This window comes from Amblyraja radiata, chromosome 14 (assembly GCF_010909765.2).
Source record: "Amblyraja radiata isolate CabotCenter1 chromosome 14, sAmbRad1.1.pri, whole genome shotgun sequence".
In the NCBI taxonomy this organism is placed as follows: Eukaryota; Metazoa; Chordata; class Chondrichthyes; order Rajiformes; family Rajidae; genus Amblyraja; species Amblyraja radiata.
The window spans coordinates 17,962,283-18,446,608 of NC_045969.1; the positions used below are offsets into that span (position 1 = coordinate 17,962,283).

The following is a 484,326-nucleotide window of genomic DNA, read 5'->3' on the forward strand; positions in this document are numbered from 1 at the left end:
CGAACAACTGGAATTGCCTCAGGGTCAATGGTAATCGTGTACCTGACAGGCAACTTGCCCAGCTTATCGCCAAACAAATCTTTGAATTGTGTTAGGATTTGATGTGTAAAATCACAGTATAATCAGAGGACAGACAGAAGGGCTGAAAGTAATGAAACGCACGTCGGCACCCAGTAGAGATGGCACATTCTCACGTACCACGTAAAAATCCTGGATGTGGGTACGTCAGTTGAGACATCAACGTAACTCAACTTGGCCGATAGGGTGCACTCGAGTTCCAGCAAATGCGACACGTGATGCAACTGTTGGAGATATTGTTACTGTGTTTTTCAGCTTCTGGAAAACAGCCAAACAAATTACATTACAACGCACCCCCAAATTCACCTTGAGATAAAGGGTTTTGCCATTAATGAGCAAGGCGACCTTGGGATCTAGTTGTTTGTGCACTGAATCAGATAAAGCATGTATATCAATCTCTGTACGTTCGCCAGCTGTTTGTAGATCCATGTAAACTGGTTGTGAAAACTCAGAGATTAAACTTTCATGGCCAAGCGAATTGACAGATTGTTTCGTTTGAAATCTGTTACTGCGTGATTGACAACACTTAATGAAATGGTTTCTTTTGTTGCAGAATCAACATAGTTTCCCATACGCAGGGCAACGGTCACGAACTGCAGCATGTGAACCCCCACTGTTAAAGCAATTATCGATCAGTCTAATGCGGCTTTTTCACGGGGCGACTTGACGCAGGAGTTAACCAGAGTTTAACATCGTGGGAACCTCGTGCGATAACAGTACGGCATTCGTGGACCACCGTGGACCACCGTGGCGCTAACGGCAGGTAATCGTGTAACTTGGTGACTCGGGAGAAAATTCAAGCAAGTTTGAATTTCTTCAAGAGTGACTTGTACACTTGTGGTTGAGTATTGCAACATTATATGAACGTAGTGGCCAGTGCGATATCCGTGCGATATCCGTATTAACTCTTGCGGTTACCGTGGGAACTCCTGCGAACGGTGAACCCGGAAGCTGGACAGAGGGGACAGAAGGTGAGTAAAAATTGTCTTCTGTGGGATTGAATTTAAAAAAAAAAGATTTGCATCCGCATATGGACATCAACTTATTCATGAGTTATGTTAATGAGATTCAAGAAAATAACTATAATCTTTAAAAGGGACTTTAAAAGGGACTTTACTGAAAGGTCCCGCATTTTTATGGTCCGTGAGAAATTTTTCACATGTACTTCTTTGAGAGATACAGCTCGGAGTCCTCGCCGACTAGCGATCGATGCCTTTCCGAAGCAGGGTCCGGAACGCTACCAATCAATGTTCTCCAGAGACCCGTGTAAGGAGTGAACTGCACATGCTGGTTTAAACCGAAGACAGACACAAAAAGCTGGAATAACTCAGCGAGTCAAGCAGCATCTCTGGAGAAAAATAGCTGATGTTTCGGGACGAGACACATCTTCAGACTCAATTCCGATTAGGCTGTCTGAAGAAGGGTTCCGATTCGAATCGCCACCTATTCTTTTTCTCCAGAGATGCTGCCTGACCCGCTGACTTACTCCAGCTTTTTATGTTTTTCTTCCCAGATCTGACTTACCTGCTGAGTTACACCAACATTTTGTGTCCTTTTGTGCGTATTAACCAGCATCTGCAGTTCCTTTAGACATCACCTAACTTCAGATTTTAGAGATATAGCGCGGAAACAGGCCCTTCGGCCCACCGAGTCCGCGCCGACCACCTATTCTTATCCGGCTTCAGAACGGTTCTTCCTTCCATTCGTTTGGGCACTGACCCGACCTACCAACCTACCTCAATGCGGACATTGGACTTTTTCCCCCTGGAACTGTCCTGAAAACATATATTCGGAACTCTGGTATTTTCCTCTTCGCTCTACCTGGTGTTCTTGTGCATGTGTCGGAGGGAACAGCAGATGCCGGTTTAAAGAGAATGCTGGAGTAACTCGACGGTTCAAAATGCTGGAGTAACTCAACGGGACATGCAGCATCTCTAAAGAGAAGGAACGGGTGACGTTTCGGGTCGAGGCCCTTCTTCAGACTGTACGTGGCTTGGTTATATTCATGTATAGCATTATCTGATATGATTGTATAGCACGCAAACAAAAGTTTATTCCCTGCATAGAATCATACAGCGTAGAAACAGGCCCTTCGACCCAACTTGCCCACACCGACCAATATGTCCCATCTACACTAGTCCCACTTGACCACGTTTGGCCCATAACCATCTAAACCTATCCTATCCATGCTTCAGTCTAATGCGTCTTAAACATTGCGACAGTACCTGCCTCAACCACCTTAACGGATAGCTCATTCCATACACCCACCACCCTTTGCGTAAAATAGTTACCCCTTAGGCTCTCATTAAATAATTCCCCCCGAACCTAAACCTGTATCTGCTGGTTCTCGATATGAGACAATAATTAGATTAGATGATTAGATATAATTTATCGCCACACAGCCAGGCTGGTGGAAATTTGGGTTGTCTGCAGCGATACAATAATAAAGAACACACAACCACAATAAAACTGTAACACAAACATCCACCACAGCATTCATCACTGTGGTGGAAGGCACAAAATTTGGCCAGTCCTCCTCCATTTCCCCCCCGTGGTCAGGACCAGAGTCCAGAGTCAGTCCAGGATCGGCTCTTCCTCACCGGAGACCGCGGCTTTAATTTGTTGTAGGCCGCAGGCCGGCGGTCAAGATTTAAAGTCCCCGCCGCAGCCAGAAGCACCGTAGACTGCAGGGCCGGCGGTCGAAGCTCCCCTCCAGGGGTGATGGTAAGTCCATGCCGGACCCGCGGTAGAAGTCGGCCGCGGGCCGGCAGTGATGGCTTCTTCTTCCCCCGGGTCCCCCACGAGGGATCCCGGGCTGTAGACGCCGCACCAGCTGGAGCTCTGCAGACCGCGGCTTCAGGCTGCGACTTCAGGCTGCCGGCTGCCCCGGGTCAGCGAAACGGAGCGCTCCCCTCCAGCGAGCCCCAGCGAGGGCTCACCCGCTCCACGCCGAGAGTCCACGCTGCGCCAGCCGCTGAAGCCCCGGGCACGTCTCCGGGAAAGGCCGCGTCGATCCTTGATGTTAGGCCACGGGGGAGGCGACCTGGAAAAACTCGCCTCTCCGTGGAGGAGGCGACCGAAGCGGTTTCTCCCTCACCCCCCCACACCACCCCCCACACAAGACACACAAAGAAACATTAAATACAGACTTTAAAACATACTAAAAAAATAAAAAAAGGTTGAAAAACTGACGAGCTGCATGACATGGCTGCTGCCAGAGCAGCGCCCCCTACAGAACAGAATAACAAACCAAAGCGAGTTAGGACATCAACGGGGAGATCCTGGATAAACCCAAGGTAGCCACAAAATGGAGGAACTCAGCGCAACAGGCAGCATCTCTGGCGAGAAGGAATGGGTGACATTTCGGGTCGAGACCCTTCTGATATGCTGCCTGTCCCGCTGAGCTACAGGTTGTGTCTATCTTCGTTTTAATCCAGCATCTGCAGTTCCTTCCTGGCCGAACCCGATTGAAAGATGAGAGGCTGGGTGATAGAGCACTGGGTGTGACAAGGATCAGGCTTCAGTAAGCAAAGTAAAGAGAGGTGGCAACGTTATGGAAATGAAGCGGGTAATCCGAGTGATGGCGAGACGGTATCCTCTAATGTGTCGGAAAGAACTGTAGATGTTGGTTTGCGCCGATGATAGACACAGTAATACTGGAGACAGACATAAAATACTGGACGGGCAACATCTGGATGAAAGGAATGGGTGACGTTTCGGGACGAGACTCTGAAGAAGGGTCTCGAACCGAAACGTCACACATTCCTTGTCTCCAGAGATGCTGCCCGTCCCGCTGTGTTACTCCAGCATTTCGTGTCTATCTTCCGTATGCTCTGTGATGGTCATCTCGGAGTCAAGTGGCAACTCTGGTCTGTAGACACGAGGAATAGCAGCTGCAGGAATCACGAGCAAAACACAGAGCGTTGGACGAGCCTGACCCTTTGAGTTCCTCCATCACTTTGTGTTGAAGTCAGGTCTGGACATTACTTGGCTCAGTCTCAGGCACCGGCTAACTAGGAAGGTCGAGTCAAAGTCCAGCACTAACACTCAAGAAATAACGTTTGCGGCCTGATGTTCCCAATATTTAATTGAAATCATTAATAAAGTAAATAAATAGATACCGGTCTAATCAGTATCTACGGGATTGGACAGGCTAGATGCAGGAAGAATGTTCCCGATGCTGGGGGAGTCCAGAACCAGGGTCCCAGTTTTACAGTCTACCGTGGGAACTCTTTAACTCAGTAAAGTAAAGTAAAGTAAAGTAGCCTTTATTGTCATATCAGCGCACAGGCAGCAGTTGATTGTTGCTCTATTCAGTTTCCCAGGGGGTCGGGACGGGACTGGAGTTGGGAGGGAAAGGTGGGGGAGTCGAGGGAGAGGAGGGGGAGACAGATGGGGGTGTCTTCATTTACTGGCGGCGGGTGTCTGTCACTGAAACAGGCAGGTGAGATTTCACATCCACCTTGTGTGTGCCTCTCTCTCTCTCTCCCTCCCTCCCTCTTACACAGGCTGAGAGACTCTGCCTCTGTGAGTGTACGTCTCTTTCTCCCCCTCTCCCACACACAGTAAGACCGAGGTACTGTGCTCAGTCCATCTGTGTCTCCCACATACACAGTAAAACATGTCTCCAAATGAGCCAATTCAACCAAGGGAGGATATTTATAGTGTGTGAAAAAAAAGTGACATCATTTGTGCCACGTGATGATTTAACAACACTTCACAATGTTCATTCAAGATTTAACGGGAAAGCTCGGGAGACGGACAAGTCACTCGCACAAATAACAGAAATGTCGAGTACCGTGGGAACTCTTTATCTACCCCCCGTTATATCGTGTGATATCGTGCTAGACCACGACCACTTCACTCTGGTTACATCTTGCGTCAAGTCGCCCCGTGAAAAAGCCGCTTTAGCTTGGTAACCGGCACTTGAGACAAACGAGGAGAAGTTTGATCAGACATACTGGCAGCATTAACTTCACGAGCAGCAGAGTGTTCCAGAATTTTAATGTGAGCATCAGTCATTTCAACTATGTGACAACGGTTTTCAGCAGCCACTAAGGTTAGGTCAACTTCCTGCAGTAATTCATCGCGTAATTTATCAGTCAATATACCATGGATGAGACGGTCGCGAACAAGACTGCCATGTATATCTCTGAAATCGCTTCGACTTGCTTAAGATATGTTTAAGTGCATTAATGTATAACTCGACAGGTTCTCCCTGTTTTTGACACCGTGAAAAAAACAGATGACGTTCAATGCTCACTTTGATTCGTAACTCACATAATTGTCGGAATTTACGTCGGAGGCATTCAGACACTGATCTACACAGAGGTCACAGTTCAGGAGTCAAGAGTGTTTTATTGTCATATCTCCCAGATAGAACAATGACATTCTTACTTGCTGCAGCACAACAGAATATCTAATCATAATAAATAATATAACAAAAACTCATATAAATAAGACCAAACAATAACAGTGCAATAATAATAATAATAATAGTCTATTGTAGTTCATAGCTTATGAGGTTGTAGTGTTTAATAGCCTGATGGCTGTAGGGGAGAAGATGTTCCTGAACCTGAACGTTACAGTTCTCAGGCTCCTGTACCTTCTTCCTGATGGCAGTGGTGAGATGAGTGTGTCGCCAGGATGGTGTGGGTCTTTGATGATGTTGGGTGCCTTTTTGAGGCAGCGACTACGATAGATCCCTTCGATGGTGTGGAGGTCAGAGGCAGTGATGGACTGGGCAGTGTTTACAACTTTTTGCAGTCTTTTCCCCTCCTGGACGTTCAAGTTGCCGAACCAGGCCACGATGCAACTGGTCAGTATGCTCTCTACTGTGCACCTGTAGAAGTTCAAGAGAATCCTCTTTGACATACCGAATCTCCGTAATTTTCTCAGGAAGTAGAGGCGCTGATGTGCTTTCTTTATGATTGCATCAGTGTGCTGGGTCCAGGAAATATAATCGGGAAAATACACGCCCAGGAAATTGAAGTTTTTGACTCTCTCCACCATCGTCCCATTGATGGAAACAGGATTCCTCAACCTCCCTCTGCCAAAGTCCACAATCAGTTCTTTGCATTTGCTGATATTGAGAGCCAGGTTGTTGTGCTGGCACCATATGGTGAGTCGGTCGATCTCACTTCTATATTCTGACTCATCACCATCTGCAATTCGTCCCGCAATGGTGGTGTCGTCAGTGAACTTGAAAATGGAGTTCGCACTATGTCTGGCTACACAGTCATGAGTATAGAGTGAGTAGAGCGTAGAGCAGGGGGCTGACCATGCAGCCTTGAGGTGCTTCCGTACTGATTATCACTGAAGTGTTTCTGCCAATTCGAACAGACTGTGGTCTGTGGATGACCAAGTCGAGGATCCAATTGCAGAGGGATGCGCAGAGACCCAGTTCCGTGAGTTTCGTAACCAGCTTTTTTTATAATCAAAAATATTTATTCAAACATTAAAATAGTATTTACAGCACAATCAAACAAAACAAACCCCACCACCGTAGTACAAGACAAAACAAATATACCAAGTAAACTACTAAACAACTATATTACAATCCTTGTCCAGGATACACTGAACCCCCCTCGGTGCCCCACAGTCCCGGAAATCCCCCAGGGTGCCCATGGACAGCGCATAATCCCTCTCCAGTACCACCCGGGCGCGGACGTAACCCCTAGAAAAGGGGCAGGCAGTGGCTCGGGCAGGGCCCTCTTCTGCCTGGCACCATGACTCGCGGATGGCCAGCTTGGCCAGGTCCAGGACCAACCCTACCAGTACATCTTCAGCCCTACCCTCTCCCCTTTGATGTCCAAAGATGAGGATGGTCGGTGCAAAATGCAGCCATTTTTTGAGGTGGAGGAGGGCCTGTATTATTACCCCCCAGTTTTTGGAGGTCGAGCAATAACAAAAATAATAATCACCTGCTCCTATCTCTCATGTAGGCCCTACATTATCTTAAATGTTGGGATAGTCCCTGCCTCAACTTCCTTCGCTGGCAGCTTGCCACCACCCTTTGTGTGGAAAAAGTTACCTTTCAGATTCCCATGAAATCTTTTCCCCTTCACCTTGACCATTGGGTCTAGGTTAGGTTTTTTCAGGAGGGGCTGGACCATTGCGTGCTTGAAGCAGGTTAGAACAGTGCCAGTGGCCAGAGAACTGTTGATAGAGAGGATGCTGGGACCGGCTATTGCAATGACCTCCTTCAGAAGGGCAGTGGGGCCAACGTCGAGGAAGCAAGTAGCAGGTTTCATGGTGGAGACCAGCTTTACAAGGGAGGGTAGAGTAACGGGTTGGAAACAGTCTCATTTAGAAGAACAGACCAATGAGACAGCTAGGTCACGGTTGGGAGGGGAAATATTCGTTCTGATGTTCTTAACTTTGCTGGTGAAAAATGTAGTAAATTCTTCGCACTTAGCAGGGGACCCAGCTAAGCTGGTACTGAGGGCAGGACATATGACAGAGGTAATGGTACGAAATAGGACCTTGGAGTTATGGGGGTTTTTGGAAATAAGGTCGGAAAAATATTGTGTTCTCGCAGACTTTACTGCTTCCTGGTATTTGAGAAGATTGTTTCTCAGAGGTTCAAAGGAAATTTGAAGCTTATCAGGTTTATACTTCCGTTCTGATTTTCTGCACTCTCTTCTTAGGGCTCTGGTAGTGTCATTGAGCCAGGGCTAGCCTTTAGGCTTAGGCTTTTTCATTTTAAGAGGAGCAACAGAATCCAGGATGGAAGAGCAAGTGATATTGAATAAAGAAATTAGGTCATCAGTGCTGAGATGGAGGGGAGACGCCTCGATGGTGCAGATGTCGGGAGCAGCTATGAGAGCCTCAGAGAACTTAATGGCAGTTGAAAAGTTTATGGAACGGGAGTAGTGAACAGGGAGATGGGATTTTGAGGGAGAGAAAGGGAGAGATGCATCAAATATAATTGCGCTATGATCTGACAGACAAACATCAATAATTTCTATATTACAAATTGGGAGACCAGACGATAGCACCAGGTCGAGTGTATGACCAAGCTTGTGTGTGGGTCCATTGGTAAGTAGATTCAGATTTAAGGACTCAACTAGGTTCACAAGAGGCTTAGTAGGACAGCAGACATGAATGTTAAAATCACCAAGAATCAGGACCCGGTCAAATTTGGGCAACAAGCTAGCGATAAGATCAGCAAATTGTGTGATAAAATCCTTATGCATTTTTGGTGGGCAATACACAAGAACAATTAAAAGTGGACAGACTATACCAGCTATAATTAGTTGATGTTCGAAGCTGTTCGAAGGAGAATTAAAGTGTCCAGCAACGGGGAGATCAGGTTGGTTCAGGCGGGCTGAACGAAGGTGTTCTGCAAAACAATCGCCCAGTCTGTGTTTGGTCTCGCCGATGTATAAGAGTCCACATCTTGAACAATGGATACAGTAGATGAAGTTGGAGGAGGTGCAAGTGAACCTCTGCCTAACCTGAAAGGACTGTCGGGGTCCCTGGACAGAGTCTTCTGCATCTTCTGCAGTTGCAGGGAAAGATACCTGGGGAGGGGGCGATTTGGGTGAGAAGGGATGAGTTAACCAGGGAGTTGCGGAGGGAACAGTCGCTGCGGAAGGCGGAAAGAGGTGGAAATTGGAAAATGTGGCTGTGGTGGGATCCCGTTGGAGGTGGCAGAAATTTCGGAGGATTATGGGTTGTATGCGACAGCTGATGGGGAGGAAGGACTAGGGGGTCTATCTCTGTTGCGACTGGGGAGGAGGGGGACCGAGGTGACACGAATGTGGGCCTCATCATTCCCTAAAGAAAGAGGACATCTCGGATGTTCTAGTATGGAACATCTCATCTTGGGCGCAGGTGCGGCGTAGACGGAAGAATTGGGAGTAGGGGATAGAGTCTTTGCAGGAAGTAGGGTGAGAAGAAGTGTAGTCCAGATACTTGTATATGGCTTGATTGTACTCGAGTATAATATGATTTGACATGCAAGCAATTTATTTTGCTGTATCGTGATACATGTGACAATAATATACCAATACTAGACTATGCCAATAATGTATCTGCATAGCTAGGAATGGTGAACAGCTATCTTCTTTACAGCAAAATGAGGTGGTTACCTTTTATAATCTTTTCTCAAAGGTTTTCTACAGAATTTGCCATCTTTGGAAAACCATTCTAGCAGTGCCCCCTGCAGGATATCTTCAATCAGTAAAAACAAAGCATGCAAATGGTTAGATTTCTCCTTAATCAGAACCTTAATATAAAAAAAATTGCAAATGCTCAAAACTTGAATGAAACTGGAAAACAATGAACAAACTTGTTTCCTCATTTTTTGCAATTACAATGAGTTATAAAAAAAGATGGATATTTTCATTGTTTTAAAGCCGCATTAATGAACTTGGACAACAGGAACTAATCATCTGTTCAGGGGCCAGCACATTGATGAATCGCAAAGAAACTTTACCAGTTCCCCTAGTTCCTCAAAGATTTATGGAAATTTGGCATGTCACCAAATATTCCATTGAACTTCTACAAGTGCATGATGGAGATGAATCTGACTGGTTGCAGCACAGGCAGGTTTGGTACTAAATGAAGCTGCAGAAAGTTATTGCGTTTGCCACTAATATGATTAATGACTTCTTAATCACTGAAGGGATCAACGGGAAGCACTGCTTTCAAGAAGGCAGCTAATATCAAAAGCTCACACCACCCTGAGCACACTTTTAGCTATCATTGGAAAGAGGATACAGGCGTCTGAGAACCATTATCCCCAGGTTCAAGAATAGCCTGCACGGGAGACCCGACCTTTTCTTTGTCGGGTCTCCGTTGTCGTTGGGGCTGCAACGAGGAGCGGCCTCCAACAGGAAGACCGGGGGCTGTGGTGCCGACTACTCACCTCACCGTCGCGGAGCTGGCCGAGTTAAGAGCGGGTGGAGCTGTGGTGGACGCTGCTGCGGCCCGACCTCCGGAGATTCGGTGGCTGCAACTGCGGGTTTGGCGGACAGTGACACCGGGAGCCCGCGGGTCCCTGCTGGGAGACCGCTTTTCGGGGCTTCCGCAACGGCGACTTCTCCCGCCCGAGTTGCGGGGTTGAAGAGCTCCTGGAGCGGGGCCTTACAGCACCGCCCCGCGCGGCTTGGAATGGCCGCGGGACTGCGAGCGCACGCCGGGGGCTCTAACACCAAGACCCGGTGCGTGACCTTGCATCACCCGGCGTGGCTTTAATGGCCGCGGGACAATCGCCATCGCCCGCCGGGGGCTTTGACTTTGACTCTGACATCGGGGGGGGGGGGGGGGAGGGCCGGGGAGAGATAAGTTTTTTTGGCCTTCCATCACAGCAATGTGATGGATGTTTATGTAAATTATGTTGTGTCTTGGGTCTATTTGTTTGTAATGTATGGTTGCAGAAACGGCATTTCGTTTGGACCTCAAGGGGTCCAAATGACAATAAATTGAATTGTATTGTATTGTATTGTATTGTAGCTTCCTCCCATTGATCACTGGGCTCTAGAACTACCCAGAGCAACCTAACCACAACCCTGCCTCAGCACCAAATGAAGATGAACTTTGCACTACCAAGGTTGCATTATGTATTATGGCTTTTGCAGTTTTATGGTCTATGTAGATTGATTATGCATGTTAACCAATCACACATAGTTAGCATCACTAACCCCACCCCACTATAACGTTTATATTAACACTTGCTTCTGGCACTACTCAGTTCGAGCAGCAGTTGGCATGTTCTGACATCTAACCATCCTTCATGCTGTTAAAGTTTAAGTGCTGATTAAAGATGATTTTGGATCACATAGCGTGTCTGGAGTTCGTCTACAGTCTAGTTTACCTAGAATAAGTGGCAATTTATTGTATATCTTTTGTTGCATCTAACATCAAGTGACAGCAAGTAAGAATGTAATTCTTCTGGCTCATATAACAAATAAACACACTTGAATTTTGAGAAAAGGGAACAGAACACATAAAATGTAAATGTTCAGTGCTTCAGAGATATTTGGCACTAATTAAAGACTTTTCGTGGTATTTAATATTTAGATAGAATCCGAATCATACAGACGGGAAACACCAACCAAGATGTCCCTTCACCTGTCCCACCTACCCTTGTTTTGCCCATATCCCGCTAAACCCTTCCTATTCTTCCATCCAAATGTCTTTTTTTTAGATTAGTTTCTCAAGTACCTCCTCTGGCAACTCATTGTGTATACCTACCACCCTTTGCCCCTAGGCTTCTTATTAAATCTTTCCCCTCTCACCTTAAATGTATATCCTCTTGTTCTTGATTCCCCTCTGGGTAAAATACTCTGTGCATTCACCCTATCTACCCTCCTCATGATTTTACACATCTCTATAAGATCACCCCTCAGCCTCCTGCGTTCCAGGGAATAAAGCTCTAGCCTACCCAACCTCTCCCTGTAGCTCAGGCCCTCAAGTCCTGCAACAAACTCGTAAATCTTTCCTGCACTCTTTCCAGCTTAATCCTTTGTATAAGAGGGTGACCAAAACTAAACACAGCACTTTGTGTCTGTCTTAGGTACAAACCAGCATCTGCACCCAGGGCCAGCCTTAGGAGGTGCGGGGCCCAATTGGAAACAATTTTGGTGGGCCCCATGTTCCCAGCCAAGGTCTGTAGAATCATAAAAATACAAATAAAGTCTATTATAGACTTTATATCTCATGGTAGAATGGAAAGTAATCAAAATGTGCGCTTAAAGTGCATGTGAGTTAATGGACCAAACAGATCTAAGCTACATCTATATAACTAAAAGTCTCATCTTGACCACTTCCTCTCTGTGCTGTATATTGATTTTAGAAAAAACGCTACCATATATCGCTATGAGTTTTGGCCATCTTACTCACAGTACTCCTGCACTGAGGCAGCCCTGAGGATTTTTCCAATTGGTGAAAAATAAAAAAGTTACGAGTGTTTAAAATATCTTGAGATCAGCTGATTGACCCTCCCTCCCTCCTTCCCTCTCTCCCTCCCTCCCCCCCCCCCCCTCTCTCTCTCTCCCTTCCCTCCCTTCCATCTATCCCTCCCTTCCCTCTGCGTGAGAGTTGGCAGCCCTGCTATGCCTTAGGTCCAAAAGAGGATAGAAAGAAAATACTTAATCGTCTTTGTAAGAAGATTTTAATAAGCTCTTCTACATTTAAGGTAAATTGACATATTAGAGGCAAAAAGCATCTTCAATATACAGGTCTCTCCACACAACTGAAAACAATTGCACTTAAGTGATACATCATCCATTCTGCAGGCTTGTAGTTATAATCATTTTTTTCTTATTAGTTAATCCCAAATGATATTTTCTGTAATTTCAGATAACATTAAGAGACATAAAGACGCAGTGAACAGAAACAAGAGACACAACAAGAAAGAAATTAATAATTCTCATCTTTGACATTTAAATTGTTCTTATATTTTAAGTCAATCACATTAATAAATCCTTTTTCCACTTTTCATGCCTACGTGTTCTTCATCACAATGGGAGCCTAATGGGAACCTAATGGGCAGGAATGGATGCTCTGAGGGAGAGCCACTAAGAGTGCATGGGGGGAGGTTGTGGGGAGATGGACTGAATGCGTGGGGGGAGGGTAATGGCAAGGAGTAGTGGGAGGGTGAAGGGAGCAGGGGTGACTGAGTGAACTGCCAGCGTACCAGGCGTGAGTGACTGCACTGCCAGCCCACCAGCTGTCAGTGAATGCACTGCCAGCCCACCAGCCATCAGTGACTGAACTGCCAGCCCAGGAGCCGTGAGTAAGTGAACTGCCAGCCCACCAGCTGTAAGTGACAACTGCCAGCCCACCAGCCGTAAGTGACTGAACTGCCAGCCCAATAATCCATCTCCCCCTTCTCTGTCACCTGATTTGAGCAGAATTTCTGGCAGTTTCTCAGCTGCCAGCCTGCCAGGTCTAAGTGACTGTACTGCCAGGTCTGTGACTGTACTGCCAGGCCTCAGTGACTGAGCTGCCTGGACTCAGTGACTGAGCTGCCAGCCCAAGAATCCATTCGACCCACAATGTCCATACTAGCCCTCTGGAAACCAGTCCCTTCGGCCCACAACACCCATACTAGTGCAACAGAAGCCCCCCACTGGCAAGCAATATTGGAATTGGTGGAGAGGTGGAATATTGCGTTGGGTGACCAGCCCTCCCGTGTGATGCTGGGACCCAACGGGTCCCACAAGTCTAGTTATTGTATATAAGTTGGAAATTTTGTCCTTTGTTTGAAATACGTTGAATTTGACATCACTTTTATTGATTAGCTGATAAGCAAAACACTGCAACCCTGTATATGTCGCGCACAAAATGATGTAAATAAAAAGTGTTTTCCTTGTTTATGAAGTTCAATTTAGAGTTATTTGAAATTGTGGGGGTTGGTGCAAAATACTGCTGACCCACAATTGTGTCGTTATGAGACATTCACATTTTAAAAATCCATCTAAAAAAAAGCAAGAAGCTCCCCATGTTATTCGAGCAACTTATTGGCTGAATTTAAATATGTAGGTATGTATGCACTAGTTTTGCTCCTAATTCCCTCTTCCAAATCATTAATATATATGGTAAACAGTTGCGGCCCCAACACCGAGCCTTGCGGCAAAAAATTCCAGAAGATTAGTCAAGCATAATTTTCCTTTCATAAATCCATGCTGACTTGGACTAATCCTTTTACTGCTATCCAAATGCCCCATTATTACATCTTTAATAATTGACTCCAGCATCTTTCCCACCACCGAAGTCTCTAACTCCCCGTTTTCTCCCTCGCTCCTTTCTTGAAAAGTGGGATAACATTAGCTATCCTCCAATCCACAGAAATTGATCCTGAATCTATTGAACATTGGAAAATGATCATATGCATATGTATATATATATATATGTATGTGTATATATGCATGTATATGTATGTGTATATATGTATGCATATATGTATGCGTGTATACGTATGTATGTGTGTGTGTATCTATCTATCTATCTATCTATCTATCTATCTATCTATCTATCTATCTATCTATCTATCTATCTATCTATCTATCTATCTATCTATCTATCTATCTACCTATCTATCTATCTATCTATCTATCTATCTATCTATCTATCTATCTATCTATCTATCTATCTATCTATCTATCTATCTATCTATCTATCTATCTATCTACTATTAAAACTCTCGTGCCATCCGACCGGCTGCCGTCCGGCTGCCTGTCTGCCTTTTGATTCGTTGACTTTCTGCCTTTTGATTTGTTGACGGCTGCTCCTTCCTATCAGCTTCCAACACACTTCGAAACAAACTTGCAAGACAAGAACACTCTGAACCTTTCACTGCTGCAGCAGGCAGGGGAGGTGCAATGGATTTTTTTTTTAATCCACTGCTGAGGGAGGCAGGGGAGTGCTGGAATCTTACATTTGGGGACGGCTTCAGTTCCATTGGAGGAGACGAGTGCATGGTGGAATATTGGGTTGGGGGATCACACCATTGGGGGAGCAGACCCAACGGGTCTGCACTTGATCTAGTCTATGTTTAAAACTCTCGTGCCATCCGACCAGCTGCCGTCCGGCTGCCTTTCTGCCTTTTGATTCGTTGACGGCTGCTCCTTCCTATCAGCTTCCAACACACTTCGAAACAAAGTTGCAAGACAGGAACACTCTGAACTTTTCACTGCTGCAGCAGGCAGGGGAGGTGCAATTGGATTTTTTTTTAACTCCACGGCTGAGGGAGGCAGGGGAGTGCTGGAATCTTACATTTGGGAACGGTTTCAGTTCCATTGGAGGAGACGGGTGAATGGTGGAATATTGGGTTGGGGGATCACACCATTGGGGTCTGCCCTTGGTCTAGTATATTACTAAAAGTAAGATCTTGACCGCTTTTGACTTACTGTAATGTGATTTCTGAGAGAACGCTGCCACATACGGCCGTCATTTTTGGCCACCTTGCTCAGAGTCCCCCTCCGCTGGACTGAACTGGAGGATCTTTCCCATTGTTGAAAAATCAGAGAGATATTAATGTTTAAAAAGATTGCCAAGAAATGCCGCCAAATTCTTTTAAATTCTTTTAAATTCTTTTAAAATACCTATTTATTTTTTACTAATAAGTGTACATATGTGTTAATGGTTGTCGTGTTTGTATTTTTTTAACCGGAGGAGATGTAATGGAATTTCGTTGCACAGTATTGTGCAATGACAATAAACGTATTCATTCATTCATTCATTCATTCATTCATTCATTCATTCATTCATTCATTCATTCATTCATTCATTCTCTCTGCTACCCCCGCTGGCGGCAGGGGGGAGGGACTATAAAACCTGGAAGTGTCGTGGCTCACTCAGTCTCTGCCAGACAGAGGAAGCGAGAGGGTCACGGCTCTGGCTATGGTGAGTGTGTTTGTTGGATGTTATTTAAAGCACGTTTTTGCTTCATCTACAGGAGGCTTTAAACATTTGTTTTACACACTGTATATTCAACACGTTCTGAAGTTACTTGGCATTTTAGTATTGGGTGAGTGTGTGTGTGTGAATGAGTGTATGTGTGTGTGTGTGAATAAGTCTGTGTGTGTGTGTTTGTGAATGAGTCTGTGTGTGTGTGTGTCGTGTGTGTGTGTGAATGAGTCTGTGTGTGTGAATGAGTCTGTGTGTGTGGGTGTGAATGCGTCTGTGTGTTTGTGTGAATGAGACTCTGTGTGTGTCTGTGTGTGTGTGAATGAGTCTGTGTGTGTGTGTGTCTGTGTGTGTGTGTCTGGGTACAGTGGCTTGCAAAAGTATTCATACCCCTTGAACTTTTCCATATTTTGTCACGTTACAACCACAAACGTAAATGTATTTTATTGGGATTTTATGTGATAGACCAACACAAAGTGGCGCACAATTGTGAAGTGGAAGGAAAATGATACATGGTTAAAAAACTGAAAAGTGTGGTGTGCAAAAGTATTGAGCCCCCTTTACTCTGATACCCCTAAATAAGATCCAGTGCAACCAATTGCCTTCAGAAGTCACCTAATTAGTAAATAGAGTCCACTTGTGTGTAATCTAATCTCAGTATAAATACAGCTGTTCTGTGAAGGCCTCAGAGGTTTGTTAGAGAACATTAGTGAACAAACAGCATCATGAAGCCCAAGGAACACACCAGACAGGTCATGGATAAAGTTGTGGAGAGGTTTACAGCAGGTTTAGGTTATAAAAAAATATCCCAAGCTTTGAACATCTCACGGAGCACTGTTCAATCCATCATCCGAAAGAGTATGGCACAACTGCAAACCTACCAAGACATGGCCGTCCACCTAAACTGACAGGCCGGGCAAGGTGAGCATTGATCAGAGAAGCAGCCAAGAGGCCAATGGTAACTCTGGAGGAGCTGCAGAGATCCACAGCTCAGGTGGGAGAATCTGTCCACAGGACAACTATTAGTCGTGCACTCCACAAATCGGGCCTTTATGAAAGAGTGGCAAGAAGAAAGCCATTGTTGAAAAAAAGCCATAAGAAGTCCCGTTTGCAGTTTGCCACAAGTCATGTGGGGGACACAGCAAACATGTGGAGGGAGGTGCTCTGGTCAGATGAGACCAAAATTGAAGTTTTTGGCCTAAATGCAAAACGCTATGTGTGGCGGAAAACTAACTGCACATCACCCTGAACACACCATCCCCATTGTGAAACATGGTGGTGGCAGCATCATGCTGTGGGGATGCTTTTCTTCAGCAGGGACAGGGAAGCTGGTCAGAGTTGATGGGAAGATGGATGGAGCCAAATACAGGGCAATCTTGGAAGAAAACCTGTTAGAGTCTGCAAAAGACTTGAGACTGGGGCGGAGGTTCACCTTCCAGCAGGACAACGGCCCTAAACATACAGCCAGAGCTACAATGGAATGGTTTAGATCAAAGCATATTCATGTGTTAGAATGGCCCAGTCAAAGTCCAGACCTAAATCCAATTGAGAATCTCTGGCAAGACTTGAAAATTGCTGTTCACAGATGCTCTCCATCCAATCTGACTGAGCTTGAGCTAATTTGCAAAGAAGAATGGGCAAAAAAATCAGTCTCTAGATGTGCAAATCTGGTAGAGACATACCCCAAAAGACTTGCAGCTGTAATTGCTGCAAAGGTTCTACAAAGTATTGACTCAGGGGGGCTGAATACTTTTGCACGCCACACTTTTCAGTTTTTTTTTTGTTAAAAAATTTGAAAACCGTGTATCATTTCCCTTCCACTTCACAAAAAAAACATGCACCACTTTGTGTTGGTCTATCACATAAAATCCCAATAAAATACATTTACGTTTGTGGTTGTAACGTGACAAAATGTGGAAAAGTTCAAGGGGTATGAAAACTTTTGCAAGCCACTGTATGTGTGTGCGTGTGAGTCTGTGTGTAAGTGTCTGTGTGAGGTGGAGGGTTTGTGTGATCAACAAATAACAAATAGTACAAACTAGCGCAACAGAAAGCCCCCCCCCCCCCCCCCCCCCCCCACTGGCCAGCAATATTGGAATTGGTGGCGAGGTGGAATATTGCATTGGGTGACCAGCCCTCCTGTGTGACGCTGGGACCCAACGGGTCCCACTTAGTCTAGTGTGTGTATCTATATCTATATCTATCTATATAATATTAAAACTCTGTGGCTGCTGGCTGCTGGCTGGCTGTGCTTCTGCCTGACTTGTGGTTGCCAGCCTGTGGGTGCCAGCCTTTGATTCGTTGCTAGGCCAACACCAGACCCACAAACGCCCAGAATTTTTCCATTTCGGTAGAGATTTCACTTTTCATTCCAAGTATCCACTCCTGATTAAATGTCGTCGTGTTTATGTACACATTTTTAATAAAATCCTTCTCCCCCCCCCCCCACTCACTCATTTTGTCGCCTCCTGCTGGCCAGCGACCATAACGGCTGCTGGCGCCCGCATCTCGCCTCAAAGACGCCATTTAAAAACAGCCCCACTGCTGAGTGCTCGAATCTTCAGTTGGAGGACCACGTCTCCCGTGGGGGCTACGGGTAGGGAACAGCTGCGTTGGGGGAGCAGACCCAACGGGTCTGCACTTGGTCTAGTATATATATATGTGTGTGTGTATATATGTATGTACATGTAGGTATGCATATGCATGTATATGTATGTATGTGTATATATGTATGTGTGTATATATGTATATATGTATGTGTGTATATATGTATGTATGTATATATATGTATATGCATATATTTATGTATATAATTATATATATAATTGCCTTTATGGTTTATGTACATCATCTGACATATAAGATAAAGAAAGTAAGTGATGCTTTAAATCAAAGTTGCTTCTGATCCATGAGAATGAACTTTATTTATCTCTAACTTGCCTCTCACACACAAACACACATTCATATAAATATATGTTAAATTTAATTTTGTGCAGTGTGTGTTCAAGCAATAGAAGGGAAACTGCACAATACAATGCAAGGATAAACTACGCAAAGGAGGGGGCTGGGGAGGGAAATGGGGGAAAACACTTACAATAAAATTAACTAAAGTATGTGATGTGATAGATGAGCTATATCAAACACTGATTACCAAAGACTTAAGATCTTTTCTGATTACACCAAAGATGATAGAGCGGATTACACAGCGGGAAGCATACCGGAAGTCGCGTTTTACATTTACAAATGGCGGCCGGGACGTTCCGTTACGTTACGTTACGTACTACACGTCAGTCCATTGGATCTCGGAGGTGTGGCCTATCTTGCTTCTCTAGTATCATTGGGCTAAACAGTGTGGGCGGGAACAACGGACGGGCGCGCGGCGCAGCGAGGGCGGGAACAACGGACGGGCGCGCGGCGCAGAGCGGGCGGGAACAACGGACGGAGCAACGGGAGCGCGGCGGGCGCAGTGTGGTAGACGCACGCTGAGTCAGTCGGCTGGTGCAGCGCTGTTGCGGCCGGTGTCTGGGTGAGTGAACTTTGCCGCAGCCATGTCGAGCTGGCCCGGCTTTTTCAGCCTGCGGGCTTCCGCTTCCTACATTGCTTTGTTTGCATCAGCCCATCGCCTTTTTGCCATGAAACACGGCCACCTGGCGCAATTTGCAGAGGAGCCGTGGGATAGTAATACACGGTAGCTCAGACTGGATGGACGAAGGGTTGAGGGCAGGACCATGGGTGGACAGGGCAGCAGGCAGAGGGTTAGCAGAGGCCAAGGGGCCACGGTGTAATCTAGAGTTGGGGTAGACTTGGCCTCTGGAATGGTTGTAGATGAAAGCTGGAGGGGCTGGGCGTTTGGAATAAGGTGGTGGCGGAGAGGGATGATTTAAAAACTCGGGTGACCTGGTTAGGTTTTGGGGCTCGGGGTGGGAGGGACGATTTTGCGCAGGGTGGTGATATAAATGAATGGTGTGATTCTAGATTCGTATTAAATTATTACTATCATCTGCATCGAGGTGCAGAGAAAAAGTCTAAAGAAGAGTCCTGGCCTGAAATAACATGTTCTCCAGAGATGCTGCCTGATCCCCTGAGTTATTCCAGCAAATTGCGCCTTTTTTGTAAAGCAGCATTTGTAGTATCTTGTTCAAGAAGGAACTGCAGATGTTGGAAAGTCGAAGGTACACAAAAAAGCTGGAGAAACTCAGCGGGTGCAGCAGCATCTATGGAGCGAAGGAAATAGGCAACGTTTCGGGCCGAAACCCTTCTTCAGACTTCTTGTAGTATCTTGTGTCTGCAATTAAAACCTTTTGTTTGCGTGTTATTCAATTAAATCAGATCATACTATACACGAGTACAATCAAACCATACACATGTACAACAGGTAGTGCAAAGAGAAAAATACCAGTGCATAATAATAATATAATAATATATCTTTTATTGTCATTGCACGTCAGTGCAACGAGATTTAGTGTGCAGCTCCACTGATGTACAAGAAAGGTAAATAAATACAATACATAAATAAGCAAGCTGAATTGATTGACGTGACCATCTGAGGGAGACTGTCCAAAGGGAGTGGGTGGGGGGGCACTCATTAGGGCCGGTTCAGAGCCGCTATAGCTCTTGGGATAAAACTGTTCCTGAGTCTAGAGGTTCGGGCGTAGAAGGCCTTGTAACGTCTGCCGGAGGGAAGTAGTTGAAACAGACCGTGGCAGGGGTGTGATGAGTCCTTATGGATGCTGAGGGCCTTCCTGAGGCACCGCGTGTGGTAGATGCCCTCCAAGGCTGGTAGCTCTGTCCCGATGATCCGCTGCGCTCTGTTGACGACGCGCTGAAGAGCTCTCCTCTCCGCCTCCGTGCAGCTGAGATACCACACAGAGATGCCATACGTTAGTATGCTCTCTGTGGTGCAGCGGTAGAACGTTGTCAGCAGCTGTTGGGGCAGACCAGTCTTTTTTAATGTCCTCAGGAAGAACAGTCGTTGCTGTGCCTTCTTGACCAGCGCGGCGGTGTTTGTGGACCATGTGAGGTCTTCTGAAATGTGAGTGCCCAGAAACTTAAAGCTGGACACTCTCCACACTTTCCCCGTAAATGGAGATTGGGGCGTATTCTCCAGAATGGGACCTCCTGAAGTCAATAATCAGCTCCTTGGTCTTGGAGGTGTTTAGTGCCAAGTTGTTATTGGCGCACCAGTCCGCCAGGTTCTGCACCTCCGCTCAAGTTTGTTTCAACACCGTTGGTGATCAGCCCAATCACTGTTGTGTCGTCTGCAAACTTCACGATGGTGTTGGTGTCGAATGCAGGGACACAGTCGTGTGAAGAGGGAGTAGAGCATGGGGCTTAGTACACAACCCTGTGGTGTGCCGGTGCTCAGGGTGATGGTGGAGGACAGGTGCGGGCCCAGTCTCACTGCCTGCGGTCGCTCCGTGAGAAAGTTCAGGATCCAAGCGCATATCGGTGAGCTGAGGCCTAGCTGGTGGAGTTTGGTGGTGAGCTTGGTGGGGATGACCGTATTGAATGCAGAGCTATAGTCAATGAAGAGCATCCTCACATAGGTGCCCTGTCTGTCCAGGTGAGTCAGGACAGTGTGAAGGGCCAGAGAGATGGCATCCTCTGTCGATCTATTTGCCCTGTATGCAAATTGATGGGAGTCCAGTGAGGCAGGGATGCTGGATTTAATATGGGAGAGGACCAGCCTTTCGAAGCACTTCATGGGGATTGGAGTCTGGGCCACCGGCCGGTAGTCGTTGAGATTGGTGATTTTGGACTTTTTCGGCACCGGCACTATGGTGGCTGTTTTCAGGCACTTGGGGACCGTTGCCAGAGATAGAGATAGATTGAAGATCATAATATAGTTTTAGACTATCGTAGTATTACAGTTAGAGAAAAAGTCCAGTGTCCACAATGGAGAGCGGGACTATCCCATAAAATATGGAAAGACTGATAACAGAGGGGAAGAAGCTGTTCCAGTCGAATGGCATATGTTTTCAATCTTTTGTGTCTTCTGATTGATGGAAGAGGGCAAAGATTGAATGAATGGGTTGAAAAAAGCTCTTGATAATGTTGAAACAAAGAACTGCAGATGCTGGTTAATATACACAAGGATATAAATGCTGGATTAACTCAACAGGATTGGCAGCATCTCTGCAGAACATGGAAAGATGATGTTTCAGGATGAGACACTTCAGAATGATGGGGGAGGAGAAGAAAGCTGGAAAATGGGAGAGGCAGCAGAAAGCGTGACATAGGAGTAATCTGCAGCTCCTCAAATCTTTCACCTCTTATCTCTGGCCTTTATTCCAATTATCTGTCTATCAAAACCCCCCTCGTCTCAGTCCACCTATTACCAGAGGCTTTGTCTTGCCTGTCCCCTTTTCCAACTTTCTTCTCTGTTGACCTAAAGATGCTGTCTAACCTGCTGAGTTACTCCAGCATGTTGTGCCCCTTGATTATATCGGTGGCTTTCCCAAGGCAGTGTGAAGTGTAGATGGAGTTGATGTTGAGGAATCTGGTATGTGTGCTTATCAGGGCTACATTCACACTCTTTACAATTTCTTGTGGTCTTTGGCAGAGCTCATCCCAAACCAAGCTGTGATGCAACCTGATAGTATGCTTTCTAGAGAGCATCTGTAGAAATTGCAAAGAGTTGTTGGACACATACTGAACTCCCTGGTCCCTTGAGGCAGTAGGCATTGGTGTACCTCAATGTGTCAGCTGGAGCACCAGGACAAGGAAAAGGGGGGGGGGGGGGGGGGTTAGAAGAAGGTAAGGAGTCTGAGGCATTCATTACCTTGAGGGAGTGTGGTAGGATTGGGAGTCAAATTGAGTTATGCTATATTAATTGATGTTCTGGTACTTAAGAAGGTTTTAATTATCTTGAGGATAGAATGCGAGTTGATTATAAATTATTTGATTCAATCTGAAACCAGGATCTCAATAAAGCAAAGGTGAAAGGCGTGAAGCCAGTGGTCACTCCTGCCACGGGAATCATATCTACCCCATCTATGTCCCTCACAAATTTATAACCCTCTTAAGATCTCCTCTCAGCCACCTTTCCTCTAGTTTTAGCCAATCTTGGATCCAAATGGTTCCCATGCATTCTAACCTTCCAGACCAGCTTGCCACGTAGATAATATCCATTGCCCTGCCTTATCAATTCTCTTGGTCATCACTTCAAACTAATCAAATTTGTGAAATATTTGTGACCATTCTGGGCTCCATCTTTCCTGAGTCATTGATGCAGGCTCTGCAGTACCTTCCCATCCCTCTAGTTTCACCCTCCTTGACTGTCTGATGAAGGATCTCAACCCGAAACGTCACCTATTCTTTTTCTCCAGAGACACTGCCTGACCTGCTGAGTTACTCCAGCATTTTGTGTCTATCTTTGGTGTAAACTCGCATTTGCAGTTCCTTTTTACACAATGCCAAGTCAATCCCAAAGTCAAACAGGTACTTTGGGATCTGTCTTCACTAAGGAGGATACAAACAATCTTCCTGATATAGTAGTGGCCAGAGGATCTGGGGTGACAGAGTAACTGATGAAAATCCACATTAGGCAGGAAATGGTGTTGGGTAGACTGATGAGACTGAAGGATGATAAATCCCCAGGGCCTGATGGTCTGCATCCCAGGGTACTTGGCTCTAGAAATCGTTGATGCATTGGTGATAATTTTCCAATGGTCTATAGACTCAGGATCAGTTCCTGTGGATTGGAGGGTAGCTAATGTTATCCCACTTTTTTTTAAAAGGCTGGAGAGAGAAAACGGAATTATAGGCCAGTTAGCCTGACATCGATGGTGGGGAAGATGCTGGAGTCAATTATAAAAGATGAAATAGCCGCACATTTGGATAGCAGTAACAGGATCGGTCTGAGTCAGCATGGATTTACAAAGGGGAAATCATGCTTGACTAATCTTCTGGAATTTTTTGAGGATGTAACTAGGAAAATGGACAAGGGAGAGCCAGTGGATGTAGTGTACCTGGAATTTCAGAAAGCATTTGATAAGGTCCCACATAGAAGATTAGTGGGCAAAATTAGGGCACATGGTATTGGGGCTAGAGTGCTGACATGGATAGAAAATTGGTTGGCAGACAGGAAACAAAGAGTAGGGATTAACGGGTCCATTTCAGAATGGCAGGCAGTGACTAGTGGGGTACCGCAAGGCTCGGTGCTGGGACCGCAGCTATTTACAATATACATCAATGATTTGGATGAAGGGATTCAAAGTAACATTAGCAAATTTGCAGATGACACAAAGCTGGGTGGCAGTATGAACTGTGAGGAGGATGCTATGAGAATGCAGGGTAACTTGGACAGGTTGGGGGAGTGGGCAGATGCATGGCAGATTAAGTTCAATGTGGATAAATGTGAGGTTATCCACTTTGGTATCAAAAACAGGAAGGCAAATTATCTAAATGGCGTCAAGTTGGGAAAAGGGGAAGTACAACGGGATCTGGGGGTCCTTGTTCATCAGTCTATGAAAGTAAGCATGCAGGTACAGCAGGCAGTGAAGAAAGCAAATGGCACGCATGTTGGACTTTATAACAAGAGGAGTTCAATATAGGAGCAAAGAGGTCCTTCTGCAGTTGTACAGGGCCCTAGTGAGACCACACCTGGAATATTGTGTGCAGTTTTGGTCCCCTAATTTGAGGAAGGACATTCTTGCTATTGAGGGAGTGTAGCGCAGGTTTACAAGGTTAATTCCCGGGATGGCGGGAATATGCTGAGAGAATGGAGCGGCTGGGCTTGTACACTCTGGAGTTTAGAAGGATGAGAGGCGATCTTATTGAAACATAAGATTGTTATGGGTTTGTACACGCTAGAGGCAGGAAACATGTTCCCGATGTTGGGGGTATCCAGAACCAGCGGCCACAGTTTAAGAATAAGGAGTAAGCGATTTAGAACAGAGACGAGGAAGCACTTTTTCTCACAGAGAGTGGTGAGTCTGAGGAATTCTCTGCCTCAGAGGGCAGTGGAGGCCGGTTCTCTGGATACTTTCAAGAGAGAGCTAGATAGGGCTCTTTAAGATAGCAGAGTCAGGGGATATGGGGAGAAGACAGGAACGGGGTACTGATTGGAGATGATCAGCCATGATCACATTGAATGGCGGTGCTGGCTCGAATGGCCTACTCCTGCACCTATTGTCAATCTAAAATTTCTAAGTATACTGTTTCAATTGCTTGTACTCTCACTTAATCTCAGCTGCCAATACTTCACAACTGCCTCCTTTCTCTTTACTGGACCCTAAATATCCCTAGTCAACAAGGGTTCCCTAATCTTGCCAGTTTTGCTCTTCAATCTAATGGGAATGTGCTGGCTCTGAATTTTACCTTTCTCACTTTTAATAGACCTCTGTACATGCAAAGTGTCTCTCTCAGTCGACTACTAAGAATCCCTGTCTGATGCCAACTGAGTTAACCGTTCCTCAATTTAGGACTGTAACCAGAGGACCAATTCTATCTTTTTCCATGTTATCTTGAATTACGGTTACTGGCCCCAAAGTGCTCCCCCACTGACATATTGACTACTTGACCAACCTCATTTCAAAAGAGGAAGTTGAGTGTACCCTCTTCTCTAGTAAGACCAGCTGCACATTGCTTCAAAAAATGTTATTGGAAACAGTTAACAGATTCTGTCTCATTTAGTCCCTTTGTACTAAGGCAATCCCAGTCAATATAAGGGAAGGTAAATTTGTGAAATTGAGTCTGAAGAAGGGTCTCGACCTGAAACATCACCTATTCCTTCTCCAGAGATGCTGCTGCACTGCTGAGTTACTCCAGCATTTTGTGTCTACCTTAGGGAAGGTAAAGTCGCCTATTCTACATTTATCTGAGGATTCCCTACATGTACACTCTAATGTTCATTAACAATGTTGGGGGTGGGGGGAGGAGGGTGCTTTAGTATAATCCTATCAATGCGATTAGTTTTTTTCCCACTCCATCCCTTTTAAAATTTCTATGTACTATTCGTTTGGCCTCACTAGATGCTTGGCCCAGGATATCCTCTCTATGTATTGCCATGTTGTTCTCACCAATCAATAGAGCAACTACCCCATCTCTCTTACCTCTACCTCTGTCACACACGAAGCATTGGCATCCTGCAATATGGAGCTTCCGGGGGCAAACCTCTTTCTGTAATATTTATAATAACATAGTCCCGTGTGCTGTTCCATGCTCTGCATTTATCTGCCTTGCCTGTCAGGCTTATTGCATTAATGTAAATGCAATGTAGCCTTTCAGGCTTTCCACGCTCCCTGCCTCTGTACTTGTCAGCAAACTGAATGTGCTTGCTTTAGCCTTTATATTTGCTTCATCTTTCTCATCTGATACACTGTGACTAGGTCTCGCCCCCTTGTCAGTCTAGTTTAAATCTAGAGTCTTAGAGCTATACAGAATGGAAACGGGCCGGTCAGTCCAACTCGTTCCTGGCGACTAAGTTGCTTAATTAAGCTATTCCCATTTGGTTGTCCCTGGACCATATCCCTCCAAACCTTTCCTATCCATGTACATAAGTGTAGGAAGGAACCGCAGATGTTGGTCCACAATGAAGATAGACACAAAATGTTGGAGTAACTCAGCGGGATAAGCAGCATCTCTGAAGAGAAGGAATGGGCAACGTTTCTGGTTGCGATCCTTCTGGCTGAGGACCTAGCTAAATGTCTTTGCATTTCATATGGTTCTGTGTGTAGGCTGCTCGGGAAGGTTAGATTGGATGGTATCTAGGGAGAGCTAGTTGACTGGATAAAGAATTGGCCTCATGGAAAGGAAGCAGAGGGTGAAGGTGGAAGATTGTTTTACAGACTGGGGGCCTGTGACTAGTGATGTTCCTCAGGGATCAGTGCTAGGCCCATTGCTGCTTGTAATTTATATCAGTCATTTGGGTGAGAGTGTAGAAGGCATGATTAAGTTAGCAAATGACACTAAAGTTTGTGGCATCACAGATAGTGAAGAAGATTATCAAAAATTACAGCAGGATCTTGATCAACTGGGCAAATGGACATCAACTGGGCATCAATGGTTAATGGAGTTTAACGCAGATATGTGCGAGTTATTGCATTTTTGGATGTCAAACAAGGGCAGGACCGTCACAGTGAAAGGAAGGGCCCTGGGAGTGTTGTAGAGCAGAGGGATCTAGGAGTGCAGGTACATAGTTCTCCGGAAGTGGCATTACAGGTATGTGGGGTGCTCAAGAAGGCATTCATTGAGGAGAGAATTTGGTATGTTATGTTACTTTTGTACAAGATGTTGGTGAGGCCACATTTGGAGTATTGTGTTCAGTTTTGGCCACCCTGCCATCGGAACAATGTCATTTAGCTGGAAAGAGTGCAGAACAGATTTACGAGGATGTAACCAGGACATGAGGTCCAGTACTATAAGGAGAGGTTGGGCAGGCTAAGACTTTATTTCTTGGAGCAATTGAGGCTGACGGGTGATATTATAAGAGTGTATAAAATCATGAGGGGATAGATAGGGTGAATGCACACTTTTACCCAGAGTAAAATCAAGAACAGGAGGATGTGTTTTAAGGTGAGAAGGGAAAGATTTAATAGGAAGCTGAGGCAATTTTCTTCACACAGGATGGTGGGTACATGGAATGAGCTGCCATGGGTGGTAATTGAGGCAGGTGCAATTGGAAGGATTTAAAGGGATATGGGCTAAATGCAGACAGTGTAGATGGGGCATCTTGCTCGATATGGGCAAGTTGGGCTGAAGGGCCTGTTTCCACGCTGCATGACTTTAAATCTGTCTGCCTCTGCTGCTTAATCTGGCAACTCATTTCATGCATCCTCTATGTGGAAGACATTGCCCCTCAGATCCCTTTTAAATCTTACCTGCCTCTCCTTAAACCTATGCCTTCTAGACTTCCAAACCCTGTGCAAAATGCTGGGTATTAACCTACTCTATGGCCTTCATGATTTGATAAACCTCTATAAGGTCATTAATCAGCTCCTATACACCAGGGGAAAAAAGGAACAGTCTCTCCACTCGTCTTTTAGGCCGAGGTGCCAAAAGGACTCTAGATTTTAACTTTTGTGACCCATGTCTGGTATTTACTTGAAATTTGGCACCGATTTAGATAAAACATCATTGATAAGGAATTGCTAAGCTAATTAGAAAACGTAACAGTGCCCTCTTGTGCTCAATAATATATAGCTGTATATGGGAACATTGAATACGGGACTGCCGCAGATGTCCTGGGTTTCACTGGCTCCTGAACCCGCCTAATTAATGGGTGAGGGCAGATCCTATGTGTTCCCCAGTTTACTGAACTGCACTGACTGCCAGTGTGCAGAGTGGGGGGGGGTCAAGGCCATAGTGGGACAGGGGCAATGCTAGGCTAGGGGAAGGCTAAGGCATCTTCCACTGAGAGGAAAATCCCTAACCCTAAACTCATCCCCCTTCCAGAGCTGCCCACGGCTGGAGCTGCTTTGGGTCCAGCTGCGGGCTCCGTACGTGTGGCCGCTCAGCGCATGTACTTCGGCCAGCATGCCCTTCTGGATCAGCAGTAGCAGCCCTCCTGATGCCATGATTACACTGAATGCCAACATGGTGGGGAGCAGCACTGCCCTGCACACTGCCCGGGACGCCTGCAGCAGCACCCCCATAGCTCTAGCTCCGTCAGCCAGACCGACCCCCTCACAGCACCCACTGGCCGGCCGACAGCCCGACCGACCCCTCGCAGCACCCATCGGCTGGCAGACAGCCCAACCAACCTCTCACAACACCCGCCGGCCGACGACCCAACCCAATCTCTTCCCCCCCTGCTGTTCAGCTCGGCCCAGGGCCGGCTTCAGCACCCCCATAGTGCCGACTCTGTCACAGAAGTCTCATAGCAGATGCAGTTTAATGTGGATAAATGTGAGGTTATCCACTTTGGTAGCAAAAACAGGAAGGCAGATTATTATATAAATGGTGTCAAGTTGGGAAAGGGGGAAGTACAACGGTATCTGGGAGTCCTTGTTCATCAGTCAATGAAAGTAAGCATGCAGGTACAGCAGGCAGTGAAGAAAGCGTGTTGGCCTTCATAACAAGAGGGGTTGAGTAAAGGAGCAAAGAGGTCCTTCTGCATTTGTACAGGGCCCTAGTGAGACTACACCTGGAGTATGTGTGCAGTTTTGGTCTCCAAATTTGAGGAAGGACATTCTTGCTATTGAGGGAATGGGTTAATTCCCGGGATGGCAGGACTGTCATATGCTGAGATAATGGAGGAGCTGGGCTTCTATACTCTGGAATTTAGAAGGATGAGAGGGTATCTTAATGAAACATATAAGATTATTAAATGGTTTGGACACGTTAGAGGCAGGAAACATGTTCCCGTTGTTGGGGGAGTCCAGAACCAGGGGCTACAGTTTAAGAATAAGGGGTAAGCCATTTAGAACGGAGATGAGGAACCACTTTTTCACACAGTTGTGAGTCTGTGGAATTATCTGCGGCGGTGGAGGCCGGTTCTCTGGATGCTTTCAAGAGAGCTAGATAGGGCTCTTAAAGATAGCAGAGTCGGGATATGGGGAGAAGGCAGGAATGGGGTACTGATTGTGGATGATCCGCCATGATCACATTGAATGGCGGTGCTGGCTTGAAGGGCCGAATGGCCTACACCTGCACCTTTTGCCTACCGTCTGACGTCTGCAGGAGTGCCATCATCAATCTTCTTGGGCAGCTTTCAAAAAAATTAAATCACATTGGTGAGCCACCATTTCCCACGTATTAAGCCATGCTGGCTATCCCTCATCATTCCTAACATTGCCTATCAGCAAAGACCGGCAACAAACATAATAAAAGATTGTAGGAACTGTTACAACTTAACTTGAGGTTCTGTATATATGTAAAATAGAATTCAGCTAAAATTGATGGAGCAAAAAACATACTGGGGAATTGGAAAAGGCAGATAAACTAATATAAATCATCTGTCTTCTCAGAAGACATGGTAACCCAGTCATAAAAATAGTGGACTACTGAGCTGGAGTGAATGAGAAACTCAAATGTCAAGAATGTTTAATTGTCGTATTCACTGGAACACTACTGAGGTAGTGTTGTTGTTAGGGTTCTGCAGTGTGGTTCAAGAGCTTGATGGTTGCTGGGAAGAAGCTGTTCTACCTTCCCGATGGTAGCAGCAAGATGAGAGCATAGCCAAGGTGGCATGGTCTTTGATCTTAACTGCCTTTTTGAGGCAGTGCTTCCTCCAATGGTGGGTGGGCAATGCCCAGAATAGTCCAGGCAATATCCATGACTTTCTGCAGCCTCCTTTATTCCTGGGCATTTGAGTTACCGAACCAGACTGATGCAACCAGTTGGGTAACCGGCACCTGCAGAAGTTTGATAATTCGGAGACAGACTGAATCTCTCCAATCTTCTAGGAAAGTAGAGGCATTGATGAGCTTTCTCTATAATTGCATCAACGTGTTGAGCCTAGGACAAATCATCAGAGATATGCCTGGTCAGAAACTTGACCCTTTGCATCGCTCCGCTGCCGTCCCATTGATAAAGACAGGTTCATGGATCCTTCAGGATTCCCTTTCTGAAGTCAACAATAGTTACTACACCTACCAAACTGGATTTCAACTTGTTGGGTCATGGAGGAGCGGCTACTTTATTATTTTATCTTGTAATCTTTCTTTAATTTTCCTCAGGTGAGAAAGTTGTTTGTTCACAATGGCATCGCGTGCTGGTCCCCGTGCAACAGGAACAGATGGTAGTGACTTCCGCCATAGAGAGAAAGTAGCTTCACACTATCAGATGAGGTGACTTTTTAAAATTCTTCTTTTAAATAGATGTAATATAACAAAAGTAATTTTTTTGTGAATGCTGGAACTACAAAAACAAATGGAAGTAACAATCACTTATGACATGGTGGAAGCATTCATTCTTACCCAGACAAGGAAAAATGGAGAAGCAAGGAACTACAGATACTGGTTGACAAAAAATGACACAACATGCGGGAGTAACTCAGCAGATCGGGCAGTGATCTCAAGAACATTGGTAGATATCGCCCTCTTACAAAATTCTTAAGGGGTTGGACAGGCTAGATGCAGGAAGATTGTTTCCGATGTTGGGGAAGTCCAGAATAAGGGGTCACAGTTTAAGGATAAGGGGGAAATCTTTTAAGACTGAGATGAGGAAACCATTTTTCACACAGAGAGTGGTGAATCTCTGGAATTCTCTGCCACAGAAGGTAGTTGAGGCCAGTTTGTTGGCTATATTTAAGAGGGAGTTAGATGTGGCCCTTTTGGCTAAAGGGATCAGGGGGTATGGAGAGAAGGCAGGTACAGGATACTGAGTTGGATGATCAGCCATGATCATATTGAATGGCGGTGCAGGCTCGAAGGACCGAACGGCCTACTCCTGCACCTATTTTCTATGCTTCTCCCTTTCCCCCTTCTCTCCCCCTTCCTGTTTACCATCTACACCTTGGACTTCAGATATAACTCCGCCTCCTGCCAACTACAGAAGTTTTCAGATGACTCTGCAATTGTGGGCTGCATCAGTGAGTGTTGGGAAGCTGAATACAGAGGTGTAGTCAACGACTTTGTTGAGTGGTGTGGGCTGAATTACCTGCAGCTCAACACCGTCAAGAGTAAGGAGTTAATGGTGGACTTTAGGAGGAAAGGAACACCCCTGTCTCCATCAATGGTGTGGATGTGTAGTTTACCAGGGAGGATAAATACCTGGGAGTGTACCTGGACAGTAAACTGGACTGGTCCAGGAACGCTGAGGTCCCGTAAAAGAAGGGACAGAGCAGCCCGTACTTTTTGAGAAAGCTCCGCTCTTTCAACGTCTGCAATCAGATGCTGCAGATGTTCTACTAATTGGTGGTAGCCAGTGCCATCTGCTTTGTTGCCGTGTGCTGAGGCAGCAGGGCAAAGGCTGTGGACGCCAATAGGATCAACAAACTCATCAGGAAGGCTAGCTCCGTCCTGGGGCGGAGTTGGATTCTTGGGAGGTGGTCTTAGAGGGAAGAATGCTCCTCAAACTGCGGAGCATCCTGGACAATACAGCTCACCCACTCCATGACACACTGGTCAATCTGAGGAGTACCTTCAGCAACAGACTGGTTCCACCAAAATGCAGGACAGAATGCCACAGAAGATCCTTCTTCCCTGTGGCTATCAAACTTTACAACTCCCCCTTCTGTGGTGGGGTAGACTGACACTGACACCCCCTCCCCCATACCACCACCTCAAACTTCGCACATTCCCAATACCTTACCACTCATCACTTTATTTTCACGTTTCATGGGCTTTAATTTCCTTCCTGCGATAAATAAAGTTCTATCGTATGAAGTCCGGGTTGGGACCCTTGTTGAAACTAATTGTGATGGGGTATGAAGAAGGGTTCTGAGCTGAAATGTCGCCTATCAATGTTCTCCCAAGGTGTTGCCTGACTGGCTGATTTACTCCTGCACTCTGTACCTTTATAAGAAAAATTTGATTAGTCTTTCAGTGCAGTTAACATAGAAAATAGGTGCAGGAGTAGGCCATTCGGCCCTTTGAGCCTGCACCGTCATTTGATATGTTCATGGCTGATCATCCAACTCAGTATCCCATCCCTGCCTTCTCTCCATACCCCTGATCCCTTTAGCCACAAGGGCCACATCTAACTCCCTCTTAAATATAGCCAATGAACTGGCCTCAACTACCTTCTGTGGCAGAGAATTCCACAGATTCACCACTCTCAGTGTAAAAATTGATTTTCTCATCTCGGTCCTAAAAGACTTCCCTTATCCTTAAACTGTGACCCCTAGTCTGGACTTCCCCAATATCGGGAATAATCTTCCTGCATCTAGCCTGTCCAACCCCTTAAGAATTTCTATAAGATCCCCCCTCAATCTTCTAAATTCTAGTGTGTACAAGCCGAGGTAATCCAGTCTTTCTTCATATGAAAGTCCTGCCATCCCAGGAATCAGTCTGGTGAACCTTCTCTGTACTCCCTCTATGGCAAGAATGTCTTTCCTCAGATTAGGAGACCAAAACTGTACGCAATACTCCAGGTGTGGTCTCACCAAGACCCTGTACAACTGCAGTAGAACCTCCCTGCTCTTATACTCAAATCCTTTTGCTATGAATGCTAACATACCATTTGCTTTCTTCACTGCCTGCTGCACCTGCATTCCTACTTTCAATGACTGGTGTACGTTGCATCTCCCCTTTTCCTAATCGGCCACCATTCAGATAATAGTCTACTTTCCTGTTTTTGCCACCAAAGTGCATAACCTCACATTTATCCACATTATACTGCATCTGCCATGCATTTGCCCACTCACCCAACCTATCCAAGTCACCTTGCAGCCTCCTAGCATCCTCCTCACAGCTAACACTGCCCCCCAGCTTCGTGTCATCCGCAAACTTGGAGATGTTGCATTCAATTCCCTCATCCAGATCATTAATATATATTGTAAATAGCTGGGGTCCCAGCACTGAGCCTTGCGGTACCCCACTAGTCACTGCCTGCCATTGTGAAAAGGACCCGTTTGCTCCTACTCTTTGCTTCCTGTGCCAGCCAGTTCTCTATCCACGTCAATACTGAACCCCCAATACCGTGTGCTTTAAGTTTGTGTACTAATCTCTTATGTGGGACCTTGTCGAAAGCCTTCTGAAAGTCCAGATATAACACATCCATTGGTTCTCCCTTATCCACTTTACTAGTTACATCCTTGAAAAATTCTATAAGATTCGTCAGACATGATTTACCTTTCATAAATCCATGCTGACTTTGTCCAATGAATTCACCCCTTTCCAAATGTGCTGCTATCCCATCCTTAATAACTGACACCAGAATTTTCCCCACCACCGATGTTAGACTAACTGGTCTGTAATTCCCAGTTTTCTCTCTCTCTCCCTTTTTAAAAAGTAGGGTTACATTAGCTACCCTCCAATCCTCAGGAACTACTCCAGAATCTAAAGAGTTTAAAAAATATTATTACTAATGCATCCACTATTTCTGCGGCTACTTCCTTAAGTACTCTGGGATGCAACTTATCTGGCCCTGGGGATTTATCGGCCTTTAATCCATTCAATTTACCTAACACCACTTCCCGGCTAACCTGGATTTCACTCAGTTCCCCCATCTCATTTAACCCCCCGGTCCCTTGCTATTTCTGGCAGATTATTTATGTCTTCCTTAGTGAAGACAGAACCAAAGTAGTTATTCAATTGGTCTGCCATGTCCTTGTTCCCCATGATCAATTCATCTGTTTCTGACTGCAAGGGACCTACATTTGTTTTAACTAATCTTTTCCTCTTCACATATCTATAAAACCTTTTGCGGTCAGTTTTTATGTTCCCTGCCAGTTTTCTTTCATAATCTATTGTCCCTTTCCTAATTAAGCCTTTTGTCCTCCTCTGCTGGACTCTGAATTTCTCCCAGTCCTCTGGTAGGCTGCTTTTTCTGGCTAATTTGTACGCTTTAAGATAAGCCAAAAAAATTGCATATCACTGGATGTCTATTGAAGATATTAAGATGCAATCAAGTACTATAAAATTCATCTTAAAGTAGGTATTTACTTAACTTAAAATACTTTGATTTAGTTTCTGTTGCACATTTTTCTCCATGAGATGGCTGCTTTGAGATTCCATTGAGAGGATGGGGAGGTTGGTGCCAAAACTTTATTTATCATTTCATGGGCAGTATGATACCGTTATATTTTAAATTCCGAAGATATTGTATTCTAATGTATCTTGTTTGCAAATGATATAAAGATATTTGTTTTTAAGTATGAAATGTGTATATGTAACAAGGAATATTAATTTAGATTTTTTTTTTCCTTTACAGTGTAACTCTGAAGTATGAGATCAAGAAGCTGATAATTGCACATTTAGTAATCTGGACACTACTCACTCTGCAGGTTATTGTCAGCCATTTGAAGTTGGTGTCACATGACCTGATAGCTATGCCATACCAGTGGGAATACCCATATCTGCTGAGCATTATACCATCCATCTTTGGTTTTGTATCGTTCCCTCGTAACAATATAAGTTACCTTGTGCTTTCTATGATTAGCGCAGGCCTCTTCTCCATTGCCCCGATCATTTATGGTAGCATGGAGATGTTCCCCATGGCACAGCAGCTATACCGGCATGGAAAGGCCTACCGATTCATCTTTGGCTTTTCTGCTGTATCTGTGATGTACTTGGTCTTGGTTATTGCAGTGCAAGTGCATGGCTGGCAGATTTATTACAGCAAAAAACTACTGGACTCTTGGTTTACTTCCACACAGGAAAAGAAGAAGAAATAGTCTGCAGAAGCAAAGTACAATTTGAAAACTATTAGAAGATTGAGTTAATTTATGAACTATGGTGAATATAATCAGTCCATTAAATATAATACGGGGGTTACATGAAGATAATCTTGAATAGGGTGTTTTTATTTTATCTTTATACCCAAATGTTTGCTTTTCCAAGTAAAGTTAGAATTCTCCCAATAACATTTCACATTAGTTATTCAAATATGTGTTTGTTAGTTTGATGATTGATGTAGCTTTGAAAATATCATGGTACTGTCACTCAGTAGTTAGATAATGCAGAATATACCGAACTGATGACTTGTCTATTTTTTTTTTGTCCATCTGTATTTCCTCTTGACATATCAACTTGTGATTTTCAAGAAAAACAAATGGATGATTTTGCATATCATGATATTGCTGCAAGATTATGAATTTCTGCATCAGTCTTCTGCGATGAAACTGGATGTGTGGCATGTGGACTAAAGTATTACTTAGAGCTGGGGATTCTACTACCCAAATTGGATTGAATGGTGTGATCAACATGTCTTCAGTTCTTGCAGATTAGTTCAACTATGTTTTCTTTAAAGATTCCAAAATTATTTTTTTTTTACTAAAGTTAAAATAATTTGCCCCAGCATAAATGGAGTATATTAGTTTTAATTTCTCTCATGACCAATGACTTCTGACAGTTACTTTATATGTATTTTTAAAGTTGCATCTCATGAATCTGCATTTTGGATGTACCTGCAGCTCATTTAGCAGTTGATGATTAGCCTTATGTATAATTGTGTAGTTATAGATATGTTCGAGTCACTACTCAAGTGTTGTCACACATACAAATTATGATCATGGTCTTAAAATCTTTTTATTTCCATCTCTTAAAATCGATTTCTTAAGTCTCAATACCAATATTTGATTTCTTTATAATCAGCTCTGGTATCGTAGAGGTTAGGTCAGCTGGACATGAGCATGCTATTTACAGTGAGACAGATCTTGTGGTTTATATATGACATTCTTTAGAGAACTTCAAAGGCATCTTGCATTTCCACACTGGCTTCAGAGAGTCTTTAATTGTTTACATAAGAGTAAGATGGGATCAAATCCATGCGCCAAATTGTTTGATTAAATTCTTGTTTTACAATCAAGGTAACCTTTTGGCAGGAACTTCTTCCTATTTATGAGAATGGCAAGAAATTTGTAATTGCTGCAGGGGTCATTAGTAACCATATTTTACTTACATGAAAAATTATACCAATGAATATGTTAATCTAAATTGAGTAGTTGTCATATGTGCAAAAGTTAGTCAAATGGATTTCATTTGTTCTTATTTTTACCATCGCAGATTTTATTTACAGCAATGATTGAATTGTTACACCAGACCTGATTTTGTTTTAGTACCGATATCATGTAATATATATGGCCTCAAAATGTAAACTGAAGCATGGTTGAGGCCTATAAGGTATGTGTTTGTTCTTCATGAATAAAATTGAATTGTCACTACTTTTCAGCTGCTTTATGAATCATCTTAGCAAACATTAATGGTAGAGACGGTTGCTGTGGTCTGAAGAAGGGTCTTGACCTGAAATGTGAATCTGAAGAAGGGTCTCGACCCGAAACGTCACCCATTCCTTTTCTCCAGCGATGCTGCCTGTCCCGCAGAGTGGCTCCAGCATTTTGTCTCGACCTTGCTGTGGTATAACTGGTTTGTAGCAAAGCTGCTGCCTGTCTTTGTTTTCCTGTCCTCCTTTGGTTCACTTTCAAACAAGCCTGAGTACTTGGACCTCAACAATTGATAACTATGAATTATTTTGCCATCCCTTCATCTGTGACGCATTTTAATGTGATTATACAAAATAATGCTGTTTCTTGGCTGCATTATCTTCTCTAACACATAAATATAACAGGGCTGTAGTTTATCAATATTAATGAATTGTCCATAGGTAATTTATTTGAGTTTTTGTAGTACATGGATTTGACTTTGGTCACCTGATACTCAACAGATTAGAGAGTAAAAGATTGGAAGAGGACAAAGAAGATAGAATAGTACAGCACAGGAACATGCTTTTCGTCCCACAATGCTGTGCTGAACAAAATGCCAAGACAAACTCTTATCTGTCTACACATAATCCATATCCCTCCAATCCAAATAAATGGCATGTGTGGACATACCCAGATTTCAGAACAGCATAGGTGAAATGGGAGACATGGCATACAAATAATAAAGCTGATCTATAAAATAATGCAGTTTGGAGAAATAACATGTATAGTCAATGTAATTGCATAACACTATCTCAATGGGGTTATTGGACCCTGTGAGATCTGGGTTTAAAGTGAAAGAGTCTGACCTGAGAAGACTCTTTCCACAGATAGTGCCTGACCTGCTAGGTATTTCTCACATTTTCTGCTGTTTCAGTTTTCCAGCATCTACAGTTTTTTGATATTCAGTTTTATAGAAATGGTGCCGATCATAGAAACAAATCTGGAAATAGTTGGGGGTGGCATAGCGGTAGAGCTGCTGCCTTACAGCGCCAGAGACCCAGGTTCGACCCTGACTGAGTGCTGTCTGTACGTCCTCCCTATGACTTTGGGGTTTCTCTGGTTTCCTCCCACACTCCAAAGACGTACAGGTTTGTAGGTTACATGGGTTTGGTTAAAAAAAAACTAAATTGTCCCTAGTGTGTGGAGTAGTACAAGTGTATCGGATGATCACTGGTCGGCGTGGACTTGGTAGTCCGAAAGGCCTCTTTCTGCGTTATATCTAAAGTGTGAAGTAAAGTCCAAAAGAAGTAAACCGGATAGAACAGTCATTTAAGCTTTGAACTGTGTAATCTGTAAAATAGTCTTCAAATAAGATGAAGCTAAGTTGCTAATTTACCTTGATACAGCATGACAAAATTCCATGAATTGGCAAAACACAAATATTGTTGCTTTTAACGTCTTCTCAAAGAAACTTTACTTCATTATGAAGCAAGAGCTAGGAAGTCTGATTGAACTGGACAAGTCCTTTTAAGATCGATATGTCCATATTGTTCACAAATCTTTTAGTGCATTTCTTCCTGTCCAAAGCACTTTGCCTTGTCTGCTCCCTTCTGTATCATCAAATCATCCTCTCTTCTACAATAAATTGTTTCCAGCTCGGTCTCCCACTTTCACCATTACAAAGCACCCAGACATTTTCAACTATATTAGACAAGCTGTACAAAAGTAAGCTACTGTATTATAGCTTTGGGCAAATTCTTTCATTCAAGGAAGGGAAAACCTAAAAGCTATTGAGCATTTTTTTTATGCTTTGTTTCCTTTAGCATTTCACACTGCCACATATGAACAACCCTGAAACAGAAGTTGCATGTATTTTAAAAAATTGCACTCGATAGATTGGATTGATTTGTGAACTGATAGCTGACCAGGAGCTTAATGACTAGTAGTTTCTGTTTTATAAAGTTTAGTTCATTATGACAACCACTATTTTCATTTACATGAAGATTTAATGCAGAAAAATGTCGATGGCACACTAAGAGTATTCAGAGGAATATGAATGCTGCATCAAAGATTTGACAAAACAAAAGTTCAGTCTTCAGATTTAATGAGAGACTTTAATGAGAGGTAGGTAAAACAGCAGTAGCCAAGAGACAACTTCCAGCATGTGGATGTTGACAGCTCTAGGAATGGAGGAGAGGAGGCAATGAGGCCAGAGACCAAGGAGCCGGTGGATGTAAAAGCAAACCTGGAGCTATATTCATCAGGGATAAGAATATATAAATTGAGAAACTCAGAGACTGAGTCAATTAAGGCAAAATGATATGGATATGAGAACCAGAAACAGAAGCAGGCCAAACAGTTCTTTGGCTCTTTTTACGAGGTCGAACATGATCTTTAGACAAAAGAAATGCCTAAACAAAAACTCATGGGATTCAAGGGAGAGTGGAACAATTAATTCAAAATCGGCTTTGGCAGGAAGCAATTTATGGATGGGTTTGTGACTGGAAGTCCATTATCTATAGAGTTCCACAGGCTTCAATACCTAGTCTTTTTTTAGTAATATATATTAGTGATTTAGATCCAAGTATAGGGACACAATTAAGAAAATTGGAAAATATATAAAAATTGACCAGATGAGTGATGACAAGGGGAAAAGTTTTAGTTTGCAGGAAGATGTGCACGATAGGACTAATTGGGAAGAAAAGTGTCAAATTGAATTTAATCCTAAATGTTCGGTATTGCATATGGGGAGGAGTAACATGACAAAGGAATAGGCAACAAATGGCAGGATATTGAGGGACAAAGGTACCTCGGGGTGCATAAGCACATCCTTTAGGTGCATAAATGGTGTATGGGTAATTTTCTTAAAGGCTGGAGTTAATGCTAGAATTAAAAAAAAAAAATTATTTGGATATTGGGGTTATCTTTTTGGAACTGAGGGGAGTGAGAGAAGTCGTAATCAAAATACATATGTTTATGAGAGGGGACAAATAGGAAGGGACTATTTCCCTAAGCTGGGGGATCAAAATTCAGGGGAATAGATTTTAAGCAGTTGGTTGAAAACTTAGTTGAGGAACATTTTTTGTTTACTTATGATCATGGTAGTGATTTTAAACTGTCTGAAAAGGTGGTATAGGCATAACTATTTATCCATTTAAAAGGTATTTATCTGTTTAAAAAGTATTTGGATATGCACCAAGAAATGAGACTTGCAAGAGTAGAATTGTGTGCACAAGTGAAATTACTCTGCAGATGCTGTTTTACACTGAAGATAGACACAAAATGCTGGAGTAACTCGGCGGGACAGGCAGCATCACTGGATAGAAGGAATAGGTGATGTTTCTGGTCTACTGAATCTACTTTGTGAGATTTATTTTCAATTGGCACAGGTACAATGGACCTAACAGTCTCATCTTGTATTACACATTTTCTATGATTTTTTTAGCCTTCTCTGCCATTCGTAAGATGGCTAACCCAATACCGCACATCTCTTTCTCAATCACCATTTTCTCTGCTCATTTCAGTGTCCAAAAAACAATAAGAGATCATACTTTGCAGGTGAATATACACAGCCCGCTGAAATGGAGAATTCCGAACACTTCAGATTCTAAAGAAATTTCTCATTGACTCAATCTATAATCCTTGTGCTGAGGTGATGCTCTGGTTCTAGGGTATATATACTATACATTAATTAAATCAACTCAGTTTTATAATTCCTATAATAGCTAAGGTTATGTTCATCTGATTAAGCAATGGCTTCGTGCATATCTCATTTTCTAACCTGTAAATTTCACCTGTTCTAAGAAAGGTGAATGGGTGAATGGAACGAGCTGCCAGAGGAGGTAGTTGAGGCAGGGATTATTACAGTTAAAGAAACAATTAGACATGGAGAGGACACTTTTGGAGGATTATGGGCCAAACGCAGTCAGGTGGGTGGGACTAGTGTAGAGGGGACATGTTGGTCGGTTTGGGCAAGTAGGGGCGAAGGGCTTTTTCCACGCTGTGTGACCGATTTCTTCCCTCCACAGTTGATTTCTGGGTTTGAAACAGGTTCCCGACCCATGTTTCCCAGAGATGCTGCCTGGCCCACTGAGTGACTCTGGCACTTTACATGATCATAGGGGAACCGCAGATACTGGTTTACAAAACAAAAAGGGCACCGAGTACTAGAGCAATCCAGCTACTCCAGCACTTTACATCTTTTATTCCAATCATGACTCATCCTCACTGCAGGGCTGGCAGCCCGGGAGGTGAGAGGTGCGCGCGCAGGCGCACTGGCCGCCGTCTGCCACGTCCAGATGAGGTCTGAGAGGAGGGATTTCCCGTCGCCTTGAGAGAAGTCTGGGGCCGGGCCGGGACTGGACTGGTAGCGCAGCCAAGGCAGGTGCCGAGCTCGCTTACATCCTCCATTCCCGCAGGTCTGTATTGCACTTTCTTTCAAAAGTTCACGTAAGCGAGCCTGTGCATTTGATCTACGAGGGGAGGGGGTAATGGCGAGGATAGAAGCCGGGCCGGGCCTGCTCGGTTCTGGTCCGCCCCGGCCTGTCCCGGCGTCTATTACTCAATCATTCCATCCAAGCTCAACCTATTCATTTCTCCTGCATGTCTCACATCTATCTCCCTCCCTACCCTACCCTACCTCCCTCCAGAAGCCCAAGCTTTGCAAATAATTTGACCCCCTTCTGATTAATTGCAATATACCTTCATTTCTATTACGGATTGATTTTTTGCTGTGGATGGTTCGCATTATTGGCAGGAAATCTCTCCGTCGATGCGCAGGCGTGTTGGTAATGTGAATGGGAGTCCTGTTTTTGGGGGATGGGGAGACTTATTGTTGCAAGGAGAGGCTGGGACCCAGGACAGTTGCCACTTCATGAATAGGAGGCTTTGTGTTGAACAACAGAAAATAAATCTCTAGCAAACAACTATTTTAAAGATGAAAATTACTCATCACATTGCAAAATGGCAATTCTGTCAAAACTATGTTGTATCTGATGAAGTCTTTTTTTCAGTCAACTTTGTAAAAGTAATGACTTGTAGCTGTTTTGTTTTCTTCAATAAAATTGGATTTAGAGCCAGCATGCCTTGAAATTATATTCCATATTTGTGGTTCCATTGTTATTGAAATGGCGCAATCAAACATGCATTCAAACTGCTGGACATTCTGCATTTTTGCTTTGTAATCATGACATTTGGGTAGTTGAAGGAAGTATTAGAGTATTTGGTAAATCAACTGTAGTTGATTATTATTCATTCAGCCCATATTTTTTGCAAAATGTAACTCCCAAATGTAAAATCAGTAAATATAAATTCTAAGGGTCTCCTGGCTGAGGAATCCAGAACTCAAGGTCACAGATACAAAAATAAAGACCAACCCATTTAGGATTGAAATGAAGAGAAATATTTAGTCAGAGAATGGAGAATCCTTAGAATGCTGGACGCCGAAGGGATGTGAAGTTGCGATAGATCAAATGTGAAAGAAGTTAAGGAGGCTGTATGTTTTAGTCCTGTTCCTATTTCGTACAATTTTCTACTAGAAATATTCAGCAAGTCAGATAGCAAATGTGGAGAGAGGAGAGTTGATGCTCAGGTTGATTAACGTAATCAAGACTAGTCAAACCTGAGAAGATGTGTTAAAGAAGGAACTGCAGATGCTGGAAGATCGAAGGTACACAAAAATGCTGGAGAAACTCAGCGGGTGCAGCCGCATCTATGGAGCGAAAGATGGCCGGAACCCTTCTTCAGACTGACAACCTGAGAAGATGTTGGCTGAAGAGAGATGACTGCAGAAGAACATTTTGGCAAATGCAAAATTGAAAACAATGAATGTGAACAAAATGATCTATCACCAGAAAGAGGGTTAAACAGGCTTCAGGGTGGCTTTTTCCGCAAGTTTTCACATTTCACAATTACAGAAGAAAAATAATTCAGAGACTGAATATAAATGGAACTTACATAAATATTTAGTCGGTCAGGTGGTGTCTGAGGAGGGGACAGCAGTGTTAATGTTTCGGGTTTCAAAAAAGAGTATAACTCCAAGTGCAGTGGTAGTTGAAGGGTACCAATTCAATGGGTTGCTTTGTCCAAGATGGTGCTGAAGCTCTTGAGAATTGTTAGCGCTGCACTTATCCAGAAACGTGGAAAGTATTCCATCGAGCTCTCGACTTATGCTTTGTAGATGGTGGAAAGGACATAGAGTGTCAAGAAATGTGTCACCTGCTGCAGGATACCTGGTCACTGACCTGCTCTTGTCAAAATGGGATTGTATGGTTAGTCCAGTTGAGTCTCGGGTCAGTGGTGACACTTTAGCTATTGATGGTACAGTATTTGACAATGGGTAGATGGTTTGATTTTCTTACGTTGGAGATGCTCATTGCCTGGCACTTTAGTTGTGTGAATGTTGCTTTTGTGAGCCCAGGCCTGAAAATTTCAGCGGTTTCGCTAATTGGTTATGAAGTAAATTGTACATTGTATAAGCATTTGTGAACTCACCATATCTGACTTTATGATGAGAGTTAGGCCATTGATGAATCGGGTGAAGATAATTGGGCCTAGGACACCACCAAATAAACTCTTGTAAAGATGTTCCGAGGCAGAGATAATTAACTGACAACCACAACCAAAGGGTCATAGAATGATACTGTGTGGAAACGGGCCCTTCGGCCCAACATGCCCACGCTGGCCAACATCCATCTTCCTTTTCACGAGTTATAATTCCAACCACTTCCGCACAAAGATAATGACTTGCTGTAATGATGCCCAGGCTTTTGAGCAATGACACTGCATAAACAAAGACTTTAATAATGCGCAGATATAATTTAAAATCAGAATTCCCAAGGATATTTGAAATGCTAATTATTGATCTTTTTGATTTTTGGATTTATCCCAAAGAAAGGAAAACTATTAGCTATGCAAAATTCAGACCAGCCAGCAAATGATCACAAATTGAATAGAGCAAAACACAAAGTGCTGAAGGAACTCAGCTGATCAGGCAGCATACGTGGAGGGATGGACAGGTGACTTTTTGAGTCGGGAACCTTCTTCAGCCAAGTAGAATTGAGTTGCCTCAATTTTAAAGATTCGGATCATTAGTAATCAGGAATGGCATGTATGGAAAGTCATAGAAAATAGGTGCAGGAGTAGCCCATTCGGCCCTTCGAGCCTGCAATGTACTGCAATGTCAATGTACTTTGCATTCTCACATCTTTTCTTTATGTGATGGGTGAAGTTGTTAAGTTTACGTTTATATGTTTAAGCCAGATGGCAGTGCGTGTTGGTTTGATACATCGTTATGTCGCTGATACAAAGGGCAAATAAGACAAAGGACATTTATTGTCACATACACCAACTAGGGCTCTAGGGGTTGGTGGAATCAAGGGATATGGGGAGAAGTCAGGCACGGGTTATTGATTGGGGATGATCAGCCATGATCACAATGAATGGCGGTGCTGGATCGAAGGGCCGAATGGCCTCCTCCTGCACCTTTTCTATGTTTCTATGGTGCAGTGAATTTTGAGTTACCATGCAGAACACAAATAAGATAAACACAAACTTTAGAATTTAACAAAAAACATATAAAACATCCCCCCACAGCGGAATCAACGTTTCCCACTGTGAGGGAAGGCATCAAAGTTCAGTCCTCTTCCTCCGTTCACCCGTGGTCGGGACCTATTGAGGCCTCCGCAGTCGCCGCAACGGGGCCCCAATGTTTTAGGCCCTCGAACGGAAGAACACTCTCAGCGGTCCGGAACCTCCGAATCGGCCACTTCCTACCGGAGACCGAGGCTTCCGAAGTCCACAGGCCGAGCTGGGCGGAGATTCAACGCTGGCGACCTCGGCGAGAGATCCCAGGCTCTGTGATGTCAAAGTCAGCGCCACCAGCGGCTGGAAGCTCCCGCCACCCACGGCTGGTAATTCCACAGACCACAGCTCCATGGTGTTCAAAGTCGGCAGCAAAGTCCCAGCACTCCGGAGCTCCAACAGTGATTCCCGGTAAGGCATCGCTCGCTCTGCGATGGTCTCCGGCAGGAAATGCTGAGCCAATCCAGATGGTAGGCCGCGAGGAGGGGGTAAAGATGCGGCTCGGAGAATTGTCGCATCCTCGACCAGGAAGTAACTAAGAAAATAGTTACCCCTCCCCCCCACATAAAAAAGATTAAAAGACCTCCGAAAACAATCTTAAAAACACTATAAATACCAAGAAAGGAATGAAAGGACAGACAGCTGCAGGCGAGGCAGCCACACTCTATGGCGCCACCACTCGGAGAGTGTATCACAATGTCATGAATCACTGAAGTGTTGTAACTATGAAAGTCTGCAATTTGCAATTGCAGATTTTCATAGTTACAACACTTCAGTAATTGACGACATTGTGATACGTTGCATTGTTGTTTGGTTGTATAAGTTACTGAAAGCTTATTGAGACTGGAAAGGAGCACATCACTATTTTTCCTCTGGTTCTTCAGGTGTTTCAAACTGTACTTTTCACAGATGGTAGCAAGAAGGTACAGCAAGGCAAAATATAGAAATTGATGTCGAGTAAAATTCCAATACCCTGGCACCCTCGGAGGTTTGATACCAGAATAGCAGTTGTTCTGAGCTGTAGAAACAAGGAACTGCAAATGCTGATTTACAACAGAAGACACAAAGTGCTGGAGTAGCTCAGCTGGTCAGGCAGCATCTCTGGGGAATATGGATATGTGATAATTCGGGCCGGGATGCTTCCTCAGACGGATGGGTGGGGGGGGAAGAAGAAGAAGAAGAAGAGTTGGAAGAGAGGAGGGACAGGTCAAGCCCTGGTGGGTAATCAGGGCTCTCACTTAACTTCTTTTCCCTGTTGCCAGCCGGGCAACTTGGGCAGCTTTTTAGGTTGCCACATGACAGTTTAGGTGGTCAATTTAAGACGGCTTGCATGACGCGTGCGATAATGTGCTCGAACGAAGTGCATAGTTACCAGTCGGAATTATGCTCAATGAAGCATTTGCATATTATTTCTGCTTCAAATAAAGTCACAGACTAAACATATTCACCAATCAAGACATGATATATACCACAATGACATGCAGCAAAGTTACAATATAGTATCTCAACTCGTTTTACACATTGCAATTAATGCAATTTCTATTATTTCTTTCCACTTCCCAACAAAAATGTGGTTGGATTATTCAGCGTATGATCAACCTGTGTCAATAAATCCTGGACCATGGTAACATATATGCTTAACCATGCACACTACAGATTGATGCAAGCATGTTTTCTGTGAAGGTCCGAAAATTATCATGACATGGCCATAGTCGTTATTGCTATTGGTACAGAAACACTCTCGCTTCCCACATAATTTATCCACAACAAAAATATACAGGTTGCAAGGAAATTTCTAAAGGCATTTTATGATAGCTGTTAAAACCGACTTTACCCATCTGACAGGTTAAACATTACACTAACTGATAAGAGATGACCAAAGGACATAACTGCAGCAAATGTTCTTTTGGTAATGTGTTTAAAGGTGTCAAAATGCCACATAACCGGACATTCAGATTAAATGTGAGACCAAGCGTAGGTTGGGCGATCGTTTCGCCTAACACATCCGCTCAGTCCGCAATAACCTACCTGACCTCCCGGTGGCTCAGCACTTCAACTCCCCCTCCCATTCCCAATCCGACCTCTCTGTCCTGGGTCTCCTCCATTGCCAGAGTGAGCAACAGCGGAAATTGGAGGAACAGCACCTCATATTCCGTCTGGGGACCTTGCGTCCTTATGGCATTAACATAGAATTCTCCCAATTTGGCTAGCCCTTGCTGTCTCCTCCCCTTCCTTAACCCTCTAGCTGTCTCCTCCCACCCTCCCATCCGCCCGCCCTCGGGCTCCTCCTCCTCCTCCCCTTTTCCTTCTTTCTTTCCCCCACCCCCCAGCAGTCTGAAGAAGGGTTTCGGCCCGAAACGTCGCCTATTTCCTTCGCTCCATAGATGCTGCTGCACCCGCTGAGTTTCCCCAGCAATTTTGTGTACCTTCGATATTCCAGCATCTGCAGTTCCATTTTGAACATTCAGATTAAATGTATGTGTTGTGAACAGCAATGAAGATACCCAGTTTGAATGCACCAGATTTAAAAAAAATTATTGATAAATGCTGTTTCCATCATTCCCACTTCAGAATTAACGTTAAAATTTCACCTGAAATATCTCCTGACCAAATTTGTGGTGTATATGACCGACTGTAGAAGTAAAACCTGGCTAAATCCAACGTATGGTTGTGAATGTTGTTCATTAAATAACAGTACTGATACTCCACATTAAGAGCATTGATTTGCCGTTAAAATGAATTCTGTAATAATATGTCAACGGTAGCAGTGACAATCGAACACAGCGGTTTTAATGTTTCCCGTGTTCACAATTTAATCAATCCATCTTTATGGATTAAAACAAATAACATTGGGTTTTAAAACACATTTGATTGCATTCCGTTATCAAACATGGTCAATTTTCGCTCTGAAGACTTTTCCAGCACAGTAGCAGGGCTCGAAATTAGGGATTGCCCGGGGTGCCAATGACCACCTAAAGTGCCACCGGGCAACCTAAACGCCGAGTCATTTTGTCCGGCTTGGCACTGCAGATGCTGGTTTATACCGAAGATAGCTGTGAATCAGTGCGGGATGGATAGATGGCAGGGGGGGTGAGAAGGCAAGGTGCGGGATGGATGGATTGAGGCAGGGGAATTAGTGCGTGTTGGTTGGAATAGGTAAAATTGTCAGGGGAGAGTGCGTGGTATGTCAGTGGGGTTGAATGGGGTGGATCAGTACGGGATTGACGGGGGGCATCAGTACAGGATGAATGAGGGAATCAGTAAAAGATGAATGAGCCGATTAGTAAAAGATGAATGAGGGAATCAGTACAGGATGGATCGGGGGATCAGTACAGGATGAATGAGGGGATCAGTACAGGATGAATGAGGGGAAGCAGTGCAGGATGGATGGGAAAGGGGGTGGGGGGGGGACGGGGCAGGAGAATCAATGCGAGGTGGATAGGGAGATCAGTGCAGGATGAATAGGATAAGGGGGGCGTACAAGAGAGAGGGGGGGGAGGAAGGAAGATCAGCGCTCATCGGACGGGGACGATATCATTGCCCCGCTGCCTTGGCTGTCCCTGTCCACCGCCAAGTGCCGCCACCAAAGGGGGAGGCAGTTGGGATCTCCTCGCCACCGCCTCCCCTCCTCCTCCAGCCAACAGAAGGTGCGGGGCCGAGCGGTGCAGCTGCTTCAGACGGCGGAAGGGGGCCCCTCGGCGTGCGGGAGGGTTTGTTTTGAAAGGCTTATATCGCCGTTAGCGGATTGTCAATCAGTGGCCACTATCAGGCGGGCGGGGTGCGGGAGGAGGAGGAGATGGAGTCGCGGCCGCTGTTGCTGCTGCTGTGCGGGGCCCGTCATTCGCTCCGACCCTCCGTCACCCCACACCCCGTATCTTTGCTCCGCACTACGGCCATCGCCGCCGACATGAAACATCACGTTCCTTTTCTCCAGAGATGCTGCATGGCCCACCGAGTTACTCCGGTTTTTGCAGTCCCAAGCCGGGCAAAATGACTCGGCATTTAGGTTAATTTCGAGCCCCGGTAATAGATTGATCCAGATGAGGAGGGTTTCTTGATAGACAGATGGTTGGACAAAGGCCAGAGAATACCTGCCAGACTTTGTTCTGTCACTACCACATGCACACGCACACGCACACACACATACGCACACCCCCCTAGAGGTGGTGCTTGACCCGCTGATGTTCTGATTATTGCATATGGTGGCATTTGATTAATTTGTATGCTCAGACTTTGTGCTGGACAAGCAGACTATACAAAGTTATTCCTATTAATACCCCAACACACCTATATTTCACCTTTCTTAGATATTATACCGTATTACAATAAAATCTACAGTGAATGTGGTAAGTTTAAATGGAGCACAAGTTCACAGTTAGTTTCAAGTGAGTGCATGAACCAGGGCTTTTGGCAGGTTTATGGAGAGCAGAGGAACTGAATGGAAGTGGAATGCGGCAAACGTTACCTCATGCGCCAGATACTGAACCATCCAGATTTCTGAATAGTCAGACAGTGGATTACAAGGGTCTCAACCTGAAACGTCACCCATTCCTTCTCTCCAGAGATGCTGCCTGTCCTGCTGCGTTACTCCAGCTTTTTGTGTCTATCTTTGGTTGAAACCTGCATCTGAAGTTCCTTCTTACACAGTGGATTATTGGAGTATTGTTGTATTCCTAATAACAGTCCAACATGCTTTTATTGATGTGAGCCAGTAGTATGATATATTTTCCAGTAAACCTTTCATGTTAAAAGAGATAGGAAGAAGCAGAGGCCATTGACATTAAAGGCAGTGTGTGAAATGACTCCAGTGAGTTTAAAGGAACCCTGAGAAATGGGACCCTAGTAAATTTAGAAGGAACATGGGGAATAGGGCCCCAGTGAGCTAGATGATGAACCAACAGGATTTCCAAACAATTGAATACTAGATTAATGGTATTACAGTTGTACAAGGTGTTTGCAGTATCATCATGGCTAATCTGCCGCAGGCCATTCCTCTTTTATGTCAGTTCCCAAATACCTCCTCTTTAAATAATTCCAATGACGTGACCTTCACAACCTTTCAGGGTAAAGAATTCCTGAGATTCACTATTCTCTGTGAGAAGAAATTCCTATGCACCTCAGTTGGAATTTACATATCTGTTCGTTGAATAAGAAGCACAATTATCAGTTTATTGACAGGATGCATTTAGATCATGTAATTAGAGATATTCCAAAATCTTAGTGTTAGGTGGATATTGTTACATACAAAGTGCAATAACATTTGGTAATAGTAAGTTATGATGATCAGTAAGTATAAATTAATTCATATTTGATCACCTTCTGATTTATTCCTTTACCTTTTCCAGAATTCTTTCTGCTTTACACCATTATAGCAATCAATCTAGGGTACTTTTATATCCTGCTATTCAAAATTATACAGCGAAAGATCAGTGGGGGAAAAAAAAGGCTATTTGGCCCATTCTACTTGTGCCAGCTCTTTGAAAATGAACCGGTGAATCTTATTTTCCTGTTCCTCCAGGGCCCTGAAAACTTTATTTTTTTGTGCATTTATCCAGTGAAAGTATGTTTTAAAATCTGCTTCTAGTTCTAAATGTTAAGGGTGTGTGTCTATTGAACAAATGGTTTTCATTTGCTTTTATTGCAGTTATACAATGTAGTGTGAGTAAAAATTAGCAATTGCATGCAGTTAAATGTAATCATTAAAATGCCCGAGATAATGTTTAATAAGATCATGGATCATCTGACCTTGGCCTCAGCTCCATTCTCCATTGATTTCCTCTGCTCTTGATACCTTATTGTCCAAAATCTGCTTATGTATGCAGTGACTCAGCCTTCATATCTCGGCAGGATAGAGAATTCCTAAGAATCACAACAATCTGAGAGAAGAAATATCCCTTGTGCCTCTGCCTTTAATAAGCTATACATTATTCTGAAATAATTACTCCAATTTTTAAATTTCATGTAGGATTCAGATTAGGTTATTGTCATGTACACCAAGATGCAATGAAATTCCTCGTTTGCAAAAAGCTTTTTAGTTTAGTTTGATAGAGTACCTGATAGGGTAAACATAGAAACATAGAAACATAGAAATTAGGTGCAGGAGTAGGCCATTCAGCCCTTCGAGCCTGCACCGCCATTCAATATGATCATGGCTGATCATCCAATTCAGTATCCCGTACCTGCCTTCTCTCCATACCCTCTGATCCCCTTAGCCACAAGGGCCACATCTAACTCCCTCTTAAATATAGCCAATGAACTGGCCTCGACTACCCTCTGTGGCAGGGAGTTCCAGAGATTTACCACTCTCTGTGTGAAAAAAGTTCTTCTCATCTCGGTTTTAAAGGATTTCCCCCTTATCCTTAAGCTGTGACCCCTTGTCCTGGACTTCCCCAACATCGGGAGCAATCTTCCTGCATCTAGCCTGTCCAACCCCTTAAGAATTTTGTAAGTTTCTATAAGATCCCCTCTCAATCTCCTAAATTCTAGAGAGTATAAACCAAGTCTATCCAGTCTTTCTTCATAAGACAGTCCTGACATCCCAGGAATCAGTCTGGTGAACCTTCTCTGCACTCCCTCTATGGCAATAATGTCCTTCCTCAGATTTGGAGACCAAAACTGTACGCAATACTCCAGGTGTGGTCTCACCAAGACCCTGTGCAACTGCAGTAGAACCCCCCTGCTCCTATACTCAAATCCTTTTGCTATGAAAGCTAACATACCATTCGCTTTCTTCACTGCCTGTTGCACCTGCATGCCCACTTTCAATGACTGGTGTACCATGACACCCAGGTCTTGCTGCATCTCCCCTTTTCCTAGTCGGCCACCATTTAGATAATAGTCTGCTTTCCTGTTTTTGCCACCAAAATGGATAACCTCACATTTATCCACATTATACTGCATCTGCCAAACATTTGCCCACTCACCCAGCCTATCCAAGTCACCTTGCAGTCTCCTAGCATCCTCCTCACAGCTAACACTGCCCCCCAGCTTAGTGTCATCCGCAAACTTGGAGATATTGCCTTCAATTCCCTCATCCAGATCATTAATATATATTGTAAATAGCTGGGGTCCCAGCACTGAGCCTTGCGGTACCCCACTAGTCACTGCCTGCCATTGTGAAAAGGACCCGTTTACTCCTACTCTTTGCTTCCTGTTTGCCAGCCAGTTCTCTATCCACATCAATACTGAACCCCCAATGCTGTGTGCTTTAAGTTTGTAAACTAATCTCTTATGTGGGACCTTGTCGAAAGCCTTCTGGAAGTCCAGATACACCACACCCACTGGTTCTCCCCTATCCACGCTACTAGTTACATCCTCGAAAAATTCTATAAGATTCGTCAGACATGATTTACCTTTTGTAAATCCATGCTGACTTTGTCCAATGATTTCACCACTTTCCAAATGTGCTGCTATCCCATCTTTAATAACTGACTCTAGCAGTTTCCCCACTACCGATGTTAGACTAACTGGTCTGTAATTCCCCGTTTTCTCTCTCCCTCCCTTCTGAAACAGCATACATACAGTAATAATATATACGACAATATAGGACAATCACAAATACAAACAATAGAATGGTGCAAAGATTATAGTGTAAATAAAATATGAATTCATTATCAGGATAATTGAATAAAGTGAAGAGTAAAGCCCCTGTCCCACTTAGGAAACCTGAACGGAAACCTCTGGAGACTTTGCGCCCCACCCAAGGTTTCCGTGCGGTTCCCGGAGGTTTTTGTCAGTCTCCCTACCTGCTTCCACTACCTGCAACCTCCGGCAACCACCTGCAACCTCTGGGAACCACATGGAAACCTTGGGTGGGGCGCAAAGTCTTCAGAGGTTTCCGTTCAGGTTTCCTAAGTGGGACAGGGGCATCAGAATATGTAGCAACACCTCAAAGAGATGTGTGCAAGAGATGATTGCTTCAGGAGTCTGATATTTGTGGGGAAGAAGCTGTTCACAAGTCTGTACATCTGGCAATCAAGATCATGTTCCTTCTCCCGAAAGTAGAAGAGAGAAAAAGGGATTGAACAGTTTGCAGGTGTCCTTGACAATAATTCCAGCCTGTGTCGGAAAGAACTGCAGATGCTGGTATAAAATGAAGATAGACACAAAATGCTGGAGTAACTCAGCGGGACAGGCAGCATATCTGGATAGAAGGAATGGGTGACGTTTCGGGTCGAGACCTTCTTCAGGACGTTTCAGGTCGAGACCCTGGAATAATTCCAGCCTTCCTGATGCAACAAACAGTAAGTGATGAGCTTGTGATGGACTGGGCTGTGTTCACCACTCTCTGCTGGTTCATTCGGTTATTAGTTGAAATACATCCTGTCACCTGACTACCTATAGCACAGGTATTGAAGCCTCTGCTTCCTTAACTCAACAAGCAACTCTTTCGTTTTGCTGTTGTTTGGGGCTAGGTTGTTGCTCTTGTATAATTTTTCAAGAATCCTGATATCTTTCCTGTACCCTGTCTCATCATTGTTATAATAATAATAATAATAATAATAATAACTTTATTTATAAAGCACTTTAAACAACTACAGTTGCCACAAAGTGCTGTACATGAGAAATCATGAACAAAAAGCTATTACAAACAATTAAAAACCATTAAAAACCGTACAACGAAGGACTATAAAAAACACACTAAAAATTAAAAGACATTAAAAGCACTAAAAACAGGAGCAATGATTGATGCATCCGAACACAATGGTATAATCGGGTGAACTTTAAAAAGATTGAGTTACCGCTGTCCATGTGTGTACAGTGAGTAGAACAGAGGGCTGATCACAATTCTGAGGAGCACTCGTGTTGAGGGCCAGGGTGGAGGAACTATTATGATTAATTCTAAGTGACTGAGATCTGCTGAACGGGAAGTCCAGAAGCCAATAGCAGATGGAGGCCCCAAGGACAAGGCCCGGTAGTTTATTGATGATCTTATGTGCTATTATGATGTAGGAGACTGAGTTGTAGTCAATAAATAGCATCCTGACATGATTGTTCTTATTGTCAAGGTGAAACAAAGCTGAATGTAGCGCAAGGAAGAAAGTTCCACCGTAAACCTTTTTTAATGTTCATTTTGCAAGGGATCAAAATTGTCCAGGAGACTGACAGAGAGTTGGGCCATCAGCAATCTTTCGAAGCATTTCATTATGGTCTTTGTTGGAGCTACTGGGCAATTGTCATTGAGATAGATCAATTTACTTGGCTATTGATGGAGGTTTCCTTGAAGTAGATGAAGACAGTAGACTTGAAGAAGTCAATGAAAACTCTTGCATGATTTCAGAACCCGTCCAGCGACTCCACCTGGGCCGGCTGCTTTCCTAGAGTTTACAATCATGAAAGCAGATCTGACTTCTGCCACCAAGAGGTTTAGGACAAATCTTTGTGTACTTGCTCAATTTGGGCGTAAAAGGCATTAAACTCATCTGGTAATGTTGCATCATTGTCAGAGATCACTCCCTATTTCAGTTTAAATCCCGTGATAGTATTCCGGCCCTGCCACAGACATCTGGCATCTGCCTGATTGAATTGAGCCGCTTGCTTGTTCTGGTATTCTTCCTTGGTGTCACGTAGCTTTACTTCTTAAGTCACCTGCTTGCATTTTTGCTGCTTAACAGCTGAGCTCCAGGCTACAGTTGACTTGTCCATTGAAGTATGCGAAAGCATTAAGCCCCTGTCCCACTTACGTGCCCTTGGCACGATAATTACGCAACCTCGTGGTCGTGTTGAGGTGCGACGGTCCTGCGAAGGTCGCCCGCGACAATGCGTCCACACAGCCGTCTGGAGTGCATGACGTCATTTGAAGATGGACACAAAATGCAGGAGTAACTCAGCGGGACCGGCATCATCTCTGGAGAGAAGCAATGGGTGATGTTTCGGGTCGAGACCCTTCTTCAGCCTGAAAGAAGGGTCTTGACCCGAAACCTCATCTGTTCAACCTTCTCTCCAGAGATGCTGCCGGTCCTGCTGAGTTATTCCAGCATTTTGTGTCTTATCTTCAATTTTCGTGGCCCCGCTCTGGGAATAGAAATGGGGGCGGATCCGGACCGCAATGGCCGTGAGCCCCAGGCCGAGCTCGGCGATCGTTTGCCTGCTTCTGTTGCTGTTGGAGGTGAGACGTTGCATCGCGCCAGGGTCTTGGGCCTGTCCCACTTTGGCCGTCATTTACGCGACAGGCCGGTGGCGCGCGAAGATTTCGTTCGCTACAAAATTTCGGAGCGCCGCGCGGTACCGCGCACAACTCCATACCCCTCCGCGCTTCTCAGTGAGACCGGCCCCGCGCGGCCACACGATGCCCATGCGCCTCAACGTGTAATTTGCGTACCAAGGACATGTAAGTGGGACTGGGCCTTTACACTTAACATGTGTAAGATCATCTACCAACCTTTTGCACTACACAAGATAGACACAAAATGCTGGAGTAACTCAGCTGGGCAAGCGGCATCTCTGGAGAGAAGGAATGGGTACTTTGGGTCGAGACCCTTCTTCAAACTCAGTCCAGCTAAACCAGCATCTGCAGTTCCTTCCTACACTCTTCCATTACACAACAATGTCCTCCGACTAACATGCTTCATGACAAAACCCTTAAAAACGTACAATTTCCCATACCTTTGGAGTCACCTCTTGGTAAAAGCAGACATTGATGAATGAAATTCACCTCTACCTATTCTGTGCCACACAAGTTTTTGGTTTCTTGAAGAAAAGGACTTTTCAAGATCGTGACCGTCAGACCTGGCACAAAATTCTCTTGGCAGCCTTGATCCCTGATCTCATATAATTTCTGAGAGTAGGATTACCTGCACCAGACATCTTAAGAAACTTAAAAGATACAACCAATGCTGAAATTATACTGAAAGGATAAATCGTGCAATGTCACTGCTCATTACCAGGCTAATATTCCTAATTACACTCGATTAGCTTCATTGGGCAGGCCATATCAATATTGTGCACAGTACCAATAAACAGACAATATTTTTCGAAAACTGTCACAAGAAGATGGTGGAAAAGCTCAAAGTCGCTTTGGAAAAATGCGACATACCTGCTGTCATTTTGTAATCTGTAGCCCATAACTGCACAAAGTGGGGCTGAGCATTCAAGGCAATATTGAGAACTTGGAAAACTTGGTCTATGCATCAGGGGTGCAGTGAAGCACTGCAAAAGCAGCAGAATGGACACTGCACATCACAATCTCCCCAGCCATTAGCACCGTCAGCTATTCTCTGCCCCGTAATGGAATGGTCAGTAGTTCCTAAAGTGGCTTCCTCTGTCAGTTCAGAACCCACGAAACCAGGATGAAAGCCAGTCACCCTTGTATCCTGCGAAAGAAGAGGCTACACAATCTTAATACCAATGGAACAATTAGAAAATATACTTGCTTCATGTTGAGAAAGCATTGTTACCTTAGAATAAATTTAGCAGCATTTTTGTAATCTTTATTTATTTATTTATTATTTATTTCGGACAGAATAAAAGAATAAAAAGCAAATGTGAAACAGCATACAAAAAACAAAACAAAAATATTTATAAAGTGTCATCAACAATATCTATAAATAAATGAAATCATATGTGTCCGAAAAGGAGCAGGAAGAAGCCAAAGCTTATTAATTCCCACCCCTTGTTTTTGTTTTGGCGAGTAATTAAGGAGCTGCACATTAAGTGTTTCCTTAGTAAATTAGAGAGCAATTAAAAGAGATGTTCCAAAGACTTTATAATAGTGGTAGTTATTATTTCAATGTTTGTCTTTGGCGGTTGGTAGTGTATATTTGGGTGGTCTTATGAAATTTATCTGCAAGAAGGAACTGAAGATGCTGGTTTACACGAAAGATGCTGGAGTAACTTAGCGGGTCAGGCAGCGTATCTGGACTGATAAGTCTGATGAAGGCTCTCGACCAGAAACGCCATCTATTCATTTTCTCCAGAGATGCTGCCTGACCTACTGAGTTACTCCAGCATTTTGGCTCTACTATGAAATGTATCCATCTGTTCTGAAAGTTACTTACAAAATTTAACTTACAGGCATGGAAATTGGACCACTTTGCACACGTTTGTATGTGAAAATTGTGCATAAAAGCTGTTTAGTGCATGTTTATCCTGATAGCGATCATTTCTGGGACAATTAGCAACCATCAGGAATTTGGCAGAGAAGTGTCTGGGTGTGATTCACTTCAGTGTGGCTGGCATTAGCTGAGCATATTTTGTGCAGTTAATCTGTGTTGGGTCCTTTGTTGTTTGTCATGTACATCAATGATCTGGATGAAGGGGTGGTAAATTGGATTAGTAAGTATGCAGATGATACCAAGATAGGGGGTGTTGTGGATAATGAAGAGGACTTCCAAAGTCTACAGAGTGATTTAGGCCATTTGGAAAAATGGGCTGAAAGATGGCAGATGGAGTTTAATGCTGATAAATGTGAGGTGTTACACCTTGGCAGGACAAATCAAAATAGGACGTACATGATAAATGGTAGGGAATTGAAGAATACAGTTGAACAGAGGGATCTGGGAATAACCGTGCATAGTTCCTTGAAGGTGGAATCTCATATAGATAGGGTGGTAAAGAAAGCTTTTGGTATGCTAGCCTTTATAAATCAGAGCATTGAGTATAGAAGCTGGGATGTAATGTTAAAATTGTACAAGGCATTGGTGAGACCAAATCTGGAGTATGGTGTACAATTTTGGTCGCCCAATTATAGGAAGGATGTCAACAAAATAGAGAGAGTACAGAGGAGATTTACTAGAATGTTGCCTGGGTTTCAACAACTAAGTTACAGAGATAGGTTGAATAAGTTAGGTCTTTATTCTCTGGAGCGCAGAAGGTTAAGGGGGGACTTGATAGAGGTCTTTAAAATGATGAGAGGGATAGACAGAGTTGACGTGATCAAGCTTTTCCCTTTGAGAATAGGGAAGATTCAAACAAGAGGACATGACTTCAGAATTAAGGGACAGAAGTTTAGGGGTAACATGAGGGGGAACTTCTTTACTCAGAGAGTGGTAGCGGTGTGGAATGAGCTTCCAGTGGAAGTGGTGGCGGCAGGTTCGTTGGTATCATTTAAAAATAAATTGGATAGGCATATGGATGAGAAGGGAATGGAGGGTTATGGTATGAGTGCAGGCAGGTGGGACTAAGGGAAAAAAGTTGTTCGGCACGGACTTGTAGGGCCGAGATGGCCTGTTTCCGTGCTGTAATTGTTATATGGTTAATGACCATATTTTCATGAGCATATTTTGTGCAGTTACTGCACAGTATATTTTTCCTCCACTGACTAGAGTTGGAGCTTTTGGGTAAAACTTATTAATTCATGATTAAAAAGAGAGACATCAGAGATTCGGAATGAAGTGGTAATCAAAGGGTCTGCAATGCCACATTAATATTTTGTATACTTTGTTGCCTAACTTGGCTTTTCAATGACCAGCAAAATTTGACATCATTCACTGGTTTCTTCAATGATTCCATGCTTTGACACATTGGAGAGGACTATACTCTTGTCTGCTGTGTAAAGTTTTTTTAAAAGTTGCTACTTTTGTCAAAGAGCTCAGTAAACAGCTGCTAACTGTACACATACACAAGTCAGCTCTTGTAGCTTATAAATAGAAGCAAAACACGTTAGGGATTTCTTAAATTATGGATGTCTTAGTTTTGGAATTTTTATTTGTGGTGACCTTGATTTGATATTGACAAAATGCTGCATCCATTTAGCACACCAAAAGTGGGTGAAATCTAATTTATCGAATCATCTTACCATCAGAATCTACAAATTTCTTTCACTTTCCAAACATTCATTATTAGTTTTACCCATTTTTAGGTGTACAGCCTGAGAGGAGGCAACAATGAATGGGCAATTGGATCTCAGTGGGAAGCTCATCATTAAAGCTCAGTTAGGTGATGATATACGCAGAATCCCTATCCACAATGAGGATATCACCTACGATGAACTAGTTCTGATGATGCAACGGGTGTTCCGTGGGAAACTTCAGAGTAATGATGAAGTCACAATCAAGTACAAAGATGAAGGTGAGTACTGAATCTATCTTTCTATCGCTATACCTATAAAAGTCTCATCTTGTGTGTGTGGCCGTGTTTGTATCTTCCTCAAAACGCTACGTGCTAGCTCTTTTTTTATTACATATTCTAACTCATATTTTTCCTGTCCACGCTGAACTCGGGCTCACTTAAGATTTCATCCTATATTTCACAAGTTATCAACGATTCAAGTTTTAAAAAAAAGGAAAAAAACGGTTCTCACGCACAGCCTCAGTGCCACAATGACATCACAATGGGGCATTGTCAACGGCAACCGCAGCTTCTCGCAGACAGACTTTTTTCCAGGAGGTTCCACTGATGATGTCACAATACAATTCACAATGCACCAATTACAATGAGCTCTCAAGCTGCTGAGTGCCACAATGACATCACAATGTGTGGTTTTATGGTGGTTTTATAGTGGTTTCACTCTGCTTGAAATGGTATGGAACTGCACTTGAATTTGGTGGCCTTGCACCCTGCTTGAAATGGTATGAAACTGCACTTGAATTTGGTGGCCTTGCACCGTGCTTGAAGTGGTATGAAACTGCACTTGAATTTGGTGGCCTTGCACCCTGCTTGAAGTGGTACGAAACTCCACTTGAATTTGGTGGTCTTGCACCCTGCTTGAAGTGGTACGAAACTGCACTTGAATTTGGTGGCCTTGCACCCTGCTTGAAGTGGTAGGAAACTGCACTTGAGTTTGGTGGCCCTGCATCCTGCTTGAAGTGGTAGGAATCTGCACTTGCGTTTGGTGGCCTTGCACCCTGCTTGAAGTGGTGGGAAACTGCACTTGAATTTGGTGGCCTTGCACCCTGCTTGAAGTGGTATGAAACTGCACTTGAATTTGGTGGCCTTGCACCCTGCTTGAAGTGGTATGAAACTGCATTTGAATTTGATGGCCTTGTACCCTGCTTGAAATGGAATTTCAAGGAATAGCCGTGAGTCAACTGCCAGCCCACCAGCCGTGAGTGAGCTACCAGCACATCAGGCTTGAGTGACTGAGCTGCCATCCCAAGAATCCATTTGCCCCACAATGTCCATACTAACCCGCTGAAAACCAGTCCCTTCAGCCCACAACACCCATACTAGTGCTTCAGAAACCCCCCCCCCCCCCCCCCCCACCTGGCCACCAATATTGGAATTGGTGGAGAGGTGGAATATTGGGTTGGGGGACCTGCCCTCCCCTGTGAACATGGGACCCAACGGGCTCAAATTTTTCAAAAACAGCTTTATTAGCTTCCCAACGCACACCTTTGGGGGAGCAGCTGCACTTAGTCTAGTACTATTTAAAAAACAGGGCTTTTTTATGTTTGTTTAAAATAGGGCCATGAAGCCAGCTGACAAATTTAATTTTTAATGTCATCTGCATTCTTATCTAAATCGTTGATATAAAGGACAAACAGCAATGGACCCAGCACCAATCCCCATGGCACATCACTAGTTACAAACCCCCGGTCTAAAAAACAACCTTCCATCACCACCCTCTGTTTCCTTCCATGAAGCCTTTTCTGTGTCCATCCAAATCATTGATATACATCTTCCCCTCCATTATCGGGCTTCTGAACGATCTATCCATAAGCTAGGTTACTGTTTAATTAACCCATACCACATTGAAGACATTTGACTTTGTTGAAGAAACAGATGTGCTATAATACGGAGAACTACACTTTGTATCTTCCCCTTTGATCTATCTATTGTAGTTTAGTTTGAACTGATTGTACAATGTATGGTATATCTGATCTATTTGGATAGCATGCAGAACACAGCTTTTCGCGGAACTTTGGTACATAAGATCATAAGAGATAGGAATAGAATTAGGCCATTAAGCCCATCAGGTCTACTCTGCCATTCAATCATGGCTGATCTATCTCTCCCTCCTAATCCCATTCTCCCCATAAACTCTGACACCCGTACTAGTCAAGAATCTATCTATCTCTGCCTTAAATATATTATTATTAATGGCTATTATTATTGGTACATGGGGGTGGGAGATTGCAACCTTCATGTGGTCCACCCTGTTTCGACGAATGCAATCAACCTGATGTGCACAATCAAATAAGATCAAATAGAACAAGTTGTACTCCAACTTTAGGCTGTGCACGCCTTAAGCAAGAAGAAGAAGAAGATTGGTACATGCGACAATAATACACCTAAACAAACCACAAACAGCAATGGGCACATCGCCAATTCCTCACACCAGTAGTCACAGGTCTCCTATATGAAAAACATCCTTCACCCATCACACTTTGCTTCCTTCCATGAAGCCAATTCTCTATCCAGTTGGCTAACTCTCCCTGGATCCCTTGCAATCGAAACTTCCTGGGTAGACAAAAATGCTGGAGAAACTCAGCGGGTGAGGCAGCATCTATGGAGCGAAGGAAATAGGCAACATTTCAGGTCGAAACCCTTCTTCAGACAGTGAAGGAAATAGGCAAAGTTTCGGGTCAAAATTCTTCTGAATAGACAATAGACAATAGGTGCAGGAGTAGGCCATTCGGCCCTACGAGCCAGCACCGCCATTCAATATGATCATGGCTGATCATCCCCAATCAGTGCCCCGTTCCTGCCTTCCCCCCATATCCCCTGACCGCTATTTTTAAGAGCCCTATCTAGCTCTCTCTTGAAAGCATCCAGAGAAGCTGCCTCCACCGCCCTCTGAAGCAGAGAATTCCACAGACTCACCACTCTCTGTGAGAAAAAGTGTTTCCTCATCTCCGTTCTAAATGGCTTACTCCTTATTCTTAAACTGTGGCCCCTGGTTCTGGACTCCCCCAACATTGGGAACATGTTTCCTGCCTCTAGCGGGTCCAAACCCTTAACAATCCCCTCTCATCCTTCTAAACTCCAGAGTGTACAAGCCCAGCCGCTCCATTCTCTCAGCATATGACAGTCCCGCCTTCCCACTCTCATCCTTCTAAACTCCAGAGTGTACAAGCCCAGCCGCTCCATTCTCTCAGCATATGACAGTCCCGCCTTCCCGGGAATTAATCTTGTAAACCTACGCTGCACCCCCTCAATAGCAAGGATGTCCTTCCTCAAATTTGGGGACTAAAACTGCACACAATACTCCAGGTGTGGTCTCACTAGGGCTCTGTACAACTGCAGAAGGACCTCTTTGCTCCTATATTCGATTCCTTATTCTTATAAAGGCCAACATGCCATTCGCTTTCTTCACTGCCTGCTGTACCTGCATGCTTACTTTCATAGACTGATGAACAAGGACCCCCCAGATCCTGTTGTACTTCCCCTTTTCCCAACTTGAAGCCATTCAGATAGAAATCTGCCTTCCTGTTTTTGCTACCAAAGGGGATAACCTCACTTTATCCGCATTAAACTTAATCTGCCATGCATCTGCCCACTCCCCCAACCTGTCCAAGTCGCCCTGTATTCTCATAGCATCCTCCTCACAGTTCACACTGCCACCCAGCTTTGTGTCATTTGCAAATTTGCTAATGTTACTTTGAATCCCTTCATCCAAATCATTGATGTATGTTGTACATAGCTGCGGTCCCAGCACCGAGCCTTGCGGTATCCCACTAATCAATTCCTGCCATTCTGAAAGGGACCCGTTAATCCCTGCTCTTTGTTTCCTGTCTGCCAACCACTTTTCTATCCATATCAGCACTCTACCCCCAATACCATGTGCCCTAATTTTGCCCACTAATCTCCTATGTGGGACCTTATCAAATGCTTTCTGAAGGTCCAGTTACACCACATCCACTGGCTCTCCCTCGTCCATTTTCCGAGTTACATCTTCAAAAAATTCCAGAAGATTAGTCAAGCATGATTTCCCCTTCGTAAATCCATGCTGACTCGGACCGATCCTGTTACTGCTATCCAAATGTTCGGCTATTTCATCTTTTATACTTGACTCCAGCAACTGGTGTCAGGCTAACTGGTCTGAAGAAGGGTTTCGACCTGAAACGTTGCCTATTTCCTTCGCTCCATCGGTGCTGCCTCACCCGCTGAGTTTCTCCAGCATTTTTGTTTACCTTCGATTTTCCAACATCTGCAGTTCCTTCTTAAACAATCGAAACTTCCTGAGCGGCGTACCATGCGGAACCTTATTAAAAGCCTTGCTGAAGTTCAAACAGAAAACGGATACGGCCTTGCCCTCGCCAACCATTTTGCTTACTACGTCAAAAAATTCAATCAGATTCGTAAGACTCGATCTCTCACGTCAAAAATGTCTATCCAAATGCATATATATCTTATTCATAAAAATCCTCTCTAGCAATTTGCCCAACACAGATGCTAGGCTCACTGCTCTATAATTCCCATGCTTTTCCTTATAGCCCTTAGGCAATCACCATAGAAACATAGAAAATAGGTGCAGCAGTAGGCCATTCAGTCCTTTGAGCCAGCTTCGCCATTCAATATGATCATGGCTGATCATCTAAAATCAGTACCCCGTCTGTTCCCCATATCCCTTGATTCCCTTAGCCCTACGAGCTAAATCTAACTCTCTCTTGAAAACATCCAGTGAAATATCCTCCAGTGCTTTCTGTGGCAGAGAATTCCACAGATCCACAACTCTATTCCTCATCTCAGTCCTAAATGGCCTACCCCTTATTCTTAATCTGTGCTCCTCAAAAAAACTCTAGGGATATAGCTAGGGAAAAAATTCCAAGAACTCTGGTTGAGATATATGAATCCCAGTTGCCTACACCTTTCCCATGTCCCCTTCTTTTTCCTCACCAGAGCCTCAATTTGTCATCAAAGCTTCCTTACTCCCACCTACTTTGCTCTTCACTCTAACACAAACTAAACTCTTATTATCACATTTTTAAAAGCATCCTACAGGCCCGTACGAAGCTTTTCAAAAAGGGGGGTGGCATGACAGGATTACAAAAAACGTAATGTGAAATAATGTGCGCGCTGCACACATCACGAGCGCTAAGCGTGAAGTCCCTCGATGCCGGGGTCCAGGGCCCGCTTAAGGGCCCTGGAAGCTCAGGGGTTTTAGATGCTTTCTGATCCATTCTGAGCCTTGTTTTGGAGCATTTTTGCACCAAATTTATGACCAATATTTCAGAAATTAACAGGAATCTGAGATAGCTTTTTCACACAAAGGGTGCTGGGTGTATGTAACGAGCTGCCAGAGGAGGTAGTTAAGACTGGGACTATCCTAATGTTTAAGAGACATTTGACGTACACGGATAGGACAGATTTAGATGGATATGGGCCAAACGCGTGTGAGTGGGACTAGTGTAGATGGGACATGTCGGTCGGTGTGGGCAAGTTGGGCTGAAGGGCCTGTTTCCACACTGCATCATTCTATGACTAAAAACTGAAGAAGAAAAATGCATGTAGATAAGTAGAGCAGATTTGAAAGAGGAGTGAAATGTAAAGGCAGAGAGAGGTTTATGGGTGGAAAGGAGGGGGGAGAGTGGGCTTGGGCAGATGGGTGAAGGGAAAATAGACACAAAGTGCTGGAGTAACTCAGCGGGTCAGGCAGCATCTGCGGAGAATATGAATAGGCGACGTTTCACAGAATGCTGGAGTAACTCAGCGAGTCAGGCAGCATCTGTGGAGAACATGGATAGGTGACATATCACAGAGTGCTGGAGTAACTCAGTGAGTCAGGCAGCATCTGTGGAGAACATGGATAGGTGACATGTCACAGAGTGCTGGAGTAACTCAGTGGGTCAGGCAGCATCTCTGGAGAAAAGGTATAGATTATAGTTCGGGTCAAGACCGTTCTTCAGTAATATTCATGATGTGCCATGCATAGACATTCCTGAATGTTACCCAAACCATCGTGAGCTACTTTGTTACAGTGCTTGCCCTCTCCTATAACGTCTCTGCTGCCTTGGGTGATGCAGGACAGGACACAAGCTTTGGGACATGGTGTGAAGCTGTTGCCGTCTGTCCCAGCCTGGTAAAAACCTGGATGGAGTGGATGTGGAGAGGATGGTTCCACTAGTGGGAGAGTCTAGGACCAGTGGCCACAGCCTCAGAATTAAAAGACATTCTTTTAGGAAAGAGATGAGCAGGAATTTCTTAAGTCAAAGGGTGGTGAACTGTGGAATTCATTGCCACAGACAGCTGTGGAGGTGAAGTCAATGGACATTTTTCAGGAGATTGATAGATTCTTGATTGATAGGGGTGTCAGAGGTAATGGGGAGAAGGCAGGAGAATGGGTTTGAGAGGGAAAGATAGTCATAGGGTGATACAGTGTGGAAACAGGCCCTTCGACCCAGCATGTCCCATCTGCACTAGTACCACCTGCCCATGTTTGATCCATATCCCTCCGAACCTGTCCTATCCATGTACCTGTCTAACTGTTCCTTAAATGTTGCGATAGTCCCTGCCACAACTACCTCCTCTGGCAGGTACACAAAATTGCTGGAGAATCTTCGATCTTCCAGCATCTGCAGTTCCTTCTTGAATACCTCCTCTGGCAGCTTGTTCCATACACCTACCACCCTTTGTGTGAAAAACATACCCCTCAGATTCCTATTAAATATTTTGCCCTTCACCTTAAACTTATGTCCTCTGCTCCTCGATTCACTTACTCTGGGCAAAAGACTCAACCATATCTATTCAAATCATGATTTTATACACCTCTATTAGATCATCCCTCAGCCTCCTGTGCTCCATGAAATAGAGTCCCAGCCTACTCAACCTCTCCCTATAGCTCTGGCCCTCTAGTCCTGGCAACATCCTCATAAATCTTCACTGTACCCTTTCCATTTTGATGACATTTTTCCTATAACATGGTGCCCAGAACTGAACACAATACTCTGAATGCGGCCTCACCAACTTCTTATGCAACTGCAACATGACCTCCCAACTTCTATACTTGCCTGACCCGCTGAGTTACTCCAGCACTCTGAAACGTCACAGAACAGGGCAAGATTAGCAAGTTTGCTGATGATACAGAAGTGAGTGGTTTTGCAGATAGTGAAGATGGTTGTGAAAGATTGCAGCAGGATCTGGATCAATTAGTCAGGTGGGCAGAGGATTGGTTGATGGTTGCATGGTTCCTTGAAGGTCGTGTCGCAGGTATATCAGGTGGTCAAAAAGTATTTTGGCACTTTGGCCTTCATCAGTCAGAGTATTGAGTATAGAAGTTGGGAGGTCATGTTGCAGTTGTATAAGACGTTGGTGAGACCGCATTTAGAATATTGTGTTCAGTTCTGGGCAAAGATCCTATAGCGGAGCGTTCTGGGCACCATGTTATAGGAAATATGTCAAACTGAAAAGAGTACAGAGATCCCCATCCTGGATCAGTCCAATCAGGGTTTTGTCATCCACAAACTTGAGAAGCTTGACAGAGGTGTCTGTGGAGGTGCAGTGGTGATTGGAGTGGAGTGGAGTGGTGATTGGAGTGGGGTGTGTGTAGAAGGGCCCAGTCTTTGCAGACTGAGGTCATGCTGTGAATGGATGTGAAGTGTTGGGTGGGGTGGGAAAGGTTCCACTCTTTTCATACTGGAGTCTTGCCTTAAGTAGGTGTGAAGTGGTGAATGGGAAGGAGAGGGTGCCGGGTCCATTCTTTGCAGACTGGGGTCTGGCTGTGTTTGTTGGGGAGGGGGTTTCAGGGTTACGTTTCTGATTTTCAAGCCTGCAGTAATACTCATTCAGGTTGTTCGTCAGCTGACGATTGTCCAAAGAGCGGGGGGCTTTCCTCTTATAGCTGGTGATTTCTTGCATGCCCTTCCAAACTGAAGAAGAATCACTAGCTGAGAACTTGCCCCTCAACTTCTCAGAGTATCTTTCCTTGGCAGCTCTGATTCCTCTTCTCAGCGCTTTATCGATTAGGCTATCTTTTACCTCTTTAACGATTAGGCTATCGGCTTGACGCATATTTGCCCCTAACCATCCCCTCCCCCCCCGATCTCAAAATGGAAATGTTACATTGAAATCTGTGGAATCGGTGGAATCTGTATATAATGATCCCATTAAAATGTGTATTTATGTCACAAACTATGGAATTCATATTTTTCAGTATTGTTATCAAGGAAAAGAAAGCAGTTCCAATTGTTTGATATTATTTGATATTGTTTAATATTATTCATATGGAGGAGAAAATATAATAGCTCTAAAACCTACCTTAATTTTGCAATCTCACGCAAGATAATTCCCCTTTCCCTCTCCCCTCCCCATCTCTCTCTCTCCTCTCCCCTCCCCATCTCTCTCTCTCCTCTCCCTTCCCCTCTCTCCCTCCCCCTCCCCCCTCTCACATCCCCCCCTCTTTCTTGCGGGGGGGGGCGAAGATGAAGGTGGCGCGGGCCCAGCGGGCGGGGGGAATGAAGGTGGCGTGGGCCCAGCGGGGGTGGCGTGTGCCCAGCGGGGGTCAGCGGGGGTGGTGTGGGCCCAGCAGGGGTGGCATGAGCCCAGCGGGGATGGCGTGGACCCATGCGAGGGTGGCGTGGACCCAGCGAGGGTGGTGTGGGCTCAGCGGGGAAGGCATGAGCCCAGCGGGGGTGGCGTGGGCCTAGCGGGGGTCAGCGGGGGTGGTGTGGGGGGGAAGATAGCTTGGGCCCCGGCGGCAGGGGGAGGCGAGGGGAGCCGTTGGGTTCAGATTCAGCCGCTCCCGCCCGGGGACGAGAGAACAGAGAATTTTTTTTTGGATGACTCTTTTCTTAAGGGAAAAAAAGGGGGGTGCAGTCGCACCCAGCGCACTACCCCTTCGGACGGCCTTGTCCTACTTTCCGCTCATCCCTTTTCCCGCAAACAACCTACAATAGATTCCAGCAGGTTCATGTCTAATACTAGCAATGTCACAAAATTTTGAGATTTTAAAAATCAAGTCTTTAATTTATCCCATCAGATTAAGCATAAAAATAAGTTTAATTTGACACCTAATTGATTTTCATATCTTCAGTATTAAAAAAGTTATGGCCATTTTCATACTCGGAAATTAGCATCTTGTTCCCTATTGCTTTTTCATTGACTTAACACAAAAGCTGTGATTGAGAACATTTAAAAGCCGATAACTTTCTTAAAATTTAAAAGAACTGAAATAAATTTTCAGTTATTATAGATTGAAGCATTCTGAAACAAATATGAAACAATCTTACTTAGATGACTTGAAATTAAAGCATATAATTAGTTAGTTACCTAATTGTAGCTAATTGCAAAATTCTATTACTAGATCTAAACATCTATCAATTTCTTAAGAATAGATTAACATTTTTAAATAGCCTATGTGTCCAAATAGCATTCACACAAGAATTCAGAATATAACATAATTTTGAAATCTCATTAACCATATAACAATATAACCAAAAGCTTTCTTTACCACCCTATCTATATGAGATTCCACCTTCAAGGAACTATGCACGGTTATTCCCAGATCCCTCTGTTCAACTGTATTCTTCAATTCCCTACCATTCATCATGTACGTCCTATTTTGATTTGTCCTGCCAAGGTGTAACACCTCACATTTATCAGCATTAAACTCCATCTGCCATCTTTCAGCCCATTTTTCCAAATGGCCTAAATCACTCTGTAGACTTTGGAAATCCTCTTCATTATCCACAACACCCCCTATCTTGGTATCATCTGCATACTTACTAATCCAATTTACCACCCCTTCATCCAGATCATTGATGTACATGACAAACAACAAAGGACCCAACACCGATCCCTGAGGCACCCCACTAGTCACCTGCCTCCAACCCGACAAACAGCCATCCACCATTACCCTCTGGCTTCTCCCATTCAGCCACTGCTGAATCCATCTTGCTATTCCTGCATTTATACCCAACAGTTTAACCTTCTTAACCAACCTTCCATCAGGAACCTTGTCAAAGGCCTTACTAAAGTCCATATAGACAACATCCACTGCTTTACCCTCGTCAATTTCCCTAGTAACCTCTTCAAAAAATTCAAGAAGATTAGTCAAACATGACCTTCCAGGCACAAATCCATGTTGACTGTTCCTAATCAGACCCTGCTTATCCAGATGCTTATATATATTATCTCTAAACAATGGAACAACATGCGCAGTACGCCAATCCTCGGGGACTATTCCCGTTTCTAATGACATTTGAAATATTTCTGTCATAGCCCCAGCTATTTCTACACTAACTTCCCTCAATGTTCTAGGGAATATCCTGTCAGGACCTGGAGACTTATCCACTTTTATATTTTTCAAAATTGTCAGTACATCTTTTACTTTGAAACTCATAGTATCCATAACTACTCTACTCGTTTCCCTTACCTCACATAATTCAATATCCTTCTCCTTGGTGAATACCGAAGAAAAGAAATTGTTCAATATCTCCCCCATCTCTTTTGGCTCTGTAGATAGCTGCCCACTCTGTTTCTCCAATGGACCAATTTTATCCCTCGTTATCCTTTTGCTATTAATATAGCTGTAGAAACCCTTTGGATTTACTTTCACCTTACTTGCCAAAGCAACCTCATGTCTTCTTTTAGCTTTTCTAATTTCTTTCTTAAGATTCTTTTTACATTCCTTATACTCCACAAGCACCTCATTTACTTCATGCTGCCTATAATTATTGTAGATCTCCCTCTTTTTCCGAACAAGATGTCCAATTTCCCTTAAAAACCAGGGCTCTTTCCAATTTTTACTGTTTCCTTTCAACCGAACAGGAACATAAAGATTCTGTACTCTTAAAATTTCCCCTTTAAATGTCCACCATTTCTCTTCTACATCTTTCCCATAAAACAAAATGTCCCAGTCCACTCCTTTTAAATCATCTCGCATCTCATCAAAGTTAGCCTTTCTCCAATCAAAAATCTCAACCCTAGGTCCAGTTCTGACCTTCTCCATAATTATATTGAAACTAATGGATGATTTAGGAATTACAAGGATAGAACACCTGTATAGAAAAGGAAAATTTCTTTTATTCCAGGAGTTACAAGATATTTATGGATTGTCTCCACAACATTTGTTTAGGTATTTACAAATTAGAGATTATATTAAATCCAATACACAAGATTATAAAAATAAAGAAGCAGGATTGTTAGATGAACTGTTTAATTTATATCCAAATACAGAAAAATTAATAGCTTATATATATAACATCATTTTGGATAAGGAGAATCCAATAACGGAAGTATATCGTCAAGCATGGGAAAATGAAATGGGATTGGCTATAACAAAAGAAAACTGGGAAGAAAGTCTACAACGAATACACCGGTGTTCATTAAACGCCAGACATATACTGATACAATTTAAAGTATTATATAGGTTACATTATTCGAAAACTAAATTAAATAGTATTTTTCCGAATCTCTCCGCTATTTGTGATAAGTGCAAGAAAGCAGAGGCAAATTTAATACATAGTTTCGTTACATGTCCTAATTTGAATTATTACTGGACAGAAATCTTTAAAGTTATTTCTGAAGTCATCAAAGTTAAATTGGACCCTAACCCAAAGCTAATAATATTTGGAATTCCGGATTTACATCTATCACTTACAGTAAATCAAAGAAATTTCTTTGATTACTGTTTAATAATTGGAAAAAAAATCATATTGAAATTTTGGAAGGGAACATTATCCCCCACAACCAAAATGTGGGCAACAGAGATGATGGAGACGTTACATCTGGAAAGAATTAGATTTGTCCTATTGGACAAGTATAATTCTTTTGAACAGATATGGTCTCCATATATACAGTATTTAGAGAAGTAGCTGTTCTTGGCAACACAGCTCGACGTGCACCCTGCGGGATTTGGTGAGAATAATTCATTTTTATATTGGAATTACATATATGTCTTTATTGATACTATCACTTGTAGTAGTGTTATTAATAATACATATTGTGGTTACTAAAAAAATTTTTTTTTTTTCGTTTCTCTTTTCTTTCTTATATATAATCAAATTAATATTTAATCACTCTCTTAATGATTTATAACTGTTCTATTCTTTCTCTATCATTATTTCTAAAAAAATAGTAGATAAGTATTACTAGTGTTTTACTTAATGCAAATTGAATTAATTTGATATAAAGTTGTTTGAGGCATTGTAATTGATTACCTTTAATAAAAAAATATATTAAAAAAAAAAAAAAGAAACTAATGGTATTGTGATCACTGGACCCGAAGTGCTCCCCAACGCATACCTCCGCCACCTGTCCCGTCTCATTTCCTAACAGGAGGTCCAGCACTGCCCCTCCTCTAGTAGGTACCTCTATGTATTGCTGCAAAAAACTATCCTGCACACATTTTACAAACTCCAAACCATCCAGCCCATTTACAGAATGTGTTTCCCAGTCTATGTGTGGAAAGTTGAAATCTCCCACAATCACTACCTTGTGCTTACTACTAATATCTGCTATCTCCTTACATATTTGCTCTTCCAATTCTCGTTCCCCATTTGGCGGTCTATAATACACCCCTATAAGTGTTGCTACACCTTTCCCACTTCTCAGTTCCACCAAAATAGCCTCCCTAGATGAGCCCTCCAATCTATCCTGCCAAAGCACTGCTGTAATATCTTCCCTGACTAGCAATGCAACACCACCACCTCTTGCCCCTCCAATTCTATCACACCTGAAGCAACTAAATCCTGGAATATTTAGTTTCCAATCACAGCCCTCCTGCAACAATGTTTCACTGATCGCCACAACATCATACTTCCAGGTGTCTATCCAGACTCTAAGCTCATCCACCTTTCTTACAATGCTCCTAGCATTAAAATATGCACATTTAAGAAACCCCCCGTCTCTTCTTCTCTGTTTATTTCCTTTTTTTTCTTTCTCCTCTTGTGTCCGAGTGCTTCCCTTTTCTGCTTCCTGCCTCCCATTCTGTCTACTAGCTTTCTCTATTTGAGTCCCTCGCCCCAACCATTCTAGTTTAAAGTCTCCCCAGTGACCTTTGCAAATTTCCATGCCAGGATGTTGGTCCCCCTCGGGTTCAAGTGCAACCCATCCTTTCTGTACAGGTCCCACCTTCCCCAAAAGAAGTCCCAATGATCCAGAAACTTGAATCCCTGCCCTCTGCACCAGTCTTTCAGCCACGCATTTATCCTCCACCTCGCTCCATTCCTACTCTCACTGTCGCGTGGTACAGGCAGTAATCCTGAGATTGTTACCTTTTTGGTCCTTTTCCTTAACTCTCCTCCCAACACCCTAAATCCTCCCTTCAGGACCTCTTCACTTTTTTTACCTATGTCATTTGTACCAATATGTACCACGACCTCAGGCTCCTCTCCCTCTGATTTCAGGATATCTTGGATGCGTTGAACTCATTGTCATGGGTTTATAGGCCAAATGGAAATAATTTCATGTTTAATACCTGTAAATTAATGGCCATTTAAATCAGCTTGCGAGTGGGATTTTCTGGAACGGGACCATTTGGAACGTTCAGATGCGGTGAATTTATACCCCCATATCTGCAGCAAATACGCTGCCGGTTCTTTGGGGTGAAAAATCACCGTTTCGCAACTTAAAATGTGAATTAAATACATCTTAAGAAACACTTTTATACATAAAAATAAACTACTTTCTTTTACCTGGTCCTCCATAAAATCCGTCCCAGTTTTCGGCATTGACGGCTTCAGAAGCTGATTTTAAAATTATTCCAGCGATTAACTTGTCGGATGAATTTTTTTTTAAAACCCACAGAACGGCCGTAGGAACGATTCTTTAGCAAAATCTTGCACTCCAACAAATATAATTCAGGACCAGGTCGGGAAAAAAACCCATTTTAACCCCGCCCCGCCCCCCCCCCCCCCCCCCCCCCCCCCTCAAACGCGCCAAAATCGCGCACACGGCCAGTGGCAGAATTGCAGTGCCGCTGAAGGTAAGTTTTGTAACATACCTACTAATACCATTAAAGTTTGCCATGCCCCTATTCAGAATTGTAACTTATGGCCCCGCCCTGTCATTAGCCATAACTATTTAAAAACCAATAAAACTTTTTGCTGGTCCCAAAAGGTCACTTGCCCTTCCCTATTTCCTAGTAGTAGACCAGGCTTTGCCCTCGCCCTTGTAGGGCTCTCTACATATTGCCTGAGGAAACTTTCCTGAAGACATTTGACAAATTCCACCCTCTCTAAGCTCTTGGCATAAGACAGTCCCAGACTATATTGGGAAAATTAAAAATTCCTACCACAACAATCCTATTAGTCTTACAGCTACCTGCAAACTCCTGACATATTTGTTCTTCTAATTCCCATTGACTAATTGGGGGCCTGTGGTACACTCCCAACAAGATGATCATCTTTATTTCTCAGCTTCATGCATGTAGCCTCACTGGACAAACTATCAGTAATGTTTTCTCGGACCACTACCTTGACATTCTCCTTAATCAATAAAGCAACACCGCTCCTCTATTACCAAAGAATTCCACAGATTCATCACCCTCTGACTAAAGACATTTCTCCTCATCTCCTTCCTAAAAGAATGTCTTTTAATTATGAGTCTATGACCTCTAGACCTAGACTCTCCCACTAGTGGAAACATCCTCTCCACATCCACTCTATCCATGCCTTTCGCTATTCTGTATGTTTCAATGAGGTCCCCCCTCATTCTTCCAAACTCCAGCGAGTACAGGCCTAGTGCCGACAAACGGTCATCATAGGTTAACCTACTCATTCCTGGGATCATTTTTGTAAACCTCCTCTGCTGCCTGTCCTGCTGAGTTACTCCAGCACTTTGTGTCTATCTTCAAAATATAATGCTGTTGTGGCATGGAACAGTTAATTTCAATTCTTGCAGCTTCTTTCTTTCAGACCAAAATTTTAGCTAATTTGAGCATAGAACTGAATTCTATATGGAATAGTTTTGTACATGGAGTTTGTATTTAGTTTAATTTCTTGTATTAATAAAACCATTTTAGTAGCACACTATTTTAATATTTTAGTGCTTGGAGTGTCTTTGTACTTGGCATTACTTTGTTCAGTTAATGAGGATATTTGTGGATAAAGTATTCCAAATCCTCATCAAAAAGCAAAAAAACCTGCAGATTCCATAAATTGAAATGCAAGCATAAAATGCCGGATGTGCTCAACCAAAGAGGTACTATCCATGGAAAGAGAAACAGTTGAAACTTTTCATCATGACCTTTTTTCTCTCCAGTCTTGTTGCCTGCTTGCTGCTTTTATACCACATCCTTCACAATTTGTTTTCAGATCTCTTTTAATGTTTAGATTCATGTCAAAGTGTAACAGTCTGCAATTTGACCTATATCTCTTGCTAAGTATGTTGGACGCTTCAGCAATTGCATAGTGTTTCTTTGGATTACTTTTGATTATATTTAATAATCCACTTTATTAATTGGCAGCTCTTTTTGATCGTGTTCTTTTCTGGGGCACTTTAAATATTGTGGTGAATATTTTTAATTCTGAACATTTCTAGCTCAAACTCTCCTTCAAAATCTTTAGCATGTAACCAAGGCTAACATTTTAATGTGTGCATTGAATGCATATATGCCTGTGTAAACTTTTGGAAGCAATCTTATGGTTCATCTGCTTCTCTGAGAACAAATATCATAATGTCTGTTTTCCTTTGAAAACTTTTTAATATATCTTACAAATTTGAATTCTGAAAGTTTAAAATATTAATAAATCTTTAATTGTCCACATTTATTCATCGGTTTACATCAAGTATTTCTTGCACATTCTTGCACAAAATTGAGTGGCTTTATTCCATCTTCAATCATTATTTATTTTGTTTTTACAGATGGAGATCTTATAACCATATTTGATAGCTCAGATCTTTCTTTCGCTACCCAATGTAGTAGGATACTTAAGCTTACTTTGTTTGGTGAGTACTCCTTGTAATATATTGTGCATTTAACTATTAAGATATGCTTTTTAATGTTCTTATTAAAATTAAATACCTGATTTGGTGATCCTTCAGATACCAGTGGCTAAATGTGACTTTAATTACAGACTAGACTGTGGGACCCGTTGGGTCCCTGTCACATGGGAGGTCTGGTCACCCAACGCAACCCGTTCCCCAACGCAATATTCCACCACTCATTCCTATCACCCTCCCTCAAATCCTCCCCTCCCCCAAATCCCGCCTCCATCAGCTTTATTCTCGGCGGCTTCTGGACGGGCGGCTGGCTTCTGGACGGGCTCATGGACTCGGCCCAGCTTCCGGGGCTTTATTGTCCAGCAGTTGCCGGAAGGGGCGTTACCTTCGTGGTGACTGACAGGCGATAAGACCAATCTGCTGATCTCATGATTTTTTTAAACCTACATAACTTTTATAATCTTCCACTGATCTGAGCAAAACTTGGTTGCTTAGAACAGAGGAGAATGGTAAGTAAGGTGACGAGTGATCCTAGTGATATATGGTAATGTTTTTGCGCAAAATTAAATGCAATGCAGACCGGATGAGAGTTTTTGTAATAGCATAGATAGACTACAACATAACATTCAGAATGTTAGACTTAATATGTACCTTGATCATAACTTTTTGTATCAAAATAAGAATATATCTACATTCTATCTGAAATACCTGGTGAAAATGCTGCTCATTGTTTTTATAGAATACCCACAGGGCATCATACCGTCCTGTAAGTACCGAAAGACAAAGTGATGAAATACTCATATGTTGTGGATAGAATTAATATTTTTTTGGGTGGGTAGTCCGTCTGCACCTTGATCAATGGCAAAATTATAGCTGCTCAGTGTTAGCCATCTAGAATTTTATTTTTGCCACAATTTAAATACATTTTACCAGAATGTGCATGTGTTTTTTATAATGTACGTAAACATAATATAATCCAATATTTTTATTTCACTAATATAAATTACCAATACATTTAATTGGCGCTTCAGCAGGGCTATTGAAATTAACTCTGAACCACAAGCTAATAGATTTTTAGCTAATTGATGTGGAAGTACACGGAATGATTACACAAACCTGTATATTTGAATCTTTTAACTGTTCCTGTAATCCAGCTTCCTGCAATCACTTTTTTTTTTAGCATTCCTATGTAGCAGCAGAAGGGAAAGGCTGTATTGTGTGGATAAGTAGAAAGGTGTGCTGTGGTAGGTAAAAATGAAAAGCACAAAATCCCATGTTATTTTTAAAATGTATTTAAAAGTGTTATTGTAACCTTAATGAAACCTTTTGGATTTTTTGGTGCTCTCCACCACGAAACATATTCAACACATTGCAGGAGCCGAAATCATATTTTTGGTGGCTACATAATACTCTACTTATTCATAACAACTTCAGACAGGATTTATTTACCAGTTCTTTTATATTGTAATGTGGAATTGTTTTCCAATGTTTTCTCTTTTTTCTATTCTGTTTTATTTGCATGTTTTATTTTAATCCTTTCTATCGCCCAAGAGAGTTTGGCCATGTTAGTCTTATTTGAATTTAAACTTTGATGTTAAGCAGAGGAACTGTAGTACAACACATATAAGTTGTGTTTAGGAGGCTATGGAGTGGGTATATCTGAATGAAACTCCTCATCAGTATCTAATTAAAGTGGCTTGGAAATATTGATTTTTTTCATTTGCACACGCCATGACATAAAATCACCCAGGAAAATAATTTTTGTTGCCTACAATCCATCTCCAACTTTTCATTTCCTTTCAATTGCTTAAACATAGAATAGCTTACAGAATCCATGTTTGAATCCACTTCAAGTTTCTGTTAATGTGCAGGACTTAGTGGACTGATTTCTACTCCAAATTCATATAATCTATGACTTTAACATGATGCCTCACTCCTACTCATCCTCCGCAATCTGCTAGTAGGATGCAGAATGCAAAGCTTAGCAACTGATGTCATGGTCTACCTTGATCAAGGCAGCAAGTAATAAAATTTCAAAATTATTGATTATGTTCACTGATTATCAAGCTGGAGGAGGTTTTGACTCATCCCTTTAAAAAAAGAGAAAGGACTGGATTTCTGTAGTACTTAACGTATCAGCAGGATTCTCCAAAATATTTTGCAGCCAGTGAATTCCTTATGAAGATATTTTGAGACAAGCATGGTGGCCAATTTATGAACAGTAGGAACCCACTAAAAACAAATGGGCATAAACCTCCAGATAATCTTGCTTGAGTTAACAAAGATTAAATGATGACCCGGGTACAAGCAAAATTCACTGCATCTATGTAAAAAGTGCCTTGGGATCTTTAATATCCACCGGAAGACCCAATTCTATATAATTTATTGGCTGAAACGGTGTATCAAACAAAGTAGCATTCCTCAGAACTGAAGCAGAGGCTACATGGAGAATGTGTCCAACCTCTAACATTGGGTTGCTACCAAGGGGCTAATTTACTAATTACACAACCATCTCAATCCTGATTAATTATAACATTTATAATATAGCATTGTTTGCCCTCTTTCGATTTAATTCACTGATAAAGGTCATCTTTCATTATTGAGATATCCACCATTTTTGTGTTTTAATACTGCATTAATAAAGATTCGATTTTTTGTTTTCAGTTTAAGTAAGGATTACTACTCAAGCTTTTATAACCTCAGTTTCATGCTCTTGATCAGGAATGGAACGTATTTGTTCAAGAAGGAAGAAGCCTAGCCCCGTCCATTCCTGTTCTTGGTACAGCAAAGCCTTCTCCCACTTTGAAAGCAACTTATCTGATTCATTCTCCACTAGGGTTTACTGACATTGTTGGATTTTTTGTGTAGTGTGGTAGGAACTTGCTACAATTCTCTTGCACTTGCACAACATGATCTGCATAGTGAATCCGTGCCAGGTTAGACTTGGGTAAATATTAGGTGTTTTTTAAATGTGGTTGCTTTTGCTTTAATGTTTTAATTGCTTTGTTTTAACTTTTCACCTGGTTTTACAATTCATATTTAAAATGAATTATTTCATTGATTTGTAATGTTTTGAAATGGTACGTAGTTTTGTGCAGCAAAGATTCTAGTGAAATTAAAATAAATTAATATTCTTTAACGAGTGAAATATGCAAGTGTATTTATCCTTCTAACTTTTAAATATTGCAGATAAAAGTGATGGGTTGGTTTAAAACATGTAAATAAGATATGCGTCGGTGTTGATTACAGATTAAAACATTGAAAATAAGCATGTGTGTTCTGTAACTTTTAGCAATGAGTTAAACAGGGATCTTATGATCCTCCCCGATATCTCTATACCCAGATCATCTCTTTCTTGTATTCCTTTTTACATGAATTTGTAACAGAGGTGAAAATCAAATTTAAATAAAAAAATAAAAACAAAATTAAGTTAGGTCCATGAAAGTTATATTCAAACAAAATCCAGTTATGTATTGCAAAAACCTTTGAATAGTAGATGGCCAAATCTGCAACAGTTCATACAATTCCACCAGGTGGCACTCGTGTTGCTTTTAATAGATTAATAATAAGGAAGTAAATAGTAGACCCTTTTTGGTGAAAGGAATACATTAGCTCAGAACAGATGTTTTCTAAACATAGTTGGCTGATCAAGTGTAAAGTCCATATAAATAGCATTTAGACGTAGATTAAAATTAATATTTGTACGGCTTAATACATCACTCCAAACAGTGATTAAGAAATATAAGTTTAACATTGTGATTTGTGTGTTGTTACCAGAAGAACTTGACTTTTCCTGTCATTAGCATTAGATTTTGATATCAAACTACCAGCAGATGTTTACATTCCGGCAAGAAAGATGTTCTGCAGAAGGAAATTCTGATCAATCTTATTTTGTTCAACCTTATCTCCTGAGACAAAACTCGATCATTCTTGCTGTTTAGTAGACTTGCTGCGTTTACTATTTTCTAATGGGGAGATAATCTAGAAATCAGAGGTGCAAAGGGACGGAGTTTTAATCTGCAAGTGGAATCGGAGGTAAAGAAAGCAAACGCAATGCTAATATTTATTTCAAGAGGGCTTGAATATAAAACAGGGATGTAATGCTGAGGTTCTTTAAGGCGCTGGTCAGGTCACATTAGGAATATTGTGAGTAATTTTGGGCACCATATCTGACGAAGGATGTGCTGCCTTTGGAGAGGGTCCAGAGGAGGTTTACAAGAATCATCCCAGAAATTAGTAGGTTAACATATGATGAATGTTTGACGACACTGAGCCTATACTTTCTGGAGTTTAGAAAAATGAGGGGGGGACCTCATTGAAACATACAGAATAGCGAAAGGTTTGGATAGAGTGGATGTGGAGAGGATGTTTCCACTAGTGGGAGCATCGAGGACTAGAGGTTATAGCCTCAGAATTCTTATTTTTCTTCTTGCGTATGGCGTGCACAGCCTAAAGTTGTAGGTCAACTGGTTCTTTTTGATCTTTTGTTTGTGCACGTTGGGTTGATTGCATTAGTCGAAACAGGGTGGACCACGTGAAGTTTGCAATCTCCCACCCCACCCTCAGAATTAAAGGACGTTCTTTTAGGAAGGAAATGAGGAAGAATTTCTTTAGTCAGAGGGTGGTGAATCTGTGGAATTCTTTGCCGCAGAAGGCTGTGGAGGCCATCAGTGGATATTTTTAAGGCAGAGATAGATATATTCTTAATTAGTACAGGTGTCAGAGGTTATGGGGAAAAGGCAGGAGAATAGTGTTTGGAGGGAAAGATAGATCAGCATTGATTGAATGGCGGAGTAGACTTGATGGGTCGAATGGCCTAATTCTGCTCCTATCACTTATGATCTTATAGTTTAGTAATATGGCAACTTTGTACAAAGTTTTATACTGCTTTGTGCAATAGACCATATTATGTAGATGCAACAAAAGGTATAGTTCTCGCATTAAGATTAGAGAGGGAAAGTGGGAGTTTCCAAAATAAAGCATGGCTTCTTGCAGTTTATGCTGTTTGTTAAATATTTTTCTGCAAATCTCGTTTTGAGAATTTTTGATCACAATTTACTGAAAGTGTGAATTGATAAAAACAGTTTGATCTAGGTATATGGAACCAAATTGTATGGTGGGTACAACAATGAGGCATTTGATCTGATACAGAGGGATGCTAGAGGAAGAGGAAATATAAGAGTCAGATCAACTACAAAAATGGGAAAGAAAAATTTGCTTAAGAAAAAATAAATAAAAAATTTAAGCCTTGAAGTTAAAATAGAAAGAAAACTTCTGACACCTTGCATATGCACAAATTGCACTTAGCAGGGCATTTTGTGAATATTTTGAGGCAATTCCAGCGGGAATCCTGCCATTGGGAAGTTGGCTGAGTAATTTTTGTTGCAAGTCAACCATTTCCCTTTGGTCATCAGAATTCATGATGCATGCTTTAGATCAAAGTAGCTCAAAGATCCCAACCTATGACTATCAATTTTAATTGCAACAAAACAATGAGCAAACCACACAGAAAATCTGGAACTGGTAAAAAAAAGACCCACAATAAAACTGATTTTTATTATCATGGTATTTCCATTTAGATTTCTATGCGTTGCTGTTTTAAAGCTGGGTAATACTGATGAAGGTTAAAGTATCTGTTTACTTCAGTGGAAGATGTTGTGAGCAGATGATTACAATTGCTTGATTGTACCATGTGGGCCAATTGGGCCATTTATAACATGGGGGGCTCCAAATAGACCCAGTAGGACTTCTAACTAATTTCCCCTTGCTTTTCCCCTTTTTCCAAATTTCCAAGGAACCATGGGTTGGAAAGGTGAAGATCTGGGCGGATAGGAAAGGTTTACAGGGATATGGGACATATGCAGGCAGGTAGGACCAGCATAGATAGGGCATTTTAGTCGATATGAACTAGTTGGGCCATAGGGGCTGTGCTGTATGACTATGACTGTAGCCTATTGTCTGATTTCCTCCCCTTTTGATGCTCCCTCTGGTAAAATAGTCCCAAATAATACTATTATAGTGCTGTTATTCTTGTGTGAGTATAGGATCTGTCTAAAGTGGCTGGAGGCAGAGCCAATTTGGGGGATTGTATCAGATGAAGCAGTCAGGATAGAGGGGAATTAGTTTTGTGGTCTGAGAGGTAGTGCGGTTAAAGACCCAGGTAACCGTAAGTTAGAATGGATGTGTGATTCCAAGGCATCGTGCCCTGCCAGGCATGCTCCAAAGATCATATTATCAACAAATTTATTTTTGTGAAGTCATTGTTAAAATGTTGTTAAGATAATGCATTGAAGTATGATCATATTAATTATGCACGTTATTGATGATTCACCTGTTATTTAGTATCGTTGTCATTGATACTTGAAAAATGATTACACAATCCATTGCACTGTTTCATTATAATAATTTGATGAGGAGATCAATTAAGATTTGCATGTCGTTATATATACGTATTTATATAATTTCATTATAATCAATTTTGTGTATTCTTATTTTTTCATAAACTTATTCATTATATTTATTTTCATCTTTTTCATTTATTATTATTTTAAAGACATAATTTCACTGGTGATCATTTTGGCTAACATTGTTAGGCATTGCTGCTTGGATGAGCCATAAATTGGAGTAAATTGGTGTTCATTTTCTTAACCTAGTTTCATGACTTTGTCATTTGATAAAGGCTTACAAAACAGTATGATGCACGGCAAAAAGTGAATGCAGAGCTTGCCCAGTGAGCATTTTTCAAAATTGTATCTGATATTATTAGACCTGCAGCAGTTAATATCTTGCAATATTGTATTACATCCAGAGATTGACGGTGATAAAAGCACCAAAATTAGCTGGAGGTTATGACACATTGAAACTGAAAATTGTATACATTTTTCATTCGTAATATGTTCATCACCTGTAATGAATGAAATGTCACCTGGTTTTGGATGTGCATGTTTTGCTTCAAGTCAAATAATTTTGATTAGGTGAAACATTTTCAAATCTGTTGAATAGGACCTCATTGAAAAATCAAATTTAAATTACATTTTAATTGGGATTAATAAAGTATGTTGTATGCACATATAGAACTAATATCAACTATGTAAATGTCTACATCAAATTAATGTATTTAGGTATTTTGGCAGTGCTCATTTATGTTTGGCTCTTTTCATTTAAAAAGTATGTTATTGAATATTTGTTGCATTCTTATGGTGATCTTGCGCAGATACTACTGAAGACATTTTGTATGCAAAAAAATACTTCAACATCAACGAACAACCAGAATCTATTTGTCTACCTTGGCTAATAAATGTTGTAGATCTTGAGCTGTGACATTCATTGGACTTTTACAGAGCAGAGGTGCATAGTAAAAACAAATTGTATCTTTCCACGCAAACTTAATAATGTGATATCATGCAAAGTCATTTTTATAAGAAATTGGTGTTGATCAAGAAGACAAAATTAGATATACTTGGGAACCGTACAATTTTATTGGAGCACTTAATATGGAAGTTTGTTGGTGGGGGTTGGTGACACATCAGCTATATCGTCACTGGAGGGCAGTATAGTGCAATTAAACTGATTTTAAATGTATAATAATGTGAAGAAAATGAGTGTACCAGTAAAATCTAAGTGGAGATTTTGCTAAAGTAGACGAGACTACCAATATGGAAGGTGGTCAACAGACCTTCAATCCTAGAAAATCCAAAGATCTGAACAATAGGTTCTAATAGAGATGTCTATTGTGAATTGTAATAATTCCATATCTTCCATGTTTGCTGTGCTGTTTATATTAATCATGAACCAGATAGCTTGACCTGCCCCCACCCTATACGCATCCCATGCTATTACTGCCGAAGCATACTTTTTTAGCTCCATAGGTCAAATTGTCCTGAAGGCCTTGCTACCATGGCAATCCTGCAAGCTAAAAGGGGCATGCATGACAATATAGATACTTCTCAGTGGAATGAAAAGCCATTCCCCACTCTCAGACCACTCAAATGGCTTATGTCAATGTACTGTTTTTAAATATCTCTGATCAGAGTATGCAAAGCGAAAATGTTTGAATAGTTTAAAAATATTAAAATTACAGTAATTTTACTTTAAACTTGAATATTCATTTTTGTTAAGTGTTTTTAAACTAATTAAAACATGAGATATAATTGAGAATTTATAAATATACCACCCAGTTTTTAATCCAGGTTCCCATTAAAATCAATGGGTGCGTGACCATGCAAGTGAAATGCAATTGGCCCTTCAGTTGAAAAGGTATGTGCAGAGTCCAGTGATTTCAAGCTCATCTTTGACTTCTGTGGTACAATGCACTGAAAATTGGAGGGGACCTAATCTCCAAGGAGCATTGCACTGGTGGTACTGGATAGAACAATTGACAAAGAGTATGTTAGTGTTAGGTGATATTTGAAGTCACATCTCAAACAAAAAGATGGTTAGGATTGTTGGAGATCACTCATTTACAGCTCCAGGATACCTAGGGTAGTATCCTTGACCAAATCCTTCAGCTGTTTCATCAGCAACCCCCTTTCCTTCAAAACTGCAGAACTGGAGATATTTGTGGATGATTATCCAATGCTCAGTCCCATTCATAGCTCCTGAGGAAATGAAACAGTTTGTACAGTGCTCTCCTCTGTGCTCCACAATTTGAGATTTGTAATAGAAAAAAATCACATGTGGTTAAAGTGCACATTGTCAGATTTTAATAAAGGCCATTTTTATACATTTTGGTTTCACCATGTAGTAATTACAGCAGTGTTTATACATAGTCCCCCCCATTTCGGGGCACCATAATGTTTGGGACACATGGCTTCACGGGTGTTTGTACTTGCTCAGGTGTGTTTAATTGACTCCTTAATGCAGGTATAAGCGAGCTCTCGGCACCTAGTCTTTCCTCCAGTCTTTCCATCACCTTTCGAAACTTTTATTGCTGTTTATCAACAGGAGGACCAAAGTTGTGCCAATGAAAGTCAAATAAGCCATTATAAGACTGAGAAACAAGAATAAAACATCTGCCAAACCTTAGGCTTAGTTTGGAACATCATTAAGAAAAAAGAGAGCACTGGTGAGCTTACAAGATGCTGGAGTCAATTATAAAAGATGAAATAGCGGCACATTTGGTTAGCAGTAACAGGATTGATCCGATTCAGCATGGATTTACAAAGGGGAAATCATGCTTGACTAATCTGAAATTTGAGGATGTAACTAGGTAAATGGACAAGGGAGAGGCAGTGGATGTAGTGTACCTGGACTTTCAGAAAGCCTTTGATAAGGTCGGAGATTAGTGGGCAAAATTAGAGCACATTGTATTAGGGGTAGGGTGCTGACATGGATAGAAAATTGGTTGGCAGACAGGAAACAAAGAGTAGGGATTAACGGGTCCCTTTCAGGCAGTGACCAGTGGGGTACCACAAGGCTCAGTGCTGGGACCGCAATATACATTACTGATTTAGATGAATGGAATAAAAGTAACATTAGCAAATTTGCAAATAACACAAAGCTGGTTGGCAGTGTGAACTGTGAGGAGGATGCTATGAGGATGCAGGGTGACTTGGACAGGTTGGGTGAGTGGGCAGATGCAGTTTAATGTGGATAAATGTGAGGTTATCCACTTTGGTGGCAAGAACAGGAAGGCAGATTATTATCTGAATGGTGTCAAGTTAGGAAAAGGGGAAGTACAATGAGATCTGGGTGTCCTTGTTCATCAGTCACTGAAAGTAAGCATGCAGGAACAGTAGGCAGTGAAGAAAGCTAACGGCCTTCATGACAAGAGGAGTTAAGTATAGGATCAAAGAGGTCCTGCAGTTGTACAGGGCCCTAGTGGGACCGCACATGGAGTATTTTGTGCTGTTTTGGTCTCCAAATTTGAGGAAGGACATTCTTGATATTGAGGGAGTGCAGCGTAGGTTCACAAGGTTAATTCCCAAGATGGCGGGACTGTCATATGTTGAAAGAATGGAGCGACTGGGTTTGTATACACTGGAATTTTGAAGGATGAGGGGATCTTATTGAAACATATAAGATTATTAAGGGATTGGACATGCTAGCGGCATGAAACATGTTGCCGATGTTGGGGGAAGTCCAAAACCAGGGGCCACAATTTAAGAATAAGGGGTAAGCCATTTAGAATGGAGATGAGGAAAAACTTTTTCACACAGAGGTTGGTGAATCTGTGAAATTCTCTGCCTCAGAAAGCATTGGAGGCCAATTCTCTGGATGCTTTCAAGAGAGAGTTAGATAGAGCTCTAAAAGATAGCAGAGTCGGGATATGGGGTGAAGGCAGGAACGGGGTACTGATTGTGGATGATCAGCCATGATCACAGTGAATGGTGGTGCTGGCTCGAAGGGCCGAGTGGCATACCCCTGCACTTATTGTCTATTTACCCTTGATGTTTGATAGCATTGCCATGGCTGATTATCCCCCCCCCCCTCCACAATGTCTTGAGGCATCACTATTGAGAAGAACATAAAGTGCTGGTGTAACTCAGTGGGTCAGGCAGCATCTCTGTAGGACATGCAAGGCAATGTTTCAGGTGGGGCCTAGGTCCCAAGCCTTTTTGTTCTACGCAAGATTCCTGCCTCCGCAGATTCCCGTGTCACCATTCACAAGAAGCTCAACTGGAAAAGGTGCAGAAAAACCATAGTTGCCAGAGGTTGGGTGTCCTATATAAAATGATAACTGATAGTTTCTCCTCAAAGCCTTTCTACCAACCACAAGGTATGCTTTTGGAGTCCCACTTACCTGAATGAGTGCAGCTCCAAACTAAATAAATGTGTTATCACATAATATAGCCTCATTGACTGGAACCCCATCGAGCAGAGTACGCATTCATTCCCTCTATGGTGAGGCATCATGACAGCATAGTGTACCACCTACAAAATGTTGTACAGTTTGTCACCTAGCTTATCTGACTTCCCATGTCTATGACCTCTACCATCAATAAGGATCAGAGCAGCACTTTCTGACTTGAAAATTAGTAATCGTGCCCTCTTTGTTGCTGGATCTAAATCTTGGAACTTTGCCTAACAATGCTATGGAAATATCTTCACCAGAAGAACTGCAGTGTTTTAAAGACAGTGACTCATTACAGCTGTAGAACACAAAGTGCTGAAGTAACTCAGTGGGTCACGCAGCATGACTGGAGGTCATGAATAGGCTATGCTTCAGGTCTGGATTTCTTTTTCACATTGATTCACTGTCGTACTCCTGTCGATCTGTTTTGTTGTACCCTCAAAGAAAACCTATAAATTAGATTGGCAGCAGCTCTACTTCATGTAGCCGTTAAAAATTCTGAAACCATGCTCCGTTATCTTAACCATAAAATAATGTTTTGAACTATATGCACAAAGGTGTATATTTGGGTACCTTTCTCGTACAGTTTATTTTTTGAAAAGAGAAACTTCTGCCTTTTTCCAGCCTCCATTGGTCAGTGATTTCTGGAAAATTTGTTCTAGTTTTTTCTTATGTATTCCTATTCCAGAAGCATTTTAATCAAGTCCTGAAACGGCTTTACTGTACAAGCCGCCAATTGAGTACGTTGTTGGTAGTAGTGCGAATTGTATCACAACTTACTTCAACATCCAACATGATAAAATTCCAATAATCCACTGTCCCATTATTCAGAAATCCTGAGTGTTTGGCATCTGGTTCATTATGACCAGACTTGATTTAAATTCACTCAAACTCCAAACATACTCCCTTTAGATCCCATGTTCCTTTATATTCACCTGGTTCACTAGAACATATATTATTCTACTATGTAACATCTTAAATGGAGACGTAAAAGAGTGTTGGTGCAATATCCAATATTCAGAGAAATCTACCAGTTCAGTAATTTGGGATTAAAATCCCAAGGGTACCAGATTATTGGAGTTGTAAAAATCTTTCCATTTCGATGTTGCCTATTTCTTCTTTATTGAAAACCAAAAAATATTCAGATCTGTTTTGAGGAGTGTGTAATATCAGGGGTTATGTTCTCACCAGACATGTCACTTGTTTGGTTTTACTCTGACAGAAATGTTTATGGCTATCCCTGTTTTGCATTCCAAATTTAATTTGAATTTTTATTTCCCATATTGGCTTTCTATTTAAACAATCCTCTCATTCCCTCGGGTAATGAAACCATTTTAATTCTGTTCCATTTCTCCTTTTAATATTCTTTATGGCGATTGAGAACATACCAGAACAATGCAAAGTGAAGGTGCCAAACTTAACGGGATTCCTGCTGTGTTGAATGGCAAAGCAAGGAATTCAAAATCACCGTAATTCCTCCACTTCTCCATAAAACTTGCCAGGAACACTCTGACAAGATTCATCAAATGCATAAAATTTATCCTCTTTAATTTAGCTGACTTATTTGGTTTGTGTAACCTCTCCAGTCCTTGTTTTGACAAATGTTATGGTGTTGGAAAACTAACACATGAAATCTCAACCATATTTGTATTGGACATTTAATTGTTCCTATTACTCATAATCCAAGTTTATGATGTTTTCTTCCTTTGTTGGCTGTTCATATAGGCTGAGTTATGAAACTCCAGAAATCCTTTCCTTTCAAGTTTGAGCTATTATTGTCCTAGTTAGTTTTGGCAAAAGTTAAAATCTTCCATTATTATAGTGATTGCTTTCTTTATTTCATCCTTCAATTCTAGATTAAGGTTAATGTCTGGGTATGCACCACATTTCAAGTAACGATTTACCTCCTATATCAACAGCGGAAATTGGAGGAACAGCACCTCATATTCCGTCTGGGGACCTTGCGTCCTTATGGCATTAACATTGAATTCTCCCAATTTGGCTAGCCCGTGCTGTCTCCTCCCCTTCCTTAACCCTCTAGCTGTCTCCTCCCACCCTCCCATCCGCCCGCCCTCGGGCTCCTCCTCCTCCTCCCCTTTTCCTTCTTTCTTTCCCCACCCCCCATCAGTCTGAAGAAGGGTTTCGGCCCGAAACGTCGCCTATTTCCTTCGCTCCATAGATGCTGCTGCACCCGCTGAGTTTCCCCAGCAATTTTGTGTACCTACCTCCTATATCAGCTACTTTTACTTATTGACTGTGTGCCTGCTTCTTTATATGCTTCCAATATTGAATTTTATATATTGTACCTCATATTCTCCAGATGTACGGGGACACATGCGACTGCATATGCTCGTTTACAAAAAAAACAAACTGCTGAAGTAACTCAGCAGGTCAGGCAGCATCTCTGGGGAATGTGGATAGGCCCCAACCTGAAACATCGCCTATCCATGTCCTCTAGAGATGCTGACAGATCCACTGATTAATTCTAGCACTGTATTTTTTCCCCAGATATATATACTTTTAAATTTATTTCTTCAAAAATAAACCATTATTTAGAATTATTTCATTGTGTCTGTCACATGCTAATGTTGTCAAATCTATTGTAGACACAAAATACTGGAGTAACTCAGCGGGACAGGCAGCATCTCTGGAGAGAAGGAATGGGCCTCGGGTCGAGACCCCTCCTCAGACCTATCTATTCATCTATGTCAAATCTATTAATCGCAATAGTAATGAGATCTAGCACTACACTCTAAATAATGTGAGAACAGCCTACCTACTTGCATGCATAGATAAAGAAAGGTCTCGACCCGAAACATCTGCCTGTCCCGCTGAGTTACTCCAGCATTTTGTGTCTACCTTCGATTTAAATCAGCATCTGCAGTTCTTTCCTACACATGCATGCATTATTTTATTTGATGGATATTTACACAACAAAATATTATGCTTTAATGGAGTGAAGTGGAATTTTATGTTGTGCACGGTACACCATTTCTAATTGTGTTAATATTTATGAATAAACAGATGCTGCGTTTTGCATGAGGTATTCTTACTTTGCTGAAGTATTGAGTACTCAGGGTTTGGTTTTGTAGGCTCTAAAATTCTATTTCTTGACTGTTGGTATCGCAGCATATTCCATCTACCTCTTCACATGCATGCCCTCCCTGCAGATACAGCATAACAATGCACAGTTTCAGAAACTGCCAAATTTCATATTTCTAACCTGGAACTACAGAGACCAATTAACCTGGAGCTACAGAGACCAAAATGAAACTTGTTGCAGGCAAAGGATTGAATGTGAATCTTTATTGAGCTCCATGACCTACTTATTATTTGTATAATCTTGCTGAACTTTGGGATTGGGATTCCAATGTACATCTCTTAAGCACAATACTGTTAGAAAACCTGGAAATGAATTATCACTGGCCTGAGCTCTAGCTATACTGTTTTGATTGATATTTCCAGAATCATGCCTCATTAGTGGAAAAGGAATTTGCAATTCTTGTTTAACACATCATCTCTCTTGTCTGCACATGAGATTTTCTTGGCTAAATGTGTCACCACTATACCTTTTCATTAATTGTATTAAATTCCCTTTCATCTCAATCTGTCCATTTAAAAAAAAAACTCTTTATCCATTCTAAGTTAATACTGAAGAAGGGTCTTGCCCTGAAACATCGCCTATCCATGTTCTCCAGAACTATTGCCTGACTCGCTGAATTACTCTAGCACTTTGTGTCCTTTTTTTGGCTGAATGCATATGACTGTTTCTGTTTGATCTTGCCAAATGAGATCTAGTTCAGTTTGTAAATGTAATGCTTAATTTGCAACGAAAAGCAGTATATTGTGTGTTGGTAACATATTTGACAATGATGAATTTAGGTAAGGGAGTCACTGGGGACCATTTTAAGATAAATCAGTGGGAACTATGTGAACCCAGATGGATCATGTCTTGCAAAATTGGAATCTACTATTAATTTGTTCTGTGATTCCTGGACTTTTAGCCAAACATGTAAAGACCAGTTGTAGGGACCCACTCTAGTTGGGATTATGCTGAAACGTTTAATCTGATCCTTTTCCAGAACAAACCTGACATTGAATCTGAGATCAATGGGAATTCCAGACATTCAGATTGGAAAACTAAGTGGAATATAAATATTTTTAAAATACATGTAGGAAAGAACTGCAGATGCTGGTTTAAATTGAAGGTAGAGAGAAAATGCTGGAGTAAGTCAGTGGGGCAGGCAGCATCTCTGGAGAGAAGGAATGGGTGACAGGTAGAGGCCCTTCTTCAGACTGAAAAAACATTTTACTTTGGCTCAGTTTCATTTACTTCTAAGTGCATTTGTTTTTTTAATTAACTTTAGATGCTTTTAAAAATAGTTCAATTTTGGTATTTGTTTAGATGTCTGAATGTTTGAGATAATTAAATATTCATAAAAAATAGTTTACAGCTTTTGATAGAAAGCTTTTAGGGCGTCATGGTGGTGCAACGATGAAATTGCTTCCTTACAGTGCCAGAGACCCGGGTTCAATCCTGACTACGGGTGCTATCTGTACAAAGTTTGTACGTTCTTCCTGTGACCTGCGTGGGTTTTCTCCAGGTGCTCCCACATTCCAAAGACGCACAGGTTTGTAGGATAATTGGCTTGGTAAAATTGTAAATTGTCCCTAGTTTGTGTAGGATAGCATGTGGGGATTGTTGGTCGGCGTAGACTCGGTGGGCTGAAGGGCTTGTTTCCATGCTGTATCTCTAAACTAAACAAAAACTAAAAAGCGAGGCTCTGCCCCCCGCTTTACCTTCCATCAAAGCCAGTCAGTGCATTCCAGTAGAGGTAGCGTTTCTGCACCATGTCTCAAGTGTCTTTAATGCCAGCAAGGTTTGTGCGGCATGTTTTGCCCAAGATGGTGTGGATAGATGAGTGACCTTTTTCAGTTAGTTTCTTGGGAATGGACATAATGTGGTCAGCATGTGAATACTGAAGTCCATCTGATTCTTATTAAAATATAATTGCTAGTGATCTGATTTACAAGCTATGTAATTGACAACAAATAAGCTAATGGTAATTTTCTCAGCCAATTGTACAGTGCCCCCATGATGTTAAGGACAAAGACTCATCATTTATTTATTTGCCTCTGTACTCCATTTTGCGGGGTGACGCCTATATGGTCGTGAGTAGTGGCCCAAAGAGTCGTACCTTTTTCTGGTGGCTGCTGGATTTTCAACATTTTGAAAAATTTTGCCGACCTGCTACAACTATGACGGGTGCCAGCAAGTCGCCGTAAAAATCGCATAAGTGGGACAGGCCCTGAAGGCTTACCAAAATCAACTGTTTGGAACATCATTAAGAAGAAAGAGAGCACTGGTAAACTTAGTAATCGCAAAGGGACTGGCAGGCCAAGGAAGATCTCCACAGCTGATGACAGAAGAATTCTCTCTATAATAAAGAAAAATCCCCAAACACCTGTCCGACAGATCAGAAACACTCTTCAGGTGTGGATTTGTCAATGAACACTGTCCGCAGAAGATTTCATGAACAGAAATAGAGAGGCTATACTGCAAGATGCAAACCACTAGTTAGCGTGCAAAAATAGGATGGCAGGTTACAGCTTGCCAAGAAGTACTTAAAAGAGCAACCACAGTTCTGGAAAAAGGTGGTGGACAGATGAGACAAAGATTAACATATCAGAGTGATGGCAAGAGCAAAGTATGGAGGAGAGAAGGAACTGCTCAAGATCCAAAGCACAGTGGTGGGGGTGTTATGGCCTGGGCATGTATGGCTGCGGAAGATACTGGTTCACTTATCTTCATTGATGATACAACTGCTGATGGTAGTAGCATAATGAATTCTGAAGTGTATAGACACTTCCTATCTGCTCAATTTCAAACAAATACTTCAAAACTCATTGGCCGGTGGTTCATTCTACGGCAAGACAATGATCCCAAACATATTGCTAAAGCAACAAAGCTAAAAAATGGTCAATTCTTGAGTGGCCAAGTCAATCACCCGTCCTGAACCCAATTGAGCATGCCTTTTAAATGCTGAAGAGAAAACTGAAGGGGACTAGGCCCCAAAACAAGCATAAGCTAAAGATGGCTGCAATACTGGCTTGGCAGAACATCACCAGAGAAGACACCCAGCAACTGGGGATGTCCATGAACCAGAGTGGTGAATCTCTGGAATTCTCTGCCACATAATGTAGTTGAGGCCAGTTCATTGGCTATATTTAAGAGGGAGTTAGATGTGGCCCTTGTGGCTAAAGGGACCGGGGGTACGGAGAGAAAGCAGGTACAGGATACTGAGTTGGATGGTCAGCCATGATCATATTGAATGGCGGTGCAGGCTCTAAGTGCCGAATGGCCTACTCCTGCACCTATTTTCTATGAATCGCAGACTTCAAGCATTACATGCAAAGGATATGCAACAAAATACTAAACATGACTACTTTCAGTTACATGACATTGCTGTGTCCCAAACATTATGGTGCCCTGAAATGGGGGGACTAGGTATAAACGCAGCTGTAATTTCTACATGGTGAAACCAAAATGTATGAAAATGGCCTTTATTAAAATCTGACAATGTACACTTTAACCACATGTGATTTTTCCTATTACAAATCTCAAATTATGGAGCACAGAGACAAATACATAAATGATGGGTCTTTGTCCCAAACTTTATGGAGGGCACTGTATGTGGTGCAGAACAATGCACACTTTCACACATTCTAATCATTGGGATAAATTGAAAATTATAATACCCATACTTAAAATGAATTATTGGAAAGATAAAATTGAGGCCGATTTAATAATCTGGTTTGTTTTTGGTTTTAATGCATAGCAAAGTAGTGAGCAAACAATGTTTTTCCATAAAAAATGCCACGAGTGGCTTGGATCTCACTTTTTGCTATGTTTGAGTAATGGGCCTCCTGCTTGGTGCGAGAGGCTTTAATGCAATCATTTGCACAATAAGCACACTATCAATTTTCAGTTTGACATTGGTGTTTGCCAAATTTGTCTTTGATAATTTTCTTTCCTTAAAATGGTTCAATTTATGTACTGTCTCTTTCAGTGTATATTATATTATCAGTCATAGGAGCAGAATTAGGCCATTCAGCCCATTAAGTATACTCGGCCATACAATCATGACTAATCAATAATTCCCTCTCAACCCCATTCTCCTGCCTACTCCCTGTAATATTTGACACCCTGAACTAATCAATAACTTGTCAATCTCCGCTTTAAAAATACCCAATCACATGACTGCAACAGCCGCCCGTGGCAATGAATTCCACAGATTCACCACCCCACCATCCAACTAAAGAAATTCCTCCTCATCTCTTTTTTAAAGGTACATCCTTTTATTCTGACCTATGAAATATATTCTGTTCTGTCAGAACTTCTGAAAATAATTATTGTGGAATAAACTTTCAAACCAAATCTACAGTAAAAATTGATATAATGGAATAAAGAAACAACTTTTTGATATATGTTGAAACTGTCAATCCTGCTAAGAAATGTAAACAAGATTTCCTTGTTTAGAATACTCTCTTTTAATGTCCAGTGGACTGTAGCCCCACCCTGTTCACCCTCTCTTCATTCATCGGCCCCTTCATCCCAGGAATGAACTAAAAGGCCTGTCCCACTGCGGCGACCTAATTCGCGAGTTTAGAAGAGTTTGCCCTCGACTCGTACTCGCAGCATGGTTGACACGGTCCTAGGATGTCTTTGTAACTCTCCTTCATGCTCGAGAGTAGTCCCCGCGTACTCGAGGCCTCAGCTAGGTCGTGGCATTTTTTTTCATAATGCTGAAAACTGCCCATGAGTAAAAAAAGGTCGCCATGGAAAAAATCAATATTTTTTTAGTCGAAGTAGGTCGTAGTAGGTCGTAATGATATCGTAGGGAGTCAAAGGCAATCAAAGCTAATCGAAGGTAAAGTTCGTTGAGATAAAAAAGATAAGTAAACCGGCGGTAATGTTAAATGCCCGCTAAACTTTATTAAAAGTTGTCTGGCTTCTTAAAAGTGTCTCCAATCCTTCTCTTTCCCCCCCCCTTCGCTCTCCCCCTCCCCCTCTCCCCCCTCCCCCCCCTCCCCCCCCCCCCCCCCCCCCCCTCTCCGCGCTCTCTAAATGACTTACCGTTACTGTGCCAGCCGTCTTTTACCTTCCTGTTCATAGCGGGTGTGAATTTCTGACAGCACTCCCCCGCTTTCCCTGGCCCCCGCCTTTGCGATATGTTTGTGTGTGTGTATGTGTGCAGACGGTCGATTCAGCTCGCGGTTTCATCGCTGGCGGTTGATCCAGCTCGAGGTTCGCTGTTAAGTCGCTGAAAAGTCGCGTTAGTGGGACAGGCCCTTTAGTGTACTTTATCTGTGTTATCTCCACTGTAAGCATAACCGCATTTAAACATGGAGATGAAAAGTGTAGGCAGTACTTCAAGTGCTGTGCCTGTAAGGTTGCATCAAAACTTCTATATTTTAATACTTCAAGCTATTTGTAATAAAGGTCAAGATTGTGCTTATTACTTGTCAACAATATGTGTTTCATGCACTAGGATCTCCAATTTCTTTATACTTTTAACATTTTGTAGTCCCCATTTAATTTTGTTTTATTCTCCCCCCCCCACCACCAGTTATATTCTATCTGACAACTTATTTCCCAATCACTTAAACTATCTATGTCCAATTGCAGGGACTCTGTGTCCCCCTCCCAACTTGGTAAGCTATCTATCTTTGTATCATCAGCAGATTTGTCTGAAGTACACTCTGTGCCTTCATATGAGTCTTCAGTAATTATCTTCAGATTATAAATAGTTGAGACACAAACACTACCTATTGTTGGTCAATCTGAAAATAGTCCATTTATTTAACTGTTTTTTATGTTATCGAAGCTCCTTATCTATGCCAATATATTTTTCCCAACCCTGTGTACTGTTGTCTTACGCAGTAGACTTATCAGATGCCTTCTGAAAATTCAAGTACACTACATTTAGTGGTTCTTCTTTATCCTATTCATTGCATTTTCAAAGAACTTCTTCAAATATGTCAATGTGGCTGTTTCATAAAAACCATTTTGATTGTCTTATGATTTTCTAATTGCTCTATTGTTATCTCTTTACTAACACATTTCAATAGATTCCCAATGAAGGACAGGCCAATAGCTTCCTGTTGTGTGGTCTTTGTCTCCCCTCTTTCTTGTTATTGGGGTCACCTTCATACCTCTTTCTTCGGCCAGTATTTGTTGGTGATGGCTACATGTGGAAGGTATACTTTTGCATAAAGTTTAGGTTGAATGACAGTGGGGAGGCAAGTTAAGCACATGGACAGGGCCTAGAGAAGTTGAAGTGAGGATTTATGCTATACGGCAGAGTTAAGTTGATAGAGTGAGAGGCCCTTAAGGATTAACTTTGATAAAGGATTTCATTAGACTTGGAAGGGCGCAGTAAAAATTCATCAGGATGTTATTTGGACATGCAGTTTGGAGTTAGAGAGAGAAACTCTATTAGGTGGAACTTTTCCTTTGGAGCTTAGGTAGCTGAGTTGTGACCTTTTTTTTTAGGTGTACAAGTACATGAGGGGCATGGATAAAGTCAACACTTAGTCTTTTTCCCAGAGTAGAGGATTCTAAAATTAGAGGGCACAGGGTTAAGGTGAGAGGGAAAGATTTAAGATGAACCTCGGGGGCAACTTTTTCCCCATGGGTAGTATGTATCTGGAATAAGCTTCCAAAGGAAGCTATAGAAGTGGATACATTTATGACTTTCAAAAGGTCAAGTATATGGATGAGACGGATTTAGAAAAATATGGGCCATATATAGGCAAATGGGACAATTCAAAACGGCAACTTGGACAGCATGGAAAAGGAGGGACAAAGGGCCTGTTTATGGTGTGTAGCTCAAAGACTCCATGACTAACTTATATTGTAAAATTATTATAGTTTGCCTCTAAATCCAATAGACATGCCAGTGTAAAATCAATTTAGATGGATGGAAAATGAAGGCTGATAGTTCTTGTAATTAATTAAGAGACATTTTCCACAATTAAATTATGATTATCTGTTTGTCTATCCAAACGCATATAGAAATCTACATAATGTGGCATGTAAGCCAGTTTTCTATATTGCTATGCATGGTACAAATTGTTTGGTATTTCATTTTTTTGTCAGTCGTTAAGTGGTCCAAGATAATTCCCATTTTTCATTCTGTCATCTCTGCATAGTTTGATAATTTAGCTCGATTCTTTTCCATAGGAAAATCCCTTGACCTACATTAATTCTGTAAAGCACTTTTTAAAAAAAGTTTTAAGACATTGCTATCAATTCTTTCCAAGAATGTCAACTGAGGAATGTTTCGATCTCAATGCAACTTCTATACATGAAGTAAATGGTTATTTCTGTTCATAAGTAACCTTTGTAATCCAAAAAACCCACCCTCTTGAAGACCAAAGTAGAAAAGCTTAAATTTTAATTCAGATATTTTTCTCTATTAGCTGTGGTATATTGCCTCAGTCATTTTAAATATTATATATTCTTTGCTTCTTAGGATTTCATAGTGCCACTCCATATTGGAGTATTAAATTTACTACTAAAAATTAAAAATGCTTAGCTGTTTAAAAAAAAAGATGTGCTGCTTGATATATAGGAGGTTCTTCAATATGCTTGCATATATATCCTTCAAGAACATCAATTTTCAAACGAGAATAATACATCCCATATTTGTTCTTTGGGAATCTTAACAGTGAAATGTTAAGAGGAAAGATGCATTGAAAAGCATGTGCAATTTCAGATTTCCAGGGAGAGAAATAAGACAAATTATTTAACTTTTTCTTCACAAGCTCTTACCAATGCCCAAAATGAGCAAAGTAATCAAGGTTGTGTTCTGAGCCCCAAACTATACTCCTTATACACTCAGGATTATGTGGCCAAATTCTGCTTTAACTCCTACAGACACTCCCCGACTTACGGAATGGTCATAGTTGGCAGACCAATTTCCCTCCGGGGATGAATAAAGTTTTATCCTATCGTATGTTCCGTAAACCCTCACAGTTTCTTCCCTACTGTCATCAGATTCATCATGGGATCTTTCCTAGGTTAAGGATGTAGCACCGATCTCCTAATTTCGCTCATTACAGCCCTTGCACTTTTTATCTAGCACTTTCTCTGTAGTTGTAACACTATATCCTGTATGCTGTTTTCTTTCTCTTTTCGCTCAACCGGTGTACTGGTGTAAGGTTTGATTATACTTGTGTGTGATATTGTGATAGTGTGATTTGCCTGACCAACACTCAAAACAGTTTTTTGTCTCGTCGGTGTACATGTTAATAATGAACCAATACCAATGCCAGTCTAGCCCAGTAGCCGTTGTTATTTTCCGAGTGGGAATGGGCATGATGCCACTTCAGTATGTCACTTGACCCTTGCATTGTAAACTACCATGACAGGTGCATCTGCTTGGATTGTGCAGGGAGTTGTCAGAAGGTCAGAAGAATGGTGATCACTGCATGCTACTACCAAGGCACCCACCTTCCGACAAGAAAAGCATCTTTGACCTGATAGCTCTGTTTCTCGTCCCACAGCAGCTGCCTGATCCGCTGAGTGTTTCCTGCATTTTCTTTCTCATTTCAGATATTCAAGATCTTCAATTTTTTTAACCAATATTTTACTTAATCATATACCCACTGTTTAGCTTTAATAATGTATGTGGATATTTATAAAATGGTGTTCTGAAGATTCTCAAATTCATTAGTATATGATGCAATGTATTCTCATGTTGAATAGCAAAAGATAATGCTATGCATGGGTATAATGTATGTATTAGAAATGGCTTTTTTTATTATCATAATGCACGATACCTCTGATAATTAAATGAGTAATCTTTGTTTATTTTTTAAATAGTAAATGGACAGCCGCGGCCATTGGAGTCAAATCAAGTTAAATATCTTCGCCAGGAACTCATAGAACTTCGGAATAAAGTGAACCGACTGCTAGATTGCCTGGAACCACCTAGCGATCCAAGTATTTGTGCCAACATCCCTGAAAATGGTACGTTGGATTATTAAAATGGCTTTCCTCCTTCTAAACATTGTTGTGTCATTAGGTCATAGGAGCTGAATTAGGCCATTCGGCCTATCAAGTCAACTCCGCCATTCAGTCCTGGCTGATCTAATTCTCCCTCCTAACCCCATTTTCCTGCCTTCTCCCCATAACCCCTGACACCCGTACTAATCAAGAATCTATCTATCTCTGCTTTAAAAATATCCATTGACTTGGCCTCCACAGCCTTCTGTGGCAAAGAGTTCCACAGATTCACTGCCCTCTGACTAAAGAAATTCATCCTCATCTCCTTCCTAAAGGACCATCCTTTATTTCTGAGGCTATGACCTCTGGTCCTAGACTCTCCCAGTAGTGGAACCATCCTCTCCACATCCATTCTATCTAAGTCTTTCACTATTCAGTAAAGGGCCTGTCCCACTTGGGCGTCATTTGCGCGTCATTTACGCAACATAATTTACGCGTCACGATGCACATGTCGTGACGCACGCATGGTGTTGGCGGTCGCGCGTGGCGCCCCAGGATTTTGGGATTCACAAAATCTTCGCGTGCCACCTGCGTGACGTGCAAATGACGCCCAAGTGGGACAGGCCCTAAAGTTTCAATGAGATGCCCCATCATCCTTCTTAACTCGTGTGTCAGTGAGTGTCACTGTCTGTAGATATAATCAACATATTTCACGAACTCAATCATTTGTTTATTTGCTGCTAATGGAGTACATTAACACATACTATATGGAAATGTTAAGTATTTTGTGGTTTCACTGCACATTTGCACACTGAATCCCAGATGTACAATTGGTACATGTGTGGTTTTAACATCTTTCTTAATATAACAGTTTAAGGAAGTATCCTGTTTATGAAAATAATTTTCCATTTCACTTTATTCCAATTTAGTCATATCTGCTAAGTCAAAACTTTAAAACAAAAATTTTACATCTAAAAGTCCTCTAGTGTAATGCTTGTAATTTTACACCTGATAACCTGTGTATTCAAAGTATGCTGAAATTAACCTCAGCATATATTGAGATCAATATCATGCATTATTTTCTTAAATCACAGTTGCCAGTATTGTTACTGTTACCAACCTTTCTAGATCTTGAATCAAAAGCAGTTTTAGACAACACATTGGTGTAGCATTTAAAAAGCTACTTGAAATAGTCAGGATTATACTGAAGAAGTAGATTTTTTTTTGCTGCAGCTGGGAAATAGTGGGAATTTTAGAACAATGCTCCTCTACCAAAGCAATTTATTTTCAGCAGTTTTCACTGAAAATGTTAGGGTTACCTGATCTGTGATTTTTGTTTCTTAAAAGCACAGATGATAAAATGTATGTAACTAAATTTTACCAGCTTGATTAACTTACTGCAAATGAGGAAGGTGCAGCATGTACAGTTCAACGTTTATTTAAGCTATAATTTTATTACTTTTTTCTCACTTTGTCTTTTTTACTTGCACATTATTGAGGTTATAAAATTGCCCAAGAAAGCTGGTATTGCAGCCTTTGAAGAAAAGGAAACAATGCACATAATGGGAACAATATTTAATTTTCAGTTTGATTTGCATAGTAGCTGAAGTAACACATTTCAAATCTATTGCCTCACTGTTTTACAAATGTAGAAAGTATTCATGGTTAGGTCAATTCAATATTTAGTTTTGTTAACAAAAACTGAAAATCAGACTGTTTTCATTTGTTATATCTACATCCCCTCATTAGAATAAAGGGTGGTAATGTAATGTTGTAGTTAGTTCTTCTGCCTCCCAGCTTCACGGAGCTGGATTTTAATCTGACATCAGATGCTGTGCTTCCCATGACACACGCATTTCCTATGGATGTTCTAGTTTATTTCCACTTGCTAAAGTACCAGTAGGTGAATTGCCTGTTGTGAATTACTTAGTAGTGTAGGTTAATGCAAAAAAAGAATCGAGGGGAATTGATGGGAAATGTAGGAGGGAATGTTTGGGAAAGATGTGGAGGGGATTGGGCATGTATGAGAAATAATCCGTACAGAGAGAAAAGGAGAGGAGGGAGGGAAACAAATTGGATTGTCCATCAGGGACCTGCATGAATCTGATGGACTACCAAGTGGAACGCTTTGCTTTCATAAGTAGAAGAAAAGAATCTGAAATTTAAATTTGCACAAATGTTCTTGAAATTGAAATTTGAAATTGGATGATTTCTGAGTAATATATGAACATAATGGAACTATTCGTATTCATATGGTAATTGGTGCATTCACTTAATTGCCCAGTTAGTAATGTTACAGGTTACTATGTTGATCAGATGTTATTGATGTGTGCAAATAACTGACATGATAGAATAGCAGGAGTACAAAATGACATTTGCTTTAAATTCATACATTAAATATCAACCCTGTCATCCTCTTTCTATTATGTGGGCTAGAAAAAGTGGTCATCGGAAACTGACAAAGTTCCAGGTTCTGCAATTAGCTCCCTAATTCCCTCCACATTTTCCCCATAACCCAGCTGTTCAGCGAAAATTTTGTTTCCACATGTTTTCTTCTCCGTCATCCATTTTGTCTGCTTATGTTCCTGTGAAGTCCTTGACTGTCGTATATAAATGGGACGAGTTAAATAACTATTTTACATATGCAAATACTAGAAATGCATATTTATGGATACATAAATTAGAAATACTTCAGCTTTTTACTGACAATAACACAAAGGAGTTATCCAAAAATAATAATATCTTGGCTATCCACAGTTTACTAATAAGATTTCAGCATAAAACTGGAATTTGGTGCACAAGGTACTGGTCAAAAATATATGAATTAAGCAAATTGTAATTTTAAGTCTATGTAGAGTTATAAAGTGTCATAGTCATAAAGTGTGGAAACAGGCTCTTCGGCCCGACTGGTGCACATTGACCAACATGCCGCATCTACACCAGTCCCACCTGGCAGCATTTGGCCCATATCCCTCTTAACCCATCCTATCCCTGTACCTACCCTAGCTTGCTCAACCTCTCCCTGTAGCTCAGGCCCTCGAGTCCTGACAACATCCTTGTAAATCTTCTCTGCATCCTTTCCAGCTTAACAACATCCTTCCTATAAAAGGGTGACCAAAACTAAACACGACACTCTAAATGTAGCCTCGCCAATATCTTGTAGAACTGTATTATAACTTCCCAACATCTATGTCTTGAAATGCTTGGTAAATCACTATTGAGAATTTTCACAGATTTTTAACATTGGTGGGTATCTCCTGTATGTAAATTTGCCTTCCTGAAAGGCAATGAGGTATGGGTGTCTGAGGGAGCAAGCTTTGGGGGTTTAATTGCATGGTGCATTTCCAGGGACATCCCACATGATGCCTATATCAGCCTTAATTTGTACACCAATATTTTTGTTCTTTCAGGCTAATAAAAACGAATGACTATATGTTTACATTAACTGTACCTTATCTCCATATGTTTAAACCATTTCTTGAAAATGTGCAATGTAGCTGCTTCTTGTAAATTCTTGTAAAAACTATTTTGAACACTGAGTGAAAATCAAGTCAATGAAAAGCAAAACGTTGGCATTTGCTGGAAGTCTGAAATAAAAACAAAAGTATTTTGCAGGTCAGGCAGCATCTGAGGAAAGAATACCAGTTAGCATTTCTGGATGAAGATAATTTTAAGTTGTCGGGTTGATCTATGACATGAAAAGTTAACTCAATTTCTCTTTCCACTCATGCTGCCCGCCCTATGAGTGTTTCCAGCATCATCTTATTTTATCTATGATTTCCAGCATCCCCAGTTGATTGATTTTTTCTTACTGCAGCTCTGGTCCTGACAGGATTTATGTCCACATAATTTGCCTCTTTTATTCCAACGGCAATCCTGGCCTTACTATGTGAACAATACCTTCTTTGTCCTATGCATTCTTCCCCTCCGCTCTGCAACTTCAGACAAGCTTGTTTTATGTCTTTGCATGTTCTGATGAACGGTCTTCCAACTAAAATGTTATGGAAAACAAATAAGACCTCAGATGCTAGATACTGACCCTAGATATGATCTGCTGACCCGAACATTGACTAGTTTCTCTTTTCCCAAATGCTGCTTGACTGGCTGGGTTCCATCAACATTTCTGTAACCTAAAAAGTTAACTGTGTTTCTCTTGTTCCCAGCATTTTTTAATGAAAATTAATCATGTCGATTAATAATTGTGGATTACTTGGTATTGTACTAAGAAAATTCCAAATTGTGATTAAAATTAATCAAATTAATTTTCTTTGTTTTCCTCAATCATTTTCTTTGTTTTTCTTGAAGCCTTTTGTGGGGGTTGATCATATAAGACAGTTTTAAAGAAATAAAGTAAGAAACATTTAGAGCTAGAGAATGAGAAGAATGTGGAGTTGGGGCAAATCGTTGCAAGTATGTATTAAATGGCATTGTACAATAATTGTCAGGATCCTTGGGACATTGATGTACATAAGGATCTAGGTTGCCAGTCCATAGCTCCCTGAAAGTGGTAACACAAGTGGAAGGGTAATTAAGGAGGCATACTTTCTTTAGGTATGTTTGTCTTCATCGGCAAGGGAATGGAGTATAAAGGTCAGGTAGTCATGTTGCAGTTACAGTGCCCTCCATAATGTTATGGACACAGACCCATCATTTATTTATTTGCCTCTGTACTCCACAATTTGAGATTTGTAATAGAAAAAATCACATGTGGTTCAATGTGCACATTGTCAGATTTTAATAAAGGCCATTTTAACACATTTCGGTTTCATCATGCAGAAATTACAGCAGTGTTTATACAGAGTTCACCCCATTTCAGGGCACCATAATGTTTGGGACACAGCAATGTCATGTAGATGAAAGTAGTCATGCTTAGTATATCATGGTTGCTGGGTGTCTTCTCTGGTGACGCTCGGCCAGGCCTGTGTTGCAGCCATCTTTAGTTTATGCTTGTTTTGGGGGTTTGTCCCCTTCAGTTTTCTTTTCAGCATATAACCATATAACAATTACAGCACGGAAACAGGCCATCTCGGCCCTACAAGTCCGTGCCGAACAACTTTTTTCCCTTAGTCCCACCTGCCTGCACTCATACCATAACCCTCCATTCCCTTCTCATCCATATGCCTATCCAATTTATTTTTAAATGATACCAACGAACCTGCCTCCACCACTTCCACTGGAAGCTCATTCTACACCGCTACCACTCTCTGAGTAAAGAAGTTCCCCCTCATGTTACCCCTAAACTTCTGTCCCTTAATTCTGAAGTCATGTCCTCTTGTTTGAATCTTCAATTTTCTCAAAGGGAAAAGCTGATCCACATCAACTCTGTCTATCCCTCTCATCTTTTTAAAGACCTCTATCATGTCCCCCCTTAACCTTCTGCGCTCCAGAGAATAAAGACCTAACTTATTCAACCTTTCTCTGTAACTTAGTTGTTGAAACCCAGGCAACATTCTAGTAAATCTCCTCTGTACTCTCTCTATTTTGTTGACACCCTTCCTATAATTGGGCGACCAAAATTGTACACCATACTCCAGATTTGGTCTCACCAATGCCTTGTACAATTTTAACATTACATCCCAACTTCTATACTCAATGCTCTGATTTATAAAGGCTAGCATACCAAAAGCTTTCTTTACCACCCTATCTATATGAGATTCCACCTTCAAGGAACTATGCACGGTTATTCCCAGATCCCTCTGTTCAACTGTATTCTTCAATTCCCTACCATTTACCATGTACGTCCTATTTTGATTTGTCCTGCCAAGGTGTAGCACCTCACATTTATCAGCATTAAACTCCATCTGCCATCTTTCAGCCCATTCTTCCAAATGGACTAAATCACTCTGTAGACTTTGGAAATCCTCTTCATTATCCACAACACCCCCTATCTTGGTATCATCTGCATACTTACTAATCCAATTTACCACACCTTCATCCAGATCATTGATGTACATGACAAACAACAAAGGACCCAACACTGATCCCTGAGGCACCCCACTAGTCACCTGCCTCTCACCCGACAAACAACCATCCACCATTACCCTCTGGCTTCTCCCATTCGGCCACTGTTGAATCCATCTTGCTACTCCTGCATTTATACCCAACAGTTGAACCTTCTTAACCAACCTTCCATGAGGAACCTTGTCAAAGGCCTTACTAAAGTCCATATAGACAACATCCACTGCTTTACCCTCGTCAATTTCCCTAGTAACCTTTTCAAAACATTCAAGAAGATTAGTCAAACATGACCTTCCAGGCACAAATCCATGCTGACTGTTCCTAATCAGACCCTGTTTATCCAGATGCTTATATATATTATCTCTAAGTATCTTTTCCATTAATTTGCCCACCACTGAAGTCAAACTAACAGGCCTATAATTGCTAGATTTACTCTTAGAACCCTTTTTAAACAATGGAACAACATGCGCAGTACGCCAATCCACATATAAAAGTGATGATCACTTGGTTTCAGATCGGTAATTGACTTGGCCACCCAGAATTGACCATTTTTTACCTTTGAAAAACTCCTTTGTTGCTTTAGCAGTATGTTTGGGATCATTGTCTTGCTGTAGAATGAACCGCCGGCCAATGAGTTTTGAGGCATTTGTTTGAACTTGACTAGATAGGATGTGTCCATACACTTCAGAATTCACTATGCTACAACCATCAGCAGTTGTATCATCAGTGAAGATAAGTGAGCCAGTACCTTCAGCGGCGATACATGCCCAGGCCATAACACCCCCACAACCGTGTTTCACAGGTGAGGTGGTATGCTTTGGATCATGAGCAGTTCCTTCTCTCCTCCATACTTTGCTCTTGTCATCACTCTGATATAAGTTAATCTTCGTCTCATCTGTTCACAAGACCTTTTTCCAGAACTGAGGTTGCTCTTTTAATTACTTCTTGGCAAACTGTAACCCGGCCATCCTATTTTTGTGGCTAACCAGTGGTTTGCATCTTGCAGTGTAGCCTCTGTATTTCTGTTCTTGAAGTCTTCTGCGGACAGTGGTCATTGACAAATCCACACCTGACTCCTGAAGAGAGTTTCTGATCTGTCGGACAGATGTTTGGGGATTTTTCTTTATTATAAGAGAGAATTCTTTTGCCATCAGCTGTGGAGGTCTTCCTTGGCCTGCGAGTCCATTTACGATTAGTAAGCTCACCAGTGCTCTCTTTCTTCTTAACGATGTTCCAAACAGTTGATTTTGGTAAGCTGATGTCACTAATAGTTTTTTTTTCTCAGTCTAATAATAGCTTCTTTGACTTTCATTTGCACCACTTTGCTCCTCATGTTGATAAGCAGCAATAACAGTTTCCAAAGGTGATGGAAAGACTGGAAGAAAGACTAGGTGCTGAGAGCTCTCTTATACCTGCAATTAAACACACCTGAACAATTACAAACTCCAGTGAAGCCATGTGATCCAAACATTATGGTGCCCTGAAATGGGGGAATATGTATAAACACAGCTGTAATTTCTACATGGTGAAACCAAAATGTATAAGAATGGCCTTTAATAAAATCGGACAATATGCACTTTAACCACATGAGATATTTTCTATCACAAATCTCAAATTGTGGAATAATTGAGGAATACAGAGGCAAATAAATAAAAGACGGGTCTCTGTCCCAAATATTGTGGAGGGCACTGTATATAAAATTATGGTTAGGCCCCATTTGGAATATTGTGTACGGTTCTGATTGCTACATCTTCAGAAGGACGTGGAGGCTTTGGAGTGAATGCAGAAGAGGTAGAAGTATATAAAATGATGAGAGACACAGACAGGGTAGATATTCTTCTCAGGGTGGAAATCTAAAATACTAGAAGGTGGAGCTTTAATACGAGAAGGGGAAAATTTAAAGGAGATTTATGAGGCGTTTTTTTTTACAGAGCGATAGTTGTCTGGAACATACTGCAAGGAGGAGTGGTAGAAACAGATATGATATGAGTGTTTAAGAGGAATTTAAACAGGCACATGAACAAGTAGGGAATGGAGGGATGCAAATCATGTCCTGGCAGATGTACAGTTAAATCAACATCATCTTAAGCACAGATTTTGTTAGTCAAAGTGCCTTTCCTATGCTGTGCGGTACTGTTCTGTAGCAAAAAACAAACTGCGGAAAAACTCAGTGGGACGGACGTCACCTGTGGAGGGAAATGGACAGGCGACGTTTCAGGTTGAGATGATTTTTCAGACTGATAAAGGGTACCGACCTGAAATCGTGCTTGTCCATTTCCCCCACAGATACTGCCTAACCTGCTGAGATTTCCAGCAATTTGGTTTATTATTCAAGATTCCAACATCTGCAGTACCTTGTGTCGCCACTATACCGTTCCATGTTCTATATTTAAGGAGAAGCTAGATGGATAAATGAAGGAGTGGTTGAATAAGAGATTATACTAATTGAGTTAGATGAGGAAGAATGAGACGAGGCTTGAGTAAAATATAATTGTTGCTAAGAATAGCCTCTTTGTGTGCTGTATGCTCCACTTAATTCTATAAAATAGTATTCATTTAATCTTTAAAAAAATGTTTGCACATTGTTGCCTCAGGAACTTGGCGAAGATTTACCTTGGCAAGAACGGATGTGCCTGTCAGTCTTGATGTAACTTTCGGGCTCTGGAACGCTAATTGCATACTTATAAAACTAGAATTGAATCATGTTTTGTTGTTATAGACTGTTTTAGAAAGCATAGTACAGCCTTGTACTTTTTGTAAAAGATTTGTGTGATGGCTGCATGTACTGTAAAGAAAATAATAGAGTTATTCCATGGAAAGAGATGGTTATGTGTTATTGCCATGTTTTTTTTAAGGATTGCAATTTAGTCAGTTGGATAAATGTATCCAATAGCATATAGTGACCTCCATAATGTTTGGGACAAAGACTCATCATTTATTTATTTGCCTCAGTACTCTGCAATTTGAGATTTGTAATACACATGTGGTTAAAGTACACAGTATCAGACTTTAATAAAGGGTATTTGTTATACTTTTTGGTTTCACCATGTGGAAATTACAGCAGTGTTTATACATAGTCCCCCCCCCCCCCCCCCCCCCATTTCAGGGCACCATCATGTTTGGGACACATGGCTTCACAAGTTTTTGTAATTGCTCAGGTGTGTTTAAATGCCGCCTTAATGCAGGTATAAGAGAGCTCTCAGCACCTAGTTTTTCCTCCAATCTTTCCATCACATTTGGAAACTTTTATTGCTGTTTATCAACATGAGGACCAAAGTTGTGCCAATGAAAGTTAAAACAGCCATTATGTGACTGAGAAACAAGAATAAAACTGTTAGAGACATCAGCCAAACCTTAGGCTTACCAAAATCAACTGTTTGGAACATCCTTAAGAAGAAAGAGAGCACTGGTGAGCTTACTAATCACAAAGGGACTGGCATGCAAAGGAAGATCCCCACAGCTAATGACAGAAGAATTCTCTCTATAATAAAGAAAAATCCCCAAACACCTGTCCGACAGATCAGAAACACTCTTCAGCAGTCGGGTGTGAATTTGTCAATGAACACTGTCCGCAGAAGACTTTATGAACAGAAATACAGAGGTTACACTGCAAGATGCGAACCACTGGTTAGCCGCAAAAATAGGATGGCCAGGTTACAGTTTGCCAAGAAGTACTTAAAAGAGCAACCACAGTTCTGGAAAAAAGGTCTTGTGGACAGATGAGACGAGGAGGTGAGAAGCTAAAGATGGCTGCAATACAGGCCTGGCAGAGCAGCACCAGAAAAGACTCCCAGCAACTGGTGATGTCTATGAATCGCAGACTTCAAGCAGTCATTGCATGCAAAGGATATGCAACAAAATACTAAACATATCCACTTTCATTTACATTGCATAACTGTGTCCCAAACATTATGGTGCCCTGAAATGGGGGGATTATGTATAAACACTGCTGTAAATTCTACATGGTGAAACCAAAATGTATAATAAAGGCCTTTATTAAAATCTGACAATGTGCACTCTAACCACATGTAATTTATTTCTATTACAAATTTCAAATTGTGGAGTACAGAGGCAAATATATAAATGATGGGTCTTTGTCCTAACATTATGGAGGGCACTGTATGTTTTAGTCGGGGTCACTTTAGTGCACATGGATTATATCCATGTGCAAGCTGCTAAATTCTTGAAGTAATTTAATTATTTTATGGCCTCAAAGTTGGTTATCTTGTGAGATTGAGACATGTTGCATATATAGGTGGATCCTTGGTCTCCTGACAAACAAATATTACCGGAAAATAAGTTGGTTGGGGTTAGTGCATAAAGTTGAAGTACAGCACTCTGAGCAATCTAATCCGGAAAATGTTTAGTTCAGCCTGGTTATTTTTGTCCACTCTCTGAAGGAAGGCAGGGCTTACCTGGTCAAAACAAGGAACTGCAGATAGTGATTTAAAGAAAAGGACACAAAGTGCCCGAATAACCCAGGGGGTCAGGCAGCATCTCTGGAGAACATGGATAGGTGATGTTTTTGGTCAGGACCCTTCTTCAGAGCTTACCTTGATTACTTGTATTTTGGTTCGCACAAGCTAGACTGACACTGTTTGCTTTGTTTCCAATTTTACAATAAAGTGACTTTGACATTGGGATCATATTTCTGTATAAGTCATCAGAATTTCAAAATGTGTGGATCCAGGGAATTCTGTTATCTAATTCTTCATAGCACGCCTGTGTGCCCAACAAAAGGTGGACAGATGCAATAGTGCAGATCTTTTATTTGGAATTGAGAAGAATGAGCGGTGACCTTATTCAAACACACAAATACTGGAGTAGGACACAAGAAACTGCAGATGCTGGAATCTAGAGTAACTAAGTTGTTCAGGCAACATCTGTAGTCAAAATTTCAGTCGGGATCCTTCTTTAATCTGTTAGTCTGAAGAAGGGTGCAGACACGAAACATTGCTTAATACTTCCTTCCTCAGATGCTGCTTGACCTGCTATGTTACTTCAGCTCTTCACGTTTTACTCAAGATCTGAAGGGGGCTTGACAGGGTCGAGGTTGGGATGTTTTCACAAGTGGTAGAATCTCAAATAAGGGGCATAACTATAAGGTAAGGGGCCAGTTATTTATATCTGAGGCATGTCGAAATTTATGTTAGAAATTGCAGCTACAATCATATTAAATGGCAGGGTAGGCTTGAAAGGCCTGATCTTCTGGGCTTGTATAACAGGTCATTGGATGATTTCCATTGTTTCTCCAAATAGAATCTTACCTGTTGATAATAATGCAGTCATAGCATATCAATACAACTACATGTCTAGTTTAAGATTGGGATTTGGCATCCAACAGTGTACAGATGTACCCAACTGAAGTTGAATGTGTAGCTACATACCCACAACTTTTAAGCAATCTCTTTTCCTTTTCCCACCAAATCATTACTGATTATGTTTGGTTTGTAAAAGGTTGCAGTTATTAACAAAAGCTGCAAAAGAAGCTGGCCATGGTCCTGATATATTTAGATATCTGTACTTTAATAAATAGCCAAGACATGTTTTTAGTTTTGTCCTTTATTACAGATGCTGTTGATGGAAGGGATGGAAAGCCTGTGGCACCAGACTCCACAATTAAGCAGCCTGTTCCTGTTAGTGCTGCCAGTATGTCTGCCTTTGATCCCTTAAAAAATCAAGATGAAATCAACAAGAATGTAATGTCATCATTTGGCCTGACTGAAGACCAGGTTTCTGGTAGGTTACTTGAATCAGACTTATGACAGTGATGAAAAAGAAACGTTTAAATTAAAGAGTTTCTGCAGTTGTAGTTCTGATAATGCCCAAAGCCAGCAAATGCAAATAGTTCGAATCACACAAAAACTATTCCCAAAATTAAGTTTAAAGAGATTGGAGAATATACCAGCAAACACTGCAGATGCTGAAAACCTGAAATAATAGAACTTGCTGGAAATACAGATCAGCCAACATTCATTTAGAGAGAGAGAGAGAGTTAATGTTTCGGTCAATGACTTTCACCATTTGATAAGAGGTTTTAAAATGCAGAGAAAAGAGAAATAGAAGGAGAGAACAAAATGGATATTTGTGATAGGGTTAGAATGCAGGAAAAGTTGAATTATAAAATAGTGATGGAAATTTGTTAATAGTAATGGGGCAAGTGAAGAAACAAATTGTTAAAAATGAGGTGTAAAATTGAAAAATAGTATCATTGCTCAAAATGAGAAGTAAAATGATGGAAATCGGAAATCCTCAATTTCTGAAACTTGAATGCATTATTCAGGCCCGAAAAACGTATTATGTCTTGTTTGAACGTGTGTTGCTCATCTCCAAGCCAAGATTGAATTTTATTGAAATAGTTTTGGGGTTTGAAGGTAGAGCTCAGAGTATGCAGATATAGAGATAGAACATAGAACAGTATGACACAGGAACGGTCACTTTGGCTCATAGTTTCTGTGGCGACGATGATGCCAAGTTAAACTGCTTCTGCTTATCTTATGTGCCTATAAAAGCTTTTAAAATGCCACTATCAGATCTACTTCCACCACTAATCCTGGCATCATGTTCTAGACTGACAAGTTTGTCCAATGTAGACGCAAGGACCTGCTAATGCTTGAATCTTGCCTAGAACATAATGCTCGAGTTACCCAGCTCGAGCATATTTGGAGCTCATGGATAGGCGATGTTTCAAGGAGTCTGAAGAAAGGTCCCAATTCTAAACCTCGTTTATCAGTATCGTCCAGAGATGTTGCATGACCAGCTGTGCTACTCCAGCACTTTGTGTTCTACACAAGTTTGTCCAACCACTTCTCTGAGCTAAAATCCTCTAATCCAGGCAGCATTCTTGTAAACCTATTCTGCATCCTCTCCAAACCCTCCACTTCATTCCTGTACAGGGACACCCAGCACATAATACTCCAAATGTGCCTAACCAATGTTTTAGAAAGCTGCAATATGACTTCCTGACTCTTATACTCAATTTCCAGACCAATGAATGCAAGAATAAGTAAGTAAGTACATAAGTAAGCTTATTGGCCAAGTATTCATATACAAGGAATTTTCCTTGGTGCTCTGCCCACAAGTAACAACATGACATACAGTGACAGTTACGAATGACTCAGAAAACACTAAACATTAATAATAATAAAACATTAATGATAAAACACCATTGATCAAGCATGTGAACCAACAAAATAACAGATCAAAGGGAGGCTACAGATTTTGGGCTGTTGAGTAGAGCAACTACTCGTGGATAAAAACTGTTTTTATGTCTGGCTATGGCAGCTTTGACAATCCGGAGTTGCCTTCCAGAGGGAAGTGATTCAAAGAGTTTGTGGCCAGGGTCAGAGATGATCTTGCCCGCTCGCTTCCTGGCCCTTGCAGTGTACAGTTCATCAATGGAGGGAAGGTTGCAGCCAATAACCATAGGCATTCTTTACTATTGTATCTACTTTCTTTGCCACTATCAGGTAGATATGGACTTGGAGCGCAAGATCTCTGTGTACACAGGGATGGATGTAGCAGGAGTACAATAGGGATTTAAAATTACAGACATCTGTAAACTTTGGATCATTTGTTCAGCTTGTGGTCTCCCTGTGTAGAGGAGATTGCATTGCGAACCGTGAATGCAGTATACAAATTTTAAAATAGCGCGGGCAAACTTAGTACATCCGGAAAAAGTACTTTGATAAATGTTGTGGTAGAAAGACAAGTAGTAAAAGACTAGGCATTCCATCATAGGAAGGAAATATCCATGCAGGAATAGATGTTCATTCTGATGGTTGGGTGAATCATTGTGTCAGGAAATAGTCACTTGGGAATGCTGAAAAATGGAGAGCAAGTGAAGATGTGGTGGTTTCATGGTGGACATGTCATAGGGAGATCTGTTGATCACAGAGACTTCTGCGATGATGGTAAAGATAAGGGATCACCGTTGTGGTTCTGGAAGAAAGGAGATGGTGTGCACATACAGTGCCTTCCATAATGTTTGGGACATAGACCCATAATTTATTTATTTGCCTCTGTCCTCCACAATTTGAGATTTGTAATAGAAAAAAATCACATGTGATTAAAGTACCCATTGTCAGATTTTAACAAAGGCCATTTTTATACATTTTGGTTTCACCATGTAAATATTAAAGCAGTGTTTATACATAGTCCCCTCATTTCAGCGCATCATAATGTTTGGGACACAGCAATGTCATGAAAATGAAAGTAGTCATGTTTAGTATTTTGTTGCATATCCTTTGCATGCAATGACTGAAGTCTGATTCATGGACATCACCAGTTGCTGGGTGTCTTCTCTGATGATGCTCTGCCAGGTCTGTATTGCAGCCACCTTTAGCTTATGCTTATTTTGGGGACTAGTCCCCTTCAGTTTTTTCTTCAGCATATGAAAGGCATGCTCAATTGGGTTCAGATCGGGTGATTGACTTGGCCACTCAAGAATTGAACATAACTGGAATTGGGTCCTTCAACAAACGGGGAATATGTAATCGAGGTAGTGGGAATAATGAGGGATATTGTGAATTTTGGTTGATAGTCACATGTGTACAAAAGAATTAGGCATTCTACCAATGCTATTTAGTCCCTTTTTAAGTTGTTTTTTAAATATCAATCTAACTCAGAATTCAGTTATGTTTTTTCGGATATCATCCAGAGACGACTAGCACTCATGGCCCTAAGTGAAATGTATCACATAAGTAACTGAAAATGTTGCATGTGTTAGTTATGATGCTTAAATTAAACAAACAATTGAAATTGTCTTGTAATGGCAAATTTTTGTGATGGAAAGAAAACTATGAACAGTTTTATTGACTGAACATATGTGAGATTCTGCTGGAGAGGTGAGCCAGATTGACAATTGGGTTGAGCCAGATTTTTAGACTTTGACGCATTATGATTTTACTTTGCTAAAGATTTGCTGAACTTTTTCCAGTGAACCCAATAAGTTTAAAGAGGATGGGTGAGTGTAAAGTGAGTATCAGAAACAGGGCCCCAGTGAATTTAATAGGAGCGTGGGGAAACATTACCCAATGTGTCAGATGCTTATCGATTGGGATAGTAAATTCTCTGAATTTTACCGTACATTAACAATTGATAGCTTGGAGGTGTTAGAACAGGTGGTTGCACTTCCATGGGTAAGTTACCAAGACTGGGTGGGTGTATCATTAGATTTTCTTGCACAGAAGGAAATGGCAGGGGGACTGACCATAACCTTTCACAGCTCTTTGGATTTGGAATAGATGACTGGAAATTAATATACATTTTTCTGTTGTTGGAAAAAGGGAATAATGAGAATCACAGAAACGACAAGCCTTGTGCTGCCTTTGGCATGCCTTTAATATTCCTCTGTAGATGAAATATAGAGGTGGTCACTGTAGAAATGGGCAAGAAAAATAACACATAACTATTATAGTTGAGAAATTAGGTTTGGACAAGATAGATTACGTTAAAGATTGATGTAATCCTGACCTATTTGACATGAACTTGGTCTTTGCACAAATAATCATCATATTTTATGTATAGCATGATTAGTAAAATTGTTATGCAATTTCTTGGCACACTAATGACGATTAGCCTTGACTTGCAAACGCTCCCTGCCGCCACCCTTTGCTCTAAAATAGAGGATGTGATCAACATTTTATGAACAAGCTTGCAAATGAACATATGCCATTTAAGGAGAAGCATTGGAAATCTACTAAAATTGTGATTCACTGGAATCCAATTCCATAAAAAACAAAGAGGGGGATCTGGAGAAGAGAACGAATAATTCACTATGTCAGTTTTTTGCCGAAAAATGTAACATCCTTTGGTATGACATCTCTTGACATGAAGTTATTGTCCGCAGTGGCTCAAGGGACCTGATATGATGTCAGTTGAGTAATTAGGTCTGAACAACAGAACTTCAGCTGTGTATGAACAAAAGCAAAAAACGCAGATGCTGGGAATGCAAAAGAATAACAGAATATTCTGGAAATAGCAGCACAAGTAGCACCTGTGCAGAGAACATTTGGATTCAGTTTACACACAAAACATTTAATTCCTCTTTTTTCTCCACAGATGTTGCTCAGTGAGGGTTTCCAACAATTCCTATCTTTGCTTCAGCAGTGCATGTTGTGTTGCGCTATATTGCAATGTATTATTTGCAACAGTTTTCTTTTCTTGGGGTGATGATGTTTGCATTATTGGCTATTTATTAATTCAGCAGGGTGAAAATATTGTTGCTGGAGTATTAGCTGGTGACTTAATGCAAAGGAAATTTGAATGGACTTTTATACTTTCAACATGTAGCTATCTGAATGCTGTGAATAAGATTAAACTTCTGAACAGAATAAGCAGTGCTTATTTTGCTAACTATATTGTCATGGCTTACTAGCTAATCACCGGAATAGAGGTTGAATATTTGACCTTGTGCTGGTTCAGTGATGTAATAAACGAGTTTGGTATTCTGAAAAACACAAGGAATCATGGGATTTGTCAAAGGTCATTCACCATAAAGAAAAAGTGAACAAAGCGCTGTCTGAAGAAATTGTGTATAAATTCTTATCTTTATTCATAATTTATGTGTAAAAATATATTTAATCTGAGGAACGGGGGTGCGTGTGGTCACATTATAGGAACATTTAGATTGGAACACAATGATAGTTTCTGAGTCGAATTTCACTATTCTGCTAATTTCAAGGCAATGGAATTCTTCAGCCTCATCTATGAATACAAATGAGTAATGAAATTCTCGATTCCAGAGAGACTCCCATAATGGTCAACTCCTCATCCCCCCCTAAAGGAACGGAACAGAGAGCGGGGTGTAACAGCGAGAGAGAGGGGGCAGATGCAAGTGGAAGACGGGAGTGCGCACCTCATCCACAGCCAGGATCGAACCCGGGTCCCCAGCACCGCGAGCGCTGCTGAACTGCCACTGGACCCCGGACTGACGATACCAAAGGCCCCAGGCCCATAGCCAGCGCGGAGAAGAAGCGCCAATCACAGCTCAAATTCGGCTGTCCCGCCGGGCCAACCGACAGCCCTGGACCGACAACACCAGCGGTCCCAGGCCCACAGCCAGCGCAGAGAAGCTCCAACCCCAGCTCAATTCTGCCTGTCCCGCCGGGCCAACCGACAGCCCCGGACCGACGACACCAGCGGCCCCAGGCCCACAGCCAGCGCAGAGAAGCTCCAACCCCAGCTCAATTCTGCCTGTCCCGCCGGGCCAACCGACAGCCCCGGACCGACGACACCAGCGGCCCCAGGCCCACAACCAGTGCGGAGAAGAAGCACCAACTCCAGCCCAACCCCACTGCAACTCCTGATGAACCCGCTCCCCGATGGGCCAGGGACCGATAGCGGCCGCCAGCCAATCCCTCGGTGCCGGCGAAAGCCGAGCTCCAGCCATCAAGGGGGATACACACAAGCGCTGCAGCAACTCATCTGCCTTCTCTCTGCGCCAGCTGCAAGCCCGGCCCGAAACCTCCGGCCGCCCCTGGCTGTCCCCGGACAGGGACAGGACACCCGGGAGGGGAAGGGGACAGCCCAGCAGCAACTCAACAGCGCCCGCAGCGCCGGAGACCCGTGCCCGACCTCGACCACGGACGAGCACGATCTCGCTCACTCACCAAAGCATAAAGCAAACTTAGCTTTTAACATAGGAACAATAAATACAACTAATTCATAGTTTGAAAGCAGAATTTTCTTACCTAGCAGAATCAAAGCTGGAAAAACAAGAAATGAAGATGTATATGTACACAGCTCCACTGCTTTCCAGCAATGTTCATGTATAGTGACCTTTGACCTGGGCATGTGCGGTCGGAATACCGAACTCGCTTATTATCCACGGGAAATCTAATGAAAAAATGGCTAGATTTAGAAAAGTTTGTTTACTCTTTAAGTGAATGTTTAAAATGAAATGGTGTGTGATGTTGTTGAAAATATTCCAAATTGAACAGGATACATCAAAATTTTGAATATATAGCTGTAGCAAGAAATTCCAGATTTTTAAGAAAGATGTCATGCATTTGCTGGAGTGAGGAGTGATGAATCCAGTAACATGTAAAACGATATTCAGAATTATTCATATATTATATATATATCCCAAGGGTTTGGCTCTTGTTTCTGAGAAATAAAGAATCTCTTAACTATTTACAATATGGAGAAATTATGTCCTCAATTTTTTTAATTTTAAATTAATTAGTGATGCTACATTATAGATAAACTCTATTTCAGAAAAAAATGTATGGTAATAATCTGTTAAAAGCTTGAAACAAATCACAATCACTTGTTTTTTCTAAGGGAAGATAAATTTTAAATGTTAAATAATATTAAGGTTTCCATTCTGACGTACCTTGAAATAATACAGAATTTTATTTTAAGAAAAGAATTAACTAATTATACTAATTTATATTAATTCTTCAAAGGTTTTGAAGCTGTGAATTTTCCTGAAGGTTTAATGATTATTTTGTGCAAAGATATGCCCTTAATCGTGGGATTTCTTTTGTCCATTTATCATGATTCATCGTCAGATTTAGCAAATAAAGAATGAAGAACGTTAGAGGGAATTTGAGCTGGGTGACATCAGCATATCTATTAAATCTGGCATTTTTGAGATGATATTATCAAGTGATAGCATGTAGATTAAATATAGGGGAAAACTAATGGGCATCAGTTAATGGCACAGATAGGAGATGAGATACCATTGCAGATGATTCTATGGTTAAGATCAAATGGGTAAACCTATTACCAGTAGAGCATGATCCAGGTGGTCAATGGTGAGATATTTATGAGGTTGGCGTTATCAGCAGTGGCAAAGCAGCAAATTGTAACTTCAATGTTTGGTAGAATTAATGCTATAAAAATGATCTTTCTTCCGCAATTACTGCATCTCTTTCAATCAATCCCGATATATCTCCCCCCAAATTATTTTTTTTAAGTTGATTCTATTGTCACAAGTTTTATTTGGGATTATAAGAATCATAGAATAAGTTTAAAAAAATTATGTAAATCCAAGACGAATGGAGGATTAGCTTTACCAATTTTTTGTTTTACTTATGGGCAGTTAATATTAAAAATATGAACTTCTGGTTGGAAGATATGGATCAGCAACCAGACTGGTTAAAGATGGAAAAGGAAGACTGTTTGCCTTTTGAAATTGGCTCGATTCTGTTAGCTCCCACAAAACGGAATAAAAAAACCTATAGTGAAAACCCTATAATATATAGTGGTATTTGAATTTGGAAACAATTAAAAAAGACTTTAAAATTGGATAATTTATCACTCTCTCTCCCCATTGTAAATAACCCTTCATTTAAACCTTCTCTGTTGGATAAAGGTTTTATACAATGGAAAAATGATGGAATTAAAAAGGTGGGACATCTTTATAGGAAAGGTATTTTTCTTTCATTTCAGGAGTTACAACAGAATTATGGACTACACTCAAATAACTTTTTTAGATATCTACAACTTTGAGATTATGTTAAATCACATACACAAGAATACAGAACTAGAGAGCCAGAGACTCTTGATGAATGTTTGAATAAACATCCTAATACAGATAAATTAATATCTCACATTTATAATACTCTTTTAGATAGTGAGGCCCCGTCGACGGAATTATATAGACAAGCATGGGAAAATGAATTAGACCAACCTATAATGAAAGATATTTGGGACGAAAGTCTACAACATATACATCAATGCTCGTTAAATGCCAGACACTCTTTAATACAAATTAAAGTACTACATAGGCTGCATTACTCTAAAACAAAATAAAATAGCATTTTCCCACATATCTCCCCTATCTGTGATAAATGTCAATACTCAGAGGCTAATTTAACTCATACTTTTGTAAATTGTACAAAAATCAAAAATCTCTGGCCGAATATTTTTAGAATAATTTCTGAAGTTGTTAATACCCAATTGGATCCCGACTCAAAACTAATAATATTAGGAATATCAGAACAAAGCCTAAACCTTACAACAAGCCAAATAAACTTCCTTGATTATAGTATAATAACTGGGGGAAAAAATTAATATTAAAATTTTGGAAAAATCCAACAACCCCCACAATTAGAATGTGGATTATGGAGATGTCGGAGACCTTACATTTGGAAAGAACTAGAGTTGGCTTAATTGACAAACAAGAATTATTTGCTAGAATATGGTCTCCATTTATTGATTTTTTGAAAGGGTAAATTGGCCCGGCACGGAGGCCTGACTGAAGCTTGAACTCAGGATTAGATGAATAGTTATGTTTTATAATCTATGGACCTATCTCCAAAGTTGTATTACTGGTAATTTATTCTATTTTTTAATCGGTTTTTTTTCCTCCTATCTTCCTATCTATAAAAAAAAATAAACAAATAGAAGCAGTGTTAATATGCAATTGATAAATGAGGACCCCTACTACTTTGATAGCTGGAATCCCATCTATTAACAATATGTAATTGATAAACAAAATGTGTTTTGATTATGATATATATATGCTTCTAATAAAAATATTATTTAAAAAAAAAAAAAATTATAACCATGCAGTGATAGGTTTTTTTTTGACATAGACATAGGGTTTGATTTGACCAAATGCATTTATTTGTACTGGGCCACAGATTGAAACCCGATTGGAGTGATAATATCAGAAGAGAGTGAATAACAAAATCACCAACCATGAAGCATAACTATTGTTGGCATGCTATTTAGTGGCATAAGGCCTGGAATTAACATAAGTTGAACTTTGTGGGTGCAGTTAGATATGTAAAAGTGGATATATAAAATGTTCATGTAGTATTCACTGATTAATTGCAAATTCTATTGAAACGTGATTTTTTTTCTGGGACATGGGCAAAACCATCAAACCCGAGTACAGTTGTTTAGAGGAATGTGGAGGAATAGAATTGACACAATGAATCAAAGTGATAGCAAAAGTAAGGTATCTGTAAGATCAAAACTTATTACCTGAGATATAACCTTTTCTGTTGCATGCCAACTAATATACTACAAGGCATGTTCTACAGTGTATTGACTAATATTCTAAATAAGCCCAGAACAGCACAATGCTATCCTTTTCTCAAGGCATTCATTCTCATTTCTTCTAACATTGAATGCGACATTATGATTGAGCAGGCAGAAATTGGACAAGAGATATGGAAATGTAGGTAAATATGATCAGATTTATTTATCTGTACAAAGGGCATTTAGTTAAGGAGATGCAAGGAAGTGCAGATGCTGGTTTACAAAACGAGACACTGTGCTGGAATAACTCAGAGGATTAGGCAGCATCTCTGGAGTATATGAATAGGTGATGATTCAGGTTGGGACCCTTCAGACTAATTGCAGTAAGGAGACAGCTGGAAGAGGGGAGGGGCAGCGCAAAGCCTGGTAAATGATAGGGGGTACAGGTGAGGGAGGTTTTGTAGGCAGATAGTTTAGCCCAGTTTCCAAGTTGTATGTGTAGTTAGCATATAGATTATTTAAAAAATACATTGATAGGTGCATTTGTGTTTTAAATGCTGCCTGAATTGCTGATTACTGTACTGGTAATGAATATATTTTATCCAATGTATTTCAGGTCCTCCAACTGCACCGATTGATGAAAGATCAGGAACACCAGACAGTATTGCCTCTTCCTCATCTGCTGCTCATCAGCCTGGAGCTCCACAGCATCAGCAGTCCTATACAGCAGTTCAACCTCAGGCTGGCCAGATGGAAGGTAAATTGTCTAATCTCTTTCCAACAAAATCTCGATTGCTACAAAATGACTCCACAAAGCCTTGAAAATTTTCAAATTATTTGACCTGTGCATTCAAATTTGAATTTCATAAACAAAATGCTTTTATATATGAGAAAGCAGATAAGAAAACACCATCAAGCCATGGTAGAAGAATTAATCCTAAGAATTTCTGCCTTTTCAGCCATGCTTAGAATTTATTCATCCAGCTTTCAGTTTTTTGAGGTAAACAGGGCAAAAGCACAAGATGATAAAACTTCAATTGACATGACCTTATTTAATATGACCTAGATCAGGGGTCCGCAACCTACGGCCCACGGGCCGGATCTGGCCCGTAACCCGAAATCATCTGGCCCAGAGGCGTTTTTTTTTTTCCTGATGTTTTCCGTATTCTGTATGCGACACAGCGGCTGACGACACCACGGCTCGAGTTGCTAACCCAGGCTGTGATGCAGCTGGTCAGTGCACTCTTTACCATATACCCACAGCATATCTACAGTACCTACAGTAATCGTTGAGATACTGATTCTCATCAATCTCCTAAGGAAGTAGACATGTTGATGCGCTTGCTGTATGATGCATCAATGAGCTGGTTCCAAGACAGATCTTCAGAGATATGCACACCCAGGAACTTGTAACTGTTGACTCTCTCCACTACTATCTTGTTGATTAAGGCAGGTTCATGGATCCTCAGTGTTTCCCTTTCTGAATCAACAATCAACTCTTTGGATAGACGCAAAATGCTGGAGTAATTGGAGTCAGGCAGCATCTCGAGAGAAAATGGAAAGGTGACATTCTGGGTTGGGACCCTCTGTAGACTGATTGTTGGAGGAAGAAGTATTGAAAGCGAGAAAAGAACTGAGACAAATCAGGGCTGGCAACAAATGAACTCAGGCAAGGAGTTCCCTGATAGACTGATTGTTCACTAGAGATGGTGTGAGTCAAAGGGTGATACATTGTTGTGAACTGTGGAACTGGTTAACGGACTTTTAGTGGAGATGGGGGGATGTTTGTAGAAATTAACAACAATTGCTAAATTCAACGTTCATACCACTGGGTTGTAAGATACCCAAGTGAAATATGAGTTACTGTTCCTCACTCTGGCCATGGATGTGGCCCGGGACAGAAAGGTAAGTATGGGAATGGTAGTTCAAGTGGTTAGCAACCAGGAGATCCAGTAGGCCTTGGCAGACCAAGCATGAGTATTCAACAAAACGGTTGCCAAAGTTTGGTCTACAGTTCTATAAATGACTACCAGTAACTTTTCCATTTGTTGACTTAAAAATTTGCAATGAGTGCCAGAAACTCACTCGCTCACAAACTCTCTCCTTTGCCTTGGATCCCTTTCTCAAATCTTGACTAGTTGAGGACATAGGCTTCAAGCTTCGTTTGGCAAGGTTTTCCAATGTTCCAAACGAATAATAGCGGTGATAACAATGATCAGTCCCAGTTTCAAGCTTTGATTGTTTCAGTCCTGTGGTAAAGTTGTTAATGTGAATAAAGCTTCACATGTGGAGTTGCAAACAAATAAAACATGGATTTGGGGAATATACAACATGCTCCAGAACTGGGGAGAGGATTACGAGAATTGTGAATTTGTTTTTTAGGGGAGAGATTACTTTTTTTGCAATTTTAAATGATGGTATCTGAGAAAAGGATGAGATTTACACAGCAGGTGGCATGTGTCAAGGGCAAGAAAATTGCATGATCAAGAGTCAAGCGTGTTTTATTGTCATATGTCTCTGATAGAACAAATACATTCTTGATGATCTATGATTCAGAATGAAAGGGTCCACCAGGAAAACATAAATATGGCATCTGGCATTGGAAGTTTGTCAAAGCATAGGGGTTGGTGAAATGGTGCAATACCAAACCTTTAATAGACATATTGGAAAAGATAAAGAACCTGCTATAAAAGGTCAGCAGGAGCATATACATTGTTGGCCATCTGGTATAAACAAGCAAATATACAATTGGAATACTGGCATTATAATTAGTTGGTATTATAGAAAAGGTTTGTAAACTTTTATCCTATTAATTAAATTGGGAGACTAATATGTTGATAAAGATCTTTATATTCATTTTTCATAGCAGATTTTAAAAATAATCTTAATGAGTTAAAATGTAAACCAAAGCAGAAAAATAAAAGTATTTAATTTGCAATGCATCGGTGTAGTTTTTCATAGATGAGACAGCTTGGTAAACACATTTATATATTTGACATTTAACAAACATCCACCCACTAAAATTTGTAGTTTGTGGCATTCTTGGACCAATAGAGAATAGACAATGACAGGCGAATAGGATTTATTTCCACACAAAAGTTTATAACACACGTCTATTTTAAACATGTTTTGTTTTTAATTACTTTAGTTCCATCTTGTAAAATTAATTATGTTCTATCTGGAGGGGGACCAATATCCTTGCAGGGAGGTTTGCTAGTACCACTGGGAGGATTTAAACTGGAGATGGAGAGAGGTGGGGGAACCAGTGTAGTAGGTCAGAAATTGGAAGGAGTGATGGGAAGGTAGAGGTTAGGACCAGTAAGTCTCAAAGAAAGGACAGGCTGGGAGAGGCGAAGGAATATGGTGATTTTTATGGGTTGAAATGTGTTTATTTCAATGCAAGGATTATTGTGGAGAAATCAGATGTACGTAGAGCCTGGATCAGTGCCTGAGACTGTGATGTTGTGGCCATTGCAGAGAGGTTGCAGAGAGGAACACGACTGGCAGCTCAATGTTCCAGGGTTTTGATGTTCCAGACATGATCGAGAGGGAGACAAAAGAGATGGAGGAGTTGCTCTACTAATCAGGGAGATGTTGGCACTCGGAGAGGACATATTGGAGGGTTCATCCACTAAGGCAATATTGGGTAGAGCTTATTGCAAGTGGGAGATAGAGGAATAAATACATAGGCAGATTACTGAAAGATGCCAAAGCAACAGTGTTGTTTTAGTGCGTGACTTTAACGTCCCCAATATTGACTGTGACCTGTTCAATACAAAAATATTCAGATGAGGCAGAATTTGAGAGGTTTATGCAAGAGGATTGCTTGAAACAATATGTGGATAGTCCAACCTGAGAAGAGAACATACTGGACCTTGTGTTGGGAAATGAGCCTGGCCAGGTAACTGGTGTTTCAGTGGAAGAGCATGTTAGAGATAATGATCGCAACACCATAAATTTTAAGATTGTTTTGAATAGGGAGAAGGCTGGAAATTGCTGGAAGCTGTAAGGCAAACTACATTGTTATTAGGCAGCAGCTTAGGATGGCAAAGTCAGGGAACTTTTGGATGACCAAAAGGTTGTAAATTTAGTCATGGATAACAGTGAGATCATCGTGAAGAATACTAATATGCAAGGGCAGTTTGAGATTAGGAAGGAGGTGGTGTTGGGGCACTTGAAGAACCTTATGGAGGATAAATCCCCAGGACCTGACGGGATTTTTCCTGGTTATTGAGAGAGGCAAGAGAGGAGATTGCAGGAGCATTAACCAGGATCTTTACGTCTTCTCCAGCCACAGATGAAATACTGGAGAGTGGCTAATGTTCCTTCGTTAAGGTCATGTCATGTGATAGGAGTATAATTAGGCCATTCGGCCCATCAAGTCTACTCCGCCATTCAATCATGGCTGATCTATCTCTCCCTCCTAACCCCATTCTCTTGTATTCTCCCCATAACCTATGACACCTGTACTAATCACACAAATTAAGAAGGGAAGTAGAGAGAATCCAGGGAATTATAGACCAGTGAGCCTCATGTCAGTGGTAGAGAAGCTATTGGAGTGGATTCTTCAGGAAAGGATTTACTCCCTTTGGAAGATAATGGGTTAATTACTGACAGTCAGCATTGCTTTGTACACAGCAGGTTTTGCTAACTTGATTGCATTTTTTGAGGTGACGAAGTAGATTGATGAGGGTAGGGCGATGGATGTTTTCTACATGGATGATAAGACATTTGATAAACCCCCCATGGTTGACTGATCTAGAAGAGTAAAATGGATGGGATTAACAGTGACTTGGCCATATGGATTCAGAACTGTCTCACTGATAGAAGACAGGGGTTGTGATGGAAGGACACTATTCAATCTGGAAGTCTGTGACCAGTGGAGTTCCGCAGGGATCTCTGGAACTTCTGATTGTGATTTATATAAATGAATTGGACATAAACGTAAACGGGTTGGTTAGTAAATTTGTAGAGATAGAGAGGGAGGCGAGGGGAGTAGAGAGGGAGGGGCAGGGGGTAGAGAGGGAGAGGGGCAGGGGGGTGGAGAGGGAGGTAGGGTAGAGAGGGAGGGGGGTAGAGAGGGGGGGGGGTAGAGAGGGTGGGTGTGAAGGTAGATAGGGAGGGGGTATCACTCATCTGCCCCTCCCCATCTCCCTCCACACACAGCCCCCCCCATCTCCCTCCACACACAGCCCCACCATCTCCCTCCACACACAGCCCCCCATCTCCCTCTACCACCCACCTCCCCACCCGATCTCCCTCCTCCTCATTTTCCTTATTCTTCTCCCCTCCCATTCCCTGCCCCAGAACCAACCCAGGTCATAGAGCAGCGCCAGGCCTGGAACTCGGCCTGGTTCTCGTACTCGGCCTGGCCCTGGTTGTAGACTCCAGCCATCAGCTCGCCCGCCGCCTGGCTCCACTACAGGCCCTGACTTCATCTCCAGGCTCGTCCCTGACCCCGGACCCAGGCTCGTCCTTGGTTCCAGCGGCAGCTTCTTTCTCGGCCCCGGTTACAGCCCCATCCCAATCCACGGGCTCGGCTCTCACTCCAGCTCGAGCACCAGGCTCGGCTCCAGCCAGGGCCCGTGGCACCACCCTCGCCACCAGGTGTCGGGCGCTGGCAACCACTGCATGAGCGCTGGAATGCCCCTCCATCCCGGAATGTCCAGTCCTGCCTTGCGAGTGCATTGCAACGTAACTCTGGTTTTTTTCCCGAAATGGATGAGATTTTGGGGCTGTTTTTTAAATTTAAAGGATTAATATCATCGGAAATTTAGGTGGGTATGTGACGGGAAGATGTTTATCACAACGACGAGAAAAATGTGAGTAGAAATGTGAAAATGGGAAGGTTGAGGCCTAACATTTGGAAGAAGATAGGGAAAGCAGATTGACACATCCTCGGCACAAACATAAACAATAAGAAGAGTTTTAGTATTATAGAGATCGCTTTAGTGAGAGCTTTAGAGGGAACTTTCTCCTCGCGGCCTGCGCAGCAAGTGAAGTCACGCTCCTCCCCCACCCCCTCCCTCCCGCTGCTAACCACTCCTATACTGCTCCTCCCCCCGCCTCTCTCCCCCTCTCTCCCTTCCTCTCCCCCTCTCTCTCTCCCTTCCTCTCCCCCTCTCTCTCGCCCTTCCTCTCCCCCTCTCTCTCTATCCCTTCCTCTCCCCCTCTCTCTCTCTCCCTTCCTCTCCCCCTCCTCCTCTCTCTCTTCCTCTCCCCCCCTCCCCTCTCCCCACCTCCCTCCCCCTCCCCACACCCCTTCCCCCCCCTCCCTTTGCCCCCCCTTCCCCACTCTCCCTCCCCCTGTGTGTGTGGGGGGTGGTTAGTGTGTGTGTGACGCCGCAGCCCCCCCCCCCCCCCCCCCGCAACCGCGCTTTGAGGGGACGGGACCCAACGGGTCCCCCTCGATCTAGTTTATTATGAAGCTCTAAAGTATCTTCTCAAACAACAATATGATACCACACATAACAGTTTGGTACATTGAACCAATCTGTTATAGTGTATCTAATCTCCCTGAATTTGTCAGAAATCCCATTATAGAAATTCGCTTTCCAGCTTTTCTAAATAGGTTTCAGACAATGCTAAATGAAAAATAAATCGGAGGAAAGTCTTGGAACTAATTTTATTTCCTTTTAAGAAATAATTACACACCAAATGTGTGCAAACGATGTTGTCCATTTGGGAAGTTTGGAAATTTGAATGGAACTATTGAACACTTGATAACAGATGGGCGACTGTTTCTTGTTACAAATAATTTTGGATACTTTGGAAGCACTTTTGTCCTGATAGTGTTTGAGATGTTTCCTGCATCCCATTGCCTAGCTGCTGTAGTCTGACGTTCTGGCAATGTTGCCCAATAGAAACAGTTGACGAGGCACAGATGGGTGCAGCAATATTGTTTCAACCATAGATAATGTTTTTTTTTAGAAAAAGTAATATTTACATTTCTATAAATTAAGAATCACTGACATTCCAATGTACTTTAGATTTATATTTCTGGAGTTTACTATAGGATATGCTACACGCAATTTGCATGCAGTAAACTCACATGAAGGAAAATAGCCTTGTTTACGTTCACATAGTACAGATAAATACACTAGATATCTGCCACCTTCTGGTAATATAAAACATTGTGATAGGCGAAGGGATTATGAAAGGTGGGATTAAATAACAATGGGACATCTTAAAACAATGAAAGATGAGATTTAATGTGGCTAAAAACTAATTAAGACGCATTGGTAAAGAAACATGACTCAGTAAATAAGATATAATTCACATTAATCTAAAATGGAAGAGGATTGTTGTAAAATTGTAGCAAAATGGAATGTTCTGCCTTATTGCATTTAATTCTGGGTCCACTTTTGTTGTTTTTATTCGTATGGCTGTATGGTAACTCAAGTCTCACTGTACCAATTGGTGCATGTGACAATAAATGTAACTTGAACTTGTGTATAACAGTGGTTAAAATGCATTCCAAACTAGGTATAAGTAAACATAGAAACATAGAAAATAGGTGCAGGAGTAGGCCATTCGGCCCTTCAAGCCTGCACCGCCATTCAATATGATCATGGCTGATCATCCAACTCAGTATCCTGTACCTGCCTTCTCTCCATACCCCCTGATCCCTTTAGCCACAAGGGCCACATCTAACTCCCTCTTAAATATAGCCAATGAACTGGCCTCAACTACCTTCTGTGGCAGAGAATTCCACAGATTCTTTACGTAACATTATAAGTAACATTACAAATTTCTAATGTACCTATATAGAAGGATCCCGACTCAAAATGTTCATTCCTCTGCAGTTGTTGCCTGACCCGCTGAGTTTCTCCAGCACATTGTTTTTTGCTAGAGGGTGTAGTTTGCGAGACCATATGGATAAAGAACTGAGCTAAAAATAAAAATCAATATTTATTGGTGCAGTTTCCAGAAAGATGAAATAACAGCAGCACGGAAGAGAGCCTGGTGAAATGGAAGAGCAGGATATATAGATTGAAATACAGATTTTCAGTTTGTTAAATATACCACCTTGTGTTGAAAAATATGGATAATGGGTAGTTGCATTACTCTGTGCAGTATTATGCTCAAACAAAGAATCTGAGAAAGTAGATAAAATATCGCCTCCAGCATTTAAGAAACCAAGAGACCAGTGATAAAGAAGGTAGTGCAAATAAAATAGGATAGTGATGTAATATGATTTACCTGTGTAAATTGACAATATAAATTGTTGAGATTAGATTGTACAAGAGATTCAAGGGAATTGAAATGAAAGGATATAAGGTAAGGCACAATGTGATTAGGACTGCTTGTGTCAAGGGAAGACACTGGTCTTTCAGCAGTTTATCACTTTGTACAGACTCTTGGCATCCTAAATCACATTTTGTAATTTTAAATTGTTTTATGAAATTATTGTTAATATTAAAATTGGAAGCTCATCATGTTTACATGTCATTTGATTATTGTGTATATTCCAGGAAGGGGGAATATAAAAGATTTGTAATATGCAAATATCTACAAATTCAGCATCAGATATTTAACGTTGCATTTGGATTAAAAAAAGTATTTACTCCATGGTAGAGATAACTGATTGTGGTTAAGACTAGGGACTGCTAAAAAGAGGAAGATGAAGTCCCAAGAACATCCCCTTCCTCAGTGATGGCAGAGCCTAGCATGTGAGTACTAAAGACCAGGCTGAAGCATTCACAGCCATGTTTAGCCAGAAGTACAGCGTAGATGATTCATCATCTGATTCATCTTCCTTCTGAGATTCCCCACTCTCACAGAAACTAGTACTGAGTCAATTCTAATTACAGCACATGATATCGAGAAGCAGCTGAATACACTGGATAGCATTGATACTACACAGCATCCCTGCTGCAGATCTGAGGTCTGGCTGCTACAAAACAAATTCCGTTTCCAGCCAAGTTATTCCAGTGTGATTGCAATAGTACCAGCCATCTGATGGTGTGGAATATTGTTGAGGTATATCGTGTTTGCAAAAAGCAGGATAAGTCCAATTTGGCTAATTACCACCCAGTCAGTCTGCTTTCAATTATGAGCAATGTTATATTGCGTGTCCTTGATTATCCTGTCAAGTAGCACAATCACCAATTAATTATAGGGTTAATAAGGCAGAGCTGCAGGCGTTATACATACGGATTTCAGCAAGACATTTGACAAGTTTCCACATGGTAGGCTGCTCCGGAAGGTTAGATCATATGAGATCTAAGTGGAGCTGGCTGTCTGGATAGAAAATAAGCTTCATGGAAGGAGGCCATGGATGGTGGAAAGTTGTTTTTCGGACTGGAGACATGTGACTAGTGGTGTGCCTCAGGGTTCGGTGCTGGGCCATTGCTGTTTGTCAGCTATATCAATGTTTAAGAATGTAAAAGGTATCATTAGTAAGTTGGCAGAGTAGATGGTATTGTAGATAGAAGATGGTTGTCAGAACTTGCAGCAGGATGTTGATTGGTTGGGCAGGCAGGCAGAGGAATAGTTGATTGTTTAATAATGCAAGATGTTGCTTTTCGGCAAGCCTAACCAGAGCAGGATCTTCACAGTGAAGGGCAGTGTTCTGGGGAGTGTTGTAAAGCAGATGAATCTCGGAGTATAGATACATATTTCCTTGATAGTGGTAGATAACGTGGTCAAGAAAGCTATTGGCAAATTGGCCTTCATCGGTCAGAGTATTGAGTATAGATATTAGAAGGTTATGTTATAGTTATACAAGACATTGGTGAAGCGACATTAGAGTATTGTGTTCAGTTTTTGGTCACCCTGTTATTAGAAATATCTTGGCTGGAAAGGGTGTGGGGAAGATTTATGAGGATGTTGTCAGGACTCAAGGACCTGTGTTTAGGGAGACTGAGCAAACTAAGACATTATTCCTTGGAGTGCTGGATGATGATCTTATAGAGATGTATAAGATTATGCGAGGAATAGTTAGGATAAATGCATGGTGTTTTATCCAGAGTAGCAGAATTGAAGGATGGAGATTTAAAGTGAAGGGAGAAGATTTAATAGGAATTTGAAGGACAATTTTTTTTACACAAGTAGTGGACGGTATGAGGAGCTGTCAGAGGAGTTAGTTGAGACAGGTGCTCCATCCTTTCCTCATAAGACAACTTGCTAATTCTAGTTATTAGACCAGTAAACACTCTTTGAACAGCTTTCAATACCTTAATATCCCAAGGAGACCAATTTGCTCTTGATGTGTCTTATAGTTAAAATAGATGATAGCATTCTCTTAGTTTTCCTGATATTTGCACCTGCACACGTCTTTTAAAGATCACTGACATTCTGAGCCCTGCCGGAGCTCTGCCATCTGTCTGATGTAAATAATGTGATTTTATGTCTCCTGGCAAAATAGACAGTTTACCATTTTCTCACTTTTTACTCCTATATAATTTATCCGTTCTTTAGTTTAGAGATACAGTGCGGAAACAGATCCTTTGGACCACCGTGTCCGCGTTGACCAGTGATCCCTGCATACTATACTATCCTACACACACTAGGGACAATTTACAATTATACCAGGCCAGTTAACCTACAAACCTGTACGTCTTTGGAATGTGGGAGGAAACCAGAGATCCCAGAGAAATTCCCTGGCGGGTCATGGGGGGGAAACATACAAATGCCGTACAGACAAGCATCCGTAGTCAGGATCGAACGCTGTCTGACACTGGCACTGTAAGGCAGTAACTCTACTACTGCGTCATGGTGCCATCTTGTAAATTTTGTAATCTCCTTGGGTCTTTGTCATTTGATTTACTACCTATCTTTAAAATAACAGCAAATTTAGTCCACGTCTTTGGTGCCATCATCAAGTAATTTATATAAATTGTGAAAAAGTTGTGTTGTAATAGGACTTGCACTGCAGTGTTTAAAGCTGGTGGAAAAACAGAAATTATGCCAACGCTAAACCTGTAACACAGATGTACCAAAAGCTTTTTTTTTTGGCTGGAAAATATCACATTTGGCTGTACTCAAGGATACATAGAGGGGGTGAGGTTAGTTTCACTGGTGTTTTAATTTAACGGACGAGAAAATTTCACAATGGGGATTTCAAGACTTGGTGAAACTTCTGGCCTTTGCCTTTCAAATAGTGATTGTATTTTCTGTACAGGACTTATCTTTGAATACATCAATTAGTCTAACTTAGGAGTCATTTTACTTTGTAAATCATTAACATGGGTGACAAGAAAATGCCACTTGATTTTCTGAGCTGAATCTCTTTGACATTCCATCTAAAATGTAAAATTGCTTGAATAAGATGCGTAATGGACATAGTTTCTTCCATCATCATTCTGTATTTATATATAATTTTATAATGTTGATACATAACTGAAGTCATTGCTTATTTTTGAATAGGTCAAATGTATCCACAGTACCAGCAACCAGGATATACACCTCAGCCACAGCAACCACAGGCTCAGCCACACTATGGAGCACCATACCCAGGTGAGTGGAGCACAATACAAGGATGAAGTCTTCAGCACTGCATTGAATTCTGGACCTTTTTACAGAAGTACTGTCTTTGATATTTTTGGTAATTTTTGTTGAACATGGAAAGGAAATGGGGTGGATATCCAGTTCTTTTTTAAGCAACTAACTAATATAAAAACATTAAAATAGGATAAATAATGTGCAAAAACATTAATAGTTCCAGGTGATAATCCCATAAAATATTGATATGTGGAAAGAACAGTAGTATTGGCAGTATTGTCACAAATGTCACCTTTAAAAATACAGCAATAGAGAACCCAAATGTTTTTCCCAGATAGGGTGTGTACCTGCATCTGTACCGTTGTGGGTTTGCACCCTTTCCTTCGGTAGTGATTCCAGTGGCTCAATTATATTAAGCAGCGCTGCTTCCAAAATAAAACTGAAAGTCTGATTTTAAGAAGTGGAGATTTCCTATGATAGTTCCAGAGATGAGGGACTTTAATTACCTGGATAGAATAGAGGCGCAAGGTTTATTCTTCTCGGAACAAGTTTAATATGGGTCTGATTGAATTATTTAAACCTATGAAGAGTTTTGACAAAGAACATAGCACAGTACAGCACAGGAACCGGCTCACAATGTGCTGAAAATGATGCCCAGCTGAACTTATTTCACCTGCCTGAACATGATCCATATCCCTCCATATCCTGCACTTCCATGTGCCTATCTAAAGACCTCTTGAATGCCACTTTCATCCACCATCACCCTTTGGCAATGCGTTCCAGCACACCCTATGTAAAAGAAAAACTTGCCCCACACTTCTCCATTAAACCTTCCCCTTCTCACCATATGGCTATGACCTCTAGTGTTGGACATTTCCACCCAGGGAAACATGTTCTAACTACCCTATCTATGCCTCTCGTAATTTTATATACCTCAATCAACTCTCCCCTCAACCTCAATTTTTCCAGAGAAATAATCCAAGTCTATCTAACTTTTCCCTGTAGCTGAAACCCTCTAATTCAAACAGCATTCTGGTAAATCTCCTCTGCACCCTCTCAAGCTTCCACATCTTTCCTGTAATAGGGCAAAAAGAATTGTATGCAGTACTCCAAATGCGACCTAATCAAAGTCCCATAGCTTCATTATGACTTCCTGACTCTTCTATTCAATGCCCCTAGCAATAAAGGCAAGCATACCATATGCCTTATGTAAGAAGGAACTGCAGATGCTGGTTGACACCGAAGATAAACACAAATTGCTGGAGTAACTCAGTGGGGCAGGCAGCATCTCTGGTTAGAAGGAACGGGTGACGTTTCGGGTTGAGCCTTCTTTGCCAATCTATCTTTGTGTGACCACCTTTAGTGAGCTATGAACTTGCACTCCAATATTCCTCTGCATATCAATGCTGTTTAGGGTTTTGGCATTAACTGTATGCTCTCTCCTTACATTCAACCTCCAAATGTGGGACACCTCGCACTTGCTCGGGTTAAATTCCGTTTATCGTTTTTCCACCCATTTCTGCTGCTCATCTATATACCACTGTATCTTATGTCAGACTTCCTCACTGTCTGCAACTTCTTTAATTTTTTTGTCATCAGCAAACTTGCTTACCAACCCATCTAGCTTTATGTCTAGTTCATTTATATATATCACAAACCTTTTCCTTGATAATAGAGGACGTAGAATGGAGATACCAGGCAAAAGAATGCAAAGTAACGAGAGGAGAAACATTTTTCTGCAGAAAGTGGTTAGAATCTGGTGGGTTGTTAGAAGCTATCATAATGTTTAGTTAAGGCATATTAAATTATGCCTTTCAAGAGCAAACTCGATAAACTTCAACGTTGAGATTCTGGTTATATATAGGAAATTGCACCCAAAACTGGGGGAAACAGCCAACATAATCAAGGACTTTTTTCAACCCCAGTCAATCCTTCTTCTCCTCTCCTGTAGGGAAAAGCACACTAAAGCTTCAAAGCACATATCACATATTCACAGACAGATTTCCCCCTGCTATTATCAGACTACTGAATGGTTCTCTCGTGAACTAGGGTGTAGTCCTGATCTTATAACCTATCTCATTTTGGCCCTTGCACTTCGTTTAATCTGCACTTTTTCTGTAACTGTAACTCTATAATACAGTCAAGCTATATTCTGCACTCTGGTATTTTTCTCTTTGCACATTCGTTATCCTTGTGTATATTCTTCAACTGAATAGCACGCACAGAGTTTTTCACTGTGGGTCGATACATGCGATAATATTAACCCAATATCAAATGTGGTTGAATTGTTGGTTGAATAGCTGAGGTTACTGCTAAACTAGACTTTGGTATAATCAAAACCATAGGAGGGTAAGGCAGATGAATTTGGCCCATGGATTGTATAGAAAAATGGCTGAGAGAGGATCAGGACTGGCAATTTAATGTTCTTTATGTAGACTAAGTTGAGAGTTGAGATCATTCAGTGAGGTTTATGAGAAACAATCCAGGACATCATCAGAGCAGTGGACATCCAGGAACTTGAAGCAGTTTATTTTGTCCACTTCCATCCCACCGATGAAATCAGCCTTCATTGTTAAATACGCTCTTCCTAATGTTACAAACAAATGCTGGACTGTTTATTCCTGTGTGGATTTTATTGGGTATATTATTGAAAACTGTTGAGAAATCTAACACTTTGCATTTTCTACACTAAGAAAATATTTACTTCTCTGTATTTGATGCCACCTCTAAAATATTTAACTGCACCTCTATTGTAGAGTTTGAATAGCTTTCAGGAAAACAAAATGAAAACAAATTTTAATGAGTGAACTTTTGTCATCCACTTTAGTCAGGAGGCAGACAACATCTGTGGAGGGAATGCATAGGTGACGTTTTGGGTCGGGACTCGTCTTCAGACTGATTGTTGTCGGTCAGGACCTCAAAGGTAGTAATCTCTGGATTACTTCCCGTGCTAGTGAGAGCAGAAATAGAAGGATAAGCCAAATTAATGCCTGGCTGAGGAGCTGGTGCAGGAGATAAGGATTCAGGCTCAATGTTCCAGGGGACAGATAATACAGTAGTTAAGCTGGAAGCAGTGCAAAGAAGATTTAGGAGTATTGGCCAGGCGCAGGCAAGTGGGACTCATTTGGTTAGGCAACTTGGTCGGCATGGATGGTTTGAGCCAAAGCCAGTTGATTCACATGGTCTATATGGGCTTTCCTTTTAATTGCACTCACAAAGAGCAGAATATGACATTGGTGCTCTATGTTGCAGTATTTATTTCCTTATTCAAATATTGCTGTGGGTATTTAACGCAGTTGGCTCTTTCAATTTGAGTATGTTGCAGGCTTCATGGGATAGAGTGAGGCCCAGTCACTGCAGATGGCTGCACTTGTAAAGAACTAATGAATGTGCTAATTGAAATAAATCAATGTTTGTTATTAATCTGCCTTTGAGGAGCAAGGAGTGAATAGGCATCTTGAATTTTATGTTTGAACATGACAATCACCATGGTAAATACTTTACCCTTTAATGTTTTCATTATCACATACAATTTATCATGGCTTTGCTTGTATTTGCATTGTTCCTTTGCCGACAATCATGGTTTTTATGCGTCATTTACAGCAGATGAGGGGATGCATGGCAGATGCAGTATAATGTGGATAAATGTGAGGTTATCCACTTTGGTGGCTAAAACAGGAAAGTAGACTATTATCTGAATGGTGGCCGATTAGGAAAAGGGGAGATGCAACGAGATCTGGGTGTCATGGTACACCAGTCATTGAAAGTAGGCATGCAGGTGCAGCAGGGAGCAGGGAGGTTCTACTGCAGTTGTACAGGGTCTTGGTGAGACCACACCTGGAGTATTGCGTACAGTTTTGGTCTCCTAATCTGAGGAAAGACATTCTTGCCTTAGAGGGAGTACAGAGAAGGTTCACCAGACTGAATCCTGGGATGTCAGGACTTTCATATGAAGAAAGACTGGTGAGACTCGGCTTGTACTCGGTAGAATTTAGAAGATTGAGGGGGGGTCTTATAGAAACTTACAAAATTCTTAAGGGGTTGGACAGGCTAGATACAGGAAGATTGTTCCCGATGTTGGGGAAGTCCAGAACAAGGGGTCACAGTTTGAGGATAAGGGGGAAGCCTTTTAGGACCGAGATGAGAAAAACATTTTTCACACAGAGAGTGGTGAATCTCTGGAATTCTCTACCACAGAAGGTAGTTGAGGCCAGTTCATTGGCTATATTTAAGAGGGAGTTAGATGTGGCCCTTGTGGCTAAGGGGATCAGGGGGTATGGAGAGAAGGCAGATACGGGATACTGAGTTGAATGATCAGCCATGATCATATTGAATGGCGGTGCAGGCTCGAAGGGCCTACTCCTGCACCTATTTTCTATGTTTCTATAAGGCTGATTGAAATTGCACAAACATCACACAAAACTGAAAGCTTTCTAATCTGCTTTCCGGCAATATAAATTTCTCAATATAAAGAAAGAGAGTATATGGCCATAGTATTGGAATGTTAAACATGAATTCCTGATTAAATTCAAATCTTTACACATTGTACATCTTGATCACTAAAGTCATTGTAAGCAGGAATTCCTGATGTGCAGTAGAAGTGCGCATGAGACATTGTTTTATTAAGTGTTTCATTTTAAATGTTATATAAGTGCTCTTTCTCTATCATTGATTTGAAGCCTCAAAACCTTAAATCGAATGATGATCCAGCAAAGTGCTGTTTTCAGAAAACCCCAGTGATAGGGCTGCACATCTCAAGGCAGTGGCTGAAGAATATTTTTGTGTGAAAATCTCAGCTTCATTACTTTGTGATTGTACTAAATAATACTGAATGCTATCAGCTTTGGAATTAAAGTTCAATGAGTTTGTGCATAGACCTGAACATTCAACAATAGATCTCAATTGAGGAACTCGAACCTTTTGGACATTATGTTACGTACCTAGATTTGCGGATTTACTGGTTGATCACTTTATGTTTGGCATGTTGAAGCCATACCATGGAATCTATTTTCCTGTTGTTAAGCTTGCTCATTTTTCTATTTCTGCCTTTACAGCTTACAGCCAACCAGCATCATCCCAGCAACCGGCTCCACAATTTCAAGCTTTCAATCAGCAAGCATCCCAAGCTCCTGCCCCTGGATTCTCCACTCAAGCCCAGCAAGTGCCATCACAGCCTCCCCAGCAGTTCCAAGCAGGTTCCTTCACACCACAGAATTATACAACGCAAGCTTCTCAGCCAGCTAATTACACCATGCCTCCAGGCTCCCAGCCTGGTATAGCTCCAAATCAACCAGGGAGTTACCAGCCAAGGCCAGGATTCACATCTTCCCCAGGTAGCAACGTGACTCCACCACCATCGGGATCAAATCCGTATGCACGTAATCGTCCCCCATTTGCTCAAGGGTATACCCAGCCTGGGCCAGGGTATCGATAAGCTGCTGCAGTTGTTCAGAAAGCTGCAAGCAAACCTATTGTCCGAGGTAATAATTTCCATCCATCGCACACCAGGTGCAAACCATTTATTGATTTGGAAACAATTTATAATCTAAAGCTGTGCAAGCCTTCTAGTAACTTCTGAATAATGGATTTTGTTTGCTGAGGAAAGAGACCAAATAGATTTGTTTTCTTATTTTCTGCTTTCAAATTTATCAGCATCATAGCGTAAAATTATTTTCTTGAGACACTACTTAAACGTGTTGTGATTTTGATCTTGTAGATTGCCTTGGCAAAAGAACAGTAAGTAATAAAATGATAGTTTGTAAGTAGGCCACAAATGCGATTCATTTTTATTGTTAAATGATTAACAAATGTACTAATTGAAGTAAAATTCAAAGTAATATGTACAAATTAATATTCTCTTGCAAAACTAAATAAAATGATTTAAATCAATAATTGGTTACATTGCAGTTTATTTCTTGTCTGGTCTATAACTTTCCTGTAGTTTGGTTTTAACGTACATTGGATAATTTGTTCATTTTCTTAATCCAAGGCAGAGATAATTATGAGGTTTAGTAACACATATTCGCGCATCTAACTATCTGCACTGCTGCTGGGCTATTCATAAATCTCAGTGCTGAAGCATTGTCCCACTTAAGAGATAAACCAGACGCACTGCATCTGTCCTCAGCTTTATGGCAGGTTAAGCTGGAGTAATAATTCTGACTCGATTAATGATGACTGTGTTGCTTCTTTGTAATAAATAGATGAGATTGTTACCAATGTATTGGCAGATCAGCAATTTAGGCATTTATTTTGTGCCTGGCCATATCTCTCCATATACATATAAGATGCTTCACGGATGTTTGACTGAAGTCAAACAAGAAGATACCCATACTGACATCCAGTACAATATTGATAAGTGATCTAGTCCTGGCAGTGCCACTGAATGGATGAGATGGTAAACTATGGATCTGTTTGATACGTGCAGGGAAGGTAAAAGATACTACGGTACAATTTTGGAGAATTGTTTGTTGCACTGTACTGGCTAATATTTATTCTTAAATTCACGCAACAACTAGATAATCTGTTTTAATAATCATGCTGCCGTTCATGGGAGCTTTCGATGTACAAATTGGCTGCTATGCTTCCAGCAACAAAGACTACAATTCAGGAGTTTCCAAACGACTTTTTAAGTTGTGAAAAGCATCCTAATAAAGAAGGAATCAGTATTTTTCAAAGATAAAGCAATTATAGTGCAGTGTCTATAAAATTGTGAACTTTTTCATTAATTTCACATATTTGCTAAAGTTGCCTTTTGAATTAGATTCCAGCAAGAATGGATTATATGTGTGCATGTTTATTCAGTCATAACACTGTCAGGTAATAAGTTTCACGTTAAATTTTACATTTTAATTATATTTTATTCTCAAGAGTATGACAGCATTAATGACTGCTGCAAGCAGCCTTGCAAAATTTATCAAAAACTCTGCATAAGTAAGGCTGCTGACAATCTAAATACAAACTGCAGCCATCATTTTACAAATAAATTTGTTACTAACAATGTCACATGGGGGGAAAAAAACTATATATTAGTATGCATTACTTAACCTATAGTATTCATTTGTGATTGGAATATGAGGCAAAACCCACCACAAATCTTGAATAAATTGCAAGGCCAACAAAGCTAAATGTCTGAGCATTTGTTAATGTTTGGCACCTGAACACCAGTTATGTGGAGAGTTGGTTACAAATTTGTCTGTGCTTTTAGCAATTTGGAGCAGAGGTTGACAATGAACCTTTTTATATGGATTCTTAGAAATGGTGCTTGAGTTTTTTTTAAAGTTGTGGTAATTGAGTATTTTGAAGATTATGTTTGTTTGCTAGTTTGCAATAATGGGGATTCTGTTGGGACCTGGATAAATGCTTTACAACTCTGTTCTACAAAAGCTTGATTAGATACCTGTTAGACGGGCTGGTTGGACAATCTAAAACTGGCAATTTTAGACTTTTGGTGCTAGATTTCCCCCCAGTCTACCACAATGAACAGCCATTTATTATTAACTTTTAAACAGGCATATAGATTTTATGTAGTCTGGTGTTTCCATTAAGTTCTTAGAATACTTGCTACACTGTTTAAAAAATAATGAAATGCTTTTGTGATGTGCATGAACAGATGAGCAAACATCTCTAAGGAAAGGAGATAAATGTTGATAATTAAGGATTTGGATTCGGATGCATCCAAACATCTGGCAGCTAAGCATCACTGCATGTGCTGAGACATTTGATTGGAGATGTCAACTCACCAGTATGAGCATACTCAGATGTTTGGTGCTGAGCATCTTTGTGAGCTATGCGGGTAATTCAGCCTTAAGCATGTAAAAAAAGTGCTCGAGCAAAGCTGCTTACAATGTAAATGCTAATTGCAGACATCTTTTTAAAAAAAAACTATAGCAATGCCCCTCTCCATTTGTCATAAGAATACAAGGGAATAAAGTATCTGAAACTACTGAAAGAAAACCCGCAAGAGAAACAGTAGTAAGCATCATTAAGTGGATGTGTGTATGTTTGTTAGCCTACAATTTCTGCGAGCACTATTGTAATTGGATGGTTCCAGGGGGTTATTTGTGGATGTACATTCTGGTATGCTCACCATAATGTGGATATATATATACATGCATTACCAAAAAAAAATTACAAATTGGATGTGCAAAACATATCCTGGTTGTAAATGTTTTGTTCAGTACTGAATAGAATAAGATGGTAATCAGCTAAACGAGCAGAAACAAGGCATGTTCCCACACGTGCCTGCTTTCAATACATCTTTTGAACAATGCAACACATCAACTACATAATTATTTGGGTACATTTGGTACATGAATCGTCTGCTCTTCAGGGTACACAATGAGAGTAATTTTTTCCATTCCATTCCTGAAGCTCACTTGTTACAATACATCTAAATTAAAAAAAACTTCTCCAACAATTTGAATAGAACTTACAATTTATGTTCTGTTTTTAAATACATTCCTGATAAATAACATTTAAACAATTATATTCAGAACTGATGGTATAGGGAGCCAGCTTCCCGATATCAAAAATTGTGTTTTCAAAGAAATATTAGGGGGTTTGTTCTGATAAATAAAGCAAACTGAAGGACGTATTGACTAAGTAGCCTGTTTAAGATTCCAAAATCCTGGGCAGTGCTACAGTTTATTTACAGCACTATGTGCCAATAGTGAGCACTGATTTATTTTAATATATTTAGAAGTTTGTATCACTTTTCCAATGGCCACAACTACTTTGAAAGTAGCACATATTTATATCATCTGGCCTTTTTAATAAGTGAAAGCTGGTTAGAAAATTGCTTCAATATCTTGTTGATGTCCCTCTTTACTGCCCATCTGTGTGGTTATTTACTTGAAAGGCATTTTGGTGTGGAATAACTTCAATTATGTGCCTTGGAATGGGTACAGTTCACTTTGTACCACATTATTTAAGCATTTTAATGCGGCTTAAAAATAACACTCCATAAATCACATGGTCTATTTGAATCTTACATTGAATACAAGGAACCATATCAATACAATATAACAACTCAGTTCCTTTGGTCTTTCCTTTTTCTTGATTGCTTGTGTAGCAGTTGATTCACCATTGCCCAGGTATGGCTATACCACATTCATACCAATGGACGTAGTGGATGTGTGTTTGCCCACCTATTGTGCCAAACATAACTGGCTCCTGGCGAACACTTCGATAAAAACCTAAGGATTGAAAGATTAACAAGTGCCTCAGTAACACGAGTTTAAATGGCAATGAACATTAGGACTGATATTTCCTTCTCAATGTAGCAACGTAGCATGCAACACGTAGCCTGTTGCATACCATTCGCAACAAAATGTATTCAGGGCATAATTTTACACAGAAGGTTAAATATAGTATTGATCTGGGGCTCCTTAAATACAGTTTCTGTATCCAGTTGGTGAGTGCTGCAAATTGGAAAATACATTGAAGCATTTCCAAATTCATTTTTCCTAAATGATACAGAACACAGAAACCCCAGAAGAAAAATAAACATGCAAAGCATTAATTATAACACTCAATACTTCTATAAGAATTTGCCAAAAAATATTAAGCTAATATTGTGTTTCTAGTCAAACTACCCTGTCCAGGTCCTGGATGTTGTGCAGACATGCTGGCAGTTTTGCATGCAACTGCTAGCATTTCATCACAGACATGGGAAGTTTATGATTGTCACCCTTGATCTGCAAATGTGACTGTTCAAAACTAGCAAACAGCAGTTCCCCTGCACGTTCCCAACTGCACCTCAATGTTGGACTCCTCAATTCACATTAGGCAGGAAATGGTGTTGAGTAGCCTGATGGGACTGAAGGCTGATGAATCCCCAGGGCCTGATGGCCTACATCCCAGGGTACTTAAGGAAGTGACTCTAGAAATTGTGGATGCATTGGTGATCATTTTCCAATGTTCTATAGATTCAGGATCAGTTCCAGTGGATTGGAGGGTAGCTAATGTTATCTCACTTTTTAAGAAAGGCAGGAGAGAAAAAACGGAATTATAGACCAGTTAGCCTGACATCGGTGGTGGGGAAGATGCTGGAGTCAATTATAAAAGATGAAGAGTAGGGATAAACGATTCCCTTTCAGAATGGCAGGATGTGCCCAGTGGGGTACCGCAAGGCTCGGTGCTGGGACCGCAGCTATTTACAATATACATTAATGATTTAGACGACGGGATTTAAAGTAACATTAGCGAATTTGCAGATGACACAAAGCTGGGCAGCAGCGTGAACTGTGAGGAGGATGCTATGAGAATGTAGGGTGACTTAGACAGGTTGGGTGAGTGGAAAAATGCATGGCAGATGCAGTTTAATGTGGTTAAATGTGAGGTTATCCACTTTGGTGGCAAAAATAGGAAGGCAAATTATTATCTGAATTTTGTCGTTGGGATAAGGAGAAGTACAACGAGATCTGGGGGGTCCTTGTTCATCAGTCACTGAAAGTAAGCATGCAGGTACAGCAGGAAATGAAGAAAGCGAATGGCATGTTGGCCTTCATAACTAGAGGAGTTGAGTATAGGAGCAAAGAGGTCCTTCTGCAGTTGTACAGGGTCCTAGTGAGACCACACCTGGAGTATTGTGTGCAGTTTTTTCTCCAAATTTGAGGAAGAATATTCTTGCTATTGAGGGAGTGCAGCGTAGGTTCGCGAGGTTAATTCCTGGGATGATAGGACTGTCATATGTTGATAGAATGGTGTGGCTGGGCTTAGAATGATGAGAGGGGATCTTGTTGAAACATATAAGATTAAGGGTTTGAACACGCTAGAGGCAGGAAATATGTTTCTGATGTTGGGGGAGTCCAGAACCAGGGGCCACAGTTTAATAATAAGGGGTATGCCATTTAGAACGGAGATGAGGAAAAACCTTTTCACACAGAGGGTTGTGAATCTGTGGAATTCTCTGCCTCAGAAGTCAGTGGAGGCCAATTTTCTGGATGCTTTCAAGAGAGAGTTAGATAGAGCTATTAAAGATAGTGGAGTCAGGGGATATAGCGAGAATACAGGAACAGGGCACTGATTGTGGCTGATCAGCCATGATCATTTTGAATGGTGGTGCTGGCTGAAAGGGCCGAATGGCCTACTCCTGCACCTATTGTCTATTGAATCTACCATCCAACCTCTAAACTGCAGCAATTCCTTAGCATTTATGAGCGTCAACCGACTTAAAATACCTGGACCATTGATTTCAATATATGAAAATGGCTGCACGGGATAAAGTAACTTTTTGATATTTTTAATTATTTCTTGTTAATTTGAATGTTTTTGAAAAGGTTTTTGTTATTCACATTATAAAACATAGAAAATAGGTGCAGAAGTAGGCCATTCGACCCTTCGAGCCTGCACCGCCATTCAATATGATCATGGCTGATCATCCAACTCAGAAACACATGCATCCACATATACCTACCGAATTGGGTACAAAGACATAGATCTACCTCTTGCAAAGCTCATCTCTGGCTTTGTGCCACACAAAGTCAATGTGTTCAGGCACCCTTGCCTCCCTGCCACAAGCTCAGTCAGCCAGGACTTACGAAAGGAATATCTGACAGCACAGTTTCCAATCTGGCAGCATTTACAAAGCCAAAAAATAGGGAGAGTATTCATAAAACAACCTATCATTTTTCCCCAAGGAATATTTTAATTTTGAATATAGTAATGTTGGATGCTGCAGTAGTGGGTGTATTTATAGGTTTGAAGTCTCTTCTCTTCCCTTTGAGTAGAACAGTAGCATCTCTTGCAGAATTCATATCAAATTAAGGGTATATGTTCTGCTTCAGCCTGACTAATACTGAAAGTGGCCATTACCATAACAGCGTTTTCCTTTCTGTTAGATGGTCATGTACTTAATATGGAGCACAATTTTGGACAAGAAGAGCATAAGATTAGGTGACTATAATTACAAAGAATAAGCTCACCTTGTCTGATTGGCAGCTGTTCAGGAAGGAGATGTTCTCCTGTTCTACCATCCAAGAAAGAGTCCACAAACTGACAATGATCTTCCCCATGTCCTGATAGATCTCCTATGTTATAGAAAGTGCCTATTTTTTTTAAGAAGAAAGAATAGTATTTGATTAAATATTACAGCTGTGTTTTTTGCATCATTAAATTCAACATGAAGCTGTATGATGTATCTATTTCGGTGCAGAATTGGGAAAACACAAATTAAAGAAATTGGAATCACCTCCCCTCAATCTGATGTAAATTGGACATATGGTTCACATTGATCATTATGTGAATTCCACTCAAGTACATTTAGTTTTCATAACATTAAAAACCTAGAAACAATAAACTCTACTGGAAAACAGTTCCATAAATAATGTGATCTGATTTATAACGTGGAAAGTTAGTACCATGTACAAACACAGTTCTCCATTGCTGTGGTCTCACACACAGTATGCTTCCCAAATGGTCATTATGCTCAGCTACTCAGCTGGATGATGGAACTGGAATAATAAGAAACTGATTACACTTTCGGGTGAGGAAATTGACTAACATTTAGCCAAACAAGACTAACTAGCCAAACAATGAGTGCACGAGATTTTCTGTTTCATTTACTAAACCATCAGCTGAAGAAATGTTATTTCCATGAATAGTAGCTCTGAGTTTATAGCATTGCATGTGGCATCCAGCCATTGAGCCTTGTTTCCTATTCATCCAATCCCAAATTACTCGTAAAGTGCAGGTGGATCTTTGCACAATATCTTCCAGACGAGTTTTCGTTCTGGACACAGTTATACCTTGTGATATTACCAAAATCTCCTTGAACTGTTCAACAGACTTATCTGAGAATGGTTGTTAAAAGGAGATAAAGCATCGATACACAGAATTCATAACGGAAAGGTGACTTAAAACACTTGCTCTGGCAAAGTTACACTTTTTCTTTGAATATGTCTGTTAACTTGACCTGAAAATAGTTGTCACTCTTGTGATTGTTAAGGATCAATAGCATAAATGACTGAGTAAGTGGAATCTATAGGGCAGGCTTTGGTGCTTGTAAATTTTGTTGATGGTGACACCATCTATCCACTTTCAAATGTGAAACTTGACCAGTGATTTTGGTAGCTCCAGTTTGGTCGCCCAACTTCCTGGTACTCAGCATGAACCTTGAAACCACCAAAAATGGTGACAATGGTGAATCATATCCATGTGCTGAAATGAAGATTTCAATATGTCTGTCAGCCACACCCTTTTATTCTCTCCTACATATTTTCATGTGCGGACTGACGGTTGAGATGCTTCATTATGGTTTGTTGTTCCTATGACATTCATTACAGGGCAGCTGGTAGTGTTGCTGCCTCACAGCGCCAGAGATCCAAGTCCGATCATGACCTCGGGTACTGTCTGTGCGGAGTTTCCACCTTCTCCTTGTGACCACATGGGTTTCCTCCGAGTGTTCCTGTTTCCTCCCACATCCAAAAGGCGTGCAGGTTTGCAGGTTGATTGGGCTCTGTAAATTGCCTCTATTGCGAAAGCAATAAGAAAGTGGGATAACATAGACCTAGTGTGAACAGGTGATCGATGGTTGGTGTGGACTCAATGGGTTTCCATGCTGTATCTCTGAACAATAATCTAAAATATGGAACAGCATTGATAGCCGTCTGGTGCTGTCCCTCAGAATGCCGATTTGTTATGTCGCTCTTGGTTCTACCTTCTGAGCACTCACAAATATGCACACGTTTGCGCTTTTAAAAAATGGATACATTCTCAAGTCTCACACAATTGTGTTGCTTGCTGATCTGTGGGAGGGCTGGATGAATGGTAGGATGTGGGGCTTAGGAGCTTCGGTCATTTTCACTAAATATCTTTTTGTTTTGTTCTGCTCTTTATGCCTCAAAGTATTAAATTCCAATTTACCTTGCCATGACGGTATCCTCAATTGAAATTAATTTCTTGCCAGCAAATAAATAGATTTTAGGCAAATAACATTTTCTAGGTGTGTATTTTCATTTTCACAGCTGAAATGCTAGTACATGAAATACAGAAATAAAATTGCACCTTGGCAAAGGGGTAGAACCATAATAGCCAATTTCATCTGAAACTGCTGAATGAAAATGCCAATGTTACAGATTTATTCTTGGTTCCAACATAGTAACTTTTTCCAACCAGTAATCCAACAACTGATTACATTGCTGCTAGGAGGTATTGGGTATATATTTTTAGTTTAAAAAAAAAGAACATACCTGAGAGGGAGTTACTGAGGTAAATCTTGTATCTCAGAGAATTACACAGAACAATGCCAACAAATTTCCTGTAACGTGTCCGTTTAACAAATCGCTTCCCTTGACATTCTGAATATGAATCGAATTTGAATTTGTACTGAGTCCAGATCGCATCTTTCCCTATTAAATCAAGCGAAAACCATCAGAATAAAAATTGTGCGGTTTTCTTTAAATAGTTCAACATGTGGAATTATTAATCACTTGCTATGGTCTGTGGTCTATTTGCACAACCGATTATAAGGAATGCTCCAGCTCAAAATCTTCAGCAATAAACTCAGTTATAACACTTTTCTCCCACATAACTAATGACCATCCCTAAATAATCTACCTGTAGGTTGCTAAGACATTCCTACAGCCTCTATCAAATGTTACTTCTTGTGCAGGTGCTAGGATGCATAAATGTAGAGAAATTTTAATTTCACAGTTTTTCTCTTTCTGGGCTCCCCTTCCCCACATTATGTAAAAAGTTGTTAAATGCAGCTGTCAAAACTTAAACCAGCTGTGGACTCTGAAAACACATTAAGCTGACGTTTTAAGATTCATTAAATTATTTTTTTTAACTCGTCTCTAAACCCAGACCAATAATAATCATTATTATACATTTTTGCCCCAAACAACAACTTTATTAAGATGGTCCTTTAACATTAGTTTCTAATGTTAAAAAAAATTGCAACAGACATAAATGTAAGTGAACGTTCAATATTATGTTCACCAAAAGTATGAGGTTTAAGCTACAATTTATGTAGACACACAGGTTGGAGGGTTCAAAATGGTGGCTCTTGGCTCATTAAATGGTTGCCTTGCGAAAATTTACTACTCTCAATTGTCCCATGTTACTTCCTTTTTAAAAAACCCCATCAGTTTAGTACAATCTGGCCTTTCCATTACAAATCCTAAATCAACCTCGTTAATGACGATCATTGCTGCCCACAGAATGTTTCCAATAATTTCCCACCACCCATGTCAACCATGTTAGACCTATAATTACTTGGCCTGTCCATTATTTAAACAAAAATACCATATGTGTAATCTTCCAGTTGTCCTGGACTGTGCCTGTAGCCAGATGGTTGGAAAATGATAGTCAGGGCATGCACTGTTTCTTCATTTGCTTTCAACAAGAACAAATGGCTCATTTTATCCAGGCTCTGGCAATTCATCACTTTTAAAGTAACCACATTATATTCTCTAATCCTTTTAAACATTTGTCATAGTTCACACTCTTCCCACTTATGTCATTGTCTGTATCATCCCTATCTTCTGTGATGACAGAATCAAAGCATTCATTTTGAGCTCTGTATATGACTTTTGACATCATGTTCTCCCCATGGATATTCTCAAGGGGAGGGAGAGAAACCAGAAGTTGTTGCGCATGTTGGTGCTAATGACATATGTAGGAAAATGGTTGAGGTTCTACGAAGTGAATACAGAGAGTTAGACAAAAGATTAAAAAGCAAGACCTCCAGGGAAGTGATCTCCGGATTACTCATGGTGCCATGCGGTGGGGGGGGGGGGGGGGGCCAATGCAGGAATGAGGCAGGTGAGAGGCTGTAAGTCGCTATGAGGAGTGATGAATGCAAGTTCAGTGGACAGGATAAGCAAGAGCAGAGCAGGGAGCAAGGAAGGACTGTTGGATTGAATTGCATTTATTTTACTGCGATTGGGATGTTGTAATTCTTACTGCAACCTGGCTTAGAGAGGGTCTGGCCGCTTAATGTTCCAGACTACACGTGTTACAGGCAAGATTGTGGCGGGGAAAAAGAGTTGGGGGCGTTGCTTCATTGATTTAATTCAGTGGTAACCTGAAATGATGTTATTGATGGATTGTCCAGATTGTATGGGTGTGGCTGAAAAATAAAAAAGGGCTGATCACCTTGTTGGGAGTATACTACAGGCCCCCCACGTAGTCAAAGAGCATTAGAAGTACAAATATGCTAGGAGATTGCAGGCAGCTGAGTGACTATTAGGGCTATTTTAACTTTCCCAATATAAACTGGGACTATCAATAGTGCCAAGAGCTTAAACAGGATGGAATATGTCAAATGTGTTCAGGAATGTTTTTTCAGGTAATATGTAGAGGGCTCTATAAGGGAGAGGGCAAAGCTTTATCCACTCTTAGAAAATTGGGAAGGACAATTGACTGTCATTTGTGTCAAGTGTCATTTATCCATGATTGTTGTGCTGCCAATCCTGCCTACCTTTGAGCCATGTTACTGTAGAGGCCACAATAGACCATTGCTTTTTATTTTCCATAGGAGCACTGCTGAACACCTTCCCCCCCCCCCCCCCCCCCCCCCCCCCATTATCGTAGGTTGTCTCCTCTGCTTACAGACCCTTTACTTAACCTCTGCTTTTTGCAGCCTGTTAACTATCTCAAGCAATTCCTTTTTTCTCCTTTGCCCCAAATTTCAAACTGAACTGTATGAGATCATTGTTACCAAACAAACTGTACATTATGGGCAAGCCTGGACTTCTGATCCTAGATTGTTGAACCAAAACTGCATGGAACAACATTTTAGAAACTCTGTAATTAGGGAAATATTTACTTTAGTCATTATTGTAATCCTGCCTTTATGGCTGTGGCTGACATCATCACAATGAAATGCCGAGGAACAAAAAAACATAACAATTTATGGAGACCGAGGAAAAGGCGAATTAAAAATAAACAGTCACATTTTCATTTAGACAAAATCGCTTTAAAATCCTCGAATCATCTCAATTATACCAAAGAAGATGATATAAATGATTACGTTTGAGCTACAGCTGTCAATAACCAAGAGATAGGAGTAACTTGATTTTGTATAACCTATCACTGTACTGAATAAAACAAATATTGGATTGTTAATGTTTATGTGTTAATGTCCACTTGCCCCTGTGAACTCTCTAAGCTAAGCTAAGCTAACTACATCTAACCAAACTATAATATTACATGCTGTATACACGCTTGGTTCCACTTTTTTACTGAACTCAACATAAACATATAACAATGTCATTTATGTTCATCTTCCCCTCTTTCATCAGAGAAACACACTACAAAGGGAACTGGTGTAATTACCTGGTATGTATTCACTTACGCTGGGGTCCGCTAAGAGGGGAGGGGAAAGGAATTAAAAAAATGTTAGCAAATGAAATTACTACACCTAGGCATTTTAAACAGTGTAAAACAATTTCAATTTTGAAAGTATTAGAATAGTGCCTTTAAATTGCCCAAGTAATATAAAGTGCTGAAGTAGTAATACCAATTTATATATTGATAATAATGATATAGAAATTTGTATTACTACCTATGTGCAGTTAGTGTCATGGTCTTTTATTAAAAATAAAATTGTTGACTTTTCATTTAGTGTTTTTCCCTTCAAATTTACCCTTCCTTGGTAAGGTTTGAGCCAAAATTTCACTCTAATGATCTATCCACTCTGGTACTCCAGCTCTCCTACCTCATGTAGTTCTGATTTTCATTGCCAATATATATTTTGGTGGGATATTATAGTCTTAATTATTTTTTTAACATCATGTGCACTGGCGGTCAGAGAAATCCAAAGAGTGACTACAGGGGTCAGAAGATTGCTTGCAGGATAACTGCACAATGGGCACAATGAAGTTTGGTCTCTGACTTTTAACATGGCGCTATTACACATTTTCTAATTAATTAGCAACTGTTACATTCTTAACAATTTTCTCTAACATTTCTGAGTTCTAGCCAGATTTGGATATTACTTAACTTCAATTGTTAATGAATGTTATGTCAAACCAGGGCTGGACTTGCACAGTAAATGATAGAGACCTGGAGAGTGTTGTAGAAATGAGAGATCTGGGAGTACAGATGCATGGTTCCCTAAAAGTAGTGAGTCGGTGGACAGTGTTGTGAAGAAGGCATTTGGCAAGCATACCTTGATTGGGAAAGGTATTGTACAAAGATTGAGACATTATGATGGAGTTGCACAAGTTGCTGGCAAGACCACACTTGGATTACTGTGTGGAGTTCTGGTCGCCCAGCTATAGGAAGGATGTTGTTAAGTTGGAAAGCAGAAGAGATTCACCGGGTTTGCAGGCTTGAGTTACTGAAAGTGGTTGGATAGACTGGAACTTTTTTCTTTGGAGCGCAGGAGGCTGAGTGGTGGCCTTATTGAGGTATACAAGATCTTGACAGGGCAAGGATGTGAGCTCTCACGGACTTTTTCTTAGGGTAGCAGATTCAAAAACTAGGACATAGGCTTGTGAGAGGGGAGAGATTTAAGAGGGGCAACTTCTTCACTCAGAGGGTAGTTTGTGTATGGAATCACCCGCCAGAGGAAACTATGGAAGTGGCCACAATTAAGACATTTAATGGACATTTGGAAGTATATATGGATAGGAATTAGAGGGATGTGGACCAAATGCAGGCTAATGGGTCTAACCCAATATGGTTAGCATCGACAAGGTGAGTTGAAGGGGCCTGTTTTCATGCAGTACAACTCTGAAAATAAATATGAATTGTGCTGTATAACAAATAAAAAGGAGAACATAAATAGGTAAAATCACCAATCCTAAGGTGTGGGGACAAGGTTTAAAAGAGATTTGCAAGGCAAATTTTTTTTTTACACAGAGGGTCGAGAGCGTCTCTAATGCGCTTGCGGGGACAGTGGTGGAGACAGATATATAGGTGGCATTTAAGAGACTTGAATAAGCACATGGATATGCAGGGAATGGAGAGAAATGGATTATGTACAGGCAGATAAGACAGCATGTTTGGCCAAATTTACATGTTGTGCTTTATTGTATGTTCTATAGAATAATTTCTGCAAAAAAAATCAACTGATATAATGTGCCTTTGGCATTATATTATTATTTTTTTAATTATTAACTATCTTTGATTTTCTTCTGGAAATTGCATACTTTCCAAGTACATACCAGAATGAAAGCTAGGAACTAACGTTTTTCATTACAATGTACTTTAAAATCTGTGATGGCATATTTTGCAGAGAATAAACATTGTGTACATTTAGGCTCATATTTAAGATTGATACCATTAAGTCAGCTACTAAAATGGGGTAGAAAGCTTTCTCTTAATCCTATTACCTGTATTTCAAATTGATTTTGCTGCAAAAGGCAGCAAGACAGGATTTAAATATGCAAACTTTGTTCAAATGATTTCACTGGACCTCATTTGATACAGGTTAACAGTGAAGCCATCATGGACATCTTTCCAACAAATACTGGAGGAGCTCAGCGAGTTGAGCAGCACCTGTGGGTGGAAAGGACTGGTCGATGTTTCAGGTGAAAAATCACACCCATGAATGGTCGACCCAAAACATCAACCATTCCTTCCCACCCACCGATGTTGCTCAGCCCGACGAGTTCCTTCAGCCAGTTGTTTGTTGTTACAGATTCTACCATCTGCAGTTCCAGCTCAATCTGATGTAACATGGATGCTTCTTAATACTCCTGTTTGACCAAGTATTTAGTCTTATCCTCACATGTCCTTTGAATCATGGCTAGCTATTTTTTTCTTTGAGTGCACTCGTATGATTTTACTGTGTTAAAGGTGCAAAATAAATATTGATTTAGTTGCTGTTCGTACACTTTGCTAAAGATCACGGATGAAGTATTGAAGGGTTGCCAGCAGACATAGAATCAGAAACAATTCAGAAATGGTGCAGACAGAATTAAAAATAAGCGCAGCCCACATTGAAATATTATCTGTGGTACTTCATAACTCTCACAGTGCAAAGCATTCAGGAATGTTGGAGCATAAAATCTTTGGTTAAGGATGGTCCTTTTTTATTTTCCACCAGTGTTCCATTGTTTAGCTAATAATATCAAAATAAATTCCTTGCTGGAAATACTTATGGTTGAAAACGTTTATTGTGGAAGGAAACTATAACAGCATTACAGATGGTTTTAGTTTGGCTGCACTTTATCCAAGTTCCTCAAGATAGATTCCCCCTTCCACTATGTCTCCTCTTGTCATTCCCAAAGGCACATTGTCCCCGTGTCTATATGCCACTTGCTACATTATTGTAATACAATTAACTATGCAGCATAGATATCATTAAAATTCAGTGGTAAGAAAATAACTTCAATAGGCAAGGGAATGTTGATCTGTACCGCAGTAGGACTGGAATGAGTTATAACAATTTATAGCTCTGATCACAACCCATCTGGAATTGCATTCAGTTCTACACAATGCGCATCAATTAGGATACATTGATCTGGGGTGGGGATGTGGGAGAAAGTGGACTGCATCATAGATTTAGAAACATAGAAAATAGGTGCAGGAGTAGGCCATTCGGCCCTTCGAGCCTGCACAACCATTCAATATGATCATTTGCCAGCATCTGATCTAAATTAAATGGATTAATTGTAAGAGGACATTTTAGGATCCAGATTTCTATTTGCTCCATAATAGTAAATTAAGTGGTGATAAAATTGACATTGATTATAGAAAGGGGGAAGTCTTTTAGGACCGAGATGAGAAAAGCATTTTTCACACAGAGAGTGGTGAATCTCTGGAATTCTCTGCCACAGAAGGTAGTTGAGGTCAGTTCATTGGCTATATTTACGAGGGAGTTAGATGTGGCCCTTGTGGCTAAGGGGATCAGGGGGTATGGAGAGAAGGCAGGTTGGATGATCATATTGAATGGCGGTGCAGGCTCGAAGGGCCGAATGGCCTACTCCTGCACCTATGTTTCTAAATGATCGTGTCGACAGACAGATGTTATTTCCCATGATGGGTAACTCTAGAACAAAGGGATCTTAAAATTAGAGCGAAGCCTTTCAAGGGTGCTGCAAAAAATATTTCTTCCCAGGATGAATATAGTAGTCATCTCTCATTCTACTCTTCCACTGCCCATCCCTGCAACCTAAATCTATCAATTATAGATTTCAGAATCAAAATTCATATTTTTCATGAGGGCTGCTAAATAAAAGGTTAAGTAATCAAGAGTTAAGAGACAGATCAGCTATGATCTAACTCAATGATGAACTTGTTCAAGGCATTAAGTGGTCTCTTCAACCTTCCGAAATATTCACTTACCGGATTCTGTAACAAAAGGAACTGGGTCACTGGGTGGGCCTCTGCCATGCACATTTGTGGGCGTCACGGAAAATGAATAACTGTTAAATATAGTAAGGTCAGCACATAAATTAGCATGTTTAACAAATAATTAGTTTGTTCTTATTTAACAGCAACTCTCACTCGACTCAACCTTTCAGAACAACAAAAGTGCATATGGATTTGCCTTCAAGTTGTATTTTTCAGGCAATTCAGACAGAAAGTTTACATCATAACTCAAATCCAATGCAAAGACAGATAGCCTGTACAAAACTCGAAAAATTGCTTGAAAAAATTTCAGCCAAATGAGCCGATTGTCCACAGGTCAGGCAATAAAACAAAAACCAATGAAATCAAATTTGCTTCAATCTGGCCTGGGTTTGCTGTAAACCGATATTCCTGAAATCAAACAGGTGCCATTGGATTGCTTGAATCATGAAGGATATTTGATTCTACAGCAAACTTATTCAGAAATGGGCTTCTAATTCTATAACTTCCAGCAGAAGCATGAAAGCTGTTGATGTTAAAAGATGCATTGATTTTAATGAGCAAAATACAAGTAACATCTTGAGAACTGGCCTGTTGGTACTGCATTATGAGGTATTCTGGAAACAACTCGTAGATTCAGTCAGAATTTTTCATTTGTACCCTATGTTTTTTTGTATTTTTAAAAACATTTTTAGTGTGTGCTAAAAGTTTGTGTAAATGTTCTCTGGTTTGTTTTATGTGGGTGGAGGGGGATGGGTCGGGGGATTTTTTTTTTTCAGTTTCTTACCTTGCCGGAGATGCGATTAATGTTTGGATCGCATTCTCCGGTTGCTTTGCGGCCTACCATCAATGGAGTTGGAGGCCTCCTCGGTCTGACCTTGGGCCCCACCATAGGGCATGGATTTACATTGGAGTCAATCCCTTGCCTGGATTTGCACCAACCACGGCCCGACTTGGCAAATGAAATTCCTCGTATGTTGCAAAACATACTTGGCTAATAAAATTTATTGTGATTGTGATAGTGATGACTTAAATCCCATAATTTTAAGATGGAGATTGACAGATTCATGTTTAGAAGCGCTAGAAGGCAGGATGATGGGGTTGAGAGGGAGCCATGATTGAATGGCAGAGTAGACTTGATGGGCCAAATGGAATTCTGCTCCTTGAATTATTTACAACAATCAATCTTTAATTCTAATATTTAATGCCCATGAGGAAACAAAATAATCTCTAGGTTAGTAGAACTGCATTTTGTCTGATTTGTAGAGCTTCCTGTTTAAGAATATTAATTTTCTTGATGCACAATTATGTTCAGACATGGGTACAGCTGGCACCCAGGAAAAACAGAATTCTACCCGCTCAACAATGTTAATCCACTTATTTACCAGCTATAGGAGCCATTCATGCTTAGACTAGTTACTGTTAACATATTTTATCTAGATATTTCTTGCAGAATTATTTTGAACGCTTGGAGGTGGGCTTTTGATACGTCGATGAACGTTACATATAGCGAAACTACAGGGAGTGGTCAAATCAGACTGGAGTGGGCACGGGAGAAAGAGTACAGTTTTTTTATCAGATCAGATAGTAACAACGGAAAGCTAAAATTTGTATATGAATAAAGAGGATCTGGTATGTTCACTGGAAAGAACGACTAGAGGATTCGTTTTTGTCATCATCTGCGCAAGGTCCTCCCTGCCTGTGTAGTAACGGCATTGAAAAGTTTGAAATTGCTATTACAGCAGCTGTAAGGCCCAATATTTCCTTGTTCATTAATAATTGTTTTACGTGAAATCTGACATTGAAATTGAAATATGAAAAATAGTGAGCAATTTAAATCAGCGATCACATAAAAGTTGGGAAGATTTCCTTTTGTAGTTTGCTTAGTAGAGCAAAACTATAAATATGTTCTTTTGAACCAAAAAATGACACAGCACCAAAGGAGCACATTTAACCTACCGAGCTGATTTTGAAAGAGCTTTCCAATTGAACATACTTCCCTGCTCTTTATAATCCTGTGGATTTATTCAATGAGTTATTCAATTCCTCTTTAAATCTTTTGTAATCTACTTCCAGACCATAACTCACTTTTTAAGAAGTCATTCATGTCATTTGCAATTCTTCTATCAAGTAACATAAATCCATTTTCTTTAGTTACTAATCCTTTCACAATGATGTACTTCCCTCGTATTTCGCTTGGATAGCTTACAGCCCAATGGTAGGAACATTGAATTCTCCAATTTCAAGTTATAACCCCCAACCCGCCTCTCTTTCTTTTCTTTTCTCCCCCCTCCCCCTCCCCCCGTTGGTGGACACTCATTTCTCTCACACACCCCAATCTCCCCATCCCCTGCTCCTTTCCCCCTCCTTTGTACACTCAACTCCCATTCCGAGTCCATTTCCTTTTCACCTTAAGCCTTTGTCACTTGCTCTGCCGGACCCACTGAATTCCTCCAACACTGTGGTTTACTCAAGTACTTCCCTCTGATTGTACTATTAAAATACTTTGTGATTCTGAATAAATTTATCAACATTCCCTAACTTTTCAAAATATAAAATCAAGACAAACTACTGTCACCTTTTCTGCAAGGAACACAAAAGGTACCTTGTTCTGACAAGTGATTTATGAAGTGTGTGCTTCCATTGATAAAGAGCTGTGAAATATATTTGCAATAGACAAAGATTGTATTAATACATGTTAAAACGGTAGATAAATGGTTTAAGGAACCATCTGCTCCTATGCTATTCTTGGAATGTGTATTTACTAACAGGCCAGTACAGACATGTACACCTGTATTGATTTAACCTTTTTTCCATAAGGATAGCACACCGTACCTATGTAGGGTGTCCTGATTTCAAACATTGTCTCATTTTCACAGACTAACCCAACAATCAGAGACTAGTTGATGGGGCAAAAAATGTGTTTAAAACTCTAAAAATAATGCTGAGTGTTTAAAGTTACTTTAAAATTAAGTATAGCAATACTGTCTACAATTTCTGTGTGTCTTGAACCTATCAGGAAATTTATCTCCTCATGTTTTCAGCAGGAAACCTCTCCCAAGCACTTTATTACAGTCAATTATTATTATTTATTAATTATTGCCAGCAACTAAATGTTAATAGAACACTCCATATGAAATGTAGAAAACTAAGCCCTGAGAATAATATTTACTGCATGTGTAATTATTTCTTAATAACTTATTTAATACACCCACAATTACATCAATATGCAACATTTGTGTTGCCATTAAACCTCATCCTCCTTGCTCTGACAAACCGAAGCTATTTATGCTATTTAAAGGTCAACACTTAAAAACTGCATTCCCACTAACATATATTTCTCCTAAGGTTGCAAATAGAAGATGAGGTTAGGATGATGGACCTTAACAGTTCCTGGACTCAATTCCATTTCAGGATCTCTGCCACTTTCAGAGTTTGCTGCTTTCTGTCACATTAGGGGTGGTCACCTCAATTCCATTCTCAATTGCTTTTTCTTCAGTCTACAGAAACACAATATATTCCCCTACAAAATAGGTAATCCAATGTGCAGGCATTCAGAGAGCTCGCTGGCAATATTCTATCAGGGAGAAGCTAGCTCTGACCTGGTGTGAATCTGTTGTTTGAAAAATGCCTCCTGAATGGGACTATTCTCCAGTTTGTCCAGAAACTATGACACCTTGTGAAGTACTATTCCACCCCCTTCCCATCATTTCAGCATCCATCCATTCAAAATCATAACTCCGCTTTGCCTGAAGAGTGTTCTAGTACGGTGGAGTGTCCCAAAGACAATTGGCTGCAAAGGAAAACACCTGATATACTACAGCCTGACAAATATGAAATATTGCGACACATCAGTTTCAACACGGTGAATCTAGTAATAGTGCTGTCCTGTAAATCTTACAAATTAAGTTCTTGCTTTTCATCTGACTTTGGGGCAGTTTGGGCCAGTCTTTGGTTGGTGTGGGCAAGTTGGGCCGATGGGCCTGTTTCTACACTGTATGACATTTTCACAAACAGTGTTAGAAATTACCTGATCAAAAAAGGGTGTGGAGCAGATTCTAGGTTAGTATCTCTCTGGAGTTAGATTAGTAGTCTAAATTTACCGATTTTGATTAGTTAATTCTCAGATTTTGTTATATTAGCACTAGCGAAGGTGTGCTAACAAGTTCTACAGTGTTTGATCAGCCATGAAGGGCCTGGCTCGAAGGGCCAATTGGCCAACTCCTGCACCTATTGTCTATTGTTTCCAAAACGAAGCGGAAATATGTTAGTGGCTGAGAGATAAAACAAACCCAAATTGTTTAATTATTCTTGAATCCATTTGTGCTTGAATTATATTTGGGTAAAGATAAAAATATCCTAAACAATCCTTTAGTTGACAAATGTCAGCACTTTAGATTAAATCTCATGTAAATGACAGATGGCTTGTTTGCATAAATGTTGGAAGAACAAGTCAGCTGCTGAACTACATTGGTAACCAGAATGGTGTGTGGCACATACAGTAAATATTACTCTCAGGACACAGTTTCCTACATGTCATGTGGAATGTGCTATTAATGTCCATAAATTCTTGTTCCTTCTGACACACTCATCAGCAATTTTGTCAAAAATCTATTAGCTACTTATGCTTCCTGTGAAGTTGTAGTCACCTGAAATAAAACATGCCACTGATTGCATATAGGGAATTCAGTGAGGATGTGACAAAATAATAACCCCAATATTTTGCAATAGAACAGCAAATGCACCTTAAAAACAAATATTGGCTGTGAAGTACTTTGGGGCTCGCTAAGTGTCTGCTCTGCTCCAATGTAAGATTATTGTCTAATGCCTGTTTCTTTCACTATCGTTACATTTTTGCATATCATTCATTTGTTCTATATTTCTCTACATCATTGTCTATATCTCTCATTTCCCTTTCCCCTGACTAGTCTGAAGAAGGGTCTCGATCTAAAACATCACCCATTCCTTCTCTTCAGAGATGCTGCTTGTCCCGCTGAGTTACTCCAGCATTTTGTGTCTATCTTCAGTTTGAACCAGCATCTGCAGTTCCTTCCGACACATGATTGTATAATGTTTGATAACGAATACTGTTGAACGTGAATCATGGGGATAATCATCAAATTCGGATGAGTATATTACACTTTCAAATTAAATGGCTGTTTTGTTTTACTTGACATCTAATGCAATGTGAAATTCAACTGGGTTAAATGTGATTACATTGTGGAAACATTAAAACTTTATGGCAGTGAAACCTTTGGACTAATGATCCACTGGCTCAAACCTTTTGTTTAAATCGTCCGACTGTGAATGGCTGCAGTCGACCCACTACTAATTTAAGTAGTTCCCTTTTTTAGACAATTTTATGTCTAAAATACTTTCACTTTGGCATTGTGCATAACAGCAACCATTTCTACTTGCTCCCAGCAGACCACAATGGGTGGCAAAGCTACTTGAGAGGAAAAATAAATAAACTGACTTTCTTTCTGAGGCACATAAACTCAGAAACAAACTGCTGTCCTTTTATGGCCACATTCTTTATTAGCATATAGTCAAGGGAGAACTCAGTCTACACCCTAGTCTAGAAAGAGTAATAGCAATTTTGACCCATCAGCAGGTTTTCCTGTTCTCCCTGCAAAAAAGCCAGATAGAAGCTAGTTTGGAACCAGTAATGGCAACTATAACGACTTTGTGGTTGGCCTACTTTTGATTGCTTTCATCACAGACTACATCTGGTAAGACTGGTCCCAATTACTCGTCCATCGGAAAAACCAAATCCAACGACTGTGTCAATGAAAATGTTGTTCATATGACTGTTTAAATATCGTGTCATCACAAAGGTTCTATTTAAAGTGCTGCCAGGATAAAATTATCCTAATCTGAAAAGGATGCAAGTCATTACGAGTTCAAAGGGCAACTGAAGTGTTACCGTGAGGAACCTCATCCAGGAAACGGCCTCAGTGTTGGAAGCCTTCATCGTAACTACCACTGACAGTGATTGGTTTATAAGTCTGTAAGGCCTTCACATGTTGCGACAGAACGCTGCAAATATTCTATTAAAGAGCAGATATTTTTATCCGGGGTAGATGATTCTGCCAAATGGTTTAGATATACATCTTTTGCAGATTTCTAAGCCAAATCTGCACAGGCAATCCACTAAAGCCACCAAGAAACCATTTATTTTTCAAATCGACTTTATGGCTTGCTCTAAGTCTTTTCTCTTCATATGAAATCTTATGTTTTCAATTGTATCCATATTTTGGGATTCGCTTGCGCTGGAGAAAAATATTAATAACACATTTATTGCAATGGAACATTGGCATTAGAGGAGGGTTTTTTTAACAAGCACAATATGCATTAACTTATAGTCAGGTAGTACTTTTGGAACAAATTTAGGTTTAAATCTCAAGTGTACTAAATTTCAATCTTTAATTGATGGTCACTTTTTCATCAATATGGTATTGATGACAGTTGGGATTATTTGTAAGTTTTTTTTCTCCAAGTGTGCCTGTCTGAATTACTATTTTGATGGAAACTAGATATCAAGAATTATTTGTTATAAAATTATTAAATACCTGTCCATTTGGCATAAATGAAGTTCATATCAGCAACTTTCTGATATCTGGAGTTTGAAGCATTGCAGAGAATTAGCACACCATGAGTAACATTTATATTAAATTTATTTACGTTTACTGAATTAATCATGGATATCACTATCCGAGGCAGCAAATTGAAATATACCTAAATTATGTGTGAAGTGTGAAAATCATCAAATGATTGTACATGATATATTTATATAAAAGGCAGAGATCAGCAGCAACTAATTTAATGAGCTGAATCTTGCTTACTATTGGAGAAAGTCACTAATGTTCAACTTTATTCATCTAACTCTGAGATGTTGGTACCTTTATTATCAAATGCCTGTCTGTAAAATTACAAAGGTATTCATAAGACCATATCCATCAGTTTGTTTCACTGCTGAACTTCAGTCCAGTGGCAGAGGCTAGTTTCGCAGATTCGCTGGGAAGTTCTACAATCCTTTGCCAGACCAAAACTGGTGGAGGACTTGAGGCTGCACTGATTTCAATAAGAAGCAAAGGGCAAAGATTTAGGAAGCAAGGGAGAAGTTATGTTACTTTTGAATGGCTTAATGTTTATAACATATAATGTTCACAACATTTCTTAAATTACTGACTTCAGTTAAATTGCTTTGGAATGTCTGGGTACCTGAGAAATATATAAATAATTTAAAAAACAATTACATTTACAGAAGGTAAAGCTCCTCGTCAGCTTTTCCAGCTGACAAGAGTTGTGGAGCAGTTCAGGAGTGAAGCTCTTCACTACATTGTCGATTGATCAGTTACCTCCAACATCATGCCACTGGATTTCAGGATGTGGAGTTTTGGCCCTTTGCAACCAAACAAAATAAGTGCGGGCATTGGTCAGTGAATAGGGTGGTAAACCAAGCCAATGAGCCCTGAACCTCTAAAGGTTTTGAAGGGAGTTACTGCACACGCTTAAAACAGTGTGGACTGATAAAACAAGGTCCTTCACTTGTTCAAAGGAAAGCATTTTATTTCATTCTTCACGTTTAAATTATAATGTTTTATTCTTTATTGTTTACTGTATATCGTGTTGGTACTTGCAAGCAAAGCACCAAAGCAAATTCCTTGTATGTATACATACTTGGCTAATGAAATTTATTCAATTCAATAAAATCACTGGTATTTTAGCTCAAACAATGTTTTGGTGTCCAATTACATTTTAGTAACCTTCCTCTCAGCTGTGATCTGCTTTCTATCCAAGAGCTTCTTCCAAATCCATACTTCAACTGATCACCAGGAATCCAATGAAATAATCCATTGATTTGTTTTTCATAGTTGTTGAAAAGCATTTTGCTTCAACTAGGCATACTAACATAGAACATAAAACAGAATAGCACCGCAATATGTCCTTCGACCCACAATGTCTGTGCCAAAATGATGTCAGTTAAACCAAACCTTCTGCCTGCTCATAATCCACATCTTTTCATTCCTTGCTTATCCAAGTGCCAATCTAAAATCCTCTTAAATTACACTGTTATATCTGTCTCCACCATCACCCCTGGCACTCACCATTCTGTGTATAAAACTTGCTTTTAAATGTTGTCCCTCTATGCCCTCTATTCTTTGACATTTCTGCACTTGGAAAATTATTCTGACAGTCTACCCTATCTATGCCTCTCATATAGTTCTATCAGGTCTCCCCTCAACTTCTGAAGTTCCAAAGAAAACAATCCATGTTTGTTCAATCTCTTCTTATAGCCAATACCCTCTTATGCAGGCAGCCAGGGCCGGCCGTAGGAGTTGCGGGGCCCAATTGGGAACAATTTTGGTGAGCCCAGTTTCCCAGCCTAGGTCTGTAGATTCATAGAAATATAATTAAAGTCTATTATAGACTTTATATCTCTAGGTCACATTTGCGCTTAAAAAGTGCCTGCGAGTTAATGGACCAAAGAGATCTAATCTTTGGAACTTCAGAAGTTGAGGGGAGATACAAGTAACAAACAAAATATGTAGATCACCTCTGAAAAGTACATAGTTACAATGCCACTTGTTTTAGTGACCGTGAAATGAAAAAAAAAGTGATTTAATTAAATAGATCCTGGAGAACCAATAACCATTGGTGAAAAACCAGACCAGACTGAGAGGACTCGGAAAAATCTTTCAGGTAAAAATAATAATTTGCATAAGAGTCTGTGACAGCACAATCCTCTTTTTCTTAAAGCTGAGCCCGGAAGTTTAATCTTCAACTCTTGTAGATGCCAATTGGGGTCATAAAGTTGACATAATGAAGTCAGTCAGCCTGATCCCTATTTTAGCACAAAACTGCATCATAACCATTTTCAAACTCTATTCTAACAAAATCTATTCTAACAAGATCAAAATCTTCAGGAATTTAATGCTGACTAAACCAGCCAACTTAACATTATTTTATATATTTTCCGATCAGCCTAATTTTGCAAAGATCCACTTGCAACATTGAACATCTGTAACTGGAATATTCAGGTTAGAGACAAAGACAATATCTGACACCCAAGCTCTTGTACTCGCTAGAATTTAGAAGATTGAGGGGGGGATCTTATAAAAACTTACAAAATTCTTAAGGGGTTGGACAGGCTAGATGCAGGAAGATTATTCCCGATGTTGGGGAAGTCCAGAACAAGGGGTCACAGTTTAAGGATAACGGGGAAATCTTTTAGGACTGAGATGAGAAAATCATTTTTTACACACAGAGTGGTGAATCTGTGGAATTCTCTGCCACAGAAGGTAGTTGAGGCCAGTTCATTGGCTATATTTAAGAGGGTTAGATGTGGCCCTTGTGGCTAAAGAGATCAGGGGTATGGAGAGAAGGCAGGTACAGGATACTGAGTTGGATGATCAGCCATGATCATATTTAATGGCGGTGCAGGCTCGAAGGGACCTATTTTCTATGTTTCTATGAATAGGCCATGCCTCACAAAAATACTTCTTAATGGCAAACACAGATCACTATGAAGTCATGCATTATTATTTTTTGCCAGAAGCCTTCATCAGGCTGCATATACTTCTCACATTAGACAATAGACCATAGGTGCAGGAGTCGGGCCTTCAAGCCAGCACTGCCATTCTCTGTGATCATGGCTGATTATCCACAATCAGTATCCCATTCCATATAACCATATAACAATTTGGTTATATGGTTATATGGAATGGGATACTGATGGGATTCCTGCCTTCTCCCCATATTCCCATGACTCCGCTATCTTTAAGAGCTCTATCAAACTCTCTCTTGAAAGCATACAGAGAATTGGCCTCCACTGCCTTCTGAGGTAGTGAATTCCACAGGTTCACAACCCTCTGTGTGAAAAGATTTTTCCTCATCTCCGTTCTAAATGGCTTACCCCTTATTCTTAAAATGTGGCCCCTGGTACTGGGCTCCCCCAACATCGGGAACATGTTTCCTGCCTCTAACGTGTCCAAACCCTTAATAATTGCATACGTTTCAACAAGATCCCCTCTCATCATTCTAAATTCCAGAGTATACAAGCCCAGCCACTCCATTCTATCAACATATGACAGTCCTGTCATCCCTGGAATTAACCTTGTGAACCTACGCTGCACTCCCTCAATAGCAAGAATGTCCTTGTTCAAATTTGGAGACCAAAACCGCACACAATACTCCAGGTGTGGTCTCACCAGGGCCCTGTACAACTGCAGAAGGACCTGTTTGCTCCTATATTCAACTCCTCTTGTTATGAAGGCCAACATGCCATTCGCTTTCTTCATTGCCTGCTGTACCTGCATGCTTACTTTCAGTGGCTGATGAACAAGGAGCCCCAGATCTCTTTGTAATTCATCTTTTCCCAACGATACCATTCAGATAATAATCTGCCTTCATGCTTTTGCCACCAAAGTGGATAACCTCACATTTATCCACATTATACTGCATCTGCCATGCATCTGCCCACTCACCCAACTGCATCTTCATAGCATCCCCCTCACAGTTCACATTGCCACCCAGCTTTGTGTCATCTGCAAATTTACTAATGTTACTTTTAATCCCATCATCTAAATCATTAATGTATATTGTAAATAGCTGCGGTCCCAGCACCGAGCCTTGTGTTACCCCACTAGTCACTGCCTGCCATTCTGAAAGGGACCTGGTAATCCCTACTCTTTGTTTTCTGTCTGCCAATCAATTTTCTATCCATGTCAGCACTCTACCCCAATACCATGTGCTCTAATTTTGTCCACTAATCTCCTATGTGGTACCTTATCAAATGCTTTCTGAAAGTCCAGGCACACTACATCCACTGGCTCGCCCTTATCCATTTTCAAAGTTACATCCTCAAAAATTTCCAGATTGCAATCATTTTTGGTGACTAGATCAATGTGTAGATGAGCTAGATTCCATTTTCATGATGTTGCAAGGTCGGGCAAAGTCATATAACCATGCCACTTCAGTATTAGGTGCACATTAGTTACCATAATGAGGGGAAAATAAACTTAATCTAAAAAATGACCTGTGTAACCTTTCCCCCATATTTAGGGAATCTCAGCTCTGAAGTTCAGATAAGAACAGATCAATGGCTCAGCACATTACATTTTTTTGTGGTAATTCCATCTGTTAAAACATATGTATGTTTACATCTGCTCATGATATTACATTCATTTCTTGATATATATTCTACAACGGGTTGCCAAGTAGGATTCTAAATATTTCTGTACCTTTTGCTGATTATTCAGTGCTGCCAGATTTTTGTCAATTTTATGCGCTAAGTGTAAGTGCAATAGGTTCAGATGAACAAAGAAACAAGTCAGGGCAGACAATCCTAACCCTCGCCAAATAAATCATAAGTACTAGGAGTATGATCATTAGCTTACACTCATGGAGTGGAACAGCAAGGTTTAGTTTAGTTTGGTTTAGTTTAGAGATACAGCGCGGAAACCGGCCCCCCCCCCCCCCCCCGAGTCTTTGGTGTGTGGGAGGAAATCAAAGATCTCGACGAACAAACAAACTCCGTACAGACAGCACCCGTAGAATTTAGGAGATTGAGGGGGGATCTCATAGAAACTTACAAAATTCTTAAGGGGTTGGACAGGCTAAATGCAGGAAGATTGTTCCCGATGTTGGGGAAGTCCAGGACAAGGGGTCACAGCTTAAGGATAGAGGGGAAATCCTTTAAGACCGAGATGAGAAAACCATTTTCTACACAGAGAGTGGTGAATCTCTGGAATTCTCTGCCACAGAAGGTAGTTGAAGCCAGTTCATTGGCTATATTTAAGAGGGAGTTAGATGTGGCCCCTGTGGCTAAAGGGATCAGGAGGTATGGAGAGAAGGCAGGTACGGGATACTGAGTTGGATGATCAGCCATGATCATATTGAATGGCGGTGCAGGCTCGAAGGGCCGAATGGCCTACTCCTGCACCTATTTTCTATGTTTCTATGATTGTGAGGATAGAGTGGGATGGAGAAGCAAATGACAATGACTGGAAGTTCAGAGTTACACTGGCTAGCCAGTCAAAGAAGTTCTGCAAAATAGACTGGGTGAACAAAGTCATCGATCAGCCTAAAATGTCAACTCTCGTCCTCTTTCTCCCTCTCTCTGCAACTTGCTGAGTATTTGCAGCATTCACCGTTCCCACTCAAGACTCCAAAATAGATATTTTGTGGCTTTACCTTATTCTTCAAGCATGTACTTCTTACAGTAAGTTACATTCGACGAACATTTCTACTTCCATTGAATACGGATCATTCCTGAAAATGTAGGTTTTCACCCTTATTACCTACCAACATTAATAATATCGATAACTGCTGCTGCTTAAAAGAATCTATCCCTGGTCAAAGATGACCAAATATTATATTTGCAGGTCCATTACATGCTGCATTTTGGGGGGAAATGAAATGCAATGTTTTCTCAACTGGCTGTAACATACAGAGAACTATTTGATGCAAAAATGCAGACAGTGGAGGATAAGTTAACAATGCATTACTTGGTACTGTGAAGAATAAAAATATAGTTTTCACCTAGTGTTTGGTTTGAGATTTTCCACTGCAGTGTGGGTTTGATTGGTAACAGTAACAAGTATCTCTGTTTTGTTGTCTGGACCTTGCATTTGTGATGTAACCTCATACTCTGGAAGATGAAAATGCAAAGACATTTCAGAAGGGGAAAAACAATATAATTATTTTATGTCAAGAGTGAGGAAAATTGAAGATAAAGTTGGTTACAATTAGATTGCAAAAAGATAAGCAAATAAAATACAACATGTGATTTTCCCTGAAGATATCTTTCAGTTGAGGTAGTAAAATAATTCAGGATAAGAAATTTTCATGACACCATTTAAGAGCATGCCAATTTCCAATGGGCTATTCTTAACAGGTTCTAAAACTCCATTCAATTCATTCTACTAGGATTATGTGGCAGCTAAAGAATTTTGGACAACAACCAATTCTCTTTGCAATCTATATTAGACTTATTTTTTCTTTCCGATCTACGATGGATGAATGGTGGCCTATCCTATGAGATAGATCATGCTATATTATTCATCAAGAACAGCAAAGGAGGGCAGTGATTGTCCAGTGTCAGGGTAGAAAAAGTTCATGACAAATAATCTCCTATTAGTATGTTCCTTTTATATCTGAGATTTATTCCCGCAAAGTACATTTCTTATTGTGGAATAACTTATCTGCCATCAGTTCCAATTTGACAAAGCTTAGATAGTAACAGAAAATTTCATAATTGATCAAAACAGTCACATATATCCAGAGAGAGAAAAGCAGAAGTGGAAAAAATATTAGAAGTGGATCTCTTACCTGCAGTGTCATTTTCATTGTTCATCCAGCCAATTATGAGAAAGGTAGGACAACCTTCAACGGTCACAATTGTAACATTTGAAGGTGGATATCGTGGAACATTTAAGAATTTTGCATTTGTATTGTTTTCTTCTGGAAAATGCTTCAGTGATTCAGTAATGGAGCAGGGCATGGTTACATTTTTCAAATATATCACATGAGTGCCTTTGGAAGAGAGCAGCAGGATAATAACTAGTCAGTAATCTCTATCCAATGGAACATTCTCCTCAATTGCCACAACTATATGTCATAAATAGTTAACCACCAAGAGGAACTGTATTTCAAGAATTAGTAACACAAGGTGCTCTGAATAACACATCTTTTCCCCACAATCTTCACGATGCAACAGAAAAAATGTCACCACCTTTTTGTAAATGTGGTTTCAGAATATGGAATCCATAAGCATATTTTTGCATATTTCTTATCTAGCCAGAAAGTGATCTGTTTTAATAAAGAAAACAGATTACATAACATGAGAAAATCATTCATCTCTTCAAATGTATTTTCAATAGACCTCATCTTCAACCCAACCCAAGCTCATCCAATCTGTTGAAGATGATGGAAGAATTTTAAAATTTAGTAACACAATCTAATCTGAAATATTTTTCTGCTTCCAAAAGCAATTGTTTACAGCCATAATACCTACCTAACAAAACCTACCAAAATAAGTTGATCAAAGTTTTAACAATGGTTCTGTGAACTGTACAAATTAGGGCATTGATCACCATGCACATTGTTTCTGTTTCATCAGAACTTATAGCATTCCAAGAGCTGGAGTATTTGTTAGATGAGCCTTTAACATTTTCAATCAAATACACTTACTTACCTTTGATTCCTGGTGAAATTGAACGTCATCAATAAAACATGTTCATTCCCCATTTAATATAGTCAGAAAATCCGAACAGAATTCAAAATTTCTCTCTAACCTTTAAATGTTTGGTTACAGGAGGGCAGGACAAATCTGTTGGAAGCCTTGCCTTGTAAGTATGTGCATTAGGACAACACCATATCTACAAACCATTAAATTAACAGACAGAATTCCTTCAATGTCCTGCTTTAATTTTGAGCCTTTTATCTTGCACACAGGCCACTCCCGAATTCCAATTTATGCCATTTCCTTTGAAATCATTACTTATAGCAGGCTAAAAGCCCGACAAATTGTTTCACCACTCATGATTTATCCAGTGCTTAATCCTTGCCACCCGATCCTAAAGGTCTTGAAGATCCTAAAAATATTACCCATTAATATACCACCCTCTGAATAAAGACATTTCCTATCTCAGTCCAAAGCAGCCAATCCCTTCTTCTGAGACTATGTCTCCAGTTCTGGATTCTCCATCTTGAAGAAACAACCTTTTGACATTTTGACAAACTATTAATCTGACTCAAAGCATTGCACTTATCCTGAACCTCTTCAAATATAGGCCAATTCTCACTTTGATAGAAAAGAAAGAGAAACAAAATAATTTTAATTTCAGCAATCTCTTTCAGAATTAAGACCACCATATCATTTGGCTTCCTGATTGCTTGTTGTACTAGCAGGGATATTTTCTGTATGAGAAGACACAAACAATCTCCAAGAAAAATATAGGTAACCGAGAATCTAGTGGGAGGGAGGAACTGAAGGGAATCCACATTAGTCGGGAAATGGCGTTAGGTAAACTGTTGGGACTGAAGGTAGATACTGTAAATCCCGAGGGCCCGATGGTCTGCATCCCAGAGTACTCAAGGAGATGGCCCTACAAATCGTGGATGCATTGGTGATCATTTTCCAATGTTCTCTCGACTCTGGATCAGTTCCTGTGGACTGGAGCATAGTCAATGTAACTCCACTTTTTAAGAAAGGAGGGAGAGAGAAAACGGGGAATTAGAGACCAGTTAGCCTTACATCGGAAGTGGGGAAGATGCTTGAGTCGATTGTTAAAGATGTTATAGAAGCGCATTTGGAAAGCAATGACAGGATCAGTCAAAGTCAGCATGGATTTATGACGGGGAAATCATGCTCGTCTTCTTCTAATCTTCTGGAATATTTTGAGGATGTAACATGTAGAATGGATAAGGGTGAGCCAGTGGATGTGGTATCTGGACTTTCAAAAAGCCTTTGACAAGGTCCCACACAAGAGATTAGTGTGCAATATTAGAGCACAGTATTGGGGGTAGGGTATTGACATGGATAGAGAACTGGTTGGCAGACAGAAGCAAAGAGTAGGAATTAACGGGTCCTTTTCAGAATGACAGGCAGTGACTAGTGGAGTGCCGCAATGCTCTGTGCTGGGACCCCAGTTATTTACAATATATATTAGGATTTAGACGAGGGAATTAAATGTGACATCTCCACGTTTGTGGACACAAAGCTGGGTGGTAGTGTGAGCTGTGATGAGGATGCTATGACTGCAGGGTGACTTGGATAGGTTGGGTGAGTGGGCAGAAGCATGGCAGATGCAGTATGTGGATAAATGTGAGGTTATCCACTTTGGTGGCAAGAACAGGAAGATAGATTATTATCTGAATGGTGTCAGATTAGGAAAAGGGGAGGTGCAACGAGACCTGGTGTGCTTATACATGTACAAGATTGTACATGTACAAAGTAAGCATGCAGATATTGGCCTTCATTGCGAGAGGATTTGAGTTTAGGAGCAAGGAGATCCTACTGCAGTTGTACAGGGCTCTGGAGTATTGTGTGCAATTTGGTCTCCTAATTTGAGGAAGGACGCTATTGCTATTGTGTAGGTTCACCAGGTTAATTCCCAGGATGGCGGGACTGACATATGATGAAAGAATGGGTCGACTGGGTTTGTATTCACTGGCATTTAGAAGGATGAGAGGAGATCTCATAGAAACATATAACATTCTTAAAGGATTGGACAAGCCAGATGCAAGAAAAATGTTCCTGATGTTGGGGGAGTCCAGAACTAGGGGGTCACAGTTTAAGAATAAAGGGTAGGCCATTTAGGACTGAGATGAGGAAAAACCTTATCACCCAGAGAGTTGTGAATCTGTGGAATTCTCTGCCACAGAAGGCCAATTCACTGGATGTTTTCAAGAGAGTTAGATTTAGCTCTCAGGGCTAAAAGAATCAAGGGATATGGGAAAACATAGAAAATAGGTGCAGGAGGAGGCCATTCGGCCCTTCGAGCCAGCACCGCCATTCATTGTGATCATGGCTGATCGTTCCCTATCAATAACCCATGCCTGCCTTCTCCCCATTTCCCTTGACTCCACTAGCCCCTAGAGCTCTATCTAACTCTCTCTTAAATCCATCCAGTGATTTGGCCTCCACTGCCCTCTGTGGCAGAGAATTCCATAAATTCACAACTCTCTGGGAGAAAAAGTTTTTTTCTCACCTCAGTCTTAAATGACCTCCCCTTTATTCTAAGACTGTGGCCCCTGGTTCTGGACTCGCCCAACATAGGGAACATTTTCCTGCATCTAGCTTGTCCAGTCCATTTATAATTTTATATGTTTCTATAAGATCCCCCCTCATACTTCTAAACTCCAGTGAATACAAGCCTAGTCTTTTCAATCTTTCCTCATATGACAGTCCCACCATCCCAGAGATCAATCTCGTGAACCTATGCTGCACTGCCTCAATCACAAGGATGTCCTTCCTCAAATTAGGAGACCAAAACTGTACACAATACTCCAGATGTGGTCTCACCAGAGCCCTATACAACTGCAGAAGAACCTCTCTACTCCTATACTGAAATCCTCTTGTTATGAAGGCCAACATTCCATTAGCTTTCTTCACTGCCTGCTGTACCTGCACGCCAACTTTCAGTGACCGGTGTACAAGGACGCCCAGGTCTCGCTGCACCTCCCCCTTACCTAACCTAACCCCGTTGAGATAATAATCTGCCCCCTTGTTTTTGCCGCCAAAGTGGATAACCTCACATTTATCTATATTATACTGCATCTGCCACGCATCTGCCCACTCACTCAACCTGTCCAGGTCACCCTGCAACCTCTTAACATCCTCTTCACAGATCACACTGCCACCCAGCTTTGTGTCATCTGCAAACTTGCTAGTGTTGCTCCTAATTCCTTCTTCCAAATCATTAATATATATGGTAAACAGTTGTGGCCCCAACACCGCGCCTTGCGGCACTCCACTCGCCACTGCCTGCCATTCTGAAAAGGACCCGTTCACTCCTACTCTTTGCTTCCGGTCTGCCAACCAATTTTCTATCCATGTCAACACCCTATCCTCAATACCATGTGCTCTAATTTTAGTCACCAGTCTCCCGTGCGGGACCTTATCAAAGGCTTTCTGAAAGTCTAGATACACTACATCCACTGGCACCCCTTCATCCATTTTACTTGTCCCATCCTCAACAAATTCCAGAAGATTAGTCAAGCATGATTTCCCTTTCATAAATCCATGTTGACTTGGACTAATCCTTTTACTGCTATCCAAATGCCCCATTATTACCTCTTTAATAATTGACTCCAGCATCTTTCCCACCACCGAAGTCAGGCTAACTGGTCTGTAATTCCCCATTTTCTCTCTCGCTCCTTTCTTGAAAAGTGAGATAACATTAGCTGAAAAGTGGGATAACATTAGCAGGAATGGGGTGCTGATTTTAAATGATCAGCCATGATCATTTTGATTGGCGCTGGTGCCTTGAAGGGCCGAAAGGCCTACTGCTGCACCTATTTTTCTGTGTTTTTCTATGTTTCTATTTCATGACACCACATGCCAAAATCCCTTTGTATATGAACATTTCAAGTGTTGCACCATTTAAAAATGATTGCTTTTTTTCCTTCTTATCAAAATAAACACACCATATTTACCAGTGGTTAAATAGGCCTTTGGTACATTGGCCTTCAGGGTATCCTGTATAGAAGTTGGGATGTTATGTTACAGTTGTACAGGAGGTTGTTAAGGCTGCATTTGGAGTATTGTATTCAGTTTTGATCAGCCTGCTATTGGAAGGATGTCATTAAGCTGAAAAGAATGCAGAAAAGATTTACCAGAATCTTGCCAGAGCTCGAGGGTTTGATGTAAAGGGAGAGATTGGGCAAGCTAGGACTTTATTCATTACAGCGCAGGAGGCTAAGGGGTGATCTTATAAAGATGTATAAAATTACGAGGGGAATTGTTAGGGTGAATGCATGGAGTCTTTTACATGATGCAGGGGAATCAAGAACCAGAGGCCATTGGTTTAAGGTAAGATGGAAAGATTTAATAGGAACCCGAGGGGCAACTTTTTCACTCAGAGGGTGGTGAGTAAATGGGATGAGCTGCCAGTTGAGGCCGATATAATAACAACATTTCAAAGACACTTGGGCAGGTGCATGGATAAGAAAGTTTCAAAGAGATATGGGCCAAATGGTTGCAAATGGGGCTAGCTTAGATGAGGCATCTTGGTTGGCATGGAAGAGTTGGGCTGAAGGGCCTGTTTCCATGCTGTGTGGCTCTATGAATCTCTGACACTGTATAACCTCATACTTTCCCATAAAACTAATGGCTGAATCAAGTTTTAACTATGCTAATGTTACTTGCATCTTTGTGGACCTTATTTTACGGAACAACCTATGGGTGCTCTCTCCTCAAAAGCTTTTCAAATGTCCAGAGATATCACACTCACTGATTCTCCCTGATCTCCTTAAAGAGAAGGACATCCACAGCTCAGTCCAGTGGATTCAGTTTGCAAGACGGTTTTTAATCCAGCTGTCCAATTAACTAATAACTGTGAATCTTAAATTACTTGGAACACATTTTCTCTGAATTCCAGTAAATTTACCGGATGTGCTCTTTTATTTCCAAACTAGTTGTCATTAAATGTATACTAGTGACATTTTATAATATACACTCCCAAAGTACGTTTACAATTATTCCTGTTTTGAATACTCCATCAGAAAAGCATTCATTACAGGCCAGTCCAGGTAGAGCTCTTCAATTTATGTAACTCTCAAAAATATTACCAAGAGTCTCGTCTATTTCCTGGCTGATTTCTTGATGAGTCTGGGGTATATCTTATCCAATGCAAGTGTTCTTCAGTTAATTCTCTGAGTTTCTTTGTAATATATACTTTATTGATCTTTACATGTGTTACAGATTCTAAGCCAAATAACTGCATCTGGATTTTGTTCATGGTTTTCACTTCTGAACACTGATGTGAAAAATACATTTAACATCTGCCATTTCCTGATCCTCTATAATATTTCTATCCAATGTATCCCTCAAAGGAACTACCTGGCCTTTAATACTCAACTTTTTACATAATTCAAACAAATTCCTTGGATACCTTTTGCTTCTGTCGACAATCTGTTTTCCTACTTCACCCTTACTTCTAATATTCATTTTGGATATATTCAGTTTAGGTTAAGAATGCTGCCAATTAGCTTTCAGTTTAAGGTTACTGCTAGTGATATTAGGAGGCATGTCATGGATTCTGATACTTAATTGGAAAGAAAAAAAGAAAAAACAGATGTTGAACACGTCAATGCATCAGCCACACATTCTGAAAATTGGGCTCTGCTGAGGTTTCATATTTCTCAAAAGAATTTTTCTAAACAGATTTCTTAGGTCTCACATTATATAGTGTGGATTACCTTAAAATAAATACACGGCTCTTGGAAAATGAATGATTTTTTTTGTTGATCGTCTCAATTATTTTCTACCATAATCTGTCATCAAGCCACAATAGTGGACAAAGAAGGATGTTTGGACAAAGATAACAATGACACATCATTATTAAAAAAAATAGTATGGTTGTCAGGTGGCAAAGGTTGCAGGCTCATAGCGAAGGGTGAAAAAGTCCAGAAATTGTAGAGTAAAATTAGGCAATTCTAAAAACACTTTTCACAGAATGATCCACATAAGCTTACTTTTATTGAGCACTTTTAAAGTGTATATACTGTTGTAATATAGCACATGAGTTAACTGTGATTGTGAGGGTATGGGCATAGGAGAAATTCATTTAAAACTGCCATTGTTAAAGATGTAATGGAATATACTCTGAGCAGTGTACTCTGCTTCCAAACTCAATGAATTTGATTTAACAGGCATATATACACTACCACATGAGAAGACACGTGCTATCAATTGGAAAAATAAGTTTTCTTAAGTTCAAAGTGTAAAACAGAGAATATGAGTTGCTCAATGACAATTAGCAATTGTAAATTTATGCTTCCGTTCAACCAATTTAATTTGTTTTTCTTAATAATTTGCAGTGGATAATTGAAATCAAGCCAGGAATACCAGATTCTTCTTTTGAAGAGATTAAAAAGAAAATGAAGTACATTTACTTTAGGAAAGGGAGAAGGTCCAAGGGATTTTCAAAAGTCAGAGTTTGAGAAAAAAAAACCGGTGAAGATTGTTTCAGATGACTGTTGACTCAATAATATTGAGTCCAGGTTAATGTAACCAAGGTTTTCATTGTAACTGTACCTCACCATACTTGTGCACATGGCAATAATAGACAATAGACAATAGGTGCAGGAGTAGGCCATTTGGCCCTTTGAGCCAGCACCGCCATTCAATGTGATCATGGCTGATCATCCCCAATCAGTACCCCGTTCCTGCCTTCTACCCATATCCCCTGACTCCACTATTTTTAAGAGCCCTATCTAGCTCTCTTGAAGGCAGAGAATAACACAGACTCACCATTCTCTGTGAGAAAAAGTGTTTCCTTGTCTCCATTCTGAATGGTTTACTCCTTATTCTTAAACTGTGGCCCCTGGTTCTGGACTCCCCCAACATCGGGAACACGTTTCCTGCCTCTAGTGAGTCCAAGCCCTTAACAATCATATATGTTTCAATGAGATTCCCTCTCATCCTTCTAAACTCCAGAGTGTACAAGCCCAGCTGCTCCATTCTCTCAGCATATGACAGTCCCGCCATACCGGGAATTAACCTTGTAAACCTACGATGCACTCCATCAATAGCAAGAATGTCCTTCCTCAAATTAGGGGACCAAAACTGCACACAATACTCCAGGTGTGGTCTCACTTGGGCTCTGTACAACTGCAGAAGGGCCTCTTTGCTCCTGTATTCGATTCCTCTTGTTATAAAGGCCAACATGCCATCCACTTTCTTCACTGCCTGTTGTACCTGCATTTTTACTTTCATAGACTGATATACAAGGACCCTCAGATCCCGTTGGACTTCCCCTTTTCCCAACTTGACGCCATTTAGATAGTAATCTTCCTTCCTGTTTTTGCTACCAAAGTGGATAACCTCACATTTATCCGATTTTGAACTCACATTTATCCGCTTTCTCAAACTCTGACTTTTGAAAATCCCTTGGACCTTCTCCCTTTCCTAAAGTAAAATCATCAATAACTTGATGATTTTCACTGAAAGAATGGAGGGTTGAATTAAAAGATTTTTCATATATCACAGATGGTTAGAATAAGGATAATCACTAAGGGAAAACCTGTAACATAATTTTAAGTGGACTTGAAAAGGAAGATTATAACTAGATTGAAAATGAGCAGGGAAATGAGAAGAGCCAGCTCTGGCAAAGCTACAAGGGTCCACGTGTCTCTTTCTATATACAGTATTTTTATGATCTATTTTCTTCCATGAACTAATTTTATGGATTCAAATCAAATGAGAAAAGTTATAAATCTTTTACTTTATGCATACTGTTTTGAAAACATGATGACTTTTGGGCATCAGAATTGCTTTCAGTGGCCCACATATATGAAAATGTTCAATGTTGTCATTGCTTTTGGATCAAATGCTACTTGCTATTTATAATTTAAATCATTGTAATTTGTCCACTCAAAATAATGTTTCAGACTAATTCATATATGTTTAATGGTTTTAATGATATTATTTCTGTAGTCATCAAAGTAAAGGTTCTTAATCTGTTGATCATACAACAGTGAGATACCCTGCCTCCACTCCTGAACAGACCATCATGATTTTTTCTATTGTACACACCAATCGTACTTATGGTTTCTTTAATAAAGTTGTCTATAAAACAATATAGACAGATTATGAAAAAGCTCTGCATCTCATTAGATCCTGGAACTCAGATGGTTTTACATGATGGAAAAAACATTTTATTGAAACAGTTCACTGGCAGAAATGATATTATTCCATCCTATCCAAGAAATTATCCAGTTTAGGAAATTGCTTTAAAGAAATATCTATCAACCATACATTCATACTTTCCAATATGAAACTGAAGATAGAATTAACTTGAAATATCACATCTTAATATACCTTATCACATTTCTCAAACATTCTTAAGTACTTCAAACGCAACAGATTAAATTCACTGTTGTTGCATAGGCTTACGCAGACAGACAAAGCTGGCATTTTGCACACATGGTCCCACAAAACAGCGCTGTAGGGAAAGACCATAGTTTGGTTTTATTGAGGGAGGAATGTTGATTAAGACAGGAGAACTCCCTGCTCTTCAAGTATAGTACCATGCTGCTTTTAATATCTGCCCAAACCACTGTTGGCAACAGACTGGGCAGCAATTTAATAGTGAATTTGAAGGACTGCATCTCTGATAATGTAACATCCCCTCAACACTGCACTAAAGTGTCAGCATAGATTATGTTCTCAAGTCCTTGGGGTGGGGCTTGAACCCACAACCTTCCGACTCAGAGGCAAGGATGCTCCCATCTGAGCCAAGCTGACAGGAATACTGTACCTCTAAATCTTTCTTGCCCCTGGCCATCAATATTAGATACTGGGGTTGATCTGAAGACAGGCGGTTTGTCTGTAATAAATTTAAAAGAAAGCAATTTTATGGTAACTTTCTGGCTTTGTGTACACAAAACCTAAAAGGAAACATTGAAACTATTGTAAAAATAGTTTGGCCTCATGCAGCAGGTACGTCAAAGACTCAAGTTCACTTGTTTCATCAGAAATTAAAACCAAAAGACAACCACTGAAAGTATACGAGTGAAGAAATACAAAATTAGTTAAATCACAAAACTAAAAAAAATAACGAGCATAAATTCCACAAACTTGCTGAGTATTCATGTGGATTATGTTTACAAAGCTTGGAATGGGACTTTTACATAATATTTTGCCTTAAAACTTATAACCTCTGCTTTTTATTTTAGTTTCAGTTTTTCATTTCTATTTACTCCAATTTTATTAACAGAGTAACTTATCTTTAGGTCTTCAGCTCTGATGAAACATATAGAACAAAAACATTTGCATATACTTTCTCTTTGTGAATGTTGATTTTACTGCTGTACATTTCCAACATTTTCTGTTTTTGCTTCAAATGTTCCTCAGTTTTCTTTGTGATAAATGATCTCAACAAATCATAGCTAACAAATCTTTAATATTCTGTTTCATTGAAATTACTTATAAATCCATTTGGTTTAATTGGACACCTGGCCAGTTGAGGTGCTTCCAATCTCAGTCCAATGTTTATAACACGCTTGATTCTGTTATAAGCAATTGAAGGAGTGAGAATTTTGATGCATTTATTATAAGCCCACCTTAATATTACGCCATTAATAATGCATGCCAGTAAGAGTCCTATCATTTTGCCATTATTTAGAGCCATGGAACTATATCCAGAAAAACTAGGGTTATTCTGTAGCGTTAGTACCAATATTAGCATTGTTCAAGACTAATTCAAATAAGATATTTTGTAATTAAAAAAGAAAAATATGAATTAAAGGTATAATCCTTGATTAAAATTTGGGCAAAATGCAGCTTTATTGACAATACAATAACATATTATTAGCACATCTGCATAAGCACTAAATTAGACACTTTTTAATTGCATAACACAAATAATCCATTCACTCCAATTAAACTTAATAAATTACTCAATTGCCATGAATACCTTGAACACTTGCAGAGAATTATGCACGCTTTGAAAGGCAGAATCAATAACAGTTACACAAGCCCCCACAGCACCTGACGACCGAGTGATCTCGGTCTCTGAGGTTGATGATAAAGAGGGTGAATCAGCGCATCTTTCAGCCCAAATGGCGTACCACAACGAGTGCTAAAGCTAAACTGGCTAGAGTAGTCAAGGACATCCTCAACCCCTTGCTCCTCCGACCCGAGATTTCACCAGCTTCAAAAGGGCAACTATTTGTCTAGGTACCCACAAAGAGTATGGTGAGCCCTCTAAATAACTACTGTCTGGTAATTAAGAGCTTAGAGAGGATGGTTATGGCACAAATATATTTATGCCTCAGAACTGGGTCCACTTAAATATGGCTATGGCCACAACAGCTCAATAGTAGATGCTATCTATCTGACTGGTTCTTTTCTCTGCTCTGGACCATCTGGATAGCAGGAATACATACGTCAGCTGGTGTTCATGGACTAAGCTCAGCATTCAATGCCATCTTCCCCTCCAAACCTATCGCCAAGCTCCAAACCCAGGACCTCTATACCACCCTTTGTAACCAGATTCTGTATGTCCTTATCAGCAAACCTCAATCAGTGCAGATTGGCAACAACATCTCCTCCTCACTTAATATTAACATGGGTGCACCTCAAGGCTGTATGATTAGCTCCTGCTCTACTCCATAAGCACAGTTCTAATGCCATGTAAAAAAAACGCCGATGACACCACTGGTGTTGGCAGAATCATGGATGGTAATGGCTCAGAGTAAAGGAAAGAGATAGAACACCTGGTCGACTGGAGCCACAACAACCACTTATCACTCAATGTCAATAAAACCAAAAAACTAATCTATGCCATCAGAAAGGAAAAGGTGGGAGATTACATGCCAGTTTTCATTGGTGGGTCAGCGATGAAGGGAGTTAGTAACTCAAATTACTGGAAATTAATATCTAGGATGACCTGGTGCATAGATGGAATCATGGAGAACTACTTCTTAGAAGTTTAAAGAGATTCGGCATGTCACCAAATACTCAAATAAAATTCTACACATGCACTTTGGCAAGTTTCTGACCCATTGCATTGTGGCCTGGAGGCTGGAGAAAGTGGTGGACTAAGTCCAGTCCATCACAGGTATAGCCATCCTCACCGTCAATAGCATCTACATGAGATGCTGTCTCAAGAAGGCAGCATCTATCATCAAGGACCCCACTTCCATCCATGCCCACTTCTCCTTGCCACCATTGGGTAAGAAATAAAAAAAGCTTGAAGTCTCACACCACCAGGTTCTGCAACAGCTATTTTCTTACAACTATCAGATTTGTGAATCGATATGCACAACCCTAATTCTACTTTGGCAATGGAGCAGTATGGCTGACTCTTGCACTATATTGCAATTGTTTTGTAATTGTGTATTTTTGTACATGTTTTTTTCCCCAGTCTTTTGCTTTTCATTGTTTTTTAGAATTTCTGTGTAATTTATCTATAATTAATGCTTTTGTGTGTTGTCTGAGTTCATGTGCCTAGGATGCTGCTGCAAGTAATATTTCATTATACCTATACCCCAAGTATTTGTGCATATACCAATACACTGGACTTGACTTGAGAATATTGTTATAATGTTTGCTTTTCAAGTATTGACTACTATAAGAATATAAGAACTGTTTTCTCTGCTGCCAATAAACTTGCCAAAACTGTAAATCACATTAAACCCTCACATTTTTTTTTCATTTTAGGGGTAAACAGCACACATTCCAACAGTTGCCACTGAGGATCAATTTCTAATGTTATAATTTACATTTTATAAGTAATCCGTTGCACTAGCAGACATAGAGAACACCACCCGACCCGCGGAGCTGGAAAACACCACCCGACCCGTGGAGTTCACCTGACCCGCGGAGCTGGAGAACGCCACCCGACCCGTGGAGTTCACCTGACCCGCGGAGCTGGAGAACGCCACCCGACCCGTGGAGCTCACCCTACCCGTGGAGCTGGAGACCGCCACCCGACCCGCTGGGCTGGAGAACGCCAGGTGAGCCCCGGGGCTCGAGACCATCAGCAGAGCTGCGGGGCTGTAACAAGCCAGCTCGGCCGACCAGAAGCACCAACAGACGGCGACGCGTACGAAAGCACCGCCGGGGATGCAGAGGTGAGTTAAAGGCCAGGTTAGAGCTAGCCCCACACAGGGTAGCGATTCCTAGCCTTTTCCTCGCCAACGTGCGCTCACTGGCAAACAAAATGGACGAACTCCGGCTAAGGATCACCTCCCACAACTGGATCAAGGACTGCAACATCCTGATCTTCACGGAAACTTGGCTCAACACTGACGTTCCTGACAGCGCCATCCAGCTATCGGGGCGTCATTTACTCCGAGCGGACAGGACATCAGACTCCGGTAAGACCAGAGGTGGGGGTCTGTGCATTTATGTAAATAAAGCATGGTGCACGGACTCCACCATCATCGAGAGTCACTGCTCAGCTAACCTTGAGTTCCTCTTGGTTAGATGCAGACCGTTCTATCTGCCCAGAGAGTTCACCTCCACTGTTGTGACTGCAGCCTATATCCCTCCTGATGCTAATGCCAAGCTTGCAATGAAAGAGCTGCATACTGCCATTAGCAATCAACAACCGAGACAGCCTTCATTGTTGCGGGTGGCTTCAATCACTCTAACCTGAAGACTGTACTCCCCAAATTCCACCAACATGTCTCCTTCCCCACTAGAGTAGACAAGACACTGGACAAAGTCTACACCAACATGGCTGAAGCTTACAAAGCAATCCCCCTCCCCCACCTTGGTCAGTCTGATCACGTCTCATTGTTCCTGCTCCCTAAGTACTCCCCACTCATCAGACGGGTTAAACCAACTGTGAGGACAGTTAAAGTCTGGTCAGAGGAAGCGGACTTCACACTTCAGCAGTGTTTTGGAAACACTGACTGGAAGGCGTTTGCAGCCCAGGCCACCCTTGACTCCCACACGGACATTGATTCCTACACATCCTCTATTCTGGACTTTATAAACTCCACCATCAATAGTGTCACCTCCCTCAAACAGGTGACCATATTCCCGAATCAGAAGCCATGGATGAACAGCGAGGTCAGGCTACTGCTGAAAGCACGGGACACCGCTTTCAGGTCAGGCGATGCACGAGCCTACAGCTCATCCAGGGCTAACCTGAAGAGGGGCATCAAGAAGGCCAAGCACTGCCATAAGCTCAGGATTCAGGAGCACTTCAACAACAACTCCGACCCCCGACGCATGTGGCAAGGCATCCAGGCCATCACGGACTACAGACTCCAACACCACCCCCGCATCCAGCGACGCCTCCTTCCTTGAGGAGCTTAATCACTTCTATGGCCGCTTCGACAGGGACAATCTAGAGACAGCCATCAAGACTGTGCTCCCTGCCGATCACCAACCCCTCACACTCACCCCCTACGACGTATACGTGGCATTGAGTAGGACTAATGCACGTAAGGCTGCTGGCCCTGACGGCATCCCCGGGCGCGTGCTCAGGTCCTGTGCTGCGCAGCTGACAGACGTCTGGACTGACATCTTCAACCTGTCACTTGCCCAAGCAGTTGTCCCCACGTGCCTTAAAACCACCTCCATCGTGCCAGTGCCAAAACACTCCACTGCGGCAAGCCTCAACGACTTCCGCCCAGTTGCACTTACCCCCATCATCACCAAGTGCTTCGAGAGGCTGGTCCTGGCACATCTCAAAAGCTGCCTACCCCCCACACTGGATCCCTATCAGTTTGCCTACCGCAAGAACAGGAGTACGGAGGATGCCATCTCAACGGCACTTCACTCCGCCCTCTCCCACCTCGACAACAGAGATACTTACGTAAGAATGCTGTTCATCGATTACAGCTCAGCATTCAACACCATTATACCATCTAAACTGATCACCAAACTCGGTAACCTGGGCATCGATCCCTCCCTCTGCAACTGGATACTGGACTTTCTAACCAACAGACCACAGTCTGTTAGGTTAGACAAGCACACCTCTTCAACCCTCACCCTGAACACTGGCGTTCCACAGGGCTGTGTGCTGAGCCCCCTCCTCTACTCCCTCTTCACCTATGACTGCACACCTGTACATGGTACTAACACCATCATCAAGTATGCAGATGATACAACGGTGATTGGCCTCATCAGCAACAACGACGAGTCGGCCTACAGGGAGGAGGTCCAGCACTTAGCAGCATGGTGCGCTGACAACAACCTGGCCCTTAACTCCAAGAAGACCAAGGAGCTCATTGTAGACTTCAGGAAGTCCAGGGGCGGCACGCACACCCCCATCCACATTAACGGGACGGAGGTGGAATGTGTTTCTAGCTTCAGGTTCCTGGGTGTTAACATCTCCGATGACCTCTCTTGGACCCACAATACCTCAACTCTGATCAAGAAGGCTCACCGGCGTCTCTTCTTCCTGAGGAGACTGAAGAAGGTCCATCTGTCTCCTCAGATCCTGGTGAACTTCTACCGCTGCACCATCGAGAGCATCCTTACCAACTGTATCACAGTATGGTATGGCAACTGCTCTGTCTCCGACCGGAAGGCATTGCAGAGGGTGGTGAAAATTGCCCAACGCATCACCGGTTCCTCGCTCCCCTCCATTGAGTCTGTCCAAAGCAAGCGTTGTCTGCGGAGGGCGCTCAGCATCGCCAAGGACTGCTCTCACCCCAACCATGGACTGTTTATCTTCCTACCATCCGGGAGGCGCTACAGGTCTCTCCGTTGCAGAACCAGCAGGTCCAGGAACAGCTTCTTCCCTGCGGCTGTCACTCTACTCAACAACGTACCTCGGTGACTGCCAATCACCCCCCCCCCCCCCCCCCCGACACTCCTCCCACAGGAAAAATACTATGTCTGTATATATGCTAATGTAAATATTTATTCAAATCATATTCTATGTCGCTCTTCCAGGGAGATGCTAAATGCATTTCGTTGTCTCTGTACTGTACACGGACAATGGCAATTAAAGTTGAATCTGAATCTGAATCTGAATCTGAATAATTGTCAGGTGCAATGTCCGCACTCACTATTTGAGATAAAAACTCCGTATATACCTAAAATTTGACTATTTGCCTATATCACATGGTACTCATATTCATTTCCTCATTCATATAAATAACGGCTGGAAAATATATTTAGAATGATCATACATCAGACCCATGAGATTAAAATGCATGCAATTTGATGCAGATTCCAGGCAACACCAGTAGATTGCAAAAAATATTCATTGATTTTCGGCCACATTATGTTTTTCGCATTCCATAGGATATCAGACCTGTATTAGTGTTTGGAGAAAGTCAGCTTTCTTCCCATAACTTGCACCATGCATAACTCCCTTCAGCCGAAGTTAAATAGAATTGATAGCAGTTAACGTAGTTAGTTTCCCAGCAAAGAGCAATACATTTGAATGGTACACAATATGAAAACAAAAGAAATGATGTAACAACGTGGATGTGAAAGTCAGAGGTTTGATTAGTATATCTGTCAATGACCACTAAAGTTGATGGTGTTGTGGATAGCGAGTAAGGTTGACTAAGACTGTAGATCGGATGGAAAATTGGGTGACGTGTTGGCAGGTAGAATTAAATCCTGATAGTTTAGTTTAGTTTAGAGATACAGTGCGGAACCAGGCCCTTCGGTCCACCGAGTCTGCACCGACCAGTGATCCCCGCACACTTACACTATCCTACAAGGGACAATTTACAATTATACCAAGCCAATAAACCTACAAACCTGTGTGTCTTTGAAGTGTGGGAGGAAACCGAAGATCCCGGAGAAAACCAACGCAGGTCACAGAGAGATCTTATGAACTCTGTACAGACAGTACCCATAGTCGGGATCGAACCCGGGTCTCTGGCGCTGTAAGGCAGCAACTCTACCGCTGCGCCACCGTGCTGCCCAGGGTGTGAGGTAATGCATTTAGGGAAGTTAAATAAGGGTAGGACATATGCAGCAAATGGTAGGACACTAAGGAATCTTGATGAACAGAGGAACCTTGGGATTCAAGTCCATAGTTCCCTGAAAGTTCCTCCACGGGTAGGTAGTGCAGTAGCATATGGCTTGCCTTCATATTTTTGAGTTTAAACGTTTTTGTGTAGTGTTGCAAATTTCTAAAACGCTGATTAGACAGCCCTTCGATAGTTATGTGCCGTTCCGGTTGCCACACTACAGAGAATGCAGAGGATATTCACCAGAGTATCAAAAACAAAAGGGCATTGGTAAGGTGAGAGGAACCAACTTAAAAGGAAAGTTGAGAGTGGTGATTTCTGAAATTCGTTGCCAAAGGAAGTGGTGGTGGTCAGATATAATCACTACATCAAAGTGAGTTACAGGCACGTAAACAGGCTAGGCAAGGAAATATATTGACCTAATGAAGACAGATATGATTAGTGTAGATGGGTAAAAATACTGGTATGGACATGGTGGGCCAAAAGGTAGTTTAGTTGCTGCACAATTAGACTCCATGTATTCACATTAACGCATTAATTATTTTGAATTTAACATTCAGGCCAAACTCAGCACATTATTTTTGTTTTGTCTAATGTAGACTTAAAAGCAAGATTAGATAACAATTTTATACAAGGGCAGCAAAGTAATTTGCATTGCCATCGTAAATAATCATTCATTTGATTTTTTTTATTGACTTGGCAAATTCCACATTTCGTAGCTCAGGCTGCAAAAACAAAACTCTATAATTACTAAGGATTAGTCAATAACAAAAAACATATGAAGCTTGGACCAAAATGTTAAATGATATTTTCCATATGCATTAATTTGAATTATTTTGTAATTATTATCAGCAGCATGTGTGTGCGTCTAAATTCGTCTCAGTACACATGTTGGATAAGAATCCATTATATACAAGAAATTAATTTAGTAGATATCCGTCAATCCCGCCATTGTAAAATTCAAAAGTGAGAAACATAGCCTTCGACAATTGAATACAGCATTCAAAAATAACTAGAATATTTGGATTGAATTCAACAGATATTATACATAACTTGACGGGTATCAAGTGGGACAAAACTTTTCAAATCTGCCACCACTTATATAATTTTCCAGTGATCCCAGTAAAGGGCCTGTCTCACTTAAGCAAATGTTTAGGTGACTACAGGCGCCCTTAAAGAGTTACTTTTCTGAAAAAACGTTATTAGTTCTGTAAATCATTACTTACCTTGCGTTGTGCCAGAACTACTGGAGGATGATCGAATAACAGTTGATGTTGTCTCAGCTCCTGCAGAGGTCAGCAAAATAAAATGAAAAATGATGATGAAGAGCCACATTATTTTTTAATAATCTTACGTCTACTTGACCATCTGTTGTTGCATTTTTATGCAAACACGAAAAAGCAATTGGAATCTTAAAATATTGGCGAGAAAAAAATATCTGCATTTGAAATGTCAGACTGTTATATAAAATTTCACATTGTTTTGTTCAACCTAAAGGGGCTGTCCCACTGCGGCGACCTAATTGGCGAGTTTTGAAGAGTTTAGGAGAGTTTGAAAAAGTGTCATTTTGAGGACCTCATTCGACTATGTAGAAGACCTCCTTCGACTATGTTGAAGACTAGCTTTGACTAGCTTCGGGAAAATTTGCCACCGAATAGTGGAGAGTGAAGACGACCTCTTTCGATCCCCTTCGACCTCCCTTCGACTAGGTTGAAGACTATCTACGACTACCTTCGATTACCCTCGATTACCTACGAATAACATGCCGACCTACTACGACCTACTTCGACTAAACCTACGTGTTTTTAAAAAATCGATTTTTTCCACGGCAACCGTTTTTTACTCGCGGGCATTTTTCAGCAAAAATACGTGGCGACCTAGCTGAGGCCTCGAGTACGCGGGGACTACTCTCGAGCATGAAGAAGAGTTACAAAGACCTCCTAGGACCTCGTGGCGACCATGCTGCGAGTATGTGTCGAGGGCAAACCCTTCTAAACTCGCCAATTAGGTCGCCGCAGTAGGGCAGCCCCTTAAAGCTGTCTGAAGATTGCATAGCACTATCACTAAGGGGTAGCACCAAAGAATCCTTTAAAAAGTTCAGGCGTAAACTATTTTGGAAAATTGGAAAAGATGATGCACTAGATTCAAATAAGCAAGGTACCAAATTTATTTTACCTTCAATTGAACTATTCATTTATGAACTTTTTTTCAAAGCTTGTGAACATAACTAATAGGGATAGATGTAGACCATTTGGCAGCTCATGCCTGCTATTGTTCAATAATAATATAGCTGACCTTTTTACTTGCATTAACTTCATTCCTTGGTACTTAATATCTAAAAATCAGTAGCTGTCTTGAGTACACTCAGCATCTGAACTCCACAGTTCTCTGGGCAGAGAATATTGAAGACTCGCTACCCTTTGGTTGTTCTTCTCCCTTCTGTCCTGCGTGGCAAACCCTTTGTTTTGAGATAAAATCCCTGACTCCAGTGAGCCCAGCCAGGGCAAACATCTAACCTGTCAAATCCTTAAGAATTTTATGCTTCATTGAGATAATCTCTCATTCTACTAAATTCTGGCGAACACAGGCATTCTCTACTTGATCGCTCCAGATATAACAATCCTCGTATCCCAGAAATCAATCAGGTGAACATTTGCTGTACTTCCTTTATCACGGAATATCTTTACTTGGCAAGGGAGATCAGACTTGCACACAATTTTCCAAATATAACCTCACTAAAGTTTCATACAACTGATGTGAAGCACATTACTCTGGTACTTACATTTTCTTGCAGTGAAGGCCAACAACCCATTTGCTTTCCTAATTGATGCACACCAACTCCCTTCAAACTTTCATCATTTCAAAAGTACTCTAACATTCTATTTTGTTCAGTATCTGATCTCCCATTTTACACATTATGTTTATCTGCTGAATTACCATGACTACTAGATTGGTAACAGCAACAAACAAGATTACATTACATTGAACCTTCCTTCAAATAATTGACAAATTGTGAACATCTTGTGATCCCTGCCGTATCGCAGCCTCCTTTTAATCTTATTCTGTTTTCTGTTCTCACCAGAATATTACTTCAAATTTGATCAATAATCTCTTGCGTAGCACCTTATCAAAGGCCTTCTGAAAGACCAAATATACTACATTAATTACGTCACTCTATTCTCTTCTGCTCATTGGTCTATAGCTCCCAGTTTTCTCTCTCCCTCTATTTTAAAATTGTAAGATTAAATATGATGTCTTCCAATTCAGAACCATTACAGAACCAATGCATTCACCATCTTCATGACTACCTCTTCTAAACCCTCTTCTAAAACCCCAGGATGCAGATCGTCAACCACCGAGGATTTATTGGTTTTCAGGTCCATTCATTTATTTATCTTGCTAATTTTTGCTCCAAAGCCATTATCTTATACTATTTCATGGATGTTTTCAATGTTTATGAAAGCAGGCCCAAAATAATGGTTTGATTTCATTATTCTACAACATAATTTCTCCTGCCTCTACATAACAGGTCCACATTAACATTTGCTAATCTTTTTCATTTTACACATCTATAATAGCTCTTACAATCTGTTTCTACTTTCCACATAAGCATTGCCTGCTCTCCTTTATCAATGTCTTGCTCTTCTTTTTTTGCATTCTTATATTTTTCACAATCCTCAGGTTTATTTTAGGCAATGTTATAAACCTTTTTTTCCCGATCTAATAATATCTTTGAATTGTCTTGCTAGCCACAGCTGGGGCATTTTCCCTTTTTTTTTGGCATTAGAAGAATATATATTACTTATAAATTATGTATTAATTCTTTAAAATTTAGCCACTGCTGGCGTACAGTCACATCTTTTAATGTTGCTTTCCAATTTACAATGGCCAACTCATGAGTCATGCTTTTCTAGTTTGCTTTATCCTGATTTAAGAGCCTGGTTTCCAATTAAACTAAATCACTTTCAATCTTCTACAACAGTATGATTACTCTTCCCTAAAGCCCCTTTAACTACAAGATTTTCAATTAACACTCTCTTATTACATCTCAATCATTTTCCAAGCAATTTATAGTGGATTTCTGTGGATCCTACACAAGTACAAAAGAGTTTCAGATTAAGGCAGATAGCTACAATGTATTCATAACTGGAATATATTTTAGAAAATGCAAGCGATCCCCATTAATGATGCGTGTTTTAGTTTAAAAAATGCATAGCGGCGTCATCAGGTACCTGGCCTTAATGAATGGAGGAAACTATCTCACCATGCGTGCCTTCTTACCAATACCATTTTGGAACTTAGAAATAAAGAACAGAGAAGGAGAGTAAATAAGAAAGGGGGAATTGAGTGACTTCAAGCAAAGGAACAGAAAAATCAAAGTGACCAAAGTAGATTATGAGAGAAAGAGAGAAATCAAATACAAAGGAGAAAAACAGGAAATACATTTCATAATATAAGATTTATAAAACTTCAAAACAATGGACAGAGAGATGAATTGAACAGATCAATTAGTTCAATTTCTGGGCTGACAGGTTGGCATAATCATATGATCACATTAGTAAATTAAGTTTTCAATTACCAGTTTTACCTCTTTTGTGGTAAATGCAGTACATTCTTAAAAATAATGGTGAAGAAATAGGTGAAAAGTTGCAAAGTTAAATGCAACATGAAGTAAATTAACCAATTTTCTGGGGATTCACAATTCTGCCACACTTCATAAACCAGGAGTTTATAACAGTTTTACTCCTGTCAGGAGCACTGGTAAAAACAAACACCTGGGTTCCTTCACATCATCTCACCTCCCTTCAAGCTTGACAGATATTTACCGTGCCAGATTGGAAAATTACACTAAAGTCAACTTTATGCTTTGACTGTTCCGTGTTAACTTGATACAAAAATCCTTTAGTCTTCATCTCTCGGGCCCAATTCCTTTAAGATTCCTATCTCTCAAGGTGAAGGTCTCTTACTCTGCGTTTGCAACATTTAGTGCTTGTAATTGGTTTCCAGCACATTAAGCCTAGACTAATCCATTTTTGTCACCTCCAATGGAGGTGAATTACACAATTTTCTTGGCAATGGGATATCAATTGTTGATAACCCCTGCTGATTCACCACATCTGAGAATAAGCGCTGAGAGTTAATTGCAAAGAGAATGAGTGTCCTGCAACCGTTATATTATTCTTCCCAGTGGTGGAAACTAGTGAAGGAACAATCCAGAAGGTCGCTGGGCCCAGTGACTACTGGGAGGCCATTGATTTTTCTCTAAGGCGTAGGTTTACAAGGTTAATTCCCTGGATGGCGGGACTGTCATATGCTGAGAGAATGGAGCAGCTGGGCTTGTACACTCTGGAATTTAGAAGGATGAGAGGAGATCTTATTGAAACATATAAAATTATTAAGGGTTTGGACACGGTAGATGCAGGAAAGTTGTTCCCGATGTTGGGGGAGTCCAGAACCAGGGGCCACAGTTTAAGGATAAGGGGTAAGCCATTTAGAACGGAGATGAGGAAACACTTTTTCACACAGAGTTTTGTGAGTGTGGAATTCTCTGCCTCAGAGGGCGGTGGAGACCAGTTCTCTGGATACTTTCATGAGAGAGATAGATAGAGCTCTTAAAGTTAGCGAAGTCAGGGGATATGGGGAGAGGGCAGGAATGGGGTACTGATTGGGGATGATCAGCCATGATCACATTGAATGGCGGTGCTGGCTCGAAGGGCCAAATGGCCTACTCCTGCACCTATTGTCTATTGTCTATTGTTACACATTTCTACCTCTTCATCACTATTTGATTCTCCCTCATATTACCCTCATATTAAGCAGTCATGCTAAATGTAATTATTGTTCAGTTCAAATTTTCTGATACACTCCTTGTTAACTCTTGAGCATTATCCTGCATAAAATGCAACTCACTTAAAAATCCACTGTTCATACTTTTTCTCAACGTCATTCTCACCCTGTCCTCAGTGGTCTCTATTTCCCAAAATGTAATTAGTTCAAAATGTTAATATTTACCTTTTGTCAAATTTATCCTACTTTCCCTTTTCCACTACCATTCCTGCAGAGTAGCGTGCATTATTTTGATGTCTTTACTTACTGGCCGTCTTGGAAACCCTTGTAACTTTCTTCAGATTTAGTGGCAGAGCTCTTACCACTGTGGGAATGTTGCAGGAATTCAATTTATTAAATGTTCAGTGATGTCTGTAAATTAGATGTCATTCAATTGCCCTTTAAATATTACCATGAAGCTAATATATCTCCTTTAACCAGAAGCCAACTGCCCTGCTATTTTTAAGAAAATACCAGAAATGATGTGCTCAATAAATAAAGGAAGATCTATCAAAACATTTAGAATTTGTCCATTTTACATCCATCTATTAAATCTACATCGCATATTCTTTCGACATGTTCATGCTTGCATATAATGAAGACCAGAGAGCTTGGGGGAAGAAAGAAATCTGAGCAAACTTAAAGACACATGGGAAGTCTGAATACATCAGGCACTCATTTCTGCAATGCATACCTTCAGTACATTTAATACAAACAATTTGATGTTGGCAAGATGATTATTTTACATTATATTTGCATCTACCAAATGTTGTTTTGTAATTTTTCAATTTGTAATTTTTGCAAATGATTGGAAACCCAAAACCTAAGCAGCAGTCTGAACTGAGTCCTACTATGACATAACCAATAGCCATAGGAATTTGTATGGTTTGGCTTTTGGTGTGATGAAGTAATGGAAGGAGTGGCAGGTTTTCAGCAAGTAATGGAAACAGCTAGCTGGCTCTATGTTAGATTTATTTGACTCTGTTATTCAAACCAACCAAATCTGATTTTCAGCAACAGTAAAATTAATACTTTATTATGTCAAACATAAAGTTCAATAAATCTATGCAAAAAGCAACACTAACCCTAATGATTTTTTCCTTCTCATTGATTATACATAGAACTATAAATAGAATAATTTGGCACGGATATGGGTAATATTTCATAATAGTTCAGTATAAATCAAAAAAAGAAACAGATTTTCATCTACAACTATTTCATACCCCGAGTAATTTTTGTGCTTGTTCACCTCTCAGAAATGGACGTCTGCCACCTTTAGCAACAGATTTGTATTAAGCATTCCGGATTTGGAATAAATGCAGACTAAAGTTTTGTCCATATAGCCTTAACAACTAGAAGAACAATCCACAACATTTTTAAAATGTTGTGTTTCTTATACGAGTCAAATTTATAGCCTCCCAAACTAGAGATTGTTTTGTGCAGTTTACCCTTGCCTAACTGATGCAGTCGTACAGTTCAAACTGAATGCAGTCACTGTCCCATTTGTGAGATTAAGGATGTCAGAGAGTAATATTCCCATATCAAAAAACAAAATGTTGATGGAACCCACTGGGCCATAAAACATCTATGGAGGGAATGAACATACGATGTTTTGGGTCGAGACCCTCCCTTCTTTTCTAGATACCCATTGATTCTTTTGTCTTTTAAATAATTTGAATAGTATTTTTATAAATTAAACTTTAAAAGTCTCTCCCTGCCTGATATTCCAATTACCCAACCCTAATTGCTATTGAACATCCCATAAGAACACATGCTGGAAAAGTTCTTTGTTGTACAGAAGCAATTAAAATACAAATAACGAGCCAAAGTAAATTAAAATTCACCAGCCAATGTCAACAAATGACAGCTTAGCCCATATCTGGGTGGGAATTTCAGGCATTATCACCAATGTACAAGCCTGAGAAAGATCAGAGCCGGAGTCAAGCAATACAGCTGAGAATGGAGCACAAGTGCAGCCAAGCTGGAAAGTGACAAGGGAGAGATCCACACCAACAGAAAGGAAGGTGGCCGAGAGATTGGCTATATGCCTGGAGATTACATCGCATTACCTCCTCCAACCAAAAGCCCCCACTCCATGTCTTCCCAAAGGAAAAAAAAATGGATGTTAGTTCATATCCTGGTTGATAGACACAGTTTACCCAATCAACCATTTATCTGCAATTTTTAATTCTTCCCCCCCCACCAAAAATATATATTTTGACAATACTACAGGAATATTCTGTGGGGGGGGGGGGGGAGATAACAAGCTAATAAAAACTATACAATGTGTACTGAAGAATTATTTTGTAAAATTCTAATTTACAGCATTAATATAATATACCCATGAGTAGATAAAATATTTTGTTCAGGCCAGCTTCAGTACATTTTTCAATTTCTTGATGCAGAATAGTTTCAGTATATAGAAGATATCATACATCAATGTAATAATTGAATAAATGTTTTAACATCTTTGTTGCATTAAAAATATATAAATAGTAATGACTGGATTACAGTGCAAAGTAACTGTTAGTTATGCTGATGTAGATCCAAGTGGACAAGTAATATTGCAAAACAATGCACGTGAAGTAGTAACGTGGAAGTTGTGCTTCTTGATTTGAAACTTGCACAGGGATAACAGTATGAGGTAGAACCAACAGTATGTGCCAGACCTCCAGGAAGAGGGTTTGAAAGAGGTAATTAGTTCAGGAATGTGATAGCTATGGGGAAGCTGTTCTTAAGACTGGAAGTCTGAGCTTTCAAGCTCCTGTAAATTCTCCCAGAAGGTAGAAGAAAGAAAAGAGATTAGCCAAGGTGGCAGGTATCCCTAATGATACTTCCAGCCTCTTTGATGGACTGGATGGAAGGAAATGATGAGCCTGTGATGTATTCACACTCTTTGTGGGTTCAGGCGGCCAAGAGCAGAGCAGTTACAATACCAGGCTGACATGCATCCCATCAGAATACTGTCAATAGCACAGCTGTGAAAGTTATAGAGAATCCTCATGGACATGCTTTTCAGAGCCCTAGAAAGTAAATATGCTGGTGCACTTTCTTGGTCACTCCATCAACGTGAAAGGATCAGGTTAGGTTTGTGATGATATGGATGCCTAGGAACTTGAAGCTGATGGCTTTTTCTGAGCAGCTCCATTGATGAAGACTGGGTTTTGTCACCTCACCCCTACACCACCTCTTTTCCAATCCCCAGGTCAACAACTAATTCCTGTCTTACTGGCATTAGTGCTATGCTGTTGGCCAGATGCCATGGCACAAGGTTTCTTGATCTCTTTCCTGTATTCAATACAATACAATACAATATTTATTCATTGTCATTTGAACCTCAAACCGATACTATCTTGTTGTTGCTATGATTTTCCTTAGGAATGACTGGAAGTATTGAACTGTAGGGCTGCATCTGAAATGCTTGGTCATTTCAATTTAAATGAGTTCATATCATAACTTAACGCAATTTTAATGTATATTCTTGATTTTCTCACAAAAAAAATCCAAGGATTGGATGTGAAGTATAGGATTATTAATTCATTTATTTTGAAGTATGTTAAAGAAGTTGCCAATAAAACAACTGCACGTTGGAACAAGTTCATTTAATTCAGCTGGGCATCTACTTTTAGATTCACTCCATAACAGTAGAAAATTACATTCAAATTTTTCAGTTGCATATGCAAATGTGCAAAATCTGAGTATATAATATTTCACACATCAATTTGTTTGCTCTTAGTCATTGGAGAGTAAAAACTGAAAGCAGATACCTTGCATGATCCAAGTAATAGTCTCTGCCTGTCACCTCTGACTTCTAATTCTCAATTGGTCCATTGGCTTTTGTATAAAATGGACAGGTTTAATGGAGGTGGTGTCCATTCTGATAGCAGTGAGCAGGTTTGAGTGCTCATTGCGAAAACAGGGTAGAGGCATTACTCCTGCCCGTAGCTTAGAAAACGATTCCTCAACTTAGCTTGTTTGGCTTAGTAACTCACACCAAAGTGTAACAAGATATATCTTGGCAAATAAAAAAAACCTTTCAAGCTAAAATTACTATTTGATTAATAATTCTTCTGTGAAAAATTGCTGTATTTAATTAATGCGTAACAAAGCAAAAAAAAATTCTGCTTTGTATTAAAATTGTTGTCATCTGCATTGCACAGAGAATATATAGTTTACCTCTCTCTAAAATGAGGTCAAATTAAAACTTCCATCTATAACGTCCATCTATGATAAATCAGGTACATTGTTTTATAAGGATAGGAACACGATACCACTTAACAATTTGGGATATGGATCATATGCAGACAGAGATTCATTTAATCTGGCATCATGTTTGGCTCAGACACTGTGGGCTGAAGGGCATGCTCCTGGGCTGTACGCTTCTGTGTTCTAACACACTTCATTGTAATTCTTCTCATCAAGTAATAATGTGATAACAATGTGCAGTTCATGGGAAAACTGTCAAACCTGGCCTTTCACGTGATCGCGGGAGTGTTTTTGCGGGCTTTTGTATAGCATTCATTCACGCTCCACCCTGTTAGAAGGAGCTTCGTATTTTTGGCTGTTCTAAACGCGTTTGAGTAAATCGCTTTATTGTCATTCAAGATAAAGAATCTTACTTTACTCAATCGACTCGACTCGCCAAAGTGGTGACCCCATCAGTCCGATCATTTATTCGGACTTCGATCATGCAAGCCGCCGCTAACTGCGACGCCCAGCTTCCCCAGTAAAATGCCGTGGGCCTGAAACTGCCCGTTTTTTGGGCGGAGCAGCCTCAAGTGTGGTTCACCCACATGGAGGCCCAATTCCACCTCAGAAATATCGTCGCGGTCACCACCCGATATTTCTACGTGGTCGGGGCGCTTAGCCAAGAGACCTGCTGCCCGACCTGCAGGATCCAGCAATCTGCAAGTACGAGGGCCTCAAGGCCCGCCTGCTCCACACTTTTGGGTTCAGCCGCCGCGATCACGCCGCCCGCCTGCTCCATATGGACGTCCTCGGTGATCAGAAGCCATCCGCGTTCATGAGCGAGATGTTCGCTCTGATGGACGGCCACCGACCCTGCCTGCTGTTCGAGCAGGGCTTCCTGGAGCAGATGCCCAGTGACATCCGCCTGCTCCTCGCTGGGTCGGACTTCGCCGACCCCCTGCAGCTTGCCGAACGGGCCGACGAACTATGGCTCGCCAAGCAGCAGGACGGCGGGTCCATCAATCGGGTGTCCGCACCCGTGCACCAGCAGCCTCGCAGAGACGCCCAACCCTCCGTAACTGTCGCCGCGCTGCAGCCGGCCGCCAGAGATCGGGGTTAGCGCCAGTGGTGCTACTACCACCAATGCTGGGGTGCATAGGCCCGACGATGCAGCGCCCCCCCCCTGCTCGTTTGCGGGAAATGCCTCGGCCCACCATCAGTAGAGGCTATCGCGATCGGCCAGAATTACCGCCTCTAGGTTCGGGACCGCCGTTCCGGAATTTATTTCCTCGTGGACTCCGGGCTGTCGTGAGAATCCACCCCCCGACTGGACTGGACACACGAGAAGCGAGACCCCGTCCTGACCGCCGTCAACAGTAGCACCATCCGCACGTATGGCACGCGGACGCTTTCCCTCATCTTTGACTCCCGCCCATATTCCTGGACTTTTACCGACTTCCTCTGGGCCTTTTCGCTACTGGTGGACGTGCGGGGCAGGCACCTCGTTCCACTGGTGTGCCCCAGGCCAGTGGCCCGCGGAACCTCCCAGCCCGCAGCTGAGCGTGGTAGCCGATGGAGATGGCCCATATGCCTCCCTGCTTGCCGAGTTCCCGGGGCTTCGCACCCCCCCCCCCCCCGTTTTCGTGTGACTGTCCTTAAGCATGGGGTGGTGCACTATATTCCCACCGCGGATTGCTAAAGAGGAGTTCAGACAGATGGAGGACAAGGGAATCGTGCGGCGCTCAGATAGCCCGTGGGCATCCCCATTGCACATGGTCCCTAAAGCATCTGGGGGGTGGAGACCATGCGGGGATTATCGGCGCCTGAACGCCGTTATGCCCGCGGACCGCTACCCGGTCCCACATATCCAGGATTTCACGGCTCATCTGGAGGGCGCCACATTTTTTCCAAGGTGGATCTAGCACGGGGCTACCACCAGATTCCCGGTCACCCTGACGACATGCCTAAGACCACCACCATCACCCCGTTTAGCCTTTTCGAGTGGCTGTGTATGCCGTTCATGGCGTTCACTGACCACAAGCCCCTGACGTTCGCCTTGGCCAAGGTGTTCGACCACTGGTCTGTCCGGTAGCAGCGGCATCTGGCGTTCGTGTCTGAATTCACCACGGACGTTCAGCATGTGGCCGGTAAGCTCGACCTGATTGCCGATGCTCTGTCCCGCCCTGGCGGCCGTGGATGCTGGCGTGGATTATCGGGGCTAGCTGAGGCACAGTGCATGGGTTATGAGATGGACAGTTACAGGACGGCCACTTTCGGGTTGCGGTTGGCCGACGTCCCTTTCGGCTCAACAGGAGTGTTGGTCCTTTGTGATGTGTTCACTGGGAGACCACGCCCGATTGTCCCCGTGGGTTGGCGATGCCGGGTATTCAAAGCCATCCATGGCCTGGCCCACACTTCCATCTGGGCGACTTCTGCGCTGGTGTCGGACAATTATATCTGGCAGGGCCTCCGTAAGCAGGTCGCGGCTTGGGCCAGAGTCTGCATCCCCGGCCAGACGTCGAAGGTCCAGCGTCATGTGCGTGCACCGGTACAAGATTTTGTAGTTCCCTCTGGCCGTTTCCAGATCATCCACGTGGATTTGGTATGTCCACTGCTGCCATCTCGCGGTGCCACGCATCTACTCACCGTCGTGGATCATTTTACGAGGTGGCCTGAGGCTATTCCGCTGAATGACACCTCCTCTGCGTCTTGTTCTCGGGCTCTCACAGCACATTGGATTGCTCGTTTTGGGGTGCCCGCGGACATTTCCACCGACCGGGGGGCCCAGTTCACTTCCGCTTTGTGGGCGGCTCTGGCGCAGCTGTACGGGGCGCAGTTGCACCACACCACCGTCCATCACGCTCAGGCCAACGGGTTAGTGGAACGTTTCCACCGGCATCTGAAATCCGCGCTGAAGGCGCGGCTCACTGGTCTGGACTGGGTCGACCTGTTGTCGTGGCTGTTGTTGGGCATCCGTACGGCCGGACCTTAAGAACTGCCTGTTTGTTTTCCTCCGCAGGGACTCGCACCGGTCACCGCTGCAGCGGATTTATGAGGGTCCTTTACAGGTGTTGCGCCCCGGCATCGCTTCTTTCCTGTTGGATGTTGGGGGCAAGGAGGAGATCGGCTCTGTCGCTCGCCTCAAGCCCCCCCCACTTGGATGTTGATAGCCCGGTGGTGGTGGCTCAACCCTGGCTTAGGAGCCGTCCGTTGGCCGTTCCGGTGTTGTGCCTGTTTCCTCTGCACCGTTACCATTTCCTGGCTCTGTTTCACCAGTCCCACTCGGCACCAAATCCCCCCACAACCCCCCCCCTCTCCCATATCAACTCCTGTTTGTCAGCTATAAAAATCTGGATGCAACATAACTTCCTCAAACTCAACAGCGATAAGACAGAATTCCTCCTCATAGGCTCCAAAGCCACACTCAGCAAAATCAATAACCCCACTCTCACCATCGACGGCACCACTGTCTCCCCATCTCCCCAGGCCCCCAACCTTGGCATGATCTTTGATTCCACCCTCTCCCTTGAGCCTCACATCCGCCATGTCATTAAAACCTCCTTCTTTCATCTCCGCAACATCGCCAAACCCAGACCCTCTCTCACACCTCCCGCTGCTGAAAGACTCATCCATGCCTTCATCTCCTCCCGACTGGACTATTGCAACTCACTTCTCCTTGGCATCAGCTCCACCTACATCAACCGACTCCAACTGGCCCAGAACGCAGCCACCCGACTCATCACCCACACCAAATCCTGGCATCACATCACTCCAGTCCTCAAACAACTTCACTGGCTTCCCATCTCCCACCGGATCACCTACAAAATCCTGATCCTCACCTACAAAGCCCTCCATCATCTGGCCCCCCCATATCTCACTGACCTCCTCTCCCCCTACCAACCCTCACGGTCCCTCAGATCCACATCAGCCGGTCTCCTCTCCATCCACAAGTCCAACCTCCGCAGTTTTGGGGACAGAGCCTTCTCCAGGGCAGCTCCCAGGCTCTGGAACTCCCTCCCCCAACTGATCCGCAATTCCGTGTTCCCTCACCATCTTCCAGTCCCACCTCAATACCCATCTCTTCACCTCTGCCTATCCTTAGCCCCACGTCCCCCTCCCTTTTCATCTGTGCATTAATTGCCTCATATTGTGTTTTGAATTGAATTCTGTCTTTACTTTGTGTACTAGTCATGTCTCTACTATTTATTTTATTCCCCTTACATGTTTTTCCTCTACCTGCTAAATTTTTGTAAGGTGTCCTTGAGACTCTTGAAAGGCGCCCATAAATAAAATGTATTATTATTATTACTACTTGTATCGCCCATGCCGTCCCTTGTTTCCACTTGGTCCGGTCGCCTTGTCCGACCTCCCGCTTGGTTCCGTACCTCTGGTTCTGGGGGGGGCGCGGTGGGGTCCTGTAGCAGCACCTAGTGGTGGCCTGGGGAATCACAAACCCTCGCTATTGGCTGGCGCGGTTTGTTTTTGGAGTGTTTTTGCGGGTTTTGAATAGCATTCATTCCAGCTCCACCCTATTAGAAGGAGCTTCGTATTTTTGGCTGTTCTGAACGCGTTTGAGTAAATTGCTTTATTGTCGTTCAAAATAAAGAATCTTACCTTACTCAATCGATTCGACTCGACTCGCCAAACTACAAGTGAGTAATAGTTAATGGGTTAGTATTAAAATGCATATATGCTAAACTGCAGAAATACAATTGGGGTTAGTATAGTCCTTGTACTATAATGTGTACATTATCCATATGCTTGAGTGCCAAAACAATCAGGATAATATAGTGGCCAGAAATTACATCACTGATTATTATTCAAAGAGAATGGGATTTTTGGAATGCACTCTGCACCTAGCTGCCCAGATGTCTTCAACTTTACTTATATTGCATAAATGCATACTTTCAAACCAAAAATATAAAGTTGAAATATCAATGAATAAGGCATAGTAAAGAATGATGAGAAAAGTTATTCTTTCTAACGTGATCCTGTGATTTGTTGCCAATTATGACATTTGGAAATCCAGAATGGCTCATTTCAGTTGATGGCTCACCCATACCCACCTCCTCCCATGTCAAAAGTCTTGGCTTCATTCTGGACAGTACACTTTCCTTTGGCCCCCACATCAGCAATATCACACGCTCTGCATACTTTCATCTCCGCAACATCTCCAGACTCCGCCCCTCCCTCTCCAAAGACAATACAAAAGTCCTCATCCACGCTCTGGTCACATCCCGCATCGATTACTGCAATGCCCTCCTCACTTGCACCTCCAATAAACTTCTTCATCGCCTCCAATGCATTCAGAACTCTGCAGCCCGGATCATCACCCGCACCAGATCATCGGACCACATCACACCCATCCTCACTCAGCTCCACTGGCTCCCTGTGCACCACCGGATTAACTACAAGATTTTACTGCTGACCTTCAAAGCCCTACACCACCTTGCTCCCCAATACCTCTCTGACCTGCTGCTACCATACACTCCTTCCCGGTCACTTCGTTCCTCCTCAGCTGCAATTTTAACTGTCCCCACATTTAGACTCAGCACCATGGGTGCCAGAGCCTTCAGCTGTTCTGCCCCACGTCTCTGGAACACTCTCCCACCTCCCATCCGTCACCTGGACACTATCGATCAATTCAAATCACAACTCAAAACACACCTGTTTAGATTAGCATACCCGACATAACTTCCACCATGTTCACCCTGATTTTAATGACTTAAAATGTTTTGTGTATTTTTTGTTTTTTTGTTTTTTTGTTTTTAATCAACTTGATTTTAATATTGATAAATGTATCGTGATTTTATGTCCTGTAAGGTGTCCTTGGGTGTCCAGAAAGGCGCCAGCAAATAAAATGCATTATTATTATTATTTCAGATGATGAATGTTAAGTTCAGAACAGCAGGGAGATAGAATTGATTTTTGTGCTATTTGAAATTTTATTTCCCTGACTGAAAAGAATAAAGTAACCCAGAAGCAGTCCTCAGACACAGACACCGCCTGAATTAATGGGTTTCCAAGCATAATTCTCCTTTTTAATCATTGAACCTAGATTTTTGGCACAATTGTTAAGCAAGAGGGAATAGGACTTCTTCCAATTCACTTAATTCAGTAACTACATATTTTAGTGTCACCTTGAATATTCTGTGCAGGTTTCTGAGTATGTCAATAGCTCTGGGTCAGCACCTAATAAATTTGAAGGCAGGACGTAGTGTGCTGTCATAGGATTTAAGTCTCTGCTGCAATTTAGTTCCACCAACTTCAATTAAATTAAATTTTAAATTGCACATGTTAGTATGCTGTGAATTTAGCACATGTCAATGAATTTCTAACCTTCAAAAATACTCTCATTATGATTGAGTGAGTAGGATGGAACCACGACAGGGAAGTTTCTGGTTGCCAGACAAATGAGTATGGTTTGGTTAATAATCAAAATTAAATGATATTGCACTATATACATCTTGATTATGTCATATTAATTATCTGGCTTGTGTAAAAAGCCCTATTGCAAAGAAAGATTAGATCATTAATGGCATCGAAGATGGAGGAAGATGAATGTTTCAACAGGTTGCCAGCTGTGGCATTACTGCAGAAAATCTTGGTCTGAATGCAAAAGAATTGGGAAGATGGGGTGTGTTTTTCCAGATGTGGGTGTAGATTGGGAACTGCTGAAAGGGAGAGACCAGTTGTATAGTACAGGTAGAATGAAGAGAAATACTGTCTCAACAATCAAGACCATAGGAATGACAGTCAAATGACAGATACATTCGGATACATCTTATAGAGAAAAAAACACAGCAGACTCAATATACGTGGTATATTTTGGTTAACTGCTGAATGAGGTAATGATCAAGAGGACTATTTTGTCTTGTTATCTGAGGCTCCCTGTTGTTTATATACTTATACTCATCCAGGCAAACACAGAAGTATTTAATAGTCCCACACAGGATAAGGTCACGGTGTCCTCGCAGGGTCTTTAGCAGAGCAACTAGTTCCACACTTGGCCCTGTCTCCATGGCTTTGCAATTTTTTCCTTGCTGTACATTTATCCAATTCCCTATTGAAGGCACACGACAAAAGCTATCCTCAACACATCTGCAGGTAATTCATTCCAGATTCCAATGCTGCATGAAAAAAAATTTCCACCAGAACACTCATAATTCTCTTCCCCTTTATTTTAAACCTGTGGCCTCTCCTCTTTAACTCATCTACTAAAGGAACCAGGCATCTACAATCTATACTGTTCATTGTCCTCATTATTTTAAATGTTTCTATCAATGCTCTCAATCTTTGCTTCTGGACAGAACATGGTCCCAGCCCCTCTAATTTATAACTATAGTCTCTCATCTCAGGAACTATGCTCATAATTTTTTTTCTGAATCCTCTCTAAATTTCCAATCACGTACTGACCAAAATTGAATGCTATGCTCCAGCTGAGGCTAGACCAGTGTTTTATAAAGATTCAACTTGCTTTTCCTGCTTTTCAAGTCTACTAGACCAAGTGGGACCCATTGGGTCCCGTCCCCTCAACGCACGGTTGCGAAGGGAGAGGGCGGCCTGTGGCGTCACACACACTAACCAACCTATCACACACACACATTAACCACCCCTCACACACACACACTAACCACCCCCATTGATATTATATTAAAATTATTCATTCACTCCTTTCACCCCATGCCCCGCCCTATCCACTCACAAATAGCCCCCAACTCACAGGCATGGAGGGGGAGACGGAGGCACAGAGAGGGAGATGGAGACACAGAGAGGGACACAGGGAGGGTCGTAACTCATGGAAAACAGCAGATGCTTTAATCCAGAGGCAGCGGGGCAGGGGGGAGGGCAGGGCCAGGAGGCAGGTGGGCCTCGGGCAATGGCATTGTGACGTCATACAGCTGGGAAGTGGTTTGATTTGAAACAAAGGTCAGATTGGTCAACAATTTCAATAAAAAGTCAGGAAAATAATGTACCAAATGTACAGAGGAATTGATTTCTAAATTCACAAGGAAAATCTCTACTGAAATATGTAAAAATTTCCCCTTTCGGCATCTGGTTTTCGAGGAGATACATTTCAAATGCAAAATGACACCCCCCCACACACACACACACACACACACACACACACACACATGCCCCACACCCCATACACACCCCACACACACACACCCCACACAGTAGTAATAGATATGATATGATATGATGCCTCTATTGATAAAATCTAAAATTATGTCTGTCCAATTAATTGCTTTTGCAGCCTATAATTACCATTTTCAATATAAGACACAAGTGCTGCAATAACTCAGCAGGTCAGATAGCATTTCTGGAAAACATGGATAAGTGACATTTCAGGTTGGGACCCTTCTTCAGTCTGAAGACCTCTTCTTGAGTATGAAGAAGGATCCCAACCCGAAACATTACATATCTATTTCTCCAAAAATTCTGTCTAAGTCATTGAGTTACTCCAGCACTTTGTGTCTTTTTCATAAATCAGCATCTGCAGTTCCTTTCTTCTGCCATTTTCAATGATACATAACACACTTAATTCCAGGACTCCAATATTTTTTATTCTGTTTTAATTCTCATCATTTTTCCTATCAAAATACATTACCTCACATTTCTCTGAATTGAACTTCATCTGTTTGTTCTACCAGCCGGTCTATATCCTGCTACAGTCTACTAATATCCTCATCAATACTAATTATACGGCCAAATTTTGCATCATCTACAATCTTAAAATTATGGTTTGTATCCTGAAGTCTAGGTCATTAATATATATATATTTTTAATGGCTCGGATGCAGATCCCTGGGGAAGGATACTATTTACCTTCCTCCTGTCTGAATATCAACCATTCACACAACCCTCTCTTGTCTGTTATTTAGCCAATTTCAAATTCCATGCTATTCATATTTCAATGTCAGATGGTTTAACTCCACTCATCCAAAAAATATACAAAATTGGTTAAACAATGCATACTGGCATCCCTTAATTAATCATTTTTCCTCAGGGTGAATATGAATCCTATCTGGGATCTATGTCTCCAAAGATTTTCCCACCATCAAGTTTAAATTGACTGGCTAATAACAGCTGGCTTGCTCCCTTTTTTAAACAGGGGAGAAAGATGTATTCCTCTCTAACCCTCTGACCTCACTCCATAATCAAAGAACATTGAAATAGTATGATTGGTGCCCCAGCAATCTCTTCATGTATTTCCCTCAAAATTCAATCCAAAGTGCTGTAACATATTTTAGCACATATGTTTGGGAGAAATTATACGCTGGGAAAAGTTTCACTAATCTTCATATTCACTCTCTCCAAAGTCAGCATTATAGTCCCTGGCGCATTTGTTGAGCATCCTTCAAGGACACCTGTGCTCTCCACCACCTGAATCACATATTGTAGGAAGGTACTGCAAATGCTGGTTTATACCGAAAGGGTACACAAAGACAAGTAACAGTACATGGATGACAAGCTACAAGGGCAATTATCCTGAGGGGCAAGTTTTTCCACACAGAGGGTGGTAGTTATATGGAACGGTAGTTAAATGGAACTGGCGGAGGAAATGGTAGAGGCATATACAATTGCAGGTATTTAGATAAGAAAGGAGTAGAGGAACAAATGGAAGTAAGTAGTATTTGCCGATAGGCATCACTGTTTGCATAAGCAAGTTTGGCCGAAGGTCCCATTTCCGTACTGTGCAATTCAATTACTCTCCATAATTAGTAGCTATTTGTATGTAGTATTGCATGTTTTCATTTACAATCTAGATTTTGAATGTTTGGAAGATCATGACTTTTACTTCTACATTGAGACACAGTTTTCAATTGTACGAGACAAAGGAACATAACAAGTGGACATTAAATAGAGAACAGGGTTGCAAATACAGGAATTAATTTCTACATGGATGACTAAGGTAGAAAGAGCTTTTTTATGTTGTATAAGATTGAAATGAATCAAAGCTGCCATGGAATCCAGCAATGCAGCTCAAGAATATCTCTTTTCTGGTGTGGTACCTTTTGCAGTACTCACAAAATAATGAAATGCAACCATGGCATTCCACGTCATGAAGAAGGTAGTAGCTCTTTTTTTCCTGCTCATTTCATGCAGGAGTGAATGAAAGGTAGTCCTTTCACCCAGTCAAGAAAGCTGCCCATGTTAACCTCACTCTGCATCAGTAGATGGCAAATTGTGAGATGGTGTGAATATCTACAGATACAATCAGCAGAAGTTAATGATTCTATTTTTTTCAGCATGTCTGGCAATGCAATCCTTACCCTTCTCTGAAGTTGCATTGATGGCTATAGCAGATGGCATATTTTAGTGAGGATAAAGGTACAGAGGTCAAACCACTGTACCTTTGGTAAGATAATTGCTCCTTGAACATCTGCTAAATTATGACAACCCTGCTGAGAGCCAGCTTCCCCATTTCTATTAATGTTTCCTGCCTAATTTTTCTCTGGTTAATTACTCAATAATGCCATATTGCAATTATTATTAAAACACAAAGTACCTGCTATCAAACCAGTATGTGCTCAACCAAGAAAACCAACCCCAAAGCCAAAGCTGTATCTAAACTGCTTATACACAATTATGCTAAGGACAACAATTCCATTTGCAATAATAAGCTGTCTACATGTTAACAAGCACATAAAAACTAATTGTGTAGATGCAAATATATAATTGGAGTTATCAAGTGGACACCTCCCTTCACTGGCGTTTCGTTGAGTTAGGCCCATGACACCTCGGGAAGGCTCAATAGCTAGTTCTGGCATCCCAGAACAACCCCCCTCAATATCTGCTCTCACCACCTATGCGAACAGTATCTACTAATTAAAGGAAACTACAGACGATTAATTAATTCAAACAAATGATACACACACATACATCCTATCGTACACTTATCCTACCCATCATTAAATAGTCGTAGCTCCTCAAAAAATCTACCCGATATAAAACCGGGATACACTTACACACTTACAAAGAAATACACATACCATGCATTATACATTTCCTTTCTGCCCCCAGGACTGTTGGGGTACTGTTTATCTCCACCAAATCCACCTACTGCCTTGCTCTGCTGCCTCTGACATCTCCTTTACGGCCTGACGCAAACTCTGCAAATTTCTAGTTCTCCAAATAGCGATGTGGTCGATCACGCAATATAACTTCTACAACCCACCTCTACCGGACGTACTCTTGCTTTCCATCCTCACTGCTCAACTTCTGCTGCCAAATCTACATATCAAAGCTTTTTCCTTTCATAAGCCTCATCCACTAACTTCTCCCAAAACTCAGTTCTATAACATACATTATCCACTGACTAACTGACCATAACACTATATCTGGCCTCAAACTAGTATTAATTACTTTCTATGGAACAAGCTTTCCTCCAAAATTTTCTTGCCTCTCCCAACCATTGGCTCCCCTTAGTTGGCCTAACTCATACCAGTCTGAAAACTTCCCTCCTTTACCTTTCACTCCTTCACGGACAAAATGAATCGCTATACTCTCAGTCCCGATGCCTACTGAATTCACCTGTGCTCCAATTCCTGCAGCTATACACTTCAAGACCTGGTTTTGCCGCCAAGTATACCTGACTTGGTATATGCCAAATATACTACATCCTGACAAAATATGCCTCAACGTTGCCACTTCTGAACACAGCGCGTCCCCACCTACCCATTGTTTCAGGATCTGCGGTGATATAGGGAAACTTATAAAGACCCACCTCCATGCACCACAGGTCCCTCCAACTAAACTTCATTTTATCTACACTTTACTAATTCATCCACTGTCCGTTAACCTGAGCCACTGTACCTGCTCCACAACCAATTACCTCCTCCCTGTTGGTCCTGCCTTACTCCACACTGGTATCCCTGTGCTAAGCCCGAGGCCTCCTTTCCCTTGCTACACCCTACCAACAATATCCGTATGCCTCAGAGCTGCTTGTGCTTCTTGTACTGCCTGTTTCAAGTTCCACATCCTCCCCCTAGTTACATTTGGCACCAGATTGCTATCCAAGGTTTCTTTGCTCCCAAATAATTGCAACTCTAACTCACCTTAGCACACTTAAACTCCTCTGTTAGGCTAGACAATGGTAAATGGAGAATACCTTCCCCATATAAAGCCACATTACTAAGACACCCTGGAAATCCTAACCGTTTCCTAATACACGGCACGGACTAGAAGGGTCGAGATGGCCTGTTTCCGTGCTGTAATTGTTATATGGTTATATGGTTATATGAATTAACCAATCTTTCAACCTTTCCCATTCGAAATTGGCACCTCATAACTGTTCATGGCCACATCAATCGAGGGAATAGCCCAAACTACAAAGACCACAACTTCAATTTGCCTGGAAGCCCTGTCTTATCTTATCCTTTCTAACCTATCAAAAACATATTTTTCTAAGTAGCTGAACCTGTTCAGTTTCATCCAACTTCCTGATATGCCACCTACCGAAACTATGAACTGGATGCTCCATTATAGACGGAATTTCCTCATCTACATTGAACCTTTTCTCTACTTTCTAGCCAAAGAAATACTTTGTGATTTATTAGGCTTAATCTTCAATCTAGCTCAATTAAGATGTTATTAATGTACCCACTTCTGATAGCAGCTGTTTTTTTTTTTTTCAGTACTTCCTTTACCCCAGCATTTCTTTACCCTGAATCATGTATTGCATAATCCCCACTGCTAGTAGTAATGTAACTGACCATTACCTGTACGGTCCACTTTGGCATTAGTTTTATGCACTGGTTTGGAGGTGATGATGGACGAACTATCCTTTGGAGGATCAGATACTGCAAGAGATAACAAATAAAAAGAAACAAAATCCGGCAATTAGAAATTCACATCATGAGACCATATAATTTTATCATGGTTCCAGATGGACCTGGTTCAAGTTAAGAGCAAGTTCCAATATGGAAACCCTTTGATTGTTTACGAGCATCAGCAAAGCATTAGGAAATTGCAATGTATTTAATTACCAAGGAAGTTTGTACATCATTTCTGATTATATACAAGGCAATGTACAAAGTATTGAATTAATAATGCATTTCATATCAACACAGATGTGAACATCATTTAGATATTCACTTGAAAAAACTATTGTTGCACAAAACATGCAAACCACTGTCGATACGTTCAGACTGGCAAAGTGCATAAAATGCAATAAATTATAACATAACTAACTATTTCATATAATTTAAAAGCAAATAGTGAATTTCAAGCAAAGCAGACAGATAAATGGCTAAAGCACATCTTACACAAATGCAAAGCAAAGTACTGTGCTACGTGTAGCAATAAATGGGGCCTAACATCACAGTATTTATATCTGTCAGAGGTTAGTATCATTTCAGCCAATATCTAATATTTTTGGAAGATCGATTTGAGTGCCATATAAAAATGTCCGATTATAAGCTAAACATTAAATTTAATGCATTTTCTCAGTATAAAATTAAATACAATGCAAAAAAAGTCATCCAAAACCTTAATTATCCTCAAAACATCTTCTACTACTCCATCAGACATTCTGCAATTGTAATTTCTATCTCAACAACAGTGGTTTTCACCAGAAATTCATGAAGTAAAGGATAAATGCATAGTAAGTGACATACAAATTATGAAAACAATGGATGATTAAGAGGTGATTATGAATTTTTTACATAATGTTAAACAGCAATGTTCAAATCCATGCTTTTTTTAAAAATACCTGAGTGATCTTTTTTCCCATTGTTACCCACTTGAGATACTGGGGTTGGTCTGAACACATTGGGAGTGTCAGAAGAGGAAAACTTATAGTCTGTCAAGGACAAAAGATACTAAATGCAAGCTTCTTCCATCTCTCACCAGTACAGTATATCTGAGTTATAGGTTGGTATCATAAAAATATACCAAATACAGGCTTCATTCATTTTTTATGCGCTGATTATGCTAATGCATCTCCGTGGTAGAACTTATTTATATCTAATAATAACAATCATAACTGTTGGCAAGACTGAGATCTGAATTGTTAGTTCAGTACCATTCAACGCCTTCCATTCCAGAATTATTGAAATATGAAAAGACATATTCAGCCAAAAACAATATTTAAATACTACGAAAGCCTCAATATAGGCCAGATCCATTCCACGACAAGAAGAACACAAAGTTCAGGGATGAACTTATTAAACAAATAGAATAATGCATGCAAATGTTAAAATCTGCAAGATGCATTGGCAGTTTCTAGATAACTTGTTTCATGCAAAAACATCAAATGGATTCCAGGCAAGAGATGGTGGCATTACACCTACTCACTACGCATGAGTGCAACATATAGAATAATACGTGAAGGCAATGTGCCATAGATTTTATGAAAGAAGTCGCATTCATTGACATCACAATTTTTAGCAACATGCTTCGAATGCACAATATTGATCAGGCAATCTATTTTACATGCCCCTAAAGTTCATGTGATACAGTACAAGTAAAGCCCTTTAAAGGTATGGAACACAAGGCAAACTGATCACATCATATATTAAAAACAACAGCAATGAATGGAATCCATGCAAGACATGGTGCACTGATTGCTAACTACATTTTGAATCTGTATCGATTTCTACAGTAAACGTGATATGCTGTAATGAGTTACGCAGAACATGCAAACCATTGTGCATGATACAATTCAGCACTGTTTACAAGATAACAGCTGCAGAGCTTGCAATCACAAGCTATAGTAGTTCTTAAAATTTCCCATACTAAGTATCTTTACAGTTATTCTCTGGCTTAGTAACATTCTTGATGCAAACTTTTCTTTAGGCAAGCTGCGTACTACATTGCTCTTCCATATTTATTTATGTATAAATGTAAATTCAATAAATCTAATACTGTCGTTTTTTAAAACCACTTAATTTAACAAAGTAGTGGATAGAGTTTCTTAAAACATTTTACTACACCATCAAGAACGCATGCCAGGGATATTACTGCAATTACCTGCCAAATCCTTGTTCTCTATGTTATCAAGTGCAGATCTTTGTTCTTGATTGAATATATTTGGTGAAGTGCCAGAATTTAGCTGTGTATAATCTATAAGGGATTAAAAAAAAAAAATGCACATCTGTATTTTTTCACTCAAGTAATACTAACAATAACTACCTGGACATTTGTGAATTTCCTCCAGCGTTTCGGTTTCCTCCTACATCCCAAAGATGCAAGGGTCTGTAGGTTAATTGGCCTCTGCAAAATTGCCCCTAATGTGTAATGAATGGATTTGAAAGTGGAATAATTTAGGACTAGTGTAAACTGGTGATCAGTAGGCTGGAGGGCCTGTTTCCTTGCTCTATCTCTCAACTAAACTAAACATGGTACTGGGGAAGTGGTATGCCAGTATATGAGAAGAGATTGTGCTTGCTGGACAATTCTCATTGGAATAAAAATTAAGTGGACACTAAAGTTGAGAACTCAAAGTCATGAAGAATTTTGATAAACAGAAGGAAGAGTTTCAACCTCAGCAACAAATAACTGTTGGCAAGTTAACTTGTTTCAACTAAAAGAAACAAATTTAGGATTTTAATCAGGATAACATTGATAACTTTATTGCTATTGTTTAAAATAGTGCTATACGATCTTTTATAGCAACCTAGAAGGTAGATAGGGCTTCCATTTAACATTTCATATGACCGACAGCATCTCCTGTACATTGGTTTTCAGTTGTAGAGCATGGTTGTCATCAGAGCTTGGCATTCGTGCACATGGAAGAAGTTTGGAGCAATGGAAGAAATAGAACAATACACCATAGACCGAGTCATGCTTGAATCACTGATGGTGATTTGGAATGGGATTGGAGAGGGGGGAAATACAGGCATTGGTGCCACTGTGGCTTAACAACAAAAGGTAAGGAAAGGGATAAATAGTAAGGAACGGTATGAAAAGTGTTTGTTGGCACTGAATGAATTGTGGGGAGAGAACATTCAAGGGTGCGGGTGGATGGAGGACAAACGTCCAGTCCAGGACTGATGTGCAACAACCATGTTGCCTTAGCGGTTCCCAACAATGGCTGTTTCCCAGCATCAAGTCCCAGTTTTTCTCCAGTCCACCAAAAAGAGTATTGGATGGGAAATTGCATCCTTCAGCACACTCAATGTAGAGTTCAAGTTAGGGACATAAAGAAAACTCATGCTCAGAAATGCCTGTTCAAAATTTCAGAAATAAATGAAGCGATGTTGAAATGGCCATTACAATATTTTGTTCTGGGGAAAATAAAAGCAATTTTGCATTGTACAGCAATAAGAAAAGTGAGTTGTTTAACTGAATTTCCAAACATACAATGTTATAATTGAGACAGGCAGACTGGCCTTTTAAGTTGCTGTCATAAATGAATTTATGTCTCAGAGGAAAAAATATATAGCTAACTTTGGAAAATTACCTAATTAATAGCAGGGCAGTAGGGAGGCCCAAAATTTCACCTGTCACACTTCTGACAGAGAGGAAAAGCTTGGAGATGTCTTAATTGATTATGCATTTCATCAAAATTAAGCTTAACAAACACCAATCTGATCATGTAATGTTTTACTGAGGTATAAGCAAGAAAAGGTGCAAATTCCATGAAAATATACCTTTGTTATACATGAGCAATATGCAATAGTCTCAAATTCACTGCTCATGCTATATGACCCAGCACAGTTTATGCAAACATTGAAATTTGAATTTTATTACAAATTAATTAAATTCCACAATGATATATGAAAATGGCTCCATGCAGGGCAAAAATCGCACCTCAGCTTTTCGTTCATCAAAATTTATGAAACTGGAGGAACCTATCCAAGACAAAATACTTTCACTCTGTCATTGAATGAAACAAATAATATTTTTGAATCATCATCTACTGCAAACAATCTTTAGTCTAGCTACATTTGGTTTGTTCTAAATATTTAAAACCAAAATAAAATCTTTGCGTATCTTGCGTGTAACAGAAGTGAATTATTCTGTTTTAGCAACGACCTAAACCTCAAGCATGAAAACAAGCATATGTTACTTTTCTTTATGCAAGATGTGGCAAATGAAATGAGTGTATTTTTCAGAACAAGACATGCGAGCAGTGACTCATATTACAGGCAACCAATTACCTGCGATCTCCTTGTCTTCTTTTTTACCAAGTTTAGGAGTTGAACTGAACGAGTGAGAAGTTTCAGAATTTGTTGGTATAGGGGCTAGAAGAAACAAAGAAAATCCTTTGTATCTTTACTATTTTGTTAACTTACCTTCTCTGTAATGTGATGTTACTCTTTTGTGAAATAAATAAATTAATGGCTCAAAACTGATCTGTGACAAATTTATTCACACAATAATGTATTGGCAATTGCATGCTTTATAATCTTGCAGTCCACAAATAATTGACTAAATGGTCTGAAATCTAATGATTTCCTATTTCCTTAAGACGTAAGAGACCACTCAGCCCATTGAGTCCACGCCAGTTCCAGAATAATCTCATCAGTGACTTCCCACACATTTTCCAGTAAGGTCCTTCCCACCTTACGAATGCCAGACATATGTACAGCTGCCACGTATGAACAAGCATTTGGGAGGATAGCGGTATGGATTTGATAGCTGCTGCGAAGTTGCAGGTATCCTCCAGGTGAGAGAACTCAGGTTTGTGGCCCTTTTTCCGACGTGAACTGTTTGGGTTTCGAGTGTTCTCAGGAATGGAACCCTGAGGATGACCTGTGTACTCTTTCACATACCCATGAACTCTCTTGATTCTCCTGCCACCCAACTACATTGGGGGTAGTTTACAGTGGTCAAATAAATACCAACCAACGTGTCCACTTAGGATTAGGATGTTGGAATAATGCAATGCACCAACTTTGCTGGCATCCCTGACCTAAAAGTAGCTGAAAAGGACATACACCAACTAGAAAACAAATTGTTCTCAGACATTGGCTGAATCCCAGCAGAGGTTCTAAATTCAGCAGAAAGAGATCTCATTCACAACTTCATCTCCCATATCTGGCGAGAGATCTCAGAGCACCGCAAATGTGCCAATCTTCAATTAAACAGACAAATCGTATTTCAGCAAACACACAGGATTTTCTCTAATGTCTGCCACAGGGAAAGTCCTCACCAGGGCCTTCCCCAACTGCCTTGCCCCTATGACAATAGAGCAACCATCCAAAATCACAAAGTGAATTCCATCTGCCTAAATACACTACAGACATAACCTTCACCTTCAAAGCAAATGAAGGGAGACACGTCAATAACTATATGTGTAAATACAAGGAACTGCAGATGCTGGAATCTTGCATAGAACACAAAGTGCTGGAGTGACTCAGCGTTCAAGGTAGCATCATTAGTGTACATGGATAGGTGACGTTTCGGGTAAGGGCCCTGTTTTTATAACCTCGCAAAATTATTCGGACTGTCAATTGAGACGCACTGAATATCATTTTATTCAAATTTGCTTAACCAGAAATTAATCTCCATCTTATTCTTCTTGTTCTTCTTCACGATAGCATGTAAGCCATGATCCTGATCAGCAGGTCACAACAGACATAATCCCTGTAAAATGACATCGAGAAAGATTGTATAATTGGCCCAACATTTTTGCTCAACCTTCCTCACTGCAGTGCTGCCCCTCACTTCCAACAAGCTCTTGCTGTCGTGGTTCTAATTTGTAAGCCAAATGAAACACTTCAAATATATTGCCTTTGTTTTAGAAACAACATTGCCCCAGCTGGACCTCTCAATCGACGCTTGCAAATACATATATTAAGAGGTCCAAATCATTGTTGCCTTATCCTCTGTAGCATATTGTTAATATCTGCAAAGCAAACGTTCTCTAACAATCTTCTCCATGGTGTAACATAGACTCTTGTATCCTTCAGAGGGCTATGTCAAGGCCCTGAAAAGGACAGACCACTTACTGTACCTTGAGAACCATTCTCAATGAAGGCAGACATCAATTATGCCTTAAATTCACCAGGACAACCTTGGGCCACCCGAGTAAAAGTATGTTTGAAGGTAAAGAAGTCAAAACTAGCACAAAGTGCATTGCCACTAGACAACAGGTGTAAGAGCCAACTACAGTATCTCCTATCAACTATCGATGGCAGAGTCAACAGCTCCCACACTGGCCTCTGTAGCCACCCCAGACCTACAGAAATCTACAGGACATCCTCAATCAAGTGGAAAGAGAACAGTTATTAGTCAAACCATCATTCAGTTCTGTATCATGTATATTCTTGTGTTCATATTTTTGACAATTGGCACTACATCACAGTTTAACGCAAATACCTTTCAATTCCTGGTCTTCTGTGTTACCACGTTCAGATATAGGGGATTGATCTAATACATGAGAAGTGCCAGAGTTTGTCAGGTTACGGTCTGCAAGGGACAACAAAGAAACCAAATACAAACATCACATTTTTCATGAGAATTTGCCCTTTCTGGACATTTGCTATACACCTAGATGAGTACAGAATCAAAGTCTCCCGAATCAAGAACTACAGATGTTAGTCTATATGATCTGAAAATACGTGGAAAGGCATCTTATGATGAGGACATTATGATTCCACAATGGGTTATAGAAGATAGAGTGAGTGATTGGGCAAAAGTGGAGTTTAACATGGGTCAGTGTGAAGACATGCCCTTCAGTAAGAGGATTCAAAACACCGATTATTATCTAAATGGCGAGGGACACGGGAAATTGGTGGTTCAGAGGATTTTAGGCGTTCTTGTGCATGAATCACAAAAAGATAAAAGGCAGTTAAGAACATAATTGGCATTTAGAATCTTGTGCAAGGGAGTTGAACTTTAAGAATAGGAAGGTTTTGTAAAGGTTGTGTTGATGGAGCCACACCTGGAATACTATGCAGAATTTTGTTTCCCTTACTTAAAAAAAGGATTTAGTGGCATTAGAAGCAGTTGAATAGAGATTCATCTGGCTAATCCTGGAATGAAAGAGTTGTCCTATCATGAGCTAGATAGTTTGGTCTGTATTCCTTAGATGGTTGAGGGTGACATTATTTCAGTAAGATACTAAAAGGGCTTTAACAGGGTAGATGCTGAAATATTTTTTCTAGTGGGAGAGTGATGAACAAGGGGACATGGTTACAAATGGAGCTGGTCACCTAAGTCCAAGGTGCACAGAAATTTATTTTCCCTGAGGGTAAATAATCTCTGCAATTCTAAATCCAGAGGTTGGTAGATCATTCGATGTATTTATAGTGGAAATTGACGAATAGTTGAAAGATTGAGTATTTAAAGGTTATGGGGAATTTACAGAAGCGGACTTGAGGCTACCATAGATGAGTCATCATCATAATGAGTGGCCAGCCAGGCTTGAGGGCCCTGGAGGCCCACGCATGCTCCTAATTTCTTGTGTTCTTGTACATAATATAATTTAGACATGCAAAGTCTTTAAAAGCAATGAGGTGCATGATATCTTGCCCAGTGTTTCATGCAAAACATAATATCATGCTAGCTGAGCGTACATTTACACCAACATGCAGCAGGACAAACAAGTGCTGAGCAACATTTCTGAATCAAGAACAAATGACTAAAACAAATGTTGCTTTAGTTGAGAGTTTAAATTGATCACTTAAACAACTTCTGACGAAGTGTCTCTCCACAGAGGTTGCATGACGACTAAATAATCTTCACAATACATTTTTATTTCAGATTTCCATCATCGGCAAATTTTTGGTTTCCAATTGACTTAAGTTAATTTATTTGTTTGGTTGATTGTGTATTATCTCTGGTGACAACATATTTATTAAATTTATTCATAAAACAAACAAAATGTTTTGTATTTAAAAAATGCCGTGGTAACTCAGCGGGTCAGGCAGCATCTCTGGAGAACATGGAAATGTGGCATTTCAGGTCAGGACCCTTCTTCAGATTTTGTATCATCTATTCCATTTAAGTGAAACCCTGTTACTCGTTAAATTGCTTTAACTGGACTAATACTAAAGTTATATAACAATAATTTGTGTATGGAACAAAAGGAGGCTAATTTAAATATGGCCCACTCTTGCACATGACTACAATGTACGCAATACCCAAGAAGTATATTAAAGCATTCGTAATGCCTCGCAGAGCAGCTGGGAATAATCCAATGCCAGTTGACTGGGTCAATCAGTTCTTGGGAAGGAGAAAGTAAGTGGGATTGAGCACGGTCAGCGGTAACCCATCGTAATGTTGCAGAGTTTAGAAGAATAGTATTTTTCCAATCACGTGACTATAACCAATATTGACATTAGCACAGGCAACATTCCCTAATTTTATGACAAGGAATCAACTAATGCAGTCAGATTATCCAGAATGAGTGTCATGTGTCAGACAGGTTCAGAGGTGAGAAAGCTATTATTTAAAGTTGAGAAATTATTGTCAAAATATGATATAAACTTTTGTATTCCTTCAGCTGTAGGATAAGCTGACCAGCTGCTATCCATAACCTGGAAAGAAGGTCCAATAACAGGTTGTGCAGATGTTTGCTTCCTGGAAAAGACAATAATATTACTCACCTCTTGGCAAGTCCTTCAGATGTCCACCATTCACTATCAATGTACTCGTCTGGTAATGACCAAAATATCTACCTATGCTAATCCCATTTTCATTCAGCCTGTACCCTTGTATGGCACAGTGTTTCAAGAATTCTTCTAAATATCTGTTAAAGATTGTGAGATTGCCTGCTTCCACCATCTTAGTGCATTCTCAATCACATAGAAAATAGGTGCAGGAGTAGGCCATTCGGCCCTTCGAGCCTGCACCGCCATTCAATATGATCATGACTGATCATCCAACTCAGTATCCTGTACCTGCCTTCTCTCCATACCCCCTGCTCCCTTTAGCCACAAGGGCCACATCTAACTCCCTCTTAAATATAGCCAATGAACTGGCCTCAACTACTTTCTGTGGCAGAGAATTCCACAGATTCACCACTTTTTTTGTGAAAAGAAAAATTCTCATCTCGGTCCAAAAAGACTTCCCCCTTATCCTTAAACTGTGACCCCTTGTTCTGGACTTCCCCAACATCGGGAACAATCTTCCTGCATCTAGCCTGTCCAACCCCTTAAGAATTTTGTAAGTTTCTATAAGATCCCCCCTCAATCTTCTAAATTCTAGCGAGTACAAGCCGAGTCTATCCAGTCTTTCTTCATATGAAAGCCCTGCCATCCCAGGAATCAGTCTGGTGAACCTTCTCTGTATTCCCTCTATGGCAAGAATGTCTTTCCTCAGATTACGAGACCAAAACTGTACGCAATACTCCAGGTGTGGTCCCACCAACGCCCTGTACAACTGCAGTAGAACCTCCCTGCTCCTATACTCAAATCCTTTTGCTATGAATGCTAACATACTATTCGCTTTCTTCACTGCCTGCTGCACCTGCATACCTACTTTCAATGACTGGTGTACCATGACACCCAGGTCTCGTTGCATCTCCCCTTTTCCTAAGTGGCCACCATTCAGATAATAGTCCACTTTCCTGTTCTTGCCACCAAAGTGGATAACCTCACATTTATCCACATTATACTGCATCTGCCATGCATTTGCCCACTCACCCAACCTATCCAAGTCACCTTGCAGCCTCCTAGCATCCTCCTCACAGCTAACACTGCCCCCCAGCTTTGTGTCATCCGCAAACTTGGAGATGTTGCATTCAATTCCATCATCCAATCATTAATATATATATTGTAAATAGCTGGGGTCCCAGCACTGAGCCTTGCGGTACCCCACTAGTCACTGCCTGCCATTCTGAAAAAGACCCGTTTACTCCTACTCTTTGCTTCCTGTCTGCCAGTCAGTTCTCTATCCACATCAATACTGAACCCCCAATACCGTGTGCTTTAAGTTTGTGTACTAATCTCTTATGTGAGACCTTGTCGAAAGCCTTCTGAAAGTCCAGATATAACACATCCACTGGTTCTCCCTTATCCACTCTACTACTTACATCCTCGAAATGTTTTATAAGAATCGTCAGACATGATTTACCTTTCATAAATCCATGCTGACTTTGTCCAATGATTTCACCACTTTCCAAATGTGCTGCTATCCCATCTTTAATAACCGACTCTAGCATTTCCCCCACTACCGATGTTAGATTAACTGTTCTGTAATTCCCCCTTTTCTCTCTCCCTCCCTTTTTAAAGCTACCCTCCAATCCTCAGCAACTACTCCAGAATCTAAAGAATTTAGAAAAATGATGCATCCACTATTTCTGGGGGTACTTCCTTAAGCACTCTGGGATGCAGCCTATCTGGCCCTGGGGATTTATCAGCCTTTAATCCATTAATACCCAACACCACTTCTCGACTAACCTGGATTTCACTCAGTTCCTCCATCTCATTTGACCCCCGCTCCCCTGCTATTTCCGGAAGATTATTTATGTCTTCCTTACTGAAGACAGAACCAACGTAGTTATTCAATTGGTCTGCCATGTCCTTGTTCCCCATGATCAATTCACCTGTTTCTGACTGCAAGGGACCTACATTTGTTTTAACTAATCTTTTTCTTTTCACATATCTATAAAGCTTTTGCAGTCAGTTTTTATGTTCCCTGCCAGTTTTCTTTCATAATCTATGTTCCCTTTCCTAATTAAGCCCTTTGACCTCCTCTGCTGGACTCTGAATTTCTCCCAGTCCTCTGGTAGGCTGCTTTTTCTGGCTAATTTGTATGCATCATCTTTTGTTTTGATACTATCTCTGATTCCCCTTGTTATCCATGGATACACTACCTTCCCTGATTTATTCTTTTGCCAAACTGGGATGAACAATTGTTGTAGTTCATCCATGTAGTCTTTAAATGCCTTCCATTGCATATCCACCGTCAACCCTTTAAGAATCAATTGCCAGTCTATCTTGGCCAATTCACGTCTCATACCCTCAAAGTTATCTTTCTTTAAGTTCAGAACCCTTGTTTCTGAATTAACTATGTCACTCTCCATCCTAATGAAGAACTCAAACATATTATGGTCACTCTTGCCCAAGGGGCCACGCACAACACGACTGCTAACTAACCCTTCCTCATTACTCAATACCCAGTCTAGAATCACATGTCACAGTTTTGGCAAACATACCCATCTGTCAATAATGAGGAGACCTTGTTACAGTAATGGAATTACTGAAACCCAATGAAATATACAATCATGCTCTTGAGTTTTGAAGACATGAATAGATTGTCATCATGGCCCCTGTTATAAGAGGATGAGCTCGAGATGATTCTGGAACATATATACAGATGAAAGCCTCTTTCGTGCAGCCACGGAATCCTTTGAATTAACCATTCTATGTTATGAAGTCTTGCTTCAATTCACCCATATCTGCAACAATTTTCAAAAGCTGAATCCCAAAGATCAGATACTTTCTTTCATTTGATGTGGATGAAGATGATCTCACTGACTAGGCAACTACTTTCTACTTTCCATATGTATTATTATAGTGTACTGATGCGATATTACTATACAAGTGATCAAAGAGGAGGTATTGGTAGTTTTAAAGCAAATGGAGATGGATAAATCTCCAGGGTCTGACCAAGTACATCCTGGGACCTTGTGGGAAGCTAGTGAGGAAATTGCAAAGGCTCTTGCAGAGATATTTGTATCATCATTACCACAGTTAAAATTCTGGTAGACTGAAGAGTAAATAATGTTGTACCACTATTTAAGAAGGGCAGCAAAGCCAAGCCAGTGAACTACAGGCCAGTGAACCTGCGTTAGTGGAGGCATGTTGTTGGAAGGGATTCTTAGGGACAGGGTCTACCAGCATTTGGATAGGAGCGGAATGATTAGGAATAGTTAGCATGGCTTTGTATATAAGAAATCATATCTTACAAATCTGAAAGAGATTTTTTGAAGAGGCCTTCAAAAAGATTGATGAGGGCAGGGCAGTGGACGTTGTCTATATGGAGTTTAGCAAGGTCTTTGATAAGCTTCCACATGGTAGGCTGACTGGAAGATTGTATTGAATGGAATTCAAGGTGAGCTGGCCAATTGGATTCAAAACTGGCTTGGAGGAAGGAGTTGAAGGCTGGTCGCAGAGGGTTGTTTATCTGATCGGTTCCCTGTTTATCTGATTGGAGGCCTGTGACTATTAATGTGCCGCAGGGGTCAGTGCTAGGTCCCTGGTTGTTTGTTATATACTTTAAAGATTTAGATGACAATGTCATTAATATTGTTAGTAAATTTGCAGATGACACCAAAATTAGTGATACAGTAGACAGTAAGGATGGATATCTAAGTTTACAACAAGAACTAGATCTGTTGGTTAGGTGGACCATGGAATGACAAATGGAATTTAACTGACAAAAGTATGGGGTGTTGCCCTTTGGTATGTTAAACCATGGCAGGACTTAGATAGTAAATGGGAGAGCCCTGGAGGGTGTTGCAGAACAGAGGGATTTGGGGGTTTGGTGCATGGTTCCATAAAATTCGCAAGTCAGGTGGTCTGTGTGGTGAAGAAGTCATTTGGCATGCTTGCCTCCACTAGGAAGGGAATTGAGTAGCAAAGTTGGGACATCATGATGCAGCTCAAAAAGACGTTGGTGAGACCACACTTGTAGTAGTGTGTGCAGTTCTAGTCACATAACTATATGGATACAGCCTGTGGCTTTTCAATGTCAGGTGCTCAGGTACAGTTTTCTTATATACTTATATACTTCACTGGGAAGACATAAGTGTGTAACGTGGGGTGATCATGGACAGGATGAAATTTGGAAAATATGAAATACAATGTTGTGGTCATCCATAGAGACCAACTTAAAATATGTACACAAAGAAACACAAAGGAATGCTAATATTAATTAGAACAATACACATGTACAGTATTTATTGCAATTGTAGGTACAGGATATTTCTAATGCTGAATATTACAGCCATGTCTCAACTAGTGATTTTTACAGAAATTATTTTATTTGTGCTGGAGATGCCCCAACACAAAGCTGGTGAACATGGAAGGGAAATAATCCAAACCTGCGCATGCTGGTGGATCCAGGTGCAATCCATTTACTTCATGTGAGTTACTGACTTACCCACACGGCAAAGATGTGCAACGAAGCATTTAGCAGCTTTATTTTCCTCCTTAATCCAATTCATTGCAACAGTACTTGCCTTCACCCAACTGACTCACTTTTGACCCCACTGAAGGTATCACCTTATTTTAGTTTTAACTGACTCCTGGTGAGATTCCTGTCATTAAGTTTGCTCCTGATGAATATAACTGAGAAATTGTTCTAAACTTTCCAGTCTAGCTTTGCTAGACACCAATGATGTAATGCTATTCCTAGCATCGGCTTTATTTGGGAAAAGTTGATGGAAAATTTGACTTAAGACATTGCTCCAAAATTAATACAGTTACCCTAAGTATCAGCAGGTCTTTTTTTCTAATGCAGCCATCTTTTAGTTCACTTGCTGCCTCCTCTATTACTGTCAACTCGAAAGCTGTGGTCAAGGAAACTATTTTCTCTGCAACCTCCTGCTGATATTTCATAATTTCCTGGCATAGTTGGTATCTGGATATCACAAAATGGATAAAGGTATTTGGTTTCATTGGTCAACTGTTTGTATGTTCAGCAGCAATAACACACTCTAAAAGTCAATTCCACCTTAAAGAGCCCAAGCTTAATTTCCAACTATTTTCTGGTATAGAAGCCCCTGAAAACAGATTTAATATGCATTATTATTCAAGCATTGGACATTTTTAAAAACCTGTCTTCCATGAGATGTCAGCAAGTAGAAAGATCTGTAAAACCCTCCAATTTGTAACTGGAAATGAAATTGGGCTGAAACTCTCTGCAAGTGGTGAGTCAGCAGGGATTCAGCAGTGCAAGGAAAGAAAAGTCAAAACTTACCTCATATGTATTCGCTGTCATTTTACTATTAATTGCCAGCTCAATCCTCAACAATGAGGCCTGAATGATAACAAGGCCCAATGAGCCATGTGGGGAGGCAGAATTTGCTTTCAATAAAACATTGAGAAAATTGTTCAATAGCAAGCCAAACATGATCAAAACTGTGAGGGGTTTTGAATAACCAGCCTGGTACTTCTGATCCAGTGTCAATTCTAATACTGAGTGATGAGATCACAACTTCCAGCACTGGCATGTGCCCAAGTCGGCAGTGATATCTGCTGCCCTCCTGCTGTTGACTGCTCTTATGCTGCATAGGTGAACTCATGGAGTCCAGCAGGGAAGTCTGACTGCTGAGCCTGCATTAAGTTAAATGTGGTAGATGTTAAATGAAGAGTAGAGGTCAGTTTCTGGGGACAGGTTTAGTAGTTATTTATTTATTTGTTATTTGGTAATGTCAATGTTTTTAGTATGTAAATATGACGAGAATAAGAATTAAATTGTGGTGGGTGCAGGATTAAGTGTAAAATAAGTTCTCAGTGGTGTATGCGGACGTGGTGGGATGTAGAGCTGTAGGACATGTTTCCCCGCTGTATGTCTCTGATTCTATGACGCTTGCATTTGAATGTTAAATTTAAACTGGTCCCAAATGTTAGTGAACATTTGTAAATATCAAAGCCATTTTCTGAGTCCAATTGGGTATCTGCAAAGACTCCCCCTCTGCTCCCCTCAGCTGTGTTGTAGAGCCGGGATCCGGGCTTGCAGAGGAAGACTGTATCTAGCGACTTACCAGAACAAATGGCGTAGTTCAGCGGCAAAGAGCCATTAATTGTGAGACAGCAGAAAACTTGCCCCGTTACAAATTCAAAATTACAAATTAACATCAGTTAAGAACATTTCAGAAGAAACTATTAAAAATGTTCAACCAAACATTTAATTTTGAAAAGTGTAAATTATAAGATACTAACCTTGTTCCCTCTCAGTTGTTTGTCGCAATACAAATGAATGGAATTGTTCAGATATCAGATTCCCCAGAGTATGTGATGTGAAACTACACAACCATGTCATTTACTGTTTGACTCCATGAGGTATCCAATATTGGAGCACAATGGAGTCAGAAGGGCAAGTCAATCAAGCTAGGATCCAAAATTAAGTAATACTAAAGCAGGGAAATGCCCAGTATTAATCAGCATTTCCCTAAACATTCTGGTCCATTTTCTAGTCAGTAAGAATAGCAAAACTAATTATTAAATCTGAGAAGCACAGCAGATTAATTTCCTGACAAAATCTACACAGCATAGCCATGATAATGAAAGAAACAATGAGTGGATGCAACAACAAAATCCAGCATTGTGAGACACACACTTGCTGTTGATGCAATTATCTAACCATTCTTTCCATATTTTTCTAAACACAAACATAGCCAAACACTACCTTTATAATCCATGCAATGTATGACAGTGCCCAGCAAGTATATTTTACAGATGAGCAATCAAAAGAACTCCATGCACTATACACTTACACTACATACCCAGTATAACTTTCAAATAAATAAACTTGAGGTCATTGTGGTGTAGCATAACTTTAAAATGGACATTCAGTCTCAAGATCAAATGAGTATCACTTTAGCCATGCATTAAAATGCAGATATAAATAGATGATCGCTGATTTTGCAGCATAAATACTTATTAAACTAAATGTCAATTCACTAGCTGTTATTTTTTTAATGTACAATGTTGCATCTTAGATTTCTTTAAAGTGAATATACCTTAAGGATAAAACACAAATTGTAAATCACCAAAATAACAGAATTCTAGAATGGGTTACATAAAATATTATCAAACCTATCAATTCTGCATAACATTATGTGGCAGCATTACTATTCACACCACAATTTACCACAAGTACCTGTGAATTTCTTGTCTTCTATGTGGTCAATCTCAGAAACAGGGGTTGGAATAAACACATGTGAAGTGTCAGAGATTGGCAGTTTATGTTCTGTAAAGGATGACAAAGAAACCAAATACAAATCTTGTGTCTTTACCCAGAAGAGTAATAACCTGCCTATTTTGGCATCTGAAACATTTGTGTCTGTTTTTGTATTGGACCAATATGTTTATTTCAATCTAGCCAATGAATTGATAAGAAATCTGAATGTTTTATCTCCAACAATAGCTGTGGACCCCCGATGATATTCCTGGTACATATTATTATAGACAGTTATTCCATCTGATTTCTTGCACTAGTTTTGAACATAAACCAAACTGGTCTTTTATATTTCATACATTATTCACCCTAAAGACCACTTGTTAATGTTTCCATAGTATCTCATGCACATCAGCTTTGCCATAGTTAAAATACTCTGCTGCAGCTGTTTAATTTAATGTGGTCAAATATAAATAATTACCAAGCACACTTCAAGCAAATTGCTGTAGATAATTCCATAAAATTAATTGTATAAATGTACTTAAATTGTCAGACACAACAGCTAATAGAAAAGAAATCATGCAAAATGCAAAAGGTGAATGTGCATAAAATTTCTTCCATGGTCAGTATTTATAGCACTATTATTTAGAGCCTGATAGCTTTTTGAATACCTGTCTGTTTTTTCTCTCCTGCATTATAAACATGGGTTGGATTAGACAATTTTGCAGTCTTAGATGTTGAGGGTTCATGGTCTGTAACAAATAACAAATATACCAAATGAAATAAACCAAGTGAAAAGCATGCAAGGGTGGTTGTGTGCACTTTCATAAATGTAGTGGCTATTCCAAAAGAATAAAGAAGCTTCCATGTAAAATTCTCCCAGTCCTCTCAGAGGAGAGATTTTATTCCAATCCAAAAAACAAAATAACTTAGAAATACAGTTTTTGTTAAAAATAAAAATTGAGGTAATGGAATCATAGTGTTCTACAGCATAGCGACAACCAAAATGCCTACCATTTACCTCCATTAGACCCATATCCCTCTACTCCTTTCCTATCCCAGTAACTGTCCATAAGCCTTTTAAATGTTGTAATGATAGCGGAGTCAGGGGATATGGGGAGAAGGCAGGAACGGGGTACATATTGGGGATGATCCGCCATGATCACATTGAATGGTGGTGCTGGCTCAAATGGCCTACTCCTGCACATATTGTCTATTGACTCTTGTAGTTCTGTCTGCCTCCGCCACTTATCCTGGCGGTTGGTTCATTATGCAAAAAACCTGCCCTTCATATCTCCATTGCTTCTGGAACGTCATTCGAGGCTAGCAAAGATACACAACTCTCCTTGGAGCCCCAGCAAACACCTCCACTGTTTTGAATACAATCTAAGAATAGAATCCCATCAGGCCCGGGGCATTTAACTGTCTTAATATGTTCCAAAATTCCCTTCCACATATGAACATGTTGTAAAATAGCAACATATTCCTCCTCTAACTCCTCTCTCTCCATCCTCTACATCTTGCTCAAGGTGAATACCGATGAGAAATATTCAAATAAACCCACTCATATCCTCTGGCTCCCCATGTAGATTTCTCAGAGAGGTTACATTCTTTCCCGGAGTACTCCTTTACTTTGAACGGTAAAGGTTTGAGGATTCACCATAGTCCTGCTTGCTAAGGCCATTTCATGTCTCCTTTTTGACCTAATTTGTTTTTTTTAATTTAAGATATATCATTGAGTGTTACATCAGAAATGAAGTGACCTTGTGTATGAATGACATACAATTCACATCCTGAAGTGTGACTATCAACTTCCCCATCCAACCCTCAACTGGCCCGGTGGTATTACTAGAGCTGTACAAAATTACCAGAAAATGGCCATTTTTGTTTCTTACAGGGGAAAAAATAATTTTTCAGTTGCACCATGTTGAAAACACTCAGCAGCTTATGAATTAATTTCTTCTCTTTGTTATAGGACATTAATGTATCACCATTGCTGAATTGGCCCTACTACGACATTCTAAGGACAAGCAATTAATTCCAATTTAACCATGCATAAAACATTCAAAATTATCTTTCAAATAATATCAAATCACAATAATGTTGTGGACGACTGTACTGGTTGCAGGTTGAATACAACTTCTAACAACATTAATACCAGTAATTTCAAGATAATCGGCCGCGCGCTGTTAAATACAACCATTAACTAATATTTTTGCAGACAATCAATAACAGCAACAAAAGTTAAACTTTCTCCTTGATGTTCAGGACAATTATATTAGAAATATTCAAAGCAAAAGTGTACATGATTTAAATGGCAATAGACAATCCATGCATTAAAATGTTGTATTACCATCCAGCACACTACGACAAATCAGACACAACAATTTGACAAACACTTTATAGCCAAGCACAGCATCTAAATTTCTCCAAATGAGATGTGCTGCACAAATAGTCCAACAGAAATAAGCAGAATCACTAAATCCCATGAAATGAAGAGCAGTGTCATCATTTCATATCGTTTTTGTTACAAGTTGCAAGCAAGACAGTGCACTGACTTGTCAAATACATTCAGACACAAGTGAATTATACCACCATTCAATTATAAAATCAAATGGCATTTTAGAATGTGTCCTAAATTCCTGTTGCATAAGGGCATATTGCCATATATAGTTACTAGGTACTGATTTCCTAGATTCACAAAGGCACGAATATTGCCAGAATGTCAGTAAATCTTAGCAAATTCAGATTAGGAGATTCCAATCATCATCTCAGGAATGTCAATGACATTGTCGAGGTTCAACTGGGCTGGTTCAAGGGGTTAAGACGGAATCCAGATACAAAATCCTCGGTATTTTGATGAACATAGCAGTAGTACCAGGTATCATCACATTGTATCAATATACTGCATTTGTTTTCATAATTTTAATATTGAAGCTAACCATGAATTACACAACTAATAATAGTTTTGATATACTAAACTACGTTCAATAGAAAGTGGTGACCAATTAATCCGGTATTATTCGAGAAGAATCATGTATGAGTACAATAATGAAAAGTATGTGCTATATAATTTCCATTGCATGAAATCCAATCATTATTCGATAAACTTCTCAACAAAATAGTTCTGATCAGCAGACAGCACATTTACATCTAAGCCATGTATAAACTCAATGAAATATGCACAATAACCCAACAAAAAAAGCAAAATACATAAAACAAAGACATAGAATTACAACGGATTGCTTATGTCACATGGGCCGTGATACAACATTGTAAGCTGCAAGCAATATAGTGCATTGACAATCATAACGCACGTAACTGTAAAAGCGTGTGGTAGCACTTGCTGCATGTGCCCTAAATTTCCATCACTATAACACAAGCTTAAGTCATAAATATTGTTAAAGGTACCTGTACCTTCAGTATCACTTATCTGAGCATGCTCAGGTTCTGGGATTGGATTGATCACATTAGCAATATCTGTGACTGGCAGCCCACCGTCAGGCATTAAAGTGAACACGCTAGTAGTAGCTTCTGAGATTTTCACCTCATGGTCTGAAGAGATAAGAAGGAAGCTGGATACAAAATACTGGTTTTCTCACGTTTATAACTAGTTATTCTCATGATTAATATTGAATTATAGGACTATTATGTACCAATTTCGCAAAATTATTCTTATTCATTTCACATAATTAATTTGTATGGATAGCGTGAAACCATGAACTAACCAGTGTATAATACACTGTGTACAAATTCAATATTAACCAGCAATAGTATAACAACACAAAATAAATTTACTATCCATAAACTTTATAGCATGAGCAGTTGATTAACAATTTTGTCCAAATAATACGAAAAAGATTTTAAAAATTGCTTCATTCCAAGACGCATTCAGTGAATTTCACAGTTAATTTAAACTGTGGCACGACTATCAAATGCACTTCACAAACCTGTAACCTAAATACCAATAAAACGGCATGGCCTAACTTTCTGCTACAGGTACATATGTACAAACCTCAGTTTGTGTATATCAATTATTCCATTGCACAGTCCACGCTCAAGGCACAAATAGGGGCAGCCACACCTGGAACCTTAGCATCTCAAAATTAGAATGTTCAGGACTCAATATGGTATTGCACACATTAGTAATGTTAATGGCATTTTTCAACCTGGGATGTTACATATATTAGGCGTGTCAGAGGTTGTCACCTTGTGAGTTGAAGGGATAAGGAAGAAAATAGTGTTTTGGACAAAAAATAATTTTACTGGGCATCGTCAAATTGTGACAATGTTTTACAATTTGTCTTATTGTGTATTCAAGTGGAACTATGAATAATATAAAAGTATCAAATTAACATGTTCACCAATTAAATTTAATGGTAATAAAAACATTACAGTGATATTGCCACTTCATGCCAATCATTGTAGGTATGTTGCAAAGCCTACCTGAAGCGTCTTTGAAAATCTGCCGTTGCGGGTGTGCGCGATTTTGGCGCCGTTTAGAGGGGGCGGGTTTAAAACGCGATTTTCTCTAAGCTGTTCAAATCGAAGATGTTCAGCCTAGTTAATTATTAACGAAAAATCGCTGGAAGACCCCGTCGCAAAAGCTATTATTAGGTTTAAAGGCCTCGTATAATAGTTATAGTAGTTTAAAAATCAATCTCTAAACCCGCGACCGCAGCAACCGCAGAGTCTCATAAAGCAAATAGCAGAAGTTAGGTTGTATATTTTTACATTAAAAAGGGCTTCTAAAGATCCCTTTATACAAAATTTACTATTGCGAGTAGCTCAATTTGGCCCCATTATATCGCGCAGTATTTTTCTGGGCATTTGGGGCACAAATCTACCGCAATGTGAACGTTCTAAACCAGCGCGTTCCACAGGATCCCACTAGAAAGCTGATTTAAATGGGCATTTATTTACAGCAATTGAACACTGAATTCCTTCCATTTGGTCTATAAATTAATGTAAATGAGATTTAAAAATCATGTTTTATTGTGAATTATTTGTGAATATTATTTGGACATTTAGGCTATTTAAAAATGTTAATAATTTATTAAGAAATGGATAGATGTTTAGATCTAGTAATTGAAGTCTGAAATTAGCTACAATTAGGTAACTAACTAATTATATGCTTTAATTTCAGGTCATCCAAGTAAGATTATTTTATATTTGTTTCAGAATGCTTCAATCTATGATAACTGAAAATTTCATTCAGTTCTCTTAATTTTTAAGAAAGTTATGGGCTTTTGACTGTTCACGATCACAACTTTTTTGTTATGTCCATAGAAAATCAATAGGGAACAAGATGCTCATTTCCGAGTATGAAAATGGCCATAACTTTTTAAATACTTGAGATATGAAAGTGAATTAGGTGTCAAATTAAACTTATTTTTATGCTTTATCTGATGGGATAAATTACAGACTTGATTTTTAAAATCTCAAAATTTTGTAACATTGCTAATCATTGTTTCCCCAAATCAGTACTAATTTAATGGCAAATAATCATCGCAAATTCATGGCCATGATTGGCTGACAATGTGCTGCCCAGCTAGAGTACAATGAGAATAAAATAATCACAATGCATGAAATTCCAGGAAACATCAATACTCAAAGCACAAATGCTCATTATCTGTTATCTGAGCACAATCAGGTTCTAAACTTAATTATATTAGATGTATCAGTGACGAAGAACTCATGGTCTGGCTCTAAAATAACCAAATTTGGAGTGTCAGATGTTGGCATTTCACAGTCTGACAGGATGCAAAGGAAGCATGATATACAGGAAATTAAATTATCCTGAAGGATCTAACCCTGAAAATTACTTCGCATCTTATGCACCATTTGGATTTGTTTTAAAATGATACAAAATGATAAAACACAGCATGCACCGATGGATTGACAAATATCGTTCAATGAGCAGAGATGAGCACATTTTTGCCCCATATCTCTCTCATCTATGTATCCATGTACGTTCACACGCACCTCTTCTAACCTCATCTACTGCATTTTGGTGTTCCTGTTGTGGCATCCTGTACATCGACGAGACTAAGTGTATACTTGGCAACCATTTCGCTGAACACTTGCACTCAGTCCGCCATGGACTACTGGATGTCCCGGTTGCAAACTATTTTAACTCCCCTTCCCATTCCCACACTGACCTCTTTGTCTTGGGCCTCCTCCATTGCCAGAGTGAGGCCACACACAAACTGGAGGAACAGCATCCAATATTCCCATTTGGGTAGTTTACAATCCAACAGTATGAACATTGAATTCTCCAATTTATGGTAACCTCTAACTAACTTACCCCAAACATCCTCCACTGCTCCACCCCTTCCCACCCCTGTGCCCCACCTGGACTCCCACCTATTTGTACCCTCCCCCCTCCACCTACGTTTCTCCCTCTGGCTTCACATTGCACAACTCTTCAAACCAGTCTCAGATCTGTTCTTATCTCTGGCCTTTGTTCTAACTCCCTATTGCCTATGTCGCCCTATTGCCTCTCCCCTTTCCCAGCCGCTTTCTCCCCCTCAACAATCAGTCTGAAGAGCCCTGAAACAAAACGTCGGGTAACCATGTTTTCCAGTGATGCTGCCAAACCTGCTGAGTTACTCCAACACTTTGTGTCCTTTTGTGTATTAACCAGCATCTGCAGTTCTTTGTTGCTACCTGCCCAAGTGTCTTTCAAACACTGTTATAGTACATGCCTCAACTACCTCCTCTGGCAGCTCGTTCCATATACCCACCACCCTCTCAGAGTGGAAAACGTCACCCCTCAGTTTCCTATTACATTTTGTCCCTCTCCCCCCTGAACCTATATCCTATGGTTCTTGATTCCCTTAACCTGGCTAAAATATTGTGCATCCACACTTTCTATTCCCCTCATAATTTTATACGCCTCATCCCTCATCCTCCTACACTCCAATGAATAAAGTCCCAGTCTGTCCAACCTTTCCTTATTTTCAGGTCCTCAAGACCTGGCAATATCTTTGTAAATCTGCTTTGCATTTTTTCCAGCTTAATGACATCTTTCCTATCGCATGTCACTAAAACTGAACACAGTAATCCAATGGAGCGTCACCAACGTCTCCAATTACTCATCAATTTCTTGGTTTGACAACTGCTTAGCCCAAGACCGCAGGAAGTAGCAGAGAGTTGTGGATGCAGCCCAGTCAATCATGCAAACAAAACTCCCCTTCCCATCACCACCATTGCCTCCATCTACTGCACGCTGCCTCAGGAAAGCAGCCAATATAATTAATGTCCACCCAGAACCACTTCATTCTCTCTTCTTCCCTCTCCCGTTGGGAAGATGAAACAAAAGATTCTAGAACAGCACTATCCCTGTTATTATCACTTCCTTGAAGAGACCTTGAAAAAACGAAGCATGCGTTGCTGATCTCCCTATCTACCTCATGGTGGCTCTTGCACTTTTTATTATTACCACTTTCTCTGTAGCTGCAACAATATGTTTTGCACTATGTTTCCTTTCTCTATTAGCATTACTTATACACATTTATGACTTGATTGTACTTTTGTATAGTATAATTTGACTGGTTAGCATGCAAAACAAAGTTTTTTACTATATCTCTGCACATGTGATAATACACGTGATTTCAAGAGTGAGAAGCTCTATGTTGCTCATTTCATACTGTTTGTGACATTGAATAAGTCGCATGCATGTTAATTACTTTACTATCAAAAACACTTTGCACCCATTGAACAAGAAAGTAAGGCAGCAATTCTACAAGTAAGGTAATTTCTTGTCACCTTATAACAAACCTCAACATGAAAAGCACACACATGAAGGCAGAAGTACCTTTAACTTCAGTATCTTTTACATTAGCAAGTTCAGGTTCTGGGATTGGATTGATCGTATTAGGAGTATCAGTGAGTGGCAGCACATAGTTCGGCATTAATGTGACCACAAACGGAATATCTGAGCTTGGCACCTCATCATCTAAAGAGATAAGAAGGAAGGCAGAGAGAAAATGTGTAGTCTCACAAGGAAATTATACGTGTTGTTTAAATTAATAGTTTTGAATTCCTGCATAAAAGGAATACAATTTAATTAATAATGATACTTTGCACACAATTATCAAATAGATACAGTGCCCTCCATATTATTTGGGAAAAAGACCCATCATTTATTTATTTGCCACTGTACTCCACATTTTGGGATTTGCAATAGAAAATATCACATGTGCTTAAAGTGCACATTGTCAGATTTTATTTAAGGCAATTTTTATACATTTTGGTCTCACCATGTAGAAATGACAGCAGTGTTTATACATAGTCCCCCCATTTCAGGGCACCATAATGTTTGGGACACATGAGTTACAGGCGTTTGTAATTGCTCAGGTGTGTTTAACTGCCTCCTTAATGCAGGTATAAGAGAGCTCTCAGCACCTAGTCTTTCCTCCAGTCTTTCCATCAGCTTTGGAAACTTTTATTGTTGTTTATCAACATGAGGACCCAAGTTGTGCCAATGAAAGTCAAATAAACCATTATGAGACTGAGAAACAAGAATAAAACTGTTAGAGACATCAGCCAAACCTTAGGCTTACCAAAATCAACTGTTTGGAACATCATTAAGAAGAAAGAGTGCACTGGTGAGCTTACTACTCGCAAAGGGACTGGCAGGCCAAGGAAGACCTCCACAACTGTTCCTCTCTATAATAAAGAAAAATCCCCAAACACCTGCCCGACAGATCAAAACACTCTTCAGGAGTCAGATGTGGATTTGTCAATGACCACTGTCGGCAGAAGACTTCATGAACAGAAATACAGAGGCAACATTGCAAGATACAAACCACAGGTTAGCCGCAAAAATAGGATGGCCAGGTAAATGTTTCTCAAGAAGTACTTAAAAGAGCAACCACAGTTCTGAAAAAAGGTCTTGTGGACAGATGAGATGAAGATTAACTTATATCAGAATGATGGCAAGAACAAAGTGTGGAGGAACTGCCCAAGATCCAAAGCATACCACCTCATCTGTGAAACCCGGTGCTGGGGGTGTTATGGCCTGGGCATGTATGGCTGCTGAAGGCACTGGCTCACTTATCTTCATTGATGATACATCTGCTGATGATAGTAGCATAATTAATTCTGAAGTGTATATACACATCCCAGCTGCTCAAGTTCAAACAAATCCCTCAAAACCCATTGGCCGGCGGTTCAGTCTGCAAAAGGATATAGATAAGCTAGGTGAGTGGGCAACAACTTGGCAGATGAAGTTTAATACTAATAAATGTGAAGTCATTCACTTTGGGAAAAAAAATGATAGGGCAAGTTATTTTCTAAATGAGGAGGAGCTGCGTTGTAATGCAACGCAAAGGGATCTAGGGGTATTAGTACATGAATCACTAAAAGTTAGTATGCAGGTGCAGCAAGCAATCAGGAAGGCCAATGGAGTTTTGGCCTTTATTGCTAGGGGGATTGAGTATAAAAACACGGAGGTCTTGCTGCAGCTGTACACAGTATTAGTGAGACCACATTTGGAATACTGTGTACAGTTCTGGGGTCCATACTTAAGAAAGGATGTACTAGCCCTGGAGGCAGTGCAGCGAAGGTTTACAAGATTAATTCCTGCAATGAGGGGATTGACATATGAGGAAAGGTTAAGTAGGCTGGAACTCTACTCTTTGGAGTTTAGAAGAATGAGAGGCGATCTCATTGAAACATATAAGATCGTGAGGGGCCTTGATCGGGTGGATGCACCGAGGATGTTCCCAATGATCGGGGAAACTAGAACTAGGGGACATAGTTGCAGAATAAGGGGGGGCTCTTTTAAAACTGAGATGAGGAAGAACTTCTTCACCCAGAGGGTGGTTAATTTATGGAATTCACTGCCCCAGGGAGCAGTGGAAGCAGAAACTTTAAATATATTTAAGACTAAAATAGATGGTTTTTTAGCTGCCAAGGGGATAAGGGGCTACGGGGAGAGGGCAGGGATATGGACCTAGGTATGGTTAGTATAGTAAGACCTGAGTGATCTCCTGGACAAGTGTCGATCGCCTAGATTGGGGTCGGAGAGGAATTTCCCGGATTTTTTTCCCGAATTGGACCTGGGTTTTTATCCGTTTTTTTGCCTCCCCCAGGAGATCACGAGGTTTTTGGGGTGGAGAGGGGTGATAGCGGTATAAAGGGGAGGGTAGTGTCTTGTGTTCTGTGTCTTGTGTCTACTGTTTGTGGGTAAGTGTGTCTGTTTAGTGTTCAGCCATGAGCGAATGGCGGTGCGGGCTCGACGGACCTGGTGGTCTACTCTCGCACCTACTTTCTATGTTTCTATGTTTCTATGTTTCATTCTACAACAATGATCCCAAACATACTGTTAAAGCAACAAAGGAGTTTTTCAAAGCTGGAAAAGGTCAATTCTTGAGTGGCCGTCAATCACCCGATCTGAACCCAATTCAGCATGCCTTCTATATACTAAAGAAAAAACTGAAGGGGACTAGCCCCCAAAACAAGCATAAGCTAAAGATGGATGCAATACAGGCCTGGCTGAGAATCACCAGAGAAGATACCCAGCAACTGGTGATGTCCATGAATCGCAGACTTCAAGCATGCAAAGTCTATGCAACAAAATACTAAACATGACTACTTTCATTTACATGACATTGCTGTGTCTCAAATATTATGGTGCCCTGAAATGGGGGGACTATGTATAAACACTGCTTTAATTTCAAAATGGTGAAACCAAAATGTATAAAACTGGCCTTTAGTAAAATCTGTTAATGTGCACTTTATCCACATGTGATTTTTTTTCTATTACAAATCTCAAATTGTGGAGTACAGAGACAAATAAGTAAATGATGGGTCTTTGTCCCAAACATTATGGAGGGCACTGTATTAATTTGATATTATTCACAAAGCATAATCTAGCACCAGGAAATCCATGAAGCAGGATTGCTGCCATTTGAGAAACGCAATTTTTCCATCCAGTCGCAATGATAGGTTAGCACAAAACAAAGCCTCTATTTCCAGCTATGTAAGAATGTTGCCCAAATGATAGAGGCATCCAACACAAAAACAGGATGGATCCACCTCCCTCCTCCTCTCCCCCCCCCCCCCTCCTCCCCCCGATATCCTCACCAACCCTCTTACTCCCCCACATTAAACTATTATTATTAAATCCCATCTATTAGCGACAGACCCAATTTACCAGTTAATCAAACTTGTTCTGTTACCTAAGACTATTCTCCTTACTGTCAACAAACTTCTTTACTCTCATTAGTATTGCTTTTCTTAACTGTCTTTTTTATCACACGCCTAAGATTCCAACGTCAACATCTGATGAAGATAAGCAAAAGATTTATTCATTCAAGGATTGCCTTGTTCATGTCAATTTGGCTCAACATTAAACAGGTTATATACATGAATACTTGCAACTTTAACACAGATTTAACTGTAAAAGCTTGTACAGCATGTGGCCTTAGTTTCTGGCCCTCTTATAGAAACCTCAGCGTGAACTTATTATTATTTTATCTATTTCTCATTACACACTCAACGTACAAATGTTATCAAAGGTACCTGCAACTTTAATATCTCCTATGTCTTCAGACTTGGTTATGGGATTGAGGATATTAGGAATGTCAGTAGCTGGTGGATCAGAGTCTGGGATTAAACTGAACATGTTAGAAGTTGGCACCTCATGGTCTGAGGGAATAAGAAGAAGCCAGGTACAAATTTTAATCTTGCCCGAAAATGTTTTTATATCGTTTTGATGTACACAATTGTATTCCTGTACATTATTACACTGCAACAATGTAGAATAGTTAATCTAACTACTAAATTACTAAATGTATTCATGTCAAGCGATGAACTACACTAATTGGTAATACATTTTTACAGTACCAAACTAAACGAATGTTATGCCTAATTAATCCAAGTTACTCAAAATGATTTAAACAAATGGTATGACAATAGATAAACCATGCAGTAATATTTTTCCACTATGAATAATACTTTTTAGCACCACAATATTCACAAAGAGTAATAAAACAACAGACACTCCATGCAGCAGCAATGTTCCTACTACAGAAAAGTGATTTAGCATTTAATAAACATTACAACAGAATAGCTGAGAGCTGGTTGAATTCCATGCAGGTAGTGTATGGATAATCACAGACACTTTGCAGACAAGTAATCCAAACAAACATTTAACAGTGTACACATGGAATAGCAGCTTCAGAACTTTGCTTAACAATCTGGTACTTTGGCACAATCCTCTCCCTGTACATGGTTATTTATTCTTAAACTCACTTTCATGACAAAAATATTGCCATTAGTATGATTTCGATTTAGGGATTGGATGAATTACAATAGGAATGTTACTAAATACTAGATCAGAGCCCGAGTTTAAACTAAACAGGGTAGGAGGTGCAACAGTTGCCTCTATTGACTTTTCATGGACTCCAATGGTGTAGCATAAACCTCTACACATTTTCTAACCATTTGATACATGGATAGGAAAGACTATTGGATGGAAAGAGGGATACAGGCAAATTTGTGTCTAGCTTAGCTGGGTCTTAAATTCATTTTTAGAGGGTCAATGTGTTTTGGATCTTAAATGTAATATAATTATTTTGCAAATGTATATTGACTTTTTTTTTAAACAAGTTCAAAGTGTTACTGACAATTTGCAAATGCCCAACACATTCAGTCAACAACAGCTGACACATTGATACTAAATAAACTGTCAAAGACATCCTGTGTGTGCAGTGAGCAGTCTATGCACAGATTCAGTTCGTAGTTATGCCAAGGCACTGGGAGCTGGTACTTTGTGAACACTGGGTCATGGACCATACTGGAACTGTGTAACCCCGGGGCATGTAGCCAGTGATTTCAGCGCAATAAAAAATGTGCCCCAATTATTGATGAATTCATTCAATAATACGCCAATAATACGTCAACTGCACCCCCTCCACACACACCTGGATCTCCTGCCATCAGGCAAGAGATACCGTAGCATCAAAGCCCGGACTACCAGACTGCTAAACAGCTTCCTGCCACAGGCTGTGAGGCTGCTAAACAGTCACTCCACCTGATTCTGCGGCTTTGCACTGACATTTTAATAACTCTGGCACTGGCCACTCAAATCAGCTGCCCTGGACATTTTAATGACTGTTTTTACTGTATTTTAATGTTGCTGTTTTACCTGCTTTTATCTATTTATACTGTTTCATCAGAGACTGGATTGTTTTTACTGTTATTATGTGTGAAATGTTTTAAGTTTCATGGGCGATGCTCCGGTATTCCCTGGGAAACGTCTTCTCATTTTGCACTGTACAACTGTTGCTTTGCAAGATGACAATAAAGGTTGATTGATTGATTGATTGATTGATTGATTGATTGACAATAAAATCTGATATATATGGTATGATGAGAAAGTTCATGAGCAACATTCTTTCCACTATGTCACAGCTAATTATTACTTAATACACTTTTCAACAATATTGTCATTGGAGAATGAACAAACACTTTACAGCTAAGCAATCCCTAAACTCAGTAAAACGAGGACATTGACAAACTAACCTAACAAAGGTAAGCATAAAGTACAAATTTTAAGAAATATGAAGTGGATTTCCCATAAACTGTGCCACAACATTGAATGAACTGCATGCAAGACAGCATGTTGATATATTTTACACACATGCAATGTGAACACTGATTACACGGGGATTGTGTGGCATAGCATTAAAAGCATGCGCGCTAAACTTCTATTGCTTTAGCACATACCTAAACAACCAAGGAACAAATATTGGCAGAAATACCTGTAACGTCAAATTCTTTTATCTTAGCGCGCTCAGTTTCTGGGATTGGATTGATCACATTAGGAGTATCAGAAACCAGAGGATTTAGGCCTGTTATTAAAGTAAGCACTTTAGGAGTGCGAGAAGTTGAAACCAAGTGGTCTAAAGGGATAAAAAAACAGAATTCTTATTTTCTGAATCTATGTTGTTTCTGTGAATAATATTGAAAATGCTAGGCATCGTTGTTATGTAGTGATGCAGCACATCTGTTCTTACAGTGCAATAAAACTAAATATGCAAAACTAATGTAAACATGAATAATACTTTTCATAAAGTGCAAAATCAAATGAACATGATGCATTGCCTCATGAACTCAACATTACTCAAATGATCAGATATAAGAACAGATGCTCCATGCCACAAAATAACCAAGAGAAGTTGATAGACTTTGCTGGTCTCTAAATGTCATGAAATAAGAAGCATGGCCAAATAATTCAACAAAGATATTTAAATGCTCTCTTCCAGGAAAAATGCAACAGTGTTCATTTCCAATATTTGCAATGAAACTGAACAGTTGCCTGTAGACAGATTATTGTCAAATACTTGTTATACACTGGAAACTTGAACATAGTTTTAGTGGCAGTGCACCTACAGCACATGTTATTTGTCTTTTTAGCTCAAACCCTACAATCCATCACTAATTATATCCTCAATCAGAAATGTCTGTAACTTTGATATAGCCTGTCTTAATAACTTCAGATTTAGGATTTGGAGTGAACACAATAGGAATGTTTGTGACTGGAAACTCAAAGACTGGAATTAAATTTAATGCATTAGAGTGTCAGAGATCATCACATCATGACCCGAGGGGATAAAATGGAACTAAATGTCTAATTTAATTACTATCTAACAAAAATAATAAAACATTGTTTTGATAGACATCATTATGTGGAGTATAACTGAACCTTTCTTCATTCTGAGAATGTTAAGTGAATTTCATTGCAACCATGAATTGTGACTCTGGTACTATTGTCGTTGCAGCATTGCACAATTAAATCAATATTTCTCAAAGTTATTCATATAAAAATGTTACAACAACATGCAGTTACAAAGTTTTCACCTTTCAAATGGAACTACCGTTTAAGTAATTTTCCCAACAACACAGCAATGATATGCTCTGGACTCAAAACTCCATGAAATAAGTTTGTTGTCTAAATAACCTCAAACCAAATGCATAAATTTGAGGAGGAGATATGCGGTGGGCTGCTATGTTTATAGATGCTTTGGCATATTACTGAATAATTGTATGCAAGATAATGTATTCAGCAATAAAATTACTTCACATACAAGTAACTTGAACATGAATTTAACAGAAAAATTATGGCATAGAATTTATAGCATGTGTCAAAAAATTCTGCCACTCTAGCAATCAGTTAAATTCCCAAGTGAAAGTATTGTCAGAAGTACCTGCAACTTCTGTATCTCTCATTCTAGTTTGTTGAGATTCTAGGATTGGATCGATCACATCAGTAACCGGCAGCTCATGGTTTAACATTAAAGTAAACACGTTACTAGTGTCCGAGGTTGGCACCACCTGGTCTGCTCGGGATAAGGAAGAAGCCAGGTACAAAATTCTTAATCTTGCATGATGATGCATGAACTTTCATAAATTAATTATATTCCATTATAGAGCATTGTCATTATTACATAGCGAACTTGCATGGCTCCCACTGTCTCACCACAACCTCCTTATCCCTACTATCTTTACACCAGATCTATTTATTATTTCCTAACTGTTCCAAGGCCTTAACATCCCTGTTGAAATGTGATATATGAATTTTCTGAACTATGCAACATAATAATTAATCAAGTACAAGTACAAGTAAATTCCCAGGCAATATGGAAGATTAGTCATTTCCTGTTATGTCATGCAAGCTGTTATATTGACTATTAAATATTTTACACAGGAGCAACACAAATAATGTGAGACAGATCTATAACATAAAATATAATTTCCTGTTATTTTAACAGGCATCTCAACATGCAAATTATTTTTGTTCTGGCTGCAGTTTACAGTAAGGCACAAACATTATCAGAAATACCTGTTATTTCTGTATCTTCTATTTTAGTAGTGTCAGACGCGTGGAGTGCATTTGGAACATTTGAAATGTCAGTGACAGGTACGTTAATGTCTGAGATTAAACAGAAGATGTTAGGTATGTTAGAGGTCGGCAACACGGTCTGCTGTACTGGAAGTAAGCTGGATATTAAATGTTCAAATGACATAATTATTGTTGAAAATTGAACTTATTACAATTACATTGGAAGGTTTCCAATGCGGCAATAAATGTCACAGGTAAAACAGATTTTATGTAACACAAAACTATCCCGACAATATAATTGATTAAGTTCACTGATTCAATATCGTTCAAAATAATTTAATGCACGACATTACAAGAGACTCTCCACACTGCAACACTACATCCATTATTTAGAGGCTATTCATAATTCAATAAATCAGAAGAAACAGAGACTGAATAGGTTAACACATCACTTCTCAAACAAACTCAAAGTTTTATGAAATATGCTAATTTATTCCAGCATGGATGAGCAAAATGCTTAACTCCAGGTGATATGCTGTGCATTTCCCAATTCCCAATATCGGTACCAGAGCACAGAACAGATTGCATGTATTTTAGGATAGGTTTGCTAAAATCAAGGTCATGCATGGTGGAATGGGAAAAATGGGAATGTGGAAAATGATAGTGGGGCCCTGGGTTTGGCCAACAACGAAGAAGCAAATTAAGGAAATATATCTATGTGTGGAGTATGCTTGTTTTCCAGGCTCTTTCATACTTTACACCCAACCAATACAAATGTTCACATAAATATTCATGTTAAAGCATAACATGGCATCTGTGGCACATGTCCAGACTTTTTTCCTTAATTGTGATAAACATAAGCATGCAATTGTAATTATTTGCTCCATTGCTTACTTTAAACATAAAATACACAGATTGTTAGAACTACCTGTAACATCTGCCTCTCCTATCTTAGTAGGGTCAGGTTGTGGGATTGGATTGATCACACTGGGAATGTCTGTGGCTTGCCGTTCATAGCCAGATATAAAAGAGAACACTTTAGTTGTATGAGCAGTTGATAATTCATGGTCTTCTAAGGATAAAAAGGAAGCCAAATTACAAAATTCTAAATATTCTCTGATCATACACCTGCGCTAAGTAGTTTCCTATGTATATTAGCACATTGAACACTATAATTATTTAATTATTTATACAGTATAGAACAACGTCCTCCAGCCCATGGGAATTATACGAGAACCTCATAGAGCAATCCCATCAGTCCAATACCGCCTGTTTTTTCCTTGCAGCAATCATTCACATTGTTGCCAACAATAATGAACCAAGTTAAGGACTACATCTAAGGGCACAGTATGTTAGTGGTTTCCAGGCTCTTCCATGCCTTACACACAACCAATACAAATATTCACATAAATATTCATGTAAAAGCATAACATGGCATCTGTGGCATGTGTCCAGACGTTTTTCCTGAATTGTGATAAACCTAAGCATGCATTTTTAATTATTTGCTCCATTGCTTTTTATAAACATAGAATACACATATTGTTAGGACTACCTGTAAATTCTGCCTCTCCTATCTTAGCAGGATCAGGTTCTGGGATTGGATTAATCACACTGGGAATGTCTGTGGCTTGCCGTTCATAGCCAGATATTAAAGAGAACACTGTAGTTGTGTGAGAAGTTGACAATTCATGGTCTTCTAAGGATAAAAAGTAAGCCAAATTATAAAATTCCAAACATCTTATGAATGTACCCCTGCATTGAGTAGTTTCCTTTGTATATTAGCACATTTAACATTATCATTAGTTAATTATTTAATACAGTATGGAACAAAATCATCCAGCTCATTGGAATCATATGAGATGCGAACCGAACAGAACAATCCCATCAGTCTCATACCGCCTCTTATTTCCTTGCAACACTCTCTCACATTGTTTCAAACAACGAAGAAGCAAATTAAGGAAAGATATCTATGTGTCGAGTATGTTTGTGTTTTCCAGGGTCTTCCATAACTTACACACAACCATTACAAATATTCATATAAATAGTCATGTAAAAGCATACCGTGGCAACTGTGGCATGTGTCCAGACTCTTCTCCTTAATTGTGATAAACATAAGCATGCATTTTTAATTATTTGCTTCATTGCTTACTTCAAACATAAAATACACAGATTGTTAGAACTACCTGTAACATCTGTCTCCACTATATTAGTAGGAACGGGTTCTGGGATTGGATTGATCACACTGGGAATGTCTGTAGCTTGCCGTTCATAGCCAGATATTAAAGTGAACACTTTAGTTGTGTGAGAAGTTGATAATTCATGGTTTTCTAAGGATAAAAAGGAAGCCAAATTACAAAATTCTAAATATCTTCTGAATATACACCTGCGCTAAGTAGTTTCTTATGTACATTAGCACATTGAACACGACCATTACTTGATTATTTAATACAGTACGAACAAAGTCATCCAGCCCATTGGAATGATACGAGAACCTAATAGAGTGATCCCATCAGTCCCATACCCCCTCCTATTTCCTTGCAACACTCACTCACATTGTCGCCAACAATGACGAAGCAAGTTAAGGAAAGACCATAAGTGTACAGTATGTTTGTGTTTTCCAGGCTCTTCCATGGGCTTACACACAACCAATCCAAATATTCATATAAATATTCATGTAAAAGCATACCATGGCAACTGTGGCACGTGTCCAGACTTTTTTCCATAAATGTGATAAACCTAAGCATGCACTTTTGATTATTTGCTCCATTGCTTATTTCAAACATAGAATATACATATTGTTAGGACTACCTGTAAATTCTGCCTCTCCTATCTTAGCAGGATCAAGTTCTGGAATTGGATTGATCACACTGGGAATGTCTGTGGCTTGCTGTTCATAGCCAGATATTAAAGAGAACACTGTAGTTGTGTGAGAAGTTGACAATTCATGGTCTTCTATGGATAAAAAGGAAGCCAAGTTACAAAATTCTAACCACCTTCTGAATGTACACCTGCACTGAGTAGTTTCCTATGAATATTAGCTCATTGAAAATAATCATTACTTAATTATTTAATACAGTAAGGAACAAAGTCATCCAGCTTATTAGAATTATATGAGAACCAAACAGAGCAATCCCATCAGTCTCAAACCGCCTCTTATTTCCTTCCAACGCTCCCTCACATTGTTGCCAACAATGATGAAGCAAGTTAAGGAAAGACAGCTAAGTGTACAGTATGCTGTGTTTTGCATGCTCTTCCATGCCTTACACATAACCGAAACAAATATTCACATAAAGGCCTAGCATGGCATCTGTGGCACCTGACCCGAAATTTCTCCTTAATTGTGATAAACCTAAGCATGCACTTTTAATTATTTACTCCATTGCTTATTTCAAACATGGAATACATAATATTGTTAGGACTACCTGTAATATCTGCCTCTCCTATCTCAGTAAGATCGGGTTCTGGGATTGGATTAATCACACTGGGAATGTCTGTGGCTTGCCGTTCATAACCAGATATTAAAGTGAACACTTTAGCCGTGTGTAAAGTTGATAATTCATGGTCTTCTAAGGATAAAAAGGAAGTCAAATTACAAAATTCTAAATATATTCTGAACATACACCTGCACTAAGTAGTTTCTTATGTGAATTAGCACATTGAACACAACCATTATTTAATTATTTAATACAGTATGGGTCAAAATCATCCAGCTCATTTGAATGATACTAGAACCCAATAGAGCGATCCCATCAGTCCCATACCCCCTCGTATTTCCTTGCAACGCTCACTCACTTTGTCGCCAACAATGACGAAGCAAGTTAAGGAAAGACCATAAGTGTACAGTATGTTTGTGTTTTCCAGGCTCTTCCATGGGCTTACACACAACCAATCCAAATATTCATATAAATATTCATGTAAAAGCATACCATGGCAACTGTGGCACATGTCCAGACTTTTTTCCATAAATGTGATAAACCTAAGCATGCACTTTTGATTATTTGCTCCATTGCTTATTTCAAACATAGAATATACATATTGTTAGGACTACCTGTAAATTCTGCCTCTCCTATCTTAGCAGGATCAAGTTCTGGGATTGGATTGATCACACTGGGAATGTCTGTGGCTTGCTGTTCATAGCCAGATATTAAAGAGAACACTGTAGTTGTGTGAGAAGTTGACAATTCATGGTCTTCTATGGATAAAAAGGAAGCCAAGTTACAAAATTCTAACCATCTTCTGAATGTACACCTGCACTGAGTAGTTTCCTATGAATATTAGCTCATTGAAAATAATCATTACTTAATTATTTAATACAGTAAGGAACAAAGTCATCCAGCTTATTAGAATTATATGAGAACCAAACAGAGCAATCCCATCAGTCTCAAACCGCCTCTTATTTCCTTCCAACGCTCCCTCACATTGTTGCCAACAATGATGAAGCAAGTTAAGGAAAGACAGCTAAGTGTACAGTATGCTGTGTTTTGCATGCTCTTCCATGCCTTACACATAACCGAAACAAATATTCACATAAAGGCCTAGCATGGCATCTGTGGCACCTGTCCCGAAATTTCTCCTTAATTGTGATAAACCTAAGCATGCACTTTTAATTATTTACTCCATTGCTTATTTCAAACATGGAATACATAATATTGTTAGGACTACCTGTAATATCTGCCTCTCCTATCTCAGTAGGATCGGGTTCTGGGATTGGATTAATCACACTGGGAATGTCTGTGGCTTGCCGTTCATAACCAGATATTAAAGTGAACACTTTAGCCGTGTGTAAAGTTGATAATTCATGGTCTTCTAAGGATAAAAAGGAAGTCAAATTACAAAATTCTAAATATATTCTGAACATACACCTGCACTAAGTAGTTTCTTATGTGAATTAGCACATTGAACACAACCATTATTTAATTATTTAATACAGTATGGGACAAAATCATCCAGCTCATTTGAATGATACTAGAACCCAATAGAGCGATCCCATCAGTCCCATACCCCCTCGTATTTCCTTGCAACACTCACTCACTTTGTCGCCAACAATGACGAAGCAAGTTAAGGAAAGACCATAAGTGTACAGTATGTTTGTGTTTTCCAGGCTCTTCCATGGGCTTACACACAACCAATCCAAATATTCATATAAATATTCATGTAAAAGCATACCATGGCAACTGTGGCACGTGTCCAGACTTTTTTCCATAAATGTGATAAACCTAAGCATGCACTTTTGATTATTTGCTCCATTGCTTATTTCAAACATAGAATATACATATTGTTAGGACTACCTGTAAATTCTGCCTCTCCTCTCTTAGCAGGATCAAGTTCTGGGATTGGATTGATCACACTGGGAATGTCTGTGGCTTGCTGTTCATAGCCAGATATTAAAGAGAACACTGTAGTTGTGTGAGAAGTTGACAATTCATGGTCTTCTATGGATAAAAAGGAAGCCAAGTTACAAAATTCTAACCATCTTCTGAATGTACACCTGCACTGAGTAGTTTCCTATGAATATTAGCTCATTGAAAATAATCATTACTTAATTATTTAATACAGTAAGGAACAAAGTCATCCAGCTTATTAGAATTATATGAGAACCAAACAGAGCAATCCCATCAGTCTCAAACCGCCTCTTATTTCCTTCCAACGCTCCCTCACATTGTTGCCAACAATGATGAAGCAAGTTAAGGAAAGACAGCTAAGTGTACAGTATGCTGTGTTTTGCATGCTCTTCCATGCCTTACACATAACCGAAACAAATATTCACATCAAGGCCTAGCATGGCATCTGTGGCACCTGTCCCGAAATTTCTCCTTAATTGTGATAAACCTAAGCATGCACTTTCAATTATTTACTCCATTGCTTATTTCAAATATAGAATACACATATTGTTAGAACTACCTGTAAATTCTGCCTCTCCTGCGTTAGTAGGATCAGGTTCTGGGATTGGATTAATCACACTGGGAATGGCTGTGGCTTGCCGTTCATAGCCAGATATAAAAGAGAACACTTTAGTTGTGTGAGAAGTTGACAATTCATGGTCTTCTAAGGATAAAAAGGAAGCCAAATTACAAAATTCTAAATATATTCTGAACATACACCTGCACTAAGTAGTTTCTTATGTGAATTAGCACATTGAACACAACCATTATTTAATTATTTAATACAGTATGGGACAAAATCATCCAGCTCATTTGAATGATACTAGAACCCAATAGAGCGATCCCATCAGTCCCATACCCCCTCGTATTTCCTTGCAACACTCACTCACTTTGTCGCCAACAATGACGAAACAAGTTAAGGAAAGACCATAAGTGTACAGTATGTTTGTGTTTTCCAGGCTCTTCCATGGCTTACACACAACCAATCCAAATATTCACATAAATATTCATGTAAAAGCATAACGTGGCATCTGTGGCACGTGTCCAGACTTTTTTCCTAAATTGTGATAAACCTAAGAATGCGCTTTTAATTATTTGCTCCATTGCTTACTTCAAACATAAAATACACAGATTGTTGGAACTACCAACAAAGAAGAGTAGAACGGGGGTCTCAGTGTTGCAGTTGAATAAAGGGGACTATGGGGCCATGAGGGAGGAGCTGGCCAAAGTTGACTGGAAAGATACACTAGCAGGGATGACAGTGGAACAAAAATGTCAGGTGTTTCTAAGAACGATAGAGAAGGTGCAGGATCAGTTCATTCCTAGGAGGAAGAAAGATTCCAAGGGGAGAAAGGGACGACCATGGCTGACAAGGGACGTCAGGGACAGTATAAAAATAAAAGCGAGCGGGAAGCAAGTGAGCGGGAAGCAAGAGGATTGGGTAATGTTTAAAGAACAACAGAAGATAACCAAAAAGACAATACGGGTAGAAAAGATGAGGTATGAAGGTAAGCTAGCCAAGAATATAAAGCAGGTCCCACACAGGAGATTAGTGGGCAAAATTAGGGCACATGGTATTGGGGGTAGAGTGCTGACATGGATAGAGAAGTGGTTGGCAGACAGTAAACAAAGAGTAGGGATTAACAGGTCCCTTTCAGAATGGCAGGCAGTGACTAGTGGGGTACCGCAAGGCTCGGTACTGGGACCGCAGCTATTTACAATATACATCAATGATTGGGATGAAGGCATTGAAAGTAACATTAGCAAATTTGCAGATGACACAAAACTGGGTGGCAGTGTGAACTGTGAGGAAGATGCCATGAGAATGCAGGGTGACTTTGACAGGTTGGGGGAGTGGGCAGATGCATGGCAGATGCAGTTTAATGCGGATAAATGTGAGGTTATCCACTTTGGTAGCAAAAACAGGAAGGCAGATTACTATATAAATGGCATCAAGTTGGGAAAAGGGAAAGTACAAATGGGATCTGGGGGTTCTTGTACATCAGTCTATGAAAGTAAGCATGCAGGTACAGCTGGAAGTAAAGAAAGCAAATGGCATATTGGCCTTTATAACAAGAGGAATCGAATATTGGAGCAAAGAGGTCCTTCTACAGTTGTACAGAGCCCTAGTGAGACCACACCTGGAGTATTGTGTACAGTTTTAGTCCCCTAATTTGAGGAAGGACATTCTTGCTATTGAGGGAGTGCAGCGTAGGTTTACAAGGTTAATTCCCGGGATGGCGGGATTGTCATATGGAGAGAGAATGGAGCAGCTGGCCTTGTACACTCTAGAGTTTAGAAGGATGAGAGGATATCATTGAAACATATAAGATTGTTAAGGGTTTGGACACGCTAGAGACAGGAAACATGTTCCCGATGTTGGGGGAGTCCAGAACCAGGGCCCACAGTTTAAGAATAAGGAGTAGGCCATTTAGAGCGGAGACGAGGAAACACTTTCTCACACAGAGAGTGGTGAATCTGTGGAATTCTCTGCCTCAGAGGGCGGTGGAGGCGGGTTCTCTGGATGCTTTCAAAGTAGAGCAAGATAGGGCTCTTAAAAATAGCGGAGTCAGGGGATATGGGGAGACGGGTTTCGGCCCGAAACGTCGCCTATTTCCTTCGCTCCATAGATGCTGCTGCACCCGCTGAGTTTCCCCAGCAATTTTGTGTACCTAAGTGTACAGTATGCTGTGTTTTGCATGCTCTTCCATGCCTTACACATAACCAAAACAAATATTCACATAAAGGCCTAGTATGGCAACTGTGGCACCTGTCCAGACGTTTTTCCTTAATTGTGATGAACCTAAGCATGCACTTTCAATTATTTACTCCATTGCTTATTTCAAATATAGAATACACATATTGTTAGAACTACCTGTAAATTCTGCCTCTCCTGCGTTAGTAGGATCGGGTTCTGGGATTGGATTAATCACACTGGGAATGGCTGTGGCTTGCCGTTCATAGCCAGATATAAAAGAGAACACTTTAGTTGTGTGAGAAGTTGACAATTCATGGTCTTCTAAGGATAAAAAGGAAGCCAAATTACAAAATTCTAAATATATTCTGAACATACACCTGCACTGTAGTTTCTTATGTGAATTAGCACATTGAACACAACCATTATTTAATTATTTAATACAGTATGGGACAAAATCATCCAGCTCATTTGAATGATACTAGAACCCAATAGAGCGATCCCATCAGTCCCATACCCCCTCGTATTTCCTTGCAACACTCACTCACTTTGTCGCCAACAATGACGAAACAAGTTAAGGAAAGACCATAAGTGTACAGTATGTTTGTGTTTTCCAGGCTCTTCCATGGCTTACACACAACCAATCCAAATATTCACATAAATATTCATGTAAAAGCATAACGTGGCATCTGTGGCACGTGTCCAGACTTTTTTCCTAAATTGTGATAAACCTAAGAATGCGCTTTTAATTATTTGCTCCATTGCTTACTTCAAACATAAAATACACAGATTGTTGGAACTACCAACAAAGAAGAGTAGAACGGGGGTCTCAGTGTTGCAGTTGAATAAAGGGGACTATGGGGCCATGAGGGAGGAGCTGGCCAAAGTTGACTGGAAAGATACACTAGCAGGGATGACAGTGGAACAAAAATGTCAGGTGTTTCTAAGAACGATAGAGAAGGTGCAGGATCAGTTCATTCCTAGGAGGAAGAAAGATTCCAAGGGGAGAAAGGGACGACCATGGCTGACAAGGGACGTCAGGGACAGTATAAAAATAAAAGCGAGCGGGAAGCAAGTGAGCGGGAAGCAAGAGGATTGGGTAATGTTTAAAGAACAACAGAAGATAACCAAAAAGACAATACGGGTAGAAAAGATGAGGTATGAAGGGAAGCTAGCCAAGAATATAAAGCAGGTCCCACACAGGAGATTAGTGGGCAAAATTAGGGCACATGGTATTGGGGGTAGAGTGCTGACATGGATAGAGAAATAAAGCTTCTTTAGGTATGTGAAGAGGAAAAAATTAGTTAAGACCAAAGTTGGACCCTTGAAGACCGAAAAGGTGAATTTATTATGGAGAACAAGGAAATGGCAGATGAGTTGAACAGGTACTTTGGATCTGTCTTCACTAAGGAGGACACAAACAATCTTCCTGATATAGTAGTGGCCAGACGATCTGGGGTGACGGAGGAACTGAAGGAAATCCACATTCGTCAGGAATTGGTGTTGGATAGACTGATGGGACTGAAGGCTGATTTATCCCCAGGGCCTGGTGGTCTGCATCCCAGAGTACTTAAGCAAGCGGCTCTAGAAATCGTGGATGCATTGGTGATAATTTTCCAATGTTCTATTGACTCAGGATCAGTTCCTGTGGATTGGAGGGTAGCTAATGTTATCCCACTGTTTAAGAAAGGCGGGAGAGAGAAAACAGGGAATTATAGACCAGTTAGCCTGACATCGGTGGTGGGGAAGATGCTGGAGTCAATTATAAAAGATGAGATAGCTGAACATTTGGATAGCAGTAACAGGATCCGTCCGAGTCAGCATGGATTTACGAACGGGAAATCAGGCTTGACTAATCTTCTGGAATTTTTTGAAGATGTAACTAGGAAAATGGACAAGGGAGAGCCAGTGGATGTAGTGTACCTGGACTTTCAGAAAGCATTTGATAAGGTCCCACACAGGAGATTAGTGGGCAAAATTAGGGCACATGGTATTGGGGGTAGAGTGCTGACATGGATAGAGAAGTGGTTGGCAGACAGTAAACAAAGAGTAGGGATTAACAGGTCCCTTTCAGAATGGCAGGCAGTGACTAGTGGGGTACCTGCAAGGCTCGGTACTGGGACCGCAGCTATTTACAATATACATCAATGATTGGGATGAAGGCATTGAAAGTAACATTAGCAAATTTGCAGATGACACAAAACTGGGTGGCAGTGTGAACTGTGAGGAAGATGCCATGAGAATGCAGGGTGACTTTGACAGGTTGGGGGAGTGGGCAGATGCATGGCAGATGCAGTTTAATGCGGATAAATGTGAGGTTATCCACTTTGGTAGCAAAAACAGGAAGGCAGATTACTATATAAATGGCATCAAGTTGGGAAAAGGGAAAGTACAAATGGGATCTGGGGGTTCTTGTACATCAGTCTATGAAAGTAAGCATGCAGGTACAGCTGGAAGTAAAGAAAGCAAATGGCATATTGGCCTTTATAACAAGAGGAATCGAATATTGGAGCAAAGAGGTCCTTCTACAGTTGTACAGAGCCCTAGTGAGACCACACCTGGAGTATTGTGTACAGTTTTAGTCCCCTAATTTGAGGAAGGACATTCTTGCTATTGAGGGAGTGCAGCGTAGGTTTACAAGGTTAATTCCCTGGGATGGCGGGATTGTCATATGGAGAGAGAATGGAGCAGCTGGCCTTGTACACTCTGGAGTTTAGAAGGATGAGAGGATATCATTGAAACATATAAGATTGTTAAGGGTTTGGACACGCTAGAGACAGGAAACATGTTCCCGATGTTGGGGGAGTCCAGAACCAGGGCCCACAGTTTAAGAATAAGGAGTAGGCCATTTAGAGCGGAGACGAGGAAACACTTTCTCACACAGAGAGTGGTGAATCTGTGGAATTCTCTGCCTCAGAGGGCGGTGGAGGCGGGTTCTCTGGATGCTTTCAAAGTAGAGCAAGATAGGGCTCTTAAAAATAGCGGAGTCAGGGGATATGGGGAGACGGGTTTCGGCCCGAAACGTCGCCTATTTCCTTCGCTCCATAGATGCTGCTGCACCCGCTGAGTTTCCCCAGCAATTTTGTGTACCTAAGTGTACAGTATGCTGTGTTTTGCATGCTCTTCCATGCCTTACACATAACCAAAACAAATATTCACATAAAGGCCTAGTATGGCAACTGTGGCACCTGTCCAGACGTTTTTCCTTAATTGTGATGAACCTAAGCATGCACTTTCAATTATTTACTCCATTGCTTATTTCAAATATAGAATACACATATTGTTAGAACTACCTGTAAATTCTGCCTCTCCTGCGTTAGTAGGATCGGGTTCTGGGATTGGATTAATCACACTGGGAATGGCTGTGGCTTGCCGTTCATAGCCAGATATAAAAGAGAACACTTTAGTTGTGTGAGAAGTTGACAATTCATGGTCTTCTAAGGATAAAAAGGAAGCCAAATTACAAAATTCTAAATATATTCTGAACATACACCTGCACTAGTAGTTTCTTATGTGAATTAGCACATTGAACACAACCATTATTTAATTATTAATACAGTATGGGACAAAATCATCCAGCTCATTTGAATGATACTAGAACCCAATAGAGCGATCCCATCAGTCCCATACCCCCTCGTATTTCCTTGCAACACTCACTCACTTTGTCGCCAACAATGACGAAACAAGTTAAGGAAAGACCATAAGTGTACAGTATGTTTGTGTTTTCCAGGCTCTTCCATGGCTTACACACAACCAATCCAAATATTCACATAAATATTCATGTAAAAGCATAACGTGGCATCTGTGGCACGTGTCCAGACTTTTTTCCTAAATTGTGATAAACCTAAGAATGCGCTTTTAATTATTTGCTCCATTGCTTACTTCAAACATAAAATACACAGATTGTTGGAACTACCAACAAAGAAGAGTAGAACGGGGGTCTCAGTGTTGCAGTTGAATAAAGGGGACTATGGGGCCATGAGGGAGGAGCTGGCCAAAGTTGACTGGAAAGATACACTAGCAGGGATGACAGTGGAACAAAAATGTCAGGTGTTTCTAAGAACGATAGAGAAGGTGCAGGATCAGTTCATTCCTAGGAGGAAGAAAGATTCCAAGGGGAGAAAGGGACGACCATGGCTGACAAGGGACGTCAGGGACAGTATAAAAATAAAAGCGAGCGGGAAGCAAGTGAGCGGGAAGCAAGAGGATTGGGTAATGTTTAAAGAACAACAGAAGATAACCAAAAAGACAATACGGGTAGAAAAGATGAGGTATGAAGGTAAGCTAGCCAAGAATATAAAGCAGGTCCCACACAGGAGATTAGTGGGCAAAATTAGGGCACATGGTATTGGGGGTAGAGTGCTGACATGGATAGAGAAATAAAGCTTCTTTAGGTATGTGAAGAGGAAAAAATTAGTTAAGACCAAAGTTGGACCCTTGAAGACCGAAAAGGTGAATTTATTATGGAGAACAAGGAAATGGCAGATGAGTTGAACAGGTACTTTGGATCTGTCTTCACTAAGGAGGACACAAACAATCTTCCTGATATAGTAGTGGCCAGACGATCTGGGGTGACGGAGGAACTGAAGGAAATCCACATTCGTCAGGAATTGGTGTTGGATAGACTGATGGGACTGAAGGCTGATTTATCCCCAGGGCCTGGTGGTCTGCATCCCAGAGTACTTAAGCAAGCGGCTCTAGAAATCGTGGATGCATTGGTGATAATTTTCCAATGTTCTATTGACTCAGGATCAGTTCCTGTGGATTGGAGGGTAGCTAATGTTATCCCACTGTTTAAGAAAGGCGGGAGAGAGAAAACAGGGAATTATAGACCAGTTAGCCTGACATCGGTGGTGGGGAAGATGCTGGAGTCAATTATAAAAGATGAGATAGCTGAACATTTGGATAGCAGTAACAGGATCCGTCCGAGTCAGCATGGATTTACGAACGGGAAATCAGGCTTGACTAATCTTCTGGAATTTTTTGAAGATGTAACTAGGAAAATGGACAAGGGAGAGCCAGTGGATGTAGTGTACCTGGACTTTCAGAAAGCATTTGATAAGGTCCCACACAGGAGATTAGTGGGCAAAATTAGGGCACATGGTATTGGGGGTAGAGTGCTGACATGGATAGAGAAGTGGTTGGCAGACAGTAAACAAAGAGTAGGGATTAACAGGTCCCTTTCAGAATGGCAGGCAGTGACTAGTGGGGTACCGCAAGGCTCGGTACTGGGACCGCAGCTATTTACAATATACATCAATGATTGGGATGAAGGCATTGAAAGTAACATTAGCAAATTTGCAGATGACACAAAACTGGGTGGCAGTGTGAACTGTGAGGAAGATGCCATGAGAATGCAGGGTGACTTTGACAGGTTGGGGGAGTGGGCAGATGCATGGCAGATGCAGTTTAATGCGGATAAATGTGAGGTTATCCACTTTGGTAGCAAAAACAGGAAGGCAGATTACTATATAAATGGCATCAAGTTGGGAAAAGGGAAAGTACAAATGGGATCTGGGGGTTCTTGTACATCAGTCTATGAAAGTAAGCATGCAGGTACAGCTGGAAGTAAAGAAAGCAAATGGCATATTGGCCTTTATAACAAGAGGAATCGAATATTGGAGCAAAGAGGTCCTTCTACAGTTGTACAGAGCCCTAGTGAGACCACACCTGGAGTATTGTGTACAGTTTTAGTCCCCTAATTTGAGGAAGGACATTCTTGCTATTGAGGGAGTGCAGCGTAGGTTTACAAGGTTAATTCCTGGGATGGCGGGATTGTCATATGGAGAGAGAATGGAGCAGCTGGCCTTGTACACTCTGGAGTTTAGAAGGATGAGAGGATATCATTGAAACATATAAGATTGTTAAGGGTTTGGACACGCTAGAGACAGGAAACATGTTCCCGATGTTGGGGGAGTCCAGAACCAGGGCCCACAGTTTAAGAATAAGGAGTAGGCCATTTAGAGCGGAGACGAGGAAACACTTTCTCACACAGAGAGTGGTGAATCTGTGGAATTCTCTGCCTCAGAGGGCGGTGGAGGCGGGTTCTCTGGATGCTTTCAAAGTAGAGCAAGATAGGGCTCTTAAAAATAGCGGAGTCAGGGGATATGGGGAGACGGGTTTCGGCCCGAAACGTCGCCTATTTCCTTCGCTCCATAGATGCTGCTGCACCCGCTGAGATTCCCCAGCAATTTTGTGTACCTAAGTGTACAGTATGCTGTGTTTTGCATGCTCTTCCATGCCTTACACATAACCGAAACAAATATTCACATAAAGGCCTAGTATGGCAACTGTGGCACCTGTCCAGACGTTTTTCCTTAATTGTGATGAACCTAAGCATGCACTTTCAATTATTTACTCCATTGCTTATTTCAAATATAGAATACCCATATTGTTAGAACTACCTGTAAATTCTGCCTCTCCTGCGTTAGTAGGATCGGGTTCTGGGATTGGATTAATCACACTGGGAATGGCTGTGGCTTGCCGTTCATAGCCAGATATAAAAGAGAACACTTTAGTTGTGTGAGAAGTTGACAATTCATGGTCTTCTAAGGATAAAAAGGAAGCCAAATTACAAAATTCTAAACATCTTCTGAATGTACACCTACATTAAGTAGTTTCCTATGTATATTAGCACATTGAACATTATCATTACTTTATTATTTAATACAATAGACAATAGACAATAGGTGCAGGAGTAGGCCATTCGGCCCATCGAGCCAGCACCGCCATTCAATGTGATCATGGCTGATCATCCCCAATCAGTACCCCATTCCTGCCTTCTCCCCTTATCCCCTGACTCCGCTATTTTCAAGAGCCCTATCTAGTTCTCTCTTGAAAGCATCCAGAGAAACAGCCTCCACCACCCTCTGAGGCAGAGAATTCCATAGACTCACAACTCTCTGTGTGAAAAAGTATTTCCTCATCTCCATTCTAAATGGCTTAGCCCGTATTCTTAAAATGTGGCCCCAGTTTCTGGACTCCCCCAACATCGGGAACATGTTTCCTGCCTCTAGCATGTCCAAACCCTTAATAATCTTATATGTTTCAACAAGATCCCCTCTCATCATTCTAAATTCCAGAGTATACAAGCCCAGCCATTCCATTCTATCAACATATGAAAGTCCTGTCATCCCAGGAATTAACCTTGTGAACCATTGCACTCCCTCAATAGCAAGAATGTCCTTCCTCAAATTTGGAGACCAAAACTGCACATAATACTCCAGGTGTGGTCTCACTAGGGCCCTGTACAACTGCAGAACGACCTCTTTGCTCAAATGTTCAACTCCTCTTGTTATGAAGGCCAACATGTCATTCGCTTTCTTCACTGCCTGCTGTACCTGCATGCTTACTTTCAGTGACTGATGAACAAAGACTCCCCAGATCCCACTGTACTTCCCCTTTTTCCAACTTGTCACCATTTAGATAATAATCTGCCTTCCTGTTTTTGCCACCGATGTGGATAATCTCACATTTATCCACATTAAACTGCATCTGCCATGCATCTGCCCACTCACCCAAATTGTCCAAGTCACCCTGCATCCTCATAGCATCCTCCTCACCGTTCACAGTGCCACCCAGCTTTGTGTCATCTGCAAATTTGCTAATGTTACTTTCAATCCCTTCATCTAAATCATTAATATATATTGTAAATAGCTGCGGTCCCAGGACCGAGCCTTGCGGTATACCATTAGTCACTGCCTGCCATTCTGAAAGGGACCCGTCAATCCCTACTCTTTGTTTCCTGCCTGCTAACCAATTTTCTATCCAGGTCAGCACCCTACCCTTATACCATGTGATCTAATTTTGCCCTCTAATCTCCTATGTGGGACCTTATCAAATGCTTTCTGAAAGTCCAGGTCCACTGGCTCTCCCTTGTCCATTTTCCCAGCTACATCCTCAAAAAATTCCAGAAGATTAGTCAAGCATGATTTCCCCTTTGTAATTCCATGCTGACTTGGACCTATTCTGATACCGCTATTCAAATGTGCCCCTATTTCATCTTTTATAATTGACACCAGCATCTTCCCCACCACCGATGACAGGCTAACTAGCCTATAATTCCCTGTTTTCTCTTTCCCTCCTTTCTTAAAAAGTGGGATAACATTAGCTACCCTCCAACCCACAGGAACTGATCCTGAATCTTTCGAACATTGGAAAATTATCACCAAAGCGTCCATGATTTCTAGAGCCACTTTGTTAGGTACCCTGGGATGCAGAGCATCAGGCCTTGGAGATTTATCAGCTTCCGTCCCATCAGTCTACCCAACACCATTTTCTGCTTAATGTGAATTTCTTTCAGTTCCTCCGTCACCCTAGATCCTCTGGCCACTAGTACATCAGGGAGATTGTTTGTGTCCTCCTGAGTGAAGACGGATCCAATCCAAAGTACCTGTTCCTTGCAACACTCTCTCACATCGTCGCCAACAACGAAGAAGCAAATTAAGGAAATATATTTGTGTGTCGAGTATGTTTGTGTTTTCCAGGCTCTTCCATAACTTACACACAACCATTACAAATATTCACATAAATATGCATGTAAATGCATACCTGGCAACTGTGGCACATGTCCAGACTGTTTTCCTTAATTGTGATAAACCTAAGCATGCAATTGTAATTATTTGCTTCATTGTTTACTTCAAACATAAAATACACAGATTGTTAGAACTACCTGTAATATCTGTCTCTCCTATATTAGTATGATCAGGTTCTGGGATTGGATTGATCACACTGGGAATGTCTGTGGCTTGCCGTTCATAGCCAGATATTAAAGTGAACACTTTAGTTGTGTGTGAAGTTGATAATTCATGGTCTTCTAAGGATAAAAAAGCCAAATTACAAATGTCTAAATATCTTCTGAACATACACTTGCGCCAAGTAGTTTCCTATGTATATTAGCACATTGAACACTACCATTACATAATTATTTAATACAGTATGGAACAAAATCATCCAGCTCATTTGAATGATACGAGGACATACTAGAGCGATCCCATCAGTCCCATACCCCCTCTTATTTCCTTGCAACACTCAGTCACATTGTCGCCAACAATGACGAAGCAAGTTAAGGAAAGACCATAATTGCACAGTTTGGTTGTGGTTTGCATGCTCTTCCATGGGCTTACACACAACCAATACAAATATTCATATAAATATTCATGTAAAAGCATATCATGGCAACTGTGGCACATGTCCAGACTTTTTTCCTTAATTGTGATAAACATAAGCATGCACTTTTAATTATTTGCTCCATGCTTACGTCAAACATAAAATACACAGATTGTTAGAACTACCTGTAACATCTGCCTCGACTATCTTAGTACGATCGGATTTGGGGATTGGATTGATCACACTGGGAATGTCTGTGGCTTGCCGTTCATAGCCAGATATTAAAGTGAACATTTTAGTTGTGTGAGAAGTTGACAATTCATGGTCTTCTAAGGATAAAAAGGAAGCCGAGTTACAAAATTCTAAATATCTTGTAAACGTACACCTGATGCTTAGTAGTTTCCTATGTACATTAGCACATTGAACACTACCATTGGTTAATTATTTAATACAGTACGGAACAAAGCCATCCAGCCCATTGGAATTATATGGGAACCTAACAGAGCGAACCCATCAGTTCCATACCGCCTCTTATTGCCTTGCAACACTCACTCACATTGACGCCAGCAAAGAAGAAGCAAATTAAGGACAGACATCTAAGTGTACAGTATGTTTGTGTTTTCCAGCTTCTTCCATGCCTTACACACAACCAATACAAATGTTCACGTAAAAGCCCAGTATGGCATCAGTGGCACGTGTGCAGACTTTTTCCCTTAATTGTGATAAACCTAAACATGCATTTTTAATTATTTGCTCCATTGCTTAATTCAAACATAAAATACACAGATTGTTAGAACTACCTGTAACATCTGCCTCTCCTATCTTAGCAGGATCAGGTTCTGGGATTGGATTGATCACACTGGGAATGTCTGTAGCTTGCCGTTCATAGCCAGATATTAATGTGTACACTTTAGTTGTGTGAGAAGTTGACAATTCATGGTCTTCTAAGGATAAAAAGGAAGTCAAATTACAAAATTCTAAATATCTTGTAAACGTACACCTGGCACTGAGTAGTTTCCTATGTTTATTAGCACATTGAACACTACCATTAGTTAATTATTTATAGAGTATAGAACAACGACTAGAACTAGGGGACATAGTTGCAGAATAAGGGGGGGCTCTTTTAAAACTGAGATGAGGAAGAACTTCTTCACCCAGAGGGTGGTTAATTTATGGAATTCACTGCCCCAGGGAGCAGTGGAAGCAGAAACTTTAAATATATTTAAGACTAAAATAGATGTTTTTTTAGCTGCCAAGGGGATAAGGGGCTACGGGGAGAGGGCAGGGATATGGACCTAGGTATGGTTAGTATAGTAAGACCTGAGTGATCTCCTGGACAAGTGTCGATCGCCTGGATTGGGGTCGGAGAGGAATTTCCCGGATTTTTTTCCCGAATTGGACCTGGGTTTTTATCCGGTTTTTTGCCTCCCCCAGGAGATCGCGAGGTTCTTGGGGTGGAGAGGGGTGATAGCGGTATAAAGGGGAGGGTAGTGTCTTGTGTTCTGTGTCTTGTGTCTACTGTTTGTGGGTAAGTGTGTCTGTTTAGTGTTCAGCCATGAGCGAATGGCGGTGCGGGCTCGACGGACCTGGTGGTCTACTCTCGCACCTACTTTCTATGTTTCTATGTTTCTAACTCCACTAGCCCATGGGAATTATATGAGAACCTAACAGAGCGATCCCATCAGTCCAATACCGCCTGATTTTTCCTTGCAGCAATCACTCACATTGTTGCCAACAATGATGAAGCAAGCTAAGGACAGACATCTAAGGGCACAGCATGTTTGTGTTTCCAGGCTCTTCCATGCCTTATACACAACCAATTCAAATATTAACATAAATATTAATTTAAAAGCATAACATGGCATCTGTGGCACGTGTCCAGATTCTTTTCCTTAATTGTGATAAACCTAAGCATACACTTTTAATTATTTACTCTATTGTTTACTTCAAACATAGAATACACAGATTGTTAGGACTACCTGTAAATTCTGCCTCTCCTATCTTAGCAGGATCAGGTTCTGGGATTGGATTGATCACACTGGGAATGTCTGTGGCTTGCCGCTCATGGCCAGATATTAAAGTGAACACTTTAGCTGTGTGAGAAGTTGACAATTCATGGTCTTCTAAGGATAAAAAGGAAGTCAAATTACAAAATTCTAAATATCTTGTAAATGTACACCTGACGCTTAGTAGGTTCCTATGTACATTAGCACATTGAACACTACCATTACTTAATGATTTAATACCGTATGGAACAAAGTCATCCAGTCCATTGGAATTATAGGGGAACCTAACAGAGCAATCTCATCAGTTCCATACTGCCTCTTATTTCCTTGCAACACTCACTCACATACCAACAGGTCGCCGCTCTTCTTTTGCCACACAGTTCTTACATTAGAGTTATTGATTGCGGTCATTAAGAAACAAGAGACTGTATATGCTGAAATCTTGGGAAAGAAACAGCTGAAGGAATTCAAGGGGTCAGGAAGCAACCATTGAGGGAAATGGACAGAGAATGTTTTGGGTCGGGACCCTTCCTTGGACTGGGGTGAAGGGGAGATTGCTGCTAGAAAGAGGTGATGGGTTAGTGGTGATTGCCCTCTTCTACACCAGTCTGAAGACAGGCCTCAATCTGAAATGTCATCTGTCCGTTTCCCTTCACAGATACTGTCTGACCCGCTGAGTTCAACCAACAGTTTGTGTTTAGCACATTTTGAGTTGGGCTAATAAACTGCAGCATCTAGAGAAAATGCATATTGTCACATGAAGAATGTTAACTCCACAAATAGGGCAATTTTGGGCGCCATATCGGAGAAAGGATGTACTGGCTCTGGAGAGGGTCCAGAGGAGGTTTACAAAAATGATCCCAGGAATGAATAGGTTAACATAAGAGGGCGGCACTGAGCCAATATTCGCTGGAGTTTAGAAAAATGAGGGGGGGACCTCCTTGAAATGTACAGAATAGTGAAAGGCTTGAATAGAGGGAATGCGGAGAGGATGTTTCCACAGTGGGAGAGTCTAGGACGAGACGTCATAGCCTCAGAATGAAAGGACATTCTTTAAGGAAGGAGATGAGGAGAAATATATTTAGTCAGAGAGTGGTGAATCCATGGAATCCTTTGCCACAGAAGGCTGTGGAGGCAAAGTCAATGGATATATTTAAGGCAGAGCTAGATTGATTCTTGATTAGTACGGGTGTCAGAGGTTATGAGGAGTAGGCAGGAAAATGGGGTTTGGAGGGAGAGATAGATCAGCCATGATTGAATGGCAGAGTAGACTTGATGGGCCGAATGGCCTAATTCTACTCCTATCACATGATCCTGTGATCTGAAATGAGGCTCAAAACCAGTTTGCTGAAGCTGTGTGGTAGCAGCATTCACTGGTTGTCCTTGCAGCAGACTTAAATGAACAGTCTTATTTTTCTGTTATCATATAATAATATTCAATAAATTCAAATATAACAATTAGTGCAACATTTTATGTGCAATATAAAATGAAATGTTATTTAATTGTTATTCAAAAATGTTATGTGATATTAGACTCTCGATTAGATAATATTCAAAGACAATATTCATTCAATAAGCTTCACAACATTTCAACAGCAGGTTGACACGTTATTTCATCAGGAATATTCAAATTATAGCATTGGAGGAGGCCTTTTGACTATTGCAGTTCTTTGTGAGATGCACACAATTATTCCTTGACTGTTCCTTTTATCTTTCATGTATTTATCCAAATTACTACTGGAAGGTACCTTTAAAATGGCATTCAACAAACCTTTCACCATTGTGTTTTAAGTTGTAAAGCTGCCTACAATAAAACAATCTGATTCATATGGAAATTATATTCTTTGATTATTAATTCCCATCAGTGAATCCTTTCATTTAAAAAATGTCCACATGCCATCTCTAGTATTTATTTCCTGCAAACACACTGACACATTAATTGTATTCATCCAAGGGATGTGGATTTTACAGGCTGAATTGATTGTCCATTGCTCTTGAGAAGATGGGAGATGCCTTCTTGAACCACTACAGACCTTGAGCTGTAGGTATATCCACACAGGAAGGGAGGAAGTGCCAGGATTTTGCCCATCAAATTTGAAGCAATGGTGATATATATCGACGTCAAGATGATGTGTGGCTGGGAGGGCAACTTCGAGGTGGTGATCTCCCCATGTTTTCCTGCCTTAGTCATTCTAGCTGGAAGTGATTGTGGGTTTGGAAGCTGCTGTCTATGGAACCGTGGTGAGTTGCTGCACACATCCTGTCGACAGTACAAACTCCTGCTACAACGCATTAGTGGTGAAGTCAGTGATGGGTTTGGATTAGGCTGCCTATCAGGTGGGCTACTATGTCCTGTATAATAGCCTGCTTGTTTCTTGAATGCTGTTGAAGCTGCACTCATCCAGGCAAGTGGAGAGTATTCCATCACACTCCTGATCTATTCCCCATTACCTCATTATCCTTCTCAATTGCAGAGCACAAATTTCATGAAAGAAGCACATTGATTAAATAATCCAGCAGGTACATGGAAATCCATTAATTCCACAAGGAGTGCATTGGACTGCTTATTTCCTATAATCGGTGCCAAGGCTTTGCATTAGTTGAATGCAAAACAGTGAAGCAACAAATGCCCCCTATGCATAATCATTAAGATATAGGCTTCACACAAGTGACCTGAACACATAATTTTTATAGTACAGCATTCTGGAGCTCACACCCAAGACACAAGTAATGTCAAAAGTACCTGTGACTTCACTAAATCTTATTTTAGCTGGTTCAGATTTTATGGCTGGATTCAACACATGTGGAGGAGAGTCAGACACTGGCTGCTTATGACCTGGCAATAAGGTGACCACATTAGGAGTTTGAGAAGATGATACTGTATGGTCTGAGGAAATAAAAAGGTAGCAGGATTTTTAAAAAACATCTCCCATGTAAACCTCCCCAAGGTACCACGGAATAAATACTCCCTTTACGTTAAAACATTAAAGGAATTCCAACACAAACACAAATTGACAATATACTTTTCATAAAACAATCCATACATATTAACAAATTAATCATTTACAGAAAATGTTGCATTTGAGTGAGATGACAACAGACAGTCCATGCATAACATTGCTTCCACAACCCAAAAGCCAATGATGATCTAAAAAGCTTTGGTGTAAAGTAGATATAATAAACTGAATGACAAATTATAGCCAAGCGCAATCTATAAACTAGATGAGGAAGGGACATTGACAAGTAATGCATCAGAAAAAAGCAAAGGTGGTTCAAGTCTTTGTGAATTACAGTGGATTGTTCATTCCATATAAATTGTGCAACTGGAATGAATGGATTCCATGCAAGACAGTGACTTAACATATACATCTCACACGCAGACTGACTGAACACTAAACTAGAAATGAGTGGCATGGCAACTGCAGCGTGTGTCTCCACTTTCAGACACTTGAGCACAAATTTCAACATGCAACTATGATTTACCTCATCCCCAAGTTCAGACACAAATATTGTCAGAAGTACCTGTAACTTCAGTAACTCGTATTTTAGTTGGTACAGATTCAGGGATCGAAGTGAACACAGGAGTGTCAATGATTTGTGATTTAGTCCCTGAACTTGTTCTGAACATGTTAGGAGCGTCAGCGGTTGGCTCCATGTAGCCTGGGGAATAAGAAAGAAGCCAGACACAAAAATTCTTAACCTCTCATTAAAATAAATCATTTATTATTTTGCTGATATTGTTTGATTCGTCGATGCCATTAGAATATAAAATAAACCAAAAGGTAATTTGTTCATTATAAAAACATACATATTCAATTGCAACCATTTATTATGAAAAGTATTTTTATTTTATTTTGCTGCTAAACAATGTATAACACAATGAGTAATGAATTGCATGTATCTCATAATGCATCAAATATGAGTGATTTAACAACAAATAATCCATGCAATATTGTTTCACTACATCAAAGCTAATTATCATTCAATAAATCTCACAACAATAAAGTCATAATCCGTTCACAAACACTGAACAGACAGACAAACTCCAAAGTCAATAAGTAAGCACATTGACAAACTAAACCAACAAAGATAGGCAAGATGGGTAAATACAGATATGCAGTGGATTGCTCCCTTAATATATGGTATGAATTGACACTGAATGAATTGCAACAAAGATTCACACAAACTAACAAATGCACCATAAGCACAGCATTTAAATGAAAATTTCTGACAAAGGTCTACAAATTCAATCACTTTGGATTTGACGTTGTAAACGGCTGATGAGTAACAAAATCAGTACACAAGGAGGCACAAACTGTCATGTGTGGCTGTGAGGCCCATGAACTGTTATAGAACATAGAACAGTGAAGCACAAGAACAGGCCCTTCAGCCAAACATGATGCTAGACAATCTCTTATCTACCTACACATAATACATAACCCTCCATTTCTTGCATATCCATATGCTGATTCAAAAGTCTCTTAAATGCCACTATCATATTTGTCTCAAGCACCACCCCCCGGCTTCGTATTCCAGGCATTCACCACCCTTTGCGTAAAAACCTGCCCCGCACATCTCCTTTAAACTTTGCCCCTCTCACCTGAAAGGCTAGGTCCTCTAGTATTTGATTTTTCCATCCTACCTATGCCATTCATAATTTTAAGCTGCATCATGACCTCCGGACTCTTACACTCAATGCCCCGACATACGACAGCAATCATCTTGCAGGATGCTTGAGTGAAAGCAAAAAGAGGGGTGTGGCAGTGTGGATGTTGGCTGTTTGGAGAAGTCGATGGTTGACTGGGGTCTGGGAGAAGTGTCTCAAGGGATAGAAAATGGACAGGCAGAGACAGGAATATAGAAATGGAGCAGGGAGAGGGATAGGGGGTTGCTGCAGGGATGTGTCCAGAGCTAATTGAGTTGTAGAGAGTGTAGGAATCTGATTGGGATACATGGATAGGATGGTATTTGAACACCCCTTCATGGTCTTGGGAGTGCATGATTGAGAGTCCAATTAAGTCATGGCTGTGTTGGTATTCAGTGGTGAGGTGAAGTGGCTATGAGGCAATGGTGTGGCGTTAGCTAAATGTCATCATTTGGTTGAGGAGTAGGGGCTGGGGGTCTGTTGCTTGAGTGAGGTGGGTGGGTTGGCAGAACATGATGAGAGCTAGTACTAACTAAATTAATATGCCCCTGCTCAAATTGGGCTCCTAGTGTTGGGAGGGTCCAATTTAAGAGAGCCTTCTTTAAATCAAGCTACTAAAGAAATAGCAGAATTGTAAAAATCTGGTTGTTCCTAGTGTGCCCAAGGTTAGCTCGTGCCGGTCAAAGCTTTAAAGGGGCATCGCACCAGAATGATAATGGAAACAGCATCAAATCACTAGTGGAAATGACTGGTCATATTTGTCCCTGAAATGGTCACAAGTGTGTTGCACTCAAGACACAATCAATTTTCATGCAACCGAATTTCTAAGCTGAAGTTTAAACTTTTAATTTAGCACAAAAACGAACAATCAACATGCAAACATGGTCGATAATACTTGTAACATCAGCATCTCTTGTTATAGCTTTTACAGATTTGGGGTTTGGATTGAACACATATGGAGAGTCAAAGACCAAGAAGTTATGGCCTGACCATAATGGTTTCATTCAACCATTGAACCATTGATAGCAATATATGTCTGTTTTTAGAATGCAAAAGTATGTAGAGTAAAACGCCCTTTATCATTAGAGTAAATTTAAGTGGATGCGATGGAATACCAAAATTATGTAATTAATTATTTTCATACATGACTAAAGAATTCATTACTTAATTTTCAGCCAAATAAATGTATTATTCTGAAGATTTCTGATGAAAGTGCTAATAAGCAGACAGCCCATGCAGCAACACAATATAAATACCAATTATTATTCAACAATTAGAACTAATTAAGTATCAAATTGAAAGTTTACAGTCAAGCACACTCTTTAAACTTCAAGAAAAACACTGGTCAATTAATCTAACAGAAAAAAGTACCACATTTAAAATTCCTACATTAACTGTGCAAGGTGTGACTGAGTGGGGTGTAGCATTTACAACATATGTCTTTGCTCTGTTATTTTACACAATTCTCAACAGGCAACTACTCCAACCCTGGGTTCACAGAAAAAGACATGAATATCCTCAAAATACCTACAACATCAATAACTGGACTGTTGGCTCGTTCTGATGCAGGAATTCTATTGAATAAATTAAGTGGCTTGGTGGGTTTTAGTTCACAGCTAGAGAGTAATTTGAAGAATTTAGTATTAGATGGTGGCATTGTATGTATTGAAGGGGTAAGAAAAAAAGGCAGAGACAAAATTCTTAATTTCTCATTAAAATAGTCACTTGTTTTGATGAATATATTTATTTACCGTTATGATTAGTTGTATTACATCACATCATTCTTTACCAATGTACCACCAATTTGGTCCCATCCTTAAACTTACTAACAATGCAACTATATTCTCATCCCAATTGTTAATGTAGGTGACAAATAACAATGGACCCAGTACCAATCTTACAGACCTTCAACCTGAAAAACAACCCTCCACCTATCACCCTCTGACATGTACCGCCACGTCTTGAATACCATGTATTCAACACATTTCTTTGATATCATTACAATGTCATACCTTTGCAGAATAAATCTCATTTATTCGTCATACCATTGAATAGCTTCCTATTCTCTCATAATTCTGTGTTCAATGAGTCAGATTACCAAGAATGCAATGCCTATTTCCAGGGAATAGGCAATGTACTGTTCATTTTTAAATATTATGTCAATATATTTAACTTGCTGCATGCAAGATTTAGCAATGTTACAAAATTTTGAGATTTAAAAAATCAAGTCTGCAATTTATCCCATCAGATAAAGCATAAAAATAAGTTTAATTTGACACCTAATTCACTTTCATATCTCAAGTATTTAAAAAGTTATGGCCATTTTCATACTGGGAAATGAGCATCTTGTTCCCTATTGATTTTCTATGGACATAACAAAAAAGCTGTGATCGTGAACAGTCAAAAGCCCATAACTTTCTTAAAAATTAAGAGAACTGAATGAAATTTTCAGTTATCATAGATTGAAGCATTCTGAAACAAATATAAAATAATCTTACTTGGATGACCTGAAATTAAAGCATATAATTAGTTAGTTACCTAATTGTAGCTAATTTCAGACTTCAATTACTAGATCTAAACATCTATCCATTTCTTAATAAATGATTAACATTTTTAAATAGCCTAAATGTCCAAATAATATTCACAAATAATTCACAATAAAACATGATTTTTAAATCTCATTTACATTAATTTATAGACCAAATGGAAGGTATTTAGTGTTCAATTGCTGTAAATTAAAGTCCATTTAAATCAGCTTTCCAGTGGGTCCCTGTGGAACGCGCTGGTTTAGAACGTTCACATTGCGGAAGATTTGTGCCCCCAAATGCCCAGAAAAATACTGCGGGATATAATGGGCCCAAAATGAGCTACTCGCAATATTAAACTTTGTATAAAGGGATCTTTAGAAGCCCTTTTTAATGTAAAAATATACAACCTACCTTCTGCTATTTGCTTTATGAGACCCTGCGGTTGCTGGTGTTCGCGGGTTTAGAGGTTGATTTTTAAACTACTATAACTATTATACGTGGCCTTTAAAACTAATAATAGCTTTTGCGACGGGGTCTTCCAGCGATTTTTCGTTAATAATTAACTAGGCTGAACATCTTCGATTTGAACAGCCTAGAGAAAATCGCGTTTTAAACCCGCCCCCCTCTAAACGGCGCCAAAACCGCGCACACGGGCTGGGGCAGATTTTCAACGACGCTTCAGGTAGGCTTTGCAACATACCTACAAGATTCATACAGGCTATCAAACGTGTCTCACAAAAGTAACAAACATTCATTAACTGTGAATAGAAGATAGAGCTTTTGCAACACGTTTCCTAATTTCCTCACAATTCAACAACAAGACAGAAACATTGTCAGAAGTACCTGTAACTTCAGGACGTTCAGATTGTGTGATTGGATTGAACATGCCAGGGTTTGGCAACTTAGAGCCTGATATTACAGTAATTGTTTTAGGAGTGTGAAAGGTTGATATGGCATGGTCTGAGGGGAATAAGAAGGAATTATGAAACAAACGTTGTAATTCCCCATTGAGATAACACACCCATGCATTCAAGAATTCAATTGTATGTATAGACATTATTAAAATAAAGTATTATTGCAGAAAAAATCCTCCTTTTTGATACAATAACAATAAATATCTCCCATTGCAAACATAAATTGCTGAATGCATGTTCAAGCAATACAGAGTAATCCATAATATAACGAGCGATATATTAATTTAATATAATTCCAGATGTTTTAGTTAACTGTTATCGTAAGAGATATTCCATGCAACATTATGCAATCACTTGTAAAGATTGATTAACTATGACAGCTAAGCACAATCTATAAATATGAAGGATGCACATTGCACAATAATTGTGCAAGGATGCACAATAATTAAACAGAATTTGAACACTTCAGTTCCATTTAACTTGGCAAATAGATGCCAAGATACATCAAATACATTTCATGCCCAAGGCAACCAATATTTGTGTTACTTTTGGACAAAACTCAACATGCAAGTATTATTTATTTCATCATGAAGTTGCGATCAAAATTGAAATATTGTCAAAGCACATGTGACCTCTATAAATCTGAAGAAGGGTCTCGACCCGAAACATTGCCTATTTCCTTCGCTCCATAGATGCTGCCTCACCCGCTGAGTTTCTCCAGTATTTTTGTCTACCTTCTATAAATTGAAAGGTAGTTGGCTCAGGTGCTGGAACGTCTTTGCCATATTGGGAGTGTCAGTGGTTTGTTGTATAGAACATGAGATTAATAGGAGTATCAATGATTGGTTTCTTAAGGAATAAGAAAGAAGCCAGATACTAAATTCTTAATCTTTCATTAAAATACAACAAACAAGCAGTTCACATAGCATAATTGATGCTATCTAACAATATAGCCATAATTGGTAAACAGAGCCGGCACACATTGAGCTATATGAAAAAAGAGCATTGACCAACTAACCCCATCAAGGATAAGCAAAATCTTATATCTCAGAAGATATGCAGTGAATTGTTCATTTCATAGAATTGTGCCTTTACATAATTAAAACACACAATATTTTCAACTGAGACACAAACATTCTCACAAGTACCTGCAGGTTCGATATCACTTATCGTAACAGATTCTGGTTCTGGGATTGGATAGATCACATTAGGGGTGTCAGTAACTGGAATTTCATGGTCTGTCATTAAAGTGGACACATTATTTATGTCATACATTGGCACATAGTCTGAAGGGATAAGAAGGAAATAATACAAAATTCTTAATCTCACTTAAAGTTAACACACAAGTTCTCTCGATGACTATTGAAAACCAAAGCAATGTAGCAAATGTAGTAAAATTGCCTTATTCTTGAGTTTTGATTAAATAGAATGAAATGTGTGTAACTAATAGTTTTCATCTAAAAAACTATACAAAAGATAATGTTAATAATAACATTGTTAAAAAAGTGAAAGAAATTAACGTAAATGTTTAATCAAATCTAATGAAATTTAATAACAAATAATGATAAAAGCCATTCACCCATTTACTTCCCCTTATTGGCAACCTTTCACTAGATATTGGCCCTATGATCTTTACATAATGCATGCCCTAGCCTAGCCTAACTACTGTAATCTAGCCAGTAGGAGGATGAAACCTATCGGATGGTCATGGCAGACAGCTCCAAGCAGCTATAGACTTCGATGGCTCTGTTGGTAAGTTCACTCCATCAATGACTGTCAGCAATGTGGGATGATGGGCTGCAGGGTACTGGTAATGGAACTGTTAGAGATCTACAAAGGGTGGAAAGATGCTAGATCCCTAAGATAGCACTTTCTAACTTCCTCACAATATCACTGATCCAATGTCACTGTGCTGAATGGTTTTCTTTAACGTCGTAATAAATATGAAGTATTAAGTGTCCATCCAGGGATATAGCAGGACACAGAACCTCAGAGGCACATCTAGCTTGATCGTCTGCAAGAATGGAGACAACAATCATAGTAAATAGAGTGTCTCCCTGCTATATACTAAAGAGAAAATCATGGGTCCTCCCAGGTACAGTGTAAAGTAACTACCAACATCTGTATTAGGCCTTTTTATACTCACAAGGGCATATGCTTGAAGATTATGGAGAATCCTTCACAAATCTAGCTGTCCTACGAATTTCAATACTATTCAAAGCATGTGACACAAAGAGATGCATGTTGTGATGGTAACCAACAGGTCCATCTCAAGCACAATCTATGTACTCCAGGGACAAACAAGCTGTGCTATCCAGTGCCCTCTCTGTATTCTTCACTTCAATACCAATAGATTTTGAACAGCAATGTGGTTAATTTATAGAAGATCCAACCCTCATTGTCTTCACTGCTAGCAGATACTCCCAAGAACTGCCCAAGAAGGAATTGAAGTCAGTTTCACAGAGTCATAGTCATAAAGTGACACATTGTGGGAAACAAGCCATTCGGTCCAACTTGCCCATACCGGCCAACATGTCCCAGCTATGCCAGTCCCACCTGCCAGCATTTGGTCCATATCCCTCCAAACCTGTCCTATCCATGTTTCTGGGTAAGAGTAAGTAGAATGCTGCTTGGAGAACTGTGAGATCAGGGAAAATGAACTCTGAGCTGTATCGATACTGATACTTGCCTAACTCGGCTTCATTGGAAAATAGCACTGTTTTGGAATTGATCTTATTCTTTGATTTCAAAATTGGAATAAATCCCAAGTTAAAACTACTGTATTTAGTCATGTCATAAAATCATGAACTATGCCTAGTCATTATGGTAATTAATTAAATATTTAAAATAACTAGTACAAAAACAATAGGAAAACAAATGGAAAACCAAACAATGTCAAATATTTTTCATTCAAGCCATAACTGTCTGTTAGACATTTTAGACGCAAGCACAGTCACCAGTCACCAAGCTTCATGAAGTGAATTGTTTGATCACAGAATTCAACACACATCATTTAAGTGGTGAAATATGATGAATAATGCAGCAAATTGCTATTTTCCCCCCAAATTATTTTGTGTAGTGACAAATGACAATCATGCAAGACGGTGAAGTGCCAACAAATATCCATTATGAAAAGTACAATGAACATTAAATGAACACTAAGAAGGTGCAGCATAGCATCTATGTGGCATACTCTTTGATACCATGCAAACCTGAACATATCCTGTTGATTATTTAGTACATTCATGACTATATGCCAGGAATAGAACTCCCATATTATTTTCAAATATTGTGATTGAACTGAACACATTAGGAATGCCATAGTTTGGTCCCTCAGTCTGCAGCTGACAATAAGGAAGCCAAATAAAAAGTCTTAAATTCTCAGTAAAATAAATGTTCCACTGGGCATCATTATAACGTAACCAGATTGTATCGTTGGTCTTATTCTTTCACCATAAAACATTCAATATACAGTATTCAGATGTGCACCATGTGGCCTCTTACAATATTAAATTATAGATAACATTTCACTCATTAATTCAAATTCTTCAAAATAATTAATGCTGGCAACAATTTTTTCACTACAGAAAAACTAATTACGACCCAATAAACTTCACAATGTAACCTCGATGAAATGACAACTAATTTACAGCCAAACAGCCATTAATGAATTGTTGACCAAATATTCCAACAAAACTAAGCACATTTGCTTGCGGTGGTGGATTGCTCCATCATCCAAAATTTCCACTAAAATGTTAACAGTTATGAGTGGAACTGCAGAACCAGGAAATTCAGAACTACTGTACATGCTTGCATGCATGTAGAAATCCAGATCATAGAGTCACAGTGTTATCGAGAGATACAGCACTAAATGTATCCTTCTGCCCATTAAGTCCTTACCAACTATCCACTACTCATTGACACTATTTTACCTTGATCCCATTTATTATTTTCCCCTCATGCCTATCAAGTCACCCCTGATTTTAATGCTCAGCTACATGCGGCCAATAAATCTACCAACCAGCACATCTATGGGATATTGTAGGAAATCAGAACACCACAAGCTTATTTGTGCATAATTCTGAGTTCAGGTTAAAAGGACATCGACCTTAAAACATTAAATCCACTTCTCCTTCCAAAGACACTAACCTGCCTACTAAGTGTACAGCTAAAATCTATTTTTGTTACTGTAAGCTAAAAATACTAAAGCTGTTTGTTACTTTGTTTAAAAGAGTTAAGTGTCGATCACAGCAATTGCTTGTCAATTTCAACAACCTCTGCAGTGTAACTGTGGGGACGCTCCATCTGCTCGAACCAAATTCCGTTATAAATGCTTCCGCAACCTATCCTCTCTAGAGGGTAGACTTTGTATCACTTTGAAAGTTTCTTATGTTTTAAATGGTTTATTATATTACATTTAACCTCGTAAACCTAGTAAATTGTGAATATTTAATTTTAAATAATTTTTTTAAGCTTTTTTGCAAACACGTGACTACATTAGAGCATGGCTTCCATGAATGCAGTTCAGGACCTTGTCCATCTTCTCAGAGCCAATGTCTTAGTGGAAGTGAGAGGCCTTCACAGATTAAGACTAGATTGAGTGCATTGGTGACCAAGCAAAAGCAACCTCATGGAAACCGTGACATTGAATGATTTCATGCAAAACATGTAAAAGCTACTTTGCAAAAGGTATGATATTGTGTGTACAGCACATGACCATGTTTTTGACAACTCAGCAAAGGTGTTAACACACACGTATATGTACTCATTCCTCAGCCTTACATACAAAGCACACATATTGTCAGAAGTACCTGTTGGTTCAGTATCTGTGGTCTGTGTGATTGGATTGAACACATGTGAAGAGTCGGAGGCCACCAACTCATTGTCTGACTTTAAAGTGAACACTTCAGAAGTGTCAAAGGCTGGCACTAAGAGGAAAAGAAGGAAATCAAGTACAAAATTCTTAATCAATGATGAAAGAGTTCTACCAGTAAATATATTTGAATTAGAATATCTTTTGCGATTCTGTGGCTGCACAGAAATACGTGCAATTTTAAAACTTATTGAGAAATGGTACATCAACTGACTCAGCTATTAAATTTAAATATTCTTTGTACATTAAAAATATTTGATTGATGATTCTTCAACCAAAATTAATGTGAATGTTCTATTAGCTGCAAAATAAATCTTTTGAAACATAAGAGACTGCAGATGCTGGAATCTTGAGCAAAAACTAAATTGTTCAGTTTATACTTTCAGTTTTAATTCAGGGTTCTTGACCTACAATGTCATATATCTCTTTGCCTCCACAGATACTGCTTGGCCCGCTGAATTACTCCAGTAGTTTACGTATTTTGTACCAAATCTTTTGAAATGCCCCATTTATAAGCAAAGTAACACATCACGGGCAATATAATGAAAACCACGATGTATAAGTTACCCCATTTCTTGTTACATATTCTAGAAATAAAATTATAACATAATTAATTAGAAAAAAACAAATGCCCGATAAGTAAATAAAATTAGAAAAACCCAGTGTCACAGTAGCTCCAAACTTACATAAAAATAGAAAAGCAAGTCACGTGTGCCAAATGTCTGATACGCTAATGGATGAGTTGGAAGGTACTTTACGATATGATAGAACTTTATTTATCCCAGGAGGGATATTAATTTGTCAACAGTCATAAAAAATACAAAATACATGAAACATGAAAATAAAGTGACGAGCAGTAAGGCTTTGGGGATGCCATCAGATTTCATCAAACAGTAATAAGCTCACCTTGTCCATCATCCCAGGTTATTTGGGATGCAAAAATAGGTTGAGTCTCCTGCTAAGTTCTCTGACTCCACTTCCTTGCCATTGTCCCACCAATCCCACCACATATCCTGTCATTCCAGTCAAATACTACACTTATCCCCCATCAGTTAATCACTTTAGTTTTTCATGCTTTAACACTAATATTCAGTGTTTCCAAGGAATCAGGAAAAATTATGCAGGAGACTTAACAAAAACTCTTCAAATTATTATGGGTGTGGAATGAATATTAACATAATTTGCTCCATTGTAAACATGAATAAAGATTACTGAATAACGTGAGAAAGAGATCCAACTGTTTCGTGTAAATATTCTTCTGTATAACTGTATAAGCTAAAATATGTAACCCAGAGTTAAGTATTGCTGGGAATACCTGTGGATTCTTTCTCTTCAGGGTTATTAACTTCATACACAGTAATCGGAGTGTCAGAATCTAGTAGTGCATAATCTAGATAACAAAAATATTAAATGCAATTTTCCAATTATGCAGCATAGCAGCACAGATAATGATAAAAGTGCATTTTTGTTTAGTTCAGAGATACACCATGGAAACAGGCCCTTCACCACATGTATATCCATATTCGACCATCAAGTAGCCATTTTTATACTAATCCTACTCTAACCCATTTCCCTTTCACAATATTTCGATCAATGTTCCTCATTTGCACACAAGGGGTAATTTACAATGGCCAATCCACCTACCAATCCATGCGCTTTCGGTATGTGGGAGGAAACAAAACCATCTGGTGGAAACCCATACTGTCAAATAAAGAGCGTGTAAACTCCACAGAAAGCACCAGAGATCAGGATTGCACCAGGAATGCTGGATATATGAGGTAACAGCTCTGGTAGCTGCACCATGGTATCACTAATATCTAGAATGAAGATAAGTTCAAGGAAACAATCAACCATAAAGATATAAGGAAAATCTTGAAACATTGGAGTTTTAGCATCAAGGTACCTAAGTTGGTGACGCAGTCGTTGGGGCCTAGCACCGTGGAGCGACCTCCAACCGAAATCAACCTGGGGCCCCAGTCGCAGAGCCTGCGGACACACCATCGCGGAGCTGGCCAGCTTTGGAGCGTGGAGAGCAGTGGTGGCGCGCGACTGTTACCCGACTTCAGAGCTTCGGAGGCTCCAGCTGCAGGTCCGGTGGACGGTAACATCGGGAGCTCGTAAGTCCCTGGTGGGAGACCACTTTTCGGAGCTGCCGCAACGGCAACTTCTCCCGCCCGAATCGCGGGGTTAAAAATGATCCGGAGCGGGGCCTTACATCGCCCGGCACGGCTTTAACGGCCGCGGGACTTACCATCGCCCGCCAGGGGCTTTAACATCGGGAAAGAATAAAGTACTGGGGAGAGACAAGACTTTGCCTTCCATCACAGTGAGGAGGTGTTTGGAGATTCACTGTGATGGATGTCTGTGTAAATTGTGTTAATTGTGTGTCTTGGGGTTTTTTTCTTGTTCGTATGACTGCAGAAACGAAATGTTGTTTGAACTTAGGTTCAAATGACAATAAACGGTATTGTATAGCATTGTATTGTGTATTACTGTGTTAAAATTAAGTGGGAGGCCACATTTTGGACTTCTGACCCTATCTGAATATTACGTGCACTGCAGTTTGTTGGTCAAGACAAACTGTTTTGTCAACAACATTTCCATTGTGGGAGAAGAGTCAATGTTTCAGCTTAATAACCTTTAGTCATACAGCTCAGATGCAAGTCCTTGAGCCCTACTTATCCATGCTGACCAAGATACTCATCAAAGTTAGGCCCGTTTGCCTATGTTTGACCCATATCACCAAACTGCTCTGATTAAAGGTCAATGACTTGAAAAGTTAACTGCCTCGCTCTCTCTACAGATGCCAACTGATCTGTTAGATTTACCCAACATTTTCTGCTTTATTTCAGATTTCCAGAACCAGCAGTTTTTTTTGTTTCTCAGTTAAGCTTGTCCTAACGCATCCAAAATTCAAATGTGCCCGTGCATCATTTTTTCACAGAAACAATTACATCAATAGCTTACATCTGCTGTTATATTTTTGTGTACTAATGACAGGTTTAAACACATCACATGCAATCAGCTTCAGTTAATAAAGAACTGCCAGTTCTTGCCCTGTACTCTAAAGGGAAGAAAACAGACATTGCTGTCCATAATACGCTGCATCTCTGTGTAGTGTCTGAACTTCATGTTACTGGTTCATAGTAATTTTGTGGTTGGTCATTCAACAGATTCAAAACAGATGCAAGATCTTCCATGAAGTATCAACAAAGAATTCATTCAGAGATTTCATGAGCGAAATAAATCACTAGGCATGTTTTAGGGCTGGTCTGGAAATAAAATAATTGACTCTATGTTTACACTGCCACCTCCTTATCCCATTGCAGTCCTGCTGGTTAAAGTACTCTCCTATAAAAACATAGATTGCTGTTGAGCAGGTTAGTGGTGAGTACTTGCCTCCAGATAGTACTGTCAATGATATATTCCAACTTTGAAAGATTTCATGAACTTTTCATGAACCAGACGTAATTTTCGGGTAAATACCAATACTATAAATGTACTGGGACAACTTGGATGGAGCACAGTTGGTACTTGAGTGAAAATCTTACTACAGCCAGGATGTTTGGTCTCATAGCTTTTGCTATATCCAGTGCTCTCAATTGTGCATTGATATTACATAGAGTGAACCAAATTGGCTGAAGACTGGCTTGTGCAATGATTGGGCTCTTAGGAGGAGGCCAACTAAAAGCACTTGGTGTTTTAGGATGACCTTAACTTTGCGACTCACTTAATGGACTCTGCTATTCTTGCGGGTAACCCAAAAACATCCTATCAGCTATTTAACTGCCTACCGTCATTCATAATCAGATGTTGCGAAGCTGCAGGTTTGTTCAGTCTTTTTGGTCATGGGATCCCTTGGCTCGATATAACGTATGTTGTGGGGTTTTTTCTATTTAGAATGGATGAAGCACTGTTTTTCAGATTCACAAATTTGGCACTTGATTATAGCGACCATGCTCTTCAATGCCCTTCCAACTGAAGCAGGGTTGATCCCCTATCTTGCTAAAATGTCAGAGTGAAAGATATGCCAGCTAATAAGTTACAGATTGTGTTGGAACACAAATCTCACTGATTGTGGTCCACAGGGTCTCATTGATGCCTGGTATTGAGCTGCCACATCAATTCTGACTCATTGATGTTCTCTGGCTTCAAATGTAACTCTCCTTTATGATCTCCAATTGCCCACATCTCTTTTTACCACCATTTAATTGTTTAGAAAGATACTGCCAAGATATTTTGATTGGCAGAATTCCGCATGCTACTTTATCGGTCTTTTTCTTTCCATATTCCCTCTGATTACAAGAACATAACACAGAGGCAGAGGTTTTTAATTCTGCATATCATCATTTTGTTAGATGACAGCTGACCTTTTCCATCAGCACCAGTTTCTCATATTGACTCCTTGTCTCTTGAATCCCTTAATGTCTAAATATCTTTTAATCTCTGCCATGAATATACTCAACAACTAAACTAGCACAATTTTCTTTGTTAGAAATTTCTAAAGACTCACTACCACCTGGGTAAAGCTGTTATCGCTGTCCTGAATGACTGATCCCGTGGTTTGATGATGTGATATCTGGGAACCTAGCTTGGGAAAACATCACCTCTGAATCTACACTGTCACGTAGGCAAGAATTTTATATATTTCAATGAGGTCACTTCTCATTCTTCTGAATTAAAGAGGACACATGCCTACTCCATTTAATGCTTTCTCAAATAACAAACATCATCCCAGGAATTAATCTGGTAAATCTTCACAGCACTCCCTCTGACACAACTTTTTCTAGAGAGGGAAACCAGACTTGTCGACAACATTTCAGATGTGATCTCATTAGCTATCTATATCGAGATTGTTACTATGGTACAGGTAGTTCTGCTATGATGCTATAGCTGCATATCTAAGAAACCTCACGTTATAGAAAATCATGTTAAGAAAACAAATGTGTTAATAGGGAATAGAGGATTTAGGCCCAGAAAATTTCAGACCCGTAATAACAAAATTATTTTCCTGCAGGACTTTCGGAAAATAAAGGTCTTTTTGAATAACTACACGTGATAACCTATTCAGCCCACATAATACAAATAGTCTTCCCCAATTTCTCAAACACATTATATCCATTTAGCACAATGGAAACTCATGCATTTTAGGCAGAACTACATGTTCTCAAATATTTGACCCCAATTTGACAAGTCTGTTTTTAAAATTATTTAAAATTGGGTGTCCGAATAAGTAAGCTGGCAAGCTCCTTGTCCTTTCCTGTGCCAATCTAAACTTTGAGTATCATGTTTACTACATATTATAAATTTGGAACGATAACGAGCAAAGGAGGAGATAAGTTGCATGGTTTGTGTTTTCCCAGTTAAGAGATGCCAACAATTTATCTTTAAACAAAAGTTAGGTATTTTTTGCTGTGTTTAAAATTAAAATTACCTGCAAATGGCTGTTGAACTTTGTTGTCTGCATCAGTAATTGGATTTGAAGTGATGAAGGCTTTACTTGTGGTGAATGATGATTCTAGCATGTGCATTGGAAAAAATAAAAAATTCTTGGATTCAGAAAATTAATTAACATATTTCCAAAGGGAACCCACACCTTGTCGTATGGCCAACAGTATTTATCAATCAAAAAAGGTCTGAAGGAAAAAGATAAGCATTTATGTTTTGTTGTTGACAGCAAAAACAAAGAGGAACTTGAACCATCTTAGACTTGGGAATTTATTTTGTCCAAGTTAGCAGTGAAAATTCCTCTGGCTCACAAACATTTCTTCTAACACGTCTTAATCTAACTGCCACGGTTATGAAGGAAACCTTAAATATATTACCATATGATCTAATAATTACTCCACTTACCCAACAAAACATCTTCATTGACAAGACAAGTGCCCTTCACTCGGGATATATTTTCTCTTTAAATTCACCAGGTTCTATAGCAGATCATCTCTTACAGATAGTTCAGTTATAATTTCAGAAATACTTTGCACATTTGAATAGATTTGCTCATGCTTACATTCAAGGATGATTTCACTTTCCATTGATAGATGTTCTGGCAGTCCCAGATGAACATTAGATTTTCCTATCAACAGTGACATTTTCTCCCAGCACATTAGTGTGGCACATGGTTGTTCCACCATTCTTTCCAGACATGTCGCGGGGTGACGCCTGTATGGTCATGAGTAATCGCCCAAATAGTTGTACCTTTTTCTGGTCGCCACTGGATTTTCAACACGTTGAAAATTTTCAGCGACCTGCTGCGACAATGACGAGTGCCGGCAGTCGGCGAAATAATTGCGTAAATAGGACAGGCCCTTTACACAACCTAATTTCCTGGTGGCGGTGAGCGGTCTTCCTGAACTGCTGCATACCTTCTAGTGAAGCTACTCCCACAATGCTGTGTGTTCTAGAACAAGGGTTCCCAACCTGGGGTAAATTTACCCCCAGGGGGTAAATTTTGCCTACCCAGGGGGTAAATTTGTTGATTCTCGATTTGTACATATATTTTCTCATTGACTGACTGTGTTTGGTTCTGGTATACCGGTATCTGTTCATCATTAGTTGTTCATAAATAAGTGAAATAACATTGTTATGTGCTATTAAAGTTGCCAGGTGTAAACGGGACGAAAAAGGTTGGGAACCCCTGTTCTAGAACTTAAGAATACAAGGAAAAGAAGCAGGTTGGCCATTTGATACCCTATGTCAGGGATATGGAGGGATATGGATCATGAGCAGGCAGATAAGATTAGTTTAACTTGACATCATGTTTGGCACAATATGCAAAATTCTCACATGACGTGACAAGATAGATGGGGAGATGATCGCATCTGGGTTGCTAAGTCTATGTACTGCTAATGTAGAATAGCCAGGGCAGAGGCAGAACATGTAGCTTTCCAGTCTGGGGATTTCCACTTGTTGGAATTTGAGCTAGGCAGGCTGAGGAGGTTCTCACACTTGTACACTAAAAACAGGAGTTGATAGAGGTTTATATATAAAGCATATAAAAGTGGTGCTAAAATGAAGATCAGCCATGATCTTTTGAATGGCTGAGTGCATGTGAAGGTCCAATTACCCTAACCTGTTTTTAGTTTTTTTGTTCTTATGTTTTACCAAATTCTGATTTTCAGCACAAACATGTAGTCAACGGTAAAAGAAAGCAGCGGCTCAAGATCTTAAGTCAACAAAACAAATTTTGGTGAAAGCCAGCATTGGAAGAGTAGCAAAGAAAAAAGTCAATCAATGAACTAAAGTGGTAAGCAAGAAATAATAATCACAACTAATGATAAGGCCATTTGTGTATTTTGTTCTTTTCATGTTTTTGTCCACTATTATTTTCATTTCTAAAGTGTTTTTTTTTCTCATAATCCAAATCATGTTCAGCTATTTCCAATACACTCCATCATTACTGCACTCAGAAGTCAAAATGGTTCTGAATGCCGACTAAATATAATGTTTAAAAATGTACATCGATACAGAGCACTTCACCAAACAGTGCTTTCAGGTAACAAGCAAATATATGAGAACATAGGATACGAAAAGATCAGCTCATCGATTCTGCACTTTATCTGCAAATCATGACTCCATCTCAAAAGTCATCTCCCACAAGAGGGAGATAAGGGAGATGAATACTTAAACCAATTTTGGGATATACATCTCAGAAATTCTTTCCAACCAAAATAATCCAAATGATCCAAGGTATATTGAACAATGTTCTACCACCAAAGGTGTAGAATTAATCCTCAGAATAATGCGCTATTTAGGAGCAACAAAGTACACATGTTTAGGTACCTGTGAGCTATAGTTTCATGAGCGTATTGATTTACTTCACTCCAAAAAAAATTCTACTGATTAGGAATCTACTTTATGCAAATACTCTAACTGACTGCCGGTCAATCACATTTTCCACGTTTAAGGATGCAAATTTCTTACTGGTCATTCGGACCTTCTGATTTTTCATTTCAGGTGAGAAAATGAAACTGACAATAACAATGACATTTATATATGTGAATAAAATGATGGAATTAACACATTGAAACAAATCAAGGCTAATTCATGTTTCTAGTTGAGAATACCTGTGGATTGTTTTGGTTCCACTGCATCATTTTTAGATGATTCTAAAGAGTTGACAGGCGAACTGCTCAAGAATGGTTTCCCAAATTCTGGAACTTATTCAGAGAATACAAATAAAGCATGTATTTTACCAACTGGACTGTTTTGCATGGAATCAAATAAGATGTGAATATTTATAGCATACCGAAATCAAAACCATATAAATATATGCAGAGCAGTGGCCAAGCATGATGGAATACATTGATCAAGCTAAGCAGTACTCTGAAGTAATCTGATGCATTTAAATTGCACCTCCATGCAAATTGTTCACTTAATAAATTGATTCATGCAAATTGTCATTGATACATTGATACCTGACTAAAGCTAGATTCTAAAGCTAAAATATGTAGAGTTGCTTACCAAACTATTCCTAATGTATTGCACTGCGTGATTGTATATTGGCTTATTGATGCATTTTGCCACTTTCCATCTTTCAAGAGCAAGAAAGCACATAGATAATGCGTTTGCATTCCAGTGGTGAACAGGACGAGGAAGTGTGCATCCATGCCATAACTTATCTACATACTACCTGAAATCTGCTCCCGTTGTGGAGAATCAAATTCATAAATTGTATTTGAGGTGGTGAAAAATGAATTGGCGGTGGGCTCAACCACACGTTCTGCAATTTGGTCAAAACAAAGAGCAAACTCTGTGATATGAACATAAGAAAATAGGTGCAGAAGTATACGATGCAACCCCTCATGCCTGCAAACCACAGACACCAAGAATGTAGCTGAACTATTCCATTAATTCAACTTTCCTATGTCATTTAGATATTTTGTTTTTCCATAGTACGCAAAACTCTATACTATTCAATCTTTAATACATTTGTAATTATGCATCAACAGACCACAGAATTATTAATGCTGAAGAGGAAACAGATGTATGGTTTTAGAAATAGATCTGACTGTGTGAAAGTGGTTATACTTTAATTAATGCACAGTCTTAACAGAATTCTATGATGTGCCTTTCAAAAATATCATAATAAAATGACTAAGTGATGGACTTTCTCTAAATATCTATAAAATGTTATCAGGGTAAGATGATTCGGGAAAGAATGTCAATTAATTTTAGAAATACTATTTATTTACAATATTTTCTCGTTTGAAGTATTTGTTCCAATGCAGTGCATTTCAGGCAAGCCCAAGTGTTTTACAGTGATGTACTTTAAAATATGTGAAAATATCACATTTGATACAAATAGTGGACATGAACAGCTTTCACTACAATATTCATTCCAAAGTAAAATTAATTATCATAACTATTCGTAAGACACAGGTCATAGTTTCATAACTTGAGGAAATGGGAATTTCAAGGACATTAATGTCACACAAAGAATGGTCAATTTTAGTTCCCAATCACAAGCAAGATATCTCTGATTAACCAATATAAAGGCCACTGATGTTTGAAGATTTTGTTTCATACACTCTTGCAAAGTACCTGAGATATTTACCATACCAACTGGCTGAACAAATGCAATATTGAAGCTATTCACTGTCACTGTTCACTCAGTCAAAATGAATCAAATAAATATCTAAAATGATAAAATAAAATAATGTATGCTTTGTTACAGCTTATTTATATTGCTGGAGACCAATGTTATACTTGCCATTATTAACTTCATCAAACACAATGCCAAACAACAGGCACAGGGATTTACAACTCCTGATCTTCCAACTGTTAAGTCAATGATATGACAGGAATAAAATACCTAAGCAAATTACTTTTTTAAATTCGTAATTAACTACTTTAATGACATTCAATGTCCATAGAAACATAGAAACATAGAAAACAGGTGCAGGAGTAGGCCATTTGGCCCTTCGAGCCTGCACCGCCATTCAATATGATCATGGCTGATCATCCAACTCAGTATCCTGTACCTGCCTTCAATCCATACCCCCTGATCCCTTTAGCCACAAGGGCTACATCTAACTCCCTCTGAAATATAGCCAATAAACTGGCCTCAACTACCTTCTGTGGCAGAGAATTCCAGAGATTCACCACTCTCTGTGTGAAAAATGTTTTTCTCATCTCGGTCCCAAAAGATTTCCCTCTTATCCTTAAGTTGTGACCCCTTGTTCTGGACTTCCCCAACATCTGGAACAATCTTCCTACATCTAGCCTGTCCAACCCCTTAAGAATTTTGTAAGTTTCTACAAGATCCCCCCTCAATCTTCTAAATTCTAGCGAGTACAAGCCGAGTCTATCCAGTCTTTCTTCATATGAAAGTCCTGACATCCCAGGAATCAGTCTGGTGAACCTTCTCTGTACTCCCTCTATGGCAAGAATGTCTTTCCTCAGATTAGGAGACAAAAACTGCACTGCAAGACTCCATCAAGTTTCCCTCTACAGACATTTTCTCCTTAGAATGGCTGATGCAAAAACTTCTACAACATTTGGTTTGGAACTTTAGCTAAGGATGTCCCTCAACAGATGTTTCTGTTATTTCCAACAATTAATATAATTCTTTTACTCAATCCTTGCAACATTCTCTCATAAATATTGAATAGCTTTCAACAGGATGACAATGACGTTGCTGACTCATTTTTCATTCCATCTTTCCACCATTGAGTCTCGTCTTCGGCATTTATGTGTTGGGCCTGGCCAATCCAATCCGGAGGAATGAAATGTTTTTGGAGCCTCCTCCTGCTGTTGAATTGACCACCACCAATCATGACCGGATATGTCTGGACAGCAGAGTTATAATCTGATGTACTGGTTGGTTCAGACTGTTGCATGTTATGTTTAGCATACATGTTGTCTTCTGCTGCAGCTTCATAAGTTTACCATCTCACTTTTTGGACAACAAATGCCGCTCTCCGCCTGCCGTTTGCACCCCTAATTTAACCAGGGTTGATCCTCGGCTTGATTGCAACAGTAGAATAAAAGTTAAGCTAACCGTAACTGGCAGGTAAATGTGGTAATGTACATATCTGCTGCCGCTAACAGTCTACCTCACCTCATGATACTGAATTGCCAGACCGATTCAGAGTCAGTATTATTTAGCAACATTGGAGAACAAGGTAACATGATGGTAATGCACTCAGTATCAAGCCAAGACTTAAAGGGCTTTCTCACGGTGCGACCTGACCCAAGACCTAACAAGAGTTTGACATCTGGGAACCTCCTGCGATAACAGCACGGCATTCGTGGACCACCGAGGACCTCCGTGGCGCTATCGTGTAACTTTGTAAGGTCGGGAGAAAATTCAAACATTTTTGAATTTCTCCAAGAGTGACTTGAGCACTTTTTGGTGAGCGTTGCAACATTGTATGAACGCAGATGCCAGTGCGATACCCGTGCGATATCCGTAATGACTCTTGCGGGTACCGTGGGAACTCCTGCGAACGGTAAACCCGGAAGCTTGACAGAGGGGACATAAGGTGAGTAATAGGTATTAAAGGGGGCTTGGGGGGTGGAGGAAGGGAAGGGTGGGGGGGGGGGGGGGGTGCTCTGGGTGATTACAATGCTCTCTGGGGTGCGGGAAGAAGGGTCTCGAAAAGCAACTCGCCGCTTTGCTCTTAAGACAAATTGCTTCGATTTGAATCTCCCCGCAGTACAAGGAAGTAGAGGCAAGGTTGCGCCGTGTGTTGGAAGGAACTGCAGCTGCTGCTTTAACCCGAAGATAGACACAAAAAAACTGGAGCACTTCATCGGGTCAAGCAGCATCTCGGGAGAGAATGAATAGGTGGCGTTTCGGGTTGGGAGACCCTTCTTCAGACCCGAAACTCTCGAGCCGAAACGTCACCTATTCATTCTCTCCAGAGATGCTGCTTGACCCGATGAAGTGCTCCAGTTTTTTTGTGTCTATCTTCGGGTTAAAGCAGCATCTGCAGTTCCTTCCAACACACGGCGCAACCTTGCCTCTACTTCCTTGTACTGTGGGGAGATTCAAATCCAAGCAAATTGTCTTAAGAGCAAATCGGCGAGTTGCTTTTCGAGACCCTTCTTCCCGCACCCCAGAGAGCACTGTAATCACCCCGAGCACCCCCCCCCCCCCCCCTTCCCTTCCTCCACCCCCCAAGCCCCCTGTAATACCTATTACTCACCTTATGTCCCCTCTGTCAAGCTTCCGGGTTTACCGTTCGCAGGAGTTCCCACGGTACCCGCAAGAGTCATTACGGATATCGCACGGGTATCGCACTGGCATCTGCTTCATACAATGTTGCAACGCTCACCAAAAAAGTGCTCAAGTCACTCTTGGAGAAATTCAAAAATGTTTGAATTTTCTCCCGACCGTACAAAGTTACACGATAGCGCCACGGAGGTCCTCGGTGGTCCACGAATGCCGTACTGTTATCGCAGGAGGTTCCCAGATGTTAAACTCTTGTTAAGTCTTGGGTCAGGTCGCACCGTGAGAACGGGCCATTAGGCTACACAAGAACTGCACATTGGTCACTTGTACCAGCGCTGTCATCAACTGATGCATTTACAATAGGTACACTGGTAAGGATGTGATTGTACAGACTTATCCCTTGTATTGGTTCAATTGCTGCTTACTGGCTATCCAGTCCAGAGCTCTGAACTTCAGGATTCTGCCATCTCAGTCTATGGTGGTAATACCATGCTGCTACTGATGATGGTCATTGAAGTCTCCCACATGTAACTATAGTACTTATATCGTTGATATTGAGCAACACATTATTGTTATTGATAATAGATATATCTATTTCATATGCACTAACTACCTGTGAATTGTTTGTTATCCACATTATCAGGTGCTGAGGTTGTGGGTGAATAGATGTAAAATGCACCACTGGAGGATGGTTCCTCATACTTTGTTTTTTACCAAATGGAAGAAAACACCTTTTAACAGATTTGATTTTTTTTCCTTCATCATCCTCTAAGTCCACTGAAATGCTTCAAACGCCAAAGAGCACAATTCATGCAAGTTGTAGACAGACTAAATGTTAGTTTAGAAACCATATAGCAACTATACCAATAAAGTACAATGCATGAAATCCATGCTGCATATACAATCATTTACACTAGTTCTGTGATTAAAGCAGAAGGCACAAAAATACACAAAATAATCTGCGAAGTGGAAGTAACCAGCTGGACAAGACACAACGTAGACAAAAACGTGGACCTTCCAAGCAATGATTCACTTTGATTTAAAATAATGTCGTGCCCAAGCAAGGTAGATTTTAAATATAATTGAATTATGTTGCTTATCAGTGCTCATTTGCATGCTGTTTGCTGACTTGCGCACTTTGCAAAAGCAAACCAATTCTTGACTACATTGAGAAAAAGCCATCAACCAGACAACATACTTTTTGCTGGAACATGCTCACATGACATGGATGACTACTGGTGACTAATACAATATTGTACTCATCACTCATGTATTCAAATATGATGTGCACAATGAATATGCTGAATTCAGTACATACAGCAACGCAGCGCAACATGCTCTAGTCAATAATCTACCTGTGAACCACTCTGTGTGCACGACATCAGGTTTGGAAACCATATCTGAACTGGACGAAAATGAACTAGTACTGGATGGAAGCTCTGTAATATCATTCATAGAAACAAAGAAAAATGCCTGTAATTTCAAATATTATAAGATGCCACAGTAGTTTCAATGGAAGAATATCCGAGCACATAAATAATTATATCTAAAAGACCCTCAAACTTATTCAGTTTGTCCTATGTAAAATATATTCCAGATAATGTTTAATGCCCATATTGTTTGATCAAAGACAATAATTGACTTGCAGGCATAAGTTGTCATTCATCATGAAAAACAGGTCTAGCAAATATAATATTAACTTTGATGCAAGATGAATAATTCTTTATGGATGCTAGATCATAAAATATGCTTTGCAACGCTATCTTCACTTACTTTGCATATTACAACATATTGACATTAAAGCATTCCAAGGTAAAGTACACTTCTTCTTAAAGAAATGCAGCCTATTCTTTCAAAAAGGCAGTTATATAACAGCCATTGTCAAACTACCTGGTAATATCTCCGTGTCCATAGTAACTGATTCAGGAACTGGATTGAGAGAGGAGGTGCTGGAGTATCGTATTTTAGGCTCTGTAATGCATTTCAGAGAAACCAAATAAAACTGACAATTTGTAAACAAAGGTAAAAATCAAATGCATTGTTTTAAAGAAGACATAGATACACAGCACATATCAATCCCACAGACTGAAATCCACACAAACTACACAAAAGGAGTGACAGGAAGAGGTCTGAAGCCAACAACTGTTCTGCAAAGTAGGTCTGAGTTCAGCAAAATGAGTAGGAAGTTGACAAATGTTCCTTCTCTAATAAGGAAATTAAACATAAATGTATAACACGAGACATGCGTGCACTTTGCACTGTCAAACAAGTTTACTAAACTAATAAAAGTGACAACATGCAGAATAACGTTAAGATGGAATAGTTGCATTCATGCAGTGCTTGCCACGGTTCTTATAACTATTGGAAAATCTTGAATAGACATGGTAATAGGCTACATAAATGGATATATTTTTGTCCTGTGCTCAATTCATGGTGATCCTTTCCCTTTTCAATTCGAACTGGCATCTTTATCCTCTGACATATCAGTTCAAACATGCACAGCCTTTCCTCCCTTACATCATGTTGCTCCTTCCCCTCCAAATTATTCTGTATTCTCCTTCCTCTGTCCTCGCTTGTTGTTGGTTGGTCCTCATCTATCCTCACTGACACTAAGGTTTTTTTGGGACAAGGAAGCCCAATAGATCCTGATTCCACAATAATTCTTCTAACATAGTCTGCACAAGGAGGATACAGGAATGGCACGGATGATGAAAGTGAAAATAACGACACAGTTTGGCTCCAAAACAATGGAAGTAATTGAATGACCATCAGAATAGTAAGAAATAATGCTTATATTGCAATGCAAAAGCAAGGACATGGCTTATACTCGAAACCTGAAATAAAAGCAGTAGAATGCTGGAAATTACATATCAGGCAGCATTTATATAGAAAGAAACAGTCAGTCAATGCAGAGACAAGGGGAGGAAGGAACAAAAAGCAAGACAGTGATAGGATGAAAGGCAGGAGAAATTGTATGACAAAAGGGGTGATAAATGATAGCAAAAGCTTGAAGGAGGTAGAAATGTAGAATAATGATGTGGAATTAATATGAAATCAGCAAAAATGTTGGAAATCAGAGTAAATATGCAGGAGGAGTGATTATCTGAAATAGTCGAACTCAGTGTTGAGTCTGGAAGACAGCAATAGACCTTCACAGAAGTTGATATATATAAATGCTGTTCCTCACGCTCATTTAAACAGAATATTTATTTTATTTTACTCTGCATACCTACTAAATATGTCTTGGCATTTTCTGGATTTATCTTGTGTTCTACTTCTTCAAAAGCCCAAATGCCAGAACAAAGGATTGTAGGTTAGCTAGTAAACAATGTCTTGAGGAAAGCGAAAGAAGAAATACTCTGCTTTAGGAGGATACTTTAGGAGGATATCAATGATATTCTTGAAATACATAATGGAGTATCATTGATATCCTCCTAAAGCTTAAAAGCAAAGCGTACACTAGTAAAAGAATACATTACTTAATTGAATTTACTTACCTTACTAACTTATTTCCTCTTGTGCAGCTTTCTCCAAATATATTTCATGCAATAGCAAGTAGATTATGAGAAATTACCTATTTTTATGGTTAAAGGACTACAAACTAGATGCTGAAGAAGTCGCATTTGGACCATTACTGAGCTTTAACAACAAAATGTGTTGAGTCCTTGTTCAAAAGCTCCAAATGTTTGAAATTATTATAAGATAGAAATGAAACTTACACATCCTTAAGGGCCTGTCCCACTTACGTGTCCTTGGCATGCAAATTACGCGACCTTGTGGTCGCGTTGAGCCGCGACGGTCCCACGAAGGTCGCGTGCGATTTCATGCGTACACACAGCCGTCTGGAGCACGTGACGTCATTTGAAGATGGACACAAAGCTGGAGTAACTCAGTGGGACCGGCAGCATCTCTGGAGAGAAGCAATGGGTGAAGTTTCGTGTCGAGACTCTTCTTCAGTCTGAAAAGAAGGGTCTTGACCCAAAACGTCACCAATTGCATCTCTCCAGGGATGCTGCCAGTCCCGCTGAGTTACTCCTGCATTTTGTGTCCATCTTCAATATTCTTGGCCCAGCTCTGAGTGTAGAAGTGGGGGCGGATCCAGACCGCAACGGCCGTGAGCCCCAGGCCGAGTTCGGCGATCGTTTGCCTGCTTCTGCTGCTGTTGGAGGTGAGACATTGCATCGCGCCAGGGTCTTGGGCCTGTCCCACTTTGGCTGTCAGTTACGCGACAGGCCGTTGGCACGTGAAGATTCTGCTTTCGTTCACTACAAAAATTTCGGAGACCCGCGCGATGTCACACACAACTACATACCCATCCGCGCTTCTCAGTGGGACTGGCCCCGCGCTGCCATACGATGCCCGTGCGCCTCAACGCGATGACGGGGTTGCGTCATTTGCGTGCCAAGGACACGTAAGTGCGACAGGCCCTATGCTTGAAAAGGACATCTGCAACAGAACTCTGAATGCAGTGAACTTCACCTCAGGTTCTACTATTTGTGATGGACAAGATGATAAATAGCTTCGAATACAACACACTAGTGCATCAATATACAAGCAACAAAAGCATAGGCCACAATTTTTTCAAGCAGTGCAATTCTGAGTTAAACATATGAGTGGAGTAAAATGGGAAAATGAAAATCAGCCAAGTTTCCTTCTGTATCTTCAAAAGACCTGTTCAAAAGAACTTGCATGAAAATGAATATGAACTTATCGACAATTTTCAAAAGGAATGCTGGTGAGAATTGAGAGTAGGATAGAAAGGGAGGATTTATACAGATTGTTAAAAAAGATTGAAAATATGGTTTGTGCAATTTATAGTTTTTGGAATGAATTAAATGTGGAAAAAACCCATCATGAAATGTAGCAATAAATCAGTACATTTCAGTCCAGTTTGTGGACCAATAATTTTTTTTGAGAAAAGTACAAATACCTATCATGCAAACAGCCCCAAATCCGACTAAGTAACTGAAAAAAAACCCAACATGCTCTCATTGAAAACTATTATGTATACAAATGCAGATGTAGATGACAAAAATGATGCTGTTGAAAGGTGAAATATAATGCATGCATTATATTGTAAAAGACATCACGATTTTATAATGCATCACTGAACTACCTGTGAATGTTTGTGTATCCATGTCATCAGGTTCAGATGTTGGATCGAAAAGTTTACTGCTTGTAGGTGGCATCTCAGGTTCTGTAATTTATTTCAGAGAAAACAAACACTGTGATCATCCACATTAACTGATGTATGACAACTATGGTAGAAGCAGCTTGGCAATGCAGTGGGCTGGTACAGATTAATGGGTGTGAAATCAGAAAGGTAATAATTTTCTCTGTGGTTACATAACATGGTATTTGAAATGAGAATTCAAGTAAAAATAATTGAAGTGGAATAAAATAATTATTATTTCTGCAAAAGACGTAGGAACGCTTTTCGGAATGACTTCTCCCGGTTAAATAGAATGCATTTAGAAAGTCAAAAGTCTTGTTCTAGATATGGAGTCACTACATAATATCAGTGAATAATATCGGTATTAATATATGGCATACAAGCATATATATTCATATATTAATACATAGAATATATAAATACCAATATTGCTCAAAACTGAATGTTTTGGTGGTATACCATAAACCAAATGTGAATAAAGATGATGATGGCTGATAATTCATGTTTTTCTTGTTTACATTTGGGATCCAAACAATTTTTCGCAGAATCATTTTTTGAATGAGATGACCTAACAAGTCTATTAAATTACATAGCATACCTATTGTTAGAATGCTGCAATTTAACAAACACTAAGGGACGTGGACGTAAACTCTGCGCAAACAGGAATAGACTGGATGTTATGCAATTCTTCTTTTCCTAGTTTCTGGAAGCTAATGCTCATTAATGTAGTAGGCACTGACTCACTTCAGCTCTGTTGAAAAAGCAGAATTGTATCCTGTAGAAGAGCCCTTTAATGTCATGATCTGTGAAACTGGAATATTGCTTTCTGGCAGAAAGCAGAGTAATTGTTCTTCTATTGGCCATTTTTTCTCTATTTGTATTGTAGAAGATATAAAGCAGTGGAAGTGAAAGAGGATGCCACAAATCCAAGATTCCAGCCATCACGAGTTTAGGCCATGCTGATGGTCTGGCAGCTCTTTTCTGATTTTGTATGTGCAGACGTAGACTCATTATCATATCCTTTTCAATGGTTTAAATTCACAGTGGAAATGGAAGCTAATCAATTTTCTGAAAGGGAAGAGTGGCTTAATAGGAGGTCATTTTTGTGCCTTTTGAAGATGCATCAAACACCTCTGGTTCAGACCTAGATACATATTGCCTGTCCACCAAATGGTGAAATAATCTCTTGGTATGGAAAGAGTTAAAAAGCAAACTAGAGGCACAAATTTATATCTCTGAAATGGATCAAGCAGTATAGTTCTCGTATTGTCCAATACATTTCTTAAAATATTCCATCAAATTTGTTGCATCTGTATTTCTCATTTCCATGCCAGGTTTTATTGACCATGTACTGCACATCATGCAGGTGAACTGATTAAACGTTAGACAACCAAACTGTTATTTATCAATTCCAAACATTCCATTAGATTACTTTTAAACACAATCAGAGTATTTTTGCATTGGTCATGCAATGTATCAGGTGTCAAAACACTCAAGACCATGAAATCATGAACTTGTATATTAAAGCTAAGAAAGCATTAGAATGGACACGCCACGTCTCATAAACAATTACATGCAACTTGCTGCAGCTGTCCAAGAAAAATCTCATATCCATGTAACTACCTGTGAACTGCTTCGTTCCCATGGAATCTAATGCAGATGGAGTGTCTGGAGGGTTTAAAAATGAATTGCTGGAGGATGGCAACTCAATTTCTGGATGATATGTGGAAAAGAACAAATATTTTGAATATTTAAATAAAATATCACTGCAAAAATAAATCATATCCAACATCATAATAAAAATAAAGTTGACTCAAATAACAACATTTATGATGGGACTAACATCCCCTAATAAAGTGGTTAGTTTTGAAATCAATTATTTTGAGAGCGTGTAGTAATTCAAAATGAAGTATCAAAAATACATCAATGCATTTCAACGTATTCTTCTTTCAACATTCTTCACATATAAATGCTAAATAGTGGCTTACTCAATATTAAAAAAAGTGCTGACATTGACCTCTGCGAAAGGCAGGTGTATGCTTGAACATAATTTCATTAGCTGACAGCTTCTGGATTGAATTGTCAACATATGATGTGTATCAAATTACTTGATATTTCAAAAATTGTTACGAGATACATATCAAACTAGGTAGAGAATACTAATATCCCAATGATGATTGGTTAAAACTATTCCATCAAATGCCTTATTCTGGAAAACAATAATAATTACTGCTCTTACAATACTCAAGTAGGCCCTTTGCGATTTTATTAATGAGAGGAGATTAATTTGCAGGTTGAGTCAGTAGTAAGGAAGGCAAATGCAATGTTAGCATTCATTTTTAGAGAACTAGAATATTAAAGTAAGGATATAATGCTAAAGCTTTTTAAAGCAGACCACATTTGGGATATTGTGAACAGCTTTGGGTCCCATATCCGAGGAAGAATATGCTGGTGTTGGAGAGGCTTCACAGGATGTTTATTTGAATGATCCTAGGGTTGATTGAGCTAACATACGAGGAGCATTTGATGACTCTGGGCCTATACTTGGGGAAATTAGAATGATGAGGGGGGAATATGATAATAACCAGAATTGTTCCCAATAATAGCAGTCCAGATAATTATTATCAAGGCTATGAGGAGAATTAACCCTATTCTTCATGAAATCTGTTCCTACTGGATCTTTTACATCCAATGGACAGGGCAAACCAAATGTCAATTTATTATATCATACACAAAATTACAACTACAGCTTCCTTGATATTTTAATAGTATCATATAATCTAATATTTGATATGGGTGTTATACAAATAAGCTCTGTGATGAAAGAGCTACACATTTAGTAATGGCTGTGTTTAGGAACAGAATCTGTGGTATGAAGAAAGCATCAATTCAGGGAATTATAAAATTACAATTACAGTACAATTTGAATATATATGGGCATGATTCTAAGCAAAAAGTGACATTGGAGACACAAGGAACTGCAGATGCCGGAATCTTGGGCAAAACACAAATGCTGGAGTAACTCAGTGTTCAGGCAGCTCTTGTGGAGGGTATGGATAGGCAATGTTTTGGGTCAGGGCCCTTTTTCAGTCTCAGTCTGAACAATGTCGCTTATCCATTCCCTCCATAGTTGCTGCCTGACCCAATGAGTTACTCCAACTTTGTGTTAAGCTTGAAAAAGTGACAATTTCTATTTCTGGTTTCCTTTGCTCCATAGATGCTGCCTCACCCGCTGAGTTTCTCCAGCATTTTTGTCTACCTTTGATTTTCCAGCATCTGCAGTTCCTTCTTAAACATTTCTATTTCTGATTCATTTCGCATCATTACAGAAACGTTACAGTTCTCACTGTGAGACATCAAGGCAACTGCTGTAGAACAATGTGAGAACATATAACACATTGTTCCTGGAGCGAGTTTTTGGTTGCTTCCACCACAGTTGGGCTCTGTACAGGAACACCACCAAAGAAAGGTCCTTTACCCACCACCTATCAACATTCCTAGTCAGCCAGGGAGCCAATTACCCAATTAACCTATGTCACTACTTTCCACTCCTTGACTGCCAACCCACTGAATACCCAAAAAATGACACCATACCCATTGTACCTAAGGCTCCCATCTTCCAATAATTGAAGCCCATGTCCTGATCCATCAATAGACAAAGCCACCGACCCCCAGATGCCAACTTTCAATGGCTAATACATGTTATCCCATCCTGCACATTATTTGTTACTGATTAATTGGCTTTGAAAACCATCCCTAATTACCATTATACATTGTGGTAGACACAGCAGGTTTTATATTTCAAACGATTCTTATCATGACCATTAACATGAAACATATGAATCTTTAGAAATTCTCATACTAATAAGCTGTATATGTTACATTATGTTTGTTTCCTTTCATGCAAATAGAACCCCTGCACATAGAAACTACCTGGAAGTTCCTGATTGCCCACATCAGTATGGTCTGAAGTTGTTCTTAATATATTGAATGGCATTTTAGTAGAAGATGGCATCTCAGGTTCTGCAACGCATTTTAGAAAATTAAGTTGAAATATTTTCCTGATCAAGTTACGAAAAAATGTTATCAAAATGGGGATAAAGAATAAATTTTACTTCCAGTGACCCTAATTGGCATCTTGAGAAAAACACATTGACACCATGCGCTATTAATAGTTTTCTGGGAAAACTTACAACATTCTGATGTTGTCTATTCAGTTTCCAGCTTACTAATCAGACCATATGCTTAACCAAAATATGTTGAACATTACTGGAAGTTGTAGCACACCATGTAATTGATAGAACATCACATGCACGATTGAGGATTTAAAGATGCAAATATTTTAAACCACCAACTTGCAAGCTAATGAGATAGTAAAATGCAGATTCAAACATTACTGCACATTACAGACTTTCTCATTCTAGTTAGGTTCCTATGGAAATAATTAATGTAGTCCAGTAATCTGTCCACACAGTAAATTAATACTGGTGATAATGAATTTGCTCACATCTTTGCAATTAATCCATAACATAATTTTAGCAATCACTGTTAGAAATTACCCATCCATCCTCTCAGCTAAAGGCTATAGCAATGGTCCACAAAAATGTGGAAAAATAAAACATGAACAGAATACAGCCTCACACAGATTGAAAAATATTGCATATAGTTTCAGTTATTGGATATAGTTTCCTGAAGAAGAAAAAATGTAATTTGGGTAAAGAATCCTGACTTGGTTCACGTTGAAATAAATAATAGACGAAGAATTTTACATTTCCAAGTTTGGTAGATTAGATCTTAATGCCTAGAAAAATTAAGACTGTTTACATTAATAAAATTAATTTCCTGACATAATTCACAATTTATAATGTGAATTATCTAACGGATAATACACTTCTTGTTATTCCGATGAACAGGGCTACCTGTGAATTCATCCATGGTATCATGTTCAGAAGCTGTGCTTGGAGTGAGGAAAACTGGGAACTGAATTTCTGTAATTTTTGCAGAAAAAAACGTAAAGTTATTGAAGATAACAATTCCTTGTAATGTCAATATTTTCCAATGAAACAAAGTTTGAGCATAATGCATGCACAATCACCTTGGTCGGCCATAACAATGAGAACAAAACCTTTAGTTATTAAAGGAATCATAGCAATCCAATCGCAAAATACAATGATGAGTTCTGTTACATGGCATTGCATAAACACGACGTTACTATACCATGCCATGCAGCAATACATGATGACGTATATATCTCTGCAAGGTGCCATTCCATATCCCTTTGATAGAATGCAACCGGCAACCAAACTATATTAATGTTAAAAGTTTGTTGGCATTATGGTAAAACATGAAAACGTGCGACAACCAAAAAGTGAGCCTCAAGCAAATATCACTACAAAGCCAAATATAAAATATGGTTCCAAAATGCACTACAAAGCACACTGAAAAATAAGATTGCAGAAGGAACACAGAGAAATATTTTCTTTTGTTAGCCATTTGTGATGTCAGTCTAAGTACAAGGATGATGAACAGTTACAACTTCACAGCTATTAAGAAACAGATTATTTAGCCAGACGTTACAGGGTGTTGTCTGCAATTTTTCACTTCATGCAAGTATCAAATTACCATGCTAAAACAATGGAGCAAAATTATTTTTGCTTCAAACATTCAAAGATTGCAGAAGGAACACAGTTCACAGACAATGAGAACGAGGCACTCAATTAATACAATTAAGTCTTGTGCTCTGACAAATTAATAACTTCACAGTGATTAATTTCTTTCTGCAAGATCCAAACAGGATTGCAGTTATATTCATGAAATACATGCTACACAGCCAAAGGTTAACGACCCCAAAGGCACTGCATTGCACATATTAATAAGTTCAAATAAATTGGATCATGTCTCGAGAACTATTGGAACAATGTAAATGAGGAAAAGCAGATAATATCTTCATTTCAGTGCTATGCGTTTCTTTATTTATGCCTTTGTGCACGTAGTGGAAGTTTCTTTAATCACGAGTTCATAGTCATGTAGACAAGTTACTTCAAACTAAAATGTCCATATAAATGATTTGGAATTATTCCAAATATTCAGAGATGTTTGTTTTACTTCTGTCTGGATATATACATATAGACAATAGAAGAACATACTATTTAACCAATAATCTTCATAGAATAGCTTTATATATATACACATTAGGAATCTGAAAAATATTGATGGCTTACCTGTTCTGTCAGAATTAAGCATAGGTTTTGATGGGAAGGATGGAGTGGCTGAGGATGACAGCTTGGATTCTGTAATTCAAAATGGAACATATGACTGTAAAGACAGCTATTATTTAATTCCCATTTAAAAAAAACTGATTGTATAAGCCTGTGGGAGCTTGCCCTTATGTCCTATCATTATTCAGACTGACAAACTAAACCATCCTCTCTCCATGCCAAAACAATGACAGAAACTTGGCATCTACGTTTCCTTTGGCCCTCAGCTGTGTTACAATAAAAGTTTGGAACAGCATCACTGAAGTTCCGGAGCGTAATGCAAAAGATTTATAAGAACATTATACCTTAATATCAAAAACAAATGTTATTCCAATGTGGACAAGGCCATCCCAAGAACTGTATGGGGAATTAAGTTCCAAATGCAATCTGTTGGCTAGAAAACATCAGTTTTTGTAGCACAATTTCCATTTGTGAGAACTTAAGTTGCAGTTGTCTCTGATTATACCTACTTATTTTGCACTTCAAGAACAACGTGCTTATATAATGCTTTATCATAATCAATTTACGTTAATCAAGTTACATGGGCGGCACGGTGGCGCTGCGGAAGTGTTTCTGCCTGACAGCGCCAGAGCCCCAGGTCCAGGGTTCGATCCTGACTATGGGTGCTGCCTATATGGAGTTTGTACATTCTCCCCGTAACCTGCGAGAGTTTTCTCCAAGATCTTCGGTGTCCTCACACACTCCAAAGACGTACAGGTTTGCAGGTTAATTGTCTTGGTATAAAATGTAAAATATTGTCCCTAGTGTGTGTAGGATAGTGTTAATGTGCGGGGATCGCTGGTCGGTGCGGATTCAGTGGGCAGAAGGGCCTGTTTCTGCGCTGTATCTCTAAACTAAACTAAAAGTGTCCCAAGACACGTTGCAAGAAAGTTATCACACAAAATTGGGCATTGAGCCCAATGATACACTAAAGGATATTAGAGCACTCTGCTGATAGGTGAAGGGTTTTTTGGTGCAAGTTAGGACATGGGCTGCTGAGTTTAGAGAAGAAGCAAGCCGTAGCCAGCTCAAGAGGTAATATGGCATGGATGAAAGTTTTGGGGCTAGGCTGTGGGGAAATACTGACCACGAAAAATGGGCTGAAGGATATGGTCAAACATGAGACATAGTTATGAACAGCAAGGTTCAGTTGCTGATCAATGCCAATGAAAAGGATGGAGTCACAGGATTATGTACTAACTTTGTGACTGAGATTAAAGGCAGTGGCTTTGGTCTTTCCAAAGTTTAGTCACAGGAAAATAAAGGAGGAAATATCAGGCAGGTAATATTACAACTATGAGATGGTAGGGGAGTCAAAAGAGTTGGTGCAGTTAGAGATCAGCATCCACGTGAATATGGGATTCATATTTGCAGTCCATGGTAATTCTGCTTTGCAAATGAGTGTAGGGCTTTGTGCTGTTTCTCTTTTTGAATTCTAGTAGATCTAGCAGCGACTGGATAAACCAGTTGGGAGCAATATTCACACAAATCTACAATCTAGACTCCAGAAAGTGGAGATGAGGCTATAATGGAAAGTAGCCAAGGTAAATTATTTTAATGGGGTCTTGGCTATTTAAGGTGGAGACTAGTTTTGGTTTAGTAGACTAGTTCCATATGAATGTCAGATATTCCACAGTTGAAATTTTGAAACTGTAAGTGAAAAAATTGAGGAGTTTTTCTTCATGATACCGAAAGAAAATAAGTCAGGGGAGTGATGAAGGAAATGGGTGAATGAACAATCTCACTGGCTCACATAAATTATTGTAATAAAAAGAATGGCGAACCATGTGATAGACTGACAAGGGGGGGGGTTATTGCAAATAGTTTAGTGAATTTATACTGAGGGAGAGCTTAAGGAAAGATGGCAGGTTCAGAAGATGGGTGGGAGGAGTGGCAATGGGGGAAGTGGAAACATAGAAACATAGAAACATAGAAAGTAGGTGCGAGAGTAGACCACCAGGTCCGTCGAGCCCGCACCGCCATTCGCTCATGGCTGAACACTAAACAGACACACTTACCCACAAACAGTAGACACAAGACACAGAACACAAGACACTACCCTCCCCTTTATACCGCTATCACCTCTCTCCACCCCAAGAACCGCGTGATCTCCTGGGGGAGGCAAAAAACCGGATAAAAACCCAGGTCCAATTCAGGAAAAAAATCCGGGAAATTCCTCTCCGACCCCAATCCAGGCGATCGACACTTGTCCAGGAGATCACTCAGGTCTTACTATACTAACCATACCTAGGTCCATATCCCTGCCCTCTCCCCGTAGCCCCTTATCCCCTTGGCAGCTAAAAAACCATCTATTTTAGACTTAAATATATTTAACGTTTCTGCTTCCACTGCTCCCTGGGGCAGTGAATTCCATAAACTAACCACCCTCTGGGTGAAGAAGTTCTTCCTCATCTCAGTTTTAAAAGAGCCCCCCCTTATTCTGCGACTATGTCCCCTAGTTCTAGTTTCCCTGGAGTATGATGATTCTCACTAGAGGACTTTAGGATGTACATTCAATGGTGTGATTGGTTGCCTCATGCTGTAAATCTGTATGAGAGAGCCTAGGAAATGATTTGAAAAGTAAAACATGACCAGTTGTTACCCAGACATCCCTTTTCATCCAGTCCAATACCCAGGCCATTACCTTTAGTTGTCAAGGGCTTCATTGCTGGTTTGTCATTTGCTTTTCTTGTTTTGCTCCTTTTCAGTGCTGGTTTAGAGACAGTGTTTGTAGTCTCTGCACACATAAGATGATACGTTATAAAAACAACAAGCTAATTTATAAACCCCAACTCAAGTTTCTTTAGAGTTACTTTAACATCCTTTATCAGCAAATGACATGAAATCACAGTTTCATAAGATTTGTTATTATGATAAAGTCATTAGGTTCCAGTTCTATGGGCTAACTTAATTTGCGAATTGTCTTTGTTCTAAGATCTGAAATAAAATAACAGCAATGTGTTAACTATCAATATAACTATTAATTATTTTATCATTTGGTAATTTGTGTTACTACCCCTTTCTTAATTTAGAATGAAATTTATTTTTTCCTGCAGTGATATTCATGAAGGTGAGAGATGAACTGCAGAATGGAACATTTCTACTTTGCACATCTTGACAACATTAAGTGCTTCCTGACAATGTATTTATAGTGTTGGTCAGATGAAATGCTAATCTTTTCCTTGGCAATGTGGCTAACTCCCAGTCTCAGAACTATACTTTTCCTTTGCCAAGGAGTATATATTTTTCCATTTCTGAAACTGACTATACTCATTAGCTTTGTGAAAATGTCAGATTAATGGAAAATTCAATTCTAAGTTATCTCAGAAGAGATGCTTATAGGAAAATTGGAAAATTGGACATTCTTCCACTGATAGCATTTGGTCCATTTATAATAATTAATATAACATCACATGGGATACATGGCCAAATTCACAAGATGTGTTCCTGGCAAACAAGAGTCATAAATTTACTGCTTAAATATCTGGTTTGGCTGTTATTTCCAGAGGCAAGTATACAGCATTGCCACCTCTTAATTTTCCATTCATCCTACCTTTTTTTATGACTTCCTTGTCATGCAACCGATCACGAGTGTGCTCTGTGTCAAATAGAACAAAAGCAATGCATTCATTTTTGAAAGATACTAAAAAATAAAAAAAATAAAAAAATAAAAATCAGAATTAATTATTGATCCTATTATTTTGGAGAGGCAAGGAGAGGCAAGAAAGTAGCAGCAATAGGGAATCCTGAAAAGGTGGATCATATATAAATGCCCTCGCATTTTTTTCCCCTGCAGAACAAAATGTATCTGTTCCTAGCCAGCTGTCATTCAGTGCGACAGCTTGTCTTGTTGTTGTCTGGGAAAACCTATGGTAGTAGGTCACAGGCTGAGAGCAAAGAGGCTGGAGGGAGACATTGTAGTTGCAAGGTCAACAGTGAGACCAGATGAGCGATACTGCATCGTTGATAAGACCAGGGATGCAAGATACTACAGTTGAAGTCATAGTCTGAAAGGAAACTGGGAGCCATTAGATCACAGTGTGAAGTTGCAGGGGAACAGTTGATGGTCGGCCAGTTGTTTAGATTGTGGGGACAAAAGTTGGGTTATAAGACTGCAGTATAATACTGACATATATCCTGTTATGAGCAGCAGGGTGCTCATTTGGTGCTGGGGCAATGAAAAGTAAGTTATGCTTTGGGGAAATTATTTTAGTGGTGGAGTAATAATGTACTTGGAAAAGAATGCTGGAAAAGCATTCATTTGCCTTCCCTTCTGCTTCTGAGTATCCTGAGACTTGACTCATGCAAATAAATGTTTAGCTGGGAAAATGTGAAGAGAACTATCAATCAAGAGAATCATGAGTGTTTATTTATCTCTGCATTGGATAGTAAATGGAACAATGAGTCTTACTTGCTGCGACAATCACAACAACAGTAAGTAAACAATAAATTGTCCATTATTCTAAGTAAACCAGGCCAAACCCAAAGTAGCTAGAGCAACCATAGTATTTCAAAGTCTATAGTGGTTCGGTGCTGAGGTAAGGGTTGTGGCTAGGGATGTGTTGGATGGTTAAAGAACCTCATGGTTGATGGGATGAAATTATTCTTGAACCTGGAGGGAATTCTTAGATTCCTGTATCTTCAACTTGATGATAGCAGTGCTGGAATAGCATGGCTTAAGTGGTGTGGGTCTTTGATGATATTAGCTTCCTTCTTCAGGCAGCACATCTTATAGATCCTGTCAATGGTGGAAATACGAGGCACATGCCCTTATTAAAATGTTGTGATTACATATCTGTTTCTGGCAAGGCTGATTTTTCCAGCCACCAACTTATTATAACGACAAATGGCTATGATGGAGGTGAGTTTGTGTGGATTTCTGATTTTTGCAATTGTAACAGTCATTCTGTCCCCTGCATTCCTGCTCATTGATTGGGAGTTAAACTGATTAATTTAAAATGGAACACCTTTCCAATATTTAATGCAGGCACTAAAATGTTGGAGCCCATTAAGGTACAGACAGCAGGTTAATATTTTTCTGAAATACTTTCCTCGTTTAATTTGTCTGGAAGAATCAGTTGGCAAGTCAATATTCTTTCAGAATTTCCTTTATATCTTCCCATAAGATAGACTTTGCTTCATGGTTATAGACAATAGAGAATAGGTGCAGGAATAGATCATTCGGCCCTTCGAGCCGTTCATTGTAATCATGCCTGATCATTCACAATCAGTACCCCGTTCTTGCCTTCTCCCCATATCCCTGAACTCTGCTATCTTTAGGAGCTCCATCTAACTCTCTCTTGAAGCATCCAGAGAATTGGCCTCTACTGTCTTCTGAGGCAAAGAATTTCACAGATTCACAACTCTCTGGGTGAAAAAGTTTTTCCTTATCTCCATTCTAAATGGCCTACCCCTTATTCTTAAACTGTGGACTCCCCCAACATTGGGAACATGTTTCCTGCCTCTAGCATTTCCAATCCCTTAATAATCTCATATGTTTCAATAAGATATCCTCTCATCCTTCTAAATTCCAGTGTATACAAGCCCAATCACTCCGTTCTATCAACATATGACAGTCCCGGGAATTAACTTTGTGAATCTACGCTGCACTCCCTCAATAGCAAGAATGTCTTTCCTCAAATTTGGAGACCAAAACTGCTCCAAATTTGGAGACCAATACTCTAGGTGTGGTCTCACTAAGGCCCTGTACAACTGCAACTGCAGAAGGACCTCTTTGCTCTTATACTCAACTCCTTCAGACTGACCTCTGTATGGTAAATCGGATAGCATGCAAAACAAAGCTGTTCTCATGCACTGTATCTCAGTACATGTGACAATAATAACTGTAAATCTATCACTGTACCTGGTTTACTTGTAATAACAGGTTTTGGTGATGAACTTTTCCCAGGATGGACATCTGCACTGTTTGAAGTTGACTGGCCACCTGAAACAATTATTGATAATCTTATCAGGAATTGTAGTTCATTTTGTAGGCACACCATTAAAGATGGGTCGAGCTACACAGCCATGGTATGCACACTGATTCTAAGTTTATTAAGAATCGCTCAGCTCCAGATTTCTTCATATCCTTGTATAGATAAAAGAGCTTAGTTTGACATTAAGGGTGCATTTGACCATGTGTGGCACCAAACAGTCCGAGTAAAATTGTCTAATGACTAGAGTCATCCCAAGCACAAAGTGAGATGCTTGTGGTTGATGTAATCAATCATCTCAGCCTCAAAACACTATGACAGAAATTCCCCAAATCAGGCTCCACATTCCTCAGATGCTTCATCGGTTACCTTCCATTCAATAGATGTCAGAAGTGGGAAAATTCATTGCTGACTGCACAATGTTCAGTAGCATTCACAACTGTCTAGGTTGCAAGAAGCAAAACCTCAAATCTGCAAACACACTATGACAATCTCCAGTAAAAGAGAGAGTCTATTTACCTTTCCATGACAATCAATGGCATTAGATTTGACGATTTGACGGTCAACTGCTGCCGTATAGTTCAGTACTTTCGTGGTGTGTTTGTGCGGGCGTTGCCACTACCTCACCCACACACCAGACCAACGAGCTAACGTTAATTAGCCAGCTAGCTTTTTGCGTTCACTGCTCCAAAGTATGGACTTCACATGGACACTATGGACTCTTATGCTTCTACTGTTCGTCTTGGATTATCTGCCCACTGCATCATATGGATATACTCTTCCGGACAACCAACGGATTACTTACTGCAGGGACTTTTTACTTCAGCTGCATTTTCACTCTCACCAAGCCCCTGCCACAGACAAGTTGCCGGAGGAGCTACAATGTAAACTCCCAACCGACCGGACAGGCACCCTGCACAACAATAGAAAGAAGGTAACGAGACGGGGGAGGAAGAAGAAGGGTGGAATTAAAGCAAGACTTAGGCGAGGAGAAAGTAAGCACCGTGCACTTCCCTCAGTGATCCTTGCTAATGTGCGCTCATTGCGTAACAAGACTGATGAACTGCAAGCTAACGTTTTTCACATGTATGAATACTGGACTGCTTCCATTCTTGCTTTCACTGAAACATGGCTGACTGGGAGTGACAACAGTGACAGCATGCACATAGATGGCTTCGGGTCTCCTGTAAGGTTAGACCGTGATACTGAACTGACTGGCAAGCACCATGGCGGTGGTGTCTGCCTCTACATCAATCCACGCTGGTGCAAAACAGTGTTGTCAGAGAAGAACTGTGCAACCCTGACATTGGACTCTTGGCTGTCTCCCTGCGTCCCTTCTACCTTCCCAGGGAATTCCCACAACTGTTTTTCATTCTGGTTTATATCCACCCCAGAGCAAATGCATCCACTGCTACAGAACATATAAGAAATATGCTCGACAGACTCGAACTGATATCTCCGGACGCCCCCAAATTCATCATGGGTGACTTCAATCACTGTTCAATTGACAAGTCACTTAAAGGATTCTACCAGTATGTCAACTGCACCACCCGTCTAGGGAAAACACTGGACAAATGCTATGGGTCAGTCCCAGACGCCCACAGAGCCGTCTCCCTCCCTTCCCTAGGCTCTGCTGACCACAGCAGCATACTGCTCGCTCCTGCCTACACACCTGTGGTAAAGAGAACAGAGAAAGTCATCAACAACATCAAACAGTGGACACCGGACAGTACTGACAGGCTTCAAGGGTGTTTTGAAACCACAGACTGGAATACCCTCACATCCTCCTCCACCAACATCAGTGAGCAAGCGGATACAGTCTCAGCATACATCACTTTCTGTGTAGACAATATTATCCCCTCCAAGAAGCTCACAATCTTCCCTAACAATAAACCCTGGGTGACTAAAGATCTAAAAAACATATTGAATAAGAAAAAGAGAACATTTTTTACCGGTTCTGAAGCTGAGAAGGAGGTAAACAGAGAGGTCAAGCGGGCCATAAAAATTGCCAAGCTGAAATACAAGAACAAAGTGGAACAGACCTTTGGAAAAGGGAACCTCCGTGCGGCTTGGCAGGGCCTCAAGAACATGGCAGCAGTGAACTCTGTCTCTACCAGCCGCAAACCCATTCAGGTAGCAGGAAGCAGCTTCACTTCACTCCCGAATTATCTCAACTCCTTCTACACCAGATTTGAAAAGGACAACAGCACCCAGCTAGAATCAATCGTCTCCACACTCAGACCTGATGACTCCGGCCTTAACATCAACACATCAGAGGTGGTGAGAGCCCTCAAAAGGACTAAAAAGAACACAGCTCCAGGGCCAGACAACATCTGTGGGCGGACCCTATGGCACTGTGCTGAGCAGCTGGGAGGTGTGTTCCAGGGCTCTTTGACCAGCAGCACAGTCCCCGCGATGTGGAAAAACTCAACAGTGATTCCCATCCCAAAGAAGGGCACCACCAAGGTCCTGAATGACCTTAGACCGGTGGCTCTCACCTCCCTGGTCATGAAGGCCATGGAGAGGATCATCAAGGAGCACATCACCAAGGCAACTGGCTCGATGATGGATCCATTGCAGTTTGCTTACCAGGCTGGCAGGGGTGTCGATGACGCAAAAATATTCATCTTAAACACCATCCATAAGCATCTGGAAATGCCCAAGACCATAGCCAGACTTCTGTTTGCAGACTTCTCATCAGCATTCAACACCATGCAGCCACATATTTTGGCTGAGAAGCTCATCACCCGCTTCCACCTCAACCACCAACTCACTCTGTGGATTATAGACTTCCTCACCAACAGATCACAGAGGGTGTTGGTGAACCACACCTTGTCCGACACCCTCTTCACCTTCACTGGCTCTCCACAAGGCTGTGTCCTCTCCCCACTTCTCTTCATTCTCTACACTGATGACTGCAGATCCACCCAGCCAAACTGCCACTTTGTAAAATTTGCTGATGACACAGTCCTCCTGTCTCTGCTTCCCAGCCATACACAACATCACAGCTCAGCCCTGCAGGACTTTATAGTATGGTGTGAAAAGTCTTGTCTTGAGCTAAATATAAGCAAAACCAAGGACATGATTGTGACCTATTCCCCCCAACAGAGACAGATGGCTGAGGCAGCCACCACTATCATCCAGCAGGAGCCAGTGGAGATAGTGGAGGTATACAAATACCTGGGAACAGCCTTCGACAACCTGCTAAGGTTTTCCTCTAACACAGAGGAAATCCTTTAAAAGTGCCATCAGAGACAGTACCTACTCAGGAAGCTGAAGTCATTTGGGATTAACAAAGACATTCTCACCACATTCTACTACGCATTCATTGAAAATGTAATAACCTTCTCTTTCACTAGCTGGTTCCACTCCATCACCCTGCAAAACACAAACCGCCTGTTGAATGTGGTCAAGGTCTGCTCAAAAATCATTGAGCAGCCCGTCCGAACTCTCACTGCCCTATGCGACCAACAGTCTGTAAAGTTAACACGCAGGGTTCTTCAGGACTCCTCTCACATCCTGTTTCCTGAGTTTGAGTGGCTCCCCTCAGGACGCAGACTCCGCTGTCCAGGTTGCCGGACACAGAGGAGGAAGGCAACCTTCATCCTAAGGGCTGTCCAGCTTCTTAATGCTGATCACTGACTCATGAACATATGAAATGAAATAACCTTCTATATGCACTTTTTAATTGAAGCACTAAGGAAGCACTTTAAAAACTATTACTATGTGTTGAATGTTGATGTGCGGTGTGTGTTGTGTGATTGTGCTGTGTGTCTGTGAAATGCGTGTGTTGGTTGATTGTGCAGTATGCGTGCTGCTTATGTTTGTTGATTGTGTCCCTCTCTTTTTTTTAAAAAGCTACTGTAATGCGCCTTTTTAAATATCCCCTCGGGGACGAATAAAGTGTTTTGAATTGAATTGAATTGAATTAGTGTTTCAGATACCTAACAAACCGTCCCATGGGCTCGGTGTTTACTAGAAACATGATTGGAGAAGTCTCAAATATGTGCAAGAGAATTATTCTCCACTTTCCTGGACAAGTAAACGCAAAAAAAGCATTTGACCCGTCCAAATAAAACAAGCCCACTTGATTGGCATTCCAATCATCAAGCTAGTATTCGCTCAATCCAGCAATGCCACAACATGGATGCTAGGTGCTTCATTTAGAAAATGGACTGCTTCACCTCCCAAGCCCACCAATCCACAAGCTGGAAGAAGAAGTGCACCAGCATTCACAAATTGCCTTCCAAATGAAACATCAATCAGACATGGATATACCATCTTTGCCAGCAAATCAAGTTCTGACTTATTAAACGATAGCACTAAGGACCTATCCTAATACCAGAGAGATTACTAGCATGAAATAGAGGTACACTTTTCAAAGGGATGCTGAATGCTAACCTTGACATTGATGCTCCATAGTGGTACACATACCCCGGTATGCATTGATGGCACCAAAGTAGAGATAGTTGTAAGTTTCAAATTGCTAGTAGAAAATATCACCAGCATCTTGTGCTGGACCACCCATATCAAAGCAATGGGCAAGAAAGTACACCAACACCTCTACTTCCTGAGAATGTTTAGGAATGTTTGGTATGTCCCAACAACTCTCATCAGCATCTACTGATGCACTGTAGAAAGCATTTTATCGGGATGCATCACTGCCAGGTTTGGGAACAGCTCCATGCAAAACCCGCAAGAAAATGCAGAGAATTTTAGTCGCAGCTCAGACAATCACACAAACTAACCTCCCATCCATGTATTCAAGAAGGAACTGCAGATGCTGGAAGATCGAAGGTACACAAAAATGCTGGAGAAACTCAGCGGGTGCAGCAGCATCTATGGAGCGAAGGAAATAGGCGACGTTTCGGGCCGAAACCCTTCTTCACCACCAACTTCCATCCGGCACTCCAATACACCTGGACCATTTCCGACACTTCCCTACCATTCCTTGACCTCACCATCTCCATCGCAGGGGACAGACTTCTGACCGACATACGCTACAAACCAACTGACTCACATGGCTATCTGGACTACACGTCTTCCCACCCTGCCCCCTGTAAAGACTCCATCCCCTACTCCCAATTCCTCCGCCTACGCCGCATAACCATATAACATATAACAATTACAGCACGGAAACAGGCCATCTCGGCCCTACAAGTCCGTGCCGAACAACTTTTTCCCCTTAGTCCCACCTGCCTGCACTCATACCATAACCCTCCATTCCCTTCTCATCCATATGCCTATCCAATTTATTTTTAAATGATACCAACGAACCTGCCGCCACCACTTCCACTGGAAGCTCATTCCACACCGCTACCACTCTCTGAGTAAAGAAGTTCCCCCTCATGTTACCCCTAAACTTCTGTCCCTTAATTCTGAAGTCATGTCCTCTTGTTTGAATCTGCTCCCAGGATGAGACGTTCCACACCACGGCATCGGAAATGTCCTCGTTCTTCAGGGAACGGGGATTCCCCTCCGCCACCATAGATGAGGCTCGCACCAGGGTCTCATCCATTCCCCGCAACACTGCTCTCTCTCCCCATCCCCGCACTCGCAACAAGGGCAGAGTCCCCCTAGTCCTCACCTTTCACCCCACCAGCCGGCAAATACAACAAATAATCCTCCGCCATTTCCGCCACCTCCAACGTGACCCCACCACTCGCCACATCTTCCCATCTTCAGGTGTCCTTGAGACTCTTGAAAGGCGCCCATAAATAAAATGTATTATTATTATTATTATCTCCCCCTATGTCTGCCTTCCGCAAAGACTGCTCCCTCCGCAACTCCCTTGTCAATTCTTCCCTTCCCTCCCGTACCACCCCCTCCCGGGCACTTTCCGTTGCAACCGCAAGAAATGCAACACCTGTCCCTTCACCTCCCCCCTCGACTCCATTCAAGGACCCAAGCAGTCGTTCCAGGTGCGACAAAGGTTCACCTGTATCTCCTCCAACCTCATCTACTGCATCCGCTGCTCTAGATGTCAGCTGATTTACATCGGGGAGACTAAGCGGAGGTTGGGCGATCGTTTCGCCGAACACCTCCGCTCAGTCCGCAATAACCTACCTGAACTCCCGGTGGCTCAGCACTTCAACTCCCCCTCCCATTCCCAATCCGACCTCTCTGTCCTGGGTCTCCTCCATTGCCAGAGTGAGCAACACCGGAAATTGGAGGAACAGCACCTCATATTCCGCCTGGGTTGCTTGCTTCCGGATGGCATGAACGTTGAATTCTCCCAGTTTTGCTAGCCCTTGCTGTCTCCTCCCCTTCCTTAACCCTCGAGCTGTCTCCTCCCATCCCCCCACCCTCGGGCTGCTCCTCCTCCCTTTTTCCTTCCTTCTCCCCCCCACCCCCTATCAGTCTGAAGAAGGGTTTCGGCCCGAAGCGTCGCCTATTTCTTTCGCTCCATAGATGCTGCTGCACCCGCTGAGTTTCTCCAGCATTTTTGTGTACCTCCCATCCATGTATTCCATTTACACTTCACACTGCCTTGGTAAGGCCATCAGCATAATCAAGGATGAAACTCACCCCAGTCACTGCCTCTTCTTCCCTCACCCATCAAACCAGAGGTATAGAAGTGGGAAAATGGACGCCTCAAGATTCAGAGATGGTTTCTCCCCAGCTGCTATCAGGTAACTGAACCATTCTATCAACAGCCAGAGAGCGGGTCCGTGCTGCTATCTACCACATTGGAGACCCTTAACCATCTTTAATCGGACTTTACTGGATTTTATCATGCACTAAACGTTATTCCCTTTATCATGTTTCTGTATTGGCTCGATTGTAATCATGTATTGTCTTTCCGCTGACTGGTTAGCACGCAACATAAGCTTTTCACTGTATCTCAATACATGTGACAATAAACTAAACTAAACTCAATATGCCGTTTGCTATATAAATAAAATATATCATCCATGTGTCTCCATTTATCAATCTCTCTACACAGCCCTGCAATTTTAGCACTTATCTTGATGCAAGGACATTTTAATGGAATATGAACAGTGAATCCAGCCTGCAGTAATAATGGAGCATGGGCAGGATATCCTTCTTAATATCATGGTTGGTATAATGGTGGTAATGATGGAGTAACAAAACGGAAGGGAGACATATCAATGATAATTTCATGACTCATCTCTATCTATAAAAGGCATTGATTTAAAAGGTGAGGTTTATTTCCATTTGATTAGAATACATAAAACATAACAATCTTGGTCATGAAGCACCAGAGAAAAACACTGAATAAAATCCCATTTGTAATTATGTCCAAGTAAATAGTAAGATTAAACGAGAACTTACCAGTTTGAAGTTTGATCTGTATTTTATGAGGAGTTACGATGAGGGATTACGTGAAGAACCCCCGCCACGGCGCATGCGTGTCATTCTTCAAAGCAGCGGTGTGAAATCACAGATAACTGTAATGACTAAACATAGTAAGATTAGAGAAGAGATACCAGTTAAGTATATGATCCAGGGTGGGAGCGGAGGGCACGTAATCCCTCATCGTAACTCCTCATAAAATACAGATCAAACTTCAAACTGGTAAGTTCTCGTTTAATCTTACTATTTTACTTCAGAGTCACGTGAGTGACTACGTGAAGATTTTAAAGCTCTGTGATTTCATGCCGTGGAAACGAGTCCATGCATCACGTCTGCCTTGACTGTAGGAGGAATTGTGTTAACATAATTTGGACATGAATTCGACATTGAAATCATAAAATTTGTTAACACAAATTTATAACCCCTTTTATGGGTTTAAATTAATTTACAGAACTTAAAATTGTTTCTGCAAACGTTCCAGGTTTCATTACTGGTTTATTATAAAATAATTGGAATGTTTTCCCTAGACCATCCTGCTGCCTTGAGGATTTGGTCCATTGGTACATCCAACTGTATCGCTGCTGATGTGGCTGCAGCCCTGGTGGAAAGAGATTTTAAAATATTAGTATCACCCCAGCCTGTGTTAGCATCTGTTTCAGCCATTTTGAGATGGTCTGGATCGTCACTCTTGGTGTGGTTGCTAGTGGCTGACCAAAATGTGCCTTTTCATTGCCTCTTAGGATTTTTGTTTTCTCCATGAATAACGACAGATGTCTTACTATACACAGACGGTCATCTGTTGGGTATGACCTAATTGTATATTGAGGCCTGCTGATCCCTTTCTGTTCTGCTTACTAACTCATAAATATGAGACGTAATATTTTCTGTTGAGGAAGTCATGTTGTCCAGTCTAGTTTCTGCAGTGACTGTATCCTCTGTGCCGTGACCAATACCATTAGCATGACTGTTTTAATGTCAGTCTGTGTAGGGACAGAACTGTTGCTGGAGACCAATTCCTGAGCATCTTCAGGATAATTTTTACATCCCATATTTGGCAGTATCTGGTTCTTGGGGGATAGTATTAAAAATTCCCCTCATAAGTTTTGTACCAGTGGGCGAGTCCCAACAGTGTAATGCTCTGTCCCCTGCCATAGGTAAGTCGATAGGGCACTTCTGGCGCAGTTGATGACACTGTAACTGAGCCCCTCATCATAGTGGAGGCCTACCAGATATTCCAGAACAGACGGGATGTTCATGTCTCTGTAGGTGATGTTGTTTTTATGGCAGAGCATCGCCCACTCCCTGATATAGACTGTAGCAATAATTCTGGTCTATGAGGGATGGTGATACATGGTTCTAATACCATGTTTGATACCACTGGGAACCATGGTTGTGTAGGCCAATCGGGTACTACCAATACCAGATGCAGAGTCTTGTTGTATTTCCTTAATACCCGACTGATGAGGCAGGAAAAGGAGGGAATGCGTAAATAAACAATTCCCCCCCCCCCATATTAACAGACTGGGGTCTGTTGGTTAGAAAATCCAGTATCCAGTTGCAGAGGGAGGGGTCGATGCCCAGGTTACCGAGTTTGGTGATCAGTTTTGATGGTATAATGGTGTTGAATGCTGAGCTGTAATCGATGAACAGCATTCTTACGTAAGTGTCTCTGTTGTCGAGGTGGGAGAGGGCGGAGTGAAGTGCCGTTGAGATGGCATCCTCCGTACTCCTGTTCTTGCGGTAGGCAAACTGATAGGGATCCAGTGTGGGGGGTAGGCAGCTTTTGAGGTGTGCCATGACCAGCCTCTCGAAGCACTTGGTGATGATGGGGGTAAGTGCAACTGGGCGGAAGTTGTTGAGGCTTGCCGCAGTGGAGTGTTTTGGCACTGGCACGATGGAGGTGGCTTTAAGGCACGTGGGGACAACTGCTTGGGCAAGTGACAGGTTGAAGATGTCAGTCCAGACGTCTGTCAGCTGCGCAGCACAGGCCCTGAGCACGCGCCCGGGGATGCCGTCAGGGCCAGCAGCTTTATGTGCATTAGTCCTACTCAGTGCCACGTATACGTCGTAGGGGGTGAGTGTGAGGGGTTGGTGATCGGCAGGTAGCACAGCCTTGATGGCTGTCTCTAGATTGTCCCTGTCGAAGCGGCCATAGAAGTGATTAAGCTCCTCAAGGAAGGAGGCGTCGCTGGATGTGGGGGTAGTGTTGGAGGGTCTGTAGTCCGTGATGGCCTGGATGCCTTGCCACATGCGTCGGGGGTCGGAGTTGTTGTTGAAGTGCTCCTCAATCCTGAGCTTATGGCAGTGCTTGGCCTTCTTGATGCCCCTCTTCAGGTTAGCCCTGGCTGAACTGTAGGCTCGAGCATCGCCTGACCTGAAAGCGGTGTCCCGTGCTTTCAGCAGTAGCCTGACCTCGCTGTTCATCCATGGCTTCTGATTCGGGAATATGGTCACCTGTTTGAGGGAGGTGACACTATTGATGGTGGAGTTTATAAAGTCCAGAACAGAGGATGTGTAGGAATCAATGTCCGTGTGGGAGTCAAGGGTGGCCTGGGCTGCAAACGCCTTCCAGTCAGTGTTTCCAAAACACTGCTGAAGTGTGAAGTCCGCTTCCTCTGACCAGACTTTAACTGTCCTCACAGTTGGTTTAACCCGTCTGATGAGTGGGGAGTACTTAGAGAGCAGGAACAATGAGACGTGATCAGACTGACCAAGGTGGGGGAGGGGGATGGCTTTGTAAGCTTCAGCCATGTTGGTGTAGACTTTGTCCAGTGTCTTGTCTACTCTAGTCGGGAAGGAGACATGTTGGTGGAATTTGGGGAGTACAGTCTTCAGGTTAGAGTGATTGAAGTCACCCGCAACAATGAAGGCTGCCTCGGGGTTGTGCGTCTGTTGATTGCTAATGGCAGTATGCAGCTCTTTCATTGCAAGCTTGGCATTAGCATCAGGAAGGATATAGGCTGCAGTCACAACAGTCACAACATTATGACTTTAGGCCATGTAATGCCCCAACATTTCCAGGTAGTTTATGCCCAGTGTGAGTAATAATGATGCCTCCTGGGCAGTCCATCTACCTCCACAGCTGGTGATGGTATTGGTGGCTCCCCACCCAAGTGTACTGGCATCAGTTTGTAGTACCATGGAAGGGTTACTGACAATGATTGGATTGGAACAAAGCCAGATGTTATCTATCCACCATTTTAGTTCCATTTTAGCTTGATTGGTAGTTTCATAGATCTGTCAAAGTGACCTGCATAATTTAGAGTGCTTGTATTTTGCTCTCTGTAAGTTTTGGTAATGTAGAGGTCCAAATTGTGTGGCTGGAAAGGCAGCCATCATTATGCCAATTACTTTGCTACCAATCTGATGGATGGTTTGCTGATGTCAGTGAGGTTATTGCAAGCCTCTATTAAATCTCTAGCCTTTCCCTTAGGCAGAATCACCGACATGTGAACTGAGTCAATGGTGAAACCCCAGATTGTCCATAGTAGTGGAAGGCGTTAGTTTAGATTTAACTGGATGGAAAATGAATCCCAGTTTTCCAAATAACTTTTTTATGGCTGTTACAGTTTGTTTGGCCAATTCCAAAGTTTTGCCCACAATGAGTATGTCATATAAATATGCCATGACCATGTGAGTACGTTTCCGTAGAAACGCTAGGGCTGTTTTCAAATTTTTTGTGAACAGCCTGGGGCTGATGATAACCCATTTGGCAGTGCTTTATACTGTCAGAGTTGTCCCATCCAGTTGAATTTTAAGTAACATCTGTGGTCACTTCGTATAGGCACTGAATAGTAAGCATCTTTTAAATCGATGCTGGCCATTGAAGTAACCTTTGGAAATTAATTGTTAAGGAGTAATAAAGGTATCTATTTTGTCAGATCTATGATGATGCGATAACCATCATCTTTTTTGTTTTTGATAAATATATTGGACATGAATTCTAATGGTTCGTGTTGAGTTTTCTCAATTACACCTTTTATGTAAAGCCGCTTCAGTTCAGCTTGCGCTTTTGATATTCCTTTATCAGAAGGCACGAACATTCGGTTCAGTATATGTTGAACTGGAGGGCTGTACTTGTGTATAAACTCTATTGTATATCCCTGGATACTGCTTAAGATGTAAGTATCGGTTGTTATCATGCTCCATGCATTCAGAAAGAGTGTAATCTCCACCCAACCTCCGTGATCCCTGTATATTGTAGGGAACCAGACCCACCTACCTCCATAGTTACCAGTGGTAGGTTTACTTTTTGTAGGTTCTTTGCTTCTGTTGTCGCGTTGGGGTCTGGATTTTCGGGTTGGTTGGCGTTGGAGGTCCCCGTATCTTCCAAGAAGGCCGGCCTGGGCCATGGCCTAAAAAGACTCATGTTTTGGGTACCGGACCTTCGAGCTTTCACCAGTTCTGCTGGTGGGTGCGTGAGGGTGCTGTCTTTGGCCGTAGTGGGTTCCAGTAGGTTCTCTTGTTCTTGCACCCCCTGCACACTTGTCTTTCCTTCTGCGGACCCCTCTTCCAGGTCAGCCCAGAACTGACCCGGAGTGCTCCCCTCTGATGAGGTAGAAGCACTGTGCAGCCCTTCAAGAGGTACTGCTGTGGGTTTATCATAGGGCCCACAGTGACCCGACTCCATCTCCCGGAGTCTGTCACGTTGGAGCAAAGCTCCATACACCGCTCCATCCGGCTCCAGCGCTCTCGGGCGCTGGCCGCCCGCGGTTGTTTAAAGTCGGACTCCTCTGAGTCCACGACCTTGTTTGTTTTGTGTCTAGCCTTTCCGCCCGGCCGCGTGGATCTGGCCGGTGCGGAGGCGACATCGGGCACAGCTGATCCCACTATCGGTGATCCGAGTGCCGCTGGCTGCTGCTGGCTGCCCGCTGCTCCGCGGTCCTCCCGCTCCAGCTTTGTTCTTACTGCCCTTCCGTGGAGTGGATATGGCCGGTGTGGAGGTGACATCAGGCACAGCTGATCCCATCTAGCCCACCAGCTTTGTCGCAGCCCGTTGGTTTCTCCACCTGAAATCAGCATGGTAAAACACAAAAAGACCGCAGCCCTTACCTGCAGGTCCAGGTTGAAATTGTCGCTACGGGTGAACGTCGTTCCACCCCGTCTGCTGCCGTTATTGACTTGTCCAAAAGTCAACGGCCCTCTTTAAATAGTCTCCCGTCCGGCCGTGGTGTTCTGGCCGGCGCGGGACCAAAAGTCGGCACAGCTGATCCCTTACGGGGCTTGTGCCTTCAGCTGCTGCTGGCTCCCGCAACTTTGCAGTCCTCCCCAGCCAGCTTCCTAGCAGCACTTGTGGACACTATTTTGTCCAGCTTCCCCCCCTGTGAAACCAGCGCGGGGAACATTAATTTTTGCTTCCCTCTCCCGCCCGGCCGGGCCCGGTGCGGGAGCGAGTCGGGAGCGAAAGTCGGGCACAGCTGTTCCCATTACGGGAGATTAGCGTGCCTTTGACTGCTGCTGCCGGCTGCCCGCTACTCCGCGGTTCTCCCCCGCCAGCTTTCCCGCAGCCTTCATGGATCCGGTCCATGTCTCCACCTAAAAGGTAAGTGGAAAGGAACGCAGAGTCTTCTTACCTGCTGTTCCCGACTTTCAAATTCTGGAACGCAGAGTTTCCTTACCTGCTGTTCCTGGCTTTCAAATGTTACCGCTAGGGGAACGTCGTTCCCCCTTGCTGTGACTTGTTGCAATGCGTGTAGCGATATGTCACGCATGCGCCGTGGCGGGGTTCTTCACGTAGTCACTCACGTGACTCCAAAGTAAAATCATTATTTATTTATACCTTTTTTAAGGAAGATATTAGCCAGCAGAGGAAATTAAACCCTGACTTGGAAGAACAATGTTATTTTATAAACTAAGATATAGTACTTAAGGCAAACTGAAAACTGATAGAGAATTTGTAAAGTACAAGTTTGTAAAAGTTTTTTAAAAATCACAACTACAAATCTTACAGTAAATATAGAAAATGTGGTATTCATGACAATGTTGTTGCATTTTCAACTTCCCCTTTAAAAAGTTGAATATTGTACGCGTTACATACATCTGTGATGACTCAATGATATAAAGGGCCTATTAGGTATGTAATTCTCAACATGAACTTCTGAAATGTTTACCTGAACATTAATAATGAAATTAATAATTACAATACCTAAATATTCAGCCCATCAGCACAGAGAGTAAACTCACCTAATACCTGTATGACAATATACAAAGAATACAAGGAGATTGTTATTTTGAATTATAACGTACCTATGACTGCTTTTGTATTAAGATCAGGCTCTTTGGGTAAAAGTAGTGTCCAGTTTGTTCTGTTGTTTGCTAGAAATTGAATAAAATTTCTGAGAAATACATCACAACTTCATGTAAATATATTAAAGTACAGATTAACAGTGCATAGCTTGTGGCTTAGTGACTAGCTTTGGAAGTTATCAATATAAGCATGTAACAATCCAATACAAAGAAAAATATTTATTCCCACTGCTACTCTGATATTTTTATGTCCTGTTGTATATGTCTATGGCTTGATTGTACTCATGTATGGTAGGATTTGAATGGATATCTCAGTACATTTGACCATAATAAGCTAATACTAGTAAGAAACGAGAGATGAAACAATTTTGTTTTACTATCAAAAGTATTTATATTTCTGATGACATGGTACGCCGCAGTATATTAATTGGAATGCAATTGATTATCAGAACTTAAAACACAAATATTAATCTGAGGAATATTTTTTTCCCCAGAGTAGAAAGACTTACCTGAACTAGGTGCACCCAATCCCTTTACTTTTCTCATCCCATCATTAGTTCTTTCTGTTAGCTGAAAGAAATACAAATTACCATGAATTGTCTTTCTCAGTTTTCAGGTTCTGCAAGCAACTTTAATCACCATATGTTAATGGCATAGGGAAAATACATTAAAGAAATTCACTGAGATTTATTTGGATTATTTATATTTCCGATACATTTGATTCTCTTCCTGATTCCCTTTCAAAATTCCACTTTATTTAATATGATATACTTAATTGTTTTTCAGGGGAATGCCAAATGTAAGTAAAATAATTTAAAAGTTAAAGACAAACAAAGACTGATCTGAACTGAAGATGAATTAAGATTAAAAGGGACAGTAATAGAGAAACGCAGGAAAGTAGGAATAAAAGGAGCAACAAACAATCTGCCTGGAACTCAGCTAATAGAGGAACATCTATGATGGAGATGGAACACCTGTGTTGGAGATGAATGGTTGACATTTCAGCTCAAAACCCTGCAAGCTGAATAAAAGGCCCTGCTGGAAGTAGTTGCAGATTGCTTCATTTTCCGAGGAGCTGGACATGGAATTGAACAATGTACAATTATCAGCTATTAGCTTCATTACTGACACATGATGGAGGAAGGTCAATGATTATACTCTCTGAAGGAAGTTACTTTTTTGAGATGGAACTATAATTAGTGGGATATTACAAAACTGGTTTGTTTTATGTTTTATTTTCTTCGTACTCTCTATTGTTCTGTATTCTCATTCTAATAAAAGATTATGTTCATTATTATTAGCTGGTCTAGACTGGATTTTCAATTGTGTCAATGTGAAATGAACAGGAAAATGTCCATGTTTGCTTAGTTCTCTGACTAGCAAAATACCAAGAATCCATGTTATGAATCAAGAAATAATTTTGAAACCATTTAAATGCAGAATTAGATTAATTCCTGCACACCATTTTTTTTTGCACAAGATTCCCGAATGACAACCTTTTGGCTTTATAAAGAAGGAGATCGTGCTGTAAATGTGATACAGTTAATGAGAATTGAAGGTAGAAGAAAGATGGACAACCTTAATGCTGCCCAATCCCTTTGTTTGGGAACGAAGATCACCTCTCCACTTTTTATAATACCAACAGCCAAAAAGTAATTGGTCCAGTGAAAATCTAAAGCAGCAACTGCTGCCGGAGACATATAAAAACAATCCAAGTTGATGGAGCTATTTCACAGCTGCTGGTAATCAAACAGTTGTAGGTGGCAAGTTGACAACGCAGCATATTCCAATGTGCAATTTGATCTGTTATTCTATCTGTATAAGTGTATCAGATTGATTAAGTCAGTTTTCAGCTTGATTCTAGATTAAATAGAATACATAGCTAGGGACCCGATTTGAAAAACACAACATGTAGAATTAATGCATATAACTATGTAATCAACAATGAAACATTGAGAACTTAAATTAGAAATAAAAATGATCCAGATACTTGTTAGCTCACTTGCTGTCACTGGTAGAAGAATTAAAAATAGATGAGCACTTCAGTTTATGAATAACAAAATTCAGATTTCATTATTCTTGACTTCAATTTCTAACTGTGGTACATGAAAGAGTACAGCTTTATTGGATTCCAATATTATTAGTAAATTGTGTGCCGCTACCTGCAGCCTTCAATGATGTAGATAATCTAACTATTATATCTGTTCAATGACAGTGCAGATTAAAAAATATAGGTAGAGCACAAACCTAGCAAACAAATCCAATCCAAGTTGTACCAAAAGCTCATAGCCATCAAAATAGCCATAGCAGATCAATCTACTTCCATGTTCCTTCACAAACAATGATCTACTACATTACTTCCGTTCTGCTTCACTCCACTAAATATCCAAGCTGGTTTCCACTTTCTACTGACCATTTCGAGGTTCAAGATCAACTCTTGATTTCCCACACATCGCTAAAGGGCTAAACAAACAGAAACATCTTCCAACTGCACAGAAGACACATTACTGTTCAAGTGTAGTTGTCCATTCATTGTGCATTAGTGGACAGAGGAGATGGTGCTGGTCCCACAGTCAGATATTCAGCTGGGGACAGGGGCTGTATCATGTTCTACAAACAAGCAATCTTTTACTACCTTCACGAGAACAGCAACCAGTAGATATACATTCCTTTAATTTTATAACTTCCAACAATTGAATTTCAAAACCTTCAACTACCCCACAGTCTCCATGCCAACATATTTGCTGCATATAAAATTCAAGACAGGGTGATTAATTGTCACCAAATCTAATGAAATATTACTGTTTTGTAGTCAATTACTTTGTGAGGTGAACCAGATTTGGTGTACCTCTGCCAGTCAGTCACTTATGACCAGCCACCACTAATCCATAAAATATGCATAGAAATATCAATTTCCCTTCCCCATGAGAACATGATATGCCAGGAAGAAGCAGAATGGAATAGCATCCAAAACGAATGGAGTATCGGCAGAGATCTACAGATGTACATGTAATGTTCATAATTTCTAGGAGCAGATTCAGTCCATTTGGCCAATCAAGTCTTCTCCGCCATTCAATCACGGCAGATCTATCTTTCCCTCTTATCCCTATTCTCCCCCTGACACCCTTACTAATCAAGAGTTGACCTCCACAGCGGACTGTGGCAATGAATTCCACTGATTCACCATCGTCTGACTAAAGAAATTCCTTCTCATCTCCTTTCTAAAGGATGTCCTTTTATTCTGAGGCTATTACCCCTGATCCTAGACTCTCCCACTAGTGGAAACATCCTCTCCACATCCACTCTATCCAGGTGTCTTTCACTATTCGATAAGTTTCAATGACGTGTCCACTCTTCCTTCCAAACTCCAGCAAGTGCAAGCTCAGTGCCTTCAAATACTCATAATATGTTAACCCAGTTATTCCTGGGATCATTCTTGTAAACCTCCTCTGGACCCTCTCTGATGCCAGCACATCCTTCCTCAGATAGGCTACTGGGGAGACTTTAAACTAGAACGGTTGGGGGGAGGGACTCAAATAGGGAAAGCTAGCAGTCAGTGTGTGAGGCAGGAGGCAGAGAAGGGTAGCACTCGGACCCAAAATGTAGGGGAGGAAGAAGAAAAAGATAATAAACAGAGAATAAGGGGGTGGGTTTCTTAAATGTGTATATTTTAATGCTAGGAACATTGTAAGAAAGGTAGATGAGCTTAGAGCCTGGATTGACACCTGGAAGTATGATGTTGTGGCAATCAGTGAAACATGGTTGCAGGAGGGCTGTGATTGGAAACTAAATATTCCAGGATTTCGTTGCTTCAGGTGTGATAGAATTGGAGGGGCAAGAGGTGGAGGTGTTGCATTGCTTGTCAGGGAAGATATTACAGCAGTGCTTTGGCAGGATAGATTAGAGGGCTCGTCTAGGGAGGCTATTTGGGTGGAACTGAGAAATAGGAAAGGGGTAGCAACACTTATAGGGGTGTATTATAGACCGCCAAATGGGGAGCGAGAATTGGAAGAGCAAATATGTAAGGAGATCGCAGATATTAGTAGTAAGCACAAGGTAGTGATTGTGGGAGATTTCAATTTTCCACACATAGACTGGGAAACACATTCTGTAAATGGGCTGGATAGTTTGGAATTTGTAAAATGTGTGCAGGATAGTTTTTAGCAGCAATACATAGAGGTACCTACTAGAGAAGGGGCAGTGCTGGACCTCCTGTTAGGAAATGAGACAGGTCAGGTGGCAGAGGTATGTGTTGGGGAACAGTTCGGGTCCAGTGATCACAATACCATTAGTTTCAATATAATTATGGAGAGGGTCAGAACTGGACCTAGGGTTGAGATTTTTGATTGGAGAAAGGCTAACTTTGAGGAGATGCGAAATGATTTAAAAGGAGTGAATTGGGACAGTTTGTTTTATGGGAAAGATGTGGAAGAGAAATGGAGGACATTTAAAGGTGAAATTTTAAGAGTACAGAATCTTTATGTCCCTGTTCGATTGAAAGGAAATAGTAAAAATTGGAAAGAGCCATGGTTTTCAAGGGAAATTGGACACTTCGTTTGGAAAAAGAGAGAGATCTACAATAATTATAGGCAGCATGGAGTAAATGAGATGCTGGATGAGTATAACGAATGTAAAAAGAATCTTAAGAAATAAATTAGAAAAGCTAAAAGAAGATATGAGGTTGCTTTGGCAAGTAAGGTGAAAGTAAATCCAAAGGGTTTCTACAGCTATATTAATAGCAAAAGGATAACGAGGGATAAAATTAGAGAGTCAGAGTGGACAGCTATCTGCAGAGCCAAAAGAGATGGGGGAGATATTGAACAATTTATTTTCTTCGGTATTCACCAAGGAAAAGGATATTGAATTATGTGAGGTAAGGGAAACAAGTAGAGTAGCTATGGAAACTATGAGATTCAAAGAAGAGGAAGTACTGACACTTTTGAAAAATATAAAAGTGGATAAGTCTCCAGGTCCGGACAGGACATTCCCTAGGACATTGAGGGAAGTTAGTGTAGAAATAGCAGGGGCTATGACAGAAATATTTCAAATGTCATTAGAAACGGGAATCGTGCCGGAGGATTGGCGACTGCGCATGTTGTTCCATTGTTTAAAAAGTGTTCTAAGAGTAAACCTAGCAATTATAGACCTGTTAGTTTGACGTCAGTGGTGGGCAAATTAATGGAAAGGATACTTGGAGATAATATATATAAGCATCTGGATAAACAGGGTCTGATTAGGAACAGTCAACATGGATTTGTGCCTGGAAAGTCATGTTTGATTAATCTTCTTGAATTTTTTGAAGAGGTTACTCGGGAAATTGATGAGGGTAAAGCAGTGGATGTTGTATATATGGACTTCAGTAAGGCCTTTGACAAGGTTCCTCATGGAAGGTTGGTTAAGAAGGTTCAATTGTTGGGTATTAATGGTGGAGTAACAAGATGGATTCAACAGTGGCTGAATGGGAGATGCCAGAGAGTAATGGTGGATGGTTGTTTGTCAGGTTGGAGGCCAGTGACTAGTGGGGTGCCACAGGGATCTGTGTTGGGTCCACTGTTGTTTGTCATGTACATCAATGATCTGGATGATGGTGTGGTAAATTGGATTAGTAAGTATGCAGATGATACTAAGATAGGTGGTGTGGATAATGAAGTAGATTTTCAAAATCTACAGAGAGATTTAGGCCAGTTGGAAGAGGGGACTGAAAGATGGCAGATGGAGTTTAATGCTGATAAGTGTGAGGTGCTACATCTTGGCAGGACAAATCAAAATAGGACGTACTTGGTAAATGGTAGTGAATTGAGGAATGCAGTTGAACAGAGGGATCTAGGAATAACTGTGCACAGTTCCCTGAAGGTGGAATCTCATGTAGATAGGGTGGTAAAGAAAGCTTTTGGTGTGCTGGCCTTTATAAATCAGAGCATTGAGTATAGAAATGGGGATGTAATGTTAAAATTGTACAAGGCATTGGTGAGGCCAATTCTGGAGTATGGTGTACAATTTTGGTCGCCTAATTATAGGAAGGATGTCAACAAAATAGAGAGAGTACAGAGGAGATTTACTAGAATGTTGCCTGGGTTTCAGCAACTAAATTACAGAGAAAGGTTGAATAAGTTAGGTCTTTATTCTTTGGAGCGCAGAAGGTTAAGGGAGGACTTGATAGAGGTCTTTAAAATGATGAGAGGGATAGACAGAGTTGACGTGGATAAGCTTTTCCCACTGACTAGGGAAGATTCAAACAAGAGGACATGACTTGAGAATTAAGGGACAGAAGTTTAAGGGTAGCATGAGGGGGAACTTCTTTACTCAGAGAGTGGTAGCTGTGTGGAATGAGCTTCCAGTGGAGGCAGGTTCGATTTTATCATTTAAAAATAAATTGGATAGTTATATGGACGGGAAAGGAATGGAGGGTTATGGTCTGAGTGCAGGTAGATGGGACTAGGGGATAATACGTGTTCGGCACGGACTAGAAGGGCCGAGATGGCCTGTTTCCGTGCTGTAATTGTTACATGGTTATATGGGACCCAAGACTGCTCACAATACTCCAAATGTGGTCTGTCCAGTGCCTTGTAAAGCCTCAGCTGTCCTGTCACGCAAAAATAAATATTAGCATTGCATTCGCCTTCCTTACTACCTTCTACTTGCAAATTAACTTTTTAGGAATCCTGCACTAGCACTACCAAGTCCCTTTGCACCTCCAATTTCTGAATTCTCTCCCCATTTAGAAAATAGTTTATGGCTATATTCCTACTACCAAGATGCATGACTCCGCAATTTGCTACGCTGTATTCCATCTGCCACCGCTCAGCCCACTCTCCCAACCTGTTCAAGTCCTTCTGCAGAGTCCCTGCTTTCTCAACACTATCTGCCCCTCCACCTATCTATGTATCATCTGCAAACTTGGCCGCAAAGCCTTCAATTCCCTCATCCAAATCATTTATATACACCGTAAAGAGTAGCGGCCCCAATACCTACTCTTGCGGACCACCGCTAGTTACTGGCAGCCAAACAGAAAAAGCCCCCTTTATTGCCCCTCTCTGTCTTCTACCATTCAGCCAACCTGCTATCAACGCACCAACTATGAGTGTTCATTAGTGCAGATCCTAGTTATTTCAGAGAAGAAAAAAATCCAAATATAAATAAATCTTAACGCATTTCTTTCTTGTCAGGAAAGCTTTGGCAGAGGAGCTGTTCAGCTGCCTCCTCTGCAATAGAAGACAGTGGAGGAGATTACGAGGCCTCCTGTCCAACGGAAACAGCTGTAAAATAAATAACTAGAAAATCTGTTGTAATGATCCTGGTTTGCATAAATGTTGGCCAGGATATTGTGACAACTCCAAAGCACATTTTTGAAAAGTGAATTCCCATCTGTCTAAGTTGTCCTCATTTTTGCTTCTCATCTAAAAGATAGCTTCTCTTTAAATGAAATACTCACTCCATGTTGCACTGAAGCATCAGAGCGGACAACACATTCGCATCTCAGAAAGCCATCACTGGGCCAAGGTTAACAACAGTCATGAGTGATGTCAGAAACCATGTAACCCCAGTCACACATGGAACTTTACACAAATTTCTCAAATTGAGTAAACTTAACACCTTACTCAAGATTTATGGAGAATCAATTCACAAATTGTTGTGCTGATGACTCTGCATTTGATATGCACACCCAACAGCATCCACAAAACACCCTGGACAGATTGGCAGGAGGACTAAGAACCTGTTGGGAGGCAGTCAATTTCTTTGAGATGGTTCTATTATGGGTCTCAGGATGTTACACAGTATTAATGGTAGAATATAGAGGTAAACTGCTGCTGTTGCATTAGTCCAAAATTGTCAGGTATCCTCAATCGATGCACAATTCATACGATGTCATATCCTTTCATATTGTCCACGATCAGTACGCCGGCTCAGCATCATCAAGGACTGCTCTCACCCCAACCATATACCGTTTACCCTCCCACCATCCGGGAGGCGCTACAGGTCTCTCCGTTGCCGGACCAGCAGGTCCAGGAACAGCTTCTTCCCTGCGGCTGTTACATTACTCAACACTGTGCCTCGGTGATTACCAATCACCTCCCCCCCTCCCCCCCCCCCCCCTTTAGATTTGCTTGCAGAAGGTTGATGCCCACTCTTTCCTCCAGTGAGGATTTCCTCCACCGTTTCCTCAGGTCCCTTCTCTCTTTGATTAGGCGCTCGATTTCTCGCTGCCTTCTGAGCTTGGTAGGGGTTGTTCTTTCCTCCTTTTTGGTTCCGAACCTTTCTGCCCAGTAGGAGTAGATCATATCACTCATTTTCTCCAGTTTGATCTCCACTGTTCCTTGAAGTCCATCTAGGATCTTAATCTGGTCTGCGTCGATTGTTGCCACTCTTTCTTGCTGCTGGACTTTGGCCACTTCACATGATGTCTGTGGCCTTGCACATTCTTCTCCAAAGCAGGCTGCGTTTGGCTGGATTCCGGGTTCTCAGATGTTGTGCTTGAATTACTCTCCTTAGCCACTGGGGTATTGATGCTCGTTGGACTGTGGGTTGTATCCTGCCGCTGAGCTTCACTCAACTGATTTGATCTTTCTCTCAGGAAATACAACTAGACTATAGAATCTTCCCCCCAAAAGGTCAAAGATTAGAGGGCATAACTTTAAGGTCAGAGGGGGAAGTTCAAAGGAGATGTTACCCACTGTGGGGGGATGATTTTTTTGTCTAATTGTAGTCCTGTAGGTCTGTGTCCAAGATGGCTGCCATGAAGAGAGAGTGGACGCTGGCGCGCTTTGGCTGCCGCTGCTCTCTTTTCACACTGTGTTTTTGATTTTCTGTTTTTGGATTGAATTCTGTTTTTAATTTGTGTCTCTGTGATGTCTTTAATTACTTGTTTTATTCCGATTATATGTTTTATTCTGATACTATGTAAGGTGTCCTTGAGATGTATGAAAGGCGCCCATTAAATAAAATTTATTATTATTATTATTATTAGATGTGCGAGGGAAGATTTGTTTTACGCAAAGAGTGAAGGATGCCTGGAATGCACCGCCAGGGAGAGGCAGATGCAATAGTGGCATTTAAGAGGTTTTTAGATACAGTATGCACATGAATACACAGGGAATGGAGGGATATGGATCACATGCAGGCAGAGATTAGTTTACTTTAGCATCATGTTCGGCATGGAATCGTGAGCTCATGGGCCTGTTCCTGTGTTGTACCATTCTATTGTAGGAAGGAACTGCAGATGCTGGTTTAAACTGATGATAGATACAAAATGCAGGTTTGCCTTGTAGTGACCTTTTCCTAGTTAACAATGATGCTTGATTTGACTACATTTTCCTTGAGCTTCATCCATTTGGACTCGTTTTCACACCTTACACTTCCTTATCCCTGTATCTCCCTCTCCCCTGATTCAGTCTGAAGAAGGGTCTTGACCCGAATTCCTTCTATCCAGAGATGCTGCCGGTCCCGTTGAGTTGCTCCAGCATTTTGTACCATTCCGTGTTCTATTTATAATGGACTTATAAACACACTGGTAGGCCAGGATAGGATTACTGCATCCAATTTCAGTTACTACAGAGGAAGAATGTGAAGTTCCTAGACAGGATGCAGTAAAGATTTACTATCATGGTTCCAGAGATGAAAGATTTCATGATGAGAAAAATTTGCATTATTCTCTGAGGAGTAAACGGGGTTGAGAGAAGATTTGAATGATATGTACTGGTTTAGATAAATAGAAATAAAGGGACCCTTTCCCATGACCAGGCAATATTTTGGCAAGGGAGTTGGAAGGAAAAATAATGTTACACAGACTGTGATTAGAATTTCTAAGAATCAATATGTGCCCTTCAAACGGGGAATTAGACAAGCGCTTGACAAAGAGTAATCTGTCGAGCGACAGGGAAATACCAGGGGAATGGAACTGTTGGAGTTGCTCTACTGGGAGCCAGCATTGATCTTCTTTTCTGCCATATAATTGTATGATCTGTGGACCCATTAAAAAAGTAGCCAGTTTATTTGCAATCTGAAACACTGCACTGCTTCAAATCAGAGCTGTACTTTTTTGCGATGATAAGAAGCAAGTATAAATCAGGGACAGAGTAACTTCTTAGACTAGTTTTGGTGGGGGGTTGAAGGGGGCTGATGTCTGTTTTTCACCCACATGATTAATAACTTTATAAAGTGTATCGTATTGATATTAATAAATTAATTTAAATAAATGATGAGAAAATTGAGCTAAGGCTCATAGGTTACATACGCCAGAATCCTGTACATTGACTTCAGCTCAGCGTTTAACACCATCATCCCACAGAGACTTGTGGAGAAACTAACCCTGCTGGGCCTCAACACCACCCTGTGTCACTGGATCTTGGACTTTCTGACAGAGAGACCGCAGTCAGTCCGTGTTGGCAAGAACACTTCAGGCTCGATCACGCTGAGCACCGGCTCCCCTCAAGGCTGTGTGCTCAACCCGCTGTTGTTCACATTGCTCACACATGACTGTGCTGCCAGATTCAGGGACAATAAGATCATAAAATTCGCGGATGACACAACAGTGGTGGGACTCATCAGCGGAGATGACGAATCAATGTACAGGGAGGAAGTAAAACAACTAGTGGACTGGTGCGGCAAAAATAATCTAGAATTAAATGTCGACAAAACGAAGGAGATGGTTGTCGACTTCAGGAGGGCGCAGCCAAAGCATACACCCCTCAACATCAGTGGCACCACAGTGGAGAGAGTGGAGAGCATAAAGTTCCTCGGTGTGCAAATTACAGACAGCCTCACCTGGTCCAGGAACACCACTGGGACCGTCAAACGGGCCCATCAGCGACTGCACTTCCTGAGGAAACTAAAACAGGCCTCACTCCCCACCAACATCCTCAGGACTTTCTACAGGGGTACGGTGGAGTCTGTACTCACGTACTGCATAAATACGTGGTACTCCACCTGCAACTGCTCGGACAGGAAGGCTCTGCAGAGGGTAGTGAGGGGAGCAGAGAGGATCATTGGCATCTCCCTACCCTCGGTACAAGAACTGTTCCAGAGCCGCTGTCTGAAAAAAGCTCAGAGAATTGCTAAGGACAAACTGCACCCCCTCCACATACACCTGGATCTCCTGCCATCAGGCAAGAGATATCGAAGCATCATAGCCCGGACTACAAGACTGCTAAACAGCTTCCTACCACAGGCTGTGAGGCTGCTAAACAGTCACTCTGTACTCACAGTCACTTGATTCTGCGGCTGGCACGGACACTTTAATAACTGGCACTGGCCACTTTAATAACTGGCACTGGCCACTCAAATCAGCTGCCCCGGACATTTTTATGATTGGTTTATTGTATTTTAACGTTGTGTTTTACCTGCTTTTAACTATTTATACTGTTCCATCAGGGACTGGATTGTTTTTAGTGTTATTATGTGTGAAATGTTTTAAATTTCATGTGCGATGCTCCGCTATTCCCTGGGAAACGTCTTTTCATTTTGCACTGTACAACTGTTGCTTGCAAGATGACAATAAAGGTTGATTGATTGATTAATTGACATTGTAGAGTAACTCAAAATTATCTGAAAATTCTTTCCTTCTAATGCCAAAGTATTATAAAATTGTCAACATGTAAATTCAATGCGAGTTACATCAATAAGTGGTGGAAAAGACATTTCCCATGCTAATTATATTATGTTAATGTTATGAAGGAAAACAATATAGTGTAGTAATATTTATCAATAAGCATATTTTCCGACATACTGATTATGTGATAACTGTTTTAGAACCTTTTACTCCCTGCAATTTTTATCAAGATTGCGGTTTCATCAAGATGTTTTACCTTCTAAAAAGTTATATTCCGAAAAACATTGATGAAGGATCTCAAGTCTGAAACATTAACTCTGTTTTTCTGTCCATAGACGCTGCCTGACCTAAACTAGTAAACTGAATTGAGGAATCATTATGAAATCTGATTGAAAAATAATCAATTTGTGAATAAAATAAAATAAAAAATACAGGTCAAGAACAGCAGGCCAAGGCATCTTCTATAGAGAGAAAAGCAGAATAATGATTCACGTCAATGCCTTTCTCTCTCCTGACATGTTGAGTACTTGCAGAAATGTTTTTCGCTTTTGATAATCAGATTTTTAGCAGTTACGGATGGCAGAATCCAAAAAAAAACCCTGAATATAACCAAATGAATTGAACAAATGAGGAACTATTATATGGCATTGTCAAAGTATTTTTTTCTAAAAGAGCTAGGAGAATCTAAGTCTAAATCATCTGAATTTATAAATCTTAAAGATTTTCTGAGATCTAGTCCAAACTGAACTCATTTGAACCGTCAGATTCAGAAGTCTGATCTAAAGATCATAAAACTGTCCTGGATATAACCACATAACAAAGCATTTGATTTTTTTTAAAATGAAGAACAAACAGATCCTCATAAAACACTGATTAAATACAATTAAAATAGTATATCTAGTACTGGAAGCCAATAATTTAGAGGGGTCACAGAAAAGATATCTCAAAATGAGTTCAGGTAAATGGATACACCAGAGAAGCTGTTCTCCTTGGAACAGATCAGACTGTGAGAGATCAGCTGGAAGTACTTAAAATCATAAGAGGTATAGTCAAGGGAGAGAGAAGGAAATTCTTCATACTGGTGGACTGGTGAAGAACACAAGTAAAAGAATAAAGGTAATTGGCAAAAAAAAAAGTGAAATGAGGAAAAATATTTTTACACAGCAAATGACTGTTGTCAGGAATGTACTGCCAGATGTAGCAGTGGAACATAATTCAACTGTAGCATTTGAAGGAGAACAGGATAAGCATAGGAAATATTTTTCAGAATTTCAGAATTTTCAGCAAGTAGAGAAGTGGGACTAGCTGGATTACTCAGATATCATGCCACAGAGTCACGATTGGTTCCTGACTCACCCCTCTCGCTGACCTCTTTAGATTGGCTATCTTCCCTTGCTCTCAGCCCTGACGCAAACCATCAACCATTCTTTTGCCTCCACAGATGCTGCTTAACCCACTGAGTTCCTCTGGCAGTTTGTTTTTTGCTCCAGATTTCAGCATCTGAAATCTGCACTTTATATAAACAGGAACTTATGAGCCTTATTCAGTTGATGTTCCAGATAAAACTAATAAAGAAATGAATTATTATCTGAGGCATTATGCTTTGCAAGTACAGGTGCACAACCTTTTATCCGAAGATCCAAATAACGAAAATCTCCGAATAGCGGACATTTTTTCGGTCCTTGAAGAAAGGTCCTTGAAAACGTTCACCGAGGGCGGCCCGCAGAGGTGACAGCGGAACCTCCGGTCGGTCCTCGAAGAAAGGGGAACTAAATCCCCATTCATAAAAGAGAAGGTGAGGGTATATTGCGCGGGAGGGTTAATAATTGACAATATGCTGCTGCCTGCCCGCTGAGTTAAAATGTTCCCACGGTAGACTCACGATACACAGTGTTTCGTGAGTCTTGCGTGGGAACTTTTTAACTCAGCGGGGCAGGCAGCAGCAGATTGTCGCTCCCTTCAGTTTCACCCCACCTACACCCCTCTGCTTCCCGGCCATGTGTGTGACCCCTTCCCTCCCCTCTCCAGCTCCCCGCTCATTGCACCGGCGCGGGGGCTTTGCACTGTCACCGGAGATGTCAGGACCAACGGGACACCGACCCCCAGGCCCACTGCAAGCACGGAGATCCCAGAGACCCACAGCCAGCAGCAGCCCAGCCCCGTTCCAACTCCAGAGGAAAACTGCAAACTGGCCGGAGACGTCAGGACCACCAGAAGCCGTTCCCCGAGCTGCGCCCCCTCATCGGGACACTGACCCCCAGGCCCACTGCAAGCACGGAGATCCCAGAGACCCACAGCCAACAGCAGCCCAGCCCAGCCCCGCTCCAACTACAGAGGAACCTGGGTTGCGGATGACGGGGCGCAGCTCGGGGCGTCGTAGGGGCCCATCGGGGAGCGGGTTCCTGTTGGTCCTGACGTCTCCGGCCACCTGCCATCCTCCGGGAACCGTACCGCCCTTGCAGGAGAGTGGGGTTGTTTGCAGTTGCAGAGGGAGGGGGCAAGGGCGGTACAGTTTCCAGTCTCAGCTCCAGTCCAGGGGGGTGGCCGGAGACGTCAGGACCAACGGGACACCGACCCCCAGGCCCACTGCAAGCACGGAGATCCCAGAGACGCACAGCCAGCAGCAACTCCAGCCCAGCCCCGCTCCAACTCCAGAGGAACACGTAGGGGCAGAAGCTGATGGTGTGCAAGGTACGTCTTGTTCTTGGGGTGGCGGATGAGGGGGCGCAGCTCGGGCTGTGGGCATACTGCCACTTGTCGCCGTAGCGGCCCATTAGGGAGCGGATTCCTCTGGAGTTGGAGGGGGAGGGAGGTATTGTGCTGTTTGATCGCCCCCTGCTATCCCAGGGACAGGGAGTATTGTGCTGTTTGATCGCCCCCTGCTATCCCAGGGACAGGGCACAGCGGCTTTTTAGACTGGTGGGCAATCACTTCCAAAGTTCTGCCCACACAGTCAGTACACCTCTCCTACACTGCATTTCATACAAACATTTATTCTGCAAGAAAAAACTACATTGAAGACTCAAACTCGCGACCGAGTTTACTGCCGGGATCAAGGCGCAAACTCGCGACCTTGCGGATATGAGCCGAGCACTCTACCACTGAGCCAGCCATTAAAATCTACGCTAAAAAAATTCCATTCCGAAGACCGACAAATTCTGAATTACGAAAAGTGTCTGGTCCCAAGGCTTTCGGATAAAAGGTTGTGCACCTGTAATGTTAAATCAAAATATTATTTGCCAACTTTATGCATCTGTTGGTTGCCTGAACTTGCCATGCCATTTGCTATTAGCCTGGTCATTATTTTGACTGTGAATATTAGCCTAGTTATTTTTGGTTATATCACTAATCATTTTTGTACTAATCCCAAAAATGCAACAAGTAAAAAGTTTTCTCCAAACCCTTAACAACTCCATACAGGCTCATAAAAATATTGCTGCTGGGAATTGGATGACAACAGGTTGTTCACATCATCCTTTTTTCAAGCCAACAAAGATATTTAAATGTTTTCAAGATGTGTTAGGCAGATGTCTTACAATGCAGAGGTTATAATGCTGAAATCAGGCCTGTGGCACATTAGATAACGTGTGTAAGAAAGAACTGCAGATGATGGTTTAAATCAAAGGTAGACACAAAATGCTAGAGTAACTCAGCAGGACAGGCAGCATCTTATATAACATATAGCACATCTTATATCGCACAACTTGTATAGCACAACTTATATAACACATCTTATAAAGCCATAACCTCCCTGAACTCACACATGTACTGACTTATTTTTTTTTAGTATGTGCAATAACCCATACTGTATATAGGAATCCTATTTATTCACTCTATTCATCCATTGTCTTTTTATAGATATGTATATAGCGCCGCAGAACTGTGCACCTTATCCCCCCCCCCCCCCCCCCCCCCCTTGTTTTGTTTTTTGTTTTTTGCACTAATTACATGTCTGCACTGAGTAGGAGCTGCTTTTAATCTCATTGTACATGTGTATAGTGACAATAATATGGCATTCTATTCTATTCTATTCTATTATATAGCTCATTATATAACTCTATTGACAACTATGAATGATAAGTTAACTTCTGACAAGTACAATTTTACACAAAACAATTAATTCATGACAAATCAATTATCGATCACGATATTCCAAATTGTTCACTTTCTTCCTAATCTTCTACATAAAAACGCTGTCTTGAAATTGTTTTTGTTAAACTTTTTTTTCAAACTTCCTTTATATTTTCCTGGCCAATATTTTATTCCATTGAAGGTCTTCTGATCTTTTCTAACTACAAAGTTTTGCATTAATTCAGCTTTCTTCCATAAATCTCTACTTTCAGACCAAGTTTAACATCTGATCAGCTATTCTCGCTAGTCTTTTGAGCTAGACTTTGTTTCCATTATGGCAACTACAATTTTTCTCAAAATGAGTATTGAATAAATGTGTCAGGAATTTCCACATACACATGCCAACATGTGAATTTATCCATTAATTTTCAGCGAACTGGAAAATTACAGGCTGGTAAATATAGAAGCAAAACGTTCTTCATGTGTTTTAGTTTGTCATGCTGCCCTTGAAATTCATCTGAACTTATTTGACGTTGTTTGGACTGGAAACTTCTGTGGAACTGAGTTCATGTGACCATTAGGGGAGATGTGGCCCCAATGTTTACAGCCCCAGGCACCTCCAGCGACGAGTTACCTTGAGTTCTCACTCTCTCTAACATCATCCTTTTGACCCATCTATCCTTCCCCTCCCCTCTGTAATTTGAAACTCTTTTTTCAAGGTCTGGTAAAAGGATTTCAATTTGTAACTTTAATTCTGTTTCTCTTTCTGCAAAAGTTGCCTAACCTGCTGAATTTCTCGATATTTTCTATTTTTATTAAAAATATACTGTGTGTCGAACATTGGACGCAAATCAGCCCTGAAAATATGCCATCAGTACTGTTAAAAGGCAACATTGTTCAGAAGCCAGTTACTGCAACTCCAAAACATTATGATAGAAGTTCCTCTGAAATCTCTTCTCAGCTCAGTCATTTTGAGCTGTCCAATTAGTGAGCTACTTTTCTTCCATAATAAAAGTTGTACAGCTTCTCTTAGAACTATTTTAACAAATAGCATTAATATACTATACATGGTACATGGTAATGATTAACCTCAGCAGGAGAAGGATCAGATCTCCACTGAATCATTAGTATCGCTGCCATTACCAAATCGACCCCCTTTAACACCGCAAGAAGCTCTGTTAACCAGAAGCTGAACTGCAAGTACAATATCAATGTGGCCATGAAGAGCATGGCAGATACTAATTATTCACCTCAAAACCATATAAATGTCAAATCTTATCAGCATCACAATAAAACATTGACTACCTGCATGGATGAGTGCAGCTGTGCATTAATTCAGCATTATCCAGGACAATGCTGTTACATCATTGATGTTTATTTCACCCAACTCATTATCCTTTCACAGCAACAATGCATATGGTGATTGTAACATCAAAATGTCTTCAACTCTGTTTTTCCCATGATCTCCATGGCCTTAACGGGGAAGAGCCTGTCAAAGAACATTATTCTGATGTCTGCATTCAAACATTGCTGGGTTGATAATCCTGGAATTCGCTATCATCAACCACTGCAACAGTTTGAGGTACAGATTATCACCATTGCCAACTATGGTGACAACCATTTCCTTTTTCACCCTGGTTATTCCTTCTCTCTGCTACCATCAGACAAAAGTGCTGGCTCGAAGGGCCGAAGGGTCTACTTCTGCACATTGTCTATTGTCTAAGATAAAAAAAACATGAAAACATGTATCACCAGCCTCAGGAACAATATTTTCCTCTCTGTTATCAGATTTCTGAACAGTCCTTCCATAAGCTAGGGCACAGTCCAGATTTTTCAACCTATCTTATTGTGTCCATTCGACTTTTTTTCTTGATTTTTTAAGCTATTTTCTGTACTATATTCTGCACTGGTCTTTTTTCTCGTCACTCTACCCATTGTACATGTGTATGGCTTTATTTTATTCATGTATAATATTATCCAATTTGATTGGATAGCATGCAAACAAAAGTTTTTCATTGTACCTCAGTACATATGATAATAATAAACTAATCCCATTACCTAAGATAGTAAATTGTGTCACCAGCAGTGGGCAAATCCTGACAATAATAAAAACATGGAAGCAATAAAATTGTATGCTTGCTGCACCAAAAAAGTGAATGGATTGACATATGTATGTTGATACTGAAGTGAATGTTACTTAAGTAAATGTACACAAAATTCTACATTGCCCAGGGAAATCAGAATAGGAATTCATAGGTAGACACAAAATGCTGGAGTAACTCAGCGGGACAGGCAGCATCTCTGGAGAGACGGAAAGGGGGATGTTTCGGGTTGAGACCCTTCTTCAGACTGATGTCAGGGGAGTGGGTGGGACAGAACTAGAATGTAGCCAGAGACAGTAAGACTGGTGGGAGAACTGGGAGGTGGGAGGGGATGGAGAGAGAGGGAAAGCAAGGGCTATCTGAAGTTAGAGAAGTCAATGTCCATAGTACTGATTTGGAAGGAGAATGGACATTCAAAACAATGTCTCACCTAATATAATACCAATCGTATTCATTGGAATATTTGCTGCAAAATAGCTTGTCTTTCCCACTCAAAGGCAGTTTTACTGTACCAAATCACAGAATCCAATCTGATTAGCGGTGGGTTTCCAATAATCTTTTTCTCATCAGCATTGTTATTAAACTTCCTCTAAAACTGTTTATTGATGACATTTAAAACATTAAATTGTTGCACTAAAGTCTGGCAGGCTAAAATGAACTTGGTTATGATATGACTTAATTTATTGTTCTGCAAGATACTGTAGATGTTATAATGATTGGACTTGAATTCTGGTGAGCCCCTGTGTATTATTTTATGAGAAGTCACAAATGATTTATGCAGGAATTTTTAATTTTAAATAGCTTTTTTACTGAATAATGAATAGGGCTATTTATGACCTAGTGCAAAAAATATATTGTTGCCAACATTTTCTTCTTGTCATGCAAAACGTACTTTGTACATAATAACCCTCTCCCCTTTTCTTTCTGCTCCACTGAACCTTTCCAAAATTACAAAACATAGAAATTATGAAACAATGGCAAAGGTAGCCAAAGTAATAACGAGCAAACAAGATAGGTTCTATAATGCACTACAAAAAAATATACTTTCACATAGTTTTAATGATTTCCCACCATTTAAAATACCACCTGGAACACCTTAATTACCATGTAATTTTATGTAATCCAAATTTTATGTCTTCGAGTGACTGTTATTACTTTTCATTTTTCAGAATTCTCAAGTGAGGTTGATAATGGCTTGGTTTGGTTGATATGACATAAATTATTCTCTCATATAGGTTCATCAAGCTGGCTGTATTGACAGAGAAATCTACCAATATGGACACCACAAAATGATAAAACTATCATTTGGTTCTGAATTTGGTTCCATTGCAAAGTTCTAATTTGTAGATATATTACTTTATATGTTAACGATAAAATCATTCTTGAATTACAGATCCTCCACAGGTTATAAGAAGATTCCATTCCAGCGAATTGATCGTAACCCAAATAGTTCCAAGTCGAAAATCGGACTGCCTAGCATTATATTAAAATTACATTGGCTAACCAAGGGCAATGTGTTGCTAAACTACAGCTTCAGATACTGCTGTGAGCCAAGTTACCACATGTCTAAGATACCTACACACCTGCAGCAGCTGGAAAATCCACCCTGCCGGTCTCCCAGCATGTCAGCTCCTTTCTATATATGGGCTGCCCATAAGTAAACAATCCTAACCGTGAGAGGACCTACTTAAACGGCTGTTTAATGAAATTAAATATATTTTGATACGGTGTTCCACATAGAGTGGTAGATGCCAGGAGGCAAAGCAACCTACCCCATGTTTCCTTGTATGCTTGGTATTCCCACTGTTAAAGTTCACTTCAGGTTTATTTGATTCATTTTTACTTTGGCCATTTGTGGTGCTTCTCGGTTGAGCTAAACAAAACAATAATCATATTACAAATACATCAAGCACATTCAGTCATTTGTCAATTAAACTACATTTATTAAATGTAATTTTAAAAAATGTAATTAAAAACAAAAATAAATAATATAAAATACAGTACTCCATTTCCCCAGACTACATTAATAATAGTTAATGAAGAGGTGTGGCTCAGAATGACCCCATTCAGCCTGTTGGCTTTCTGTAGAACAATCCTATCAGTCACATTTGTTCACTCAGTTGCTATTACTCTCCATATATTTTTGTAATCTTGGTTGTCGCTCAATGTTATTAGGTGTAACTATTCATATCGATCTAGATGTTCATTTGTTCCTTCTAAATACAGTTGTCATGATTTCTTATCTCATACTGAATCAACATGAACTATTTTTAATATCAAAGTTACATTTTGTTCTTGCAACGTGATATAATTAGTCACCCAACATGATCAATATACGTAATATGATCCAATTGATTCTTTCTTTCAACAAAATATTGCCATATGCACCTTAGTTGCACTGGCTCTATGATAAACAACAAACCTAATGGCCTTCCAAGATTGATAAACGATTCAATGTATGGGTAGCAATTTCAAATATCACGTCATATTTGATGGAGCCACAAGAAACTGCAGATGCTGGAATCTTTAACAAAAAACAAAGGGCTGCAGGAACTCAGTGGGTCAGGCAACATCTGTGGAGGAAATGGACAGGCGATGTTCCGAGTCAGAACTCTTCTTCAGAGAAAGTGTGGGTGATCCAAAATCTGGCGAGTGATAGATCGATAAAGGTGAAGGGTAGGAGGTGGGATTGATTGACAGATGGGTGGAATCTGTGACTAAAGGTGAAAAGGAGACAAAAGGATGTCAGATAAGAAAAGATGGGTTAAAATGTAAAGCTTCTCTTGGGCTGAATCAACATTCATTATTTTTAATATCAAAGTTAAATTTTGATCTTGCACCAAAAATAATCTATAGGGACAAGACGTTTATTACCCAATTGAATATTTCTTCAGATAAAATATTGCCATATACACCATAGTTGTACTGGTTCTATGATACGCAACCAACCTAATGGCTTTCCAAGATTGATGAACTACTCAATGTATGGAAGAGTTATGAGTGGAAAAGGACATAGGCAGAGAAAAGAGTTGCGGGGTTCGGGGATAAAATGGAAATATGGACGGGGATGGGAATGAGTGAAGTGGGGGGGGGGGGGGGCGGAGGTGCAATGGAGTAGGGTGATTGGGGTGGTTGGAGAAGGTGGAAGAAATGTATGCTCGCTGGGGTGGGGTCAGAGGAAATAAAGGTGACCTGCTAGATCTCCTGGTTGCTGACCATTTTATCTCCTCTTTCCCTTTCCATACTGAACTTTTTGTTCTTATGCCCGTCCCACTTAGGAAACCTGAACGGAAACCTCTGGAGACTTTGCGCCCCACCCAAGGTTTCCGTGCGGTTCCCGGAGGTTTTTGTCAGTCTCCCTACCTGCTTCCACTACCTGCAACCTCCGGCAACCACCTGCAACCTCCGGGAACCGCACGGAAACCTTGGATGGGGTACAAAGTCTCCAGAGGTTTCCGTTCAGGTTTCCTAAGTGGGACAGGGGCATTAGCCTCCTTCATTGCCATAGTGAGGCCACACGCAAACTCACATTCCACTTACACTCTAATTGCGCCCCTCACTCTGACCCCACCCTGGTGTGCACATCTTTCTGCCATCATCTCCAACCACCCTGCTCCTTTGTATAATTAATAAAAAATACAATATCAGTGCTGTCATATATCACACAAAAGATCTTACGAGTCACGGTAGTGGTGTAGGTCTTGGGCTTGCTCCAATTGCCACCCTCTTTTGCTTTTGTTACTTGTATCCCAAATTCATAAACAGTGTTTGGTTTTAAATTGTTTATTGTTGTTTCACTTGTTGGGCAAAACTGATATTTCCATTCCTTGTCTCGCTCCTTTTCTCTGTACCGGACAGTGAATTGCCTAAAAGGAAATTTAAAAGTATTACAAGGGGACATAACAAATTCATATACTGGCCATGATATGATGCATCCTGATAACAATCCAAACATTAAGGTCTTATAGAATTCCCTAACAGCAAACAACACAATGGGAATTCCTGTACTGAATGGACAGTAGTGGTTTAAGGCAGCAGCTCACCGCTGTCTGCTTCCATCTCACCAGTGTTTTTCCAGCTCTTTCACTTCAGATTTTCAAAACCTGCAATGTTTTCCTTACGAAAAAAAGCTTTTTTTTAAATGAAATGTGACAGTTGTTTTCTCCCAGAGGAAACAGATAAATACTTCTCATTGTCGTACTTTAGATTTTGTTCAAACAAAATGAAGCAGCAAAAATGACATTCTTGCTGAATTGCTCAGAATAGGCTGAGTGACAGGAAAAGGAGGTGGTGGCTGAAATTTGGCCCCCTATTGTATGAATCAAATCTTTGCTAGATTTTAACCTCTGTATTCTAATGTCATATACTTTGTATGTGACAAGAAATCTACTATGCTTCCATTTCAATTATTCTTATACTGCAATATTCGAACTTTGAAATTGTTTGGCTTCCCTGGAATAAAAAAGGCCTGCAAAATCACCTTCAATTTCATATCTGCAATTGCCACAAAATTGTAAAAAGTTCTAAATTGAATTAACAAATATTGTTGCTCATCTGGGATTAAGCAGTGTCAACATTTTAATGAATGGTATCCACCACTGTGATGCAAGTTATTACCAAATATTATTTCAAAATGAGCCCAAGTAATCTATTGAATTTGGCAAGATTCAAACGTCAAAAAATTCACGAATGGAACATCAATGTCATTTTTTCCTGGAAATTTACTATTATATGCATCATTCAGATAAACATATACCATGAGCCAATAAAATCTTATAAAAGCAAATTACTGAATTTAATACAGCGCAAGAATATAAAACCAAATGAAAAGAACAGTATTTGTTACAATCACCCGAAACAAAATAATCCAAAATTATTTAGTTTGTTCATGACCAGAATGTTCATGTCTCTTTAAGCAATTTGACATGAGCTTTTAAGTAATATACAGTACGTGGGTAAATAGGACTAGCTTAGATGGGCATGTTTGCTGGCATGGACGAGTCGGGCAGAAGGGCTTGTTTCCATGCTGTGTGACTCTGTTCTATATACAAGACTGGCTCTCATCCTTGTTCTAAAAAGCTACTGGCCTTTCCAGCTCACTAAATATTTCACAGTTAAATGATTTTAAAATACTTTCAAAGGTCTCCTCTTGTAACCCTCTAAAATGAGAATACCGCATTTAAAGAGAACACTGTTTGCTACAGGACTGAATTAACTTTTGACTTCACAGAGCAAATTCCGCCATGAGGGACAGAAACGTCCTTGCGAAAAAATATTGCCTGGCATGTTTTGCACAGCAGTCCATATCTAGTTCACATACAAAATGTTAACAAGTTAGTGCCACAGTGGCAACAGTAAATATATTACAAAAATTGTATTATTTATTATATGCTCAGCACTTTTCAATTTTATTATCCTATTTTGGGGATAGTTTTTATGCTTATACATAGTTAAAATACCCTAAAGTGATTCAGTTAAAATAAGATTAAGAATTAGTATTTTTAAGTAATTATGTTGCTTTTTTCTATCTTATATTAAATATCTCACTTTTAAATATTTTCTTTTATCTTACTTTTTTTTTTTACATTGTGCTATTTCAATGCTATCTTTTACATCCCTCTAGCGAAGTGGCCTAATTTGTAAACATCTTTATTTCTCAGTTTTGTAACTCTACACTGGAAACAATCGTCGTCCTTTTACTTTTGCCCTTAGCATCAGAAAATTTATATTTGTTGGAAAAGCCAATGTGTCTGCCACATTTGGTATTAACAGCATCAAAGCATATTAAATAAAAATAAGTACCAAAGCAGATATACAGCCAACTCAATATATAATGTCAAGTTAGTTTTACCTTAAGTAAAAAACAGCCTGTTGGGGCTATTGTGATTGTGGGCAATATTGAGTTTAGATATATAGCAATTACATTTGATGGATTGGAATCCCTGATGTCCCCGTGATGTGGTCAGTAATCACACTCTTTCAAATGGATTACTTAATTTGAATCAATAAACTGTCAACATTAAATCGTGGAAAGTTCACTTTTGGAGTTCTGGAATTAAGCAGAGTAATCACTATTGAGCGGCTCTTTGTAAGACCCAACCCATACACCAGGCTACATGGCATCCTCCTGCATTGCAAACTTCCATGATTCTATGAACCCATGAAGAAGGAGATGCACTTTTCAGAAGTGATTGGTAGTAGAAAGTGAGATTCTGAAGCAGAAGCAGCTTTAATCTGTCCAGGCTCTTAAATGCAACTTTGCAAGAAATGAACAAAGGTGGTCCTTGTGTCCTTTAATCAAAGACTTGTGCACAGGTAAATTAATCAGTAGCAATGGAGCATCCTCTAAAGATGTCAATGAAATTAGCATTGTTCCCAGGTGTGGACTGTATGCAGAAAATAATTCCACGGCCTCACCAGGACTGCCAAGTTAAAAATAATCATTCTCCTCTTTCTTATTTCCCACATAATTATGTATCGTTCTATTTTGTTATGAAAACTATCAATATGTTTCCTCTGTGGTTCCTTGCATCTCTTTCCCAGTCATAATTTTGTCACTCCAGGACTTTCTTCTGGTACCCTCACATTTTCTCCCCAACATTCTCACATTTACTAGTATGAAACAAGCAATGCTGTGCTGCCTTTGGCTGGCACTGTTACAAGGGGTGACACAACTCAGAAAGTGTTCCTGGAAAAACATAACTTCCTTCTCAGTTTTACTCAGAAGGCTTGCTAGATTAACTGAGTGTATACAATCTGAAATTGTCCAACTGCAATGTCTTTCTCCGTTGCCAGCAGCTGGTCTCAGTCCATTTTGCCAGAATTGTCACTTCTTATTTATTCGCATTAATCACCAGAATCAAAAATATTGTATTTCTATTCAGAACTAATTTAGTTAAGAGCCCACTAATTTGACTGAAGTTTTCCCACTACTACTCAGGTTTAAAGTTTTTTATTTGTAACCTGGTGATAAATGTAGAGTGAAGACGTTAGAGTCAGGTCAAAGGGGCATCATTGGAATCTCACTGAAAGCGAAGCCAGACTGTCTGTTCTCTCTTCCATTAATGAAATTGAAGGGAAGAGTTGAACAGGAGAAAATGCAAAAGAAGAGCATATTAGAATAAAGACTAATTACTTCACAAATGAAAACTACGAATAGTGGAAATCAGGCAATATCTTTGAACTACAATCGAGTTAAAATCTCAAGTTAATGACCTTGAATCAAAACTGATTAAAGTCAGCCCAGGACATAAACACCTTTCCTCTCTCTCCATGAAGACTGTTTATGTACATTTCCAGTATGTTTCATCTTTTATTTTACAATATTTAACAACTAGAAAGAAAGATTGGATTAAGATTAAGAGTGAAAAAAAATAAGTAAGTTAAAATGGAGGCATGACCTCCGCACAGTTTAAATTGTTTCCTACCTGGGTTGGGCAGGTTGATTGGCATTGCAAGGATGAACCCCTCCCCCCCCCCCCCCCTCCCAATTTACAGTGTCCCCCCCCCCCCCCCCCCCTCTATAATGTTTGGGACAAAGACCCATCATTTATTTATTTGCCTCTATACTCCACAATGTGAGATTTGTAATAGAAAAAAATCATGTAGTTAAAGTGCACATTGTCAGATTTTAATAAAGGCCATTTTTATACATATTGGATTCACCATGTAGAAATTACAGCAGTGTTTATACATAGTCCTCCTGTTTCAGGGCACCATAATGTTTGGAATACAGCAATGTCATGTAAATAAAAGTAGTCCTGTTTAGTATTTTGTTGCATATCCTTTGCATGCAATGACTGCGATTCATGGACATCACCATTTGCTGGGTGTCTTCTCTGGTGATACTCTTCCAGGCCTGTATTGCAGTCATTTTTAGCTTATGCTTCTTTTGGGGGCGAGTCCCCTTCAGTTTTCCCTTCAGCATATAAAAGGCATGCTCAATTGGGTTCAGATCGAGTGATTAACTTGGCCACTCAAGAATTGACCATTTTTTTAGCTTTGAAAAACTCCTTTGTTGCTTTAGCAGTATTTTTGGGATCATTGTCTTGCAGTAGAATGAACTGTCAGCCAATGAGTTTTGAGGCATTTGTTTCAACTTGAGTAGATAGCATGTGTCTATACACTTCAGAATTCATTATACTACTACCATCAGCAGTTGTATCATCAATAAAGATAAGAGAGCCAGTACCTTCAGCAATCAGACATGCCCAGGCCATAACACCCCCACCACCGGGTTTCACAGATGAGGTGGTATGCTTTGGATCTTGGGCAGTTCCTTCTCTCCTCCATACTTTGCTCTTGCCATCACTCTGATATAAGTTAATCTTCGTCTCATCTGTCCACAAGACCTTTTTCCAGAAATGTGGTTGCTCTTTTAAGTACTTCTTGGCAAACTGTAACCTGGCCATCCTATTCTTGCAGCTAACCAGTGGTTTGCATCTTGCAGTATAGCCTCTGTATTTCTGTTCATGAAGTCTTCTGCAGACACTGGTCATTGACAATTCCACATCTGAAGTGTTTCTGATCTGTCGGACAGGTGTTTGGGGATTTTTCTTTATTATAGAGAGAATTCTTCTGTCATCAGCTGTGGAGGTCTTCCGTGGCCCTCAGTCCATTTGCGATTAGTAAGCTCACTTTCTTCTTAATGATGTTCCAAACAGTTGATTTTGGTAAGCCTAATGTTTGGCTGATGTCTCTAACAGTTTTATTCTTGTTTCTCAGTCTCATAATGATTTCTTTGACTTTCATTTGCGCATATTTGGTCCTCATGTTGATAAACAGCAATAAAAATTTCCAAAGGTGATGGAAAGACTGGAGGAAAGACTAGGTGCTGAGAGATCTCTTATACCTGCATTAAGGAGGCTATTAAACACACCTGAGCATTTCCAAATATCTGTGAAGCCATGTGTCCCAAACAGTATGCTGTCCTGAAATGGGGGGGACTACGTATAAACACAGCTGTAATTTCTGCATGGTGAAACCAAAATGTATAAAAATGGCAATTAATAAAATCTGACAATGTACAGTTTAACCACATGTGATTTTTTCTATTACAATTTGTGGATTACAGAGGCAAATAAATAAATGATGGGTCTTTGTCCCAAACATAATGAAGGGCACTGTAATGGTTTCTTCTACTGTTTAGTACCATCCCTAATATTTAATATTAAGTTTACTGATACATTAATAAGCAACTGCAGCAACTTCATGAAAGTAAGATTAAGGCTGTGCTGTTATTTCTGCAAATATATGCACCATGTATGGTTATTTGCAATTTGTTATCGCACCACTAGTGGTTGGATAAAAACATAGAAAATAGGTGCAGGAGTAGGCCATTCGGCCCTTCGAGCCTGCACCACTATTGATGTATTACAAGCGCACCCATTATGGGGAGATACGATCCTAGAAAATTATACATATTGCAATTTTCCATAACGTAGTCTTGTTATCTGCATTCATGTCAAGAAACATGATTCAAAAACAATTAATATTGTGTTCATTTATTTACTTTTTTCCCCCACACAGTTTCCATAGGTGTGAATTTTGTCCCAGATCTCAAATTTTTTGGTTGTGATTTATGAAATATATAAGGGCAAATTTCTGTCACCCAACTGGCTGTAGCACTGGGAGGTTGCCTATAACTAAAATTTGCTGTATTTTTTGCTTAGGATTGTCAGGATTTTGCTGTGTGCCAGCTAGTGAAAAGGCCAAAACAGCAAGCATGGCGGAGAGACCAAGGATGGAAAATATCACCATTTTAAAATCTTCATCAATTTTAAGATCTTCCATTGCCTTTCTCCTCCTGTACAAGTCACACTGCCCAACAAGCCTTCTTTAAATCTGCATTCCTTCAATTCAGAATATGTTTTTTAATATTACTTCTGTTGATTACCCTGATATGTATCATTATGTTAATTGCATTATTAACAGACATAAGATCGCAAAATCACATTGGATCTTAAGCTCCAATTGACTTCAGGAAGCAAAGCAGTACACACACCCCAAAGTAGAGATGGTCGAAAGCTTCAAGTTCCTAGGAATAAATATCACAAGCAATTTGTCCTGGATCAGCCACATTGGACAAGAAAGCACACCAACACCTCTACATCCTTAGAAAATTTAGGAAGTTCGACATATCCCTAAAGACCCTCACCAACTTCTACAGATAAGCCTTAGAAAGCATTTTATCGGGATGTGTCACAGCATGGTTTAGGAACAGTTCCATCCAAGACTGCACTAAATAGCAGTGAATTGTGGACATAACCCAGACCATCGTGCAAATCAACCTACTTTTCATTGCCTCCATCTACACTTCACACTACCTCGGCAAGGTCACTACCATAATCAAGGACTAGTCTCAACCCCTCCCTTTAATCCCTCTAATATCAGGCAAGAGGTACTAATGTTTAAAAGGCTCCAAATTCAGGGACAGTTTATTCCCAGCTGTTATCAAGCAACTGAACCGTCCTCTCACCTGCTGAAGCGTGGTCTTGACCTCCCATCTACCTCATTGGAGACCTTATAACTATCTTTAATTGGATTTTATCTTGCAGTGAATGTAATACCCTTTACCCTGTATTTGTACGATGTGGATGGCTTGTCTGCAATTATGTATAGTAATTTCAATGACTGGATAGCACGCACCTAAAAAAAATTTCACAGTACCTCGGTACACACGACATTAATAAACTAAAATAAACTCTGCCACACCCTGGTCATCCAACAGCAGACTCTGTGCAAGATGCTTGAACTAGGAATCAGCAATCAGATATCCCCCACTATTTCTTGGGCCACTTTACTCAAATTGCCCACCTTTGTGTTTATGGCTAAAGATTCAGCAACTTATATGAGAAAACTCAACCTTGAGAAAATTTGATATCTTACACCGATCAAATATATATATATACACACACACACATATATATATCAAAATTAAAAGCATTATTCAACTGATTACGCCTGTATAAATGGTTTCTGAATTCAAAGCATACATTTTCAGAAATATTACCTTTCAATTTCACATTCCTTTCCAACCTTATAACCTTTATCTTTAAAACTGTGCGGCGCCCATGTCAGAAACACCGAGGTAGGGGTTCGAGGATCTATTGTTAACTTTGGTGGCTTGTGAAGATCAAGATGACCTAAAATGGCATGACAGTTTGCATGTCAATACATTCTCCATACTTAAGCCATTCATTCTGGAATGAAAATAATTGTTTAGGTTTCAGCTTACAGTACAAACAAATTCGAAAGCTGATCATACCATTTGAGTAAACAGTCTGTACTCTCATCCTTTCTCTTATTAGGTAGTCCTTGAGGACCAAACAATTACCCATCCTCAATGACTTGGCACATATCCTGTTCTACCATCAAGCAAGGTTCTAATTCTTGTTTAATGACGAACAGCAAAAAGCATGCCAGGAGCAGCAACGGGTATCCATGAACATTTAAAAAGAATGTGATGAGGCTACGGCATAGGAGTCAGTGCATACCAAAATGCAGAACAACAATTTCCATTCATACAAAATCTTTACCAAAAAATGTTAAAAAAAAATTACTGATACTGGAAACCTGAAAACAATTCCATTCCAATGAAGGATTACAAACTAGAAATGTCAACCGTTTCTCTCTCCAGAGATGGGACTCGACCTGCAAAAATTTCCCAATACTTATGTTTATGTTCCAAAGTTTTTTTACAGGAGTTTTATTAAACAGCAATTGTTGCCAAGCTTGTTAAGGAGATATTAGAGCAGATAGCCAACCAAAGGGGCAGATTTTAAGGAGTATTTTAAAAGGCAGAAAGAGTTAGTGAGGTTTGGGGGGGGGGAATCCCAGAGTTTAGGCTCTTCACAGCCGACTGCATATCTGCCAATGGTTGAATGTACAAATGTAAAGAATCACCAGAAGCCCAAATTAGAACAGTGCGCACATTTCAAAGGATTACGCCATTGAAGGGTTTGTAGAGAATTGGAAGGTTAAAGGATCTGTAAACAAGGATAAGGAATTTAAAATTGTGACATCGACAGTCAGTTCATGCAAGAGAGATAAGTAAACCCAGTTGGACCATTAGGAGCAGAACAGCAAGTTCTGGATGATGTTAAGAACCAAGAACAAAACAATGTCATGGATGAAGATTTCATATTAATAATGCCTCAAAATTGTAGCTTTGGCTGAGCTTCAGATTGATACAAATCAGATGATTGAGTTAGTTGATTGAGAACAAAACCTAATTAGTAACTTTAATCTTCTCACTATTGTTGGAGGAACTTTCAGTTCTGCTAGTCCTGGATACAGGTGGGGGTTTATGGGCAGATGGCTGGACAAAGGCCACAGAGGAAAAGACATAAGTTGTAAAACAAAATGATTGAATTGTTGTGAATTGTGAAGCTTGAAGAAGGAATGCAGGTGGAAGGCAAGAGGGAGGGGGGAGATATGTGAGAGTCCAGGTGAGGCACAGAGGAGAGAGGGGGGAAAAGGGATGGGGGAAGAAGGGAGGGGGGTTTATAGTTAGAGAAATAGGAGAACTCAATGGTCATACCATTGGCTTGTAACCTACCAAAGCGGAATATGAGGTGCTGTTCCTTCAGTTTGCATATGGCTTCAGTCTGGCAATGGAGGAGGCCCAGGACAGAAAGGTCAGTATGGGAATGGGAAGAGGAGCAAAAATGATTAGCAATCGGAAGATCTAATAGGCCTTGGCGGGTTGAGTCAAAGTGTTCGGTGAAATGGTCAACAAATAAGTTACAGGGGAGTCCTTGTTTGAATGTCATGCAAGTTTATGGTGGTTGAGATTAGTTTTGTAAATTTGCAGATGGAGCTTCAGGAAGTTTTTTGGAGAAAGTTAGCAGGGAACAGAATATGTATGAGAAATAGAATGGAGCCAAGGAAGATTTGAGAAACATCTGAAGTTAATTGAGACACAAAAAGAGTAACCACTAATGGTGATTCTGTTGCTTTTGTAAGTTATGTATGGAACTGTTCCATCTGGCTAGATAATGGCAGAGAGCTATTGGAATATCATTATGTGACTCACCATGACAAAAGGATATCTGTCAAGGCGAGTACAACTAGATTAGCTTTTGTATAATCATGTGCGATTTTGTGTGACCAGAGCATTTAATAATGTAGATGGAGCAGAAACCTGATCAGACAGTTTCAAACAAGGAGTTCTCTGTAAAATTGACAAGGGCTTTCAAGGATAGAAGATTGGATATTTCACAATGGCTATAAAAATGGAAGATCGGTGCTGTGAAAGGTTTTTTATTAAGGATGGTGAATAGCTAAACCTGATGTGCACCTCTATTGCAGTTTGGCTTTCTTGTTCAAAGAATGGATGGCTTGGCCTATGGAAGTAGTTAAGGATTACAAAAATAAATGCTTTAATGGAAACAAGGTCAAAAAAGCTTGATACAAAGATTCTGTTGAACTGATTGGTTGCTGATCAGTTCAAAGTTCTAAAGGCATGTCAAAACCGGTTCTGATAGGCAGAAGATAGACACAAAAAGCTGGAGTAACTCAGTGGGACAGGCAGCATCTCTGGAGAGAAGGGATGGGTTCTTACACATTTCGTCTCCAGCTTTTTGTGTCTATCTTCGGTTTAAACCAGCATCTGCAGTTCCTTCTTACACATTTTGACTGATTAGCAGATATTTAAATAATCAATTGGAGAAAACCTTTCTGGGGACCCAACTATTGTGGATCCCAGTCAACAACTAGTTCTATTCACTCCTTGTAATACAAAGCATAGGAGTGAATGTTTCCTATGTTGGTTAATTTTGTAGTTAAGTGTTCACTTTGTAAATAATTGGGTCACCCATCTGAGATCAAGGTGAGGTGAAATTTTATCTCTCAAAGGATCTCAAGTCTTTGGAACTCCCTTCCTCAAAGGCCCCAGTGAACTTTAAAACGTTTTTTGATTGATTAAAAGATACAACCCTTTGGTCTTCCAAATCCACACTGACCCATTCACACTAGAGCTATGTTATTCCACATACTCATCCATTCCTTAGACACTAGGGGCAATTTACAGAAGCCAATCAACCTACAAATGTGGGAGGAAACTGGAGCACTCGAAGGAAACCCACATGCTCACAGGGAGAATGTGTGAACTCCACACAGACAGCATCCGAGGTCAGGATCAAACCTGCGCCACTGTGCTGCCCCTACTACTGTGCCGTCTTTTCAGGCAGATGTATATATTTCCTTGATAAGCAACGTACGAAAGCTTGAGAGTTGACAGGAAATCAGTGAGGTTACAGTCAGATCAGTAATGATCTTATTAAATGCCAGAATAAAATTGGGTGTTCCTCATTTGTACGTAAATATCAAATTGCAATTAGTTTCTCTTGGGAATCTTTTGTCGGCAAAAAATTTATGATCAACATTATTGGAAATATTATGTCGAATGCTACAGGTTTAATGTTGGGACTAATGGATGTAACAATGTATTTTTGAACTGCGACATTACATTTAATCAAGTTATTATCAAGAGGAAAATTAACAAATACAGCCTGGAAATAGCCATCAATGATGTTGCCATACAAATATGCAACATCTTAATTGCTCACCAGCTGCATGACATCTTCGCAAAGCCAATAACAACTCTGATCATGGTGTGCAGCACTGTGTGATCCAAGAAGAATGATGTTCGGCAACAGAAAGAACCATGATTTCTATCGTGCAGTCAAAGAATTAAAAAGCTTTTTTATTTATACCCAGGATCCCTAGCACTACACATGCCCTTATAAATTAGAAGCAAAAGCATTAGGGGTGAGTAATATGAGTCTAGACAGATTGCATTATAAATTCAAAAAACCATAAGTACAAAGATTAGTGATTAGTAAAGACTTCAAAGGTTACGGAGAAAAGGCAGGAGAATGGGATTGAGAGGGAAGATTAGATCAGCCTGGATCGAATGGCAGAGCAGACTTGATGGGCCAAATGGCCTGATTCTGCTCATATGTCTTATGAACATGGTGGAAGGAAAGGAAAATCTTCCATGTTACATACAGGCACTTGAGGGAAACTGTTAAATGAACAATGCATAAGACAAGACAAAAAAAAATAAAGCTGTCTGAAATAAATGCAATTTAATATGAAGAGCTTTACTTACTGCTTCATTTCTACATTGCTCATAAGGTTTTGCGATTTTGGCTGTGAACAAACTTGATGTGATATCAGAGCACATGGATTTCACATGGATTATTCAAATTGAACTAAACTAGAATTTTTAAAAGCTGACATGTGTTTTCTTCTGATTATATATTAGCCTCAAGCAACTGCAGTTTCTGGCATACTCTTGTGTACATGCAGGCTTGAACAGATCGGGCAAAGAAAGAGGGCAGTGTACAAAATGTATAGAATGTGGGAGAATTTCAACTTTAATCATACTCAGTCAGAAATAAAATTCCGAACCTTTACATTTCTTCCCAAAGACAGCTTTGTTCTGCTCAGCCACTGGATGAACTGCAACAAGATACTTGGGATTGAACTCTAAAACAAACACAAATTAAGGCAATTGAATATATATATATTTTTTTTTTAAATCACAACAGCTATTTCACAAAGCAAATGTGTTCTTAATCAAAGATATTATATTTGAATTAGGTAAGGAACCCTTTAAAAATTCAAGATTATTTTAATTATCCAAACACTAAAGAACCCTGTGGTGAGGGTCACCATAAGAAGCTGGAGCGCATACATGAGCATTGGCAATGCTTGCTATTTCTTTGGTTCATATTGACTCACAAGGGAGCAATCCCATTAGTTGCATTCCACTTCTCCTATCTCTCTGCATCCTGCAACATAGTCTTTCACGTGTTATCATCAACTTTCCTTTGATTCATTAGGCCATTAACCTACACCAGGGGATAAATTAAAGTATCCAATTTATCTATCTGTGTGTTTTTGAAGATGAGGACAAATCAGAGCATCCGGAGCAAATTCACACAATCACAGACAAAATATGAAAACTCTGCATTGACAGTAGCCAAGTTTAGGATCAAATCCACCTCTCTGAAACTGTGACACTTTGCTACTAACTACAGTGCTGTTATGCCCTGCACATGACATCGAAGAGCACTCAACACTAATCTGACAGCAATTTAGAGCACAATACTCAAGGATATTCAAGGATAATTATTCCTTCTCCACTTTGAGCATTCGTGTATCAGATTCTATGGAACCATTAGGGGTGATGCATATCTTCATGAAGGCTTCCCATGAGAAAGTTGGAAATGGAGACCTTGCTTTGGGGTCTAGTGTTTGCCATAGTAGTGACATGACTTATCCAATGAAGCTAACTAACTGTAACAAGGCCTCGAAGGTAAGGATGTTGTCCTGAGTGATGTCAATAACAATGGTTTTCTCATCAATCAAGTGAATTTGAGGATTTTGTGGAGACAGCAGTGATGGTATTTTTCCAGTGCCTAAAGATAATCCAGGTTTTATAAGCAAATAGAAAAGGCAGGCATCATTGTTGCCTGGTAGGCAGTAAAGTTTGCACCAGATCCAAGGTTTTGATAGTCCAATAACCTTTTCATTAAGTGATCTAGAAAATCATTGAATTAATAATTTAATTTAATTTAATTCATAATTCTATCTTGATCAGTGACGATTCTTTACATTTAATTATTAATTCATACTTTTCAAAGTGGCACATACATTGAGCAAAAATATAAATTATCTCTGAGACTGTATAATTTGGATTAAAAATTAGATCAAACAGTTGGCATTTTCTTTTTTACAAAGGTGTTTTAATTGGAATCAAAATACCAAAGTATAAAGCATAAATATAAGGATTTTCATCTTGCAATTTTATTCTTATGCCATTGACATGCCCCAAAATGAAATGGTTGCCAGAGATTTGTTATTCGCTATGAATTTCCCATACACATTCCCTATGTGACCTTGCACATTCACACATCCCCAAGTTCCAACATTGGAAAAAGAGAATAATTTCACAAATGTTTCATCTGTCAATATATCAGCTACTACGAACAAAACAATAAAAATAATACTTTGAAAATGAAGTGATATTATGCATTGGACAATGCAGAATCAACTGAGAAACAACCAACAGTCTTAATGCATCAGTAATAGCTGTAGAACATGTTTATTTATTTCATAAATTATATTTTCCTCTTGAGAATTGATTGGCTGAAAGCCTGTTGGCACTGTGAATATGAATACATTGTATGTTCACACATCGCCAGGTCTGAATCAGTATTCTTAGGTTCATATTAAAAATAAAAACATCTAGAGGCATTTATTGTTGCTTCCTTTTACTATCCACTTCAATAAGACTGCATAACTCATATTATCTTCATTCCAATGAATCATTTGATGTTATTATCCTGTGTAAGAAATTACAGAATTTTGTTTGTACATATTTAATACAATCTAGCCATCCTTGTAAACTATTTGCAGAAATTTGGTTCTTCAAACAAAATTTCTGACTCCAAGTTGGAAGATTAAAACCTGCAGCTGTGAATGATTAACTATTTTGTTTATGTACATATTCCATACAGAAGGGTCTTTGATTATCCTGCTGTTAATTTGATTTTTTTTTCTTTTTTAAATAGTTACTGCTTAAAGCACCAACTTTTACCAAAACTTATTGAACCTATCACTTACATTCCCAATGCAAACTTAATTTTTTTACTCATTTTCCTCCACTGTTTACTAATTATCTGTTGATACTAATTCAAGAGAATGAGCAATAATACTGTTCAATGATAATCTTTGGCAATCAAAAAAACTGCAGATGCTGAAATCTAAAATAAAATACTCGAAACACTCAGCAAATCAGTCTACATCTGTGGGAAGAGAGTTATTTTTCATTTTGGAATGTTATCTGTATGAATAATTATTTCACCTCTCCACAGTATTGTTACTGAAAGGATGCAAGGCACTGATAAGGTATAAGCTATGGGGTTTTTTTTACCACAATACTCAAGTACCTTAAAACAGCCTGGTTAAAATTCTGGTAATTTGCCATTAGGGAAAACTCATGAACACTTCGGAAGAGGCTAAATACTCCAGTGAAGTAAATCAACTTTTTTGCACATTAATTACTATTTACCAATAGTTTCACAATTGTTAACATAAATAACATAAATAAGATTTACGTCACCAAAATCTGTCCCCAGTTGTTTGCTAATACTGCTGCAAAACTGTGAATGGGGAAAATAAAAGAAACACCAATCTTTGATATCCTCTTGTTCAAAAGGGAACTGCAGATGCTGGAATATCGAAGGTACACAAAATTGCTGGGGAAACTCAGCGGGTGCAGCAGCATCTATGGAGCGAAGGAATTAGGCGACGTTTCGGGCCGAAACCCTTCTTCAGACTGTTGGGGGGTGGGGGGGGGGGGGGGGGGGGGAGAAAGAAGGAAAAGGGGAGGAGGAGGAGGAGCCCGAGGGCGGGCGGATGGGAGGGTGGGAGGAGACAGCTAGAGGGTTAAGGAAGGGGAGGAGACAGCAAGGGCTAGCAAAATTGGGAGAATTCAATGTTAATGCCATACGGACGCAAGGTCCCCAGACGGAATATGAGGTGCTGTTCCTCCAATTTCCGCTGGTGGCAATGGAATCTGGAAATCCATTTTTTTCAAGTGGCATAGATCGAGCCATTAGCTGCACGAAAATGGCCATTATGTAATTTGATTTACATCGGGGAGACCAAGCGTAGGTTGGGCGATCGTTTCGCCGAACACCTCCGCTCAGTCCGCAATAACCTAGCTGAACTCCCGGTGGCTCAGCACTTCAACTCCCCCTCCCATTCCCAATCCGACCTCTCTGTCCTGGGTCTCCTCCATTGCCAGAGTGAGCAACAGCGGAAATTGGAGGAACAGCACCTCATATTCCGTCTGGGGACCTTGCGTCCGTATGGCATTAACATTGAATTCTCCCAATTTTGCTAGCCCTTGCTGTCTCCTCCCCTTCCTTAACCCTCTAGCTGTCTCCTCCCCCCCTCCCATCTGCCCGCCCTCGGGCTCCTCCTCCTCCTCCTCCTCCTCCCCTTTTCCTTCTTTCTCCCCCCCCCCCCACCCCCCATCAGTCTGAAGAAGGGTTTCGGCCCGAAACGTCGCCTATTTCCTTCGCTCCATAGATGCTGCTGCACCCGCTGAGTTTCCCCAGCAATTTTGTGTACCTTTGATATCCTCTTCTTCACTTTAGAAGGGCACGTTACATATCTCTCCAATGTAGCAATATCTGGAACTTTCTTTGCATTCACTAAATGTGTTCAACACGGCAATGCCCCTATTAAACTGCCCCTATTGACCTGACAGTATTTTATCTGTGATTAGATATGTTTATTAAATCATTGATACATATTTGTTTTTGTGACAAGTGAAAGGTATTTTACTTGAGGATTCAGGTCAATTGTCCTTACTCTTTTCAATAAAGACTGAAAATATTGCTCACTAATTATGTAGATGTTAAAGGCCTACCAAAATGCTTCTCATTTAATTTCTTCGCTTTCTTCAAGATGAGCCAGTACATGTTGAGTCATCATGTATAATCAGAAAATCATATCCTCCAGCTTTATAGGTATAGCTTTAGGACTTCAGGAATAGTCAACATTTTAATTGACAATATTTGCCTTCCAAATTACAATTAAAAAGAATTTTGAAGTCCTTCAAACAAATAATTCAGGACTTCTTCATCGTGGTTTAATTTTTGGTTCATGTAAAGTAAAATGCAGTAAAATACATTTTTTTGAACATCTGGTTTATTCAAAACATTAGGCCTTAATTTGCTGTCAAAATAGACTAATAGTGCACATCATTATTTATGGAAAATTGTTACAGCAGCTCCAAGCAAGACCAAATCTGGAAATCCATTTTTTTCAAGTGGCATAGATCGAGGCATTAGCTGCACGAAAATGGCCATTATGTAATTTAATCTCACCAATGAATAACATTAAAGAGTGTGAAGATTCTGTGGTTGAATATTGGAGTTAGTCTGAAGTGATGCGAACTTTTGTTATGGGGCTTTTTTTGTTAAATCTGGATCTTGTTAGATCTTAGATTATTTTAACAATATGCTAAAGTTTAATTGCTATCAATGAACCTACCATGTACAGAAAGTTAATGGTTAAAAATGTGACCTTGTTTCTGTTACTGCATGTTTATCAATTTGTACATCCATAACCATGCATGGAAAAAATCATCAACTGCAAACCAATCCTCAATGTAACTGCAGATGCCATTCATTAGCTTGCTAGGGTCAATTGGCTTCCATTCTATCTCCCAGCGTCCCAAAACAGATGGTGCCCCTTGAGGCGTAAACAATCAAGTGTAAAACACATTAAAATATCCTGTTTATAAAACATTCACCCAGGAATATGAAGTATTCTCTTTACATGGGGCTCCCTTTAGGATGAAATATCTTATGGCAAGTTGTGCCTCAGTATGTCCGTGTTTTTGTGAAAACATTCAGAGAAATACATTAAAACTAAATTAAAATTATGTGGAGAATAATTGATCAAAATAACAAAAAATTTGACTCAAACTTCAATTCACTTCTAAGCAGATTTGTACATAAGGTCATCCCAAAACATAAAACAGAAACCATTGTCACTTTATGAGCGATCAAGTGATATTTTCCTCAGCTATCAAGTGACAAGTTCTTATAATGTTTTAACTTGTCAGTATAGTGCCAAAAGGGAAATAGGGTGGTGTCATGGGAGAGTTGACAAGCATGCATATCTTTTGTACAATGTCATTGCACTGGTGAACAAATGGTTTTAATTGCCTAGACTTTAAGCAAAAACACATGAATTAGAGTTCTTACCAACATCAACTTCGATTGGATCCCCATTGACAGGGAGCGTGATATTCTGCCTGGAGAATCGACCACCGAGTCCAAGAACATAGCCTTGAAGCTTGATGACGGGGCTGGTGCTAAGATATTGCAGAACAATACTGTCATCCTTTGCAGTAATCCTCACTTTTAAGCTTTGTCTTTTAACTAAGGACAAACAAAAATAAATAGGTTAAGTAAATTTGAATGGGGAGGGGGAGCACAAAACTCACTGGGCAGAACGGAGAAATAAATTCAAGTAAGAGGAATACATAAATATCTTGTAAGTTTCTGGACATATCTGTTCATTTCATCTAGGGGAAGTTCAAAAGATATAGTAGAAATAGGCCATTCGGCCCATCAAACTTGCCTAATCCTTGCTATTAACGATATAAATTAATATAGCAACCCAAGCCTTTACCAAACAGGAGCCTGCAAATTAGCCAAGGGACAGGAAATACAAAATGACTCTTTAAAGGGGATCCTTCTTGATGTGTCATCATGCTCGAGCTTCGCGAGTCTCTAGTTACTTGCGTCTGTTGAAAAAGAAAAGTGCAGGTAGGCGACAAAATTCGCACACAGCAACTGCATCGGCTAACATGGTTCTTCGACTTGAAAAGGGAAATGCTCAAGTGGTCGAGCGGCATCTGTGGAGAGAGAGAGAGAGAGAGAAAAGGGATGTTTATGCATGAGATCGATACCCTTCAATCAGAATTGAAGCTTTAACTCTTAGATTTTCCGTAGACGTTGCCTGCCCGGCTGAGCATTTCAACGCGGAGATTCCCCCATCCGTCACGATGCAGCGTCGGTTTGGGATCTCGGAAGGCTGCATGGTAGCTGACATCAACTTGCAGCTGGAAGTCTAAAACTATAATGGAAAAGCAAAGACAGGGCAAGAGCAAATATTGGCATGGGGTAGTAAAGAATGCCAAATGTAAGTATGTAAAAAAATGGCTAACTTGGTTCCACCGAGATGGACTTAAGACATGGACACAAGACATAAGTCAAGTGATTGACAAAATTCTCTTTACTTGACTGAAGGAATGCCGTTTCATCAATAAGAACATTTACTCTGTCTAGAATAAAAGCACCTCTTTGGTTTTTGCCCTATTCATCATCATGGCTCCTGCATTATTAACAAAATGCATTGCAACAAACGACCTCGGCTTCTGAATTAACACCTTCCAACTCTAGAGTAAAGCAAATATTCTATAATTTATTTCCCACTTAATACTAACACAATTGTCAAATTAAGAGTGCAGTAATAAACATTTTCTCTCTTTTATGATCTGCATTGCAAAAGTTGTGCGTACGAAGGATATGCAGATGCTGGTTTACACCAAAGATAGATACAAAATGCTGGAGTCACTCAGTGGGACACTCTTACAACTCTGGAGAGAAGGAATGGATGACGCTTCGGGTCACATTACAATAACAAATGGTATTTGCATAAAAATGTCTTAAGAAAACAAAGTAACTAAAGAGTTACAACATCTTCATATTATTTAAACTTTTGAGTATTTATTAAATTCAATAACAGACTCCTAAAAAGGATGTACTTTGTCATTGCCATCTGCATGATGTATGATATATGATATGTATGATATATCGAAGAGATTTTGATTTCCAACCCCTTCCTACTTTTACTTATTATTTTTCATCTCAGAAATTCTTAAGAGCAACTATTTAACGATATTATTTTAATAATAGGAATGAAAATCTGTATTTTCCAGAAATGTCCAACAATTACCTAAAATGCGATAATTTGTTTTAGCTTATGTAGTCAGGTTCACCCCATGGAATGCAATCCACCATTGGAACGCCTCCCTGCTTTCATATATTAAAGTAACAGGTTAATCATTCAAAAGCAATCCCAGTAAATGATCACTGCAATGCTTTCAAATCTTCAAGGTGTCACATTTTATAGATTCTGTGCAGCAAAGTAGTTACAGACTTAATAAAATAATAATTAAAGCTTTGTGTTTTACCATTGTCATCACATTGGCTTTATTAGTGCTAATACAGAGCTGTTAATGACTGTTTAATATCACGTATAATTCCACGGGGGCCAAATTAAAGGGGAAAGGTAAGAACACAAGAAATGTAAATGGAAGTAAATCACATTATCTCGCAAGGTTGTTCTGCCTTTCAATAAGATCAAAGCTGGTCCAGTGCCTTATTGCCAATCACTCCTAACTTCCACATCTGTTTTCCTTCGTGTCCCAAACTTCATCTATACCAGCCAAAAACGGAGGTACCACAGCCTCTGAGACAAAGAATTCCAAACATGTAAAGATACTTATCAGCCCCAATAGCAAACCACTTGTCTTCGGACCATGTCCTCTAATCTCTCCATAGTTTTGTTCTTTCAGTCTCTCTCAGAATCTTGCATTTCTCATTTGTCTAAACTCAAGGGGGTATAAGAAATTATTATTCCATCTCTCTTCATAGGATAACACCTTCATCAAAAGAATCGATAGAGTTGGCGAATAATGTGAAATAGGAAATGATTGAAAATACATACAAGTAACACAGAGAACGCTAACCATGCACAGTGACTCAGGCAGCAATCATGAAGAGAGACAAAAAGCTATAATTTCAGGTCGATATTGCTTCACCATACTATCCTGATGTAAGATTATTGCCCTGAAGCATACTCGATTCACAAATGCTGCCAATCTTGCTGGGCATATCCACCAATTGCGGTTTTGTTTTTGTCTCTGAGTTTTCCATCTTTAGTACTGTATGCAGCATACAAATGAGAAAATAATTGCCAATTTTTTTTTTCTTATGTGGCTATCCGCATAGTTGAATATTTAAAAGTTGAAAAACATTTTGGTTTTAGGAGGAATGCAATTCAAATCAGATTAATTATTTTTTAAGACAAACCGAATAACAGAGCAAACTGTAAGGCACATGTACATGTTTTTTTTTGCTGGAACAATACTTTTTGGGGGTATATGGTGTAGAAATGATACCTAACCACTTTATCAGTTCTGGTATTGAGAGCACAGAATCTGCATATTTCTGCTATGCAGTGGCTGCATCAGTTTAAAGCTACAAATGTGAAATGCCAGTTCAAGCAACTTTTGAAAGTATCCTTCCAGTATCCTTTTGGAACTGCAAACAGGAAACCACTTTATTACGTGTTTAAGAAGGAACTGCAGATGCTGGAAAATCGAAGGTACACAAAAATGCTGGAGAAACTCAGTGGGTGCAGCAGCATCTATGGAGCGAAGGAAATAACCGGGTCTGAAGAAGGGTTTCGGCCCGAAACGTTGCCTATTTCCTTCGTTCCATAGATGCTGCTGCACCCGCTGAGTTTCTCCAGCATTTTTGTGTACCAACCACTTTATCACATTTGTTACACCATCCCATTGATCATTCACAAGTCAAAATGAAGTCTTCTCTATTCCTTAATTGTATATTATAGAGAAATAATTGACAACACCAATGCAAGTGAGAGATCATAGTGGCCTAGAATTTCCACAGTATCTGCTGAGTGCCTTTAAAATATTGCCTTGTGTGCTTAGGATACTTTTGGTTAAGGGCATGTGGCATGGAAATTTAATAGACCCCAAGGCGCTAGGTATTGGTTCCTACTGAATTAGCCTTACCGATTGACCGAAGAACAGTACATCCTGAGTTGCAAGTGGATTTTAGGCAGTTGTGTAGGGGAGGCTCAGGAGCACAGGATAGATAATGGATCAGAAGAGAATGGTCACTTGCCATCACTTGGTGATAGAGGTCTGCAAATACTTCTCTCAAGGGAAGTATTTTGTGGTCAAGGAATTGAAAAAGGTTTTAGTTGAGAAAGGGTTTAGTCCGTGGTGACCAAAAGGTTAGAAAGTAAGTTGGTTGGTAAACAATAACAGAGAATTCTATCTGAGCCTAGCTCACAGTGGTGCTGTATACATGGTGGCTCACTTTACGATGAACAGATGCTGGGCTCGCAGTCACTGTGAAAGACTGCTTTGCAGAAGTGAGCAACAAACCATGCTGGTGCTCCGAACCAAATGACAATCCTAGATGCAGCATCCAAACATGTATTCCATGTCTTTAGATACTGCTTCAGATAGCTGGGATCGTTTGTGAATTGGAGATGCACAAATGAATGGAGGAATTGAAATGAAAAGTCCAAGTGGGTTGCTGGCCTAATCAAGAGTGGTGATGGGTCTGAGGGAGAAATGGAACACCTTTTTGACTGGTGCAACAATATCTTGGTCAACGTCAACAAAACCAAGGGCCTAATTATTGACTTCAGAAAGGGGAGGTCAGGGGACCACATGCTAAATTGTATTGGTGAGTGGCCTAGGTGTTAACATCTTGGATGACATGTCTTGGACTCAGCATATAATCATGAAGGAGATGCACCAGTGCTTTTACATCCTTGGACAATGAAATAAATTATGCATGTCGCCAAATACTCTGAATAAATTTGGAAATTGACAGATACTTGGTTGGTAAAGGTGTCAAGGGTTATGAGGAGGGCAGGAGAATGGGGTTGAGAGGGAAAGATAGATCAGCCATGATTGAATGCCAGATGGGCCGAATGGCCTATGTCTGCTCTGATGACATGAAGCATTGTAGAAACTATCCTGACTAGTTGCATCATGGCCTGGTACAGCAAATCCAGTGCACAAGAGAGTAAGAGTTACAAGAAACTGCAGATGCTGGAATCTTGCGCAGAAAGCAAAGTGCTGGAAGAACTCTGGGTTAGGCAACATCTGTGGAGGGAATGGTTTCAGGTTGGGACCCTTTTTCAGACTCTGGCACTATTGTCTTATTTTTTACTGCCTTGTAGTTTTCTTTGTGTGTTGTATGAATCTATGTGCCTATAATACAGCTGAAAGCAAGATTTTCATTGTACCATACCTCACCATACTTGCGCATGTGACGATAAATTTGACTCGTCTTAACAACACTGTCCCTAATTTTTGCCAGTGGTTTATTTTTAATAGGATTGGATCATAGAAACATAGAAACATAGAACATAGGTGCAGGAGTAGGCCATTCGGCCCTTCGAGCCTGCACCGCCATTCAATATGATCATGGCTGATCATCCAACTCAGTATCCCGTACCTGCCTTCTCTCCATACCCCCTGATCCCTTTAGCCACAAGGGCCACATCTAACTCCCTCTTAAATATAGCTAACTCCCTCTTAAATCATGTGCTTAAAAACATGGTATGAATACAAACTAATCTCTAGGTAAGTAAATCTTGGCAAAGGACTGTAATCAGTTTTACTATGTTTGTGAAAATTCTTGTTTTACCATGTTGATGTTGTATTACTTACTAATTTGGTGAAAATTAATTTAGCTTTAAGCAGAGACTGACTTGATGTGCACATTTGTTCCACATTTAAATTTAATGTTAAACACATGGGAAAAACCTAACACTGCAAATTCAATGGAATATTCAAGCAATGTTTACTACCCATGACAAATTTTGAGAATCTTTTTGCATTTTTACGCATTAGGCTTGTTTCTTAATGAAATGCATTCTTTAAAAAATGGTAGCATATAATTTGAAGCAGAATATATGAAAATTATTAAACCAAAAATATTGGCACTGCCATTTGCTTCTGATAATGCATGCACTAATGCACTAATAGATAATGCACTAGAATTTTACTTGACACTTGATTAAACAGTCAAGTACAAAAACGATGTTACTCAAACAAATTTGGGCAGAGGCTGACAAAGGATTTTCCTAACTCAGATACAAAAAGAAATGTACATCCTTTTTAACAAGAGATATCGATATAGCACTAGTATAATAAAAATAAGTTTGTCTTCACAAGACTATAATTAATTAGAAATTGCACATGCACAAGCATAAGGGGGAGGTACAGCGAGACCTGGGTGTCCTTGTACACCAGTCGCTGAAAGTTGGCCTGCGGGTACAGCAGGCAGTGAAGAAAGCTAATGGAATGTTGGCCTTCATAACAAGAGGATTTCAGTATATGAGTAAAGAGGTTCTTCTGCAGTTGTATAGGGCTCTGGTGAGACCAGAGAGTTAGATAGAGCTCTAGCGGCTAGTGGAATCAAGGGATATGGGGAGAAGACAGGCACGGGTTATTGATTTGGGCCATGATCACAATTAATGGCAGTGCTGGCTCGAAGGGCCGAATGGCCTCCTTCTGCACCTATTTTCTATGTTTCTATGTTTCTACAACAGAAAAGAAAACAAAAATGCTGATCAAAGTGGGTTTTAAGAGAGGTATTAAAATACGTAATAATGAAAAAGTTTATAAAGCATTTCATTTAAATAAAAATTACAAAGCCGTATATAGCCAATAAAAAACAGCCTGAGAGCTGACATCTCCAATAGTGTAGTATTTCATTGATACTGTACTAGAGTTTATATTGGATTTTTTACTCAGATTTCTGGACTGGGATTTGACCCCTCAATGGGTCCAACTGTGCGCTGACCTTATGGTGGCTAGGTTAGAGTTGGGGAAATTGTAGAATTCCCAAAAGAAAAGAGTTTTGGAGTTAGAATGCAGGAATAAGGTCATAAGTGATTCAGGCACAGAAATCTTAGAAATTTTAAGCATTGACAGGATAGGAAATAATGGAGTCAGCAATCCTACAGATGATAGGGGAGTATGACTTAATGAATCATGAAATAAACAACAAAAGCTTATATAGATTGGAGTTTGTTAAAAGTGGAACATAGGAAAGCAACAAAGAGAGAACATGAGTAATCATGTCTGTAAGTCTGCTGACTTGAACTCAGCAAAGTACAGTACAAGAGCAAGCTCTTAAGCTGATAATGTCTGTCAGGACCATGATGCCAATTGAAGCTGTACATCTGCCTGGATGTGGTCTGTATCCCTTGTACCTTGTACCTTGTGGTCATCACTTCCAAAGAGATACTGGAAGTTGGACAATTTATACTGGATAATATTTACATTTATCAAGTCAATTAACCTACAAACCTGTACGACTTTGGAATGTGGGAAGAAACTGAAGATCTCGGAGAAAACGCAGGTCAAGGGGAGAACGTACAAACTTTGTACAGACAGCGCCTGTTGTAAGGATCGAACCCGGGTCTCCGGCGCTGCATTTCTGCTGTAAGGTAGCAACTCTACCGCTGCGCTACCGTCCCTGCACTCTGTCTGTTCATGTGCCTATCTAAATGCCTCTTAAACATTGCTATCATGTCTGCTCCCTCCAGCACCCCTGGCAGCATATTCCAGGCACCTGCCATTCTCTTTGTAAAAAAACCCAACTCCTTTAACCTTTCCCCCTTGCCTTAAATAAAGTTCAGTCATCTTCCTCCTTTGTTCATCTGTGGTGGTTGGGGCCTTGAACCCTCAGCAGTTAGCCACTGCCGACAGTCAACTGTTCAAGCCCTCTCGTTGGGATGATCGAAACTCCGGCATCGGGACGGATCGGTACACCTCGTGGCATGGAGCACCCGAGTCGGCCTTTTCTTACCGGAGACCGCAGGCTTCACGGTGTTCCAGGCCCCGCGGTCGGAGCACTTCCACAGTGATTCTCGGCAAAGGATCGCCCGCTCCGTGATGGTAAATCTGTGCCGTGCTTGCGGCTTGAAGCTCCGGGCCAGCCTCCAGGAAAAGACGCACCAATCCAGTTGTTAGGCCGCGGGAGGGGGGGGGGGGGGGGGGGGGGGACGGACGGAGAAAGATCACATCTCCGTCAAGGTAAGTGACTGAAAAAGGTTTCCCCCTATTCCCCCTACCCCCCCATAAGACATACCAAAAAACATTAAAACATACATTTCAGACATACTAAAAATAACAAAAATTTGAAATAACACACAGGCTGATGGCGAGGCTGCCATCTCGATGCCACCCGATGGAATATTCATATTCGTATAGAATATTGTATTCGAATTTGTCATAAAAAGTTTGGTTTTAGTATTTTGTCATGAACATTATGAATAAAGCAATGGGGAACCTGCGTCCCTTGTTCAGGGTCTCACACATTTCCATCGCCTTCACAAAGAAAGGCAAAAATGGTGACTAATGTAAGTGATTTTGCCAGGACAAAAAAGTTGTTACAGATTAATACTTCAACAAAAATATCCAGGTCATGACCTGTAACGTTTGACATACTCTGTGCAATGTTAATAGGCCAATTGGTTGCAGGATACCTCTATCATGGTCGCGGACAAAAGACACAAAAGACCATCAGATACCTAATGTTAATTCACCCAATAAGATACCAAAAACAAGCTAGTTCGGAAAATCATTTGGGAAACTAGACTCCAGTGGAACAATAGAACAATAGACAATAGGTGCAGGAGTAGGCTTTCGGCCCTTCGAGCCAGCACCACCATTCAATGTGATCATGGATGATCATCCACAATCAGTACCCCGTTCCTGCCTTCTCCCCATATTCCCTAATTCCGCTATCTTTAAGAGCCCTGTCTAGCTCTCTCTTGAAAGTATCCAGAGAACCGGCCTCCACCGCCTCTGAGGCAGAGAATTCCAGAGACTCACAACTCTGTGTGAAAAAGTGTTTCCTCATCTCCGTTCAAAATGGCTTACCCCTTATTCTTAAACTGTGGCCCCTGGCTCTGGACTCCCCCAACATCGGGAACATGTTTCCTGCTCTAGCTTGCCCAATCCCTTAACAATCTCAAAGCTATCAAACAAAATTTCACTCGACTTATTCTCCATGATACTTGATAATTTCTGCCAATTATAAACTTTCTCTCCATTTTTGGAAATTTCCTCCCCAGCCAGGATGATGCTGAGTTTCCTTTTTAAAGAACAATTACAAGTTCATATTCACTACAGGTATCAGTAGTCAGTTCTACAGAGCAATATTCTCCTCGTATCTAGCCAAAGTATTTTATGATGATTTCTCACATCACATAGCCTAAATAACTGACCTATGATAACTGATCTATCCCTTTGTCTTTAATTTTTTTAATCAACCAACAAGATATGATTCTGCAAACTAAACATCTTCACCGCTTTCAATCTATCCGTATAATTAACCACTCTTAAGATCTGACTATCTTTTACTGAACTAGTTTTAGAATTCTGTCAATCACAGTGTGATCTTCAGATCTACATGAACCAAGTGGTGGTTTAACCTTGTTATGTTATATTTGTTGTTGCCACACCATGCAAGAGGCAAAGCAAGACTACACACTGTGGATCAGAAGAAACAGTATAACTGAAACTTTAGCAATGCTTTTCATGATAGATGCTGATCATCCTGCTGAGCATTTACAATATTGACTGTTTTTTATCTAGAATTGAACCCAGTCCTATTTGCCTGCAATAAGCCTGTATCCCTCTATGCCTTTCCTATCAAAGTACCTGTCCAAATGCCCTTTAAACACAACTGTATCTGCTTCTGCCACACATCTAGCAGCCCATTCCTGGTGGGGTGGAGATTAACTAAATAACCCGTCCAATTAGTGTGATAAACGTACTTATTCGATCTTCTTTAAAATTTCTCTCCTCCCACCTTAAACCTTTGTCCTCTAGCTCTGGAAAACCTTACTCTAGGAAAACCTTCTCTATCCTTTCCCTGCTTCTCACAACTTTATAAATCTCTATAAGGTTCTCCCACAGCTTCCACGGCCCAGTGAGAATAAACTCAGCCTAACCATTCGCTCTTTGTAACTACAGTCCCACATTCCAAGCAAAATCTCTTTTGCACCTTCTCTATTGCCACCACATCCTTCCTGTTGTGCAACAACCATTAAGGTTGATATCCGTCTAATGACATCAATTTTGTTAGCCCTTCCATACAGGTTTAAACTTCTAATTTATCAACTCTGATATAATATCGTTCATGGTACACTTTCATTCAAATAGTTTTTTCATTGACTATTACACAATAGTTGACGTTACCTTGATAAAATCTTAATAGGCGAAAGGACGGCAGAGTATTAGAGGACATGCCATGACCCGTTGAGCAAATATGTCAGCTAAGTTATTCAAAATAATACATTTTCATTCATTCAATTTGTATTACTTTTGGATAAGTGTTTTTCCTGTGCAACTTGTCAATTATTTATATGCTGACAATGAGAGCTAATTATGTTTAAATTGCCTATCTCTGGGCATTTTGAGACATGTAGCACAGCTTCAGCTTCAGGCTACTACAAATGAAAGCAAATCTAGTTTGGAGTCCCAGTTACAGGGTTATCTTAATAAATGCTTTCAGAACTTTCTGCAAGAAACTTCATGTGAAGTTATAATTTAAACTATTTTATTAAAAAAGGAAATCTTCAAAATATGCTGTTAACAAGCCAAAACATTATGTATAAACTGATCAATTCAACTTGCAATAGCACGTTTTGGATTACAAACAGTAATATTGGAACAGAGAGTGTTGAGGGAAGATATACAGTATACAAATGTAAGAGAGAGAGGTGACACAGGGGCTGGTAGGTGAAAGGTAGAAACAGAGAAGGAAGAGGAGATGATGGGCAGGTGGAGGCAGGTGAGATAGGGGGAGGGGGAGGGTTGAGGCAGAGGTTGGTAGATGACACATAAAAAGGGTGGGGTGGAGATTAGCTAAATAGAACCGGGTTGGAGAGGAGAAAGGAAGGATAGAGACTTGGGTTGGTAGGTAATAGGTGGAACCAGACAAGGGAGTGATGTTGGGCACATGGAACCAGGTGGAGGAGAGGGCGAGGATAAGAAAGGTGACCCAAAGGAGAAGAAAACCATCTAGATAGTTCTGTTAATGATGGAACCAGATGGGAATGGGAAACGACGGTAAGCCCAAATGCAAACTCAAAGAACAACAACAGTCATGATGGCACAGCGGTAGAGTTACTGCCTTACAGCAAATGCAGCGCCAGAGACCCAGGTTCAACCCCAACTACGGAAATTGTCAGTACGGAGTTTGTACGTTCTCCCCGTGACCTGAGTAGGTTTTCTCTGAGATCTTCGGTTTCCTCCCATACTCCAAAGACGTACAGGTTTGTAGGTTAATTGGCTTGGTAAATGTAAAAATTGTCCCTAGTGGGTGTAGGATAGTGTTAATGTGCGGGGATCACTGGTCGGTGCAGACCCAGTGGGCTGAGGGCCTGTTTCCGCATTGTATCGCTAAACTAAACTTAACTAAACCTTATATTCTGCCTAGGTAGCCCATAATCCAATGGCATAACACTAAATTTTCAAATTTCAGTGACCCACACCCTCTGTGTATTTTCCCCACACCCAATCCATCTCGGTTCTGTCTCCACCTTTTCTATCTCTACTCCCCTTGATACTTAGGCTTGTTACCATTTGTATGTGAAAACATTTTACATTTTCCACAACATTTTTTATTGCTTTTCTCTTTATAAATCATATCTGAATTTACTTGCTAAATATTCACAAATTTATACATGCATTGGTATGATTACATCTCACAATGTATTCACAATTGTCAACTTGGTCATTATAGACAATAGACAATAGACAATAGGTGCAGGAGTAGGCCATTCGGCCCTTCGAGCCAGCACCGCCATTCAATGTGATCATGGCTGATCATCCTCAATCAGTACCCCGTTCCTGCCTTCTCCCTATATCCCCTGACTCCGTTATTTTTAAGAGCCCTATCTAGCGCTCTCTTGAAAACATCCAGAGAACCTGCCTCCACCGCCTTCTGAGGCAGAGAATTCCACAGACTCACCACTCTCTATGAGAAAAAGTGTTTCCTCGTCTCCGTTCTAAATGGCTCCTTATTCTCATTGCTAGGAAGTAACTAACAGGTTGTGCAGCCAACAACTTATTAATTTGGAAGGTAGAAACAAAAAGCTGGAGTAACTCAGCAGGTGAGGCAGCATCTTTAGAGAGAAGAAATGGTCGACGTTTCAGGTCGAGACCCTTCTTCAGACTGAAGCCAGGGGAGGGGGCGGGACAAAGATAGAATGTAGGCGGATACAATGTGTCCACCTACATTCTATCTTTGTCCCGCCCCCTCCCCTGACATCAATCTGAAGTAGGGTCTCGACCCGAAACGTCACCCATTCTTTCTCTCCAGAGATGCTGCCTCACCTGCTGAGTTACTCCAGCATTCCGTGTCTACCTTCGATTTAATCCAGCATCTGCAGTTCTTTCTTACACATTACTTATTTGGAAATTGTACAATGCATTTTTAAAGTCTGACTAGTTTTATTGTCAGAATTTTATTTACAGAAAATGTTTCTATATTCCTTTCAAATTGGGAGAATACTGTTTATAGACTGTACAATTTGTTATGTGCATCGAGGTAAAGTATAGATTTGAATAGGTCTTCATCATTTTCTCTAACAATAGCACAACATTTTAATAACGTATAATTGGCTCATTAAACATTCAATATGTACCAAACCAATGTTCCAAACCAATGAACAATTGTGGGACATTCACCAACATATAATAACTAAGTTGTCATACATTATTAAACAACATTGCATTAGATTCCCTTAATTCACCAAAGGGAATTACGTTAGTTGAGTCACATAGTAAAAGAGACCAATGTAGGGAAGTGGTGGTGGCATAGATAGGCAAGGCTCAAAGCTCAAAGAGTGGTCATTGAAACAGGATCATAATGGTAGGGGTCAGATAGATATTGGAAGTATAGGGTTGGAGCTGAATATGAAAGGATTGTAAAGAGGAGGATCAGCTGCCAAAGATTACAGAGAAACACATGTCATTAAGGAGTGATGGAACTGGGGAATCAGCTATGTAGATTACTGATCAAAAATCTGCAGATCAGTGGCCTGTGAGGGATTTGAGACATTGTCTATAGCAGATTTGTGGTGAGATGAGATATGGGTTGGGACTCGTTTCTGGGGAAGAAGAAGAAGAAGAAGTAGAAGAAGGAGGAGGAGGAGGAGGAGGGAGAGGGAGAGAGGGAGAGAGGGAGAGAGGGAGAGAGATAATCAACCCAGTGCCACACTTAAAGTGAGAATACAAGAAATTGCATATCTCCTTGAGCCAAGATCAGACATTTTGGAGACTGCAAGTTGCAAGATGTCACCAGAATGTCAATGAGATTCTATTCATCTAACATATGGTATGATTTGACTGGATAGCATGCAAAACTAGCTTTTCACTGTATCTCTGTACACACGATAATCATAAACTAAGCCAAGCATGCATGAAAGAGGGTTTCATTGCCAGAATTCACAGTCTGAGACCTACTCAGGAAGCTTTTATCTCTTTACGGTACTGCTAGAGCAAGCCTAAAAGGTACTGTGAAGTTTAAGCTCAGCTACATGTAACACCTAGCAGGAAATCACTGCTTTCTGATTAGTTTAATTTTTCACAGAAATAGAATTGTATTGTGCATAAAAGCATGTTACTTCATAGTCCAATTTCTGGACAAAATTGCAACAAATTTTGTGCCAGTATCATAAAAACTCCACCTGCTGGATAAATCATTATTACACAGAAATTATTCAACAATGAGAAACTAGTAGGGCTATAAGAGCAGAGAAATGGGCCTAATTGGATACTTATTTCAAAGAGTTGGCAGACAAGATAATTAAATGGCCTATATCTCAGAGAATGAGGCTGTAAATCATTTTATGTCAACCAAAAAACAAATGCTTTCCAACTTTACAAAAAAGGCTGACACAGTCTCTGAGGTGATGAGAAACCTGCAATTATAAGTATAATATATGAGTAAACAAATACTTACATGGATTATGAAACTAAAGTGGTGGGTATGTCAAATATTCCATCATATATATTAGCAAACTAAATGACATATTATACAAAGATCAAAGCAATGTATCTAATGTTGAAAGAGAAATGATTTACCAGGGCTTTGCCCAGAGACCCAGTCTAGAATTTTTTAAATGTCAAGCAATTTTAAATGTAGGGGAACACATGTTGATATTTTTCTCTTAAAACCAAAAAGTAAACAATCAGTTCTACGAATCGTCTTAACTGGAGGTTTTACATGAATATTTCTCATCTGTATTAACCGTGGAAAGATCATGGAAGCTGAGGAATTAGGGAAAATGAATAGTAATGTTTTAAAACATATCAACATTACAAAAAAGGTGGTGGCACAGTGCTGTCAAACGCTCATCATATGCTAACCCACTCATTCCTGGAATCATTCTTGTAAAAGTCCTCTGGACCCTCTCCAGAGCCAGCACATCCTTCCTCAGATATTGGGTACAACACAGCTAAAGTTAATTAAAATATAGGATTGAATGAAACAACCTATTAAGCCAGGTTGACACCTTTCCAGATCACCAACCTGTTCATCCATCCATTGCAGAATTTAGTGTTTCTTAAATGAAGTCAGTGTCCTAGTAATCCCAACTGGATATTAACCATCTTCTATGTAAAGAAAGCTCTAAATTGTCCCATCTCAGCCTTCAAAGTAATCCTTCTGCCTTGCTCTATTTGGTGTTTGCATTTATATTTTCTATATCCCTTTAAGGAATGTTTTTCCTCCATGTCTGGACTAATCAATTTATTGCTCATAGCTTTCTTTTCTGACCACAAATATCACTACTGCACCATCACCAATGATTTAGTCTTGTGACCACAACATATTCAGAGTCCATCGTCAGGAATGTTCGACATATTCAGCATTGGTCTTGGAGATTTAACTCCACTGATTAAGAATATAATAAATTCTTCTAAATTTGGCATGAGCTATAGTCAATCCAAATAATCCCAATAGTGGATTTTATTTTGTAAACTGAAGACTCTTTGTGACAGGTGGTCCCAAGGAGATATGTTAAACAAGTGGAAAGCTCGTGAAATAATCAATTATATAATTTGGAGCCAATGATTTATTTTGTCCAAAGATTACATTCAGTATTTTTCCGTGATTTTGTTCTGTAAAGGAAAGCAATGGCCCAATTTGGGAGGTTTATTTTCCAGGCAGATACTCATTTTCCTGACGTATATCCTGTGCTTTGAGATGTCTGTGAAAGCAAGTTTCTGTTCTAAGGCTCATGGTGATATTGCCAGATGACTACTCTCAGCTGACAACAATTAACTAACAACACCAAAAAATTGCCTCTAGTGTCTTAACAGTCACACATGGTTTTTAATCCATTGTTAAAATGAGTGTACAAGGAGGTTTATGTCTCCACACCCTCAGCCACAGAGAATAATACCACATTCACATGATGGTTCTATCACAACTTACAGTAAATATGAGCAACATTGGTTAGTCTGGCATGGTCAGAATAATAAAAAGCTACAAAATGAGCCAAGCCACTCTGCACTTTGAACAGAGATAATACTATCTAGCACTTGATGTTAACAGATTATTCAAACTTGCTTTACATTTAGGAATTTACATTGATAAAAATATATTGTCATTTAACATGTGGGTTACTTTAACTTGTTGGGCCCTGGGGTTCTGCTGAAGGTGGGGTTTGAGGAGGGAGAGGAATTCCACACCCTCTCAACACTTGACCCTTCCCCTACATTCATCAATTTCCTTTATCAACCCATCTACTTACACTTCTCTCTGATTCTGGGCTTCTTTCTCTTTCCCTGAGAAGTAGTAGACATATTTCAGTTCACTCTGATTTTTACAGATATCGAAAAGGGGGCTTATTTCATACTATTCCTCCGAATAAGGCATGGCCCATTTACAAATCAACCATGATTTTGCGACATGTAAAGATAATAAACGGCATATTTCAATACCTATCTCTATGAAGCAACTAAGTAAGTTAGTGGATTCTGAATGACTTCAAATTCATGTCTCTTATTGCCTAAACTCAATTCCATAACAGATTCATTGTGGCATCCACCATATTGTTAAAAGTCGATTTGTGGGTATTTGCCTAACACAAGCACATGTTGCCTTGCCTGTGGGAATGATGGGCCTCACTAACTAATGGATTTTGCCTGTTCTGCTCTCTTCAGGATCCTTGTCCTTTTACTTGATGCTCCTGTGGAGCATGAGTGCACCATGTATCCATGGTATCCTGAATATACCCACCCCATGATAATGTTCATGCCTCTCACAAAATGTACCATCAAACTGTAGCTGTTAAGTTGAGTGATCCATAGTAAAAACACAGTAAATACTGTAGAAGCAGGATCATAGCTATTCTTCTATCTCTAAGCCATATTTCTGGTCACTTTCTTCGATGTATTTTAAAACAGATGTAAATCTATCCATCTGTTGATAAATATATTGAGGGAATTGCCCATCACCTTGCGATAGAGAATTACGCAGGTTCACCATCCTCTGAAGGAAGAAATGTTTTCTCACCTTGATCCAAAAGAGTCATAGAGTTCCACAGCACAGAAACAGACCATTCTACCCCACATGTCTATTCCAATTAGATGCCCATTTAAGCTTGTCCCATTTGCCAGTGTTTGACCCACACCCTCTAAACCTTTCCTATCCGTATGCCTGTGCAATGTCTTTTAAATGTTGTAATTGTAGCTGCCTCAACCACTTGTTTCATATGCATACCACCCTCTGTGTAAAAAAATGTGCTGCTTTGGTTCCTAATAAATCTTTCCCCTCACTCCTTAAATCTATACCCTCTGCTTCTTGATTCCCTCCCCTGGGAAGAAGACTGTGGCATTCATGCCCCTCATGATTTTATACAACCTCTACGTGTTTACCCCTTCAGTCTCCAATGCTGTATAGAATAAAATCCTAACCTCTCCCTTTAACTCAATCTCACAAGTCTTGGCAACTTCCTTGTAATTTTTTTCAAAACTCTTTCCACATTAACAATATATTTCCTATAGCCAGTGACCAAACCAAATATAACTACATGTGCAACCTCACCAACTTAATCTTAATCCATATCCTGATACTGTGAGCTCATCTACTACAGACCTCAGTAAGGAGTAACATTCTCATGGTATTCAGTCTGATTTTCATATTATTTCCAATAAACTGCCCGTGGAGTTGTGACAGTCACCAGCAATTTGCCCAATTCAAATTAATACTGATGATACCAAAGGCCTAACTTTGGGTTGGAGTATGGTTTCTGGATGGGTGGCACTCTGTGTCTGGATCCATTTCAGACATCTAAACAAGCCTAAAAGAATTTCAAGGCTCATAAATTTAATCAGGAATTAAATCCCCATGTATCACTTTACTCCAGTAACAACAGTCTGCAAATTAGTAAAAGTTTTTATGGAAATAAACAGTGCCAGACTGAATACCTGCCAGAATAAAAGGCTAAGTTTTAGTTTGGTGATCTTCCCACTCAAGTCCTTTTAAGAAAATAAATTATACCCATGTGTGAAATGTTGGATACGTTATAGTTAGGTTCCCTCCAAAAATAGGAAAGAGGGATGTTTATTGCTTTCTAATCACTTTCATCAGCTCAATAGTGTATCCACAGCATCAGAAATAAAGCTTCTATTATCTAATGACCTGTAGCTAACAATCATTTGTCACATGTATAAAGAGAAAAGTATAGAAATACAGAAAAAGGAAGCAAAAGTTCCAAAACAATAAAAGGGTTAATACTAACATCTTTGCTCTTCTGAGAGCCAAGAATCTGATGGAATTTTTTTGAAGAAGTAACCATAGATTTTGATGAGGAAAAAGCCACAGATATTGTTTATACAGACTTCAGCAAGGTATTTGATAAAGTTCCACATGGTAGGCTGCTCTGGAAGGTTAGGTCGCCGACTGGATAGAAAATTGTTTTTGTGGAAGAAAGCAGCAGGTGATGGTGCAAGGTTATTTTTTGGATTGGTGCTGGGCCCATTGCTGTTTACGGTTTATATCAACGATTTGGATGAGACATGATTAGTGAGTTTGCACATGACACTAAAGTGGATGATATCATAGATAGCAAAAATATCAAAAATTGCAACAGGGTCTTGATCAGTTGTACGAGTGGGATGGGGAATGATTAATGAAATTTAATGCAGATAAGTGTGAGGTGTTGCATTTTGGGAAGTTACACAAGCGTAGGGCTTTCTCAGTGAATGGCAGAATCGTGGGGACTGTTACCGAGTAGAAAGTTCTAGGAGTGCAGGTCATTGAAAGTGGTGTCACAAATAGATAGGGTGGTCAACAAGGCTTTTCGTATATTGGCCTTCTTCAGTTAAGGTATTGAGTATAGAAGTTGAGATGTCATGTCACAGTTGTACAAGACGTTGCTGAGGCCGCATTGGAGTAATGTGTTCAGTTCTGGTCATCCTGCTGTAGGAAGGATGTTGTTAAACTGGAAAGAGTGCAGAGAAGATTTACAAGGATGTTGTCAGGAGTTGAGGGCCTGAACTATAGGGAGAGGGTGGCCAGTCTTGGACTTTATTCCTTAGAGCACAGGAGGCTGAGGGATGATTTTAGAGAGGTGTATATCTCTACAAAGAAAACAAGAGTGATTCACTTTTTTACAGTTAATATCAATTTTACAGTGATCACTGGGATGCTGTAGCCAATCGCCGAATTGAATCTGTAATAAGTTATGTAAGAATATGTAAAGCAATAATTTTTTATAGTACGTAAGTATCTGCATAAATCACTGTTTGAGACACCGGATCATTCACAACATTGAAACAAAACCTATATATTAATACAGCTACCTACATGCAATTTGCTTTATATTATCATTTCAGTTAATGCTTACAACATATATTTGAGTACTTTTTTTCATGTGTCTTATAAAAGTGTTTATGGAGATAAAATATGATCATATTTTGATTTGTTTTATAAAGTAATAGTGGAGAAATTTATGTTTGATCACTGACATTATTGACTTAAGGTAATAGCTACTGGCCATATTCATCTCTCACTCATTCACCTCTATTAAGGTTTTGATCACAAATCTCAGGGAAGAAGAATAATAAAAATGATACCAACCATCAGCCTTAGGGACCAAAGTTGCAGGTGACAAGCACAAGATAAACAAACCTATACAAAGTTGTAAAGATCAAGTATAAGCCCTGGTGAAGCAGACAAGTAGGTTATTGTACAAACTAAACGACTGAGTGACTGATTTGTATTCATTCATAGCCTGCAGTCAGTCCACGACCAATACATAAAAAATGGTCACAGAAAACAGAATTTAGTTAACAAGGCATTGCCAAGGTAGAACTGGGTCTGAGTGAGTCAGAGGTCTATCTGTGCCAAAACCAAAGCCAAGACAAATTGAAAATATGAAACTTGATATAAAGTGAGAATCAAGTGCTTAAAATTTGATTGCAACTTCATTAAGATCTAGAACCACTAACATTAATATTAAACATCAGTAAATGTGTTAAAGGCCGTTTCCATTGGATACCGCATTCTGATGTAATTTACTTCCTAAAAATAAGGATGTGCAATATTCCACCATCTATATTTTATCATGATAATTACTTTATCATATACCCGACAGTGCTGTATTTCCAAAATATGCGCCGAACATGAACTGAAGGAAAGTCAGCAAATGCCAGAACTTGTCTACTTTTCTTTCTCTGTGATTCAAGGCCAAGCCACATAGAGAGTTGGCTTCAATAAATCTTAGTTTTGCCTGGCTCGATTACTGCTAATATAAAAGAAAAGGGGGGTAAAGGGAGATAGGTTAGTCATTCTAATTATACTACAATAGTAACTTCAGATTAGAATTATCTCTACATGAGATAATTAATTGATTTTACCAGTCACTCATATTCATGCTAACTGCTAGTTTCAGTGTACAGAATTTTAACGAACCTGGTCTAAAAACCTTTATTCAATAATGTAATCTGGCTCACACAATAGCTATTATAATAAAATACCATTGAACACATGTTCTGTTTGGCAAATACGAAGTATCTATTCAATTAATATCCAGGAGAATCTATTCTCATGCAGAGCAGACTAGATTTAGAGTCTTAATGTAGTACAGTATGGAAACATGCCCTCGGGCTCACTCGTCCATGCTGACCAAGACACCCATCTAAGATGGTCCTGTTTACATGGTTTTGACACGTAACCCTCCAAATCTTTCCTATCCACACAGTATATCTGTCCAAATGTCCTTTAAATGTTGTGCTAATACTGCCTCAACCATTCTTCTGGCGGCTCATTCCATACAGGTACCACACACCGTGGAAAAAGTTGCCCATCAGGTTCCTATTAAATATTTCCACTCCTTCAACCTTTGCCCTCCAGTTGTTGACTCCCCATCCCTGTGAACAAGACAGTGTGCATTTCACGCTAGCTATTCCCCTCATGATTTTATCCACCTATAAAGACCACTGCTTAGTTTCCTACTTCAATGAATAAAGTCTTAGCCTGCCCAACCTCTTCCGATAACACAGTCATTCAAGTCATGAAAGTATCCTCATATCTTTTCTGCATTCTTTCCAGCTTAATGACCAAAACTCAAGGTACTACCCAAGTGCACCCTCACCAACATCTTGTACAACTGCAACGTAACATCTCAACTTCTTTACAGTCCCCTGACTGATGAAGGCCAGCATGCCAAAGTCTTCTTCATTACTCTCTCTATCTGTGACACCACTTACAAGGAACTATGTATTTGTACTCCCAGGTCACCCTGTTCTACAACATTCCCCAGGGCCCTACCATTCACTGTGAAAGTCCTACCCTGAGTTGGCCCCCAAAATACAACAGCTCACACATATCTGATTTAAATTTTATTTGCAATTCCTTGGTCCACTTTCCCAGATGATTAAAATACCACTGTAATTCTTGATAACCTTCTTCACGGTTTACTATTCCTCCTATTTTAGTGTCAACTGCAAACTTAATAACCATACTTTTTACATTATTTTACAAATCCTTGATAGACATGTTAAACAGCAATGCCTCCCCCCTTGGCCTCCAGAGATGTTGCCTGACCAACTGAGTTATTTCACAAGTTTGTGTTCTTTGCATAATTCTAGCATCTGCAGTTCCTTGCGTTTCCATGTAGACTATATGCTATCTCAATCCCACTTTTGCCCTCCAGATTTCCTTCTTAAGAGTTATCTTGCATCCCCTCTACTCCTTCAGCGATTCACGTGACACCTGCTGTTTGTACCTGACCCTCCTTGTTTCTGATCAGTTTTAATATCTAGAAAAGAGAGGTGGGAGTGGAGACAAAGTTTGGCAAGTAATGGCTGGATACAGATGAGGCGGTGGGTAATCGGCAGATGGGTGGAGTAAGTGAAAGGCAAGAGGTGAAAAGAAAGATAAAAGGATGTCAGATAAGGAAAGAAGAGGAGGAATGAAATCTAAAGCCCGATGGACGGATATGGGTGAAAGAGTACCGGGGGGGAGAGAATAAGAGATAAGAGGAAAACGTAGGACTCAACATTGGAGATAACCATACAGTGGAGGAGAAAGGTGCAGGTCAAGTGGGGTACTGGGAGATGATATGGGGCAGTGTGTATGCTCCAGCAGGCCTTGGCAGACAAATTGCAAGTGTTTGGTAAGAAGACCATCACATCATTCCTGATTCCAAAGTTCAACCCACATGCTTGTGATCAGGCTGATTTACAGGTACAATTAAGCATAGAATCTAATGGCTGGATAGCCCTGTATATATGCAATATTTGGCAGAGGAGTTCTTGAGATTAATTGTATTCTGCTGCATGCTGCACAACCATAGGATCATGAGGATCAGCCCAACCAACTAATCTTGCTATATTACCCATGAAGATAATTCTTCATTCCCCATTCTTCACAATCCAACAACAATACCTTCCCTCTATCCTGAGCACCTGCTAAAAAAAAAAATGACAACACATAATTAAACATTCCATACCAAAGCAAAAATGATACCAACTATTAGCACCAATAACTATCGCCCTTGTCCATCCTCTCAGTGCCAATCTTCACAGACCCTTTTGCCTGACTGCTATCTCAGAAGCTTCAAATGTCAGGAGGCTGCAAATGTCCCCAAAGAACGACCTCGCGTAGTTCTGAGTAGCCTGGCTCTAATTTGGAATGACTGGTTTACAGGCAGAAATTAGGATATTGGCACTGCAGCAGTGGTGGGATGTACAATTCTGTCACCTTCAGAGAAGACTACAAGTTTATGCCCCATTAAGTCACTGTCACTGACTTGTTTTAGTAATCCTTGTAATCAAATGGAGGACAGATTGCTGGACCGCTGAAACATCCCACAAAACTGCTTAAGCGCTGGAACTAGAGCCATAATGGCAGCAATCCAAGCCTACACTATGGAAACCGAACTTTGACATATGCTTTACTTTAAAAATACAGTTTCTGCATTTTTACTGGCATCATACACCACCTTAATGCAGGAAAAGGTGCGTTACAAGCTCAGTGCAAACCCCTGTTGCACAATTGATGGCAAACTACTTGACATTCACATAGGTTTTCTGATAGGCCCGTCAATACAACAACCATTGCATGATCATCTGCAATAAGTTACTTCTGTGGGCTGCCTCATCTAAACGCTAATGTACATCCTTGTGCAATACCTGCCTTCAAGGAAGTATAGAAACATAGAAACATAGAAAATAGGTGCAGGAGTAGGCTATTCGGCCCTTCGAGCCTGCACCGCCATTCAATATGATCATGGCTGATCATCCAACTCAGTATCCTGTACCTGCCTTCTCTCCATACCCCCTGATCCCTTTAGCCACAAGGGCCACATCTAACTCCCTCTTAAATATAGCCAATGAACTGGCCTCAACTACATTCTGTGGCAGAGAATTCCAGAGATTCACCACTCTCTGTGTGGAAAAAAAAATTCTCGACCTGTGTTTCTGCCTTGGCTTCAGTCCAGTCGTGTTTAATGACTAATCCTGTCTTTATGTTAACTTCTAAGAAATAAAGTGGCGTGGCGGTTATGCAATTCCGGGACCTGAACTAATGATCATAAAGCTGCTGGGAAAATAAATGTCAGTAAATTAAATCATCAAAGGGCATGCATCAATTATGGTGATGAAGAACCTGGTAGATTATCATTAGAATGTCTCCATACATAATTTGGTCTGATTGCATTCCAAATAAATAATAACGTATTAACTTCTCACCCAAACTAGCCCCACAAAGCACTGAATTCAAGGGATGAGAACTAAATAGTCCACCTCTGTGAATTAATTAAAAGTAGAACCAGAACATGTTTGGTGAAGTGTTTATCTGAGGATTTCAAGTATTAAGTTAGATGTCAGAATATCTTCATCTTCTTCTTCTGGCATTTGCCTCATTTCCTGGCCACTTGTTTTCTGAGAAGAGAAAGACAGAAGGTTAGGCTATGGCGAGGGTAGCAGAGGCAAAGGGTATATGCTTACTCCATCTGCAGTTTGTAATTCAACAGAGGTTGTAGGATAGGGGTGGAGCAAGGTGTGTTGCAAGAAGCAATATGATGAAAATCTTTGATCATTTTATTCCTGTTGCTGTTCACCACGTCTCTATTTATATGTGTTTCAAATCCTTCATGGAGATGAAGTCATGTAGCTACACATGTAATCCACCAGTCAGACGCCGGAGGCAACATATGACACTTTATCCTGCAAGAGATTTAATGAGTGCCACGCAATTGTTATTGGGTGAAGTGGAGACAAAAGAAACTGCAGATGATGGAATCTTGAGCAAAAGTGAGGGAGGGTCGCATCTGTGGAGTGAATGGAGTAGCGATGTTTCGGTCCCTTCTTCATGTTGATTGGAGTAGGTAGTTGAAAGCTGGAAAAGGGAGATGGTTGGTGTGACAAAGCTTGGTAAGTGAAAAGTGGAAATAGGTGAAGGGGATGTTATTTGATAGATGGGTGGAGTAAGTGACAAAGGGTAGATGTGAAAAGACAAAGAGGTGTCAGATAAGGAAAGAAGAGAAGTGAAATGTAAAGAGAGAGGGGGGGATGTAGGTGGAAGGGGATAGGGGAGGGGAAAGAGGGGGAATACATGGAAATGTTGGGCTCAGGGATGGAAGATGAGCATGTAGAGGATGAGAAAGGAGCCTGGTGACTGGGATGGTTGGAGATGTTTAGGGAAATGTGCACAGGAGTGTTGTGGCAGGGTAAAGGGAGGGGCTTGCTTAATTCAAATCGGAGAATTCAATGTTCATACCATTGGACTGTAATCAACCCAAGTGCTCTTCTAGTTTGTATGTGGCCTCACTCTGGCAATGAGGAGGCCAAGGTCAAAAATGTACAGGCTGGAATGAGAAGGGGAGTTAAAATGGCTTGCACAAGTGTTTGTCAAATTGGGCCCATGCAAGTATCCCAGTGCTCCAGATATGGCCTCTTTTACATCAGCAAGTTGAAACACAGATGAGGCGACATTTCACTGTACACTTGCACTGTCCGCCAAGACTTGTTGGAGCTTCTAGCTGCTAACCATTTTAATGCCCCTTCCCATACTGACCTTTCTGTCCTTGGCCTCCTCCATTGCCAAAGTGAGGCAACACACAAACTGGAAGAACAGCACATCATACTTCACTAGGGTACCCTGCAGCTCAACAGTATGAACATTGAATTCTCCAATATCCTAATCGTCTTTCCTCTGCCCCTCCCACTCTAGTGCACACACATTTCTCCCACCATCTCCAACCACTTCAGTCATCTTATTTATTTCCCCTTCTCTGTATGTTCCCATCCCCGAATACCATATTTCTCTTTTATCATTCCTCTTTCCACTTCCCCATCCCCTTTCACCCACCTCTCTCCCTCAAGCTTTACGTTTCACTCAGCTGATGCTTTTCTGTCTCTTTTTCTCCTCCAGTCTTTGTCACATTCCATTAATCTGCCAATTGCCCCTCCTCACCAGTAAGCACCTAAGAATTGCCAGGCCTTATTATTCCACCTCCCCTTTCCAGCTTTCTCCCCCCTACTCCAATCAGTCTGAAGTTGGGTCACAATCCAAAACATTGTCCGTCTATTCTCTTCACAATTACTGCCTGACAACTGAGTTCCTCAAAGGTTTGTTTTGTGTTTGGGTGATGTGCAAGTCATGATTGAATAGCTGGCAGTTATGCAGTTTGTGTAATGCGGGAATTTGTGAGGCAACTCGTAGCACTAAATGTGTAAAGTGTTAGCTATGAGTCCTTATTGACAAATTGTTGATAAGTTAGTGATGGAGCTGCATTAAGTAGTGTGTATAAGTGGATATAACATCTGCAGATGTATGTGGTGATCCTGACAATGCATAGAAAGCCTTTCCGAGATCCAGGTACCAGTGTTTGATTCTTGCCATTCATCCCCTGAGTTATCTGCTCCTAAGATAACTGCTATCTTATTTGCCTGGAGGACCTGCTGGCATCTCATGGGTAGAATACCTCTCTCTTTTTCACTTTCTCTATTAAGTTCTGTTTGGAGACAATGACCTCCTATGTCATAGATAGACACAAAATGCTGGAGTAACTCAGCAGGACAGGCAGCATCTGTGGAGAGAAGGAATGGGTGACTTTTCGGGCCGAGACCCTTCTTCAGATTCTCGGAATGGGTGACGAGACATCAAGACTTCAGTCTGAAGAAGGGTCTCAACCTGAAACGTTACCCATTTCTTCTCTCCAGGGATGCTGCCTGTCCCACTGAGATACTCCAGCATTTTGTGTCACCTTCGCTTTAAACCAGCATCTGCTGTTCTTTCCTACCCTCTAATGTCATGCCTGTTGCATTCTGTTACATTCAGCTCTACACTCACACCCATCAGTTCCTAAAGGCAAAATACACTCCCATTAAAGAAATGCATGCAGACCTTATATAGGACAAGCTAGTTTGACCAGTGCTTGTGGAATTAATTCTGTGCAGTTAATTCACTGATCGGTGCAATGAGTATTGGCTGATGGTACAATCATTCTGTTGAACTGGTAGCATGATGTTTGTGCACTATTTGCATTGCATCAAAGGGGCATAAATTGAATAATTGCTATGCATTGCAACCCCCACATCCATTTTCCAGCACCATGGAATTTATCCCTACTACATAATTTAGTCAAATGCATTATGTTGCATCACATGCATCATAATGACCCAAATTTTGCAGCAAGAGTGCTGATAAGCTTCAGGCCTCCTGCGCAAATGCGTAAATCCAAACCTGCTGCCTGATCTGCACAATTGATTTCATTGCTTTGCTCCGTTGTTGGATTTGAAATTGAGTTCAAGGATAGAGATGTAGATTACTCAAGATTCATAGAAACATAGAAATTAGGTGCAGGAGTAGGCCATTCGGCCCTTCGAGCCTGCACCGCCATTCAATATGATCATGGCTGATCAGATTCCCATTGAATAAGTGAACTCATAGATAAATAATAACTGTACAACATTTAGTAAACTTTCAAAACATTTTATGCTTCAAGTTAACATTTTATGCTTCGTTAACCTTTTTGATATATTTATTTCACTTATTAATAGTCTTATTTTCTTATGAATATCCAAGTCATAAGAACAAATGGCTTACTCTAACCATTTAGTCTTTCTACCACTGACACAGGTGGTTAGTGTGTATTATTTATTTGCCTAGACCTGTCTGACAATACCCTCAACCTCTACCACCAAGGAGCACATGCTTCAATTGCATGGAAACATCATCGCCGCATGTTCCTTTCTAATCATACAACACGCCAAGAGTCAAAGGTGTTAACTATCATATCTACCAACAACGGAACAATAAAAAATGTACTTGCAACAGCATAACAGGCCTGTAAACACATTATCCACAGGATTTATAATAAATCACATAAAATTAAAGACATTTATAACAAAGCACATAAAATCCAAGAAATAATACGAGTGCTAAAATCCCATACTGCAACCAAAGGTGGTTCATAGACATTTATAAATTGAGAATACTATTGTGTAGTGTTCAGGAGCCTGATGGTTAGTGGGAAGAAGTTATTCTTGAACCTGGTGGTCATGTTATTCAGACTCCTATACCTTCTTCCCAATGTTAGGAGTGAAATAAGGGCATGGCCAGGGTGATTACATTGGTTGCCTTTTTGAAGCAGTGTCTCCTGTCGATTATTTCGATGGTGGGGAGGTAAGTACCCATGATGGACCGGGCAGTGTCATGGAAATATATCGCCAATTCTTTATTGTTACTAAGTATAAATACTGAAACAATGTGATAATACTACCAAAAGAAAGACTGCAGCAATTCAAGAAGATAACTCATCACCTCCCCTGCAAGGGCGATTAGGGCAGACAAGTAAAGTTGATTTTGCCAGTGTTGACAAGGGGCCCCAAACATTATAAAACAAATTGATAAACAGCAATGCTGGTGGTGGGAGTTTGTCACCTGATAAAATGGAATTGCATGGAGGGGTTTAGTTCCAGTCCAACCCTATCAACTCCATTAAATTGTTTGAGGCTCTGCTGCCACCCATAACCTTTCTGGTTGGCTCCAGGGCCATTTGGACAAATGAGAACAGCCTCTTAGGTTCACAGAAGGTAAGTTTGGGTGAAAAGAAAATTCAGTGATAGGTGTGGGCAATGGGTCCATTCAGTAAAATCCAGGACATTAAAATGTTAATGTTAAAATGTTAAACTAAAGTTCACTCTATCCTTTTAGGTTGGTGTGAAACATTTTTGAGAAACAATTATGTGCAAATATAACAATTTCCTTAATAATTAGTTGTTATATGACTATATAGACCCAGAACATCATATATGGCCTTCTCAGTGCATGATCGAATTTTAAGGAACAAATGTGGGACTTTCAATTTCTACAAAAAGTAACTAAATCCTGGTAGAAATTAAGCGACAACAACATTAATTCTTCAACTCTGCCAATTGGTACCAACAATTCCAATAACCTAATGAAATTAGTTTATATGCATTGTGCAAAAACAATTTAGGTTGACAGGTAGGGAAGTATTTTTTTACTGCTCTGATGTGATTCCCCTTTGCCACTGTTGATAGCAGATATCAGTAGTAAATAACTTATTGATTAAATTATATTTGGTTTACAGTCACAATTAGCTTAACTTTGAATTGTGCATTCTCTTCAAATCATTGTTGAAAAAGCAAAAGACTTTGAGAAACTGCTGCCTAATTTGTTCTCTATTCGGTACATTTAAATCTCACACGTGGCCAATTGCATTTCTGTTTAGTAAATCAACAAAACATTGTAGGCGATTTTGTTGAGGATGATCTTGGCAGTCAAATTCACTGTGCATGCATGAAGATTTTAACTCGTCTGTGATGAAAAATTATATACTCAAAAGAAGAATGAGTAGAAAGTTTTTGATCATTGTTAATGCATTCTTTTCTTGGCTGTTGAACTGTCCTAAATATTTGATAAGTGAACATTAATGAAATATTTTCAACAGTATTGCTTGTTGGATCTGTATTGGAAATATACAAAGCACTTTGTACTAAAACCGTATCACTGTGGCTAGATTTGAGGGTGATCAACAGTTTCTTCTGGACTACCCATCAACTCTGTCCTACCAGTAAATGGTCAACTTGTCTGCTTCCACCACCTCCCTTAGTAGTGTGTCCTACTACTCCCTGTGTAAAAAAAAATTTGCTCTGCACATGCCTTTCTTCTTTAAAACTTTCTGCCACTTACTTTAAAGCTATACCCTAGAGTCTCAAAATTCTATAAACTTGTATCAGGTCTCCCCTCAGCCTCGGTGCTCCAGATAAAATAATCTAAATATGTCCAACTTCTCCTCATAGCTAATACTCTCTAATCCAAGCAGCATCCTGTTAAACCTCTTCTACACCCCCCCCCCCCCCCCCCCCCCCCCCCCGTCCCCGTCCCTGTCCACTCACCCTGCATCCTCATAGCATCCTCCTCACTGTTCACACTACCACCCAGCTTCGTGTCATCTACAAATTTGCTAATGTTACTTTTAATCCCTTCTTCTAAATCATTAATGTATATTGTAAATAGCTGCAGTCCCAGCACCGGGCCTTGCAGTACCCCACTAGTCACTGCCTGCCATTCTGAAAGGGACCCGTTAATCCCTGCTCATTGTTTCCTGTCTGCCAACCAATTTTCTATCCATGTCAGTACCCTACCCCCAATTTCATGTGCTCTAAATTTTGCCCACTAATCTCCTATGTGGGACTTTATCAAAGGCTTTCTGAAAGTCCAGGTACACTACATCCACTGCCTCTCCCTTGTCCATTTAATATTATTAAATGGACAAGGTTATTAATAACCCATTTTCTGTTATTTGCACTTTATCAGTTTATTTATTCATGTGTGTATATATTTATATTATGGTATATGGACACACTTATCTGTTTTGTAGTAAATGCCTACTATGTTCTGTGTGCTGAAGCAAAGCAAGAATTTCATTGTCCTATACAGGGACACATGACAATAAACTCACTTGACTCCATTTACCTAGTTACATCCTCAAAAAATTCCAGAAGATTAGTCAAGCATGATTTCCCCTTCGAAAATCCATGCTGACTCGGACCAATCCTGTTACTGCTGTCCAAATGTGCCGCTATTTCATCTTTTATAATTGACTCCAGCATCTTCCCACCACCGATGTCAGGATAACTGGTCTATAATTCCCTGTTTTCTCTTTCCCTCCTTTCTTAAAAAGTTGGATAACATTAGCTACCCTCCAATCCACAGGAACTGATCCTGAATCTATAGAACATTGGAAAATGATCACCAATGCGTCCAATTTCTAGAGCCACTTCCTTAAGTACCCTAAGATACAGACCATCAGGCCCTGGGGATTTATCAGCCTTCTGTCCCATCAGTCTATCCAACACCATTTCCTGCCTAATGTGAATTTCCTTCAGTTCCTCCATCACCCTAGGTCTTCTGGCCACTAGTACATCGGGTAGATTGTTTGTGTCTTCCTTAGTGAAGATCCAAAGAACCTGTTCAACTCGTCTGCCATTCCCTTGTTACCCATAATAAATTCACCTGTTTCTGGCTTCAAGAATCCAACTTTGGTCTTAACTACCGTTTTCCTCTTCATCTACCTAAAGAAGCTTTTACTATCCTCCTTTATATTCTTGGCTAGCTTACCTTCATACCTCATCTTTTCTCCCCGTATTGTCTTTTTAGTTATCTTCTGTAGCTCTTTAAAAGTTTCCCAACCCTCTGGCTTCCCGCTCATCTTCGCTATGTTATACATCTTCTCTTTTATTTTTATACAGTCCATGACTTCCCTTGTCAGCCACAGTCGAGTCTTACTCCCCTTAGAATCTTTCTTCCCCTTTGGAATGAACTGATCCTGCACCTTCTGTATTATTCCCAGAAATACCTGCCATTGTTGTTCCACTGTCATCCCTGCTAGGGTATCTTTCCAGTAGACTTTGGTCATCTCCTCCCTCATGGCTCCATAGTCCCCTTTGCTCAACTGTAATACTGACACTTCCGATTTACCCTTCTCCCTCTCAAATTGTAGATTAAAACTTATCATGTTATGGTCACTACCTCCTAATGGCCTCTTTACCTCGAGTTCCCTTAACACTAAATCCAGAATTGCCTTCTCCCTGGTAGGCTCCAATACAAGCTGCTCTAAGAATCCATCTCGGAGGTACTCCACAAACTCCCTTTCTTTTTTTTTTAAATTTTATTTTATTAGAAGTTAGTACAATACAAAACAATACAGTGGGACCTGATTTTAGGTGCCAACTATGTCATACCGTAATTATACATTCTATGTACAACCTCTAGTTTTATGTTTTTGAAAAGAAAATAAGAAAGACAAGAAGAAGGGGAAAAAAAAAAAATTGGAGAAGAGAAAAAGAGGAAAAATAGATAGTAGAAAATAGAAAAATGTGAAGTGTGTGTATAAGAAAAGAAAAAGTGGAAAGTAGAAATAGGAGCAAAAGAACCTTAAAAGAGAAATTTTCAAATCTTTATTCGGACATGTAAATCTATCCACGACCTGACCTGAAATCAGTAATCTTTACGATACCGCTGCATCACATGATTCCAAAAAGTCGATAAAAGGGGACCAACTCCTTAAGAATTGGTCATATTTATCTATTAGTCGGAGTCTCATTTCTTCAAGGCGTGCTATGTCAGTCATATTCCTAATCCACATTTTAACAGTTGGAATAGCTGTATTTTTCCAAAATTTAAGTATCAATTTCTTTCCAATTATTAACCCATAATTAAAAAAAACGTTTTGGTCATTTAAATTGATATCTTCTATTATTCCAAATATAATCCATTCCGTATTAGGCTCTATTCTTGACTTGAAAAGCTTTGTAAATATATCAAATATATTGCTCCAAAATGTATTCAACTTTATACATCCTACAAATGAATGTGTTATATTAGCATTTTGAAACAAACATTTATCGCATCTGGGAGAGACGTTTGGGTAAAATTTATTCAACCTCGTTTTTGAATAATATAGTCTATGTAATAATTTAAATTGAGTTAAATTATGTCTTTCATTAATGGAACAATTATGTGTGTTCATCAGGTACTTTTCCCATCTATCCTTCGGGATCTTTCTCATTAGTTCATGTTCCCAATCTTTTCTTAGTGCCTCTGTTGAGGGTAATTCTCTATTTAATATATTATTATAAAAGTATGATATTAGTTTTTGTGAATCAGCCTTAATATTCATTGCTTCTTCTAGAAGAAGCACAAACTCCCTTTCTTGAGGTCCAGAACCAACCTGATTTTCCCAGTCTACCTGCATGTTGATATCTCCCATAACCACCGTTGTATTACCTTTGCGACATGCCAATTTTAATTCTTGATTCAACTTGCACCCTATATCCAGGCTACTGTTTGGGGGCCTGTAGATAACTCCCATGAGGGTTTTTTTTCCCATAAAATTCCTCAGTTCTATCCATACTGACTCTACATCTCCAATTCTATGTCACCCTTCGCAAGGGACTGAATTTCATTCCTCACCAACAGAGCTATCCCACCCCCTCTACTCACATGTCTGTCTTTTTGATGGGACATATACCCCTGAATATTCAGTTCCCAGCCCTGGTCCTCATGCAGTCATGTCTCTGTAATTCCCACAACATCATACTTGCCAATTTCTAACTGAGCCTCAAGCTCACCCACTTTATTTCTAATACTTTGTGCAATCATATATAATACTTTTAATCCATTACTCACCTCACCTTTCACATCGATTCCTATTTCACTTGTCCATACTCTCCTATCCCTTGTTGCGCTTTCTGTCCCGTTAATTCTGGTGTCTTTCTTAACTTTGCCTGTATTCTCTTTCCCTTTAACTCCATCCTTGTCTTTCCATCTTCAACTTACTAACCAACCCATCTACATCTTTTTCCAATATAACATACAACAGAGATTTCAGTAATGATTCCCGTAGAAGATCAGTAGTCATTGATCTCCAGCCAGAATAACACCCTTCCCATCGTAACCTTTGTTATGTGTAAGACATTTCTGAATCCAAGTACCAAGTCACTGTGGATCCCATGCATCTTAATCTTCTGGAATCAGCCTACCTCTTGGGACCTTGTCAAATGCCTTACTAAATGCCAATGTTTATGTCATCCACTGTCCTACCCAAATCAGTTACTAGTTCTAATGACAAACCATCCGAACTATTCAATGCTTTATTTCTTGCCCAATCTGCAAACCAGCATTTATTGCTTGATCTGACTCTGATCTTTGATTCTTCAATACATGCATCTTATGGCAATCGACTTTTGCCTACAGTCAATCTGAGTGGAATGTGTAAAACAAAACACATATTCAAAATTCAGTCAGTAAACAGAAAAACTAAGTATTTTTAAAGGATTTGAGTATAGGAGCAGGGAGGTTCTACTGCAGTTGTACAGGGTCTTGGTGAGACCACACCTGGAGTATTGCGTACAGTTTTGGTCTCCAAATCCGAGGAAGGACATTATTGCCATAGAGGGAGTGCAGAGAAGGTTCACCAGACTGATTCCTGGGATGTCAGGACTGTCTTATGAAGAAAGACTGGATAGACTTGGTTTATACTCTCTAGAATTTAGGAGATTGAGAGGGGATCTTATAGAAACTTATAAAATTCTTAAGGGGTTGGACAGGCTAGATGCAGGAAGATTGCTCCCGATGTTGGGGAAATCCAGGACAAGGGGTCACAGCTTAAGGATAAGGGGGAAATCCTTTAAAACCGAGATGAGAAGAACTTTTTTCACACAGAGAGTGGTGAATCTCTGGAACTCTCTGCCACAGAGGGTAGTCGAGGCCAGTTCATTGGCTATATTTAAGAGGGAGTTAGATGTGGCCCTTGTGGCTAAGGGGATCAGAGGGTATGGAGAGAAGGCAGGTACGGGATACTGAGTTGGATGATTAGCCATGATCATATTGAATGGCGGTGCAGGCTCGAAGGGCCGAATGGCCTACTCCTGCACCTAATTTCTATGTTTCTAAAGTGAGCAACTGTTTCCATGAAACTACAATGACGACAATATAAATACAAGGTTAATAGATATGTAGATAAATGTGCAATTATGGCATGAAAGCTATTACGTTTAGTTCCAAGAAATTGAATTGGCAACAGTACATACATGTCTTTGCATTAAACTGCAACAGGTCTCTGAACTAAATGAAGCTTACTCACACCACAGCACTACTAGAGGTGGAAAGACAAAAGAACAATCTTTTTAATGTTACCCAATATATGTAATAGAACCAAGAACCACAGTTACAAATGTAGGTATGACTATCAATTTAGTGTTATCATTATCACAGAGGAGTTCCGATATCATGACAAAAGAAGTGGGAATGAAGCCAAAAGGGTTTTATATATATGGCATGCAGGCTTTATAATTTGAAGTTAACTAATCCACGAGGATTTAGCAAAGAATGTATGAGCATAATGCTTTCATTTTTAAATCTAGCCCAGAATAATTGGTATAAACATTTAATATCTCTATTGGCTGCATGACTTGTTTGAAGCCAAACTGACAATCCAAAGCTAATCGCCTACATCCCTGATTCAACATGAATTGGCACTAAATTTTCACTCAAAGTCTGAAGGATTTAAAATAGAAACATAGAAACATAGAAAATAGGTGCAGGAGGAGGCCATTCGGGCCTTCGAGCCAGCACCACCATTCATTGTGATCATGGCTGATCGTCCCCAATCAATAACCCGTGCCTGCCTTCTCCCCATATCCCTTGATTCCACTAGCCCCTAGAGCTCTATCTTAAATTCATCCAGTGACTTGGCCTCCACTGCCCTCTGTGGCAGGCAATTCCACAAATTCACAACTCTCTGGGTGAAAAGGTTTTTTCTCACCTCAGAATTGGTGAGAAATGGCTTCCCCTTTATTCTAATACTGTGGCCCCTGGTTCTGGACTCGCCCAACATTGGGAACATTTTTCCTGCATCTAGCTTGTCCAGTCCTTTTATAATTTTATATGTTTCTATAAGATCCCCCTCATCCTTCTAAACTCCAGTGAATACAAGCCTAGTCTTCTCAATTTTTCCTCATATGACAGTCCCGCCATCCCAGGGATCAATCTCGTGAACCTACGCTGCATTGCCTCAATCACAAGTATGTCCTTCCTCAAATTAGGAGACCAGAACTGTACACAATACTCCAGACGTGTTCTCACCAGAGCCCTATACAACTGCAGAAGAACCTCTTTACTCCTATACTGAAATCCTCTTATTATGAAGGCCAACATTCCATTAGCTTTCTTCACTGCCTGCTGCACCTGCACGCCAACTTTCAGTGACTGGTGTACAAGGACACCCAGGTCTCACTGCATCTCCCCCTTACCTAACCTAACCCCATTGAGATAATAATCTGCCCCCTTGTTTTTGCCGCCAAAGTGGATAGCCTCACATGTATCTATGTTATACTGCATCTGCCACGCATCTACCCACTCACTCAATCTGCCCATGTCACCCTGCAACCTCCTAACATCCTCTTCACAGTTCACACTGCCACCGAGCTTTGTGTCATCCGCAAACTTGCTAGTGTTGCTCTCAATTCCCTCTTCCAAATCATTAATATATGGTAAACAGTTGTGGCCCCAACACCAAGCCTTGCGACACTCCACTCGCCACTGCCTGCCATTCTGAAAAGGACCCGTTCACTCCTACTCTTTGCTTCCGGTCTGCCAACCAATTTTCTATCCATGTCAACACCCTACCCCCAATACCATGTGCTCTAATTTTAATCACCAGTCTCCCGTGCGGGACCTGATTCAGAAGTTTGAGTTTATCTGTACATCTACCATGTTGCACCTGAATATGGAGGCACAAGAGACTGCAGATGCTGTAATCTGGAGCAAAAGAACTGCTGGAGAAACTCAGCAGGTTGAACAGCATCATTGTGCACTCAAACATAATTTGAGTCCTGATGTGGATTCCCCATCGGAAAAGCTGTGAATTCCTTTCCTCACACAGATACTGTTCGACCTGCTGAGTTCCTCCAGCAGTTTGGCTGTTACACCGAAAGATGGTATGTATGCCATGTAAGAGCTTCCTGACTACAAATTTGATACTGCATTTCCTGCAATTGTGATCACATTTCAAAAATAGCCTACTGGCTATAGAAACATAGAAACATAGAAAATAGGTGCAGGAGTAGGCTATTCGGCCCTTCGAGCCTCCACCGCCATTCAATATTATCATGGCTGATCATCCAACTCATAGAGGCTTTGAGATATCACTGTATGTCCAGATCTTTCATTTTTGATGCCATTGTTCACACCATTAAGCAGGTAAATTCCATTGTTAATTCACAATACCCTTTTTAAATGAAAGGTGCATCTTCGAAAATATCTGCCAGCATAGCTGTAGATGAACTATATTAGCATACCTTTATTACATCTATCACCACACATATTATACATGCTGCACATTCCATATGTACTCCAGTCCGTATCTTCATCCCTACCCTGGACTATTGATAATTGTACTTCACCATCTCACGGTCAGACGTTGCTGACTCCAGAGACATGTAATGTTTCCTCCGCTTGTGTTTGAATAAGGGCTATGAGTTGTTACTCCTGTGTATGGGTCACACTACATAACATGGTGTCAGAAGTGGGATTCGAACCCACGCCTCCCGTTGGAGACCAGGTAAAGGGAGGAAATGCAGGACTGTATCATACACGTGCAGGTCGCACCTGCAAGCCTAACCCAAAGTGCCAGGATTATGTTTGAACTTCCTTTGGTGCTATTCCCTTCAGTTTACTTATACCTACCACATGTAATCAGTGTCACATATATTTTGCATGTTGTGGTGGATTCTTAACATTTGATTATCACATCTATTTTATTATGGGTTAATTCCTTAAGCGGAATGAAGAAGATTAACTATATTAGCCTACCTTTACTATATCTATCACCACACATATTATGCACGCTGCACATTCCAAATATCGTCCAGTCCGGATCTTCATCCCTACCCTGGACTATTGATAACGGCATTTCACCATCTCACTGTCAGACTTGATGCTGACTACGGAGACGATAACAAGTAATGTTTCTTCCTCTTGTGTTACAATAAAGGACTATGAGTTTACTCCTGTGTGTGGGTCACATTACACAATAGCTAATTAGATTGTCATAGTTGTTCATAATTTGACAGCAATTTTAATATCGTCCAGAATTCAAATAGATCAGATCATGTAACATATTTGCATATTACTGCCACTATACAAATGTTTCAAGATCCAAGCATTTCCACAAGTGTATGAAAAGTAATTGGGAGCACAACATTAAAGGTTTGTAAATTGTAACTTTCATGGTATCTATGCTCCTCATAATTTGAAAGATACGGATATGAAATAAAACACAGATATCACAGCTTATCCTGAAAGGCTCAGTTCTGAATTATTGTTGAAATAATTTACTCTAATTTGTAAAAGCACAAGTTTGCAACCTAGTTTAAAAAGAGGTTAAAATAATATTATGTGCAGGATGGAATTGAAGATGCCGGTTTAAACCGAAGATAGACACAAAATGTTGGAGTAACTCAGCGGGACAGGCAGGATCTCTGGAGAGAAGGTATAGGTGACATTTCGGGTCAAGACCCTTCTTCAAAGGGTAAAGAATATTACATCGTTAATGATTATTCAAGAACAAACTGATAATCATGGTCAGTACTTTATATATATATATTCTTATGTTCAGTACTTATATATATATATTGTCCCCCAATATGTCTGGAAATATTTGGTTAACCCATCAGTCAAGCAAGGTCCCAGGTCAGTTCAGTTCCCGTTCAATTGGTTGATCCAACTGTAACAGCTGGAGGGGAACTGGAATTGGTCCAGTCACAGGGGTGAAAATTCACGGGTCCTGTCCTTTGATTTCATAGCTCTCCAAGGTGCGATTGTTTGCACTTGTGCGGGTAAGGAGGTCCAGTCAACGCTGGGTCTGGCTCACCAGACTCTAATAACAAGCCAATGACCACTATCAAAGTCCACACGTAAATAATGGAATTATTACCCCCACCAAGCACAGAAGAGAAGTGAGCATAGTGAGGAGATTAATAAAAACAAGATCGTTAAATATTGGCAGTGATATAACATTGTTTTTTTTTAGTAATTTAATGTTGCACCATGGCAATGGAATAGTTTCTTCGCTTACCTCTTGGCAAAATCCTTGCATTATCCACCAAACTTAGAACAATCCCGCCGAGAACAACGAAAATCAATTTGACAGACATTTTGCGGAGGAGCAGGCTTGAGAGAAGCTCTCTCTTGCAGACCTGGATCAGCAGTGAGCCTGAAGCTTAAAGTAAAGCACCATCAAGTACTAGTGGGAGGAGACCCCGCGCCGTCAGACGCCACACATATAAAACTGAGGAAGAAATTGGCAACCTCTGTGAAGTCGTATAAGTAAGTTCTTCTTGCGAACACGCTGCTGCAATGGACTTTGCTAACTCTTGCTAAATGAGGAAAAATAACTCCCTTTGCACCGAAGAGAGTTTACATCTAAAACCTATGCGGAACTCGCGCCCCTGTCGAAATAAAATTCCCCCTCGCGGTTCCACTTTGCAAAGGGGTCTCGCAAACCAGGCAACCAAAATGTTTCAGTTTTAATCACATTTGATATTTGTTGTGCGAATCATGTCACCATTTTTGAGCTCCTAATGGACATTTGCCATTTATGGAAATGAAGGTTGGAAATACAACTGCTGCACTCTGAAGGCAGCTTGTAAGGTGGTGATAATAGATATGCACCTTATTGTGTATCCTATCGTTGAGCTGAAGTTTTGATAGTTACCTCATTAATCAACAGAAGAGCTCGGCATGTATGGTATCGTAATCTTTTGATAAACGGTGTTATTAAAGGTGCATTTAAAGTGACTGGCAGAAAAAGACATTGTGTTGCCAATTAGAATCAGGATATTCCAAGATATCCTTCACTCTGCATTTCGCTTCACCTGCTGCATTACAGCTGAATAAAAATTGCTCATTAATTCAGCATATGTTTTAGGTACAGGCATTAAGACGCGTCCAATAAAAGGCACAGCAAGGCATTAGCTGTTCACTTGTTATTAATGCAAATAGTACTGAGCATCTTTGTTACAATGGCAGACACAAAATGCTGGAGTAACTCAGCAGGACAGGCAGCATCTCTGGAGAGAAGGAATAGGTGACGTTTCGGGTCGAGACCCTTCTTGTTACAATGACATTTTTTCCAGAGTAGCTTTATAGTTTTGTTGTGTATCGCGCTCAACGCAGAGGTGCAATATGTAGCGTTGATCTCTCCCTATGGCTCAGCACTTGATCTACATCGATGAGACCAAGCGTAGGCTTGGCGATTGTTTCGCCGAACACCTCCGCTCGGTCCGCATTAACTAACTTGATCTCCCTGTGGCTCAGCACTTTAACTCCCCCTCCCATTCCGAATCCAACCTTTCTGTCCTGGGCCTCCTCCATGGCCAGAGTGAGCACCACCGCAAATTGGAGGAGCAGCACCTCATATTCCACTTGGGCAGTGTGCACCCTAACGGAATGAACATTGACTTCTTCAATTTCCGGTAGCCCTTGCTGTCTTCTCTCCTTCTCAGCTCTCCCTCAGCCCTCTGGCTCCTCCTCTTCCTTTCTTCTTTCTTCTCCCTGCCCCCCCCCCCCCAACCCTACATCAGTCTGAAGATCTCCTTCGCTCCATAGATGCTGCCACACCCGCTGAGTTTCTCCAGCACTTTTGTCCACCTGTCTGCCATATAGAGCACCTCTTTGGCATTACCCAAGCTGTCTATACGTAATAAGTTCCCCGTGGACATAATAAGCGAGTTTGGTATTCCAACTGCGCATGCCCAGGTCATAGGTCACTGGGGATAAACATTCCGGCAGCTAATAGTCATGTAGTCATGATCGAACCTGGGTCTCTGGCGCTACAGGCGCTGTTGAATTGCTACTGGACCGTTCCCGTCCCCTCCCGAGTGTCCCATCCCTGTCCGGGAGCGGACGGAGATATCCGGGGTGACCCTGGACTGACGGGAAACCGGCCTGGAGCAGTGGCGGCCCCACGCTTACAGCCAGCGCGGAGAAGAAGCGCTAACTCCAGCTCAAATCTGCTCTAACTCCCGAGGAACCCCCTTCTCCAACAGGCCGGGGACTGTCAGCTGCACCGCTGTCGGTTAACCCCCCCAGTGCTGGCGAAAGCTGAGCACCAGTCATCAATGGGGATGCACACAAAATGCTGCAGTAACTCAGCGGGTCAGGCAACATCTCTGGAGAAGGATCTCGATCCGAAACGTCACCTATTCCTTTTCTCCAAAGGTGCTGGTTTGTTGGTTTAAAGTTTTCTCCTTTTCCTCCCTCCATCAACAACAGCTCATCTGAAGCTCAACTTTACCAATATATCGTACAACTAATTCTGCTGAATAATCATGATCATTTTGAAGACACAAGGAACTTCAGATGCGTTTTTACCCAAAATAAAACCAAAAAATTACTCAGAGGGTCAGACAGCATCTCTGGAGTATATGGATAGGCAGCGTTTCGAGTCGGGACCCTTCTTCAGACAGATATAGGGAGAGAAAGATGGAAAAGAGAGGTGGGGCAGGACAAAGATTGGCAAGTAATAGGTGGATACAGGTGATGTGAGTTTGATGTGATGTGGAGATGAAAAGGAGACATGGGATTGATGTTGAGATGAAAAGGAGACAAAAGATAGACAATTTTCCATTGTGTTCAAATCTCTTCAATCTCACGCTTTCAACCTTTGTATCCACATTTACCCCTACAGTCCGCAAAGTATCTCCAACTGTTTTTTTGTTGTTGTTCATCTCTCACCTTCTTTACTCCACTGTTATTCCAGTTTCATACATATGAACAGTAATCTCCAGAATTTTCTCCATAACTTTCCTTTTTTTATCATTCTTTAAAACCTTTTTAAAACTATCTCCTTGACTGAATCATTGGTTGATCGTTCTAATTTTTTTCTGCATCTTGGTGCTGTTTAACTTTTTTTTAAATCATCTTATTACATTCCTGCAAACCCCAAAGTGACATTTCGCTATATTACAGGTACTTTATCAATTGTCATTGTAATGGAGCAATATGTTCCTGTTACATCCATTCAGCCAAAGTAGTTTGATTGCACTATGGATATATATGTCAAAGTGTAGTCAGTTTCCTATTTATATCAAGCACCATTCAATGAAGACTTTAATTAGCTTTCTTTTCACATGGATTACTTTTGATATCATGCCCATTGCTGAAAATTTTATTTAAATTTATGTCATAAGTGATAGAAGTAGAATTAGGCCATTTGGCCCATCAAGTCTACACTGCCATTTAATCATGGCTGATCTATCTCTCCCTCCTAACCCCATTCTCCTGCCTTCTCCCTATAACCATTGACACTCATACTAATCAAGAATCTATCTATCTTTGCCTTAAAATATATACATTGGCCTCCAGGGCCTTCTGTGGCAAAGAATTCCACAGTTTCACCACCCACCGACTAAATAAATTCCTCCTCATATCCTCCATAAAGGCATGTCCTTTAATTCTGAGGCTATGACCTCTGGTCCTAGACTCTCCCACTAGTGGAAACATTCTCTCCACATCCACTCTATCCAAGCCTTTCACTATTTGGTACCTTTCAATGAGGTTTTGCGTGTGTGTGTGTCTTCTGCTTCCCGATATCCCAAAGTCTACAAGCCACAATCCAGATTTGCAAGGAAGACTTTGCACTTGCCTGGATGTGTGCAGCTCTGACCAAGCCCAAACAGCTCAACAGCATCCAGAACAAAGAAGCTTGATTGGCACCCCGTCAATCACCCTAAACCACCTCTAATCTTCCAGGACTGGAGTACAGCGATGTAACATTCACAAAATACACCATAGTTACTCTCCTGGGGCACTCCAACAGCAACACCCAACTCTCCAAACTTTATAACCAAGAAGGAGTGGACTCAGTGAGATGAAGGGCCCATTTCCACACTGTATCTCTAAACTAAAATCTTTAAAATAAGGACATAGGCAACAAGCAAATGAAAACGGCAGCAGGTGCAAGGTCTCCTCCAGGTGTCCCACCGACCTGTTTTTGGAAACATGTAATCAATCCTTCATTGTAGCTGGATGTAAACCCTGGATGTCCCTACCCAATAAAGTTATGGGAGTGCCATCGTCAGAGAGGCTGCGTCATTTCAAGAAGGCATCTCATTACTACTTTCTCAAGAACATCTAGGAGTGGACAATAATAGTATATCCTTAATCCTGAAATTGAATAAATGAAACATTTGTTTGCTAGCCTTAAAATGATTATAAGATTAGAGATAATTTACGGGTTTTATTCCATTAGTTATTTATGAGAATCCCCAATAACCTGACTGGCTGCTTAACTGACTTGTTGACTTTACAAATCCTCAATAGTCTGTGCCAGATTGAGAATTGTTTAGGAAGAGAGGAGAATCAGTATTTTAAACATGGTAATCTTCATGGTCTATGACAAATGTTATGTTCTTGCTGCTGACTCACAAAACGGTTCCTTTGGGAGCATAATTCCGTGGCAGGGACAATTATAGAAATGATCTTGCATGTTTGCCATTAAACTGTTTGGGGTTGCTTTGCTTTCCTAAATCCCTTAACAATATTATGTTAGCTATGACAATTAATTACACACACCAAAAGTGCTTTTTTAATGTTTAAATTCCTTCATCCATCTTAATTTTATTAGATGCCAGCGGAATATTACGCCCTTGTCTCTCAAATTGACTGATGCACTTCACGGTTTGTATTTGGAAAACTTTTCAGCCAATATTGGATGTAACTGGAGTTTTGTTAAATACTAGTCCTGTATTATGTTTCCTCTCATCTTGGACGTGGGTCATCGATGTTGTCAGATATTTGGCAGGAGATGCAAGAGATCACCATATTTGTGAGCAGATACGTTATTATCCAGTCACAGCAATTTGTTTTTTTAGTGAAGTATTCTGTGAGTGCTACAAGATGTTATAGTATTCTTTGAATAGCTCTCCACTACAATATATGCCAAGATTAAGTTGGTATTTAGGTGATTGGTTATGGTCTCATTTTTGCTTCGGCAAGGCAGTGATACCTGGCAACCTGAAAAAAATGTATCTATTTGTACCAAAAAAAAGCTTTTAACCCATGATGATTCCAGTCAACTTTAACATTTATTCCGAGTTTACATTTTATTAATTTGTTCAGTTCCCAACATCTGCCAAACTTCCCCAGGAATGTAGGTCCATAATCATTCTCAAAGATAAAAGCTTCTGATGTGAATTCATTTTAAGAATCAATCTTACGAAGATTTAACAGTTTTTCCTCTATTCATGTTTTTTTTAACAACTGTGCAAATAATTTTATTTAAACTTTCGTGGTGACAATGCCATCAGAGTTTTGATTCAATGATTATGAGCAATTATTGAGTAAGCAAGGCAGCTAATTTCATAGTGAATTGGAATATTGTGTTATTGCTGCACCTACCAATTATTTTGTTCTGTTCCTTTACTCATTCCTCCATTTCCTGGGATGATTAGTACTTACTGTTTTATTTGATGGTGGGATTAAGAAGAGTTAATGTTAGATTTTTCTTTCACTTTCATTCTTTATCAGAATGAAAATGTCTAAATTCCCTGCAATAGCTAGTTTCCCAAAACTGCAGTCATTTCTCAAAACTAATATGATTTAAGTTGCAGGCGATTTTCCATTGTTTTGTTTCTGCTTGTTTCACCCTCTCCCTATCTTTGTTAATCATTTTGCTCTTTTAACTCTGTATTTATCATCCTAGGCAACACATAGTCATGTCCCAGAAGGTGGAATAGTTGGAATGAGGAGTGCAGGAATGTCCACTGATACCCGTCCACTGATACTCTCCTCCGCCTAGCGGAGTTGGTCCTTACCCTCAATAACTTCTCGTTTGACTCCTCCCATTTCCTCCAAATACGAGGCGTAGCTATGGGCACGCGCATGGGCCCCAGCTATGCCTGCCTCTTTGTCGGGTACGTTGAACAATCTTTGTTCGAGGCGTACCAGGGCCCCATCCCCGACCTCGACCTCCGCTACATCGATGATTGCTTTGGTGCCACCTCCTGCATCCACACACAACTGACTGACTTCATCCGCTTCACCACTAACTTCCATCTGGCACTCAAATACACCTGGACCATTTCCGACACTTCCCTACCATTTCTTGACCTCACTATCCCCATCACAGGTGATAGACTACTGACCGACCTCCACTATAAACCCACTGACTCCCATGGCTATCTAGACTACACTTCTTCCCACCCTGCTTCCTGTAAGGACTCCATCCCCTACTCCCAATTCCTCCGTCAACGCCGCATCTGCTCCCAGGATGAGGTGTTCCACACCAGGGCATCGGAAATGTCCTCATTCTTCAGGGAACGGGGGTTCCCCTCCCCTACTATAGATGAGGCTCTCACCAGGGTATCTTCCATACCCCATAACACTGCTCTCTCTCCCCATCCCCCCCACTCGTAACAAGGACAGAGCCCCCCTAGTCCTCACCTTTCATCCCACTAGCCGTCACATACAACAAATAGTCCTCCGTCAGTTTCGCCACCTCCAACGTGACCCCACTACTCGCCACATCTTCCCATCTCCCCCCGTGTCTGCTTTCCGCAAAGACTGCTCCCTCCATAACTCCCTGGTCAAATCTTCCCTTCCCTCCCGCACCACCCGAAGTCCACAGGCTGAGCAGGGCGTACATTCACGCGGCCCTCGGCAAAAGGATCCCAGGGCTCTGCGATGTTGAAATCAGCGCAGCCCGAGGCTGGGAGCTCCGCAAACCACAGCTCCATGATGTTGAAGCCGCTGGCCCAACACTCCAGAGCTTCAAACAGCAATCCAGGCAAAGCATCGCCTGCTCCGCGGTGAATCCAATATGTATTTTAAAACCAACTCTTTAATGACAACATACAGTAGGATCTAAAAGTGTCACACTATCACTGTCGGGTAGTCATGGTCCTCTAGTCGTGGGGGTGGGGGATTGGGAGGGGGCTCACCAGTGAAATAGCTTAGGGCCTCTCTGCATCTAAATCTGGCCCTGTGATCATGGCTGATCATCCCCAATCAGTACCCCTTTCCTGCCTTCTCCCCATATCCCCTGACTCCGCTATTTTTAAGAGCCCTATCTAGCTCTCTCATAAAAGCATCCAGAGAACCCTCCATTTCTCTGCCTCCACCACCCTCTGAGGCAGAGAATTCCACAGACTCGCCCACTCTCTGTGAGAAAAAGTGTTTCCTCGTCTCCGTTCTAAATGGCTTACTCCTTATTCTTAAACTGTGGCCCCTGGTTCTGGACTCCCCCAACATCGGGAACATGTTTCCTGCCTCTAGCGTGTCCAAACCCTTAACAATCTTATATGTTTCAATGAGATACCATCTCATCCTTCTAAACTCCAGAGTGTACAAGCCCAGCTGCTTCATTCTCTCAGCATATGACAGTCCCGCCATCCCGGGAATTAACCTTGTAAACCTACGCTGCACTCCCTCAATAGCAAGAATGTCCTTCCTCAAATTAGGGGACCAAAACTGCACACAATACTCCAGGTGTGGTCTCACTAAGGCTCTGTACAACTGCAGAAGTACAGAAGTACAGAACTGCAGAAGTTTGCTCCTATATTCGATTCCTCTTCTTATAAAGGCCAACATGCCATTTGCTTTCTTCACTGCCTGCTGTACCTGCATGCTTACTTTCATAGACTGATGTACAAGGACCCCCAGATCCGGTTGTACTTCCCCTTTTCCCAACTTGACGCCATTTTCCCCTTTTCCCAACTTGACACCATTTAGATAGTAATCTGCCTTCCTGTTTTTGCTACCAAAGTGGATAACCTCACATTTATCCGCATTAAACTTCATCTGCCATGCATTTGCCCACTCCCCCAACCTGTCCAAGTCACCCTGCATTCTCACAGCATTCTCATTTCATTTAATGAAAACAGTTCAAAGGAGAATGTGCAAACCTGGAAAATAACATGGAGGAGAAAGCACCTGAGGTCAGAATCAAATCTGGGATTCTGGTGCTGTGAGGCATTAGCTCTACTAGCTGTGCCACTGTGCTGCCCTTAAGTATTAGTTGGCTACAAGTAATTTTCCAAATTTCCAATTCTGTTATTTTGGCAGTATAATTTATAGCAAAGTTGTCATTCAGTCATTACAAAACTTGTCATTCAGTCATGATAAAAAGTTATTACCCTCTTCTGCCACATCAGGAAGGGCAGTACTTTTGCAGCAACAAGAATTTTGTTTTATAGCACCTTTAACACAGTGAAATGTGTCAAGGGATGCATTCGTCTGTTTTCAATTTATATCACCTTTGCAGGGACTATAGCACAATATTAGAAATACAGTAAGTCAAATTACCCAAACATTTTTTCTTCCATATTTGGATTGAGCACAAGCTTAGAATTGTAATATCTGCAATGAGATTTTTTAATTAACCACTCCCCCACTGGACTATGAAATTAGGGGCGGCACAGTGAGACAATGGTAGAGTTGCTGCCTTACAGCGTCAGAGACCTGGGTTCGATCTTGAGAACGGATGCTGTCTGTATGAAATGAAATGAAATTGCACAACAACTGTACAACGAAATTCCATTGCATCTCCTTCGGTGTGTACATAGAAGACACAGGATAAAAGATTTAAAAATAACAAAACACAACAGCCACTCACATATACACAAGATCAGTAAAGAAAATAATAAATAGGTATTAAAAATATTTTAAAAGAATATTGCGCATTATCTTGCACCCCGAATTATATTGTGCTTCCCCAGTGTTCTCTGTTAGAGTTAAGTTCTTTTATCGCAGATGCGTAGAAACTATTTTTTAGTCTACCGGTGCGAGCCTTCAGAGACCTGTATCGCCTCTCAGAGGGTTGCAGAGTGAAAAGGTGGTTGGCAGGGTGGGGTGTGTCCTGCTTGATGTTTGTGGCCCGACGCAAGCATCGGGCCCTGTATATGTCATCCAGGGAGGGCAGTTGAGCGTTTGTGATGCTCTGTGCAGTTTTAATAACTCTCTGCAGTGCCCTCCTCTCAGCCACAGTGCAGCTAGCAAACCACACCAGGATGCCATAGGATTCATTGTCCATTTGAGGTCCTAGCAGATGTATATTCCCAGGAACTTAAAGTCAGTGACTCTCTCCACCATGTCTCCTTTGATGTAGGGAGGAGCAGGTTCCTCTCTCCTCCTCCTGAAGTCAATAACCAGTTCTTTTGTTTTTGTTGGGTTGAGTACCAGGTTATTTTTAGTGCACCAGACAGTCAGTTTTTGGACTTCATCTCTGTAGGCAGACTCATCGTTGTTATTTATCAGCCCCACCACAGTCGTGTCATCTGCAAACTTGATGATCCAGTTTGTGCTGTGTATTGGTGTGCAGTCATGGGTGTATATTGTGTATAAGATGGAACTCAGCACACAACCTTGTGGCGCTCCTGTGCTGAGCATCAGGACTGGGGAGTGATTGGACCCCATCCTGACAGTCTGTGGATGGTCTGTTAAGAAGTCCTTGATCCATCTGCATGTGTTGGCATTAACACCCAGGTCAGACAGTTTGCCACCATTCTGCTGGGGATTATGGCATTAAATGCAGAACTAAAATTACAAACAACATCCTCACATATGAGCCAGGGCGCTCCAGCTGAGACAGTGCAGAATGTAGAGCTATATTGATGGCGTCCTCTGTTGACCTATTAGCTCTATATGCAAACTGATGCTGATCCAGGGTGGGTGGGAGTGAGGATTTAATGTGGGCCAGGACCAGCCTCTCAAAGCACTTCATCACAGTTGAACACAGTATAGTTTGTACATTCTCCCTGTGACCACATGGTTTTTCTCCGGGTGTTCTGGTTTCCTCCCACACTCCAAAGAAGTACAGGTTCGTAGGTTAATTTACTTTGGTAAAATTATAAATTGTCCCTAGTGTGCAGAATAGTGTTTGTGCACATGGTGATCACTGGTCGGCGCGGACTCGGTGTGCCAAAGGGCCTGTTTCCGCGCTGTATCTCTAAAGTCTAAAGAATGCCCTAGCTTACCCAGTTTCATTCTGTCAGATGATCCTTCATTCAGCGCACTGCCTATGTATCAGCAACAGTGCCCCCCTGCCTCAGTAATCTGTTTCAGATACAGAGTGTTGGTCCTCTGGGTACAGATCCTTGACACCCAGCAATCATTCCAATGAGCAGCATAAGACATCAGTGTTAAAATAGGCTTAAATAATAAACAATAACTTCTACCCATCTTGCCACATAAAAAGCGTAAACTATTGGTTTGCAACGTCAATAGATTAATCATCTCTTTGCTGGGGTGAAAGATTGCAACCTTCACGTGGTCCGCCCTGTTTCGACGAATGCAATCAACCCGGTGTGCACAATCAAATAAAATCAAATAGAACCAGTTGTCCTACAACTTTAGGCTGTGCTCGCCATACGCAAGAAGAAGAAGAAGAAGCTCTCTTTGCTTTCAAATCTTTTATGGTCAACAAAGAGCTTATCTTGTGGGGAACCATCTGGAATAAATGAATGATAGAAATCAGTGATAATTTTTCTCCTCCACATAATTTTCCAGGTTTATCTATCAACTGGCATTGTTATCTTCTGAGATACTGCCAACTCCAGAAATGTGAGGAAGGCACCATCTGCAAACGGATATATACAGCTTAACCGAGGTGGTAAAAAGGTAGCAGGTAGAGTACAATTGCCCAGAAACCTGATTAACGTGTGTTATTTTATTTTTCACAGCCTAAGTGATCTAAGATCGATTTTGTAAACTGCATTAGTAATCATTTTCAGGTGAAACTGTGCCAGATGCAAAATTGGATCGGGCACTTGGCCTGATCCACATCTGCACATCTGATATTTTCAGAGCATCGGTAATGCCCCTAAATGCACAATTCATGGCATGGACGTTAGTTTCAACCCACGCTAATACAAATTTGACTTGGAACTCAGCACAATGATTGTCAGGAAATAGTCTCAGGGGAATTTGGAAAAAATACCCTCTCTTCTCGTTTCATGAGATTTAAAGGGATTTTCCTCTGAAATCAGGAGATATGCCAGAACAATTTCAGAATGTACTCCCTGGTGCTCAAATACTTCCCAGATGACAAATAATTTCCTATGGCTAACAATAAGATGTTTGTGCATCATTTAGTCACTGAACTATGTTAGCCCCAAGAAAAAGTGTTCTAAATGTCTACCATATCTATGCCTCTCATGATGTTAAATACATCTACCTGGTCTCCCATCAACCTCTGAAGTTCCAGTGAAAACAACTCAAATTTGTCCAACCCTGCCTTATAATGCCCTCTGATCCAGGCAGCATTCTGTTAATCCTCTTCTGCACCTTCTCCAAAGCCTCCGCATTTTTTCTGTAATGAGGTGACCAGAACTACACACAATACTCGTAATATGACCAAACCAAAGTTGTATAAAGCAAAGCTGCATCGTGACCTCCCGACACATATTCATTGCCCTACCTGATGAAGGGCAGAATAATGTACATTTCCTTTACCACTATCTACTTATGTTGCCATTTTCAGAGGGTTATGGACTTGGGCCCAAGATCCCTTTGTACTGAAACACTGTTAAATATCTTATCACCAACTCTCCTCTCCTCTTACATTTCACCTCCCAAAGTTTTTTGTGTCATCTGCAAACTTGCTAATCATATCTCCTAGTTTCATCCATGTCATTCATATATATTGCAATTAGATGTCCCAGTATCTGTACTAATCATTCTGGAGCATTCTCTGATCATTCTCCTTGTCTTCTATGACCAAAACAAATTTGAATCCAACCGATCAACTCACCCTGGATTCCACATGACTTGATCTTCTGGATCAACCTACCACGAGGGATCTGTCAAATGCTTCACTTAAGTCCATGTAGACAACATCCACAGCACTATCTTCTCAATCATCTTTGCCACTTCCTCAAAAAACTCAACCAAGTTTGTAAGACATGGTCTCCTCTGCACAAAGCCTTGCAGACTATGCCTACTAGGTCTGTACCTTTACAAATGCAAGTAAATTCCTAAAGGGCCTGTCCCACATAGGCGACTTTTTAGGCGAGTGCAGGAGACACTGTGCTCGCCCCATGATCATCACATGGTCTCCACATGTTCGCTGGTGATCTCTGGTGAGTCTCCTTCATGGTCGTGATGAGTTCCCGCATTCTGGGAACTAGTCGTGGCCTCAGTATGGTCGCCATAAATTTTTCAACATGTTGAAACATTTTCTGCGACTAAAAATTGGTCGCCATGGAGGAAATCGATAATCCTGTAGTCGTAGGTGCAGTTGTAGTGGGTCGCCATGTAGTTATGGGTAATAGAGGTAGTCGTAGATAGTTTTATTTTATCGCCTTTGCTGACCGGGCCTTTTCATTGGCCCATTGGGGGAAAAATACGTAAGCACGAGTTTTCAGAACCAAGGATAACCGACTGGTAATGTTAAATGCCCGTTTTTTTTGTTTTTTTGTGTGTGTGTGTGTGTGTGTGTGTGTGTGTGTGTGTGTGTGTGTGTGTGTGTGTGTGTGTGTGTGTGTGTGTGTGTGTGTGTGTGTGTGTGTGTGTGTGTGTGTGTGTGTGTGTGTGTGTGTGTGTGTGTGTGTGTGTGTGTGTGTGTGTGTGTGTGTGTGTGTGTGTGTGTGTGTGTTCCTGTTTACCAGGGGTATTTCATAACCGTATTAATCATTCATGATTCCTTATGCCCTGCTATATTTCAATTCCTCAGTGCGATATCCATTGAAACATTATTTGCTTCCTATTTCTTTTTGACAAAATTTACAACATCTCTTGTCATCCAAGGTTCCTGAATCTTACCATCCCTATCTTCACAGGAACAGGCTGGGGTGGGAGATTGCAACCTTCCGCCCTGTTTCGATAAATGTAATCAACCTGGGATCACAATCAAATAAGATCAAATAGAACAAGTTGTCCTGCAACTTTAGGCTGTGCATGCCATACACAAGAAGAAGGAACAGGCTAGACGTGAATTATCATCAGTGAGGCGTTTTGATTGTAGATAATCCAGTCTACAATCAACTTAGTTTGGGTAAATCGCATCTACAAAGGGTAGGTGGATTTACCAAATGAGAGGTATTCCCAATTTACTCTCCGTAATATTATTTATAATTAGCCCTCTCATAATTTAGCGCTGGACCCCTAGGTCCAGCCTTATGTTTTTCCATAAGAAACTTAGAGTTGTGGTAATTGAAACCAAAATGTTCTCCCACTGAATTTCTGATCACTTGGTCAGGCTCATTTGTCAATACAAGGTCTAGGACAGGGGTGGGGAACCTGTGGCCTTAAGGCCATATGCGGCCTTCTCGTCCATTAAGTGCGGCCTATTGAATGAATCCAAATTTTGTAGTCAAATCCTTTTATTTTTATTTTATTCATATGTTTTTGTTCGTCTTTTATTATTTTAATTTTTATTTTGAAATGAACGTATTTAAAATACCAAAGAGTAAAAGAAGATTCAACGAAATAATCCTCCCCGACTGACGGCAACAATGAAAACATTAGTAAGTCATGAGGGCTATTTTAACACCTGTTATGCTCATGATTTAGTTCTAATGCAACACTAAAATGTATGTTAACCTCCCACAAAAAGCAGTCACAACAAAGTCATTAAAAGGTTAGTTAACTTTAGAATTTCACTACACCAATTGGTGTATGTGACAATAAATGTCCTTTGTCCTTTGAATTAACAAAATTTTTTCATTTTCTTGAAGTTAGTTCACAGTAGTTAGATTTTTATAAAATAATGTACATTTTGAAGTATATCTAATTTAAGTTTCTTGAATGCGACCTTATTAGATTACAGCTAACTTAATGCGGCATTCCAACATGAAAAGGTTCCCCACCCCTGGTCTAGGCCAACTCCATCCCTGGCTGGACCATCTACACACTGTTGCAAGAAGCCTCCTAGATGCACCTAACAAATTCTGTCCATCTAAGTATCTGGCACTAAGGGAGTCCCTGTCCATACTAGGGAAATTAAAATCTCCCATTTCAACAAGTCAGTTGTTTTTATATCTTCCCTGCCTGCCTAGCTGTGCATCCATCTGCCGCTGGCTATTGGGATAACCTCGTCATAGTGATTGTACCTTTCTTATTCCTGAGCTCTACCCATATAGCCTTACTGGGGGAAAAAGTACTGGAGTAACTCAGGCAGCATCTCTGAAGAATATGACGAGATGTCGTTTCAGGTCCGGGACCCTCTTCAGACTGACTGGGTGAGCCCTCCAGGATGTTCTCTCTAAGAGCAGCTGCAATATTGTCTCTAACAAGTGAATAATAGTTCTCAATTTTCTGCTCAACGTAACATCAGAGGCTACCATGACTCACGACTTGTAAAAAAAAAAGCTTTTTTCTTGCTGTGATTTCAGAGAGGAGAGCGTGGCATTTCAGGCAGTGCAATTCTCCAGCATTGATGGTTTACCATGAATGCTTACCATTGACAGGACTCAAGTGCCCCTTGGGCTTTGAATAATAACCCAGAACTATTCGTGAACATAAAAGATTTCTTCTTCCTAAATTCCCAGCAGGTCACAAGAATTTTATATGGCGAATGTGATGTTTCCTGTGACTCCAACGACTTTTTATCTTGAGGAAGTTTACTCTGCCAGATATTTGCATCGGTCAGCATTATTCTGGAGGATTTATTCTAAAGCCATTGACTTTGGTTGCTTCTCACACTAATTTGCACTTCAACACATCAACTGAGCAGAAATGCAGTGTAATGCTCCTGTCCCACTTAGGAAACCTGAACGGAAACCTCTGGAGACTTTGCGCCCCACCCAAGGTTTCCGTGCGGTTCCCGGAGGTTTTTGTCAGTCTCCCTACCTGCTTCCACTACCTGCAACCTCCGGCAACCACTTGCAACCTCCGGAAACCGCACGGAAACCTTGGGTGGGGCGCAAAGTCTCCAGAGGTTTCCATTCAGGTTTCCTAAGTGGGACAGGAGCAAGAGCCACCTAAATATCACAGCAATTAATGCCATTGGACTCCACTGCCTTCATCGGTCTATGGGAGGTGTGGAGGGGGTGGGATGGGTGCTACAGAACACATCCATCAGGTTCAGACACTGTGTGGCATTGCACTGTGTGCAGTATGATCCAGCAAACCAAAGGTAGAAGCCTGTGCTGGAGGAAGGGCTGCATGCGAGAAGGTCCAAAACCTAAGTCTTGAGGCAGGCATTGAAGATGATCGGGTGGAGGAATATGATAGGGAGTGTCTCTACCCAGCATCAGCAGGTTCATCGGCAATGTGTTTGATATTATGCTAAGTAGAATTGCAATTATATCTGCAATGGTATCAGTAGATTAAATCAGATATTCCTGTGGTACATTATATTGTGTTCATAAGTACAGAAGTTCATAAGTTATAGAAGCAGAATTGGGCCATTAGGCCATTCGGCCCTTCAGGTCTACTCTGCCATTTAATCATGGCTGATCCATTCTTTGCTCTCAACCTCCCATTATCCTGCCTTCTCCCCATAACCCCTGACACACATAATAATCAAGAATGTGTCAATCTCTGCCTTAAAAATATCAATTGACATCCTCCACAGCCTTCTGGCGCAATGAATTCCAAAGATTTACCACCCTCTGACTAAAGAAATTCCTCCTCATTTCCTTTCTAAAGGAAAGGAACCAGGGGGTTGCTGAGGTAAGGCTTAACCCGCCTCGCAGTCGCTTGGTCAAGCGTGCTGACCATGTGAAAGTATTTTGTTTCGTCAACAGTTACCCCTCACAGAGCAAACTGTGCCTCTGCCTGCTGGAACCAGATGTCAGGCTCTTTGGTCCACAGAGTAGGGAGTTTAACTGAAACGGCGTTGTTATCCACCACGACGTGTGATGAACGACGGGGTCACCAGCTGTAGCGGCCTGGACGAGGTCAGGAAAAGGCCAGACGTCAGGCAGGTTCAACAGTAGTTTAATGTAGCAGCTAGAACACACACACCCACGAGAAGGACCTCGGGAAACCCCGTGGCAGACCAACGCCCCTGTCCCTCAATAGCCGAGGGGGATGACCCAAGGAATGGCCTAACCTCCAGGGACGTCCTTTTATTCTGAGGCTAGGCCTCTGGTCCTAGACTCTCCCACTAGTGGAAACTTCTTCTCTACATCCAGGCTATCCAGGCCTTTCACTATGTGGTAAGTTTCAATGAGGTCCTCCCTTCTAAACTCCAGCATTTACAGGCCCAGTGCCATCAAATGCTCATCATATGTTAACCCAATCATTCCTGGGATCATTCTCATAAACCTCCCCGGGCCCTCTCCAATGCCAACACATCCTTCTTCAGATATGGGGCCCTAAACTGCTCACAATAATCCAAATACGGTCTGACCAGTGCCTAATAAAGCCTCAGCATTACATCCCTTTATTTAAATATTCTAGTCCTCTCAAAATAAATGCCAGCATTGTATTTGCCTTCCTTACTACCGATTCGATTTGCAAATGAACTTTTTTGGAATCCTGTCCCAGCACTCCCAAGTCCCTTTGCACCTCTGATTTCTGAATTCTCTCCCCATTTAGAAAATACACTACGGCTTTATTCCTACTTCCACAATGCATGACTCCTCACATTGCTATGCTGTATTCCATTTACCACTTCTTTGCCCCAACCTGTCCAAGTCCTTCTGCAGTGTCCCTGCTTTCTCTACACTACCTGCCACTCCACCTATCTTCGTATCATCTGCAAACTTGGCCACAAAGCCTTCAATTCCCTCATCCATATCACTGAAATACAACAAGTAGTAACTGTATTAAGAGCATCCTGTTAATTAAAAATCCTTCTCATATTTTCTTTTCCAGTACCAATCATCTTGTTAGACTCTGCTATTCTTAACATCTGAAAATGTTTCAATTATTTATTTGTAATGAAAGAATATTATTGTCCAATGAAACTGTGATGGTCGAGACTGGATTTTAATTTAAATTCATATATATTTTATAGTAAAAGTATTATGGTAATTATTTTCGAAAAGCCAACTGAACCAGTGTTGAGCTTACCTAGAGATTTCTGGATCAGTCGCACCATGTACAGTATATTCAAATGTACAATTCAACTTGCAAACTTGAACAAAATACTTAGATGTTAGACTTAAGATGGTAGTGCGTCCAGACGCAGCGGCTTTGTGCTCTCCAAATCGATGCTATTAATGCTATTTACTTATTTTCATTATCTTAATGCCAAGGTTAGTTGACAGTGCAAATCGCTCATGTAGCCTCATGGAACTGCTCAATATTGGACGCAGCTGTGAACAGCATGTTTTTACCAACTTCAGTAACATCTCAATAGAGCTAGTCAGAGCACCAACTGGACCACCACACTGACGGGAAAGAGACGGAGGCGGCGCCGTGGGAGAAAGCAAAAGTGTGGATGGCGTGTGGGGGTGCAGGCCAGGCTACGAAGGGCTCCACACAGACCATCTTTACCAAGCGTTTTCCTCGCAAATGTCCGGTCACTCATTAACAAGTTGGATGAAGTAAGGCTATAGCTCAGTACACAGAGATCCCTGAAAGATTGCTGCGTGCTGAATTTAACAGAGACGTGGCTCAACGTGCTGGTTCCCGACAGGGCTGTGGAGCTAATGAGCTGGACATTGCACCGTGCAGACAGAACAAAGGGCTCCGGTGAGAGCAGGGGTGGTGGGCTCTGTATCTTCATCAATAATGACTGATGCACCAACCATACTGCAATAGAGAGCTACTGTTCCCCAGATCTGGAATATCTACTGCTTAAATGTAGGCTGTTTTATCTGCCTCGGGAGTTTTCCGTTGTTATTATTTTGGCTGTATACATTTCTCCACATGTTAAGGTTAATCTAGCGCTAGCACAGCTGCACTCGGCCATCAGTAAACAGCAGGATACTCACCCCGATGGTGCCTTCATTGTTGCAGGGACCTTCAACCAGGTTGACCTACGAGCTGTGCTCCATAAATTCCATCAGCATGTGCAGTGCCTACCAGTGTAATTATGCTCCTAAAGCTTACCCCGCTTAGTCTAGTTCAGTAAAACACTGAGTCAAGCACTGGACCACTAAACTTTATTTTTTGAAAGAGCAACGAATCCCCCTATACAATACCTAACCACCGCGGGTTTGATCCTTGTCTCTGCCTGGCCAAGCCCTTCCGTCTCATGCAAGCAGACACTTTCAAAAGGTCACGCAGTCCCAAGCGCCCTTCCAGAAGATCGACAACGATCCTAGTGGGCGCTACCTTTTGTAGGTCTTCGAACCCTGCGGGGCCGAACTACATAGGGGTGGCGCCCCTTACAAGCCAATCACACATATCGATTGCATTAAAGTATTATTGACACTTACCCAACCCAATTACATAGAGTCCCAATACAATGTTTCTACAGAAGCTTCCTGAAGGAAGTCAATTAATCAAATAACGCAACATTCTTCCCGGTAATGTAAACAATTCAAACAAGGTTTCACAATTCAGCCAATCATTCAACAGCAGGAAAAACACTTTGAAACATTATTAACAGTATTTACAATTCCCTTGCACCTATCCAATCAAGACAATGCATCTACAACACCTTGGAGTTTCTTTACATACATCCACATACATTCTAACAATTGGGAGGACATCTGGACCTCACCTTACCTGATATATCGATCTGGGACGTAGACTTCCTAGCACCGGCTCGCAGCTTGTGGCTTCTTACAGAAAAAGGCTAACAGGCCTTGTAGATGCATAAATCCTTTACTTTATTTTAACTCTGTTTTGGCCAGGATTACATTCCCCCTTTTATCATATGATAATATATCATCAATAGTGACTGTTTCATTCTAACAAATATCTTAACAAACAGATGCTGATGTATTTTCCCAGAATCTCATCAAGCTTCCCAAGTTTTCGTGGGCGTAGCTTCATGCTTTCCGTCTGATGAGTCTTTACCTCCTTAGTTTTCATGGGCGCAAATCCCCTCCATCCATATTGACAATTCATATGTGCTTCATCCATAGTAGAGTAGGAGGTTTCTAAAAGAACCTGGAATAAAGTAAGTTAGCAGTCCATACTTCCACTGATACTCATACAGTGGTGGAGATGTACACACGCATTCTTCCCTTCAACTCCTAACAGAAAGCCTCTCTCTGTATACTGCTCCTACTCCACAATATAATTCTTCCAACACTAGAATTAAAGCTAGAATGTGGTTGGTCATCTCTGCAGTAACACGATGGAAGTTGATCATTTCCATTGCACTTTTGATTAGGGTATTCACGAGGGTTATCATAAGAATTTCAGCTGGGTTCAGTCCAGATTTCCCTACAGGCGTGACTTTCATTTGAAATACTATGGGGAATAATTTAATCCAGCCAAATCCTGTCTCCACCTTCATAGAAACATAGAAAATAGGTGCAGGAGGAGGCCATTCGACCCTTTGAGCCAGCACCGCCATTCATTGTGATCATGGCTGATCGTCCCCAATCAATATCTCGTGCCTGCCTTCTCCTCATTATCCTTGATTCCACTAGCCCCTAGAGCTCTATCTATCTTAAATCCATCCAGTGATTTGGCCTCCACTGCCCTCTGCGGCAGGGAATTCCATAAATTCACAACTCTCTGGGTGAAAAAGTTTTTTCTCACCTCAGTCTTAAATGACCTCCCCTTTATTCTAAGACTGTGGCCCCTGGTTCTGGACGCGCCCAACATTGGGAACATTTTTCCTGCATCTAGCTTGTCCAGTCCTTTCATAATTTTATATGTTTCTATAAGAAATCCCCTCATCCTTCTAAACTCCAGTGAATACAAGCCTAGTCTTTTCAATCTTTCCTCATGACAGTCCCGCCATCCCAGGGATCAATCTCACAAGGATGTCCTTCCTCAAATTAGGAGACCAAAAATGTATACAATACTCCAGATGTGGTCTCACCAGAGCCCTATACAACTGCAGAAGTACCTCTTTACTCCTATACTGAAATCCTCTTGTTATGAAGGCCAACATTCCATTAGCTTTCTTCACTGCCTGATGCACCTGCATGCGAACTTTCAGTGACCGGTGTACAAGGACACCCAGGTCTCGCTGTACCTCCCCCTTATCTAACCTAACCCCATTGAGATAATACTCTGCCCCCTTGTTTTTGCCACGAAAGTGGATAACCTTACATTTATCTATATTATACTGCATCTGCCACGCATCTGCCCACTCACTCAACCTGTCCAGGTCACCCTGCAACCTCCTAACATCCTCTTCACAGTTCACACTGCCACCCAGCTTTGTGTTATCTGCAAACTTGTTAGTGTTGCTCCTAATTCCCTCTTCCAAATCATTAATATATATGGTAAACAGTTGCGGCCCCAACACCGAGCCTTGCGGCACTCCACTCGCCACTGCCTGCCATTCTGAAAAGGACCCGTTCACTCCTACTCTTTGCTTCCGGTCTGCCAACCAATTTTCTATCCATGTCAACACCCTACCCCCAATACCATGTGCTTTAATTTTAGTCACCAGTCTCCCGTGCGGGACCTTATCAAAGGCTTTCTGAAAGTCTAGATACACTACATCCACTGACACCCCTTCATCCATTTTACTTGTCACATCCTCAAAAAATTCCAGAACATTAGTCAAGCATGATTTCCCTTTCATAAATCCATGTTGACTTGGACTAATCCTTTTACTGCTATCCAAATGCCCCATTATTACCTCTTTAATAATTGACTCCAGCATCTTTCCCACCACCGAAGTCAGGTTAACTGATCTGTAATTCCCCGTTTTATCTCTCGCTCCTTTCTTGAAAAGTGGGATAACATTAGCTATCCTCCAATCCACAGGAACTGATCTTGAATCTATTGAACATTGGAAAATGATCACCAATGCATCCACTATTTCTAGAACCACCTCCCTGAGGACCCTGGGATGCAGACCATCAGGCCCAGAGGATTTATCATCCTTCAGTACCACTAGCCTACCCAATACTATTTCTCGCCGAATGAAAATTTCTTTCAGTTCCTCTACCCCCTCAGATCCTCTGTCCTCCAGTACATCTGGGAGATTGTTTGTGTCTTCCTTAGTGAAGACAGATCCAAAGTAGCTATTCAACTCTTCTGCCATTTCCTTGTTGCCCATAATAATTTCACCCGTGTCTGCCTTCAAGGGACCCACATTTGACTTTGCTACTCTTTTTCCCTTAACATATCGAAAGAAGCTTTTACTGTCTCCTACTCCCCTTAGAATCTTTCTTCCTTTTTGGAATGAAATGATCCTGCGTCTTCCGGATTATGCCCAGAAATTCCTGCCATTGCTTTTCCACCATCATTCCTGCTAGGATCCATTTCCAGTCTACTTTGGCCAGCTCCCCTCTCATGCCTTCATAGTCCCCTTTGTTCAACTGCATCACTGCCACTTCCGATTTAACCTTCTCCTTCTCAAATTGCAGATTAAAACTAATCATATTATGATCACTACCTCCAAGCGGTTCCTTTACCTTGAGTTCTCTTATCATATCTGGTTCATTGGACAACACTAAATCCAGAATTGCCTTTTCTCTGGTCGGCTCCATTACAAGCTGCTCTAAGTATCCATCTCGGAGGCACTCTACAAACTCTCTTTCTTGGGGTCCTGAACCAACCTGATTTTCCCAGTCTACCTGCATATTGAAATCCCCCATCACCACAGTGGCATTACCGTTGTTACATGCTAGTTTTAACTCCTGCTGCAACTTACACCCTACATCCGGGCTACTATTTGGGGGTCTGTAATTAACACCAATTAGTGTCTTCTTGCCTTTACAATTCCTCAACTCAATCCACAGTGACTCTACCTCGTCAGTCCCTATGTCTTCCCTCGCAAGGGACTGAATTACCTCCCTCACCAGCAGAGCTACCCCCCCCCCCTCCTCTGCCCACCTGTCTGTCCTTTCTATAGGATGTATAACCCTGAATATTAAGTTCCCAGGCCCGATCCTCCTGCAGCCACGTCTCAGTAATCCCCACATTGTCATATCTACCAACCTCTAACTGAGCCTCAAGCTCATCAACTTTACTTCTTATACTTCACGCATGCATATACAATACATTTAATTCCTTCCACATCTCACCTTTCACATCGATCCCTATTACCCTTGGCCATGCTCTCCTATCCCTTTGTGAGCTTCCTTTCCCGTTAATTCTGGGGTCATTAACTATCCCTTAACTCCATCCTCGACTAGCCCATTTGACACCCCACCCCCCTTATTCAGTTTAAAACCACCCGTGTAGCAGTGACAAACCTGCCTGCCAGAATGCTGGTCCCCCACCTGTTAAGATGCAATCCGTCCCTTTTGTACAGTTCCCCCTTACTCCAAAACAGATCCCAGTGATCTAAGAATCTAAATCCCTGCCCCCTGCACCAGTTCCTCAGCCACACATTCAGGTCCCATATCTCCCTGTTCCTGCTATCGCCAGCACGAGGAACTTGAAGCAAACCGGAGATAACAACCCTGGAGGTCCTGCTTTTCAGCATTTTTCCGAGCTCTCTAAAGTCACGCTGCAGAATATTCATCCCCGTCTTTCCGACATCGTTTGTGCCGACATGCACTACCACTTCCGGCTGTTCACCTTCGCCCTTGAGGATTTTCTGCACTCTGTCCATGACATCCTGGACCCTGGCACCAGGAAGGCAGTATACCATCCTCAAATCCCGTCTATTGCCGCAGAAACCCCTGCCTTGGATGCCACCAATAGAGTGTCCCCTACTGCGCTTACACCACAATGTGTTGCATAGTGCATGCACTCTATAACCCATGCTGCTAATGAATCTGTCATGGAAGTCTCCCCCGCTGCAGTGGTCCATAGTCCAGTCATACAATCCAGTAAACACCCAAGTTGTCTCCATCGTTCTTGGATGGTTGGCATCAGTCTCTCCGAGGGGGACTTGTTAGTTAAACTTTTAGTCTGCCTCATCATTTTGGGCACCACCATCTTGCGTTCCTGTGATACTTCCTTTGCTACTAAATCGGCATTACAATTCCCGATATCTACTGGAGTCTGTCCTTTAGTGTGGGCGCTATATTTCATAACAGAAATTGTCTGGGTAGCATTAAGGCCTTCAATAAATCTGTTACCAATTGTTTATTTGAAATTTGGGTTCCTGCGGAAGTTAGAAATCCCCTATTTTTCCATAATTGTCCAAAATCAAGCACCACTCCAAATGCATACCGAGAATCATTGTAAATATTTACTTTGACATTTTCCTCAATAATACAAGCCCGAATTAAAGCATACAATTCTGCCTGCTGTGCTGAATAGGGTGACTCAAAAGCAGCTACTTCTACAATCTCTGCATTCTGGTTAACAATTGCAAACCCAGACAATCTCTCACCCCATGGTCCAATAGATGCTCTCCCGTCCACATATAATGTTATGTCAGAGTCCTCTATAGGTGCATCCCTCAATGTTCTCTCTTACATATGTTTCCTCCTCTTTGACAAATAGACGTCATTTCCCGCTTCTGATTGCTCTTCTGGGGGTGAGACAAGAAAATATACCAGGTTAATCTATATACTGTGCCCAAATCAAAAATCTTCAACAATCTTTGAAATAGATCCCATGACATCCTGATAGGCCATTATTAAGTGTTAGATTTTAAAGTAATTTCAATGATTTCCTGATAGAGGGTAGTTAAATTTGGGTGGAGAGTGGGTGTCTGCGGACCACAGAGCAATGTCCATGCTCATGTTTCTGTTTTTAATTTGAGATCGCCCATACAGCTAAAGGAGTACAGTAAAATGGTCTCTTTAAGTTGGAGCTTGCGTCAATGATCTTTAAAGGCTTCTTGTACTTTCTTAGTTCTAGGAGACTTAGTTCATCTTCTTCACTGGTATGAAGTGTTGGGTTCTTAATTTTCCTAAATTCTGATGTTTGCAGGATTTGGCACTAGTGTATGTGTGGAGCAGCTCTACCATCGAGTTAATTGTTATTGAATTTCATATTAGTATATTGGCCTACTTCTTCTTCTTAATTTTGGATCTGCAAGAGTAGGAATGCCACTGTAAGGAGCAACCTTTATTGTATTCTGGCATTTCCCAAATCGTTAATGTTGTTGGTGGCCCTAATCTTCTTGGACATTGGAGGAACAGTGTTACCCTTGTCTGGGGAGCTACTTGGATGGTATTGATGGTTACACATCCTACCTGAGCTGTGGCTTCTGCCCGTTCTTGAGGGTTCACATGCTCGTTTACCTCACTCCCCAGATGATGGTGTAGGCAGGCAACACTGTCCTAAAGACATAATGAACTCAACAACAGCTTAATTAAATACGTTTGACTTTGTTTGGGCCTACCGTAATGATTTCCCATTTTCATTATTACTCCTGCATCTCTTGCACTCGCTGATATCTCAGTGTAGTTTATAGCTCCCTCCTCTTCCTCAACTAGTGCCAAAACTTTTACTTCCCAGTCCTGTCCTTCATGTGGTTTAAAGAAGGCTTCCAGCTCTTTATTCTTCCCATTCCTGTCATAAGCCAGTGTAATATGGAGTGGGGGTTCTTCGTCCAGATCTGAGGACCACCATTGAGGGGTCACTATGGAGTAACATTGCCTTAAGGGAGTCCAGGGGTCACTACTATTAAATTTTTTCTATGACTCCCTCTTTTGTTCCTTTCTCTAGTTGTGCACTCCCTTCTCTAGTGACCTATTCCCCCACACGTATAACACTGGCCTAATCCTGATGTTCGGTGTCTTCTTAAACTTGGTATTTAGTCACATTAGTGGGAAGGCAATTCAGTCATTGGGCTTCCATGGGGTATAGACTTTTATTGTGCGGTGATTATTTACCCCAACTGCACTGGCCGAATCAAAGGATTAGGCATTTCCCTGATGGGGAACGGCCGATGAGTTATCTGTTTTGTGTTTATACATTCTGCCATATCGGGATCCATCTCAGTTTCTTCAATTATTGTCTCACTCCCAGATATATCTTCCTCTTCCTTTTGCGGTTCACGGTACCTTCTAAATTACTCCCTTTCCTCTCTCGCTACTCGTCCAACTCGTCTAGTTTAGACTCGCAAGAATACTCTGGTTGCTGTACCCTTCCCCTACATTCCTTATCCTTAACTACTTGAGTTGTCTTTATTGTTTTGCTTCTGGTACCGTGAAATCTCGGACTATCTATTATTAATGGAGCAGTCGGGGTTAAGGAATCCTGTGCTGCAGAATCTGATTGTCCATTCCGTTCACAAGCTACACAATGTGTATCTAAAATGCGGGCAACGCAAGAGGAATAAGGTGGTGGCCATGAATTTCTAATTTTAACACTTTCCCAATCTTCTAAGTACTCATTGTCTTCCCCCTCAAAACTAATGCCAACCATCGGGTCCTCAAACTCGAGACGTACCAGTGCCAGTTTCCCTTTGGAAGATTTCCTTCTCCCTTGCTCTCTAATACATCCATGCTCCTCTTTCAAGATGCCTGGAGGTCAGTACGCTTCAGTATCCTCCAATTCTATTCCACGCTACACAGTTGCTTCCTTCCATCTTGCCAAACCAGGAAGACAACTATAACACATGCTGCCTCAGAGAAGCCGTCAGCATCTGTAAGGACTCCACATACCCATGCCACCGTCTGTTTGAACTTCTACCATCTGGCATTATAAGGCCTTTTACGCCCGCACCTCCAGACTGAGAAGTAGCTTTTTGCCTAGAGCTACAACTGCACTGAATCAGTCTGCTAAGCATCCCCCATAATCTGTCTTTGCCCCCATAATCAAATGGCACAACTGACTTATCTCAACACAGTGACAGCTGCTGTAATTTTTAACCTTGTGTACATGGACCTATTTGTACTTTTACCTTATTTATTCATTTTATAGCATCGATACGGAGGTTGCAATCTTAATCTCGTTGACTTGTACAATGACAATAAAGATATATTATTATTATTATTATTATTATTATTATTATTATTATTATTATTATTATTATTATTATTATTATTAAATGTTTCAATTTTTACCTTGCATGTCTTCATGAAAACTCAACACCCACACAGTGAAATGGCACCCAACAGGAGCTTGGTTTATGTTCACCACTTTTACAACATTCATGTTGGTTGTGTTTTTATTTATAGTGTCTTTGTGCATTGTACAAAAAGCATATATGACCTTCCTACAGTAATAGAATCATAACAGGATTCAAAAGACGGTGTTAAAGAGGCTTTTAGGCAAATGGATATGACAGAGAATGGAATCATGTGCAGTCCTAACAGATTAGTTTATCTTGGCTTTATATGCGGCACAGACATTATGGACTGAAGGGCTTGTTCCTGCTCTAAACTTTTCTATGTTCTCGATAAAGCACATACAAGTATACTTTTGTAAATACATAAATGGAACTGTTCAAAAGAGCAATGAGGTGTGGAATAATGACCACATTGTGCTGAAAACCTGGCCCACCATATGCAATCACCACCTAAGCCTGCACATGTCCACACTTACCTGGGCCAGATATGGAACCTTGTTTTTGTTGACCCTGGGCACCCTTGAATCAGGCAGCGAGCCCTGAAAAGCAACTAGGCTTGAGACGGTATAATACAAAAGCCCCACTCCTAGAACACCCAGCAGGCGTTGGCAGAAGATGTCTGCTATCAAAGCTGTCACTGAGTTTGATATTAACATTAAATATATAATTATAAAAATATGAAAAGGATTTTAAAAAACCTGCAAAATAAAATGAAAATCTTAATTAAAACCATACAAACAAAATAATTCAACACATACAACAAAAATAAAATGATTAAACAAACATCTTGCCTGTCATTCTGCCTTCTAAACCACAGCACTAAAATTTCCAGTGAAATCTATGGGGTGTCAGAACTGACTTAAGTTCCAACTGGAAATTCCCCCATAACAATTCTGCACGATACATTCTCCACAGGCAACTAAAGAAGACTCAATATTGAGAGGGCAAGTGATACTTAAAGGCACCCTGTTCTTCTTAAGGGGAAGGTACATTATGGTTGCAAGTAGTGGTGGAATTCTTTGTAAAGTGATTTTGAGCTTTAAATCCTATATTATTGAATTGAATTTAATACATTTTATTTGCCAAGTATGTATACATAGAAGGACTTTGCCTTGGTGCTTTACTCGCAAGGATAGAAACACAATATACAGTAGACAATTAAAAATAAAACATTATAATTTAAACATATGAAATAAAATACCAGAGCAAAAAGAGGCGACAGACTTTTGGCTGTTGAGTAGAGCCTGTTTTTATGCCTGGCTGTGGCGGCTTTGATAGTCCGGAATCACCTCCCAGAGAGTAGTACTTCAATAGGTTGCAGCCAGGGTGAGAGTGGAGGGAGATGATCTTGCCCGCTCGCTTCCTGGCCCTTGCAGTCCTTGAGTGTTGCAGCCAACAACCTTCTCGGCTGATCGAACGATGCACTGCAGCTTCCGGATGTCATGCTTGGTGACTGAACCAAACCAGACCATGATGGAGATGGTGAGGACAGACTCTATGATGGTAGTGTAAAATTGGACCATCATTGACTGTGGCAGGTTGTGTTTTCTCAGCTGCTGCAGCAAGGCTTTTTTGACTGTGGAGTCGATGGTGGCCACCCATTTGAGGTCCGTGGAGTTGATGGTTCCAAGGAACTTAAATGACTCCAGTTGTGACTGTAGTGTTGTTGATGGTGAGTGGGGTGGGGGGGAGCTCTCCTAAAGTCTACAATCAATTCCACTGTCTTAAGAGCATTGAGCTCCAGGTTCTTCCGATGGCACCAGGAAGCCAGCTGTGTAACTTCCTGTCGGCAGATTCCTCCCCATCCTGGATCAGTCCAATCAGGGTTGTGTCATCTTGAGAAGCTTGACAGAGCATGCTGTGGAGGTGCAGTCATTAGTGTATAGACAGTAAAGAAGAAGGGAGAGTACGCAGCCTTGCGGTGCTCCAATGCTGAGGGTCAGAGGGTCCAAGATGTATTTTCCCAGCCTCGCATGCTGCTTCCTGTCTGTCAGGAGATTGGTGATCCACTGGCAGAAGGGTTCAGGCACAGTAAGCTGGGAGAGTTTAGAGTGTAATAGCTCTGGCACAATGGTGTTGAATGCAGAGCTAAAATCCACAAGCATACAGCAAATATGCTGGGGAGCATGCAGTTTGTCTGGCAATGCACTTGAGGTTTTGATGTAAGATATTGAGAGAAGGAGAGACATGCGGTGTCTGTGGGGAGGGGGTGTTCTAGTGTTTAGAAGCTCCTCCAGACATGTGCTCAGGAGACATTGGTATTTGCCAGGAATGTAGTTCCAATGCAACGTGAAGAGGCTTAACAATATTTCATAAGTTGCCAAGGTGAGCGAGTTCAGGTTACACATGTCAAATCCTACCCAACGACACCACTGGCCTTAACCACTGCTCAATTAACTACACTCCCACCATTCCCTTGTCAACAGTCTTTAACACCCAGCATTCAGATTTTCATGTCAAATATTTAACCTCATAAATTTAGCACTATTGAAAGCCACATTCCCACAATGTGAAGCTTGCACATACTGTCAACTATTAGCTCTGTTTCTCGAGTCATCCGAGCATATTGCAAAGTAGTCATGGACTCCCTTTACATTTTTTTTAAACAGGGAAGTATGTAGCATTACATAAACTGCAGTAACATTCCGGAGAAGGGCAGGTGCATCTTCAGCTTTTAACCCATATAGAGACAAGCCAGTAGAATTCCATGTAAGCTTGTTGCACCATGTTTTAAAACGGTTGTCTGGGATTTTGTGTGAGTTAGAACACAAAGCAGCAGAATTTTAGGTGAATTCAAAACTATGGCAGCTGGGAGACATGAGGATACAAATGTCCTTGAAATAGTTGAGACTGAATGTCACATGAGCCTAAATAAAGTTTTCAGCAGCAGATATCTGAGGTAGGGGTACAGCAACGCATGACATTGAAGGTGGAAGTAATGGTCTGGGTGTAAGCAAATTTCTAGGGCCATTTTTTTAATGTCAATTTGAATATCTGGAGCTGAAATAAGATTTTAATTTTCTGCTGAGCAGGATGTTGCAAATAAAGGATTTTGGCTCCAACAATGCATTGCATGCTGAAGTGAACTGGGATATATGAATTGCACAGAATCAAAATCCTCAGACATATCCAGAAGCCAAATCATTTCCAACTGAGCTAATAGATACCATATCCACGGCAAAAAAAATTGACTTTTCTTTTGGCATGTGTGCTTTCAGTGCTGTTATTTCACTAACAACTATAGCCATGTTATTTCCATTAGAGATTTATAGTCCAGAAAGCCAAAGTGGTCTAGTATTGAGAGTTTGCAGTCTAAATTATGCACAGCTATACATTCCTTTCAATCCATGGAGGTGAAAATTGTTGTCTCACCGCTTGCTGGCACTCAGTAGATCCATGGAGGATATCCCATTGCTTCCAACTTGTTAAAGGTTCTATTCTGGATATGCTCAAGTTGCTTCTCAGTTAACTTATATAAAAGACTTTAAGGAGCATACAAATATAACTTTGATTCAGATCTAAGCTCACATGTCAAGGAAGTTTGTACCTGCCATTGTTAACTTCATCGTATGTTTTTATAATCAGACGTTCCTTTGCTTCTTTGCCGTCTCTAGACTTAACTCTTCACCAAATGTATGAAACAGATTTAAAGTGGCTACTAACTGCTTGCAGGTACCAGCTTCTTGCAAACCTACAGTATGTTAGGATATGTATGAGATAAAGGGCTTCCTTAACCTTCCTTATCTGGTTTTGTAAAGGGTCGCCAATGATTTAACATCTCTTTTTATCTGAATGAAAGTATATTTACTGTGTATTTTTCCAGTACTGCTTGTTTTAACTTAAGATTTATACTACCCATACATTTATTTCTATTTTTATTTGCTTAAATCACCCAGACCTGATAATCTAGTGTTCTTTCACACGAACAATTGATGACTCATTAATCAGGTCAAATGCCTACTCCTACTCCCATTTCTTAAGTTGTTATGAAATCTGTCAGATTTATTTTAAACAGTTCATTTCCCTCATCTTTAATGTATTTGTGAGATCAGTGTCAAAGGTCTCCAGCATTTTGCTCTTGTCACTACATTAAGTAGATCACTCAAATCTTTCTGTCAAACTAACAGTGAACATAATATGCTTCTTGTGATATATGATTCAAGCTGAAAACAACCTAAGAGTTAGATTGGTGAGTCAACTCAAAAATACAAAAGGCATGAATTGATCTGGCCAGGGAATTATGAACTCTAACCATTTTATTCATGAGCACTTCCAACAGTTTATTATAAGTCTGGCATTGAAAATTAATTACCCCAAGTGTGGAGAGTCATTCCTCCTGATCACGTAATAGTAGAATTAGGCCATTTGGCCCATCAAGTCTACTCCGCCATTCAATCATGGCTGATCTATCTCTCCTAACCCCATTCTTCTGCCCTCCCCATAACTTCTGACACCCGTACTAATCAAGAATCTATCTATCTCTCCCTTAAATATGTCCACTGACTTGGCCTCCACAGCCTTCTGTGGCAAAGAATTCCACAGATTCACCACCATCTGACTAAAGAAATTCCTCCTCATCTCCTTCCTAAAAGAACGTCCCTTAATTCTGAGGCTATGAACTCTAGTCCCAGACTCTCCCACTAGTGGAAACAACCTATCCACATCCACTCTATCCAAGCCTTTCACTGCTCTGCACGTTTCAATGAGGTCCCCCATCATCCTTCTAAACTCCAGTGAATATTGGCCCAGTGGTGTCAAAAGCTCATCATATGTTAACCTACTCATTCCTGGGATCATTCTTGTAAACCTTCTCTGGATCCTCTCCAAAGCCAGTACATCTTGATTTCTGATGATTGATAGATACAGATATTTAAAAATAACACATTTCTATTTTTAAGCTCTCTTTTTTCCTGTAAACTGGTCTTCCTTTTCAGGGAATCTATGTATACTTTCTACCCCCATGTCAATTTAACATTGAATTTGCCTTTATTAAATTTACACTTTATTTCTGAGTTTGTCTGCCTTTAATTTCACAAACTGATCGTCTAAGGCAGAAGAGTCAAGAGTGTTGCATTGTCATATGTCCTGAAATGGAACAATGAAATTCTTACTCGCATCAGCACAACACGTATGTAAACATGGTAGTCAGTAGATACCATAAGAAACAGCTGGAAGTTCAATAAACTTCTATACAATAAAATGTTCAATAAACAGCAACTTGCCCTATTCACCAAGAGACCCAAACACCCTGCTTCCCTCACTACTTCTTTTCAGTATGCAGTATTCAGTACCTTGGCCTGGAAATGGAATCAAAATACCCAAGCCGGCACAGACACTCAGCCGTGAAATACTCAGGTCTACTATCTCTTTGAGCATGCCACTGCATTTTGTGTGACCACTGTTGTATGGAAATTGGCTGCTGTAGTTCTTTACATTCATTTAAAAAGGTAACTGATTTAATGTTGTGATTTGTGAGCCCATGGAAGCTCTCGGCCAATGCATTATAAATGCAAGTGTTCTTTCCCATTTTTATTGGTACTTGCATCACACCATCCTCTCTTGCAGATGTTGCCCTGTTGTACATTGGCTTGTGATAAGCATCCTTGGTCGAAGGAAGTGGAAAGTTAGAATTAGAACCATTTCAGCTAACTGCATGTAATTAGGATATAAATCGTTTCTGAGTCATATGGGAAGAATATACAAACAACTTTGACATCTGCATCTAATATAATTAAAGTTTATGTTGGAAAGGATTATTTTTTTATATACAGTTGTGCATTTTTTTAAATTAAATTGTAGAAGTTCCAACATGGAAGTAGACAATTTGAGTTGGTCATGCCATGCCAGTATTTACTCAATACTTGAACAAGCAGTTCTACCTGTTCTCCTTTCTCTTTGCTCACCTGTTCAATCGGATCTTGGGATCTGTCAACAGCCTGGATTCTAAGGAGGCATCCTCAGCAAAACTCTTCATTGCCACAAGTAACTGACAGTAATTTCCACACAGCCAGCATAAAAATGCAAAATTGCTGTCAACAGCAGCTGATTGCAGTCCAATCCTGTGCCAAATTGGAAGAGGCACAGGCAGTGCTTCCCCGTTGATTTTAATGTAGGAAACAGCTGCAATAAACTTTGGTAACTAGAAGTTAATTTAGAATTTTTTGAAGAATTAGCGTGCTTTAAAATGTTGTACTTGTTTTCCAAATTGCATAGAAGCTTTTGTTTTGTGAATTTGCTTTTGAAAGTTTCTGAAGCATTCAGGTAATTCTGATTAACCAAAAAGACATGGCTCAGATAACAATCAAAGGTTTTCCTGTTCATTTGATTTCATTTTCCTGCTTGCTTTGGCCACCCCATGTAATGATTTGTTTTTGTGTCCCCAGGCCTTGATGCGAAGGATAAGATCATCCTTTCCCTACAAGTCCCCACAAGGTGTATCATGTCAGGTAGGTCCATTTTATTTGCTAACTGCAAATTGTGCTGCACCATTCCTTTCTCTGGCATGAACCGTGCAAGAAAATAGTGCAGCCTTACTATTCACAATGGGAAAAAATTAGTTGCTGTCTGTTATGAATCTACTGCAATCGGTCTTGTTTCCATAGAGCCATCTTCTTGATTCATTGCCCACTGGAGACAATTTTATCTGCAATGGCATAGGAACAATCTTTTTCATGCAGTGATTTGTGAAATCATTTACCTGAAAGAAAGTTGAAAGCAGATTCAAACAGAACATTGCAAGTGATTGAATAGATACTTGAGGGATGATATATTGTAAATATGGGGAGTGGAACTGATTTGCACTGCGAAAGGCCTCCTTTGATTCTGTAGCAATTCTAACATAGTATTTCTCCTGTCCTAAAATTTCATTACTTGAAACATTATATTATATTAGCCCATAATCTTTGCTTTGCTTCTGAAAAAAAATCCATCTTGTTTCATTAATATACCTTCAGTCCATCTGGCAGGGTGGAAGATTGCAACTTTCACGTGGTCCACCCTGTTTCGAATAATGCAATCAACCCGACGTGCACAAACAATTAGATCAAATAAAACAAGTCGACCTACAACTTTAGGATGTGCATGCCATACGCAAGACGTAGAAGTCCATCTGGTATCTAAATAATCGTGTGTTTGACCCTATCTAAAATCTCAATAATTGTTCTATTTTGGACTACGATACTGTATACTTGACTCTAACTGAGCTTTTTTTCATTTTAGATAGACTTTATTATATTCTCTTGGGTCTTATTTTCTATATCACACAGTAATCCCTAAAATCCCAATGGATTTAGTTTAGTTTAATTTAGTTTCGTTTAGAGATATAGCACAGAATAGGCCCTTCGACCCTCTGAATCGAAACCAGCCATCAATCTTTACCCGTTCACACTATTTCTATGTTATCCCACCTTTTCATCCACTGCTCATACAGTACGGGAAATTTCTAGATCCCAATTAACCTACAAACCTGCACGTGTTTGTAATGTGGGAAGAAACTGGAGTACCTGGTGGAAACCCATGCGGTCACAGGGAAAATGTACAAACTACCCACAGACAGCACCCAAGGTCATGATTGAACCTGGGTCTCTGGCACTAAGAGGCAGCAGCTCTATTAGCTGCATCACTATACCACCTTTCCTTTATGGTCTTATCGAACTAAAATACTGTTCTTAAAATTAAAATAAACCTACACCCAAAATCTCTCTGACCTTCCATAGTACTGAAATAAACACCATTTATTTTACTAAAATAATCCAGTTTACACTCAGTAATTGGAATTTATTGGTTCATACCTTCAACATACCACCAGTTCTTTACAGGTATATTTAATCTTCCATAGAATGAATTCCATATAATGAACCTGTTGGGTTGAGTTGTATTGGGGAGGGCAGATGGATTGGTATTACTAAAATAGCAAGTTCACTGGAAGTGCCATTGATCCCATTATTCCAGTAGAGACTTCAAACCCAACATCCATCAGTCTTTCCAACAGCAGTACATCCTGAAAATGCAGCAGCTATTCCAGTTTTATGTAAATGGAATCTGTAGTTTAGTTCTAACGGCATTAAGTCGAGATAGCTGTAAAATTTCAAATTGAGAAATGAAAGGGCTTGTGCTGAATTGTGGTGCACAACATACAGTATAATTTGGGCAAACAACTTTACAAATTAATTAGCATTTAATAAAATCATCATTAAATTCAGTTTCTCAACAATTATACCACCAGTCTTGCTACATTCCCTAACCCACCAAACCAATCAGTGCTCTTTTGGTGACAGTACATACTGATATTACATACTGACACAACTAAAAAGTTAAAAAACTAGCTAGAATTTTAATTTTAATACGTGTTTAATTATGCTTTTTAATCATTATTTTATTAAATTAGTTGAATGGTCAGAAAATCAACACAGAAGCAGGTGATAATATTGATGTAAAGATTGGTGATAAATGTAGCCTGATTTTGAATTGTTATGTGTACCAGCAAATCACATTTGAGATCACAAATCAATCGCAGGCATTGAACACCAAAGGTGTTGACTGAATGTTACCTCTGATAATAAAGTTCGTGGAAAAGACGTTGGGAAACAAACCTCCTCTCATACTTCACAGCCACTGTCAACAAAGTCAGGCGTCAATGGTGAAATTCACCATTGATTGAGGAAAAAAGTGTTTGAAAATCAAAACCTCAGACCTGGCACGAAAGCGCAAGGTCTACTGGCAGCATTTAATTGATTCCATTTATTCCAGCATACTAGTTCATTTAATTAGTGCAAATGGGAGATGGGTGTGCTTCCTGCTACAGTGCATCAGGTTTCCTATGTATAATAATGCATTGCCTTAGCTGGAATGGTGCAGCCTAGTTTGACAGGGCTGGCAAAAGTTATCAGAGAATTTACATTACCATTTGATTAGTATGCAATGCCAAACAATCTTATGTGTTCAGCAACATAATTCACATCAAATATGTGATTGTGAATAAAACTTGAAATGTACAGTATCTGCACCATGCACTGAAACGGATATTGGTCGGTAGTCCATTTTCACAACCAAGGTTCTGCTTATCACGCTTGATTGCAACAAAGTAGAAGAATGATGTGGCTATTCTGTATTTGGCAAAAAGAGGAATGCAGATTATTATTCTGCATTCCACTTTCCTAAGGAAAGTGAGCGGTGCAACAGGAATTGGCTGCCCTTACGCACCAATCATTCAAGGTAAGCAAGCGGGTGTAATGGGGTATTTAAGAATGGTATTTTGGCCATTATAGTGAGAGTAATTGAGTACATGACAGGGAAGTCTTAATGCAATTGTATAGAGACTTGATGAGATCACAACATTAATATCATGTGCAGAATTCGATTCTGCAGAAAAAGTGCAGGGCATCGAGAGCATCCTCACTAACTGTATCACGGTATGGTATGGCAACTGCTCTGTCTCCGATCGGAAAGCACTGCAGAGGGTGGTGAAAATTGTCCAACGCATCACCGGTTCGTCACTCCCTCCATTGAGTCTGTCCAGAGCAAGCGATGTCTGCGAAGGGCGCGCAGCATCGTCAAGGACTGCTCTCACCCCAGCCACAGACTGTTTACCCTCCTCCCATCCGGGAGGCGCTACAGGTATCTCCGTTGCCGGACCAGCAGGTTCATGAACAGCTTCTTCCCTGCGGCTGTTACACAACTTAACTCTGCACCTTGGTGATTGCCAGTCACCCCCCTCCCCCCCGGACACTCCTTCCCCCAGAAAAATTGCACTACTGCTACTGTATGTACATATATATATTTTACTGTTCCATTATTCTATGTTCGCTCTTCTGGGTGAGATGCTAACTGCATTTCGGTGTCTCTACTGTACACTGCACAATGACAATAAAGATTGAATCTGATAAAGATTGAATCTGAATCTGAATCTGAATTGAGTTTATAAACGCAGCGCGGAACAGGCCATTCGGCCCACTGAGTCCACTGCGCCCAGGATCGAATCCAGGTCTCTGGCACTGCAAAGCTGCAACTGTCCCGTGCTTCCCAAAGGTTCTTTGGAACGATCTCTGAGAGGGCACAGCTGACACGTGATGGAAGATTGTCTGCCTCAGAGGGCAGTGGAGGCTGGTTCTCTGGTTATTTTCAAGAGAGAGCTAGATATGGGCTCTTAAAGATAGCGGAATTAGGGGATAAGGGGAGATGGCAGGAACGGGGTACTGATTGGGGATGATCAGCCATGATCACATTGAATGGCGGTGCTGGCTCGAAGGACCAAATGGCCTACTCCTGCACCTATTGGCTATTGTCTATTCAGTTGATTGGACATAAAATTTGGAAAGAAGACCTCATTGAAACTAATAAATGCTAATAAGGTCAGGCTAGTGCAGTTGTCATTGATGGGAAATCATTTCCAAATGGGAAATCCAGAACCAGGGGTCACAGCCTTAGGAGGCAAGGTAGGCTATTTGGGATTAAGATATGGATACATTTCTTCACCCAAAGAACAGTGAATGTGTGGAGTTTGCTTTGCCATAAGGCAATTGAGGTCATAATATTAAATATATTCAGGAAGGAAATTGATGAAGTACCATGAGCCAACAGATTAAGATATGTGAGAAGATAGCAGGAACAAAATACAGTGGCACAGCAGTAAAGTTGCTGCCTTACAGTGCCAGAAACTTGGGTTTGATCCTGACTATGTGATGTGTACTCCTAGATCTCTCTATATTACTCTCCAGGGCCTGCCATCACTGTGAAGGTCCTACCCTGGTTGGACTTCCCAAAATGCACCTCACACTTATCGGACTTAAATTCCATTAGCTATTCCTCGGCCCACTTTCCCAGCTGATCAAGATCCCATTGTAGATCATGGAGCTGGAGGCCTCCTCGGGACTGACTTTGAGCCCCACTGCGGGGCGTGGACTTACCATCGGGGCTGACCTCTTGCCTGGGATCACTCCAACCGCGGCCTGTGGATTTTACCATCAAGGGCTCGCTGTCTCAGGTGAGACCGAGTCGAGAAGCTCCAACAACGCAGAGGTTCGACCAGCCCCAACCCGGGAGCTGAGATTCCCCCCCGATGCAGGAAGCTGATCGCCCCGATGCGGAGGGTAAGACCGCCGGCTACGGGAGTCAAGGTCGTCCCGTCAACAGAAGGCTCGAGGCCCCTGACCACGGGAGAACAAAGAAGGGAAGAGATTGAACTTTTATTTTGCCTTCCATCACAGTGAGGAATGTGGAGGAGTCAACTGTGATGGATGTTTATGTTAAAATGTATTTTGTGTGTCCTGTTGCTTTTTATTGGTATGACTGACTTGGCAAATGAAGTTCCTCATATGTTGCAAAACATACTTGGCTAATAAAGTATTTTTGTATTGGTAAACATCCTCATTGTTTATAATACCACCTATTCTAGTGTTGTCTGTAAACTTGTTAATCATGCCTTGTACATTCTCATCCATATTATTGATATGGATGCCAAATAGCAATAGGTCCAGCACGGATACCTGAGGCACACCAGTAGTCACAGGCCTCCAGTCTGAAAAATAACCTTCCACCATCAGTCTCTGCCTCCTACCAAGAAGCCAATTCTATATCCTTTAGATCCTTTAGCTAGCTCTCCCTGGATCCCATGTGATCAAACCTTCCTGAGCAGCCTACCGTGCAGAACCTTATCAAAGGTCACTTATGCTCATAGTCAAGAGCGGAACTCGCTATCAAAATATGGAGGGGACGGGGGGACACAATTTTTTGGCGGCCATGCACGCATGCGCACACTCACACACACGCGCAAGCCTTCGGAGGCTCAATCCAGCGCTAAAAGCAGAGATTTTAAAATCGGGATCACAAAAACTTGGGGGGGATGTCCCCACCTCTCAAAACATGGGGGGGACATGTCCCCTCTGGCCCCCCCGGGATTTCCGCCCCTGCTCATAGTGAAAGAGACTGCATCATATGCAATTAATTCAATATACCAGATTGAAGAGTAAACACAAATTGCTGTTCCACCCAAGATTTTTTTTGAGCCTCTGGTGAATTGATTAGTGGTGCACATAGGTTGCTACAGATGTGTGGTGCTGTACGTGCCTCAATCACCATCAAAGGTGCCTAGATATTGATGCCACCAACCATTTATCCTGGGCTAACCTACAGCCAAGAAAGCAAACCAACATGTCTCACGAACTTCTACAGATGCACCATAGAAAGCATCCTATTGTCGTGCATCGCAGCTTGGTTGGCAACAGCTCTGCCGTAGACCACAAGGAATTGCAGAGTACTGGATGGAGGTTGTCCAGTCCCGCACACACCAGCGATATACACCATAGGAAACAGCCAACATAATCAAGGAACATTTTCACCTTGGTCATTCCCTCTTCTCCCCTCTCCCGTCAGATAGAAGATGCAGAAGCTTGAAAGCATGCACCACAAGATTCAGGAACAGCTTCTTCCCTACTGTTATCAAACTATTTCTCCCAACCTACCCTATTATGGCCCTTACACTTCTTTTTATCTGCATTTTCTTTATACCTGTAACACGATAACCCTGTATTCTGCACTCTGATATTTTTCTCTTTAGCATTTTCTGTTGTACTTGTGTATGGTTGATCATATTCAACTGGATAACACAATAACAAAGTTTATCACTATATCTTAAGATACCTGATACAAAAACAATCAAATACCAATACTAATATCTGACGAATACGGTTCAAATACACTCTCGTTGATATCGGGAGTTTCTAAATATATGTGCTAACACTTTAATGGAGAGTAATAACTAGAATATGAATGTATGGTGACATTTTTACATGCTCAAATGGACCCTCAGAACACAGAACAAACTATAGGAAGAGATTTTAAACTGCTGAGTTACAGACATATGTGATGAAAAACAGGAGGGGGTTACAAAAATGGCTATCTTAAAACATCCAGATCTCTCAAATCGAAAAAAGTTGGTGTCAGGCTAAGTACAAGTGATTTTATGCATCAGTCCTCTATCAGTACTAAGAGCCACGCATGATTCTGGCCTGTGCAAATCACCATTGGGAGGAAATGATTCACGTAAAAGAAAATATTTTGAAAGTAGCAACAAGCTGGGTCAGGCAGAGGGAAATGCTGGAGATGGTGGATGGTGGAGCTGTTAGTTATGGGAGAAGAAGAGGAAAAGAGGTATGAGATTAAAGTAAATGTAATTGTTATCCATAGCATTGTTAAAGTGTCGCATCTGAGGCACTCTTACAAGGCTGTTTTCATTGACGAATAATGGACATGGAGTTATTAGTATCCTTTGTTGAAGACAGTAAGCTCAGAACTCAATAAAAGAGCATCGGCGTGCAACAAGATATATGAGTGTGACGCATGTATGTGAATAAAACAGTTCCACAGGTATCTAACACTGAAAAGCAGTGGAAAAAGATGTATTATTCTGTGCTGGTAGATAAGACAAACAGCTGCAAACAATCTGCATATGAGTCAATGCAAAGCTTACATGCATGTCCTTAAGTGTAGCAGAGAATTGTCTGTAAAGCTGTTTCTGCAATTTAGCCTGTGTTTAATAGTTGCTACTCAGAAGTAAGTTCATCATTGGAGCATGGAATTGTGCTGAATTCAGCAGACAGATTAATCAAAGAGAATAATGTAAATGGCCTGGTCACAATGCCTAGGTTTTTTTGACATACTAATGAGTGTATTGGTGTTTGTTCCTACTTTCATATAGAACTTACGCATTTCATCACCTATGTTGCCAACTGCTTCCATTTTCATATGGTCCATCTCTAATTTTACCCTTCCCTTTCTTGATTCCTTTTTCTCCATCCCAGTGGATAAATTGGGCAGCACAGTGGTACAGGAGTAGAGTTGCTGCCTTACTGAGCTAGAGACCTGGGTTCGATCCAAAGACGTACACGTTTGTAGGTTTGTAATTGGCTTTGGTAAAATTGTAAATGGTCCCTAATGCGTAGGATAGTGTTAGTGTACGGTGTGATTGCTATTTGTTGCGGACTCGGTGCGGCCAAAGTACTGTTTCCTTACTGTACCTCTAAGGTCTAAAGTAAAGTAAATTCTAAATCCCAAAGGTGCGTAGGTTTGTATGTTAATTGATTTCCATAAATTGTTGTTAGTGTGTAGGATAGAAATAGTGCACGGGTGATTGCTGCTCAGTGCGGACTCAATGGGCCAAAGAGCCTGTTTCCACGTTGTATCTCCAAACTAAACTAAACTAAAAAAAAACTAAACCAAATTAGCAACCAATATCCTGTACAAGCCCACAGCTATCTTGACTGCATGACTTCACTCCCTGCTTCCTGTAAGGACTCCACTCTATTCTCAGTATCTCTTGCTCAGTTTTATCTGTACTAATGAATTTTCCCACCCAAGTACCTCTGAGATTATTTTTATAACCATGGTTCTCAATGTCCAATTCCTGCACTTCTGCTCTCAAAGCCTCTCCACCCATTCGGAGAAAGGATAGGGATTTTGTATGTCTGAAGAATGGTCTCGATCCGAAACGTCACCCATTCCTTCTCTCCAGAGATGCGGCCTGTCCCGCTGAGTTACTCCTGCTTTTTGTGTCTATATTCTGTTGTCCTTGCCTTCACACCATCAGCCTCCACATTCAATGGAATATATTCAGAAATTTCTGCACACCCTCAGAGATGCCATTAGTGGACACATCTGGTCTTCCACTCCCCTTCAATGGTTCAGAAAGGACCATACCCATGGTGACTTTCTGGATACCTCTTCCATATCCACCAATTTCCACTCCTCATCCCATGGCACCTTCCAATGCAATTGCAGGGGTGACAAACCTTCCCTTTATGTAATTCGCTACACTATTCAGGGACACAAACAGGGACACTTTCAAGGTGAAGTAGCAGTTCCCTTGCATTTCGTCCAATTTAGTGAACAGCATATTGTGCTTAATGTTGTTCCTCTACATTGCAGAAATTGAGCCAGCATTTTGCAAAGCATCTATATGCAGCCCACAAGGTTATCCCAGAGCATCCAGTTGCCTATCACTTTAACCCCTCTCCCATTCTGATCTTTGTTGCTGGCCTTTCTGACAAAGCCCAACATAAGATGGCTAAGCTACAGCTCATGTACCATCTTGGGGACCAAGATTGTTTTAGAATTGCCTGGTTCTGATGTGAGATAATCAACCTGTAACATTAACTTAGTTTTACCATCTGCACAGGCTCTGCCTAACCTGCGGTTTAGTTCCAACATCTTCCTTGATTTCACATTTCCAGTTATTGTTGTGTTCTGCATATTACATGCCCAATGTTGTTTTTTTCTCCTGCTCTTCTCTGTCATCTTCCTTCCTCTACAATTCTTCCAGACATATCACCTGCAATTTAAGGAACCATGACCCTCCTCTCTTAAGCGGCCTTTTCACGGGGCGACTTGACGCAAGAGTTAACCGGAGTTTAACATCGTGGGAACCTCGTGCGATAACAGTACGGCATTCGTGGACCACCGTGGACCACCGTAGCGCTAACGGCAGGTCATCGTGTAACTTGGTCACTCGGGAGAAAATTCAAGAAAGTTTGAATTTCTCCAAGATTGACTTGTACACTTGTGGTTGAGTATTGCAACATTATATGGACGTAGTGGCCAGTGCGATATCCGTAATAACTCTTGCGGGTACCGTGGGAACTCCTGCGAACGGTGAACCCGGAAGCTGGACAGAGGGGACAGAAGGTGAGTGGTGGAGACAGGTGGAGAGGCAACAGGAGATGCCACAGATAACACTGCCTGTGGGCTCCTTGGAGCAGGGAGAGGGTGAGCAAGGTGGATTTCAGATTGCCTCCCCAGTAGCCGTTGTAGGAATAGCCTCTACAGACGCTTATGTAAAGGGAAGATGGCAGAAGGTAAGGCCATATAACTTCACCAGGGAACAAGAGGGGGAACTTGTAGAATGGTACCAATTTAACGAGATTCTCTACGATAAATCCAGAGAGGATTATAGAAACAGGGAGAGAAAAAGGAACCTGCTGGAGACGAAGACTGCCGAGTTTCCCGAGTGCTCATGTGAGTTTATATAACGATATATAAGTTCATCAAGAGGAGAACCATTTAATGTTATCCAAGATTTAAAAACATACATTGCTATTGATGTAAAAGTGCTGTGTTTGCAGTTAACTTAAACTTCTCTTATAAGTCTGTCTGTGCCCTGCAGCTGCAAAGTAAAAAGGTCGCAGACAGCGCGTCAATGAAAAAAACCACCATCCTGTACTCGAAATTACTTAGTATAGGCATGTCTCCAAATGAGCCAATTCAACCAAGGGAGGATATTTATAGTGTGTGAAAAAAAAAGTTACATCATTTGTGTCACGTGTAGTTCACGATGTTCATTCAAGATTTAACGCGAAAGCTCGGGAAACGGACAAGTCACTCGCACAAATAACAGAAATGCCGAGTACCGTGGGAACTCTTTATCTACCCCCGTTATATCGTGCGAGACTCGTGCTGGACCACGACCTCTTCACTCTGGTGACATCTTGCGTCAACTCGCCCCGTGAAAAAGCCCCATTAGCTGACAACAGCATCTACTCATTCAGTTTCTCTTGGTCTCCACCCTATCCTCCATTTCCCCATTTTTTCCCCACCCATTGCCCTTCTCTGCAATTTGCTTTGTACCTTTTCCTAGTTGTGATGAGAAGTCACTGACCTGAAATACTAACTCTGTTTCTCTCTCCACGGGCACTGCTTGGCCTGTTGAATACTCAGTGATTTGTATTGTCATTTCAGCTTTTCAGCACATGCAGTTGTTTGCTTTTCAACTTGAGTATCCATTTCTCCTTATGGCAAGTGTATCAAAAAGAAGTAATGTTTCCAAATCATGCATTTACCTATTGGCACACATGTTAAACCACTGAGACATAAATTCCCAAAAGTATATAACAGGCATTATAACAAGGAAAAGATGAGGTTGAAAAATGGCACTGTCCTTTGACATCCAGATCTCATAAGTCAAAAGCAACGAGTATTGGCCAGGAAACTAATGTGTGTCTGCAAAACACATTACCGAGAAGCCAAGAATATACAAGATGGGATTTTTTTTTCAATGGACCATCAATACTTAAACGAGGCTCTTGATAGCTCAAGCAATCTTTAAGTATATGAAATACTGATTTATCTTTTACGTCCTATTTGTAGCTTTTAGGCATCAAATCCAGGATGATCTTGAAGAAACAGAAGAAATTGACAGAAGGTATGATATTACATTATTTATTGCCAGAGCATAATCGTATCACAAAGAAAAATAAACCTCCAATGCAACCTCCACCCAAGTGGAATAAAATTTTAACTCATAGCCAAAACAAACCCCGGAGCCAGATCTCATAATTCGCTGGCACCTGAAGCCCAGCACTACCCAGTGGCTTATTTTATAGTGAGTCACAAAGACTCTATTGTACATCCTCTGAATAATATATTTAATTACATAACCACCTTACTTGAGGGAAGATTGGTGCAGAAGAAAGTTTCCTACAGCTGCAATTGCCACCCAACTTTACTTAATAATTCTTCGAATCAAAAAAAATGCAACGTATCATTTACCTATTTAGTTCTAATGTTAAAAGTCCCTGTCAATTAATATTATTTATATTCCAAATCAAATTTTGCATTCACTATGTAAGCACACATGATGCCTAAAGTGAGTCTTAAAATTGCATAGCTGTCCAATTGTTGCCACCTGTCATGGCCTGAGGATTATATTTTCTGTAAAATTCTGAAAATCTCTAATTTCCAGTTAGTTATTATGGGTGACTGATGTGGTAAGTGCTTTTGATATATGACCTCCACTTGCCTGCACTGTAACAACGTCTCTGTGTATGATAAACTATGGAATGGCATAAATAAGCTGGGAAGTATTCCATTTGCATCATCATGCAAAATATTTGATGTCCAGATGTACCACATCTCATGTGGTCTCTTGTTTATTTTGTATTTATCTTTTCATGATTTACTGACCCTCCAAATAACTACGAAACCTCTAATCTATTGTTTTCCATGGACTATTCTATATTTAATTATTTTCATTCAGACAAAAAATACTGCACACATTGATACAATTTGCAGTTAACCATACACAGACTGAACCATAGCCAAGAAGATGACTGCACACCCAACTTTAGAATTTGAAGAAAGAACATTGGAATTCACGAGGAAAAATTACAAACACCTCAAATAAACTAACAGTTAGAAATCAAACCTTACTTTCAGGTAATGTTCAAAAGTCATTGCCACTTGATATCATTGGAATGTCCTTAGTGGATTACAACATTGTAACAGCCTCTCAAGTATCTATCTCTTTCATTTGGAACTTGCACATCGACCGCAATGCTTGTTAATATCATGTATAGATATTCCGTTTCATTTTCATTAAAGCTTCTTTCCTTTCTTTTCTAAGTACTGAACATAAGCTATAATGCCTCCACTGTAAAATAGTATAAATGTATGCATGCAAAAATGCCATAAAACAATTAGCAAATCCAGGTGGCTTTGATATAATTAAATTTGCTAAAATATCTCTATAAGTTTGAAAATTCCAGTAAAAGGTTATCTTCCCAGGACAGCAATTCTGACCTATCAAATGCAATCAAACTAACAGGGCTTTGTCTACGGGCACTAAATTCTAGAAAGGAGGATAAAAAGCACTACCTACGGAGGCAGCGAGTCTCAGATTTCTTTCACCACAATATTGCATAAATGGTTATTTTTAAATAGAGGTATTTCATTGTTTTCATATTTTAAATGTTCTTAATGCACAGAAGGAGTTCAGTCAGCCCATCAAATGTATACTGGGTCTTCGGATCCATTACTCCACTTGTTTTCCTGTAACCTGTTCTCTCTCAAATGCCCACTGCTATTGATCAGGTACTGCCAGGATGGCACAGATACTCATTCTTATCCTGACCCTAAAATCCAGCTTTCTGTCCACCTTATAGACTGATGTTAATGAGTATCCGTACTGTCACAAGAAAGAACCCACAATTTCAAATGCAACCCTGAAGAAAGAGGTGCAACAATTGACACCATGTGAAGATCCTCTGTTCCACTCAGAGCTCGGAATTAATACCGGATCAGCCGTAGTTCATGTTCATAGGTTATAGGAGCAGAATTCAGCTAATTGGCCCATCGAGTCTACTCTGCCATTCAATCATGACTGATCCACCTTCCCCTCTCAACCCCATTCTCCTACCTTCTCCCCATAACCCCTGACACGTGCTAATCTGTGATGGCCTGGAAAAATCTTGCAGTTGCACAAGAATGGATTCCAAGCTAATGTAACAAGGTAACAAAGTTCTTGCTGATTGTTCCCATGTCCTATTGTAGATCAGCAACCACCGCTAACCTCACAGCAAGCACAGGTAATGTCACTGCTACAGGGATTCCCCCAGGAAACCTCAACATTCTTGCCCTTGACCCCTCCTCATGGATATCAACATGATACGTTCCTGCTCCATATCACCTTCTCATTCTGCTTGTGGCTCATTCACCGTAACATTTCAGTATGTCCCAAAACAAATCCCATGCCTTCGTCTGTAAAATAAGTGGCACTCAGTGCCAAGGAACACACTTGGGCATCCAATCTAGGAGGAAGCCTTAGCTATTCAGGTTTCAGATATCAAAGATGGAGAATGAGAGCTATTAGTTAGGATGGTTGTAAATTAGACCTGTTTCAGGAAGCTGTACAAATATCTGCTTCACCTTTCCCATGTGTTTGAAACTCTCCAAAGGGCCTGTCCCACTTGGGCGACCTAATCCGCGAGTTCTGGCGAGTTTGCCCTCGACTCATATTCCCAGCATGGTCTACACGAGGTCATGGGAGGTCTTCATAACTCTCCTTCATGCTTGAGGGTGGTCTCCGCTTACTCGAGCTCTCAGCTAGGTCGCGCCGTTTTATTCAATATGTTAAAAAATGCCTGCGAGTAAAAAAAGGTTTCATTGTCCCTGCCCCTTGGCCCCAATCCCTCAACCATGACCAGACACAGCCATATGTCCCACATGCATTTTCCAGTAATTCTCTTAATTTTCCACTTATTTGTGATCAAAACTCTTCTTTTGACCTAACCACCCCGCCCTCTTCTGAAAGAATTCAGACTCGGCTTGCAGTATTATAAATTTCAATAATCCAAATTTAAATCAGAATGCTGATATAATTGGAGCGCTTGTCTTTTTTACTTGCTTCATATCGCCATGTTAAGGTGTCACTGCTGCTGTTGAGAAACTAATTCAACAATTAGTTTGATGCAAAGTTGTAGCAATTCGCATGACTCTAACTATCCCTGACTTTCGGTGAGATACGTGGAACTGTGTTCAAATTCTAGAGGGAATAGCTTTAATGTGAGAGGCACAAAGTTTATATGGACATGTGCAGAGCAAGTTTTTTTACACAGAGGGTTGTAAATGCCTGGTGCACACTGTCAGGGGAGACAGTGGAGGCAGATACAAGAGTGGCATTTAATAGAATTTTGGATGGGCACATTGATATGCGGGGATTGGAGGGATATAGATAATGTGCAGTTTAATAAGAGTTGGTCTTGGCATCGTGTTTGGTGCAGACATTGTGGGCCAAAAGGCCTGTTCATGTGCCGTATTGTTCGATGTTCTTATTTCAGTCCTACTCCAGCTGCCTTCAGAACATTGACAACTGCATTGGTGCCGATTCCTACATTGCGTGGAACTCAAACATTTCATTGCTTCTTCTGCCGATTTCCACCCTTCTCCCCAACATGGTCCACCTTTAACAATTTATTTCTCCCTCTCCCTCTCCAATCCAGGAAACAAACACAAAATTGCAGAATATGACCTATCTTGGCTATGCTTCCTCCCACCTCACCTCATTTTTACGGGCTCTTTCCATTCTCCCAGTTCCTGCTTTTCCACGGCTTCTGCTAGAATGACAAGACTTTTCACATATGTCCCTCTGAGATGTTGTTTTTTTTCCCTTAACAGTGACTTCTGTCTTTCACAGTGGGCAGAATCCTCCACTATGTCTCATGCATTTCCTGCACCTCTGGTTTCACTTGGTCTTCTCCCCAATGCTGGATTTCACGTTCACCGATCTTCAGTTTCCATTCCACCAGCGTCCCCATTCAATGTCAGATTCAGATTTGTTTTATTGCCAAATACACCAGTATTCACAGAAATTCCTTGTGTCCATGAAGCTCACAAACAAAAGAAATACACCTACAGCAATGCAAATACAACAATAAATAACGACGATTGCAGAACAACGGAATGATGCAAAGGTTGTAGTGCAGTGCAAAAAAGAATACTAAAGTACAGCAACAGAATAACCGAATAAGGTGGAGGTAAGAATTCATCACAGCACTGTGAAGAGGGTGTGATAAAGGTGATTGGTTAAGGAGTCGAACAACAATGGGGAGAAAGCTGTTTTGAAGTTTGGCCATCTGGGCTTTCAAGTTCATGTATCTTTTCCCAGAAGTAGGAGAGAAAAGAGAATGGCCAGGGTGGCAAGCGGCCTTGATGGTACTTCCAGCCTTCCTGTTGCAATGCACCATCAAGATGGATTAAATTGAAGGAAGTACCAAAGCTGTGATAGACTGGACTGTGCTTGCCGTTCTCTGTACATTCAAGCAGTCAAGAGCAGAGCAGTTGCCATAATAGGCTGAGAATGTGACACTAGCTAGGCATGTGATTACTTCATACAATGCATCTGCAGATGTTTGAGAGAATCCTCGTGGACATGCTGAATCGTTTCAGACACTTATAAATGTAAATACACCAATGTGCTTTCTTGATCACCACATCAGAGTGGGAAGCAATGATGCTTGGAGAGAACTTGGAGATGTTGACTATCTTTATAGCAACTCCGTTCATGAGGACAGGATTGTGTTCACCCCCACGCTTTCTTAGGTCAATAACTAATGTTTTTGTCTTGCTGACATTAAGATTGTCGTTCCAACATCATGACGCAAGTTTCTCTATCACTTTTTTGTTTTCTATCTCATTTTTGATTCTATCTCAGTTTTGATTCATCTGACAACAGTGAATTTAAAGATCAAGTTGGCGCTGTGCTTGGCCATGCGGGGAATGGAACAAAGGACTGCGCACATAACACTGAGGGGCATCAGTGTTGAGAGTGGAGGAAACATTACGACCATTTCTAATCATCTGATGTCTGCAAGTCATGTAGTTTAGATGCCAGCTATAGGCCAAGATTCAGGAGTTTGGAGATGAGCTTATTTGGTATCATGGTGTTGAAGGCTGAGCTGTAGTCAACAAATAGCATCTGACATAACTGTTCATATTGTCAGGGTGACATGCCACATTCAACATAATTCCACCACCAAACTTATCTTTCCTCTACCCTTTCAGCTTTTCAATGAACCCTATAACTCAGCAATCACTGTTGTTCTGTCATCCGAGACATTATTATTAATATTTGCAATTTATGGCAGTAAACTTTGTACTTGAATGATCTTGTGGAATGGTTTTGGCTTGTCTGATATTATACTGTGAGTTTGAAGTTTTGGAAAAACTCAGCATGCTTTGACCTTTGAAAGTAATGTGTTATTAACATCATCTGCCAGTCACCGAAAGTGTTTTCAGCAGAATGAAACTTCCTTCTGTTTGGAAGGGAAAAATATAAAAAAATGGACTTTGCTATATATTTAAAGTGCTTATTTATTCTAATTTTTAGAGGTTTGGGGGCTCCAGGGCATATATTGCCTGAACCTCAATAGCTCCCCAAAGCTATCTATTATTTATGTATTCAGCATGTGTGGTAATGATGACATGGAAACCTGGCTTGTTATTTTGACTCTGCTATAGTCATTCAAGCACAGCACCAAGTGCACTCAAACAGTGGCACTATTATGATATCATACCTGGTCCCTGCCAGTACTAGTCACACAGTTAACGTTAAAAACAACATATTTTTCCTGGACTTTTTGTTACCTGTGTTTTCTATTCAATTTTTAACGTGATTATTGCTAGTGATTTTATTTTTTACCAAACTCTACGATGCCCATTACTTTTAAACAGATTTTATCTCACAGTCCAGAGTCCAAGGAACAGTAGTAAAATAAATGTGATATTAGGAAGCATCTGTAAGAAAAATCATTAAAATTACCATGCAAAATCTTTCATAGCCTCGCATATTAAGAGTCAAAAGTCAAAGTGCTTTATTGTCATTGAAATTCTTACTTGCTGCAGCACCACAAATATGTAAAGAAAACACTCCGTAAACACCACAATAAACAACAAAAGAGAAGTTATAAAAGTTTAAAGTTATATCAAAAAGCAAGAAAGCAATAATAGTGCATAGACAAAAACAATCAAGTCTATGCAGTTCGGAACTTAGTTGAAGGTTGTAGTGTTTACTAGCCTAACGGTTGTTGGGATGAAGCTGCTCCTGAAACTGGACATTACAGTTGTAAGGCTATAAATTTGATAAGTATGTTGTAATATACTGACAAGCACATTAATAAAGAAATACAAACCAGGTTCACTTGTATATAAAATGTGGGGTAAAAAAATTGGTGTTGGGAATTGTTGTAAAAAAGAGATTCAAATGCAAGTCAAAAGATAACTTTTCAGAGTGGAGACAGCTACAGAAGCATTAGATTTCTAGTTCAATTTCATGTTACATTTATTATCACATGCACCAATTGGTACAGTGAGATTTGAGTTTGCATACAACCATACGAATAAAAAGAACACACGATAAAATTTAACTTGAACATCTCCACAGAGCAGAATCAACGTTTCCCACTGTGAGGGAAGGAAATAAAGTTCAGTCATCTTCCTCTTTGTTCACGCATGGTCAGGGCCTTTGAGCCCTCCGCAGTCGCCGCTACGGATGGCCCGATGTTCAGGCCCTCTCGCCAGATGATCGGAACTCCAAAGTCGGAACGGATAACACACTCCGCGGCTTGGAGCTTCCGAGTCAGCCGTTTTCCTACCGGAGACCGCGGCTCCCAAAGTCCACAGGCCGAGCTGGGCGGAGATTCAACGCTGGCGACCCTCGGCAAAAGATCCCAGGATTCCGCGATGTTAAAGTCAGCGCCACTAGAAGCTCCGCAATCACAGCTCCATGGTGTTAAAGCAGCAGGTCCAACACTCCGGGGCTCCAACACAGGCGATCCCCGGTAAGGCATCGCCCACTCCGCGATGGAATTCAGTGCTGCGCCGCTGCTGAAGTTCTGGCCGGTCTCCGGCAGGAAAGGCCGTGCCAATCCAGTTGGTAGGCTGCGAGGGGGAGGGGGGGGGGGCGAAGATGTGACTTGGAGAAAAGACAATCCTCGACCAGGAAGTGACTGAGGAAACAGTTTCCCATATTCCCCCCCCCCCCCTCCAAAACCATACGTTTGACACACTGAAAATAACAAAAAGGGTGAAATGACAGACAAACTGCTGGCGAGGCTGCTGCGCACGGCGCCACTCGATGACCCGGAGACAGAATCAGAGGAACATTGGATTTCAAAATCCTGTCAAAGATTACAAGGATAGTGATAAGAGTAAGATTGGATTCACAAAAAGGAGAGGCAGTGTAGGTTGATGAGGATAAGGTCCAGGCATCAAATAAACAGTCAGGTGGGCTTAATGTCACGTATACGCTGCACTTGAGTGGATGGGAGCCATCAGGAACTTATGCCATCAGTACCATCAAGTTTATTTAATTACATAATTTTAAATCACCCTCCTCCCAGCCCACCTTTATTATGGTAAGATATAAACTTGCATCTCTTGATCAATTGTGCAGGCCTTGCCATGCAAGCCTAGTAGCAACCATTTTAACATTGCACTAAGATAAGTGGTAGAGAAACAGATCTGGATATTCTTGGAGTTTGTGGAAAAAAAATACTTTTTGTTGTGATAACGTTGTTGGTGTTGGCAGCATGTAGATCAGGAAGTTGAATGGGCTACAACAGGTCCTTGTGGGACTTTGTGCTAACAATGCAGGGAATTCAAAGTAAAGATGTTGCTGAAGCTGGTGCATTTAAAGAACCAGATATAAAACCATCTTTGGTCAGCTCCATTAAGGTGGACTCAGGGAGGATAAGCATTAGAGGAGAATAACAGTCATAGCAACAACGTGAAAATGGTTGGAAAGGTTGAGAAGGCTGCACCATGGTGACACAGAGGCTATCACTTATTACATTAGATGGAGCTATTTTTTTGATGTGTGTAAAGCAGAATTTGAATTGCAGTGAGTTTTGTGGGAAGGTAATATCATCAAGAGAAAACAAAGTTTGAAAAAGAAGAGCAGTTCTTAAGGGGAACCCATTGGTGCAGTCAGATTTGAAGAAAAGAAGGAGTGAATACATGAACTAGCCATGCATGATGACAGCTTGAAGATAAGGAATATAATACCTGTTTTATCAAGTGACTAGACTAAGTGGGACCCGTTGGGTCCCATGTTCACACGGGAGGGCACCCCAATGCAATATTCCACTATTGGTGGCCAGTGGGGGTGGGGGGGGGGGCTTTCTGGAGCGCTAGTATGGGTGTTGTGGGCTGAAAGGACTGGTTTCCAGAGGGCTAGCATGGACATTGTGGGCAAAATGGATTCTTGGGGTGGCAGCTCAGTCACTCAAGCCTGATGTGCTGGCAGCTCTCTCATGGCTGGTGGGCTGGTAGTTGACTCACGGCTATTTCTTGAATTCCATTTCAAGCAGGGTGCAAGGCCACCAAATTCAAATGCAGTTTCCTACCATTTCAAGCAAGGTACAAGGCCACCAAATTCAAGTGCAGTTTCTTACCACTTCAAGCAGGGTGCAAGGCCACCAAATTCAAGTGCAGTTTCGTACCACTTCAAGCAGGGTGCAAGGCCACCGAATTCAAGTGCAGTTTCGTACCACTTCAAGCAGGGTACAAGGCCACCAAATTCAGGTGCAGTTTCCTACCATTTCAAGCAGCGTGCAAGGCCACCAAATTCAAATGCAGTTTCATACCATTTCATGTAGGGTGCAAGGCCACCACATTCAAATGCAGTTTCATACCATTTCAAGCAGGGTGAAATCACCATAAAACCACACAAAACACCACAAAACACTACAAAACACCACACTCACAGTTCAGTAGACATTCAGTGTGTTCAGTTGATTCACAGCTCAGGCAGAGTCGTGACCTCTCCCTTCCCCATCTTGAAGAGACTGGGCCACACCCACACTTGATCCCTGCCCCCTTCCACAGGAAGGGTCATGGCCTTCATGGCGTGATTGACAGGAGAGAGATTCTCAACATTTTTTAAACACTGATAACACTTTTATTTTTCATTAATGGGAAGAATCCTCTGCACCTAATGAGCAGAGGGGGACCGAGTAAGATGGCCAAAAATCACAGCCGTAAGTGGTAGCGTTTTATCTAAAATCAATATACAGTGCAAAAGGAAGTTGTCAAGTTTAGACTTTTAATCATTTGCCATTTCAAACCAACCACCACCAATCATTTGCTGTGCTTTATTTCAAACCAACCACCACCAATCATTTGCTGTGCTTTATTTCAAACCAACCACCACCAACCATTTGCTGTACTTTATCTCAAACCAACCACATTTTCATTTTCAAACCACATTAAGGGCACTCAAGGTCACTAAAACCACACTCACAGTTTAGTAGACACGTGTTCAGTGTTATTCACAGCTCAGACTGAGATGTGACCCTCTTGCTCCCCCATCTTGCAGCGACTGACTGATGCACTCAACACTTCCGGGTTTTATAGTCCCTCCGGAAGGGGCGTGGCCTTGAGGAGAGAGAATCTCAACATTTTTTAAACACTAATAACTCTTTTATTTTTCATTGATGGGAAAAATCCTCTTGTCCTGCACAGCAGAGGGGGGCTCTGAGTAAGATGGCCAAAAATCACAGCCGTAAGCGGCAGCGTTTTTTCTAAAATCAATATACAGAACAACAGGAAGTGGTCAAGATCAGACTTTTAGTAATATAGATTTGTGTTGGTTGTGATTTTTCTCCAGAGATCATTGAGTTGATTTGTGTCTGTCTTGCCTGCATTTTGTGCTCAGTCACCCAACCCCTGCCACCACTGTCACTACATCCCAATGTGGTCTCCACTTGTCTCTTTTGGTCCTCCAAGTCCAACAGAGCTGGCAGCCTTGCTGCTGTTGCTATCTGGCCAAGCAGAACAGCCCCGCAGCTGTTACTGAGCCTTGGCTGGCAGAGATTGAGACCACCAGGCCTTACCAACTGTTTCTCTGTGATCATCAGGAACAGTCAAAAAATAGCTGAAACACATGAAACCAATAAAAACATACTTCTAGAAATATATCTTGTGCAAAATAACATATTTATGTAAAATTGAACATGTAAATTAATTAAAGACATTTAGACTAATTAAAATTAAAGAAAACAAACCACCTACTTCCACTGACCTTAAATCTGAGGGTCCCTAGTTAATCAGGATTGTTCCATCCCCTATGTGTCCCTAGAAAATCAGCACTGGTCTGTCCCCGAATGTCCCCAGCTAATCAGGGCTGGTCCATCCCTGAGGGGTCCCTGAGGGGGACTGGACCATCCCTGAGGGGTCCCCAGTTAATCAGGACTGTCCAATGCCTGAGGAGGTCCCCAGCTAAGCAGAAGTTCCGTCCTTGATTAGTCCCCAACTAAACAGGAATGTTACATCCCTGTGGGACCCCAGCTAGTCAGGACTGTTCTGTCCCTGGGCTCAGTCCAGTGACAGAGTGGAAAAGGAGAAGGAGGGAGAGGTGACAGAGAGAAAATGGGATCAGCAGCTTCAAGGAGAGTAAGATTTTTTCCCCAAGGGAATGCTGATGCCGACCCAAAAGTTGAGTCCATTAAATGGCTCCAGGAAGCACTGACTGCACCCAACCCCCCCCAACCCCCCCCCCCCCCCCATGTGGGAAGGATTCATTGCCTCCAGGGAACGCATACGCCAACCCAAAAGTCGAGTCAATTCATTGCCGCCAGGAGGTGCCGACTGCCCCCCCCCCCCCCCCTTGGGAAGGATTGATTGGCTCAAGGGAGCGCCAATGCAGACCCAAAAGTCGAGTCCATTCATTGGGTCCAGGAAGTGCCGACTGCCCCCCCCCCCACCTACGTGGGAAGGATTGATTGTGCTATAACCATATCTTCTCGAAAAAAGGACACGGTAACTGTAAAATGTTTACATATTCCAGTAGAGATTTTTTCCGTGGAGTTCGAAATCGCCTTATCTGATAATTCCATGCTTTATTTCTCAAGTTATTACTGAAATTGTTCAAACATCGGACAACACTTTGCAATAAAAATGACTGTCTTTCGTTGATGACGTCACAATGGATCTGCGTGCCTGCCATCTTGCTCGTGCTGCAAGTGACGTCACTCCACCCCCCCCCCCCCCCACCTCCTACCCCCATTATTCAAAAGATGCAGCCGGGCCTCTCCCCCCCCCCCGTTCCCCCACCCCCCCCCCTCTTTCCCCCAAAACCCCCCTCCCCTCTTTCCCCCAAGCCCCCCTCCCCTCTTTCCCCCAAGCCCCCCTCCCCTCTTTCCCCCCCTCCCCTCTTCCCCCCCCCCCTCCTCTTCCCCCCTCTCCTCTTCCCCCCCTCCCCTCTTCCCCCCCCCTCCCCTCTTCCCCCCCCCTCCTCTTCCCCCCTCTCCTCTTCCCCCCCTCCCCTCTTCCCCCCCCTCTTCCCCCCCCCTCCCCTCTTCCCCCCCCTCCCCTCTTCCCCCCCCTCCCCTCTTCCCCCCCCTCCCCTCTCCTCTCCTGTCAGTCAACACCATGGCCGGGACGGCAATGCCCCTTCCTGCACCATCGCACCTTTGCCGCACTGATTGGCCGCGTCCGCTGTCAGTCGGCTGGAGGGCGCCTCTGTGAAGGAGTGGCAGCACCCGACATGTTGCTATGGCCACAGGCCGAGCCCGGGGACTGGGCTCAGGCTGGAGCCAAGCCTGGGCTGGACTGGTGCTGCAGTGAGGGCCGAGCCCGGGGCTTGGGATGGGGCCGTGACCAAGAAAGAAGCCGCGACCTGGGCTGGAACCAATGACGAGCCTGGTTTCGGGGTCAGGGACGAGCCCAGAGGTGAAGTCAGGGCCTGGACTGGAGCCCAGGCAGCGGCCGAGCAGAGGGCTGGAGTCGTGCCCAAGCTCGGTGCCTGAGTCAGGGTCGCGACCGAGCCTGGGGCTGGAGTCGGGGCAGAGCCCGGAGTTGGAGCCCAGGCCGCGGCCAAGCTGGGCTCTGGAGTTATGCCCGAGCCCTGGCCCCTCGTCCATGACTTTGTGACGGACCAGATAGGGAGTGACTGAGGAGAGGGGAAAGAAGAGGGAGGGTGAAGAGGAGGGGGTGGGAGTGCTGGGGGATGAGGGGAAATGAGCCGTGCCTGCATAGTTGGTGGCTATGGGTGAGTGGTGAAATATTGTGTTGGAGGAGCAGACCCAACGGGTCTGCACTTAGTCTAGTGCATTATATATTTCTGCACCATACAGGTACTGAAGTCAAGACCATGCTTTGCATGTTCGTCCATGATTTATTCTGCAAACTAGTGGCTGCCGAGAAGCATGATCCACGATCCATTTCCGATTAATTATCTGATTTATCATAACAGGCTTTCAGTGCACACCATAATTAAATACATGTGGATTCAAGTACAGATTTCAGGAACATGGTGTTCATTATGCCCTGTCCAACCACAAGCTTTGGCACACTGGTCCTTGCCATGAGACTCAACATGTCAAGAGGCCCGAAACGAAACAATGAAATTCTTACTCGCAGCAGCACAACAGATATCTAAACATAGTACGCTGTAAACACTGTAGCAAACAACAAAAATGTCTGTATATAAATAAAACAAACAAACAAAGAATAATAGTACAAAGACAAATAACAATGCCCCCAAGTCTATGGAGTTCAGTAATTAGTTAGAAGTTCTGGTGTTTAATAGTAAGATTAAACAAGAACTTACCAGTTTGAAGTTTGATCTGTATTTTATGAGGAGTTACGATGAGGGATTACGTGAAGAAGCCCGCCAGGACGCATGCGTGTCATTCTTCAACGCAGCGGTGTGAGATCACAGATAACTGTAATGACTAAACATAGTAAGATTAGAGAACAGGTACCAGTTAAGTATATGATCAGGGTGGGAGCGGAGGGCACGTAATCCCTCATCGTAACTCCTCATAAAATACAGATCAAACTTCAAACTGGTAAGTTCACTTTTAATCTTACTATTTTACTTCGGAGTCACGTGAGTGACTACGTGAAGATTTTAAAGCTCTGTGATTTCATGCCGTGGAACGAGTCCATGCATCACGTCTGCCTTGACTGTGGGAGGAATTGTGTTAACATAATTTGGACATGAATTCGACTTTGAAATCATAAAATGTTTAACACAAGTTTATAACCCCTTTCATGGTTTTAATTTAATTTACAGAACTTAAATTGTTTCTGCAAACGTTCCAGGTTTCATTACTGGTTTATTACAAAATAATTGGAATGTTTCCCCTCCAGACCATCCTGCTGCCTTGAGGATTTGGTCCATTGGTACATCCAACTGTATGCTGCCGATGTAGCTGCAGCCCTGGTGGAAAAGATTTTTTAAAAATGTTAGTATCCACCTCAGCCTGGGTTAGCAACTGTTTCAGCCATCTTGAGATGGTCTGGACCGTCACACTTGTTGTGGTTGCTAGTGGCTGACCAAAATGTGCCTTTTCATTGCCTCTTAGGATATTCGTTTTCTTCATGTATAACGACAGATGTCTTATTATATACAGACGGTCATCTGTTGGGTATGACCTAATTGTATATTGAGGCCTGCTGATCCCTTTTTCTGTTCTGCTATTATCTCAAAGATATGAAACTTAATTTTATCTGTTGAGAAATTATGTTGTCCAGTCTAGTGTTTGTGGTGACTGTATCCTTCGTGCTGTGACCAATGCCTTTAGTATGACTGTTAATGTCAGTCTGGTTAGGGACAGAACTGTTGCTGGAGACCAATTCTTGAGCATCTTCAGGATATTCTCACATCCCATATTTGGGAGTATCTGGTTCCCCTCATGGGTATGTACCAGTGGGAGAGTCTCAACAGTGTAATGGTCTGTCCCCTGCAATAAGTAGGTCAATAAGGCACTTCTGTCAGTCTGTGTAGGGACAGAACTGTTGCTGGAGACCAATTCCTGAGCATCTTCAGGATTATTCTTACATCCCATATTTGGGAGTATCTGGTTCTTGGGGATAGTATTAAAATTCCCCTCATAAGTTTTGTACCGGTGGGTGAGTCTCAACAGTGTAATGCTCTGTCCCCTGCCATCGGTAAGTCGATAGGGCACTTCTGGCGCAGTTGATGGCACTGTAACTGAGCCCCTCATCATATTGGAGGCCTGCCAGATATTCCAGAACAGATTGAATGTTCATGTTTCTGATTCCACGTTCGATACCACTGGGAACCGTGGTTGTAGGCCAATCGGGTACTATTAATACCAGATACAGAGTCTTGTTGTATTTCCTTAATACCCGACTGATGAGGCAGGAAAAAGGAGGGAAAAATGCGTAAATAAACAATTCCCCTTAATGGAGCGAAAAATACATCTGTCGCCGCTGCCTCAGGGTCTGGTTCCCGCGTAACATTACTTGATAACTGGTGGTTAAGTCTGGACGCGGATTAATCGACATCTGGAGTTCCATGTTTTGCTGTGATATCAGCAAATACTATTTTATTCAACATCCATTTGGTGTTTTCCATAATTTGCGTGACCTGGTATTTGCCACTGAATTTAGTCTTCCTGGTAGGTAAGTGGCTGATATCCAAATATCTCTCTGGATACACCATTGCCAATTTGTATAGCCAGGTTGTCACATGATGTCGATTTGTTTCCACCCTGTGGTTATTGTATGCTACCACGGTGGTATTGGTATTGGTGGCTCCCCACCCAAGTGCACTGGCATCAGATTGTAGTACCTTGGAAAGGTTACTGACAATGCTTGGATAGGAACAAGGCCAGATGTTGTCTATCCACCATTTTAGTTCCATTTTAGCTTGATTGGTAGTTTCACAGATCTGTCAAAGTGATCTGCATAATTTAGAGTGCTTGTATTTTGCTCTCTGTTTATTTTGGTAGTGAGGTCCAAAATTGTGGCTGGAAAAAAGGCAGCCATTATTATGCCAATTGCTTTGCTACCAATCTGATGGATGGTTTGCTGATGTCAGTGAGGTTATTGCAACCTCTATTAAATCTCTCGCCTTTCCCTTAGGCAGAGTCACCGACATGTGAACTGAGTCAAAGGTGAACCCCAGGTAGTCCATAGTAGTGTAAGGCGTTAGTTTAGATTTAACTGGATGAAAATAAATCTCAGTTTTCCAAATAACTTTTTTGTGGCTGTTACAGTTTGGCCAATTCCAAAGTTTTGCCCATAATGAGTATGTCATTTAAATATGCCATGTACAGCCTGGCCTGATGATACCCATTTGGCAGTGCTTAATACTGTCAGAGTTGTTCCATCCAGTAGAATTTTTAAGTAACATCTGTGGTCACCTCGTATAGGCACTGAATGGTAAGCATCTTTTAAATCGATGCTGTCCATTGAAGCAACCTTTGGGTTATATTGTTAAGCAGTAACAAAGGTATCTATTTTGTCTTTGATAAATATATAGGACACGAATTCTAATAGTTCGTGTTGAGTTTCTCAATTACATTATCATGTGAAAACCCGCTTCAGTTCAGCTTGCGCTTTTGATTCCCTTATCAAAAGCATGAACATTTGGTTCAGTATATATTGAACTGGAGGGCTGTACTAGTGTGTAAACTCTGTTGTATATCCCTGGATACTGCTTAATCATGCTCCATGCATTCAGAAAAAAGTGTAAACTCTACCCAATCTCCGTTCCCATTGTATATTGTAGGGAACCAGACCCACCTACCTCCACAGTTTCTAGTGGCAGGTTTACCTCTTGTAGGTTCTTCGCTGCTGTTGTAGCGCTGGAGTCTGGATTTTTCGGTTTTGTTCGGCGATGGGGGTCTGCATCTTCCAGGAAGGCCGGCCTGGGCCATGGCCTTTAAAAGACTCATGTTTTGGATACCGGTCCTTCGAGCTTATCTTTTCTTCTGCGGACCCCTCTTCCAGGTCAGCCCAGAACTGACCCGCAGTGCTCCCCTCTGATGAGGTAGAAGCACTGTGCAGCCCTGAAAGAGGTACTGCTGTGGGTTTATCATAGGGCCCACAGTGACCCGACTCCATCTCCCGGAGTCTGTCATATTGGAGCAAAGCTCCATACACCGCTTCTTCCGTTCCAGCGCTCTCGGGCGCTGGCCACCTGCGGTTATTCAAAGTCGGACTCCTCTGAGTCCACGACCTTGCTTGTTTTGTGTCTAGCCTTCCCGCCTAGCCGCGTGGACCTGGCTGGTGTGGAGGTGACATTGAGCACAGCTGATACCACTATGGGTGATCCAAGTGCCACTGGCTGCTGCTGGTTGCCCGCTGCTCCACGGTCCTCCGTTTCGAGCTTTGGCCTTACTGTTCTTCCGTGGAGTGGATATGGCCCATGTGGAGGACATCTGGCACAGCTGATTTCATCTAGCCCACCAGCTTTATCGCAGCCCGTTGTTTCTGCACCTGCAATTAGCAAGGAAATACAAAAAGACTGCAACTCTTACCTGCAGGTCCAAGTTAAATCGTAGCTACGGGTGAACGTCGTTCCACCCCGTCTGCTGCCTTACTTGACTGTCAAAAGTCAACTTGAAGTAAATATGAATGGTCTCCTGCCCGGCCGTGGTGTTCTGGCCGGAGTGGAAACCAAAAGTCGGCACTGCTCTTCCTAAAGCGGGAGATAAAACGTGCCTACAGCTGCTGCTGGCTGCCTGCGATTCCGCTGTCTTCCCCAGCCAGCTTCACTAGTAGCACTTGTGGACACTCCTTTGTCCAGCTTCCCCTTCTGTAAAGACCCATGCGGGGAAAAACATTAGTTTTGCTCCCTCTCCCGCTCTGACCGATGTGGGAGCGAGTCGGGAGAAAGTTGGACACAGCTGTTCCCATAACGGGAGTTAGCATGCCTTCTATTCTCCTATGTCCCCTTGTTTAAAAAAAGGGGACAGAACATAAATACAACCCACGCATGCGTCCTGGCGGGCTTCTTCACGTAGTCACTCACGTGACTCCGAAGTAAAATAGCCTGATGGTTGTAGGGATGAAGCTGCTTCTGAACCTGGACATTACAGTTTAGTTTAGTTTAGAGATATAGCACGGAAACAAGCTGTTCGGCACACCAAATCCGCACCGACCAGCGATCCAATCGCACATTAACAATATCTCGGGACAATTTGCACATACACCATGCCAATTAACCTACATACCTTACATCTTTGGAGTGTGGAAGGAAACCGAAGATCTCAGTGAAAGCCCACGCGGTCACGGGGAGAACGTACAAACTCTGTACAGACAGCACCCTTAGTCGGGATTGAACCCGGATCTCCGGCACTGCAAGCGCTGTAAGGCAGTAACTCTACCGCTGCACCACTGTAACTTCTTCCCGATGGCTGAAGTGAAATGAGAGCGTGACCAGGGTGATGTGGGTCCCTGATGATACTGGTTGCCTTTTTAAGGCAGTAGCTCCTCTGGATCTCTTCGATGGTGGGGAGGTAAGTACCTATGATGGACCGGGTAGTGTACACCACTTTTTGAAATCTTCTTAATTCCTGGGTGTTCGAGTTGCTGAACCAGGCCGTGATGCACCCAGTCAATATGCTCTCTACTGTACACCTGTAGAAGTTCAAGAAAGTATTCATTGACATACCGAATCTCCTCAATCTTCTAAGGAAGTAAAGGCGTTGATGGGCTTTCTTTAATGATCGCCTCAGTTTGCTGCTTTTACAATGCCTACCAACTGAGTTTACACTAAGCACATCGGAAAAACAGAGCTTGACAATTCCAATGTAACTGGTATGCATTAAGCATTCATTGAGTCTGAAATTATAGGTTTGAGAAATAACCATCAGATTTGAAATAATGTTTGAAATTTATCAACATTCAAAAAGAACTCTTAACTTTTTCTATTTGTCTTTTTAATCCATCTTTTCTTCACTTTATCTTACCAGTAAATCCTTTTACATTGAAGTAATTGTCTCAATACACACTTCAAGATTGAGATGGTGTGCTCCACAGTAAGAATTAGTTGAATGTGATTTGTTGAAGGGATATGGAGTTACTTATTTGGATCACACACATCATTGATTCCCTGTAGATGGCAGTGTGTAGCATTAGAGTCCCATTGACAACAGATTGCAATACAAATTCTCATGAAATGTGTGGCCACAAACTGGAGAAGTGACAAAACAAGTGCGTTTTAACTTACGGAGCAGACAATGGGAAGATGGATAGGACAAAGGAATGCCTCTGAGTGGGTGAGAGCTTTATGGAGCACCTCATTCAGTCTGCAGAGCTTCTGTTGTCGATCACTGTTGTTGATACTCCCACTCTAGATCTCTCCATCAGTGGCACCCTACACTGTCCCACTGACACTCGATGCAAACAACTTGTGCCCTGTCTGGGCACGTTGAAGCCTTCTAGACTCAGTATTAAATTCAACAAATTCAGGCAATTTTCTTTTTCTGTTTGAATCGGAACTGATAATTTCTGCTACAAAGTTATCAACTCAGTTCTTCTCTCCCACTATCTCTACCTGGTGTGCATTTCCAACATGAGAATGGTTCCTGATCCTTTTATTTGTTTTATCTAACCCCCCCTCCCTCCCTCAGTCTCTCTATCACTAACTTATTAGTCTGACTAGGTGGCTTCACAAAAGGCATAATCTATATATTACTAAAACTCTCATCTTGTCTGTGTGTGCATGTGTGTGATTCATGGCCTGAATTATGCCAAAACGGTACACGATAGCACTACAATTTTTGGACCGCCTTACTCACCATTGTCCTGTGGTGTATTGTATCAGGTTTCATTCAGATTGATGGTATATTTTACAAGTTATTCACATTTAAACCTTTAAAATTTTGACTTTTCACTTAACCTCTAAGTGTCAAAAATCCAAATCCTTGCTGGCTCTGCCCGCAACAATGTTGCAATCACAGAACACTGAGTCCTGGCAGCAAGTTTTTAAAGTTTAAAAAGAGGAAGGGGGGGGATTGCTGGGAGAGGCAGTGAAAGTGCAAAAGTCCTGGCAGCAAGGGGAGGGAGTGCTGGGGCATAACGGGAAATGAGCCGACCCTACGCAGTTGGGGGCTATGGGTGAGAGGTGAAATATTGCGTTGGGGGAACGGGTTGCTTTCGGGGAACAGGTGAGTGGAGGAATATTGCGTTGGAGAAACGGTTTGCGTTGGGGAACCAGGCCTTCCATGTGACAGAGACCCAACGGGTCCCACTTGGTCAAGTTTCAGTTAAAGGACACAAAGTACTGGAGTAACTGAGTGGGTCAGGCAGCATCTCTGGAGAACATGGATAGGTGACATTTTGGGTCGAACTCTTCTTCGGACTTGACCCGAAACTTCACCCTATCCATGTTCTCCAGAGATGATTCCTGACCTACTAAAGTAGACTTTGTGACCTTTTGTGCATTAACCAGCATCTGTAGTTCTTTGTTTCTATCATCTTAGCAACCCTGGCCTCACCCCCACAAAGATATTCCCTTTGTCCTGTCCTTCCAGCCCACAGTCTCTGCCAATTAAAACTAGCGTGCTTTCTGAATATTCTATTTCTGTTGAAAGATATTCAATCTTAACATCAAAGATGTTATCTCTGTTTTGTCTTGTATAGATGTTTCCTGACTAGCTGTGTTTTCAGCATTTGTAGTGTTTTATTTAATGTTTAATGTTGATGACCTTTTACAGAATTAGGGACATTCAATCATACTTATTTCTTACTCTGCGTGGTTTTGATTTTCAGAGAAATACTAAAAATGTATAAAAAATACATAAGATTCAGGCCAAGTTTCCTCTCCAGTGTTTAATTCTCAGTTCGGTCACAAAAATAGTTGATCCACATACAGCTGTTTGTGGGAGTTTGTGTGAAAATAGCCTGTCTTGTTTCCAACAGTGTCTATATGTCAAATGTTTTTCATTAGCTGTAAGTGCTCTGGGATATCCCAAGGTTATTAAAGGTGCACTATGAATGCGTCTTTTTATTGTTTTTGTTCCCTCTTTTCTTCATTCTCTGTTACTGATTTTGTTTCTTGACACTCTGAACTCTGATGATGCACAACCTATTGTGAGAATCACAGGAGTACTGTAAGTTGCTTGGTTGCCTTCTCTGTTTTCAAAAGAGCCCACCTTATTTTCCTTAGTTAAAGGCAATCTTTTTTTCTCTGCTTTATTTACCAATGAAATATGACTTGTCACACAGTGCTTGAAGCTAACCATCTCTAATTGTCCTTGAACTGAGTGGCTTGTTGGCCCATTTCAGAGGGTACTCCAGAGTCATGCACATTGGTGAGCCTGAAGTCAAATACTGTATAAACAAGTCTTGGTAAGGATGGTGGATTTCCTTTGCTAAGGTGAAGTTGGTGTATTTCTGCAGCAATCCAACATGGAAACATAGAAAGTAGGTGCAGCAGTAGGACATTCGGCTCTTTGAGTCAGCACCGCCATTCAATATGATCATGGCTGATCATCCAGAATCAGTACCCTGTTCCTACTTTTTCCCCATACCCCTTGATTCCTTTAGCCCTAAGAGCTATACCTAACTCTCTCTTGAATACATCCAGTGAATTGGCCTCCACTGCCTTCTGTGGTAGAGAATTCCACAGTTTGATGGTCTTCTGTACTGAAATGAGCACTTTACTTCAAATACGTGAAATACCTTACAGAGGAGGTTTACGAGGATTATACCGGGGATGATTGGCTTAAATTATGATGAGTATTTGACAGTACTGAGCCTGTACTTGCTAGAATTTAGAAGGATGAGGGTAACCTCATTGAAACTTACCGAATAGTGAAAGGCCTGGATAGTGGATGCGGAGAGGATGTTTCCACTGTGGGTGAGCCTAGGGCCAGAGGGCACAGCTGCAGAATAAAAGGATGCACCTTTAGAAAGGAGATGAGGAGGAATGTACAGCATGGAATCAGACCCTTAGGCCCACCAAATCATTGCCAACCGTCCATTACATGGTCTCAATAGTTCTATGTTATCCCACTTTCGCATCCACGCTCTATAACTTTGGGCAATTTTAAATAGGCGATTTAACCTACAAACCTGCATGTCTTTGGGACGTGGGAGGAAGCCCACACAGTCACAGAATGAACATGCAAACTCCACACGGACAGCACCCAAGGTCAGAATCGAACCCAGGTCACTGGCGCAACTCTACCAGGTCCACCACTGTGCTGCCCCCAAGGCATATGCATGGAAGTTCAAATAAATCTGTAATGAAAAATGCAAAATGTACACTGGCGAGACAAACAGTAAACCAGTTCCCGATATTGGGGGAATCCAGAACCGGGGGTCACAGTTTAAGAATAAGGGGTAGGCCATTTGGGACTGAGATGTGGAAAAACATTTTCACCCAGAGAGTTGTGATCTGGAAATCTCTGCCACAGAAGGCAGTGGAGGCCAATTCACTGGATGTTTTCAAGAGAGAGTTATATATAGTTCTTAGGGTTAACGGAATCAAGGGATTATGGGGAGAAAGCAGGAACAGGGTACTGATTTTAGATGATCAGCCATGATCATATTGAATTGCTCGAAGGGCCGAATGGCCTACTCCTGCACATATTTTCTATGTTTCTATGTTTCTAAATATGGCAACAATTTCGCTGAACGCTTATTCTCAGTCCGCCAAGGCCTACTGGATCTCCTGGTTGCTAACCATTTCTACTACCCTTCCCATTCCCACACTGACCTTTCTGTGCTGAACCTTCTCCTTTGCCAAAATGAGGCCACATGCAAATTGGAGGAACAGCACCTCGTATTTTACTTGAGTAGCTTACAACCCAGTGGTACGAACACTGAATACTCTAATTTTAGGTAACTTATACTGACACTCTCCTCCCCCCCACCTCCCCTCCTTGCTCCATTCAAAGTTAGTTATCCAGTTCCACAGTGCATAACGATGTATTCCTTTTCGGATCACACCGTCCCTAGCCAACAATCGGCCTATGAGGGAACCTCACTGCCTGAGGTCATCTGATTTGTCCTTGTCTTTTCTTGCTTCCAATCCTCCAACCCTCCCCTCCAATCAGTCTGAAGAAGGATCCTGACCCGAAACATCGCCTATCCATTTTCTCCAGAGATGTCTGACCTGCTGAGTGGCCCCATAGCAGAAGCGTCCATGTCGCGGGGCTGGAAACTGGAAGTATCCTGAGGTAGTTCTGCTACCACCATCTTCTACTGCGACAAGTGATGGCTCCCACTGATTGTCGCCGAATGCATGCGACCTTTTCAGGATGGACGATGACAGCGAGGCCAACATTTGTAACAAGATGGGCACGAAAAGAAGTAACCTGCTCAGTTACTCCAGCTCTTGCAATTTTAAATACTGTGTTCATGTTTTATTTCATACTTCATAATGCCTTGTTAATGCATAATTATCATTGCACTAGAACACAGAAAAGAGGCTACAGTAAATTATTGGAATTATTGTCATTCAGTAGGATCTTCACTGATATTTTACCTCAGTGCCACTTTTCTGCATTAAACCCTTAGCAGATTACAGATTAGTTCATTGCCATAAACCAGAGCGCAATGGAATTCCTTATTCACATGGAGCTCACAGAGTAAACAGTATACATATAATAATGATAAGTACAACAATAAACACAATGATGAGTGCAAAAACAGCAGTGTAATGCAAGATTGTAGTGCAAAATCCAAGGGGTGCAGACTAATATTAAACTACAATAACAAAATACCTAATCAGGTAGTTAAGAGTAAGAGTATGGAACTATTACAAACATAAGGTGCAATAGTAATTTAAAATATAAATGGTACCAGGATCTGGTAACGGGGGGTATAAAATAAATTTAAAAATATATATATATACGGTTGGTATATCCTTTTTTGCGGAGTTTTGTGTTACAATAGAGCGATTGTTTTTCCTTTTTTTTTCTTTTCTTTCTAGGGTCTTATTTCCTTTCTTTACTTCCTTCTCTAACTTCTTCCCTAAGGGGCTTTCTTTCCCCAACACTTTCCTGCACCTTCATGATTCTTGCTCACTTTCCTTACTTCTTTTATTTCTATCTTTTTTAAAGCTCGAAAAACGAAGTGGTACAACAAATGTAATAAGATATATCTGATGTGTATTATTGTAATTTACTGTACTTCTAATAAAAATAAAATTTAAAAAAAAAAAAAAAAAAAAAAAAAAAAAGAGTATTGGCAGCACGTCTGTGATTGGGGTGTGAAAGAAGTGATTGATTCAGGGGTCTGATAGCTGTGGGGAAGAACAATTTCTTCAGTCAGGATGTCAGAGTTTTCATGCTCCTTTATCCTTTCTCAGGAGGTAGAGTAGTGAAAAGGAAAAGGCTAGGATGGCAGGCATGCTGGACTATACTTACCAGTGCAATGCACCATGAAGATGAATTGGATGGAAGGTTGTGATGAACCTCTGAACTCATTATTATCCAAACATCTGCTAATCTGGGCCTCAAATATACTCAGCCAATCCACCACCGAAGCCTTTCCGATTCACTTATGCAAGATTTCAATTAATATAAAATTGAGAAATGTGCTGGCAATCTGTATGCCACCCCTCATGTATTTCTCAATCTCAAAACCATGCAGGACTCAAAAGGTTTGAGTGATTCTGAATTAACCATTCCAAACCGCAAGCACCCCCTGGTGGTATGGAGGGCACATACTGTATGAAGCAAGGTTTATGGAGAATGCCCTGAAAATGAAATTCATCGGCTATAATTCTTCTTAATATCACCAACAACACCCAATTTACATACTTAAATTTAAATGTACCCCTTACAAATTTGGCAGCTGATTTTTTTTTAATGAATAAATGTCAACAAATAATTATTGTAAATGGAAAAACTATTAAATTAAATGTATAAAAATAATTCTACAATAATCTTCCCCCTACACTGAAGATGTCCAATGACGTTTTACCAACAAGACTTTTTGTCACAAAGAAATGTTTTAAAAGGTGAACCTTTATCCCTCTTCTGGGGTGATACAAGACCATAAGACATAGGAAGAGAATGAGGCCATTCAGCCAATCAAGTTTGCTCCACCATTCAATCATGGCTGATCTATTTTTCCCTCTCGACCCCATTCTTCTTCACTTGATTGAAAGACAGTTAAAATTCCCATTTGGGCACTGGTTGCATCTTTGCCCTGTATTCAGAAGAGTAAATTGGACAATAGTACATGAATAAGTTAAGTAATTTGGCAGAATGTTACTGGCAGCTCACCAGGTTTCTGCAAGGAGGGTAAGGCTGAACAAGTCTCTTCCGTCTGCTACAAGCACTTTGAAATCAAAGCCAGTCATGGAGTGAAACTGTGTCTGGAAAAGCAACATATCGTAACCCAAAGTCTGAATGGCATTCGAGAGTCATAGTCATAGTGATGCAGCGTGGAAACAGGCCCTTTGGCCCAACTTGCCCACACCGGCCAACAAGTTTGAGCTGCACTAGTCCCACCTACCCGTGTTTAGTCCATATGCTCGCGTTTGGTCCATAAAAACTGGTGTGGACACATCTATTTCAGATTCTCAGTTCCTACTCTATTTACAGGCCCCAGACCAACCCATAAAAATACCTGTCAATTGTTCGTCTATTGTACTAAGAACAGCATATGGGCTTCTGGTAGACTGGTTCTTCAAACCCATTATCACAGGTGAATCATAGTTACTAGATATCTAGTATGATTTTACTGGTATGATATTCTCATTGTTTAAGACCTTAATAGCAGCTATGTACAGGTTGTGCTCTATAATGAATTTCTGATGAATATTCTGATGATCCACATAAAAACAAAGAGCATCAAAGCAGTAATTTCAGTTCAGCCTTTAATAAAGATCGGCAGAATCTTTGTCAACAGTTCTTTGGATTCTAGGATTTCATCTATAATACAGACTCCATGACCTGTTGAGTATTATTTACTGGAATATATGCCTAACCTTAAATCTTTTTGAAGAGCACTGAGAATAAAGCAGCCAGAACACTCTAAACGTACAGATCTTTGTCCAACCATACGTGCATTAATTGGGCTTATGCTTGGCTAACAAATAAAGTGTAGATTTATTTTGCCTATTTCATTGGCCCTCAATTGTTCTAAATCCATACGTGCAAGTGAAACATTTAGTTTTTCTGGGCTGCTTTACCCATGTGGCCCATAAGACCATTAGACATAGGAGCGGAATTAGGCCATTCAGCCCATCAAGTCTGCTCTGCCATTCAATCATGGCTGATCTATTTTTCCCTCTCAACCTCATTCTCCTGCCTTCTCCACATAACCTCTGATGTCCCTACTAACCAAGAACCTATCAATCTCAATTTTAAAAATCCCCAATGACAGCCTGCACAGCCATCTGTGGTAATGAAATCCACAGATTCACCACACAAGCTAAAGAAATTCCTCCTCATTTCCATTCTAAAGGTACCATATTTCCCGTCGTCGAAGACGCTATTTTTTTTTATTTTTTTTTTTTTAAATATTTTATTTTATTAGAAGTAAGTACAGTCATATGGCACCAAAGTGCCTAATATATATTTTCATAATACATTTTATGTACAACTTCTTTTTTTTTTTTTGTTACATTGTAAAAAATTAGAATAAGAAAAAGAAGTTAGATAGTAAAGGATAGAAAGATGTGAAATATATAGTGTGTGAAAAAAGAAAACGAGTAAATGAAGAAAGTTGAGAGAGAAAATAGAGAAAATAAAATAAAATAAAAAAGAAAAGGAGATCATTATTTATAATCTTGACCAACCCTCGTCCAGTCCTGAAACAGTTATTTTTTACAATTGTGTTGCACCATATGATTCCAAAAAAACGACGAATGGAGACCAACTCGTTATGAATTGGTCTGATTTATCCATTAGGAGGAATCGCATTTCCTCAAGATGAGCGGTGTCCAACATACTTGCAATCCACATTTTAAGCGTTGGTATTGATGTACCCTTCCAAAATTTAAGAATTAATTTTTTTGCTATTATTAAACCATAGTTAAAGAATAAATTTTGAGATGTGTTCAATTTATTCCCATCTTCCATTACACCAAATATAATCGTTTCAGTATTAGGTTCCATTCTTGTCTTGAATAATTTAGTAAATATTTCAAAAATATAATTCCAAAATCTATAAAGTTTTATGCAGGAAACTAAGGAGTGTGTTATAGTTGCCTTTTGGGCTAGACATTTATCACAAGTGGCAGATATATTTGGATAATGTTAAATCTAATATACAAGTCTACAGGAATAGGGAATCAGAAATTCTTGATGAATGTCTGAACAAGCATCCTAATACTGAAAAACTAATAGCTTATATTTATAACACCCTACTAAACAACGAGGTACCACCGACCGAACCATATAGATACAAATGGGAAAATGAAATAGGTCATCCTATCACGAAAGATATGTGGGACGAAAGTTTACAACAAATACATCAATGTTCATTAAATGCCAGACATACTTTAATACAATTCAAGGTCTCACATAGACAACACTTCTCTAAAATAAAACTAAATAGTATCTTCCCACAAATCTCTCCTATTTGTGATAAATGTCTACATTTAGAGGCTAATTTAACACATACGTTTGCAAACTGTATGAAACTTAAACATTTCTGGACTGATATTTTTGAAATAACTTCAGAAATTATTAATACAAAACTGGACCCAGACACAAAATTAATAATACTTGGAATATCAGAACAAAGCTTAACACTCACAACAAACCAAAGAAATTTCCTCAACTACAGTATAATAACCGGAAAAAATTTAATATTAAAATTTTGGAAAGGCCCTACAACCCCCACAATTAAAATGTGGATTACGGAAATGTCGGAGACCCTATACTTAGAAAGAATTAGACTTGTCTTAATGGACAAACAAGATCTTTTCCATAAAATTTGGGCTCCATTCATTAACTATCTGAAGGGATAGATTGGCACAGCGCGAGGACCCAGCTGAAACTTGAACTCAGGAATAGATGAAAAGCTATACTTTATAACCTACGAACCTATCTCCATTGATGTATTACATGTAACCCATTCCACATCCCTTGTTTTTCTGTTGTATTTTTTTTTTTTTGCTTTCGTTTTTATTTGTAACTTTCTACCCTCTCTTTTTCCCTCTTTCTATAAAAACTAAAAACACTAGAAGCAGAAGTAATTGTTAATGGAAAATTTTAATAATGTATGACTGATGTATATGAAAATTTTTTTTATTATAATATGTAACTACATTTTATAATATGTCTACTTCTAATAAATAAAAAAATAAATAAAAAAGATATATTTGGATAAAATTTGTTCAATCTTGTTTTTGAATAATATAATCTATGTACAATTTTAAATTGAATTAGATTATGTCTTACATTAATTGAACATTTGTGAATATATATCAGGTATTTTTCCCATTTAACCGTCGTAATTTTTATCATTAGTTCCCGTTCCCACTCTTCTCTCTGTCGATGGTAGGTCTATATTTAGAATACTATTATATAAATGTGATATTAATTTTTGTGAGTCAGCTTCAATATTCATTGCTTCTTCCAATAAGTCAGGAGTTACTTTTTGATATCCTTGTATATATTTTTTCACGAAATCGCAAATGTGAAGATATTTAAAATATTGATTGTTTTTCAATTTAAATTTTAATTGTAGTTGTTGGAATGATAGTAGGTTTCCCATTTCGTACAGACGCTATTTTTTACCCCAAAATAAAGCCCGAATATTTGCCTGCGTCTTGGAGGCTGAAGGTCAGGTTGTTAGCCAAGAAAGATAGACTTGAAGGTAGACAAAAGTGCTGGAGAAACTCAGTGGGTGCAGCAGCATCTATGGAGTGAAGGAAATAGGCAACGTTTCGGGCCGAAATCCCTTCTTCAAAATTATGTAGGGGGGGGGGGGGGGGGGGGGGAGAAGAAAGGAGAAAGGAAGAGGAGGAGCCAGAGGACTGAGGGAGAGCTGAGAAGGGGAGGAGACAGCAAGGGCTACCGGAAATTGGAGAAGTCAATGTTTATGCCGCTAGGGTGCAAACTGCCCGAGCAGAATATGAGGTGCTGCTCCTCCAATTTCCGGTGGTGCTCACTCTGGCCATGGAGGAGGCCCAGGACAGAGAGGTCGGATTCGAAATGGGAGGGGGAGTTGAAGTGCTGAACCACAGGGAGATCAGGTTGGTTAATGTGGACCGAGCGGAGGTGTTCGGCCGGGACCGGACAGCGGAACCGGCCATCACCTCAGCGCCTTCTGCCGGCCCACCCGCCAGCTAGCCACTGTATCCTTCGTCACAGGCGCATCTGGTGGAGGTGGTGGTTGGTGGGTATCTACTGGGCGGAAGGCTGACTGCTCCATCCCGGGCTCTCTCTCCCCTCCTATATGATCTCCCTGTGCCAGGAAGTCCCCTACCCTCAGCCCCGAACCACACAGCGCATTGTGGGACAGGTGAAGATGGAGGTCCTCATTGCCTCCTTGAAGGAGTTTCACATCTTCCCACTACATTGGGGAACGGGTTGAGTTGGGGGACCACACCTCCAATGGGGGCTATGGGTTAATGGTGGAATATTGCATTGGGGTACCAAGCCTCCCATGTGCAGTTGGTCTAGTATATTTGTTTTTTATTATATGTCTGTGTGCGTTCGCATGATGAGTGTGATCCTCCGATTGTGCCAAAACGGTACGTGAGAGCGCTACAATTTTTGGCCACCTTACTCACCCTACTCACTAACTGCCCATCAGCAGTGTTCCACCCCACAATGACACCACAATGGGATCTCATTTAAATTATAAAACACTCAGCAGCGTTCCACCATTACATCACAATGGCATCTCATTTACATTTTTTTTTAACTGTTTTAAAAACACAGCATCTTCCACCTCACAATGCCGTCAAGAAGCATAGGAAAGGGAGAGGGGTTATGGAGGGATGGAGTGAGTGACTAAGTGTGGGGGAAAAGAGAGGGAGGGAGAGGTGAGGGAGGGAGTGGGGCAGGGGAGGAGGAGAGGGGAAAGAAAAGGGAGAATGAAGAGGGGGGGGCAGAAGTGCTGGGGATGAGGGGGAATGGAGGAGGATAGGGGTAGGAAGAGGGATGGCGAGGCGCACTTGTACGAGGGTTGCCGTGACTCACGTCAAAAGGGGGATCTCTGGCGTTACAATGGGAACCCGTCAGCCGCGCCTGCGCAGTTGGGGGCTATGGGTGAATGGTCTGTGTGGGGTGGGGGGGGGGGGGGTGTGTGTGTGTGTGTGTGTGTGTGTGTGTGTGTGTGTGTGTGTGTCTGTGTGTGTGTGTGTCTGTGTGTGTGTGTGTGTGTGTGTCTGTGTGTGTGTCTGTGTGTGTGTGTGTGTGTTGCAAGGCCACCACATTCAAATGCACTTTAATACTATTTCAAGCAGGGTGAAACCACCATAAAACCACACAAAACACCACATAAACACCACACACAGTTCAGTAGACATTCAGTGTGTTCAGTTGATTCACAGCTCAGACAGTCATGACCTCTCCCCCATCTTGCAGAGACTGGGCCACACCCACACTTCTGGGTTATATAATCCCTCCCCCTCCCACCGTAATGGGCGTGGCCTACATCGAGTGATTAACAGGAGAGAAATTCTCAACATTAATAACACTTTTATTTTTCATTGATGGGAAGAATCATCTGCACCTGATGAGCGGAGGGGGACTGAGTATGATGGCCAAAAATCACAGCCATAAGTGGTAACGTTTTATCTAAAATCAATATACAATGCAAAAGGAAGTTGTCAAGTTGAGACTTTTAATCATTTGCCATTTCAAACCATCCACCACCAACCATTTGCTGCGCTTTATTTCAAACCAACCACCACCAACCATTTGTTGTACTTTATTTCAAACCAACCACCACCAACCATTTGCTGTGCTTTATTTCAAACCAACCACATTTTCATTTTCAAACCACATTAAGAGCACTCAAGGTCATAAAACCACGCTCACAGTTTAGTATACATGTGCCCAATGGCTCCACGGGTAAGTTTTGTTCTATTTTACAAACCACTCCACGGGTCCTCTATTCACTTTATTAACTTTAACTTAATTTCTGCCGTCAACGACACAACTTTGAATGCGGCAGTTGCACCTGCGCAGTTGGCCCGCCACCATCTTGAAATCACTATTTTGACTCACATCACAACGGCAATCTCTGGCATCACAACGGGGACCCGTCGGCCATGCCTGTGCAGTTGGGTGAGGATTGCCGGGCCGGGATCGCCATTTTAACATCCAGCGTCATGTATAGGTGAGTGCTACTGGGAGAATATTGCGTTGGGGGAGGGGAGCCTTTAATAAACCTTACAGTCGTGCTCCCACTTGCTGGCCGTTCCTGCGCAGTTGTGGGAGGGTTGCCGTGACTTGCGTCACAATGGGGATCACTCGCGTCGCAACGGGACAGCAGCCCCACTTGCCGGCCACGCCTACGCAGTTGGAGGAGGCCCATCAGATGCGTCACAATCGCAAAATGACGCTGTCTACCTGCGCGTGTGCAGTGGGCCCAGTATACGCGCATTGCACAGTTGGGGCCTTTGCCGATTTTCAAATCACCATTTTGTTTCCTGTGTACTTGCCTGGCCTCACAACGGGGACCCAACGGCTCCACGGGTAAGTTTTGTTCTATTTTACAAACAGCACAGTTCCTCTATTCACTTAATTTCTGTCGTCAACGGAACAACTTTGAACGCAATAGTCGCGCCTGCGCATTGCGGGCCCTTCAGCCGCGCATGCGCAGTTTGGCGGAATATTGCGTTTGTCTAATAACTAATAAAATTGACGTAAAAATTAAATGTAAAAGACACAGGCCCAATAGTAACACATTTAAAAGTAACATACTTCATTACTTCAACCTTCATTAAAAAAGCATTAACATTTACAGGACAAAAGGATGCCATGCCATAGTTGGATGATCAGCCATGATCATATTGAATGGCGGTGCAGGCTCGAAGGGCCGAATGGCCTACTCCTGCACCTAATTTCTATGTTTCTATGTTTCTATGTTTCTATGTTTCTAAGCCACAAAAATGAATGAAAACTCAAAGACATCATCATCAATCTAATAGAATGAAGGCACTAGAGACTGCAGATGCTAGAATGTTAAGTGAAAAACAAAATGCTGGAGATACTCAGCTGGTCAGGCAGCATCTATGAAGGGAAATTGGCAGGGTCTGGACCCTTCTTCAGACTGATCAAGGCTCATAGACCTCGAAACCCTTTCTATCCTTCTATTTGTCCAAATGTCTGTTAGAAGTCGATGTTGTATCTGCTTCTATAGCATTCTCTGGCAGCTCATTACAGATACAAGACCAACCCTCTGAGTGAAAAATTGCCACTGAGGTTCCTCTTAAATCTCTGCGCTCTAACCTTAAGCATATGCACTCTCATTTTTTAATTCTCTATCATGCGTTCACTTTGTCCATGCCCCTCATGATCTTGTACATCTCAATAAGGTCACCCCTCAGCCTCATATGCCACATCAACATCTCCCAAAAACTCAAAGCAGCAAGCCCAGGTAACATTCTGGTGAATCTCTTCTGCACCCTTTCTAACTTAATAACATTCTTCATGTAGTTGGGTAACCAGAAGTACACACCGTACTCCAAGTGTGGTCTCACCAACGACTTGTACAGCTGCATCATGATGGCCCAATGCAACTGGGTGATTGGTATAATTCAAACAGGATGAGTTTTTTTCTTTTTCATTAGGCAGCTCTACTATTGAGATCTAAAAGAAAATGTACCCCATTATATTAAATTGATAGCATTGAAACAGGCATTTCAATCTATTTGGACTCTGCTGGTGTTTATAAATGAAACAAAATCTATTCACTTGCCAGACCTGTGTCACTGTTATTTGAAAAGGCTAAACAAGGCAATCACATATCTGGTCCTGATGGTAAGCATACGCAAACATGCAGGCCAAATCAGGCCTTCTCAATCATTTCATGGGGCTTTTGATGCTCGTTCCAGTTACTAAGGAAAAGACTGTCCCAACGCCAAGATACAGATTGTAAGTTCTACCAGATGTAACTCGCAGTGCACTGACGTGGCAATTGCTCACTGTCAGAATACTGCTTATGGAACCACGTTTCGGAAATTACTGCTTACTGCATGAAATGTTTCTCCCTTGATATTAACCAAGTATCAACCAATCCAGTACAGCAAGGTTTCAGCACTTTAGAGGGTGAGTTTTACAATAATTTGTTAGATAAGTGAAGAAATGACAGAATATTTGGCTGGGCTGGAAAAATGCTAATCTCCTGCTTAGCTACAGAATTCAGTTGATCCACCAAGCAAAGGCAGCAACAGTTTTTTTGAAAAGCACCACTCCAGTTTCCAGAAGAACAAAGTACATTCTATTTTAAAAACAGCAAAAATGCACACAAGGACTTTTAAATTGCATTAATTCGATGTATTTAGGTCTTACATTATCTCTCACAGTCTTTTCACTGAACATAGTTTTAATGATCAAATAAATCCAAAAAAGGTAAAACTTCAATTGTGCAACAGAAGATAGACACAAAATGCTGGAGTAACTGCGGGACAGGCAGCATCTCTGAAGAAAAGGAATGTGTGACGTTTCAGGTCAAGTCCCTTCTTCAGAGGTGATTCTTCAGTAAATGTCTACTTTTAAGTTTCTGGAAACCCGAAAATAAAACTTACATTTTTACAACCTTGAATGATGTTTCACATAGATGAACGTCTCTACTATGGGAAAAATATGTTTGCCGCAATCTTGTAGAGAATATAATTTATTTTTTCCTCTTCTTTTTCCAGGTTACCCATTGCATTCAGTCATATCCTTCGCATTTATATGATGAACAACACTGTAAAGTATAACTGATTTAAGAATATAAAATCAAATTTTTGTCGCAGTCTTTCAAATTATAGAGTATATTCCTTAAATAAACCATGAAAAAAAAATGTTTTCAGTCTAACGCATTGATTTTAAACCTTCGTAACAGTTTACTGCCGATAAAAGTGGTGATTTTCAGCAAGAATGGTAACCGTCACATAACTTTTCACCAACTTCCTCTAAAACAATATTAACTTCAGATGAATAGACAGATGCATAGTGTTCATTTATCAATTACAATTGATAATTATGGTAATTGTCGTATTATTTTACACATTACGTGCATAAAATACTCTGTGGCGGATATGACTCGGCGTGATGGAGATGATCAAGTTCAGGTGTGCCACTTGACGGAGATGACTAAAACTATGGTTAGGGCTAGGGCTAGGGTTAGGGCTAGTGTTAGGGTTAGGACTAGGACTAGGGTTAGGGTTGGGGTTAGGGCTGGGGTTTGGGCTGGGGTTAAGGCTGCGGTTAGGGATGGGGTTAGGGCTGGGGTTAGGGCTAGGGTTCGGGCTAGGGTTAGGGTTAGGACTAGGGCTAGGGTTATTCACGTCATCTGCAAACTATGTCATGGACAGGAGTCCCGGCAATTATCTCATGGATCAACTAATGGAATTAACAGGCCTGGACACTCCCGGTGATCAAGGACACTCCTGGTGATCAGGAACACTCCCGTAAACTGGGAATGGGAGAGGTGGTAGGGGGGAGAAGCAGATGGAGGCAAATGCTGCACAAGGGCCCGGTGAGAAGACCTGGGGACATTATCCTCCATGCCATCGAGGCCGACTGTGGGAGGTATTAATCCGCCATGTCCGTCACGGCCATCTCTTGCACTTATCCGCGATCACCCGGACTCCAGCTCCATCTCCAGGCGGCCACAAAGACCTGTTATAGCCGTCACCTTTTCCCATGACCCGATGTCCCTCTCCACGCCCGGCCCTCTTCAGCCCTGTTCCTCCCCCACCGGGGAACAAGGGGTGAATTCCGCGGTCTTTTGAAGGTGGAAGTGCTCGTCTATGCCATTTAAATCCATGAGGGATTGCTCAACACAGGCGAGTGACAATAAATGACTCCATTTGGCAGGACAATAAATTTTTGAAAAAATGCTAAGATTTATAATTTTATCAAGAATAGAGGACTATTTTTAAGGGTGATAAATATTTTAATTATTAATACCTACCATTTAAAAGTATTTTGTCATTTCAGATAGATCCGCCATTAAATAAATATGCCGACTTGAATTTTTACAAGGAACCATCGGGACATGCGGTTTTCAGGGGGGGGGGGGCATCAAATATCGGATTTAAAAAAAAAAACACTTTATTCATAGAAACATAGAAAATAGGTGCAGGAGGAGGCCATTCGGCCCTTCGAGCCAGCACCGCCATTCATTGTGATCATGGCTGATCGTCCCCAATCAATAACCCGTGCCTGCCTTCTCCCCATATCCCTTGATTCCACTAGCCCCTCGAGCTCTATCTAACTTCATTTAGGGTTTGGTCTTTATTTATGAGGATTATGTTTATTAACAATATAGAAAAAGGAAAAATGGGATAGAATTACGGATTTTCCTTATATACCGTATCAATGTAGAGGGACACCAAAGTAGACACTTACTGAAAAATCACCCTCAGACTGATGTCAGGGGAGAGGGAGATACATAGATAAGGAAGTGTAAGGTGTGAACCCAGGACAAAGGGGATGCGGTTCAAGAAAAATGTAGAATAGATCATTGTTAGCTGGCGGGAAGGTAACAACAAAGCAAACAGAGATAGAATGTAGTTGGAGACAGTCAGATTGGTCGGAGAACTGGGAAGGGGAGGGGGGTTGGAAAGTGGGGGAAAGCAAGGGTTACTTGAAGTTAGAGAAGCCAATGTTCATACCACTGGGGTGTAAGCTGCCCAGCGCTTATGCGGCACCCTTTGACCATTGGTAATACCAGACTAACAGATTCTCTGAACTATTTGTCATTGATCTATTGATACCTAAACAGACTTGCATACTGTTTTTTTTACTCAACTGCATAGTAGTGTAATAGATTTTCCAGGGAACCCGATGGGTTTAAAGGGAGCATTAAATATATAATGCTCCAACCACAGACCTGCTCACGTTCTTGACCCCTGGTGTTTTGGACCACAACGCCGCCTCCAGTCAAACACTCACCCCACAGCCGGGACAGGCCCTGGCCATAACCTGGATCCTGGCCACACCTCGCACTGGACCCACAACTCGCATTCCAGAACAATGAGTGAGCTATGAATAATCTGACGCATACATCAAAACAAATGGACGCACAACCAACTTGTACATATATAGTTATACAGTCAAAGAGTCAGAGTCACACAGCATGGAAACAGGCCAATTGGCCCAACTTGCCCAATACCGACCAACATGTCCAATCTACACTAGTCGTACTTGCCGGCTTTTGGCTAATTTCTCTCTCTAAACATTTCTCCTGCCTAAATATTTCTTAAATGTTACAATACTACCTGCCTCAACTACCTCCTCTGGCAGTTCGTTCCATACACCCACTACCTTCATGTGATAACCATATCCCTCAGGTTCCTATTAAATCTTTCTCCACGCACCTTAAACCTATGTCCTCTGGTTCTCGATTCCTCTTCTCTGGGCAAGCCACACTGGGTCTACCCAATCTATTTCTCTCATTACACCACTAAACGGGTGCTCAACAGGAGCATAATCGAACATAAACAACACAGTGGCAAAAGAGGACATACTTGGGCAGGCAACCAAAAGCTTGGTCAAAGTGTTATCCTTTGAGAATAGATGGCTGCGGATATTAACAGCAAGGAAGAGTAAAATAATGTAAGATGAGGTGGTGAGGCAGGGAGGAGGAGGAAGAGAAAAAGAGAGAGAAGTGTAGAAAAGGAGGCTGGATTTGGATGATTGTACAATTCTTATATAGCATTAGAGCAGGAGAGCTACGTACTTATGAGAATATCACACGAGAATTTGAATGGAAGGTTAATAAGTTTAAAAAACAGAGTCTTGGTCAATTAGGAACATCTGGCTGTATGAATAGGGTGTGCAACTTCCTTGTGATGTTCATCACAGAGTTTGGTAGATTAATGGCCACTGCAAGTTGTCCCTTGTGTGCAGGTGGATGATGGAATCTGGGGGGAGTTGATGAAAATGTGGGGTGGATTTTATGAAGTGGCGGGCGCAGCGGTAGAGTTGCTGCCTTACAGCGAATGCAGTGCCAGAGACCCGGGTTTGATCCCGACTACGGGTGCCTGTCTGTATGGAGTTTCTACGTTCTCCCCGTAACCTACGTGGGTTTTCTCTGAGGTCTTCGGTTTCCTCCCACACTCCAAAGACGTACAGATTTGTAGGTTAATTGGCTTGGTAAAAGTAAAAATTGTCCCTAGGATAGTGTTAATATTTGCAGGGATCGCTGGTCGATGCGGACTCGGTGGGCCGAAGGGCCTGTTTCCACACTGTAACTCTAAACTATACTAAACTAAAAGTGGGAAAAATTGAGGGAGGTTGTTGATTTCAGGATAGCAATGTTTAAAGAGATGATTTGTAGTGACGGGGAATAAGATGCACTTAGCTTTGCATTCTCTGAGTACTTTGGAATAGGTAGTAATTTTGGCAGAGAGGATATATACCAGCCAGGTCCTAAATGCCATTAATGTGCAAATCTGCATCTGCATTTCTTGAGCACCAATGCAGGCTGGACCAAAGGGAGTAACCATAATTAGAGAAATAAATGATTTTATTCAAAAGTATAGCACACTTAGATATTATGCATATGTAAACTATTTGCAATCTATGGTCTCGAGTCAGTTCATCTACTCTTTTACAACAGTTCACTTGGAACTTTAACATGTTTCTTGTCAAGTTTTAAAGGCAATTTCTTACTAAACATCTTAATAATTATATATCAATTTGACCACAACATGACCTATCATACATGACTAAATGCTGCCACTTAAAATTATTAGCTGCTCGAGGACAGAATTTGGGAATTAAGAGAAAACTAAGAGGTAATATTCAGGGGTATATATAAATTTGGGTTAATCCCATTTTAGAACACTGCATTCCCATTATTGTATGTCAATCTGTGCTGCATTTAAGCACCCCCTACACAATGGAAGTATTAGCTGTTAAGTTTTTATTCTTACATAATGCAACATCTGTGTAACGGCACGGCAAATTGCCTTTTCATATTCTGCTTATTATGTTCATTAGACCATTCATGCAAGCATTTCCTTTCCCTAAAAACTATCAAAAAAAGGAAATGCGTTCAGACAAGTCCAACTCAGTGTTGATTAAATTCAGGTCCACAGCATGAGATAAACCCTAAATGGACATTATTTGTACTATTTCCTCCAATGAGCTCAACAACTGAATGAAGCTGACAAGCAAATGTTACACTGGGGAAAACAGTGAAGATCTTTTCTGCAACAAACATCAAGGCTCGTTTTTAAGGCATTTTAGAGAAGCTCTAATCATTAAGACACTGGGAACAAATTGATTCTGACAATTAATGCAAGAGAGAAAAATTCTGCACCACAGATTATTCACATACTTACATTGGTAGATGCAAATATTTACCAAGTACAGCTGAAGAAGAAATGAACGCAAAAAGAAAAGCAAGATAGACAGAAAAAGCTGGAGTAACTCAGCGGGACAGGCACCATCTCTGGAGAGAAGGAATGGGTAACGTTTTGGGTCGAGACCCTCCTTCTTCCTACACATTTTGTAAAAAGAAAAGGATTAGGTTCTTATCAGTTTTTTTTCATAATAAATGTTTTCAAAATAACATTTCTTTCAATGTTGCTGGTTAATTAGAGTCTTGGATGATGATTGGCAATATGCCATTTAGTTATGGAAGTTTAAATGACATCTGTCAATGCCGTAAGACTATTTCCGATTAAACAAATGAGACTTTTACCGCATCTGAGCCTCTAGATGGAGTATCCGACAATGGTGGCATTTAACATAATCGTATTATGCCTCCTGTGCCTTCACTGATTAGAATTGACAGTGGTTGAACTGTGTGACTTAACACAATAGCTTATCTTCCCGAGAATAGGTCTTGTGTTGACAAATATCTGCTGCCAAGACCATCAGAGGTCATTTTAGTTTTAGCAAGGTGAATTCAGAATGTAAAAATTAAAACAACTAAGTAATCCTTAAATCTTTATTATTTGATCTTATTAATTTAAAGATACATCCTCTTTTCCTTTTGATCAGGTCAGGTCCTTCGGCCCACCGAGTTCATGTCGACCATCTATCACTTGTTCACACGAGTTCTATGTTATCCCACGTTTGCTATGTTAACATGTCTTTGAGATGTGGGACAGAACGGAAGAATCCGGGAAATCAAAGCGTGGAGGAGTTTGCTTCATGACCAACAATAACTGGTGCAACCCGAGCAATATTAAGATGCTTTCTCGTTGCTGCTCGCCGGACCTGGAGCATCTGACGATCTCATGCCGTCCATTCTACCTTCCTCAGGAGTTCAGCTCAGTGATCATCACAGCCGTCTACATACCACCGCATGCGGACACCGACGTGGCACTATCGGCCCTACACGATGTATTATATGTCAACACCAAAACAAGAACCCGGATGCGGCTATGGTGGTGGCTGGAGATTTTAATAAGGCAAATCTCAAAAAGGTCATGCCTAACTTTTACCAACACATCACGTGTGTCACCAGGGGGGAAAGAACATTGGACCACTGCTACATGCCGTTCAGGAAAGGCTACAAGGCCGTTTCACTCCCTCCTTTTGGAAAATCTGACCACGCTGCCATTTTTCTGCTGCCGGAGTATAAACAGAGGATAGTTCGGGAAGTGGCAGTGACGAGGGACGTCAAGCGGTGGTCTGACCATTCAGAGGCCATGCTGCAAGATGCACTGAGCGATGTCGACTGGAATATGTTCCAAGCAAGTTCCAGCGACATCAGTGAGTTTGTGGAAGTGGTCACGGACTTCATTGCAACAATAACCGATAACATCGTCCCCATGGTAAGGGTTAGCACTTTTCCTAATCAAAAACCCTGGGTGGACAGGTCCATTTGCGTTGCCTTAATGCTCGCACCGCTGCTTACAACTCCAGCCTGGCATCTGGCAATATGGATGACTACAAGGCAGAGACCTACAGACTACGAAGGGTGGTGAATGGCACAAAAAGGAGGTGCAGGGACAGGATGGAGTCTCAGATGGAACAGTGGGTCACCAGATGCCTTTGGCTGGGGCTACGGACTATAACTAACAACCAGAGCAGACCCCCTCAACCAGGAGTGCTGGCACCTCCCTAGCTGATGACCTGAACCCTTTTATGCACGATTCGAGACGGGCAACATCACCCCTAGCTCGCCGGCTAACAACAACACTGCCAGCGCGCTGGCTAGAGAGGCTAGAGGGAGGCCCACCGCTGGGGATGTGCACTCTGATGCGTGTGAACACAAGGAAAGCTGTAGGCCCAGATGGTATATCTGGGCGAGCACTAAAGTCTTGTGCTACTCAGCTTGCTCCAGTGCTCTCCCTGGCCAAGTCCGTGGTCCCTCGGTCGAACGCACTATGGGAACTACACTCACCCCCCTGCATGACCTATACACCAGGAGGTGCAGATCCAGAGTCAGCATCATAATGAGGGATCCCTACCACCCCAGCAACGGACTGTTCTAGCTGCTACGGTCAGGCAAGCGCCTCCGCTTGTCACGCTGTGAAAACAGAGAGGATGAGACGGAGTTTCTTCACACAGGCCATCAGGACTGTAAACTCTTATCTCACCAGGGACTAATTTACTGTTGTGTTGTGTCTTTTTTTATTTATTTTTTCTAAAATGTAAATACTGGTTCTGTTCTATTCTGTTGTGTTTTCACAATCCGCAGGCATTGCCACTTTCATTTCACTGCGCATCTTGTATGTGTGTGTGACAAATAAACTTGACTTGACTTTCTCTTTTTCTGGTGAATGATAAACATCACTAGTTTTAACCTCCAAGGCTTTATACCACAAATATAATCTGTGAATAATTCATTGTGGAGGAGCTAACAACTAACAATTTACCCTGCACAAAATCTCGTCTGATATTATAACAGCTTGAGTCACCCACCAGGGATTTACTAGAAAATCTGGATGAAATAAGACCGTGGAAAGGTTTTGTGGAAGAATCAGGAACTATCATTTTATGTGTGATTTTACCGTAGATGAAGCCCTCAACATTATCGGTGTTACCAGTTGCTATTAATTAGCTCTTATTAAAACATAGCCCAGGGTATATTTGACCTTCTGTTGCCATCTGACTTCAGATGCGACATTACTGAAAAAAATGCTGTATGTACTCTTGGCAAAAACTGGAGGGGAAATTCAATGACAACTAGTTTAATATGTTGCTAAAATTCTGCTTAAATAGTGGTTAACGCTGGGAAATAAATATTTATTGTCTCATTCCAGCATCTTCTTTTGTTTTTGGAAAGCCCCTCATTCTGCATCATTTGGCTTGATAACAACATACACAGTTCTCCCATGAGCAGAGGTCACAAGAATTTGAATCTGGTGATTGCTGGTAGCACGGAAAGATCGAAATGGCCAAAAGATTTCCCATTCTCTTTGTGCCTGCATGCTTCAGAAATATTGCTCCTTGTAACCCTTCACAATCTGAATCTTTTCACATTAAATCAACAGCCCTCCCATCTCCATCACACTCCCATAGTAATCAACGGTAACGCACTCTAATATGTCTAAAATATAATCACTGATACACAGGCAAAGATGGTAGTGAAAGTTCACACAGCAAAGTCACAAAAGCAATTGGGGCGGCATGGTGGTGTAGCGGTAGAGCTGCTGCCTTACAACACCAGAGACCCGGGTTCAATCCTGAGTAAGGATGCTGTCTGTACAGACTTTGTACGTTCTCCCCGTGAGCTCCAGTTTCCTCCCACATTCCAAAGATGCACAGGTTTCTAGGTTAATTGGCTTTGGTAAGAACTGTAAATGGTTCCAGTGTGTAGGATAATGCTGCTGTACGTGGTTCACTGGTTGGCACGGGCTCAGTGGGCTGATAGGGCCTGTTTCCGTGCTATATCTCTAAATAAAAACTAAACTAATAAATAAGTAAGATGAACAATCATTTATTCAAAAAATTTAATAAAACACTGCTGGAAACATTCAACAGGTTAGGCAGGAACTTGTAGATGTTAGGAACATTGGGTGCTGGCATTGGCACAGAAGCAGGCTCTTTGTCCCATCACGAGCCCCATATAACAATCATCCATTTATGCTAATCCTACATTCAACTCATTTTTAATTCTCCTTACATTTCCATTACTTCCCCTGGATTTTATCTCTTTCCTGCACACTAGGGACAATTTACAGTAACCAAATTAACCTACCAACCCAACGTCTTTGGGAAGAAATCAGAGTACCTGGAGAAAACCCACACGGTCGCAGGGAGAATGAACAACTCGCAGAGAGCACCTAAAGTCAGGTTTGAACCCAGGTCTCTGGCACTATGAGGCAGTTAATGCTGTACCACTAACGGGCGGCTCATTTGCCCAATGGTAGAGTCATTGCCTTACAGCGCGAGAGACCCAGGTTCGATCCTGACTACGGGTGCTGTCTGTACAGAGTTTGTACACTCCCCCTGTGACCGCCTGGGTTTTCTCCAGGGTGTGCAGGATAGCGTTAGTGTATGGGGTGACCATTGGTTGTCACGGACTCGGTGGGCCACAGGGCCTGTTCTGCGCTGTCTCTCTATAGTCTAAAGTAAAGTAAAGACTATGGGTAGAGGAACAGTTAATGCTTCATTAAAAGATCCTTTGTCAGAACTGATAAAGAGATTAAAAACAGTTGTTTCAACTTGCAGAGAAGTGGCAGGGTGATTGGATAAGACAACAGGAGGGTGAGGCCAGTTGCATGAGGATGATTACACTTCTTTGTCTGAGTTACATGGTACTAATAGCAGAGCCTTGGGACTTGCCCGCAGGTCAGGATAGACAAATGGAGAGAGAGAAAATGAGCCAATATCACAGATGAATGACTTCCACCGAAAGCGGCCAGTGAGATAGAAAAAAACAGCAGCTGCCTAACCAGCTGTGTGTTTCCAGCATTATTTATGTTCTGGAATTACTCTGGAATTCCAGCATCTGTTGTTTTTTTTATATGATTTCTAACCATTCTTTTTATTTGATACTGTTGATTAAGGTAGTAATAATGAATAGGAGAATTGAAATGAATCTAAGCTTTTCGTCAAGAACCACATAAACCTTGGTATGTAACAAAACAGGCAGACTGTCCCAGGTAACATCTCATCTGAATTATGTCATCTCCAACAGTGTACTAACTCCCTTGGATATGAAACTTATCATAAATGAGTGATTTAGTTTAGTTTAGAGATACAGCATGAAAATAAGCCCTTTGGCCCCACAAGTTCACGCCGACCTTCTATCACCCCTTCACACTAATTCTATGATACCCCACTACCTAAACTTGAGGTGCAATTTTACAGATGCAATTAGCCAACAAACCCACGTGTTTGCTCTACCAAAATACGCAGTTATCAGGAATGACCAGATGGATGCTGCCTTTTTTTGTAAACCAGCATCTGCAGCTCCTTACTTCTCTAACTTGCGAGCATGCCATTGAGATGTGGAAGGAACCAGAGCGTATCGAGGAAATCCTTACTTAAACATGGAAAATGTGCAAACTCCTCTCTGCCAGCATCCAAGGATAAAACCTGCATTTCTGAAGCGAAAAGGCTTTGGCTTTGTTAATGTATTACTGTTAATATTAACTAAAGCAGCAGCTATTGTTAAAGAGGAAAAGAAAGATGAAGAACTTAAAAGACACCTAGAGTCAGATCTGGTGAGATCAGGAGGAGTCATTGGGGCGAGTGAGCACAGATTTCAAAAGCAAATTTTGTTTTAATTCTTATGTGATAAATTAACAAATATTAGCTTGTTAACAAAATAGGATAAGCTGAAAGAGTATGGAGCACAAAAGCGGCTTTGGAAATTAAAATGGTTACTGTTCAGGCTGGATGGAGTTATACTGTGCAGGTATATAGCGCAGCTCCCCGCATTCAGTATTTGTACCACTGCTGGTTTTGATTTAAATTACTTGGATTTAGTACAAGGTATAATTCCCAATTTTGCAAATGGCACAACACTTTAAAGTGTAGCCATCAATGATGACGAAGGTAACAGGCTTCAAGGGGGCAGAGTCAGGCTCTGCAGGATATGTGCCAGATACAATTCAACACTGGAAAGTGCGAGGATATAAATCTTAGTAGGAAGAATGAGTACAGGAAGCACACGCTGAATGGAAAAATTCTATGTGTGTACCAAAGCAATCTGGGGTGTTTATGCACAGCTACCAGGGTGGTTAGCGAAGCAGGGAGGGTCCTTGGCTCTTTGGAAACTAGAGTTGAAAGCCAAGAAGTTTAAAGCACCCGTTCTACCCATAGGATAGGGTAAACAATAAGAACCATATTTCCAGGATGGAAACGTCAAAGACTAGCAGGCAAAGATTTATGATCAGAGGAGGAAAGTTTAAAAGAGATGTGCAGGGACGTTTTTTATACAGGTAGTGGTGGGTGCCTGGAATGAGTTGCCAGAGGTGGTGATGGAAGCAGACACAACAGATATGTTGAAGAGGCTATGTGCAGGCAGAGGAGATTAACTTGGCATCATGCTTGCCATGGATATTGTGGGATGAGACGTTGGTCTTGTGCTGTACTGTTCAATGTACCCAGGCTGGAACAACTTGCAGTTCCCAGCCCAACACTTTGTGGGGGGAATGTGAAGAGGAAAGGTCAGAGATGAGGAATTATTGAAATATACAAAGACTTTAAATCCTTGGTTAATCTCCTTTGAACAGAGACGTCTAAGAGGAAGTCATAGAATCATACAGCATGGAATCAGGCCCGTCAACCCAACGTGCCAACACCGGCCAATGTGTCCCAGCTACACTAATCCCACCTGCCCGCGTTTGGCCCATATCTCTCCAAACCTGTCCTATCCATGTACCAACTGCTATACATGTCTTCTATTGATGCTGTAGGTCTGCTATAGATGTCTCATCACCATGAACAGGTTGCCTTGAGTAAATGGAAACTGTTTGCAGTGGTCACCAGAAATTTTAATTGATTAGAAAAAGTGGGGTTTGGAATGGACATTTGAAAGTTACAGTGATAGCAGATTCAATTCCCTTTCAAATGAGGAATTGGATAAATGCTTGCAGGAGAAAACCTGCAGTGCTGTGACAATAAGGAATCAGGAGTGGGAGAAAACTCGATTTATTTTCTTTCAGCACGTCATCGCAAATTCATTGGGCTGAGTGGACAACTTCCTTGTGACATTCTTCTACAATTGTATGTCGGCAACTGTGACTGAACATGGAGAAGGTGCCGGCAAAGGTTCACGGTGAGAATGGCACAGTGAGAGTAGGATGAAAGCTAATACTGGAGACTGGATGGTCCACTAGATAATCAGATGAATAAACTCATTTGAACCACTGTCTTGTTAATCTGCCAATTATGCAAACCACATCCAATAGCATTAAGGACCTAAATATGACCTCTCTCCGCATTGCGTGTTAGGTGACAATTTGTTCCTGTTTGCTTGGGTTACCTGTGAATATTTCTGCGATCTCTCTTGCTACTGCTGAATCATCTGTTGCACATTCTCGTCAGCATTTAACACATACCACTGCCAGCGAAGTGCCATCACAGTTCACAAATCTTTAAAAAATCAGCTGTCAGATTATAAAGGAGCAGCATATGCCAGGATATCATGGTAACCTAGAGTAATGCAACATGTCAGAGAGGGGAATGAGAAACAGGGCCGAAAATCACTGATGATACCCAATTTTATTTAATATGAAGTAGAATTGCCAAAATACATTAAAAATATTTTTGAAACTGGAAGGCCAAATATTTGTTATAAATGTACAAATAATATGTTAAATGTCTATGTTCTAAATGTTTAAACTTAAGCTCTCATATCTGAGCTGAAATATGAAGTGTTTCCAACCTTATTCCAGTTTTTAGCTACATAATAACCCCGCCCAGTCTGAAGAAGCGTCCTGACCTGAAACGTCATCTGACCATTTCCTCTACAGATGCTGCCTGACCTGCTGAGTTCCTTGATCGTTTAGTGTTTTGCTCAATATTCCAGCACCTGCTGTTCCATGTGTCTCCAACTGAAAGAGTGTCAGGATTATTACGTTCCCTTGGGACTTTCCATTGTAAGGGCACTCAATGAAGATAGCTCGGTAAAATAATTGAAATATGCTTTCAGTGTATCTGAAAATGAAATTTTGATTGCAGTTTTGAATTGGAATTAGTGAAGAGCCCTGAAGAGGCAAGCTTGCAACTTCACATAAGCTTACTTTTAGCTGTTTGAAAATTAAACGGTCTGACCTTCCTTTGGAAGAAGTGAGGCAAAGAGAGAGGGCAACCATATTGGGGCTGAAGGAGGTCCACTTCCTGTCCAAGACAGGAAGTCTACAAAAAGCGAGGCAGCATGATAAATCACAGGAATAGATAACAAGAATGTTCTCTAATCTAATGGTTTCACATCCAAAAGTGGATGATCTGATTGTTGCCTACACTGAAATCTATTTTGCCCACTTTCTTAATCTATCAAATCTCTATATAATTTTACAAATCCATCCACATGTTACCTATCTTAATCTAAACTAGAAACGCAGCATGGAATTCCATGAGTGTTGGGCCTCTGGGATTTGATAGAGCAGCTTCCCATTCTATCCTGAGAGCCTTTTGCTAGCATTCTACTGGAGATCTGACAAAACTTTGCAAAATATTTCCCCTGATGATTTCTGTTCCTCCTTTTACTGGAAGTTATGGTGGGGACTGTGAGAAATGTCATAGTTAGCTGAGAAAGAGTTGAGAGGCAGGCGACTCAGAATTTACGACTAACTATAGGGCTACAATAGTGCTGGCCAAAACTGAACTCCAAACAGTAAAGAATCATGGACTCTGTGAGCATTGCCCAAACATTTACTTCCACAACATTTGCACTCTCTTTGCCTGTCTTAATGTATGTGGTTGCAACTTAAAACACACTTCCAAATATCACACAACTTTTGCCAATCTATTTTGTGGAACAGAGCGAGGTGATAGCTCTCGCACTGATAGTGAAGAAGAGAGAAGAGAGGGAAGATAAAGAAAATCGAAGAATGTTGGATTATTTACTGGATCCTTTCTATAGCAGTCACTCTTTTATTTTTGGTGAAATCAATGCAAGATGAAAACCTACGCATATGATTGCATTAATTGTTTTTCAGGGAAACAGTCCATTTGGCCTAGTTGCTCAACATCAGCTTTTAAGCTCCACAAAGGCCCCTCTCACGCACTTTAAATGGGTCTCAGTGGTAACTTATTCTCACATTAACTTATGGTACAATGTTATTCCTTTTTTGCACACAGTTCAATAAAAATCTTATTGTATTATAAGTATCCTATTGTATATAGGGACATTGTATATTGTACGTACAGGAATATACGAATAGTAAGAGTGTACTCAAGAGTAGTCACATTTTCAGTGCCATTTGTACCCTTCAATTTCAAAGTTGTTGAAAATGTAGAATCTTAACTTGGCCATAAAAAGCACCATTGTTCTATGCGGAGACACACTGGGTTGGAGTTGTAGGGGTTGGCCTGGCCAGACAATGTCATCGATGTCCTCCTCTCTGCTCCACCGCTCCGTGCCACTGTTTGCGACGTCCTATCAGTGTGATCAGTTTCTTGGACTGGTGCCTGGATGACCCGATGGAGCAGACATCATTGGAGGAGAAAGATACTTTTAAAAAAACTTTATGTTCCTTTTGCGCTCAAAGAGTTAAACAGAAAATACTGCAGATTCTTTACAACAGAGAATTTGATGATTTCTCCATATGTCGGCTATGAATACTTCTAAATCTTGCCATAATTTACAAAATCTGCAGTTTAAGACTGTCAGTCTACTGTACTTCATTTCAAATGAATAAGAACATAAAAATTCCTACATATAACTAGCACACCTTGCACATACTCTGGTCAACCTAAAGCACTTAAAACCACCGAGGTATTTCAGAAGTGAAGAAAGCAAGTAATCTATTTAACATTTTAATTTGATCACCAAGGTTATTTTTGGTTCTTAATTTTGTGAAATGGCCACTAAACTCAGTATAAATTGTATTTAAGTAATTGCGGCCTGATGTTGCAAATGGTGTCCTTACTGTGAGGAAAAAAGTGGAGGGAGGAGTAGCTATCATCTGGGGAGATATTGTGATGAAGCTCTGCCAGTTTTCCATTACAATGGAAGCAGTGGGGGAGAGAGGGAAGTTGCTCCCTTATCTCCCTGTGGTCCAACACTTATACAATTCCTTGCTGCAAATTTCCTGGTTAGATCTAGAAATGCACAGTAAGCAATATGGCTAGATGCATAAAATTTGAAAAGGTTTGATATATGAAATAGTGGCAAATGGATTTCAACGCAGATCCACTTTGGATCTAGATCAGTGAACTTTGGGGAAAATAACGTGGAGATCCAAAGTCCATATATACACAGATAATTAAGATTATCTCAGTATAAAAGGGCACATCTTTAGAAAGGAGATGAGGAGGAATCTCTTTAGTCAGAGGGTGGTGAATCTATGAAATTCATTGCCACAGACGGCTGTAGAGGCTTTGGGTATTTTAAAAGCGGACATTGAGAGGTACTTGATTAGTAAAGAGGTCAAAGATTACTGGGAGAAGGCAGGAGAATGGGGTTGAGGGGGAAAGATAGATCAGCCATGATTGAATGGTGGAGTAGACTTGATGTGCCGAATAGACTACTTCTCCTTTGATTTATGAACATGAAAATTTCAGGTTGTGACATAAAATATCCATGGCATTAAAGCTGAGGCTTATATACAAGACAAACTAAATGTCAAAGGTTGAAATCAATTGGCAGATATGTAAAGGTTTATTTAAACAATACCTGGAGCATCATGGGGATTTCAGGGAACCTGATCACACCTCGAGAAAATATATCATGGTCTCGGGAGGAGACCAGGGTAGATTTGCCAGAATGCTACTGGGTTGAAAAGGTGAAATTATAATAGAAATTCCACAGGCTGCTTTGTAGTCCTTGTAATTTTATAGATGAATTGGGTTAAATCAAACTGTAATTACCTCCATTGGCGTTGGAAGTGCTGTAGGGTTGGCAGTGGGACTAGTTTCATGGTGTCTAAGCCATGAAACACCATATTCTTTCTCAATCAGAGAGGAAAATCCCAGCCACAGAATTTATTCAAATAGGTAAATATCAACTCAGATATTGACAGTTTATTGACATTTCACACTAACTTATTGCAAATAATCAATTTGTTTTAATTGAACAACTTCGGCATCTAAATTCAAAATACAGATTAAAATCGTTTTCACTTTGAAAATGTTGATAATTACTGACTTACTGACAATCTCAAACCACAATTATTTACGTTCATATGGTGTCCTCTTTCTATGGCTAGGCCTTCTAATGAAATATAAGCAAGAAACAAGGAATGATGCTGGACTGGGTTACATGTCTGCTTATCATTTTATCAGTTTCAACTCAGTGAACCTCACATCAATTCTTGGCCAAGTCGCTCAATTGAGACTGGCATCGAATCAAGTTACATCTCGGATGTAGAAGAGGCCACATAATAAAATGGATAAAGGAAAATCCTGATATTATATTTAATGCCTGGCTGTTGATGTAGCGTTTGGCAATCTGGAGATGTATATTTACCTAATTAGACCATTAGAATAGATTCAAAGATACACAAGGTAGAATGGTTATTTTCTGTTAGCTAATATTGTATTTTTGCTGTAATTTGGATTTCTGAACTATTAATGTTCATTATATAGGCACAAAAAGCTGGAGTAACTCAGACTGAGTCTGAAGAAGGGTCTCGACCTGAAACGTCACCTATTCCTTTTCTCCAGAGATGCTGCCTGCCCCACTGAGTTACTCCAGCTTTTTGTGTCTATCTTCGGTTTAAACCAGCATCTGCAGCTCCTTCTTATACATAAGTGTAATCAGCTTGTCATCTTTTCCGAAGAGTCTTCGTTTGGTAATGAGTGCCCCTCTGTTTGTCCTGTGCGATCATTTGCCACTAATTGGCAACATATCTCCTTTGTGGGTTTATGGAAATAATGTTTTCATCAAGATAAATGTTAATGTTCCCTTTGAGACAAGATCAGATTTTCTAAATGTATACAAGATCTGATTTTCTACATATATACAAAGTATTACAATTTGCATCTGAATTAGAGTTCTCTATTACAAGCTAAAATCTTTTAGATCTTTGCTATGACAGGATGATGAATGAAATATACTATAAAATAGTGGTGAAGGGTGGAATGTAGGTATAATATTTTTCAAGCCTACAACCTGCATGGGATAAAATCATAGATAACAGATTGCTCCATGAGCTGGCACAGACTTGCTGGACCAAATGGTCTTTTATGTCAGAAGACCCCATTAGGAAACAAACCTCACATCTGCTATTTTTGAAAGTGTTTAAAATAAACTGATTAAGACTACTAATATAGCAGAGGGAAGACAGGTGCTGGTATTTAACTGCACAATTTACAGCTGAACATACTTCTAATGCCACATTTGTACTTAATGCTTTTAAGTATTTTAACTATAAACAACTAGCAATAACAGTAATAAATCTGCTCTTGATATCGGAGAACCTTTTCAGTATGATCTTAATTTTTAAACGGGAAATTTATAACTAGACACAAGATTACAGTCTCTGAATGTATTATCGTCATTAGTACTAATTAATGCAAATCTCACTTGAAGGGCAAAATAAAATCCCATTGCTAATCTACTTTACCTAATCACCATTTTGCTGTTCACACATTTCCAATATTGCATAGCTGCTAAAAGTTCATGGATAACATTTAAATTGTCTCTTGAAATAAAAATCTTCCATTCCAATCATTCCAAAAGAACATATACAATAAGACCATAAGACGTTGGAGCAGAATTAGGCCATTCGGCCCATCGAATCTACTCTGACATTCAATCGTGGTTGATTTATTTTTCCCTCTCAACCCCATTCTCCTGCCTTCTCTCCGTAACCTTTGACACACTTACTATTTAGCACATTTTTTTCATATTCCTTTGGGGATAACTCAAAGTGCATGCACAGCAAGTAGTTAGGACAGCTAATGAAATGTTTGTGTTTGTGATGATGTGAAGAGAGTATAAAAGAAGGGAGGTTTTGATGCAAGTTTTGAGGACGATTGTGAGATGGTACATAGTGAGCTGTGCACAGCTCATTATCATGTTCACGGAGTGATATACTCACAATAGAAGCAGTGCAGAGAAGACTCACTGAGAATTCTTGGGGTGAAGGGTTGACAAAAAGAAAGTTTAAGCAGTTGGGTTAATACTCATTGAAATTTAGATGAATGTGAGGTGATCTTCCTGAGACCACAGTAAGGGATGGACAGGGTGGACGTCGAGAGGATGTTTTCATGAGTTTAATATCTAAACTAAAGGACATCATTCCAGAAAAAAAAGATTGCCTGTTTCAGATAGAACTGAAGAGGAATTCCTTGTCTCATACAGTTGTGACTCTTTGGAATTCTCTAGCTCGGGGAAGTGTGGATATATTTAAGGATGAAACATTTGATTTATAAGGGAGGCAAGGGTTATTGGGAGAGGATGGGAAAGCGATGTTTAGGCCAATGGTGGATCAGCCAGCATATTATTGAATGGCGGAGCAGATTCAAGGGTTCAATTAGCCTTCTCTTAATACTTATGTTCCAATGTTTGTTTTGAATCGCAGCCACTGTTGTGATGTAGGAAACATTGCACTCGATTTTTGCACAGCAATCTCACGCAAAATGCGATGTAATAATGGCCAGATGTTTTAGATGTGTGCCAACATTAGCCAGTAAATCTCTGAGCTGAATCGTCTTCCTGATGCCTCCTCACAGTGCCCAAAGTAAACCTTCCCCTTACTGCGCACACCTCTAGCTCACTGTGCCTGTCTTTAGCTGGAATCCTGGCTATTCAGAGGGAAAGGACAATTAGGACCATAACAGTCGGTCATCATACAGACTGCTTCTAAATCAGTGTATGCCTTTTCTTCCTCTGCACCTCTATCTTTAACTACTGGATTTAAACTAGCTGAGACTTACATCAGACAGTATAAATAGCTTAACATAAATCTCCTGTCATACTCTGCAGCAAGCAAAGAAAAGTGCGTGCGTCAAAGGCCAATAGATTAATATCACTGAGCACATTAACTAAATAGAAGTGTAATGTAAACATGCAGTAATAGCTCATGTTGTGCCAATCTTTCTGTTCTGAATCTTGAACCAAATATAATCTAATAATGAAAACAAGACTTAAGAATCTCAGGTTAGGCTGCTTCACCAAAAGCCTGACCCTAGCAGACAGACGGCTCCCTCCCTGTCCTAATAATTCTTCTTAGTGGAGTGCCGCAGGGATCAGCACTGCGGCCCCAACTGTTTACGATTTGTATTAATTACTTAGATTAAGGGGTTCACACAGCAAAATTTGCTCATCGATAGTTGGGAAAGTAGATGCGATGAAGAGATAAAAGAGTGGATAGAATTTTTTGGCAAATAATCTAATGTGAGGTTAAGTGAGTGGTTAAATTCCTGGCAGAAGACGTATAATGATAGTATTCATTTTTATCGGAAGGATTGAAAATCTGACCACTATTTGAATGGAAAGTGTGTGTAGAAAGTTGCGAAAGAAAGATTTGAGAGTCTTTGAACATGAAACAGAAGATAAAATGTAGATACAGCTGAATTAATGGAATATAAATCAAAAATAGTGGAAACACTCAGCAGGTCAGGCAGCATCTGTGTGAGAGAAATAGTGTTGAGGACCCTTTGTCAGATCAGCCTTTGACTTAAAATGTTAACTCTTTTTCACAGTCCACAGTTGCTGCCTGACGTGCCGAATGTGTACAGCATTTTTTATTTTTCTGATTTTTTTTTTTTCGGGCTAGTGGAATATTGTCTTTATTGCCAGGGGGATTGAGTAAGAAAGTCAGGTCAAGTTGAGGCCAGATGGTAACTATCCCAAGTGATTTGGAGAGGCAAGAGAGGAGATTGCAGGGGCCTTGACAACAATCTTTGTATCCTCTTTAGCCATAGGCGAGATCCCAGAGGACTGGAGAATAGCCAATGTTGTTCCTTTGTTTAAGAGGGGAAGTAGTGATAATCCAGGTGAGTCTCTCATCAGCGGTAGGGAAGCTAATGGAAAGGATTCTTCAGGAAAGGATTTACTCGCATTTTGAAGAGAATGGGTTAATTAGTAACAGTCAGCATAGCTTTGTCCATGGCAGGTCATGTTTCACTAGGATTTTTGGGGAGGTGCCAACAATGATTAATGAGGGTAGAGCAATCGATGTGGTCTAAATGGATTTTAGTAAGGTATTTAATAAAGTCCCTCATGGTAGGGTGATCCAGAAGATTAGTTTAGTTTAGTTTAGTTTAGAGATACAGCATGGAAACAAGCCCTTTGTACCATTGAGTCCACGCTGACCAGCAAGCCCAGTACACTAACATTATCCTACACACTAGGGACAATTTACAATCTTTACTCAAGCCAATTAACTGACATAGCTATATGTATTTGGAGTGTGGGAGGAAACCGGAACACCCAGGGAAAACCCATGTGGTCACAGGCAGAATGTACAAACTCTGTACAGACAGCACCCATAGTCAGGATCGAACCCGGGTCTCTGGTGCTGTAAGGCAGCAGCTCTATCGCTGTATCACGGTTCCACCCATTCTTAAGATACGTAGAATTCACCGCGATTTGGTAGTTTGGTTTCAGAATTAGCTTACTCATTGAAGTCAGAGGGTAGTAGCGGAAGAATGTTGTTCTGGCTGAAGGTCCATGACAAGTGGTGTTCTGCAGACATCTGTGCTGGGACCTCTACTGGTTGTGATATATGTATAAACAACTTAGACATATATGTAGGTGGATTGGTTTGTATGTTTGCATACGACACAATCATTGGTGGAGTAGCAGACACTGGGGAAGGCTGTCAAAGGATACAATGGGAATTTGATCAGTTAGAGATATGGATACAGAAATGCCAAATGGAGTTTAATCTGAGCAACTGTGAAATGTTTCACTTTAGGAGGTTGAATGTACAAGGAAAATATACGGTTCATGGCAAGAACCTTAACAGCATTGATGTACAGAAAGATCGTGGAGTCAAGTACATACTCTCTGAAAGTGGCAATGCGAGTAGATAGTGGTAAAGATGGCTTATGGTGTACTTGCCTTCATCGGTCAGGGTATTTTCAGTGACAACGGCTCCCTCACCTGTGGGTGTGTTGAACAACGTACTGACAAATGTCAATGGTACACCCCTTATCCCAAGCAATGCCTTCTTGGCTCTACTAGATCCAATTGCAGTGGCGTAATAAAAGGCTCCAAACATAGGTTTGCATTTCCCTTTGTTTATGACCGATGCCTTGCCAAAACTTGCTTTAATTTGAACATATATTTTACACGTATCGCATTAACACATTATAAATGTGGCACCCAATAATTCCAGAATTTGCATTTGATGTTATGCAGAATGAATTTTCTGTTGAGAAGCTCTAGAACAGTATTGTTAAAGGCAACTTGACAGTGAATGTTAGAACCAACAGAATTGTAGGCCAGCATCTTAGGTTCCCAGCAGGGTGCTTAGGTCTTAGGTTCCCAGCAGTGTACTTTGACTAATTCCCAATATCTTTGCACTGCATCGTGGTGAACATAAAACATAAAAACTGCAAACTGTAATCTTAAGCAAAACACAATGTACTGATGTAACTCAATGGATCAGGCAGCATCTGTGGAGAGAGACACAAAATGCTGGAGAGAGAATGGATAGGCAACGTTTCAGGTCAGGACTCAAGGGTACTGTAGTAAACCGTTCAATAAGATGGCTGCATCAACTTCCCATTCTGATTTTATACTGCTTGAAACTGCCAACAAATATTTGATCTCAGTCACAGCCACAGGTTATGTGGCAAATAATTACTTTGATACACAATTTTCAGGGTGAAGAAACTTTTCATCCCAGTATAAGATAGTCAATCCCTTATCCTAAGACTGATACGCAGGAAATCTTGGACAAATTTGTTCATTACCTGTGGCAGCTTTGGCCTTACAATGAGCACAAATAAAACAGAAACTATGCACTAACCTGCACTAATCACCCCACACACAGAACCAAACATCCTCGTAGATGTTCAAAGGCTTTCAGTAGTTGACAGGTTCACAATCCTCAGCAGCCCTCTCTCAAGATCAGTCAACATTGATAACCAAGTCAACGACAGCATGTGTCTGTATACTGTGGATGGTTTGATTGTAATCATGTATTGTCTTTCCGCTGACTGGTTAGCACGCAACAAAAGCTTTTCACTGTACCTTGTACATGAGTAAATAACAATAAACTAATCTAAACTAAACAACATAGCTGAAAAAAACAGCTCTGTATTTGGAAGACTGAGAAGTAAAGTGTTGGTATGAAGAAGAATCAACCAAATGAGCAACCCAAAGGTGTTTTGTGCTATTGTCATACACACCTTACTCTACACTTGCAAAACACGGACAGTGGACAGTACCACGACAGTTTAATCACCTCCACATGTTGTCTGTGCAGAATACATCACAGCAAGTAGCAAGACAAGATTCCAGACACATATTCTGTCCCAGACAATCAACCCAGCATTTACACATTGCTGAAAGGATCACAGATTAGAAGGGCAGCAGATATCAGAAGAACAGATATCAGAATGACTGAATACCAAAGCTTCTACTTTATGGAGAGCTGACCGAGGGCAAACGATCATGTGGTAGAATGAGATTCAAATACACCACTTAGAACATCCCTGAAGAATTTCAATATCGACATATACCAGTGGGAACAACCACACATAGGATTGTGAATAAAGACACAGTGCTGGAGTTACTCAACGGGCCAGGCAGCATCCACATCATGTGGATCGGCAAGATTTTGGATCGAGTGCCTTCTTCATAAGCATTGAATTGGTCTTTTTGGCAAACCATATATGTAAAAAGTGGTACTTGTTCATATGAGGAAGCAAAGAGGGAAACAGAATCTTGAGAATCAAGTACCAGTGATGCTACAGCATCCCTCTATCACCTGTGAGAAAGAAGCTCGGTCTAATCAGCCATCTCAGAACACAACACAATACTATAGACTTGATGTCTTACTCCAGAATGCACAACAACAATATATTATGCACATCGATCCAAAATGCTGTGATCCCTGCCATACTCAGCAGCCTGTATCTCACAGTGATATGGTGCAGTTTATGGTATGAGATTTGATCAGGCAGACGATTGTCTGGAAATGCATGCAACACACACTCTGGAGATACCTCCTTCCCCCTGGTTATACCTCACCACATGGCCACCCTCAGTTGGTCTGTGGAAAGGCATTCACTGAGTCTGACCACTCTGTCGTTGTTCACTGAGATGATGAGACTGCCTTTGCGATCCATTCATGCGGCTGACGCCAACATCAACACGGATAAAGTCTTAACTCAAGGTTATTGCTCAAAACAACTTGAACAGTTTTATTTTACTACTTTCATTTCCCAGTTTCCAGATGGTCACCCATTTATAGAGCACCTGAGCAAGAAAGCTCTGTCTTCCCCTCCAAGTAAGAGTGAAAAACAGAACCCCAAGCACCAATCCACTTGTTACATCTGGCCTTCGTAAAATGTAATTACCAGTGCAATAATAACGCCTACCATGTTAAAATAATCTGTTCCATACTGAGAGGAAAATGAGATGACTGTATTTAAGTTTCTAACTTCCAGTAGACACTTCAGTCTAGACTTTCCAATCAGTCTTACTGTAAATCTAGGATTACAGCCAGTATTAAAATTACACCAGTCGGAACATCCGGCTTTACACGCTACAAATAAACTGAACTGGGCGTGCTGCAGGTCCATACAAG

General features: G+C 40.8%; 3 protein-coding genes across 33 annotated transcripts; 2 read left to right on the top strand and 1 right to left on the bottom strand.

Moving 5' to 3' along the window:
• Positions 1–18,810: 18,810 nt before the first annotated feature.
• Positions 18,811–36,149, top strand: jagn1 (jagunal homolog 1). The gene is made up of 3 exons (XM_033032655.1): positions 18,811–18,964; positions 30,060–30,170; positions 34,198–36,149. Exons 2-3 carry the CDS (start codon positions 30,082–30,084, stop codon positions 34,658–34,660), a joined length of 552 nt encoding a protein of 183 aa, XP_032888546.1. The 5' UTR covers positions 18,811–18,964; positions 30,060–30,081; the 3' UTR covers positions 34,661–36,149.
• Positions 36,150–40,390: 4,241 nt separating this feature from the next.
• tfg (trafficking from ER to golgi regulator) lies at positions 40,391–134,445 on the top strand. Of its 2 annotated transcripts, XM_033032689.1 has the most exons (8): positions 40,404–40,545; positions 57,507–57,715; positions 73,331–73,414; positions 96,091–96,237; positions 107,743–107,910; positions 117,725–117,865; positions 128,479–128,568; positions 133,608–134,445. In XM_033032689.1, the coding sequence occupies exons 2-8, from the start codon at positions 57,532–57,534 to the stop codon at positions 133,985–133,987; spliced, it is 1,194 nt and encodes a 397-aa protein (XP_032888580.1). In that variant the 5' UTR covers positions 40,404–40,545; positions 57,507–57,531; the 3' UTR covers positions 133,988–134,445. The 2 variants fall into 2 exon arrangements, with proteins under 2 accessions (XP_032888581.1, XP_032888580.1); XM_033032690.1 differs by lacking the exon at positions 107,743–107,910 and having other exon boundaries at positions 40,391–40,545.
• Positions 134,446–135,380: 935 nt separating this feature from the next.
• LOC116980442 (ABI family member 3 binding protein) lies at positions 135,381–385,942 on the bottom strand. 30 transcript variants are annotated; one of them, XM_033032657.1, is made up of 64 exons: positions 385,611–385,941; positions 348,320–348,496; positions 342,939–343,016; positions 338,533–338,665; positions 331,200–331,387; positions 329,294–329,394; positions 310,313–310,373; positions 309,804–309,872; positions 296,171–296,251; positions 293,861–293,905; positions 292,952–293,044; positions 290,272–290,340; positions 288,970–289,038; positions 287,984–288,073; positions 285,674–285,763; positions 283,994–284,074; positions 280,768–280,848; positions 280,233–280,316; positions 275,332–275,421; positions 274,766–274,858; positions 272,134–272,217; positions 268,015–268,089; positions 266,638–266,754; positions 262,975–263,112; positions 261,756–261,872; positions 257,262–257,399; positions 256,483–256,626; positions 253,713–253,856; positions 252,534–252,674; positions 251,919–252,062; positions 251,297–251,440; positions 249,030–249,173; positions 245,919–246,062; positions 242,806–242,949; positions 240,451–240,594; positions 239,838–239,981; positions 238,598–238,741; positions 237,972–238,115; positions 237,358–237,501; positions 236,733–236,876; positions 236,102–236,245; positions 235,478–235,621; positions 234,550–234,639; positions 233,915–234,046; positions 232,469–232,609; positions 230,226–230,351; positions 226,513–226,653; positions 222,111–222,248; positions 219,365–219,445; positions 218,676–218,765; positions 209,220–209,309; positions 207,056–207,139; positions 204,924–205,016; positions 203,665–203,754; positions 202,667–202,753; positions 181,158–181,217; positions 172,794–172,862; positions 163,138–163,341; positions 162,349–162,457; positions 149,797–149,876; positions 145,837–145,866; positions 142,746–142,904; positions 140,481–140,603; positions 135,381–137,750 (listed from the first exon to the last, which is right to left on the bottom strand). In XM_033032657.1, the coding sequence occupies exons 1-64, from the start codon at positions 385,687–385,689 to the stop codon at positions 137,635–137,637; spliced, it is 7,155 nt and encodes a 2,384-aa protein (XP_032888548.1). In that variant the 5' UTR covers positions 385,690–385,941; the 3' UTR covers positions 135,381–137,634. The 30 variants fall into 30 exon arrangements, with proteins under 30 accessions (XP_032888548.1, XP_032888549.1, XP_032888551.1 ...); XM_033032658.1 differs by having other exon boundaries at positions 251,297–251,437; positions 252,534–252,677; XM_033032660.1 differs by having other exon boundaries at positions 235,478–235,618; positions 252,534–252,677.
• Positions 385,943–484,326: the final 98,384 nt, after the last annotated feature.

Coding starts and splice junctions, on each gene's coding strand:
- tfg (XM_033032689.1), top strand. CDS start 57,532: ATGAATGGGCAATTGGATCTCAGTGGGAAGCTCATCATTAAAGCTCAG. Junction 57,716..73,330: donor AATCAAGTACAAAGATGAAG/GTGAGTACTGAA, acceptor TTGTTTTTACAG/ATGGAGATCTTATAACCATA. Junction 96,238..107,742: donor TGCCAACATCCCTGAAAATG/GTACGTTGGATT, acceptor CCTTTATTACAG/ATGCTGTTGATGGAAGGGAT.
- LOC116980442 (XM_033032656.1), bottom strand. CDS start 385,689: ATGTCTGTCAAATTGATTTTCGTTGTTCTCGGCGGGATTGTTCTAAGT. Junction 293,045..293,860: donor CAAGGAAGTCATAAAAAAAG/GTAGGATGAATG, acceptor TTATGTGTGCAG/AGACTACAAACACTGTCTCT. Junction 284,075..285,673: donor GGGAACGAAGCAGTTCACAG/GTAGTTACATGG, acceptor AATAAATTACAG/AACCTGAGATGCCACCTACA.
- jagn1 (XM_033032655.1), top strand. CDS start 30,082: ATGGCATCGCGTGCTGGTCCCCGTGCAACAGGAACAGATGGTAGTGAC. Junction 30,171..34,197: donor GCTTCACACTATCAGATGAG/GTGACTTTTTAA, acceptor TTTCCTTTACAG/TGTAACTCTGAAGTATGAGA.